This window comes from Dendropsophus ebraccatus, chromosome 4, assembly GCF_027789765.1.
Source record: "Dendropsophus ebraccatus isolate aDenEbr1 chromosome 4, aDenEbr1.pat, whole genome shotgun sequence".
Classification (NCBI taxonomy): Eukaryota; Metazoa; Chordata; class Amphibia; order Anura; family Hylidae; genus Dendropsophus; species Dendropsophus ebraccatus.
Window position 1 is genome coordinate 111,182,602 of NC_091457.1, and position 576,716 is coordinate 111,759,317.

General features: G+C 43.3%; 2 protein-coding genes across 6 annotated transcripts in view; both read right to left on the bottom strand.

Moving 5' to 3' along the window:
• Positions 1-23,816: 23,816 nt before the first annotated feature.
• PLXNA1 (plexin A1) lies at positions 23,817-270,080 on the bottom strand. 4 transcript variants are annotated; one of them, XM_069966730.1, is made up of 33 exons: positions 269,976-270,080; positions 241,911-243,251; positions 222,518-222,700; positions 139,494-139,634; positions 120,246-120,346; positions 117,378-117,501; positions 117,104-117,257; positions 115,096-115,195; positions 105,616-105,730; positions 91,059-91,259; positions 76,056-76,152; positions 75,668-75,858; positions 70,290-70,441; positions 69,651-69,771; positions 69,179-69,315; positions 64,551-64,718; positions 64,353-64,446; positions 63,184-63,423; positions 62,934-63,077; positions 62,605-62,839; positions 60,902-61,044; positions 54,701-54,957; positions 51,773-51,839; positions 40,887-41,033; positions 40,373-40,426; positions 38,596-38,755; positions 37,975-38,078; positions 37,537-37,633; positions 35,719-35,909; positions 33,532-33,701; positions 30,708-30,920; positions 30,470-30,620; positions 23,817-29,006 (listed from the first exon to the last, which is right to left on the bottom strand). In XM_069966730.1, exons 2-33 carry the CDS (start codon positions 243,075-243,077, stop codon positions 28,911-28,913), a joined length of 5,715 nt encoding a protein of 1,904 aa, XP_069822831.1. In that variant the 5' UTR covers positions 243,078-243,251; positions 269,976-270,080; the 3' UTR covers positions 23,817-28,910. The 4 variants fall into 4 exon arrangements, with proteins under 4 accessions (XP_069822831.1, XP_069822828.1, XP_069822829.1 ...); XM_069966727.1 differs by lacking the exon at positions 40,373-40,426; XM_069966728.1 differs by lacking the exons at positions 40,373-40,426; positions 269,976-270,080 and adding an exon at positions 268,451-268,752.
• Positions 270,081-462,832: 192,752 nt separating this feature from the next.
• CHCHD6 (coiled-coil-helix-coiled-coil-helix domain containing 6) overlaps positions 462,833-576,716 on the bottom strand; it is a 236,229-nt gene continuing 122,345 nt past the window's right edge. The window contains exons 8-9 of one of the 2 annotated variants that reach the window (XM_069966731.1): positions 538,439-538,574; positions 462,833-465,138 (exon numbers count right to left, since the gene is read on the bottom strand). In XM_069966731.1, the coding sequence (XP_069822832.1) occupies positions 465,115-465,138; positions 538,439-538,574 (160 nt within the window). In that variant the 3' untranslated portion in view covers positions 462,833-465,114. Of the gene's footprint in view, positions 465,139-536,837; positions 537,502-538,438; positions 538,575-576,716 lie in introns of those variants that run through there. The other variant, XM_069966732.1, reaches the window with a different exon arrangement.

Sequence of the window (576,716 nt, forward strand, 5' to 3'; positions counted from 1 at the left end):
CTATTATGGGCACACTGGCACATTATAGGGGGCTGTAGGTGGCACTGTTATGGGGAAATTATGACTGGCACATTATAGGGGGGGTTGTAAAGGGGAACTAGGGTAAGTTAACAGTCAGGTTTCCATAGGTGACTATACTGATCCTATTCACTCCCTCATAGTCAGTATGCAGTCACGTGTCCCGCTCTCCCTCTCCTTACTACACAGTGGCGAACACTTATCATTGCTGTAGTGTTACACAGACCGTGACCTTTCCTCTGGACGTGCTTCCTGCAGTCGGCGACCACCTCAACCACAGTCCTGTAAGCATGCCCTCTGACACACCATGCTGCACAGGTGCCGCTCTATACCGGGAGGTGAAGGGTGTAAAGCGACTTGCCGGGGTGGGGGTGCTGGTGTCCGCTCCAAAGCGTTGTGCCGGGCGTGTGGGTCCGCTCCAAAGCGACATGCCAGGTGGGGGTCCGCTCTAAAACACAGTGCTGGGCGGAGAGTTAGGGGGTTCCAGGGGTGCTCAGATAAATGGTTCCAGTTTCCTATGTGCTGTCTGCGCGTCCCTGTACAGACAGCACATATGAGACCTCTTCCAACTTGTGCAGCGCTTAGTGTTCAGACAGGGACATAGTGAAAATACTGCAAATACCGTCCTGGTAAAGTTGAGGTCGGTTAACCGGCGCCAGAAGCGGTATCGGTATTTTCACGGTATACCGCCCAGTCCGAAGCCCCACTCATGACGTGACACAGAGTGAGGAGAGGACTGTACTTAGCAGTCTTCTCCTGGCTTGTTTTCACAATTGGTACAGGTCTGAACACTCAGACCCGGACCGATTAAAACATTTGACGTGTCTCTATTAGAGAAAATGAGTCCAACAGCATCCGGAATTTAATCTGAGATCTTCAATTTATTGCATATGCTTCAGCAAAAACAGTGACATTTTGACTCCAGAGGGTCTTTATCAAGCCTGCAACATAAAGACTCTTTGTAGTAGAAACTAGGGATGGTCCGAACCGAGTTCGGTTCGGGTTCGTACGAACCCGAGCCCTCGGTAATGGTTCCGTGGAGCGTGCGGATCCAGCGGGAGGACCGCCTGGAAAACTGGGATACAGCCATAGCCATAGGCTGTATCCCAGTTTTCAGGGCGTTACTCCGGCTGTATCCGCCCACTCCACGGAGCGGGCAGACAGCGGGAATCTGCTGCCGAGCGTTCGGGTTCATACGAACCCGAACCTTGGCAGGTTCGGACCATCCCTAGTAGAAACTGTTGCTGTTTTTGCTCATGCATATGCAATAAATTGAAGATCTCAGATTAAATTCCAGATGCTGTTGGACTGGCTTTGGGATAGATGACCTTTCATTGTGCATCCCTTGTACTAAACTGCCATCTCCCGGATCTGGCTCCACGTGCTGTTGGACTCCAAATCTTTATGTCTCCATGAGATGTCAAAAGTTTTTCCAAACGACAGTGACACTTTAGAAGCATATTTATATACTTAATTTAAGTTCCCCAAAATTTGCTTGGAATTGTTTCTGCTCTGCACTTCTTCCTGTAGACATTATGGCACAAATGCCAGATGAAAGGAATTTTGATATACGGTATCCTATTGGGATTTATGAAGTGTTTTTGTACCCATGCAAGAGGATGGTGGGATAGCTTTAGACATGGATAGTAGACATTTTTCTTTCTTTGGACTTTAGAGTCCACATTTGTGGCTACATGGAAGCCGCTTCAGTACATTCCTTTGGCAAGTTAATTTAGTAAATAAAGGAGAATATCTACTCTTACCCAAGCTCGACACTCGCTGTACACAAATGAGGAGAGGTGCTAGGATTTTCAGTATACATGATGCATCCAGGTTTATTTCCATACAATATAAGTGGAAGAGGAAAAAGGGCGCCCTGAGATAAGCTGAGGTCCTCCATCGTGTATTAAGGTGGAGGCTTTAACTAAAAGATGGAAAAAGTTATTGATTTTTTTTTTTTCATTAATAAGTTCATTGTGAGAAAAAATTTTAGAATCCTTCCAGGAAAATATTTGTTTCCTTTATCAGGTAGAAAATGAACGACTCAGCATTATAAGAGTAGAATTGCTTTTCTGTTCATCCATTCTTTAACTAATGGAATTTCTATAATGCTTGGGTAGGAGAGACTACTACTGTTATGCTATTGTGATTGGTGTGGGGTGGCCCTTACACAGAAAGATTATCGCGTGAAAAATCGTTATATTGTTCGAATTTAAGCGATACTCTTTCCATGTGTATGCAGCCAACGACCAAACAAAAATGAATTTGTTGTTGATCGCATCTTTTGATCTGACCATAAAATCACTGTTAATCGTTCGCAAATCATTCAGTGTGTGTACACATCGCTCATTCGTTATTACAATCGTCCCTATACTGAAGTGTATGGACAATCATAATTAACGACTATCACTCCGTGTATTATGGTGAACGATTTAAAGGGGTAGTGCGGCGGTAAAGAATTATTCACAGAATAACACACATTACAAAGTTATACAACTTTGTAATGTATGTTATGTCTGTGAATGGCCCCGTTCCCCGTGTCCCACCACCCCCAATCGTGTACCCGGAAGTGTGGTGCACTATACATCCCTGTCACGTGCCGACTCGTCTCCGATCTTCAGTCATTGAAGTCCTCTTCGGACGGCCGGGCCGAATCCCTCCGACCGCCCTGAGTGCCGGCCCCCCTCTGCCGCATCATCGGCTGCTCAGCCGCGATTGGCTGAGCATAACTGTGCGCAGCCAATCGCGGCTGAGCAGCCGATGACGTGGCAGAGGGGGGCCGGCACTCAGGACGGCCGGAGGGATTCGGCCCGGCCGTCCGAAGATGACTTCAATGACTAAAGATCGGAGACGAGTCGGCACGTGACAGGTATGTATAGCGCACCACACTTCCGTGTACACGGGTGGGGGTGGTGGGACACGGGAAGGGGGCCATTCACAGACATAAGATACATTCATAAGATACATTACAAAGTTGTATAACTTTGTAATGTGTGTTATTCTGTGAATAATTCTTTACCGCCACACTACCCCTTTAAGGTCATTTGCAAAATAGCTTGTTTGCAATTGTTTATCTTTACTCTCAAAAAACGATTTTCGAGATTTCTGAGCTCACAGCGTCATTCTGAATAATGATGCTGGGAGTTCTGATGTTCCGTTCCCTGGCATACAGTCAGTGCATGGAGATTATCCAGAACATGTGAATATGGCCTCAGCCTTTTGTATTTGGGGAGATAGGCTGATGTCAGAGCTGTCTGGCAATGACTTACCTCTCCTCTCCCCATACATGTGTCTGGAGGGATTTGAAGAGAGCTCAAAGTAGAATGAACATTTAGCCAACAACTATTGAAGGTGCATAGTCACCTTTAGATTGGCAGGGGGTCTGGCTCCTGGCACCCGTGCTGTTCAGCTGTTTGAAGGGGCCGAGGTGCAAGGTATTGCAGTATTGTGTCATTTACTTGAATGAGACCTGACACTGCTGCAACAAATAGTACAGTGATTGCAAGGAAGAGGTAAACACTGATCAAATATTTTCTGAAGATAGGCTAAACATGACGAAGGGTGTACCGAAACATGCGTTGGGGTGTCTTTGTGGGTAAAGGAGCTGCACGGCTCTATGGCATGTGATTTGCATTTTCAATGATACTTTATATTACTTTGAAGATTTATATTACTTTGAAGATTTAATTTACTGCACATTAGTTGCACTTTGCATCTTTTTCTCCTATGTTGAACCAGTAGCATTTTAAGCACGCTTTGCCTCCGATATTTTTTAGTATTGCATGATGCACATGGCACTTTGAGATATGTGAAATTCATTGATCAAAGCATGCACTTTATTTAATCTCTACACATGATACATGCAGGATCCGTGTAGTCTCCCTCTCCCTATGCTGCGTTGTTTGTTTTGTGCTGTCCTCCTTTACAATCTTTTTTTTGGATAATTGTATTTAAATCATGTTTTAAATTGCTTCAATAAACTTTGTTTATATTTTTCATAATACTGGTGTTGTGGCTCGGATGTTCTGTTTCCTTTGTGGGGAAACTTTTTGGAGGGATTGTGAGTTGTTTATACATCCTTGAGCATGTATATACATTTTGGCACCCACTAGGGGCCACAAAAGCAAAAAATATTTTTGTTGAAACATTTTGTACGGCTGGATTACCCGTTTTAGGGTAGCCTCACACGTACCGAATTCACAGCGGATTTTACGCTGCGAGCTTGCAGCGACATCCACTGCAAATCTGAGTAATGTAGAGTTCTATGGGGTTACATACCCGCAGCGGAATTTTCATTCTGCTGCAGATATGTAACCCGGCCCCTTAAGACCCCCGCCGCCTGCAGCAAACATTACCTGCACAGCAGCACTGATTGGCTGATGGGGACCGACGGGAGTTGGGAGCCTCACACACAGCCGCGGCGCCGAGCATGTAATGTATGCTTTGGGCCAAGGGCCCAAGCAGCACTGATTGGCTGATGGGGACCGACGGGAGTTGGGAGCCTCACACACAGCCGCGGCGCCGAGCATGTAATGTTTGCTTTGGGCCAAGGGCTGCAGAATGCGGGCTGTTAAAGGGCCGGGTTACACATCCGCAGTAGAATGAAGGTTCTTCTGCGGATATGTAACCCCATAGAACTTCACACTACCAGGATTTGCAGCGAGTTTTGCTGCAAATCCGGTACATGTGAAGCTACCCTTAAAGTGAATTTGTCAGGTGCATTTTGCCTTCCAAACTACTGAAACTGTTAAAGGAGACCTGTCACCCCCCGCGCCGGGGTGACAGGCTCCCGACCCCCAGCTAGATCCCCTTATAGTTATCGCATGTCGCCGAGTCCTGCTGCCGGAGTCGGTCCCGGGACAGAGATATCCCGGTGAGAAGCCGGCGCGCGCGCTGTGGAGATGGGTCCGGCGTCCATAGAGAATGAATGGAGCCGTGCGCGCGCAGCAGAGATGAGTCCGGCTCCATTCATTCTCTATGGACGCCGGACCCATCTCCACAGCGCGCGCCGGCTTCTCACCGGGATATCTACGTCCTGGGACCGGCTCCGGCAGCGGGACTCGGCAACATGCGGTAACTATAAGGGGATCTATCTGGGGGTCGGGAGCCTGTGACAGGTCCTCTTTAAATAGCTATTAAGTCAAGGAGACACAGGGTACCTTTCATATATGTGTCTGTGCTTCCAGGGTGTAGAAAAATGCATTTATATTCCTGTGCAAACTGTCAAAGAGGGTCTTCCAAGCCCCAGAAGTGCTGAGGGCTGTAAACCCTGTGCTCCTCCTTCTATCCCTATCCCAGCTTTGAAGTCAGATAACTGTTAGATTCCAGCTGGCTACCAATCTCCTTAAAGGGGTTATCCAGCGCTACAAAAATATGGCCACTTTTCCCCTTCTTTTGTCTCCAGATTGGGTGGGGTTTGGAACTCAGTTCCATTGAAGTAAATGGAGCTTAATTGCAAACCACACCTAAACTGGAGACAAGAGGGGGGGAAGTGGCCATGTTATTGTAGTGATGGATAACCCCTTTAACCTAACAGCAGATTGGAACTAGAGATGAGCGGAACTATCGGACTTTCAGTCTGAAAGCCGCTCACTCCATTATTATGCCTGCGATCACGGGAGCGTAGTTGCGCTCCCGGGAATCTGCGGGCAGGATCTTCCAGGGAATTCAAGATATATTCCCTGGAAGATGCCGTCGGACCAAAAGTCTGACTGTTCGCTCATCTCTAACTGGAACCTGAATTGCAGCTGAGAGATTCACTTTAAGCATCTCTCTCCAGGGATAACCATGGAGGTCTTTGTTACTCTGAGTGACAGACTGCCAGGGCATGATTGGAGTTGCAGTTCCACAACTGGTAGAGGCGCATGGGTTGGAGACCACTAACCAAATCCTAGCTAAATGTAACAGCCCGAATCTTATGCAGTAACCCTCTTTGAACACTAGGTGTAATTTTATACACTGTAGTATATGCACTATACTTTGGGCAGGAATGTTGAATATCATTGCATCTTGTGTTGTTTGCTTGCTATAAGTGGGTCAGCATGACTATTGTATATACTATACATTACCATAATGAGTTTACTGTGAAGAACAAGTAATCTGTATTATACACCATTTAATCTTTTATTGCAAGAAGCAAAATTGCTTACAATTCTGGGGCAATGATATATAGTTTTTCTTTTTTCTCTCTCTTTACCACCTAAGACAATGCTGCAGAGATTTCACCATGAAATATTCTAAACGGTAAGAGCCTGAGTATAAAGTCACAGCAGGAAACCGATAAAATACATGTTAACGGCAGAATGAAAACTTTATGAGGAGTGGCTGTTGTGATAATACAAGGAATGAAATGCAGCTTCTGTGGTTCTCAAGGATGCCCCCCCCCCCCCCATATCCCAATAAATGTAACTCAATTTACACCCACTCCCCTCCTGGCCCATTCGTGGGCTGCGCCTTTTTTTAAATTTTTTTTATTGTAGTTAAGTAGGGAGATGCTAAATCTTCATCCACAGGAACATGATTCTTTTTTATGCAGAATCTTTTCTGTAGATCTCGAAGGGGTCTTCAACCCTTATGTAACCCTTTGAAGCCTTGCTTCATATGGATTGCTTTACCAAATAGGGACAGAGAAGAGGCACAATCCATGCCAAAAGGAGGCGAAATTTAATTTTAATTATAGTGCTTGAAAAGCACTATATTGTAATCCGTATTCTTCTTCTTCTTCCGTTTCTTCTTCCAGTCATTTTTCTGCGCGTAATACAGCCCGAACCGCTTTGTGCACACACTCCGTTCAAACTGCATTTCGAAGCCCTCGGCGGTGTGTGGTGTGCTATCTATTTTTCGTTTCCAACGGAATTGTCGTTTTTAAGAAATTTACGTTAAACGACCCCAAATTTCCCATAGAAAATAATGGCCCATTGGAAATAATGGCCACACTCTAACCGCTGACAGCCAATCACAGCACATATGCAAATAGCTGAAATATAGCAGCCAATAGGAACTCTAAGGTCTCGTCATGCAATGTATCACACCATCCACAGTCACATGTCCACTATTGGCCAATAGAAGATGTAATATATGGAAGGTCCTTAACGATTTTGTCTCCCCGACATGAGTAAGATTGTCATGGTAACCGAGCAATGATCTTTACCATTATAAGTACTCAGATCGCTCTTAAAGGGACCCAGGTCACCCTTAAAGGAACACAAGTCGCTCTTAAAGGGACCCAAGTCTCTCTTAAAGGGACTGGAGCCATGTCGCTCTTAAAGGGACCCATGTAGCTCTTAAAGGGATCCAAGTCGCTCTTAAAGGGACGGGACCCAAGTTGCTCTTAAACGGACGTGACACTCCAAAAGGTATGGGACCCATGTCGCTCTTAAAGAGACCCATGTCGCTAGAGCGACCTGGGTCCCTTTAAGAGCGGCCCGGGTCCCTTTTAAGAGCGAAATATGTCCCTTCAAGAGCGACCAAGGTCCCTTTAAGAGCAAAATTGGTCCCTTTAAGAGCAACCTGGGTCCCTTCTAGAGCAAAATATGTCCCTTTAAGAGCGACCTGGGTCCCTTTAAGAGCGAAATATGTCCCTTTAAGAGCGAAATATGTCCCTTTAAGAGCGAAATATGTCCCTTTAAGAGCAAAATGGGTCCCTTTAAGAGCAAAATGGGTCCCTTTAAGAGCGAAATGGGTCCCTTTAAGAACGAAATGGGTCCCTTCAAGAGCGACCTGGGTCCCTTTAAGAGCAAAATATGTCCCTTTAAGAGCAAAATATGTCCCTTTAAGAGCAAAATGGGGCCCTTTAAGAGCGACCTGGGTCCCTTTAAGAGCAAAATGGGTCCCTTTAAGAGCGACCTGGGTCCCTTTAAGAGCGACCTGGGTCCTTTTAAGAGCGAAATTGGTCCCTTTAAGCGTGAAATTGGTCCCTTTAAGAGTGAAATTGGTTCCTTTAAAAGCGACCTGGGTCCCTTTAAGAGCAATCTGGGTCCCTTTAAGAGCAAAATGGGTCCCTGTAAGAGCGATCTGGGTCCCTTTAAGAGCGATCTGGGTCCGTTTAAGAGCGACCTGGGTCCCTTTTAAGAGCGACCTGGGTCCCTTTAAGAGCGACCTGGGTCCCTTTAAGAGCGACCTGGGTCCCTTTAAGAGCGACCTGGGTCCCTTTAAGAGCGACCTGGGTCCCTTTAAGAGCGACCTGGGTCCCTTTAAGAGCGAAATGGGTCCCTTTAAGAGCGAAATGGGTCCCTTTAAGAGCGAAATGGGTCCCTTTAAGAGCGACCTGGGTCCCTTTAAGAGCAAAATATGTCCCTTTAAGAGCAAAATATGTCCCTTTAAGAGCAAAATATGTCCCTTTAAGAGCAAAATATGTCCCTTTAAGAGCAAAATGGGTCCCTTTAAGAGCAAAATGGGTCCCTTTAAGAGCAAAATGGGTCCCTTTAAGAGCGACCTGGGTCCCTTTAAGAGCAAAATATGTCCCTTTAAGAGCGAAATATGTCCCTTTAAGAGCAAAATATGTCCCTTTAAGAGCAAAATGGGGCTCTTTAAGAGCGACCTGGGTCCCTTTAAGAGCGAAATTGGTCCCTTTAAGCATGAAATTGGTCCCTTTAAGAGTGAAATTGGTTCCTTTAAGAGCGACCTGGGTCCCTTTAAGAGCGACCTGGGTCCCTTTAACCCCTTAGTGACCGCCGATACGGCTTTCTACGGCGGTCACTAATGGTCCTTATTCTGCTGCCATCAGCTTTTTACGGCGATGGCAGAGAATAAGGCTGCGGGGCCGGGACGGCCCTCACCCCATCCCCCAGGCTACCGGAGGTAGCTGAGGGGTTGGGGCAGTGTGTGGGGTCCGTCCCGGCCCCCCCCCCTTACCGACGATCGCCGCTATTAACGTTATAGCGGCGGCCGTCGGTAAAGGGGATTACCGGTGCCGCCGCCGCCTTTCATCTCCCCCCGCCGTGAATCTACGGCGGGGGGAGATGAAATAAGTGTATATCAGACCCCAGATCAGACCCCCCTAGTGCCCCGATAACTAACCCCCCTCCCCCGGCGGCCATCATTTCCAAGATGGCCGCCGCCATCGCTGTGAACCGACTAACGTCGGTTCACAGCGATTAAAAAGTTAAAATGAATGAAAGCCCATGCTCTCCGCCACCGGAGGTAGCGGAGAGCATGGGGCAGTCATCGGGGACCCCCCTGTGGGGTCCCGGTACAAGCGATCAGCGGTATATACTATATACCGCTGATCGCTTGTGCCATGTGCTCCCGGCACTTTTTATCCCCTGTCACCATAAATGATTGGTGACAGGGGATAAAAAGTGATGTCCCCCCACCCCCCAAGTCGCCCCCCACCCCCCCTGTCACCCCCGTCCCCCAGTCACCCCCCCTTCCCCATATACTCACCGGATCCACGGAGCTGCTTCCTCCTCGACGTCCTGGCTGGTTATGAAGTGCGCATGCGCTTCACAACCAGCCAACTCTGAAAATTTAAAGTGACAGAGACCAATTTGGTCTCTGTCACTGAACTATGGTTACTGTGATAGAAAATATCACAGTAATCATAGTAATACAGTGAAAATGAATATGTAAAGTACAAAAAGTGACAAACATACAAAAAATAAAACACACACTTTTTATTATAGTAATAATTGCAGTTTACTCCCAAATTACCCCTAACCCCTCCCCAGATTACCCGTAACCACCGCACGTTGCCCGTAACCACCGCACGTTGCCCATAACCACCGCACGTTGCCCATAACCACCGCACGTTGCCCGTAACCACCGCACGTTTCCCGTAACTACCGCACGTTGCCCGTAACCACCGCAAGTTGCCCGTAACCACCGCAAATTGCCAGTGACCCCCTCCAGATTGCCCGTAACCACCCCAAATTACATGTACCCACCCCAGATTACCTATAAGCACTTCAGTTTATCAGTAACAATCCCAGATTGTCTGTAACCCTTCCAGGTTGCACATAACCCCCCCAGGTTCCCCGTAATCATGCCAGATTACATGTAACCCCCCCAGATTGCACGTAACCACTGCGCGTTGCCTCTGACCACGCCACGATGCCTCTGACCACGCCACAATGCCTCTGACCACCGCACGTCGCCTCTGACCACCACACGTCGCCTCTGACCACCACACGTCGCCTCTGACCACCGCACGTCGCCTCTGACCACCGCACGTCGCCTCTGACCACCACACGTCGCCTCTGACCACCCCAAATTGCCAATGACCCCCTCCAGATTGCGGTGCCCATGTCAGATTACAGGTACCCACCCCAGATTGCCTATAAGAACTTCAGTTTATCCGTAACCACCCCACATTGCCCGTAACCACCCCACGTTGCCCGTAACCACCCCAGATTGTCAGTAAGCACTGCAGGTTGCGCGTAACCACCCCACGTTGCCCGTATCCACCTCAGATTGTCTGTAAGCACTGCAGGTTGCCCGTAACCAGCCAACGTTGCCTGTAACCACCCCAGATTGTCTGTAAGCACAGCATCCTCTACGTCTAGAGGAAAGAAGATTTCATCATCAGCATCGACGCGGGTTCTTTACTGTGCGAGTGGTAAGACTGTGGAACTCTCTGCCACATGAGGTTGTCATGGCCGATTCATTAAATAAGTTCAAGGGAGGACTTGATACTTTTCTTGAACAATATAATATAACAAGTTATGGGCATTAGATTTCTGGTGATACGTTGATCCGGGTATTGTTCTGGTTGCCATTGCAGTCGGGGGGGGGGGGAGGGGGGGAGGGGGGGAGTTTCTCCATGTGGTGGGGCGGTTGTCTTCTGCCCCATAGGGGTTTTTCGCCTTCTAGATCAACACAGTAGGATTCTCCTAGGTTGAACCTGATGGACTCTTGTCTTCTTTCAACCTTATTTACTATGTTACTATGTTACTATGTTACTATGTAACCACCCCACGTTGCCCGTATCCACCCCAGATTGTCTGTAAGCACTGCAGGTTGCCCGTAACCACCCCACGTTTCCCGTAACCATCCCAGATTGTCTGTAAGCACAGCAGGTTGCCCGTAACCAGCCCACGTTGCCCGTTACCAGCCCACGTTGCCTGTAACCAGCCCACGTTGCCTGTAACTAGCCCACGTTGCTTGTAACCAGCCCACGTTGCCTGTAACCAGCCCACGTTGCCGTAACCACAGCAGGTTGCCCGTGACCACCACACGTTGCCTGTAACCACCACACGTTGCCCGTAACCACCCCGCGTTGCCTGTAACCACCCCGCGTTGCCTATAACCACCCCACGTTGCCTGTAACCACAGCAGGTTGCCCGTGACCACCCCATGTTGTCCGTAACCACCCCAGATTACCTGTAACCACCTCAGGTTACCCATAACCACCCCACATTACCTGTAATCTCATTTTTTTTATTTTATTTTAGTAACTGCGCTATTCTAATAACCATTACTAGCTGCGGTTTTGCTCCTGTAAATTGGCGCTCCTTCCCTTCTGAGCCCTGCTGTGTGCCCATACAGTGGTTTATGCCCACATATGAGGTACCGTTTTACTCAGGAGAACCTGCGTTACAGATTTTGGGGTACGTTTTCTCTCCTGTTCCTCGTCAAATTGAGAAATTTCAAACTAAACCAACATATTATTGGAAAAATTCGAGTTTTTCATTTTTACTGGCCAATTTTGAATACTTTCCTCTAATACCTGTGGGGTAAAAATGGTCACCACACACCAAGATGAATTCTTTGAGGGGTGCTCTTTCCAAAATGTGGTGACTTTTGGGGGGAATCTATTCTGCTGACACTACAGGGGCTCTGCAAACGGACCTGGCGCTCAGAAACTTCTTCAGAAAAATCTGCACTGAAAATGCTAATTGGCGCTCCTTCCCTTCTGAGCCCAGCTGTGTGCCCATGCAGTGGTTTATGCCCACATATGGGGTACCGTTGTACTCAGGAGAACCTGCTTTACATATATTGGGGTGACATTTCTCTCCTGTTCCTCGTGAAATTGAGAAATTTCAAACTAAAGGAACATATTATTGGAAAAATTTGAGTTTTTCATTTTTACTGTCTACTTTTGAATACTTTCCTCTAATACCTGTGGGGTCAAAATGGTCATAACACACCAAGATGAATACTTTGAGGGGTGCACTTTCCAAAATGGAGTGACTTATGGCGAGATTTTACTCTGCGGACACTACAGGGGCTCTGCAAACGCACCTGGCGCTCGGAAACTTCTGCAGCAAAATCTGCATTGAAAAAGCTAATTGGCGCTCCTTCCCTTCTGAGCCCTCCTGTGTGCCCATGCAGTGGTTTATGCCCACATATGGGGTACCATTGTACTCAGGAGAACCTGCGTTACAAATTTTGGGGTACTTTTTTCCTCTTGTTCCTCGTGAAATTGAGAAATTTCAAACTAAACGAACATATTATTGGAAGAATTCAAGTTTTTCATTTTTACTGTCTTCTTTTGAATACTTTCCTGTTATACCTGTGGGGTCAAAATGGTCACCACACACCAAGATGAATTCTTTGAGGGGTGTACTTTCCAAAATGGGGTGACTTATGGGGGGTTTTCTCTCTGCTGACACTACAGGGGCACTACAAACGCACCTGGCGCTCAGAAACTTCTTCAGCAAAATCTGCATTGGAAAAGCTAATTGGCGCTCCCTTCCTTCTGAGCCCTGCTGTGTGCCCATACAGTGGTTTACGCCCACATATGGGGTACCGTTGTACTCAAGAGAACCTGCATTACAAATTTTGGGGTGCTTTTTGTCTCATATTCCTTTTGAAAATGAGAAACTTTAATCTAAACGTATATATTATTGGAAAATTAAAATTTTCAATTTTTTTACTGCCTAATTGTGAATACTTTCCTCCAGCCCCTGTAGGGTTAAAATGCTCATTATACCCCTAGATTAATTCTTTAAGGTGTGTAGTTTCCAAAATGGGGTCACTTATGGGGGTTTTCAGGATACCAGACTTCTAAATCCATTTAAAAAAAGAACTGGTCCCTAAAAAAATCTGTTTCACGAAAATGTGATAATTTGCTGATGAATTTCTAAGCCCCATAACACCCTAAAAAAGTAACATATGTTTACCAAATTATGCCAGAATAAAGAAGACATATTGGTAATGTGACTTAGTAACTAATTTATGTGCTACGACTTTCTTTTTTTAGAAGCAGAGAATTTCAAAGTTCATAAAATGCAAATTTTTTCAATTTTTCATGATATTTTGATGTTTTTCACAAAAAACACACAAAATAGTGACCAAATTTTGCCACTAACATAAAGTGCCATATGTCACGAAAAAACAATCTCAGAATCGCTAGCATACGTTAAAGCATCACTGAGCTATAAGAGCATAAAGTGAGACAGGTCAGATTTTGAAAAATTAGCCTGGTCATTAAGGCCCAAACTAGCTGCAGCACGAAGGGGTTAAGAGCAATCTGGGTCCCTTTAAGAGCAAAATGGGTCCCTGTAAGAGCGATCTGGGTCCCTTTTAAGAGCAAAATGGGTCCCTTTAAGAGCAAAATGGGTCCCTTTAAGAGTGACCTGGGTCCCTTTAAGAGCGAAATATGTCCCTTTAAGAGCAAAATATGTCCCTTTAAGAGCAAAATATGTCCCTTTAAGAGCAAAATGGGTCCTTTTAAGAGCGACCTGGGTCCCTTTAAGAGCGACCTGGGTCCCTTTAAGAGCGACCTGGGTCCCTTTAAGAGCAATCTGGGTCCCTTTAACCCTTTGAGGACCAGGCCCAAAATGACCCAGTGGACCTCGCAAATTTTGATCTTAGTGCTTTCGTTTTTCCCTCCTCCCCTTCTAAGAGCTCTAGCACTCTCAGTTTTCTATCTACAGGGCCATGTAAGTGCTGGTTTGTTACAGGAATAGTTGTACTTTGTAATGAAGTCTTTCATTTTACCATAACATGTATGATGGAATTCCAAATATATTATTTATGAAGATATAAATAGGTGAAATCGTAAATAAGAATGCAATATGGTAACGTTTGGGGGGTTCCTGTGTCTACGTAATGCACTATATGGTAACAGCGACATGATACTATTATTCTATAGGTCAGTCCGAACACAACCATATGCAGGTGACACAGATTCTCTAATGTTATATATATTTTTTTTATGAAATCCTTTTTTTTGGCAATTAAATATTAATAAAATGGGCCTATTGTGACGCTTATAACGGTTTTATTTTTTCACCTACGGGGCTGTATGGGGTGTCATTTTTTCCGCCATGATCTCTAGTTTTTATTAATACCATATTTGTGAAGATCGGACGTTTTGATCACTTTTTATTGATTTTTTTTAATATATAATGCAACATAAAATCGGTAATCTGCGCACTTTTTCCCCTCTTTTCGTGTACGCCATTTACCGGTCGCAATGACGCTTGGTATATTTTAATAGATCGGACAATTACGCACGCTACGGTATATTATATGTTTATCTATTTATTTATTTTTATATGTTTTATTTATATAATGGGAAAGGGGGGTGATTTAGACTTTTATTGGGGGAGGGGTTTTGGGGTAGTGTGTTAGTGTTTTGAACTTTTTTTTTTTTACACTTTTGAAGTCCCTTTGGGGGACTTTTACATACAGTACTCTGTGCCGGCTCAGTGTAGCAGATCGCCGATCGGACCGCACGGAGGCAGGTAAGAGACCTCCGGCAGTCCGTTTCAACGATCGGGACCCCCGCAGTCACACTGCGGGGGTCCCGATCGTTAAGTGACAGGGGTCTCCCCTTGTCACTTACACTTAAACGCCGCGGTCGCGGCGTTTAAGGGGTTAATGACACACGGCAGCGCGATCGCTGCAGCGTGTCATTACCGGTGAGGTCCCGGCTGCTGATTGCAGCCGGCCCCCACCTGCTATGAAGCGCGCTCCGCTCCGGAGCGCGCTTCATAGCGGGAAAAACACCCAGGACGTAAGGTTACGTCATGGGTCGTCTGGGGACAGACTTCCATGACAAAACCCTACGTCCAGGGTCGTCTAGGGGTTAAGAGCGAAATGGGTCCCTTTAAGAGCAAAATGGGTCCCTTTAAGAGCGAAATATGTCCCTTTAAGAGCGAAATATGTCCCTTTTAGTGCGAAATATGTCCCTTTAAGAGCAAAATGGGTCCCTTTAAGAGCGACCTGGGTCCCTTTAAGAGCAAAATTGGTCCCTTTAAGAGTGAAATTGGTCCATTTAAGAGCGACCTGGGTCCCTTTAAGAGCGACCTGGGTCCCTTTAAGAGCGACCTGGGTCCCTTTAAGAGCGACCTGGGTCCCTTTAAGAGCGACCTGGGTCCCTTTAAGAGCGACCTGGGTCCCTTTAAGAGCGACCTGGGTCCCTTTAAGAGCGACCTGGGTCCCTTTAAGAGCGACCTGGGTCCCTTTAAGAGCGACCTGGGTCCCTTTAAGAGCGACCTGGGTCCCTTTAAGAGCGACCTGGGTCCCTTTAAGAGCAAAATGGGTCCCTTTAAGAGCAAAATGGGTCCCTTTAAGAGCAAAATGGGTCCCTTTAAGAGCAAAATATGTCCCTTTAAGAGCAAAATATGTCCCTTTAAGAGCAAAATGGGTCCCTTTAAGAGTGAAATGGGTCCCTTTAAGCGCGAAATGGGTCCCTTTAAGAGCGAAATATGTCCCTTTAAGAGCGAAATATGTCCTTTAAGAGCGACCTGGGTCCCTTTAAGAGCGAAATGTCCCTTTTAGAGCGAAATTTGTCCCTTTAAGAGCAAAATGGGTCCTTTTAAGAGCGAACTGTGTCCCTTTAAGAGTGAAATGGGTCCCTTTAAGCGTGAAATTGGTCCCTTTAAGAGCGATCTGGGTCCCTTTAAGAGCAACCTGGGTCCCTTTAAAAGCCATTTGGGTCCCTTTAAGTGCAACGGGGGCCCTTTAAGAGCGACCTGGGGCCCTTTTAGAGTGAAATTGGTCCCTTTAAGAGTAATCTGGGTCCCTTTAAGAGCGAAATGGGTTCCATTAAGAGCGACCTGGGTCCCTTTAAGAGCGACCTGGGTCCCTTTAAGAGCGACCTGGGTCCCTTTAAGAGCGACCTGGGTCCCTTTAAGAGCGACCTGGGTTCCGTTAAGAGTGACCTGGGTCCCTTCAAGAGCGAAGGGACCCACGTCGCTCTTAAAGTGACCCAGGTCGCTCCTAAAGGGACCCATGTCGCTCTTAAAGGGACGGGAGCCAAGTTGCTCTTAAAGGGATGGGACCCAAGTCGCTCTTAAAGGGACGGCACCCAGGATTAAAGTTAAATGGAAGTCTCTGGTAAAGGGGCGCTCTTTTCAAGCACTATGTATTTCCCTGGAAATGCAAATCTAGTTATGCTATGGAATTAGCAGTAAACCAAATGACAGTCTTTAAAAAACACAATTTATTTTTTATTTTTTTTTAAAGATAACTCTGATTTTGTGTCTGTTTTCCAAGGGTTCCTGTCATTCCAGAGCTAAGATTGGTTAGTTGGCCCTATCCCGACCCCAGTCACTTCTGGTCGATAAGGAAGACCCCCTTTAGTGTTGTGGTGGTTGACCACCAGGTTGAAGATGGTAGGGGTTAGGCTGGTAATGAGCTCAGCCAGAGGATCTAGTTGTCGTGACGCCAGTGCTAGTCCAGCACACAGGTGTGATGTTAACGCCTGCTTTTTAGTATGGCTAGCTGTGTTTCTCAAATGGTCAGTAACCTTCCTGGCTTTTGCGGGTCCCTTGGGCTCTTGTCAAGGCAGTCCTGAGTGGCGATTGACCCACCTGGACTGTCGGTACCGCCACCCACAGAAGGGGGAAAATTAATCCAAGGTGTGCGATGGTGTGTGTATAGGTGCCGGTGAGAACAGAGATAAGCAGAGTCCTGTGCGTTAGTATAAAAATATAACAGCTTTACTGGAAGTTTTGTAGTTTCACAGTACACTGTTTCACAAGTGATAAATCTTGACAGACAAGTAGTGCTTGTGGAGAGTAGAATAAAAGAGGAGTTTGCCAGAGGAGCCCTAACACAGTGTAGCCTTGTACTGTGCCGGAACCTTGAGAGTTATCTTGAGTGAAATGATACTCGTACTCACGTTTAGAAACTGTCTTACCACCTTCTGCCCTCTGGTAGCATAGAACCCATCCCAGTAGGGTAGTACGAGCTCTAGCCATGGTTATCTGGATATAGCCAAATGTCAGAGTCTTCCCAGTTATCTGCACTGCGCAGTAGTATATGTAGACCTTTGTATTCTGGTTGCTTTGTCCTACTGAGGCTAATTCCTATCTTTTCAGGATTCTGCCATGCACTTTTGAGATGTGTTTCTGGCATGTGTGACTACTCTCCTTTGTTGGTGCTTACCACTGCATAGTGAAAATAATAGTTTGGCTGAAAGAACTGTTGGTCTCTGCATCTGCTCACTTTGATGGCTAGACTCAACTCACTGTTGTCCCTGACAAGGGTCCTGGTACAAGCCAGGCCCTGGCTTGGCTTCTGCCGGAACTTGGTTTTGTGTGTCCTCCCTCACTGACCATCAGACTAGAACTAAACTGCATTTTCTCCACTTGGGAAACTCCTCCTACAGGGGCCTTTGTGTGCATGCCTGTGAGTGGTGGGGATAAATGTGTGCAGGATAAAGAAAAAAAAAAAGGATAGGTAGAAAAGAAAAGAGCACCTCCTAGTGGTCAGCATATAACACATGGTACACAGAAACAGTAAACCATTACCTTCTGCAGCTGTGCATAGAAATAGATATAAAGATACAGAACACTGGCACCTAGTAGAGAAACTCAATACTTCATTCACCACTAAGGCTGCATTCACACTACGTATATTTTAGTCAGTATATGTATATTTCAGTCAGTATATTTCAGTCAGTATTGCAACCAAAACCATGAGTGGATTAAAAACACAGAAAGGATCTGTTCACACAATGTTGAAATTGAGTGGATGGCCACCATTTAATGGCAAATATTTGCTGTTATTTTAGAACAATGGCTGTTATATTGAAATAATGGCAGTTATTTACTGTTATATGGCGGCCATCCACTCAATTTCAACATTGTGTGAACAGATCCTTTCTGTGTTTTTAATCCACTCCTGGTTTTGGTTGCAATACAGACTGAAATATATTGACTAAAATATATGTAGTGTGAACCCAGCCTTAACATGAAAAGCTTTTTGTCAGGTGCACAAGAAAAGCGAAAAACTCCAGTGGTGGGACACCACAGTGTCAACTACAGGAAGCATTGTCCTGTGTATACACACATAAAGGCAATGGTGTCAGTGTTAAACTGGGGTCCCATCAGTCCATTAGGACATGTAATCAATAATATCTAAAAGGATATTTAATAATCTTCCCATAATAAATAGATTCCATTGGCAAGAGAATTTTGGGTCCACTGTTGTGTCATCACAAAAAGAAAGCAAAAAATGTGAAAGGCTGATAAACGTTTAGTATAAAAAAAAAGGTGATGATGAGTCCATATGAGATGTAACAAACATTCAGTTAGATATTAAAAAAATAAAATAAAATAAATGAATGAATTTTTACTCTTAGCACCTGGGAAGGTTTCTGCAGCCCACTGAGCACTGTGTAAATTATTGGTGACAGACATGTAGACACCGAGGGAAAAGGGAAGAGCAAAGAAGAAATCAAACCATTCTCGTGTCAAGGTGACACAAATTCTCTTGGCCTGTAAAGAGTTAACCACCTTGGCTTGTCACACGGTGTCTTTCACGCCTGTTACCTCGGTTGGCTAATTAGTTCTGCTGTCTCCGGCTTTACCGATGTAGGGGGTGATTGTCAGCGGTCTCCTGCACAGTAGGTGGTGGGGAAGGGTTTGGTCCACAGCTGTTCCTATAGCAGGTACTATTCCAAACCAGCGACCCTATCACTACAAAAATGTTTAACAGCACTCAGAATGCACTGGGCAATGGGATAAGAGGTGAATCGGCATGAGTCTTGATTCCTTTCTCTAGATACAACAAATACAGTTCTCACATATTATGGCATCTACATAGTAGTGCCACATAGTATGAGTACATAATGCCACAACCATCACCTAAAGTAAGATGACCTTCCAAAGAGGCATTTGCCCAGCCCATAATTCAGACCCACTCACTCCTCTATTTTTTTTTTTTTTTTTTATATGCTCCTTTGGTTTATATTGGCAAAGACCAGTAATTATAATAATGCTGAGGCCCCATTCACATTATACTTTTGCTCCGTTGCCAGCAGGCATATATTGAACTAAAAAGTATCCTGACACATACTGTGGCATACCAACAGCGCAACAATTAATTATTTTTGTTATATGTACAGTATTTTTCTCCACTTTTGAGTGCCATTAAAAAGTAACAAAACAAACGTAGGTAATAGTAGAAGATAACTGCAATAATAGTAAATGGGCTTTCTACGGTTATGTCCTGGTGTATCTTTTTACTGGTATGTGTCCAAAAACGTGATGTCAATGGAATCTTATGCTCTTTTCATACCACTGCTTGCCATATGCTTTACGTATCATATTTATAGACCCCAGTCACATGATAGAGGGCAAAAAAAGTATTGTCTTATCTGTTCCTGTGTTACACATCAGGATTTCCATTTTTCTATTAAATGGAATAGCATAGAAATCTGCACTGTTCCTTAGAGAGAGGGGGAGGGGAATAAAATAAAATATGCTTGTGTATAAATTTGTTTGTGTAAATGGTATGTGTAGCAATAGGTTTAAATGGCCGCATGAACTACTGCATACAGTGATGTTTGAAGGCACGACTGCGAAGCCGCACTGCACAAGCCAAGTCCCGATCTTGCTGTTTGGTGCTTGTGTTTATAATAATAATAATAATAATTGTTTGTATAGCGCACACAGATTCCGCAGCGCTTCACCTATCTGTATTTTTTTTTGTTGTTTTTTTTTGGGGGTGTGGGAGGAAACCCACGCAATCACGGAGAGAACATACAAACTCTTTGCAGATGTTGCCCTTGGTGAGATTTGAACCCAGGACTCCAGCGCTGCAAGGCTACAGTGCTAACCACTGCCCACCGTGCTTGTGTCCTTGCATGGCTTCATATCGGGCCCTGTATTGTTTGTGCGGCTATTTAAATGCATTGCTATTGGTTGCTGTTAACACCCCTGATGAACAATGATTTAGAGCAGGGGTCTCCAAACTGCGGCCCTCCAGCTGTTGCAATACTACATTTCTCATCATGCCTGGACAGCCAAATCCAAAGCTTTAGCTGTCCAGGCATGATGGGAATTGTGGTTTTGCAACAGCTGGAGGGCCGCAGTTTGGAGAACCATGATGTAAAGGGCTGCACAAAAGATGCGATCAACTGATCACTGACACTTTAACATGGGCCGATTATCAGCCTATGTAAATGGGCCTTTAGAGTGAACCATAGATCAGTCTGTAATATACCCTCCACCTGGAAGTACTAATGGTACAAGTGGTCATAGCAACTGATTAAAGAGAAACTGGGACTGTTGAATAGGTTAAAATTCAAGTGTTCCACACCCTTTGCTGGTCTGGAATTATATAAGAACGGTAATGGCCAGAGGTGCTAAGGTCATTGTATAAAAGAAGCTAGTGCAACCAAGTGAAATACTGTATTCCTAGATTAGGCATTTACTGTAGTTTGCTCACCGAGACCCATAGTAGCCCATAGGAATTAGCCATTGTGAATACAACTTAAAGGAGACCCGACTCCCAGAGCTGTGCGGGCTGTAGCTGCTGGAGAGGATGATGGCAGGGGGTTGCTCAGCGTCCCTCCAGTGCCCTGTATCCCTAAGCATCTCTCTGCCATCATCCTCTCTAGAAGCCACAGCCCGCACAGCTCTGGGAGTCGGGTCGTGACATCACCATTTAAAGTGCAGAGAAAAAAAGCACTTTATAAGCATTTCCTGTAATAAGTCTATATTGGGGATTTGTATAACTTTTAGGGGGCAATACAATACTTTAATAAAAATTTTCGCCAGACTTCTCCTTTAACTTGGGGCTTGGCGTACTGTCCTCTGCCCCAGTAAGGAGACTGCTATATCTAAGTTTGAGCATCAGTGTTCTGCATTAAAGTGCAAGTTCCATACCTAGTGTAACCATTAAGCTTCATGTGACAGTAACAGCTAAGCTTGCAGTGCTTCTGTGTAGAAAAATACTTATTTACATCTTGTTTACAAGAAGTGCCATTACATTCCAGTAAGGGATGTCCGTGCCCCCTTTACACACCCTCTACAGTAGAGATTAACCTGGGGGAATAGATAATAAATTCCCCACCCAAGCCTAGTACATAGGGAGCTTGTATTTATTGTCTACTCTTCCATTGAAAAGCAAAGACAATGACACAATTGTTTTACAAAGTTCCAGTGATTTTCCTGTCTCCATTATTTGCCACCGCCGCGCCAAGATCCCTGCTGATTGCCGTATTGATGGCTTTGTGATGTATATCGCCTCGGCGCTGCCAGCAATGTAGCAGGAAATATTCTGCCTCCTGAGATTTGGAAGCCACTGAGTAAGATGCGCACAGCTCAGGATTGTATCGCTTGGAATGATCAGTCAGTCTCGGTGTAATCTGCTTTAACGGGAAATCATCATGAAGCAGAAAAATAAATAACAGTAGAAGATAAGTCACAAGATGTGGGGATGTGAGAGGATCTGAGTAATGGATGTGCTGACATCGGTCTGCAGACTAAGGCTGTTTTCACACTGTGTTTATGGTTACCGTTTCATCGGCATATCTCCTAGCGCATATGTTAAATGTAACCATAGACCCCTCCAATCACCTGACAGAGACCAGAAGTGTGTTGTTTTGGCCTTTGGGTAGTTTCCATCAGGGTTTGCATTTTTCAGCTAGATTCAGTATATCGTGGTGTGCTGAGATATCTATTGGGGAGTATTCCCATGTACATCACAAAAACCTGGTTTTGAAAAGAGCCTAATATATGAAAAAAAATTGTAAAGGTTCAGAATGTTTTTTTTTTTTTGTTGGAGGCCCTATTAAACAGATATCTTCTGTGTAGTAATGACAATGATCAGTTGGGAAGTGAGCGATTATTCATCAGTTTGCTGATCGTTGTCTTTTAACATGTTTATAAATCATTGGCTGGATATAGCTCCGGGTAATGGCAGATGGCTGGTTAAAGAGGTACTCCAATGTTAGTATAAAAGAAAGATTATGCTCCCCTGGTGTCCTCCTGCATTGTCTGTGTTCCCCGCTGACCTCAGTCCCTACAGACACTTCCACTGTCCTGTCAGTGATTGGATGAGCGGGTTTTCACTGCTATTGTCTGGTGCAGCTGTGGTCAGCGGAGGATCTAGAGATACGGTAGGAAGACATTGAGGGAGAGGTAAGAAGAACGATCATCAAGCCGTGTAATAGGCTTGATAAGCAAGCATCCATCTAGTAGTTGCTTACTCTGTGGGTCAGGCTGTCTAATATGGCCCTGAAAATTTACCAGGTCAAAAAGGTTGTCTAATTAGCAGGTAGGGTCAGTGATACCATCTTAATAAGGAAGGGGGGGGGGGCTGCAGTCATCTTCCTGGAGGGTTGGCTGAACAGTATCTTATTTCAAGGGAGCATGATCAGAAGTGTCATCTCAATAAGAAGTGGGGTCAACAGTCATTTCATTAGTAGGGATGGAGCATTAGAGTAATCTCGGCATTAGGAGTGTGGAGTCAGTAATCTGACTAAAGCCCCTATTACACGGGGTGAGAAGAGGGAGCAAACAAGTGCCGACCTGTCAGGCCATAAGAAAAAAAAAAGGGCGCCCCCCTGGTGCAATAATGTAGTAGGCTAGTGTGTCTATACTAGTAATAGATGGACGCACTCACCTTATGGAGTTATGCAAGCAATAGGCAGAACTCTACTGTAGGCATATGATGTAGCTTGGACAAAGACCGCAGCTATCCCTTTGGGTTGCAACGACCAGCGGTGGGTAGAAGCATGCAGAAATATGTCCCAAAAGAGATCACAGGAACCAACGGAGAACCCGTAGGAGGGTCAGCGCAAGTGGTTGTCCAGGGGACTAACGAAATCACTATTGGAGCATCACACAATGAGCATCACTCAATCGTTCTGTTTTATTGTGCAGCGCGTTTCGGTCTGTCTATTAAATCACAGACCTTTATCAAGCATAAAGGGTATACATATCAATGGCTTTTTAAAGGTACAGCAGATTATAGGAAGGTGCAAATGACAAACCCCTGTCAGGTCAGTTCTAGCTTGCTCCTCGTTACCCACTTACTGCCAGCGCTATTACATGTGTCGGCAGTGAGCGGGAAAGAACCGAGGGGACAGCAGGAATCTGTCCGGGCAGCCCATAAAAGATAGCGGTGGTCTGCTGCCACCACTCCTATTCCACGAAGCGACGGCAGTAGATCGCTGCCATCGTGATCGTTGACTTTCAGAATGTTGAAAGTTCAACAATCAGCCAACATCATGTCTTCTATTGCACTAAGCGATTATTGTCTGATATCGAACCGGTAATTGCTTAATGTAATAGGGCCTTTAGATTTTAGGATGTGGTTATCAGAGGACTGGACTTTATTAAGGCTTGATAGTTCAGCTCCCTGGTCTTGTGCTCCATCAGATCCTAGAGACTGTATAGTCTATTGACACATTTCTGTTCATTAACTCCCAATCATTGCAGCTGCCATAAAGAGTGCACACCCTGCTGCACTGTTTATACAGACAGAAGAGTGTGTCTTCGATATGGCCGCCCCCAGGGAAGTTATTCAAAACAAGTGGGACTATTGTTACGAAGAAAATAGCAGCCGCTCAGTCTGTGGCTGCAGAAGATTAAGCTTTTACATTCATCTAATACATTTTGCCACCAATCCCCCAAATAGGCACAGAAGAGGCAAGGACACAATGAGTCTGATTTTATTTAGCAAAAATGTTTAATCTCTTTGTGATGCGAGGATTTTATTTACAGGTACTAAATCTGAGCAACATTAAAATAGTAAGATATTTACAAAGGATGGCTCAGCGGGCGTCGAGTCACAATCAAGAGTTTTTATGTTTTTGCTACAGGCCAGAAATTGCCATTGCTCCACTTCATTGCAGCAATGGAGGGGTTAAGTGGACAATTTGCTTCCCCTGATGCTGTCTTGGAAAAAATAAATTCCAGTGTAAGGGGGGAGGAGTGGATGTGCACTTCACCAGACAAGGGGGACCCAACAAAAGCTTCCAATATTTTACCTCCTAAAGGCCACAGAGGAGTCAGCAACACCTTACAGTGACTGGTGCCCAACCTAGGAGATGTGTGGTGTTCTTGGCACATTGCTCTCCACTTGAACAGATACCACCTTAACTCTGGTAGGGACCAAGTCACTAATACAGATAGATGTAAAGAGGAAACATTGCGGGCACTGTCAGGGGATTCGCTACATTTAGTAGATGGATAAAAAGCTTTTACTAGTGTTTGATGTTTGTTTCTCTTTAATCGACCAGTAGTTAGTGAAACCTCTGCAGACGGAGAGGCGCGAGCTGCAGTGTGCAGAGGAGATGTAACAAACCTACAAAGGATAGATTAATGCAAAAACATCATTAACTGGGTGAGGATGGTGTCTGCAGGGGGAGATGGGGAATTTTATGTGCTGTAATGGACTGAGACGCTGTAAGTTCTCAGTGTGCACTTGTCCTATGGGCGCCACTGCTATTACGATTGGGACCTGACTGTTATTTTGATACAAAGGGGCAAACCAGTTTGATATTTATATTCACTCTAGGTAAACTGAAGAAAATAACTTGCTAAACAACCATATTGGCTCACATGGTTATAATAGTAAAGTAGCAGAATGCACCAAATTTATTAAGCGATATATGCCTTTTTTGACACAGTTCACTCCTATTTTTGTTTTCTCTTCAATCTGCTATCTGAAAAAACTAAATATTAGGCACCATGGTCTATGGGTTGACTAGCTGATCATAAGGGACTATAAACTCATCTAGAAATCCTACTAAATGAATGTAGCCCATACGAGAGTACAGTCTGGGGGCTGTAGAAAGAGACATGGAGCACTATTGTTCTTGTTTGTCATTGTGCCACCTACTGGACTTTCTTAATGGGGGCGGATATGATCTGAGAAGTAGCTTTCTAATTTTCTTAATATATTATGAAATATGAATTTTATTAGTTTCTTATGGTAGATATGTCTAAGCAAGGGTCTCTGTTAGTGATGAGTGAACTTACAGTGAGTTCAGGTGACGACTGCATTTGAATCACATTGGCTGGAGAAGAAAGAGGCAAACCCAAACTTACTGTACGTTTACTTATGTCTAGTCTCCGGCCTACGCTCACATAGTGTCTTATCTATATTTGTCTCCTTGAACACAATTCAGAAACTGATATATATCTCCAAGGGTTACAAGTGGGTACTATACAACATTGCACCCACTTTCCCACAATTCAATTTCCTTACATGTGCAGTGAAGACCAAGTTCCATATAGCACAGAAACTATTTAAACAGTTACAAGGTCAGTTCCGTAGCACATCATTCGCATGTACGGAACGTGTGGATATCCCTAATGGGACAGACCAGGAGTTTACAGGTGAACTAAGCATGACTGTCCCACAGGCAACTTAACCAAGAGGCACATTGGTGGCTAAGATCTAGTAAGTATATGTCTCTCAATTAGCACATTTTCTGAAATCTTTGTACATTAATAATGCTTTGTGAGACAACCCCTTTAACAGATTGCAGTCCATCAGTTTCCTGTGACATCACCATCACATTCCCCCGCATGACCCAGTGATGTAATTGCCTCTTTAACTACATGGCATTTCAATCAGCCAAAATAAGTGATTGGGAAGAATTTATTAAGCTGTGTGAATATGAAAGATTATTATAGGGAAAACCCACAGAGTTACCCAGGATTAGGAAAATATAACAACTTTTTCTTTCTTCCAAAAACAGCACCACATCCGTTGCCAGACTGTATGAACTTGGCTCCATTCACTGCTGTGGAACTGAACTGCAATACCAAACACAAACTGAGGATAAGAGTACTGCTGTTTCTGGAAGTAGTTATGATGTTTTATTCCTGGATCACGCCTTTAACAGTGATTTTTCCAATTTTATAACATTGATTTCACCTCCATTGAATTCAGCTAATAGACTGTAAGATCTATATAATTTGAACGGCAACATGGATTTCCCACTGAAATCATTGGGAAGCCGTTAGTGTATTTCATACAGCTCTCAGTATGGAAGATTTTTTTTAATCAAGTTTAATGTAAAACATTTTTTTTAATTTTTCATTTTATGATGCTCATGATTCTGAATTGTTGCAGTTTTCATTTTGGCCACTAGTCTTAGAACAAAAGGTCTCAGCTTAGTTATGTCATGAAATGTAGGGGATTGCTGGAAAGTGATCTCTACAGCATAGGTGGACATTCACACGTTCCATGATTACGGTGCATGCATGGAAAGATGTGCTGCAGACCAGAATCAGCCGTGCAGCTGTCAGGACTGTATTAGGAAGGTTTAAACCAATTTGGAGCTCCTGGCATCATAGTGAATCCGCAAGTTCCTCATTCCGTTCCACAGCACATCTTCCACATATATATGGACAATGCATGGAACGTGCTCCCCTACAGCAGTAGATAGTGTTTAATGATCTTTTCTCTAGTCACATAGATTACTGAGCAAGCTTAGGGAAGATTCAGCTCCCATAATAATGTACTGAAAACAGATTAGAAAAAAAAATCTAAAACTAAGCCCTGACCATTGGAGAAGTGAAGTTTTGCTACAAGATCTTGCAACCACATAGGAAAAATACTGACAGTCCATGATGAGGTCACTTTAGAGCCATAAAACTAGGACTGGTAATTGACCATTGAGGACTGAACCAACAAACCTAAAATTATCTAAAATTCTAAAAAAAACCTGCCATGTTTTTAAGTAGTGGCTTAACGTACGATTAAAGTGCACCCGTCGTTAAAAAAACAAAAACAAAACAAGCTTTTGACGTCACAGAGATGCCACAGAGAGCTAAAAGTTTTGATCAGTCCAGGTCTCACATCTGTACTACTCGGGAGGACCGTGCTGCAGCCAGTCCCGCTCTGTGTTAAAAACAAAGAGTTGGTTTCCATAGACTTACACTACGAGCCCGATTCATCACGTGATACAGAGCAGGGAGCAGACGCACAGCAGTCCTCTTTCTGCTTGTCCTCCCTGTCAGTACTCAGACCCGAACCGATCAAGACTTGTGTCTCTGTGACATGTCAAAAGGTACACTTTATGGTTGGGTCTTAAATTTAGACCACATAGTACTAGACTGGATGTGCAGATTTTACAACTATGAATATAGCAATTTTTATGCCACCTCTTGGTTTACACCAAGAGGGTAGCACACACTTACACCAGTTTTTTTTTGTGCCACAACTCTATCTCCGTGTGGATTATTTTAAACTACAACCCTCCCCCTTGTCCAGCAAGGCAGATAAACTGTTAAAACATTTAATAAATGAAGCGCACAGTACAAGTAACAGAATCCTGCCCCAAACTGCTCTGGAAAGCCCCTTGTGGCACCATGCTGCATGTTGCTGACTCCTCCAGCCAAAAGACTCAAGCTTTCAAAACAAAAATTTAGTTTATCAATCTTGCCTTTGATGACAAAAACCCACCCCTGCAAATTATTGATGGAATGCTCAAAAAAAAAAAAAAAAAAAGCAATCTTTGATTATACCTAGTCCTTAAAAAATTGGAAATATTCAGTGAGGCTAAAACTTGGGGAGGGGGGGGGGGGTCCCTTAAGATCTTCATTGCTTATCTACTCGCCTTCCATTGTGTACAGACTGGGACTTATAATAAATTAGGACAACACTAAACCACTCAGCACTTTCCGAGTTCCTGTACCATAAATTGTAATTAGAGACAGTATATTTATATATATTAATGCCCACATAATTATCTAATGCAGCACAGCATTGTGGGTAGGCTCTGCCAACCAAGACCATATATATGTACATTCATTTAAACAGGTGCCGTGAATCTCTATGTGCTTTCAGCAGCCATTTTATCGCCAACATTTCCAATAATATTTCTATTTAAAAAAAATCACACATTTTCATTCCAAAAAAAGAAATGGGGGATAAGGAGGAAAACTGAAAATTGTTTTCCCCCTCTGTCACTTTCCATCTTGAACCCTTACCCTCCCCTAGAACAAAAATGTGGTTAAATCCACACCTCCCTCCTCAACTCTAGATTCTTCTTCAAAAAATCTTTTTTATTCACTAAAACAACATTGAAATGAACATGGCACAGAATATAGTCTAGAAAAATATCAAAGGTTTTGGATTACTTTGTCCATTCTGCGTGGGTGAGGGGATATGTAGGATTCATTTACCTTTTTAATTTTTTTTCCCAAGAACACAAACACATTCCTTATCAGATTGTTTTTCGTCATTCTTTTGTTTTTGTCTTTTTTTTTTTTTTTTTTGTTTCATTATTTCTTTAAAAATCCCGGAATTTCGTTAAATTGTGCAAATGTAGCAGTAACACTAGTGGCCAAAAGCCAGAGAGAGAGGAATTTTTTTTTTTTTTTGTTGTTTCTTTAACCTAAGAATGTAGGCAGCCAAACGACAGGAAATTTTTGGTATCCCATCATTGGGTCATGTCTTTTCCACGGCCGATGGAGCTTCCTCTCCCCCTCGGAACGCACAGGCAGCTCTCATTGTCTTAAATCTATATTTTAATTTGTATTGACATTTCTGGAGTCCCTTAATTATTATTTTTTTTGTATTCATTTATAAAGGTTTCTATGTTGTTCTTTGAAATGGTCTCTAAAGTCTTTATGTACAGATTTTTATTTATTTGTTTCAAGAAGTTTCCAGTCCAGTTCTGCAGCTCGTGGATTTTGAAGGCCACATGCGTTGAAGTGTGGTCAGTTTATAGCACTCTCCTCCATCTCTCTCTCTCAGTAGCCACTGCTAAGAGATTCTTCTCGTGCAGACTCCCCATATAGACTTCAACTGCTGAGCGACATTGTGTCAATGACTTGTTCCAATTTACTTCGTAGCCGTTGTCTTCTTGCTTGTTCGTCTTTTTCCAGCGCGGTTAAGATCTGAAAGGCAACAGAAATTTCGTTTACCATTAGAAAATGTGGAGCATTTCCATGAAAGTCTTATATTGGTTTTGTTTTTGTATCCGTAAAGAACAGTGGTAGAGATAACACTGCTTGCACCAAAAAAAAAAAAAAAAAACTAGCTTCCAAGTGCATTCCATATTCAATGGGTTTTAGACACTTTTGCACCTTCCTTGAAAAGGAGCTGTGACTTACTTGTTTATCTCCCCTAATTATCCTTAGGCCTTATTCACACGTTCAGTGTTTCACAGACATGCTGTCCATGGAAGGCCTGACGTGGATCGTGACCCCCCCCCCTCCCTGGCATCATCTGTCTTTGAATATTTATGGCTGCTTCATTACAATGCCACGAATATTCAAAGACCTTAACCACTCCGAGCAGCATATGGACAGATGATTGAAAGAAATCCACGCCATGCCTTCCACGAACAGCATGTCCCTGAAACACGGAACATATGAATAAGGCCTTACACGCTTTAAACTGCTTTTCAAAAGAAGTGTTACACTATAGGGTAAAACTGGTTGGCAGATGTATGGCTGCTTGAACCACACATATTAGTGCATGTCAGTCCCCAGTGAACCAAAAGGAGTGTTATGGAGACCACCAAGTAAGAGTACTCAACATTTTCCATAATTCCCAATTACGGTGATCCTAACAGCGTGGACAACTTTAGTTCAGTCAATGTCCAATATGCTGTGATACCGTGATTGGCTGAGCACAGTTATGCTCAGCCAATCGCGGCTGAGCATCTGATGACGCGGCAGAAGGCGGCCGGCACTCGGGACGATCGGAGAGCTTCGGCTGCCTGTACGAAGATGATGTTGTGGTACAGAAGATCGGGGATGGATCGGGGAAGATCGGCACATGACAGGTATGTATAATGCACCACACTTCCGGGTACACGAGCGAGGGTGGCGGGACACAGGAAAGGGGGCGATTCACAGACATAACATACATTACAAAGTTGTATAACTTTGTAATGTGTATTATTCTGTGAATAATTTCTTAGCGCTGCACTACCCCTTTAATGTCTAAAGGTCCTATTTTTTCTTTGACTAAAAATAAGTAAATAACTCAAAGTTCCTCACCCCTTCTCCTGTGTAATCTGCAGATGACAGCGCTGATCACCCCTCCTCCTGGAATAATTATGTCTTTCCTTATTCTGAATAGCTGCCCCTTCTGACATTTCGCTGCTGTCACAACACTTATTATAGCCTCAACCATTATTAACAATACAATTATAATCACCGTACTAAGGGAAATTATAGCTAAATATGCGGGAACACTCACAACTTACATCACAACTTTTAGACAGTGGCGGAGGATGGGGATAGTGATACAAGGATATCAAAATGTGACCTCAACAACCAAATTCCAGTTCTGGCTATGGGCAACAGCTCCAGTCGCCTCACCCCTTGTGATCTTCTGAGTGTGCACTCACCTCATCCCTGTACTTGGTAATATAGGAGTAGATTTCGTGCAGGGCGCTCATGCTATTGAACTGACTCAGATGTAACCGGGACTGTTCGGCCAGGTATGCGCTCATATCCTGGTCACTGATTACTGGCATTTTGGCGATGTCTGCGTAATATCTGCAAAAAGGACAAAAGTAAATCAAACAATGAAATAGGAGGATGGAAATATACCAGACACAGTCAATGGAAAATGGTGGCACTCACCTCTCCACCCAGCTCTTGTAGTTGGGTATGTCCTTGGCATACAGCAGCTTGTTACTGGGTGAATCTTTGCCCAATTTGTGCTCTGACGTAGAACAAGAATCCATGAATGTCTGCGCCACCACCGAGAGACAGGCATCTGTGATGCTGTTCTTGTGAATGTCGAAAACAAACTGAGGGTTCTTGATCACATTTACCCAGAACCTAAGGGGTAAACTGTGAGGACAGATATAAGAGTTATAAGATGTCAAGTGACTAGTGAGGCAGCATTCTGATTATAGGGCCCAATTACACAAAGTGATGACCTGTGGAATAAGGCCGATTCGGAAGATTATTGTTCCGTGTAATGAAGACAATGATCAGCCGAAGAAACGATCGGCTGATCGTTGTTTAAACCCGCTTTAAAAATAAATAAATAATCATCCGTAGTGGTGCGCTGCTGACAGTGTAAAAATAATAGAGATGAGCGAATCCCTCATCAAAACAAAGCAAAGCGCTGCTCGCTCCATGCCACTCCTCCCAAGATGCTGGGAAAAGCTGGATCCAATCTAGGAATGTATCCAGCTTTTCCCCAGCAACCAGGGTGGAGCGGCAGGGAGTGGAGCAGCACTGACAGGTAGCAGACTTGATGAACGATTTGCTTATCTCGAATAGAAATTATACTTATACTATTCTGCCCCATTGTCCTGCAGCCTTTGCCTGTGTTTCCCTCTCACCGCTTACACTTCTGGCCCCATCTCTTCAGTGACAGGTCGCTAAGCCAACCACTGGCCGCTCGCTGTCCCATCTCTGTTAGTGATTGGCCTGTGACTAAGGAGATTAAGCCAAAAGAGTCAGTGGTGAGCAGGTAACATGAGCAAAAGGCTGCAGGACACCGGGGGAAAATAGGCAAGTATAAAATTTATTATTTTCCATGTAAAAAGCAAAAGCTGCATGATAATTGAGCTGTGTATGGGCTTTGTAAGCGAGCACCAATCTAGAAGACCAGCACTCACTGTGTGGGGTCAGGCCGTGTAGTATGACTCTCTTTTACACTCTACATCTAGGAAGCCTTGTCATTCATTATTTTAGAAAAGCCGAGTGATAACCTTTCTCGAGAGAGCTATAAGCATAACAATGTCCATCTTAGTATTTAAAAAAAGAAAAAAAAAACAACTCAATGACACTTAGATTTTTGTGAGTGGTGCGCAACCTGCAACTCTGCCAATGTTCCAGCATTCAGTGACACCTGCATCTGAATCTTGCAGAAACAGGAGTGAACTATTGACATGTGACCTGGCAGCTATAATGTGCTATAATCTGTTGGATGACAGGTTAATGGGTCTCCATTGGGATTTGGTTGGGCTCTGCTTGTCAGGAAACAGTTAGCAGGTGAAGGTCTGGACAGGCTGACACTGCTGGCGTGTGAGTGTTCACACTATAGTAATATCCACCAGTTATACACCCTCAGCAGTATTCATGTTCCTGCCATTCAGCCTGTAATGTGGTGAGCCACTTATACAGCACCGCTAGTCTTGTCACCTGCCCCTTAATGGCTCCCTCTCTGATGGGTGGATAGAAAACAGTCTATTTCTATGCTGTAATGGTTGAACTGTACAATTTAGGGTTGCAATGATGATTAGCATTTTTGCTTCTCAAAATTACATACAAGTTCTGCTTTTAAGGGGTCAAAAACTTCAAATAATAAAACACGTTTCAAAAGACTGCATCCTAAGCCATACATGCATTAAAACATACAAATCTGACTCCTCAATCACACTTTGCTGGGAGAGCTGAAAGGGTTAACCATAACATCCATCTATAGATACATACATTGCTCCAGTCACCGTCACTAATTGCTGGCGGCCATTGAACCATGCCAAAGCAATTTATCTGCCACATTACAAATGTCATACAAGGGGACGTCCTGCTGGCAGGAGAAAGATGAGGAGATGCAATCACAAAACCAGAACGAAGGATGAGAGAGGGGAAACCCCACAGGGGCCCGTGTAAAGGTGACCGGACGCAAAGGGGAAAACCTGAATAAGGAGGGGGAAGAGGCAGCGGGACGCTCCGAGTTACAGCATTGAGATGAGTAAGATTCACAGAAACAGTCAAACCCGACACCAAAGGTTTCAAAGGATAATGAGGAGGATTTCATCCAAATGACTGTCCGGATCAGGATCACAGCAGCCATAGGGTAATATCATAAGGTGCGGGAGGAGGAATCTAACAGGATACTGTATCCTACTCTGGGAGTATGGTTCAGTTGACACTACTGTCATTATAAAATCAATGCAATAAAATAGTCACTGACTTTAATTGGGGCCCCAGTATTTTTGACAAAACAGCGCTGCGAACTAAACTATTCTCCCCATAAAAATTTCAAGGAAACCCACTGACCTATAAATCAATCATTGTATAATGATTTTTTTTTTTTTTTTTACATTGTATCTGTCTAAAGACCAGGACTGTCTAAAGGCTAATGCACACGTATGTGCAGGGTTTTAGAACTGTATGATTTATTAGCCTTTGAAGGTAAAAAAAGAAAAAAATATATTTTCTTATTTGTAGACAGCAAACAGAGACCTTTAAAAGCATGAGGAAATGAGGTGTCTTGTCTCTGGCCATTTTGATAGTGGAGAAGATGGATTCCACCTCAGGCCTTATATCGCTGCTATCTGGCCATCAATGATGACATTTGGGTGGCTATTCTAGAGTATGTTCCTATACTAAGTGGTAGTGAGGGTTATTGTCTTTCTTACCTCTAAAACCCTGATTGACCCGTTTAACAAATTACTGAACTACAGTCCTGCACTCTGTAAGCCATATTGCTACATATAGTTACCAGTTGCTCTTCCATGTGTGCCGCACATCGTAGTCTGTGATTTGGTGCTTATCCGCCTGCTCGTCCAGGAAGTCAAACATGTACTTAATGGCAAGAGGTAGTGCGCTGCCGCGGTGGGCCGTGCTGAAAATGGTCTCAAATAAATCATCCACAAACTTCTGCAGGGTGCCCTGTACACGAAAAGAGATGGGAAGAATAAGTTACAGGGTGCGTTCACACCTACAGGATCTGCAGCAGATTTGATGCTGTGTTCAGTTATTTAAATTAAATCTGCTGCAGAAAATCCGCTGCAGATCCTGTGGGTGTGAACGCACCATAATGTACATAACATGACAATAAAACATAAGGAAATCTCATGAGTTGTATTGTCTCCCTCCCTGACAAAGTTTCTGTGGACGATATTAATGAATTGGGTCGCCCCTAAAATCATCACCACCCCCATCAAGATAAGAAAGAAACCCCCTTTAAGTACAATGATCTATGCAGCCATGCCATTGCCAGGCAAAGCTTTCTTAGGAAGAGGTGACTAACTGTACAGCTGCCATCACAGTTCCCACTGTGGGTTGTCACTCGCTTTTCTCAAGTCTCTGATTCAATCTGCTGCAATATGGAAGCTGGGAAAGCTTTGCTGAATATCTGGATGGCTACATCCCCAAGGGTCTGGCTGAGCTGTAACGTCAGCCATATTGACTGTCAATCATCTTTCCAGGAACAGATCGCTGCTTTTAGGGGGAACAGCTTTTCCTTTACATGTTAAAGTACAGAATTATGTACTCTACTAATATATTCTATGTAAAATATCATGGGGGGGGGGGGGGGATAAAACTGCTAATCTGCTCTGGGAACCCTACAAATACAACAGGAATCCTTCAGAAATCGCCTAAATATTTCTTCATGCATCCGCAATTAATTTTGTTGTTCTGTGCCGGCAGATTCCCCCATAGAATTACGAGTTATTACACTAGCGGAGATGTTATGTAGCGAGGAAGATTTGCTGAAGGTTCAGCGTCCACAGAAAAGCTCATTAAAGTAGGAATTAATCTTTCCTGTAGCCATTAATATCCATAGAACAGCCGTAAATACCGTGCTCTGCTAAACAAATATATATCCAGCTAACCGCAGCCTGAACGTATATATGAGGGGGGGGGGGGGAGGGGTGTAAATAATACGGAGGGAGATTTACAGCTCCCACAATTAGTGGGGATTTCACATTGGGGGTTTATTGAGCAACCTGTAAATTCCTCTTTATATACCCATTAAAAAACAATGGTAGTTAATTCATGTCATAACCCATTGATTGTTGCTGTAAATCAAACCCCCCTCCCCCCCATTTTCTTTAGCTGATTTAAAGGAAGTGAAATGACAGTCACTCACAGTCACCAAGAGCAGATGCCCGCGGGTAAGGGGGGAAATAGATTCAGCGTTTATCAGGTATCTGCTCTACAGTCAAGAAATAGAATTATACACAGGAAATGCTCATAAATCCTGGGATTGATAGATTTCAGACTATGAGATGACTATAGATAGATGAAGATGTAATAAAGGGGTTTTCCAGTGATAAAACCTATTATGAAAGGTCTAACACGTGGGTCTCCAAACTGCGGCCCTCCAGCTGTTGCAAAACTACATTTCCCATCATGCCTGGACAGCCAAATCCAATGCTTTAGCTGTCCGGGCATGATGGGAATTGTGGTTTTGCAACAGCTGGAGGGCTGCAGTTTGGAGGCCCATGGTCTAACAAATAACATATAAAGTTATTTTACTATCTTTATATAGTCTCTCATGCTTCTGATGCAAACTGTCTGCTCTGTTATCTACTTTCTGCCTAGTTTACATACTGTAGAAGACTTCTTATTCCTGTTCTACACTTTAGCTGGGAATTCACCCAAATATATCTCCCTCCCAGTATGCGGTGAGCTGTAATGGGTGGGTTTATAGTCAAGATGATGTAGTAGGAGGGATATGGAATTTTCTGAATACAGAAAGGTAGTAAAATAACTATTGACTGATCTGTGAAACCCCTTTAATTATTACAGTTTTTCTCTTTTTAGAACCTGATAACTTGTATAGATGATGTCCAGCAAGCATAGGTGATTGGTTTGCTGTAATGTTATCTTAGCGTTCTCTGGATATAATCAACAGTGTTTCCAATGGTTTACGCTTACAGGGCAAAACCAGATCTCTCACCTTAGTGGCCAACAATCTTGTAAGGTAGATCTCAGACACCATCTTGCTCCCCCGATCTCCCTCTCGCTGGTCGAGGTGGTCGTGGTTCTTCACCAGATGCCAGAGTTTGGTGCCGCTCTCCAGATCAGGGGTGATCATTGGTGTGCGGGAGCGTAAGCTGTCAGGACTGGAGGCCGTCCGTAGCATGCTCTCTGGTAACAGAATAGAGGTAGGTCAGTGGAAGAGAACTTCATATGAGGTAATTTACAGCTGGCAGTGTTCCTGATGTTGTTAAGTATAATGCTCAGCATGGAAGTAAAGAGTGGGGTATTAGGGCATGCTGGGATTTGTAGTTTCTCAAAAGATGGAAAGATTGGTAGAGATTTTATTAAAAAATATACTACTGTCTCTTCTAACTGAACCCCATAAAGTGAAGCATCACCGCTAGTAACACACCACAATAATCACAATCCCACACGTCTCTCCTATCATGTCCCACCAATCACTCACAATCTCCCAAATAACCAAATGCTGGCAAAATCTACTGCTCATTTTCCGTTTCATCAGTCCCATTTTTTATCTATTATCCATTTAGCTTACAGTCCATGAAGGCAGCAGAAATAAAAGGTTTCTTATTTGAGAGCACTGCAGAGACACCACATATTATAGAGACAGTGGGAGAAAAGAGAGACATGCACAAAGAGGAACCCAACCCTACTTCTACCTGCTGTGCCATTGTATATGATTCACTGTTTTCTGTTATATCCCACTTCAGACTAGTATTAGGTTTACAGGATTAGAAAACCATAGTTTCTTTCTTCCACCTCACCACCCCTGTCCTAAGCTTGGATGTAGTACTGCAGCTCTATTTCACTTAAATAGAACTGTGCTGCGAACAAATGGCGCTCTTTGTGAAAGAAAGCAGCTATGTCTTCCTAATTCTGAATAACCCCTTTAACTATAATGTATTTAAGGACCATAAAACATACATAAGTATATAACATATAAGCAGTTGCTGTTGATTTCAGGGTTAGTAGCCCATGAGCATTCCCATCATCATGTGCCATAAAATTAGTCAGCTAAACCAGTAAGTAGTGATCTTACTGAGACATTGTGTATGTCTGTCTAGCCCGACTACAAACATGGCTGATTCCACTGTGGATCAGTACACGGACCGTGAGAAAGGAACCAGTCTAACATCTTTATCTGGTCTTTAAAGACCCGAGTAACAAAGCGCTGGAACCGTTTAATGAACATTTCCCACAAGCTTTACAGAATAATGTTTCATTTCTATGCTGATTTCCTCTCTCCCCCCCCCATAAACGGCACCTACAATGCAAATGAAGACGCTGTAGGCAGACGCCGGTTCTAGCATTGACATTTCAAAGCCAATTATGTGCGATAATTAATTTTAGCGTTGCTATCAATTCCCTTTGATTGGAGATAGGTTCTGCTGCTTCAATTAGTTACTAAAAGAGGATATTTGCTTGACCTCCAGACAAAGCTTTATTGGAAGATAAACAGATCACAGACAATGGCGTCATATTAGTTACTGAAACTTATGTAGAATTATTGCTGAGCTATCGTACTTTATATTCTCCAGTCACATCCGGAGCGGCTTTCAAAATCCTGCAGGTCACTCTGTTAGCTCCACCCACTCTCAGGCATGTGACCTAACCGCTAACCTCTGTGCAACTGTCGCCTGTGCTTCCCACAATGCACTGCTCTCTGGTCACAAGAACTAATACAATTCTGAATGAGCTTTAGACATGAATGGAGGACAAATCGGCATGTCATTCAAAATCACTGACCTAAAAGTGGCTTGGATTGTGCACTCACCGTATCTGCTCAAAGACTTTGTAAACGTTGATGAGTTTGAGATGTTGTAGGCAGAGTTTTGTTTGGGAACCAGTGCAACCGAAGATCCATCAATAACCTGCAATGATCGGATAAAAAAGAACAACTCTGAACGGTCTGTGCAAAAACAGCTGCCCATAATTGTCAGATAAACGTTCATTTGGCCGACAGCTACTCCTATCAACTTCCTCATACATGTGCATGCATAGTGTCTGTGTGTGACACTTTTAGCTACAAGTCAACTCTCATAAGAACAACTGGCAGGGTATGTGTAAATCCAGTATGCCCAATCTTCCTTTGGTCGGTGCATTAATCAGCCAATCTCCCCAAAATTGGTATGTTCAGCCTCCTTAGTTCTTATGTGTATAGACTTAAGACTACATGTACTGTTCCCATACATGTAAGTGTGAGGCTACGCACCTGGTAGTGAGCCAGTGTGTTAAGGCGTTTCCAGTCGTTGTCTATTTTGGTTGTTACATCCTCATCCTGTAGGATTATTCTCGCCATCCTACCCTGACGCCATTCTGTAGAATAGAGGAGAAAGTAAATCATTTCAGTGTGGATTTATAGAGGTATCCCAACTGCATATACATAAACAGAACCACTACCTAATGCGGGAACCAGGGCCCCATTACTTTTTGGCAAAAGCAGCCAGAAAAAATGTTCAGATGTAACTGTAATGGAAAGAGCCACACACTTTGGTCGTGCCCATTGCCACACTAGCTAGCTTCTTTGGATAGCCAGCCAGAGTCAGGGTGACCTTTATTCTAAGGAGGCGAGTGTTTTGTTTTGTTTTTTATTCACATAAGATACATGTTCAAAATAAGTTGCCATAAACTACAGAGAAAAACATAGGAAATGATGGAGCAGACTGACATCTGAACCCACATTATTACGAAGAAACAGGTTTCCTGCTTTTGGAGACCCCTTCTCCAAATAGGTAAGGGACCCCAGAGATAGGGCCCTCATCCATCAAACATCTATAGCTTATTCCCCTTGTCTATTTTGGCATCACAGAGACACATGACTGCATTCTCTTACCAAGGTCCATGTCTCCTGCTTTAGGTCTCTGGGAATAGGGGACCCCCTTGTACACAGCATCCAGCAGCTTCTCTTTCACTTGCGTTATGGTGTCACAGTTCAGCACCTTCACTGGAATTTCAGGGGCGTTTTCATTCTCGGGGTTCACACAGTTCAGCGTCTGTAAACAAGAGTTTTCATTGTGACAGAAATCTGGGACTGTCTGGGAGTTCAGTGCAACCTGCAATCAGCTAATTAAATTATTCTATATTTTTCCAGAATTTATGACTTTAATAAGCATCGTTCCCCTTAGGAGCAGAGAACACAGGTGCGAGGTACAGATTTTTGTTATTGATGCTCATTAAACCCATTGCCTGCTGAAAAAATATACAGTGCAAACATCCTCAGCCCTCCAAGACCAGGAACAAGGGGCAAGAAAGAAAACACCACTTCCTGCAGGACACACAGCATCTGATAAGTACCTGAAGACTTAAGATTTTTTTTTTTTAATAGAAGTGAATTACAAATCTCTGGCACTTTATGGCACCAGTTGATTTGAAATAAAAAAAAAAAAAATTGGTGAACAATCCCTTTAATATTGGAGTAAAACTAGTCACGAAGGTTCCTATACACCTTAAATACCTGAACGAATATTAACTATCCCATCTTCCTCTTACACGTGAGCGTTCAGCATAGCCAAATATTCATGCGTTCCCTATGGGGAGTGGAAAGCCGCAGAGAGCTCTGGTAGCGGCTTATCTCTCAGAACAAAGGGCTGAACAGTAAAAATCCAGCAACAGGTTCAGCTAACATCAGTATAAAAATAATGTATGTGGGCCTATACAATGTTCCAGCCATCATCCTGGAATTCAGTAACAAACGTGTTTAGCTCACATAGTAGAATAGGATCAGGATGGGTTTTCAGCCTCTGACTGTAAAAATGAACATTCATTTAGAGCAAGCAGAGATGATTAATGTGAGGAATTACAACACAACATATAAGACTGGCTAACACCAGAAAAATGTGGTCAACTGCATTTTTGTGCATGTAATCAGTATACCGTCCGGTATTGCATTTCATTTGTTAAACGGGAACCGAGCCTTAGGAAGTTTTATAACTTTTTATTGCATAATGTAAATCCTCTTTTACCAGCATGTTTTTAAGAGCTGACATTCTGCCCAGAATACTCACTGAACTGACTACTAAAACAGTACACTGTATGCGTCACAGCTCCTCCTGGTGGTGACTGCAGGCAGAAATATATCAGATGATATGCTTAGGGAGAGGATTTAGAGCTCTGAATGCTATAAAAACGAGAAATTAAACCGACAATGGGAGTGCCAGAGTCAACCAAGCACAGTGCTTAGCTATCTTCAGCTTTCCCATAGGCAATGAATGGAGCTTTGGGAGTCTCAGTGGTCAGATTCCTTGTGAGCAGATGCTGATCCCTTTTCTGAGGGTAGGGAAATAAGTGTCAATGGTAGCAATACCCCTTTAACATGCACATATGCCTGCCAGATGGCACAGGTATAGCTGAACAGCCGCTAGACATGTTTGAGCAAAACAATAGAATGGAACAGGAAAATTCTGATTCAAATTTTATAAGACATCATGAGGATTGTTCATCCCCATAAACATTAGATGCCACTGATTCAACACCAAACCTAATGTGTATGGGCACATATAATTGGATACAGATGAAGCCATGAAATGGATTGAAGGATCCCAGTTATAGACCCCCCTCCCACCACCACCAAAGCGGAGGGAGGGGGAGCATGGTGCTGCGTGTAAACTTACTTGAGGCGAGCGGCAACATGACTCATCGCTCAGCCCGTCATCGGCACAAGGATTCTTCAATCCATTAACAGGCAAGCCACATTAGTGAGACACACAGAAGAGACAGGTTGGCGAGAGAGAAAGAGAGAAAGAAAAAATACCAATGTAAAATGAACGGCTTCTCTGTGTGGGTGGGAAATCTCTATTAACAGCTCAAACTGACCACAGAGCCCATGAGTCGTTGAGCAAGCAATGCTTGTGGTCAAGGTTAATGAATGTGATGGGACCCAGCCAAAAAAGGTAGCTGACCCAATCTACACTGAGGTATGAAGGACACACATCATAGCATAAGCTTGCGTTAGGCTTGGGCCAACCATGACTGTCCACACTGACTTTCGCACATGCCTTATAGCAAGCACTTTACTGAAACTCAACAATTTTTGCCTAGTCCACACTCAAATATTATCCGAAGACAAGTTGTGGAACCTCTACAAAAATCCGACTTTGTAAGGGCACCATTTTTTGGAAGACTTACCAGCATCTTGTAGTCGATCTGTTGGCGAATAAGCTTGTCTTCACTAAGAGAATATCTTGCTTCACCTGTGATGGCGTCGATTGGCCCCTTCTCCATCTGTTGCTTGATGGCGCAGTAAAGCATGAACAGCGGCTCCCCGGCACACTCCTGAACAGAAAGAGAGAAGATGACACTTTCCATTAGCCAGCTGAAGCCACCAAAATTGGTCAGATCCACCAAGATGTGTCAAAAATCATTGGGTATACATATGACATAAAATATCCTATTCTCCCACCACCTTAAATATTATTTATACATCCTACGTAAAGGGAAGGTTAGCAAAGGATAAAAAAGCTGTTGTCTGTACAAATGCCACTTAACCTAAGGGGTTAAAACAAGGAATGTCATGAATAAAGAGTAACATAACAAGCAGTCATCTTATGGTTCATAGATGAACTACTGTTCAAGACTTTAGCTATACAGGGCTGTTTTTCAATGCAAGGATTTTTCACTGTACCTATGATGATTGTGCGGGTAGACCCTATCACTTAGTGAGTATTCAATAATTATAACCAGTTTTATATATAGATCCAATACCGGCCAAATGATTAAAAATAGACATTGTTGAATCAATTACAGTTCCTTATGTTAGAGGGCTAAAAAGATGGTGAGACTATGCCACACGCAGCCCATATTAAGAATACCCCTACCCACCATGGACTTGGCTATGGCGCGGCTTTCACATGCAGATCTGCTTTGGTGCAAAAGTGCAAGTGCTTGCCTGTCACCATATGCTGTTAGCAACTCGTTAGCATCTGCAGTAATTAAAGAGACAGCTGCTAACGAGCAGGAGCGGGCATACATCATCCCAGACCTTCCACAACGCGCTTGTCTTTGAATTATGGTTCATTTGCAAACTTAGCTTCATTAATTCAACTTGGGGAAGGCAAGGCGCGGGGATCTGAGAGGAAGCAGCCTGCGTCTGGCCAGGCTAAGAATAATTAATCGTTCTGGAGATAAGAGGCGTCAGAAGTTTTGGGGGATCCTGGCCGGATGACTGGCGGATTAACAACTGAGAGAGGATGGAAGCCTGTGCAGAGATTTCAGGCATGGCTTGGAAGGGAGGCCGGTAATTGGGATGCATTTTGAAGGGACAGTCAGCTGTGGCCTTCTATGAAGTCAGCTGAATATAGGCAAACAACCACCAGTAAAATAAGACATTGGCTAAGCATGGTCACTATGTGGGAAAAGCAGAAGCCAGATGGCTAATCCTGTAGGTGGTCCAACCAGCCTTGCTTCTATAGTTTCTAAGGCTGCCTCCATGTGTGCAATACAGACGTGTGTTCACATCTATATTATGGCTGCAAGTCCCTGTTCAACTGCAGGTTTATTGACCTGAACAGATAGCAGCATTGATCACTATGATGCTTTTAGTTTGGTTCTCATGACTTGTGTCCATAATATGGATGCGAACATATGTGAGGATTACACATACATAAAAGCAACCTCACAATTGCACTAGAGAATGTAGGTCTGAGTTGAGTAATGAGTAGGTGGCCCCTTCACCAATGACCCGAACATTTAGTGCCATTTACCTAAATGGCAAAGTACAGATGTAGGAGACTATCCCAAGACCTGACACCTTTGTGTTAAAGAATGACCCTCGTAGGGGTCCCCAAACAATAAAAAACACCATCTACAGAATTAATAAGTGTATTCACATCTGGGTCTGTCAGTGCCACTCTGCAAGGAGGTCTCTATTGTGACTTACAGTGTGCCATTCCAAATGACCCGAACCCCATATTACAACCATAGGACTTATAACTTGAAGAGTCATAAAGCCATTTATAGACCATTCATGCTCCACTGAGAATACTGGGAACAAAAATACGTAAAAGCAGCTCTCTCATGTCGCCATTTAGAGGTAGCTTTACCTTCAAGTTCAGTGTTTCTCTCCAACTAGGATGTCAGAACATGACTGGGGGGAGACTGCCCATCTGTAGATAGCCGTCTCAGGGTTATTGCTCCTTGTCAGTACAGGGTGCTGGTGGGCAGTAGAGAGGCCAATTTTTATGGGACCGTATAACTTAGGGCACAGCAGATATACTATTATATACCATATAAATTAGGGCACAGCAGATATACTGTACTACATATCTACAGAGCCAAAAGGGCATCACAGGGCATCACAGGGCATATGTTCCTCCACTATACACCCTCTAAATCATTCAGTAGCTGTGAGGAATCGCATAACACTTGCCCAGGGGCATAGCTAGACTTCAAGGGGTCTTACTAGTAAAATCAGATAGAGCCCACCACCTACTGACCGTAAACTGAAATATCTGTATGACAGCATTACATAGTACATCAGACCACACCAGTTTCATATTCCCCCCAAAAGGGAACATTATTCTTATATATCATTAGGCCCCCTCAACTTCTGAGCCCAACAACAGCTGCTATAGCTAGGTCCATGCACTTGCCTTAAGCACCTACTTCCTAAAACGCAGTCTAAGTGGTTAAGAGGGTGGAATATACATCCCATAATCTCCTCTTTGGCACTTTGGGGGTCCTAGTATAGGCTTAACTGCACCTACTAGTTCAGCTATGGCATAGCACATTGAACAGCAAGTTCCTTTTAAATATGGCTCTTTGTTTTAGATGCACGCTATAAAAACCGGAGCTGCCGTTCACTGGCAGAAAGCTACAAATATGGGAAGAGCATTATTGACGGGATCTAGCTCATCAGGCATCTAATACCTCGCGTTTCTCAATACTTTGGAGTCGTTTTTTCCCTGTCTCTTTGCTCGCTTTGCAGGGAATGTCTCATTACACTTCTGATGAATAACTGCTCAGGCCTTGAGAGGTAACAGATAAATATATACAATTTGTGCATTACATATATTGCTGACAATTCCAGAAAGTTATTCAGACGCTTCCTTAGACTCCTTAAAAGCAAATCTGTCCAGGTAAACAGCAATACAGCCTCTTCTCTCAAGTTAACAGGCTGATTCAATCCTGGAAAAGCTGGATAAAGGTCTATGGAGTCATTATCCTACTTTTTTAGAGAACTGAATGGCAACTCAATAATGCAGAAGCAATAACCAGGGGCTGTAACACCCCACATTAGCCTTTCAGGTGGCTGGGAAAGATGGATAACCCTGTAGTGTAGCCCTATTAGTTGGTAACTTGATAAGCAGACCAATGTATTTTTTTTTTTTTTTAATCCAGGTAGAAATTCATCTCCACAACTTCCTAGAATGCACTGCTCTATACGCACACAATAACAGATGGTCTGCCAGGCTATAAGTACAGGAACAAGAAGAAGCAAGCCGGCTACTTTTAATGAAGATGAAATAGATTGGGAGCTGGGTGGTCGATACAAGCTAAAGCCTCCCGGCGGAGGGTAATGGGATCTGGGGTCTAGAGCTCCTGGGGACTGGTACAAAACCTAAAAGGTGCCCAACGATTATGTGGCAGGAGTGATCACATCAGGCGGTGACATTTAGGCTGAAGTTGCCTTGTCACCTCCAGGCGACCTTTACATGAATGACTGTTTGTCAATGTTGAAGCATAGAAACACATTCAGCAAAATCCAAGAATTTACAGGATTTGAAAACGTGAGTCTAAAGTACCTAGACAATGGCAGCAATATCAGCTAAGGCAGACAGAGTAAGGTCTGTACTGAGTAAGTACCCTGTTTCCCTGAAAATAAGACTTAGTGGAGGATTTACAGGATAGCTTAAAATAAGGCTGGTTTGTGATGACAACTACTTTACAGTTAATAATAAATGTTTTTTTGTTCAACAATAAGTGTGAATAAATAAGACATTCCCTGAAAATAAGACATAGTGCATCTTTGGGAGCAAAAATTAATATAAGACACAGTCTTATTTTGGGGAAACACGGTAGATCCTGGGTATATTCTGTAATATTACAGAAATATTTAGTAACACACAGTATTTGCTAAACCGTCTTAGTAATCCCCCTCCCCAGGACCTTACAAGTCAATGTCATAAACATAGACATTTCTGATAGACTTTACTGACCCATAATTGGGAAGATTCATGTTTACATCCAGAGGCGTAAAGAAGACTAGACCAAAAACTTCTCCAGGCTACTCCTGAATAAATACTGGTTCATCTGCTGATCGCTCAATTTCTAAAAAATTACAAAAGATGTTGCTTTGCAAGAGCTGGAAAGCCACAAGTTCCCCATTCCTGCTCTAGATGTAAACAAGAATAATCCCCATTCAGTGACAACAAGCACGGATCTCTAAGAATGGTGAAGACTCATTTTTTTATTATATTAAGAGCATACTTATTTATTTATTTTTTTTGTCAATGGGGCCCTATGGGTGACTGTGCCACTGTATGAACTTTTTATTATAGAAAGATCAAAGAGGTACAGTAGTCCCACATAGGTAAATAGGTCTCAACTGATGCATTATGTGAACAGGCACTTCTGTAACTGTACTGGGAGAGATGTTGGAGCTGATTTACTAATGTGCTTCCGTCTAAAAACTAATTGGCTGTGTGTTCATTTTTCCATGCTGGTTTACTGTTCCACCTTTTTTACTAATGGTGTGCGACACAAAAATGCCAAAACCTGACATCCCTATCATTTTGTGTTTTAAAACCGAAAAGTGGGTGTTTCCTTTTAGAATCCACCATAACAGACATATTTATTAAACAAATAGTCATTCCCTTTCCTAAGCTTCTTTTCTAAAAATCAGCCACTTCTAGTGTAGCTAGATGGTCGGGTTTTAGCTTTGTCACTGCCAGATTTAACAAGAGCATCAGACACATTAATTAATCTGTCAGTTGGGGGCTGGGTTCACACTATGTATATTTCAGGCAGTATTTGGTCCTCATGTCAGGTCCTCATAGCAACCAAAACCAGGAGTGGATTGAAAACACAGAAAGGCTCTGTTCACACAATGTTGAAATTGAGTGGATGGCCGCCATATAACAGTAAATAACGGCCATTATTTCAATACCACAGCCGTTGTTTTAAAATAACAGCAAATATTTGCCATTAAATGACGGCCATCCACTCAATTACAACATTATGTGAACAGAGCCTTTCTGTGTTTTCAATCCACTCCTGGTTTTGGTTGCTATACAGCCTCACAAATACAGCCTCAAATATACATAGTGTGAACCCAGCCTGAGAAACTAAAACTCTCAGCTGTAGGGTTCTTGAAAACCAGACGATCTTAGTTAAAGAGCCCCATAGACTTAAGGCTCTACTACACAGCACGATTATCGGCCAAATTCAGAAAGCAACGATCAACAGACATGAGCGATATCGGCTGATCGTTGCAATCATTTGTCTTTCAACATGTTGAAAGACAAACAACTTAGATAGCAACAGCAGCAGCAGACCGCCGCTATCCTCTATGGGCTGCCCGGGCAATCTAGCAATTACCCGGGCAGCTCCCCACGGCCCCCCTATACTTACCTGCATGTAATAGCGCCGGCAGGAAGCGGGGAACAAGGAGCAAATTTACGTTCATAGCGCTTGTTTGCTCCTCAAGTGTAATAGGGGCTTAACTAGTCCCTGGTGTGTCTGCTTTTTTTTATAACCTCTCACCCTTGGTTACAACCAGCATTTGGGCATCCACTAAGGTGGGTACTCATCCTCAGTTTAACTACAATCTCCTGATCTGTCCTGTTAGTCTTGGCAGCTGGTCTTCGCTGGACATGCAAGCAAAGGGGATTGTGGAATTATGTGTTAGGATATGTGGAAGACGTAGCACTACCTGTTGTAGAACAAACTGCAGTAGCCCGTATTCTATTCATGGCGCGCAAACTCATTGCGCAGCATTGGTTGGACGAGACCCCTCCTTCGGTATCGGAATTTGTGGGGAAGGTTAACTGGTTGATTGGCATGGAGAGATATGCGTATGAACAACGAAAAGCATCCAAGAAATTTGAGAAACTCTGGGGAAAATGGTTGGCTATCCCTGAACTAGGATCCACTGGCTCTCACACATAGGCTGGGAGGTGGAGTGGGCAGGGAGGAAGGACGATTTATGCTATCACTGCCTGTATCTTGTCTCCGCTGGCTGGTGAGAGGTGTGCAGGGCATGGCCCAGTCAGGTTACTTGGTCGTGCTTTACATTTAATTGCCCTTGGTGAACATTTTTCAATTGCAGACCCGCTCACACGGTGGAAGGAGGTCGAGAACCGTGGACTGCAGACTTCTATGTATGCTCACAAGGACTGTGGAACTGACAGGACTGAGGAGTGGGGGGAGGGTTAGGGAGGGTAGGGGTCGGAGGGTATGCCCTCTGGGGAGTTTTTGTTTGTTAAAGAAAAAATGCATATATTTCAATAAAAATAATTTGGATTAAAAAAAAAAAAGGGGATTGTGGAAAAGGATGTACACCATTCAACAGCAGGATCACAGTTTAGAAAAGAAAGATCCATGGGGGAGAACAACTGTACAGGGATGTTATTAGTACTGGGTGACTAATGGACAGAAGTTACTCTGGAAAATGGCTGGGCTTCATTCACATCCAGTCAGAACTGGGCAACATATCTGCTGATCATCTAGGATATCAATCAGATTCTTGTTTCATATATTGCTTCTCTATATTTCCAGGCATCCTGGAATGCTTGTAAGTCCCATGCCTGGCATGATATGCAGGGTCACAAACCTGCAAATTATGGTTGTATGGTATAGTGGCAATTTGGCAGAGAAGCAACAGTGAAAACACTGTAGAGCCTGTAGCTGATGTGAACTCTGGGCTCCTAAAGTAGCTGCATTTGTCCGCTGGCAGGATGTTCCATTCAGAGTCTGCGGTAGAAGAATTGGAGGGCATGGCAGAGCTCTATTAGTGTGTTACATTAAGAGCGGGTAATGAGCAGGTATGTGTACGTATTAAGCAGGTCCCCGGAGTATGTAGAGCTTTTACCAGCTTACTGCAGATTAAATGGCCACTTTCAGCCCTGACTAGGGAGGTGAGAGGCTTCAAATACATGGCTTAATAATCAACCTGAATTTCTTTCTGGGAAAAGCAGATTTCGAAACAAGAAGCAATAGCCTAGAAATTGCAACAGGCCTGGGAAGGAAACAAGTCAGGGCTTAGATTCAAGCAGTGGATCTAAAGAAATCACTCTGTGCACTGTACTATGTAAAAGGGAACTCTACCTTTGTATCACTGTAAATGCTTAAAAGGGTATTTCACCAACATTGATGGGAAAAGGGTGGGGGGTTGTAAACTTGGACTCTTGCCATCTTTTATATGACAGCTCATATTCTCATGAAACCTCCTCAGTGCTAAAATAGGAATGTAAGGAATTCTGCTTCTGCATTTCACAAAAAAATATCCTACATAAAAAGGATATCTTCATCTTCAACCCATCAAGATCTCCGCTGATTCTCAGTCAGAGTATATGCACACTTCAGATTCCAAGCGAAGAACTTCAAGCGTATTCTGCTGCAGCCGATTGACATGTCAATTCTTTGGGCAGATGGCAGAATCTGCCAGAGCATAGAATGAAGCCTATGGGAAGAGCAAAACTTCAAGCAGGGGCACGCGGCAGAATCTGCTTGAAGTGAAGTGTGCACATACCCTAAGTAGGAAAGTGTATAATCCTATCTAGAACTTAAAAGCCCCACATGGATGCTTAACGTGTTGAAATATATCAGTAGAGCAAAAGTTTTTTTTTCTGTACACAGAATATACTTTAATTACCCCAACAAAATACAAAAAGGAAGCCACAATTGTCCCGATCCCTTCTGCTCTCCACTTCTTCCTGCTTCCAGTGACATTTCATTCATGCAGAAAATGGCCATTCAGCCCAGCAATGAATGAAGCAGGTCTGCATTGTGGCCAGTGAGTGGACGAACAGGCATTTCCTGCATAAATGAAATAATGGAGGAAGAAAGGATATGTAAAATAGCTCTTACACCTCTTATACAAAGTGGTGTCCCTTCAAGTCAGTGGTTCACTCAATCTGAGAGTCCTAGAACATTTACTGGAAATGTTATGCAAAGCCAAATAATTTCTCCAAAAGGAAAAACCTCCCATCTGCAGACAGCTGTTTCGTGGTTTTTGCCCCTCTTTAGTGCAGAGCAGGGTGTTGGCTGGCTAGTGAGAGGTCTATTGACGTGGGTCAAAGGGAACTCTCTTTAAGGAGAATCCATCAGGTAAAATATTGTAGGAATCGGGAAAAAGCAGAGAACAGCATGGACCAAACAGTGGGGGATCAGGGGAAGGTGACTTTTTTTAGTTTTATTTTTACAGCACCTGGTGTGTGTGTGTCTTTCTTGTTTGAAAACCGCCTTTAACAATTATTGGCCAAAGGCAGAGGACAGAGGGGACATTTATAACACGGCTTTGCTTGGCTTTTAGCTGTGTCAACAGGACTAGGCCAAGATGATCTCTGGATAAAAACATTTTGCCTTCTCTATTAAAATGGTCTTAAAGATTAAGAAAAAAAAGTGGAGCTGTGACTAGTTTCTATGGGCAACCAGACAGTTGTGAAGAGGCTCAATGGTATCAATCCTTGACAGTATGCAGAGATCTTGACAATGAAGCTTACGGTGCTCAGCAATCCCAGTCGCTGCCAAAAGTTGCCCCCGCCATTTAATACTGATGGAGCAGCTGTTTGAGCAATTTCCCAAAAAGTGGCTCCAAGGGTGGATAGTCCCTTTACGTACTTCATATGTAATAAGACAGTACTGTAAATAAGATGACTAAAAAACATCCCGTCAGTTACAAAGCGTTTTGGCAACAATATTCTTTATTCGTTTTACATTAAGTTGAATTTATTTTGATTGTTCTGATGTCTCAATATTTATTTCTTCCCATATGGTGTAAAAAAATGACAACAATTTAGAAATGCGTAGTTGTATTTGCTGGATGGGGATTGCCATCTGCATTCCCCTGGTGGAATCAATCAGAATAAAACACTAGAAACATTCCTGGCAGAGGATTCCACTGGTTATTATTTCACTTTCCTCCCATTTACAGTGACAATGAAGAAAGTCCCATAGTATAAGAAACAGATGACTCAGTACAGCAGTCAATACTTCGCAATATCCACCTATCTATTCCTCCAAAATATCTAGGAGACAACCCTGTCCCCCCCAACAAGATTGGAAATATGTAGTATTCAGGCAGTGGTCAAGCACAAACTCTGGGCAGATGGAAGTAGTGGTAACAGTTTACTATTGGCAATCAATTTCTAAAGCCCCTATTTCACAGGCTGAAGCAAGCAAGCGAGTTTCGACCTGTCAGATCAGCGCTTGCTTGCTCCTCATTCTCTGCTCGCAGCCGGCACTATCAAATGCTCCGACAGTGAGCGGGTAAGTGCGTGGAGGCCATGGGGAGCTGGGGGAGCTCATAGGAATGGCAGCAGCAGACCGCTGCTATCTTCTATTACACGAGCGACGGCTAGCAAACAGTCGTTATTTTTTAAGATTTTTTTCAACATGTTGAAAAACAAGGATCAGCCGATATTGTCGGAGCTATTACACCAAGCTATTATTGGCCCCAACGGCCAATAATTGGCCGATAATAATTTGGTGTAATAAAGCCTTAACACTTTTTACGGGTAAAGCCCCTAATTTTTTGTGTGCAGTGGTTTGTTCCATAACACAAGCCATTTCTCCTTTTAAAATGAGTGCATCATTATAAAACAGACCACTCCACACAAATAATGGGGATGTTGTGGCTAAACTAAAAAGAGCCTGTAGTGTCAGTTTTTTAGTATTTCCCTACATTAATAGGGTTTAACCACAATGACAACTTTGTTCATCCATTTGTCCTGCACTCTGCTGTATTTGGCAGTCCCATGAGTGTTGCTTTAAGGTGAATCTGTCAGCTGCAATTTCGTGTTCTAAACTGCTGACACTGTCAGATAGTTGTTAGGACAAGGGGACACCTGGTACCACTCATATATCCAGCTGTGCTTCCAGGAGGTAAAGAAATTATTTTATTCTCTGGTACAAGGAATCAAAAAGGCTTTTCTAAGCTCCTGACTGGCTGCATTCTGGATTGGTTCTTCTCTCCTCCCTCCCTGCTTGATTTACACATGGAAGGCCAAGCAGGGTTAAATATTTGGGGGGGGGGGGGGGGGGGGGGGGGGAGTTGGTTGTCGGACACAGGAGGTGTTACAGCCCTCAGCATTTCAGAAGCTTGAGAAGGCCTCTTTGACTCCTCTTATAGAACAAAAGCAAATTTCCACATGGTGGAATCACAGACAGATATAGGAAAGAAACTGTGTGTTTCCTTGTCCTAACAGCTTTCTAACAGTGCCAGCAGTTTGGAATGTGAGCTGCGGCTTTTAAAAGAAAAAAAAACAAAAACATTTGACAAGTCACACAGACAAAAGATTTTTATTGGTCTGAGTGTTCAGACCCCTCACCAACTGCTAGATAGAGATGGGAGAATCACATGGCTGGGCGCTTCACACTCTAGCTTGCTGCTCTTCTGTCTCATTGCAGGAGTTGGGTTCTATAGTAATTCTATGGAGCCCAATGCTGAATAGAGCAGCAAACCTGGAAGAAAACTAACAGCCGCCTGCTACTCCCTGCCTTAAGACCCCAACTGATCACAACTTTTGACATGTTATGTTTTTTCAAAGCGATAATGGAGTGACGGTGTACATACTTTACTGTAGCTCCATTCAAGCAAGGGTACTCAAGACACCACCAATAAAAAGCATAAGGGTCTTAGATAAGTGTGTGATCTGTTGGGATTCAAATGCTATCCATTATATGTGAAAGAACATTTGAAGAAGAAGTCAAGACAGCCCTTTGTCCATTACGCACACAGTAAGATAGTCAACATGGCATCATGGTAAAATATGGCATCAGCACTTCCAGTTAGAGCTCCTTTAATGATCAAATAGTCAATCATTTACCATTTAAGAAAAACTTAAGGTGTTTACCTTCAAAAACTTGTACAGAAGAAACGTGAACCAGTTTGTCAGCATTTTCTCAGCAACAGACTCCGTCCTGGCAGAAAGAGGGGGAAAAAAGAAACCCACTGAATATTATAGACAGAGCAGCAATTCATGTTTCGGCTGTATTGTTCTGCGGGTGCTACTTTCACTTTAAATTTAAAGTAGCAGAGGTTTCATGCATTATGAAAACGTACTTTAAGGGTACAAACACACGCAGCAGATTTGATACTGTGTTCAGTTATTTAGATCTAATCTGCTGCGTATCGCAGCAGTAAATACGCAGCGTATATGCCGTGTGTGTTTGTACCCTCATAAATAGTTTTACACCGATAACTATGGTGTCCTATGGGTTGTTTTGAAATCCCTTATAAACAAAGTGCACCCACTATGTGTCCTGCCTAACAGCGACACTTCCACCACTGACAAACCGCGATCAACAAACCACCCAGAGATAGCAAGCATCATTTCTCATTGATCTCAATATAAATTAAATTCCTTCTTCGTCTCTCTTTCGGAGACAGCCCCAGGGAGCCTAAAACTGCAGTTATAGTTTTGTACCAGCAATGAAGAAACCAGACATCAAAGGGGAGATCACTTTAAGCAGCCAGGAAACGTGGTAATGAGATGCATTCATGCGCCATTAAACGGGACTGGTTCAGGGAGACGCAAATCACACAGCTTAATCCCTCCGGTCCTGGGGGACGTGCAGCACTGAAGGGGTTAAACATCAGATCGTAGACATCTGTCAAACATGACAACAATGCTCTGTCTGCTAATGGAGCAAGGCAGCTTTGATCATATCTGTGGGTGATTTCAGTCCGATAAACTGTGCGCGCCATTCATTTCATTGATAGTAATCATTTTACCAGGACATATATCCAATATACCGGCAAACCAGGAAAACAAACTCCAGTCCCATGTCAATATTATCTAATTATCTGTTCAGAATCATACTGTTATCCAAAGGGGGAAGTATGGTAGTGTTTTTATTCCTCTACATAGGAGGAAGTATTATAGTAGTTATATTCTTGTACATAGGGGCAGTATTATAGTAGTTATATTCTTGTACATAGGGGGCAGTATTATAGTAGTTCTTGATGAGGTAGGAGAAAACAGGTTCCGCACTCACCGGATCTGATGCAATCAGGCAAATCTTTATTGTGTGAACTTACACATAGCGGGGAGGGGATGGAACAGGGTGCTCAAACCGCCTCTTGGTCGCCGCAAGAGGCGCGTTGAGCACCCTGTTCCATCCCCTCCCCGCTATGTGTAAGTTCACACAATAAAGATTTGCCTGATTGCATCGGATCCGGTGAGTGCGGAACCTATTTTCTCCTACATCATCATTGACTGTTTGCTAGCCTCTGCTCCGAGCACCCCGGGAGAACGGCATCTTTATATGGTTGTAGCCTCCTACACGGCAATATATCCACCTCCATGTACTAGGGTATATTATACACCGCTGTGCTGGTTACCTGTTTTCTTTTTGTGGCAATTATAGTAGTTATATTCTTGTACATAGGGGGCAGTATTATAGCAGTTACATTCTTGTACATAGGGAGCAGTATTAAAGTAGTTATATTTCTGTACATAGGGGCAGTATTGTAGCATTTATACTCTTGTACATAGGGGCAATATGATAATAGTTATATTCTTGTACATAGGGGCAGCATTGTAGCATTTATATTCTTGTACATAGGGGCAATATTATAATAGTTATATTCTTGCACATAGGGGGCAGTATTATAGAAGTTATATTTTTGTACATATTCTATGATTATCATAGAGTATGGGGTGCAGTGTTCCTGTGCAATTCTGGCTTGAGCTGCACCGAGGATCAGGGACAGGTAGAGCAAAAGCAATAAATAAACATTAAGAGCTTCATTTACAGCCAAATCCGATGGTCACAGAGTCTTGAAGTGCAATTTCTGTCACCAGGCCTGTGATCAATAGACAGAGGATGGGAAGATATTGAATTAATGAAGATAATGTATTTTTTAGCAGAACCTCAGCTTTTGCATTCGGAAATCGATTTGATTGTGTTTAATTCTTCTTTTCAGTGTCGGCTCTGTGCGCCAATTGATTTCTTTTAGCCTTTTTAATCATCTTCGCATGTGCAGAGCATTGAGCTCAGGATACGGGATCGGACAAGTGGATGGGATCTCAAGACTGCAGCCTCTCGGCTCTTCTCCACGACCGAGTTGTAAGGTAGTTAAGTGCCGGCTCAGCTGATACACTGTTACTAAAGTCTCACAATTCACAGAAATCATTAGAGAAGTCCAGGATATATAAACTTCAGTATCTGCACATAGCTCGCTCTTATTACTCGCTTTCTTTACACCAAGTATTGTAAAATCTGAGTCAAAAACACCTAACCGCTTAGTTAAGCTCCTATAATGTAGGGAGAACTACATTATAGGAGCTTAACTAAGCAGTTAGGTGTTTTTGACAAGCTTGCTGACTGTTTCCAATACCAACCAGCAGAATTGTGAATGCAGCTCTGGGGTATAACACAGCCTGCAATCAGTACCGGAAACCTAATGCATGTACACAGTGCTTCTACCAGAGATATGGAGTATACTACATAAGCAATGTATTTTCCAAGTGACTCCATCAAAAGAATAATGAATGCAGCTCTGGAGCATGATAAAAGTTGTAACTCAAGATCAGTACAAGATATGGACTGTAATGTATGTAAACATATGACTCCTCCAGCAGAATAGCAGGAGCTCTGGGGTATAATACATTATGTAACTCAGAGTCTATACAGGATAAATATTGCAGTATATGGAACACTGTGACCATACCAGCAGAAAAATACAAAGATGAGTAATGCCATGTATTTATGGAGTTTATATGTTTTCTGTAATATGGTGTATAGAGGTAAACATGAGGTTTAGGTGTTATTCTCACCTTCGGAGTAGCAGTTTTGGGTGGTTCTTGCTCTCAAGGTTCTTCTCAATCAGATCAGATAGAAGCTGTTTAAGGACACCGGTGGCATATTCCATCTCCCCCTGCAGTGCCGTCATGATGAGGGAAGCTACATTTCCTCTGTCTCTCATGGAGAAACTGCGTTGAGCTTCCAAGGTACGGATAAAAGTCAGCAGGAAATGCTTCTTGTTCAATAGCTGGCCAAAGAGGTTCAGAGCCTTCTCCACATTGGCTTGGACCTGTGATGAAGGAGCACAAGAGTCAGTGATGCACATATATTTGTGGTGAGTCTTTTTTCCTCTTTATTAAGCCACTTTAGTTAAGGGAGAGGCTAACTTAGTGCTTTTCTTTCCCATAATACTTCCCCAAAATGGATAAGCCTAGTTATTCATGGATATGTTTATGGATTTGTATATATAGGATTTCTGCAAATTAGGACAGCTGTTATGGTCGATATATTAAGGGGGGGTGTATTAAAGGCTGCAACTAGCGCAGACTATTAAAAAGGTCACGCATTATCATCGGTCTGCATCTCGCTTGCCTGTTGCAGGCGCAAATTATGGCTAAAATGTACACCAGCTCGGAGCTGGCGTACAATTCTCAAGCTGCATCAAGGCACGCCCCTCCAGATAAATCTAGCATAGTGGACAAAAGTGGGCAGCTAAGTGTCTATCTAGCTTGGCCAAAAAGAGACAGGAGATATAACCACCCAGTGGTACTTTCACCAGTAAACATAGAAGAATCTGCAGTACTTGAAAATTAAAGAGAGAAAAAAAATTGCACATAAGTTATTGTACACATGTGACATTTCAATAGCATGAATTTCATACAAAGCAATAAATGCTGCCATCTGTGTAATAAGCCGTACACACAGGTGAGCGTAAGTTCATTACGATATAGGGCACTTCATCGGGGTGGTGGGGGGTAATCTGTATCTTGTAGCGACATTTCCTTGGCTCGCTTCTTGTGTCTTATCCATTTCTTCGTTGCTGATTAATACAACCATTAGGGAAAATTATCACTCAGGTTTCATATAGTTCAAGAGTCCTCAACCTTTCCAAAGGGGGGGAAAAAACCCTCTACAGAAGCCCCGAGCAGCTGCTATATTAATCACTGGCGCATTCATAACATATTCATTGGGCATTAATAGGTGGAAGATTCCAAGTGGATTTTTTTTGTGTGCGCCAATTACTTCAAACAGGTATCCCTGCCGAGTTCTGAAGAACAGACGCTTTACCTCCCAATCCACTCACCGGCCTCTGATTACTGCTGAGAGGTAGAAAAGTCATTCAATTGCTTTAAAGGAGACTCGGACCAGCGCTAAACCTCAAGTGACCAAGGTGTCCTGGCATAAAGTGAGAATCACCAATTTACATATAGAATGGAATTACATTAGAAGTGGAATTACTTTGTACCTACATTATGTATCCTGTACTGATCCTGAGTCACATCCCCTATTATACACCAGAGCTGCACTCACTACTACTTACTATTGGACTCACTGTATACATAACATTATCTATCCTGAGTTACAATGTGCATGATGCTGCAGAGCTACACTTACTATTCACTGTGAATATTAATGAACAGTTACACTCACTATTCTGCTGCTGGAGTCACTGTTTTCAGCTGCACTCGCTTTAAAGGCTGCAATTCCACACACATCCCAAGGATAGGTGTAGCACTGCTCCTAGAAGGATGTAGCTATGCTTTCTATTCATGGACAGTTACTTTAACAAAAAATTGCAAATGTGAACCCCATCATTAATAAGATAAAGCTGCATTTATGGTTCCAGCCTGACATATACACTCAGGATAGAGAATTCAGTGATTTAGGATATTTATAAGGAGAGTAAATTGTGCGCTGTCCTCTTGGCGCGTTGTCCTCCCTCTACTCATTACCGGGAATCAACGGTCTCCGTTCCTTACGCTGCCTGGAAGTCTTTGGGGAAGCAAAGGAGAGATACAAGTCTTGGCTTCCAGCAGAATGTGTAACGGCGGCTTCTGAGGATGAACGTGCTAAGTCCGCAGCAGGAGAATAGGATCAGACTCTGTGGAACTGCTGAGGGAGATGGCAGCCACTGATCTGTGCAAGTGACTCTGATTATCAAGCACGGTGCATGTAAACGTGTCTCCGTACATAATAAGCAGGCAGCTATTAGATGGCTACGTGAAGCTGAACTATAGCACCAGATACACCATTGGTTTATTCCATTGGTTTATTCCAGCACAACTGCACACTGTCCAGTTTATATACCAAGCAGTCGCATGCTGTGAACAATTTATCCATGTCTAGTGTAAAACAGATTGACAAATTGGTTCCATAGAATCCAAAGGGCATTGTAGCCCACAAGGGAGCAAATATATGGCATAAGATGGGCACAATGATACCAGGACATGGGCAGCTCAGGCCATTGGCAATAGGAGGCCTGAGGACTGCACCACTACAATAAGAGCAACATGGAATGGGAATGAGGTGGGTATTGTATTTCACCCCTTCTCTGTAGTAAAACTTTCAGGACACTGTGGGTGAGATTATCACTATGGGGTACACTAGGAAGTATTATCTTTGGGGGGGGGGGGGGGTCATGATTACTATTAGAGTACTATGAGATGTAAATAATGGGGTACACTAGGGAAGCATTATTATTGTGAGCCAATTTTATTTTAAATATATATATATATTTTTTGGGGTGAGCAGAATTACTACTAGAGATGAGCGAACCTGGAGCATGCTCGAGTCCATCGAACCCGAACATTCGGCATTTGATTAGCGGTGGCTGCTGAAGTTGGATAAAGCCCTAAGGCTATGTGGAAATCATGGATATAGTCATTGGCTGTATCCATGTTTTCCAGACAACGTTAGAGCTTTATCCAGGTTCAGCAGCCCCAGCTAATCAAATACCGAACGTTCGGATGGACTCGAACCCGAACCTGGTTCGCTCATCTCTAATTACTACTAAAGCCACTAAAAGGGACACTCTAGGGGAAAAATATTATTATTGGTATATTGGTACTACTATTACTATAAAGGATCTTTATAGGGAAACCCTGGCAATCTGGGCAGTGTTGAGGACATTCTGCCTGGCATAGGTACTTTTAGGGGCACTCTGTTTGGTACAATTATTTGTGGTGGTACATTATTACTATCGAGTCATTCTGCCTCAAACAATTCTAGGTGAAAGCTCTGTTCAGGCATTATTACTGTCAGGGGCACATCAGGCACATTATAGCAGCTGTGTGTATAGCTGAATGTGAGTGCAGGCACATTATAGCAGCAGTGTGTATAGCTGAGTGTGAGTGCAGGCACATTATAGCAGGAATGGAGAGCATGGGAAACACAAGGGCTGACAGAGACTGCAGGGAGCATGAAGGAATAAGCAGGGCAGATGTGGGCACATCAATGCAGCACTCGCTGTCCGCAGAAAGAGGGCTTACAGTTATGGAGAGATTACCTCCATAGTCCTGTCCCCTGATACAAGCCTCAGCCAGAAGTGGATCTGCTATGAATTGGAAAGTGAGGGAGACTTCCAGGGTCACAGTACAGTGCTGTAGACCACACTATGCAGACCATGCCCTTGCCCACCTCCCCCGGTACGGGGAGCTCTTAAGCCAAAGCAATGCTCTTAAACCTAGTTACAGTCTTGAAAAACTGTGAATTCTTCTTGCAAAATGCTCTCAATCCAAGTTACTTATAAACCAAGGCACCACTGTATATCTCTGCCTCTGTAAGTTTGCTTACCCTGGTCTAAGGAGATGCTGGAGAAAATTTAACATTACCTGTCCCCCCCCCCCCCCCCCCCTCGCCTCACTAACTTCACCTTGCAAAGCAACAGAAAACAGATTGCAGATTATACGGCCAGGGAAATTTGCCGTTTGTTTTACGAGTCGTCTTTAGAAAGTAAATTTGGAAAGCCATTAAACATATCGAGCTATGAAACAAGCGCACAAAATGTAAGACACCTAATTGCCTCTGTCTGTATTGGAAATCCTATTGACGGGAGAGCAAGCGCCAGTAATGTATAAAGCCCATCTACTCTGCAGGACGATACACAGAGGAACCAGGGGAGGAGCGCCAATGACAACATGATTTTTATTTTCATCAATATTTGATATGATCTCCATGTAAATGCACATTTCCCGAGCTAGGCTTAGAAGACTTCTATTGGCTTCTGCTAGAATTTACTGGCAGGAAGTCTTGGAGGGGTGCAGGCAGTTTCGGGAGAGCTACATGATGGGCGCAGGGGCTATACTTAGCAACAATTTGCCCAGTGGCAGAAAACACAAAAAGCAGATAAAGATTTGTATTACAGAAAGAGGCGACTCCTTGTCTGGAAAGGCTTAAATAACACACAAACATATCAAATGACAGCAATGGAAGGTGTGTGGTGCTGAATTAATAACACAGAATGCAGGTAAATATCACCTATATAATCCGAAGATTCTGCTATTTTGAAAGTAAAACCATCCACCCCCTGCTTAACTATTGTACAATGAAAAGCTCAGCAAATTTCTAATTAACTTTAAGGTTCAGTGACAGCATGCAGATAGCCTAAAATTTAACTATCACCAAGGCTTATTAGAGCTAGACTCACACTTAAACAAATAGCCCAAAAAATCTGCAACCATGTTAGCCAAGTATCAATGGGGACATATGCAACGTGATACCCACATGAAGTTTTTGGGTTTGCCATTATTTTAGGGCAATATACATCACGCCACGCATCTGGCATTTTTTTTTTATAATAAATAGTGGTGTTTTCCTCTCACATGCTTCTATGGGGGGAAAATGCCATGTCTATTTGCATACTGGCGTCTTTCTGGAGTTTTTTTTTTCTCCAATTATTCAATATAAATCCTGGAATCATACAAGGAAAGAATCACATGATTTGTAATGGAAAAAAAAACAGGATAATGCTACAAATAAAATTGCCTGTGCTAATTTACACAAAAATGAGAAAAGGCCTGGAAAAAAATTCAAAAAGCGGGTAAAAAAATTGCCTGTGGTTTTTGTAGCAGTCGAAGAGAAACAGAATATCGTTGGCATAAAAAGACTACCTGGTCCATCTAGTATGTCCCTATATTATTTCTCACCTTAGGATAGATATATGTTTATCCCAGGCAGGTTGCCATGGAATTACTGTAAATTTACCAACCAAATCTGCTAAAATATTGCTCCAAGCATCTACTACTCTTTCAGTAAAGTAAAATTTTCTTGCGTTGCTTCTGAGCTTTTCCCCAACTAACCTAATAAGCCTAATACTGTCTAGTATTTTAACAGCATCAAACTAGACCAGCCAGGCAGAAGCACACTAGGAGACAGATTTGGCTGGTGAGGAATTGCACCTTAGCTCTATTAACGTCAATTCAATTAAGCTGCAATACTGCACATGGCCTATGGACAGGTGTGGCGCTATTATTTTCAGAGTGCACACTTTTTTTTTTCTAATCCTGCACACACTTTTCTTAGGGAAATGGGCCCCCAATGGCCATTATCAGTCAGCCACAGCCTGGGTCATTCACTAGACTGGAGAAACCAGCAGCCAATCAGAGTGCTCCACAAAATTCTACACAATCAAACCCAATCTGCTCCCATACAATTGCTTTACAGGCTTCAGGCACAGCAATGAAATGCTCCACTTGATTTCTTTAATAAAAAGTTGTGGTTAAAACTGCTTCCTCACTGTGTAGTCTTTTATGGTTGGAGTTCTGCTGGTTTTAAGTTGGAAGCAAATGTACAGTATATTAGGAAAATATACATGTATGAAAAGCAAAAGGAAGGGATGCTGGAATTTATAATTCTACAAATATAAAAAAGCCACTATTATATGGGTGTCTACATTCAAGCGGTCAACAACAACAACAAAAAGCAAACAAAAGGGTATGAGATCTGACGCTGACGTATTTCAAAGCCATTTCAATGGAGGACAATTGGCTTGTAAAAAATAACAGGTTAACTCTTTCCAGTATGCAATTCAGAAAATTCTGTACAGTTGTCTCGCTTTATTTTCCCCCACTTAACAATAGCAGTATAATGAGCGGGAAATTTCATCCCAATTCCCAATTTAGAGATGTGAACAAAGCAGCTTCCTGTAACAAAGCCAAGTAAAAATGTGTTATGAGCATTTATTTGAGGCCTGGCGCTCACCACACAAAGGATTGAAAAACGGCATAGATCCCTACCTCCATCTCTTTTAGTACAGGGTGGTCTTCAATGCCAGGGAACAGAACTCGCATAGCATAAGTGCGATAGTCCAGGAAAGGGATGCCGGCCCCATCCAGGTCATTGGTCAGCTCATGAATGTCCGTCTGCAGCTCAGCAAAGGCTATAAAGACATGAATAGATATATTAGAATCATTTTCAGTGAAGAAAGTCTGAAAATATTAAGACGTGTATTTCTTAAGGAAAATATCTTGCAGCCTGAAGAAAACATGTTCATGAAAGGAGCTTGGTAGAAACCACAGAGATGCCACTAGCCCATGGTGAATAGTAATGAACGCCAGGCTTGCCAAGCAAATGCTAAAGCCTTTAAGTATACAGCCCAGAGGGGTCAGAAAAATGGGGTAATTTAGTCTTTTATAAACCCCCTGAACTCCAGGTAGGCAATATGTCATTATCTGGCATAGTCCTGATTCTCTATAACATCCTTGTTACCTCGATACATTGTGTTCCTCCGCACAACGCGGCAGATACACATTCACAGGTCACCACGTCCTGGAGAACAAAGAATGTTTCCTACCGGGGTGTTAGACACAACGTCTAGTGATCATACAAGGCAAATAACCAGTAATCTCCATTACCGGCCCTGCCGCCGCCTTCTGGAGACGTGCACGTAAGATGGTGACTGCATCAGGTTCATGAGACACAGATCTGTGAGAGGAATTCAATTAAATTTATGTAGCCGCGTTGAGAGAAGAACTTTCGGAGCTGTCAGATGCTTAGAAGGGTGGAGGGAGCAGCACGGGGGGGGGGGGGGGTAGCGGGCGAGCGGAGATCTCTAATCTGTCCGCGGAGCAACTCAAAGGCATAGTATGGGTAGAGATACCATGCCGCTTAATTAAAAGGCCGATCTTTTATCTGGCAGCTGTAGGATATTACTGAGGATCATCCTAGGCACAGCCTTGTCGCTCCCTCTATCTCCTGTTTTAGATATATATTTCAGAGTACATATAGGCGCACACATATAGAACTTGTTTCTTCATCCTCTTTCTACTGCCAACCTCTTGCCCCCTAATTCTAGACCTGCTGCAGTCGGCTGGGTTGTGACACCACATTCTGCTCACACAAATAATGGGCAATTAAATTGCCTTCTGCAAGAGTTTTTGCCTACTTCTTGTCCCAGTTTCCTCCACATAATGAGACACCTGGGTGTCTCGCCCTCTTCCCTTGCTCATCTTGCCAATGGTTCTCTTTTATATGGTCCACCTCAGAAGATGGCAAGATATAAATGGAACGGATGATTTAACTCCCACCATTAGTATACTGTAGCCCCCTCCCCCAATCTGCAGACTCCCTGAGGGACGGTCTTTGATGCTGGATGTTACCGTCTAACAATCTGAGGAGGTGAACATCAAAATGAGGCCTCCATTATCAAGAATGAGCCCAGATATCAAACATAGGCCAGGAGAACATGGTGCATGAACGACTTCATGGTGAGATTAATGGGCTCTACAGAATCCACACGACTAAAGGGACAGCACTGAATTCTTATAAGGCTCTGTCTGCTTATATAAAAATGTAACATCCGCCCAAGCCAGAAATATCAAAGCCATAGCTAGGAACATCATTACAGGATATGAAAACGCTTAGATGTCTGATGGACACATTCATAAGGCAATAAGAAACATTTGTCATCCCAGGACTATCTATACATTCTCATACTTACCTTCCTTGCATTCCAAGGCAACTCTTGACTCCAGATTGTCCATCTGCAGTTGGAGACGCTTCAGTGTGCGATCTGCATCTCTTGACTTGCGCTTGTAGGCAATGAGGACAATGATGATGATGAGTAAGAGAAGTCCACCACCTCCACCAATGCCAATGATTGCTGGTAAGGTCAAGAGACTATCTGAATAGATCTGCAATGTGCCAGGGGAAAATTCAAATCCTCCAACTTTGATCTGAGAAAAGTGAAGAGAAATCATATTACCTCTTGAAAGGGACATTTCATAATGATAATAAGATACCTGAAGGTGCAGGTGCATCCAGACATACCGTCACTTTGTGTTGACCAGTGAGGTTAGGAGACTCACACAGAAGCTGCGTTTCAGAGACTGTTAATGCACAGGGAGTGTCACCAATTAATACTGTGTAGTTCAACCTGAAATTTCCGGGAACAGCTGGAAGAATATTCCGACCCTATTAAGATATTAAGAGGAGAGAATTTGTTTTATAGCTTAGGACATATGCCTGGGATGACCTAAGATAGATTAATGATATCATGCATCACCCAGAGCTCACTAACCTTGATGATGAGTGGAGAGCTTGGCTTCAGCTCCAAGTTTCCTGAAGGACTCAGTGGCTCAAAAACTGGATCTGGGTAGTAGGTGAAGATTGTGGTGTTAACAATAAGTAGGGACTGGACATTGTCCATGATGAAACCAATCTCATCAGGGCGATCTCCGTTCTCAGGAGGGGATCTCAATGGATTTTCAATGGAAGGTGCCAGGCACACCATAGTGGTGTCGTTGTAGATTGTGCAGTTCTAGAAGGAGAAGTCAAAGGGGCATCAGAACCAAGTAAAAAGTTTTATCTGGACAACTGTACAAAAATTACCATCTACAACAAATCCAAGGAACCCATGCTGTTGGATTACCAGAGGTTATGAACTTTTGGGCACTACAACAAAAAGGAAGCCAGTCTGAGGGTCACACCATCTTTTTCTCCAAAGTACAATAGAAGTAAAGGGATGTGCAATGTTGACATAAAATCCAAACCCTGTACTGATAAAGAATGAACACTTTGTACAGATTGGTGTCTCTGGTTTGGCTGATATCCCTTAGCCATATATTAAGAATTGTTAAAGGATCATTCTACAACTAACATTCATCACCTATTTAGAAGTTAAATGATAAATGCATAACTGGGACTCTCACCAAACACCTAAACCACCTGACCAAACCCCCATATCAGAAACTTTTGAATAAAAAAGCAGGTCCACATAAGCCATGCAGCTCTATTTATTGTGTATGGAACGGAGTGTGATAAAACGCTTAACTTTGTTATATCCACCAGTTCCAAAGACTATGAATAGAGAAGCAGGGCATGTGTTAACGTTGCATACAAGCTTCATCTTGTCACCTAAACTGTGCTTTCTCTGGGATACCCTCTTTTACAGGTCAGAGATTGGCACTATGGAAGAACAGTGCAGGTGGAAAGTAAAGCATTCACCCACAGCAATCGATCAGATTTGAGCATTTATTTTCAGAAGTCCTCTGGCTAATGAAAGCAGCAGTGTGATTTGTTTTCTGTAAGCATTTTGCATCAGCCTTAATAACTTCCCCACTGTTTTCTTCCTTCTGGAGAAGAGTCTTTTTGAATACTTTTTCCTTTTCTACATCAGCCGGATATCTGCAATCAGAACCAAACCCAAGAGCTACCCGAAGGCCCCAGATGGGACAAAGAGGGGCTTACATTCTCACGCTCCACATCACCATATTTCGCCCGTATTTTGGGGGCCCGGATGGTGGCCAGGTTCACTCCAGTGACCGTGAGAGGTGTCCCACCACTGCAATACAATAGGACAGCTTTCAATTCAGTATACAGTCAACCAGTGCACCATGATCAAGCTACTACCTATGTCCCCCACCCATCGTAGTGGGTAGACATTACCTGGTGATGCTCCACTCAGGCTCTACCTTCTGCACTGTTGGATCCTCCGTGTAGTTGTATTTGACAGTCAGGTTGTGCAGCACTGCTCGGTTGATGTGAATCTCGATTTCAGTGCTTGTTGGGGTCAGCCCCTGTGGAGTTTTGCAGCGAATTTCTTTTGCAGTTCTCCTAAAGATGGAAAGACAGGAACGGTAAGCGTTTTGGCTGCCATACAATCCAAGTGTATACGCATGGAAATGAAAGATCTGTCCCTGATAAACTTTTCTTGACAAGATGCTCCAAGGTCACAGGGGGTATGACAGAATGAGCAGATATGGTCACTGATAAAGCAGCATGTGATTTTATTATTAACACCATAGGGTTCAATTGAGGATAATAATCAAGTGCAATATGCTGTTTCACGTTTTAGCTCTGATCACATGCCATATAGTGTTGGTCACATCAATATCCATGTGAATAAACAGCAGATGTCCTAACAAGGCATATGGATGTCAAAGAGAGCACCGCCTCTACGCATCAGAAAGAATTAAGGTTCTTACCTCAATGGCCTAGTATTATATGGCAGCCATTTAAAAAAAAAAAAGTCTCAGGAGCTGCTGACTCTCCTACTGCAGCTGTTGCTGTTACCTACCTTTATATCCCCAACAGTGAATAAAAAAGACAAAATACTCTGTATAGGAAATTTTGGAAGCAGAATATAGGAGGGAAGGGGCAGCATAGGTTATATCCTCACCCCCCACCTCCAGACTGTGGGCAGCAGCATATAGGAGGAAAGGGGCAGCACAGGTTATGTTGACCCCCACCTGCAGACTGTGGGCAGCAGCATATAGGAGGGAAGGGGCAGCACAGGTTATGTCCTCACCCCCACCTGCAGACTGTGGGCATCAGCATATAGGAGGGAAGGGGCAGCACAGGTTATGTCCTCACCCCCCACCTGCAGACTGTGGGCAGCAGCATATAGGAGGGAAGGGGCAGCACAGGTTATGTCCTCACCCCCCACCTGCAGACTGTGGGCATCAGCATATAGGAGGGAAGGGGCAGCACAGGTTATGTCCTCACCCCCCACCTGCAGACTGTGGGCAGCAGCATATAGGAGGGAAGGGGCAGCACAGGTTATGTCCTCACCCCCACCTGCAGACTGTGGGCATCAGCATATAGGAGGGAAGGGGCAGCACAGGTTATGTCCTCACCCCCCACCTGCAGACTGTGGGCAGCAGCATATAGGAGGGAAGGGGCAGCACAGGTTATGTCCTCACCCCCCACCTGCAGACTGTGGGCATCAGCATATAGGAGGGAAGGGGCAGCACAGGTTATGTCCTCACCCCCCACCTGCAGACTGTGGGCAGCAGCATATAGGAGGGAAGGGGCAGCACAGGTTATGTCCTCACCCCCCACCTGCAGACTGTGGGCATCAGCATATAGAAGGGAAGGGGCAGCACAGGTTATGTCCTCACCCCCACCTGCAGACTGTGGGCAGCAGCATATAGGAGGGAAGGGGCAGCACAGGTTATGTCCTCACCCCCCACCTGCAGACTGTGGGCATCAGCATATAGAAGGGAAGGGGCAGCACAGGTTATGTCCTCACCCCCCACCTGCAGACTGTGGGCATCAGCATATAGAAGGGAAGGGGCAGCACAGGTTATGTCCTCACCCCCCACCTGCAGACTGTGGGCATCAGCATATAGAAGGGAAGGGGCAGCACAGGTTATGTCCTCACCCCCCACCTGCAGACTGTGGGCATCAGCATATAGGAGGGAAGGGGCAGCACAGGTTATGTCCTCACCCCCCACCTGCAGACTGTGGGCATCAGCATATAGAAGGGAAGGGGCAGCACAGGTTATGTCCTCACCCCCCACCTGCAGACTGTGGGCATCAGCATATAGAAGGGAAGGGGCAGCACAGGTTATGTCCTCACCCCCACCTGCAGACTGTGGGCATCAGCATATAGAAGGGAAGGGGCAGCACAGGTTATGTCCTCACCCCCACCTGCAGACTGTGGGCAGCAGCATATAGGAGGGAAGGGGCAGCACAGGTTATGTCCTCACCCCCCACCTGCAGACTGTGGGCATCAGCATATAGAAGGGAAGGGGCAGCACAGGTTATGTCCTCACCCCCCACCTGCAGACTGTGGGCAGCAGCATATAGGAGGGAAGGTGCAGCACTGGTTATGTTGACCCCCACCCCTGGACTGTGGGAGGCAGTGGAGTCAGACGGTTCCTTCATCTCCAGCAGCAGCTGTCTAATGTAGCAGCAGAAACATAAAAAGCCTTTTGCTGAACTAAAACTCAGAGTCACACATTCACCCCGCAAACAGCAGCTATTAGCGCTGATAACCACCAATTACCACAGGAAAATATTTAAAGACCCGCTCTATTATCATTCGTAATCTAGAAATTATGCACTTGAAATCCTATGGAAGAGAGACGCAGGCAGAGAGAAGCCGAAGCGCGGGCGAGATGCAGCCTGGGGCACACACTTAAACCTACGTCTGCAAGTCACAATGTGCCGCTATCTGAACGCTCTCCTGATGATTCTCAATGGCTTTTTACAGCACAAAACATCCTCCGGTGGACACGCGTCGTTCTGCGGCAAGGCTCAATGCTCACTCTGCTTATTATTGATATGCCATCTGCATTTCATATAACACGGGTGAAAGCTGCTGGGATCAAGGAGAAGCTATGAAACGGCAGAAGGAGACTCTCAAAAGGACACCTGAGAGCTAAGTACTTCAGCAGCACAAAACTCACTCCTGTCCATATAGTTTGCTACAATGTATCAGTTCAGGTTACAAAGCACTGTCTAGACTGGACACACTGTAGCAAACCCTCAGCTGTGAATCAGAAATGGTCGAGGGTGCGGGCAAAGTATCACCATGGGCTGTGGGGATGAGCTGCAATACCAGACACTAGTCAAGATTAAGTAATTTCTGCACAAAAACCAAACTTTTTTCTCAAATCTCAGATGACCCTTCTATGCTGATACAAATACCTTTAGTTTCCTTCAATGTTTCCCATATATAAAGAATAGCTCTAGTATTATCCTATGATAGGAGCACAGCACGGGCCATTACCTGATACCATACACCCTAAAATTGGTTATAAAGGATTAGAAAAACTTGGCAGCTTTCCTACAGAAACACTTCCACACCTGTTCATGGCTTGTGTCTTGTATTGTGCTGAGCTGCAATACCATCTCATAGCCTGAAAACAGATGTGGGACTGTTTTAGGTAGAAAACAGCCTTGTCTTAAATCTTGTACAGCTCCTTTAAAGGGGTTATCCAGCTTGGGGGCAGTTTTTTGGGGGGACCGGGGAGGAGGTGGCTGAAATAAAAGACGTCCACTTATCTCCCCGGTTCCAGCGGCGGGTCCCGCATCACGGCGCTCTGGTGCCTGGTTCCCGGCCGCTTCCTGGTGTCTGACGCCGCCCGAGGCGCTACATCTCAGGGACGCTCAGCCACTCAGTGAAGGAGGCGGGATCCGAGCGGACTTCAAACGGATCCCGCCTTCTTCACTGAGTGGCTGTGCGGCCCTGAGACGTAGCGTCTCGGCCGGCGTCAGACACCAGGAAGCGGCCGGGAACCGGGCACCAGAGCGCCGTGATGCGGGACCCGCCGCTGGAACCGGGGAGGTAAGTGGACGTCTTTTATTTCAGCCACCTCCTCCCCGGTCCTCCCCAAAAAGTGCCCCCAGGCTGGAGCACCCCTTTAATCCGGGCTGCACTGAAAAAAAAATGCACATGGTTTTACCATGAGCTTCTGAGTTCTTGTGATGTGCAATAGTTTAAGAAGTCAAACACATTTTGTAGGTTTTTCTTGTTAAAACCAGTTAATCACCACAAAACATTTTTAAATGTTGAATTGGGATGAGGGCACATCCGTGTGCGCAAACATCCCAATTCACCATAGCACACAATGGAAAGTGTGGCTGGAGCTGCACTTTCCATTGTGTGAGCTGACAGTTCTGTACGGCCGCTATTTAATGAATAGCGGCTGCACAAAACTGACATTTCAGTTTTGTGTGTAGCTGCTAGGAATCCCAGCCAGAGTGTATACTATGGAGGAGATTTATGAAAGGGTGTAAATATGCACATGGTGTAAACTGCCCACGGCAAACAATCACAGCTCAGCTTTCAGCTCTGGTAAAATATAAGAGGAGCTGTGATTGGTTGCCGTGGGCAGTTTACACCATGTGTATATTTACACCCTATCACAGCTCCTCTTATATTTTACCAGAGCTGAAAGCTGAGCTGTGATTGGTTGCTGTGGGCAGTTTACACCAGGTGTATATTTACACCCTTTCATAAATCTCCCTCTAAGTGTATACACTATGGCTGGGATTCCCTCTGCAATTTGCAACAACGGCCATGATTAATAATACGTTGTGGGAACTTAGCCTTAATATGTCACCAGAAGATCTCATCACTGCTATACCACCATGCAATTGTAGAGGTTCTACTGCTTCCAATACAGGCAGAGCAGAGAGTGACTGGGCATGTGTTAGCAGTTAGCTCATCAAATGGACAAGCATGATACCATATCAGACTCCCCTAAACCACAGATAGATTCTTATTAACCCTTCACTACATTTTTTAACATGTAAATAGTAAAAACTATTAATGGATTACGTACCAGGAAAAGGCACATGGTCGTCCTCCAATGTCTACAGACACATTGCTTCCAGCGTTCAGGTTACTTCCCTCTATGGTTATCCATGTGCCACCAGACAATGGTCCACGAGCAGGAGTCACTCTGTTAAAATGTGGGTTCTGTGAAAAGAAGATTTGTATAATAGAGTTATTGAACAAACTCTACAATAACTAAGTATGTACTCAGTGACTATACCAGCAGATCAGTGAGTGCAGCTCTGGAGTACAATACAGGCTGTAACTCTGGATGAGTACAGGATATGTAATATATTGTATAACATAGCAGGCAAATTTATGTAGATTCACTCTATTAGTAAAACAATGTTTACAAATGCAGACATGCATTAAGGAGTTAGACAGTGGCTGTGAGTCCTATGTGGGGGGGACTAACATACAGAGGTGGTATACTAACATGGCTTGTACTTACTATAGCATGGCTGCTGGAGATGACTTACCACAAAAGTAAAGGCCTTAGGCGCAGTGGTCATGTACTCCTTAGAACAGTCTCTGATGCAAACCTCGACAGTGACATTACGGGGTGGCACTATTTTAGCCTCTCCAATCTCACAAACAATCCTAAAAGACAATATAGCACATTAGACACCAGTTGAATGCAATATAGTGTTCTGGATTTTTCATTTTCTATCTGTACTGTTCTATTTTCTGGATTTTATGTCTATATATAATTGTATATGGAAGAGAATATAGAATTTCTGGGTGTACAACTAGCAGATGACCCGCCAATTTAATGCAATCTCATGGGATTATACTGGAAACCTAACCACTTTTTAGGGCACCTTCAGGAGCATGCGGAGACCCACGGGCATTTCCCTTCCCTCCCTTCCATTTCTTCCCTTGTTTTTTCTAGTACTTTACCGTTATTGTATTAACAAGCTTCAGCAACTGCAAAGGACCTTTCCATGTTGAATTTAATTGATGCAACTGTTCCTAATCATAGTACTTTGTTAGGTTTGTGTATCACCTACGTGCCTTTCTATGCCTTTTACATTCCTGACTACATGTAAGTTCTGATTATGCTGAAGTCTTGAATAAAAAACAGTTTAAAGAGAATTTCTGGGTGTGACAGAACTTACTGCTCAGCGCTGATATATTCACTCTCTATTGGCACACACATGACTTGTCCAACTCGCACACCAAAGCGGATGTCCTCGAATCTCAGGCCTAGGTTCTCCCCAGTTATAGTCAGCCGTGTTCCTCCCTGTCTTGGTCCCGTCTCAGGAGACAGCTTCAGGAGACAATAGAAGATAAATTAGATACTTATTAAAAAAATAAATAAAATCTTTAGAAAATCAAGGTTACTATATATTCTGCATTATCAAACATTCCCAGATAAGATTAGGGTAGAAACATGGATAAGAAGTGATATTTTGTATCCAGATATGTTCAGACGATTCTGTGGCAGAGCTACAGACACTAATGTATCCCATGTACTGTAGGTTGGCAGAACCCACCTGCAGCAGTCAAGGTACCAACCCCCTACCATGTAAGAACAAGACCTGCCATGGCTTTAAATAAGGTAAGTGCTTTATCTAGGTGCCAGGGACTAGGGTTTTTTTTTCTGAACCAGAGTTGGGAAGTGACAGTGTGTCCAGGATTATTGTGCTTACGAGCGAGCCTCCTTTGTTATTGCAGCAAAGCCAGTTATGAAGTAGTCATTGTCCCGCTGTGCAGCCCTTTCTTACCACGGGCTTCTGTGTTTTGTACGTTAATGTTAGCAAGCGGGGGGCTCTTTGTAAAACTACACACATTCCTGTTGAGTTTGAACAGCAAAGTGAAATGGAGTCGTTAAGCCCGGGAACCCGAGTGAAACTGCGAGAGCTCGAGAAACACTAACCCAAGCGGGTCCATGAATATTTCATCACCAGTGTAATGTGCCAACCCCGGAACAGAACAAGAGGGAATACAGGGGAATGTGGAGCCTGGACTGGAGATAAACTGTGTGTAGATAGATAGATAGATAGATAGATAGATAGATAGATAGGTAGATAGATAGATAGGTAGATAGGTAGATAGATATTCAAATAAGAGGTGCTCTTTGTCTGTTAAAACCAAGGACAAAATAAAGGCAGCTTTACTGCAAAAAGTTTAGCAGCATATGGCTACTTAAAGGGCCATTAACAATATACAAACATAGGGAACCGCACCCATAGAGTATAGAATGAGGGCAACATCTGAACACTAAAACTCCTGCTGTGAAAATCAGCCCAGGAGGGCCTCCATAAGCAGTGTACTGTGCACATCTACTCCAGAGGACAAATGACATTGAGTGCAGGAGTGAACAGTCTACCATAAAAGACATGTGCAGGAGTAAAACACAAATTGTGGGTTTGACTGTAATTTACTGTCCTCCACTTTCAGAGATTTTAGGCTGGTACTTTTCTGTGGCAGCTACAATGTTGGGGAAGTACATATACGGCAAACCCACATGCACTGCCTTCCTTGTGATTGTCTCATTGGCGGGGAGGGGATCCTCGGCAGTCTGATGAGACACATTTAGTACGATTATTTCCAATAAAGCGGACAGGTGCAGTGTGACAAAGGCAGCATTATGACTGATGAGCAGAGGGGAGGTGGCCCGGCAACACCAATAACAAGCTAATTACGGGCAATTTCACACCAGATTTTGCCTGCCTCCAGAGCGGCCCATCACTCGTCACACACCTGCGGGCACTAAATGGAATTAATGTCTCCCTGTGCTGGCTGCAGAATCTCATTCAGTGGAATTATGGGTCTCGTTACCGATTTGCCGTTGGGATCAGGAAGGAGGAAGGGCGATTTATGAGCGGCCATCTTTAATTACGTTCACTTTAGCTTTTATTTTACTTTTAACTTTTAAGAGCATATCACCCAACTGCAAAAAAAAAAAAGAAAAAAAACACATCGCTGAGCAGTAATTACAAGAAGTTATGTCCTGCTCCTCCCTTACAGATATATGGATTTTAGAACTGTCTGGACATCGGGGTGAATAGTTAACGCACTTCACTCTTGCATGTCCTGTCATTTTATTACAACACTCTGTGGAGAGGTCAGAGAGGCTCTGACCTCTCCACTGAAGTGAACAGACACCCTAAGAGTAGAACTTGTATTGCTAACCCCCAGAATTTGGGCTGTTTTATGGATAATCATACTGGAGAGGCCTTAATTCTACAAAAGGAAAGGATAGAAAGAAGGAAATGGCCAACTACAAAAAACACACAACTCTAAAATGGCTCTGATCACAACATCTGTTGGCCACAATTCAATTGGAAAGTCAAAATCTGCAACAGATCTGCAGTACTTCAGTACGGTGTGAACATCCTCCCTAAAAAGGTAAATACACACTAGGCGGATCCACTGCAGATTTTCTGCACAGAAATCCACATGGCAAATCCTTAGCAGTAGACGACAGTGCCAACAAAGTAAATGGGACTTGTGAAATCCTATCTGCACACAGTGGAGCAGATATTGCTACATGTAGTGTGTTAATTTAAGTTGCAGACTTGTTGAGGATTTCCCCAATAAAATCCACAGGGAAGGTAAAAAAAACTGCAGCATTACCACATCAACTCTACAACAAAATCCACAACAAATTCAAACACAGACTTTCGTGTGGATTTGATGTAGTCTTTCTAGTGTGGAATTACCCAAGGGTGCCTTTACACGTATTGTATAGCAGCAGATTTCGAAATCCGCTGCAATACTCTGTCCTGTTATTTTCTATAGCTTTACATACTCGCAGCAGATTTTTCATTCTGCGGAAACAATGAAACCTCTACCTACTTAATCCGGTGGCCTAATGTCCCGCTCAACCAATCAGTGGCTGCAGCAGGACAGTGCACTCACTGGCTGAGCGGGGAGCTGAGAGCCCAAGAAGCAAGCAAGAGCATGGGCAGGTAATGTATTAGCCCGCTGCATGCCAGGTTAAGATAGAAGGGGTTACATTCTTGCAGCGAAATAAAAAATCTGCTGCAAGTATGCAAAGCTATAGAAAATAACAGGACAGAGTATTGCTGCGGGTTTCCCTGGAATTCACTGTAATACCGTACGTGTGACGGTATCTAAATGTATTTTCTCGTAATTTACATGCAGCTATGAGATCAACATAGAGTGAGGAACCGTAATGCAGACTTCTAAATTTGTGGGGCCTGGAAGGGCGTGACCTCTTCTACTCCTCAATCTGCTAGATTTGGAGACAGACTTGTCACTTTACAAGTATATATGTATTGATAATGTGGATGTTAAGGTATTGCGACCCTTGCCATTATTTTTTTCTCAAAACAAGAGACAGAAGAAGGGTTAAGCAATATTCAGTACCACTTTTGGGTCCCACAACCCCCATAACTACCCTACAGAAAGCACATTCTATAAGAACCAGAAAGAAAAGCCAACAGATTTTCCTGCAATAGTTTTAATTCATTATTGGTCTGCCCTTTAACAACTAATGCTGCAGGCAACATAAGAGCAGCTCAGCAAGAGATTCCCACAGGAGCCAGATCTTAAATGGGCCAGTGGACTCTAGATTCCAGCAGAAGGAATCACTACTTGCTATGGCAGTAGAGAAGACACTTGCTATACCAGTGGTGGGGCCCCATTACTTTGCAGTGAACATGTCTGGATGCATCCCTCTTTTCTCACCTGTGCTATTATCAGCCTGTATGATAGCCACGTCTTCATTCAGAGCATTTCTCGCCACCCCTCCCCCACCTCCTTCCCGCTTCTCCCTTAATTGGTTTCACAGGGGAACTTTTAAATAAAACAACAAATATCTCTTCTGAAAAATAAAAACCGCTTCACCGTCAGATATGCAGAAGCGGGAGGTGAAGGCAGAGGATCACAGGAAGGAGGCAGCCATTGATCTTAGCCGTGTTAGGCAAAACTAGAGATCTTTGCTTACAGTCTCATCTCGTTCCTGTCTGATTCATCCCTTAGAAATATTACAGAGGGGCCAAGGCTGCCCAGGTCAGCAATTCCCAAATGTGCCCATTATAGGGACTGGATTAGAATAAATTCAATTTATCAGTGCTGACCACACACACACATAAAGGGGAAGCTCTCAAATGGATTCATTGTAAAAAGGGGTCAGAGAAATGGCAGATAGACCAGGAAAAAGCAGATTTAGTAATATCCTGGTATAAGCCCTACATTGCATACTATACATACTAAATATATATGTGACAGCCATATATAGCATATGCAGAAATCTATACATTATAGTACTTATACACGTCTAGAAAGGGGGTAGTATTGCAGTAGGTATATAGCGTGTAAAAAGAACCTGCTTCGTGCAAGCAGCCTGCACACAGGGGGCAGTACTATAGTGGTTATATGATTGTACACAGGCAGTATTATAGTAGTTATATTCTTCTACATAGGAGGCAGTATTATAGTAGTTATATTTCTGTACATAGGGGGGCAGTATTATAGTAGTTATATTCTTGTACATGGGGGGGGGGCAGTATTATAATAGTTATATTACTGTATATAGAAGCAGTATTATAGCAGTTATATTCCTGTACATAGGGAACAGGATTATAGTAGTTATATTCCTGTACATAGGAGCAGTATTATAGCAGTTATATTCCTGTACATAGGGAGCAGTATCATAGCAGTTATATTCCTGTACATAGGAGGCAGTATTATAGTAGTTATATTCTTGTACATAGGAGGCAGTATTATAGTAGTTATATTCTTGTACATAGGGGGCAGTGTTATAGTAGTTATATTTTAGTACATAGGAGGCTGTATAATAATAGTTATATTCTTGTACATCAGGGGCATTATTATAGTAGTTATATTCTTGTATATAGGGGGCAGTATTATATTAGTTATATTCTTTCACATAGCGGCAGTATTATACTAGTTATATTCTTTCACATAGGGTCAGTATTATAGTAGTTTTATAGGTGTACATTAGTCGCAGTATTACAGCAGTTATATTCTTGTACACAGGGAGCAGTATTATTGTAGATATTATATGGTATTATAGTAGTTATATTCTTGTACATAGGGGGGGGCAGTATTATAGTAGTTATATTCTTGTACATAGGGAGCAGTATTATACTAGTTATATTCTTGTACATAGGGGGCAGTATTATAGTAGTTATACTCTTGTACATGGGGGCAGTATTATAGTAGTTATATTCTTGTACATATGGGGGGCAGTATTATAGTAGTTATATACTAGTACATAGGAAGCAGTAATATAATAGTTATATTCTTGTACATAGGGGGCAGTATTACAGTAATATATAGTAGTACATGGGGCAGTATTATTGTAGCTACACTAATGTATATTTAGACAATATTATAGTACTTACATTCTTGTACACTGGGGCATTATTATAGCATTATTTGCTGGCATACTTAACATCCTCTATTTGTCAGAAATGGAAAAAAGCAAGGATTATACATAATTACCCCCACCCCAGTACATATGAGGTCATTATCAGCTGTGACTGGAATGGCTGCTTACCTTGGTAATTTTTGGGTCAGTGCAGCGGCTTTGAGGGGTGCTGACATGCATCCATGGGCTTTCATATAACGGACAGTTCTGGCGCAGGGTGCATTTCTTCTCAGTCACGCACCAACCACATTCAAAACGGGGATCGGATTTCAAGCAGAGTCCACAACTCTCCCGCAGGGCTGAACACTTGTAGAGGTGGGCTGCGGAACAAACCAGAGAGTCAATATTCCACACACTGCGCTCATTAATGAATTAATGACATGGCCTTACTAATTACCGATGTATTACAACTCAAGGCCTCAGCTGAGCATGTCAGACCAAATCAAATAACTGGTATGAAAAGCTCGAAGCAAGAACAGGAGAGGAGAAGGATGCCTGTGACAATGACTGTGCTTACCTTGTATGTTCTGTGGGTTATCGATGATAAAGTTCCCATTCCACACAACAGAGAGATTCACGGGCAGATCACTGATGTCATTCCCCTCATAGGTGTACTGCAATACAAAAGCAGCAACACAGCATAAGTAATCAGTTAAAAAACATAATTTTTCTCATTGAAATAGAAAGCAATCATAAGTGAGAATTACTAAAAGGCACCCAGTAAAATCTCAGATCATATATAATATACTGGCCATAAGTCCACACTGGGCGGGTTCCGTGCGCAAGCCCTACTGTGACTCAATAGGGGTTATGCACCTGGTGTGGACATATCCACGGTTATCCATGATTCTCTAGCGGAAGGAGAGACAGCACAATGATCAGGAAAACTAGTGTAATGACAAGTACGCTTAAAATCTGTTCAAACTTCACTGGGCAAAAAGATGAAAAATCTTTCTTGGAATACACAGAGATTATTATTATTATTATTATTATTATTATTATTATTTCCCAAAGATTGTTTGTTAATGAAAGATCAAAGTGACCATTCAACCAACTACTGCCTGAAAATAAAACAAATCTGTCATTGGTCGGCTAAAATAATCATTTGTTGAGAAATGATCATTTGGTTGCAAACAATCATTCACTATCATCCACTTTAAGGTGTACTGGCACTTTCAGCAGCAGGCCTATGGGAATACAAAGTACCCCACGGTGCTGAACTTTAGATCAATAAAAGACAAATGCTAAAATGCTGTCTGACAAAGGCGCAGTCACCAACAACCTTTTGGAGAATCCCTCTGCAATGGATGTTCAGTGTCACTACTACTGAGGACAGAGTTTATATAGTCCCCCGGCAGAATATCAAAAGGACCCCAACAGGCAGCAGCATCACTGCTGCCCCTCGTGGTTTGTGAATAGAATGCTAGAACTGCAGTAAAGACTGACACTTGCCTAGGTAAATCAGAAGAAGACAGCATTCTATTTCTAAACACATATACATGTTATTCAGGATGACAGTCACTCCTATTGGCTTGAGTCACTGGTGGCCTAAACGTAGTGAGCAATTCAGACCTCTCAAAATAACTTAAAGGGGCATGCTAGGCTAAACTGTTCCAGTGTTTTACATTGCTTGGTGGAGGGATTGAGGAGGTGAAGCATGACAAGGATATATAGATTATTAGGATTTACCCCCTTACTAACCAACACACACTGCATGTATTTACACCATGAAAGAATACGGAGCACATTACTGTAGAAGAATAAATATCTTACAATGACGTCACAGGATGATCTCACTTAACAGGCAGCAAGATGCCCATCGCCTCCGACCCTCTGCTCCTCATACACTCCACATTTCATCACATGAAAGCTGACTGTAATTTATCTGATGGCAAATGAGTCAGATTTTAGAACCGACCCCCTAACAATCTAAGCTTTTGACATCTCCCCTCCCTTCTTCAGCTGAAGTGCCACAGCACAAAGATAAACGGCTTGCTTTATTTACGGCACAGGAATGGATTTATATGGAGACTGACAGCTAGAAATTACAATTAAACATCTAGAGGATAAAAGATGGAGGAGAAAGAATGGATGTCTGCTGTGAGTGAGACCACTCGTTTTATCCTGTTTCTAAGACCTCATCCAGCTGCAGCCTAGGGTAATACAGATTCATGCATAGGTCGGCATCCACATTTGCTGCCTCTGTGGCTTCCGACTGTGTACAAAAACACACAACGCCATTTTAAAGCTAAGCTTGGGGGGTTGGGTCGGCTTTGGGATTTAGTTGTGAAACGCGTAGCACCATTCTAAGTGAAATTGGCATTTTCAATTTGTACTCTGACATGTCTCATTTGGGACCCTGGGGTCTTCAGAATGCATCTAAGCCTACAGCTGTCCGGCTACTTCATGGTAATTTCTGCACTTCGCATAAACCTCCAAGAACACACAAAAAATCAAAGCCTTTTCTGATAAAGAGACAGGTCACTTCTAGGAAACTAAAGAGCATTTCCCCTATATAAAAATACTCCCCAATAAGTAGCAGTTCTTGAATTGTCTTGTTCTGCATTTTACTCCAGTGTTGGTAAAGCCATCCAATATCTTTCCTACAGCCTGGAATGGCAACTACTCCGCAGGGGATGGAGCACTGCAGAACTCGACTCATATGCCATTCAGGATTTAAAACGAGATGAACAGCAAAACTGCTTGTCACCAAACTTTCCAACACCCAGATACAGTGAGGAACAGCTGCCTAAGGAACAAAACTGGTGCCATGTGAGGCACTCTGCAGGTCTGTAACTTCAATAGCACAGTGCAGCAACACATTTAGCAAAAAATATATATTTTACCAGCTAAATCAGCTAAATTAGAGCTAAAGATATACCCCCTGCTCATTTAATGTCTGCAAAGATCACTTGGGGAAATTTTGGGAACATGGCTTTCAGCTGTATACAAGCTTTGGAGGTAAATTGAGAAGATGACCTGACCAGAATGGAGTAGCAGTGGTATATATATATAAAAAAAAAATAACCATATTTAGAGTTACTCATGATTATCTGTATATTTTAAGGGTTATGTCTACAAGTGAAGCTCATCTTTACACTTTGGGGGCAAGACTGATGTGACTGAGTGGAAACATGTCTTCTTCGTACAAGCTACCACAACCACCTTCCTTTTTCCAGCTGGAGTAAGGGAGACAAAGGATAGAAATGATGCAGCACAGGATATTATGTATTTAATATGCTCCAACTCTCTCTCTCTCTCCATCGGGTTCTTCTACACCTTTAGCATTTTAGCTCTGTCTGAAGTCTACCCCCACTTCCCAACCTAAACATTTAACTTGTTGATGGCCAAGCTGTCAATATAATTTTACAGGCATGAGAGTCTCACATTCCGTCATATTACAAAGTGACAAGCCGTAATTTTGAGATAATGATGCCGTGAATTACTTACAGAAAGATCGAGCGGGCCAGGAGGTCAAAATGAATCCTGAAGCAGTGGCTTCCCGCTGCATTGGCTGTGGCAGTAAATGAGATTACATTCCCTCCCAACAAGAACCCAGGGATTGCCCTGCCTGACACATTAACGCAGGCGGATTAACACAAAAACGAGACTGGTTTGCAGAACATCTCAGACTCGTGAGCAGACTGGAATGAGCGAACAAGCCCATAGAAGAGAAAAGTCAGCAATTGTCTTAGGATGCTTTCATTTCATGTGCCTACTAAATGAAAATAATACAAAACTGGTCACTCATCTCTTATAGATACTTTTGCACTCAAAAACTTTCAGGCTGCCACAAAGTACACAAAGTCCCTTTTGCTCCACAGGAAAGCAAATTCTCATTATAACATTGTATTTGCTCTGTACTTAAGATGTTTCACTTGAAACTCCAAAAATTCTCCAAAATCAAAAAATATAAAATGAGATTTTAGAACAGCCTAAACTTCCATCTCAACATCTGCTGTAAGAGCGGGACACACCCATTGGAGAATCACATCTGTTCTGCAAAAACCAGATGACTTCATGTTTCAATGCAGGCCAAGAGAGTGGAGTATGCTCCTGTCAGCAGGTTAACCGCCTCGGCTTTTCCACGAGATTACTCACCAAAAAGCTCCTTGACTCAATCACAAGAAACACATCTCTCTCCTGCCCTGCGGCTCATCCTGCAGATGGCTGTCATTAGCAAATTTCGTTTTCAAAGTTGAGTAAATAGAAATCTATTCAAAGACGCCCACCATCACCCTTGAAATGGGCAATTAAAGTCATGAGGAACCATAAAAAATTAATTCCAGATTTTTTGAGGAACAGATTGTGTCCAGAGTATTCTCAGTTTTTTTTTTTTTTTTTTGATGGTTAGTTAAAATTTTATAGACAAGATGTATGTGCTTATATGTATAGACACATGCACTTATATAAGACACAGAAGAAGTTATTGTTCATCTGAAACATCTTGGGTCAGGGAAGAAGAAGAAAAGATTGAAAAGATATGGGTGCTGATAGAGAGCTGTAGGGTCACTTGAGGATAAGTGATCAAAGACTCTTAAAAGATTAAAGAGGTGCACTGACTATAATGCAGCAATGTGTTTCCATAATGTCAGATAACCGATTCTGCAATATATATAATATATATTTTTTAGACAAGCATTTATACATTTAGTCTCCTTGACACTGCCATCTTGTTAGAGTAAAAATGGTTATGTCTTAGGCCACATTCACACGTCCGTAGCTCTGCCTGCAGTTGCAGACACGCCATCGCAGACAGAACATAGGACACATGTTTTCAATGGCCTTCACATGTCCATAAAAAAGTACATGCTGTAGTTCAGACTGGGATTGGCGGCAAGGATCCCTATCTCAGCGTAGTGCCAATTTAGCACTCTGTGAAGCACTATGGACGCGTGAATGTGGCCTTAGGGGCAGGTAGCCAATTCACAAGGAAATATTCTTGTAGCATGTTGAGAACTAATGAAAGTTGTTCTCCATTCTTGAGTTTGGCTTCACCACATTCACAGGTAGACTTTCCTTTACCCAGGACAAAGGATTAGTTTGCCTTCCTCCTTCTGCACCTAATAATTGAGGAATTGTAAAAGTGCTCTGGAACCAGGGGCACGCAACTGAGGAACCTCACCTAAATATGACCTTGGCCCTTGTAAGTGGTAAAAAATGATGCGGCCAGTTAGACCACTATGTACTGTATAGACAGGAGGGTTAAAGCAACAAAGTTACCCCCAAAGCTTTTGAATGCTTAAGACCTGGCCAATGGTTTTGCAGTAGAGATGAGTGAACCGGGTTCAGGTTCGAGTCGATCCAAACCCGAACATTCTGTATTTGATTAGCTGGGGCTGCAGAACTTGGATAAAGCTCTAAGGTTGTCTGGAAAACATGGATACAGCCAATGACTATATCCATGATTTCCACATAGCCTTAGGGCTTTATCCAAGTTCAGCAGCCACTGCTAATCAAATGCCGAAAGTTCGGGTTCGGATCGACTCGAGCATGCTCCAGGTTCACTCATCTCTATTTTGCAGACATATTTGTTTACAAAACCAATCCTAGTTGGCTCTTCTAATAAACTATGGCACATGGAGCATCAGTAAATCTCTCATGTATCATTGTCACAAACGCTGGTAACAGTTCTGACAGGTCATCATTTAGCCAACCTCAAGAAGAATGTATAAGGTTTAATACCTATGGTATTCTATGTGAATACATTCCCCTAAAACTGAGTTTACCAAAAAAAAAAGCCCATCCATTGATACAAAATACCTTCAATCCTACATTTTTCAAATGCTTCTGGCCAGTGATCTCAAATATTTGGACAGACTATCTAAACCATTTGGAGCAGCAAACTTTCCCCAAGGCCTTTGACCGCTTAAGAGATGCTTTCCCAATAACTCACTATAAACAATTTGCAGATAAGACCTGAGGTCGTCAGTTTTAAGTACACTAATGCTACAGACGGTCCCTCTACCCATGGGGGATGGGCACCTTTAACCTCCATACAGATAATGCTCCCCTTAGATAAACACATCATTCAATATTTTACAGAGCTCATGCTTATAAACAAAGTCTCTAGAGGATTCCGGCCCAGCAAACGTTTCCTTACAGGAAATCCTTTACATGACTACTACTACTTTGCTAGCATTATGGGCTTAATGTGCCGAACACAGTATTCAATATAAAAATCACTCTCAGGCATCCATTACCTGAATATACAATTTATCACCAGAACACTGACATTAAGCAAAAGCGCAGTGTACTATCTCAAAATAAAGCACTTAACCAGCGCGACACAATGTTACAGAGGAAATTGGGATATATATTGATGGAAACAAATTAAATGCATTGAAAGCTTTTGGGGGAAAGGATTCATTAAAGCCACAAAGTCAACATTTTAATCATTGATTTTGATTGCAGATTCGGTAAAGTGTTTTGTCATCTGTAGATCTGCACTAAACAGCAGCTCAGAAGACTAAACTTCTTGGTTTGAAAAAAAAACAAAAAAACAATTGCTACACTGAACATCCAAAAAAATGAGATTCTGACTACAATATAACATTTTGGTTGCCTTCAGCCACCACTAGGGGTAGCCAGGAAGTGTGCTGCCTACTGTTTTCTTATTAAGTTCAGTGTATAAACAATATGCCATGAACTCCCCCCAGTGGTAGCTGCAAACATTTAGATTTTTATTAAAGGGCTTTTCTTAATCATCTAAAATTTGCCCATCACTTGGAATTGCATTGAGATGCCCATCACTTGGAATTGTAATTCCCCACTACTTCCAGGGCCACCAGTCTAGTACTTCCCCTGCTGGGCTTTGCTTACTTTACTGCAGTACTGACATGAATATATTATGCACCCTTGTCTTATGCCAAATTCTCATAGGGTCAATTGTACTACTGATGCAGGTAAATCATCATTGGAATTAAAAGTAACCTTTTTGGTCCATAGAGCTCCACATGCCACCTCTAGTATCTGATAGATAAGAAGATCAGGGACATCACTGTACACAGGGTGACAATCAAGCCTGACTGGAAGGGACAATGGCACAGTGAGCTTGACTGGAAGCCGCCATATCCACGTTATCATTGACTGTATTACAGTAACTGGCATAGGACATACACGCCACATTACTTTTTTCCCCCTACAGACGGTGGCATTGCAGGCAGTGTAGGGGAACGCCTTACATAAACAAAAAGTAGTGGAAAAGACCACTAGGGTAGCAGCACTGGAAGGGGTGATTAACTAAACCGATGGGCCAAAAGTAAAATCATGTTCTCAAGTGGACGTTCACTTTAAGCTGGGCACAAATTACAGACAGCTTATTTTCGGTTGTGGATCCCTAAAAAGCATGGCTGACCCAATGGGCTTGAGACAATACAGATCTGTCACAGCTGTCCACAAAGTAAAGGACATAAAAAAAGAGAAAAAAAATCCCTAACAAATTTGTTTACTGTCAACACTGCACGAAGAGCACAAATTGTTCGATTAAAAAGGATTTAACTGCTTGAACATCGTAATAAATTCATTTTTTTGGCAAGAAAAAAACACTAAATGAATTTTTGTGGGGGGTGGAGGGTAATATTCTTCTTAGTGGTAGATCTTAATAATAGGAAAAAACTAAGTTAAAATTGAGAAATTAAAGACATTATTGTGATTTAGCGGCTTTATGTCATGTTTACTACAGACGCCTCCAGAATTAATTTTAGGATTTATTTTCTGCGGGGTTATAAAAAGCAGAGAGGTGCCAGTGAGGATTTATGGTTTACACCGACGGCTAAATACATTTGCCAAAAAATAAGAATGAAAGACACCGACCAAGATGGTGATGGCCGTCAGGGGGAGGGGTGCAGTGGGAGAACAGAGGAAGCTGGGGGCTTAACAAAAGAAAAAGGGTAACTGCACAGTACTACTACCCTTTGTACTTAATGATATTCTATAGCCAGTCATTGACTTTATACTACAGTAAAACGGTCACATTATTATGATTAAGTGAAAAATTACATATACTATAAAAACCCATTTTAAACATCACTTTTCATAATCACATATAGGGCTGCTGTTTCTTTAAGCAGAATTAGGTGACTATAGGCACAAAAAGGGTAGGAACCTGGGTGCACCTGATACCTCTGTTCCCCTATTAGCTATCGTCGCTGGGAAAAAAACACTGGGCCAGGCATCTGTTCTTATTCAGTATTCATGGGGGGGGGGGTACCGTTCCCTTTGTCCTGTATCCCTGATAACATTCTCATTATCAGTTTTTGCTAGGAATAAAACCGTAAACCGCATCCCATGTTGTCTTGGCGGCTCAGTATAAATTAGGATGCACTGAACATTGTTCCCATTATTCCTATAATAATCAATGTAATTTATTAGCAGGTAGAGAGTGAATGCAGAACACTCCCCCATCAGTGACTGCAGACACAGTACATGTACATGCAGCTGTGTCCTATTTTTTTTTTTTTTTCTGCAGCTGATGACCTCAGCTTCTTGCAAACTCAATGGGGCCGGCGGTAGCGTACAGGGTGTCTCTGCGGAACCCGGCTGCAATTCATCATCATTTTATCTGCACAAATTTAATTGGATCCTATCAAATTCTCCTGATTCTCCCTCCTCACTTTAAAACGCGGCTGCGAGCAAGATAAATGTGACGGCCGCATAGAGAGGAAGAAAGGAAGAGAAGGGGGGAGAAGGGGGGAATAACAAGGTCTTCACAAGAATTTTGTGGGTTTTTGTATCTGAAAGCTCAATGCAAAAAAAAAAATAATAAAAAGAAATATTACTGCAAATTCAGCATCTGGGTGACAAAGCAGACTTCATAGAGAAAGGGCAAATTTCTATTAGTCTTTAAAAAAACCCATAAAAATTAAATACATTTATTATACACGCGCGCGCGTGTATGAAGGTATATGAACAGAGATCGTGTAGCATGATAATTACGAAATTCCCAAAGGTAGCGCAGCACTTCAAGAGGCTAGACTCACAGGCCTCTAAGCTATCTGACATGCAAAGAGGAAACCACACTGCAAAGGAAAAAAATTTATTTGTTCACAGTGCATTGGGTTTAAAAATGGCTCCAATGGGGAGCTGACATATATTCAAAACATACAAATAAATTGAAGGTTAATTGAATAAATAAATTGAAGGTTAATAAATTGAAGGCCAAAAAATCTAGTGCCTTGGGGCATTATTATAGTAGTTATAGTCTTATATATAGGGTGCAGTCTTAGGGCCCATGCAGTAAAGCCCCTATTACATGGGGCGACGGAGAGAAGCAAACGAGCGCTGTCAGCTAGTCGGCAGCGAGCGGGGGAGTACCAGGCAGCCCATAGAAGGTAGCAGAGGTCTGCTGCCACCACTCCCATTCCACAGAGCGACAGCAGAAGATCGCTGCTATATTACTCGTTTCTAACTTCCCAACTGGCTTAAAAACGTACCTTTTGGGCAATACCAGCGTATTAGGAAGAACTGCACGAGGGACTCTGATTTTAAAGACCAGTCTAAAATTTTATATAACCACTTTGTAGAAAAAGGTTACCCAAAACGATTATTGTCCAATGCATATAATAAAAATAAAGACATTACACAGAAAAGTATTTTAGATAATATGGATAAAAAACAGAAGGACCATGGTAGCGTGAAGAAAAATAATAAATATGGGGTATCATTTATCACTGAATATAACTGTGGCACACAAGAAATAAAAAAAGTGCTAATGAAACATTGGAAGATTATTTTAAGTGATCCTGTTTTAAAATCTATTCTCTTATTTATATGCCTTGAATATTTTGATGTAATTCTAATGTGTTAAGGGTTAAATCTCCTTCTTCGTCCAACCCCCTCTGACATCATGGACTATTTTTTGTATAAATTGATTGTTAGTTCAATCTCTATGACTCTTGAGAAAGGAACCGAAGCGGTTCCGAAACGCGTTGAGTCTTTTAATAAATTTTATATATATATTTTATAAATATTTTTTAGTTTTATTATATATTTTTTTGTTGGACCTGCGCCCTCACACCCGTGTGTTTGTGGTTGGAGGAATCGTTGCTATATTAGTCGTTTGTCTTTTAACATGTTGTAAGACACGACAGCAACGATCAGCCGACATCATTCATGTCGGCTGATCGTTGTTTTTTATTACACAAGACGATTATCGGCTGCAACGGCTGATATCAGCCGAATACGGGCGATAACAGTTTCAAGTAATAGGGCCTTATAAGAGGTGGAATTTACAAGCGGAGTCCGCGTGGCAGATTCTGCTTGAAATTCTGACTGTCCTATTGCTTCACAGGGATTTCTAGTGTGCCTCCGTTCTTCACTCAAAGAATGAACATGTTCATATAATTTGTTATAAAGTCTGGTGCAATTGATCTGCCACCAGTGACCAGTATTCACACTGCGAGTGGGAGCATAACAGTCAGTAATTGTAGAGCAACAACAGTAGATATAGTAGTTATATTCTTGCCCATAGAAGGCAGTATTATAGTAGTTATATTCTTGCCCATAGAAGGCGCATTTATAGTAGTTATATTCTTGCCCATAGAAGGCAGTATTATAGTAGTTATATTCTTGCCCATAGAAGGCAGTATTATAGTAGAGTGGTACCTTGGTTTTAGAGTAACTTGGTTTAAGAGCCTTTTGGTGACTTTGATTAAGAGCATTGCTTTGGTTTAAGAGCTCCCTGTACTGGGTGGGAGGGGGAGTGGGGGAGAGGAACGGTCTGCACAGCGGGGTCTACAGCCCTGTACTCTGACCCAGGAAGTCTCCCTCATCTTCCAAATCATAGCAGATCCACTTCAGGCTGGGGCTAACATCAGGGGACAGGACTGTGGAGGTACTTTCTTCATAGCTGTAACCACTTCATGCTCCCTGCAGTCTCTGTCCGCCCTTGTGTTTCCCTTCCTCTCCATTACTGTACAGTAACTTATAATATCACATATTCTGCTGTTTCTGAATTTTTGTCTCATTTGTTTTACATGTTATTCAGAATAATAAATCATTATTTTGGGGGTGTGGAACCAATTGTCTGTATTTCTATCATTTCTTATGGGAAAATTTGCTTTGGTTTAAGAGTGGAGTTTGATTACAAGCGCGGTCTGGAACGGATTATGCTCATAATCCAAGGCACCACTGTAGTTATATTCTTGCACATAGAAGGCAGTATTGTAGTAGTTATTCTGGTACAAGTAATAGCCGGCCCGCACCACACTGCATGTAAGTCCAGGTGCACGGATTCAGGATGGGAAGCAAAAAAGTAGTTATATTCTTGTACATAGGGAGCAGTAATACAGTAGTTATATTCTTGTACATAGAGGCAGTATTATAGTAGTTATATTGTTGTACATAGGAGCAGTATTATAGTAGTTATATTGTTGTACATAGGGGGGCAGTATTATAATAGTTATATTCTTGTACATAGGAGGCAGTATTATAGTAGTTATATTCTTGTACATAGGAGCAGTATTATAGTAGTTATATTGTTGTACATAGGGGGGCAGTATTATAATAGTTATATTCTTGTACATAGGAGGCAGTATTATAGTAGTTATATTCTTGTACATAGGAGCAGTATTATAGTAGTTATATTGTTGTACATAGGGGGGCAGTATTATAATAGTTATATTCTTGTACATAGGAGGCAGTATTATAGTAGTTATATTCTTGTACATAGGAGCAGTATTATAGTAGTTATATTCTTGTACATAGGGGGGCAGTATTATAATAGTTATATTCTTGTACATAGGAGGCAGTATTATAGTAGTTATATTCTTGTACATAGGAGCAGTATTATAGTAGTTATATTCTTGTACATACGGGGCAGTTATGTAGTAATTATATTCTTGCCCATAGAAGGCAGTATTACAGTACATATATACTGGTACAGAGAAAAAGTATTAAAAATGTGTACTGGAGCAGTAAAGGTATTTGGCTTTGTTTGTTAGCACAATACCTGAATGGGCTTGTATAGTGACAACCACTACTGTGAGGAAGAAATGTGCTCAGAGCTGTTGTCACATTCACCCCCCCATCAGCTTGGCAGCTTATACAAAGCACATTGCTCAGCAGGGGGCAACAATGAGCACAAGAGAAAGGTGTAAAGAAAAAAATGAAATCTGAGCTCCATCTTGAGGCATGGTGGGGGCATACTGAGACAGCTGACTAAGAAAAGAACTATTTTGCAAAAAAAGGCTTTTTATTATGCTTCTGGTACAGACAATAAGGCTTAGTGCATATAAAATTACTGTATAAACCCAGTTATGATATTGTATTCTAAGTTTTAAAGGTAAACTTCTTTAGTTAACTAAGGGTTAAGTACAGCCTAAAGCCTCTCACTGCCTGTCAACAGAAGTAGCTGGTCAGGATCAGGTGGTTGGATGCACAAAGACAAGGGCCACCACAGCACACACAATGCACATGATAGGAGGTGAGGTCTGTCTAGCAGCCGGAGCGTGCGCTCAGAGGAGGGAAGGCGGCTGGCGGGCAGCTTGGAACAGCATCCATCCCCAGAGACACCTTGTCCATCAATACATTAGATCTGTATTTTCTTGGCTGGAGAGCTCTGCAAACACAATTAATCTACTGAGGTTTGGCGAAGTGAACTTCTTTCATGGATTTCACGCTTCCATTGACCCAGCTTCTGCGCTCGCTATGGCTCTGCATGGAATCTCTCAGGGACTTCACAAGACCTTCCACCTCCAAACTCTGGCTCCTCTAAGACACAGTTGACCACCTTCCATCTGTTGTTCTCCTCTCAATAGACACAATCTCAGAGAACACTGTGCATATAAAGTAGGATCATGGCCACCCATTTCTAGCAATTCACTAAATAGATGAAAAACAAGAAAATCTCCATGTGAACTGGTCTCTGGCTTCCATATTATACAAAGGACTGAAACACAAACCTAATTCGTCTCTGATCATCCAAAACAAGTCATTGTGGGTAGCTGCAGGTAAAGCTACATGAAAGATTATGTTAATATATTTCTATTGATGCTAGATGTAAAGTAAAGCATGTACATGGTCATTAGCTCCAGTCACTCACTCAGTAAGTACATCAAAAGCGTTCAGAGGAGGAAGTGGGTTTGGGACATGTACTGTGATCCGGAGTTACACGTTGGAGTATCCTCCAGTGCTGTACTCACAGTTCTGCAGGCTAGCTCTGGAGGACTATTACACAGAGCAATTATCACCCATCAATCATCAGCTGCGCAGGTCGTTTTGATCTGTCAAAAATGTATCCCTTGTTTGCCGCACATCTCCCTATGTAATAGGGAATGTGCAGCCGGTATGTGACGGCAAAAAGTTATAGCGATTGTTCATGCAGTTCTATCTGCATGATGATATAGCCTTGTAATAGGCATCAATCTACACGGCCAGTGATCGTTTACAGCTATCAGCAGCCCATATAATAGGGCCGATAATGTTGGCAGACACACCTCTAAGAGTACATATATATAACCAATTGCCATTATCGGCAGCCATGTTTGAAATCATCATTCAATAGTCACCAACACACTAAAGATCCCTTCACTCTGTGTCATTAATGGAGTATAGTCAGTGATTGGCTGAGCCGGCAGACCCTGCATCGAGCTGCTCATCTCGAAAACAGAAAGAAGATTGTGTGACCAGTAGAAATGAGTGAATCGTGTTCGGGTTCGAGTCGATCCGAACCCGAACGTTCGGTATTTGATTAGTGGCGGCTGCTGAACTTGGATAAAGCTCTAAGGTTGTCTGGAAAACATGGATACAGCCAATGACTATATCCATGATTTCCACATAGCCTTAGGGCTTTATCCAAGTTCAGCAGCCACCGCTAATCAAATGCTGAAAGTTCGGGTTCGGATCGACTCGAGCATGCTCCAGGTTCGCTCATCTCTAGTGACCAGTAATGACCAGGCTGGGCTAACTAAAGCTGCCCTGATCCCAGTCACTGCCCAGCACGTCCTCCTATCCATCTTACCTGCTCAGCCTATTGCTTGGATGCAATGGAGAGGCACCTCCATGACAGGCTGAACCACTTTCTTGAATCAAGATCAAATAGGCCAGCATAGTCACATTAGACATAACATGTAATTCCTAGACAAAACCTTAACCAGCTTGGCTGAGGTCTTATAAAGCAGGGATCAGTAAATATTTTCAGATTATAGTAAAGGGCCTGGGGTAAAGAATACACACTACATTAGTCTATGGAGTATAATATAGGCTGCAGCGCAATCAAAAATGAGTGCAGCTCTGGAGCATAATACAGGCTGTAACGCAGGATCAGTAAACAATGAGAAATGTTATGTATTCACATTGTGGCTCCATTATTTTTCCTAGACTAATTTTATAGGCAAATTGGCGGCAGGCAATACCTTGCATTATACTGCAATTCGTATCATGTGGCTTTGGGCACTTTGGAGCCACAATCATACTACTTGTGTGACTCAGTGTTGGAATGCAGTAAAATATTGGATGGTCATTAGGTCTGGGGAATAACAAACTGATACAATGTGACTACAACTTGTAATAGTTCTGAACTTGTATCAAAGAACTGAAAGATGTTGCAACCCAGACACACACAGAGCGACTCTCCAGCTTTAGTGTATGTACATGGGAAGGAATCATCAATGGTCATGAAGAAGTGATTAGATTTGTTCCTATCACCGTGCACTCCGGATCCCCATAAACTTAAGAGATATGTACAGATCCCTGGGATCAGTCATCCTGTAAAATATTGCACTGAGCAGTGTTTAACAAGGCCCTTAAACACATTTATTGACCTTCAAAACATCACAGCAGAACATAGAAATCCAGCAATTCCCCTATGGCCAGCTACTGCACACATCCTATATATAAGCAAAGCGTGCAAATACAGCAATCTCATTCATTTACAGCTCACACAGGACTCCACAGAGGGACAGACAGACGCAGCCACATTGCCTCCCATCACACAGCCTTGACCAGAGCATAAAGAGCCCAGGCTTCCACAGACCGCCTCCGCAGTATGATTTTTACTCTTGTAGTTTACAATATGTTTATGCCTGTTTTGCTTTCATTTGCTGCAGTTGTGTAATCATAAAATCCTGCCTGCGCCTTTGGGAAATAAAGACTATGTAAATAGGTTTATTAGGAGGAAAACAAAGCTGAAACGGGCCCGCCGTATGCAAGAAGACTAGAAATCAACCACCCATAGACTAGAACACAAGTTACACGCACACGTCGTTGCTGGCACATCAGGATCTCTATCCTCTCTATATGTAATTTCACTGGTTGAACTGTGGGTAGGGGAATTATTTGCCATTATTGATTTAAGGGATATGGTGTTCACTGGTCCTGGGCTGATAACTGCAGTCCTGCTCCGTGACTGGAGAGTAACAGTCGCATATGAACCATACTGCAGCATTTGCAAATGTAAAACTGGGCAATCTTATTTATCGTGGTATTCCCATGATAACCGATTATGGCACATAACATACACACAGAACAAGAAGCATATCTTGGTAACAGAAATCAGTCTGTCTGCGGACCTGCCACTTACCGAGGTGTTCTGACATTGAATGCTGGTGCTGTTAAAGCGCAAGGCAGTGACTCGCGTCACGCTACCTGGGATGTGGAAGATGCACTCATAATTGCGCTGTCCAGACTGTGGCTGGGGAAGGTTCTTGGCGGTCAAAGTGATTGGCTTCACCACACCGACTGGAATGTAGATCTGAGTTGAAGGCAGAATCTGAGGGCAGTCCTATAACAGAAAGGAGAGAGCGTATATTACCAGGTATACTAGTCCATCTCACTTATCCTAAAACAATATGGTTAGGAGTCCGCTTTTACCCAGCTACATCCTTCCAATAACTATAGAAGGCAAGAACCTGGATATTTCAGTGCCTATAAAATAAGGACCATGAATGCTATGGAGACAATGGCATTAAAATCCAAAATGGAATGTATAAAGAATATTGAAATCTTAGCAAATAACCTTGGCTGATTTTTGCTGCAGTGGGAAAACATACAATGATTATCTAGTGCCTACCACACACAGCAAATGTCCAATCCATCATTATTGAAAAAGCAATCTATCGATTCACTAGGAAGGACAATCAAGACCAAGGCATTAAGGTCATTGACCTTAAAGAAGCAGTAAACCTAAACTTCACAGCTTATAAATATAGAGCAGCGTTAAAAGGCTAGCGGCTCATAAAACCCCTGAAAAAATATGGACTCACCAGACAGAGGGGATGTTTGGAAAATTTTACTTTGTAGGAAACACACAAAACATGGATATAAATGTTTAATAGCTGATCATTTTGGCTTTATAAAACATCCCTCAAACACGTGAAATAAAATTGTTATAACAAATGTCCTGTGTTTAGCCAGATCAAGTGGAGGCAAATTATAGAATAAAAAAGAAAAAAAAAATCCTGAATAGTCCTTTGTTGCTTCTTCTCAGGCTTTTAGGACATCTTAAATTCTTTAGGACTGGATCTTAAGAATGATGATATTCTACATTAAGAGGGCACCAACTTTCTCCAAGAAAGGTTGTCAGATCTGCTTTCCAGAATGAAGCCAATTGTCATGGACCAATTTTTCCACACATTTTTAATCTGCTGCAAATTTGAGGGTGCAGAGGTGCCGATTTAACAGGTACATGTATGTGTGTATGTGTGTGTGTGTGTGTGTGTGTGTTAAATCCGGACCCACGACTAAGAATGTACTGACGCGATGCTACAGATTATTTATATATTATTATTATTTTTAAAGCTTAAAGAGTCACTGTCGTATTTTTTTTTTTTGCAGAAATCAATAGTCCAGGCGATTTTAAGAAACTTTGTAATTGGGTTTATTAGCCAAATCTGCCATTATCTGCATGTAAAAAGCCTTTTCCCAGGTCCCCCCCCTCCTTCCTCTTTTTCATCCACTCTGAAAAATCTGAAAATTGTGACTTGTTGCAGGAGACGTACCCTGTCTGCTCTAGGGAGAGGGGAGGGGGGAGGAGGAAGGAGGGAGTTAGCCGGCAGCAGAAAGCAGATAACAGAGGATTACAGGCACGGAGCTGGGTGACAGCTGTAATCCGAGCTCAGACAGGTCACTGGTGACTGTCACAGGAGATATCCCGTGAGGGATTTGTAGATTAACTCTTTGTTGTCCTGTTTTGGTCTTTTCTTTAGCTCTCTCCATAGGAGAACAATGAAGACAGGGGGGAGAGCTTCAAACTGATTTTTCATGATAAAAATGCATTTTTCGGATAATAAACCCAATTACAAAGTTTCTTAAAATCGCCAGGACTATTGATTTCTGCAAAAAAAAATTTCACGACAGTGACACTTTAAATCTGTAACATTGCACCAACACTTTAAAATCTGTAGCATGATAATTTTTCTATATAATTGAGGGGAATGTTTGAGGTCCAGAAGACACACAACTCCCAGTAGCACTCAACCGTGGGGCCCAATGCTAACTTCCCTCCAGGCGCAGAATTCACCCAGGCCGTGCATCCCTTATCGGCCCAGAACTCTGAGTGGTCAAATATAAGAGCGGAACTTTGATTCACCTTCCAGACACAGTATAGACACTCTAGAGGAAGCCAACAAGCTTAGCTTCCATTCACCAGTCCTGCACATAGCTCTATCTAGGCCCTGTCCCATATTCCTGTGTTCTGTCTTGGTAAGCTGCTACAGACAGAATTCCCTTGCCTCTGTGATTTGTGTATTTGCAGCAATGTAAAAAAGCTGAGTGACATTCTGTAAGGCTTGCTTCACATGACAAAAATCCAAGACACAATAGTGTAGCAATAATTTGTCCATTAAATACAAGACCCAAAGATGGAAACCTGAACAGACCCCATTAAATCAGTGTTCCAGTGTAAAGAGATGCCAACACATGAGTCCGTTCTAACTGGCCAGTAGACCCCTAAACAACAAATGTGACAGATGTTCCTGTGTGGCCATGGCTTATACTAACAGCTGAGCTTCTGAGTGAGACAGATATGAGGTCGAGTCAATGATTTGGTGCACATGGCAAAATAAAACTGGGAGACTTGCTGACCGAGTTCAATCAGCGGCCTCAGAAAGATGTGTAATGTGTGGCTCATGTTCCATCCAACATCTAACGAAGAGATGAAAAGTGCTAACCATCGCATACTTAATGTGCCAGGACATCCGTATGGTTCATCCCAGAGTCATCTGTACCATAGCCGGCAGATGCCAGCTGTTGGGAGCCTGTAAAGCATGCTCGCAGAAGAGGGGTTATCTATCATTTACACCTCCTTAGACTCCTCTTGAGCTGTCTCCTGACCAGGGCTCTTGACTTGAGTTCCTTTAAGGTTTTGGCATTACTCGATCAAGTAGAGAAGTCATCAGTATAAACAATCATCTCAGATAAGAGGCAAACAATACAAATCTAAACTGTTAAGCTGTCATTTAACCTGCGACATCTAGTGATAAGCTCTGGACATTTCCTAATGTTCATCCCTCTCTTGGAGTCAGCAATTCACAATGTGTTTGATGCAGTAATGATGATGATAGCTGCTCTAGTTTAATGGATGAGCTGCGGTCTCCATAATATTGATTTAGCAAACAAGAAGGATATCCTATGTTCAAGCTAATATCCCAGCAATATAACTGCTGAATGATAATATGAGCTGCAATATATACCGCTTAAGAGCCAGTCCTTGTGCGACCCCATAAAACCCAGAAAAGTCTGCTCACACAATGATGGTGGTTACATCAAGGTCCAGCCTTGACCACAATAAAAATGGCTCTTGATTTAACATTACCATCCTTTCTTCTGTGTTAGGGTATGTGCACACTATGGAATCGCAACAGAAAACCCATTGCGGATTCCACAGCTCACAGCCGGTCGCAGACTCTGGTGGCTGCGCGCATTTCCGCCCATGCCATAGACTTCATTCTATGCACAAACAAATTACACTTTCCGCCAAAAGAACTGACATATCAATTTTTTTGTTTGAAGGCGGAATTCGCCCGTGTATAGAATGGAGTCTATGGAACAGGCGGAGACGGGCGCAGCTGCCAGAGTCCGTATTCGCGGCCGATAGTGTGCACGTATGCTTATGTAGGAAAAGCTGAAAGGGGTTTTACAACCAAGAAAAGAAATACCACCTATCCACTGCTATCTCCATATAACTACTATAATACTGCCCCCTATGTACAAGAATATAAATACTATAATACTGCCCCCTATGTACAAGAATATAACTACTATAATACTGCCCCCTATGTACAAGAATATAACTACTGTAATACTGCCCCTATGTACAATATAACTACTATAATACTGCCCCCTATGTACAAGACTATAACTACTATAATATTGCCTCCTACATACAAAACTACAACTATAATACTGTAATACTACTGCTCCCTATGTAGAAAAATGTATATATAATGTTGCTATTCAGCTCTAAGAGCTACACTACTATTACATCCATACATTTATACAACTCTTGGACTTATCCTATAATATCTTTCATCAACTTTTATTCCCAAGGCCTTAGTTTAAAAATAACTTGTCTTTGCTGTACATGATGCATGGACTTGAGGAAACAGCACAATGGCAGCAGAAGGTGAAGTGTGAGAGAGAGAAAAAAAATATATAAAAATAAATAAAAAAAATTCCTCTTACTCACAAGACTGGAAAACCAAGTTAGCAAAGCAGCGATCAGGGGAGCAGATGGCCACGGATTATCATGAACGGGATCAGCACATTTCTGTGCGTTTCACACTCATCGCGCCTGGCACGAGAGCAAAGCGATGAGGAAAGCTAAAGGAGCAGGACAGAGAGATCAACCCGGATAATCTGGAACCATCTGGTCACTAGTGCGATGACACAGCTGCACTAATAAATGGGGGTTCATCAGCAGAATTGCCTGTACCCACATATAGCACATGTATGTACCCATGAAACTACTACTGCCAGTCATAAGATACAGAAGTGTTCTCCCACCTGTGATTCTCTAGCTTTGGCAGCACTACAACTCCCAGCATGCCCTGACAGCCTGTGGTAAGATGTGGTTACACAACAGCTTGAGCCCATCAGAAATATGACAATGATTGAGTTGTAGAACCTGATATTTACTAATTTGCCATAAAATTGATCTCTGTGTTCATACGCCTGTGTTCGGGGAGCTGACTAGGGAAAAACAGAGCTCTTCCCTCTGGGCTTTAGAATCAGCATAAAAATCCTGATGCAACTCACAGAGTCTTATTGCATGGTCAACCCATCCGGGACGAGGCAAACAGAGAGAAGGGAGCCCCGGAGACGAGAGCATCTCTGGTCTAAGTACAGGGGCAGACTCCACCGCAGGAGCATCTAATAACATGTTTTGATGCAGAGAGGCCTAGAGGCAAAATAAGTACAAGATCTGATGCAGCAGGAGGAGGTCCCAGGAGCTGGGTATTTTAATAGGGGGCAAGGGACATCAATGCTACATGTTCTAGAACACAGTGATTATTCATGGAAAACAAATCATCAAAAAGTCATATTTGAAAACTGTTTTGCAATGGCTTGACTTTTCAGGAGGACACAGAACTAAATACCCGCCAAAAGAGGACATGTGAGCACCTCGGTAGTCACTTAGACAAGTGTACCCTTGTAATGCCCCCTTATACTGTGTACTGACAGTTCAGCTAGGGCTATGCACCAATTTTAGTAACACACAAGGTTGGGCAACTGAAAAGTGACAGCCTTGAGGGTTTTTTAGTGGCAGGCTGCACTCAACTTTGTTACCACTGATCCTCAATGCAAATTGAGTGCAACTACGACTTGCTTCCATTTTCTCTGCTATCTGGCTATTTAGTTAACGGCCAAGTTGCACGACTTGGTAAGACCTGCTTTCATGTAAACAAAGTTACTATGTAGACCCTGCCCTACAGGTCATGCACCTCTTAAAATTCCTGAATCATTTTATGCCCCTATTCCACAGGTCGTTTAGAGGAGCAAACGAGCGCTCTCAGCGCTCGTTTGCTCCTCGTTCCCCGTTCCAACGCGGGAGGGGGGGACGGGGAGCTGCTGGGGGGCCGCTTGGGGGATCGCTGATCGTCCGGGCAGCCCATAGGATATAGCAGCGTCTGCTGCCGATGCTCCTATTCAACGGAGCGACGGCAGCAGATCGCTGCTATATCAGTCGCTTGTTTTTCAACATGTTGAAAAACAAGCGACTGCAACGATCAGCCGACATGAACGATGTCGGCTGATCGTTGCACTCTATTCCACCGGACGATTATCGTCCGTAGCGGCCGAATACGAAAGATAGTCGTTCCGTGGAATAGGGCCTTTAGTTCAGTAAATGTGGGTTTTCATGAATGTCAGTCCATAGGTGGGATATTATGCTAAGTTTAAAAACAATTTTATTAGCCTACAAATTAGGATTGTATTCTTTGTCTTACTAGATGAAAACTATATTGCATAAAGGTGGGCATAGCTCAATGATTTCAATATGTACATTTTATTTGTACACAAAGCAAGTATCAGACCTAATGTTGTTACAACCTAGTGGGGCCTCTGCACATGGGCATGGTTTTACCTACATGCAGTGATCTTGGTAGAGTATACCCCTCCCTGCCGCAGCTTGACTACATCTCTTCCACTTACCACCACCTATCTCACTAAACCCCAGCTATGCAGCTGAAGATCAAAGGGAAAAACTAACCTCTCTTTTCTCTTAAAGGTTTATCCAAGACTTTTTGCCAGACATCCTACACCTGGCCGACCTTTTGCCTCCACTTATTTTGAGGGTTCCTTTAAGGCTGTAAGAAACAGTAAAATACTCCAGGCACTATGATCAGAAACCCATGTCGACTAACCCAAGTGTCTCAGCTAATGATATTCATGACACATTGGGCAGCCCCTGACTTGCCCCCACAGGTCCTGGATGGCTTCACTCTCCATCAGACCCAATTCATTTGTCACTTAAGTCTCGGCAAGACGGAGACTTCATTTTGCACAAGCGGGCACATTAATATTCTTTGCAGTGGACGGGAACATAAATCCCGCTCAATGCAAACCCCAAACAAAGGAAAATGCAATTTTCAAAAGCTGCAAAGTAGCACTGGAGGGACCCTCTCTGGAGGGCTGAGGCGTCACGGGGTGATATTAAGTGTGTGACAAAGCTATTGGATTTATGCTACTCTCGCTTGATTAACTCGTGTTAGGTGATAAAGACGAGAGTGTGTGACTGGAAGGTAAATCACCCATGTTAGGACAGGTCTACTAATCATACAGACATGGGTACAGTGTGGCATTACCACCTGCAACAGTAAAGCCAAGGTCCAGAGAGTGGTAAAAGCCATGTATGGTTCATTATAGCGATCTCTGACCTGTGGCTCTCCAGCTGCTGGAAAACTACAACTCCTAGCATTGGTCCACTGGGGTGGCACACAGTAGTATACCTGACTCATCATTGTGCAACTTCCCAGTATACTTAGTTTTTTAATTTCTCACTATTTCAAGATCTTTGCTTGCTTATCGTGAATGAAAGAACATTCATACAGGCCTAATATTGTTCACAGTCAAGGTTTTGTCAATTTTATCTAATCCAGGCTGAACAGCCAGCAGTCTAGACTTCTCATCTGCACTAATACACTGTAACAATCTACCTGTACAGGAAAAAGATGAAGACACCACTTCTAATGTAAGCCACTAAAGGGCAATATAGTTAAAAAGAAAAGGTAAGAGCTTGCCAGGAACTCGCACCTGCGTCTGTTGAGAGGACTGGTTAACAGATCGAGCGGCTACCTGGGGACCAGACAGAATCTGCTGACAGAGCACAAGCTGAAGCAGCCGCAGCACCTGAGCCACAGCATCTGTGGCCCTGGCACGAGGAATGAACATGTTACATGGGCGGCTGAAAAGAATAATGTGATCACAGCCAGACGGCTGATTGAGATACAAAAAAAGGCACCAAGTGCCAAGCAAGGGCATGACAGAATCGGGAAGGCATATCTTCCTCATAACTAGAAAAGCTGAGTAACAACCAATATGACCTAAAACAGCTATCACCCATCTTTTCTAGGATTTAGCTTTTTTTACTACTAATGCAAAATGTACACATCACAGATGGCAAAACAAGGTTTAAAAGAATTATCCAGTCTGTAAAAACTGATGGCCTATCCTCACAATAGACTATCAATATTAGATTGAATGGGCTCCAACTCTTGGGTGTTCACCTTACAGCTTGCCTTTTTTACCTGAATAGAACAACACTGCAGTTCCTTGCACTACCTTCACTAATACACCGATGCAAGCCCCCCCCCCCCCCAATAAAAAAAAGAAAACATTCAAGAGGCTGCAGCACTCGTACGAGAACCTTGGCCACTTCCAACAGCTGACTAGCCCAGGGGTATAGGGAGTTGGACACCATCCAACTTAATATGGATGGCCTACCCAAAGTATATATGAAGATAAGTAGAGCTGGAAGAAAACTGCTCTGTAAATTGTGTTGTGACTGCAGCTTAGCTCCCATTCACTTTAATGGAAGCTGTCTGCTCTGTGTCAGAGAAAAGCATTGGTCGAGAGTTATCAGTGTATAAAATACAGCTTGTTAGGATATGAAAGCTGAGCTGTGATTGGTTGCTGTGGGCAAATCAGCTTTTGTTTTAAACATATGGATAAGTTTGGTCCAAAGACATCTATCCTCCATCTCAATACATAAATGGGATGATAAAACTTTCTGGACAAGACACAATAACTCGTCACCCAACTGATAAATAGCATTTGCTACTAAACAAATGGATTCAGCAGCATTGTTAAACGTGATATCCGCACGCCGGTGCCTCGTATGTGAACGCAGTCTTTTATCTCAACCGTAAAGGTCAAACAGCAACGTTCATGGGTCTGAAAGCCCACATCATCCCAAAAGTATGCATTGGCTATGCAAAACAGGAAACACCTGGAGGGCAGCACATCCAGCCACATGCAGCGCTGAGACGCGTCCTCAGGAATTCATTTCACAAGACACGTGTGCGATTCACTAAAATGTCCAAGAACATATGAAGGAGAATAATCATTATTTCCATAATGTAGAGAGAACAAAGGCTGGTACCAGCACCAGATCTGTGCTTACATAAAATATCCGGGCACGTGTAACCCTGATACACAGTCTTTTATTATACTCTGTTTCTATAGCCTGCTTTTTCCAAGACCTTGACTGAACATTTCAGTACATGTGTAACTTCTTTCAGCTGAGGGTTTGCTACAGTTCTATCCACTAGAAGCAATCCTGCAAGTTAAAGAGCCTTGAATGCCAGCCGCATTATAACAAACCACCTTGACAGGAGAGAGATTAGTGATACTGTATTTACTACTGGGAGAAGTATTCACTGTATGTAGGTTTTGTTGCAGAAGTTGCTGTGTTACAAGGAAAGGGTTAAGTTTCTGGCCCAGAGTGCCTGCGGCCTGTGCTCCGGCTTTCTGGGCAGGCTCCTATACGTGGACTTGGCAGGACTGTACAATTAAGTGTTTCCGTCATTCTGTTTAGAACCGAGGAGTTTGTTTTGGTTCCTAAGTTAACAGGAGCGGCCAGCGGTGCTCACGTGATGTCATCCGGGCCTGGACTATCCCACTACATCCCTTCATATACATACTCCCAAGCATTCCCCTTCTCATACTTGGCAGGGACAAAAATAATAAACGGCATACAGCCTTACCGATGTCCTACAAAGAGGCAGACACCACAACAGAAAATGTATGGGGACCAGTGCCCTGAAAATATCACCATAATAAATAAGCATGTTAAATGTTATACCCCAATCACACCTAAAGCTGCATTCTTTTAGCTTCCCGGAAGTTCTCAATCTGCCTGACTTCATGTCTCCTGCTGGTTCAGTGTCTGCATTGAACAATCCCGCCTCATCCACTGTGGGTACTGCAATGATTCCACCATGCACTATAAATAGTACCGTTCCTTATATGCTGTTGTCTGTGTTAGCGTTCACATGTTCTTAGAGGCAGCAAGCAAAAATCTGAATGTTCACATGTTAGAGGCTCCATTAGGAAGCCTATCACCACATTTTATCATTTGAAAATGGCAGACAAAAGTAGCACAGCATGCAGCGCTATTTTGTCCAGTAAAACGATGGAAAATGGACACAATATCAAATCTGACAGACCTTACCACAGACCATGGGGTCCATCAGGCGACTCTGGTGTCAGCCTTGTCATAGCTCTAGTATTACCAGCATTCTCGATGTTCTGCTCTAATGACAGAGTGGTCAAGTAGTAGAGAAAGAGCCAACTCTGGTCCAGAAGCAGTATTTGGTAATGCGGTTCAGAGTATTCACTTAAATGAGGCAGAGTTGCAATAGCATGCACAGCCTAGAGACAAGAGTGGTGCGATTTCATAAAAATATGTAACTTAAGATGTTGTTGACAGAGTTTCCATGCTGTAATACTGGTAAGACCAGTGCAACTGATGCCTTGGTGTCCTCTCTGCGCCCAGAATACCCCTAAATATCACCCTCTTTTGGCTTCTTAAAGATATGGACAGATCCTCCACTTGCTCTGACATAATGCAAGGATGTGCACCATATCATCTCAAGAATTATTTTCAAGTCACTCACAGCACAAAAGATGGTTCAAAAGATGCTTCATGGCAATAGCGCCGGAATGGAAAGGCGGAGACCAATCAGGAGCCGAGAACATCTCACAATTACTCACATCTATGCAGATCCCAACGTGTTTTACTGTCTGTCAAGAGTCTCAATAAATACACTCCAGAGAGCCGGTGCGCTGGGCAGCCTGACGGGATGAACACTGCGGAAGCTGCCTACTCTGTCATTTTGGAGGATCTGTGTCGCTCAAGTCTTCATTGGCATTCCAGGGATAGAGGGAAACAAACACAAAGCTGCGGCTTAACAATCAAATGGAGTATTTAGTCCAGGAGACCGATTTAATGTCCTTAGGTGATAACATCCAATGAGAATGCAATATCTGCAAGACAGGTTTCTAAATTCTACAGAATTTAGCCAACTGCTGATTTTACATATACTTCATGACCCATACACATCATGAGGATTAGGTCATCAGAGAATAAAGGGTATGTCCATCTACAAATAAATTAATAGTACAATGTATTAATGTACACAATTTAGTCATTGTAGTCACTATTTTGTTGGTTGTTAATGGAAACAGTCAGTAAGCTTGCTATTAGCTGGCACCTACGTCTGGGTTCCTGTAATGAAGGGGACATTTTATAAATGTTAGAGTCCATAATTGTACAGTGGTTGGCATAAAGATACCTACTTACTAGAGAAACTGTTTGCTAGATATAATGGAAAGTAGTGAGGCCTAAGCACTTTCTTTCGCAGCTTTGGACGTCTATAGAAGGTCCGTGGTACTGTCTCCTGCTGCACGCACAGAGCAAGCAAAAGCACCGCTCGGCTGCACATTGCTCCCCCATCATTCTAGTTCGGACGCTCATTGATCAAAACTTTTCACATGTCTCTACGACATGTAAAGTTTTTAAAGTTACAGTTATCTTGTAAGAAATTAATATAGTAAGTATATAAAATATATAACTTCTATTGGGAAAGTATCATAAGGAACCTTCCTGAAAGAGACAGATTTTGTGAGGGAGGAGTAGCGCGGGGTAAACAGAGGTGATTCAGCAATCGGCAAGAGACAAAGAATAGATAATATCTCTGTATTAAGCACCTTCACTTAATATAACTTCTCAGTCACCTTCCATTGAACTCAGCCTCAATTCACAAGCAACCTTCACTCGCTTCAGTCGGGGGCCAGTCATCTAATCCACCGAGATCAGACTTTTTATTAAACGATAATTCATTTTTAATTGCAGACACCACAGAAGGCCGCAGAGTCACAAAGACAGAAGTCGGCGCTCACCTTCCTTCCCAGCCTACGCTCCTACCTCCTGCTCTACGCACTGGGGAGATGATGTCTGCAGAAGAATGGTGGGCCGTGTAATTAAGATGAAAGCTCTGACGTGCGGGTTCATTTGTTTATCCGCATCACATGCTGGCGGCCTTATTACGCTATACTCCTATTATCCAGTCATCGTCAGATGCTGAACCAGCATTAGGGCCTAGCATGAATGCACTCTAAAAATGCTAATGTTTTTTCATTGGATTTTCCAGCATTTGTTTTTCTTTTCTCCTTTTTTTACATTTCTTTTTACACCTTTACCCATGAGGCACCCAATTACGCCCCATACTGACACAGCCTGTAAATGGGGTCAGAATCTAGAACCTATGGAGTCCATGTACAGTGGCGTCACCACAGTCCGCCCTTCACTGCAGAGGATCAGACCTGAATGCACTTTCTTTTCAGACTTCATCTAATCTACAGCTTGCTGAATCCTTTATTACCAACACATTTGGTCATCGGCGGACGCTGGAAGAGGCTGTCAGGGAGACGAGAGGAATAATGGCAGAGAATACAACCAGGAAATATTTCCCTGGATTGGCTCTGGACACATCATTAATCATTGCTGAATTGCAGCTTCTTTTCCCAGCAGTTCAGAAGGCCCCTTGCATGCACTGCATAGATAACGCTAAGTCTTGTGCTGCCAGCAGGGGCTCGCTAGGCTGGATAAAGAGAGAGGGCCTTAACCCAGTCAATGCTAAATTTGGCCCTTAAGTGTTAAGGTGGACCTATAGCTACAGCTGGTCAGAGACCATAGTTACAAAGAGGTACATATAAATGGATGGTTCATGATTACAGGATGTAGGCAAGCAGATTACTGACTATTTTTGGGTTCAGAGGAAATGAAATGTTAACCATGAATGTGTTTCCCTTTGCCTTTTTGTCATACACTGATGCCCCTGGCTGGAAACTAGTGCCATTGCTGCTAAATTAAAAAAAAAAAAAAGGGCCCTAGGGGTCTGGCCAAATATCAAGCGCATCCACTGGCCAGTGATAAGGATGGGTGGATGTGCTCTCCTTGTGAAAGACCGCAGGAAAGACATGAAGGGGAAAGAAATTGGCAGTTGCCAGAAACATTATGAACGATAAGATGGCTGACAAAGGTAGCTGTCAGACAGCAACACAATGTTCTTAATTTTGAGGGCCATCACAGTCTATAGCACAAACAGCTAAGCAGAAAAAGACTGTACGCTGCATAAGAGGGTACCTTCACACGTAGCGGTATTTCACACTGCGGAGTACCAGTAACGTCTATGGCACTCCATTCTGGCAGAGAATTTTCATTCCGATGTGAGAATATAGTGCCATAGCTTTGAAAAACCTAAGATACTGTGCTGCTACAGTAAAAAAAACTAAAAAAACAAAGCAGCCATTCTAACCTGTCCACGTTTTTCCCCGATGTCGACTTGGGTCCTCTGCTCACTGACAGCCCGCTCAGCGAACCACTGGCTGCAGCAGGACAGTGCTGTGATCGGTTGAGCGGGCTGTCAGCGAGTGGGGGACCTTGAGCCGGAGAGGATTAAGAGGGAGCTTGGACAGGTATGGCTGCTTTATTTCTTTTTTACTATAGCAGCAGCCCAGCATCTTTGGTTTTACAAGGCTATGGCACTAAATTCTAGCAGTGGAATAAAAATCTGCTGTAAGAATAGAGTGCTATAGACTTTAATGGTACTTGAAACAGTAAAACTCACGTGAAATCCGCTGCGATGGGTGAGGGTACCCTAAAGGGGTGTTTTGGAGAATCTTTTTCTATTTAACTGTTCTCAGGATGCAGTTAAATAGAAAATTATTTATGTATACTTACCTCATACCCCTACTGCCTCCACAAGAGGGTCAAGTCCCCTGCAGTGTAACGCTTCAAAGACCTACCCAAACAGTGGTTAAGGTGACAAACAACTAGTGTGAGGGGATAAGTATTGTTTTTTTTCTCCTTATTAACTGTAGGCTAGAACAACCCAATAATGTTTGTTTATCGTTAGATGATACACATAAAGATTAGCCAGGTTGCCATTTTGTGACCAATACTGTTGCATTCAGGATCTACTCTCCCAGTATGTTGGGCAGTGGGACACTGCAATGGGTGCCTAATCTCAGTAAGATGCAGTAAGACTCCTTCTATCAGTCATACTGGCCAGTTTATCTTTGCACCTATGTCCAGCTCCACACACAACAGGGGTACTGTAACACATATATGTAGACGAACACCTCCCTCTTGGAAAAGAAAGGTTACAAATGCATAGTAAGCAAGGACAGCTGTGTGTCCCTTCTGACTATCCTCTGCGCGTAGCTGTCAGTCACCATATATGTAACCTACAACCTCAGGAAACAGCTGACCTACATATTCTGCAGACGAAGAACAGCAGCAATGAGGAATACAGAGTTCAGAATAGGGAGGGTGCAAGGAGGATACTGGGAAGGTCACAGGAGCCTAAAATGTATTCATGTTCTCTCCATATTCCCTCCCTGTAAAATAAGACACAGCTGACTATCAACCCTGGGGGGTGGGGGGTGCTGGAAAGCATGGAATGTATGCAACTGTGGACCATCTAACAAGGGTTCTCATGGACGAGAGTGGGAAAAGTCTTAAATAGATCAGATAGAACGATGGACATGAGATAGAAGATAGATAGAAGATCAAAGGACAGAGAGATACAGACATTTGTAGATAGAGAACTGAATAAATATGATAAAAGAAAGATGTATGGATACAAGACAGAAAGACAACTCTGAAACCGATATAAGATCAATTAATAAATAATACAAACTCAGGAATATCTTTAAACCATTGACAGCTTTGCAGGCATAGGGATAGGACAACAATAAGTACCCACTGTAGGTCAGGACAACCCAGCTTATTAAGGCTATACTACTGACAGGTATTGCAAGGGTGTGCAGTGTTTATAAGTGAATCAGACCTGGTTATGGCCATATGCTACAGTAACGCCATAGTGGAAAGTCTGCAGCATTTCAGCACCAAATCATACAGAATTGCTGCCAGATGTATTGTGGATTCCAACTTTTGCACTGAAGTCAATGGGAAAATCCGCCATAAATTTGTGATGTATTTGACAGTAGGCATGTTACAGAAATAAACTCTAAACCACAGGTTATTCTCTGCTTGGATGTTGTATAGATTTCTGCTGCAGACACTGATCTCTGTACTTAGTGCAGTGATGACAGAGATGCATTTGCTTTCTTACCTCTGACATGTTCACTCTGCCTTCAAGGAAGGAGCAGTCTGCTGCATTGTGGGTGCACACATGCCGATACTTGCACCAGTGGCATGGGTAGGATCCATTCACACAGGAAAGGCAGCTGTGGGGGAAGAGACAAAAAAAACAGAATATGCAGTGAGTTGGTATAGAGATTAGAATCTAATCATGTCTTATGCGATATGGACTGCAGGTCCCAGTGGGCACTATAGGTGTGAAGGGTTGTGAGGTTCTGGAAACACAAGTGCTGGGATGTATAACAGTACTCTGCAGGACACAACAGACCAAATGGGCATGCATGGAGTTGTAATACTATAAAGGTTACGCAGACATGAAACAGCAAATACTGTTATGAGATAACTGAGTATATTTGCTAAACAGGACTCAAAAAAAAAAAGCTGGGGGGGGGGGGGGGGGGGGGGGGGGGATGTCGTCAGGTCACTGAAATTTCCTATACAGTAGAACTGGCCAGACACTGAAAAACAAAAGTATGTGCCTATACTGTCATCCCACTTTATATAGGAGTTAGCTGCCATACTGTATGCTCCACTGTTATTAGGCTCCTATACTTTAACTTTTCCTGTAACTCTTCCTTTATACTGTAAATTTACCCTCTGCAGGTAGTCCCCATACTGTGTCCAAAGGAATAGATTTTCCACAGCTCCTTGAAATGTAGCAAAACTTTATTCGTACAACATAAAAATAAAAAAAAAATCTAAAACCGCGCCAGTCCCCATACTGTATACACCCCACCCCCCACATAACGTATACCCCCCTGTGGGTTTTCCGCCTTACTGTATACAGCCCCCCTTCTCTATAGTAATTCCCCACCATAATGTATACCTTCCCCCTCTGTAGTAGTTCTACTCCCATACTGTATGCATCCCCCCCTCTGCAGGTACTCCCCGTACTGTATTCCGCCCCCCTCCCTTTGTAGATGGTCCATGTACCCTCTGTCCCCACTGTGCATCTTCTGACCCCTCCTGCCTCCCCTGCAGCTTGTGTTGAGCAGGTGGGGGCGGAGCATAACAAGTCTGGCTCTGATTTGCTGATGCTCATCCAACCAGTCAGGGATCTGGTCAGCTGACTGTAACTAGGGATTATCTTTTAAGTCGGGCTTACATTTCAAGCCAATTCCAAACACCTGCAAAATGAAGCTTGGTCTTATTTTCGGGTTAGGTCTTATTTTCAGAGAAATGTCTAGATGAATATCTTTATGTAAGTTGCCACGACTATAATGACTGTCACTCAGCTTTCCCAGAAACAGATAATTAACAGCAACTATTGAAGTAGTAAGCCCAAATGACACTGGCGATGTTTGCTGCGACGCTCAATGCCAACACGAGGAGGATTGATCCGTTTGTAAGATACCAGTCAATGAAGTGGCAAAATCCAATTATGACAACAACGGCTCCCCTCCCCCGTTCATCACGACCTACGCAAGGCCTTGCGCAATTGAGGGACCTGCAACCACCAAAGACACGGACAGCTCCATGCGCCACTTATTAAGAAGCGCGGCTGTTTTCCTTAAGTTCCCTAAACTCTGCAGCGCAACGTCTGTTCCGGTATTTGAATATGTAGATGTCATTAGTCATTTTAATAGAAGCGGATATAATTTTATTTACACTGGAGACTCCTTAAATGAACGGCCTTGACATTTGGTAAATGCGTTCGTTTAACGAATACGTTGTAGCTATTAGGCAAAGTAAATGGAGAGTTAATAAGGAGATGCATTTAGAGTCGGGATATTTCCACCGCACAGCGTAATCTATGGATGCTCAGTGAAGCCAACACACAAGAGGGGAGGCCACAGAGCTTTCGCTGAGATACCCTCTGAAGAAAACTGCAGAATAAGCTGGAAACAACAGATTTGCTGCAACGCCAACTAGTAAACAATTAAAATACTAAAATAAATAGAGCAACATGTAACAGCCGGCTATACTGCGCCATATCTCACAGGTTAATAGTCGAATGTGGCGGGAATTCATTCCCCAGTAGTCAGGAGTCGTAAATTATAGCTGAGCAAAACATTTTTTTTTATAAAGGCTAAAAGTAAAAAATCAGCTTAGCTACTGTACCCAAGCCTGTTATGTGTATTATTATCTGCTAAACTGGTGTATCTAAGCCTAACACGTGATACTGTCTGCTGAGTCAGTGTATCGAAGCCTATTATGTGTCATACTGTCGTCTGTTATGTTATATGATCTACTGATCCAGTATATCTTCATATGAGCAGATAGCTGCCAATGTAAAAGTTGGTCGGAGCTCGTTGACATGGTCATTTACATAGCCAAAGTGTCAGGAATGAACCAGCGCACAACCACTAGATCGTTCTGGTGTTCATTCACTATTGTCAGAAGTACATTTCCCATTTACATAATCGACGTGTGGCTGACAAACAATTTTTCCAGCTGCATAAATGATACAAGGGTTGTATCATTCCTTGGCTGATCGCAGGTCCTTCAGCCCTGGTTATGGCCATATGCTACAGTAACGCCATAGTGGAAAGTCTGCAGCATTTCAGCACCAAATCATACAGAATTGCTGCCAGATGTATTGTGGATTCCAACTTTTGCACTGAAGTCAATGGGAAAATCCGCCATAAATCTGATGTATTTGACAGTAGGCATGTTACAGAAATAAACTCTAAACCACAGGTTATTCTCTGCTTGGATGTTGTATGGATTTCTGCTGCCGAGTATGGATGCAACTTTGGTAATTCTGTGTAGAAAATGAATAGTAAATCTGTCCATGAGGTTTGCTGAGCCTGGGTATCCAAGCCTGTCAAGTGTAATGCTGCGAACTGGTGTAAATCAGTGTTGGGAAACATATAGTCTTCCATCTGTGGCAAAACTACAATTCCCATTACACTTGGACAGACAAAACTGTGGGAGTCCAGGCATGAGGGGATTGGAGGGCTGCAGGTTCCCCACTCCTGATCTAACCCATTATGTGTGATACCACCTTACTCTGCCTGTATGGTCTCATGGGCCATCATATAAACTTCGTATGTGCAAAACAAATTTGGATAACCAAACCTATCCCAATATGCATGATCTATTACTATCAATAATTCAAAAATTATTCTACAGCAGGGATGGGAAACCTTCAGCCCTCCAGCTGTTGCAAAACTACAACTTCCATCATGCCTGGACAGCCGAAGCGAAGCTTTGCCTGTGATGGGAATTGTAGTTTTGCAGTAGCTGGAAGGCCAAAGGGTCCCCATACCTCTTCTACCAGATTAACCACACCAAGGATCAAGGTACTTTGTGCCTCCTTGGTGATGCTCATTTATAGGGTGCTCAATATCTTCTCTGGTCACATTCTGCACTGGCCTAGGGGAATCCACAGCTTGATTTCCAGCCTCTCCAGCTGTTGTGGAACTACAACTCCCAACACGCACAGAGTTATACACTGGACTACATCATAAAGCTCCTCATCAATCACTGGCAGCCAATCCCAGCACTTTGACTTTACAGACCTGCAGGCTTCTGGGTAACAAACGGTTAAATGTTATTAGTAAATACTGCTCTTTAATAAAGCGGCTTCTTGGCGTCAATTACCATGCATGGCTGCTAACAATAAGAAGCAATTAGCCCCAGAACCCTAGTTCGCATTCATCTGTCTACCAGGTAATGGAGTATTTCACCCGTGCGCAAGACCCAAAACACGTCCAAGAGTGCGGCGAAGAACAGTCATCCTATTGGTCTATTAAATGTCAGTGAGGCGGCGCCATGTGTCAAAAGAAATCTGGACAACACTGGGGGGAATGCGGTTTTATTTTCATGCTTCTATAGCTCAGAGGTCCTTACACACTATACAAACTATACCACTACCAAAGTAATACAAAAACACAGTCTGAAAGCGCTCCCCCTTGGCCGCAGCTTGTCTTGTTACATACCATGTGCTCCCCAGCACTACAGTCAGTGCTGCGATCAAAAGCAAAAAGTCGCCTGGGTTGTCTTCCACATTTGAGAATTCAACAATAAAGATGACATTGTTTTATGTACAGCAGTGCTGGAGCCTTTCCCTGTGATGTAAGGTTATAGCACAGACTATGGAGCAGCAGGGAGCGGTCTTCAAGGCCAAATTGGTTATCACCAAACTTTCTCAAATACAACAGTACAAAATTCTAATATGTATGAAAACATGCTGTAGTCAAGAAAAAAATAAATAAATAAATAGGACACGTACAATACATATCACCCCAGGTGCTGACATATCCCTCCATGGTCTATCATAAAATGTTAACATTATGACATTTTTAAAGGGGACATACCTTTTAAATTAAACCCTGAAGTCTAACAAACATCTGCTCCACAATCAGGGGCTTAACTACCACTGTAGCAGCCATAGCGTTGTTTGCAGCACCAGGTGGCCAAGCGGGCCTCCCGTGATCTGAAAGTGTCCCTTTAAGTGAAAGCACTCCTGACCAGTGCTTGCAGTTATGACTACACTAGACGGCATAGTGGTCAGTCAGGAAGATTTGCTATGGGGTCCCGCCATTTCTAGTTACACCCCTGTCCACAATCACTGTGTATATGGTTTCTAAATCTGCAGGTTCACAAGGGACGGATGCATTTTGCAAAACGGAGAAGCCTTGAAAGGTCTGGGACCCAGAATGTCACGTGTGCTCCTCTACTCTGCGAGCCCTTAAACCAATCAGAAGAGACAACAAAGATCACCTGACACTTCTCTACAGCTTCAGTGGGGCTGGGCTTACTGCTTCGGATCCAATAAGTGGGTGCACTGTGTCCAACAGGTATTGTACAAATTCCTATATTTAAAGGGATCATACACAGGTATACGACCAGCTTACAAGGGTTGTCCAGGATTAGAAAACCATAGCTGCCTTTATCCAAAAACAGCAGCATCCCACCTGTCCCAAGTGTGTGTGTGTGTGTGTATGTATGTATATAATTGTAGCTCAGTTTCATTGAAGGGTATGGAGCTGACTTCTAATGCCCCACACAACCTGGATGTGGTGCTATTTTTATTTATTTTTAAAGCCATGATTTTCTAATCCTGAACCTTTTATTGTTCTTTAAAAAAAAAAAAAAACACGGGCATCAATAAAACATGAATTCTTCAAATGCAAAACCCTATCTACAAACAGCAGCCAATTAAACAATTCTCCAATGCGAAACGCATCCTTATTTGTGCCAAAAATCATCATATCTATAATAGGCTTTCCTTTATTTGACTCTATTAAACAGCAAAATAAAACTCTGTATTGATCTTTTACTCCAAGGCCAGAAGAGATTAGAGCTGAAAAAAAATCAGCATAACCATTCAATAAGATGTTCAGCCTCTTAGCAGATGATATCCGAGAATTTCACACTCCGTGATGTCATAATATCCACCATTCATCTCCTCAGCATGTGAGGGTCAAACCTCCCACCCAAGACCGATAAGATCTGGGCGCAAATATTTTACAAACCGCAGGGAGCTCTGAATGTATGGTAATCCTCAGCCGCTGCATGACACTCTCCTGCAACCCTGACCTTTCAACTCTGACCCAACTGCGCCAGCATAAAGAGAGCCATCTTCTTTCTGGACAAATAATTCTCTATGTTCTTTCTATGCTCTTGTGGATATAATACAGGATAATCACTTCACCATGGCAATTTACATACTCAGACACGCACATCGTCATAGGATCCGAGGACCCCGCTGCAACAGATGATCCTTGTGCAGTGATGGATTAAACCATAACAAGCATATGAATGCCATTTTACACATAGAAATTATCCACATTGCACATACATTACTTATCCTGTACTGATCCAGAATTACAGCCTGTATTTAACTCCAGAGCTGCACTCACTATTCTGCTGGTGGATTTGCTGTACATACAATACATGATTTATGTTGTACTGATCCTAAATTACACCCTTTATTATATGCCAGAGCTGCAATCCCTACACTGATCCTCAGTTACAGCCTGTACTCTCTATTTCTATGATTGAGTTTTGTGTGTCCAATGTCCATACATTATATATGATAAATTAGCTTGTAATGGTGCAGAGTGCAGAATAGCACAGAAAGAAGCTGTAGGATTGTTATTTCATGGGAAATGCAAGTAGTGGTCACAAGAGGCCACAGGTCCCCTGTAAGCAGAAATGGACAATGTGAGTATATCCCTTCAGCTTGGGGGAAACTTTATCCTCTGTACTACATCCTGGGTGCCCGTCACTGCTCAGAGAAACAATGAAAACTGCAGATCCAAAAGCAGAACTAGAAAGGCAAATCTGCCAGTTCTCTTTTAATGTGTAAGGAAGTGCCTCTCATCTGAAACAGCATGAAGACTGTGGCGAAAAAAGGAAAAAAAATTGCCGTATCCTCTAGAGCAGCCACAGTTTGTGTAAACAGCCAGAGACTATTTAAAGAGGAAATATGCATTACGCCCGTACACAAAGATTTGCATTTAAAATTCAAGGGATCTTTCGCAATTCCCCCTCTGCGTTATACTTAAATATGTCAAGGTAGGACCGTCTCTGCGGAGAAGCGTTACCACGGCCCCAAGATCCCCTTCCAGCGAGACTCGCCGCCATTAAATATAAATTTGCACTAAGCAAAAAGAGGGGAAAAAAAAGGCGTAGAAAAAAAATCTACACAAACACGACAACATTGAGAAAATATTTAATTAAGCTGCTTGCAAAAGAGAAGAAATTCATTTCCATGTCTCTAGCAACATCTCTCCCCTCGTTTTGGAAATGAGAAGCCTTTAGCTTTACCTACAAACATGTTAATTGGCGTGCTCTTTATGCAAATTTATGCAGTTTGATTTCAGCGGCGGATATTAATTTAAAGACTGCGCAGAGCCGTCACTCTCTGGTGAGTTTGGAAGGTGAGTGAGGGAGGACTCGATGACTGAACTCTTCTACTGGAGGGGTAGATCTGGTGGCACCATAGGCATTCAGAGCATCACAACCTGCATAGTCTCATAGGCCGAAACAAAAATGTGCTAAATATGCAATGGCATGTTTCTAGGTTACCAGTCCCAGCTGTTTAAAGTAATACTATCATCCCAGATTTCCTGTGTGCTTTTATCGTTGTTGGATAGTGTCATTAAGGTGGGGCTTAGCGACTGTTGAACCTCCTCTAATGGACACTAAGCCCCGTCTAGGTGAAACTGTCCAATGATAAACTAAAACGGGATTGTGCAGCATCTAAGCTCTTGGATGGTGTGAAAAACTGCACATAGAGTAAGGGGGGGTGACAGTAACACTTTAAGGTGGAACCCTAGAAACCCTTCTGAGGATGCATACACTTTAGACATTGTAAAAATGACGTCCATTTTTATTGGGCGGCGTCATTTAACAGCAATAACGGCCATTACTACCACAACCTATGGATGGGAGTGGAACTATTTTTGGAACAAGGCAGCCATGTTCGAATAACCCCTTTAATATAAGAAACCACAGAGATTCACCTTAGAGTAGATCTCCTGGATCCCTATTGAAACAGTGAGTCAAGTAGTGGATTTTCGACTACCTTAGACTCTAAAAGACAATACACCCCAAGCCCACTGACATATAGTATATAAGCACACCCTAACCTCTCTCTAGCTTGACATGGCTGATCAGAGGGAAAAATAAGTTTTATTAAGCTATAAATGACAGGAAGAGAATAGTTTTGAGAATGTCATATTAGATATACCTTGGTCAATTTGGGGGCTTATACGAGCTAGTTGGTGAAACATCTTTGGATTCCAATGTGTAGCCTAACCTCTCTGCTCCAGAATGTCTTTACAGTAATAGCCTACAGACAGATGGCTTCTTGTGTCCGCTAACATCTACTGTAATGTGAGTCAAATGGGTGCAACTGCAGCTAAAGAGTAGCAAAAAAGATAAACTATTCAATGGGTCACCACTATCAGAATCGGTCTTCCAGGTGGCCATGAACCTGCAATAGCTGGTATACCTGGGCATGAAAACTGGCGCCGGACAGTCACTATTCCTAGTGTGGAGAGACACCCAGCATCAAAGGACCACAGTGTCCATCTAAGTCTGGATTTAAACAGATGTCATATAGCCCTGCACATCACATCAACGCCTTAAAGTAAAGACTTCTTCATAGCAGAAACAGCAAGTGCTGAACGCGGCAGGAGCAGCAACGTCAAAGCATTGCGAGTCAGATGCACTTAACAGAAGGTAGATAGGGCTACTTCACAGACTCCCTATGGGCCACACTGCCTGGGACAGATCCGGGGAACAGCCCTGCTTAAAAGGAAGCTAGAATGTCAGGTCTATTTTACATACGAAGTATAGGTTCTATCAAACGCTGCACTACAAAAACACCCCCGCTGAACAGATACGCCTGCAGCTACTATTTCCTTTACAAGTCGCATCCAAAGCAGTAAGCGCAGGAAAGTTTCCATTAGTGAATCCCTAATAAAGGAGCTAACTTGGTGGAAAGGGAAGAAAATGACACACAGAACATACGTGTTTATAAAGGAGCAGAAGCTCGCCCAGCCCCTGGAGCCACCTCCGTCTCTTTTCTCTAAACATTATCCTGGCATGTTTCATTACACCATAAATGGACACTGTGATTCCAGCCTCCCAGGCACAGAAGGCATAAAAAGTACATCTACAAAGGAGGAAATGTCTTTTCCTTACCCCTGATGTAAGGTCAACCATCATTTGCCCTAAAAGCAGTTAAGCAACACAGGAAGAACCCCTCCATTCATGGTACATCACAATGGTCTACAAGCTTCAATGATGCCTATCAAACTATTAGAGTAGAAAGGCATATGAAGGTCACACTGTAACATCCTTCATCTTTTGTCTCAAAGCTTTTTAACTACAAATATATACTTAAAATATGTAAGTTTAATAACTTTTGGAAGTTTTTTGTCCACTAGGTTTCATTAAAAATCCCAGGAATTATTTTTCTATCCATCTGTGCTTAGGGTGCAGTTGGAAAGAAAATTTCTATGCTTACCTTCCTAAATCCCCCCTCCGCTGCTGCTTTCACAGTGTCTGTCCCTACCTCTGTGTGTCGGCACAAATAACTGTATCTAATACATAGTAAAAAGTGAAGCTAAGCTAAGTTATGATTGGCTCCTATGCGGACTATATATGTTACTGTGGTTAGAACAAACCCTGTGTGTAGCTGGATCCTGTGGTTACGGGCTACAATTTGCGCCTCTTCTGATAAGTCAGTATAAGGCGGAGCAGTACCAGACAAATACAAATTACACAGGGTTGGGGGTTTGCCTGTCTGTGACATAAGGCATATAGGAGCGGTATATGCTTTAAACAACACTTATATCACAACTATTATGAATTCTTGGCCCTTTCAAAAGCACCAGAGCAATAAAAAAAATGGGTGAATAATTACATAAAGCCCATGTGATCTGTGTTCCATGTAGGGAGCTAAATGGATCTAAACTAAAGGAAGTACGTTCTCTGGAAATAAGATATCACATCAGAAAATGATAATGAACATATAGTAAGCTCTTACGATTGGTGCACACTGCAGTTGTAGAAAACAAAGTCCACACTTGCAAACTTCTTTCCGGTTTCTTTGGACTTCAGGTAAAGTTTAACCACTCTCTTGTCACCTGCAAGAAATATAAAAATACAAGTTACACTGGCAGTATCCTATAGACCAAATCAACCTGTCCCATCCCACTTAACACAGAATATGAGGGAAGGTTATATGATATAGAGCAGGACTCTCAGAGACAGTCATAATGCTGTATACCTGGTCCACACAGGCTGACTTATAACCTGCTGTGTACACACACTGATACAGGGAACATAGAAACATAGAATATTATGTTAGAATAGATAGATATATGTTTGTTCCAGGCAGGTGTACTTTCAGTTTCGGAAGATTTAACAACCACATCTGCTGGAAGTTTGTTCCAAGCATCTACTACTCTTTCAGTAGACTAATATTTTCTCCTGTTATTTCTGATCTTTCCCCCAACTAACCTCAGATTGTGTCCCCTTGTTCTTGCGTTCAGTTTATTAATAAAGATATTTCACTTCTGAATCTTATTCAGGACTTGCTGTGTGTGCAGAGGTAGGCAGGACTCTCAGCATGTCTCCTAGGAGTCCTGCCAGCATTTACTTAAGTTTTTTCCTCGGAACGTTCACCTCACATCGTATTAACCTAAATATTGTAGAGCTCAGCTTCATATCCAGATGTCAGATCAGAAAAAAATACCTCAATAAATCCTTTTTTTTTTTTTTTTTTTTTTTTAGTTTGAGGAATATTTGAATACAAAAGACAACAGTCAGGTGACTCAGATAAACCTCTATGTTAATTGGCTTTAACTGGTTGCAAAACTACAACTCCCAGCATATCCTCCCAGTCCCTGGCTGTCCTAGCATAAAAGCAGTTGTAGAGGTTTGCTTCAGGAAGGTAAATGAGAGGACAGACAATGCAATAAGAAAATAGCCTGTTGGTAAGAAGAAGACAAATGGTACCATACGCTGACATTCTAAGTGATATTTTCCCCGATGTGTTTACCCCATTGCAACCTGTGTGTTATTTACCTGGAGCTCCACTGCACAAGAAACTGTAGTGCAACGGTTAAACTGGAGACTTAGTGGAAGGATTGGAAATTGGGTTGGGGGGGTGAATACATATTAAAAAACAGAGGAGGCTTCTGTTCTCCAACAAAAGCCAGCTCTTTAAGGCAGAATGAAGGGAAAAGCCATAAGAGCTGAGTAGGCGTTTTCAACCAGACTAGGGGCTTTTGTTTGTGCTATTTATGAAGTTGGAATTAAGGCCGTGAAAACATTGCTCCCTCCAGTCCCTGAGCTAAGAGGCTCTGACGCCCGTGGTTGCTCATGCTGGGTCTTATGACCCCTCTCTGACAGGCGGGCTACATGCTGCAATTTCTACAAACACCTACTCACAGCAAGGCTGCCCCCCGCCCATGAGTACTGGGCATGAACGCAGCAGAGGGACGATGGACGCAAAGCTTGAAAATTTTAATTCCGTTTCATTCCATGTTGAGGAACTAGAAATCAATTTTCCTAACTTATCCCGAGTTACCTAATTCTCTACACACTCCCAAAGCTGCATTTAAAATTACCATTATCAGTCTGGTTCTGTGATCCCGAATTGTGTTGCATTGGGTTCTACCAGTAAATGCATGCTAGATGGACTTACTGTGAATCTTCTTGTAGGAAAGCCTCACAAAAATCCCATCTACACAGCAGAAACTGACCTGTGGCACCTTTATAAAAATAAGCAGCACATCCAAAATACCCAAATAAACATGTTTCCCACAAATGCAATACAGCAGACTGATATGTACACACAGAAGGCCATAGAGAAGACGCAAGATTGAGGGTAAGCAGGACATTGAAGACTCTATTTCCATGGTCATTGTGTCCAATGAGTTAAAACCCCAGTGACAGGATGTTTATACATAGCAGCTTCACATAAACAGTGTATGTGACAACCCAACAGGATATAAAGTTTTTTTACTCTACAGGTCCATGAAGCTCACCCTGGCCTCGTGTGATAGGGATGACGTCCTTGGCTGTGGGAGATGTGCAGTAAATCTTCTCTCCCTCTATGTGCCCTTCCATCTCTGTGAAATCCTCGAAGGAGCAGTTCACCCCAGCAGAGAGGTCAGGGACATTCCAGGCCTGGAGAACCATCTGCAAAAACAAAGCAATAAAACAACGACAAATATATCAAATCGATAGATATGAGATAGATAGATATTAGATAGATAGATAGACAGACAGACATGAGGTCCAGAAGTTCATACAACTAACCGGAACTTCAGACATGGTGACAGATATGTTCTTGGGATGCACGGTCAGTTGGACACATTGGCGCTGGTCAGTTGTGAATCGGTGAAGCTCATCGGCACGCTCACACTTGTCTTTTCGAGAACATCTGGAATGTATAAACCGTATTTATATACAGAACATGTATTAAAGTAATGCAGAACAGCAGAGAGACTGTCATCTGGTGGATAGCAACATAAAAAAAAACAAAAAAAACTGAGGGGGTTAAAATCGCCATCTTTTCTTACTGAGTGGCTGCACATCAACTTCTTGGTTCTCTGGACAAGGACTTAAAAAGTGAGAAGGCTCAGGCTAAGGTGAGAATCTTTTCCATCAAACAACATGTGCTCGGCGGGAGTCATGACAGCTGAGAGCGCAGTGCAGAGGACAGCGCCAGAATTCTTGTTGCAGACTGACAGCTCTCCTGTCCCGGGCAACCAGCGGCTGCAACGTCCGCTCTCTGCCAGACTGGACACATGAAGTGCGGCTTGTTGGAGAGACTGGCAGCTCAATGCATTGGGGAATTATAAGTCCACTAGCTGCCAAACCTGTCCAGCTGTCACTCAGAGTTAGGGAAGGATGACGTTTAACTGTTCACTGGCTGACAACCCCCAACTGAATCCTAATGGTTATGGCAAAGCGGTTAATACATCAATCACCTATGTTCTATTCACTAATACAGTTCAGGAATAAAGCTTCTCTTAACCCCATGGTGTCCACACAGAGCACAGAGTAACGCTAATAAAGGACTGTTGCATGCTCCAATCACATTTAGAGTTTCATCTTAAATTCTGCCACCTGACCACCACGTGCCAACTATAGGATATCCTGTGGATACGACATAAATATCTAAGAGTGGAATACTCCTTTAATGACAGCATCCTCTCTAACCCGATGCTTTATCCTATACGCACGGCATACAGTGCTGGTCTTGATGCATGCTGTAACAGGCCATCCACCTCTGTAGCAGCTGGACATGAGCGGATTGCCTGACGCTGAGAGCAATATATTAGGTAGTTGCAGAACTGTTCATTACATACTGATTAATCTTTATCTATATAACCTCCACTCCAAGGAGTTCATCCCCTTCTATGTAGGTCTATAGCTCAGCCTCGCCATCCTGATACATCGCGGCCAGTAATCCCAGCAAGGGATTACAACTCCCTCTTCCCTGTAATGCTCTGTGTGTCATGTGTACTTGGCACGGTCGATGGGAAAACAAAACTCGTCACCAGACTCTTAACCTGAGCGTGTATTGACATTGTGTCAATGGACACTGCGTTCATAGCATAGCGAAATCCCGCTGGATAAAGGGTCAGTGATACAAACAACTGACGGAGAGATCCACAGAATACAAAATCAGAAGGCAGGCCAAGGGTTTCCAAACAGGATAACAGAAATCATGGGGTGAACTACAACTCCCAGCAAGCTCTGTTGGCAAAGGAACTGTAGTTGTGTTACAATAGGAACCATTGTCTGTTTACTAGAAATAATGAAACAAACATTAGACTTAATGCTTATGTAAATCTTGTTTGCTATATAGTTAGATAACATCCATTGCTAGCTGTTATCAGCCATTTTAGGCTAGGAAGACGCTAACTAGGCTAGCAGCAGGAAGTGCGGAACTCTCCCCCTTCTCAGTGATCACTACTTTATATCACAAAGCGCTATGACCGGTCATCTTTACATCCTATATGGCAGTGCTTCTCAATTCCAGTCCTCAGGCCTCACCAACAGGTCATGTTTTGAGGATATCCCATACAAAGGACACCTGTGCTAATACCTGATGCACTGAGTATAATTATATCACCTGTGAAATACTAAGGAAATCCTCAAAACATGACCTGTTGGTGAGGCCTGAGGACTGGAATTGAGAAGCACTGCTATATGGGACTGATATCCGCCACTCCTTTTATTGTGCTGTTGCATCATCCGAAGATGTAGATTTTCGATGTATTGCATCTTCGGGGTATATTTACACAGTCCAGAAGCTGTGGGGTTCTTTTGCAGTTTTAATACAGTCAAAGCATGCAGTTTCTGCATTGTGAGAATGTCCCCTTAGGGCACAAATGTAACCACTAGCCACTGTGGCTAGCACTGCATGTGGTTCTGACTTATTTCATAATGGAACCTGGACTTACAGCAGTTTAAGGGGGAATTCACAGTAGTTTTACCAAAACCAGAACAAACACAGAGAACCCCACCACCAGTACCGCTATGTACCCCTAATTCCTGTCAGAGGTGGTATCCCTGTAAGGCTGGGACCAGAAATTGCCACGTCACCAAGATAGATTAATTACAACAATCGGGTCATGGACACTTGCATTGCAAGTACATTCAGTTACATCAGCCCCAACAGTGCGATCACTACACAGTCACACGGAAGTTGGTCGTGTTGTGGCTAAAATCACTGTGTTGATAGAGCTATCTATTGTATTAATGGCTGAAAAGTTGTAAATGATCACTAGAGTAATAGATCTGGATAAAGATGACCCCCAGCATTGTACTGTATATTTCATAGGAGAGAACTGATGCCAGGTCCCTTTAAGTCTTTCATTTCCCCTTGTGACAACGGTATTTCCTATGCGCCATTTTATACAGCTCAGGAATGTCCTACAGCAGCAATCTGTATTTATGAAAGATGCCAGCGCTGCCCTTCCTGCACCTGGCCTAAATTACCATGCCTCGCTCTGCCAGAGTCTCCAGAGTGCGAGCCCAGCCTGTGGCTGCTCAGGGGGGAATAGACTTGAGCTATTTAAAGCAGAAGACTGAGAGGGGCTGTCATCAGGCAGCAGGGTACAGAGGCTTCTCTAGTCCCCCAGGATCTCCCCAGCAAGAAGAAGTCAGACTTACGTATTGTGGAGCACACACCAGCCGCAGTGGGGGTCCCGGGAGCCCAGGCAGGTGTCACAGCTCTGGTACTGCTCACAACTCTCAACTGGCACACGGGTGACCTGGAACAGAAGATGGGGAAAAATCATATAAATCAACAGCATAAAATACAAACTCAATCAATGTACATAAAACTAACACAGGATAATGAAAAACAAACTTTAATAAATTCCTATGGCAAGGCAGCCAGTATGGCTGCTATTAGAGCCCATGCTAATCCTATTAATAAGACTGGATGAGACAGATGAAAATCCTAGAATGAGCTTCAACAGCACATAATATGGCCACCACCCAGATTCTACAGTCTCCTGAATGGCAAATGTCTATAGAAGCAAGGATTTACTCCTTACCTAATACTTCTGTAACCCAAATGGATAGAGTGCTCACCCAACTTTCCCAGTGTCCTGAACAGAATGTTCCAACCTCTGCAAGAATTCAGCTGCATAACCGTCCTAATACAGCTACATACCTAGGCAGAGAGGGTTGCTCTAGCGGAAACTGAGCCTACATCCCAGTGCTGTAAGGCAGAAGTCATCTGTATGAGCCCTGGACTGGCACAACTGGCACTCATTATTCTGGTTGGGTATTACAGGGAGGGGGCATTGTTGTGATGTGAGTGATCAGAAAATCAATTGTAGACACTGGAGGAAATTGGCCGCTCTGCCAGTGCTGCCTAGAATTAGATGGCGCCACACGGTGGGAACAAATGATAAACAATTTATGAATATTGTAGAGATTATGAATGTGCTATTGTTTTATGGGCTTTTGCATACGAGATAATTTCCATCTATCTGGATTTTTTTTGCTTTGTAATTCATTATTCTTTCTGCTGGTCAGGCAACAATTAGCACAACAGATTTACATAACAAAAGGCATCATACAAAAACAGCAATACAAGAGATCAACGACAGCAATATCCAGCACTAAAATATTCTAGTAGCTCCTGAATCATTTCCATAAACCAGAATATGTAACTTTGCCACTATGCAGGCTTAAAGGGACACTCCACCTTAATGTCACATAGAAAGTGTAGGTATATCAGTTGTATTACTGTGACCCGGTAGATTTGCTGTTAAAGCATCACTGTCGTTTACATTTTTTTGCAGAAAAAGGCGATCATGAAAAAGCAGTTTGAAGCTCTCCCCCCTGTCTTCATGGTTCTCTTATGGAGAGGGGAGGGGTTGAGGGAGATGAGGCACCAAAACAGGACAACAAAGTTAATTTACAGCTACATCACCGGGCTATCTCCTCTGAAGTCAGCACTGACCTCTCTGACCTCTGAATACTGGCTTTCACACAGGTCCTGCTGTGTAATCCTTTGTTCTCTGCTCTCTGATGGCGACTAGTCTCCCTCCTCCCTCCTGCCCCTCCCCTCTCCATAGTTTACACCAGGCTCGACTGATGTAAAAAGGTCGAGATTTCCTGATGAGAGATTTCACTAGCCAAGACGGGACAGCGATTTGCTGAGCAGCCTGTCAATGAAGAAGAGACCAAGCAGGAAACACTGGCGAAAGGCTGCGGGACACTAGAGATGAGCGAACCGGGTTTAGGTTCGAGTCCATCCGAACCCGAACGTTCGGTATTTGATTAGCAGGGGCTGCTGAACTTGGATAAAGCTGTAAGGTTGTCTGGAAAACATGGATACAGCCAAATGACTATATCTATGTTTTCTACATAACCTTAGGGCTTTATACAACTTCAGCAGCCACCGCTAATCAAATGCCGAAAGTTCGGGTTCAGATGGACTCGAACCCGAATCCGGTTCGCTCATCTCTAATATTTACACATCAACCATACACAGCCAATCATTGTCGTTATTATTCGGCATGACAAATCGAAGGGGCTTGGGCTGAACGAACAATCCTTGCATCTTTGGTGCAGCCTGGGAAACAGACAGTACAGGGCCTGAAGATACAGCCGTCAGCCAGAGGATGGGAGACCTGGATGCTGGATCACAAGCACTGCGGAAGTATATACACTGCTGCTTTTGATCTTTAAACTGACAGTCCAGATATATATACATCTGTGCTATCAGTTTGCTTTTATCATTCTCAGCCACACATAATGTAATACAGGACAATTTTACACTTTTACACGCGCCGATTATCAGTTGCATGGGCGCTTCTACCAACACTCCTGGCTAAATATCAGTCCGTTTAAAAGGCCCTTAAAGCGACTCTGTACCCACAATTTGTCCCCCCCCCCCCTCCCCCCAAACCGCTTGTACCTTCGGAAAGCTTCTTTTAATCCAAGAGCTGTCCTGGGTCCATTTGGCAGGTGATGTAGTTAATGTCCTAAAAAACTACTTTTAAACTTGCAGCCCTGTGCCAAACGTCCGTGGCTTAGAGTAATCTGTGCCCTAACCTTGCACCAATCCTCCGTCCCTCTTCCCCACCCTCTTCATCATTAGGAAAGCTACTGGTAGGATATTTCCTATTCCTCTGCAGTGAACACTGCACAGGTGCCCGATCCAGCCCATGTGCCGTGCTCACTCAGCTGATGAATAGTAGAAAATCTGCCTGGAGGATTTCTAATGATGAGGAGGGCGGGGAGGAGGGACAGAGAGGTGGTGCAAGCCTAATGCATAGTCACTCTAAGCCCTGGCCGTTGGGCACAGGGCTGCAAGTTTAAAAGTTTTTTTAGGACAATAACTGCATCACCTGCCGAACGGCCCCCAGGACAGATTTTGGATTAAAAACAGCTATCCGAAGGTACAAGTGTTTTTTTTGTTGTTTTTTTTTTTTGTTTGTTTTTTTTGGGGGGGGGGGGGGAGATTGTGAGTACAGAGTCGCTTTAAATCAATACTACATCCAGATGTAAGAAACGTATCTTATCAGAGAAAGATGCTTCCTTCTCATTTTATAAGGCTACTTTCCTGATTCACCCTCACTCCTAAAAGTCATATCTTGCTTCACTCTCCCTCTGAAAAATAGCTTAAGGGTACAAACCCACACACCGTATACGCAACAAATACGCAACAAATACGCAGCAAATACGCAGCAAATACGCAGCAAATACGCAGCAGTTTGATGGTGAAGATCTAATGCTGAGTTCAGTTATTTAGATCTAATCTGCTGTATTTTTGTTGCGTATTTGTTGCGTTTTTGCTGCGTATTCGCTGCGTATCGCAGCAGTAAATACGCTGTGTATACGGTGTGTGGGTTTATACCCTAAATCTGTCTTGAGAGGCAAGATGGACTATCCAGCTTATATGTTCATTAAGGCTATGTTCCACACAGTAGTTTTGCTCAGTATTTTAATAGTTGTGTTTTGTTTTTTTTTTTAAACCAAAACCAGAAAGGCTACGTTCACACACTGTTGACATTTAGTGGATGTCTGCCATTTAATGGCAAATAACAGCCATTATTTTAAAGCAACAGCCATTTTGTTTGTTTGGAAATAATGGCTGTTATTTGCCGTTAAATTACGGCCATCCCCTAAATTTCAACAGTATGTGAACATAGTCTTTGTGTTTTCAACCCACTCCCGAGTCTGGTTGAAAAATACTGACCAAAAAAAAAAAAAAAAAAATACTGTGGACTGAGGACATAGGGGCTGAAGAAACTCAGACAGAGAGGTAAAAAGACAAAGACTGCAAAGAGACTACAGGGGCTTAGGGTACTATTACACGGAACGATAATCGGCCCGATTCGGCCGATTATCGATCCGTGTAATAAATGCAACGATCAGCCGATGACAACTATCATCGGCTGATCGTTGATATAGGTTAGACCCTATTTTCGTCGGGCGCCGACCGCGCACCGCTGCGTGTAATAGCGGTGCGTGGGCGGCGACTAACGATATACATTACCCATCCACGTTCCAGGGCTGCTCCTGCCGTCCGCTTCTCCCGGGGTCCCGCGCGCTCTCTAGCTTCACAGAGGCCTGTCAGCTGATAGGCCGCTCAGCCAATCACAGGCCGCGGCGGTCCCGTCCTGTGATTGGCTGAGCGGCCTACCAGCTGACAGACCGCTGTGAAGCTAGAGCGCGCACGGGACCCCGGGAGAAGCGGACGGCAGGAGCAGCCCTGGAATGTGGATGGGTAATGTATGCCAGTTTAGCAAGGGCTGCAGGGACATCGGTAACGATGTCCTTGCAGCTCTTGTTAAGCGATTATCGGGCTGTGTAATAGGCCCAGTAAACGATCTAGCAGATCGCTGCTCGTTTACAGGTATTATCTGGCCCTGCTCGGCCCGTGTAATACCACCCTTACAGTGAGTATCTGATCTTAGGGTCCTATTACACCAAAAGATGTCTGACAGATTATCTCACAGATTTTTTCAGCCAAAGACAGGAATGGATTTGAAAGAGTAGAAATCTCAGTTTTATCTTTACGACATGTTCTCTGTTTATAGTCTGTTCCTGACTTTGGCTGAAAAAAATCTGTCAGATAATCTGTCAGACATCTTTTGGTGTAATAGGACCCTAACCCTAGGAATTGATTCACAGCATGGTCTGCTCAGCACAGCTCTATAATGTCCCCCATGCCGCTTCAGCTTCTGTGTGTGTGCTATATAGATATAAGGGAGCAGGATCCCCTCTTCTGTGTGTTTAGTGTATAGAAGCAATCACGGAGGTTACGCTTCACCCACTTGCTTAGGGACAACTGCTAAATGGATAGTTTAAAAAGTAGATTTACGTCTGTGTAACAATGCTTTCCAAAACCATGCTCCCATTTTCTCAACAATCCTCACACGGTATTGACTGTCAGCAGCTGTGGAAGGCTCTCTCATCGGAATCCTCATCTTAAGGGCCCTATTACACAGAGCGATAATCAGCCACATCGGTAGATCCTAAAGGTGCAGAAGCCAGGAGGTGCGCTGTGATGCAGTAAAGAATCTGTCATTTTTTTATTGTTAATAGCCATGCGGATTTGCAAGCTGTTTACCTGCAAAATTGTACACCCATAGGATCTTTTCATTAACAACCACATGACTGTACAAGTGAATAGCCGATATAACCTTATGGCTATTAACAAACATAGAAAACCATGCTGAACAGCGAGTCCGCCCAGCTTTCAGCTGCATCTAGGCCATCTGGCTGCTGCATTGCGAGACGCTACCCTAAAGGTTCGGTGTACAACTGCTCACAGATCATAATCCAATCATAATAAAATAGCGGCTTTATAGCCGATCACATGACAAACAAGCTATAATGTAATTGGACAAAAAAAACTGCATGACTACAAGAGTAACTACAAGTGTAATTTGCAAAGATCTCCAAAATGAGAGACAACGGGTGCTCCTTAAAATGTTATCTAGGCCATTGTGTCTCCTTATGGGTTAACGTAAACTATCAGACAAACAATTCTCCCAACCTGAAGCTGCAAATAGGTCTCATTCAGGAGCCTGAAGAACAAGAGAAAGAAGATACTTAGCCCAAACATTGCTAAGATCACAGATACGCGCCCCTCTCAATGCCGTGATCAGGAACGCTCCCTGATTACATTTGCATGGAGACTAGGAGATTTCAGAAGAGATGCAATGTCTTAGGTGTCTCGCCTGTACATTTGCTTTTCAGAACCAGGCGCATTAATTCCTGAGGGTGACATTTACGGTAGATTTTGTGTAAAGACCAAAGCTTCCAAAAGTTCATTTTTTTTAAGGGGGGGTTCTCTTTTGCCCTCATCCACTCTGATCAGCAACTCACAAACCTACACAGCATATAGATGCTATCCAATACAAGTTATTGCAGCACCGATAAACTGTATAGAGGTTGCCCAGTTCATTGACACATGCATCTGCCATTTCAGAAGCACTTCTAAAATTTTTAAAGAAATTAAAGGAGTTATCCAGTTTTACAAAAACACGGCCTCCTTTCCCCTTATCTTGTCTCCAGTTCAGGAGTGGTTTGCAATTAAGCTCCATTTACTTCAATGGACTTGAGTTTGAAACCCCACCCAATCTGGAGACAAGAGAGGGGGAAAAGTGGCCATGTTTTTGTAGCACTGCATAACCCTTTTAAATCCTTGAATGGATTAGAGCTGGGGGCGCTGTTGCATAGAGATCTATGATAAATCTCAATAGTGAAAGAAGGTACTACAATTTAGATAATACACTATATTGAACATTATTTGAAGGCCGCTTCCAACAAAGTTATAAGCAGTAAGGTATATAAGTTAATAAAGCAATTTTCATAAGTGGTGATGTGTCTCTTTGGCTTGTACCTGCAATATTAAACTACTTGCACTTTCAGCAGGACCCATTGCCACTATAGAGCTGTTACAACCACAATAAGTGTCCCTCTCCTCCCACCCCGCACCTGTGCTTCTAAAACTACAACTCCCAGCATGCCCTGATATGAGTATTTTACAACATGTAGGTTGTAAACCCACAGGTTATTGATATATGTAAGTATCTGTAATGTACTCTAAGCATTCCACATTGTGCAGCTCCAGGACAGAGCAGTGGTGGGCTGATTCATGAGTAATACTCCACTCCCATCTGTGGGTTGCTGCTTCACCTCTTAAAGACAGAGCCAATTTTAGTTTTTGCATTTTTGTTTTTTCCTCCTTGTGTTAAAAAGGCCCTAGCACTTGCATTTTTTCACCTAGAAACCCACATGAGCCCTTATTTTTTGTGTCACTAATTGTACTTTGCAATGGCAGACTTAATTTTTACATAAAATATGCTGCAAAACAAGAAATTATACGCCGTTTGTCCTATGGAAAAACTGACATGTTATACATGTTCCTCAAGTCGGTACGATTAAAACGATATGCGGGTCTTTGCGCTTACGCCGTTTACCATGCAAGATCAGGAATGTGATAAATTAAGTAGTTAAATAGTTCGTGCGATTACGCACGCGACGATACCAAACATGTTTATTTATTTATAAAATGGGAAAAGGGGGGTGATTCAGACTTTTATTAGGGGAGGGTTTTTATTAATGAAAATACTTTTTTTTTTAAACTTGTACAGTCCCCCTGGGGGACTTCTAATAAAACTACACTGATCTCCCATAGAGATCAGTGTAGCTGTATTATACAGCACCAATCCATGAGATTGGTGCTCTATTGCTTTGGTCTGCTGCAGACCATTGCAATAGAATGCGGAGTCGGAATCCCGCCACTAGACACCAGGGATGGGCTGCAAATAACACTGTTAGATGCAGCTGTCAAGTTTGACAACTGCATCTAACAGTGTTAATTAGCGGGAACGGCGATCGGCCGCTCCTGCTAATAGCCACGGTCCCGGGCTGCACATAGCAGCGCGGCCCTCCTCTGAACACCTCTTGCGGACATATGCCGTACGGGTATGGCATATGTCCTTAAGAGGTTAAAGTAACTGTGTACCCTCAATCTGTCCCTCCAAACCACTTGCACCTTTGGATAGCTGCTTTTAATCAAAGATCTGTCCTGGGGTCTGTTCAGCATGTGATGCAGATATTGTTCTAAAAAACAACTTTTAAACTTGCAGCCCCGTGCCAAACGACCGTTGCTTGGAGTATCTGTGCCCTAACTTTGTACCACCCCTCCGTCCCTCTTCCCCACCCTCTTCATCATTAGGAATGCCACTGGAACATTTTCTTCTGTCACATTGTACAGGTGCCTTAACGATCCAGCCCATGTGCCATGCTGACACAGGTGATTAATAGTAAAAAATCTGCCTTGAGCAGTCCTAATTATGAGGAGGGCGGGGAGGAGGGACAGAGAGGTTGTGCCAGACTAAGGCATACACAATCTAGGCCACAGCCGTTTGGCACAGGGCTGCAAGTTTAAAAGTTGTTTATAACTACATCACCTGCCGAATGGACCCCAGGATAGATCTTGGATTAAAAGCAGCTATCCAAAAGGTACAAGCGGTTTGGGGGGTACAGATTGTGGGTACAGAGTCTCTGTGGATGAACTGCAGTACCAGACAAAACTCAAAGCAAAAAAAAAAAAAAAAAAAAAGAATACTGTTGTTTCTGTGTACAAAGACAACTTTTTTTTTCTTGGAAAGCCCCTTTAAGTCTTCAAGTCACAAAACAAAACAAAAAACTAAACTCTAGGAATTTGCAACAAAACAGAAAGCCCAATTAAAAAAAAAAAAATCCATGATGACATCTGAATCTGCTCACACAAACCACAGACTAGTATCATAAAACAACCAGACAAGCAAAAGCAGAACAGAAAGAAAAAAAAACCTCAACCACCTAAACAATAACCATTTACACAGCTCCTTCCGATTTCAAGAAACGCTACATTAAATCTAGAATGTATCAGTGTGTTCTGTGATAGAGGAACACTCCCTCCAGCTCTATCAATAAACCAAGGGAACATAGTAACCAAATGCTGCTTTTTCCTTTTCCTTCTTTTGTAGTTTTTTTTTTCTTTTGAGGCTCTGTTTCTTTCCCTAACTCCTAAGGAACAAAAAAGGTTGAGTAGCAGATGCTTTCCTATGATACAGCCCCAGTCATCGGTACTTAGGAAATGTATTAATATTTGCCTGCCGGCTGCTAGGTAATTACATTCCTCATGGACCGGTTTGTTAATTTAGCGGGTTCCTCTTAAATAGGTAGCTCTAGGCATGCTTTTTGGAATTAAAATATTGGCGCAAACCCACCAAAGGGGGTCTTCTTAGACTCCCCAAACGCAAGGTTTATCACTTAGCCTGAATGCAGCCCTCTACATGAGAATTACAACTTGAATATTGTAAAAGTGGAAGATACAATAAGATACAACACAGCTGACATGACCCTATCTACTCATACAACGCTCCTGTGCATGTCAGGGCATTAGCGGAACATGGAGTCCTACCCAGAGGAAAATGAAATATGATGTCATTAATAGCGGGGCATTAGAAGGACAATTTAACAGAGCATGAGGCTTACAAGAATAGAACACACAGCTGGAAGCTCAACCTTACTAGATAAAGCAAATTCAATGCATCATTGGTCCACAAAAGTAGGCTAGATAATCTATCATGTGAAGGACATACCCCCCCGCCACCACCTGGTCTGGGATTGTATCACCTGAGCCTCTACTTTCCAATGTACTAGCCGAACAAGAAGATGGAGTTGGTGATTTGGATACGACGAGTGTTAAGTGGAGATTATAAGGCAAGCGATCAATAACCTGGGTGACATCGTCGGAAGCAAGTGATATATTTAACGCCATTTAGAAGTCATCTGGTGGGGGGACGGATTACACCAAGGAATGTACAAGAAGGATATTGTGTGAAGCAATGGCCTACTTACTATATAAAATGCAGGAGTTGTGAAGAATATGGCCTACATCTCAAGTTTTTTGGGGAATTTATAGGATCTTAAACAGGGCATAAAACAATAGTGCGGTGGATTAAGGAATGTGCAGATGTGGTTCAGCTCTGGTACCTGATTAGACCCAAAGCCCCACAGGAAGAAAGAAGGTGGATGGGGGAAGCTGGAAAAGTTTTTCTACCAGGAATTTAAAGATACACAACCTTTCAAGGTCTTCTCTATACCGATGTGTAAGATGGCCTACCATAACTTAAGATCTGTAAGGCAATGGTCCCTGCTCAGAACATTCTTCAAGATTATCCTTGGGCATTATCTATCCCTACAAACCTGGACCTCAGTTAGAATTTTGCAATGGGGTATTTAGCAGTGACCTACTAGGTATACTCCTCCTACTATGTCACTTTCCATGCACTAAAGCAAGGGGACCACCATAACTACCCCAAGATCTTTAGGCTGAGGTGGTGGTCACTTCAGAGGTTCAGTATTAAGATAGTTATGGCTATTGAGCTTAATTTTTTGGCAAAGATATCTGCAAAGCTTAGGAAGAAGCAAGTCTTTTAGTTATCACAAAGCAACCATAACATACCCACGACTGAGAAAACAGGGAAAAAAATGTAGAAAATCTTCAGTAGTTTGGTCCAGATCAAAAACATTTAAGATATGAGAGGCATCTGAACAATGCAAGACTACCACAATGAGCAGGTTTGCTGTTGGGACCATTCCAAGCGCATCCCTGTCTTAATCCGCCAGATTTGGTCCCCTTCCAAGCAGCTCTCGGAGGGAGATAAGGAATTTTAGAGGAGTTTATTTCCGAGATTAAGATCGATGCAAGTAGCTGCCGGCTTTCTTCAAGTTTAAGGGAGAAATGCATTGTAAAATACTGTGAGGATTCAGATGCACCATTAGGAAGAGATATCAAAGTCACTCTGCAATCATTCTATTTGGCACAGTGCTGACTCATCTACTGAAAGCTGATGCTCTCAAAGCAAAAAGTGCTGGTTAGTGCTGGGGTCCAGAGTTCAAATACAACCAGAGCACCATCTGTATAGTACCATCTCTCTCAGAAGACAGACATCAGCCTGACAAGACAACTGGTCAAACTTAAGATGGCTTTTAAGCATTCAGCTGGTAATTATCTTCTTGAACTCTGTAACCATAAACTGGCATCTTAAGGCCCTATTCCACCAACAGGTGGATTTGAAATCTCAGGCTTTCCTTTATGACCTGTTCTCTGTTTAGGGTCCTATTCCACGGGCCGAGGAGGGCCCGATCAACGATGTAAACGAGCGGCGATCTGCTAGATCGCCGCTTGTTTACTGGGCCTATTCTACAGCCCGATGATCGTTGAGCTAGGGCTGCAAGGACATCGTTACCGATGTCCTTGCAGCATCATACATTACCTGCAGGGCTTCTTCTCCGCGCTGTCTTCACCCCCGGGTCCCGCGCGCTCTATCTTCCGAATGGCCAGTCAGCTGACAGGCCACACTCAGCCAATCACAGGCCGCGGCGGTCCCGGCCTGTGATTGGCTGAGCGCTCCGGCAGCTGACCGGCCATTCGGAAGATAGAGCGGGCGGGACGCGGGGATGAAGACAGCGCGGAGAAGAAACCCTGCAGGTAATGTATGATTCTGCGCTTCTGAAATCGTCGGTCGCCCGCCGCGCGCCGCTATTCAACCGTAGCGATGCGCGGTGGGGGAACGATTATTTTAGGTCTGGCCCTAAATGAACGATCAGCCGATGACACGATCATCGGCTGATCGGTCTATTTCACCAAGCGATAATCGGCCGAATCGGGCCAATTCTGCCGATTATCGTTACTGTGGAATAGGGCCCTTATAGTCTGTTCCTGGGTTTGGCTTCAAATCTTTGGCAGATAATCTGTCGTCAAATCTGTTGGTGGAATAGGGCCTTTATGGACTGAGAATAGGCGGCTGCTAGGCACCTCTATTGCCGCTTATCTCACCTAGCACAAACGGATCAGTTAGTCTGAAGTCCAATCTGTCCGAATTACATTCACTCAGATTTCAATCTTTCAACCACAATGCAAAAAAAACGCCAATGCTGTCATAACAGTAGATGTGATATAAAGCAAGTTTGCAATTTACATTCATTGTTATTTTTTTTAGTTATCATGGAGAACACGGCACTTCCTGTTTCCTGACTCCCTCTCTCTCCAAAAAAAACATTAAAGTGTCAGAAAACAGGAAGTCCTGTGTATCCGAGGCAATCTGAGCGCTCACAGAGAGAAGGCAGTCATGTGACTGATTGACACATTGAGCTGTGACTCTCTGTACTGGCCGGAATTCATGTGTTTTTTTAAACCAACACAAGTCTAAAAATCTGTCTTCAGGAGACTGGACCTGGATTTCTGGTAAGTACAGCTTGGTTTTACAGCATAACAACGAAAAAATTATGAATTTATAATGCAAACTTGCTTTATATCACATCTACTGTTGATTCAGGTTTTGAAAGTTATAACGACAGGGACACTTTAAAGAAGGAGGGGGGGGGCATCATCTTAAAAGGCTTTTTTCAAGGTCATGAAATTTGGGATCATTATGCAGAGTGATTTCTTAAAAGGTTCACTGGAAAGGAACACAAATAGCCCCTTAGTGGGTTGCTGTGGTGATGACATCACTCATTAACCCCTAGATGACCCAGGGCGTATAGTTACGCCATGGAAGTCTGTCCCCAGACGACTTAGGGCGTAACTGTACGCCCTGGGTGTTTCTCCCGCTATGAAGCGTGCTCCGGAACGGAGCGCGCTTCATAGGAGGTGGGGGCCGGCTGCAGTGAGCAGCCGGGACCTCACCGGTAATGACACGCTGCAGCGATCGTGCTGCCGTGTGTCATTAACTCCTTAAACGCCGCGGCGTTTAAGTGTAAGTGACCCGATCGGTAAAACGGACCACCGGAGGTATCTCACCTGCCTACGTGCGGTCCGATCGCCGATCTGCTACACTGAGCCTGCACAGGCAGGCTCAATGAGCAGATCGCCGATAACACTGATCAATGCTATGTCTATGGCATAGCATTGGTCAGTGTAAAAATCAAACTAATGTATGTACAAGTCCCCCAAAGGGACTTCAAATGTGTAAAAAAAAAAAAAAAAGTTAAAAACACTAACACACTACCCCAAAACCCCTCCCCCAATAAAAGTTGAAATCACCCCCCTTTCCCATTATATAAATAAAACATATAAAAATAAATAAACAAATAAACATAATATACCGTAGCGTGCGTAATTGTCCGATCTATTAAAATATAACAAGCGTCATTGCGAACGGTAAATGGCGTACACGGAAAGAGGGAAAAAAGTGCGCGGATTACCGATTTTATGTTACATTATATAGAAATTTTTTTTATAAAAAGTGATCAAAACGTCTGATCTTCACAAATATGGTATTAATAAAAACTAGAGATCATGGCGGAAAAAATTACACCCCATACAGCCTCATAGGTGAAAAATAAAACCGTTATAAGCGTCACAATAGTCCCATTTTATTTATAATTAATTGCCAAAAAAAAGGATTTCATTTAAAAAAAATATATATAACATTAGAGAATCTGTGTAAACCTGCATATGGTTGTGTTCGGGCTGACCTATAGAATAATAGTATCATGTCGCTGTTACCATATAGTGCATTACGTAGACACAGGAACCCCCCAAACGTTACCATATTGCATTCTTTTTTGCGATTTCACCAATTTATATCTTCATAAATAATATATTTGGAATTCCATAATACATGTAATGGTAAAATGAATGACGCCATTACACAGTACAACTATTCCTGTAACAAATAAGCCCTTACATGGCCTTGTAGATAAAAAAAAACTGAAAGTGCTAGAGCTCTTAGAAGGGGAGGAGGGAAAAAACGGAAACACTAAGATTAAAATGTGCGCGGTCCACTGGGTCATTTTGGGCCTGGTCCTCAAAGGGTTAATACAGAAGACAACAAGGGTCTAACTGCATTAAAAACTTTTTTTATTCAATTATTTGCCAAGAAATTGATATTCACAGGAATTTGGAAACAAGCACTGGGGATTTGTAGAAATTCTTTGAAGTGATTATCACCCCCCTCCCCATAGGAACATTATCTGGTCATTGTTAATGTAAATTTTTCAGGGTGGATGTAGGAGGGTTTTATTTGCTAGGAGATGGTTTTCTACTCTCTATGGCGTTAATGGCGTTTTACAGCAAATTAAAACTACAAACGAAAGGGGATAATTATGCAAAAGTGTCTTCTCAAAAGCAATATGTATGTGTAATAAATGCATATTAAACAGAAAACAATTACAAACTCATTTAAAGAGATGGCGGAGAGAAATGTAATTTATTATATAGCATAAAACAAACAGACATTGCAAACCAGCCCGGCAAAAGCTATTCTAAAAAAATATTGAAACAAGATAATGCCAGAAATTATGCAATTTATTATTATTAAAGGGAAAACTGTCATGTTGAAAAATGCTGACTTAACTGTTACACGGTAGGAGGAGCTGGTCAGATTAAGATGTAGTTAAATGGGAAAAGTACCTTCTCTTTTATTCATCTGGAGCTAAATAGTCATGTGAGTGGTCCTTCTCAGTGAGTGAAGCCAATGAATAACATACTTTTTACCATTAATGTAACTGGTGCTGCATGGTTTTGCTGATTGTTTTGTAGTTCCCCCCACACACACACTTACACTACCCAACCTGCCCGTCTCCCACACATACAACCCCACCTGACCTCTCCCCCCCTACACACACACACACTACCCCACCTGATCCCCCACACACACAACTCACCTGACCCCCCCCACACACACACACTACCCCACCTAACCCCCCGCCCCACACACACACTACCCCACCTGACCCCCTCACACACCCACTACCCCACCTGACCCCCTCACACACACACACACTAGCCCACCTGACCCCCCCGCCCCCCCCACACACACTACCGCACCTGACCCCCCCCACACACACTACCCCACCTGACCCCCCCCACACACACTACCCCACCTGACCCCCCACACACACACTTCCCCACCTGAGCCCCCACACACACACACACACACTACCCCATCTGACACACACACACTGCCCCACCTGACCCCCCCCCCCCAGTGGTACTAATGTGGGCACAGCTCACATTATGCTACTACACGTTACATGCAAAGCAACAGCAGCAAAATCACACACATTGTGCTACTACACGTTACATGCAAAGCAACAGCAGCAAAATCCCACCTGGCCTTGGCCTGATATCCCTGCATGCGCTACCCCACCCGACATCCCCCCCGCCCCCCCAAACAGACCTCACCCAGCAGACCTCTATGTAGCGCCCGGTTTGCTCCTCCATGCGCACGTTGATTGGGTGTGTGCGTCCAGCAATGCTACACTCATGACCCCGCTCTGTAAACGGAATTCCCCTCACAGGAGAATTACCCCCTTTCAACGGTGGAGCAGAAGCTTGCTGGTGGTGCCGCTGCAGCCGGCCGTGGTGCACGCATACTGTCACTGCAGTGCTGGCAGACTGTGAGCCAAGTGTGGCGATTAAAAGAGCCACAGATGGCTCGCGAGCCATGGGTTTCCCACCCCTGCTTTAAAACATAAATTTACATTATATATATATATATATATATATATATATATATATAGAGAGAGAGAGAGAGAGAAAGAGAGAGAGAGAGAGAGACTAAGACAGACAGAGAGAGACAGACAGACAGAGAGACAGAGAGAGAGAGAGAGAGGGGAAGAACAACTATGCTATCAAATTCTTTTAGTGGCCAGTGGGGCACCGTGCATGCTGTACAGGTCTCGGTGGATTCACAAGGCCGGGTTGTAGCTTAATCACATCGCACTTGTTACAATCCTCATTTAATTTGGAGGTACTAGACACAAGCTCTCGCTCCCGTGTGTGGTTCTATTTAATGCACAGAGTGGACTAAAGATGTATTAGCAACGATCTAAGAAATCTGTATAGCCGGATCAATACCTCTTCCAAGAAGCAATCCTATTTTCTTATTCCACAGGGAATCATGTGAGATGAAAGAATCTCTCATATCCCCCCCCTCCCCTGATTGTACCCTGGGCACAGGATGCCGCTGGAGACCCAGAGAGCAGCAGCCAGCTTGGAAGGGTTACAGGCATTTCATTAATTGCTCTTCTACGTTTGATTAAAATCCTTCATTCCTTCATGGCCCTTCAAGCTCACTTACAACTGTGCATTTAATTACATTCTCCGCTGCCCAGATAACTGTAACCCCCGATCAAATATTTCACTTTATTAACAAAGGGGGATAGTCGCACAGCATGGCAGAGTTCAAGCAGGAGCAGACAAGGGATAAAGAGAGTAAAAAAAAAAAAATCATAACACTTCAAAACAGAGGGGGAAAAAATGTTTTCCATTATTTAGCGATACTTTTTTATTGGATTAAAACTATTTTTAGACAAAACTATATTGCCGCAGCATAATATAAAGCCACAAACAGCGGGGGCCCAGTCTTTGAAGGATTATCCCTGAAGGTTGGAGTTCTGGCTTTACAATATTTGGGTATTTTTGAACAGTCATGAATATTTTGTTGATTTATACTTTTATTACACGATGAGGCTAATGGATCAGTTTGCATTACTGGTTGGAAGAGAAGAGGCGGAGAGTACAGACAGGGGTAGACAAATATGGGGGAGGAAGTAAATACCATTTCTTGGGAGTTTATGGGTTCCCAAACTCTACAACTACCTCATTTTCATTCGTAAAGGTCTACAAATGTCTTCTTCCAAGCTACTCCACTCCTTTATAACGGTCATGGAAATTAAGCAGCGCTAATCTTTTCATTGAACTCTGCATGGTTTGTTTAAGTTGAAGAAGTCATTTCAAGCCTAGTCAAATCACATGATTGAACTTTGACGTCACTTTTCTCACCCTATTTGAAGGTGAAATAGTTGGGAGCCCGTCCTAATGCAACCTTTTAGTTTAACTGGAGTGACCAGTTTAGCTGCTTGTCCCAGCTCTGCATTGCCCCAAAGCAATTATCTGAGCATTTGCTAAGATATCTATGGTTGTACTTGGTCTAAATTGCGTGGTGGTAGTTCATGATCACTGACCAAGCCTCCTTATGGAGCCTAATGTTCCAGACCTTCTTGATGATCTTGAAGTGTCAATCACAGTTCATGGTTTATATACATTCGGCCTTAGTAAAATCTTCCGTCATACATGTCGAGAAACCCATTTCTTAACCATGTAAATTGTGACTTATTTTTAAGCTTCTCTCTAGTTTTTTATTTTTTTTCTGTTAATTTGCTATTACGGCAGATGCTACAGTCAAAAGTGTAGAAAACCTGACACCAGCAGCTGTCAAGCCTGAAAGCTAGCTATGGAAGATTGTAAGTGTTGGTGCATCTAAGCAAAGTTTGTATTATGACCAATAATAAACAAAAAATTGGTTAATTTCTTATAATAAATCCTTTGTTTCAAACTTAAGAAACTGATACATACGTGCAGAATGTGGCATATGGTTAGGAGGATATTTGCATTTTATCCTATCATTTTTCCTTTTCTTGATATGTAGGAGTATATGCATGACATATTGTCACATTCCCATATAACAGATAGCAGAAGTAGTAAGGTATGAGATTTCAGGTGCTGATCTGCACCGCATTTAGTGGCTATTTATATGACACCCTACTGAGCAACGAAGAATCCCCTCAGGGAGGTTTAATTTGAGGTGTGAACACCCCCACAACTGTCATCCATATTGTTTTCTACATCTGAGAACGTCCTCTTTATACACACAGTAGAAGGATGAAGGAACCAGGCAGAGAAGAAACATAGGCTGATGGTGAAGGAGGACCCTAGTCTTCCCGCAAAGAAACCCTCCAATGCATCATTTGCCTTGAAAAGTAGAACTGAGGGATAGATTGGAGCCGTCACCCAACTTGTCTCCAAACAAGAGACAAACATATATGGATAACAATGAGAAAGTTTCCTGAAGATATCCCCCCTCTCCCCATCTCTTGCATCTAATCCTACTTACCCTCCTATTTTCTAACCCCAAAGAAGCAGCCTCCAACGCAGACGGCGCATTTCACATCTTAATGACGTTACCTAGGCTGACAATTCCTTGTCACTTTGCTTACTTTTCTCCTTAGAATATACATTTTTCTGGAGACAGCTCCCTGGGAAGGAAGGCAGGAAGGCAGCTGTCAGTTTAGAGATGGCTTTAATCAGCAGAGGGAACTCGAGCAGGTAGGGAAGAAGTGGAGGAACGTGGTGGGAAGGCTCGACAGCCTCACAATTTGCTCAGCTGCCTATGGAGATGTGGAGTGACACCTGAAGAGGCCTCTTATCTTCATGCCTACTAGCCTTGGGAAGAAGACAGCTTAGCAGGTCTGTGCTCAACCACACTAACAATGGGAGGAATTTTTGAGAACATTTGTGTAGAGACTGTAAGAATTAGGAATCATTTATGTCAACCTTAAGTACATACAGAAACCAGAGAAAACCATAAACCTACCTGCTAATTCTGTATGACTACAAAACTAAAATGAGAGGGACTTTAACTAAACCGGAGTTGTTCATATTCCGCAAAGTCTTATCCAGGTTAGGCCCCTTTCCCACTGAGCAAAGGTAGCGGAATTCCGCGACGGAATTGTCAGCCGCGGAATGCCGTTAGCCTCCCGCTCATAATGGGAGTCTATGGGAGGCGCGCGCTCCTGCCCTGTCCGCGCTGAAGAATGAACATGTTCATTCTTCAGCGCGTACAGAGCAGGATCGCGCACCTCCCATAGACTCCCATTATGAGCGGGAGGCTAACGGCATTCTGCGGCGGACAATACCTTTGCTCAGTGGGAACAGGGCCTTATCTTAGAAGCCATAGATGACCACCACTGGCAGTGTCAGCTTTCCAATCATCATTTATGTTAGTAAAGCTATTGTGTTAAGTTTTTGCCTTCAAGGCTCTATCTAGATGACAAAACCCATGTAACAGCAGCCACCAGCCAACAATATGTACCATTTTTTATGTAAGCACCAAAACACTGACAGAACCAATGCTGTCAACCAGGTGGAAAACCTGGTACAGAACCACTGGACCTCATCTATGATTAAATTTTCATTTTCTATCAAGTATATTGTTAGAGTAAAAACTAGTGTAGGAAGTCCTACAAACCAGGCAAACATCTGGAAAAAGTATTCAAAGTTGCTCTCTAGCACCACTTTTTGAAGTAGCTTCTCAGTGCTTAAAGGAAACCTGTTAGCCGAAATTCATGTTTCAAACTACTAACACTGTTAGACAGCTGTTAGATTAAGGAGACACATCATACCTTTCATATAGCCTGCTGCAGTTCCAGAATTTAGAGAAATTCTTTTATTCTGTAGTACTAAGACTCAAAAAGGCTTTTTCAAGCTTCCGAATAGCTGTAAGAGGGAATGTTTCCTTTCTCCTCTCTTTCGGCTTGATTGACACCTGGAAGCTGAGTCCCAGGTAAGGGGGGGGGGATATAAGGTCAAGGTGTTACAGCCCTCAACACTTAAGGTGCTTGGGAAAGCCTCTTTGACTTTTTTTACTGTATGATAAAGGCATTTTTTCTACTTTCTGGAATCACAGTTATATGATAGGTCAGGAAGACATCTGGTACCTAACAGCTATATAACAGTGTTAGCGGTTTAGAATGTGAATTGCAGATGAGAGTTTTCTTTTAAAGAGCTTTAAAACTTAACTATGTATTATCAGCAATACCAGAATCTCCTCCAAAAGGAATGGTCACCCACATTGTCTGTAATGACCAGGCTGGGACAGAGGCCTTTGGTTTTAGGGGTCAAAAGAGTGCAAGGCTCTATAAAAAAATAAATAAAAAAAAAGTGGCGCATGGACTTACAGGGAGGCTACATCCAGGTGGTAGTAGAAAGTCCAGCCACTTTTCAAGCATTTTCTAAATAAATGAGGTCCTGTTTCAAAAGTCCAGCATCTCAGATATTCAGAAAGACATACGTACATTAAAATAGCTCAGTTGTACCTGTTTTTCCGTCATAGCATAGATGTACTGTCGATCAGGGCTCAGCACCAAATCCCGCAGGATTGCATTCCCTTCATGGACGAGGACATTTTCATACTGCTGTGTGGTGTGAAAGGAAGGTCCAGTCAAGTCCACCAAGATCTGCACAGGAAAAGGAGAGAAAAAAAAAACAGAATTAGCAAACCCTCTTAAAACCTCAGTAATTCAAGTCAAATGGTAGCACAGTGTGGCACAGAAAGAGTTAAAGCCGACATGTTTTAATTAGTTTGGAGAATCTCTGAACAATACTGTTTAATTACAGATTGTGAGATCCCAGAGCATGGCTCATCGTTTCTTGGTCAATACTCTGCGCTAATCCAAATCACTGTAGGGCCGCAGTCGTGTTTATTGCAATGGAGGAAGCAGTGGCTGATAAACAGACTATTGAGCCCTTCAGATAAACTCCAAACGCTATTAAAAAGATTAGACGGACACGGGCAAACACATGGAGTATTAGGCAAACACAACATTACAATCGCTGCAGCAACTTGACATTCGTGAAGTGCGTATCGCTGCACCGTGAATGATTGTGCGGCACAGAAGCCATTGCAAGTGGCTTTACAATGATTAAACATGGATGGCAGATAGGCGAGCAACAAGAAAAAGCAAATATTAACACAATAGACTGTGAAGCCCCCGCTTGGGATCTAAGTAGACAAGGGCTCTGTGTATGGCACGTCAGGGTGACATTATGCTCCAGCAGAGTATAGGCCAAGTCTCTAGGGTGATAGGACGCATGGGAGAACAATTCTAAGGGGTCACACAGAAAGACAAATATAGCAGATAATGAGCATATGTACCATATACTGGATTTTTTTTAAGTGAAAATGTCTGAGGAAGAAATTCCCTTACCCAGTGAAGTTAATTTACTAAGATTATGATTTGCTATTTTGTGGTCATGGGAAAGCCGAAGTATCTTTCAGTACAAACATGGTGCAGAAGATTGCAAAAATCACAATAACAAAAAAAGAGGGTTTATTCATTTTGTGGTTTTTAGTGTTACAAAGGTAAAAGCATGTAAGAATAAGAGGGGCCAGAATGAGCAATACAAGTGTATTAAGCCAAGATTCGTTGGGCATGTGCCTAAAAAAATATATTGTGAAACACGTCATGAATTCCTATAGGCTAACATGTACAAGCAATGTAACACATCTGCAATGCTGCAAAGTACACAAAACCCTTTGCATATTAAACCCCTATTTACTATTGCAGGTCACAAACTGCAAAACAAGAGTCCGTGGAGCCTCAGTTACGAGTCTCAAAACACGGGATAGCCAGATATCTCTTTTTTCGCTGTTCTCCTTGAGTTCAGTGATTACTGTGTTTTGTTGGTTGATTTTTCATTGCCCCAACTAGCCAGAATCCTACCCCACACTGACGAGGGGCAAAAACCCCGAAACGGCTGTCTGTGGGTGGAAGCCTGCCTTTGCAAGCCCTTGTCATGATCGCAATACTCGCACCTTGAGTTAGACATTGACAAAAGGGGCCACCCTGTTGTTTCTCTGTCTATGTTCCAATACTCGCAACCGAGTGGGACTTAAGGGGTTATTTATCAGGGTGGTGTGGTGCTCTCCCCATCATGGAGGCACCCCGTTGGCAACAGGCTAGAGATATCTGGCTATCCCGTGTTTTGAGACTCGTAACTGAGGCTCCACGGACTCTTGTTTTGCATATTTAAATTTTTGGGGGCATCAGTGGAGACTCTTAATTGAGTACTTCATTGGAATTTTTTTCGCTGTTCTCCTTGAGTTCAGTGATTACTGTGTTTTGTAGGTCACAAACTGCACATGATCACTTGTGATATAACACGGTGAAGTCCTGGCCTTAATACTAATAACTATGACTGATTGTATACATATGTGGGGAAAATGTGTGTGTGTATGTGTTATGAGATCAAAAACATGCTTTAATATTGTGTTCACGTGTTCCTGACCCCAACTATGGCCTACTCTAAACACTGTCTGACAAGCACACCAAAGGTCACAAAATTTACCAACATAACAATAGCACCTTATACACAAGCTCTGTGTTTCACGGACAGCATGGAAGGCCTAACGTGGCGTCCCTCCACCCCCACCTTCACCACTTGGTGTCATCTATCAATACGCTGCTGGCAGCAGGGTATTCACAATTCCACATCAGGCCTTCCTCTGTGTAACATGGAACATGTGTATAAGGCATTAAAATAAGTAACTGGGGTTGGCAAAATATAAAAAAATACCATAAAAAGACCATAAAAAGTCATTGAGCATTTTTTTTATTCTATAGAAAAGTAGCCATCCCTTATAAATCTCTAGTGTATAATTTGAGAATACAAGGTTTCTCCTGAAAATTGAATGTCACATTGGTTAGAATGCTTTGGCAGATTAGAGAATTTGTATTAAAAAAAAAAAAAAAAAAAAAAAGGATTAATTAAAGCAAAATTATCCAGAGCATAAATGGGAAGCTGCATGAAGACCCAAGAGAAACCCTTGAAGGCATAAAGATGGCATAATTTGGGCCTCTCACAGCCACATCAGCCCCTTTTGGGAAGCCTCTGGCCATTCATCTGCCCCAAGGCTTAGAGCTGGGAGCAGCAGCTCCCCATAGTTGGCTCATTAGGATGGAAATGTATGCCAGCACGCTAACAAATCATGGGCCTGGTATAATTAGAGGCACGGCTTTGATTCAGTGCCAGCACCCGATATCATCATCCGAGGATTACTTATTACTTTTAGGCAGTTTTACTAAACAAATGCACTTAATAAAGGGAGAGAAACCTAAGCAGATTGAAAGAAACATGGAGAACGTAAGCAAATGAAGTTATAGAATATTCAAGCATAAGACGTTATTAGGTATATGACGTTCACAGAACAGTCTGGTTTGCACATTGTAGCAGCTTGCAGTTACACACATCTTCCCACAAAACTCCACCCCCTTGTTATTTTCATACCATACACAGGTATATATATTTGGTTAGTAAACTCCACCCATGGTAGGACGGATTTAGATTATGACATTAGGAAATGCTGTGTTACGGGACAGCTATAAAGAAATTATCTTTCTACAAGTTTTAGGATGTATTACTACTAACCAACTTTAAGTGAGACATTATGTGATATGTGGAGATTTCCTTTAATTCTCAATTCTTTCATGCAAACGTTATAGTTCAGTCAGGATGTGATAGAGCCATGGCTGATCTCCATAAGAAATGTTTCTCTGGGGCATATGCCAGCTACAGGGAGACAGGAGGGTAACAGGGATTCATATGTATGGTGTGATCCCTGCCAGAAGCTATAACAATTCTCCTAGTACAGCAGATCTGAAACGCTTATACTGTAGGTGTTTAAAAGGCAACTCTACGCCGAACGGGAGTATAAGAACATGTTCTTAGGGCTTTCTCCCAAAGAAAAATGGACTATAAATTTTTTAATCCTCCTCTTCTACATTGTTAAATATTTTCTTCCTTTACCCGGCTTAATATAGCTACCCCCCACCCCCCTTTTTGCATAAAGCCTGGAATTCTGGGAAGGCTTGAGAGTAGTATGGGCGGCCATTCTGTCTTCAACCACCTCTATGTGAGCAGCAGGAACCTTTTACTTCACTGTCTCCATCCTGTAACTTTAGGTCAAATCCTGAGTCGGCGGCTTCAGAAATAGTAATGTAAACATAGGAAGCAATGCAAGCGTAAAGTCATGTCAGATGCGACCGGACTGAAATCAAAAATGCAGAAATAACTCTGTACCTAAATGGAAGATAAATCAATAATACAGGAACAACAATTCAGAGGGGGGCAGGGTTGGGGGATCAAAAATGCAGGAAACATATTGTTCACAGCTGGAAGAAAAAAAAAATAGGAAATTAAATTTGGCAGTGAAATCTTCTGTGCACTTAAAGGGGAAACCCACTTTGAAGCAAGTGGGGAAAAATGATCATGTCTACAAAAGTTTTGCTAAGGGTGCATTCACATTGAGTAAAACAGGCGAAATCCAGCCTGCCTAAGGGCCCTATTCCACCGGATGATTATCGTTCACATAATCGTTAACGATCTCAAACAACCGCTATTGCGAAAGACCTGAAAACGTTCACTCATTTCCATGGAACGATAATCGTTACTTATGATCGTATTTGCGATCGTTTTTTCTTCTCTATTGCATTCTTATCTACTGCGAACGACCGAACGACGTTTTATTCAATGCGAACGATTTGTGAACGTTTTGCGAACGAGCAATGATAAAAATAGGTCCAGGTCTTATAAAGCGATCAACGATTTCTCGTTCGGTTGTTAATCGTTAACTGCATTTCAACCGAACGATTATCGTTTAGATTCGGATGATTTAACGATAATCTGAACGATAATCGTCTGGTGGAATAGGGCCCTAAGTGTGTCACGCGCCTTGCTCAAAGAATTGACAATTCTTTTGAGTGGAGAGCGGCAAAGAGTGGAGGCGCGAGAGGCATCCCATTGACACACTGAGGCAGGTGGAATTCCGTCTGTATTACTCAGTGTGAACATACCCTTATTGTAAGCAACTTTCAAAGTTCAAAGAGGACTTTTAAGATCAACGCTTCTCAAGTGGTGAGACAGGCTTCACTAGAGCAGCGTCACCTACAGTAGCTGTTGGTGAGGTATAGCTGAGGAGGCATTTTTCACAAGCTGCACAGTCTCCTCCCTGGCTGTAACAATATTTGTAATTTTGGCATAGCATTATCTTAGTTTGTCTAGTGAGATCTGGGTATTACTGCTCTCTCTAGAAAATAAAAATTGACAAGCCATGATATAGATCATATCAATATTGTAAGTGTTATACTTCCCCCTAGTGGCCAAATCCTCACGAAAAATAAGACTAATTTAATCACTGTGTTACTCATGGTAAGGAGAAAACATTTGGAAGCAAAGATAGTAGGATTGATGGCGGTCGCCCAGAGCCCACATTGGTGATTAGACATGAAATGAGCTGTGAAAGTGGGAGGAAGTGAGCACATTACATGACACACAAATATCTATCAAATCTCAGGAGATTTTGTGGAAAGAATAGAGAGCTTCAGATATCCGTGGGTTTCAGGGCAATATTTGTTCCTTTATGGGTGCCATGAGGCCCCATGACGAAATTAGGCTGTGACACCGATGATCAAATATATGAAAACATTATATAATAGAATTGAGTATATAATAATTTGCTTTAGATCTGAAGACAATCTATTACCACCCATTTCAGAGAGGAAGAACATAAAGCAGTGGTTTTCAACCTGTGGCTCCTCAGCTGCTGCAAAACTACAACTCCCAGCATGCCTAGAAGGTTGTCTGAGCATGCTGGCAGTTGTAGTTTTGCAACAGCTGCAGAGCCACAGGTTGCAAATCCCAGCTATAAGGAGTCCTGCCTTCCTAATCTCTCCTTTATCTCACGTACCTGACCTAAAAGTGTCCGTAATTTCACAGGCAGAGACGAAACAATCCGATTTAGAACCAAACACAGTAATATACGCTGCAAATGAATACAGAGATGAGTCCTAATCTGGGGAACAAGATTTCAGCGCCAGATTAGATGGGTGACGTCTCTCCCCCCCTCTGTCAGCCACAGACATGTTTGTTTTCCCAATTACGGCGAGGATCGGCACAGCTGATAACAGAATAAAATGTCTATTAAAATATATTTTTGTTTTCTGCGAGATCTTTCTACATGAGAATTCTGGGGTAATTGTATAATTGAGCTGTAACAAGCGCCAGTCGAGGGAGACGAAAAAAAAAATAGGATAAATCTGAGCTAAAAAAAAAAAAAATGTTCAATGAAACCCTTTGGCTACAGCTGTCAAATTACATATTTTAATGAGGGAAAATAAAGAAATTTCTAAACGCAAGTAACTTAGCTGAGGACTGAAATGTGGGTCAATGGAGACTAAGGAAGACAGAACAAAGGATATTGTGGAGTAATAATAGAGATGGGAGGAGGACGGCATCGGCTGCCGAATGGGAACCTGAGAATTACACAAGTATTTACAGTGAGAAAGCAAATTACACCAAAGAGATAAAAGAAAAATTACACAGAAGAAAGCCTGAGCTGATGACTATGGGGAAGTAGGGATGGAAGTAATCCTCATTCCAAAAATAATCCTTACTTGTAAAACCACCTGTAGCCACAAGGGCAGTATTATAGGCCTACTTCAGCGCTATGGTTGACATCAGCGCATTTTTTTCATGAAACACCCAACGAACCCATAGGTTGCCTATCTTATGTGTGTCAGTGTAAAAAAGAACTGATCTCTGGCTAGAAACTAAAAGGACCTGGTGCCTGTTTTATGCAAGCCAAGGTAAAAAAAAAAAAAAAACACGGACACAGAGGTCTGAATGTCAAGTACACCAGGGTGCACCATAATATGCCATGCCTGTCCTCAGGTTGAGTGTAGTATTACAATTCAGCTCCATTCACTTCAATGGAACTGAGCTGCAATACCCAACACAAACTGAGGACAATAGTGTCATTGCAATCCTCAAAAGCTAGCAAAAACATTTCACTTAAGGTCGCAGGCTACTGCCATCAATAAGCAATATATGGAAGCAAACCAGGAAACAATATTACTGTGCTGTGTCTAAATTTTTTTTCTCATCTTTTTGGCTTCCTTGCATACTGAATATGGATTATCCCAAGTTCCGGCATCCTCGGGCCTGGCAGATCCCATTCGGCTGGCTCATCTTGTAATAAGTCATACTTTATTGGTATTTGGATGTGCTGCAAACTCCTGGCATCTAGTTAATTATGATTAGTGAAATGATGGAGATTAATAGTTGTCATTAAGAACGCATCTTTTAAGAGGAACCGTTTAGGGATGGTTCGGCACATCTATGAAAGAGGCACGGACGTCTGCTGGGGGTGAATGGGTACAAGGGTCATTTAGATTAATGAATATTTTGGGGTCAGTGTATTAAACAAAGAGCAAAGACACAAGAGTTCAATGTCGTTTTCAAGCTGGTTGGATAAGATGGGATACAGGGATAACACACTCTCCGCACCAAGAATGTTTGTAAAAGCTTTCCACCACTGGATGTAGAGGTAGCAGAGATCATGAATGGTGAGCCAAAGTCTACAGAACAGTTGCAGAATTTTTTAAAGATAGATCTGTAAAGTTTAAGAGGTAAAGCCAATAACCATGTATGGAATGTGTGTCAATGGAGTTGTTGTATTTAAAAAAAAAACACACACGAAGAAAAAAGAAAACGGGATGGAGGGGCTATAGTGGTGCCCCCCTTGTTCAGAATGTGACGATACTCTGTGCCTCTTATCTCTCTGTGGTAGTGATTAATTCCCCATGACTGGCAGCAGCAACAGGAGCGGGCGCTCAACGTGGCCACACTTCAAAGCCAGGGGCTTATCTGCCTCAAACACATGCGGCAACCTTTTCAGAAAAACCCTTCACCGTTCCACGGACCGAGAGCAGCCAGAGAAAAGCACAAGAGAATGAGGCCTTGTGTGTCAGCAGCACAGCTCCGTTCCACCTACTTGGGCCAAAGTCTTATTCCTTTTTTTATCCTGTGTTATTCTATTTTTTCCCTTCACTGGACATCAGCCTCCCCGCGTGTTCCTTTTTAAAATTCTACATTATCGACTCGAAAAGAACAAAGTCGGAGACAAACCCGGAATGCAGAAAAAGTAATATGTATATAAAAAAAATGTATAACAGATAAAGCACGTATATAAAAGATGTCCTAAGGCACACATACAGGAAGCAGTTCTGAATGGGACCGGATGAACATTTCAAGGGCCACAAACCCTTATCACACAAGTGTATAAAGAAATGTAATGGAGATATTTTATTTACTACCATAAAGGAGGAACAAAGGTGCACCAATCCAGAGAGATCAGCTGCCATCTTCCAAGAAAAGCTGAAGGAGAAATATTAAATGCTCAAAAAAACTAATTAAAAACTGATTTTTGTCCAGTTTATTGAAAAATGTTGTGGTTGTATTCTTTGGCTGTATTTTTAGACATATTTGGGATGTAGCAAAAGCTATTGCCTAAACAACAAAAAAACACTATTTTCACTGAGCTGTTCACTGACTAAAATACATGTCAAAATGTGTCCAAAAAGGACAGATAAATGACCTAAACTAAAAAGGGGAAAGACAGTATTTAACACACAAAAAATAAAAATTCCCAAAATACTGGGTGGTAACATGGCCTTAAGGGGATTGTACTGACAGGACAATTTCTTCCAGATTATTATACATTGCTTACTTCATACATTTACTACTATGTTGCACTATATAGAGAGGGATACATTCATAACAAGCTCTCATATGTGGACTCTCATCAGGCCTCAGCCTTCACATCCCACTGTGGCCTGGCTCTGTGAGCCGCTGTCCTCTGCGTGTGCCCCACAGAATAGCTGTTGGAGGTGACATGGTGTGGAGGATTAGTCAGGAAAATGACAGCCGCGCAGGTCACACAGCCAGTTGTGGGGCAGCTGTTTGAGCAAATCCTTATGACAAGCTGCAGGACAGATGGGATTCCTTTGAACAGCTGTTGTCTTGAGGTCCAGTCAGAGCAGGCGGAAGCAGAATAGACACTGAAGGGGGTGACTTATTTGGCTGATCGTCCCCCCCACCCCAGGCCAAAACAGCAGACAGAGCGGACATTTACATCCAACATTCCTCAGTCGTCACATGGCCGAGATAAGTAAACCCCATGATTTCATGACAACAGTTTATTTAAGCTACAGCCCTGCCATAGTCATGTGTTTTCTTTTACAAGTTTAATTTACTCTTTCCAGACACAAATCAAAGCCAAAAAATAAGAAAGATGCGTCACATTCAGTACTGAGGAGCACTGGGCAACGGGTGGGGAAGAGGCAAACTCAATGTACTGTGTGGAAACTCGGCTGCAAAAGTATGCAGTTTATGGAAAGTTAATGGTTATAAAGCACAATAAAAAATAACTAAGGCCAGAAAGTGGATTTGTCACACCAGCCAAAGGAAGATTACATTCCAGCCTCTAAGGGCAACAGAAGACAGTCTCACCATGGTAGCTTTTATGGTGACCTGTAGGTGAATGGAACTGGAATAGCTCTGAAAAAGCATAGTATAGATGAAAGAGAGCCATCTTAGTGATGGGCACACCATTAGTTGGTAAAAGCTCAAAAAAACTTTATTTTTATCAACTATTTCAATAACATAAGGAATTTACAATCAACCTTACCAAAGGGTTCTTTTAGACAGAGATTACTCAGATGTAGGGGCCGCAAACAAGCGCCGATGAGTGATATAGGGGGCTCATTTGCTGTGCCTCTGTACAACACGAGAAACTGAGGAAATGGCCTGCATAAACAATCCTTGTATCATTCATGCAGCCCTGGCAACTGACAGCATAAATATGTATATATAGTATCCGTGTTGTCATTTTCTAGATCACAAGCAGCAGTCTATACTTACCAGCTACACTGCTCGTGATCCCTTATCTGGCTCTCTGGTCATTTGTAACTGTATTGATATACTTAGGTAGGCGATCATAAGGTCTATCCAAGCCACTAAAGACTGCACTGTAGCCTACTCCACAGAAGCTTCTGCGAGAAAATAAACTCCAATAATCCCCTTGTTGTCTACATCTGCATGGGTTACATATAAATATTGTCAAGACTTTATTACAGTAAGAAAATAAGTAATTTCACAGAAAATCTCCCAAGGTCACAAGAGTGACAGGTCTGACATAAGGATGTCACCCTGTCTTAGAAGTACAGCAGTGCAAGCCAAGGAAGTAAAGTCCCATAAGACAAGGTCCCACCGTCTCGTACTGCTGGCTGCTATAAGCACATCCACGTAAGCTCCGGCTGAAAGGACTCCTAGTGCATTAATCCCAGGAGATCAGCCCTTGTCAGACGAGCTTAGCGCAGTAGTGTATCGATTCCCTAAGCTCTACAGCCAGGAGTCGCAGCAGAAGTGGAGCAGGAGGTGGAGAAAGTCAAATCCACGACAAGACACTTATACTGTCACCAGCTGCGCTCAGTGCACACACAACACAGGCCTCTAGAAGGAAAGGTGTCACTATACGAAAGCAAGAGGAAAAAAGGGGGGAAAATTGACATGAAGATGTCCAGTGACATTGATCATTGCTGGTGTCCAGGGAAGTTAGAGTTTTACCCTAACGAAATCCACCATCCGCCCAAAGAACTGACGTGTTAGACGTTTGAGAATATCATGGAGTTTATGGGGCAGAGGGGAACTTCAAGCAGAGTCCATCGTCAGCCACCGCTTGAAATTTTGCTGCATAGTGGGAACATACCCTTACAGTAGCTAGGTGGGCTTTACAGTAAAACAAGTCTGTTACCCCCTGACTGCCTACAGAGCTGGTGGAACTGCAGGATAAATATCAATAAAATTGTTCCGGATATACCTTTGTTGCCTGTGTTTTTTTTTTGTTTTTTTTTTAATAATGGTCTTTTTTGGGCCATGAATAGTGTCAAGGAGGCGAGGCATATGGTTCACCTCAGGGAACTCTAGGCCCCACCTCCTTGATACTACTTGTTGCTCAAATTTAAAAAAAATATGAAAATTAACAACACACACAGGCACCAAAAGTATTCTCTGAATGATTTACCCTAAACCACCAGCCTATAAATATTCACATGATCCTCAACCGTAGATCACCTGCACATGCGGCAATATTACCACCTTACTACCATTAAAAAAAAACTATTTTATCTTTTGTCTAAACCTATTAACAGTTCACAGAATTTAATTTGACAAAAAACATTTTATGTGACCATTAACTTGTATTGGGCACCACGAAACCAAAGAGACTGTAATGGTTCTTGATGTAGGTACCGGAACTGACAGAGCAAGTCCATGGAGAAGAAAGCGTTAATTATCAATTGCACCATTAATACAAAAATAGCATTTAGGCAATCTCAAAAGGAAAAAAAAAGCCTTTGATACGTGTTTGCCATTTAACTTCTTTCAGCAACATATGTTCATTTTTAATCTGCATATAAATGCCTCTGGTTATACCGAGCGAACAACAGGTGGAACATCAGAGCGGCACCTATGATGAGGAGGAAAAAAAACAACATCTTTCCCCGAATGCATCCTTGGCAAAGATCAGTGTCCAGGAAAGTCTCTAACTCGACAGATGTCCAAAGAAATGAGAAGCCCTTGATTCTCCCGTAATCAAAGTAATTGTTCTCTATGGCAAAATCCCATAAAAATAACTAGTATTTTACATTGGTGCCAAACAGATGTGTCAGGCCCTGGATAATTCCACCTGACTGCTGTGGTTTTTTTTCTGTTGCTCATTATAGGAGTAATACATGGAGAGTGGATTTCTAACATTAATGGTCTGGGAAATGAACATTAAAGAAAGGAACACGTGGACGTGGCCCAATATGAAAGACACTGATCAGCTTGGAATCACTGACGTTTATACAGTCTACACAAGTGCCCCCCATCTTGTGGCAAAGTATAATTACAATTGTGCAGAACACGAACGCCATATGTTAAGGAAAACAACGCTACCTCGGTATAAGCTAGATAAAAGCCAACAAGATTTTGTAAGGACCCAAACACAGAAACGCATTTCAAACCAAAACATAAAGGACAATGTAGTCACATGAGATGCCTCCACAATGCTGCCACCAGCAACCCTCTTCCCAAGGCATCTCAATGTCAATTCGCAGCCTCTATGTGTACAGCAGGTGTATGAAATCCAGCATACAACACAATGATAGCACCCATTAACATTCTGAAATTTTAACCACAAACCAATAAATGAGAAGGGGGAGGGAGGCAATGCTTACATTGGGTAGAGGCTACAACCTTAAAAGATTTGTTCACCAAAATTTTTTATTTCAATTCAAGTGGTGTATTCTCTAAATTCTGACACGGTGTGCTCTGCTGCCACCTCTGTTCATGTCAGGAACTGTTCAGAACAGTTGAAAATGCCTATAGGAAATCTCTTCTGCTCTACAGACTGGAGAGAATACACCACTTCCTGCAGGACACACAGCAGCTGATAAGTCCTGGAAGGCCTGAGATTTTTTTTTTTTTTAATAAAAGTAAATTACAAATCTCTGGCACCAGTTGATTTGAAAGAAAAAAACTTTTTGGTGAAAAGCCCCTTTAAAAGGAAAACTATCAACAGGTTAGAAACATCTAACCTGCTGATATGTCCCTATAGTGCATGGGGAGCTAAGGATGAAGGTACTTTTCTTACAGTCGCCCTCAGCGCCATTTTTGTGTGCTTTGTAGATTTATCAATATATTTGGCAGTCTGGTACAGTGGGAAGGGGCTACTGCCCATAGTGCACCAGCTCGCCCCTTTTAGTGAATATTGGGATAGGCCAGCCGGATGAATATTCATCAGGTGGATCGGTGCACTGAGAAAGGTAGTCTGCCCCCAGTGCACCAAACAATCTCATAGCATAAAATACAAAAAAGCAAGTAAATAGCGCTGAGGATGAAGGTAAGAAACTTGCCAACCTGCTGGGCTATAGGGACATATAAGCAGGTTAGATGCTTCCAACTTCCCCTTTAAATTAAAAAAAAAAAAGATAACACATTTAAAGCCTATGAACAGATTATATGTGGGGCCATGAATTATGTCCACTCCAGGGATAGAAGAATGAAAGTCTTCTGATAGCAGCAAGTTCCCTTTGGCAGATGAAACACATGAGGCTGGAAAGGATCCGCTCTCACCCTCTAGCAGTAAATATGTCTAAATATCAAAAAGTGAAGGGTGAGCGGAGGTCACAAAGTCTGATGAACAGAGCGCTGTGCAATACAGCAACAGCAAAATAACAAGTTTACTTTACAATTACAAGTATACATTCTGAGTGGCCCTGGGTCCAGATATTCTGCCATTCTATCACCATGTATAATATAACATGGCTGCCATAAAAAGTCCCGTAAGGGGAGATGATGTAACAGTCTTGTACCAGGTCCGTGCTTTACTTGACCATGGAGATGCACTCTAAAGCATGGCTACCTGTGCACTACATCACACCTTGTGAACACAGCAGTGATATAATGGGGCCTTCATATGTTGTTACGATATCCTACTTCACACTGCGATTACCGAGAGAACACAAATGATCATTTCCTATAACACAGCACTCAGTAGCTGACCAGGCCCAGCGAGGGCTATTTATATGTCGCCCTAATATCTCCAAGCCACGCTTAACAGACACTTCAGGCTACTGGAGCTAATGGCTTGAAGATATTTGATGGCCAACAACCCCTTTACAGAGTGCCCATTCCAGCCCTATTACCACCTCAGAGAGAACTCATTCAGGCAATGTCAGAAATAAAAGAACTGTAAATTATTAACCCCCTATCCGCCCCAATCTAAACACACTGCAATAGTGAATCTTTACAGTATATGCACATATGTCATTCTCACCCCTTGGCTGGACCCTTACTGTTGGGAATATCTGGCTAGACCTGTGTTTTGAGACTCTTAGATTAGGCTTCACAGGCTCTTTTCTGCATAGTTATATTCTTATAAAAAGAAGGCAGTATTATTGTAGTTATATTCTTGTACATAGGGGGCCGTATTATAGTAGTTATATTCTTGTACATAGGGGGCAGTATTATAGTAGTTATATTCTTGTACATAGGGGGCAGTATTATAGTAGTTATATTCTTGTACATAGGGGGCAGTATTATAGTAGTTATATTCTTGTACATAGGGGGCAGTATTATAGTAGTTATATTCTTGTACATAGGGGGCAGTATTATAGTAGTTATATTCTTGTACATAGGGGGCAGTATTATAGTAGTTATATTCTTGTACATAGGGGGCAGTATTATAGTAGTTATATTCTTGTACATAGGGGGCAGTATTATAGTAGTTATATTCTTGTACATAGGGGGCAGTATTATAGTAGTTATATTCTTGTACATAGGGGGCAGTATTATAGTAGTTATATTCTTGTACATAGGGGGCAGTATTATAGTAGTTATATTCTTGTACATAGGGGGCAGTATTATAGTAGTTATATTCTTGTACATAGGGGGCAGTATTATAGTAGTTATATTCTTGTATATAGGAGGCAGTATTATAGTAGTTATATTCTTGTACATAGGAGGCAGTATTATAGTAGTTATATTCTTGTACATAGGAGGCAGTATTATAGTAGTTATATTCTTGTACATAGGGGGCAGTATTATAGTAGTTATATTCATATAAAAAGAAGGCAGTTTTATTGTAGTTATATTCTTGTACATAAGAGGTAGTATTATAGCAGTTATATGCTTGCACTTACGGGGCAGTATTATAGTACTTATATTATGGTACAAAGGAGCAGTATTATAGTAGTTATAGTTTTGTACATAGGGGCAGTATTATAGTAGTTATATGCTTGTACATTGGGGACAGTATTAGGCTATGTTCACACTGCGCATGTTTCTGTCCGTAGTTCGTACGCCGCCATACATGTTCGTCTGAAACTACGGGCGTTGGAAAAATAGACATGCGGCCGGATGCGTACGAATCGAGAAAATACGCCCGTAGTACAGTTATGCTTCCCTAGCTTGATTCGAAGCGATCTGCGGCAGGTCATTTACTTGGAAATCTTCACCCAGCCCCGTAAACCACACAGAACCTTTTGGATCGAAAAATCAAGTTCTATTTGGCTAAAATAAGTACTTCGTACGGGACCGCATGGAAATCCACGGCCGTGAGTTTCAACATTTCCGTCCTCAAACAGTGGTCTTGTTCATTTTTCACGGCGCCGTATAGGATCCGGCCGTAAGCTCATACGTAGTGTGCACTGTGCAGGCGTATATCATATACTTTCAAGCGAACGCATCAACCTCAAAACTACGTGCGTATATTCGCGGTTCGCACTACGGACGGAAACATACGCAGTGTGAACATAGCCTTATAGTGGTTATATTCTTGTACATAGGGAGCAGTATTATAGCAGTTATATGCCACCATAAGGCATGATATTTCTCTGTCTGAAGATCAGCTAGATGCTGAAAAGCAAGGCATGACATCATGTGAACGTTTGTTAATATATATTCTTTAATTTTCTTAATGGTGGTTCTCTCCAACACATGAAGGGGTTAAAAGGACATAAGACAGCCACCCTGCTGACATGACTGGAGAGAAGCCTGCAGCCCCCACCATTAATATCAGTCACTTCTTCCCGCTCACATTACAGTGTCAGGAGCTGTCAGCGGCGGGGAGATGCTGCACGTTTGCTGCTCTCATGAACATTGATTTAGATTAAGTATCTCCGTGTTTCCGCTTTATTATGCCGATATAATTAAAATACCAATATTCTCTCGCTGGCGGCCACACCAGGTCCGAAAATGGAAATCCTATTTATATTAATCTTTATTAAATAGAAATGAGTGTGCTAAACACTAGGACGCTACACTCTACACTCAGGCTTAACTCCTTCCTGCTGGGCCTCAGGATCCCCAGCTTTACATGACATAACACGGTCTCTGATACTGTAATGAAGCTCGACCCAAATGTTTTAATGGTTCTTGTCTGTCTTATGTAAGACTGACAGTGGTAGGATGGGATGCATTAGGCACGCAGATGCATTGTGGCCACGATCCTTGGGGTAACTGAAAAATGACACCCTAATGTTCGCAGTTAAGTAACAATGACAGTCTGATGCTTGGGGCAAAATAACAAGGACACCTTGGCACTTAAGGTAAAGTAATAATGATAAATTGACACTTCGGTTGACTGCACAATAACACCCTGACACTTGAGGGGACTAGACTAGGACATACTAACACCTACGACAACTGAACAATGACAGTCATTTAGGGCACTACTACTCCATGATTCAGGTATCTACACACTAGTAAACCAGATTCCTTCAGGCCCTGACCCCAGCAGCGCAAGCTCCTCTGTATATATGGGGTGAACATGTTACACAAGCAGGACCTCTTAGCACACACTGTGCATAATAGTCTTCTGTTCTTTCTCCAAGTCTGGATCCAACCCTGGGCTCTTCTTCACTATGACCTGGGAAAATGCTCAAAGCCCGGAGGCCTTGTGATGAGAAGCGCCATTGTTTACTCACATGAGACGGCACAGACACATTCCTGGATGCTATGTACACAGTGCACATTCCTACCACGGACAATATTAAATTATGACACACACTGGTATGTACTTATCTGCCAAGAAAGGTCTGATAATACGATACATCTCTGAGGCTCTCTGGCCGCACTGCTAAATTGCTGTTTTGTTAGAGGAATGAGTTGTTCTTCATCTCAGGAAGAATTATAGGTCTATTATACAACCAACAAAGCTAAAAGCGCAAATTATTAACAGTAATGCCAACTGTGTAAAACCATAATTAAAGGGGAACTCTAGGAGGCCTGACCATTAAATATTTATTAGTATTGTCTCTCTGACTTACTACTTGTTATGCCTCGTGTTTGGTGGACAACGTTTGGCACAGTAAGAGGCAGTCTGGGTAAGTGACCACTGCAGAGCTCCATTCTCCATAGGAGACCAGTGTTGTTGCACGTCATCTACACAGGGGCAGGAGATGAGTAATGATGAAGCATCAGCAGAATGCCCATATTAACAATGGGTATATGGATGCTGCGCTACTGAGCTGGATTTTGCAACAAAATGCATGTACGCATGAGTTTGTTCATTATTCTTTTAAGTTTTTTACTTTATGCTACATTTTTTTTTTCTTAAATATTGTCACTAACTGATGTCTAATGAAGAGCAGTTGGCAATTGAGATAACACATATGTACAGTCTCTCAGAAACAACTAATCAATCCAGCAAAGAACGCAAAAAAACACACAACTGCCCCAACACAGTGATGTCGTGCAACGCCAGTATTTACTGACCAATTCACTAAAAATATACAATGTTAAATAAAGCCAGGCTTCTAGAGTAAATATAGTGAACTGCTAAAAAAACTTTAACTATCCCCACCCCAACTCCAATCATAGTAAGGAGATGCGAATCCGGAAAGGGTTATCTACAGTCGATATGGTTAAAGCTGCACTTGACAGACAGGTCTAGATATTCTATCCCAAAGGAGCTTGCAATCCAAACTAACCCAATGCATGAGAAATGCTTCTCTCAGCACCTTCTGCATTTCCACCAAGATATTGCTTTGTGTTCAATTGTGAACCATTGATTTCTCTCTGTCCTTCAAGCTCTTCCTGGCTCTGCGCCTGCTTCATACTGCCTAGTTGCAACAAGCAAAGATCTCAATTATTATTTCAATTATTACCCAATCACAAGTGCTTGAGCCGAGACCAATTCATTTGGCGCTGCCCCTTGGAGTGGAAATAAATGCACCCCTACCTGCCTGCATTATGGTACCGAGCTGGGTTGCCGGCTAATGGCAATCCTCAATTGTTTTTAAGATCAGCTGTAAACCAAGAAATGTAAAGGTTGAGAATATGTGATATGCCAGACAGCATTAGCCCTTACTAATTTACCTATACATTCCTGCCATTAGGGGCAGTATTTTAGCAGATCTATTCTTAAAAAAAGGAGCAGCAGAATAGTAGTTGTATGCTTTTGCACTGGGGATACCTATAATAAAACATTCTTATAGACAGGGTGGGGCACATTATAGTAGTTATATTCATATACATAGAGGGAACAGTATTATAGCAGTTATAATTTTGTACATATGTATAAATTTACATTGGGGATTAATATGATAAAGTAAATTTATTTCCCAGCACACAAGTAGAAATGTTCCAAGCCGGTGTTTGTAGGATCAGTGGTCAGTTCCCTTTCCCCACTCTATTGGGCGTCAACAAAGTAATCCATGCAAGTTATCCAGACAGATTTGATTATATTTCAGTCCCTAAAGACCTTTTATCTTATCCTTAAGAAAACATCCTATCTTTAAGTATCTGTAGAGCGGGTACTTCCCATAGTGCCCATCAATCAATCATCACACCACATTAACCTCCAAAAAGAAGGCCTCTTCACTCTGCTCTTGGTAAGATCACCTTTTTGCTTGTGCAGTGATCTGAAATTTATTGCTGTGTGGCTTGAAAGCTTCCAGAGGAAGAGATGAGAAGTAAGGGGTCACTAACCAATTCTGAAGTATGTGAAAAAATATTGCTGGAGACTTTACAGAGCCATTCTATGATGCCTCCTGACTGCCGTTACATGTACCGTCACGCCTACTCATTATGTTTGTTTTCTCTATTTATATTCATCTTATACAATGAATATAAATACAATATCTTATAAACTGAACAAGACCTACAGCCTTGTTCCTCCTGTTGCTCCTGGTTCAATTGTCAAAATATCAACGTTACAGTAAAGGCTACCCCATACGTGTTTTTTCAAAAAATAAAGACAGGGTCCTATATTCATTTTTTTTTCTTTGGAAAAAAAGGTAGGTCATAGTTTTCCGAAAAACCACAAACATGCATTATGCTTGATTCCTTTCTAGTACTCTACAGAGTAGAATTTTCTTTTTGAACTCACTTTGGGGGTAAAAATGTACCATTACCTATACAATACACCAGTTAGAGATTTGGATACTCGTAGTCTGCGGACTCGGAAGGCAGAAAGCGGGACTTTTTCAGGATTATTGGGAGCTATGCTATGCCTATTTCTCTGTGATGTCACATGACATAACCTAGCGCTGGATGCACCGACTGTAACTAAGGCTTATTTTTGGAGTAGGGTGTATATTTCAAGCTTACTATGAAAACCTTATAAAATTGAGGTAGGGCTTAGTTTTTGAGAAACAGGGTGGAAATAACAGGCAGTGGGGTCTGTGGAAAGCAGGTGACAATCATTAAAGACACTGCCATGAGAGGTGGCCACCCAAAATTTCACAGCTGTAAACAAGACAAGATAAAGCAAATGTCTCAATTGCCCCAGAATCCTAGCTGGTTTACTTATGTATAGGATTGGGCATAAGCCATAGGAGGGGGGAAAATCACATCAAGTAAAGAGAATGTTGAGGGGACAAAAACCTTAAAACCAAATTACTGCAATGGTGGTTTCACACACAGCCTTGTAGATTTTAATGCAGTTTTTGAGTCAAAGTAAGTAAATGCACTTCTGTATTTGGTTAAAAAAAAACTGCATCCAAAACTGTGGTGGTGTATAAACAACCCAAAAACAAACAGAAAACCCTTACAAAAAAAAATTGCTGCATATTGACAATTATTCCGGAGATGTAAGCAGTTTTCGACCAGTGTTAAAATAAATTCAACTCCATTGTTCTATTCAGTATACAGATGTCTCAGTTTACAGGGAAAACAGGAAGTTGTGGGGTTTGTCTTATTAATAAGACCATTTTATTTATTTGCTGACTTAAGCGTCTCAGGTTCCAACTGAAATCCCTAATGGAGGAAGAAAGCAGGAGAAAGTTCTTTCGCAAGATACATTGCAGATGACAGGCCTAACTCAGTTACGTGCCACCATACTCCCTTGTGGCCCACTGACCTACCTTTTCTAACTTAATGAGAATATTGATTCTTCTCCGCTCTTTGAGACCCTTTCATAGAACAAGACCTCAGCCACATTGCATTTAATGACCAATATCAGTTCCCTACTGTCTACTAGAGCGGCTGGGCCACATTGGAGGAGACGTCTTTAAAGAACCCAGTGAATTTTACGAGTTACAGCTTTTACTACTGTTTGAGTTGATCACAAGAGAGATCCTGATTTTTGCATGAAAATGTCACACACTAGAGATTACAAGTATGAAGAACCAAAATGCATGAAGGCAGAAAAGGAAATACACAAGGGGCACTTTAGATCACTATGGGGGAAGAAACATTAAGGCTGGTCTCATGCCTTCATTGTTTTTCCTGTTCTATTCAATTATTGAAACTGGAAAAGAAAAAAAGAAAAAAAAAAAAAAATCGAGCTAGACAATATCTTGCATGGCAGCCCCCACTGCCTTTAATGAGGTCCATCGGGTCCTCCGTCATGGAGTCTGGCTTTTTACGAGACAAAATAATGCATCATTCGCTGTTTTATATGGCATCTTTTATGGAACTTGCGACAGATACCAAACAGAGTCTCCACCCACAGGTGTGACCCCAGTGTAAAAATAACATGAAAATCAAGAAATGTCTACTTATAAAGTATGTCAACATATGATATTTTACTCCATGAGGCTAACCCTCTTGAGTCAGGATTATAACAAAGCAACTTAGAATACCTTCTTTTTGTGCAAGGGCCACATACAAGGTCCTCACAAATACAGATCCTTCTATGGTAACAAGAACCAATTGACCAAATTCTTAAATCCTGTTTGTGGGTGACAGCAGAATCTGTAGCTGGCTATAAACCATTGACACCAAATAAGTGGGTTCATCCAACATTAATCCAATGTGTATAGTAGCTTCATGTCTATCTCCAAGTGGCAGATGTTGGTTGAGTATGTTAAAATTTGATATTCTCGATCCTGTCCTCCAATATTTGTTCCGGCATAAGATATTCTGTCGTCAGATGTGTCTGGCAGCGGTTACTTCCCACTCCCCTTTGAAAAAGCATGCACGCCTGGCTGAGCCAAGGGTACATGTTTACAGTAGACTTGAGAGGAGTAGCAGGAAGCCAAATGAGTGTTCAGCCAACAACCATCTCAAGTATAGGGCCAGCTGAACTCTACTTCTCTACTGACGATAGAATCTATAGAGGAACAGCAAACTCTCTCCGAAACCCTCAATTATCATTGGATGCTGAGACATCAGAGGCGCCTCAGAAATATATCCAACTGTTATTCACAAGTTTGCTTCAATATCAGTACATTGTTTTTACGTCCAGCATTGTGGCCAATTCAATTTGAACTTCTGGTTGTAATTTTTATCCATTGCTATAAGTCTTTTTTCTACACCTGACAGACTTTTGATTGAGGTGTAGAATGGCTCTATGCACCATATTCGTTATATCCTCGCCCTTTACAATCTACCTACCTGATACAGTTTCATATCTCCAAACCTAACATTATGCCCTAAAGAAAGATTAGAATAATCTATGGCACATTAGGGTCAGGTTCCAGCATGAGGCCACCCCATGGCAATCACGCCACTTGTCAAATGATAGGGCCAACTAGATATGATGAAGATTTGTCAAACCCTCCTTTACTTGCTCCCCTACTGCAAGATGGAGTACCCACATATGATCACCTACATCTGGTTAGACCCATAAATATTTGCATTTTATCACACCCTTTGTTATATGCAGTTGAATAGTTTTGGTTAACTTTATGAAATATTTCCAATTAGTGGTATGTTTTAAGGTTTTTGCTCCATATATCTGGTCAATATTGTTGGGAATGGGCTACAAGAAAATATTTATAACCAACTAGAGATGAGCAAACCGGGTTCGGGTTTGAGTCGATCCGAACCCTAACGTTCGGTATTTGATTAGCTGGGGCTGCTGAACTCGGATAAAGCTCTAAGTTGTCTGGAAAACATGGATACAGCCAATGACTATATCCATGTTTTCCACAAAGCCTTAGGGCTTTATCCAAGTTCAGCAGCCACCGCTAATCAAATGCCGAAAGTTCGGGTTCGGATTGACTCGAGCATGCTCCAGGTTCGCTCATCTCTACAACCAACGATATGAAAATGTAGCATATTCCAGCCGAATTGCCTTATTCTGCAAGTGTCTCTCAGCAGTCACTTTAGGACTAGCCCCAATCCTGAAACAAAAACTTCCCACCTCAATACCCAATATACATTCATGAATGAGAAGAATAATTTTAAATGGATAATTCTCCCGCAGTCCTGATTCTGTATTCTAGAAGTAACCTCTCAATCATGTTACCAGCTTTTCTCCCAGAGCAGAAACCATGAACGAAACACAGAAAGTTCTCACAGCTAAGTGCTACAATAATATCATGTACCAGATGTAACCTCATTGTATTAAACCACAAAAAGCCTCTTCCCAGCATGTCCCACTTCTCCAAAACACATACATCAAGAGTCGCTTGTGGCAGTCAATTGGTTTAGAGTTGTGTGTATCAGATACTTATTACAGCTCATCTGGCCCGAGTAATTAAAAGTTTCATTATCATTTGCCACATGTTGGTCACAGACAACGCTCTGGACATCTGACAAACTAGAATTGTCCAGCATTTACAGGAAAGAAGGAGCTGAAGGTGGACAAGAGGTGTGGACCTAACAGATTACACAGATTCAAGGACTTCAATTTCTCCCTGTAAACAATCCAAGATGATGGGAGTTACCACAGGCACTGGACAACTGTCATAAGACCCCATTACACAGAACGATAATCTGCGCAATCAGGTCGATTCAGCAGATTATCACTCTATGTAATAAACACAAAGATCAGCCAAAAAAACGATCGACTGATCGATGTCTTTGTGTGTTGAAAAATCATCGGCCGTTGTCCATGTATTGCTGCCTGTAAAAGTGATGCGTGGCCGCCCACTGATGTATCGAAAAAAAATATAAAAATTTTATACATACCGCTCCACACTCCAAAGTGTTCTAACTTCTCCCCACTCCATGCAGCCGCCGCTCGAACTTCTGAGCCACTCTGTGAAGTGACAAGCTGCTCAGCCAATCACTGGTCACAGAGTCTGTCTCTGCCAGTGATTGGCTGAGCGGCCTGTCAGAAGTTCCATCAGCTGCTGTGTGGAACAGGGACAAGCTAAAACACAGGGGAGCATGGACAGGTATGTATAAAGTTTATTATTTCACACTTACGGCAAGGGCTACTCAGACATCACTAACAAGGTCCATGCAGACCTTGCTGCACAATAATTAAAGGACAAGTGCCATGAAAAACTTTTTCCCAGTAATTGAAGCACATTACAAAGTTATATAACTCTGTAATATGCTTCAATCACCTATCTGCCTCCCTTCCCTGTCTTTTCCCCCCTCCACCCCCCACCAGGAAGTGTCCTGACTCACACAGACCTGATTACTGTCGTCACCGTCACCAAGCTCTTCTCTCAGCTCCTTCTCCTGTTACACTAGCCTCCCCCCTCCCCTGCCTTGTCAGGTGACGGGCTTGCTCAGCTCCCATTGGCTGAACAACTGCAAGCCATCACTTGTCACATCTCACTTACTTATCTTCCCTCAGACTGACTCGGGCACATAGGCAGCTCCCCCCTCCCCTCATACCCTCTCTCCCCCTCCCCTCATACCCTCTCTCCTGCTGCCGTCATGTCACTAGAGAAGATAAGCTGAGCAAGAAGAGTCACCTGACAAGGAGGGGAGGGGGAGGCTGGTGTAACAGGACCTAGAGCAGCCCTCCTGCTGATGACTCATCCTCACAAGAAGGAGCTGCCTGGTGACGGTGACGATTGTAATCAGGTCTGTGTGAGTCAGGACCCTTCCTGGTGGAGGGGGGAAAAGACAGGGAAGGGAGGCAGATAGGTGATTGAAGCATATTACAGAGTTATATAACTTTGTAATGTGCTTCAATTACTGGGAAAAAGTTTTTCATGGCACTTGTCCTTTAAGCCGTGTAATAGGCTCTGCAAATCACCCTATAGTCTCACTCAATATTCGTAAAGTTTCTGCAGCCAGCATGCTGGGGGAATCTTGATGGTCCTGGTATTTGCATATATTAAAACTGCTACGGATATTTACCTGTGGATTTGAGGAGGTAAAATGCTCATCAGATTACAGTACCAGGCACGTGAATAGGATTTTACAAATCTCATCCACATAGAGAAGAATTATTGTACACGGAAATTACCCTTTCAATTTCTGCTGCCAATTTTCACCATGGATCTTACCCTTCTAATTTATAGAAATAAAACTTCAACTGCATAGAGGCGCATGTCCAACCGTGGATCTCAGCCCTTCACAGATCAAGTCACTGAGATCCCAGGACAGGACACACATGGCCAACAATAATCATAGTAAAGTAACAAATAACCACAATCACTGTGACCACCATCCTTCAAAAGGCTAAAATACTATCTTTTTCCCTTTTATTTTCATGTTTTCATCCAAATGCTATTTTTAACAGAAAAAAGTGAATTATCAATATTCTTATTATAAAACCTCTCAGTTCCAATTTCTCTATTGATTCATCTATCACTCCATAAATGTACAACAAATCTATGCCATTGCCAAAATGAGGCGTAATGACCGCTGCAAGGTTAAGATGGGGCCGATTGGGGAGAATGCGGGATCGCAGTACATAATCCCCGCAATTCATCCCGCTGTCATTATTTATAATTAGGAGACCAGGTTTAAAAAAACACATAAAGACGCCCATGTAATGCTGTAATTCTTGTCTTATGACTCCTCTAGGGCCCATTTTCAGCCTTAAATGGAAGCGCTTGCACAGGAGTAAAAACAGTAAGACAAAGGCACCTCCATTACGGCGGTAAAAAATAAATAAATATATATATATATATATATATATATATATATATATATATATATATATATATATAAAAGTGTAATCACCGCCGCTGGAAACAAAAGCGAAGAACGACCGAGGTGACTGAGTACAGAGGGAGCAGTGCGGCTCTGAGAATTGCCAAGAAAATGCATCAGCTAAACAATGTACAGTATCACAGCAAAGCTTTCTGCACATTGCGGCCATTTACTTCTTGCTGCACTTATCACTTACCATAGAAAAATCTCCTGTAAATTTAAGTCCTTGACTCTTTTGTCAGGTTGTTAAAAGTCTACTCTTTTTCTACTATTTCTATCCATCCCAGGAAAAGCTGGGTCACAACCAATATGACTGGCATTTAATGCAGGGGTTGTCAGACAGATTCTATTCCCCTATGGTGTCAATCTGCCTAGTGATGCAAGAACACTTCCTCGGCTTCCGTGCCGCATTACAGCTAGCTGAATTTCCCATTTAGGGTTCTGGGAAAACTGGATGTGAGCCCCTGTCAGAATATAATGATAGCTATAGAAAAAAAAAAAATCTTATAACCAATATAAGAAGGCACTGTAGATTTGTTTTGCCTTAACAATAAGGTCACTTAAAGTTGGGACTAGTGGGACCAGTTTTGAAATTCTTGGTGCCATAAGGCGCTCGACTTCCGATGTCCTGTGAGGTCATCACTCTGCGCCACATTACAGAAGACCTGCACCCGCTACAGTTGAGGGTAAACAGGGTAAACAGCCTTTGCCAATCTGCCTATTTCAGTGGTCTGGAGGTTTGTCTGAACTTGCTATGATTACTAGTTATACATCCTGAAAGAAATTTCTAGTCCTTATGGAAATGATCATATAATAAGCTGGGGAGGTTTTAACGGGTTAATACAGGACTGAATAATCCCCTCTGGCCACCATATGTACCTGACAAAGAGGAAGCATTGTATGGCGGGGTGAGCATTGTGGGGTCCAGTAATCGCAGCTGATTATTTCCAGCAGGATTTGCGTGTATAGTGGAGATTCAGCCACTTCACACTTCAGCGCACCGAGCCGCAGCTGCTCCACACAGTCTCCAGATCAGCTGTTTTTAACATATGGATTTCTGGGTGGAATTTCATATTCAGCCCCTCTGCAGGATAAACTTGTGGGATAAGGCTCCTAGCGGGAAGACCTAGATCTGTGATTTTTCCCTCTGCAGATACAAGACTGTGCAGCTTTCTACATAGTATACTGAAAATAGTCTACAAATTTGTCCACTATTACAGAAGAATACAAACCAGTTGGATAGCACTAACATGCACCATATACATTTGTTTTTGTGGAATGAGGAAGCTGAAAGCGACATTATAATGTTAACGGGTGTGTCCAACATTTCTACACAAGGAATATACAAACTTGAATGCTACATAGAATTCTGCTGGTTTCCCATTACCAAGAAGCAGTGCATTGTGGAAGCTGAGGTGACAGACATTTGACCTATAACATAGCCCTGTATGACAGCAAGCCTGCTGTCTGTTTCCAAGGGCAACCAGCTAAAATTTTGAAATAATTTAAATCAAAATTGTACAAACAGCGAAATGTTTCTGAAAGCAGAAGAATGCTCCAGTCCTGAAACGGCTGATAACAGGGAACAACCAATTACACCACAGACCGTGGGTTTATGTCCCTAGAAGTACATGGTACATTGGCGCTTTAAATGACAAAATGTAACAATAATATAAAAGTTCAATTATAAATTGTTCCTGGGCTTAGCGGCAGCAGAGAGAGACAAGGGCTGCAGACGAATTCCACATTTTAAGCAAATAAATTCATGAGCAGATTAAACGCATCAGAGAATGTAATTTTATAAGCTTAGTGGGGGGAAGACGGCAGCTGAATGAGTTTCTAAAGGAGCTGGTTTGTACTTTAGAGCTCCACTTATAAACCGGGGAGGAGGAAGAATCCGTTCCTTAAAATGGTAGGCAGCCTGCAGTCAGCGGGGAGGTGTGCATTGCTTTTACAATTGTTTTAATGTACCAGTTACTCAGTTAAATGGGTTTCACAATATCCATTTAAGAATGAAAACCTGAAGTACAGATGGTGAATGCGTTTTATAACAGACGAGGAAATCGCTGGGGAGCCCAAGTCCCCATTTTGGAGGGCGTGGAGCGAGCGTGGAGCTGGCAGCGGGACCCATGCAGCTTGCCAACAGCAGACAGAAGGGGAAAGGATTGTTTTTAGGTTTTGCGATGATTACTCACAGGCACACTGGCTGTTCTTGGCGAGTACATGATAAATACAAAGAGAAGGCTCCAGAATGACGAGAGAAGTTGAGTAAAGTGGCATGGCTACCGCCCAGGCAAAATATTAACAGCGCAATTTGTGGAGGTTCAGATAGCAGGCAAAGAGGGCTGAGAAAATTGGACAATTAAATACCACCTTGCTGGCAATAGCAACCAACCACCTTTAAGAGAGCTTAGTGGATTGGTTGCTATTAGCAACAAGGTCAAGCTAATCATTCCATAAGTTCTACAACCGTTGTTCCCAAATATGACACACAGACCAGGGCAATCTGTAACAATTGGTTGTGCCAAAGTTGATACTGACATTTGCTCAACAGAGTGCCGAAATAGTCTATTTAAATCAGGGGTGGGGAACCTTTGGCCCGCGGGCCGCATCCAGACCCTGACACCTCCGGATGCGGCCCGCGGCACCCCTGTGACATGCGCTGCTCTGGAGGAGAAGGAGCCGGCATTCACAGCTTCCTCCTGTGTCTGTGACAGTTACCAGACACAGGAGGACGCTGTGTATGCCGGCTCCTTCTCCTCCAGAGCGGCGCACGTCTTCTGCGGTTTGCGGCTCTCCTGTCATGTGCGCCGCGGTGGTGAGGCAGGAGCCGGCATACACAGCATCTTCCTGTGTCTGTGCCGGCTCCTTCCCCAACAGAGCGGCGCACATCTTGTGACTCCTGCGGGCCGCGCGCGATGACGTCAGGATGACTGCAGGAGAAGACCGGCACAGAAGAGAGGAGGGAGAAGAGGACCTGGATAGCGTGGGAGCGGAGGAAAGGTGAGTGGGATGTTTATTTTTTTTTTATTTGGGGCAGGCACTGGGGATTAACTAGGCCACCAGGGACATGACTGGGGGGGATGGGGGGTTAAGAAGGCCACCAGGGACCTGACTGGGGGGTTAAGAAGGCCACCGGGGACCTGACTGGGGGGTTAAGAAGGCCACCGGGGACCTGACTGGGAGGTTAAGAAGGCCACCAGGGACCTGACTGGGAGGTTAAGAAGGCCACCAGGGACCTGACTGGGGGGTTAAGAAGGCCACCAGGGACCTGACTGGGGGGTTAAGAAGGCCACCAGGGACATGACTGAGGGGGTTAAGAAGGCCACCAGGGACATGACTGAGGGGGTTAAGAAGGCCACCAGGGACATGACTGGGGGGTTACCTAGGCCACCAGGGACATGACTGAGGGGCTTAACTAGGCTACCAGGGACATGACTGGGGGGTTAACTAGGCTACCAGGGACATGACTGGGGGGTTAACTATGCTACCAGGGACATGACTGGGGGTTTAACTATGCTACCAGGGACATGCCTGGGGGGTTAACTAGGCTACCAGGGACATGACGGGGGGCTGACTAGGCTACCAGGGACATGACTGGGGGGTTATCTAGGCTACCAGGGACATGACTGAGGGGCTAAACTAGGCTACCACGGACATCACAGAGGGGCTTAACTAGGCTACCAGGGACATGACTGGGGGTATTAACTAGGCTAGCAGGGACATAACTGGGGGGATTAACTAGGCTAGCAGGGACATGACTGGGGGGATTAACTAGGCCTACCAGAGGCATCATTGTGTGTGTGTGTGGGGGGGGGGGGGTAATTAGGCTACCAGGGACATGACTGGGGGGTTAACTCAGGCTACAGGGTATCACTAAGGATTCACATCAGGTACAAGGGGCATCACAGAGGGTTAACTACAATAGCAGGGGCATTAGGGGAACAATACTTTGCCTTGCCCCGAATGCTGCAAACCCACGCTACCCTGCTGCGCACGGTATGCGGCCCTCGAATAATTTTATAAATGCACGACCGGCCCTCGACATGGAAAAGGTTCCCCACCCCTGATTTAAATGAAGGAGAAGGGGGGACTTTGGTCATGTGATTTCTGTGGCATGATGAGAAATGGGTCACCTGATCTGTCCATGATCTGTCACTGCTGAAAGGAATTTCTAGGCAAAATTTATTAATGGTCCATGAGTTGTGACAGGTGCAGGTGCCATGCTGAGTTATTGTAGCTCAGTGGTACATTAAAATGAGAGCTGGACCACAGTAACCCAGAACAACCATTACCTGATATACAGTCTCTCCTCTATGCTCTGTTTCATAGTGTTACAGAGTGTTAGTAACCAACTGACCTGAGACTGATGTCCGATCCCAATTCCTGATAAGAGGTCATTAATAGATTTTGACTGTAAAATCCCTTTAACCTTCACTGGAGTTCATTCCGCTGCAGCAGATCATAGATATATTTATTTATTTTCTACTTACAGAAGAATTAAATCTAAGTGCAGGTCACCAACTTGGGTTTATGATAGATTAGATAGGTTAGATTTTGATCATTTAAGTCCAAATAAATTTTAAAAAATTACCATCAGGCAGGGGGTGCAGGTACATAATAAAGAAAGTATACTTACCCATCCCCGAGCCTCCATAGCGCTGTTCTTGGGTCTCTCCGACAGCCGCCGGATGCCATTTTCAGCCAGCATCCAGGTATGTCACGTACCCAACTCCTACAGCTGCAATGTCACAGCCTGGCTGATAGATTGCCCACTCAAACAGTTTAGTGACTACAGCAGAGTTCTGCACCAGTTACTGATTGGCTGAAAAGGTAATCCATCAGCCGAGTATGTGATGCTGCAGGATGCCGGCAGCTGTTGGATTCCATGAAGGCAGCGTTACGGGGGCACAGGGTCAGGTAAGTATACTTTATTATGTTCCCGCAACCCCCCTGCCTGTGACTTTTTAGTTTAACGGGACTTCTTTAAAAGAAGTTATTCAGACTTATAAAACATGGCTACTTTCTTCCAGAAACAGCACCACCCTTGTTCTCAGTTAAGCCCCTATTACACAAACAGATTATCTGACTGATTTTTTAAGCCAAAGCCAGGAATGGACTATAAACAGAGAACAGGTTTTAAAGGAAAGGCTGAGATCTCTCCTCTTTTCAAATCTATTCCTGGGTTTGGCTTAAAAAATCTGTCAGATAATCTGTTGGTGTAATAAGGGCCTTAGGCTGTGGTTTTGCAGCTCAGTTCCATTGAAGAAAATTGAGCTGAGCACCCGGTGTGGTGCTATATTTGCAAAAAAAAATTGCTGTGGGTTGTCTAATTCTGGAAAACCCCTTTAATCATAGCTACTAAAGCAGATGTGAGAACAGTCCTGTTCCTTCACTGGTGGGTCCCTATCTTGAGTAACACATCACTTTATGTTGCACCAGGAACAGTTCAGAAAACAGGCAGAAAAACTACACCAGCATCTACATCATTCCAGCCACACCCATAACATTTGCGGTTATTAATGTCACTGTGATTTGTATATTTGGTAGCATAATTCGCTCAGCAGTTGCATTTCCGTCACCTCCGGCCTTCTGTCTGTCCAGTGCTTTCCGGTGTCTGTCATTGACTGTGTTAGAGAAAATATTTGCATTGTAGCTGGTAGCCCAAAGTCTCCGCCATCAGGCCGCAGATTAAGCATGCAGCTTTTTAAATTAATTGACTGCGATTTTTGTTCACAGCAACATGTTTAGCTGAAATTTGGCTGGTTTCCCTTTTGGCTGAATGCAGGTCCCTGGACACTTTTTAAAACCTCAAAAACTTCATAACAAAATTTAACAGCGAAATATTTCCAAATGTTGCTCTCTCACTGCCAAAATCTCAACTTTGCTCTGTGTTTTCCCTTTTCTTGTTAGCTCACTCAATTATTTTAATTTTTCAGACGATCAGTAGGCTACTTTTTCGCCTCTTAGGCCTAACAGGTGCCATGGCAACCGCTCCACCAGACTGCTTTGAGACTGGCCCAAAGGTTTCAAGCAAGACTTTGAAGAGTTCTGATGTGTTACCTCATTTGTTTTAATTACCTGGAGGACGCCGAGGACGAAAGTTACCATCAAATCGTAATTATGGCGAGACGCTTCAAAATAACAAGATCACACTTCTCAAAAACAGGCTGCGGACTTTCAGGAGCTGCCTGGTAAAGTTATACTGAAGTTTAATTGAATGACAACTCCACGAGCTACAGAAAATTGGAAAACCTAAACATTATATTTGTTATATTTTGTCCATAGGGGGCAGTATTGCATCAGTCATATTGATATTAATGGGGAACAGTATTATAAGAATATTTTTATAAGTGGGGTAAGTACTCTAGAAGTTATACTGTTAAATATCAGGCGCAGTTTGAGAGTAGTTACATTCTTGTACATAGGGAACAGAAATACACCTCCCTCACTTGCATATGTGAATATAAGAAATAAATGAAGTTTGTTCAGCCGTCAAGGGTTAGTACCAACTTCTTCGAACTATAATACTTACACTTGTGTACACAGGCAGCAATAAGGTATTTACATTGATGTACATAAAGGGCATTATAATAGTAGTTATCTACTAAAATACTGCCCCCTAATTGCCAGAATGTATGTTCCTGTACATAAAGTGTAGTTTTATTCTTGTACATATAGAACAGTATCATAGTAGCTTTGTACTGGTACATAGGGGTAGCATTATAGTAGCTTTGTACTTGTATATGGGGGGCAGTATTACAGTAGTTATATTATTGCACATAGAGGTCAGTAATAGAGTACCTTTGCACTTGAAAATAGGGGGCAGTATTCTAGACTTTATATTGTTATACATCAGGTGCAGAACAATATTTGTTATATCTTCGTACATGAGGGACAGCAGAAGGATAATAGTAATCTTTAAAAAAAAACTACAATGAAGACAATAATATAGTAGTTACATTGTTGAACATAATGAGCAGTATTATAGTACAGTGGTACCTTGGTTTAAGAGTAACTTGGATTGGGGCTCAGTTTTTCAAAATTGTAACTTGGTTTAAGAGCTCCTTGTACTCGGTGGGTGGGGAGTGGCATAGTCTGCATAGCATGGTCTACAGCAGTGCTTCTCAAACTTTTTCTACTGGAGCCTACCCCAACAGATCAAGGCAATGCCTGGGCCTCACCAGACTTACCAGACTGCCTGGGCCTCACTTTCTGTGGTGGAAGTCCATTTAAAAGCTGAAAATAATGCTAGGGTTACCTTTCACCCATCTCCCAAGCTCTATATACTAATAAAGCAAGTACAAAATAAATTAATATTGTTGTTAAAATGGAGATTTTTGCAAACAGCAAAAGGACTGTGCAGATCATAGTTACTTTGTGAAAACTCGCTCCCTAGCTGGGCCTCACCAACAACTAGGGGGCGCCTCACAGTTTGAGAAGCACTGGTCTACAGCACTGTAATCTGACCCAGGAAGTCTCCTTCACCTTTCAAATCATAGCAGATCCACTTCAGGCTGGGGCTTGCATCAGGGGACAGGACTGTGGAGGTAATCTCCTCATAGCTGTAACCCCTCTCTCCCTAGACAGAGAGTGCTGCATGTATGTGCCCCCATCTCTGTAAGCCCTTGTGTACCCCATCCTCTCCAGTACTGTACAGTTACTTAAAATGTCACATTTAGCTGTTTCTAAATGTTCATTTCATTTGTTTTACATGTTATTCAGAATTAAAAAAACAAAAAACAAACATTTTTTAGATGTGAAACCAATTGTCTGCATTTCAGTTATTTCTTATGGCAAAAATTGCTTTGCTTTAAGAGGGATTCGGATTACAAGCACAGTCTTTGAACAAATTATGCTCATAATCCAAGGCACCACTGTATATACATTCTCATACATAGGGGCAGTATTATAGTAGTTATTTCCGTACATAAAGGACAGTAATATGACACTTCTATTCTTGTACCTGGGCAGCAATATAATCGTTAATTTATACTTGAGCATAGGGGAAAGTATTTTAGTAATCATATTTTTATACAATTAGAGTACAAGAGGATTAACGAAAACAGAGTTTTAAACTTTTTTGTAATCGTCACTGGAATTCAAATGATAAAAAGGCAAACATGGTTAGAATCCAATAAAAACACCTCATGATAACAAGGAGATTTTATAAGCTTACGACCTGCTGCTATAATAGGCCTTTGTCACTAGAGTGGTATTCAGGGCAAAGTAACCCTGGCATATCAAATCTTCTCTCCCCACCGACCCTTGCCTTAAAGAAACTAAAGTTAGGCGATCACATCTCAGAACAAATGTAACGGTTGACATGCTTTTCCTACGATGCCCTCATCTCTTGTCAGTGGCACAAGAACCTCTGAAGGGCCTTAAGTGTGAATTGGATCAAACTTGCACCATTTAGCCATTATACAGTCAGGTTTACCAAGTCCATGGTTCATTCTGAATCTGAACATAAGATGCAAGTAATAACTGTGCTTCACGTATAACCCTGTTATTTGGCGAGGTCCCCTATGAGGCACACAGCTGCGCCATCACAATGAGCACAATCACACAGACACATACACACGGGGAGATTGCTGGCTGTAATCAGCGTGGCTGGAGACTAGATACAAATTACCCCAAGACAAAAGGGGAGGATGCGGCTCGCTCAACGGCTGTAGCCAGAGGCGACACAAAAGAACTAAATTGCGTAACCTTAAGAGGTTTCTTAACATGCAAATATTAAAGGAATAGAGAGTTAAAATGTCCCCGGACTACACAAGGTAGTGTTTTGTAGCTGCTGGATCTGAAAGGGAGGGGTTGAGGAGGAAAAAAAAAATAATTCGTTGGTCGAGCCTGTTCTATGTTGTTTAGACTCACAAAAAAAAAGGAGGGAAAAAAAGTCAGATTTGTTGCCGAAGAACGGCAGACTGGAACTGAGCAATTGCGCGATGTAACCATGCGGAACGCAATCTGCATGCGGGAGGGAGCCTACAAGGAGCAATTATTGCCAGCGCTTGCTTGTCCAGGGAAGGAGATAATTGCAGTGTGTATGACCCGACATCACAGTCAGGATGACCTCCTTCTTCCTCTTACATCTTCTTGGAGAAAAGACCAGGTCCACACATCCTATTCATACTGTGAAAAGTACAGGGCTTGAGAGAAATGTGGGGACAAGCCAAGCATACGACGACAGGGAGGATCACCTTCCCATTTAAAACAGCTTGAAGACACATGAGAAGATGCAAAATAACCCAAACAGCTTTGTTTCCTTTTAATGCTGCGCCAGTTCATGTGTAAAATGTGGGGTTTGAAAGGAAGATGGACACAAAAGAAGATAAAAAAGCCTAAAAACCGCACCACAGTAAATGGCATATGTACTGTATTGGAATACAAACCCAAAATAAAGCTTCAAAACCGAAAGACTGCTAAATAACCGTTCCAAATATTCCAGGGGCCATACTGGCATCAGGTATAGCTGTATAAGCAACCTAGAGTCAACTATGTTACCAAGTAACCAGATAAATTAACCTAATTATTTCATACTCATCGATGTCTGTCACGGATTGGGACAACACACCCCAAAATGATCGGATACATCCATATTTTTCCATATCCATATTTGTCATTTGGCTAAACCCATCATTGCAACAAACTTAAATATATACCGCATCATCTTTTACAACTTTTCTCAATGGGTTGAACAAAACCAGCTCTGCTATATCTGTAATGCAACGGATTTTAAATTTATCAGTGAACCGTTGCGTTTCAGATCATTTAACAATAACAAAGTATTCCATGAACAAAACGTGTATTCGTAACACGTAATGCGAACGCTCTTGATCGCTGACCCGAAATCATCGACCAATATGTTCAATTTGCTCCACAATGAACATCTGTTAACAACTTCTAAATACACAAAAGGTCAACAACATATCAGTCGGCTCCGAAACGCGTTAAAGCCTGAACTATTGTGTGAACAAAACACATGTTGAAACTTAGGCTTTTACTTTGTCTCATGTTATGCAGTGGGATGCTCTTTTTATTAGCTTTGGGAGTATATCCACTGTCCAACTTTTCCATGACTGTAGTCCGGAATCAGGTTAGGACAAAATGTGGAAGTCAGAAGCCAACTGATCAACACAGGAATTGGCTATAGAAGGTTGACACTTACTAAACAAAACACCCCTAAGGCCTAGCATATATAGCATATAGTAGAATTGTGAATATACAGTACTCTAATTGCTCTGCGTCTATCATAAATGACTCGCCGGCTCTTTAATCCTATTGCAGAGACAGTTTGATGCCTGGAAGAGCTGCATGTGCTGACACCGCTATTAACAGCGCTGAGACTGGAAAGTGAAGGTTTTAGCAATGAAATACAATCCTGAATGTAAGCACAGCTGATAAACCTCTGCTGCAAGAGGCACTGCCAGGCCCGCGCCTCACAGACAGGTGCTGAGCTCCCAGCCACAAAAAAAAGAAATGATGAATGGAAGACGGGTCTCAACAGAAGTGCCTGGAGAAAGCTTCGGTGTTCTAGATATATGGCTGCATCCGAGAGACGTGAAACGCGTCAGTAATCCACTGCACAGCTCTGACTGCTTATTAAGCGTCTACAGACAATACAGGATGTATTTAATTATTCAACGCATTAACAGTACAGGGAAAGACTTAGTCAGTGTCACCTCAGGTTTTGGGTAGCCACACACTCAGATCAGTCTGGGCCTAGAGGCATTAAAAGCCCCCATACACGTGATCAGTGCTGTTCCTAGAAGAAGCCGTAATGTTCTAACATTGTATGATCTGGATAACAACCCTAGAGGCGGACATTACTAGAAACCAGCTCAAAAGTCTTCTTACCCACAGGAGAGGACAATCCAGGGTCTTACATTTCATGTGCTTTTTGTAAATAAAATCTTGGGTGAACACTTAATACTCTCTATTACACAAGTAGGAGAAAACAAAGAAGGGGCAAGAGCCGAGAGACACCTCTGAGCCATTGTGATCCCGATACGGCGGGATAAGGATATTGGGGTTGAGTACAGTCACCCGTGAATGTGTAAGCCTTGACCACTAAGTAATTCTTGTGGCTTAGCTGTACGATTTCTTAATATTCACTACCCAGTAGGATCCTGCAGCATCCCCCCCCCCCCCCCCCGGGCCTCCTCTGCATCATTCCCATATATTTAGATAACTCATTAACCAGCCTGAATCTGGAAGCACAATATCAATACGTTCTATGACAGCTGACAAATGGGAATTTAACTCAATCAATCCAAGCTTTAACCTTGTCATTGCCAAAAGCGCACTGACAGCACTGTCGCTTATCCAACACATCCCCTCTGAGAACATCATTCCTGCCCATACCCATGTATACATAGAACACTCTCACCTGGTGGAGGCAGCAAACCTGGTTATAATCCCTCCCCCCCCCCCCAAACCCCGTTTTACAAATGTAAACAGTTGTTTTTTTGTTGACTGAAAATTATAATTGCACATGATGCCAAGTGTACGAGTGCCAAATCGCTCCATACTGGGTCTGCCTGGCATATCTCTCTTCCCCTAATTAAACCCTCGAGTGCATTGGCAGATGAGGCCACAGGATAGAGGGAGGAAATCTCTGCGTTTTCCAATATCACGTCTCTTTCTGAATCTCTTCCTACTAAGAAACTACATTTCCAGAGATGGACGCCCGCATCTATGTTGATTTAGTTTATTAGCCTGCATAAAGAGCTATTTATAAAGATTCAGTATTGGGCACAGTAAGGTATATTCGATCACCAAAATCTATAGAACCATACTACCCAGCAAGATCTGGAGAAAAAAAACAAAAAACACTGAGGTACTGTTTGCACTGTTCGTAAAAGAAAATATAATTTTCTAATCCTTTATTACGCTTTTTAAGATGTAACATCAGGTATTATATGAAATGGGTAGTGCTGGATCATGTATACATATATGTATACATGTATAGTTATAAAGTATGCCATACATGCCATAAGGATGGCATATATAATACAATATTACAAGATCCAGCACTATTCCCTCCAGCAAACCCTAATGCATATCTTCCAAAAAGAGGCCAAAAAGGCACACTTCCATCTGGTAAATGGGGGTCTATGGATCTGTTTAGGGCATGGACCTGGATTTCGGCACCTAAATTAAATAGACCCCACTGGACACTATCTAAAGGGGTTATCCAGCGTTAGAAAAACATGGCCACTCTCTTGCAGAGACATCACTACTCTTGCCTCAAGGTCAGGTTTGCACTTAATCTCTATTCACTTCAATGGAGCAGAGTTGAAGAACCCAACCCAAACTGGAGACAAGAGTGGAGAAAAAAGTGGCCATGTTTTTCTAATGTTGGATAACCTCTTTAATGTGGTATGAACCAAGCCTAAACCTCATATTACACCACTACATGGCCAAAGGATGCCAAGTGACAGCACTATTATCAGGTGACTAAGCTCTCCACAGACCCCGATATAAACCCGCAGTTACTGATCCTCTTCAGCTTCTCAGTCCTGACGCTCTTTCCTGTGTCAGTATTCACAGCAGCCCCAGCATTCTATTCATGAATGGCAATAAAGTGAAAAGGTACAATGCACAGAATAGAGAGGGGACAGCAGGGTATTAAGGCAATGCGGCATCATGAAATCTCTCTAAATATCAGATTTTGTTCAAAAGTGAGAAGTCGCCAACATTGTAATCACAGTCATACATCAATTGCCCCTGTAGATTTCAATAAAGCTTGCCTTTTAAAAACGTGAAATATCGCTTATAAGTGGATCAATAATCTGACAGATGGAAGGCCGTGTGCCGGACCGGGGACAAGTCATGTTTTCACCAGCTCAGCATTAGTCAGGAAAAGCTGAGCGTCCAAGGCCAATGGTATTGTGTGTCTCATGCTAAGTGCGAAGGAAAACACTGCTACACTGAGCAGGAAAATAGGAATTACAGAAGGAAAATACCACTAAAAAGTTCCTAGTTTTATTTTTCTAGAGCTCAATTTACCACAGGGCGGTGTGAGAAAAAAAAAATCCCATCTTCAGCTGTGAAGTACGCTGCGATTTATTAGCAGTAGTTCTGGTGTCCTGGGGCTTCATTTAGAGCCACACTTTAAAAGTTACTTAGCTGGAAATCCACCAAAGAATTAAGACGCACCTTGTGCATATGCCGTAAGCCCTGAAGGAATATCCAGAGACCTCGCTGGCCTTTTAAACTCTTAAACGGTGATAATAGGTCCCCAAGGAAGTTTGTGTAGAACAGCGTTGCCATGTAGCACAAGCTGGCACGCCAACCCCTCAACGGAACCTGCCGGGAACATATGTACAGAGAAGACGACGGCCGTTCAGGCAGGAGAAGAGCTGTAAATGATGCTTGACACAGTTATTGTTAGATGATCTTCTTAAAGGGAAATACTCTGAAAATCGGATTATGGTCTATTCACTAAGAATTCATTACAAGAGGCAACTATTTTTTTTTAAGGCCAACTCTACTTTTTAAACAATATACTGCATCTAAAATCAGCATGTAGTAAGCAACAGTGACTTGCTTGGAAGAAAAAAAAAAAAGGTTCCCAAGACCACACAGGGGAGCATTGTTGGAGCTTAGATGGCAGCTTACCCAACTAAAGCCTAACTATTAGGTCACATGGTAGTGGGTGGAGCTTAACTGCTGCCTGTTATCAAGGCAACAAGCAGAATTTGGATTACAGCTCTAGATATGGAAGACTGAAGAGACATAATTTTGGTTGTTTGCTTGAACCCGAGAGCAATGTATTGAGTTGAGACAGCAATTAAACAGCCAGAGTTAAGCAACTAGGTCCCATGTCTGACAGCAGGGCAGGGCTAACCTGAAGTTTGTTTCCAAGGGCAACCAGCAAAACACTGATACATATGAAAGGCTGAACATACAAGGAAACAGCTAGAAAAAGAATGATTGTTTTTAATCGCATTCATGCTGCCTGAGGCACAAGTCACTGGGCAGTTCCTGGAGGACTCTCTTCCCCTCACAGTCCTTGATTGATAGATATCTTACTATACCTAAAGAGGGGGAAAATCAATCAATCAAGCAAATGTGGTTTGGGCAGCATGAAAGTGATGACAGGTCCCCCAGTGACCTACCAAAGAGAAGCACCCCTTAGGCCTAATTCACACATCCGTTGTTCTGTCCGCAATTGCAGAACATGAAACCAATGTTATCCTATGGCCCAAGTTTACACGTCCGTACATGTACAGTATACGGGGCCGCGATCAGTGCTGCAAAAAATGGACATGTTGTAATGCAGACTCTTTTTTTGAGGCACGGATTGCTGGGGTAATGATGTGTGAACGTAGTGCTCTGTTAAGCACGGAGCACTACGGATGCACATACGGTAGTGCGGTCCGCGGCCACGGACTGCACTACAAGTGTGTGAATGTGGCCTTAAAATGAATGATGAAGACATCTGCTGGGATTAAAGGACTCTGCTGTACTCCGAGGTGTGAGATACAAGACATTAGTAAGGCTATTAGGGAAATCAGACACTTGGGGATCACCGGTTGGTACCCCTGCCTCACTGTGCCGAAAAAGGCAGTAGAATAATATAGGGAAAAAAAGAAAAGTTTTGAAACGCAAGATTCCAGCGACATGGTTAGAAGCTGTTAAAACTGTGCTGCATAAATAATGAAGGAATTGTCCGGCATATCCACTAAACCCTCCACTAACAGCGAACTCCTCACACTTAGAGCTTATTCTGAGCTCAACCAAACAGACTCCACACACAGGAGCTATTAACAAAGCTGCTGTTAATATGTGGCTTAAGCTTTACTGCCGGATGGGAAGAATTGGGTGAAACGCGTCGAACTACCCAGCACTTCAATTACCCAGGACGTACAAGACGCACTAAATCCATCATCAATCATAATCCCATTCCGGCTGACAGCCTATCATAAGTGTTCATACAGAAAGTGTGTAACCCTCATTTTCATAAAGTAATGCTCCTGCCATAGCAGCAAAAGCTCATTTAATCTGCATATATTGTGGGAAGAGAAAAAAAATGAATATATCCAGGAGAAGACCTAAATAAAATATATATACAGTATATAAACGCAAAAAATAAACACACCAAAATAAAATATAAAGTCACCACCTGAGTATAAACATAATGGCATAATGAAAAACCTAAATGACTTAAAACCACCTTAAAATAAATCTCTAGCTTTTATCACCATATCACTTGGAGGTGTGACATTCTGCATGGATAAATTTATTCATATCTCTTCATAGCTGTCAAAGCTCCGCTTTTCTTGACACATAGCTCCAAATCCTCTGCAACGACAGAGTTAAATGGGTTATCCAGGATTAGAAATATATTGCTGCTTCCAAAAACAGCTCCACATCTGCCTTTAGGTTGTGTGTGGTATTACAACGCTCACAATAACGAAACTGAGCAGTTATACCAAACACAAACTGATAGTGAGGGCGGCGCTTTTCATGGAAGAAGGGAGCCATGTTTTTTTTTCCTAATCCTGGATGACCCCCATCATATAACGTTCTATGAATAAATGAATAATCAGTATATAGTCAATTCAAGAGCTCTCTCTAGCGGTATCAGCAGCTCAGCTCCATTCATGTGTCCTTTTAGCCCTATAGATTTTTTTTTTTTTTTTTTTAACTTTCATGTTGTCTACCTTTACAGTTCCTAGTTGTTATTATTGTGGATGACCCGCTAGTAATCCATAACATTGGATACCCTATTGTGTATTCCGCAGCCTCTACCTCCAGGACACAGCACATCTTCAGCTCTTCTCCTTCTGCGGCATCTTCATTCATGCATTTTTTTCAATAAATCACATTACTGCTCCTCAAGCACTTGCTCATTTAGAGCATTAGAGAACCTATTGCTTTGGAAACTGTGAAGGCAGACCTGAAAAGCAGACACATTGCCCACATTAGATGCAGCAGCCGCACTCTCCGGTAACTATGCGGTTTCCTTGACAACCAGGTTCCTTGGTCCAGCTGTCCGTCAGCGTCCATCAGACAGAGGCCTAGGGATCCCCGGGGCCGGTTCTGGCACGGTGCAGGCCGGGGTGTAGTGAGGTGAGCAGGTGATCGGGGCTTTCCTCTGTAATCCCGCAGCAGGTTATTGGCACGGTGACGCCGCTCTGCAGAACGCTCTGCCATACACAAATCACCTCATTAAATTTCATCAGTTTCATGAATTTAACATTGTCCCTGGACTATTGTTTGTCTGGAAATTAGATTAAAACAACTGTTTTTTTCTCCCTTTTCCGCACTCATGTCTACAAGCAGCAAATAAAATCACTTCTCATCCTACTGAATTCTGGCTAAAGGATTGCACAACAATGGGCAACAAAAGGATAGCAAGCTCCTGGGCCAAGGGAAAAACATCACATATACCCTGTTTCCCCCAAAGACATCATCAGAAAATAAGGCATAGTGGAGGATTTATAGGATAACTTAAAATAAGGCATCCCCGAAAGTAAAAACCCCACCTCCAACACCATGCCGCTGAGGGGAGGTGGAGGCAAGTGGTGGGTTATGTGGTTATGCTGGTCTGTGATGACAACTACTATATATTATATATATATATATATATATATATATATATATATATATATATATATATATATATATATATATATGAGAAGACATTCCCCAAAAATAAGACATAGCACATCTTTGGGACCAAGAATTAATATAAGACACTGACTTATTTTCGGGGAAACACGATAGAAGAAATGGTAGAGTAATGTTACATAAACAGGAAAGGTCCCAATGATATGAATGGAAGATGAGAATCATCGGGACAGGAAAAAGCCAAGAAGCTCCCTCAGTCTGCCCTGTCACTACCATGTTACCAATGCCCCCAAGATCAGTCTTGTCACTATCTGAGATAAAGCTCTCTCTATTTTTTTATAACGTTGATTGAAGTTTTCCTTGGCAATTGTTAAACAGTCGGCTTCTTCTACTTCCTTATTATGGTATTTGAAAATCAGCTTCGTAAACCAGAAAGTCCCTTAAAAAGGGGCTGTCGGGAATTAGAAAAATATAGCAGCTCATCTGTCCTCAGGTTATGTATGGTATTGTAACTCCATTCACTTCAATAAAATTGAACAGCAAAACCCCATAAAAACAGGGTGTGGTGCTGTTTCTGGGACAGCTATGCTTTTTGAATCCTTGACAACATCTCTTAAAGGTTATAGGGAATAAGTCAGCTGTAATTCTCAATCCAAACTGCTGGCACTGCTAGCATAGCTGTTAGAGCAGCGAAAAACATGGTACCTTTCATATATCTGTCTGTGCTACCAGGATGTGTAGAAATGCTTTTATTATGCCAATCCTCACAAGAACATAGGGCTCATGTCCGCCATTTGAACGGAGCAGCAATCACATTATCCGCACTGCCATGGCATTCTGTGAGGCCCATAGAGTTTAAAGGAGTGGCAGTATACATACCCAACTGCTGCTCTGTTCTAATGGGAGACATGAGACCCTAGCGATCAGACCCTCATCACCGACCCTGTGGACCTATAATTCTTGCTGTTGGAGGGAAAACCACCTTTAAGAATATCCTTTCCTGCACATTCAGCTTGGTTATTCGCTTGTCATGTTATTTTATTACTACGCTCTCATCTAGGGAAGATTTATACTTTATATCACACAAAGGAAGAAAAAAAAATCCTGACTTTGTTTACTGCACTGCTGCAGAGGGAGCAGAAAAGCCCGGCAGCTGGACGGATGCAGCTCAGATGGATGACTGCAGTTTTATGGTCCGTACTACAGATAAATGAGGTCAGATCTCCAACTTCTCCCAGCTAACCTGCAGCCAACATCTCCGCACTTATCAGCACAATTGCTCGTGGTCCCAATCACTCAGCGTTGCCTTATACTGCCATTTCCCTATAGCTCCTGAATCATTCTAGATCGTCCTCGTGTCTTAATTACTGGGTCTGAACTGCTAAAACATGAGGTACCAAAGGCCTTCAGTTGCTGTAGAAACCACAGAGGCAAGAGCGCCTGGGATTTCCGTAATGTCTGCCGCTCCCAAACCACTAATCATTCATCCTATCCTCTTCCTTCAGTGGCCGGGAGAACAAACACATTTGCTGGGAAAACATGAAGGAGCGGCCGCACCGGGACCTGCAGCACATGATGAAGCACCTGTCCTGACATAGAAAAATCACTTCTAAACTTAATTACCGAAAGCGCCAACCGAGTGGCAGCCATGTTTGTTAAGGAATTTCCCAAAATATTCACCAGGAAACCACAACAATTCTGGCTTCTTCTGTAAATGAGGAAGGCAAAAATGTAACCCTTTCCTATACAGCAGATGGTGCAGACTGTAAAGGGATCGCTTAAAAGTCATTTCAGCCAGAACAGCCATTGTGTCTTACAAACTACTTTTCTAAAGATATAAGTCAGTATTATATTAGTATATTACTGCACATAAAAGGTATTACTATTGTAGTTATATTTGTGCACATAGGGAGCAGTATGAGTAGTTATATTCTTCTCACTAAGGAGCAGCATAATAATTATATTCTTGTACATTAGGAGTTAAAGAGGTTATCGAGGGTTAGAAAAAAAACACAGCTACTTTCCTGCAAAAACAGCACCACCCCTGTTCTCAGGTTGTGTGTGGTATTACAATTAATCTCACTTCATTTCAATGGAACAAAGCTGCCAAATCATCTAAAATGAGGACAACAGTAGTGCTATTTCTTGAACAAGGCGGCCATATTTTCCTAAGCCTGGATAGTTCCTTTAATGTAAAACATACTCATGCACGCAAAGGGCAGTATTAAAGTGGTTATATTCTTGTACATCACCAGAGAGCAATGCAGACCAGATATATAGAAGTAAAAGTATTTTAAGGTATTATAGTAGCAATATCTATGCCCATAGGGAGCAGTATTATAGTCTTTATATTGCTGCACATAGGGGGCAGCATTGTAGTGTATATATTCTTGTACCAAGGTGGCAGTACTATAGTAGTTACATTACTATACAAAGAGAGCAGTATTATAGTAGTTATGCACGAACTGGAGAGAATGGAACCGCTGCACATCCCATCTATGGCTGATACTAATGCCGCTAGGCCTATATTAAAAAACACCAGAGTGTCTGTATATGAATTTATCAAGCCATATTGCCCCGTGTACCACCGCGCAGGTCCTCTGGTCCACACGGGTCCCTACGCTAACTCCACACCGTGTCGGTCAGCGACTGCCAACCCCGCAAAGCGTGCACATGCAGGGAAGGGAGGCCATGGAACGGCCCTGCAACCCCAATGTCACAGGACCAGACCCAAAAAGCCCCACCAAAACCCAGCCAGCACCACCAGCGGGGAAGGCTGCCCCCAAACGACACAAGTATGGATATGGTATTACACTTACCATTGCTGCTCTCACAGAATGGGGAAGACATAGGGTCCAGACATGTGAGCACAGGCATATCCTGCTAATTTTGGTCATGTGGGTCTTATAAAGGAGTGCGAGCTGTTCAGAGAGGGAGAACTGTAAAACACGAACTGGAGAGAATGGAACCGCTGCACATCCCATCTATGGCTGATACTAATGCCGCTAGGCCTATATTAAAAATCAACACCAGAGTGTCTGGTGCTGGCTGGGTTTTGGTGGGGCTTTTTGGGTCTGGTCCTGTGACATTGGGGTTGCAGGGCCGTTCCATGGCCTCCCTTCCCTGTACGTGCACGCTTTGCGGGGTTGGCGGTCGCTGACCGACACGGTGTGGAGTTAGCGTAGGGACCCGTGTGGACCAGAGGACCTGCACATTGGTACACGGGGCTATTATGGCTTGATCAATTCATATACAGACACTCTGGTGTTGATTTTTAATATAGGCCTAGCGGCATTAGTATCAGCCATAGATGGGATGTGCAGCGGTTCCATTCTCTCCAGTTCGTATTATAGTAGTTATATTGTTGTACATAGGGGGCAGTATAATAGTAGTTATCCAAACAAAGAAATAAAGAGCTTGCACTCGCCAAAAAACGCTGCAATCCAATCCGTTTATTCAGTCTTGACAGACATGTGTGGGAAGGGGGAAGTGAATGCAGGGGCGTCCAGGGGCTACAGACTGTTTTGACTAAATCCCGCATCTTCTGGCCTGAGGACACATGTCTGTCAAGACTGAATAAACGAATTGGATTGCACCGTTTTTTGGTGAGTGCAAGCTCTTTATTTCTTTGTTTGGATTTCTTTCTTTGCACCTCCATGCTGCTCTCCATTGCCTAGACTCCTCACTTGCATGGTCCTAGCTCATGGGTGAATAGCAGATATCCTACGGACTTTGGTGCTAACTCAGATCTGCTCTACACTTTGTTATTATAGTAGTTGTATTCTTGTTTATAGGGGACAGTAATATGATTGTTATATTCTTGTACATAGAAGGTAGAATTCTAGTACTTTTATTTTTCTACATTTGGGCAGTACTATAGCAGTTATATTCTTGTACATAGGGGGCAGTGTTATAGTAGTTATATTCTTGTACATAGGGGACAGTATTATGGTAGCTTGTACTGGCAGAGTATAAATTTTCTTCTTAGCGGTCCAAAACAGTAGCTGGTGGGGGGGGGGGGCGGGGGGGCGGGGGGGGGATAAAACTTGACCTCTGTCAGTCCAGACAGGACATCTGGCTCTAGAGATTTCTGATCACAACTGACAACACTTGCTGGGCCAAATGTTCTTTGCAGACAGGTGCTACTTCCAGAAAGTATGGACAGAAGTGAAAGTTCTTCTCTCTATTACACAATCAGACTCCCTCTCTAGTCCTGATGGCTTCACACTCTGCTGTTTCACACACAACTGGGACATTGTTGACCCAGGCCCTGGTGTCATTTGCACCTGTTATCAACTCTTCACAATTCTGGAGAATGTTATTTTCCTATGACACAGAGGACGATTTTTTTCCTGTTTTTTTTTCCCCTTTCTGCTTTTAACCATACAACTTTGTATTTGTAAAATGTTACCAACAGATAATTGGCTTTATGGGCAGACTTATGGTGTTGAGTTCTCTGCTTATTATGAAGCGTGTAGGTGACCCGATTTACCATTCTCAATGTAATAGGGCTAATAAAAATAGGTGAGCGGGAGTTAAAAGCACTACTGACGGCAGGAGGGAAGGTCAGCACTAAATAAGGCTTCTGTAATAAATGGAATAATCTTTAAGGACAAATCTTCTAAAGAGTTAAAATGACTCAAGACTGATATTTCCCTAGTAAAACCCTCCAACTTACAAATTCTTATAAGAGTTCTCTTTTTGATATTTAAAAAAAAGTCTAAGACCTTCAAAAACACAAAGTAATGGAATTTGAGTGGAAAAATGCATCATTTATCTAAAAGTTGAGAAGTAGGATGTTGGTGCCATGTAAATGCCAAAATAACTATAAGAAATTATGTCCCTTTACAGGATGCCCTCAGAACTGCCATAAAACTATATAAGCCCCAGCAACTTCTGGTACCATCTGCTCAATAGCCCCTAACTGACCACTTAGAAATATAGGCAACAATTTAGATAGGGAATTCCAGCAAAATTTTCTAATGGGCCCAAGATTAACCACCATTAACAATTTAAAAAAAAATGTGTCCTGGATGCTCTTTAAATCAACTAATCCTAATTTGTTTTTTTAGAAAAAACACAAGTAACCAGAAGTATGAAGTTGTACTCAATGAACTGTAGATATATTACTGTATTGTGTAAACATAGCCCTATAGCATGTTGTGGCTGCCATTTTCTGCAAGTGGTTTTTACCAGACACTGCTGGAAAAATTGCAATGTTATTGCAGTATGTATGTAAACAATTATTCCTGGAGTCTTCTCTACCGATAAGAACTATCAAGAGAATCAAGCGCCGGATTAAAAAGTTTGATGAAAAAAAAGAGTTAGGGGACGGATCGAGATACCCAATTCAGAGACATATTAGCATCCAAGGAGCTCTAGGTCCTATTTCCAAGCAACACAGTAATGTTAAGATGAGAACAAAAGATGAAACAAAAGAGTTATCATATGATGAATTATAGATGTCGCAGGGACCCAGGGCACTTCATGTAAAATAACTTTTGTACAGATGTGTTGTACATTGTGCATTGTTTTCTCACCACAAATCCTCTAGCTGAGAAGGTTTTTTTGTGCTGGGAGCGCCATTCCATGAAGTATATATCACTTATGTCTGGGAGGGATCTGCATTCCCGACCTCTCTGTCAATAAAACATCAGAGCCTGGAATGTAGGAACCTGTGCACTGGTGGAGGGTTCTTGAGAAACCTTCCTGGCAATACAAATCTACTGACCTCTCTTGTACAATCCATGGACCCTGTAGGCTGCAGATTCTTCTGAAAATCATCAATACTGACCCGTCATTGACCAATACTGCTGCAGGCATCATCCACATACTATGCTTGGTGTAGGGAGTTGTCTCTTCACATCTTTATTAAAAATACAACCTGGGAGGTGTTTTTTTTTTTTTTTGCGTTGACCAAAATAGGAGGGTGCTGCTGGTTGTCACTCCAAATCACAAGCACTTCGGGGAAATGGTGGTGTCACCAAGAAGAAAAGTTGGTGGCATCTTCTCATTAGAAAGATGGATAAAACGCTGTTCAGATAAATCCAGAAGACAGAGCAAAGACGACAATGAAAAGGCCTACTAAAGGCATCATAAAAAGTAAATAAGCTAAAAAAAAAATATGGGCCCAGTTCACCGACTACCTGACTGAGGAACAGTTGTCATTTGGTAATGGGGCATGACAGTAGATAGGCCACCAACGGACAGGAAAAGACAGGTGTTCCCACAGCCAACAGAGACAGAAAATCAAGAACTCATATTTTATTTCTTTTCTCTTTTTGTGCCCACACACATAATAAACCAGCAAATGCCTAAATAAAAACAGGGAAAACAGACAACCTACGCATCTGTGTAATAGCTGAAGGCTGCAGGAAAGTGACCACTAAATTCTAGTGGTTTGGCTAATCAGATCATTTTTATTACCGTTCCAGAAAAACAACCAACTAAGCTTTTAGGTCCAGTGTACGTGGTCGTGTATGATGCAGTACCAAGGAACTGGCTGACCTTGTGGTATTATGGATCCATTAGTGTTTTATAAAAGAACATGAAGACTAACTGACTCCTCATCTCTATTTGTAGCAGGGCTGAATATTATCTATTGCTCCCTGGTATCAGCAGAGGAAAGGCTAGGTAAGGTTTTTCTTCTTCCCATGATTATTACTATATGAAGTTTAAATGAACAATTAGAGATGAGCGAACCGGGTTCGGGTTCGAGTCCATCTGAACCCGAACGATCGACATTTGATTAGCGGTGGCTGCTGACCTTGAATAAAGCCCTAATCGCTGATCGTCCGGGCAGCCCATAGGATATAGCAGCGTCTGCTGCCGACGCTCCTATTCAACGGAGCGACGGCAGCAGATTGCTGCTATATCAGTCGCTTGATGTTGATGTTGAAAAACAAGCGACTGCAACGATCAGCCGACATGAACGATGTTGGCTATCGTTACACTCTATTTCAGGGGACGATTATCGTCCGTGGCGTCCGATATCGTCCGAATATGGACGATAATCGTTCCGTGGAATAGGGTCTTTAGAGGCAGAATATAGTGCCACCCCAAAACTTCTCCCAGCAAGCCTCTGCCACAATTACATTGTCTAGACAATGACTTGTGAGATAACCACTTGCCTGTTCAGTTCACAGAGGATTGTCTAGACTAGATGCCTTGTAGCAAACCCTCAGCTACGAGACGTACACATGTATTTTCTCACTTACTGAAAGCAAACAGATCTTTAAAATAAGATATGATATACAATGTATATTAGGCACTTGCTGAACATTTCATTATACTATACAGTACTTAAAGTGACACTGTCACCCCCTTTTTGCATTATGACTTCTTTACACAGGTGTAAAAGGTAAATTTAGCAGTTTTCATACTTTATTTTATATCATATGTCATGGAGCTTGTTATGGTAAAAAGTTATCTTTTATCATCTGCAGAGTGTGTTAAGTTGGTGGGGCTTCACGGCAACAGCACCACTTAGCCCCGCCCATAGCGCCACCGTAGGCCCCTCTGTGACGTCATCGGTACACAGGCCCCGCGCCCTCAAGGCCCATCGGAACAGGCTGGCGTAAAGCTCTAGGCCCCACCCCCTCTAGGTCGGCCCATTCCAATTGGCATTGAGGGGCGGGGCTTATGTGTAGATGTTGTTACGGAGGGGCGGGGCCTACAGTGGCGCTGTTGACTTTTTACTAAAACCACCATAATGTATGATATAAAAAAAGGTATGAAGACTACAAAATTTACCTGTTACACCTGTGTAGAGAAGTCAGAATGCAAAAAGGGGGTGACTGTGTCACTTTAAATGGAACTAGTCATCATGCTGCCTAAATCACAGGTCATGGGAGGGTTGGTCCTAATGCGGCCCACTGCAGCTTCTCCCTGCTTCACCTGCCTGTTGGGGTGTAGGGAGGGATCCATCAATCAAGGCCAGCAAAGGAGGAGAGAAGTCACCAGGACAGCACCAATGGCTCATGGCAGCATGAAAGTGTTAACAAGTCTCCTTTAAAATAGAGATTGTCATATTATAACATGTTAACTATAGATGTTTAGAGTGTGAGGAGCTAAGCAAATTGATATATAGCTTTGGGCAGGGGGGGGGGGGGGGAAATCAGGAAAACGTACTTATATTTTAGGTTTAGGAAATCATTGAGTGGTCCCACCCAATGACTGACATCCATCTCTGTATGCATGCTCATACAAGCAATGCTGTCAATGCTGTGAGACCGCCCACTGGACTCCTAAGCACCCAAAGAACAAGGATTTAACCAAGTTATACTGAATCTTTTCCATAAAATATATCAATCCGCTCAGCTTCTCTTACTCTACAACATGACGCCACTAGAATAAGACAGCATGTTCATGGTGATATGTTCTCTTTATGCTTTACTTGTATAGAACTATAAGGCTCCTTTAAGGTTAAGTTTAATGTGAGGTATAAATAGTGGGCGCAATTGCTGGCGTAATGATCTTGCAGCTACTCGGTAGCCCGTTGCCCCCTGCACCTGGGATGAGCTGATGGAGTATCTCTGTGAGGCAGGATGATGTATGTGCCCCCTCCACAGTGCACCTGAAGCTTCTGGGAAGAAAGAACGCAGCACATTCCTCTCGTTTTGTCAGCGCTGTTCCTGTTCGTTTCAGACTCATTTTTTTCTCTGCAGCCAGGCTGGAAGCCCTGTTCTTCCTCATTTCCTCACCTGCCCGCATTGTGCTGAGCACACAGCAGATGGGAGAAGAGGAAGCAGGCAATGCATCAAACCGCACAACGGGGTGAAACGCGCCTCACCTCCATTGCTGAGCATCCCCACACTCGCACAAGACAGCTGGGGAAAGCGTGCCGCTATGCATTCTGTTCCTCCCCTACTAATAGTATGAATTATACACTTCTACTGTCGCAGTACATTTGTAATGAAGCAAACTGTTCTTTATACACCAGGCTCAAGCACCAGCTGGAGGCAGAAGACGCTCACCACGCTGAATATTTTTTTAGGTTAATAGATATCTATATCTATTTTTATATTAGCACTAGAAAAAAGGCAGATTCCTTTAATCCAGCATAATTGGGCCTTAAAGGTGCTGGATGATATGGGCCCTTAGGTTGGACAGTCCATGTAAGCCCAGTTCTTGTACATTGTCCAAATGGTCAGTCCACCCCTCTATGACCAGTATTATATGACAGCTCAGAGACAGGTCATTTTGTCTATCAGATTTTGCTGCATAATGCCATTTAAATCTCAGGGTGCAGAGACAGAGTGTTTTATTCTAAGACAGTGGCCCGCTAAATGTGACTGCAAGAGCGACACTAAGAGGCCAGATATATGGCAGATGTAAGGACATGCTGGGAGTAGTAGAACTACCCGTAAACCACCACTAACCTATAACAATGATGTATCTATGTGTAGCATTAAAATCAATAAAAGTGTCAAGTAATTAATGGGTGAAGGGCAAAAAACAATGAGCCCTACTGGGGTCACCAGCTTTCCCAGACTCCTGAATGGTAATTTGCCTACTTACACAACCGTATTGGAAGTAGTGATCATTGTCCTGTAACTAGTTCCTCACGTGCTATATACCAGTAGGTAACCCTCTGGCTCATTCCCGGTCAGTTAAACAAACCTTCAGACACTACTACTCCTTCCATAACTCTCCCAGCAACCTAACAAACCCGACTGAAGAAGAAAATAAATAAATTAAAAACCCCTCATACTATTAAAAGGGTTTAGTGCTCAAAGAATCAGAGTCAGCCCCCTGGGGACATTACCAGCTATGGCCCAAGGAGAGGCTACGCCGGCCAGACAGCTACAAATGCTGCTTGTGTAAAACATACAGCTGTGCTAGCAAGATTCCAGCATGCTACTTCTCGTCCTTCGGAGAGGAACCCCGGGGGCTTACACCGTATGACAACTTCTAAATGACTTTCACAAGTGAATGGGTCACAAAGTAGGACGAGGCCTCCTTCCTGATAATTCTGTATTACAGATCATTGTATCCTCAGACAGTCCTATAAGCTATATCCCCTATGAGATCTATTATCTTTCTGTGAATAGAATGCCAGTGTTACAGTAAAGACAGACACACAGCGGTGTAACACATTACAAGCTTATGGGCAATGTAGCATCTGTCATAATGCATCTCAATGGTACCAATAGCATAATGACCCACTCCGCATTATATCCAGTCACCTTTTACTATTACCATGTACTTTTTTTTTTTTTTTACATAATTTCTTTCAATGCTCTTGCAATGTTTACCTCAGTCTTGCTGTTGTTATCCTAAGAAACCATAAAAAAAGGAACTTCCTGAATGTAAGTGCATGCAGCAGATCGAGTTTACAGGAGAGGCGAGTGGCAAATATTCACGCCTGAATGTATAAAATTACGCCCACAAAACATTGACCTAAGTATCTGCGGGCTACGTTGCGGGCAAAGCAAACAAGATACCAAACTCAAAAACCACTTTGGGATGAGAGATAAAGGGCCGACGCACCAAACCAAATTCTGTTATGCAAAGGAAATTACTTTTTTTCCTACGGTCAAAAGGCTTTCTGTGTGCACAGCGGCAGATCCTAAAAAGCAGATTATACAGAAGCCGACTTATACTCTAGTCACCTCCAAAGCTGCATACAGTGATATGGCAATCTCCGACAACGGATCATCTCATTACTGAGCAGGCAGAAGCCATGTGCTGGGACAAAGAAAAAAACTGAATTCTGAATGCAGCTCTGGTTACAACAATGTAACTGAATATCAGTAGTGCTAAAACTGTACAAGGACATGCAGAGTCAGATGTATAGCATACGTATCATACCTATTATGCCACCAGAATTGTGTGCTCAAACCTGTGATGAAGAACTACAACTCCCAGCATTTCCTGACAGCCACAAGCAGGACAATTGCAATCAGTTTGGTGGCTATAACCACTGAAAGAAGAAAACAATATGCACCTTGTGTAGCATTATAATCTAGAAGCGGAGTTACAGGCTGAGATTGAGCATAATAACCATGTGATACAAAGTAAACGCTTGGTTTGCTGAGAACCAGATATCGAAAAAGAGAAATAGCATCTCCTGCGCCAATCCAGGCTATTAGAGCTGTAAGTGGCCGCCTCGCGTCTAACCCCCAATTTTGCTCTTGCAACACAGTTAATCAAGCCTGCGGCTCCCATTGAAATGAGGAAACAGCAGAAGATTAGTAGTGTTGTCTGGTGTGTGTTTTTATCTGCGAGAGATGAGGTAGAGGTGAGCATTTAGTCAAGTTTAACACCGCAAAAGCCACTTAACCAAAAAACCTGCAATTACAAAACATGCTCTCAGAAATGGGGTGGGGAGTAGTAGTGGGGGGGGGGGAGGAGGGGGAGGAGGGTTTCTCTCCAGAACGGAAAAACTAAACAGAAAGACAGAACATCTATATATATTCAAAACTTGTAAAGTTATGCGTAAATTTTTAATTTTTTTTAAAGGGCCAAATAAAAAGACCATCACTGTTCCTTACTGTAGAGTTGTACAGTGTGTGCTACACCAAGACTGACCTCTCAGCGCCCCAGTTGGGAGACCCTCTTAAGGTCCTTTTACACAGACAGATCCCCGGCCATCCAGTCACAAACGAGCATCGATCAGCGAGATCAGTGTTTGCTTGCAGTGCTTTTACACCCACAACTGATCATGCAGCCGGGACGCATGAATGATTATTGTATCGTTAGTGTAGCCATTAGGGTACTATTAAACTGAATGATAATCTGACGATTATCGCTCCATGTAATAAAGACAACAATCAGCCGATGATCATTGTCATCAGCTGATCGTTGATATAGGTTAGAACCTATAATAGTCGGGCGCCGAACGCGCACCACTACGTGTATTAGCAGTGCGCGACTGGCGATAAAAATATATTACTATCACCTGCCCTGTTTACACAGAGATGTGCGGCTGGTAAACGATGACTGCACAAATGATGCGATCAGCCAACAGATGGGCGTTTTCCCTCTCCTCAGTTGATCCCTAACACTTTTACGTGGGCCATTATTGGCCGAGCGTTTCTAGCAATGCTTGAGGCTGTTTATCAGCCCGTGTAACAGGGCCCTTTAAAGCGTGTTCATACGTTAAGGTTTTTTTATTGCAATTATTGAAGACAAAGCCAGGAAGAGATCATATAGAGAGGGGACCTGTGTGAAGGAAAGGCACTGCACTTACTGAAATTAATACCCTTAGTAAAATGTATTACCTGATTATTAGGGATGGTCCGAACAGAGAACTCTCAGTAATGATTCCCGCTGTCTGCCCTCTCCGTGCAGCGGGCGGATCCAGCGGGAGGACCGCCTGGAAAACTGGGACACAGCCATAGCCATAGCCTGTATTCCAGTTTTCCAGGCGGTTCTCCCACTGTATCCACCCGCTCCAGGGATCGGGCAGACAGTCGGAATGTGATGCCGAGCGTTTAGGCTCATTTGAACCCGAACCTCGGAGGATTCAGACCATCCCCATACAGCCACACTCTCTGTGGTCACTTATTCAATAAAGCCACCACATAAAAAAAAAAAAATATATATGAATAATGCCATCATGCCATAAGTAATTACAAGGCCACTTTTACATCTTTGATAAAAATCTCTGTGGGTCTGTACTACTAAGCTGTAAGAGCCATAAGAGCCATGGAAAGTGTTGTACTTTCCCTCTATAAAGAGTGTCAGGTGGATATCATCAGATACTATAGGGCAGTGTTTTAACTGACACAGAATGGGGAACATCGCTATAGTTCACTAGGAAATCAGGGGAACACGAAGGTATAAGTAACCTATTACAATTCATCACGCGGTCATGTACGTCAGTCCAGAGGCCTACATTCAACAGCTTCATTCACCACAAAGCTGTGGTTACTGCTGGAGATACAGGCCTCACCCTACTCTTGATAAAGTTGGCACCATACCCAACATCAACTATCTTTACACAAACATGGGGGCTCTCACCTTTCAGCAAAGTCTCACCCCACATTCCCAGTACACGACAGCCCGCACACTGCCCTTTCTGTAAACAGACACAACATTGTCCGCAGTCACGTTACGTCCACAAAAAGCCGAGAAAACAAATGTTTATTTCAAACCGTTCAGACTGCACGGTATTGTGTGGCAACCGGGCAACTCCTCGGAGAGGAATGCGGGCAGCTTCTCTCACAGGGCATTTAAATGGGTATGGATATATTAAACCAAGTGTCATGGGAAAACAAGCCAAACAAGAGAGGAGCCCACACAATATCCATAAAGAGAAAAAAAAATTAATTCAACAGAGTTATACATAACGTCTTTAAAAGATCCACTACACTTGACGAGACTGTTGGACGTGCCATCCAGGGGTGGCTGACCAACACTGCTTAAATTTAAAGCAACCAGTGCTCTTTCAACTATCAAAAAACTTTGGTTCCAGATAGTTGTGCCAACCTTGACCCAGGGGAGGACATGTTGGTATGTGTTAAGCCATCTTCTACACCAATGGCCGCTAATTTCCCGACATTATAATGTACTCCTGCTGAGAACCAGACAGCTGGCAATCTCTGGCACTGGCTCAGACCACTCATTTATATAAAGTACCAAGGTCTTCATGTTCAGTCGCAGGTTGTCCCATAAGATTTACACAAACATAACACGATCCATCAAGACAAGTGATTTTTTTCAGTTAAAGGAGCAGTAAAGGGAGTGCATCACTTAGATTTTTTTTTTGTACCGATTAGGGGTTGTTTTTTTTGTACATTATTATAAAGGCAGCCACCTTGCCTTGGCAATTAAAGATTTGAAGATATGCTTTATATCAAACCCCATAGTCATACAATTAAGGGTGCATTTACACAAAAAGATTATCTGACAGATTATCTGCCAAAGATTTGAAGCCAAAGCCTGAAATATAAGGTAAATATAAGAGATCAGGTCATAAAGGAAAGCCTGTGATTTCTTTTTTTTTTTTTTTTCAAATCCATTCCTGGCTTTGGCTTTAAATCTTTGGAAGATAATCTGTCAGATAATCATTCTGTGTAAACAGACCCTTAGGGCCCTATTCCACCGGACGATTATCGTTCAGATTATCGTTAAATCATTCGAAACTAAACGATAAACGTTCGGTTTAAATGCAGTTAGAGATTAACGACCGAACGAGAAATCGTTGATCGCTTTATAAGACCTGGACCTATTTTTATCACTGCTGGTTCGCAAAACGTTCGCAAATCGTTCGTATTGAATAAGACCTCGTTCGGTCGTTCGCAGTAGATACGAACGCAAGAGCGAAGAAAAAACGATCGCAAATACGATCATAAGTAACGATTATCGTTCCATGGAAATGAGTGAACGTTTTCAGGTCTTTCGCAATAGCGGTCGCTTGAGATTGGTAATCGTTAACGATTATGCGAACGATAATTGTCCGGTGGAATAGGGCCCTTAGACTAGACCACACCCTATTCATTAAAATGGGAACATTTTCTGGCCATGCTCTGTGACCTGTCAAGGAGCATCAGCTATTGTGAATATCCTGTCCTATCTATATATTAGTGATTGATCTCTGCCTAATATAAGGCATAGTGGCCAGAATAACATTTTTAAAGAATGAAAGAATTTTAGGATTATTCTAGATTAATAGTAAAATGGAAAATTAGGGGGGGGGGTGAGGGTGGGGGGAATAAATCTTAGAAATAGAACATTTAAACAATAGGTCATGGATTGATGACACGTTACCTTTACAATCTTTCGTCTACCCATATGCTGTAGAGATTATGATATCTATTGTCCCCTGGTATGCGCCACTTCTGGGATGAGAAGTTGTTTTGCTCTGTACTGGGATGAATGACAGGAAATCTAGAACCTCCCTACCCCCCCCCCCCCCCCCCATGATCACAAAAGTTGAGGCGGATATCAGCTGCTAAACTACAGTATTACAAGCTGATAACTGTAAGGCAAGCAGTATTTATTATAGTAACAGAGGACAAACTAGTAAGGAAGTTCTATGCGGTTTCTATTTCAGGTCAGGCGTACACCAGCGCCAAATATCCCGGCCCGGGGAGAAGGGGGGAAAGAAAGTGATGTGAAATCTTTTTATATCGTTCCATTTAATAAGAACCTAGCGGAAACCACAGCCGCTGGTTTATGTTTTCACAGTGTAAATACAATCCGTGCAGGCGCAGCGCTGAGGAGACGGCTCCCGGACAAGGGTCACAGGAAGGCCGGGAAAGGAGGACGGGGGTAGAACTTCCTAAATATTGCCAAGATTTTTATTTTATTTTTTTTTGCCACGTGAACTTCACCATCAAAAGCAGAACTGGAAAAAAGTTGTATTGTCTACATTGCTGTTTTGTTACCAAACAGAACTGAAGGAGACTTTACGGATTTATTTATAGACTCCGCATATGTTCATAGTAAGAGATAAGCAGCACTGGGCAGTAGGGCAGCTGCTTATCACTATATGGCAATAACCATGGGGGCAAAGCCAATATGAACATTATTATTATATGCAGTAGCGGTCTTGGGCACCACGCATACCACGCAATTGCGTGGGGCCCCCGACATCCAGGGGGGCCCCGCTCTGGTGCCCAAGACCGCTGCGGCTAACTATGTGCGCTCGTAACGAGCGCACATAGTTACAGGCAGCAGCGGCACTGACAGGGCAGGAGCCATTGGCTCCCTCCCTGTCAGTCACTCTTGTGGCCGCAGGAAGTGTTTTCCCTGCGGTCACAAGAGGCTGCTCTGTGTCTCTGGTGCCGGCGCTCAAGGCGTCACTGGAGCGCCGGTGCCATGACAACGGGAGAGCTGCCTTATGTGAACGCAGGGGAAACACTTCCCGCGGCCACAAGAGGGAAGAGACGAGAAGAGGAGACGCCGGACCCAGGTGAGTAAAAATGTTTTTTTTTTGTTTTTTTGTGTGTGTGTGTGTGTGTTATATATTGGGGGCCTATATAAAACGGGATGAGCGCACAGGGGGGCTATATAAACGGGGGGAGCGCACAGGGGGCTATATAAACGGGGGGAGCGCACAGGGGGGCTATATAAACGGGGGGAGCGCACAGGGGGCTATATAAACGGGGGGAGCGCACAGGGGGGCTATATAAACGGGGGGAGCGTACAGGGGGGCTATATAAACGGGGGAGCGCACAGGGGGGCTATATAAACAGGGGAGCGCACAGGGGGGCTATATAAACGGGGGAGCGCACAGGGGGGCTATATAAACGGGGGAGCGCACAGGGGGGCTATATAAACGGGGGAGCGCAAAGGGGGGCTATATAAACGGGGGGAGCGCACAGGGGGGCTATATAAACGGGGGGAGCGCACAGGGGGGGCTATATAAACGGGGGGAGCACACAGGGCGATATATAAACGGGGGAGCGCACAGGGGGGCTATATAACCGGGGGGAGCACACAGTGGGGGTCTATATAAACGGGAGAGCGCACAAGGGGGGGCTATATAAACAGGAGAGCACACAGGGGGGCTCTATATAAGTGGGGGAGTGCACGGGGGCTATATAAACGGGGGGAGCGCACAGGGGGGCTATATAAACGGGAGCACACAGGGGGCTATATACAAGTGGGGGAGCTCACAGGGGGCTATATACAAGTGGGGGAGCTCACAGGGGGGCTATATAAGGGGGAGCACACAGGGGGGCTATATACAAGTGGGGGAGCTCACAGGGAGGCTATATACAAGTGGGGGAGCACACAGGGGGTATATAAAACTGGGGGCAGCACACGGGGTATATACAACTGGGGGCAGCACACGGGGGGTATATACAACTGGGGGGAGCACACGGGGTATATACGACTGGGAGAAGCACACAGGGGGTCTATATAGTATACTGGGGGAGCACACAGGGGGGCTATGTATAACTGGGGGATCACACAGGTCTATATATAACTGCGGGAGCACACAGGGGGGGTCTATATACCACTGGGGACAGCACACAAGAGGTATATACTACTAGGGGCAGCACACAAGTGGTATTTACTACTGTCGGCAGCGCACAAGGGGTCTATATAACTGGGGGCAGCACACAGCGGTCTTAATTACATTGGGACTGCACAGAAGTGCCTATATGCCTCACTACTATACTGGGGCACAGAACATACCTAATTATTAAGTGGCAGCACAGGGACACCTTTAATCTGTGGGGGCACAGAGGGGCGTAACTACTATATAGACGTAGAGGGGACCTAACTACTGGATGTGTTGGAGCCTAAAATATTTCTCTGACAGATTCTGGAGGGAAGATTACCAGCCAGGAGAAGACTTCAAGGTGGCTCAGGCTGGATGGAGAGAGAAAAAAAAAAAGTAAAAGACGCTGATCAGAGAAGACGCCTCCTGTAAGTCACTGGATGTAACTGCACTCTGTTATAGGGTCTGTAGTGATAGGGGTCATGGTGTGGCAGTATTATGTTATGGCATCATTGGTAATATCTTCCTGTTTTGTTCAGAGCAGTTTTGAGGTGATATGTAATCTCTGTATGGTGGTAGGAGGGTTATAAGAGGACTACTGGGGGGGGGGGCAGCGCATGTCGAGGAGGGGGGGCATGGGGGGGCCCCAGACATGACTTTGCTTGGGGCCCCAAAAATGCCAAGACCGCCCCTGATTATATGCCTTGGAGCTATGGGTCACAGGCACCATCCTTACCTGATCATCTTCTCTGCTGTAATAGGAATCCGTTCTCTATAATCTATCATGCTAAGGAGATTCCATTGATCATAGAAGCTGCAGTGTAAAGTATGGGAGGTTTTTAGACTACTATAGACAAAGCAGCTAAACTAGAGCCACAAATCAAATCTATAGATATCCCCTTTAAAGACAGCATAGAGAACATTATTAAGAAACGCCTTTATGCTACTAGAGCTGCTTCTAATTATTTAGGTGTCATAACCATAGGAATGGTACGATTCTGGTTTTGTGTGTAATATTTTGTGTACAGAGAATAAGCGTCGGGAGTATTTGCATGAAAGATGAGGAGCTGTGCCTAGAGGAGAAGGAAAAGCTGACACAAGGATTTGCGCAGGATCACACAGCTGGGGCTTTATTGCAGGGATATTAATACATCCCAGATGTTCAGCGATCTGAACTAAAACTTAGTTACTGATACTGTAAATATGTTTGTGCTGGAGGGTCAGAGCTCAGAGCGGGATTCAGCAGCCACGCTACACAGTAAGGAGCATATACAGAGGCAGCTGTGCCTATATACAAAGCGGTTTATAGGATGTGTCAATATAAAAAAAAAAACTTCGATGTCACCATAATTTGGGTGACCACAACTATAGCCGCCATTTCAGCTTCAACCCAGCTGCCCTAGTAGTATTAGAAGTTTAAACTGCCTGTTGATGTAGAGAAAGCAGAGGTAGGTAGGTAGCATTGCAACTTAGGACTATATACAAATACACATATATAAACTATAATAGAAGGGAATATAAATTACTAGCCATGAGAGGATGGTTGATGTTCTTCTGTCTGGCATTTTTCTCTGTAAGGCCAGTGGAGTGTTATACCGCCCCTGCAGAACCGGAACGTCTCAGACGCTGAGGGGAGGGCCTTAGTTCTCCCATAGTCATCACTTTGGTCTAGATTTATTACTTAGCCTGAAAGAAACACTTTCTGGTTTTGCCCACAGCAATTGATCACAGCCTTTAATTTTACCAGAGCGCTTTACGATATGAAAGCTGAGCTGTGATTGGCTGCTATACGTAAAACCAGACAGCACTTCTTTCAGGCAGACTGATAAATCTGGTCCAAAGTAGTGGCTCATATATTTATGGCTCTAAGCAGCCTATAGAGCAGATACAAGAACTAATCCAAGCATTAGAGGTACAAAGAAAACACATCTTTCATCCACAGTATCATAACCAGCAGCATGTAAAGTAGATTATTGGGGTCGTACACTCACTAGACGCCAAGCACCCCATGACAGTCACCATAAATGCACAAGATAGCAAAAATTGATTGCAGACGGGAAAATGGATTGGCCCGAGTCACTGGTGTTAAATACAGACAGCTGCTTATTACCCAGAATCCTTCATGACAGGGGCCTCCGATGCATTGATCAAAGGGTCTCGCACACTGTCTCCACCGTATAGCACAAAGACTGGGCAATGCATTCTAATCCCGCACAAATCCTGTACAGATATTTTTTTTTTCCAAGAGGTAGATTTATCCCTACGCCTGACTGTCTGACACACGCGGCTTGCGTTAAAATTCCCATCACATGCTCACACCGCAAGCTGCCCTAATACAGTAAAAATATATATTTTTATATGTAAATGTAAAACGCATGAAAAAAATGTAAATCTCTCCTTAAAATGGCTTATATATCAGTTATTGGTCCAGATTTTCCAGGCTCCTAAATGTCACATTTGTCTAGTTACTCATTCATAAATTTCTTCATGTCCCAATGTGATTAGGCCACTAGGGTGACAACTCTTGGTTTTAGCCATAATGTTGGCCAAACTGGTGAAAACCAGATTTCCCACTGCTATTTAGCGTTTTTTATTTTGCTTTAGTATTTTTTTTTTTTTATTGACAGAGCTAATACATTTACCAGATAATTTTAGGTAAACCAGCACAGTGAGCAGGGATGTCTACATGTGGTATGAGTTTCCCACGCTTGGTTGGGAAAGACTGAATTAGAGGGGGTATAATAAATACCTCTCAGCTTTAAAGAGTGTATAGGGAGGGGAGTGTTGAAAAAAGTGTAGATTCCGGCTTGCTCTTTGCACATGGAGGATTTTTTTTGCCCAACTCCCCTTCCTCAAGATGTATATATGTATATGTATCTCAGTTATGTTGTATTTTATTGACCCTTTTTATACACCCATAGAAGGGCCAGTAAGAAGGCAGTTAATAGGATGGTGGGATAATCTCACCATGCAGTCGCTATCAGTTGGCGCACAAGGCTCCAGATTCATCCATTTTTAATAAGGAGGAGAAATCAGAGTGAAGACGCAGAAATGTGTATCTATTTATTTTGATGAATTAATCAGAAGTTGTTTGGCTGTCTCTCTTAACTACAAAAGTAACGGCGAGCATGAGAGAAGCGCAGAACGGAACCTCAGGGCCCTCACACTGGGAAGGCAGGGGCCTACAGTACTTTAGATAAGACTCAAAACAGATGTACTGTCTAAGGGGTTGGAGGGGGGTGGAGAAAAAACAAATACAAGCAAAATAAATACATAAAAACCTTCAAAAAAAACATAATCCTTAAGCTGCTAAAACTAAGTAAAAATCATGTCATGAAAAAAATGGTAACAACCAACAAAGCTACCAATACAGCTCCCACAAAAAAAAAAAAAAAATATATATAATAATAATAATAATAATAATAATAATAATAATAATAATAATAATAATAATAATAATAAATAATAATAATAATGGGTATCAAGAATTCTGGAAATCCCTGTCTATGCGCTAATGACAAATATTAGGACTATTTCCCATAAGCCTGGTGATCCAGCTTATTTTCCGTCTGGCATAATAGAAGAAAAATGCCAAGTAATAAGTAATAGGGCTGACAAATGTACCAGGCATCCAGGGGACCAATGGGCTTGGGGAGTCTGGGGAGTCTAGGCAATCTGGCCAAAAATGCTCAACTTAAAGGAAAAATAGACTGAAGGTCCACATATCTGCATACACTCATTAACCCTTAGCAAACTATCATATTTTAAGTTGACATCCAGAGGAGAGTTTGTCTGTGTATGGGCCAGGGAGATTTCTGTTGGGCGTTCCATTCTTTTTGTCATCTAGAACCCTACTTTTTCAGTGGGCCCTGCTCTTCTGAACCCATTATAAACCAATGACAAGATGCTAATGTGAACAACAAATACTGTAACTGGTTATTATTGGGGAAAACCACTGACAATAAGACAACAAAAATTCCCTCATTGTGATGCACAAACGAAACCTTATCCGGTAGACAATCCTTTCATATAAAACAGCGCTATATAAACTGCCTTCAGACAACGATAATAACCCTTTGTCTCCTCCTGTACATTTAATACTGCGGTCTGCGTTCTTTCAGATGGATATTTGCCGTGTGTGTTCCACCGGAATGGCTTATAAAAACAAAGGACAATATCCAGAGAAACAGGTTTGTTTTGTCACGGATAATGCACTGAGGCTGCAAAACAGTAACACCAAAAGAAACAGGACCATGCGGGATGGAGAATCGCCCGAAAGGCTGTCCCCGATTCTGGTTAGACCGGTGGAGTGAGTGTATCGTAATGGTCAGCAAGCTTAATAAATGCCTAAGGAAAAATAAATCATATCATATAAATAGCAAAATTTAACTAAACAGACAATTTCAGCTCCCAGCATTTTGCACAATAAACCTGCAGATGTGGTGGGAGGGCCAGTACAAGTAGCTTTACAAGTTTATCTTTTTTTACGTTTATTTTAAATAGTTTAATTTTTACTAAACCTCTGAAGGCTGGAAAGAAATCACATGTGGAAACCACTGCCATTTCTATTACTCGGTAACACAGGAAGTGAAAATCTACAAAGAATTTTATAAGACCTAGTGGTGCAAAAGCAGAAAAGAATAATAATAATAATAATAATAATAATAATAATAATAATAAAAAGCTGCTGCATTTAAACCATATTGTAGCCCCGGCTGCCATACTTGAAACATTATTTTTATTTGGTTGTCCATCTGCAATTTTTAATAAATCAGGCGGGCGTGAACTTTTTTTTTGCAAAAAGGGTATGGATTAGCCTTAGGGGGTGTGAATAAGAAGCTGAGGGGATGATTGTAAGGGCCCTATTCCACGGGAGCGATAATCGTCCGAATCGGCCCCATTTTATCGCTCGGTGGAATAGAGAGAACGATCAGCCGATGATCATGTCATTGGTTGATCGTTCAGTTAGGGCCAGACCTAAAATCATCGGTCCCCCAACGCACATCGCTACGGTGGAATAGCGGTGCGCAGTGGGCGACCGACGATTTGAGAAGTAGCACCATACTTTATCTGTCCGGGCTTCTCCTGCACTCAGTCTTCCTCCCCGGGTCCCGCGTTGTAGCATCAGCTCCGGAGCGGCCAGACTGAGGAGTCAGACCGCTCAGCCAATCACAGGCCAGGACCGCCGTGGCCAGTGATTGGCTGAGCAGTCTGACAGCTGATGCTACGCCGTGTGACTCGGGGAGGAAGACTGAGCAGAGGAAAGTCCTGACAGGTAATGAATGGTGCAAGGGCTGCAAGGACATCGGTAACAATGTTCCTACAGCCCTCGCTTAACGATTATCGGGGCCGTGGAATAGGCCCAGTAAACGAGCGCCAATCTAGCAGATCGGCGTTCGTTTACATCGGCCCATGGCATGATGGGTATTGTGGTGCTGCAACAGCTGAAGGGCCGTAAGTTGTGCACATCAGGTCTAGGATAACTCTTCAGGAAAGGAGGTCTCTGTAAACCAAGCCAAAATTAGGGGGCAGAAATGCAAGGCCTAGTACTACTACTTTAAAAATCAGGGAAGCCATGTATGGACAATGGGGGAGTGGGCTGTAAGCAAAAACCCACGTTAGTAGTGAAGATCCTCCAAGGTTCCCTTTAATAGGTGTTATCAGACAGCTGAGACTATTACCTCTCTATATACTCTAGGTGTACTTTCTAAATATTATTGTGTATAATATGCACTTTTATTACAGACCAACCCCCATATTTTCCACCCACTTAAGATTCCTTTGTGACCTCAACGCCTCGGGTCTTTTGGGTGTCAGTCCAAACCTTCTGCAGCATATCCCTGACACAAGTATGTGTACTCCGTTACAATGCCTGCAGGCCACGGCGTTATGTTTAACTAAAGAGAGAGAGGAGATATGGGAGCAGCCTCTCCTGGCAAGAGCACAATACAGCTTCTCATACACTGACATTTTTTCATTAGCCGCACAATCCCAGATCCAAACATGTTTATACTCGTGGGGATGGGAGGGGTGCGGAACAATGGGCAAGGAAGACTGAAAAGTAGAAAGCAAGAGAGAGGGGAGAGGGACATGAGACCAATTGTGCAGCTCGAGATTGAGAAATGATGTATGTCCACATTCACTGTCACTTATGAAGTGGCCCACAAAATGACTGACCCCACCAGGTGAGGCCATGGCTAGCTATTGAAATAGAAAACCCCTCTAATGATTAAGGCATCTCTATCTAAAGATCAATTGCCCTAGCGACATGAGAACCCCTATTACAAAGTGCAAATATAAAGGCCAGAGACCTCTGCATTGCACTGCTGTAAAGTACTTGTGTCAGCCATTGTGGGAAATCTCCTACTAGCACCGAGTCATAGGCACCTGACCTTATTCTGAGCAAAGGAAGTGAATTTGCTGACTTAAATCTTTAAGAAGCAGCGGTTTAAGACGACTATAGGATTTCTTAGTGGAGAAGCCGCGGCTCATCCATATCACATGTAAGTGACTCACTTAAAAAAGAAAAAAAAATGCAAATTGTTATGCCAACAGCCTTAGCCTTTAAAAAAGAGCAAAATACCCACAGACAGGAAACCACTTAAGTACCCTTTTAGATTTTCCCATATGCAGTTATGTCTTTCAGTTCTGCTAAAAACAAAAAAAAAAAAAACAATTTTGGCAATGACATAAAAATGAAAATAGAAAAAAAATAAATAAATAAAACAATGGCAATGACTACCACTACCTTATGACAGACGAAAGGAACACTGAGTCAGTGAGTGAATCAGCAGCCGGGCACACAGATCGGAGTGCGGCCTGTCACTGTGCTAAACATAAAGAATGTGTCAACCCATAATAGCATCACAGGTAAAGAATAAAAGGTAAAGACATTTTGTTAAAAAATATATTTTGCTACATCTATTTTTAAAGCTTTTGTTTGTGCTGTCCCTGACTGTAGATAAAAGGTATTTTATATGAACTGCAGAGAGGAGCGTAGGAAATTGACAACTGTTGTGAGCACATTTCTGACACAAAATAGTTGTCACTTTACATACATAATCCTTACAACACACAGTCCTTAAAAGTGGTGAAGAATTCTAATACAGCTGCTATGTATAGAAATATAACTATTATAATACTGCCTCCTATGTACAAGAATATAACTATATATAATACTGCCTACTATGTACAAGAATATAACTACTAGAATACTGCCTACTATGTACAATATAACTACTAAAATACTGCTCCTACGTACAGAAATATAACTTTTAATGCTGCCCCGTATGTACAAGAATACGAATATTATATTACTGCCTCCTATGTACATATAACTACTATAATGCTGCCTCGTATGTACAGTAACATTACTACTATTATGCCTCCTAAGTACAAGAATATAACTACTATAATACTGCCCCCTATGTACAAGAATATAACTACTATAATACTGCCCCCTATGTACAGGAATATAACTACTATAATACTGCTCCTATGTACAAGTTTACGCAGCCGTGACGAAGTGCCGGATAGGCATGAAACAGCTGTTGCTGTGAGCTCTCTAGGCGTCCTCTCGTTTACCTGTTTTTTCACTTGTTTGTATATTCAATAAAGAAACAAGAAGACTTCGTAAGGGTGAGTGCCATATCTATACTTCTTCTATAAAATACTACTATAATACTGCCCCCTTTGTACAGGAATATAACTACTATAATACTGCTCCTATGTACAAGAATACAGCTACTATATTCTTGTACATTGGGTGCAGCATTATAGTAGCTGTTTTCTTGTACATAGGAGCAGTATTTTAGTTGTTATATTCATGTACATAGGGAGCAGTATTACATCGACTATAATACTGCTTCTATGTACAAGAATACAGCTACTATAATACTGCCCCCTATGTACATGTATACAACTACTATATTGACCCTATCTTCAAAAATAACTACAACAATACAGTCCCTATGTATAAATGAATAAAATGAATAATAATGCTTCCACAAAAAGGAAGAGAGATGTTATAATAGCCCTTAAAGGGTTTATTTGATAGGTCATGTTGGTAGCTCAGGCCTATAGGGCTCTCTGAACTGTGACCGGTTAAAGGAATAGGACCTGGAAGTTCCACATGTAAAATATGAAATGTTCTTTTTCAGTTTGTTATAAAATGACAAAAATATATTCAGCTTCACAAGAAATTCCTTCTATTCTAGTTTGGTAGAGAGGGCTTATGAATGGAAGGTATGTCTGGCCTCCTGCTGACTGCAGAACATTGCACCTAGCCCCCCTCCCCGGTGGGTACAATAGGAGATTCAGCCTATGGCAGGAACACATAGGTTAGAGGAGAGGGAGTTTAATGCACAGAGCAGCTTGAATTACTGCCAAATAATTTCATTGTAGAGTTCAGTGACATTATAAACGGCGAGAGACAAACTCAAGTGGATTCTGTGCTGTCGACAGGCCCTGAAATGGAATTAATTCTGTGACATCCACTTACAAAACATTTATCATTTCATATATTCAGTTATTTTCCCCGAGCCCTTCACTGCTGCACGGCAGTCAACAACGCGCCACGCACACAAGACAATGCCAGCCACCCCTCTCAACCTAGCCCTGTCCCTCTGTGACTATTATTAACCCTGTCACTGTAGGCCGGAATAGACTATAATAGTAGGCCGCTCTTAATCATATAGCTGATGTACAGTCTGCCGGCTATAGCGTGACACCACTCCACTTTGACCAATCAGGTATGTCTCTATTAGTCCTCGCTAATTAAACTGAAAATCTGATTGGTTACAGCACATTTGTTTTTAACCTAATGTTTTTACAATATGACCTGGTGCGGAAATTAAGTTTACGGCGCCAATGACCTTATTAACATATGAACCACTACATAAAGTATAGGAAAAATTGTTCTTTGATGTAATCTTAAAGGGATTGTCCACAATTTGAAACTGCACCATACTTGTGTGCAGGATTTGTGTGGTATTGCTGCTCAGACCAATCTGCTTTACTGGAGCTGCAATACCAGACTCGACCAATGGAAAGGAGGTGGCGCCCTTTTCTAGGAGAGCGCAGATCTGTTTGCTCTTTCAATTTTCTGCCCCATTTAAGTATCATGAATCTTTTTTGTTTCTCCTTGTTTTTGTAGTTTTTTCTAATAAATAGAAAAATATCTAGAGTATCATCATCATTACCTCTTGGTTGGGATAAAAAAATAAAAAAAGACTGCAAGTGTGACTTTGGTGTAAGAAATGTCAATAGTTAAAAAAAATAGAAAAATAAATAAAGCCTGAAGCAAATAAAACAAAAAATAAAAATTTGCCCGGGAGAGCGGTCGTGAAGTTTCACAGCCAAGTTTGATGCCTGTGATTTATTACAAGTTGTGCAATGTTGGTCACACTGAAATACCAGAGCCGGGATTACCCACAGTTTCAGAATGGCCTTGGTAGATAATAACCTTATTATAGTAATAGAGATTGTGCGGCGGCTCCGTCACGGGATTAGTCACAAGGACGGCTTTTTATTTTAGGGGAACGGATTGTGCACCCATTCACCATGCATGTTAGGGACACATACCTCATTTCTGTAGCCTTTCTGGCAAAGCATGGCTGCTTACCATTATAAAACATCAAAAAAGAAAAAAAAACTGGAAAATCACTGCCGGCTTGTTTTGTGTCCAGGTTTACCACAGACAGTATACATCTGGATTGTTGCTCAGGGATATTTACCATCACCCACAGTTACTATTACGCTTATGACTGTCAGTCTTTACTGCACTTCTGGAATTCTATTCATAAAGCAGAAGTTATACATGTCGGCCAGATAGTTAGTGCATGGGACTCTAGAAGGGAGACCCCACCGATTCCATGGTCCTGTGACTCCCGTGAAAACAATATTTATTAATAGTGTAATAGAAGTGCTTAACAGCAGGAAGTAATAACCTGCTCATTGGCCTCTTCCCAGCTGACAAGCAAGGTCACCTTTAATATACGGCAACAATGAATTATTGCCACTCTGCAGAGATTGCACAGCCAGGGAAATTGAAGAAGCCTCTGAAAACCTTAAGGATCCTGTCCCGGCTCGAGCTCCCAGACATAACTAGCCCTGCGAAACTGGATGCCCTCAAGGTAACCCCTCACCCTGGGGTCAGCTGGATAAATATGGCAAATGACATCAGGCTTTTGGCAAGACACACTGTAAGGTCTTCCATTAAGCGCTGGAGGTGGACACAGTGCGACTGTCCCTGCTCAGCAGCTGCGGGCTGGAATATCAATGCTGCTTTATGATTTTAATATAAATGCCATATAGGATAGGCAGGAAGTCAGTGACCTATACGGCATAATTCACATACAAGTTACTGGCAGGCGGAGACATAACAGACATAATAGTGGTGGTTGGGGATACAGACTACATGGATAAACTCCAGTAACTGAGGCCCATCGAATGTGGCTGCCATTACCATGTGATGGGAAATGAATAGAATAGGATATTTCTTCATAATATTCTCAGGGGTCATGTTCCCATTTACTGGGAACTGGGTAAGGAGCGGTCAGTTATTAATGGAGTTATCTGAAGATTAAAGGAGAACTTAAAGGGGAAGATAAAGTCTAATCTGCTGATATGTCCCTATTACACAGCAGACGCCAAGGAGGAAGATATGTCTCTTACCTTCCTCCTTGGCACCGTTCTGGTGCAGTCGTGTTTCCTACGGTGAGACAGTAAGGAGCACTACCTGCCCCCATAGTGCCGATCCACCCCAGCCAGCCAGCCCGCCCCTTTCTAATGATAGCGAATAAAGTGGGCCAGCCAGGAGTGGGTCGAATTAGCACTATGGGGATGGGCAGTGCTAACGGTCACACCAGACTGTGGGAAACACGACTAACTGCACCAAAACGACATCAAGGAAGAAGGCAAGAGGCATACCTTCCTCCTCGGCATCTTCTGTGCAATAGAGGGCTTTCAACAAATTAGATCTGTCTAACCTGCTAATAGTTCCCCTTTAAAAGTGGTCCACTATCCTAAAACCAAAAACAATGGTCAAACGTTCCCCGATTGGATGGAGCAGCAGCAGAAGGCACATTCGACCACCACTTTATTCACTCTCTATGGGATTTCTCAGACTTTGTAAAGAGGTGAACTCTCACCGCTTCGAGCCCCAGGGATCAGACAGTAGTTATTTGCTATCCAAAGTCTCCTCTGCCACATACTAGTATTGGAAATGCTGCATGGTAGGGCAGGACCCTAGTAAAGATTTTGCAGGGTAAAAAAAACAAGAAAGGGCAAGTGAGCAAGAGCAAGCTGTCCCCAGGGGTGGTAGTCTTTATGTGTGTGTGTGTGTGTGTGTATATTATTATATATATATATATTTATATAAAGCTGTTTTTTCTAATCCTGGATAACCCCTTTAGGTGACATCTCTGCAAGCAAGAAGGATCAAGTTAGCAAGAGAACACAGGAATGACCAAGCAAGCAAGGCAGAGCAGATGAGTGTACAGACATGCAAAAGAGCACAAGAGAAAGAACAGCATGCAAGCAGGGAAGAGCACAAGAGTGAAGGAGCAAAACGGAGCAAAAAAACCCCAAAAACATACATAAATGAAAACAAAGGAAAACAAAGAAGAACAGAGGAAAACGCACATCTTATTTCTATGCACAACCTTTTAAGATTTAGGATGATTTTACAAATTAAGGAGCCCCTTTAGATCCCGCTATGCATCTTTGTATCAGACTACAAACCATCTTCCTATAAAGCAACGACGGCATCTCTAGGATTACTGGCATTACTCATAAGATGGCTGCCGTCACCAACAGCAGATGACAGCTTACAATAAACGTTCCCGTGAAGAATACCCAAACCATTTATTTCACTCCACATTTACAGAGAATAATAAAATCTGTACATTGTCTGGTGTAAGTGAATTAAAATGACATTTGTAGGCTTGTTAAAAGCACGGCTTAATAAAAGATCTGATCGCCCAGATAGTAATTAAAATTTCAGGTAATATTCGGATGAAATCAAAATTGGACAGAAAATGAAGAAAAAAAATACATATAGAAAAAAAAATTTAAAATTAAAAACAACCACTCTGCATTCAGCTACAACAAAAGGACTATAAAAGCAATGTGATAAGCCATTAACGGCCTATAAGACCAGAACGCATTCCTCTGCAGATAAAAGGAATTCAATTAATTTGCGGGGCCTTTGAAATGCTGATATTTTATGGCACGAGAAAATAGAAACTGTTTAAAACACAAATTAAAAACAAATGTTCGCCCATTACACCTTTTTCCCCTCCATAAATGTGACTTCAAAAGATGGAAAATATCTCCAGAATCAACCTTCAACAATGGTTGGGAGAATTTAAAGGGGAAGTAATTAAAAGGTTCTGGTTTTCATGTTCTACATTATAAACTGTTATTACATCACCGTGAATTAAACATGGCGCATTATTAATCAGCGGCCCTGAGATCTATTCCTTTGCATGCAGTAAAATGGAGAAAACCAGACCATATTATTGTCGATTCTAAGGTATAACAACAGCATATTGCCACCTTGTGGTGAAACTGTTGAGAAAAAATAACTTTAATAAGAAAAAGGTGGTAACAATTATCCAGTTTGGTGTTGTTGTTTTTTTTTAATGACACTTATCTTTAAACCCCAATTCTGGATTCCAGCAAAGTAGTAGAAAATTACTAACAGTAGACACTTTTAGGGGGTGTCAAATTTTCACAAACCCTGAAAAAAACTATTGTTTTTTAGGCAGTATTAGGGCCCTATTCCACCGGACGATTATCGTTCAGATTATCATTAAATCGTTCGACTCTAAACAATAATCGATCGGTTGAAATGCAGTTAATGATTAACGACCGAACGAGAAATCGTTGATCTGGACCTATTTTTTTCGTTGCTCGTTCGCAAAACAGTCGCAAATCGTTCGCATTGAATAAGACGTCGTTCGCAATAGATACGAACGCAATAGCGAAGAAATAGTGAAGAAAAAACTATCGCAATTACGATCATAAGTAACGATTATCGTTCCATGGAAATGAGTGAACGTTTTCAGGTCTTTCACAATAGCGGTCGTTTGAGATTGTTAATCGTTAACGATTATGCAAACGATAATCGTCCGGTGGAATAGGGCCCTTACATCATTACATACCTCTGCGACTGTTTACTGTAGTTCTGTGCAAAGCAGCCAGAATGGGAATATCAGGCTCTACAGTACCACCTCTTAGAGGCAGATTCCCTGTAAACCAATGTTCTTCACTTTGAAAAGCCTTGAAACATTACTAGAGATTATTGGCCAAAGTAGAAACTCCTCCTGGAAGAGATTCTATGAGTATGACCAATAGGTGGCACTAGAGAGCTTGCTCCACTTCCTTCTGGGGGTGGAGTTTCTTTGCATATTATTCCTCAGGGAGTATTGCCTCACCTATGAGTCTCCCTACACCAACTGTGGCATATCACCCGCCCACTTACCTCTGATCCACACCAAAGACGAGAACCCCAAAACAGTGGTCTACATATAGGTAATCTAGGTGGCACCAGAGGGCAGGTATTTTCCTTCTGGAGGATAACTACTTGGCATATTTTTTTCAGGGAGCACTGCCTGGTCTATAAATCTTACTATACCAACTTGGAGATTTCTCCATAGAGACCCTTACACCCCCCCCCCCTCAGCCCCATATTAAAAAAAAAAAAAAACAAAGCCCCAAAACAGTCGTCTACACATGGACACTCTAGAGGGCCCTAGAGAACTAGCTTTTTTCCCCTCTGTGGTAGAGCTGCTCAACATATTTTTCTCCCAGTTAACACTGCCTGGCCTAAAAGACTCCCTAAAACAGCTTGGCAGATTTCTAATTGAGATACGCAACTTCTCCATCACCCTCCACATAGAAATCTAATCATGCACCAGGAGGAGCAGGATGAACAATGCCAAGGGTAATTTAGAGTTCATAATGAAGCGTAAAATGGTTTGGGGACAGGAATAAGTGAACAGGCAGCACTGAGACCAGGTATGTAACACAGCTGCAATCTATAGAACCACATGGAATAATTCTTTATTATAAAAGGTCCAATAATATGTTAGCATTACATAGTGAATATAGAATAAACTAAATTTTTTAACATAACCACCTTCCCCCAGGTCTTAAGATAGCCGCCAGGCTCCTAAACCTCACATAGTTTCACTCCCCTTGGCTCATTATAAAGCTAAATGGCAATTATCCTGCACACAACAAAAGCAACTGGGAACAATCCAGACAACGCAACTATTGTTACGCTGTCCAAAGATATAAATACACATACTGTACACACACATACATGTGCAGGGATTCACATCTGCTACATATTACACCAAAACATGAAAAGCAAACAGAGAGAGAATAGGGGGGGGCGGCTACGGGGGAAGAAAACAGAAAAACCACAGGAAGTATGGGAATGTGCAAAGAAAATCAGAATAAAAAGGAAAAAGAAACAGCTAAGAAAAGAAATTAGAATTGCCTGAACAAAAAAAAAAAAAAAAAAAAAACTGGCGCAAAGCATGCTGGGAAATCAAGTAAAGCACTAACACCACAAATACGACCTGTATATTGTATAAAGATCTAACAACATCAAATCAAACAGCTACAATAATGAGGCATGGGGCACAAGATGCCTCCAGTGAGCAAGGACTTGGGGGTTTTATCCACTCCTAGCGTAGGTCATAGCTGCTTCATAAATATTAGCTTGCCCTTCAAAATGGCTTCTTCCACCATCAGTAACTATTTTAAGCACGTGGATCTGAGGAGGGAAAAAAAAATAAAAAAAAACTGACAATACACTGGTCCCAATTTTACAAGGACACAAAGTGAGATGAAATAGGGTAATAAAAATTCATGACATTTACGGTGAGGTTGTAGAAGCTGTGGTAACCATCTTGGAGAGGAGGAAAAAAAATGGTTTTCAGGGGAGGGGAGGAGAATCCGACGGCCGTATTCTGCCGAAGCCATTTAATGGAGCCACACGGCAATAAAACTCTTTCCCTTTTCTCCTTTCCTCATAATCAATTACACTGCGATAAAATCTAGAGGTCCTAACAGCACGCCATAATGGCCCAGCAGTCTCCACACAGGAAGAGTTTGGGTTACTCAGGTAGACACAGCCCACAGTCATTTCCTCAGGGCTGTGGTTTGCGGTAGCAGAGTTACACAATGACGCTCCCTGAGAAGCGGACTCAACGATTGGGTGAGGGGAAGACTTTATCTCCAACCATATCAGTGATTTATATTCTACCCTTGCCTAATCATGGAGCCGTGTCAGAATGATCAACCAAGAGCACTTTTACCAGCGAGAGAAAGGCAAGACCATTGTGTGAACTACTGGCAAAAAGCCCAGCTTTGGTACTGCACTGAGAGAATAATAGCTGTGCACCATGGAGCGGACTCTCATGGGCTCAAAGGCAGCAGTGGGAGCAATAAAGTCATGTCACCACTCTGCACGGTCAATGTAACCAAATCATGAAGGTTTTTTAAAACTTTTGAAATGAGAGATACACTTCGATACCAAGAGTAAGAGTCCTGAGCATATTAAGATAAATTTATATTGCCTCACAAATCCACACTATGGAGAGCCACCGAAGTTGTTTTGCATATATAAAAAACTGTAGAATCAGAATATAAGCGGACGATGGCGACTGAAAATGGCTTCCTGCATGTATCCGGAGCATTCTCTCCCACCCATGTCCCGGAAATGACTCTGAATGACTAAATTCCTGTTCCCAAATACCCAAAACCTCCCAAAACTGTGAATCACTTCCATCTTCTCTGTGTGACGTCGCCTGGAAAACTTTATCTATAGGAACAAGATGCTTTCAGGAAGTCGGTCATCTTCCACTGGGCAAAATACAAAACTAAAATAGCTCAGACTGAACCAAAGCCGACTCCCATAATGTTACTATCACACGTGACCTGGCATTAAGTGAGACAGCATTAGATAGCAGTAAAGAACAAGAAAATAATGCTTCTGGTATGGGGTTCTACGGTATTTTTGGAATCTTAGCCATATAGAAACATGTCTTTGTGACTCCTAGAATATCCCTAAGCTTCTACAGTGAAAAAGAATGTCTGCTCATTTTCTCCACTCAATAATACAGTCACTTTAGAACAACTGTCCATCGTAACATGTGATAATGATCAGGCAAACATTCTTCCCCCCCCCTTTTTACCTCATTTTAGTCAGGTAGAGCAATTGTATCCTTAATTTAAGTAACCCCTTTGGTAGGCACCATCTTTGGGCCCACAGGAGTTGATATTTGCTGCTCTAACCTCACTGGCGAAAATACAGAAGCATCGGAGGGTGTTTCAATTTGGCACAAACTTTAAGGCCCTCAAGTGAATTATGATGATACACTAGCAGGGGAACATTCCCTATTACTGACCACTGACCACATCAGAAGTTACGCGAGTAAGCCAGAACACCATTAGTATTCTTGAAAACACACATCCCACTTACAACTGCAGAAGACTGTCAAGTTCTCGGAAAGGACTGCTGAGGGTTTAGGAAAATCAATAGTACAAGATTTGCAGGGGCGTAGGGCGAGAAGGGTCTGCGTGCCAAAGTCAGAAGGGCAGAGTGCCCACTCAGGCCTCGTTTGACCACACATAATCTGCAGTATCATCATGTATACCATGTCGTAAAGAAAAAAAAAAGTTTACAACACTTAACTATTACAGTGTGCGAGTCTATATATGTAGTACACCACTATCAGAGCAGACACACAAACCTATGGCTGTGATTTCATCCTGGAATGCAGTAAAGCAAGACCTGAATATGCAGTAGGGAGCTGTCAATCATACCAGTACTACCCATATTAATCTTCTCATTGATGTAAACACTAGGGGCAAAGCTGAAATATTCACATTGTTGTGATTAGTGTATGCCATTATACATGTCACACATGTTATTGTATGTTGCTATATTTTTTGAGGGGTGGGTGTCTGGTGGGAAATATAATATAAAAAAAAGTGATCAAAAAACCTGCAACCTTCTCTGCTGCAATAAATTCCAAGTGTAAAAGAAAAAAAAAAACACAAAAAAAAAAAACAAAATGTAATGCGTATTTAGTCTGGGAAAAACGTCCCTGGAGAGATCTTTATAGTCTCAATGTACAACAACTTTCACGCTTTGAATTTCAGTACAGAATTATAGCTCACATTTTTATCCACACAGAACCAAGTGACACAATCATTTACGTGCCAGTTTATCAGTTTATTTCTGGATTATCAGATGCCATAGTCAATAAATGACTCAATACAGGCACAGGCACTTTAGTTTGATGATATACCTGACTTGAGCCAAGGAAAGGTGTGGAGCTGCCATACTTTTTAATCCTATATAATCTTTTTAAACAATAGTCATATTATCAAAATCACTCCAAAATGAATGTCTGCTACAAGGACAGGCTGGTTGATAAAAGTGAGTAAAATACCTTTCTGTGCAAAGGGGTTGTGCCACAAATCAAAGTTGGCGCCTCAGATGTGTAGCACATTTATAGGTAAATGAGTACAGATATGCTGTTGTTTTTACCATTACTTTACATTACTGTACTGTTTTTGAACCCTCTGATGACTTCCTGGTTTCCTCTCTGAACTGTGACCCTGTTGTTGCCATGCAACAGTGCAGACATTTTTCGACAATGTAAAAAGAAATGAAGAGGGCACTCACCGTGTATATACTCACCGTAAATACACGGTGAGTGCCCTCTTCATTTCTTTTTCTTCAGATTGTCACAATGACTTTATTTATCGAGAGTGAGCACCCCGTTGTCTTCTGACAAAATACCCCCTATACACCATGGCTAGAGAGCAGTGCCGATCGCTATATCTAAACTGCATATGATTTTCAATGTCCCTTACTTGAAGGCTCAGTTGATACAATCTGCCAGTACTTCCTGTATATTGCAGGTGAATTGAGCATGTCGTGCCCACATTTGGGACGTATTACATGGCCCAATCACTTTAGTAAATAAGTGCTGATCTCCCAGATTGGCGCTCGTATACTGAGCCTATTACACAACACGACTATCGTGCAGCAAGGGCTGTATATATATCATTAGTGATATCCGTGCAGCCCTTGCTGTACATAAATAATAAACTATATAAATTAGCTCTCCATGCTCCCTGGCTTCTCCATCCTCCCCGCAGCCGCTGACACGACTACAGAGCCAGTCTCTGAAGTGACTGACTGCTCAGCCAATCACTGGCCACGGCGTTCCCGTCCCAGCTGATTTGTCAGATTATTGCTCCGTGCAATAGGGCCATTAGTGTGTAGCAACCAAGGGCAGCAAGATATCAAAACAAATGCAGATACATGGGGGATTAGAAAGCCTACATTTCTTAAACAGGACATCATCAGAAATGCATGTACTCTTCTATCAATCTTGAGACACTGGAAAAACAATTAGTTTTTGCTCCTTAGACATTAAAGCTTCTTCTCTATGCATTTAGCTCAAGAATTACAAACAAACAAGGCCATTTATATGCTAGATTATAGTTCAAAAAGTAAAAAAAAAAAGTTAAAAAAATTCTTAAAGTTTACCCCATCATGTGTTTACTCAGGAAATGATGTAACCTCCAGCCTGCAGCATACCAAAGAAGTCCAGAGACCACCAGGGAGAGGAAATACATACAGTATAGAGTTTTATTTGGAAATAAACAGAAATATTAACTGCACCAAATCCAACTTTAAAAAAAAGGGGGAAGCTCATGGGAGATTCAAATACTCAACATTCACATAAACAAACTACAGCTGTGATAGAAGGTTCCCGATCCAAGTTTAAAGTTCATAGAAAATCTGATTAATAATGCAGGAAGGCAGAGAGTGTGGTGATGCCAAGCAAACAGTCAATCCAAGCATCCTGCCCCTAGCACCCAGACTGGGAATGCTCAAGTCTTTATTTCAAGGCTAAGGGCCAGTTAACATGGAGTAAAACTGGTGGAATGCCGCCAGCCTCCGTGTCATACTGGCAGTCTATGGGAGGCTTGCGCGCCTCCTCTCTCTCTCTCCACGCCTCTCCGCTTGGAAGAATTGACATGTCAATTCTTCACCGCGGAGAGAGACGGTGCGCGAGCCTCCCATGGACTGCTAGGATAACACGGAGGCTGGCGGCAGAGAACAGGCGGCTTGGTGGTACTTACTAAGGTTTTTGCCCATCGCCTGCCATTATTAATCAGATTTTTAACAAATAGAAATATGTTCTTTTACTCACATTATTTTAAAGTAAGCTTTATTTGTTAATTAGGCTGGGTTCACACTGCATTTTTCCTATCCATTCAACGTATACGTTTTTAATTGGTTACTTTTAATGGACAGAAAAACCATAGTCAACACTATTTTTGTGTATGTTAAAAAAAAAATGCATCCATTTTGATCCTTTTTTTTTTTTTTTTTTTATAATGAAAGTCAATGGAAAAAAAGGATCCAAACAGATGGCACACAATTGAATCTGTTTTTTGCATCCATTTTTTCCATAAAATGTATACGTTAAACTGATAGGAAAGACGCAGTGTGAACCTAGCCCTACTAGATCAAAGTCACTAGTTTTAAAAGAACCCAAATAAATCATTAAGAAATAAGGCTTGATACCCTGTGACTCGGCAATGCTACTAATAAACATAAGAAAACGTAATATGGCTGCCTGCACGGTGTATAGTTAATAGTACACATTTTAATAACAAGCCCCTGTGGGCTCATCTACAAAACAGACATTTAAAGGGAGCGAGAACAGTGACTAGAGATCAGCTGCTCGTCTCCATAGACGATTCACACTGGCCCCTCTCCAGTTGTTTCTCCGAGCCCTAAGTAAGAAACATGACAGGTCCTGGTGATTGATTAATGTCCCAAGTAGCTAAAATGTGTGAACAGACATTTGTTTGCCGCATAATGTGAGCATTATACCAACCGCGGCTCTTAAGAGCCCTTCCTTGGTATTCTGCAAGTCATACCAGAGGTGGACACTGCATACAGAGGTATATCTGTCTATAGTCCAATTCTCAAATCAGAGAAGACCATCTGTAACCAGAGGAGCTAGCAATGATTGAGATTAGCCAATGCCACAAAGAAGCCTATAAAGACACACAGAGTACCTAGATCAGGACACAATAAATATAGAGCTCACAGTACTCTATGGGCATTTCTGACCCTGGAAATTTGATTGAAGCACAGAACATTATACACTCATCTCAGCTACAACCCTGGAGAATCCCTTTAATTTAAGAACAGTAAATAGCACTTCTTTTTCACCGCTTCCGGTGTGACATATCTAAAAGCTCATCGCTGCTGGCATGGCTGCCTGTGCAGGTTCTCATCTTTCGGCAAACACCTGGGTTGTCCTCAAGGGAGGTCAGTGATCGGAGGGGGATTACACCAACTGCCTCATTGCTATCACATAACTGATGATGCAGCATTAAGTATCTCCTTCCACTAAAGCTATGGTAGATGCTGGCTGTCATCCAAGACGGCACAACACAAGCCTCTGCATCATCACACAGATAGGATGTGGAGTGGGGCAGAGGTTAGGGCCTTGGTATTCTACATGTCAGGGATGAGTGTGCAAAGGTGACACACAGGAGCTCGCAGGAGGCTGAAACACCGCTCAATTATCAGATCAGACGCCCTTTTTGCTATGCATAGATCCATGGTTTTGAAAGAAAAAATGTACAATAATTTAGCTACTAAAACACTGCCCCCTATGTACAAAAATATACCTACTATAATACTGTCCCCTATGTACAAGAATATTTCTATTGTGAGAGAATATAAATGCTATAATATTGCCCTCTACGTGCAAGAATATACCTACTATAATACTGCTCCTATGTACAATATAACTACTTTATTACTGCCTCCTATATACAAGAATATAACTACTATAATACTGCCCCAATGTATAAGAATATAACTACTATAATACTGCTCCTATGTACAAGAATATAACTACTATAATACTGCCCCAATGTATAAGAATATAACTACTATAATACTGTCCCTATATACAAGAATATAACCACTATAATACTGCTCCTATGTACAAGAATATAACTACTATAATACTGCCCCAATGTATAAGAATATAACTACTATAATACTGCCCCCTATATACAAGAATATAACCACTATAATACTGCTATGTACAGGAATATAACTACTATTATACTGTCCCTATGTACAAGAATATAACTACTATAATACTGCCCCAATGTATAAGAATATAACTACTATAATACTGTCCCTATATACAAGAATATAACCACTATAATACTGCTCCTATGTACAATATAACTACTTTATTACTGCCTCCTATATACAAGAATATAACTACTATAATACTGCCCCAATGTATAAGAATATAACTACTATAATACTGCTCCTATGTACAAGAATATAACTACTATAATACGTATGGTGAGAGTTCCGGCCGGCACTAACTACAAGGTACACCCAATGTGGGAAACCCGGGACTGGAGTATATAGCACACAAACTGTATCCAAACCGTGGATCGGCGGTGCAGAGACAAAAAAGGCAGGATAAATGAACAAGGATCAAGAAACAGAGTCTCGCACTCACCGGACTGAAGATGCAAGTGGTTTATTTCCGATACATCAGAATGGGCTAGGCGGGGAGAGGGGAGATGGTGAAGCAGGAGCTGAACACACCTGCTTCACCATCTCCCCTCTCCCCGCCTAGCCCATTCTGATGTATCGGAAATAAACCACTTGCATCTTCAGTCCGGTGAGTGCGAGACTCTGTTTCTTGATCCTTGTTCATAACTGCTATAATACTGCCCCAATGTATAAGAATATAACTACTATAATACTGTCCCTATATACAAGAATATAACCACTATAATACTGCTCCTATGTACAAGAATATAACTACTATAATACTGCCCCAATGTATAAGAATATAACTACTATAATACTGCCCCCTATATACAAGAATATAACCACTATAATACTGCTCCTATGTACAAGAATATAACTACTATTATACTGTCCCTATGTACAAGAATATAACTACTATAATGCTGCTTCCTATGTGCAAGACTATAACTACTATAATACTGCCCCCCTATGTACAAGAATATAACTACTATAATACTGTCCCCTATGTACAAGACTATAACTACTATAATTCTGCCTCCTATGTATAAGAATATACCTACTATAATACTGCTCCCTATATACAAGAATATAACTACTATAGTACTTCTCCCTACGTACAAGAACATAAGTACTATAATCCTGCTCCTTTGTATAAGAATATAACTACTATAAATGTAAATATGATAAAGACCGCCTCTACTTCCCGCCAAGGTGATATTCTTGACAGAAAGCTTATCCCCAACAGTCTTGACATTAAATAAAAAAACTGAAAACTATTCACCTGTAATTATGGGCTATAAGTCAATGTCTACATATGCCATACATAAAAGGCTTAGTAACTGGAGGCCTCTCATGAAATCCTCTGCAGCCTTGTGAAAAATAATATAGTAGTAGAGCCATGAAAGACAATACCAAAACAATCATCAAATTTCTCGGATTCATAATTGAACGTATCAGTCTCTGCTTCACTTTCTGCATTGATCTCCAGTCATCCCCTCCTCCCCTCATCATTCCCCACAGCTCGGATACACTAAAGACCTATTACAAACCTGCTATTTAGAGCTCAATAGCTGAAATTCGAGAGCCGTCACTGTTTGTCACTTTAGATCAGGTATCGATCCTACCCAATGCCCCCCCACCACCATGAACCAGTCAGATACATAAGCACCTACTTCATAGCATCTCCTATGATACACATAAATTATACACACATATAATTTATACCCCGTCGATCAGAAACAAACGCCTACACGCTGAATATAAATGCCTGCAGAAACCATGCCATCTCTACTTTTATAATCAGCCATATAATTAAAATGCCCAAGTATGCAAAAAAAAAAAAAAAAAAAAAAAGGGGGGGGGGGGGGTAAGAGAGAAAAATAAAAAAAATTCATCCTCTATGCTTTCAGTGATCTGGCAGGATTAAAATTGATACTTTCACATCAAATTACTTTTAAAAATGAACCAGCTGCTTGTAAAAAATTCACCCATTAAAAAATAAATAAAAAAATACAGAAATGGAAATCATCACCAGCAAAGTGCAGGCGAAGAGAGGACAATAATTTCCATCTGCAGCCGCACGTTCCTAGTGCTTCTCTCAGCTGGGTTAAATGCCAGATCTATATTGAGATTTTGCTTTCCTGCTATGCAGAGGCTTCCTGGCGACAACATGTGCCGAGCACGCCGCGATCCCACTCGTGGCCCACTGCAAGACGCCTTAACACGTTCCATGCAGATACAGAGTGAAAGACGCCAGCCTGCTGCAGACAATATGGCCTGGTTAGAATTCTAATCACAAAACCTTAGATATACAGAAGAGACCTAGATCCAGACCAGAATGATGGAACAATTATTCAGGATCCCTAAAGAAGTAGTATCACATGTATTAAAATACCAACAGTGGATACCAAAAAAATTTCATAAAAAGAAAAGAAGACTCCTTAAATTTTAGAAGGTTCAAGCTAAAAACAATGCTACACCTTTTTGGCAATACACAACAAGAACACTAGGGGCACTGTTTAACAGAACTCTATACTAGCTTAGCAAAATGTTGTTTTTTTTATATAGGGGAAATAGAGCCATAGCACTAAATAAAATCTTATAACAATGGTCTGCTGATGTGCACCCATCTACGTATGTGAATTGTTTATTAGTATAGTGATCATGGGGAAAGGCAAATTTGTGGATTGTGTGTGAGATCTTCCAGTCTAGGCGGTCTCGCCTGTCCAAGATGGCTGATAACTAGGAATAATAGATTATATTTATCAACAAAGAGAACAAAAGAAAAAAAAAAGTACAAAGGAAATCTGTGCCCCTTTAACCGTCGTCTCTCCATACCCATGCACATCTGAATTGCTGCTCCCGATGCAGTGAGATAACAAAGAATTCCTATAGACTTAAAGGACCATCTATATTTTGAGCAAAACTGAAAGAAGTTTATTTTGTAGATTTTCATATTATCGGTATAAAACCAATCATGCAAATGCAAATCCAGGATCTGTGCACAAAACACGCCACCAGCAGCGACACAATTAAAGCAGAGACGTGACAGAATATTTGGGCGAGGAGAACAAAAGAAGGGGAAAAAAAGTCAGAATTTTACTATTCTCCCCCCCCCCCACTTATCAGTCAGCCTGATAAATGTATTGTTCTCGTGAGCCCACACCTGTCACACAAAGAATGAGATGTGACAGCCGCTCCAGCTCACCAGCACATCCCAGATCTGATTAGAGGAGACGCACGGTGCCACTCACCTCAAAAAGCAACAGTTTTGTTCCCTTTAAAAAAAAAAAATAGGAATACTAAAAAGCCAATTTTATACGATTTATCGAAAGGTGACTGTTAGCAGTTACTGTCAGCAGCAACATTAAATCCTATAAAAAAAAAAAAGGGTGGAACAGGGAAGAATGCCATGCAGATCTAACGTTTCATTCTATTGTTCTTAGTTATCAGCCATATTAGAGGGACGGGTGTTTGTCAAGGACATAAGTGCAGTAATAACTAAACCCATGATCACTACTTTGTCACAAATCTCAACTGCTAAGAAGGTCCAGAATCGTATCCACCCATATGTGATACTGACTTTACTCTAAAAGACTGCTGTGACACTATAAACAGCGGACTGTAGGGATTATGGGAACGCTAAATTCCATTTCCTCATGCCTTAAAGGGGTTGTCCAACGCTAAAAAATTATTCACAGAATAACACACATTACAAAGTTATACAACTTTGTAATGTGTGTTATTCTGTGAATAATTTTTTAGCGCCGGACAACCCCTTTAATGATATCATTAACTAACTATCCACAAACAGCTCTACAATGCCTATACATGCAAACTCCAGGCAAATGGGATACTGTAGAGACCTCAAATGGCCTCAAACACAACACAGGTCAATCATTTTGCATACTGCGGAATGGTTACAATAATGCAAATCTGCGTTCTCTAGCGAATGATCGGGGGATTCAAAGCAGCTGTTAAAACGCAACCCCTTAAAACAAGGCACTGTATAGAATGTATGAGGGGAGACTTACCTTCTTCATCCGTCCACTGCGAGTACCGGCAAAAACCACTGTGTGCCCTCGATAGTCGTAAGCCGCCACTGACGTCATACCATCCTCCTTATCGACAAAAAGTGGTGTCCCTTCAATGGTGACTGTTCCTCCAAGAGGCTGATTAAAATCCTGGCCGCAGAAATTGTCGTCTATCTGCAGGGGCTGAAAGAAGAGAAAATACATTACGATAAAAAAATGGAATTTGAAGACATAGATTGCAAGCCCTTGTGGCCAGGGTCCTACCTACCAGTATTGCATTCATTGAGTTCATGTGTGTTATTAGACTTGTGGTGTGTGTTTGTGTGTGTGTGTGTGTGTGTGTACACACGCATGGCTTTGCAGGGATGTGGTCTATACAAAAATATGACACACTGCCCAGAAAGAAAACAAATCCCTTACAGGGAGATGACAATTCATAACCCATAAAGACTGATGGATGCAGCAGAGCCGCATTTGTCATTGGGCACGACCCCTTTAAGTGGACTTGTAGTCTAAACTTGGAATAACCCGTGCAGCAATCCAGAAAAGGTGTTCGGAAAATGTAGCTGATGATGTAAAATTTCCAGCAGAATTAACCCCGCTAGTGATCTGTCTGTAAACTAATAATTATATCAGCCATTTTAGTAGCACAATGGCTCCCCGCAGAGAACTGAAATTGGCTTACAGATAGGAAACCCAGGGTACATCATAAAATAGTCATTTCCCTCTAAATATGCATTTGCCCAATTCTCCATGGCAGAAGGACATAATGAGGCAAAAAGTGAATAGGAACGAGAGCGGCTCAATTAATGGATTCCTAAGTGACCTCTAATTTACAACCTAACTTTGTTGTGTCATGAGCAATGATGGCGGGAACACAGTGAAGGGCATTTTCTCTTTTTTTTTTAACAAACATAGAGGGAGGCCTTTTTGCCCTTGGCAACCAATCGATGCAAAGCTTAAACAGTGAAAGCCGAGCACTGACTGAAAACTTAGAGCAACACCACACCCCATCCCACATATGCAATTGCGTATTCGTCATAAACCACTGCCCCACTTTTTCACCAATGGCCGTTCAATGTTGCCGATAACTCTGCTAACATTACGTGGCTATTGGTGAAGAGATGGGGATGTTATTTCAGCATATTCTGATCACAGATTTGGGAACGAGGCCTCAAGAAAAAGCAGAAGAGGCGCCACTAAGCAACCAATCAGAACGCAGCTCTCAGAGAGGTCTTTTAAAGTGTAACAACTAGACAGGCTGTTACAGCAACATGGCTGCTGTTCTGCCCAGAACAATAGAAGTGGTGCAACAGGTTCCCACATTAACATGTGAGACACAGATCCCCATACTGCTCTACAGCCAATGCAGAAGTATATATTTAATCATTCCCAACACATGGGAGTAGTTGGGGAACCCTGCTGTATGAGTGATCTAATCATGGGATCTCTGCTGGAGACACACAATACATGGAATATAATAGTTGGCGTAAGCACTTAAGGGACAATTCCCTAAGCAAATTGTGACAGAATTCTGGTAAAAATTGCCCCACAGAAATGAAGAACATGACCTACTCTATAATAAAGTGTGACAGCTTTGAGGGTAGAGTTAAGGGCCTTTTCCAAAAGGTGATTATGGGCAAGCAGCATTGTGAAAATCATTCGCTCGATAATCGTCCCGTGTAAGAGCAACAGCGATCAGCCGAGGAACGGGAAAATGCCTGATCCTCATCTGATCGCTTTTTTTGGGCAGTGCTAAAATATAACACTATCGGCCGCACATCTCCCTTTGTAAAAAGGGGATATGTGGTTGATAGCAATATAAATAAATGACCATAGGAGACAGACTGATGGGTCATTAGTGCAGCCTCACATCTCAGTTGTTTGTGTCTTCTGAAGGCACTGCAAACAAGCACCACACGTCAGCGTCCTTGCAAGGCTCCATATTCTGTAGAGGTATGGCTAAGTGGTGGCATAAAATGTGCCAGATTCAATAAAGGGGTTATCCAGGAATGCATGGGTGTCCCTTATATACAGCATAAGTAGCTGATGCCAACGATCACCACCAATCCCGGAAAAAGAGGACAATTGTCAATCGAACAAATGGAGCGACATTTGTTACCAGAGAGATAAGTTTGGCGCAGTTTCAGCCTTTCTGATCTATTTTTAACTTGGCTCACTTTAGGAAGGAATGGATAAATATGCCCCTGTATATACTACCAAAGTAAAAAAAAGAATTAAGAAAAAAAAAAATCTCAAGGGTTTACCTCAAGGGTTAATTTACCTCAAGGGTTAATATTGGCAACTATGGCCAAATTAACACCTGCTTCAAAGTTCAAAGTATTGCTCCCTCAATACGAAAAGAAATTAGGGCCGAACAAAGAGTGAACAATATATTCCTGTGATAAAGGGAAGCAGTGAGGCGTTCCAGGCGCTGGGAGTGTCAGTGGGGAAAGGGCAGATGGCAGGTGTCAAGGTTGGAACTGAAAAAGCATCAAATCTCAATATGAAAACCGAACACAGTGCAAGTGATGCATGGAAATTACAGGTCCCACACTACTTGTCACCCAGCTGCCCCAGAGCTCTGAAAGGCAAAGCATCATCACAGCCAAGGATTCTCAACCTTTTTAAGCCCCCAAGTTCCCCCTGTTGACATTATATTCCAACCTGAACACCCATTTCAACTAAGGATTTTTACAGGTCTAGGGTCTTTGTTAATAGTATTAAAGAGGTTGTCCAGCAAAAATCTTTTCTTTCAAATCAACTAGTTTCAGAAAGTTAATAAAAGTTTTGTAATTTACTTCTATTAAAAAAATCGCAAGTCTTCCCATACTTATTAGCTGCTTTATGTCATGCAGGAAATGTTGTTTTATTTTCAGTATGACACACTGCTCTCTGCTGACATCTCTGGCCGAGACAGGAACTCTGTCTCGGTTTTGTATGAATCACCATAGAAAACCTCTCCTGCTCTGGACATCTAAGCACCGCCCCCACACCTTCTGATCTCTCAACTGCCACACAAGGAATTCCTCTATCAGGCAGTGAACAGCAGCTTTTAGAGAAGTGGGACACCTAGTGACGAAGACTTTAGGGCTGTTTTTCTGGGGTAAGGAGTCATTTGTCAGTCAACACTTAAGATCCACCTCTGATTCACAGAGAGGTCAGGGTTGTCGGGGTATTTTTCTGTATATAGTAACCCGCTATGCAGATACACTTTCTATAGTTGGGAACAGAGGAACAAATTCAGAAAGGGTTAAACCACTCTGGCTCCACTGCCCATTTCTTTCACTGGATTAGCCAGTCCGACTCTGCCCAGCTGCTCTGCTTGCCATCTTGGCTAATATCTATCATGGCTGCAGCAGCAGAGTGCCAGGTTGCACCGGCCTACTTGTTCCCAGACTATTTTTGCTTGATACAAAGGGCTATGTGGCAGGTGCAACCAGGAAGGGGGCACAAAGAGGAAACTTTTCTTTATCCAAAGGGACAGCAATTAGGCAGCTTGTAAAAGAGCAGATATATAATATTTAGCAGTGCAATACTCTGCTCTCAGAAGCGAGGGTATAACAGGAATCTGCAGATCAGAGCTATTACGCACACAGTAAAAGTGCTGATAATGAAGCATTTTGGCCAGAGGGAGAAATGTCAACGCTGCCTGCCAATAGGGATGGCACCGTCCCTTGTAATGCCATTTACTCAGCTTTTAGATCAATGCATTGCAGTACAGTAAATCCTTGATGTGGCAGGACAAGAATAACCAGCATTTCCCCCTATAAATATAAATATATATATATATACACACACACACACAAGCGTCTAAATATATATATATATATATATATATATATATATATATATATATATATATATATACATATATATATATATATATATTATATATGTATGGAGATTTATTAAAATCGAGTAAAATATAGGCTGGTATAAACTGCCCAATCACAGCTCCTCTTCCATTTTACCAGAGCCAGAGCTGAAAGCTGAGCTGTGATTGGTTGCTGAGGGCAGGTTACACCAGTCTATATTTTACACCCTTTAATAAATCTCCCCCATTATCTTTTTTCCCACTGCAACTACGAGATCCGGAATCATCGTCTTCTGCCAGCATAAGTATTATCCACTGTGTGACAACCGCTCATGAAGCCATTACAGAACCCAGAGGGGTCAGTCAGATTTCCATAAAAAGCTATAAAGAAAAAATATAAGTCACATTGCACTCTGCACTGGCTGCGTAGTTGTCTTAGTCCTTTAATTCCAGTTCTACAATCCTGAAGCAGGAAGTACAGGATGAACAATGCTATAAGCCCCAACCACACTCCGCTACTTTATGGGGAGAAAACTTTTTAACGGAATTAAATTTAATATATATCTTACGTGAATATCATCAGTAACAGTGTGACTACTAATAAAATGGGGAAAATCCATCAAATTAAAGTCAATGCAGCTTTGGGTGTCCCTTTAAGGAAAACGTAATGTATTACGGCAATGGGACAGACGCTTCAATTTTCATGATTTGCTAGCACTGCAGACAGGGAGGAGGGGATGATGTACCACACTATGCCTGGCACCGATCCATAGATCCATCTTGCCATTAAGTGCTCTGTGACTGTATTAATAATGGGACGAGAGGAGGAGAGAAAGAGGCAGATGTAGTCACTAGGCACTGCTTTATAACGCAACACCGGAGTTACCCGAGTGAGAACAAAAGCAAAGAGATCTAACCTAGAGAATAAGGGTCCTATTACACTGAGCGATTGAAATCGTTCACCATATTACACAGAACGATAATCGTTTGTTACGGTCGTTGTTATGATTATTGCGATCGTTACTATTCCTTCTGATCCCAGAAAAACAATAAACAATGTGCTATTACACTGAACGACTAGTGAAAAACTGCGGAACTTGAGCGAATGAACGTGGGATTACAGCGAACGATTACCGATAGTTTTAGGTTCACCTCTATATCAACGATCGACATACGAACGATTTTTTGATCGTTGCCTGCAATTATACAGAACGATCATTTAAATTCGAACGATTTAACGATTTTTCGCAAATTCTAGCTGGCTCTACAAGGTAGATATGATCAAAAGTCATTCATAAACTAAATATGGGGTGCAAATGGGCCATATGGGATATGGTGTCAGAGGAAAAAAAGAACTGGGACCCCAAACTAGTAGGTGTCATATATAATACAGGTATCTAATGTGGTCCAGGAACCATAGGAAGGGACCCCATTTTTTATTTCAGTCCCTTGAGTAATATCGCTATGCACCGTGTGTCTGTGAAGCAACCAGGTACTACACACAGCAAAAAAAAAAAAAAAAAGTTCCCCTTCCACATATGGCTAGGGCAAAGCTCATGTCATGGCTCCCATATACCTCCCCTGCTATTCCACTCAGAGATGAGTTAATATTCTGCAGTGCTCCAGCTCCACCAGAGCCTCCGAGCGACACAAGCTCATCCAGTCGACGTTAAAAGGGGATGGCAGGAATGGAGTAGGGAGCTGGGAGGTGCGGTGATCCGTGAAATCACTTTATATCACTGCCACCAAGGGATGATAGATGTTGCCACAACAACCACAGCTCCCATCGGCCCCCTGACTGGCAGTTCAAAGGGTTTTAGGGAATGTGACTGTGCGGCAGGGGAGCAGAGAGATTGGGCAATGCCAAAGGGTTAACATCAAAGTTCAGTGCGCTAACTACAAATATAAAGAGGACAAACGTACGAGTGCACACAAAAAAGAGATATAAAGAGGTTGTGAGAGACCCTGTAAAATCAGAAAATGGTTTTATGGATATAGAGGGGGTGGGACTGTGAAAACCTCTCATTGACTACCAGGATGTAAAATGATTGTTTTAGGTATGAAGGCAGTACAAAAAGGATCACTCTTAAAGCCCAAAGCATAAGAGAATCTAAAGAATTTTCCAGAATTACTCCCCAAAACGGTGTAACAACTATCCACAGGATGCGCGGGACGTTGTAGTACTGCCTCATTTATTTCAATGAACGTTGCAATACCAGACACAACACATGGACTGATACGGGGCTACTTTAGGATGGAGGCAGCCATGTTATTCTAACCCTGGACAATTTAAAGGGAACTTGCCAGGTTAAAATTGCAGTCCAACCAGTTATAGAGCAGGAGGAGATGAGCAGACTGATTTATAGTTTTGTAGGAAAGTCCCAAGATAACTAGTTATTTATGGAAATCTCTGATCATTCCGGGCTAAGTAGTCAAGTGGGTGGTCCTACTCTGACAGCTGTCTCTATAGGTCGCCCCCTGCAGGGAAATGTACTTTGTGTGACCTGTAGAGAAGACTGCGGGGGGGGGGGGGGGGGGGGGGGGGAGGTGAAAACTGCTGTAAACATTTCAGAAAAATAGTGGTCACGCTTCCAGATGATTCAATCGCTGGACTGCACTGGCTCCAAGTACAACACTAAAAGGAAAAATAAGATCAGCTCCAGCCCGATTGCTTTGGATTTGCCCTGGTGCCACACCGGTATGAATGTGCATCATCACTCCAGGCTGAACTCAGCTCAATTTGTGTCTTTAGATTTGTCGCTCGCTCTCTGCTTCCTGCATATGTAACAGGGATAAAAAGACTGCTGCTGCTGTTTACTACTTTCCTGCTTTGTCTCAACAAACTCTCTGGGAAATGACAAATACAGCTGCACACCAGCAAAAAACCTCCACAGCAGCAAGCGCTTCCTCGCCGTCAATAAATAATTACACTGACAATTAGCTCATTAAAATCAAACCGCCTCGTTAGGGATTCTCCAGCTAAACATTTATACTCATTCTCTGCCATGGAGGTTGGGGGACGCGGGGGGCTACGAGGGCGTTGAAAAGGGCGCAAGAAGGCCCCCTCAAATTTCACCCAAAAATGTCTGCAAAAACAGTGCCACCCTTGTCCTAACAGTGTGTGTGCGCTATTGCAGCTCAGTTCTACTGGAGTGAATGGAACAGGGTTGTAATACCATAAACAACCTGAGGACAGGTGTGTCACTGTTTTTGAAAGAAAGCAGCTATGTTTGTTTGTTTTTTTTAATTATGTATAACCCATTTAGAAGCAGCACTTCTCTTCTTGACCCATATAATGCTAAGTCACCACAGTATCCCTGCAGTGTCATCAGTTTCATGCCAGCTCAGGTGCATCCATACATTTCATCACTCCAGTGCATAGTAAGTACAGTGATGAAATGCCACATCTTCTTACTCTACAAAGCCAGTGACATAATGGGAAATGTAGGCTGCTTTAGAAAATCATATTATCGGCAGTAAATTCTCTCTAAGTTTTTCACATGGATAGAGCAGCGCCGGTGTGGGAAAGCCAGTGCCGCGGTCCTTTTTTTTTTTTAACCACAGCCCGGTTCCCCGTAAAGCACCATTCTATTTCCAGGCATCGGCTAGGACTGAAGCACTGGAGGTGGGCCAGCCCGCCCCCAGTGGGAGGAAACCCCCACCCCTCTGTGATGCATCTCCATTGATTCTAATGGAGCCGCGTCATAGAAGAGCAGGGGTTTCCTCCCACTGGGGGCGGGCTGGCCCACTTCCAGTGCTTCAGTCCTAGCCGATGCCTGGGAATAGAATGACGCCGTATGCAGTACAGGAGGGAAGGGTTTTTAGTGAAAAACAGAAGAGGACAACCTGAGAGAGTTTAGTTGGGGGAAAAGATCAGAAGCAACCTGAGAAAATATTACTTTACTGACAGTAGTAGATGCTTGGAACAAACTTCCAGTAGATGTGGTTGGTAAATCTACAATAAAAGAATTAAGACATGACTGGCAAAAACATATATCTATCCTAAGATAATAAGAAAGGAAATACTAAAAGAGCAGACTAGATGGTCCCAATGCTCTTTTTCTGCCGCCAATCTTCTATGTTTCAGGGACAAAAATCGGGGGTAAATGAGTGTGAATGAGGCCCAAGTCTACATGTCCACAAAATTTGTCCATAACTGTGGACCCGCATTTACAGACAAATTTATATCCCATTGGTTTCTATGTGCCTATTCACACATCTGTAAAAAAAAAAAAAAAAAAAAAAGGACGTCCTAGCAAAGACAAACCAATAGAAGTCTATGGAATCTGTATTTTCTGCAGATCCTGTAAGTGTTATGGCAAAAAAAACACACACAATTCTAGATAGTGTCATCAGTTGACCTATTTGAGGAAGTACTTTCCACTTTTATAGATCTGCAAAAATATGATCAATATGGATGACACTAAGGAAAAATTTTTGCAGATAGAAAATTCCCGACTCAAAATATGACCAGCAAAGATTTACAGACGTGTGAATTAGGCCTTACCTTTGTAAACAGATGTGGCACTTAAGTATTTAGGATCCATGGGGGTCCTAGAAGTTGGATGCCCACCGATTACAAAGTAATATGCCATCATTTTATAAGATGGGTATGACCATACATTACAAGGGAATAACATTGAAGCATAATACAAAAAGAACAGAGCATAAATACATGGCTCATCACCTCCTCACAGGCCCCCATACAAATAAAAGGATCTGTCCGGACTTTTCTCAGGAACGGTCCTGCAGTCATTTAAATTCCCCCACACAGCTGCTACAAGTCCGCACAGAGACCTCTCTAATGACTGCATTATGCTTCTTACCAAGTCAACATGAAGGCTGCAAAATATATTGTAACTCATATCTACATACAAAATGTGCTAGACATTAATACTGTGGTACACAGGTATGGATGCTGTATTGAGCCTATGGCGAAGCCGCAGGGAAGTCGTCACAGTCGTAAACAGACATTTTAATAACCAACACAATAGAAAAGGTTATATACTGTGCATGAAACCATTGTTTCCATATCTTACTTCTAAGGCTGAGAGGTTACAGACCCAAAGCTCGAGGATGCACTACTGAGATTCTAATGACGACACTGTCAAATTCCCATCAGGTATGCTGTTAAAAGACCGTGTGGATCAAAATCACAAAATCTATAAATCCCTAAATTTAACCTGGTCCACATAAAGTTATGAGATATACGTGTATATAAGATGTATATATTCATTTATGTAGATGTTATAAGAAACATCTAGTAGAAGTTTCACACTTTTGAAACTTTTTGAGAGGGAATGACGATGGTAGATCACAGCAGAATACAAATGCAGTTTACCGCGCCGATACTCTGTGAATGACGCTAGTCAATTATTGGAAACATGTGGAACGACGCTACGTACATTCACTAGTATACTATGTTTTGGTATAGCCATCTTTAAGAATGCTGTGTGTATATATATCTCCTATAAGCCAAGTATTCCCCCCCCCACTAAGAATACATATATTCAAGCTACCCATATATGCAATCATGCCTAATAGTGATGTACAGGAGGGTCTTCCGTCCCATTTCGCCTTCCTGATTATTCCTTCCCTCCACAGATTCCTTCCTTAGCTAATTTCCCAAGGGGGTGCCCGCTGAGTGACAACATAAAGTTAATAAATGATAATTAGTGCCAGGAGAGAGAGAGCGCCACGCGGCTTTCGGTAAATCCTACAGACCTCACTAATGATGTCCTAGCAGGGGGAGATTAATCCCAAACCTGGAACCCTGAATGTCCCTTCCCCACTGACAAGTCATGGGGAGCAAAAACCAAACAAGCTGATCTTATTAATGAGTTGGAGAAAGAGCGTGTAAGCAGCGAGACAGCCCGCTGGTAATTAGCTGCATCCGCACAGGCTAGTGCCATATACACAGCCCACAATCTGCAGCTCTTGTCACATGTATCCATTTGGCGGTTTAGGGATCTGACAATGTAACAAAGATGTGGTGTAAAGGCGCCAGCACATTCCGCCATTCACTTCTTGTTACCACGGACGAGTCTCTTTATTACAGATCCAGATTGCAGGAGCAGAAACAGTGTGCAGGAATTACCCTACTGTGTATACTAAAGCTATTATAAAACTGCATTACATACCATGCTATAGAGGAGGAAACATTAACCTCAATAAGGTCCGCATCTGGCCATAAAATCAAAAATACATAAGATGGCCGAAATATAATACTGCTGCCCTTACAGCTCCAACATGGGTTGTCGGCAACCTGCAAATCACCAAATTTTACTAATATTGTAAAGATCAGGGAATCAGGCTCCGTTCACACGAAACAAAACTGGCGGAATTCTCCACCGCTGAATCCTGCCAGCCTCACCGTCATAATGACGGCCTCCATGTCTCTACTCGCTGAAGAATGGACATGTCCATTCTTGTGCGTGGAGAGAGGAGGCGCGCAAGCCTCCCATAGACTGTTATTATGACAGGGAGGCTGGCAGGGTTCAGCGGCAAATATTTCCGCCAGTTTTGCTCCATGTGAGCGGATGTATCAATAAGTAACAAAGCATATCTACTATCTTGTGGTCTAGGAATGCTGCGGGACAACCTCTCGGGCCTGTAGTATTGGCCATATTCATTGTCACACAAAACTATATACCCGAGAATCAGCACATTTGACTTTTTAAGAACTTGCTAGCAGAAGACTCCTACGCTGGTATATTCTAGGGATTTACATTTTATGTTGTCGTAAATATATCTCAGTGAAGTCAATGACCAATGAAGCTGTGAAGTCAATGAAGCAAGGAAAGAGACAATAGCCCAGATTTACCAATACGGTTTAGTTTTAGGACAATACAAACGCAGGTGAACAGTATCCAAATGCATCAGATTCATTAGAGTGGAACAGGAGGACTGTGCATCAACAATTTGGCACAATCCTGGTGCACGGCACTGCAATTATGCCACACTCACTTTCTCATACAAAATTTTCTCATTTTTCCCAATAGGCTCCTACTCTTGTTGGGTGGAGTTTTTGTTCCTTTTGGTGTACTTTCCTTAAAGAGGTATTCTGATGCCGATTGGGGGAAACCACCATTGCTGCTCACAAGAACCAGGACAAAGTTATCTCTAGAATTAATGGTGCACACCACAAATGCCCGGCCGGCACTCATTCTCTACCGAGTCACCAAACAATGCTAAACATTAGGCAATGTTCAGTGGTCTAATAGAAAATGAATGGAGCATTGGTTAAATATACACAGTGCGCACCATTCATTCTGGTGGGCTTCCCAGCATTCTGACCCTCATCAGCTTGTAATGGCCTATGGTTAGCGGATAACTTTATGAGATGGGATACCCCTTCAATAAAAGCCTCTTAATTGCTGTGACCACAATTCTAGTGCATTTAAGGACAACAGCCTCATAAATCTGGGCTTATCTTCAAGATGGTGAGGGGGGCCTATAAACTCTGTCAACTCAAGCAAGTCCTGGCCAATTGTGGCCATCCCCAATGGGAGTCGGGGGATATACATCAAGCATTAGGAATTAATTGTTACGATACTTCCATGTACCATTTTTTAGAGGTTTAAGGTAGATTTGTTGAATTTTTTTTTTGCAGATAAATGCCCACATTGTCTTTGCTCCACTGTATGGTGTTTTTTTTTTTTTTTTTTTTTGCAGATAAATGCCCATATTGTCTTTGCTCCACTGTATGTTTTTTTTTTGTTTTTTTTTAAATCACCTCTAGGAAACCTAATGTAGCTGAAACATTTGCAGTAAAGGGCGTCAGTTCTTAGTGGGTTAATAGAGTACCAGTCTGCCGCAGCGTGCCAGGTCTCCCCCTGGAGTACAAGGGCTTTTCCCGCTCATCCTCTCAGCTATGCCAGCGCTCATGTAACAATTCCATCATTTGTCGGCAATATTAAATTAGTTTGAAAACAAAATCAGATCTGTGAGCTGCAGAACAAACTCCCCTTTAACGTGTCAGGCAGCTGTTACTTGCCTCGTGCTGAGCCAGAAGGCTGCAGTAACAGCATGCTGCAGGTATATGTCAAGCCTCCAGCATAACTGATTAATATCCTGGAACCCTATATGTTAAAGTCCAACGAAAAACTGAAAATAATAAACAAGCTCTCCCCGTGCCTCTGCAGCACTGGCTTACCACTCTGGGACTGCCTCTAGGCTCTGCTGTTTGGCCCGCTTAGCCAGTCAGTGACTGAAGTGGGACAACGCAGCAGTCACCGATTGGCTGAGTGGCAATCTACAAGCAGGGTGGGGTATTCCCAAACGCCCCCTACACACAAGGGGAGCTAGGCAGCAAATATTGTCCCCTTCCTCGTCTCCCGTAAAATAATGATTTTCACTGGAGATCTCCTTAAGCGCACCCCTTTACCTCCAAAACCTCCAATAAATGTATCCAATGACTGGTCTGTCCCCATTATGTTAACAACTTCATTACACAGCAACTTACTGACGAGGTTATTAGGATTAGCTACATGGCTTATCAGACTTCAGTACAGAGGGAGCAAGATTCCCTGTGACTACCATCCATCGGCAGGCTACAAGCAATTTACCACAGGTAAGAACATGCATAAAAACAACACTGCAGGCCAAGTTGATACTGTTGTAGTAATGCCCAGCGTAGGCACCCAGGGATCAGTATGAAAAATACAAAAAAACAGTATTGCCACAATAGAAACACCTGGTCCTTTTTGTCTGCCCTATTAGTATTTCCTTTCTTATTATCTTACTTAAGATATATGTTCAACCCAGGGAAGTTCATCTTTACAGCATTTGCTGTGGTAATACTGATATGTTATCTACGTTCCTAAAGTCTGTATGATAACAACAATATGCTATTTATGTAGCTTTAATCTTAAATTAAGTGTTTAAGCTTGCTCTATTCTTATTATAATGCTTTTACATTTTGGTCTATGGGGCTATCTAAAGTCTTATTTTTTGTGCCATAATCTGTACTTTTAATTGGTGCATCACTTGTAGAAATATATCACTTTTTGCTGACTTTTATAAAATGTGACCAAAAATTTACAATTTTGCACTTTGGAGGGGTTTTGCGCTTACGCCGTTTACAATGCAAGATCAAGAATGTGATATTTGAATAGTTCTGGCAGGTCCCAAGTCCCTAAACTTCCTGCATCTCCCTCCATCCTAAGATGCAGCATCCTATCAGCTCTAAGGCAGAGCAGTGAGCACTGTACAGTAGGCAGGGTTGGTGCTGTACACTGCGGCTGCGACAAAATTCTGGTACAGTGCACTCTGATCTTGCATGCACAGTGTGCATTGCTATGTAGTGATGCCGTGAACAGGCGCTGAACCCTTTGCAACCTGGTTCATAGGCCGGAGGTTGGGGACCCCTGCCCTAGAGGACTTCTATGAGCAATACTTTATTAAATTTCTCATAGAGAGCAATGCAATGCCAATGTATTGCATTGATCACTGTTATCAGCACTCAATTGCTGAAGGCTGCCTTTAGCAATCACTGAGATAAAAAAATCACTGTGATGCAGAAGAGGTGCCAGGTAGTAAATATAACAGATCAGCTTCCCGCAATAGCAGGGAGCCAATTCCCCCCACCAGACCACCAATAGAAGCATTTTAAAGGGGTTATCCAGCGCTACAAAAACATGGCCACTTTCTTCCGAAGACAGCCCTGTCTTGTCTCCAGCTTGGGCAGTGTTTTGCTGCTCAATTCCATTAAAGTGAATGGAGCTTAATTGCAAACAGCACCTGAGCTGGAAACAAGAGTCATGTTGTCTCTGAAAAAAGGGGCCATGTTTTTGTAGCACTGAATAACCCCTTTAAGGCCATTTAAATAACACTAAGTTTTGATGGTGGCATCTAAATTGTTAAATAGCTGGCACTAACAATCGGTTAGTCCGGCTGCTGATAGCAGCTGACAGCGGCCCAGTATAGAAAGGGCTTGCATTGTGAGCCCTCTTATAACTCCATAAAAACACATGGGCAAATAGGTTCATCATGAGTCCTTAAGAGGTTAAAAGGGGTTATGCAAACATAGTAAAACATGGCTGCTTTTTCCCAGAAACAGCACCACTCGCCCTGAGTTTGGGTGGGGATTGCAGCTCAGCTGAAGTGAAAGGAGCTGAACTGCAATACCACACACAACCTGGAGACATGGGAGGTGCTGTTTTTGCAGCTAAAAAGTAGCTGCCCTTTTTTCGAATCCTGGACAACCCCTTTAAGTTGTTCTAAAGTTTATTAAATAGCTCTTTAAAACGGACATGTTAGGCAAATCTTGAGGAAAATGCTTACATAGTAGAAATGCTGTGGATTACTCAATGTAGATTTGCGCATGGAAAAACCTCAATAGCATTTATGTGGATCAGACACTATAACGCTTATCCACACACTTCTACGCGGATATTTGAAGTGCAATTTGGATCTTGAAACTCATACCATGTCAATTTTTGCAGATTTTAACCATAGATTAACCCTTACAATGCAGAGAGATGAAATCTGTGTATTATATATGCGATGTTGCCGCAGGTTCCTAGTGGATTGTACAGTTTTTCCATTTCTAACGCCAATATTAAAATGCAGGTTATCGGTACTTCAGGGTTGTGAACTATATAAAGAAAAAAAGTAGCCAGCTTACCGCCTCCACCTTGGCCTCCCAGCACGTGCTCCCACTCCAACCAGCGTAGAGACAAGCAGTAGGGAAAAGATGAGTCCAGCTCCCGGCCAGGTGAATGCAATTAGAGCTTTATTAACACCTTCGCACCATGCACACACTGCGGCAACCCCCCCAAAAAGACGCCAACCGCAACCTTAATCATGACTAACCTACATCTGAGAGGTTCACGGCTTATAGTCACAGGTACCCAGCGTGCACCGCACCCGACTCTTCCCCTCACTCGCACCGCTGCCACCTGGACTAATTCCCCGGAACCACCCAGGAGGTCAATTTGACTGCAAATAAAACAACATAGAGTGTAAGGGTATAAACCCACACACCGTATATGCAGCGTATTTACTACTGCGATACGCAGCAAATACGCAGCAGATTAGATCTAAATAACTGAACACAGCATCAAATCTTCACCATGACATCTGCTGCGTATTTGCTGCATATTTGCTGCGTATACGGTGTGTGGGTTTATACCCTGAAACATTTGCAACTATGTATACAACACTTGCCGCAGTGTGTGCATGGTGCGAAGGTGTTAAAGGGGTATTCCCCCCAAAAGCTAAAAAAATAAAATGCTCCTAAACCTAGCCAGTCTTACTCACCAAGTCCCCCTGAGTATTTTGAGCCATCTCCCGTATTTCTAGCTGCTTCCGTTCCATAGTTACAACTTTTTTAAAAAGCCGATCTATATCCAACATGGCGCCGGCCAGAAAACTACATTTCCCATCATGCAATGCTTATGTCTGATTGGTACATGATGTAGCAGAGCTGATATTCACAAGATATAGCAGTTGAGCGAGTGATATAGAGTTGGGTGAGTTGTATAGCAGAGTTGATTGTGGGATGCGGCAGAGTTGATTGTGGGATGCGGCAGAGTTGATTGTGGGATGCGGCAGAGTTGATTGTGGGATGCGGCAGAGTTGATTGTGGGATGCGGCAGAGTTGATTGTGGGATGCGGCAGAGTTGATTGTGGGATGCGGCAGAGTTGATTGTGTGATGCAACAGAGTTGATTGTGTGATATAGTGGAGTTGATTGTGTGATATAGTAGAGTTGATGAGTCATGGGGTGGGGGTGGGGGGGTGCCTACCGCAGGCCAGGCGAGTTCCAGGTGAGGGGGGTGCCGCCACTGCGGGTGAGTTACGGGGGCGGAGCAGTGCTGGGGGCCGGGCGACTTCTGGGTGAGCGGGGTGCCGCCGCTGCGGGTGAGTTACGGGGGGAGGTGGAGCGGTGCTGGGGTAAAGTGCTGGGGGCCGGGCGAGTTCCGGGTGAAAGGGGGGGGGGGGGGTCGCCGCTGCGGGTGAGTGGTGCTGGGGTAAAGTACTGGCAGCCGGGTGGGTTCCGGGGGGATGGTTTGCAGCCGCCTGTGGATGACAAGGGGGTGAGCGGGGGATGACACGGGTGTTACGGCGGATGACACGTGTATATGACAGGGGTGCCGCGAATGCCCGGGGGTGGGGGCAGGGGGCGCGACGGTGCCGCGAATGAGACCAGCGGGCGGGGGGCCGATAAGCGCCGCCGCGGATGACGGGGGTCTGCAAATGAGCCCAGCTGAGGCCGGTTGCCGCGGGTGGGCTCGAGTGAGCCGCTGGTGACGGGGGTGGGGTGGGGGTTGCCGCCAGTAAGCGCCGTCTGTATATAACAGGGGTGCCGTGAGTGTCGGGGGGGGGGGGGGGGGGGGGGAGTTGCGCCGGTGCTGCGAACGATGCCAGCGGGCGGGCGCCGGTAAGTGCCGCCGCAGGTGAAGGGGGTCTGCAAATGTTGCCTCTGGTAAGCGCCGACACGAGTGAGGGGGCATAGTCATCAGGGGGTGAACTTTGGGGCTGAGGCCACACGGTGCGGGTGACTGGGGTGGCTGCTGTTAGAAAGGGAGACAGTGACAGCTGCACTGATCACTGTCTCCCTCTCTTACAGAAGCCATCCCCTGTCAGTGTCCTCCATCACTTCGGATTGGCTGGGATAGAAGTGCTAACCCGGCCCATTGAAGAGATGCAGGACACGTGATGCCGTCTCGGAGGGTGCGGGCCAGGAGCAGGGAGCGTGTCGGAGTGGACTGAAGTCTGATGATTCTATGCAATCCGTGGGGGTGGATGCAGCTAGATAACAGCAAAACTGTGCAGTATCCATTATAACTTTATATTGGAAAGATGGAAAGCTACGGGTGGGCAACATATTAATGCAAAAATAATTTTGGGGGGAATACCCCTTTGATAAAGCTCGAATTGCATTCACCTGGCCGGGAGCTGGACTCATCTTTTTCCTACTGCTTGTAAACTATATATAGGAATTTAGAACAGTCTATGGGAATTTTACACTCCCCATGGTTTATGTTACCGGGCAGTGGCCTCCAGGCTCTGGCTCTCAAGCTGTTGGAACACCTTTAACTTCAAATAACAAAACTATACATACAGATTTGAAAAATCCAATCTCTTTGGTTCTTAAAAGTGTTTATAAAGTAAATAATAATAATAATAATAATCATCATCATATTAAATTAATAGTACACTGCTCTTTTATATTGATCAAAGTTCTGCGCAAGAGCAAAGAACAGGAAAATCTATAAACATACATTTTTATAAGGATAAGTTACTCCAGAAAAATCAATTCCTTTACTGGATTAATAAGGCATTGGGTCACTAAGGGGATTGGAAGGGTGGTCTTTGTGGTGGTGGTGTTATTATCAGAAGACAAGGATGCAATGTATGTTAAATATCAGCAACTCCTTGCCTTTGCAGGGGCAAAGAACCAGCTAGGTTATGCCATCGTTATAAGATTGCTGGTACACCAGCACTGTAGATCATTTACAATAACTGTCCAGGGAGATCTGCCAATCTTCAGACTAACTCCATACAATGAAGTGTGATGTTCCTTCACTTAATGGCTCGATTCACGCCCATTTGTGACTTATGAGAAGTAATGTATAGCAGTCACAATACATGGCCTAGATGAGGTTTGAGGTTCCCGGTTCCTCTGGGATTGACCTCTTCCATTCTTTTAAATTATGACAGGTCCACTTAAAGTAAATTAAACCAATATTCAAAGTATCCTTCAGCTTCCATTACAAGGACATTGCTTGTTTTGCTTCATTCTAATGAGCAGAACTTGTAACAATGCTCCCTGGTGGATGTGCTCTTAATTATCCAGATTAGGCTTCTTGAGCAGAACAAAAAAATCTAACTTACCCGGCAAAACATCAAAAATGTTATACTATAAATAATACATTGCTGGAGAGATGGAAGAGGCAAGAGGTGAGGCACCACCGGGCTCCACCTGTCCCCTTAAGATATATATGATGCCATGATTAAAAGTGACGCAGTGGGTAACAGGGATAAATACCGCTCTCATTGATGGAGTGATCTGCCCTCACTCTAATCTCAGGCTATAAATGCAAGCTCTCAAAAGTCTGTTATTACTTAGATCTGTAGAAAGATTATCATTCCCGATAACTCCCAGGAGTAAATTAACCTGGGCTGCAAACAACAAAAAAAAAAAAAAATGAAAAAAAAAAAATAAGTGTGAAGTCATACCATTCACGCCTCAGACTCAGCAAGAAGAAAAGAAAAAATCTTGAAAATTATTGGAAAAGAGAAGCAATTTACTGGCATGGCTCTCCATTCCTCAGTAAGCTTTTATGTACAAGCTTTGGTTGGAAAACTATCAGAGGAGAAGATCATTGTTATCAGCAAAGATATGTGCAGTTATTTCGCCTCTTTACAATGTGTCTACAACCCAAGAGCAATTTGAAAGCCGGGTTTAGTGCTGATCACTAACAAGTAAGACCAAGAATAAATTCCGCCAGGCAGGCACAGTTCGAGGTCTTGCTCTTAACATTTGTTTTACGGAAGTATTCCTTTACCCAACCACACATTTTATCGCTGGACTTTCTGAGGTTCTTAAGGCTGGGCTACAACAAGTACAAATGGTATATGAACGCACAGCAAAAAGTTATAAAAAAAAAAAAAAAAAAAAACAGGTTTAAAAAAACAAACACATAAATAACAACTTAAAAGGCTTTATAGGAACTGCTGTATTGCAGATGAACCAGGAGAGCAATAAAACCAAAGCTAGATTCATGTTACCAGTCTTGGCCCTTTTTAGAAAGAAATATTGACGGGGATCCATCACCAAGGTAAAATGAACTTTATTTAAACCATTAAAAACTTAGACCATGGGTCCCTGTGCCAAAGAATTTATAACATACACAGCTTCTAGATGTAGCTGTATGGCAGCTGAAAAAGAATAACAATAGGACAAAAGTTGGGATGATATTCCCAGTCCCAAGGCTTAGAATAAATTACCATCTCCAAAAAACATATATCCATAGGCTGTGGATGGCATTGCAGCTTAGCTCCATTTACCTGAATGGAGCCCAGTTACAAGTAGCACACAACCTCTGGACATGGATGGCACAGTTTTGAGTAAAAGTAAGCTAATCCTGGATAACCTTTTAAAAGAAGGTTGCCCTACCATTATAAGTTATTCCCTACCCACAAAATAGAAAAGAACTTTGTGCTCGCAGGGAGTCCCATGGACAATAAAAACGGGGATCTGAGTCTCGCATCATAAAAGAATGGCCATCATAGGTGTGCACTGCCGCTCCATTTATTCTCTATGGCATCTTCCACAGACAGCCAAGTATAGTGCAGAGTATCTCTGCCAGCTGTCACTAAGAATCAAAAAAGCAGCAATTATGCATATACAGTGTCCATTCTTACGGAAGATTGGGGTCCCCATTCTTCAGATCACAAGGGTTCCTAAAATGCTATACATGAAAATATATTCAATATGTCCAATCACCAAGAAATCCAATACCAAAGATGACCACAGATTATCTGTTAAAGCTTTCCTCCATTCACTAGTTACATGGGGAATAAAAAAAAAAAAGAAAAGAAAAAAAGGAAACTGCAGCAAACTTACCGAGTTGATACAACCCAACTCCTTGTTTAAGAGCCAAGGCAGGGACAATTTCCCTTCGCCCCTGTAGCAGGACTGAATGCGTTCCTTAATTTTGTCCTTGATCTTCTTCAAGGTGAAGAGACAGAGAACAGATTCTTTGGGTGGTTTGACTCTATTTTTCTGCCCCTGTGAAAAGACTGTGAAAAGAATGTCTTCCCTTTCTGAGATGCCCAATTCTTTGGCCAACCTTTTCCCAGGCTTACTCAGGTAGGCATCCTGTATAAGGCGATATTCCACACCATCCTTCATGCAACCTATAGGAAATTCCACATAAGAATAGAACTTGGGGTCATCAACACACAGGCGGACTATCTTGGATGTAAAGAACTGTTCTCCAGTAGAGTCGGGTGAAGTCAACTGTGTGTCCAGCTGTAGGGTCAAATAATAGACAAATTGCTCACTGCTGAAACTGTATATATAGTATATGTCAAAGGTGGGGAATTTGGATAGCGTGTCAGAGGGAATTTTGAGCTGTGAAGACACAAATTCATCCTGGTAGACAAAGCCAAACATCTCTGCATTCTCTTCACTGGACAAAAGTTTGCGACTGGAGAGAGTAGGAAAGTATTCCGACTTGCCATCAATTGGTGTTCCAACAAAAAGCTTGTTCTGACCATTGGGAACCTCAATAATGACTCCAGACATAGTGCCAGATTCATTGACACTGGAGAGGTAGTGCTCTTTACGATGATGGGGTTCTCCCAATTTGAAGAGGTCACCTAGACGGAGGAACTGGCAGATGCCCTGTGAGGCACTACCGCAGGCTATAAGCCGGTCCATTGAGTAGTCCACTAGCAGCAGCTTGTTAACATTATTTGTTGTGACAAGGCCATGAGGACAAGACTGGACGCTAGGTGGGGGGTAACACTTTTCATTGTCATCCACAGGTCCTGTAACATGGGTGCGTAGGAGCGTCAAGTTGCTTGAAAGTTTAAAAATCCTGTTGACAGCTCCCAAGTAAACTTCCCCAGTTTTATTGTGCACCACCAAGTGAGTCAAGCTCCATTCACTTCCGGAAAAAGTTCTAAATGACTTGGGGGATCCATCACCAGGAAGAATCCAGGAGCCCCCCAAAAATAAAAAGGTCCATAAATGTAATGAAAAAGATTTCATAACTTGAACCAACATCTTCAAGAATATTATAACAAACAAAAAATTTGCAAAGAAAAAAAAAATAATTTAAAGGGTTTCTGGGAAAGGGGGAGGAAGGGGGATTTATTAAAAGTAGGGGTTATGTTTCGAACTGTGTTTCTGCTGAAAGCTTCATTTAGGGCATGGTCCTAAGATTCAACCAGGATATACCTGCAAAGAAAAAAAAATTACAATTAGGATAATTATCAAGATGAGTTTTTATAGTTTACACTTTTATTTCTTCAACACACACAATTATTGTCAAATTGTAAAAGCCACAACACAGCAGCCATCTATTGAGATTCGACTCTACTAAAGCCTCCATACAGACGTATACAAGGACTGTGGTAAACTGCAACAGAAATTAATGCTGGCACTGGAGAAACCATCTTGAAGCTTAGATCATGATGATGATGATCATAACAGAAGGACACAGCTAAAAGTATACTTGGGCTTCTTTACAAAGGCTTGATCAAGACATGAACGGCCATTTTAAGCCCAAATGATGCTTTGTCAAGGCCTTCTTCTATGTCATGACCAAACTTTAACCGATAAGTCGAGGTGTACTTCTGGTAAATGATACACCTTTGTCTCCGTTATGGAATTTACACACAAAGACAGTGGCCCCATCTGATGCAGTGTTCTCCCTTAAAAATACCACATCTCTTTATTACTACCATATTGCTGCCATTTGCTCCATAGAACAAAGCCAAAGTCTCTGTGAGCTCTGCTTCATATGAGTAGGCCAATGGCTGGATGACTAACAATTCAAAACCACATTTTTGACATGGAAATGTGCTCAAAGCAGTTGCCACCGCCTTCTTACACTACTACTACACATTGCATTCATCAGCCAGGGACATCAATGAGATCTAGGGAACCTGTGCACCCTCCGGAGGCATGAGAAAAAGGGTAAAATATCATTTCACCAGAAGCAGGTTTTCTAACTGGCATGAATAAACTGGTAACATGCATTCGCTTAATGCCAGCACGGGTAGGAAATAGTCACTCTGCAGTGTATACATTCCTAGGACAAAGAACACTGAGGGAAATTTATCAATGTCTGCCCTCCATTCCCCCCTGACTACAAAAACAAACCAGTGCAGTCAGCCAGAGCTGCAAGAAGAGCACCAAGTCTGTCCTGTGAACAAGAACTTCCTGCCCGGAAAGTACACTGTCCTTACAGACATCCATCCTAGTGGCCTCGGCCACGGGTTCCTCCAATTGTTTGAACCGCCAACTACAGCTATGGCTATCACTAAGGGTAAAACAAAGAAGAAAAAAAAACAGTTTGGATTTCTGCAAGCAAATTTATGGCACCACAAGCTAAAGGTGTAGTCAGCCCACAGCAATACATTGAGAACTATGCAACCTTATGGACTGCTGCTAATACTTAACAGTTAAAATCTTTTTTTCTTTCAAATTAACAGGTTTCAGAAAGTTATACAGATTTGTAATTTACTTCTATTTAAAAATCTCAAGTCTTTGCATACTAATCAGCTGCTGTATGTCCTGCAGGAAAAGGGGTTTTCTTTTCAGTCTGACACGGTGCTCTCTGCTGCCACCTCTGTCCAGAGCAGGAGAGGTTTTCTATGGAAATTTGCTGCTGCTCTGGACAGTTCTTGTCTCAGCCAGATGTCAGCAGAAAGCACTAGGTCAGACTGAAAAGCACTTCCTGCATGACATACAGCAGCTGATAAGTATGGGAAGACTTGAAATTTTTAAATCGAAGTAAATTACAAATCTATATAACCTGACAACAGTTGATTTGAAAGAAAAAAATTCAACGGATTACCCCTTTAAAATCAATCTTGAAGTTTTACAGAAAGTTGCAGTGCTACCCTTACACATCCAGAACCATCCGCAATTCAAGAGACTATGCGTTAGTATGGATACAGCAGCACTGCAGCATTACCAACCAAGAGGTTTATGCTATCCTGAATGATCTGGAGGACATCATTTCATGTCAGCATCCCTTTAACCACTTCTTATAACAAAAGTAAAGAACGCAAGCTGTTCACTTATCTACTATATATATATACACCAATAGACCACAGAGCAGTGTATTTATAAGACTTCAAAGCTCCAGCCACATTTGTTTATTAATGACACTATCCCTTTAAAAGGCCCCAAGTTTCCAGAAGTCAGGACAACTCCTAGTCTGAAAAATCTGTGACTGGTTTGTGTAGAAGTCATAAGGAAAGTTTATACAATACATATATACCAGACTATACCGGGTACAAGGACCCTTGAAGTGCTTTAAAATTTGGTAGAAAGCTATAAACAGGTCCTAGAGCGCAATTGCGGAACACTATCTTTAATGCATAGATCCGTGAGGACTACAAATGAAATTGAGGTTCACACTTTAGATGTGTGAATGAAGCCTAATTCCAGATATAGCAACAGTAATAATGCACACAAAGATACTAGAGGCCATGCTGGAGGTTTTAGTTCTGCAATATAGATACAAATAAACTCATCCCTCCATACTCCGCACACTACCATATCAGCAGCCATAGATGAATACAAAGTCTGAACACAACCGAGTGGCGTTAAAAATTACTATTCCAAAGCATTAGGATCTCTTATTCACCAAGCGTCACCCCTGATGAGACGTCACTCCAGCCTAATGCCAAAAAATTAAAACCTCATTGCTTCAATCACAAAGTAAACGTTGTGAACCGGAGCCGCAATTTACGAGGAGTCCAGGATTCTCTGAATTACATTTGAGATATTAAATCACACGAAGCCGCCTGTAATTCTGCGGGAAAGTGAAGAATTTTAATACCAAATCATTTTCCTATCAGCATCGCTCAGGCCTCTCACATCCCCGCGGATAGAAATGATTGAGGACAAGAGATGTGCGCAAACTTTCTATCACCAGCATGGTTGCAACGGACAAAAAAAATAAAGGACAAACTGGCACTGGTGCAGCCTGCCAACATACATAAAAGGGGGCATATACCTGGGAGACAAGGTGCTATGGCCCACAACCAAGTCCCGGATAGGGAGTAGAGGGCCCCAGCACGGTCATCTCCGATGGTAGAGTTATGGACTAGGGATGGTCCGGATCGAACCTCGGTAATGAATCCCGCTGTCTGCCCGCTCCGCGGGCAGGTTCGGACCATCCCTATTATGGACCATTACGGCTGCTGACCCTCTCCGCTATTCTGAACAGTAGTCTAAGGCTGGGTTCACACAGCGTTTTTGCAATAAGTTTTTGCAATCTGTTTTATGCAAAAACCAGATTTATTTTTGTGCATCCGTTTTCAGCAGTTTATTCTTTGACTTCCATTTTAAAAAATGGATCAAAATACATAGGTTTTTGTTGCGTGCGCAAAAACATGGTTGATCACATTTTTGTGTACGCTGAAAAGACGGATGTTTTTCAGACTTTTTTGATATTTTATAACGGAAGTCAATGGACTGCAAAAACTTAGTGTGAACCCAGCCTAAATGAACATCTTCACAAACAAATAAGATCAACTTCTGTAGTTTCAATAGGTAATTTATTTAATAAAACACATACAATACAAAAATAAAGAAAAAAAAAAGTCCATAAAGTTAAGTGAATAGGAAAAAACAGCTACTTCTACTGTGGGGACCAATAACCCTCGCCATATACTGTACTTCAGTTTACATGCCGGGGGTGTTATGTACATGAATATCTGAGGTGTCCACCCCATCCATGGTGGGTAGGAGCCACCATGACCAGCCACGCTGTCTATTGTTACCAATACAAAGCTAACAAAATCCAATGGGGTAAAGATAATCACCCGCAAAGGAAATAAAATATGTCACTTGTCAGAAAGCAAGATGTAACATTGAGAGACAGCAGCCTGCAGGCAAGTATAGACAGGCTGTGCTGGGGACCTAACACACGCAACTACAGGAGAAAATGCAGTCAGAACTCGCTATTGTGAATTCTTGTACAAAGGGGCAGTATTATAGTAGTTATATTCTTGTACATAGGGAGGCAGTATTATGGCAGTTATGTTCTTGTACATAGGAGGCAGTACTATAGTAGTTATGCACAAACAAAAAAGAGTCAAAGACACGTGCACTCACCGATGTAGTTGTAGTTGTACAACTGAGAATACACCTGCCTCCACTCCCCCCTCCCTGCATGTGTGGATGTAACCTCCAGTAAAGTACCCCAGCGGCACACTACATCGGTGAGTGCACGTGTCTTTGACTCTTTTTTGTTTGTGCATTACCTTACTACTTATACGGAGCACCCTGAGTTCAGTGGCCATATCGGGGACACCTCGCTGGTCTCTCTCCAGTAAATCCGGCTACCGGAGATTGCGTGGGCGGTGCGATCCACTTCTCCCCTTCTGTGATTTACTAAAGTAGTTATATTCTTGTACATAGGAGGCATTAATATAGTGGTTTTATTCTTGTACATAAGGGCAGTATTATAGTAGTTATCTATATAACCTGGTCGACAAAGGGGGCGTATCCCCGAAACGGCCGTCCCAGGACGCGCACACACCTTCCTCCCTCCCCGCAACTTGTGGATACAATAAAGTCGCTAAGCTGAAGCACACGGGTGAGTGCTACTGTTTTCCTCTACACATGAATTATAGTAGTTATATTCTTGTACATGGTGGCAGTATTATAATAGGTATATTCTTGTACATAGGAGGCAGTAGTAGTAGTTATATTTTTTATATAGAGGGCATAATGGTTGTGATTATATTTTTATACATGGAGCGGTATTATATTTGTGTGTATAGAAGACATAAGAGCAGTATAATAGTTATATTCTTGTACATAGAGGCAGTATTATAGTAGGTATGTCTATATATGTACATAGGGGGCAGTATTAGGGTAGTAATATTATTGTACATAGGGAGCAGTATTATAGTAGTTATATTCTTGTACATAAGGGGCAGTATTATAGTATATTCCTGCACATAGGAGGCTGTATTACAGTAGTTCGTTTTGAATGTAGCTTTATAGTGCTTATAATAATGTACATGGGGGCAGTTTTATAGTACATTTACTACACGGGGTTAGTATTACAAAAGCTATCCAATAGTAAACTATTCCATCATTTCTGGACCTCCTACCCCTCTGGGATAGAGTTCTTATACAGTCACGTCGGCATCAGCTTAACATGACAGATGCAACGCTTAATCACATTTCATAACCAGCATCCATTAAACTGATTTCCTGGAAGTCCTGTCAGCCAATTAAACACCCAGGATTCTCTGGCACGTGGCCCTGGGATACATGCAATAATATTCCCTTTAAAAAAAACTGCAGTTGTTTGCGTTCGGGTTTAATTATTAAATGTAATTTTGTTTGCAGGATTGGGAACAGGATCTGTGATTAGAGAACAATCAGGCCTATAAAATTATTATATAAATAACAAGGAAGCCTCTTGTAACAAAAGGATTACATGAGCCGCGGCTGCCCGGAGCCCACACTACATCACATTCATTTCCTGTATTAGGGCTTATTCTGGGTCAGTCAAGGTCACAATTACAAGCACAGCCGCCTCCTGCTTATGTACACAGTCTGGGTAGCGGTATGAGGAATCATATCGGTAAGGAGGTCTGAAAGCAGAGACCCCAGCCTAGATGAGAAACAAAAATCAATATGTCCTGACAACTCTCCATCATAGCCAGGGCATACTTACCAACCATCCTGATTTTTCTGAGACAATCCCACAAGCCTGCAAAAGGAGGCATGGGGTGTTTCAGCGGTAAGATTTATATGTCCTCATTCTGGCTACATAAACACCTCCAAGCATCCCACAAAAGATTAAACACATTAACACCACATACTATAGGCCACTGTTGTATATACTGTCATTTCTTGGGCCAAAGCCAGATATACAAGAAAGAGGAACGGTAAACCCCAAAGTAACCTATACTACTTCTCCCTGCTGGATCCACTTCTGCCTTTGACTAAAAAAAAAAAAAACACACACAACGAAAACAAGCGACTGTCCCTCCCCCCTACCAAAAAAAGGTTGTGCGTAACAATAGGTTTAAAAGGAGCACACAACCCTGTTGTCTAGTAAAGAGTCCTAGAATACATAGTGGCAAAATGGAAAAAAAAATAAAACATCAGACCTGGAAATGGTAGAAATACAGACCCAATAAATCAAATGTACAAATACAGTAAGGGTAAGTTCACACTGAGTAACTCTGCCTGCCTCAGTGTGCCATAGCCCATCTATGGGAGAGAGTGCGCTCCTCCGCTGCCGCCGCTCTCCGCTCTTAGTAGTAACATGTAACTTCTTTGAGCGGAGAACGGCGGCAGTGGAGGAGCGCGTGCTGTCCCACAGAGAAGCAGTGTCACACTGAGACTTTGTTCACATCAAAATTTGCCCACCCAAGTTACAAGTACGTCATTAAAAAAGATGTTGACATTTTCATGCTTGTACAGGCATGGGCCCCATTCCTTTCAATAGCTTAAACATAGTGATGAGCGCAATTCAAGCACGCTTGAGGTCTCTACATTTGATTACTGGCTGAAGAAGTTGGATGCAGCCCTGGGGGGTCCTGGAAAAGATGAATACAGCCTATGGCCTATGCCTTTATCCATGTTTTTCTGGCAGCCTCAGGGCTGCATCCAACTTTTTGAGCCACCGGTAATCAAATGCCAAGACTTTGCAAAGACACTTCTGAACTCTTGGGTTGAGTATGATAAAGACAATATTGTGTTAGTATAGACCAAGGCATACACAACATGCCACTGCGTACAAAGTAATATAGATAAATAAATGTGTAAAAAAAAAAAAAAAAAGATCATTTCTAGAAAATGGAAATCTGCTCTGTTGACTTTATACCTTAACAGTCAGTATTGGTAAATCGAATGCTCAATGAACAGGATTGATATTTCCTACCATATGCATGATTTTATTGCATCAGTCATTCATATGTATTCTTATACAAGTCCTGTTAAAAGTCAACCACACAAAAAAACAAACAAACACTGAATTGATATGTTACTGTCCCTTATAGGCTCAGTCCATATTAACTGATCAGTGCAAATCAATGAAGAGCAGAAAGCGTTCCTGGAGAAACAAAGAGCTGGTGAGGCGTTTCATTATGTTCTCTGGACTCTGCTCTGAAGACTGAGGCCAAGGGAAACAAGCCGTAAATAGATTGTGAATTCCTGGTGATGTGCTCCGGAACAGGGACAGCTTCCTGCTTATCCGGGATCAACAGGCAAAAATAAGATGGCTCAACAATGTCAGGCTCTACTTGTGAAAAGGGGTCAGAAGGCTTTCAGACTACGTTACCATCTAACAAAGAGATGATGGTCAAACTGGGTCTTCGTCTAGAGGAAATAAACACCCTGTTTTAAGGAGCCATAAAGCACTTCTGATAGGTACTAACTAGAGATGATTTTAACTCGAGCCTATGGCTGTATCCACGTGTTTTCTGGGCTCCCTAGGGCTGCATCAAACTTCTCCAGCCACCAGTAATCGAACGCAGAGCATGCTCATCTCTAGAACAAACACACTGCATACTAGAAATCCCACACAACTAGAAGATCTGGTAGTTTCTAGACTTTATTGTCTACTCATGGCAGTCTGATCATTGTTAAAGTCGCTTTGAATCATGATGTGATTACACGGAACGATTGTTTGAATTCTCGCGATACAATTTGAGAAATAATCAGCTTGTGTAAACACAGCGAATGATCAAGCGACGAGCGATAAATCGTTCATTGTGATCTTTCAACATGTTCTTAAATCCTCGTTGGTTGTTCGCTAAAAATTAGCAGATCGATTCATGTAAACAGTCTTTTACCGATTCACCCTGTGTGTAAGATAGGCTTAAGCGATTTAAAAATGATCGCAATACCGATTTTTTCAAATGATATATTGTTCCGTCTAAACGCTGATCGTTATAAAAATCTAATTGTTGCTTCAAAATCGTTAAGTGAACGATTGGGCCAATTATGGCTCCGTGTAAACTTACCATTAAGGTGCTTTTACACGTAACGATTATCGTGCGAATTTGTGTGATAACGATCGAATTCGAACGATAATCGTACGTGTAAATGCAGCGAACGATCAAACAACGAACGAGAAATCATTCATTTTGATCTGTCAACATGTTGTCAAATTGTTGTTCACAAAAAATTCGCAGATTGTTACGTGTAAACAGTCGTTTGCCGATTTAACCAATGTGTGAGATAGGCTTAAGCGATCACTAAACGATTTTCCGTACGATATAATGTACAGTCTAAACGCTGATCGTTATAAAAAAAAAAAAAACGTTTCTCCGACGTCATTAATCGTACGATCGGGCCAATTATCGTTTCGTGTAAACGCAGCATTACACTTGCCCATTTTCCAATCACATCAACTTTAAGAACTGACTGTTCACCTGCGGCCTTACCTATCCCTCCGCTTGACAGGTGTCACTGTAAGAAAAGAGCATTGTTCACTTAACTTGTCACTGACTGTAACATTACGGCTGACTGGGGTGTACACAACCAGGCTCATGCGTCACAACTCAGGTGTACAATATAGTAATGTATGACAATTCCATTCACACCTCAATAATATCCTTTTCACAGCAGAGATAAGGAGGCATGTACTGTAAGAAAAGGTAGCACAATGCTGCAGGTGCAGAAACTCGCTGGCCACACCCTGCAGATTCATAGAAAACAATTGTTATATAATTAGCCGGAGCTGGTATGTTAATGACCACGTTCGCTGTGCACAGCCATCGGCAATGAAAAGTAATGCTCTACATTACTAGAGAAACGGCTGAAGGTAATGCTCAGTTACTTTCACCACATTATAGGAGTCTACAGGAAACCTCTGGACAGACCTGATATACTTGCTTATAAGGGTTGTCCAGTCTTGGAGAGGACTGCCTGGAACCACATTAATTTCCACTGCTAGTGGAAAGGGTCTAGTATGCAAGGCCATACACTGTAACAAAGTGTCAGCTATCACAGCAGGATTTAGAGGGATCTCAGCCTCTGAGGAAAACAAGGTATATCAGAAAGTTACAAAATTAGGATCTGTCAACAGTGCACATCAGTGTCTATAGATCGTCTTCTAGAATAGTCAATTACAAGACTTGTGCAATATTCACCTATGTGGAGAAAAGAAACGAAGTAGTACAACCCGAGGTATAGCAGAGACTGAACACTATGGGTGAAGAACTAATCTTATCCCCATTTTGCAAAATTCTGACACCCCTGTGTCCAATCTGCTGGGAATTAAATTCAGGATTGAGCCCAAGGACGACCTCCATCTGGAGCTCCATAGAAAGAAACGTACATCTGGTGCTTCATGAACTTATTGTCCGCCATCCTTCCTCCACTGTTGGTTAAAAATGGGTAGGGGGCAAAAGTCAATAAGCAAAATGAGGCGGGCGGTTCAGTCATTTATGGGTTTATACCATAGCTGCTTTCCTGTCTGTAATATCAGCCGCTTATAGGCACATGCATGCAAGAAGATAAAAATGCTAAACTCCAGCTGTTAAATCATCTCACAAGAAGCACAGCTGGGCCAGCAACCCGCCAGTGGAGCTCTCACAATTAGCGCAAGTTGCTGTATTATTACGTCTTTGCTACTTTTGTCTGAATTGATCCCCCCCCCCTCATCCATCTATTCAGGAATATCAAGGGACTATTGATCAAGCTCTGTCCCTGCTCATTAGCAGCCAGGAACCCGCGCTCTGATTGGGTATTAATTAATACTTCTAGAGGACGGGAGGGGGTGGTAATTAACAATTCTTCATTAATAACTTTGGAGAAGTGAAAACTTTTTTCTAATAAACCGAAAAGTTAAGTTGTTTCACTGGTCACATGATTATATTATGGGAAGTATTAATGCAATGCATAAATAAGGATAAAACTAGTAAACAGACAGTGCATATGTATCAGTGCTACACGCTGTATGATATACTGTACCTGCTGTGTTTTTGATGGTTTTTCTTTTTCTTCTGACACACCAATATTGTGTACAAAAAAAAAAAAAAAAAAAATACACACCTTTAGGCTATTCACACTACGTAAAACGGCAACAACAATGGCAGTACTTTGTGCGGGGTGGAACATTGCCTATTATTTTATGGGATCCCGGCCGGAGCATATACACATCGTATATCCCCCAGCCGGGATCCCATACGGACCCGCAAAGAACTGACATGTCAGTTTTCTGCGGCCGCAATTCAGTGAATTGCAGCCGCAGAAAGACCAGTCAGTGCACAGTGGAGCGAGTGGCTACAGCCGCTTGCTTCATTGTGCACTATGGGAAGTTCTGATGCGGGAGTGCGCTGATGCGCCCGCATCAGAACACTGCGGCTGGAAAGATCATCGGGATGATCTTTGCAGAGACCGGCCATTCCGTGACCTGGCCGGGTCACGGAACGGCCGGTCTCTCACGTAGTGGGAACATAGCATTAAATGGGTTAGGCTGGGTTCACACTTTGTTTTTGCAGTCCGCTTCTTTTCATCCCTTTTCACAAAAAACAGATGCAACTGTGTGCAATCCCTTTTGACCCGTATTTCTATTGCCTTCCATTAGAAAAAGAAAAAGCAGAGTAAAACAGATGCTTTTTTTTTTTAGCATACACAAAAATGTGGCCGACCACATTTTTGTGTACGTTAAAAAAAATAATTCTGTTTTTATCTTTTTTTTTATACTGGAAGTCAATGAAAAAAATGGATCAAAAGGCATTGCACACAATGGAATCTGTTTATCCATCAGTCTTCTGCAAAAAAGTAGTGGGGCCCTAGCCTTATTCAGCCTTACAGGACTGGTGGCCTATACTCAGGATAGGCAATGAACATCAGATCGGCGGGATTTTGACTCCTGGAACAGCTGTTTCAAGAGGCAGCGTCCATCATGCTTTTTCAATGTTTACTTCTGTATTTTTGTGCAAAGGCGTACTTACTATTAGTAGCAACACGTTCATTCACTTAAAAGTGGCGATGCAGCACTTGTGTTACAGACACAGCCCCTAAAAACAGCTGACTGGCTGTACATTAAGCCTCCTCTTAGCCAAACCCCCTCTTTTAGACACTTTTTAGAGAGGCGTGATGACCTTACACATCTTTCATTTTATTAAACAACCCTGAAAAATGGAAGCTGGAAAACCTATTGCTTTGGTAATAGGCAACTGCTCCCAATTCCTTTTCTCACAAATTGATAAGTTGCTCCCAAAATTTAGTCCCTGAACAACCCCTTCAATGTTCACCGCAAATAAGAAGCAAAGAGATGGAAAAACCTGGTCCGTCCGCAAGGAGGAAACAGACTTTTCACATATCTCCTCCAGCACATGGTTTAAATCTTGAAAATCCAGCAACCAACCCAAAGGGTTTCTATATAAGTGTAGATATGTAGAGAATAAGCAGAACATAAAATGGTTCCAGCAGGTGGTATTGGCTCTTTAGTTTGGGAACACATCAATAACATAGGAAATAGATATACTGGGTTGCATCTGACCAGGCCACCGTACAAGCCTGACACCCATCACGCAAGAGAGGTTTAGAATAATCGGCTTCACATGAAAGTGGCTCCAGGATTGGTGTGTTGGTGTGCCCAAGCTAGACTATGAAAGCTGTGATGCCCAATGGGGGACAATGGCCAATGATAGAGAAAGCACAATATGTGGAGATAAACTATTTGTTGTTACCACATAAAAAGTGTAATGGAGCACACTCCTCATGAAATACTCTGTGCTGCTATGGGGCCCTCCTCACAGTTTTTTAAGCTTTTGTTTGAATTTATGGTATAAAAACTAAATTGCAGCTTGTAGCATTAAAAAAAATAAAGAACTTTAGGAAGAAAAAAAGTCACATGAATAGATTTATAGGTACGTCAAGAAGTCGTGTGGGGATAGACACATTTCATTTCTTGTCACCCAGGGTGAAGAGAACGGTCAGTGGAGAGAGAGCAAAGATTTTCACAGGTCTGGGACGTGCAGGTTTCCAGCCATTTATTTGGCCTTTCAGATAAAGGGAGCTTTGAAAACACGAGACGAGGAATGACAACATCAGTGTAAAGAGAAGTGATTACATTTCCCTTTAGACCTCCCTTTAACACAAGAAGCCATTACCCAACAGAAGAAGTAAACTGAACCCCCAAGAAAGAGGGTTTTTTTTTATACATCTTTTCCCGAAACATGAAGTGTTAGAATATAGCCTGCTTTCTGCACACAGTTAAAATGGAATGCATCCTCCGCTAATTAACCAATCACCAGTTCACTATACAACGTCATAAGGAGGAGACTGTTTGCAGTTATCAGCTATATAGCTTGTATACACATGGTTATATATGGTCACTATCAGCTTTATCAATACTACACATAGACTCATCATTATTTTATCAAGCTACATTGAGCCCTAAAAATTAGGGAATGGCACATTAAGTAGTTTCTTATTACTACTACCATCTCCTTTACAAGCAGTTACAATGATAACTTTAATTTTGTCATACTTCACACCTGTACGCATAATACTGTATACTTCAGAGCTGAAATCCAACAGCATCCCCTTGTTCAGGGGAGTTGCACACACAATAATAATGCAGTAATAGTGGAGTATAATACTAGTAATATATGTACACAGCAACTTTAAAGGGGGACTGCAGTTAAGAAAGATATAACCCTCCCCAGCTTTCTATTACATGAATTGGTCTGTCTGTCAGCAGCACACCCTGACTCACACTGTGAAACAGCTAAAAAATCCTATCTGACTGGTCCACTCGGTCTCCACCTCCCTTCTGAGACAGAGGTCACATGATCTGTCTCTTCATCTCATCTGTAACTCAACTGACATCACACCTATCAGTGATCACCTGGTTAAGGGCAGGGAAACAACAGCAGTTAGCTCAGAGGTCCAATGCATGCTGGGAGATGTGGTTTCCTAGGCAGATGCCATGATATAAAACTGGGATCATTTGTAAAACTTTGAATCTGGGACAAGGAGCAGTGTAGACAATTGGTGGGGAAACTGAGTGCACCTATATGCTTTTTGTTCTAATAGGATTGCTGGAGTTCCCCTTAAAATTTTTATGAATAATAAATCTATAAGCAAATTTTAAAGGGCTTCAAACAAGAAATTAATACTGAAATTCACAAAAGTGACTTAATACGGCAGTGTGGGGGAGCTGGGAAAATTCACATATATAACAAATACCACAGGTATTGCTCGGGACAGAGTACCAGCAGCTGCCTGATCATAGAGCATATCAGGTATCACAGAGATATTCGGCCTAAGGTGCAAATGTGATACACAGATCTTTGTAGTCAGACAGGTCTAGAGGACCCAGTAATCAATACTCATCTCTCACATGTGACAATGTGGGAAATGTAGCTACAAATGCTGTATGACTGGTGACCCATAAATGGGTATTTAACCCCACCACCACCATGACATAGGACTAATTTGTGCAGATATAACTAAACTAAATATCCACTTTAAAAGGAGTAGAGCGAATAAAGTGCGGCTTTTCTATATTAAAAAAGTCAAGACATCTGTATATAGTCATTCAATAGGATCCTCTACAGTTTACTCCCAGGGGTTATATATTCTGTCCAGGTCATGTGTTGGACACGTAGGTGCACAGCGCAGAACGGCCCAAAATTGTTGAACTATTTATTAAACAAAGAACATTTATTCGAAATATCCCTTTAAACGCATTCATATGGCCATGTGTGCTACTTGTTGCATCAGAATGACTGTCACTAACCTTTTTGTTATAGGTATTGGGATGGGAAGTTTTACATATAAGGGACTCAGCCATGCTGATTTACAGTTACAGGCTTCCAAAAAAAGTCCCAGGCAGAACAGACTTAAAGGGGATATCCAGCTATAAATCTTTTTCTTTCAAATCAACTGGTTTCAGAAAAAGTTATACAGATTTGTAATTTACTTCTAGTTAAAAATCTCAAGTGTTTCCATAGTTATCAGCTGCTGCATGTTCTACAGGAAGTGGTGTATTCTTTCCAGTGTCACACAGTGGCAGCAGTGGGTTAATAGTGGGTGATGATGAAATATGTAGGTGTAGTGCCAGCAGCCAAGAATAGGACATGGATCCCTGATGGTATGGACATCTATTAGACCCCAAATAAAAAATATATACTAACATATACCCAACAATCACTGCATAACAAAAAGACATTTATTTGCAATTCATATTACAGCCACAGTGATTTATAATTTGGCGGCTATACACATGCACATAGAGGCTGATGGAGTTAAAAGCACAAACTTGGATGTTCACACCCCAACTATCACTCTGAATATGGAGTGATGGAAAAAACACGTTAATAATGAATGCTGACGACAGGCACGCAGACTCGTGTACACCTCAGATTAGCAGAGTCAGCCACAGAAGCAGGAGGGGAACGTCACGAGAGCACCAGAGTGGTACTAAATATTTCATATTACCAGCACTGCACAGCCATCACTTCACAAAATCTCTTCCCCTGGAGTATCTCTGTAGACTGCGTACAGGTTACAGGCTGCGTCGTTTACAGTCCTGTGACTTATGTACCCAGCCATTCATTCCATCACGGGAATCCAAGCGGCCGGTGGACAAAGCAAGAATTTTATCGCTCTCCGTAGTCGCCATCTCAGAAGTGTCTGAGATCCGAGATGTGCCAAGGTTATAGCTTCTTTTTAGTCAGCTGCATAGAAGTCCCCTTCAAGATTTACCAAACTATATTGGGGGTCTGTTTAAAAAAGAAAAGAAAACAAAACAAAACACAGGGAATTTTGTAAAAACACAAAAGGCATATTGAGTTTTTACCAAACGTATTGTGTGTTTTTACAAGGTGAATAAAACTGGACCACTATTCCTTATGCTCCCCAATGACAAGCGTAATACATGAGTAATGTAATGCAGACTATGGGCTGATCGTGAGTATGATGACCCGAACTGACAGCTGGCAGCTCGGGGCATGACACCTGTGGTCAGGCCAGGGCTTGCTTCCGTACTAGATGCAAAATTGTACATATAATCCGCTCATCTGTGAAAAGCCTTAGGCACTGTTCATATACACGTTGGAGCTTCTGCCAGAAGCCTCCATTGCAGATTCTGTTACATCTAAAATGACAGACCCCAATGCACCCCATTAAAAGTCAATGTGGTCTATGAGGTGCTAATGGTATAATGTCAGATACAGAAATGGTAATGACAGATGTTACTAGAATTATACATAACGTTCCAGGGAAAGTTGAGGGATGTCAGATATGGCTGTAACCCAGCTTTACCAGCCTCCTGACAGGAAGATGTATCCAAGCCTTGCCGTGTTGTACCCAAGAGTCTGGGTCAGCTGGCAGACAGAAGCATCAATGGCGACAGTCACAACTTTTTTCAAGGGAATGAAGAGGCAGCTGTAATGGATTAAGGGATCCCATATACACGCGATTCATTTAAAGGGTAATGCACATTCAAGTTAATATCACTTACATATACAATGGGGTATAAAGACGACACACACACATACCAAATCCACAGCACTCTCATATCATCAGATCAGCACTAAAGAGCACAATATGAATAAAGAACAGTCATTATGTACTTTCGGATTAGATGGAAGAGCCTTCACAGCGGACGGATCAATAATTAATCTGCTTTCTATAACACTTTTTCCCATCACTCATCATAAGACTCCTCCGCTCTGTGTATTGCAGGATCCTCCATACCAGTGGCCTGGAAACAAAGCTTACTCCAGGAGAATGCTGCAAAGTGTGTTAGGTCCTCGCCTCGAGGGGTAATGGTATCTACATCTCATACCAGAAACCTGAGCACCTGCTTCTTGAGGTGAATAATGGATCCTTTAACTAGCATGCTGGTCCTTGTAGTCATTTACAGAGCTGTGAAGTCAAATTTCCTCCTCTGTTTGCTGTGGACAAGTCCCATTTGTTAGAAGGCGCCTTCAACCATAAACTGTATGCAGGGAGTCCCAATTCTACAAATACCAGTGATCAAATATAATTTGCCATTAAACTAGGAAGCAAGTATGGACAGGCCTTCTTCAAGGTTAGAGGCTAGAGATGAGCGAAACGGGTTCGAGTCCATCCGAACCCGATCGTTTGGCATTTGATTAGCGGGGGCTGCTGAACTTGGAATATGCTCTAAGGCTGTCTGGAAAACATGGATACAGCCAATGAATATATCCATGATTTCTACATAGCCTTAAGGCTTTATCCAAGTTCAGCAGCCACCGCTAATCAAATGCCGAACGTTTGGGTTCAAGATTGACTCGAACCCGGTTAGCTCATCTCTATTAGAGGCACTTTTTGTAGCATTTTCCATGCTGGATGACAGATGAGGATCTTGAACAGGTAGTGATAAGCAAAATTGACAAACGTCTGGGTTTGGCCGAACCCGAACACTCGGCATTGGACTTCCGGTGGGTGGAGAAGTTGAATGCAGCCCTAGGGAGTCCTGGAGAATATGTATACAGCCCACTGGGAGTCAAATCCTGAACATTTGGGTTCAGCCAAACCTGAAAGCCTGGCAAGTTTGCTCATGAGTCTTTCTCCTGTATTTAGGAAAAATGTGATTGTTTTCTTAATAGGAATCATCTGCCGCTGCATGAACACACCACTAAACAAACATACTCTCCGGATGGCTGACATCACATTGAAAATATGTTCCATGTCAAACACTGGACCTGAACCAGGACAATGGAATTCTCAGGATCTATGTGTGTAAGCAATTAGTCAAAAGCTGGAACAGCAGCTTCTAAATGTGATGTCCTAAAAAGGCCCGTACACAGGTCAGGAAGCCAATCTGGACTTCTAACTGTACTGAAAATAGTAGTCTCTGTTGGAATGTCTACCATATTCCCCCCATTAAACAAGGCTAGCCTATGATGTGTGCAACCTATACAGTTGCAACGGTAACCCCTGCTGTAGGGAGTGCCACAGAGGGCTTGGCACCAGACCAACTACCAACCCTACAGTGGTTTTCCTACTATTACAAATACAGGACATTCTGTCATGAGATTGTATATAAATTTAAGAAATGCACCAATATAAAAATATTTCACGTTCCATGACATTTTTTTTGCACAGGTCTCTTGGTTGCTCAAAAATGTGATATTTTGTTTCCATTAATATGCTCCACACAAAAAAAACTCTTAAAGGAGAACTCCGACCAAAATAAAAAATCCAGTGCAGGCACAGGGGTGCAGGAACATAAAAGGCTACAGTCACCTGTCCCTGTGCCTCTGCAGTGCCACATCACAAGCTCCCTGACCACACTCCAGTTTCTCCCAGGTTCCAGTGTCATTATGACCCAGCAGGAAGGGCCCACTCAGCCAGTGACTGCAGCGGTGTCCCGCCCAAATCAATGACTGGCTGAGTGGGCATCCCTGACCCAGGACGAGATTGGGGTCCATGAGAGGTGATGAAGCAATGTGGGGGCACATGGACAGGTAAGTATAGCTTCTCTGTTCCCACATCCCCCTACCTGCAGTGGATTTTCCAATTTGGCCAGGTTTGAACCACCCATAAAAGACTGATTATCTCTTTTCAAAAGGCCACATTCTCACACAGCTAGGAATACATGGGGCAGAAGCTACTGGTGAACACATGGGGGCATGGTTTTGGCCGCATGCCTTTTTAGGTACGTGAGAACACTGCTTTAGAGAGTCCTCATAGATAGGGAAATTCACAATCCTTAAATAGTTCATTTTCAACCAATGGCTGAACAAAACCTTAAAAGACACTATGATGACAAGTGCTTCAGGGCCTTGAAAAGGTTACACAGGTGGCTAAGAAACAAAGGGAGGACTCCACATAATACTCCACAGTATGCACGTCTGTCACTAATGGTTGCTATAGGTGTTATGGCTATCGGTAGATCTATGCATGCCCCAACCGGCCCAATACTACAGCTGCAGCTAAAAGGCAAAAACCATGCATGACTGTATAATAGAAGTGAAAACATGAAAAATTACAGGAAGCAACTACAACAACAACACGTGCTATAAGTGATGGCGAAGAAACCTGAACTTAGTCAAAACATGCCCTCTAATTTACTATTTTTTTAAGGAGTAAATAATGGGGTTACAGGATGTTAAAGGGCAACTGGGGTGGCATTTTTCTCCTGTCGTACACTGACATGGGTTTAACCAGTTGCAAAGGTAGAGGCCACTGCACCAGGGGTGTCAACTCTGGATCTCCAGGCGCTTGTGAGGATCAGCTTGCTAAGGGTCCTTACACATACACATACACACACACACACACACACACACACAGAGATATCTGACATTATCTAACAGATTTTTGCAGCCAAAGCCAGAAACCAACTATAAGCAAAAAAACAAGTAATAAAGGAGCGACAGATCTCTCCTCTTTTCAAGTCCATTCCTGGTTTTGGTCTCAAACATCTGTCAGATAAATCTGTGTGTGTGTAAAAGGACCCCAAGCTTCTTTGTGAACACTGAAGTGACATACATGTAAGAAGTCTGAACAGAAAATTAACTATAAGATCTCAATAGGAATGTAAGGCTTATGGTTATTGGTCCAACTTCCTAAATGAGTGTGGTTCCATAGATGGTTTCGTAACATTATGATATGTAACTATTAGGATAAGACTTTACATTGCACAGACTGTTTATTTTGAGACATTTGCCAAAAATACTTTAAACATTCTTTTCCAATAACAGCAGGAAATACTTTGAGAACTATGAAGTCATCTTGGACTATCACGTACCCTTCCAGGGAATTAGACACTCCTCTCATAAATATCTCCCTGACATTCCCCTAAAAGCGTGATTGTTATTAGTGACTCCTGAAATTATTACCCAGCATAACACCTATCACCTAATATCTTCATATACATTAACATTGTTGTTACTTCTGGTTTGGAGATCTCCACCTGAGATTGGATTGGAGATCTCCACCTGAGGCCGGAAGGGGGCTCCTTCAATCACAGAATCAGCAATGTAACCCCCCCCCCCCCCCCCCCGTTCCCTGGATTCCATGCAGCATGAATTTGGTCCCTAGGTAGATGGGCACATTAAACCATTCAGTCCGTGTGACATAATTCATGGTTGTCTGATCTTCAATGTCCTCTCTGTTCATACACAAAGACCAGCTAGGTGGCTAATTTATACAGCATTACCCAGCACTTGACAACATTTATTCTCATGTAAATAGCCATGGCGGCCTGCTGTACAACATCAACATATCGCCCCTGTGTATCAGATCCTGCATCTTCATTAACGCAGCCTCGCATACACACAATCCTGAAATGTGTTGGCTTAATGTCATCACCATAAATGGTGAATGTACTGGACCGAGAGGCGATACGAAAGTGTAAACTGAAGCAAAAAGCGCTCACAATCCACATACGATCCATTTATTATTTCTAGGCCTGTCGGACAAACCAGTAAGAGGGCACCACAGATACTGCTAGTAAGGTCTGCTCTTCACCTTTTTTTTAATATATATTCTATTAAATATATACATATATAAGTTATGAATGCTTATATGCAACACCCCTTCTGAGTAATTGTTGTAAGGTGATTGATTAAACTCCACTAAATATAATATATAGTTTCTTTTTGCAGTCTTGACTTCACTCGGTTTGGAGCGGCTGCATGATAGCCCCTATATACCAGCAGGGAGTCTACAAGAAACTGGTTTTAAAGACTTGTAAATGAAGGAGGGGAGTGCAGAGATTTCTAAATTCAGTGCAGGTCAAGAACCTGGAGTTCACCGCCCTCTTCTTATTCAAACAGAAAAGGCGCGTCCCCCCCAGGTCACACATGGGATCATTTTTTCACAGACAGTCACATGGCTTCTCATAATGACCTTTAACCCCATCTCTAACTTGGGAAGCTATTTTCTGCTAGGATTCCCACCATCCCTCAGCTAAAAGGTAACAAAAGACACCAGGAGACCACATTCCACATCCCGCAGCACCTCCATAGAGGCAAGAGACTAAAAACACCACTGACCAGTACTGATCACACACCCCTGTACAATGCTGTCATCATCTACACCAAAATTTATTGTCTACAACATATTCTGCGTTACTATACAAAGATTATCACACCAGTCTCCATCCCCATTGGGTTCACAACCTAATCTTAACCCTAATAAAAATTTTAACACAGGAACCCAAAAAAGCAAAGCCATGGTGCCAACCACTGAGCCACTATGGTAGTGCACATACGGGACACCAAACTAGGACTAGGTTCACACCTATGTTGGAGGCTCCATTGTCAGGCACCTCCATTGAGGTTTCTGTCAAAATAACTGCTGCGCTATTTTGTCCTGTAAAAATGCCAGACACCATAAGGGAAACCCATCAAACACCAAAAGGGAAACCTGTCGGACACCAAAAGGGAAATCTACAGGACACCATTAAAGCCAATAGGGAACAATAATGCCATTCATGCAACTGATCTGCCAATGCCTTTGTTTTTTTTGTTGTTCTTCTACAATGACTGAGCAAATACTCCAACATAGGCACCACCTCTAACTCTATAACACCACACAACCAGATGCTGTATGACGCAAATTACAAAAAAAAAGATTTTACCTTCCGGTTATCTGATAATCCAGAATATTAGATGATCCGTTGATTACGCCATGTCTGGATCAATCTCAGGAGTACAATCGATGTGCCTCCAGATCTGCTTCTGGAGCCTAACCTTATGGGTCTATTTCTATTGAGACCTATTAAAGTTCTGAACCTCTGGCTATAAAATAAAATAAAAAAAGTTAGCTATTGTAATGGTCTATTAAAAACTGGAGAAATCTGCCTACAGCCCAGATATACACATATACCTACATAAAAACAAATATGGAAGCTAAAAAAGTGAAATATAATATAGAAGCAAGTGCAAGCAGCCTATGGATATATAGATAATGCAGTAAACATCTCCCCTGGAATCATATAATACATAAAGAATCCACAGCGGCAGCAGAGACTGACTCCGTATAATGGCTAAAAACAATTTAAGTCTATAGATGGCGGAGATGTTAAGCAGCCTCTCACCCCGGACCCGGCAGAGCGATGATGTGTGTATGATATTAACTATTCATAACTGTATTCAATAAGATTTCCCCTGCAGGCCCAAACACAGAGAAGCCACTTGCTGGAACAGGGCTTAATGTGATTGGTAAGGGACCTCCTCTCCTCCCAGGCCAGGGAATAAATATGGTTAATATTACAGCGCAAGTATCTCTACAGAGCGCACGTCCCACTGATGCTAAACCAGGGAGTTATATGGATTCCACCTTCTCACTGTGGAGGACTATGCCCGCTGCAGGCAATCTATACACAATAGACGCCACTGCCAAAATGTCACATTCACCGTTAAGAGGTGCAAACAGCAGGGTAGCATAAAGCAATGCTATACATAGAGGAGATAAAAAAGAATATAGATATATTACTCTATAAAGTTACTGAACTCAAGAGGACTGTCTGATAGTGTAATAATACTTAACCCTTTGAGCGCTACCCAGTGGCCAAAATACAATGAACAGTTAGATTGTCTGCTGCCGATATTGAACAAATCCTGCACAAGGGTTCATTAATGGCATGTCCATTGGTAGGGGAAAAAAATTATTTCATTCAAAACCATATTCAAGTAGCAGTAGTAGCAGTACACAGACTGGTCTAATGGTGAAATCACAAAAAGCTCCCTCCACAGATAAAGAAGAGTGCCACCTAGTGGTGAATATACTACAAAAAAAAAAAAAAAAACAGTGAAGCGCTAGATATTTCACAAATATACCCCCAGAATGTTAGTGATACATTTAGCAAGATTTCGAAAGATCAGCCGATCAGTATGACGTAAAGCAATTCAATTATTGTACACCAACAAAAGGTCAATAGCTCAAAGGTCAATGGCTGGTCTGCAGTGGATCTGGGGTACTGACAATAGAGGACAATAGTTAAAGAATTCACAGACATAGTACCCGATGAGAGATTGTGAAATGTCTATGAAGATGATGTTGGTTGCCTTGGAAACACAAAGTTTTTACAATGATAAAATGACACTTTTTTCCATGTAGGTCAGTAGGGGCCAACTACAAAGCGCAAGAGTGTTATAGGGGGCAGCAGTGATTGATAGGGGGACGTATATTAACAATTGATAGCCGCAAAATGGAGATGAGTGCATTAGATGTGCAATATTACCTACGATATATGCCACATCTAAAATACATCCCCCCCTAAAAAAAAATAATAATCTCACACCACCACATATAGTATAACTCATTCAATAAGGGAGCAGACGGGCATTATCAGAAGTACAGAAGTGCTGGATAATCAGATGCCTGATTAATGGAATTTCACAGTGCATTTAATTTTTTATTTCTCACATGATGGCAGCAGAATATAACCCTTTCTGGAGACACAGCCCACTGAACGCTTCCATGTTGTCATACATTAGTCCAAAGCAGCTCTAAAAGCAATACAGTTCTCGGCATGCCTGCTGTCTGTCACCGCAGAGCGCCACTTGTCACTCATGGCTAGGCAAACAGTCCTCAGACAGATCTGCACCCAGCCCGTCCCTGGTCACTCAGCCTTGTTGACTTCTGCAGCCGCCTCTCAGCACCAGTCCCCGGGATTTATCTTTCAGCACCGCAGGGAACAAACCGGCTTTATTCACAACCTACCCAAACAAGTCTACCCAGGTCATGGGGGGGGAGCAAGGGACCCACCCCCACCAACCCAACAGTGGGCAAATCCAACCCCCACCTGATAATGCATACTGCCTTCCTCTGGGCACAATGGCATGTGGGTCTATAGCAGTGATCACCACCTCCTCAGCTGCAGAACTACAACTCCCAGCATGCCATGACAGCAAAAAGGGCCGTAAAGGCACAACTTACAGCATGTCCTGACAGCAGGTGTGTGCAGAAACCGCTACAACCAGTCACATGTTATACTATATAGGATAAAATTATTTAACCTGACATCAATGAGACTGTGCTAGCTAATGCATGATAGGAGTTGTACTCCTGCAGCAGCATAATTTAAAACGCCAATGAACATCGATACTTCATACGCAGATTTCACTGACATATACCACATCGCTGTCATCTTACAGGCAAAGGTTAAAGTAGAACGCTACAGAAAGTCATTAACCTAAAGAGAAAATGGTGGCTGTACAAGGAAGGGGTCACCACAGCGGAGATACTATAGGAAGAGTCCTCGAAAAAGGTCACCACACTACCTAGTGAGCAAAGGAAAAATAACCCTCTAGTGCCCAGATGGCATGGCTTGTGCACCAAGTATAATAGTGACCTTAGAACGCCCAGCTGGCACACTGGATGCTCCTCCAACCCACGTACTATAACAACGGCTCAACAAGACACATGTATAATGGCTGGTTTAGGACGTGTTATGTAGGGTATGTCCCAATTGTCACCACAGTGTACAAACTACATGAGCCATATGCCCCCTACATTTCTGCATTCCATGCACTGGATCATTACCCCCTGCCAGGTAGCTACAGAGTATAACAGAAGCTTATCAAGTATCATATATACAGAAAATACCCCAATGATCCTTTCCATTCTTATCGTTGCCCTAATAACAATGAACAAGGAAAAAAAACGTGTTAACATGTTATATCTCTTTAAATAATTCGATACACCTCTCTGACTGTAAGAGTGCACCACCCCCACCTCAAAACAGCAGGTTAAAGGGCACCAGGGTCGGAAGGCCCCAACAGCTGCAACAGTTTAAGGCAGGAGGATTTGGAACCATTTGCTGAGGACATGTGGAACGCTCAGCTTTGGGGGGGGGGGGGGGGGGGGGGGGGGGGGGTAGGGGTGTAATGGAGTGGGGGCTGGGGACAGGTCTGCAACTTTCTTCAGGAGCTGCACTTTAGATGGAATGTTCCTCCTCTCCCGGCCTTGGCTGCGCACACCTCTGCTCTGATATTACAGGCAACATATATTGTAGCACAGGAGATAACATGAATAAATATTAAATGCATGAAAGGCTCCTGCAAACCCATGGGGGAGGGGAGACGGCTGCAGCTCTCTGCTATACCAGACAGGTAACATGTCACATGTATGTGTCTGCTCTCATACAGCTCACGCCGTCCATGGACGATTATGGGATCCAACCCCAAGGAGATCGGGAATGAAAAGCTCTGCTGCCTTTTCTCAGTTCATGACTATATAAGACAAGAAATGTTTGTCCTGGAAAACAAAGAGCAAAATAGAATTCTAATTCTTGGCAATGAGGAAGACTGCATTGTGCTAGAGTTACTAGCAACATACTCTGCAGGGTCATAAAACGAGGAGGAGGAGAAGACATGACGGCCACAATCCGTAATGCCGATAACAGTTCCGAGATGTTCCAGCAAATGGGAGAATTAGGTATCTTATACAGACGCAGCCAATATATACATATATATATCAGCCATACCAATGTGTATATACACACTGCCCCCGTACTCAAATACACCAGCCATACAATCATATGTATATACACCAGCTCTGCAAATGGGAACATACATGTATATCAGCTATACCAACGTGACTATACACCAGCCATATAAACGTGTATATACTCCAGCCATATAAATGTACATATATACCAGCCATACCAACGTGACTATACACCAGCCATATAAACATGTGTATATACTCCAGCCATATAAATGTACATCTATACCAGCTATACCAATGTGACTATACACCAGCCATACAAACATATGTATATAGTCCAGCCATATAAATGTACATCTATGCCAGCCATACCAGCTATACAAATGCAAATACATTACCCATACAAACGTATGCACAAATATACATACACCCCATACTACCTAAATCTATACTAACTGTAAAGTTGATATACCAATACATATATATCCTCACACAAACACATACATACCATGCATATAGGTATATATTATTTGTACACACATTGATATGCCATATGCATACACTATATTATAATATATATATATATATATATATATATATATATATACACACATAATTACATCATACAAACTGCTCTCACAAATATATAGGTTTGAATTTTCCATGGAGTATATTAATAAGTGTGTGTGCATATGAATAGTAATATACACTGACTGATATATAGCATACAGCATAAACTTGTATACCTGACCATTCCCATATAGATCATATTCCCTATACAGTATATACAATGCATACACACCCCACAATAATTGCATATATTCTATTTGTTCACTGTATGTTCTACGCTGCGCTGGCACCTATACAGTACATAAATGTATTGTTTGATGTATGGGTGGTGTAACTACATATATATCATACACTTATACCCTCCAGAAATCTTCGCCCCCTCCCCCAGTGTACCCATCCATCTCCCCATCGGGGGGCTGCTGCTTCCTACATACATATTACATACATGTGTGGATGATCAGGACAATGCACGGCTCACTCACCCACCGACACGACTACTGACACTTCCAGGGGAGCCAGTGCCAGCCCTAGACCTGGCAGAGCAGACAGAGAAGGGTTAATAAATCCGGGCGCCTGCACAGCACACTCCTTGCCGGCCGTGGCAGCGAGCTCCCCGGGACCGGTGCGGCATCTGCGCGGAGGACGCGGCTATTATTGCTGCCATTCACACCTCCCTGGTGTTTCTAGAAAGCGCACCGGGCACGGGCGGAGCTGGCATCCCTCTGCCTACAGGTGAGGAGTACTCGGGCACGGTCCCCCGGTCTCCCCCGGTCCTCGGGTCAGCGGCTCCGCTCACACAAAACCATTTCCGCCCAGTTGTAACCTCAGCCGCTTAACCCTTGGAGCGCCAGAGCGCAGGCCCCTCCATCTGCTAATACCCCCCAGCTAGGCGGCAGAGCCAGGGGAGGGGAGGGGGGTAAGCATCACGTATCCTCACCCGGTGTGTGCATAGCGCCAACCTATACCGCAGCGTTACCCATCCAGCCGCTAGAATCCCCAAGTCATGGTGTACAGACAGCTGTGATGAATGGCTGCCCTGCTGCAGAGGAGGATGGGGGTAGTGTGCCCAGACTGCCAGCACCCTCTGCATTCACACCAAACATCCCACAGCATGCAGGAAGAGGGGGTGCCATAGGCTGCCCAGGTGTGCCACCATCGCTGGGCACTGGCTTAGTAACTTCAGCCTATGAGGGATATATATACTGTACGTGATGTATATATGAGATCAGCCATCCAGCAGGCAGCCTGGCAGAGGGATGCCCGGAGTGCGGGCACTTAGCCTGGCTGCAGGAGGAGACAGCAGCACATCCCCAGCCCCTGGCAGCAGTGCAGCCTCTCCCTGCCCACTAGCTGCAGCATGGCATGGAGCAGGGCATGTGTGCGCCTGCAGGGCTGCAGCACTACACACAGCCAGCCATACCCCCTCACCCTCCGTGCCCACCTATAAATCATGGTGGGTGCCCCCAGGGCTGCAGCACTACACACTGCCAGCCATGCCCCCCTCACCCTCCGTGCCCACCTATAAATCATGGTGGGTGCCCCCAGGGCTGCAGCACTACACACAGCCAGCCATACCCCCTCACCCTCCGTGCCCACCTATAAATCATGGTGGGTGCCCCCAGGGCTGCAGCACTACACACAGCCAGCCATGCCCCCCTCACCCTCCGTGCCCACTAATGTGTGGCAGAGGCACAAACCCTATAAATCATGGTGGGTGCCCCCAGTGATGAGTGCGCGGGGACCCCCGGCTCCTGATGACAGGTGAGGGGCTGCCGGCTCCGGGCTCCAGCTCACAGTCCTCGGTGCTGGCTCCAGTGCAGGGCGGACCAGCCAGCCCGCTCCCCCGAGCCCCGGGCTCCTGCATGTCACAGCCCCCGATCATGCTCCGCACACGCTGCAGATCTCCGGCTTCTCTCTAGCAATCGCCCCCCTCCTCCTCCTCCAGGGACCGGGGAAGAGAAGGAAAAGTTCCATGGATGGAGCGCCCGGTGCCGGCGGGTTACTTACTGCGAGAGCGGGCGCCCGCTGCCATGTCCGGAGTCCCGGCGCCGTGATACAATGTAGCAGCTCAGCATGAATGGAATAGGAAGGAATGCAGCGCAGCTTCCACTGGAACTCCAGCCTCGATCTCGCTTCCCAGGGCGCTGCCGTGCCGCTGGTCGCCGCCAGAGGGCGCACGAGCCGACCTGGGAGGGACACGCACCGAGGGGTGGAGCCCATTCACACTCACTGTTAACCCTGTCTTGGCTGCAACAAATGCTGCTACTACAAGAAGCTAAATTATGTACATAATAATGAGAGCAAAACACAGAGAGCGTAACATATTGTATGATTTATTATTATTAGACGGTTCAGTATATAAATGGTGTAAAAAAAAATATATATATATATATAGATTATACACACACACATATACAGATTCTTGCATAACAGATGAATGAACAATATGTTATTTTGACAACAGAAATTATCATTATTATTAATGTTATTACTACTACTACTACAATAATAATAATAATAATAATAATAATAATAATAAAAATGCTTTACATTTATTACATTTTTCTACAAGGTAAGGCACCCCCTAGTGAGTGATACATCATGTATGAGCTCATAATGGAGTTGGGGCTAGGGAAAGAGACAACTGCTCTGACTACATTTGAGAACATTCTCACTATAATACTGCTCCTATATACAAGACTAGAACTACTATAATACTGCCCCTATGTACAAGAATATAACTACTATAATACTGCCCCCTATGTACAAGAATATAACTACTATAATACTGCTCCCTATGTACAAGAATATAACTACTATAATACTGCCTCCTATGTACAAGAATATAACTACTATAATACTGCTCCCTATGTACAAGAATATAACTACTATAATACTGCCCCTATGTACAAGAATATAACTACTATAATACTGCCCCCTATGTACAAGAATATAACTACTATAATACTGCCTCCTATGTACAAGAATATAACTACTATAATACTGCTCCTATGTACAAGACTAGAACTACTATAATACTGCTCCTATATACAAGACTAGAACTACTATAATACTGCCCCTATGTACAAGAATATAACTACTATAGAACTGCCTCTATGTACAAGAATATAACTACTATAATACTGCTCCTATGTACAAGAATATAATTACTATAATCCAACATGGAGAGAGAGGAGCGGACGCACATCACACCTATGGCTGACACTAATGCTGCTAAGCCTATTTTAAAAAACCAACTTCAGGATGTTGAAATATGAATTGATCAAGCCATATCTCCCCATGTACCAACATGCAAGTCTCCTGGTTCACACGGGTCCCTACGCTAACTCCACACCGTGTCAGTCGGTGACCGCCACCCCCGCAAAGCGTGCACTTGCAGGGATGGGAGGCCAAGGAATGGCACTGCAACCCCCATGTCACAGGACCAGACCCAAAGTGCCCCCCAAAAAAGTCCCAGCCAGCACCACCGGCGAGGAAGGCTGCCCCCAAACAACACAAGTATGGATATGGTATTACACTCACCAAAAACTGCTGCAGACAGAATGGGAAAAACATGCAGCCGAGAGGCACTAGTGTCAGCCATAGGTGTGAGGTGCAGTGCTCTTTTTCTTTTCTGAACCATAACTACTATAATACTGCCCATACGTACAAGAATTAGAGATGAGCGAACCTGGAGCATGCTCGAGTCGATCCGAACCCGAACTTTCGGCATTTGATTAGCAGTGGCTGCTGAAGTTGGATAAAGCCCTAAGGCTATGTGGAAATCATGGATATAGTCATTGGCTGTATCCATGTTTTCCAGACACCTAAGAGTTTTATCCAACTTCAGCAGCCCCAGGTAATCAAATACAGAGTGTTCGGGTTCGGATCGACTCAAACCCGAACCCGGTTCGCTCATCTCTAACAAGAATATAACTACTATAATACTGCCCTCTATGTACAGGAATATAACTACTATAATACTGCTCTCTATGTACAGGGATATAACTATTATAATACTTCCTCCTATGTACAACTATATATCTACAAGTTTTCCAGGCTTGTGCATTTTATATAACTACTATAATACTGCCCTTTGTGGACAAATATAAAAGTACTATAATACTGCCTTCTATGTAGAAAAACATAACTATTATGGTACTGCCCAGTGTATCAGAATCGATTTCTTATATTACAGTCCCCATCTACAGCCAGATGTTGTCTGGAAGTAAACAGGAAAATATAAAACACTATGACGGAGATTTATCAAAAAGTCGTAAAGTAGGAATGTTCTTTATCAACCCACAGCAACCAGTCATAGCTCCGATTTCAAATGTTCATGTGATTCATGAGTGTTGCATTTTCCTGGTGTTTTTCAGCATTCTTCCTGAGATATTTGATGAGATCAAGGATTCACATGACTTGTAACAATAAAACACAACAAAATACAACAAAAAGCTTGTCCTAAAACACTTTTTTAGAAACATTCTACAAAAAGTGCACAAAAATGCAGTTATTTGGGGCATGTCAAAAAAGCCATAAAAAGCATGTCAAGTCAGTCTAATAATGGCCCCTCTGGACAAGAATATTGATACGACAATACTACCCCCATAAACAAGAAATACACTACTATCATACAGTCCCTTGTGTGCAAATATATATCATATACAGTGGTCCTTTAACATACAATGTTAATTGGTTCCAGGACTGCCATTGTATGTTGAAACCATTGTATATTGAGACCAAAACTCTGTGGAAAACTGGTAATTTGTTTTCAAACCCCAAAAATATATTCCCAAAATGAGAAAAAAATACATATTTAAAGAAAAATAAGTAGATAACTAATAAAGAAAGTCCTTAGATACAACAGTTAGAAAGAGCAACTGGAGACTATAAATGACTTCCTATGTAGAGGACTGGACTGTTTTCATGTTCCTGTACACATTGTCACACAGGGTCCCAGAAATATAACATGAAGCCGCCCTCACCTGGTGCCCAAAGGAGCAGCTCTTCCTTGCACAGGTAAAGAGCAGCACAGGACATGTAGTATCAGGCTATGTTCACACTGTGCATAGCACCGGCCGTTTCGTGACACGGCCGGTCTCTGAAAAGATCGTCCCGGCCAGTACTGCAGTACGGGCCGGATGATCTTTCCGGCCGCAGTGTACTGATGCGGGCGCATTAGCGCGCGTCCGCATCAGAACTCCTCATACCACTCAATGAAGCAAGCGTCCAGAGCCGCTTGCTTCATTGTGTGAACTGACAGGGTTTCCTACGGCCGCAATTCACTGAATTGAGGCCGCAGAAAACTGACATGTCAGTTGTTTGCGGCACTGCATGGGATCCTGGCCTGAGCGTATTCGATGTGTATACGCTCCGGCCGGGATCCCATAGAAGGAGAGGCAATGTGAATACACGTGCAAAGTATGGCCGTTGTTGCCTATTGCAACAACGACCGTACTTTTACGTAGTGTGAACATAGCCTCACACTGTACTGTAGAGAGAAGATACTAGACAGCCAATCACTGCAGGCACTTCACTAATACTGGGGTGTTACCAGTAAAATGGCCACTTTTATTGGTCAAACATCAGACAGACTGACTGACTGTACCATTGTATGTTGAGTCTGGTCTCAAGTTATGATGGTCCAGAAAGAACCATTGAATGTTGAAAATATTGTAACCTGAGGCCATTGTAAGTTGAGGAACCACTGTATACAACATTAGAGGTGAGCAAACTTACAGTAAGTTGCTGCCTGGAAAAGATGGGTGCAGCCATATATAAAAGAATATAACTACTATAATACTGCCCCCTATGTACAAGCATAATTATTATAATACTGCCCCTATATATAAGAATATACCTACTATAATAATGCCCTCTATGTACAAGAATATAACTACTATAATACTACTCCTATGTACAATAATATAACTACAATAAGGCCATGTTCACACAATGTATGTTTTACATAAATCATGGCTGTTGTTGCAAATTGCTACTATAATACTGCCACCTATGCAGAAGAATATAACTACTATAATACTGCCCCCTATGTACAAGAATATAACTACTATAATACTGCCTCCATGTACAAGAATATACTATAATACTGCTCCTATATACCAGAATATAACTACTATAATACTGCTCAAATGTACAAGAATATAAATACTATAATACAGGAATACAACTAATACAATACTACTTCCTATATACAATGCCTTGGATTAAGATTGGTTCCGGGACCACACTTATAATCCAAATCACTCTTAAACCAACGCAAATTTTCCCAAAAGAAATCATGAAATGCAGAAAATTGGTTCCACACCCCAAAAATAATGATATTTTATTTTGAATAACATGTAAAACAAAATAAACAAACATTTAAAGGCAGCTGAATATATATTATAAGTTACTGTACAGTATAGCAATCAGCATGTGGAGTATAACAATCAGCATGTGGATTATAATGTATAGTAAGTGCATAACCCTAAACAGGATGGAACTGCAGATCCCCATAATGCAGTAGTGTAGTACAATAGGCTAGAATAGAGAAGCAAGGCTGCTGCCAGAGGTCTGGGTGGTCACATGACAGCAATGGGGAAGGGGTGTGTTCAGCATGGACCCATCAGGTCCACAGAGCTGTTCAGGAGGACAGTGACAGAGACTTCTCTATACAGCAGTGTATATAGCTGAGTGTGAGTGCAGGCACATTATAGCAGAAATGGAGAGGTGCAGTTGCCACCTGATCAGCCTCCCCCAGACTTCTTACTGTAGTGGGAAACAGACTTAAACCTATCTCTTTCCGCATCGCAACAGGAGAAAATCCTTACACTTGCTCATAAGTCATCAATTTGCTCCAGCTTTCAGGAAACGGGATACAAGATTCTGACCTGATGGTATAGGGTACCCACCATACTGCATGCAATCTGGCCACATGTAGAGCCGGTGTGCTGGAGATGCGGTACGGAGGACGGGACGCATCTCCATGTATTTTGGTACTGCCCAATCTTAACCACCTATTGGGAGGGCGTAAAGAGAACCATCCGACAGGTCACTACTGGTACTATAGACCTGACGCCTGCTTTATTCCTCCTTCAGCACTGTGCCCTTCCACTCCCTAAATATAAGAAGTCTCTCCTTAGATTCCTAATTATGGCAGCAAGAGCTTGCATCCCCTTGTATTGGAAAAAGACGATTGCTCCTCCACTCTCTCTATGGGTGTCAAAAGTGAACGACCTTATGTTGATGGAGGACATGACTTCTTCCATCCACAATTCCAATGAAACATTCAGGAATACGTGGTTTGCATGGATGTCATTCAAGGATAGGTAAAAAGTGGAAGTCCACAGCTCCAAGTAAAATGTAAAGTCTTTATTTAGAAATCCTCTTAAAATCCAAACATAACAATAAAAAACACGCCGACGCGTTTCAGGACACTGGTCCCTTAATCATGGCCATGATTAAGGGACCAGTGTCCTGAAACGCGTCGGCGTGTTTTTTATTGTTATGTTTGGATTTTAAGAGGATTTCTAAATAAAGACTTTACATTTTACTTGGAGCTGTGGACTTCCACTTTTTACCTATTGCCACCGGAAAATGGCCCGGATCTCTGTTTCCTTCCACCTGCTCCAGACGTAATTGAGGACCAGCACCACTGACTATTGCACACATGGTGAGCTGATTTGCCTTTCTACATTCTCATTCAAGGATACCCCAGAATACCGTGCACTACTGAGGAATCCGGAGGCAGGTTAGTGGATTGGTCTGATCCTTTGGAAATTCCAAGGTGAGCCAAGCCTCGCAGTCCGATTGGTGTGAGGGTTGGTCGCTTGGTGGTGGCTGACGGTGTCAGCACTGGCAATTCTGCCCTTCCCCCCTTCCCAACCCGTCCTCCCTATCCCCTCCCTTTATGGGTCCCTTCCTTTCTCCCTTTTCCCCTTCGCCCTTCACCCTCTTCTGCGCCTGTTTGTGTACTGCCCTGTCGTGTTTGTGTTTCTATGTCCTCTACCCAGGTTTTCCTGGCTGTCCTCCTTCTACTACTAGTGCCACAACATTGAGTGTGGCATACGTTCCCCCCACTAAAAAAATAAGAATACCTTACCGGAGGGCGGGGGTGGGGTGGCGCGGCTGCCAGCTAGCCCGTGAGTAATAATGGAACAATTGCATTATGTAGGTTGTATGCTTATGGTTATTATTGGATGTTTACTGATACCTCTTTATTGGCTGTTTCTTATGGGGGCTGGTTGGCCTGTGGCCGCACCGCCTCGTGTTCTTTCGGAAAATAAAGAATTTAAAAAAAAAAGAAATGGAGAGGATGGGAAACACAAGGCATTACAGAGGCTGCAGGGAGCATGAAAGAATGAGCAGGACAGAGGTGGACACAGTATAGCAGTGCTCTCTGTCCGGGGAGAGAGGGGTTACAGCTATGAAGAGATTACCTCCACAGTCCTGCCCCCTGATGCAAGCCCTAAAGCGGATCTGCCATGATTTGGAAGGTGAGGGAGACCTTCTGGGTCAGAGTACAGTGCTGTAGACCACACTATGCAGACCATGCCCCTCCATCACTCCCCCACAAGGAGCTCTTAAACCAGAGCAATGCTCTTAAACCAAGTTACAATTTTGGAAAAACTGTGATGTCCAAGGTACCACTGTACAAGGATATAACTTATAAAATACAGTCCCTATGTAAAAGAATCTAACTTATATAATACAGTCCCTATGTAAAAGAATCTAACTTATATAATACAGTCCCTATGTACAAGAATATAACTACTACAACACTGCTTCCTATGTACAAGAATATAACTACTATAATACTGCCCCTATGTACAAGAATATGAGTCCTGTAATACTGTCTCCTATGTACAAGAATGTATCTACTACACTACTGCCTTGTGTGGACAGGAAGGAGATATATACTGAGCCACCCCATGCAAAGTCAGATAGAAATGTCAGCTTGTCAACAGGGGACAAGTCATTGGTCAAAAGCCAACAGTCTTGTGAAATCCTTTGTGGAGTCACACAGCCATACACTGCCTGAGATGGCAGCAGGTAGCCATATAATATCACACTGCCATACACTGCCTGAGATGGCAGCAGGTAGCCATATAATATCACAGTGCCTGAGATGGCAGCAGGTAGCCATATAATATCACAGTGCCTGAGATGGCAGCAGGTAGCCATATAATATCACACAGCCATACACTGCCTGAGATGGCAGCAGGTAGCCATATACAGTATACTATCACACTGCCATACACTGCCTGAGATGGCAGCAGGTAGCCATATACAGTATACTATCACACTGCCATACACTGCCTGAGATGGCAACAGGTAGCTATATAATATCACACTGCCATACAGTGACTGACATGGCAGCAGGTAGCCATATAATATCACATTGCCTGAGATGGCAGCAGGTAGCCATATAATATCACACTGCCTGAGATGGCAGCAGGTTGCCATATAATATCACACTGCCATACACTGCCTGAGATGGCAGCAGGTAGCCATATACAGTATACTATCACACTGCCATACACTGCCTGAGATGGCAGCAGGTATCCATATAATATCACACAGCCATACACTGCCTGAGATGGCAGCAGGTAGCCATATAATATCACACTGCCTGAGATGGCAGCAGGTTGCCATATAATATCACACTGCCATACACTGCCTGAGATGGCAGCAGGTAGCCATATACAGTATACTATCACACTGCCATACACTGCCTGAGATGGCAGCAGGTATCCATATAATATCACACAGCCATACACTGCCTGAGATGGCAGCAGGTAGCCATATACAGTATACTATCACACTACCATACACTGCCTGAGATGGCAGCAGGTAGCCATATAATATCACATTGCCTGAGATGGCAGCAGGTAGCCATATAATATCACAGTGCCTGAGATGGCAGCAGGTTGCCATATAATATCACACTGCCATACACTGCCTGAGATGGCAGCAGGTATCCATATAATATCACACAGCCATACACTGCCTGAGATGGCAGCAGGTAGCCATATACAGTATACTATCACACTACCATACACTGCCTGAGATGGCAGCAGGTAGCCATATACAGTATACTATCACACTGCCATACACTGCCTGAGATGGCAGCAGGTAGCCCTATAATATCACACTGCCATACACTGCCTGAGATGGCAGCAGGTAGCCATATAATATCACAATGGAGATACATAACAGCATTAAGACCCCCCTCAATTCCACCGAAAGGCCACAAAAGCCTTGCAACAACCTCACACTAGTATCAAGTAGCCCCACACATCACATAGAGCCATCATGCCACCATGAAACCTCCCAATCCCATGATGCAACCACATAGCATACAGTAACCTGTAATACATCCTACAGTCAGTCACCCTGTGGCAATATAGTCTTATGGCCACCAAAGAACCTTGCAATACAATCATGCAGTTGTCACCAGCCGCCATCATACATACAAGTGTTTGAGCACTTACCAATCACACTGAGCTTCCCCTGGTCTCAGAGTATAGAGGGCTGGTCAGGGTACACTGAGTAGTCAGACACCACCTTGTACTGAGATGACCAAGCTACACAACCACAACTCACAAAGAAATCTCATTTTATTGTGTTAAAACATTCCTCCTGCCTCTTTGCAGAAACACCCCTGCAAATTGGGTGCCGTTTGCTCACACCGCTTGTAAATGGCAAATCATAATTTGCATATTAAAGGTACTCATTTAATTATATTCAGAGTTTAATTTGCATATTAAAATTGTGCTGGATAAGTCAAAATTGTAGAAAAGATCTTTGTTCGTTCACTATAATCACAAGGTTCACATTGTACGGAGGAAAAATATTTAGATGAAACCCAAATGGAAATCTAAATTGGAGCATCCTCCAAATACATATAATGTATCCTCACCTAACCCAGATTCAGCACTGCTTTATGGCAGCGAAATGATTCCTGCCAATGCCCTTGTCTGCGTGTAATGGCGTCCATACACTAGAGATGAGCCAATATTGAGCGTGCTCGCGTCCATCTGAACTCGAGTGTGCGGTATATGAGTACCGGTGGCTGCAGAAGTTGGATGAAGCCAGAAAGCCTTAGCACTGCATCCAACTTCTGCCGCACACTTGGCTTTGGACACACCTGAGAGTGCTTAAGATTTACTCATCTCTAACAAACATTTATAATAACCATCAGCTGAAAATTACTCCAGCACAGGAAAACATTCATGTGTTTCTTATGGGGGAGGGGTAAGCTGCAGCCAGACAAAGGGGGTCAGGTGTCAAAAATCTTAAAAGCCCCTTCTTATGCGTCAGTGGAGAATCAGGAGGCCACCATACACCTTATACAGTTGGCCAAGCTTGCTGACTTTAGTCTTTGGACATCCCTGATTCAGTTCAGTTGCTATAGTCCACTGCTGCTGTTTGGTATAGGGTCACTTCAGAGGGACGAGAGAGTCCAGGTCTTTTGCCTCCAGTGCAGTTGCTTTAAAGTGTAGCTGTTGTTATATAACTTAAAAAATCTAAAACAGCAGGAGATGTGATGTAAAGCAAATTTGCAATTTACCTTCGTTATTTTTTGTTTTTTAGTTATCATAGAAAACATGGCACAAAAAAGAGAGAATTCCCAGTCATCTGAGCGCTCACAGAGAAGACAGTCGTGTGATTGACTGACACATTGAGCCGTGACACTCTGTACTGGCCGGGACTTCATGTGTTTAGTCTCTTTTTTTCAACCACCGCACAGATAAAAAGCTGCCTTCAAGAGACTGGGCCTGGATACAAGTAAGTATGGCTTTGTTTTACAGCATGATAACTAAAAAAATAATGAATGTAAATTGCAAACTTGCTTTATTTCATGTCCCCTGCTGAGTAAGAGTTTTAAAGTTATGACAAGAGTGACACTTTAAGTGCCGTATTACACAGCCCGATGACTTTATGTAAGCTAGATCAGTGCTTGCTTACTGAGCCCATATACGGCTTGATAATCCTGCAGCAAGGGCTGTACATAGGTATGTCCGTGCAGACCTTATAAAATAATAAAAGTTATACTTTTGTTATTCTGCATCACACTTGACTGGCTTCACTTTACCTCCTGTTTCTTTCCCGTTAACGTATAGATTTTAAGCCCTCACGGGCAGGGTCCTCTTCCCCATGTATCAGTTAGCCATTTGCCTTTATGTATTGTGTTTTGATCTTGTAATGTTCTTGTTTGTTACTTCTGTCGCCTATATAGCGCTCTGGAATTAAGGGCGCTTTATAAATAAATAATCATGATAATAATAATATACATGCCTGTCTACGCTCCCTGATGTCCTGTTAGCTTTGGCTCGCTACCCTTATTGTCTGAAGTGATAGGTCGCTCAGCCAATCACCAGGACAGTGCTGCGACCAGTGATTGGCTGGGCGGCCTAAAGCTAGCAAGACATCAGGGAGCACAGAGAGGTATGCATAATGTTATTATTTTTTACACAGCCAACAGCACATCGCTATTACAAATAGTGAAAATTTTAGGTCAGGACCTAAAAACACGATCAGCTGATTATTGTTGTCCTCGGCTGATCATTGTCTTGATTACAGAAATCAATGATCTGCCGAATCGCCCTAAGACTGGAATGCCCATGAGCTCCTTTCATCAAAGAAATTCGCTGTTGATGCTGACCTTTCCATCCCAACACTGGAGCCCTAGATGCAAAAGACCTGCCCTGAAGTAGATCAACATGAACAGTTAAGGCCCTATTCCACGGAACTATTATCAGCCGTATTCGGCCGATATTGGCTGTTACGGACGATAATCATCCTGTGGAATAGAAGGAAACGATCAGCCGACATTGTTCATGTCGGCTGATCGTTGCATCATTTGTCTTTCAAACATGTTAAAAGGCAAACGACTGATACAGCAACGATCTGCTGCCGTCGCTCCGTGGAATAGGAGCAGCGGCAGAAGACTGCTGCTGTATGCTATAGGCTGCCCGGACAATCAAGTGATCACCCGGGCAGCCCCTAGCACCTCCCCACGGCCCCCCTCCCCGGACTCACCGGCTTTCTGCTGCCGCGTGGAATAGCGGCTTCAGCGAGCAGGAACGAGGAGCAAACGAGCGCTAATAGCCCTCTTTTGCTCCGGCCAGTCAGCCCGTGGAATAGGGCCTTTAGGCTCACCAGCACCTATTGATGGCCAAGCTCCTGTAGAAAACATAAACCAAGTTCAAAAATAATCAGGAGTGGTAAATATCAAAACTAACACTTATTGTTCGGCATAAAAAGGATAGTTAAACGTAAAAACCCCGATAAAGACAGGTTAGTGCCTTTTGATTTGGTTATACTTTCTGAAGACAGAACAATAAAGGTTATGTTATAATATTGATATATAGTGATATACTGTAACTTGATGAGGGTTGGTTTATGTTGCCCTGAAGCTCAAGGAGATTAACAAGAAAGATTCCCATAACAGGTTCTAAAAAAAGATGCTTGTGGACGACGACTCTTACTGGTGTCCCCTCTGTATCTTTTGCATCCATAAATATCAGAAGCAGAAGATACTATGGCAGGGTTAAAAGGGATATTCAGAAAAATGTTTTTAAATCCATCACCCCAAGACATATACCTTAATAGTAAAGGGTTGTCACTAATAACACTGGCTTCAGTGTATTTTAGCATAATATACCCCTGCCAAGTAGTTGTGTAGTTCTTTTATTTGCACATGGCATGCCCAGACTGACAATCTGACAGACTGAGCAGTCTAGGTTACTGCATTAAAGGAGAAGTCTGGTGAAAATTTTTATTAAAGTATTGTATTGCCCCCCAAAAGTTATACAAATAACCACTATACACTTATTATGGGAAATGCACATAAGGTGTTTTTTCCCTGCACTCACTACTGCATCAAGGCTTCACTTCCTGGATAAAATGGTGATGTCACGACCCGACTCCCAGAGTTGTGCGGGCTGTGGCTGCTGGAGGGGATGATGGCAGTGGGATGCTCAGTGTTCCTCCAGTGCCCTGTGTCCCTCAGTGTCCCTCTGCCATCATCCTCTCCAGCAGCCACAGCCCGCACAGCTCTGGGAGTCGGGTCGTGACATCACCATTTTATCTAGGAAGTTTCGCTGGAGTTCTCCTTTAAAACTTACTTATTCTCCCCTATTGTCCCATCTCGGCTAGTGATTGGCTCAGGAGCCTGTCACTGAAGTGTCTGTGCCAGAAGCGTCACCAGTAAGTGGAAAACATGGGCAAAAAACGGTCTGAAGGACACCAGGGGAGAATAGGTTATTATAAATTTTATTATTTTTCATGTAATAAGCAAGGGCTGCACAGACATTGCTAACAAGCTAGCAGATTTGCACTCGCTTAAACTGCGTAGTATTATACACCCCTAAATATGATGGCCAACCCATACCTGATGTTAAGTGACAACTTTAGCAAACCCTTTGGAAACATCATTGCACACCCAATTATCAGTCTGCTCAATTAGGGCATTGTGTCTGTTCAAAGGCCATCAAAACTGCCAAATTGTAGGGGGTGTAGAAAGATTCTCGTACAAAACTTTCAACAAATTATTTAGTTGCCATGCAATGACTGTCAATGTGAATAATAATAATAATAATAATAATAATAATAATAATACTGGTTACAATGTCACAAAAAATAATCACTAGAAGGTGCCAACAGAAATCAAGGGGCAATTTTGGTGAACATGAACTTTATCAATGGAGCAACCATGTAGTAAAGGGGATATTAGCATAAGGACTTTAGACCTTATATAAGATGTATATCTTATATAGGTTTAGAAAACCTAAAGAAGCACCCAGAAGGCTCATGCCAATGTTTGCCTATTATCATCCTTGTTTCTAAAGGAGTAATTGACTATAGTAGCTTCCCATGTGCATTATAATAAATCATAGTGGTAGTGTATTCACGCTCATCTGTAACTAGAGGACATTCTCTTTAAGGAAACTTCTCTTAAGTTATGACACACACAACCAGAGATAAATGGTCTCTTGTCCTAGAACAACAAAAACTTTCCAGCTGTATAAAAGCACTAATGGAAATGAGAGCGGCCTGCCCCGCGGTTACAAAATTTGTACAAACTATTCTAAGGGAACGTCTCTCCTAAGTATTGTGGGGAACGCTACAAAGTGCTCTCTGATGAGGGAACAATTTGTATTTTAGCTTATTTTCCGCTAAATGTTTAATCAGAGGTGGCAGAAAGGATTAGAAATGTAATTTTTAATGGACTTGTAAGATCTAACACAAAACCACAAAAAAAGTTGTTACAGGAGCAGAAAAGTGATTACTGGTGCCGGCTCCTCAATCCACCAGGGGGTTATTTACCAATTTGTGCAATGCAGAGCCACAGCACTTTTAAAAACATTTATCCCTAACAGGGCAGAGACAAGGGATAGGCAAGGGTAGACCGCCTAGGGCACAAGGCGGACATATACTTTCTGTGCTGTATAACACACCTGCTGCAGGTGTGCCATGATTTGAGCAAAACTGAGGCAAAACCGCAGCATTTGTACAGCGATTCTGCACAAACCAAGGCACACCTGCATCAGGGAGGCCAGGTAGAAAAGTATCTGAAGACTTAAGGTGGTCTGTTTACACGGATCGACTATCGTTCGAATTTTCTCAATAACAATTGCATTTGAGCAATAATCGGCTCGTGTAAACACAGCAAACGATGAAGCGACGAGTGAGTAATCGTTCATTGTGACCTTTCAACATGTTCTCAAATCGTCGTTGGTCGTTTGCTGAAAATTTGCAGATCGCTTCATCTAAACAGTCTTTCAAAGATTCACCCTGTGTGTGAGATAGGCTTAAGCGATCTTAAAATGATCGCAAAAATTTTTTTTCCAACGATTTATCTCTTCGTCTAAACGCTGATCGGTATAAAAACCAAATTGTTGCTTCAAAATCGTTAAACGATTGGGTGAATTATTGCTGTGTGTAAACGGACCATTACACAGAGCAATAACCTGCCCAATCAGACCAACTCAGTAGATTATTGCTCTGTCTAATAAGACAATGATCAGCCGAACAAAAAAAAACATATCATCAGCCAACGACTGTGCATCGACTGTGCTAAGTGTAATAGTGATACACAGCTGATGAAAAAAAAAGATGTTATACATACCTGTCCACTCTCCCTGGTGGTCTCTGTATTGACAGGTCACTTAGCCAATCACTGGCTGAGGAGAACATTGGGGAGCATGGAGAGGTATGTATAACGTTTATTATTATTATTATTATTATTATTATTAAGGCAAGGACTGCACAGACATCGTTAACAATGTCTGTGCAGCCCTTGCTGCATGATTATCAAGCCGTGTAATTCACTCAAATTGTTGCTTGCTTACATGAGGCATTGGGCCATGTAATACGGCCTTTTGCAGATCTGCGGTGCACTATAGAAGAAGAAAAGAGTTGTAGGTATGCAGAGAAGGGAAAAGGGTCGGGAAGATAGTCAGGGGTGGGACAGGGGCAGGTCAATAGTTGGGTTTGATGGGGGGCAGGGTGAAAATCTGGCTTGAGAGGGGCAGGCTGGCCAGTCTGAGGTGAAGGGGGAGTTTTTAGAAATAAAAAGAACAAAAAAAACCTTACCTGGAAAAAGGGGTTGTTGCACATGGAAATGTCCAAACTATATAACATGTCCCTGTACAGGGGCGTAACTAGAAATGGCTGGGCCCCATAGCAAACTTTTGATTGGGGCCCCCACCCCCTCAATCGACCACTACGCCATCAACACACTCAGCTCTACACAGGTTCTGTACACCATATAAATTACAGTACAGTTATATTAAGTGACTCACAGGGGACGTCTTCTCTGATCGGAGTTGTTTCCTTCATTTTCTTCTTCATCCTTCCTGGGCCATTAGAACTTCTCCGAGCCACGAATCCACAGAATCTGCCAGAGAAACATATTAGGCTCCTCACTATGGCACCATCCTCATCTCTATACAAACTGCACATCTGTATTGGCCCCTTTACCCCCTTGTTTAGTGGATAGCCCTGACACTATGTGATCCCCTTATAGTATATGCCCCTCTGTGTATTCCCCCTTACCGATGCCACCCTTGTTGGCCCCTTATAAATTACCCCCTGTGTTGTCCATCCCCCTTAAAGATGGTCCCCCATGTTGTCCCCCTATAGATGAACTCTCATTTGGTCCCCTTATAAATGCCCCCTCATGGTGTCGCCCTATAGATGGCCCCCTGTATTATCCCCCTATGTATACCTCCCTGTATAATCCACCATAGATTGGCACCCCTGTATTATCCCCCATAGATGCCCCCCCTGTATATCCCCCATAGATGGCCCCCTGTATATCCCCCATAGATGGCCCCCTGTATATCCCCCATAGATGCCCCCCCTGTATATCCCCCATAGATGTCCCCCCTGTATTATCCCCCATAGATGGCCCCCCTGTATATCCCCCATAGAAGTCCCCCCTGTATATCCCCCATAGATGGCCCCCTGTATTATCCCCCTATATATACCCCCCTGTATATCCCCCATAGATGGCCCCCCTGTATATCCCCCATAGATTTCCCCCCTGTATATCCCCTATAGATTTCCCCCCTGTATATCCCCCATAGATTTCCCCCCTGTATATCCCCCATAGATGTCCCCCCTGTATATCCCCCATAGATGTCCCCCCTGTATATTCCCCATAGATGTCCCCCCTGTATATTCCCCATAGATGGCCCCCTGTATATCCCCCATAGATGGCCCCCTGTATATCCCCCATAGATGGCCCCCCTGTATATCCCCCATAGATGGCCCCCTGTATATCCCCCATAGATGTCCCCCTGTATATCCCCCATAGATGGGCCCCCTGTATATCCCCCATAGATGGCCCCCCTGTATATCCCCCATAGATGTCCCCCCTGTATATTCCCCATAGATGGCCCCCTGTATATCCCCCATAGATGGCCCCCCTGTATATCCCCCATAGATGGGCTCCCTGTATATCCCCCATAGATGGCCCCCCTGTATATCCCCCATAGATGGCCCCCCTGTATATCCCCCATAGATGGCCCCCTGTATATCCCTCATAGATGGCCCCCTGTATATACCCCATAGATGGCCCCACCCTGTGTTATCCCCCTTTGCAAAGCAGATAGAAAATAAAAAAAAAACACAACTCACCTAACTACCCCGTCGGCTGTCTTCTCCTCTTCTCCCGGGGGGGCGTCCTGGGGATTCCCAGGCAGCACAGGTGTCGGGCTCAGAGTGGCTCAGTGTCCGCCGGGGCAAGTACTTCCGGCGCAGGGTGCATCTCTAACAAGTGCTCCTGTGCCGGAGGTACAGGCTGGGGGCGGACGCTGAGCTCACCGGTACCTGTGCTGCCGGGACAGCAATACGGTGGCAAGGGGGGGGCAGCATCCCCGGAAGCACCGGTACCAGTGAGCTCAGAGTCCGCCCCTAGCCTGTACACAGGAACGCTTGTTAGTGCTTGAAGTCCCTGCGCCAGAAGTACTTACCCTGGCCCCCGGCGGACGCCAAGCCACTCCGAGCCTGTCACCTGTGCTGCCTGGGAATCCCCGGGACACCCCTGGACCCAGGGGCGTAGCTAATGTCTCCTGGGCCCTGGAGCGAGAGGCCAACTTGGCCCCCCCCCCTCCTTTCACGACCAAGTGCTGCTATTGGTGTGTGTGTGTATAAATATTATATATATATATATATATATATATATATATATATATATACACACCAAGACAGATATTACCAATGACACCAGCATATTGGAAGAGAGAGTATTATCACCGTACATATTACTGCCATACTGTTACCGACCAAATCCTGTATACTGAGACCAATATTACCAGTAATACCAGTATATAGGAAGGAAACATTACTGCCACACCACAACCATCACCACCATATTGTTACTGACCAAATCCAGTACACTAAATCACCTCATCCAGTCATATAGAGGTGGCCCCAGCTCTACACAGGTTCTATACACCATATACATTACAGTGCAGTTATATCAGGTGACTCACAGGGGAAGTCTTTTCTGATCTGAGTTCTTTCCTTTTCATCTTCTCCATCCGTCCTGGACCATTATGAGAACTTCTCCGAGCCACGAATCCACAGAATCTGCCAGACAGACATATTAGTCTCCTCACTCTGGCACCATCCTTATCTCTCTACACACTGCACATCTGTACTGTCCCCTTTACACCCTCATTTAGTGGGTAGCCCTGACTCTATGTGACCCCCTAATAATATATGCCCCCCTCTGTGTATTCCCTCTCTCCCTATGTTGCCCCCCCCCCCCAAATAGATGGCCCCTCTCCCCCCATGTTGCCCTCTTTATAGATGGCCCCCTCTCCCCCCACCCTCCCTTATAGATGGCCTCCTCTCCCCCCCACCCTCATAGATGCCCCCTCTTCCCCCCCACCCTCATAGATGCCCCCTCTTCCCCCCCCCACCCTCATAGATGCCCCCTCTTCCCCCCCACCCTCATAGATGCCCCCTCTTCCCCCCCACCCTCATAGATGCCCCCTCTTCCCCCCCACCCTCATAGATGGTCCCCTTTCCCCCCACCCTCATAGAAGCCCCCTCTTCCCCCCCACCCTCATAGATGCCCCCCTCCTTCCCCCCACCCTCATAGATGCCCCCTCCTTTCCCCCCACCCTCATAGATGGCCCCTCCTTCCCCCACCCTCATAGATGGCCCCCTCCTTCCCCCCACCCTCATAGATGCCCCCCTCCTTCCCCCCACCCTCATAGATGCCCCCCTCCTTCCCCCCACCCTCATAGATGCCCCCTCTTTCCCCCCACCCTCATAGATGCCCCCCTCCTTCCCCCCCCCCCACCCTCATAGATGCCCCGCTCTTTCCCCCCACCCTCATAGATGCCCCCCTCCTTCCCCCCACCCTCATAGATGCCCCCCTCCTTCCCCCCACCCTGCAGGCTGATAAAAAGAAAAAAAAAACTTAACTCACCTGACAACGCGCTCCCACGTTGATTCTCCTCCTGGTCTGTCCCCGGCTGCTGCGCGGCTGCCGGGGGTGTCGCATCTTATCCCCGGCAGCGCGCATCCCAGAGCTCCCTGCGCGCCGGAACCGGAAGTCAGGGCCCAAGGCGCGCAGGGATTTCTGGGATGCGCGTGCTGCCGGGGTTAAGATGCGACACCCCCGGCAGCCGCGCAGCAGCCGGGGGAGCAGGACTCTTGTGATCGCAAGCAAAACAATGCTTGCGGTCACAAGAGTAATTGATCGAGAGGGCCCCGCGGGCCCCCCTTCGTGGCCACTGCCTGGACCCCAAACAGCTGTAGCACCCGGGAGGCCTGCTCGGCCGCCGGGTGCTACAGGCTATGTGAGCTCCGGGGGCCCGCGCCATGGGCCCCCGATACGACGGGGCCCCGCAGCGGCCGCTACGGCTGCTACGGCGGTAGTTCCGCCACTGTCCCTGTATCTTTTATGACCAATGACTGAGACAGCACTGAATCAGACAGCACTGTGCACAATGGTTATTTTTGTAGATAACTTCCATTTTGAATTTGGCGCCTAAATACCTTAACAGAGGCACATTTGTTCCCACTCCCCGTAACTCTGCTTCCTACTCCACCCCCATAGCTCCTGTCTCCAGCTTGAGAACCATTTCATATGATTCTACAGCACTTGGTTTCATGCCCGACATGGGTGCTATAGAAACAGAGCATGCAGTGACAAGCAACTGGGACAATTCGGGCACAAATTTCAAAATGAAAAAAATTACCATAGTGCTTAGTGCTACAGAATAAAACTTTTCCAGTTACACTTTAAATATAGCATTCCTGTACCCATACCCTGTACTGTGAATACCACTATAGTGCTGCTCTAGTTACACAATTTGTGTGTGTGGGGAAGTTTTGTGAACAGCTCAGGGCCTATGGTACACTTAATCCGCCATAGCTTGTAGTATGGACTTCTAAGGTGAGTATACTATTAAAGTCCATCAGCTTGACAATATATCCTAAGTCCTAAGCTCCAACAGTCCCGAAAAGGTTAATTATATCTAATTGGCACTGCTTACTGTAATAGACAGAAATTTGCAAAGTCAGCCGTAATGCAGCTTCTGTTTATTTAGCAAAATGGGGCCAGAGGCGAATGTTTTCAAGTTAAAATCCAGCTAATTGCAGCTGGTAAATATATGGCTTTCAACATAACCTTGAAATGTTCTCATTATCTGCCGCTGCTTTGATATTTATTTTGAATAAAATTAAAATATCAAATTTAGAATTAATTTTACCACCTTCTCCGGTGGCATTTGTGCCCAAAGCACTTTGTTTTTTTATGTAGTCTTTCCCTTTGCTTCATTTTCTGTTGCATATATATTTCAGCCTATGTTCCTCTGGATAACTATAAGGTTCCTTACTTTTTAATCGCCATTAATTCATATTTACAAATTGCACAGAGAGTTAGAAGTAGTTGTTAAGATGTTAGTGATCGGGGTATTGACAGGTACGGTGGGGGTCTGGGATAAGGAGCGTCAGCTTCAATTAACTGCTGAAGGTCAATTTATTTAACTGGAGTTAACTCCATGAAATAGTATAAATCCTGCATTGATTTGTTGTGTTGTCCTCAGTTTACCTGTGTAGCCATTGGCAAACAAAAATAAGCTATTACATTCTCAAATGCCCTATATGGGGTCTAAAAGTGGCAATGCACTTTGTTTATTGTATCTAAATTGGTCCAAAATGATGTACTCATTTGTTATATTTATTTACAAGAATCAGAGTTTAGTTTTTTTTAAACTACAAAGCTCCAAATTACCTGCACAGACAAATTCATACAGCAGCCACCACTAGAGGGGGCTTAGCAAGTTCAATATATATATGTATCAAATTTAACAGTATGCCCTCTAGTGGTGGCTGCAGGAAGACTACATTTTATAATTTGTTTAGTCTATAAAGGTCATTTGGAGCTCTGTATCATAAAATGGAGTTCTGACTGCTTTACTGATAAATTATAGAAATCACTTCGACAATATTTTAGATCCATATAGATTTGAAACATCAAAATGAAGTCCAAACTCCAGGTTTGCGTTTTTTCTATACATGCTATTGAGCTGGCCATAAGAATTATTTATTACTAGATGAGATGAGCGTGACTTGAGCATACCTGAGTCTGCTCCCTGGCATTTGAATACAGATGGCTGACAAAGCTGGATGCAGCGCTAGAGAGTCCAGGAAAACATAGATATACGGCTGTATCCATGTTTTCCTGGACTCCCTAGGGCTTTGTCCAACTTTCTCAGCCACCGGTATTCAAATGTCAAGCGAGTTGACCCGAGCATGTTTAAGTCACACTCATTGCTGTTTATTACAATAGCTGATATGCATATAGAACAATTAATAAAAGACCTTTTTTTATTACTGCATTTTTTTGTACAATTTTGAATGGTCATTTTTTTCCCCTTCAGGCCCAGTGAACATACTGGAACATATTCGAGCAGATTTACTAATACTATATTAATTTTTTTAAATACATTGCTTTAATACAATTATATTACTTGGTAACATAACTTCATTAAAATAAATGTCTAATAATTTATTTATACATCATCTTATGTTGAGTGGCAGCAGTAAGGGGGGGGGGGCACAGGCTCTCTGCTCATGTTGGGAACTGCAGGTGTCCAAGCCCTGCAGTTCTTGGTTCCCCACTCTGATCCAGCACAATTCATACAGAGCAGCATGTACTGTACTGAGGAGAGAGAACAACATACAAAAGGTAACTTGCAGGGAAGAATTATTTAGGCTGTATCCAAGTATACAGAGAAAAAAGAGCTTAAAGTGCAACCATAAAATATTTTTATTCTATTATTCTATATTTAGTTTTAGTTAGCTTAGGTCATGATAAGAATTTTTGCAATGTACATTAATAAGCTAAATTGTAGCTGATTAGAATTTATTTTAGAAGTGAGCACAAACTGAGACATGTTTGGGTACATCATAAGTGACATCAAATGTCACATATTGAGGAACATCTCACAAAGTCATATAGTAATTTACATCAGGAGATTTGGGTGAGGGCATCCAAGGTGACCAGGTTCTCTCAAAACGTCAACAATGCCTCCTGCATGAGATTCAATTTTTATATAGGATAAGAGAATTACAGAATTACAGTTTGGAAACTTAAGGTTAGCGACTTTCCACCATTGGGTATGCCCATCAAGTGTGGTATATAGGGCCTCTCATCTAACACCCACAAAAACAAAAGGAGAAAACTACAAGATGTATGGTGTAAAGTCCTGTGGAGAAATAGAATGAATGATGACAAATTTTTACAGCAGTCTCTGTTAAAGTAGTAGTGCGGCGCTCAGCAATTATTCACAGAATAACACACATTACAAAGTTATACAACTTTGTAATGTATGTTATGTCTGTGAATCGCCCCCTTCCCGTGTCCCCCCACACCCGCACGTGTACCCGGAAGTGTGGTGCGATATACATACTTGACGCGTGTCGACCCCCGTCTTCTGTCAATGCAATCTTCGGGAGGCCGGCCGACTCACTGCAGCCGTCCTGCATGCCGGCCCCCCTCTGCAGCGTCATCAGCTGCTCAGCCGCGATTGGCTGAGCATAACTGTGCTCGGCCAATCGCTGAGCACAGTTATGATGCAGCAGAGGGGGGCCGGCAGGAGAGGGTTGGCCGGCCTCCCGAAGATGACGTCTTTGAAGAAGATGGCAGACGGGGTCGGCCGACACGGATCAGGTATGTATAGCGCACCACACTTCCGGGTACACATGCGGGGGTGGGGGGACATGGGAAGGGGGCAATTCACAGACATAACATACATTACAAAGTTGTATAAGTTTGTAATGTGTGTTATTCTGTGAATAATTGCTGAGCGCCGCACTACCCCTTTAAGAAAGATTCCTGGCTGCCTTTTCTAAAAGGGATTATGTCACCAGAAAACCTATTGTTTAAATCATGTTTTTATGTTAAACATTAGTTTTGAACTTGTTGGTGATGTTTTTACTCATTTTAGCCATGGCCACTTTTTTCAGAGACAGCACCACTCTTGTCTTCAGTTTGGGTGGGGTTTTGCAACTCAGTTCCATTAAAGAAAATGGAGAGTAATTGCAAACCACACCTGAAATGGAGACAAGAGTCATGTCTGTGGAAGAGTCTCTGGAAAGTGGGCATGTTTTTCTAACGCTGGATAACCCCTTTAAAACTAAAGGCTATATTACATTGCATGATAATCCAGGGGAACAGAGCGTCGACCTGTCAGCTCAGCTTTCCTTCCCCCTGGTTCCCTACTCACTGCCTGTGCTATTACATGCACAGACAGTGAGCAGGGTGCAGCAGTAGGGGCCACCCGAACCATCCTCAGATCGTCCATTGAGATTGGCAGCGGTCTGCTGCCTCAGCTCCTAAGGGAAGATGGCTGCCTCCATAACAACGTACAGTGGTGCCTTGGATTACGAGCATAATCCGTTCCGGACCGCGCTTGTAATCCAAATCCACTCTTAAACCAAAGCAAATTTTCCCATAAGAAATCATAGAAATGCAGACAATTGGTTCCATACCCCAAAAATAATGATTTATTATTCTGAGTAACATGTAAAACAAATTAAACAAACATTCAGAAACAGCAGAATATGTGATATTATAAGTTACTGTACAGTAATGGAGAGGATGGGAAACACAAGGGATTACAGAGACTGCAGGGAGCATAAAGGAATGAGCAGGGCGGATGTGGGCACATACATGCAGCACTCTCTGTCCGGGAAGAGAGGGGTTACAGCTATGAAGAGATTACCTCCACAGTCCTGTCCCCTGATGCAAGCCCCAGCCTGAAGTGGATCTGCTATGATTTGGAAGGTGAGGGAGACTTCCTGGGTCAGAGTACAGGGCTGTAGACCCCGCTATGCAGACCATGCCCCTCCTCCACTCGCACTACCACCCAGAACAGGAAGCTCTTAAACAAAGTCACAATTTTGAAAAACTGTGAGCTCTTAAACCAAAATGCTCTTAAACCAAGTTACTCTTAAACCAAGGTACCACTGTACTAAGATTAAAAAAATTGGACTGAAAAAAAGAACATGTTATCCTCCACCCACTGTTCATTAAAGCCCAACTTCTCATCAGAAGGTGGTTAGTCCAGGTATATATCATGACTTTCTCCAAGGTTAAGAAGGATATTTTACAGTTGAGAGAGACTAGAAAGTTTAGAAATTGTGCAGTCTTCAGGTCACCATACACCTTCAATAACTAACCACCAAACGATCATTTAGCCGTCAGTTATCACTCCTGGAACAGGAGACATTTCCCCAGGAATGTTTAAATACAGATAAACTTGATGGTATATGTGGTTGGGTTGCAAAGGAACATGTATCCATACCAGGACTCTGTGTGCATAATAGTGCCTTAGTACATAGGTGCAATTTGCGTTTTCACTTATTGTTGCGCTGTTATACGTATCTGATGCTCTAATTGTGACAAATGTTCTAGCGTACTGAATGCTAATTCACTGTTGTTGGTTTGAGTATAGGAATCACAAGATTGGTGTATTTTAAATATCCGATTAAGTTATATTTTAAGTGTATGCAATTGTACTATTTGTTAAGTATTACTACTACTATCTATGAAGTACATGGGAGATCCCAATTCTGTAGGTTGTTACATATAGCCAACCAATTCCATGTAGTGCTACTAAATCAGAGAAATACCCAGATTTAAAATCTTCTGATTTGTTTTTTGGGAACTAGGCCAATTCGTTTTTGGCTATGTTGAGGAGAATTACAGTATTACACCTCAGACTGACCTGTTAACATTAAACATTGGATGTAGGCTATGTATTAGGTATGTACAAAACCTATATTATTGTGGTAAATAGTTGGTTCTTTCATCTGACAAAGTTCAAGAATGTTATATCCTTGTAACAATTTACAACAGGGGACCATGGATGAATAAACTATTTTGAAGTACATGTCTAAAATCTCTGCCTATACATCAGGGTGTGTGGCATTTCCCTACTGTGACATCTCTGTCAATGTTGACATTGTGTTGCACTTGGTGAACCACATCTGTAAGCAATAAATGGCACATGCTTCTCTCAATTGTGGTGACACTTCTAGTTGTTGTAATACTTGCGATAAAGTGTAAATGAATCAGAGGTTTGTGTTATATTTTAATTAACCTACATAGGGTTATTTGCATATTATTTGCATACCAGGCATTTAAGCATGCATGAAAAAAAACACCTGTCCTTGTCACTGATAACATATACTGGAACAAGCAATATTGGAGCACTAATGATAAGATGAATTTATAATGTTTTATAGTTGGTTTATTATAGTGCTTGAAAAAGCACTATATTGTAATCCCTTTTCTTTCTTTTTCTTCTCCCAGTTAACTTTTTAAACTGGGTTTTTTTTAGCCCTTAGCGGTGACAGGTGTGCTAAGTATTTTTTATTTCAATCAGATTTGTCAAAAATTAAGTTTCAGGAGCAAAAACTACACAGAAATAAATGGCAGAATGTTTAGAAATTCAAATATAACACAGCACAGCCCTTGCAGCACACATGCAAATAGCTGAAATGTAGCAGCCAATAGAAACTCGCAGGTCCTTTACTCAATGCTTGACAATATCCACGCAGTCACATGTCCCCTATTGGCTAATAGAAGATGGCAGGTGCTTATGATTTTGCCTCACTGACATAAACCGTCCGCCAGAAGAATGAACCCACTCATTCTTCAGGCGGATGGCGGAATCTGCAAAACAATAGAATGAAGCATATGGGACCCAGCTGAAATGCGCACGGCCGAGAGCTGCGGAATCTGCGGCGGGTGACCCGCTGGGATTACACAGTGTGAACATACCCTTAGAAGGAATACAAAGTAACTCTTAAAGGGACAGTGCCAAAGTTGTTCTCAAAGGGACGGCACCAAAGTTGCTCTTCAAGAGGAGGTACCAAAGTCACATTTAAAGAGGCAGTACCAAAGTAGCTCTTAAATTTGCATATTTGGTTTCTAAGGGGACAATGTTCCTAGATTCACTGAAACTAAGAAATTCGTGATAGTGTCTTCAACCACCATTCTTTTGAATGCACTTACTAGGCTTTGCTCCCACTAGCCAGAATCCTACTCCACACTGATGAGGGGCAAATATGCCAAAACAGCTGTCTGTGGATGGATACTTTGTTTGGGTTGTTTTCTTGACTGGAGACTTTCCTTGGATTTGTTTTTCCTCCCTGGTAGAAGGTCTGGCTAGCTCACTGGTGTTGAGAAACACATGATGGTGTCTCTGCAGTTATGTACTGTCACTCTTAAAGGGACAGTACATAAGTCTACGGGACGGCACCACAGTTGCTCTTAAAGGGAAGGTACTAAAGTGTCTCTTAAAGAGAGAGTATCAAGGGTTTAACATTTCTCTTGAAGTGAAGTCACTGTTAAAGAGGCACTCTTTTCAAGCATTTTCTCCTAGAAATGCACATCTAGTTCTGAATTCATGTCTAAAGTTACATTCTGAATTTTGCTGGTATCCTGTTACCAAAGGGCAATGGATTTTGAGAGTTCAAATAACTTGTTACCTGGATAGAACCATGCTGTGTTAGGTCACAATGGGGTGGGCTAAACCACAGTCTGTTTTCAAGGGCAACTAACAGGATTTTTAAAGCAGCACTGAACTAGAGAAACATTACTACAAATATGTCATATGGGAAAAATAAACATCTCACACCGTAGGGCAGGAGGCTGATGATCATCTTTCTTCGTTAAGCAGTTTTAGTAGATGTTAGACACTGATTGTGGACCTGTTGTGCTACTCAACCAGTTTCGCTTTGGGCCTCTAGCTGGACTTCTGCAGCTAGAGGGCACCAGGCTGCTCTACAAGTATGGTCCCAGTGTGAGCAGCAGCTGGTACCCAATGACCGGTGTGAGACACCTGGGAAATGGCCGAGTAATCGTAGGTAAAAGGTCAGGTTGCGGGCAGGAAAGTCAGTAAAGTACCAGGGATGAAACGGGTATCGTAGTCAGGCAGGTGAAGAGTCAGGGCAGGCGGCTTAAGAGGCAAGTCAGCAATTCGAGTCGGCAACAGGAGAGGCAGATGGTACAAAGAGGCAAGAAGCATAATCTGAAGGACAGGCATAGGACAGGAGAAATGGGAACTTAGCAGAAATAGCAGACAGGCACCTTCGCTACATATGCAGGAATGCAACAATGCTTAGGAAAGAATATGCAGGTGGATTGGGCAGTAGCAGGTGGTGACAAGCTGGCTTTAGAAATCCAGAGCAGGTAGTTGCACATGTACTCTAGTGGCCAGAGGTATAATTGCAGCAGAGATTAGAAGGAGAAAGCAAACTCTGGGATATATAAAGGTGCTGGCGGAGATGATCAGCCCTGGGACAAGCATGGAGTACAGCAGAGGAGCAGACAAGATGGCAGTGGTGAGCAGCAGAGGGAGCCAGATGAAGATGTTTGATTTCTCCAGATGCCACCAACTAATGTGCTGAAAGCCTAATGCTAGAAGGAGTACATGTGGTAAAAAGATATGTATGTGACAAGTAATAGTAAGGTGGGATCCAGGTCCTAAAAAGTGTACCTCTCCTTTGAAAAAATGTTAATGCTTCTTTGTAGCATTAATCCTTCAGGGTAATGCTATCACTCATATTACCGAGCCCCAGTCTCCTCTACAGTCCACTGCTCATTTTTATTTTTAGAGGTGGGATGAGAGCTAGGCTGCTTCTGTAACAGTAGTAACACCTGGAGTTAAAGGAACCCACTCGTCTCTGCTATGTCGTGATATAGTGTTGAAGAAAAAGCCCTAGACTGAACAGACTTGCACTGTGCTGGGGGATGATGCTGATGAGTTACTATAGATGGCATGTGGCTGAGAATGATACACCAGCTCTTGAGCAGAAAGGATTACAGCAACAGCATCACAACAAGGCATTATATCTCAAAAGCAGTCCTGGTCTAAGCAGTAAAATGCTGCTAATATTGATGATCAGGACCAATTAAAGGGAGAGAATATAGCAGCTCTGGTCTAAGGGCTCGGCCACACTAGCGTTTTTCTTTGTTTGTAACGGATCCGTCTATATCAATTAAACGGATGAGCATAAACTGATGAGCAGACTGGTGCAAACTGATTGCAAAATGTTCATCTTTTTTTAATGGTCAGTTTATTTTTCTTCTTTGGTTTCTTGCTGCTTCTGCGCATGCTCAGTGCAAAAACGGATGAAAAACAACGGATGTGAACGGAAATACCTTCCGTTTTAGATCCGTCCTCATTGACTACAATGTAAAAAAAAACGGAAGTGCACTTTCCGTTCGTGATCAGGTTTTTTTTAAGCGGAAAGAAAAATACTGCAAACACTTTTTTCTTCCGTTCAAAAAAACGGATCTTGAACGGATTGCATGCAAACGGAGCACAATTAGGGCAAACGGAGCACACTAAAATAGCATGGGAATCTATGGGGATTTTAACGGATCCAAAAGTTTCCGTTTTGCTTACTCTAAAACGGAAAAAGTAGACGGAATGGTGCCGGATGGTCAAACGCTAATGTGAACGTAGCCTAAGCTGTGAACTACTGCTGCTTCCAGTGATGATAATGTACACAACGGACAGAAGGCTAGGACTTTATGGATACTGAGAGATAAGAAGTAAGCTATGATTTACCTTTCAAGCACAGTGAAGACTGGTTGCAGACTGGCTCAGAGTGTATTCACTTAGTCCGGTCTTTCTCCTGTACATAGCTGAGCCCTGCCCCCACTTTTGTTCCATCTTGGTCTCTTTGCTACAAATAGAATTCGCCAGGCAGTGCACAGCAGTGTGCAGGAAAGTGAGACACCTAGTGGCCGAGGCTCTTTTTCTGGGGTAAGGAATGATTTTTTGGTAAATGAAGTGATTTACAAATATTTAGGATATTAAATGGAGGGATGCTGTATGAAAGGACAGACACCATTAACCCTTAGAGGACCGGGCCAATTTAAATTTTTGCGTTTTTTCCTCCTTGTGCTTAAAAGGTCATAGCACTTGAATTTTTCCACCTAGAAACCCACATGAGCCCTTATTTTCTGCTTCACTAATTGTACTTTGCAATGACAGGCTGAATTTTTTCATAAAGTATACTGCAAAATCAGAAAAAAATTCAATGTGTGGGGAAATTGAAAAAAAAAATGCATTTCTTTTATTTGGAGGGTATTTTCTTTATGCCATTCGCCCTGGAGTAAAACTGACTTGTTACATATGTTCCTCAAGTCGTTACAATTACAATGATATGTAACATGTATAACTTTTATATTATCTGATGGCCTGTAAAAAATTCAAACCATTGTTAACAAGTATATGTTCCTAAAAATCGCTCCCTTCCCAGGCTTATAGCGCTTTTATCCTTTGGTCTATGGGGGTGTGAAGTGTCATTTTTTGCGCCATGATGTGTTCTTTCTATCGGTAACTTTATTGCGCATATGCGACTTTTTGATCGCTTTTTATTACAATTTTTCTGGATTTGATGTGACCCAAAATGCGCAATTTTGCATCTCGAGATTTTTTTGTCGCTTACGCCATTTACCGTGCGAGATCAGGAATGTGATTAATTAATAGTTTGGGCAATTACGCAGGCGGCGATACCAAACATGTTTATTTTTTTATTTATTTTTATTTATAATTGCAAACCGCACCTGAACTGGAGACAACAGTAGGGGGAAAAGTGACCATCTTTTTGTAGCGCTGGATAACCCCTTTAAATCAACTAGTGACAGAAAGCTATACAAATTTTTAAATTTCTTTTATTTAAAAAAAGAAAGTCGTCCAGTACTTATCAGCTGCTGCATGTCCTGTAGGAAGTAGAGTTGTCTTCTGAATCTGACACAGTGCTCTCTGGTGCCACCTCTGTCCATGATGAAAACTGTCCAGAACATCCCCATAGAAAACCTTCCCTGCTCTGGACAATTCCTGTCATACACAGCAGATAGCACTGTGTCACCCTGGAAAGAAAACCACTTCCTGCAGGACATACAGCAGCTGATAAGTACTGGTAGGCTGGAGATTTTTTTAATAGAAGTGATTAACAAATCTTTATAACTTTCTGACACCAGTTGATTTGAATCATTTTTTTTTCCTCCAGAGTACTTCTTTTAGAAAACCAAAGCAAACCAAAGCCCCTTGCAACCAACCAGATTCCAAGGTTCTATAGAAAACCGGATTCTGATTAGTTTCTGCTGCAAACTGTTCTACTCCTCCTTATGTTCTGTTCAGTCCCTCTCAGTGACTATATATCAGTGTGAGGTTAGAGCCGTGGTTTATCCTGCCATCCATCTTGACTGCACTATTGCAGTATTGGTATTAATACGAATAGAGGCAAATATACACGAAAAATCCTCTCAATGAATTAAGTGAAATGATGGAGATAGATCAATTAGAAAATGATGGTGTAGAGAATTCAGCTCTGCTCCACCCAGGTATCTGATTCCTGGTGATGAGTGAAGAGATATTAACTACATGAGCAAAAACAAGTATTCTAGAAGAACAGCACAAAAGTGAGACAATTAGAGCTTCATCTGTTAGATTACATCTTATCTATAATTTACACCGTCCCCCGCTCAGCTCTCAATTACACCTCACATCAGTTTATAATTACATATTTATTTTGCTTTACTGTCTCCTCTTGTATTATACATATACATTTAACAACCCCCCCCCCCCCCCCTCCCGGTTACATCCACATTCTTTTACACAGGGGGCAGTATTATAGCAGGTGTGTTTCTATACATAGAGGATAGTATTAAAGTAGGAATATTCTTGTATATAGGTGGTAGTATTAAAGTACAGTGGTACCTCTTTTCTCTGTTCCAGAACCGAAGAGTTCAAGAACCAAGCTGTTTCCCACAGGGAACAATGTAAATTTCTTTAAATGGTTATTACACTCCATGGGTCAGATGCAGAGCACCCGGCCCACAGAGTGTAAAGACTATCAGTAAGTATGGGTGCATCTTGCCCAACTACTTACTGTAAAGGATCAGGGACTCCCCTCATTATGATGGGAATCCCTGCTCTAAATAAGTAAGCCCTGCAGCTGAAAGAAGTAGAAGCGTGCAGCAACTTTAAAGGGGTAGTGCGGCGCTCAGCAATTATTCACAGAATAACACACATTACAAAGTTATACAACTTTGTAATGTATGTTATGTCTGCGAATCCCTCCCCTTCCAGTGTCCCCCCACCCCCGCACGTGTACTCGGAAGTGTGGTGCGATATACATACCTAATCCGTGTTGACCGACCCTGTCTGCCATCTTCTTTAAAGACATCATCTACGAGAGGCCGGCCGACCAACCGGCTCCTGCTGGCCCCCCTCTGCAGCGTCATCAGTTGCTCAGCCGCGATTGGCTGAACATAACTGTGCTCAGCCAATCGCGGCTGAGCAGCTGATGACGCTGCAGAGGGGGGCCGGCTGCAGCGAGTCGGCCGGCCTCCCGAAGATTGCATCGACAGAAGACGGAGGTCGACACGCGTCAGGTATGTATATCGCACCACACTTCCGGGTACCTGTGCGGGTGTGGTGGGACATGGGAAGGGGGCGATTCACAGACATAACATACATTACAAAGTTGTATAACTTTGTAATGTGTGTTATTCTGTGAATAATTGCTGAGCGCCGCACTACCCCTTTAAACAGCTGCCCACTCCGGCCTCTGGGGAATGCCCTGTGCTGTCGGCCCCCTGCACCACTCACCCAGCAGCCGATGGCTCCATCTTCCCCTGGCGTATCCGGCTAATATTTTCGTTCCTACTGTTGTTGCAACAAGGTTAGCTGTGCCTGTCAGCACATTGTCCAGAGCATGAAGCAGATAACAGGAGACAGGCCGGTACACCAGTAGAAGTGGAGGGGGCTGTAGGAGGGCAACAACCCAGCAGGACCACTACCTCCACCTTTGTGCAAGGAAGAACAGGAGGAGCAGTGCCAGAGCTGTGCAGGCTACATGTGTCTGCTCAAACTAAAAAAAACTCCATGAGGGTGGTATGAGGGCCCAACGTTCAGAAGTTGGTGTTGTGCTTACATCTAGAAATGCTATGGAGAATTTTCTGCTGCCTGCAACATTCTCCAGTATGACCGGTTTGTCAGTGGATCAGTATTGGGGCCACACAGCCCTCCATGTGCTAACCAGAGGGAGCCTGACTGCCATTAGATACCAGGCTGAGATCTTCAGACCCATTGTAAGACCATATGCTGGTACGGTTGGCCCTGGGTTCCTCCTAATGCAGTACAATGCTAGACCTCATGTGGCTGGAGTGTGTCAGTAGTTCCTGCATGATGACGGACTGGCCTGCGTGTTCCCCAGACCTGAATCCAATCAAGCACATCTAGGACATCATGTCTTATTCCATCCTCCAACGCAAGGTTGCACCACAGGCCTTGTCTTGAAGCATTTCCTTGTCTTGAAGCATTTTCACTGAAGTCACATCAGCCTGTAATTTGATTTTCCACTTTGATTTTGATTTCAAATCCAGACCTCCATGGGATATTAAATTTGATTTACATTAATCATTTAAGGTTTTTGTATTCTTCCACTATGTAATCAATAAAGATTTTCAATTGGAATATTACATTCATTAATATCTAGGATTATTGAGATCTAGTGTTCCCTTTGTTTTATTGAGCAGTATTTATACTTGTATATAGTGGGCATTATATAGTATAAAACTCCTACTATATCTCTCCTTTGAAGGAATGGGGCTTACTTCATTAAGAACCCAGAGACTACAGCGAAGATATCCCAGTTTTATCTTGTGTCACTACATGATGATTGAATACCTTGAAATGGCAGGCCACAATAAATTTCTATAATAACACGAAGTTAAATATCAAATTGTTCTACAGATTTGAGATTGTAATTCTAGAAATGTGTATAACTTCATTTTATGAGCGTGCCAGTCATCTTGGAATGTAAAGAACTTTCTCCCTTGTCTTCAGGTTATTTAAAAGTGTTTTATGAGTAGGCGCTTCCTCTGACATGATTTGCAGGAGATGCCTAAGGAAGTAACTTGAGCCATTGAGGTGTCTACCCTCCCTTTAGGATGAGATATATATGTATATATCATGCTTAGTCAGAGCCAGAATGAATGAATAATGACTATTGTTGCATCCCATAGGGGAAATTAAGTTTCTATACTACAATTAGCTTTGTTTTATCTATAGGTTATATAGCACAAACAAGTGGAAATTAAAGTGAAGGTCATCAGAGCTAAGACTATAGTAATGTTTTAAAGAAAATCAAATAGAGCAATGTACTTCTAGCATTGAAAATACTAATATTACGGGGGGGGGAGGGGATGGGTGGTGGGAGGGGGGCGTTGTTCGATCATAGAAGATGGAACTAGGATGAAAATTAAATTCCCACGCATTGCCCTATAAATCCATCAGCAACTTGTCATCTGCCCGTGTAAGACATAGTACAGGTGGAGAAGCATGCTAAAAATTTAAATATGGCTAGTTTCATCCCATTACATCTCGCCATCTCAGAAGTCACATGATCATAAGGTAGAGATAGAGCATGGCACTACTTTTGTTAACACCCATAAAGGTGTGCCACCTGGAAACACTGTACATCATAGACATTCTGTTTAAAAAAATCTAGGCTGTTACTTACTTTTTTCTTATTATTTATTGCAAATTGCCTTTTATTCTAGGGTATTGTACATACACGGTAAAGGGGAAAAATATGTCACAACACAAAATCAAGTACGTTAGACATAAAAGATGTAAATGATAGAAAGGTACAGAGAGGAAGAGGAGAAGGAGATGGTTACAGAAGGTGACAGGAACAGGGTGCAGTGGCAGCATGGTAGGTTGTAGGCTTTTGTGAAGGTCCCTCGTGAAGGTTTTGATTGGTTGACTGTCACTTTAAGTAGATATTTTACATCTAAGAGACTGTTCTGTGAATATTTTTTATGTTTTGACTTTGTACATGTATATATTGTATGTGTCAGGAGCCGATGCCTGCCACCGCTCCTGACTCCTGACACATATCTGCCGTATGCAGCAGAGTATGCCGCTGACTGCAAGAATGCGCCGACGGCCAGGGCTGTATTTACCACTAGGCACTCGTGGTCCGGTGCCTAGGGCAGCACCTTGCAGGGGGGCAGCACCAGGGAGCAGGGGGACAGAAAAAACTAATTTTTTTGTTTTTATTTTTTGTTTCCCTCCTCCCGTTCAGACTTGCCAGTAAATCTGGTGTCTTTTCCAGGGGGGTGGGGGGTATGGTGGTATTGGTCAGGTCTGGTATCGCCAATAGGTGCGTGACGATGGGGTGTCTTCAGGTTTAGTGCCTAAGGCAGCAGCAGCTGTTAATACAGCCCTGCCGACGGCATCCTTAGTTACCAGCCCGCGGGATGGAGGACGCACAGACAGCGCCCCTGGTTAACAGCGTCGCGGCGGCGGCGGCCATATCCCCATTATCTCACCCTGCGTTGCAAGGCAGCCCACTCTCAAAATCGCTTGATTTCTGGTTTACCAGAGGTGTTCTCCCATGTCTACACACACCATCCTCTATCTGTAATTTTAGCCCACTGCGCACGTACAGCTGATGTCTTGGCCAATAGCAGAACAGGGTGGTGTATTGAGCCGAGTTGAAAACAGGTGATTCCACACTGTGTGTCAATGAAGCATTGACACAAGATGGCAGCAGTCCAGAACAGGGGTCAACACTCAAGATTGAAGAAGCAAGAAACGGAACTTCCGGCAATTAGTATCCGTAGCGATAACTAGAGTGCATTGGAAATTATATAACTTTTGTGTCAGCAGCGTTTTTAAAATGCCAGACTACCCCTTTAAAGCTCAGGTACCTTTTAAACAGGTTGGGTTAGTGGCTACAAGGAGAGAGTGAGGAGATAGTGTTGTCTAGTAGTTTTGTGATAGTAGGCCTGGATACATGGGGCAGCCTGCATAGAGCTGATCACAGTCACAGCCACAGTGTTTGTAGGAGTGGTTGTGCTACTTTGACAAGCAGGGCCTGGACTTCTCTAAGGTCAGCTAGCATAGTGACCACTTCCAATATTTTATGGCTAGAAAGTGACTGGCTGTGAAAGTGGTTGGCTTGTTAAAGGTTGCTGCTGAAGTAGTGTAGGCACTGTCAGCAACCTGTGAGTAGCTAGATCTGTGGACCTTTCAGGTACTGTGGGAAAAAGTCAGCCCAAGGGAAGGTTGTAGTTGAGTCTGATTTAGTGGCTGATGGGGGGGATCACTAGTTTTGGCTGGTAGATAGCTACAATGAGAAAGAATTTTCCTGCAGAGCTGTTGAATGGCTTGGAAGAAAACAGAAACCTGACACTAAATTGAACTGTGGAATACAGTTTTTGATAAAGTTATGGGAAACACTTAGGGGGATGTTTATCAAGACTGGCGGAGTAGAGGGGGCGTGGCCTGGACATGGAGCAGGCCGGACGTGTGGTGTAGGAGCTTCCGTCCAGATAGCACCCACGGCACCTAGAACGGCACCCTGAGACCGCCTAACGTGACCCTAACCCCTCTTGTGCCATGCTAAGGAGATCCAAGCGCCCCTCAGTCGTCTTCAACACCTCCATCACCCGTTACCTGAATGCAGCGGGTTCGGCCTCGGAGATGACACGTGTGGCCAAGATGGCGTCCTCCCGCTCCTCACAAAAGACCAGCAGTCAGGGACTGCAGAGAGGAGCTGCCGGAGTGTCCCGGTCCACCACCAACAAGCGGCCGGGTGAGTTGGCGGCTTCTAACTCACCCGTTTCCCCCGCATCCCAGGAGAAGTCGGCGGGTATGAGGAGAGGGCCTGGTAGCCGGCAGCTCCTGCTCAGATACAGCGCACACTGCAGCAGTACTGTCTCCCCTGAGAGACCAGGGGACAGAAGGGAGCCATGACAAAGGTGCATCCTGGGGTCAGCACTGTGACAGAGGGGGCTGACAGGGCGCCGGCCAGACTCACTGAGGACATGCAGGGGAGGGCAGAAAGGGCTGTGCCCAATACTGATGGGGGCTGCAGTACTACTCCCTTAAGACCCCCGACCTCACCCCCTTCGGGCATAGTGGACACTGCACACAGATCAGCTTCCAAACAGTATCCAGACTGTTAGACCTGAAGCAGGGAGTCACTGTGACCAAGGCATAGACCTTATGGAGGACTTTTCCAGCACCCCAGATATCTTTCACACTCGCCCATCAGACAATTCATCCAATGAGGATTGCTCCTTTTCTGGAGACTCCACTCAGCATACCAGTAAGAAAAGAATGAAGCTTAGAGACTTGTACTCTATCCTTAGCGATTTGTCCACTAAAAAGGACCTGACAACCCCGATTTAACAGGTGGAATCCCGCCATGCTCAGGTGCTCAAAGATTTGAAAATGGAGATGGGCTCCCTCTTGCAACATGTTTCCTCTCGAGAGTCTTGTACTGAGGCCCTGGATAAGCGTATCTCCGAGATTGAGAATACCTTGTCAGTACAATGTTCCTTTAATCGCACCCTGTTGTTACAAGTGGATGATCAGGAAAACAGGGGCCGCCGCAACAATATAAAATTGAGGGGCATCCCTGATTTGGTCTCAGCAAGGGACTTGCCGCTTGCAGTCACAGCTATATTTAATATGGTCTTGGGCAGGCCACTGGACACGGAAATAAATACTGACATGGTGCATAGGGTCGCGGGCCCGAGAATCCCAGGCCGTTTGGATCCGAGAGATGTCCTGTACAGGATCCACTTTTATAAGGAGAGAGAGGCGATTCTACAAAAAGCCTGGCAAGGGGGTCCAGTACCATTTTAAAACTCCTCCATTCAACTGCTTCCTGATGTCTCCAGACGCACGCTGGCCATGAGATGTCTACTAAAGCCATTGCTGCAAAAGATTATAGAGGCAGGAGCCTCGTACCGCTGGGGCCACCCTTTCCATGTGATTATCCGTCGGGGGAATTCCGTTTTTCAATTGCACTCTCCTGATCAAGCCGGGGAAGTGGCTGCATTCCTGGACATCCCGGATTTCTCCCTACCAGGCTGGTTGGACTTTCCGCTTCCACAGACAACCACGACCCTCATGGCACAGAGGAAGAATCGGCACGCTGGGGGTCAGCGCCCCACCCCTGCGGTAGCTGAGGGCCCGGACGAGGGTTGAGGTTCCGGCTATGTTACTGTGACTCATCTCGTAGTCTCCCAGTGGGACTCTTCTCTCTTTTTCATGGCCTGACTTTTCTCTTTTTTTCTACCAGGTTTTTTCTAGGGGTTGCCAGCAGTATGTTAGTTCTGGATTAATCTGATTAGTGATTAGGTGCCGTGGAGCGCTTCTTTGAGGTTACACGTTCTCTGTTCCAGTCCTCCACGTTCCCACTATAGTTGGACCTCCGTGGGCACGGTTGTCCGTTCCTACAGAGGTTATTTCTAAAAGTTTCTTACCAATCCCAGAATAGCTGGGCTTGGCTTATAGTGTTCCTACACTAGTCTTTTTCTGTGTTTTTCCTTTCTCTCTGTTGTACTCTCTGCCCCCTCTTTCCCCTCACTACCCTTCCATCCCCCTCCCCCCCCCTTCTCCCCCCCCCTTTTTTTTTTGTGTGTGTTTGTTGCTTTTCCCTCCGCCTTTCCCTTGGGGATACCGGGTCTGGACCTCCTGTCTTTTGTGACACTGAATGCCAATGGCTTGAACACCCCGGAGAAGCGCTCTGCCTTGTTCCGGTTGCTGTGGACCAAGAAAACGCAGATCGCCTTCGTTCAGGAGACGCACTTCCGTGCGGATGCCGTCCCCTCCTTCCGCTCTCCAAGGTACCCTGATTCCTACCATAGTTGTTATGCAGGCTCTAAATCCAGGGGAGTAAGTATTTTTATCTCTAGAACTGTCCCGTGGGAATTTGTAAAGCAGTTGACTGATGACTCAGGTAGATTTCTCTTCATACAAGGGAAACTGGCTGGGAGACTATATACTTTAGCAAATGTATATCTGCCCAATACTCGTCAGCTACAGGCCCTAGATGCAATTTTGGTAAAGTTGGAGGAGTTTGCGGAGGGCACATTGCTACTGGGAGGGGACTTCAATCTGGCCCTTGACCCCAGGTTGGATGTCTCCCGTGGTACGTCTAGTGTGCCAGGGGGGTACTTAAAGCGTGTTCTCCGTCTCCTGCACTCCCATCATTTAATGGATGTATGGCGGACAGCTCACCCAGATGTTAAAGACTTCACATTTTATTCAGGAGTCCATGATGTCTATTCTAGACTAGATTATTTTTTCGTCCGCCATGCTGATCTTCCCCAGGTGCGAAGAGTGACCATAGACCCGATCACATACGCAGACCATGCTATGGTCCGTATGGAAGTCGCATCTCCTATGTCTCTCTCACGACAGTGGAACTGGAGGCTCAATGAGTCTTTTCTACGAGACCCTCTAGTGGCGACGGCAATTAAATCTGACCTTAAACACTATTTTAGGGAAAATGTCCCCACAGACACCTCTCCCCTTTCAGTGTGGGCAGCCCATAAATGTGTTATTAGAGGCTCCTTCATTAAACACGGGGCGAGATTAAAAAAGGAAGGAGCATTGGAGTTTGCAAAACTGATAGCTTTGGTTGAGTCTCTAGAGAGAAGGCACAAAGGGTTCCATGATCCCAAAGTCCTGAAGAATTTGATAGCCGCAAGGAAGAAGCTGAGAGATAGACTTGATTTTAAAACCAAATTCCTCCTTCTGAAAGGTAGACACCATTTCTATGAATACGGCAATAAGAGCAGTAGATTGCTGGCGAGATCGATGAGGGAACAAAGATTGCGGGCCTTTGTCCCGGTTATCTGTAAGGGAGGTGGCCTGAAAGTCTCAGCCCACATGCCATAGCGGAGGCGTTCGCAGCTTTCTATGAAAAGCTTTATAACCTACCTAGCAGTCGGGTGGATCTTTCCTCCTCGATCCGCCAATATATCTCTGACTCTGGTCTGCCTAGCCTGCCAGCGGAGGTTTGTGAGGCGCTGGAGGAACCGATAACGACAGAGGAGCTGACCATGGCCCTGAAAACGATGCAATCTTCTAAGGCTCCAGGCCCGGATGGTCTTGCGGTGCCTTATTACAAACAATATGCGGAGCTCCTGCTGGGACCTCTTGCATCGGCACTTAATTCGGTCTCCTCCGGTGCCTCCCTACCGTCAGATATGACTTTTGCACATGTAGCTGTTATTCACAAGGAGGGAAGGGACCCAGCGACTTGTTTCAGTTATCGTCCGATCTCCTTGTTAAATGTAGATCTAAAATTATTTTCCAAAGTCCTGGCTTCAAGACTGGCTCCTTCCCTTCCAGATATTATACACGATGATCAGGTGGGTTTTGTCCATGCGAGAGAGGAGAGGGATAACACCATTAAGGTTATCAATGCTATCCACTTCTCTCGTGTGCGCAAGATCCCCCTCTGCCTGCTTTCAACCGACGCGGAGAAAGCATTTGATAGAGTTAATTGGAAATTCCTGTTCTCGGTTCCGGGCCACATAGGGTTAGGCCCTTCTATGTTGGCCTGGATAAAATCTCTCTGCTCCGCTCCCGCGGCGGCGGCAAAGGTCAACGGAGTGTTTTCTCGGCCGTTTTTCATTAACAATGGCACGCGTCAAGGCTGCCCCCTTTCTCCGTTGATCTTTGTCCTGACGTTGGAGCCTCTGTTACGGAGGATCAGAGCAAATTGGACATAACAGGTCTGACCATGGGGACACATTCAGTGAAAATAGTCGCGTACGCGGATGACCTTCTTTTCTTTATCTCCTCTCCACAAACTTCCTTTCCAAATCTTTTGGCTGAACTGGACTCTTTTTCCCGTTTGGCAAACTTCAAGATTATTTATCAGAAGTCAGAGGCGCTAAATGTGTGCCTCCCTATGGTCACACAAAACTCCCTGGCAGATTCCTTCTCCTTTTGCTCCTTTCATCCAGTGCTATTAAATACCTGGGGACCTGGATCTCCAAAGACCTCTCTGAATTGTATTCCCGTAATTTCGCCAATCTACAAAAGACACTGCAGGGGGACATGACTAGATGGTCTAAGGGGCTCTACAAGTGGTTTGGCAGATGCGCCATCTATAAAATAAATGTGCTGCCCAGGATCCTATACCTTATCCAGACTCTTCCGATTAAAATTCCCTCTCAGTTTTTTCGCCTTCTCTCAGGGGACTTAACCAAATTCATTTGGGCAGGTAAAGCTGTCAGAATTGCCCGTACCTTGTTGTATGTCCCGAAACATAGGGGCGGAATAGGTCTTCCAAATATCAAGGCCTATTATGAGGCCTCTGTATTGCAGAGAGTCTTGGATTGGCATCGCCACGCAGAGCAGAAACAATGGGTCCGCCTAGAACAAACATTCACTAACGTTCCACTCACTTCTCTCCCTTGGATTCATCCTTCGTACCTGGGGAACTTATCAACACACCCCTCCATTGGTCCGACGCTTATGACATGCCAAAAAGTGTTCCCTAAGGAGGACGTCTCCCCCAGACCCTCCCCTCTTTCCCAATTTTGGGAAATCCCCAATTTGGCCCGGGGACATCGGGACCTTTTAGGTCCTGGTGGACAGCAGGGAAGTATAGGGCGAAGGATTTTCTTACGGATAATAGATGGCTTCGGTTCCAAGAACTATTGGATTCTAGCCAACCTGTTCCCTTGGGGGACTGGAGGGTTAGACAACTGGCACATTTCCTGCAATCCCTTCCAGAACTGGTGGGATTTACCCGCCCTCTTACCTCTTTTGAGACATGTATGGGATCTGAACCGCTGCAGCACTCCCTTTCTATCTTCTATTCTCTCCTTGTTTCCCCACCAGAGGGGTTTCGCCCACCCTTTGTGGCTAAATGGGAGGCGGACCTAGACGTTTCTCTCACAGACCAACAACTAGAGAGGATATACCAGTTTACCCACAAATCCTCAATAGCCAGTAAGTTTCAAGAGGCAGGATACAAACTACTGGCCAGATGGTATTATGTGCCCACCAGACTGCATAGGATTTTTCCTGAGGTGTCTCCTTCTTGTTGGCGATGTGGATCAGAGGAGGGTACATTGCTCCACATCTTCTGTTCCTGCCCAGCCGTAGGCGCATTCTGGGAGGGGGTACATGATATCATTTGTACTAAATTGCATTACCAAGTCCCCAATACCCCGGCCTTCTTCCTGCTACACCTATCTGATATCCCTGTAAAGCGATACAAAAAAATCACTACTGAGGTTCTTAGTTAATGCAGCTAGAGCCTGCATTCCAGCTCACTGGAAGTCTACTACACCGCCTACTGTGGGTCATTGGATCCGTAAGGTGGAGGACATACAGAGGATGGAGGAGCTGACGGCATCTCTGCAGGACAGGTCTTCCAACTTAATTCAGTTTGGATGGCCTGGACAGTCTTTGAGGGGTCCCCGGACTACCAGCGACTATTGACAATATAAGTATGCTCCTGGCTGGTGGTGGTTCCCGGCATCCTCATAGGCTTCTTTCACCCCCCCTCCCTCCCCCCCCTTCCCCCCCCCCCTTTTTTTTTTGTCTGTTTTGTTTGTCCTTCTTTTTTCTCCTTTCTTGCTTCTCTTCCTCTTCTCTCTCCTTCTTTTCTCTAGTTTTTTCTTCTGATTTCTTATTTACTTTTATTTAAAAAGCTGTTATCTTGGCTGTGATATGTTGTGACAGCCATCGTGGTTGTAACGGTTTATCTGTTGGTTCGTTATCTGGCTACCGGCCTTACTGCTGCAACCCACCCAGGGTTTCTGTTTTATTTACTATATAGTGTGTAGCATACGTATCTTACTGTATCTTGTTATGAAAAAAGCTCAAAAATAAAGAATAAAAAAAAAAAAAAAGACTGGCGGAGTAGTACGCCAGTCTTAAATAAAGCCTCGGCCCTTTTTCCCAGGCCAGATTTACTAAGAGGCGCAGACTTCTTAGTAAAGCTGTCCGGCCCTGCACCTGGCGCAGGCATTGTGCTACATATCTGCTTCCAGAAGGTGTTGATTTGCATCAAGATTTACGCCTGCGAGAGGGAGTAAATCGTGATAAATCTTTTGCAGGAGGAGGCCACTCCTCCCTACCTTGCCGCGCCCTCCCTGCCCACCCATCAGGCAGGCATGTGTAGTGTCCCAGCACAGGTGCGCCACTAAGTTCCTTATGCACCTGGGCAAAGTAACTCACTCAGGTTCTTACAAGGGAATGAAGGAGAAGTGTATCATGTGTTTGTCCCTACTATGTGTCTCTGCTGTATTTACTGTGTGTACTGTACTGAGCACAGCTGAAGAAGCAATTGAGTTAACTGTTTTGTGGCACATGTGGTGTTTTTCTCCTATCACAGGTACAGGCATGTTTCCCTCAGTTTTCTGCCTATTACCTCTTCTCTCTCTTGCACACACATAGCCCACCAATCCCTCACTAGCTAAGGTAACCCTATAAAAAGGATCTAGTTCCTGGTGGGAGGGTCTTTTCTAGTTGAGTCAGTGGAGAGAGACAGACACAGAAAGCAGTTCCTGCTGCTGTGAAGCCAGAGCCTGGCTCAAGCCAGGACCCTTGTCAGGGACGTAGAGACTTATTTCTTTTTATATTGTTAAAGCGTAACTGTCATTTCAGGGTCATTTTTCTGAAAACATTAAATATCAACAGTACAAGCGATTTTAAGAAACTCTGTAATAGGTTTTATGTATTAAAAGAGTTTCCTTCTGTAGTGAAAAAGCAATCTCCCAGCCTCCGCCCTCACATCAAATGAAGCAGGATTTCTGTCTCCATTATGTGGCTATGGAGAGGGGAGGGGCTGTTAGGATTGACTGAGCATGGAGGATTTCTGCAAAGCACAACACCCTGCAATCTTCTCTCAGTAAGTTCATAGATAAGCACTGACCTTTCTGACACCTGAATTTAGCGTTTTAGGTGCCCAGAGAGTCTACAAACAGCTGACCTTCATGTCACCTCTTCCTGCTCCCTCATCTCCCTCAGCCCCTCCCCCCTTCATAGGCTTACAATGGAGAGAGCAGAGCCCGTCTTCACTGGCTTCTCTGTAATGAAGACGTGTTTGCCTGATAATGCACAGATAAGAAGTCAGGGGGGGGGGGGAGGCTGAGAGATTGCTTCTTCAGTACAGAAGGAGGCTTTTTTGGCTGATGAAACCTATTACAGAGTTTCTTAAAATCGCTTATACTACTGATTTCTGCAATAAAAAAAAACATGACAGTTACGCTTTAACTACCGCTAGCATGCAGTGCTAGACCCTCAGGAGGGAAGACATCCTCTGAGAAAAACCTTGTCCACACCAGGGATACCTTGTACAACACACAGGGCAGTCATCTAGAGTTAGGTACTGACCCCAGTAGGACAAAGCAGCAGTTAAGTCTATGTCTCCTACTGCAGCGCACGACTATTCTGGGAAATCTTGGAAAGTCTGCTCAACCCAGCGCAGGGATCTGGAACCTCGTACTATCCTAGCAGGACGGGTATACCGACACTATAGGGCTTAAGGTGGTCAGATCCACAGAATCTATAGGTGAGTACGAGTATCTCTTCATCTCAGCTACGCTATCCCAGCAGAGTACACTGCTACATTGGACAGGGCCCTGAAGACATTCCTCTACTCTACCTTGCTGTCACAACTTCTCTTCCTACCTTCTGCCTGCACCTGCAGTTACCAAAGTGTGTTTATTTTGTATTGCACTGAAGTTTTTACAAGCAAACGCAGTTATCTCGTTTAAGCTGTTGGACTCTGGTCTATCATTCTGTACGAGCACCTACACACCAGTTCACACTTGGGCTATCCAAACCTTAAGCGCATTGCCCATTCGTCCGGGGTTGGGTTACAACACCACTTTTGGCCAAGTGCCCAAGTGACCCAACACCAAGAGAACTGCCACAACAGTGCACAAGCTCCCCGGCATATGGCACATACGGCTGGTGTATGCCACGGAAGAGGGGTGAATCTGCTGCTCTTCTGTGGCGTATCCCAGGGGAAAATCTTAGTAAATGTTCCCCGAAGTGTGTCCCTTAGTGTAAGTATAACCACTGTTAAATGCCAGTGTTAAATCTCCGCCCCCTTTCCCCCCGACGGATTTACTAAGAGGTGCACACCTTGAAAGCAGGTGTACATTTGTATCATGATTTACGCCTCTACCCATAAGCCCTTGTGATTTAGTTCAAATTCGCTAACTAGACCGCTGTGTCATTGTATATAAGAAAGTTCACTAAACTTGTTTTTGTGGATCATATTGGTCTACACTTTAAGACCATGTTCACACACTGTCTGTTTTAGTAAAAAAAAAAATCATTGTTTTTAGTCTTCAATGATTTCAATTGAAGTCTATGGAAACAACAGCAGCTGTTTGCAGTTGATATCAAATGAATGTTCAGGAAACGTATTGGTGGCCATTATTTAGTGAACAACAGCCTGTATTTTAAGTTGTCCTTTAACTATCTTTTCAACTAAATTCAATGGACATTTAAAAATAGCCACACCTGGGTGCTGAATGCAGCCAACTTTCAAAATAAACACTATATGTAAAATAAAGCAAGTTTGCAATTTACATTCATTTTTTTATCTTGCTGTAAAACAAAGCTATACTTACTTGTATTCAGGTTCAGTCTCCTGAAGGCAGATTTTTAGTCTGGTTGAAGAAAAGAGACTGAACACAAGTTCTGGGCAGTACAGAGTGTTACGGCTCAATGTGTCCATCAATCACATGACTGCCTTTTCTGTGAGCGTTCAGATTACCTGGGAAACACAGGTCATGTTTTCCACAATAACTAAAAAAATAAATACAAGCAAATAACATCTGTTAAAAATCGAAGTGTGTACATAGCCTGAGGCTGGGTTCACACATAACGTATCCGCAGCGGATATCACGCTGCAAGCTTGCAGCAAAATCCGCTGTGGATCCCTTCACTGTCACTTTCAATGAGATTACATACATTACCGGTCCATGCTACGACTTGTTTCGGGTCTGGATGTCCTACTCAGCCAATCAGTGTTGGTGGCAGGGCAGCGCACTGATTGGCTGAGCGGGATGTCCAGACGCCGGGAACCCCCGAAGCAAGCCGGAGCAGGGGTTAAGGGGGCTGTCTTTTACATGCAGCGGAATGACAATTCCCCTGTGAGTATGTAATCTCATTGAAAGTGACAGTGAAGGGATCCACAGCAGATTTTGCTGCAAACTCACAGCATGAAATCCACTGCGGGTACGTTATGTGTGATTCCACCCTTGAGATATTTTTTGAAAGGGTACTATGAGACAATCCATTGAGGCTTTCTTTCTTCAAATTAGTAATTTATGTTTTCCATTAAGAATTCCTGTTTTTGGTGACAACATTATTGCAGTCTGTGCATATATTTGTAAGGCATAAGGCATACAGGAATCCCAATGGAATTCTAAGGCGTCTATCATGATTTACAAGGATACATTTGATAAATTTGGCATAGATGTTATGGCTTCATTATGAATGAAGGCCATTACACTAATCTAAACAGAACCTTATGCAGTGCTCACATTATTGCTATACAGCATGCACATTATATCATACAGTGAACACATAACATAAGTAGATATGACAGAGAAGATTACAGCAAAACTCTAAAACCTCAGAGAGGAAGTTTTGTATAGCAAAAGTGCTGCCATTATAGCCCCTCCACAGTGCCCCCCAGTATGACACTTCATATTTTCAACCTACTTTTAATAGACTCTTAAATCTGTGTATTACAAGAAAAGACTCAGAAAGATAAAACACGCTTATGAGAACATCCACCTGTCTGCAGCTGCACACCCAGCGCCTGGGAACATAATAGAGAGATACATTATCACTAAAGTGTCTGACTGGCAACACAGGCATTAAAAATTGTGTGCCGTCGTTTTAGATCTGCAGACATTTTGCATTCGCATTTTGTGACTTTCATGTGTCATGTTTGCTCCACTTAGCAGGGAAAACAAGTTATTTGTGCCACAATGCAACAAGCGATAACTCCCTCACACATTATCTCTGTGTAGAATCGGGGGTGATGGGCGCAGGTCTCTGTCAGCCGCTGATGGTGATGCATGAAGCACAAGCTTTTACCAGTCCCAGTATGGAGACACAAATTATATGCATAAGGGGAGGCAGAAGGGCCTGGCACTCTCTAAAAGCTTCATTTTGGGCAGCCAACGCTCTGGCAGGGCAGAATGAAAAGACAGAGAGGTCACCTTGTGGTTCGAGGTGCCAAGCTCGCTCTGATATATGCAAGAGGAAAAAATATTAGTTAGAGCCTTGTACCTTGTAATTATGTTCTATTTCGACCCTATAGAACTCACTTAAAATGTTTGGATTTCAGACAAAATAATTTAACCCCCTACTATCCAGAAGGAAGTATTTACAGCAAATAGGTTATATTAATATATATTATATATTAGGTTGTCTTAACAGTGCTACGAAAAATTAAGCAAAAATTCACATTACACATTGGATCTCAATGAGTGATCTAAGTTACAGTTATAAGTTGTATAATTTGTTAAGAACAAAATGACATATCAATGGCCAATGGAAACCAAAATCATTAACCTCATTTAATATCCCTATCGATATTCCAATCTCCTCTTCCACCTTAGCTTCTCTCCTTAACCTCCTCTCTTGATTACTTACAGCTAACCAACTCTTCCTCACACAAGGGCAAGAATTCCCTGGACCTTATTGACCACAACCTTCTTTCTCAATTACAAACATTTGTCCCCCTCTTGAAACTCGTTCCCCATACACATACAGAAATTTGCATGGCATCAACACTCATAAACTCATCACGATACCCTGAAAACTACCTCAGACACTGCAGCTCCACCTACTCTCCGTACACCCTGCCACAGACCCCAGCAGCCCTGGCACACACTAAAAACTTGCTTTCTTTGGCAGTACTCTAGAACCTAATGTCTGTGGAGGAAATCAAGGACTTTAACATTTCCTACGCTATAAATTAATTCTCAAAACCTAAGGGCCCTAATCATCCTGTGTAATTGCAGGCAACGATCGAAAAATCGTTTGTATGTCGTTGATCGTTTATTTAGATCTGAACCTAAAATTATTGTTAATTGTTTGCTAATCGTTCGCTGTAATTCCACGTTTGTTCGCTCAAGTTCCACTTTTTTTCACTAATCGTTCAGTGTATTTGCACATTGTTCATTGTTTTTCTGGGATCAAAAAGAATAAACCATCATAGTAACGAACGCAATAACAATCGTAACTAACGACCATCGTTCTGTGTAATTTGGTGAACAATTTCAGGTTAACGATAAACAATCTTGTTTGCGGTCGTTTATCGTTAAAAATTGCTCAGTGTAATAGGACCCTAATGCTATGCCCTTCATCTTGCCAAACAAGTCTACTTCACCTCGCTTATCTCTTCACTGTCAAACAAGTCACAATGCCTCTTTGATACTTTTAATCCTCTTATGAAACACAAAGTTCAGACTCCCATCACTGACCTCTGTGCTTCAGGCTTGCTACTTCATATCTATAATTGACACTATCTGTTCTGACATCAGCTCCCAGTCCCAAAGTCCCATAGATCCCATTCCCTCCCCCACTTCCTTATCACGCTCAGCTTTTGATCCAGTGACAGAGGAAAAAGTTTCTAAGCTCCTCTCCTCCTACTACCTGCCCTAGTGACCCTATTCCCTCACACCTTATCCAGTCACTTTCTCCTGCCATCACTACTCACCTCACAAAAATATTCAACTCCTCCCTCTCCTCTGATATCTTCCATTATAACCCCACTACTGAAAAAAACCCAAAACATCTGTTGACTCATCTTGTACAGTTCTGCTAATGATCTTACACTGACATCTTTCATAATCAGAACCTTCCGCCTCCAAGACTTCTCTTGTGTTGCACCAGTTCTCTGGAATGATCGACCCAAAGACGCATTCCCAACACCCACAGTTTTAAGCATGCCCTAAAGACTCATCTCTTTAGGCACACTTATAACCTTTTACTCACACCCAGCACTCCTAGTCTGTAAGCTTTTACAAGCAGGTCCTTTACTCTTTATATATCTTTTTTTTTTTTTTTTTTTATTATTATTTGGTCTTGTAATGCGTGTATGTAAATGTAATCCCCATATTTTGTGTGAAAAAAACGCAGAAAAATCTGTTGGCGCGATACAAATAAAACATTTTTTTAATTACATTAGTCATTATTATTATTATTATTATTATTTACAAACTGGGGGATGAATTCCAAATCACAAAAAAAAAATCAAGGTGAAAAATGGAAATCACAGTCAGTTGCTTCATCCCTCAACTAAATCACTGGTTGTGAGGAGAACCTTCCTTCCAGCAGTGATCATATTATGTACTGAACTCCAGTCTGCTGAGAGACATCATCTTCAGCAGATTACTATACAGTGTCTAGACGCTTCATCTCCCATATTGCACCACAGCAGGAGTATCCTTAGCTCAGCCCCTGAATCAGCAGGGGGTGTTGCAGAAATATAATTTATAAAATGCAGCTCTTGATGTATATGGAGTATGTCACATACATGTAAATACATGTTCTGGATAGATACAGGTATTCACAAAGTTACTTAGGTCTTGTCTAATGGTATAACCTACTGGTGGTGTGTGTGCGTGTGTGGGTGGGTAGGGTGGTGGGTATTTGGCTTATAGACTGCCAGTTGGCAGCCTGATATACAATTTAAAAGATAGTTATAAGCCAGTAGTAATCCATGTTAAGAGGCTTGGAGTGTCTTCCTGTGTGGCCAAAGTAGATCTGGTCCCTTCTTCTACCGCTCCGCCACACATCAAAGTCTTACCTAACATATGTTCACTTCTGACAATCTCCCAGAATATCTTGTACATATAATTGTGATTATTTCCAGTGGCTCATTCACAGGGAAAACATCTGAATGTTACCTTTAATCTTTTCTCCCTCAAACTACTTCTCGTGAATGGCTTCCTTTAAGAACAGACATCCTAATTAAACATGGCTGGCTGCCAATCTCCAGATGACACGGCGCACACTGTACATATGCTGACATTCCTCAGCTGCAGACACAAAATACTTAGAATAGTTTAAGTTCAGGGACAAAGATAAGAATAGGTTGCCATGACTTATAGGATTGTGTTACTTTCTCAAGTTTTCATACAATGTGCTCAGAGTCTAAGAAGGCCGTAATTATGCAGCAAAATTAACTCAGCGCCAGTCCGCAGCTCACAGGCCTATACAAAAACCTATTTATCTGATGGCAGGTGGAGTGGAAAATTCTCTTCCTATTACACAGGGAGATGTGTGACCCAGAAACTATTTTTTTTTATCTTGCCAAAAGATGTATCTGCTAGTTCAGTGGGCTTATTACACCGGGTAATATCAGACTGTACAGCAAAAATCATCCCATATCATAGGGCTCTTAGGCTGTTTTTACACTACATTTTTCTAGTATCTGGCAGGGGTACATTTGCTAGAACTCCCTTAGCTTGGTGATCATGTGACTGAGGCTCTACGAACAATCAATAGATTGTGTGTATGGTGTACCACCAGGTCATGTTAGTATTGGTGTTCGTGTCAACTCAGCCAAGGGTGTTGGTTGTTGTGACGACATTGCTTGTCCAGCACGCAGGTGTGATGTGATACCTGCTTATTTGTAGGGCTAGCTGTGTTCTCCAAATGGTCGGTAACCTGCCGGGTTGTTGCGGGTCCCTTGGGCTCATGCCACGACAGTCCTGAGTGGCAACTCACCCACTCAGACTGCCGGTACCTCCACCCACAGAAGGGGGAAAAATAACCCAAGGTGTGTCGTTGCTCTGAAGCGCAGCGGTCCCAGGTGCCGCATGTAGCCCGGGACCACGGCTATTAGCGGGCACGGTCCGATCGCCGTGCCCACTAATAAAGTAATCAAAGTTGACAGCTGCATCTGACTACTTATGCAGCCCGATCAGTGGTGGAGATCGCCCCCCACCCCTCCGGAGGAGCAAACTTTGTGTCTGCTGCCGGTCGGGGTCTGCGCCGTAATGGCGCGGATCCCGGCTCAGCACTCGAATGCCTTCGACTGCAGCAGCCGAAAGCAATCGCGTGCCTATCTCATAGATCTATGCTGTATTACTATACAGCATAGATCTCAATGAGAGATCGGTGTGCATATACTAGAAGTCCCCCAGAAAAAAAAAAAGTGTTATTAGTGAAAAAAAAAAAATCTTCCCCTAATAAAAGTGTGAATCACCCCCCTTTTCCCATGTTATAAAAAAATAAACAAACAAACAAACAAACATGTTTGGTATCACCGTGTGCATAATCGCCCAAATCATTAATTTATCAGATTTTTGATCTCGCACGGTAAACGGTGTAAGCACAAAAAAATCCCAAAGTGCAAATTTGCACATTTTTTTGGTCGCATCAAATCCAGAAAAAGTGTAATAAAAAGCGATCAAAAAGTCGCATATGTGCAATCAAGGTAACAATAGAAAGAACACATCATGGTACAAAAAAATGACACCTCCCACAGCCCCATAGACCAAAGGATAAAATCGCTATAAGCCTGGGAATGGAGCGATTTTAAGGAACATATATTTGTTAACAATAGTCATCTCATAATATAAAAGTTATACATGTTACATATCGTTGTAATCATAACGACTTGAGGAACATGTATAACAAGTCAGTTTTACCCCAGGGAGAACGGCGCAAAAACAAATAGCCCCCAAATAAACAAAATGTGTTTTTTTTTTTCAATTTCACCACACATTGAATTTGTTTCTGGTTCCGCTGTGTACTTTATGAAAAAATTCAGCCTGTCATTGCAAAGTAAAATTAGTGGCACAAAAAAAAATGTCTCATGTGGGTTTCTAGGTGAAAAAATGTAAGTGCTCTGGCCTTTTAACCCCTTAACGACCGCGGGCGTAAGTGTACGCCCCCAAAACCCGCGGTTTACGCCCGCGGTTTCCCCGATCGCTGCGTGTACACACGCAGCGATCGGGGAAGATGGCCTGCTATAATGTATAGCAGGCCATCCCTGCTTGTCGGCACAGGGGGTGATTAACCCCTCCCGTGCTGACGATCGCCGCTATTGGCTGATCAATTCAGATCAGCCAATGGCGGCGATCTGCAGCTTTCCTGATGGCCCGGAAAGCAATGGCGGTTGGTGCTGTCCGAGGACGGCACCGACCGCCATTACTGTTAAAAGTAATGGTGGCCACGGTGCCACGTCCCGATATAAGTACCCCATCAAAGGGTTAAATACCTGCTGTGGACACCTCAGCTAGGTAGCTGAGGTGTCCAGAGCAGGTGTTGACCCATACTCACTGGATCCAGCGTCCCGATCGCGTCTTCCGAGTTCCGATCGCGTCCTCGTCTTCGTCGTCGTCTTTGTCTTTTTCCGGCGGTCCCCATCGGCAATCATCGGCTCCAGCATCGTCAAACTTCGGCTTTTTCCGGAATTTGCGCTCTACTGCCCCCTAGCGGCTGATAAGTGTATATAATACACATATCAGTAGCTATAGGGTTGAAGAAAGGGTTTTTTTTTTGTTTTTTTTTTCCAATTTTTTTTTTTTTTATTTTCCGCACCCTATCGCCGCTGAGTGCTGATCAGCATCGCACGCTGATCAGCAACTCCTCCTTTTTGGCGTAGAGTGTTTTTTTCCTATATCCTACAGCCACGGTCTGCTTATAAGTGCCGCACATAAGTGCGGCATTTATCAGCAACTCCTTTCTTGGCGTAGGTTTTTTTTTTTATACTTAATGTTAAAAAAAACATGTAAAAAACACCATTACACTACACGGAATAAAGTTTTACACTACACCACTACACAATTACATATCCCATATACTAGTCCCCGTATAAAGATGGCCCCCAGGGTGTTTTCGGTGTCGGACGCATACGCTATTATTGCCTCCGACACCGAAACAACCAGTGAGGATGAATGGGGGGATCCTTCTTTCCTCCATTCATCCTCATCATCCTCATCATCCAGTGACGTGTCTGGGGGTAGCGTAGCGTACGCTGCCCCCCAAACACGTCTTTTCCGCCAGTACCGTCCCAATAAGAGATGACGGTGTGGCGTGAAATTCTACTAACTCTTTGAGAGTACCTCAGGGTACACTTACAGATTTAGGGTATGTGCACACTGCGGAATGGCGAAGGATAACCCTTTGTGCATTCCGCAGCTGGCACCTGCCGGCGGACTGATGCAGGCGCGCGTCTCCACCCGTGTCATAGACTCCATGTTATGCATGGGCGGATTCCATCGTCCGTCCAAAGAATGAACACATTTGACAGAGCGGAATCCGCTCGTGCATAGAATGGAGTCTATGACACGGAGGGAGACGCGCCCGCATCAGTCTGCCGGTGGGTGCCAGCTGCGGAATGCACAAAGGGTTATCCTTCGCCATTCCGCAGTGTGCACGTACCCTTAGAGTGTATGTAGGAAGGGACACCCAAATCCAGCCCCCAGATGCCCCCCCCCCCCATCCTCGGAGTTAGTGGGGAGATCGTTGGGGAACTGATCTTCCCACTGCTGGATAAAGGTTATCACCACCTGTACAGGGATAACTTTTATACCAGCACCCCCCTCTCCCGGTCCCTCGCTGCCCGAGCTACTGTAGCTTACGGCACGATCCGAACATATCAGAAGCAGTAACAGAGCCCTAATATTTAGCAGCCATGGAGCGGACCCAGCGCTTCTGGATATGAAGGACCCCGTATCGCACCAGGACAACATTTTCCAGGTGACGTCCCCCACACTGGAAAACAGGAGACCCCAGAAGAAGTGCAGAGTGTGCCGTAATAGGGGGATCAGGAAGGACACCATGTTCCAGTGTGACACCTGTCCTGATCGCCCCGGCCTCTGCATACTGGATCGCTTCAAGGCGTACCACACGTCATTGGGGTTCTACATTATCTAAATTCTGTCCCTTATTCCTATTTCAGGGGTCACGTTGGTCCAGGGTTATTCTGATCGCCATTATGGAGTCAGGAAGGAATTTTTCCCCTGTGATGAGGCTACTGTCGTCTGCCTCACGAGGGTTTTTTGCCTTCCTCTGGATCAACACAGGTTGAATTTGATGGACACCTGTCATTTTCAACCTTATAAACTAACAATTGGCCTAATACCCCCAAATAAATTAGAATTGTCCCTTTTCCCCAGCTAAATAGGTATGGCCGCTATTCCCATTAGAGGATGCCATGATGCAATTACAAAGCCTCTGTGCGGCCAGGACAGTAGAAACCCCCCATTCTGGAAACTACACCCCATAAGGAATCTAACAAGGGGGGCAGCGGGGATATGGCCCCCTGGTGACGGCTACATTTTGGACGTGAAAATGAAAAAATTTTTATTTTTTATTTTCACGGCACATGTTCTACATATGTGCCTGTTACCAGTGGGGTCCATATGCTCACTGCACCCCTTGTTAGATTCCTTATGGGGTGTAGTTTCCAGAATGGGGTCACTTGTAGGGGGTTTCTACTGTCTTGGCAGAACAGGAGCTTTGTAATTGCGACATGGCCTCCATCCTCCATTCCAGCCTCTAAATGGCGCTCTGTCCCTTTGGTGGCTTGCCCTGTGCCCATATGGCACATTATATCCACATGTGGGGTATTTTCGTACTCAGGGGAAATTACCCTACACGCTTTGCGTTTATTTTCTTTTTTAACCCCTTGTGGAAATGGAAAAAAATCAAGGCTAGACCAACATTTAGTGTAATTTGTTTTAAATTTTTACTCTAAATCATTAATCTTGTCTTGATTTTTTCATTTTCACAAGGGGCTAAAAAATAAAAAAAACACATAAAATTTGTAGAGCAATTTCCCCTGAGTACGGAAATACCCCATATGTGGACATAAAGTGCCATGCGGGTGCAGGGTAAGCCTCCAAAGAGAAGGAGCGCCATTTGGTTTTTTGAGGCTGGATTTGGCTGGAATGGATTTCGAGGGGCCATGTTGCATTTAAAAGGCCCCTGTGTTGCCAAGACAGTTGAAACCCCCCACAAGTGACCCCATTATGGAAACTAGACCCCTCAAGGAATGTAACAAGGGGTGTAGTGAGCATATGGACCCCACTGGTGACGGGCACAAATGTGGAACAATGTGGCGTGAAAATGAAATATTACATCTTTTACACTATAATGTTGGTCTAGCCTTGAATTTATCATTTTCACAAGGGGTTAAAAGAGAAAAAAACACACAAAATGTTTAGAGCAATTTCCCCCGAGTCCGTAAATACCCCACATGTGGACATAAAGCGCCATGTGGGTGCAGGGCAAGCCTTCGAAGGGAAGGAGCGCCATTTGGATTTTGGAGGTTGGATTTGGCTAGAATGGATGATGAACGCCATGTCGCATTTACAGAGCCCTCATGCTGCCAAGACAGTGGAAACCCACCACAAGTGACCCCATTCTGGAAACTACACCCCTTAAGGAATCTAACAAGGGTGCAATGAGGATATGGACCCCTTGATGACGGGCACATTTGTGCCGTGAAAGTGAAAAAATTAAATTTTTCACTTTCACGTCACATTGTTCCACATTTGTGCCCATCACCAGTGGGGTCCATATGCTCACTGCACCCCTTGTTAGATTCCTTGAGGGGTGTAGTTTCCAGAATGGGGTCACTTGTGGGGGGTTTCCAGTGTTTTGGCAGCACGAGGGCTCTGTAAATGCGACATGGCCCTTGAAATCCATTCCAGTGAAATCCAGCTTCCAAAAGCCAATTGGTGCTCCTTCCCTTTGGACGCTCGTCCTGCGCCCGCTTGGCACTTTATGTCCACATGTGGGGTATTTCTGTACTCTGGAGAAACTGCGCTACATGTTTTGTGTGTTTTTTTTCCTTTTATCCCTTTGTGAAAATAAAAATTTTAAGTCTAGAACGTTTTAGTGTAAAAAATAATTTTGTCTTTTTTCACGCCATATTGTTGGGAAAATCTGTGAAGCACCTGTAGGGTCCAGATGCTCACCGCACCCCTAGTTACATTCCTTGAGGGGTGTAGTTTTCTGAATGGTGTCCCTTTAGTGGTGTTTTTTAGGTTTTGGCACCCCAGAGCCTCTGCCAAGCTGAAGTGGTACAGTCAGAAATGACCAAATATAACGGAGCCATTGAAATGCACTAGGCGCTCCCTTATATCTGAGGCTTGTGGTTGCGTCAAATAGCGCAATAGGGCCACATATGGGGTATTTCTATAAACTGCAGAAACGGGGCAATAAATATTGGGGTGCATTTCTCTGGTAATAAGTTTATAATTATGAAAAATATTGGATTACAATAAAATCTCTGCACAGAAAATTAAAATTTTCCAATTTCTTACACACTTAGCTTTTATTTCTGTGACTCCCCTAAAGGGTTAAAAAACTTTCTGGATGTGCTTTTGCAGAGTTTGGGGGGTGCAGTTTCTGAAATGGGGTGCTTTGTGGGGATTTCTAACATACAGTCCCCTCAAATACACTTTAATTAACCTGAACAGGTCCCTAAAAATATCTGATTTTGAAATTTTACTGAAAATTTGGAAATTTGCTGCTAATGTTTTACGCTTTCTATTGTCTAAAAAAAATTAAATATAGTTTAATAAATGCCATAAAGTAGACATGTTGCTAATGCTATTTAATATATAATTTATGTGGCATAACCATTTTCTGTATAAGTAGAAAAGGTTTAAAGTTGGAAAAATGCATTTTTTTTACAATTTTTCACGTTATTTTGGGTTTTTTCATAAAGATTCGTTATAAGTATCGACTCAGTTTTACTAGAAATATAAAGTACAACATGTCACGAGAAAACAATCTCAGAATCAGCCGGATAGGTAAAAGCATCCCGAAGTTATTAATGAATAAAGTGACACAGGTCATATTCATAAAATTTGCTCCGGTCCTTAAGGCCATTTTAGGCCCGGTCCTTAAGGGGTTAAGCACAAGGAGGAAAAAAAACAAAGTGCAAAAATGCAAGTTGGCTCTGTCCTTAAGGGGTTAAACAAGTCAGAATGCCCGAATCAGCAGACACACTGGCCCTGATTTACTAAAATTGTCTGGTTCTCAATTGTCTGGTCAGGGTTTTAGTTTCCCAAACCAAAATATTTAATAATGTGTCTGATTGTCCTTAGTAAATTTCTTAAGTTTTTCATATGAAGATTTTTGTGGCGCACAACATCAGTAAATGTGGAACAAGAAATTGTCAGGGAAAAACAGGTTAAAATGTTGGACGTTATTAAATCAGGGCCCCCATCTATCCAAGTTTTATACATTACCAATGTTTCAAAGCTATTGGTGACCTGGCAAATGTCTAGGCGGTATTCCAGCTCTGTCCAGATGCACGTCAGCATTTCCTCAGATATGGACTCGCTTCCAGTGATGCCTAATTTCAGGTCATTTAGATCCTGTGGCAGAGGGGCTGATACAGTCATACAACATTGGTGAATTGACGTTTTCAAATGGAAATGTGGAGATTTACCATCCTGCTGATTCATCATGTTTGGCAGGTCTTTGGAACCTCCTCTATCTATGGCATAATTGGTTGCTATGGGTAACTAAGTTTTCTTTCAACCTTCAGCCACAAGCCATTTATCGTTGATGTTACTTTATTATGGCCTTTTCATGGAGATTATATATATATATATATATATATATATATATATATATATATATATATACTACCGTTCAAAAGTTTGGGGTCACCCAAACAATTTTGTGTTTTCCATGAAAAGTCACACTTCTTCACCACCATACATTGTGAAATAAATAGAAAATAGAGTCAAGACATTGACAAGGTTAGAAATAATGATTTGTATTTGAAATAACATTTTTTTTACATCAAACTTTGCTTTCGTCAAAGAATCCATCTTTTGCAGCAATTACAGCATTGCACACCTTTGGCATTCTAGCCATTAATCTGTTCAGGTAAGCTGGAGAAATTGCACCCCACGCTTCTAGAAGCAGCTCCCACAAGTTGGATTGGTTGGATGGGCACTTCTGGCGTACCATACGGTCAAGCTGCTCCCACAACAGCTCAATGGGGTTCAGATCTGGTGACTGCGCTGGCCACTCCATTACCGATAGAATACCAGCTGCCTGCTTCTGCTGTAAATAGTTCTTGCACAATTTGGAGGTGTGTTTAGGGTCATTGTCCTGTTGTAGGATGAAATTGGCTCCAATCAAGCGCTGTCCACTGGGTATGACATAGCGTTGCAGAGTGATAGCCTTCCTTATTCAGAATCCCTTTTACCCTGTACAAATCTCCCACCTTACCAGCACCAAAGCAACCCCAGACCATCACATTACCTCCACCATGCTTAACAGATGGCGTCAGGCATTCTTCCAGCATCTTTTCATTGGTTCTGCGTCTCACAAACGTTCTTCTTGGTGATCCAAACACCTCAAACTTGGATTCATCCGTCCACAACACTTTTTTTCCAGTCTTCCTCTGTCCAATGTCTGTGTTCTTTTGCCCATCTTAATCTTTTATTGGCCAGTCTCAGATATGGCTTTTTCTTTGCTACTCTGCCCTGAAGCCCAAAATCCCGCAGCTGCCTCTTCACTTTAGATGTTGACACTGGTGTTTTGCGGGTACTATTTAATGAAGATGCCAGTTGGGGATCTGTGAGGCGTCTGTTTCTCAAACTAGAGACTCTAATGTGCTTATCTTCTTGCTTAGTTGTGCAACGCGGCCACCCACTTCTTTTTCTACTCTGGTTAGAGCCTGTTTGTGCTGTCCTCTAAAGGGAGTAGTACACACCGTTGTAGGAAATTTCTTAGTTTCTTAATTTCTTCAATTTCTTAGCAATTTCTCGCATTAAATAGCCTTCATTTCTAAGAACAAGAATAGACTGTCGAGTTTCAGATGAAAGTTCTCTTTTTCTGGCCATTTTGAGCGTTTAATTGACCCCACAAATGTGATGCTCCAGAAACACAATCTGCTCAAAGGAAGGTCAGTTTTGTAGCTTCTGTAACGAGCTAGACTGTTTTCAGATGTGTGAACATGATTGCACAAGGGTTTTTTAATCATCAATTAGCCTTCTGAGCCAATGAGCAAACACATTGTACCATTAGAACACTGGAGTGAGAGTTGCTGGAAATGAGCCTCTATACACCTATGTAGACATTGCACCAAAAACCAGACATTTGCAGCTACAATAGTCATTTAGCACATTAGCAATGTATAGAGTGTATTTGTTTAAAGTTAGGACTAGTTTAAAGTTATCTTCATTGAAAAGTACAGTGCTTTTCCTTCAAAAATAAGGACCTTTCAATGTGATCCCAAACTTTTGAACGGTAGTGTATGTATATCTCATTGTTGATAATATAATTAGTGACATGCACAGCCAAATTTTCCATAAAAGTGACTTCGGTTGAGATTGATAATTTTGTCCTATTAGCTTCTCTACAATTTACAAAGATGATCAGACTATTACATGATTCCAAAAATAACTGCACTGAAATCTCTGTACATGTGGACGCTGAACTTTCAGCAAATCCCTGCATTCGGTCTCATTACTCTTAAGGTTCTGTTGCTATCTTGATATGGCGACATTCCTGACCTCTGACCTGGCTGACGACCCCGCTCCAGTACTCTGACCCCATCTGATTACTCTTTTCAATATGACTAATTAGTCTGTCCACACTACCCTATCTGAAACAGTCTAAGTAGTCTGCATACACCCTATCTAAAGAATCTGCTAATGCAGAAAACTTCTGAAGAAAGCAAAAGATAGAAAAATATTGTATTTTATAACGAGAGGGAGATATGTAGCCGACACTACGCCCAATTCACACTATAGGTGCAGAGGACTGGTGCAGCAACCAGATAAAGTGTCCACTCAATACAATTAGATGGGGTGCACAGGCAAACACCAAAAAGCTGCTGTAATCCACAAATGTAGAGAAAGAATGTCCGTCAGTCACCAATAAGCCATCGCAGTGTCAGGTTTACTGTGGACACGTCAAGCTGAGGTGTGGAAGTGTGCGTGCGCACAAAGCGGTCCGTCGCTTTTTGCACTTGTGTTTGTCCTCACCTGTGTGCTGATCGGCACAAACAATATGTGTTTTTGATACTTCAATAAAGACAGAAGAGAAGACTGGGTGAGTGACGCTGCTCTATTTATTCTTTTTCTGCTGGAAGGGGGAAGATGTTAAGCAGGCACGTCCTGGAGTGGAAATGATCGTTTCGTGTGTTGCGCTTTGTCCAGCCTGGCCCAGTTGTGTCCCCTCATGAGGACCAAAATAATAGAGAGGGGGGTGAAAGCTCATCCCTGCTACACTTTAAATAAACAACCAATATAGTAATGACAGCAGCGAAGATGGGCCATGTACAGTTTCGGGAGATGCAGGAAGACATCCTGGTAAGTCCTGGAAAACATGGATACGTTCTGCACAGATTTTTAAAGTAAAACTTTCTTCTCCTTTAATTTAGTGTGTGAACAAGCCCTTAGGATGTCACTTTATGAAAAATATCTGGCACACGTCAGAGTAGAAAATTATTATTGCATTACATTCTTTACAGTTCCTGCTATAATGCCCTTACTGTAGGACCAGCTTGAAAGAAAGAAAAAATATCAACCTGCAGGTATTACATATACCCTGCAGACTTCTGCTATGTACCCTGTCTTAGGTACCCCTACAGCAGGCTGAAAACCATGAAAGTATATAGGACTTTACTGGGAGTGCTCAGGTTGATATTGGTACATGCTGCTGGCTCTGTTATAGTGACACTAATGCTGACTCCATTATAGTGACACTACTGAGTTTGTTAAAGGTCACTTGTTTGCTATGTGCAGCCCGTGGCTGGCTGCTGTAAGGGGCTACTGCAGCTGGCTCTGTTATAGTGGTACTGTGGTGGGACCTCTTATAAAGGCACTATGGCTGACTCTTTAATAAAGTCACTATTCAGTGTGGTGCAGGGGTGCTAGCTGGCTCTGCACTAGGGACACTGTGGCATGCTATTTTAGGCTAAAAAAACACATGCAGTGTTAGTGCACTCTGAGGAACAGTTTTTGCGCAAAAGCCAAGACTCAAGCCAGCAAGATGGAGAATTATAAGTCCTTCATTTTTCCCATTTCCCGTTCCTTATAAATCCACTCTGGCTTTGTCTCAAAAACTGTCACAGGAACTGTTAGCTTGATGGGAGACTGTAGTCAGCTCTGTTATGGGGGAAACTGTGGGTGTGTAAGGAGCAGGAGGATGTCTGCATTGTTTGTACAGTATGTAATGTAGCCTTATGAGTACCTGTATTATTGGATCAATGTCGCAGAATAAAGGAAATCACTGAACACTTCAGCATTCGGGCAGAGTAAGCTAAAACTAACTAAACTTTTATTTACATTGATGATCATTTACGAACCTATACCACTGCTCTTTTCTTATACAGCTATAGAGTCAGAGAGGCAGTGCACAGTAGGGACACACCCTGTGTATTGTCTAGCCTGGTGGTAGCTTGGGGTACCTGTGATGGTGAGGTGTGGGGATGAAACCAAAAACAAAGGTAGCTAAACCAAATGGCGCTGATGTTTTTATCAGTTTGTTTATTGTTTTAAGATGCATATCTAAATAAAGTGTACAAGATTTCACGGAGCTGGAAGCCACCACTTTCTTTATTGGAGATATCGACAGGGGGGGACGGCCTGAATTTGCCTTCCGTGCTCCGGAGCCCTGGGGGATCTAGCAGCACACTTGTATTGCACCTGGTGAGCTGACTCTGTTCTATTCAGTTTAGCTAAACCAAACCCAGTTCTTTACTGTGGATTCATCTATACGGGAGGCATTTTAGCATTTAAACAGACAGGCTATAGGCAAAAGCAGGGTCACCCATAGTGTTGGCGTATCCTAGAGTACCTGTAGACGATCCATAGCTATGTCTGTGTTTGTGTAAAACACAAATGAAACAAGGCACTAGCTAGGCCATTGCCTACCACAGGCCCTGCAGGCATCCAATTGAGACAACACCAGTGAGGGGGTTGAACAAGACAGCTATAACAGGAGAACAGATTGCTGCTGTGACCATTCTGAGGGGAGGTCCAAGTACCAAATCTGGTCCCTTTTGTGGTGTCACAAGCCACCTGCGGTTTTAAAGCTGATGCACCTGCTGGAGACAGAGACAGGGTTCCTCACTGAGTATCACTGGGCCCTGTGCCATGATAATCGCAGGGTCCGTTTAGTCAGGAGACCTAGTACTAGCATGTGACAGGTAGATTCTTCCAGCTTGTATGCAGATATTACATAAAGGACTTTCCTGCTCTAAACGTGGCCTGACAAGAGACTGAGTTGCAATGCTTTGCCCTGCTGATTGTGGATAGAACCTGGCTTAGTTGAGTGTTCACATGTAAAAAGGACAGCAGCCTAAAAAGCTATGTTTAAAAAAAAAAAGTCTGACGTGTGTGTGTTTGTGGGGGGGGGGGGGGGGGTTGGGGGGGTCCAGATACTGTGATTCTATTTATCCTTAAAATAAACCATCAGTGCGCCTCCTGCTACTATACTAGATTGCTGGATGCCCCCCCCCCCCACTCTGTACAAACCCCCATAGTAGGTGGTTCAGTTCTATATAGCCCCATTATAGTAATAGTTGGTCCCCTTCTGTGCAGTCCCCTATAGTAAAACCCTTCCCTCTGTGTAGTCCCCCATAGTAGAGGCCCCCTCTGTGTACTTCCTCACATTAGAGGTCCAACTTCTGTGTTGTCCTTTACAGTAAAGCCCCCCTCCCCCCATGCAGTCCCCTATAGAAGTAATGCAGTTAGTGCAAACCAAAGGGGGGGGGGATCACCTAACCCATGCTCCCAGCGCAGTTCTTCTTTAATCTCTCTTCCAGAGGTGTTACCAAAGGGGGGGGGGGGGGGGAACCACCATAGGATAAAAAATTAAAAAAATAACTTTTATTAGAAAACTTTAAAAAGGTTCACACCTAACGTATATGCAACAAATAACACACAGTGCTCACAAAGTGCATAAAAATACATAAAGAGCCACGCCGTACTGTATTAGGCCATGTACACACAACTTAAGTTCTGTACTAATCACGGCTGTTGTTGCAACGGCCGTGATTGGTACGGAACTTACGTTGTGCTGTGTCACGGCCGCGGCGGCGTCCCGTGCTCCGGGCCGCCGCCGCGACCTCCCTCCATCTCATGCAGCTGCCGGGGTCCCGGTGCAGGGACCCGGCGCTGCTACATGTTCGGCCCCGGGGGGCGCCTTACCTGGTCCCGCTCCTGCCTCCGTCTGTGCCGGCCGGCGCGCGCGCGCCGGCTGTCTCAGATTTAAAGGGCCAGTCCGCACCTAATTGGCCAGTTGCACCAATCACTCCCTATTTATTCCAGCCCTGCCCCACTACAGGTGTTGGAGCCTCTACTTGCTTCCCATAGCGTTTGGCCCAGCTCCCTGTTGTTCCTGATTCCCGTCCGTTACCTGGTTCCTAGTCCCTGTTCCTGATTCCTATCCGCCACCTTGTCCCTAGTCCTTGTTCCTGGTTCCTGTTCCCCTGCATCACCATTGCTCCTGTGTATAGCCTGTCACCTGCGGTTACGTCCACTGGCCTCTGCAGCACCATCTCCTGCCTACTGCTCCTGCCACGCCTCGCCTGCCGTCACCAGCAACCAAGCCAGGGGTAGCGACCTGGGGGTCGCCTGCCGCAGCAAGTCCATCCCGCCTTGCGGCGGGCTCTGGTGAAAACCAGCGGCCCCTTAGACTCCGCTCCCTGGGGAGGTTAGTGCCATCGCTGGTGACGGTCCAGTGGATCCACTAGTCCAGGCGTTACAGTAGGCTCCAACCATGGATCCCGGCGAGGTGCCTGATATCCGCGAGGTAGCCCGAGTGGTCGCCCTACAGGCTCAACAGATTCAGCAACAGTCACAGCTGATTCAACAACTGACTGCAGCCGTTCAGCAGCATACCACAGCTCAGCAGTCATCACCTCCGGCAGCCTCTTCAAAACTACGACTGGCTCTCCCAAGTAAATATGGAGGTGACCCCAAGTTGTGCAGAGGATTCCTGACCCAATGCACTATGTATATCGAACTTTTAAGCAGTCAGTTTGCCACCGAGCGCTCTAAAGTGGCTTTCATTATCAGCCTATTGGAGGGAAGAGCTCTGGCCTGGGCCACGCCACTATGGGACCGTAATGATCCGGTTGCTGCCAATTTTCGAATCTTGCTGGACGAGTTCCGCTCTGTCTTTGAGGAACCTGCCCGTGCGTCTTCGGCTGAGACTGCTCTTCTCAATCTATCCCAAGGTACTTCCTCCGTTGGTGATTACGCCATCCAGTTCCGCACCCTGGCTGCGGAACTAGACTGGAATGAGGCCGCTCTGATTGCCACCTTTAAAAAGGGCCTGTCCAGCCAAGTGAAGGATGTGCTCGCTGCCCGGGATCTGCCTACCTCCTTGAACGAACTTATTCTACTGGCTACCAGAGTCTACACCAGGTTTTCCGAGAGAGAGGAGGAGGTCCGGCAAGGACGGCGTCTGAGTCTGCCCCGTCGCCATCCTCGGCTGGCACCGGTGTTCCAGAATCCCATTGCTCCTATGTCCCAGTCGCTTCCAGAGGTTCCTATGCAGGTGGAACGTGTTCGCCTGACGACTGATGAGAGGAACCGTCGACTGGACCAGAATCTCTGCCTCTATTGCGGTGGCGCGGATCACTATCGGCAGAGATGTCCCCAACGCCCTCAGCGTCCGGGAAACGCTCGCACCTAGGTCCGGTGGGAGAGGCCTCCCTAGGTGTGAATGCCACCTCTCCAAGGTTAACTATGCCCGTCTCCATCCAGACACCCTCTGGGCAAGTTTTCCAGACTACTGCCCTCATCGACTCTGGCTCTGCTGGCAGTTTCATCTCTGCTTCGTTGGTCCAAAGATGGCGGCTACCCGTGATCCAGCTAGCCCAACCCCGGTCTATCTCTTCGGTTACGGGGGAGGTTCTTACCGAAGCGGTGTACAGCCAGACGGCACCCCTAGTCCTCCAGGTGGGAGCCTTACATCAGGAGAGGATCTCCTTATATGTCTTGCGCCATTCCTCTTCCAACCTCCTGCTGGGTCTTCCTTGGCTGCAATTCCATACCCCTAGGCTGGACTGGAGAACTGGGGAGGTTCTCAGCTGGGGCCAGGACTGTCATAACCGGTGTCTGAGATCTCCTCAATCCAAGTGCTCTACAAGGTCACCTGCTAATGTCAAGCCTCTATCCGGGCTACCAGAGGACTACCAAGACTTTGTCGATGTTTTCTCGGCCAAGGAGGCGGACTCACTACCACCTCATCGAGCCTATGATTGCCCTATAGACCTTCTTCCAGGGGCTTCTCCTCCACGTGGTCGAGTATACCCTCTCTCTGTGCCCGAGACTGAAGCCATGTCCTCCTACATCCAGGAGAACTTACAAAAGGGCTTCATCCGTAAATCCACGTCTCCAGCTGGCGCTGGATTTTTCTTTGTTCAGAAGAAGGACGGTTCCCTCCGCCCATGTATAGACTATCGGGGCTTGAATAAGGTGACCGTTAAGAACCGTTATCCTCTTCCGCTTATTCCTGAACTATTCGACCGTCTTCGTGGAGCTAAGATCTTCTCCAAGCTGGATCTCAGGGGAGCGTATAACTTGGTCCGTATTCGTAAAGGAGACGAATGGAAGACCGCTTTCAACACCAGAGATGGGCACTACGAATATCTGGTCATGCCATTCGGCCTATGCAATGCCCCAGCGGTCTTCCAGGAATTCGTGAACGATATCTTCCGAGACCTCCTCTATGTCTGCGTCATTGTCTATTTGGACGATATTTTGGTCTTCTCCCCGGACCAGCAGACTCATGTGGCACAAGTGCGTCAGGTCCTACGAAGACTACGGGCCAACCATCTATACGCCAAGCTAGAGAAGTGTGTTTTTCATCAGCGCAGTCTTCCATTTCTTGGCTATATCGTTTCCGACCAGGGTCTACAAATGGATCCAGCCAAGCTCGCAGCTGTCCTTCAATGGCCACGCCCTGTGGGACTTAGAGCCATCCAACGTTTCCTTGGCTTCGCCAACTATTATCGGCAATTCATCCCTCACTTCTCTACCCTGGTCGCACCCATAGTGGCTCTCACTAAAAAGAAGGCGGACCCCAGACGTTGGCCTCCAGAGGCCGAACAAGCCTTCAATAGCCTCAAGTCTGCCTTTGCCTCTGCTCCTGCTCTGGTCCGCCCGGATGTCTCCAGGCCGTTTTCTCTCGAGGTCGATGCTTCTTCTGTGGGCGCAGGAGCCGTTCTCTCGCAAAGGGACACATCAGGCAAGACCAGAACCTGTGGGTTCTTCTCTAAGACTTTCTCCCCTGCCGAAAGGAACTATACCATTGGGGACCGTGAACTCCTGGCCATTAAGTTGGCACTGGAGGAGTGGCGTCATCTATTAGAGGGGGCTAAACACCCTGTTAACATCTACACGGACCACAAGAACCTCCTCTACCTCCAATCGGCTCAACGCCTCAATCCCAGGCAGGCTCGGTGGTCCCTCTTCTTCTCTCGGTTCAACTATACTATCCACTTCCGTCCAGCCGAGAAGAATCTAAAGGCCGATGCATTATCCCGAGCATCCGATGTCATGGGGCAAGAGGAATCTCCTCGTCACATAATACCTCCCGACCGCCTAGTACCAGTTGCCACTTCTGCTCTGCAGAGACTGCCTCCCGGGAAGACTTATGTGCGCCCCGCACTCCGTAAACGCATCTTGAAGTGGGGGCATTCCTCTTTGGTAGCCGGGCATCCAGGAGCCCAAAAGACCGGGCAATTGATCTCCCGTCACTACTGGTGGCCCAATCTCCTCCAGGATGTCAAGGATTTTGTGGCTTCCTGTGCAGTCTGTGCCAGGAATAAATCTCCCCGTCTAAGACCTGCCGGCCTACTATTGCCCTTGCCAGTCCCGGATCATCCCTGGCACCACATTGGGATGGATTTCATCACAGGCCTACCTCCATCTGCGGGCAATACAGTTATTTGGGTGGTGACAGACCGCTTTTCTAAAATGGCTCACTTCGTGGCCCTTCCTGGTCTGCCCTCTGCTCCTCGTCTGGCTCAGTTGTTCTTCCGACACATCTTTCGCCTGCATGGACTTCCTCTTCACATTGTGTCCGACCGAGGCTCTCAATTTGTGTCTAAATTTTGGCGTGCCCTATGCTCGCAACTCCAAGTGAAGCTGGACTTCTCATCGGCCTATCATCCTCAAACTAACGGGCAAGTGGAGAGAGTCAATCAGATTCTGGGTAACTACCTACGCCATTTTGTTTCCAGCCGCCAAGACAACTGGTCCGATCTACTCCCATGGGCAGAATTCTCATATAACCATTTGGACTCGACTTCCACAGGCAAGTCCCCTTTCTATGTGGTCTACGGGCATCATCCTCGTCCTCCTCTGCCTCTCTCTCCATCCTCTGAAGTCCCAGCCGTGGAGGAGTTGTTATCTGACCTGCAATCGATCTGGGAACAAACTCGACAGTCCTTACTCAAAGCCTCTGAACGCATGAAGGACCAGGCTGATAAGAAGAGGAGACCTGCCACGAATTTTCTCCCAGGTGACAAAGTCTGGCTCTCGGCCAAATATGTCCGACTCAAGATCCCCAGCTACAAGTTGGGCCCTCGATTCCTCGGTCCTTTCTCGGTGCTAAGACGCATCAACCCTGTCACCTACAAACTCCACCTACCCCCCACTATGCCGATTCCGAACTCCTTCCATGTTTCCCTCTTAAAACCAGTGGTCCTGAACCGGTTCTCCGATAGGTCTTCGTTCTCTGCTCCTCAAGCCGTCTCTGACGACGTCTACGCTGTTAAGGACATTCTGGCCATGAAGACTGTCAGAGGGAGAAGGTTCTTCCTGGTGGACTGGAAAGGATTTGGTCCTGAGGAGAGGTCCTGGGAACCCGAGGCTAACATCCTGGACCAAGATCTCATCAAGAGGTTCCTGCAGGTTAGAAAGAGGGGGAGGCCAACGGGGGGGGGTACTGTCACGGCCGCGGCGGCGTCCCGTGCTCCGGGCCGCCGCCGTGACCTCCCTCCATCTCATGCAGCTGCCGGGGTCCCGGTGCAGGGACCCGGCGCTGCTACATGTTCGGCCCCGGGGGGCGCCTTACCTGGTCCCGCTCCTGCCTCCGTCTGTGCCGGCCGGCGCGCGCGTCCCCGCCTCCTCGGGCGCGCGCGCGCCGGCTGTCTCAGATTTAAAGGGCCAGTCCGCACCTAATTGGCCAGTTGCACCAATCACTCCCTATTTATTCCAGCCCTGCCCCACTACAGGTGTTGGAGCCTCTACTTGCTTCCCATAGCGTTTGGCCCAGCTCCCTGTTGTTCCTGATTCCCGTCCGTTACCTGGTTCCTAGTCCCTGTTCCTGATTCCTATCCGCCACCTTGTCCCTAGTCCTTGTTCCTGGTTCCTGTTCCCCTGCATCACCATTGCTCCTGTGTATAGCCTGTCACCTGCGGTTACGTCCACTGGCCTCTGCAGCACCATCTCCTGCCTACTGCTCCTGCCACGCCTCGCCTGCCATCACCAGCAACCAAGCCAGGGGTAGCGACCTGGGGGTCGCCTGCCGCAGCAAGTCCATCCCGCCTTGCGGCGGGCTCTGGTGAAAACCAGCGGCCCCTTAGACTCCGCTCCCTGGTGAGGTTAGTGCCATCGCTGGTGACGGTCCAGTGGATCCACTAGTCCAGGCGTTACATGCTGCAGGCCGAGGGAATCCCGGAAGGAGTGTATATACATGGTATACACTCTGTCCGGGATCCCTAGCGGCGCCGTAGAAAACTGACATGCCAGTTTTTTGCGGCAGCTATTCATTGAATAGCAGCCGCAGAAAACCCTGTCAGTGCACACAGTAGAGCGAGCGTCTCCGGCCGCACTCTCCATAGTGTGCAGTGGGGAGCTTTGAAACGCCCGCATCAGAACTCTGCGGTGCTAGAGATTATCTTTTCTGATCTTTTCCGAGACCGGTCTCATGGGGTTCATCCCTTTCATATGATAGTTATACAGCATTTGGTCCATTGTGACACTATGGGGGACATTTATTAAGTCCGGCGTTTTTTACGCCGGACTTATAAATGTCCCCGCGTCTCCGACGCTACAGAGATTTATGTAGAGGCAGATTGCCCCCCTCGGCGTGAAGTGCCGATATGCAAATATTTTATTCTCAAATCAGCCATTTGCGAATAAAATCATTTGCATATCGGCACTTTACGTCAAAAATCATCAGTACGCCGGATGATGCATGTCCCCCTATGTGTTCCCTGATGAACCTGGAGTATTTTCTCAGGGGAAACGCGTTGGAACGGAGGTAATCAGGACGGTTGTATTTTACCAGCTGCATTTATTTAGGGACAATTCACATCTGCTATGGTACCCTACTGCTGTATACATTCCGATACATGTTAACAAGGTGCCATACCCACGTTGTTTTGTAAATAGCTGTATGTTGTGAATATTGTTACACAGTGCACTATACATTTGTCTGGTTATTTTTTCCTGGGCACTTTAGATCAGGAACCGACACTGTGGTTGGGGCCACCCTATTAAGAAGGTGGGTACCCCAAAGGCAGGGAAAGATTGGCATCTTGAGGAGAAGAGGGCTCACTGACCTGTGAGGTCAGAGCTCGCTTTCTCCTTGTTCCTCACTTGCTGTTGAGGCTATTAAACGTGTTGACAACGAGCGGGCAAGAGCAGGGGGGCTGCAGAAAGGTGCTTGAGGGGCAGAAGGAGCCCATATGAGATAGCCATAAGAGAAACAGTTCGCTGAACTCAGGGAGACCAGCCAAATGATAACACTGCCGGCTGCTAGTGAAAGCGCTCAATGCAGTGAAATCCTAGGTGCATTACCCCCTGGGAAACATAAATATGCAAAAGAAGAGCCCGTGGAGCCGCATTGAAGAGTCTCGAACCACAGGATATCCCTCCAGATATCCCTCCGGGAAGGACCCAGAAAGGAAACCACCACATTAAGTGGCCCTATATGGCCCTCAATGTAATGACAGGGAAAAACCAAGGCCAGATATCCATCCCCTTGGCTGGGACCTTCCTGGAGGGATATTTGGCTAGTCCTGTGTTTTGAGACTCTTCAATGAGGCTCCATGGGCTCTTTTTTGCATATGAGATATCGGCTCTTATCGGGCATCAGGATTTTTACCCCATTTGTAAACTAGCGATCAGCCGACAATGAGCCGTGGATGTCGGCTGATTGTTGTTTTACAACATGACCTATTACACGAAGCAATTATTACTGGCCGGTAATTGGCCAAAGTACGTCCGATAATCGATTCGTGTAATAGAACCCTTAGGGTACTATTACACAAAACCATTACTGGCCATACTTGGCCCATTACCGGCCAGTAATCGGTTTGTGTAATAGGTCATGTTGTAAAACAACGTTTAGCTGACATGCCTCTTCTGCAGCCCCCCTGCTCTTACCCACGAGCAGGGATCGAAGAGCAAACGACTGCTCCTCATTGTGAGGACCCTGCAAAAAGCCCCCCAACCTCAGCTTTCTGGCCCCCTATAAATGTAGCATGGGGGGTCCTAGCTGCATAATGCTTTTATAATATATAGATTTGTTTGCAGATCCTGTAGGACTTGCTGTCTAAGCCAAATAGAGGATTTATGTGTTAGCGCTGCTGGCTGCAGTGCCAGTGGGCCAGAGTGTCATGCAGATTGCGGATTAATCTCACCTCTGCTGTCCATTAATCCCCAGTAATCATCTTCAGGGTAGTCTGCTCGCATTGATTGGGGAGAATGGAACCTTTTCAGAAGGACGCGCTGTACCCTTCATTACTCTGGTCATTGATGGAGAAATTATACATATATCAGTTCAGTTGTCTGAGAAGTAAATCCCTGATTTGTTTTGTTTAGATTTTGTTTGGAGAATATATATGGAGTACATAAATTAATTATGCTAATCATGTTCTGTTGTCTACAGGTCTTTAGCTCTGTGAGAAAGAATTGTATGTGACCTTGTTACTATCACAGAATTCCTAACATGATTAGAAATTTTGCAATGGTTGCAAAGTCTCATACAAACTTTTCCATAATGGGCAAAAACATTTTGCATTGTGACTATGGCCTTCAAGCAACTTTGGCACAACTTATGTTTTGCAAACACGTATCTCTCCCTCTCCACTTAAAAGTGGAATTACGGCCATTTTCCTATACGACGTGTGCACCGACAGCTGCTTTTCCACAGGCTTTTAGGGAATACATTATTAGTTTAAATAAACTGCCCTACTTAAACTTTTTTTTTTTACTTTTCATTATTCGGCTATTTAACTGTTTTATAATGGCTGTTTTTTGGACAGCCATTATTTTTTCCAAAACATGACCGTATTATACAGATAACATCTGTAATTTGTGTTGTATGCTTCTGTTTTGGAGGGAAAGTGACGGCTGTCCAAAAAGACAGCTGTTAAATGGCTGCATAAAGATGCTGAGGGAACATAGCCCCTGGGGAGGTTCACATCTATATCATAAAAATCAAAGTCTGTCTGTCTGTCTGTCTGTCCTCTATAGACTTCCAAACGCCTGAACCGTTTGACCCCAAATTTGGCACACAGATACATTGGGTGCCCAGGAAGGTTATTGCGAAGGTCCCGTCCCCGCCAGATGTACAGGAGGGGAGGGGGAGGGGAAAGAGCGGCGCCCCATAGAGATGAATTGGAAAATCTCCTCACTGCAAACACAGGTGATATAATTAGCTGCAGCAGACACGGCAGTTGGAGCCTTAGCAACCAATAGGATTACTGCTTTCATTTTCACAGGGAGCAATGGTTGCTAGGGAAGCTGCCTCACAACATCCACAGTAATAACTGGTAGACCCCCTACTCCATCTATACAGTACATATATATACAGGACCCCCTACTCCATCTATACAGTACATGTATATACAGGACCCCCTACTCCATCTATACAGTACATATATATACAGGACCCCCTACTCCATCTATACAGTACATGTATATACAGGACCCCCTACTCCATCTATACAGTACATGTATACAGGACCCCCTACTCCATCTATACAGTACATGTATATACAGGACCCCCTACTCCATCTATACAGTACATGTATATACAGGACCCCCTACTCCATCTATACAGTACATGTATACAGGGCCCCCTACTCCATCTATACAGTACATGTATATACAGGACCCCCTACTCCATCTATACAGTACATGTATATACAGGACCCCCTACTCCATCTATACAGTACATGTATACAGGACCCCCTACTCCATCTATACAGTACATGTATATACAGGACCCCCTATTCCATCTATACAGTACATGTATATACAGGACCCCCTACTCCATCTATACAGTACATGTATATACAGGACCCCCTACTCCATCTATACAGTACATGTATATACAGGACTCACTACTCCATCTATACAGTACATGTATATACAGGACCCCCTACTCCATCTATACAGTACATATATATACAGGACCCCCTACTCCATCTATACAGTACATGTATACAGGGCCCCCTACTCCATCTATACAGTACATGTACATACAGGGCACTACAGGTATACCATACTGTGACTGGATAACACTGCCACACCAGACCTGACCAATACCGACACACTGTGACTGGATAACACTGTCATACCAGACCTGACCAATACCGCCATACTGTGCTGGATAACACCTCCATACCAGACCTGACCAATACCGCCATACTGTGACTGGATAACACTGCCACACCAGACCTGACCAATACCGCCATACTGTGACTGGATAACACTGCCACACCAGACCTGACCAATACCGCCATACTGTGACTGGATAACACTGTCATACCAGACCTGACCAATACCGTCATACTGTGACTGGATAACACTGTCATACCAGACCTGACCAATACCGCCATACTGTGACTGGATAACACTGCCACACCAGACCTGACCAATACCACCGTACCGTGACTTGATAACACCGCCACACCAGACCTGACCAATACCACCATACCGTGACTGGATAACACCGCCACACCAGATCTGACCAATACCGCCATACTGTGACTGGATAACACCGCCATACCAGACATGACCAATACCAACACACTGTGACTGAATAACACTGCCATACGGGTAAATACAACCCTGCAGGTATACAGGACACTACAGGTATACAGGACCCCAAAACTATACACTACAGGTGCACAGGACCTAAACAAAACGATATACTACAGGTATACAGGACCCCAAACTTTACACTACAGGTATACAGGACCCCAAAACTATATACTACAGGTATACAGGACCTCCACCAACTATATACTTCAGGTATACAGGACCTCCACCAACTATATACTACAGGTACACAGGACCCCAAACTATACACTACAGGTATACAGGACCCCAAAACTATACACTACAGGTAAACAGGAACTCCACCAACTATATACTACAGGTATATAGGACCCCAAACTATACACTACAGGTATACAGGACCTCAAAACTATACACTACAGGTATACAAGACCTACACCAACTCTATAATACAGATATACAGCACCTTCACCAATTCTATACTACAAGTATACAGGACCCCAAATATACTACAGGTATACAGGAACTCCACCAGCTATATACTACAGGTATATAGGACCCCAAACTATACACTACAGGTATACAGGACCTCAACCAACTCTGTACTATAGTTATACAGGACCCTCAAACTATTTACTACAGGTATACAGGACCCCCAAACTATATACTACAGGTATACAAGACCTCCACCAATTATACACTACAGGTATCCAGGACCCTCAAACTATAAACTACAGGTATACAAGACCTCCACCAACTATACATTACAGGTATACAGCACCAACTATTTACTACAGGTATACAGGACCCCCGAACTATACAGTACAGGTATACAGGACCTTCACCAACTGTACACTGCAGGTATACAGGACCTCCCTCAACTATACACTACAGGTATACAGCCCCCCCCAAATACACACTACAGGTATACAGGACCCCCCCAACTATACACTATAGGTATACAGCCCCCCCCCAACTATGCACTACAGATATGCGAGACCCCTAAAAACTATACATTGTGGGTATACAGAACCCCTCCAACTATGCACTACAGGTATACACTAATTCCACTGATTAACTCAGATGAAACAATACCTTTAGCTTGGCCTCCTGGGCACCTTAGAACAAATCTAATTAACACACTGACACTTTATACCCGGGCAGCGCCGGGTACATTTTCTAGTATAGCATATTCATGGAAGATTTTATGCTGTTTATTTATTAATTTGTTTATTTACATTAAACCCAGCATAAAACTCCCTACTCATATGCTTCGTGTGAACATGCCGGAAGTCTATGCCCACACTTACTGGAAATGCTTTAGATTTTATAGTATGGAATGTTTTTGAAATTTATGTGAATTTCTGTAATTTTTCCATGTAGATGTGAAATTCCAAGGTGAAAATGTGGAGCAGATTCATGGCAGACTCTTCTCTCCTGTGTTGAGGTACCCTAAGGATGTTTTCACGTGTGGTGGAAATTCCACTGAATTTCCGCATGTAAATTTGCAGTTTCAAATTCATACCAAACTGTGATTTGCCACTACAGATTTTAAATGCGGGAAAATTATATAATTTTTTAAATGTAATATGTACAGAATCAGTTGTGGATTTTGCTTTAGATTTGCAACATTGACAAAGCAGATTCTGCAACAATGACATTTCATTGAGGATTAGTTGTGCATTTTTACTTCTCAATTTCAAGGCTATTCTGGTGTAAAAAAAATTTTTTTTAAAGGGGTTATCCAGCGCTACAAAAACATGGCCACTTTCCCCCTACTGTTGTCTCCAGTTTGGGTGGGGTTTTGAAACTCTGTTTCATTGAAGTAAATGGAGCTTAATTGCAAACCGCACCTGACCTGGAGACAACAGTAGGGGGAAAGTGGCCATGTTTTTGTAGCGCTGGATAACCCCTTTAATACAACCATCACTCCAAGACAAATAACCTGTTAATATAGTATTATGACTAATAGTGCTGGCTTTAGCATGGGTTTTCTTGATATATCCCTGATAGGAAGTTTAAAAAAAAGAAAAAAAAGAACTATACAATGTGTATTGTCTACCGCTACCTGAGTACTCCATTTCCTCATAGACAAGGTATCATTTTCTGCTCTAGCTGCACCTCCAGAGTGATATCATGCCCTCTGCCCAGCCCCTCCAGCTTATCTCCCTGTCATATATACATATATGTACATACATATAGGGGAGAATGAGATGAGTTTACAGCATGCTGTTTTGTGCTGAACAATACCACAAGCAGAGGAGCAGGCAGCAAATACAGCAGCTTTGAAGACTTTCTGTATGGAGAATATAGTACTGACAAGCAACTGCACAGCCAAGAGCCATATCGGTGTATCTTTAAGATACAAAAATGATGAATCGCGCAGACTATGAGTCCGTGCCCCCAGTTCAGCCCTCTCCACACCCCCTCCCCGACCCCTCCGGCGTACCCGTCGGAAAATCATTCGCATATCGGCACTTTCCGCCGAAAAATCGTCTAGCATCGGGTCAGTTGCCGGGGGGGGGGGGGGGTTAGCCGCTGGTGGGGAGCACACATTGGGGGGGGGAATGGGGTTACACAGGGGGTGTGTGTGTGTGGGGGGGGGCTGCTTTCAGAGAGGGAGACAGTGATCAGCAGCTGTCACTGCCTCACTGTCCTCCCTCGCTTCAGTGGACAGGGTTAGAAGCGCTAACCCGGCCCATTAAAGAGACTGAGGACACATGATGCCGTCTCGGAGGGGGAGGGCCAGGAGCAGGGAGCGTGTCGGGTTGGACTGAGATTTGATGATTCTATGCGTTCGGTGGGGGTGAATGCCTCTAGATAACAGCAAAACTCTGCAGAATCCGTAATAACTTTATATTGGAAAGATGGAAAGCTATGGGTGGGCAACGTATTAATGCAAAAATAATTTTGGGGGGAATACCCCTTTAAATTTGATTGTGGATGCTCTCCAGGTGATGCCAACATAGATCAGAAGTATTTTTCATTATAATATTTTTACCAAGCTTTGGAAGCTAACCACATGTTCAGTGTACAGGGTAGCAGGCAGGCAGGAGATAAACCCTAGTATCTCGGTTACATGCCTGCATCTGAGACTGGCGTACAGAGGCATTTCAGCTACAGACAGCACATTAGTTAGTGACTAATCTTACAGCATGTAGACCACAAGTCAGAAAGCCCCTAAGAATTAAATGAAGTCGAATGGAGTTTGGGAGCGGTGGGCGAGCCAGATGGTTGATGTGCTAGTGTTAAAATGTCATGTTTTTGTGTTACTGTATATTTAAAGAGCGCTGTAGTGACACCGGAGGCAATGTCTCTGTTGGAGGTGTGCCCGCCTGATAGTCCCGCTGTGTCTGCATACACTGGGATGGAGACTTTTCCTATTAGATGCCTTGGCGGGCAGTCTGCATTGCTGTTAATTATGTACTTTTTTCTCTCTCTCCCATGTTCCCCAAGCAGACTATAATACAATCAATTCTCCGACCAGATGAGTCTAGTACAGGCTTCTATTCCTATTGCAATGACCCAGAGGCAGCTTGAGGGTTAACAAGTCCCCGTGCAATGGAATGCGCCATCCGCAGGTCAATTCCGGGTCAATACTGTTTTAGTTTATTAACATTGCTCTGCATATTTGTCATAGGCTCTGTGATTTGGTACCGATCCTGGACTGTGATTTGCTTTTGCTGCTTTTAAGATTATTATGCAGAACAAAGCCAAGAAAATCTAATACCTTCCAAGCACCAGTTGATGGGCCAGACAGTAACAACAACTGTAGGTTGTACATGATTAGAAAAACATGGCTGCTTCCTTCCAGAAACAGTGCCACACATAGCCATGTTTTTTTAGCCTTGTACAACCTTTGGATTTTGTCAGCATTGACATTATATAGCTCACAATATTTCTTTCAGAAACAATGCCACTTTAAGTAAATTGGGTACTGTTGCAATTCTTTATACAGTGGCACTGCACCAGGTTTTGTGGCCCGTTTGTTTTAGGCATTGATTGAGTTCTAAAGAGATGGTGCTTGGGCCCTGGTACAGATTTTGTTTCAGGAGTCAGGTCTTTTAAGCTACTCCGCAGATTGGTCTAAAATCCACCCCCTTGGGTCTGTTTACTTGTCAGTATATTGCTGCAAAGATCCTCTGCCTGTGGCCAGTGCTGTGGTGCAGAGGCACCGTGTTGGTCTTTGCCCCCGAGCAACAAATATACAGTTGGACCCTCAGTTTAACCATCCTTGACTTCACACATCACTGTACTTACGTCAAAAAATGTTTGCCCCATGCACCACTTATACCACTTACGTCCTCTGTACTTATTTCAGCGCGACTTTCAACCTGTTTATTTAATTTGCACAGTAACACACGGTCAGTGGTATCACTAGTACCAGGCATTTGGGCCACAAGCCCAAATCTCTAGGTGATTACTAACTTCAACTGCAGCTACATCCTCCTCACAGACTACAGGATGAGATACCAGCACTGGCTGGCACAATGATGTGATGTTATCTCATCTACCTGTCATGTCGTCTCACAATGCCTGAACAAATAGAGCAGTTCCATTCGGGGTGGAAATGGGGCAGGATGAGTATTACGTTTTTGGCCACAATGGGGGGCAAAGTTGTTGACTGTAGGGCACAGTTGACACATAGTTACTAAGTGGTGGTACACTGGAGGTATTTTGACTGAATGGGGCACAACTGGGCATTATTACTGATTGAGGGGCACAGCTGGGGCATTACTCCTGAGTGCGGGCTTATTAAAGGCATACATACTATGTTTTGGCACACTATGATGTGAACTTTAGTTAGAAAAGGAATGTAAATTCTAGGCCCAGGTGGTGTGAATATGAAGTTAAGGGGGAATGAATCAGGCTTTAAACTTTGATATGTTGCTGGCCATGGTAAGACTAACAATTCATTCCATACTTGTTAATATCTATTCAGTTTTCTTCCCCTAGTTCTGAGTGGCTTTCTGGTGAAGACACAAAAACCTGTGTGTGAGGTTTTCTCTCTGTCAACGCCTTCCTCCTCCCTTCTCAGACGACTGATGTAAACAAGTCCTTATCTGTGACTTTGTAGCAACCCTTTTAAAGGGGAATTTCGGATAAGAAAAACTTGTTTTCTATTAAAAGTACATCAAAAGTTAAATATATGTGTCTATACAATGTATTACTGTATCTGTACGGTTCTGCCACACTGGTAGCTGATAGAAATTCAGGAAGTGAAAAAAATGGCATCTGTGCAAATCCACATTGTCTCCTGCTCCTTCTGCTCTCCTCCCTTAGGAGACAAATCTTCCATGCCTCTGTCTCACATTGTGTGTTTGCAGAGATCAGGCTGATGATGCAGACAGGGGGCAGGGTGTGATGTCCCAGGAGGCTTGGCTGAATCTCCTAATCTCCTGAGTGATTCGCCATCTCTGACCGGCCAGCAGCAGGTGTTGCACTGATTTCTGTAATTGTGAAGAAGTGTGCAGTGAAATTAGGGCTGTGTTCACACATGTTGGAGTGTCATTACAGTACTGCAACGTATTCACAAAAATGATGCAGTAACACAAGTAAATGATGCTAAACGGCAGAGAGGATCAGAGCCTTATTGTGGGGCTCAACTTCAAAGATAACAGATGCTTGATCATAATATGTGCGTGGAAATGAAAAGAAAAAAAAAATCTAAAATTTCTTTACTTTATTCCAATATCAGTGTTACAGGTAGAGAATACAGTGTGCTGTGTGGTGTTACAGGTAGAGAATAGAGCATGCTGTGTGGTGTTACAGGTAGAGAATACAGCCTGCTGTGTGGTGTTACAGGTAGAGAATACAGTGTGCTGTGTGGTGTTACAGGTAGAGAATACAGCCTGCTGTGTGCTATTACAGGTAGAGAATACAGTGTGCTGTGTGTTGTTACAGGTAGAGAATACAGTGTGCTGTGTGTTACAGGTAGAGAATACAGCGTGCTGTGTGGTGTTACAGGTAGAGAATACAGCGTGCTGTGTGGTGTTACAGGTAGAGAGTACAACGTGCTGTGTGGTGTTACAGGTAGAGAATACAGCGTGCTGTGTGGTGTTACAGGTAGAGAATACAGCGGGCTGTGTGGTGTTACAGGTAGAGAATACAGCGTGCTGTGTGGTGTTACAGGTAGAGAATACAGCGTGCTGTGTGGTGTTACAGATAGAGAATACAGCGCTGTGTGGTGTTACAGGTAGAGAATACAGTGTGCTGTGTGTTGTTACAGGTAGAGAATACAGCATGCTGTGTGGTGTTACAGGTAGAGAATACAGCGTGCTGTGTGGTGTTACAGATAGAGAATACAGCGCTGTGTGGTGTTACAGGTAGAGCATACGGCGTGCTGTGTGGTGTTATAGGTAGAGAATACAGCGTCCTTTGTGGGACCACAATGAAATGCAAAATTACTGCAAATTATTCAGTAACACAATGAAACTGCAATGTGTGAACACAGCCTAGATGTTCTGCAACAGATTTGGGCGGGGAATGGGCAGGGTGGAGGACTGTGATGAACAGCTGAGGGAAAGCATTGCATTCTGGAACCTGTAGTACTGAGTACAACTGATAAACCAGGAAGTGAAGAAACACAAAACAGAACAAACCCCCTCGAAACAAATGGATTTTTGGTAGTTTCAAAAATGGAATAGATAGGTAAGTAATGCTTTGTGTTTTAACCTCTACCTGGCGTTCCCCTTTAATGCCAGGAGGGATAATCACAGTGAGTTCATCAGCAATTTGACCTCAGATTAACCCTCCCAGCATTAAAAAGAAGCTACAAAGTTGTGGATAAAGCCTGCCAGGGACTTGTTTACATCAACTATCTTGGAAGGGAGAGAGAGAGAGTGAGAGACAAGCTTACACAGTTTTTTGAGTCTTCATCAGGAAGCAGCAACTGAGAACTGGGAGAAGTAGACTGAATACATAATACCAACAACTATGGAATGAAATGTTAATCTCCATGGGCAGCAAAATACCAAGAGTTTTGTTTGAGCAGAATACCCCTTCAACCCCCTGAGCTTAACACTAAAGTTCCAAATTGTAAATTATATCTTAGGAACAAGAGGTACAGGAACAAAATTAAACCACTGGAAACAGCACTGGAAGTTCACCTGAGGCTACAAGATGGTATTAAAAAAAAATAAAAAAAAGCACAGTAACTGGTAACTGGTGTCTTTAAGTTATATACACAGAAAAACTAGGGCCTACATGTCCATCCAAAAGCTGAGTCACATGAAAAGAAAAATGAGTTTAGGATGGATAAAAGTCTTCTCTGCAAATAATTTCGATGTATTTTTAATAATAATTAAGAATTCCCTTTGGCCATTGAAGCTTCTGCTTCAGAAGAAGATCAATTAGATCTGAGGATCCACCAGGATGCCAGCCGTGCAACCAGGAAAGCACTGCACCCTCCTCATCTACTCCACTGTCTGTGATGCACAGTCTGCACAAGGGTCAGTCTTATTTACTCGTCAGATATAATTTGGAAACATGAAATTTTTTTTTATTTTATTTTATGGCTGGGAGCTCCGCACCTCTCTGAGCTGCCAAAGCTAATAAAATGATATTTCCAGTGGCAGGCGAAAATTCATCTTATTTCACAAAAAATCATTAAGATCCAAATGTGATCATGGGAGCTAATTTGATAAATGTTCCAATTTATTACAAAAGACACTTTATTTCACAGAAGCAGATGGGCCCCTGGAAATCATTATCCCCGGCCTCCTAGCAGCAAGGGTTAAATTGTGTAGCATAAGCGTATTATACAGACAGATTACTGCTGGGAATAGTAACTCAGGTGTTGCTTGTACTGATGCATGTGTGAGGGTTTATATTGGCTCAGATTTCCTATTTATGTCAAAATGTTGACAAATATCAGACACTATTTTAATAATTTCAGCCACTGCACAGCATTGGGGTTTGCTCACCTTGCCCTTTTACATACAGCTGTAATACAGCGGTCTTAAACTGGTCATACAGTGGGCTTATACAGCACCTGCACCCCCAGTTATATACATTGTTTTCTCCTAATAGTTTTGCCTCTTGGGGAGACTATGGTGCCTCATGAAGGCATGCCAAGTATATTTTAGTCTGTATGATGGAATTGAAGGGACTAACTTCAAATATTGAAGGGACTAGCGGTACTTCAAATATTTTTTGTTAATAATACATTGGTTTAATAAAGTTATACTACTTCGCAATATAACTTCATTAAAATATATTTTTCATTTTTTCTCCACCGCTAAACAGACAAAGCTGCCCCCTCTGTTGCTACCAATGTTTGTGTTGGGAACTGCAGGGCTGTCTAAGCCCTGCAGTATGTGGACCTCTGCTCTGATCAAGCGCTATACAGAGCAGGGTGCAATTCTGATCAACCCCTTTCCCTGGGAAACTGTATATTCTTATTAGAATATAATGTAATTGGTTGAGGCTGCCTATCACTATAGCAGAAAGGGGGGATCCACCCTACAGCGAGCGGTGATTACTATCACTATTAGGTCTGCTGGAGCCATTAGGAGAGTGATAGCAATCACCGCTCGCTGTGGAAAGGCTGACACTCTGCTATGGTGACGTGCGGCCTCCTTCCCAGGTACTGTATATTCTAAGACATCCCATCCCGTAGACTCACTTGTCTGGCTCTCTCTCCCCTTCCCATCCCCTGGACTCAGGGTTCCCCAAACTCTGTTCTTCCCTATCTCTGGCAGCTCCCATAGAGAATAACTAGGAAGCAGAATGCATGGATGGCATTTTGTATATACATACTGACATCTCCACTGCCACCAATAATACGCAGCAAGCACAGTATTACAGTATACATCAAGGATCCATTCACATGTACAGTGTTTTCAACTGCAGATTTTTTTTTGCTTTAATCCCTATTCCTGTATGTGTTAATGGACCCTTAGGGCCCGTTTACACTACGGAATTAGCGCAGAAATTTCGTGAAGAACCCCTACCCCAGCCTCCCCCCCCCCCCCCCCCCCCCCCCCCCCCTCCGACTCTAAATCCTGCTTTCTATCTACTTGAATAGGAGGCCTCGGGGCCTCTCCGCTCAAAGAATTGACATGTCAATTCAACACAAATCGGGGGTTCCACATAAAAATTTGGCGCCGATTCTATAGTGTGAACGTGCCCTTAAAGTAAGAATCTCCTCTGTTGCCCATAGCAACTACAGATGAGCGAACCTCGAGCATGCTCGAGTCGATCCGTACCCGAACTTTCGGCATTTGATTAGCTGGGGCTGCTGAACTTGGATAAAGCCCTAAGGCTATGTGGAAATCATGGATATAGTCATTGGCTGTATCCATGTTTTCCAGACAACCTTAGAGCTTTATCCAAGTTCAGCAGCCCCAGCTAATCAAATGCCGAAAGTTCGGGTGGATTCGAACCTGAACCCAGTTCGCTCATCTCTAATAGCAACCAATCAGAGCTCAGCTTTCATTTTACAGAGACTCATGAATATTTGAAAGCTGTGCTGTGATAGGTTAGTATGGGCAACAAAGGACAATCTTAGGGCAGTGATATCCATAGGGCCATTGTGATGATAATATGCCAATGTGTGAATGTGACAGGTGACGTCATGCACAGGTGATGATTATGTCACCAACATAAAGCTCTCAGGAGTCACAGTGTCCAGCTCCTTCTGTTTTTTGACTATGGTCAAATACTCTGAATCCTCCATTACTGCGCTGCTATCTCCATCTGACAGACGGAAAAACCAGGACCTTGGGGTCTCCAGAGAGTCCTGGTCACTATGTATGGCGGCTGTTATATATTCCTTCTCTTCCTACTGTGTTGTGGTCCTCTTCAGGCGAGGCCATTTCCAAAAAGGCAGATGATGGATTACCACAGAGTTTACTATGCGCATGATCCTGTGGCCCCCATAATAGAAAGCATCACCCTGGATATAACATTACAGCCACAGGATGATCTAGATGCCTACAATCCTCTGCTTAAGATGGAAGGAGAAAAAGACGCCATGATGATATCTTGTGCCTGCAAACCCTGCCGAAAAGAAGGCGGCGGCCTATCTTGGAGAATGTGGGTGCTCATTGTACTGGGGTGCTGCTGATCTTCGTATGTTCCTGTATGCGATTCATCAGACATATGTGTGACAGGCATGCAGACAAGATTCCTATGGATAAAATTATAAGTCTGTTTTCCAAGCCAAAAAACCAAGGACAACACCTTCCACCTGCCTGGAAATATCCTGGAAGAGCCTGACACCAACTCTGCGATGTTAGTTTTTATACCTTATGTTATAAATAAATATTAATGTTAAAAATGACAACTTCTCATGTGAGTTATTACTACTTCCTATTTATTTGTAAGTAACTGTGAATTCTATGTAAATATAATGATGAGGTAATAGGATTTATAATGTGATCATCATATCTTGAGATGAAGGCTTAGGTCCCGGATGGGGAACCCTTTGCCCTCCAGCTGTTGCAAAACTACAATTCCCATCATGCCTGGACAACTAGAGATTCGGCTTTGGCTGTCAAGGTATGATGGGAATTGTAGTATTTGCAACAACTGGAGGGCCAAGGGTTTCCCATCCCCGGCCTTTATTATATGTATATCAGGGCCATTAAGGCTGGGTTCACACTGCATATTTGCAGTCCGTTTAACCACACCTACCAACTTTTTGGACAGCCAAAAAGGGACCATTGTGGTTCACTCTAGGAACATTTTACAGACATTTCTATACTTAATTCATGGATGCAGGCACACATACAGGATTTGCTGCAGATTGATGCATCCACACATACAGGATCTGCTGCAGATTGATGCAATCACATATACAGGATCTGCTGCAGATTGATGCAATCATACATCCAGGATCTGCTGCAGATTGATGCAGCCACACATACAGGATCTGCTGCAGATTGATGCAATCACAGATACAGGATCTGCTGCAGATTGATGTAACATACAGGATCTTCTGCAGATTGATGCAGCCACACATACAGGATCTGCTGCAGATTGATGCAATCACAGATACAGGATCTGCTGCAGATTGATGTAACATACAGGATCTTCTGCAGATTGATGCAGCCACACATACAGGATCTGCTGCAGATTGATGCAATCACAGATACAGGATCTGCTGCAGATTGATGTAACATACAGGATCTTCTGCAGATTGATGCATCCACACATACAGGATCTGCTGCAGATTGATGCAATCCCAAGTACAGGATCTGCTGCCAGGGGCGTAGCTAGGATTCATGGGGCCCCATAGCAAAAAACTGTATGGGGCCCCATAAATCCTGTACGCCCCCACCAAACACAGACATTGACGCACATATACACACACACAGAGGCACCATTAACATATATACAGATACGCCACTGACATACACACATATATACGCTGTGATTACACTAGTGCTGATGTATACACCATGAGTAGACTGTACACAGGGAAATCATCTCAGTGTAATAAGAAATACTCAACCGGGAATAAAAGAAAATGCAGCAGATATTAATGGTGGGTTCTTTTATTAGAGCCCAACATTAATAGAAGCTGCTGCAGAACATCTTTGGGAGCAAACACACACACACATACACCAGTGCTACAGACATTGCTGACATACACACACACACATACACCAGTGCTACAGACATTGCTGACATACACACACATATATACACCAGTGCTACAGACATTGCTGACATACACACACATATAGCCACAGATACATACACATACTGACATATAAATATATACACAGATACATATATACACACACTGACATATACCCACAGATACATATATACACACACTGACATATACATATACCCACAGATACATATATACACACACTGACATATACATATACCCACAGATACATATATACACACACTGACATATACATATACCCACAGATACATATATACACACACTGACATATACATATACCCACAGACACATATATACACATACAGCACTTACAGCTCCCAGGCTTCCCCCTCCTCCTCCTGTAGTCCCGGCTGATCTTCACATAGGTATTGAGGACCTTTGGGTCATGTGATTTGGGTCCTTAATCCCTCTCCTGTGCCGTCTGGCAGGTCCTGCTCCTCTGTTCAGCCCGCTCACCCGGCACTACAGTGAGGGGGCTGAACAATGCAGTGGGGGTCCCTCTTCCTCTCTGGACCCCTGGGGGAGCGGGGTACCTACCATGAAGGCAGGGCAGGCTTCCTCGGGCCCCCTTAATGCAGGGGCCCCATAGCAGTCGCCTTCCCTGCCTTCATTGTAGCTACGCCACTGTCTGCTGCAGATTGATGCAATCACACATACAGGATCTGCTGCAGATTGATGCATCCACACATACAGGATCTGCTGCAGATTGATGCATCCACACATACAGGATCTACTGCAGATTGATGCATCTACACATACAGGATCTACTGCAGATTGATGCATCCACACATACAGGATCTGCTGGAGATTGATGCATCCACACATACAGGATCTACTGCAGATTGATGCAATCACACATACGGGATCTGCTGCAGATTGATGCAATCATACATCCAGGATCTGCTGCAGATTGATGCAGCCACACATACAGGATCTGCTGCAGATTGATGCAATCACACATACAGGATCTGCTGCAGATTGATGCATCCACACATACAGGATCTACTGCAGATTGATGCATCTACACATACAGGATCTACTGCAGATTGATGCATCCACACATACAGGATCTGCTGGAGATTGATGCATCTACACATACAGGATCTCTTGCAGATTGATGCATCTACACATACAGGATCTCTTGCAGATTGATGCATCCACACATACAGGATCTGCTGCAGATTGATGCAATCACAAGTACAGGATCTGCTGCAGATTGATGCAATCACACATACAGGATCTGCTGCAGATTGATGCATCCACACATACAGGATCTACTACAGATTGATGCATCTACACATACAGGATCTACTACAGATTGATGCATCTACACATACAGGATCTCTTGCAGATTGATGCAATCACACATACGGGATCTGCTGCAGATTGATGCAATCACATATACAGGATCTGCTGCAGATTGATGCAATCACACATACAGGATTTGCTGCAGATTGATGCAATCACACATACATACAGGATCTGCTACAGATTGATGCAATCACATATACAGGATCTGCCGCAGATTGTAGCATTTAGTTACATTGATATCTGCAAATCTGCAGCAGATCCTGTATGTGTGACTGCATCCTTAGGTCCCAGTCACACATCAGTAACCCTGTCTGTAATTACAGACCCGCAACTACGGACAGGATTACAAATGTATTCCAGTAACTGTCCGCATTTGCAAGGATCCTCTATTGCTACACCCCTGCACTTAAGGCAAGGCATGCATGTAATGTTATGTTGCAATTTGGTCCCTTACACTGGTGATCACCCGACAGACTTTATACTGGTAAATACAATATTTGAGTTATTACCCACAATGCATCCTTTTTGGCTAGTTTGTAAACCTTTCCTACTGTAGATGGAATCTTGCATGCTCATGACTACGGGTACTGGTAGGGGAAAAAACATAGACAGGAGGACTTGTTTACTGGCATCTGAAAATATGTTTCATGGACATATCAGCCACTAGTTGCTACAATGTACAAACTTTACTTTAAGATGTAACATGAATAATAATAGATAATATACAAGTAGAAAGCTTTTATGTATTCTACATGATGCCTTTTTTCCATTGTTAAGTGGAAACGACCTTCGATTAAAAATTGAGCATTGTTTCTTATATATGCAAGTGCATTTCAAGCTTCACTATGAGAAATATTAAGAATGAACATGTGGGGTGTTTGCTATGCAGGTCAATTGTTTCCCATAAGAAGATGATAATATAAATGTATTCTGTTTTGTTACTGTAATCATAATGAATCATCCAGAGTTCAAGCTCCACATCATTATTCTGCATATTCATGTTAATTTCCTTAATAAAAATGTAACACTTCTCCTTTAAATAGCTGCCAGGCTGGCTGTAAGAACCACATACTGTGATGCCCATGCTGAACATCTCCCCCCTCCCCAGCTAAATGAATATGCATTGTGCAGCAGAATATGTCAGTGATTTTTGCAAGGATGATATGTGTCATTTCCAAGGCTCTGATGTGCTCAGATGAAGAGATTCCCGCGTGTGTGTATTAGACTGTCAGCCAGAAAACTTCTCGACTCCCCTTTGGGAGGGGGCGAGGTTGTCGCTTGTAGATTTCCGATTTTTCAAATTATATTACAGGCACATTTTATTGTAATCGTGACAATGAAAGTTGCAGCCAATAAAATTCTAATCGTGAAAATGATGGGGAATTATTTAACCTTGATCCACCGTGTTCAATGGGACATGTATAATTCTGCAGCCTTCCTATAACATTATAGTAGGGAACAAATCATAATCGGAAGTATGATCCAGCACTCCTTAAAACGTTTGCTTTATTTAGTGCATATTAAAAGCAATTGACAACACACTAATGTGCAATCATCATCCTATGATCTAGATCCTTCCAGTGGATACACGTTCTTCTATGGCAAACCTAGTGCATGTGTGCAGAAGAAAACATCTAGATCACAGGATTAGTGTGTCGTCAGCTTTCTTTATCATTGACTATATGACTATATGAACGGTCGGTCTCAGAAAAGATCATCCCAGACGGAACTGCAGTACCGTCCCGATGATCTTTACCAGACAGTACTGCAGATGACAGGAGGCTTTGATACATCATACACCATCACACATAACAGACCTAGATACAGCAGCTGAGCAGACAGTATCACAAATCATAGGCTTAGCTACACCAGCATAGCAGACAGTATATCACTACTATCAGTATTAAACTTAGATATACTGTATCATATATGATAGGATTAGCTACGCTGGCTTAGCATAGAGTATCACTCATGATAGGCTTAGATACACCAGTTCAGCAGCACATTATTGGAGATAAGTTAGGCCGGACTAGGGGGTTAAAAAACCCTAAGGGGAGGCCTTCATGACAGGGCCTTGCTGCATGAGGGAGGTTGCCTGGGTGATGGGGTGAGGGGTTAGGCTAAAGGGGGGGGGAGGAGCCCTGGGGTTAATGGGGGGTAATGATTGGGGGGAGAGATGTGAGGGGGTGGGGGAAAGTCAAGGGGTATTTAAGGCAGGTGCAGGGGGGGAGGTTACCTTTTGGCCTCAAGCCGTGGAGGAATCTGTGCTGCAAGTACGGATCCTCTGGCTGGCGCTTTCGAGCAGCTCCGTCGGGCTGCGGTGGAGAGGGGGCCGCTATGGCTCCAGGAACAGCTTCAGGCTCTCCTGCCAGGTCCGTCTGTGGCCCCTGCTCCAGTTTCGTCCGTGGCGCTCCGGCCGCGGAGGTCCCGGCCTCCGGCGCGCCTTAGCCCGGACATTGCCCCCAGGGTCCGGCGCCGTGTAGGGAGCCCCTCCAGGGACGCTCCGGCCCCTGCGCCGACCCGGCGCGCCATTGCCCGGTCGGCCAGGGCTGGGAGCAATCCCGTTTCCAGGCGGGATCCGTACAGGGGGGAGGAGTCGCCTCTCCCCTCGACGTCGGCTGGCTTCACAGGGTCCGGACCAGGAACGGCGGGCCTGCAGGTGGTGGAGTCGCGCAGGCCTGCTCGGCGCCGGTTGGAGTCTAAGCGTGGGCCTGTTCGGAGGCCGCCTCCTGCGTCCTCTCGGCGGAGTGACGTCACCGGGCGGCGTTCCGCTGGCCCCGCCCCCTCTGCTCGTAGCAGCCCGGTGCCAGGATCTTCAACGGCGCCCCCGTCCGAGGGGGGCGCCGGAGCGGTATGGCAGGCGTCAGGCAGTCCGCCTGTCCCAGATGACCTGTCAGATGGGGAGGAGCCCGTCGCTGGGCCGCTGCCCCTGCCGGGGCCTGCGAGGGATGCCGGACTGTCCGCTGCTGGGCACACAGCACCCAGGCAGCAAGGTGAGCTGGGAACAATTTTGCCTGTGGGGTTGGGGCCTGGGGGTGTCGCGGGAGGGGGTTTTGGGCAGAGCGGTTTGGGTGATTTGCTGCAGGGGATGCGGGCCTTTTTCTGTAGCCTGGGGCAAGGGGCGGGGGGGGGGGTTCTCCTTCGCCGGCGCTTGCATGGACAGGGGGGGGTAGCGCTGCTGGTGTTGCGATGTCTGCTGCCGCTGTGGGTGGTCAGGGTGTGTACAGTGCGTCCTCGGGGGCAGGGGTGCCGGTAGAAACGCAGACAGACCCTGAGGCTGTCCGGCGGGAGGATATTACGCGACTGGATGATGCTGCTAGGGGGGAGGTCTATGTGTGCTTTGAAGGCCCCCTCGGTTCCCATGTTAAGCAGGAGGTGCGGGACAAGATTCACAAGGGGGAATATGTGGAGATTTTCTCTTTATTGCCCCTTGAGAAATTTAATTTGGATCGGGTTAAGCCAGGAGATGATAAGAAAGATAAGGAGGAGAGCCGGCGGTATCGGCTGATACCGCGGACTTTCCAGAATTGGTTACAGGCTTTCACTATTTTGGCGGGAATTGTGGGGGAGAAGTCGCCGGGTGAATGCTTGGGCATGTTTTGTTATTTGGATGCTGTACATGAGGCTTACCGTACCTACGGGGGTCAGTCCTGGTTGCGCTATGACGAGCAATTTCGTCAGCGCAAAGCGGTTAGGCCTAGCATCCGGTGGGACCATAAAGATATAGGTTTATGGTTGCGGGTTACGGCGCCGGTTAAGAGTGCGACGGTTAGTTCGCCCTTTCAGGGGTCCGCCGGGGGCATGGGACAGTCCGGGTACTCGGCGGCCGTCCAAAAGGGGCTGTGCTTCCTTTTCAATGAAGGAAGTTGCAAGTTCGGGGCAAAATGTAAATTCAAACATGAGTGCTCCACTTGTGGGGGAACCCACGGGGCGTCTCGCTGTTTCAGGGGGCAGAGGGTTAGGGGAAGTGGAGGCGATGCGTCTGGAAAAGGGGGTGACACCGGTCCGGCTGGACGCGATGTTGCCCTACCTAAATAGATATCCGGATCGGGAGAGAGCGGCGCTGTTGGAGGGCGGTTTTCGGGAGGGTTTCCGTATTCCATCACTTACGGTCACCTTGCCTCGGCAGGGGGGTAATTTGAAGTCGGCCTTGTTGCACTCATCGGTGGTGGCGGAGAAGCTGGGCAAGGAGGTGGCGTTGGGCAGGATGTCGGGCCCCTTCCCGTCCCCTCCGATGGTGGGGCTTTTGGTTTCGCCTTTGGGGGTGGTTCCAAAGAAGGAGCCGAATAAATTTCGGCTCATTCACCACCTGTCTTTTCCAAAAGGGTTGTCGGTGAACGACGGGATAGATCCGGATCGCTGTTCTGTGGTGTATACGTCGTTTGACTCTGCTTTAAGGTGGGTTCGGGAGTTTGGGCGGGGGGCGTTGCTGGCAAAGACAGATGTGGAATCTGCATTTCGCCTTTTGCCTGTTCATCCCGACAGCCTGCACTTGCTGGGCTGTGTGTGGGACGGGGGGTACTTTGTTGACCGATGTCTGCCCATGGGATGTTCCATCTCGTGCGCTTACTTTGAAGCGTTTGGGTCGTTCTTGGAGTGGGCGGTGCGGGATTTTTCGGGGTTGGCGTCCATTCTTCATTATTTGGACGATTTTTTGTGTGTCGGTCCTGGGGATTCTAATGTTTGCGCGGTTTTGCTGCACTCGGTTCACGTTATTGCCGAGCGGTTCGGGGTTCCGCTGGCAAGGGACAAGACTGAGGGGCCCACGACTTGTTTGAGTTTCCTGGGAATTGAGATTGACACGTTGGCAATGGAATGTCGGTTGCCCCAGGATAAGTTGGTGGGATTGCGCGGGGAGGTGGCGCGGCTCCGGGGGCTCCGGAAGGTACGGCTTCGGGATTTGCAATCCTTGCTGGGGAAGCTTAATTTCGCTTGCAGGATCATGCCGATGGGCCGCATATTTTGCCGGCGGTTGGCGCAGGCGACGGCGGGGTTGTCATCTCCACGGCACTTTGTTCGGTTGCGGGCTGAGCTGCGCGATGACCTGGCGGTATGGGCGTCGTTTCTCGAGGCCTATAACGGTCGCTCCTTGTGGCAGGCGCCGGTTCGGCCGGCTGAGGATTTTGAGCTGTTCACTGATGCGGCCGGGGAAGGCGGTTTTGGAGTGTACTGTCAGGGGGACTGGTGTGTGGGATCGTGGCCGGAGGATTGGAAGGAGCGGGGGTTCGTGCGCAACCTTGCGTTGCTCGAACTGTTTCCCATTGTGGTCGCATTGGCCATTTGGGGGAACAGGTTCAAGGATTGCCGGATTCGATTCCACTGTGACAATCTGGGGGTAGTTCAGGCGATCTCTTCTCTGTCGGCGTCGTCACCGCCGGTGGTGCTGTTGTTGCAGCGGATGGTGTTGCTGTGCTTATCGCTGAACATTAGCGTTACTGCGGTGCATTTGCCGGGCGTGTGTAATGAGATTGCTGACTCCCTTTCTCGTTCACAGTGGGATCGTTTTCGTCGGCTCGCTCCTGGTGCGAAGTTGATGGCGGAGGTTTTTCCAGAGGAACTGTGGCGGCTGCCTTTCGGGCGGCATCAGGCTTGATTTCTGCTTCGGTGGCTGAGCGGACGAGAATGGCATACTCCAGGGCATGGGGGCAGTGGGAGGACTGGCAACGGGAGGTCGGGGAGGTGGGAGGTGAGGAGTTGTCCTTTCTGTTGTTGTTGGGGCATTGTTGGGATCAGGGGTGGTCTGTTCCTATGGTTAATCGGCTAGTGGCCGGGGTGGCTTTTGGTTGTAGGTTAAGGGGGCTGGGGGATGTTACAAAATTGTTCCTGGTTCGTAAGGCGTTGGTGGGATTCCGCAAGGGTTGGAAGCCCGGCGATACCAGGCGTCCTGTATCGTTTCAGTTGTTGGGGTCTATGTGTGGTCGTTTGGAGGGTATTTGTGCGGATGGGTTCGAGGCATGCCTTTTTCGGTTGGCTTTTTCATTGGCTTTTTTTGGGGCGTTGAGGGTGGGGGAGCTTGTTAGTCCTTCAGTTACCAGGCCTGGGGGTATTCTGGCAGAGGATGTTGAGTTGGTGGAGGGTGGTGTTGTGTTTTTGCTGCGGCGGTCTAAGACTGACCAGTTTGGTAGTGGTTCCAGGGTTACGTTGTATGGTGTTCCGGGGGCTGGGGTTTGTCCGGTTCGGTGCGTGGCTGAGTATCGTAGCCGTTTTTCTGTCGAGTCTGGGCCGTTTTTACAGCACATGGACGGTAGGTTTTTGTCGCGTTACCAATTTTTGGCCGTTTTCCGGAAGTGTTTGCTTGCTTGTGGGGTGGCCGCTAGTGATTATGGGGGGCACTCTTTTCGTATTGGGGCCGCAACCGAGGCGGCGAGAGCAGGTCTGGGGGACGAGGTGGTTCGTAGGATAGGGCGTTGGGAGTCGGCCCGTTTTAAGTCGTATGTTCGCCCTCATTGGTTGTAAGTTATGTTCGGTAGGGGGTGGGGGGTTGTTGCTTGCGTTGGTCGGTTGTGTTATGCTGTTTAAACTCTTTATTTGTGTCTTGCAGGTCCTGGTAGTGCTTTGGTTTGGATCATGGGCCACTCCTACGTCTGGTGGGGTGCAGTCCGTGCGGCGGTGCGGCCGGATGGTCGTCAGCTGGGTTTCTCGCGCGAGGTGGCTAGTATTCGGTGGCTTGGGCGTAAAGGCATGACATGGGGCCGTATGTTGTCTGAGTTTCATAAATTCGCCAGATGGGACCGTGCGCCGGACATTTTGGTTCTTCACCTGGGCGGCAACGATATTGGTTCCAGGCCGTTCAGAGAGCTCATTAGGGATGTGAAGTTCGACCTTCTTCGACTTTGGGCCTCATTTCCAGGGTTGGTGACGGTTTGGTCGGATATTGTTCCGCGCCGGCACTGGAATGGGGCCCGGTCTGTTGAACGGTTGAATAAGGCTCGTATAAAAGTGAATCGAGCGGTTGGTAGATTCATGACTCGTAATGGGGCTGTGGTGGTCCGTCATCCGGATTTGGAATCAGGTACGGGGGGTTATTGGAGAGGTGACAATACCCACCTCAATGCTGTTGGCATAGATCTTTGGTGTTTGGCACTGCAAGGGGGCATCGAGGTGGCTCTTAGGGTTTGGGGGGACGCCAATATCTAAGGTGGTCAGATATTGCCGTTAGTGGAGGGTCCTCGAAGTCGGGTGGCTTCTCGGTTATGGATAGTTTGGGAGGGAACTAGTTGTTCCGGACTCCCTATATGTTATGGTTGGCAAGGTGACGGAGTTGGTTGGAACTGGCAGTAGTTATTTAATGTTAAGGAAGGTTGGGAGCGTGGCTGGTGGGAAGGTAACGCACATACCTTGTTAACTTTGCTTGCAAGCCGGCGTTACTTCGGCTGCAGGTTATTGGGGTGTGCATGGAAAATAAGGACTGCCAGCGGTATTATTATTTCGGGCTTCGAGGACCGACCACTTGGGGGTTAACTGTTTAGCACTAGGAGTTAAAAATGTTATTTATTTTGTGCTGCTTAATAAAAGGCTGCTGTGGCCATATTTTCCGAAAAGCCTATTGTCTGTCGTTATTGGGGAATATGGTGGCTAATTGGATGGTTGGGGGAGGGTGTTTGCCCGGTAAGTCAGCAATCCCCTGGTCAAGTTAGGCCGGACTAGGGGGTTAAAAAACCCTAAGGGGAGGCCTTCATGACAGGGCCTTGCTGCATGAGGGAGGTTGCCTGGGTGATGGGGTGAGGGGTTAGGCTAAAGGGGGGGGGAGGAGCCCTGGGGTTAATGGGGGGTAATGATTGGGGGGAGAGATGTGAGGGGGTGGGGGAAAGTCAAGGGGTATTTAAGGCAGGTGCAGGGGGGGAGGTTACCTTTTGGCCTCAAGCCGTGGAGGAATCTCCCACCCACCCGCCCCTTTTTTCTTCTGTGATTGTTTGCTGCCGGTGGGGGTAATAAGGGGGTCTTCTGTCGCAGCAGCTTTACGGTGGAGGGTCCTCGAAGTCGGGTGGCTTCTCGGTTATGGATAGTTTGGGAGGGAACTAGTTGTTCCGGACTCCCTATATGTTATGGTTGGCAAGGTGACGGAGTTGGTTGGAACTGGCAGTAGTTATTTAATGTTAAGGAAGGTTGGGAGCGTGGCTGGTGGGAAGGTAACGCACATACCTTGTTAACTTTGCTTGCGAGCCGGCGTTACTTCGGCTGCAGGTTATTGGGGTGTGCATGGAAAATAAGGACTGCCAGCGGTATTATTATTTCGGGCTTCGAGGACCGACCACTTGGGGGTTAACTGTTTAGCACTAGGAGTTAAAAATGTTATTTATTTTGTGCTGCTTAATAAAAGGCTGCTGTGGCCATATTTTCCAAAAAGCCTATTGTCTGTCGTTATTGGGGAATATGGTGGCTAATTGGATGGTTGGGGGAGGGTGTTTGCCCGGTAAGTCAGCAATCCCCTGGTCATGTCTGTCAGCACCATGCCAAATATGTGAACTGTCAGACATTTTGTTATTTCCTGTTTCTGTCTCATGTGTGTTTTCATGACGATAATCTCAGTTTACACACTTGAATATGTTTTACAGTGTGTTCCATTCAGCAGTAATGTTCTCTATTCCCCAACATCCTGTATGATGAGGCCCAGTTCTGGGAAAACATATTAAGGGGGTTAGACGTTTACATGAGGGTCAAAGAAGCTTTGCTTATTATGAGGGTCATAGGAGCGCAAAACTGAAAGAGGGGACACCGTAGTACTGATACAACCCCTAGCAAAAACTATGGAATCCCTACACCTAAAGGGGTTATGCAGTCTTAGAAAAACATGGCTATATACTTCTAGAAAAAGCATAACGCTTGTCCTCAGGTTTGGTGTGGGTTTTGCAGCTCAGTTCCATTGAAGTAAATGGAGCTGATACCACACACAACCACAGGACAGAGGTGATGCTGTTTTTGCAAGAAAGTATCTATTTTTAAAAAAAATCATGTATAAAGGACTGTCACCCAGCATTTTTACAGAAATTACAGGTACAGGTTACAATTACAAGTGTGAGGTATGGGTTGATGTGCTGCCAAGCTACCTGGGGGGGAGGGGGGTCTTTCAGCAGGTGGTATAGGGGGCGCACTTGCTGTGTTGATGGCTACTAGGCCAACAGGTCTATACATATTTAACACTGCTGTCAGGCTCCGAGGGTGGTGATGATGCGCTGCCAGTTTGAGGGGGGTGGGGGTGAGGTGGAGGGGGGGCATGGACACGGAACTAGAAACGGATGCAAATACAGATGATTTTCCATGGATCAGAGAGTAAAAATAGCGGGAGATTTTGCGTCCCTGAAAAATCACTGAACATGTGAATGAGGCCTTAATCCAGCCTAAATCTGTTTTTGCATCTTTTTTTTCCTCTCAATGTACAACGCCTTATACCGATCAGACCTTATTACTATTACAGTGACTCACACTGATTGTAGATGTTCTCTTTACTTTTCTTATCCATCTGGGCCAGACCAGCATGAGGACATCTATTCTATTTTTCAACAGATCATTCATTACTTTAAGGCCAACCCACAAATCAGGGTGAATCTACGAATGACTCATGGGTCTCCAAACTGCGGCCCTCCAGCTGTTGCAAAACTACATTTCCCATCATGCCTGGACAGCCAAATCCAAAGCTTAAGCTGTCCGGGCACGATGGGAATTGTGGTTTTGCAACAGCTGGAGGGCCGCAGTTTGGAGAACCATGGTTTAGACAAACCAATCTACAAAATATCAGCAACAATTTTAGGACATATTGAAAGACCATGAATAAGGATTTATCGCTTGCCATTTGATCATTAGCTGTATTCACATCAGCAGATAATCACTAGATTTTGATTGCTATCGCAAATTTTTGAACAATAATCGCTAAAAGGACCATACAAGATCTTCGGCCCCTCACTACTGCAGCCATCCCACCTTCATTTATTGAAAATGTCGGGCACCATCAGATTGCTGCTTAGTCTCAACACTCTACATCCCCGCCCGCCCACGCACAGACCCTATAATACCCTGATTACCTACCTCCTCCCATCTCTTGTGCTTTGGCTAGGCCTAAAGGACTTTAGGTTGATCATCAATGGTTCTTAACTATTAATACATAACAATATTGATCTCACTAATGCTGCGTTTACACGGAGCTATAATTCGCCTAATCGATCCCTTAACAATTTTGAAATAACAACGCTTAAGCCTATCTTACACATCTGTGAAAGACTGTTTACACTAAGTGATCTGCGAATTTTTAGCAAACAACCAACGACGATTTGAGAACATGTTGAAAGATCAAACTGAACAATTTCTCTTGATCGTTCGCTGTGTTTACACGAGCCAATTATCGCTCAAATGCAATCGTTATCGTGAAAATTCGAACGATAATCGTTCCATGTAAACGCACCAATAGTGATCATCATAAACTAAAAAGAATACCAATTGCCCCATCAACCCCAAAAACTACAGAACACGACACAATCAATCATACTGCTCATTTCATTTTTTAAAGTCTGTAAAACATAACTAATCACTGTAGTGGTACTGACCTGCAGAATATACATAAAGAAAATCCCTTAAAAGTTGCAGAACTGCAGATTCCTTTCCAGGGTCAGCCCACACATTTTTTTTTTTGTTTTGCATTACATGATAGAGTAAAATGAAGGGTGGCTATTGATCCCATAAAAGATGTCCTCATATTGCTTGGAATATGGTAAAGTAAAAGAGTCATGGCTCTTAGGTGAGGAGTTACAAACATGCCACTAATTGCTAATGAAGGGGAAGGGGTTAGGCATTTAGATGTTGAAAGGTTGTGCTGTGCTTCAGGGTTAGGGAAACATGGCCGCTGTCTTCCAGAAACAGCACCACACTTGTCCTCAGTGTGGGTGTGGTTTCACAGCTCAGGTCCATTAAAGTGTATGGAGCTGAATTGTATTAAAAGAAATCTATTATAATCATATTGTACTTCACAGCTGGATGATGTAAATTATGTGGATTTTTTTTACTAATATTATTCATTTTAAAGTCCCAATTTTTAATTTTTGAAATATTAAATATGCTACAACATTAGACCTAGAAACTTAAAGAGCTGTCCAATTGATTTGTTGGAAATATTTTCAGTGTGCCACAGGTGTAAGTGCAGAAGTGACCACTCAACAGCAAACCAGTATTACCCAAAATAATGGAATTATTGGCCCATCAATGTTTTTTTTTTTTTATCCCTAGTTCCTCCTTGCTGGTTTCACACCTCAGGTTGGCACCAGTATCATTAGGACAATCTGCCATTATTTTGGAGCCTAGTCCTATTAGACCATATGGTCATAATAAAAAAGGGTCCCCTATTCATGCACGCCCCCCTACAAAATCAAATATACAAATTCAAATTTTGATCAGGTTTTGTAAGACAGTTTTGACTCTAAAACCAAATTTAAAACCAAATTTATTTAAAAACCAATTTATCAAACAGGTTCAGGCTGGGTTCACACTATGTATATTTGAGGCTGTATTTGTGAGGCTGTATAGCAACCAAAACCAGGAGTGGATTGAAAACACAGAAAGGCTCTGTTCACATAATGTTGTAATTGAGTGGATGGCCGTCATTTAATGGCAAATTTTTGCTGTTATTTTAAAACAACGGCTGTTATATTGAAATAATGGCAGTTATTTACCGTTATATGACGGCCATCCACTCAATTTCAACATTGTGTGAACAGAGCCTTTCTGTGTTTTCAATCCACTCCTGGTTTTGGTTGCTATGAGGACCTGACTTGAGGACCAAATACTGCCTGAAGTATACAGTGTGTGAACCCAGCCTAAAAGTAGAACTGGCCCAGTTGCCCCATTAGACATTGGCTATGCTTCTGCTCGGTGCAGTTATTAGTACATGTAGTCAAAAACCTCACTCTAATGCAGTGGCTACAACATGATCTACCAGCTTTTTTATTTACTGTAAAAAAAAACTACAGTTTTTAAAACTAAAAAGGCCAAATATACTGTGTAAAAATTTCCGTAAAGCGACTGCTTCCCCCCCCCCACACACACAATCTGCCCCCCCACCACTTGTGCCTTTGAATAGCTGCTTTTAATCCAAGATCTGTCCTGGGGTCCGTTTTGCAGGTGATGCAGTTTTTGTCCTAAAAAACTACTTTTAAACTTGCATTCTTGTGCCCAATGGCCGGGGCTTAGAGTATCTGTGCCATAACTTTGCACCACCCCTCCGTCCCTCCTCCCCACCCTCTTCATCATTAGGAATGCCACTAAAACATTCTCCTGTCCCAACACTGCACAGGTGCCTTAATGATACAGCCCATGTGCCGGGCAGACACAGGTGTGGAATAGGAGACAATGTTTCTGGAGCATTCCTAATGATGAAGAGGGTGGGGAGGAGGGACAGAGAGGTTGTGCCAGCCTAATGCATACACAATCTAGGCCACGCCCATTGGGCACAGGGCTGCAAGTTTAAAAGCTGTTTGTTAGGACAATAGCTGCATCACCTGCCAAACAGACCCCAGGACAGATCTTGGATTAAAAGCAGCTATCCAAAGGTACAAGTGGTTTGGGGGGGGGGCAGATTGTGGTTACAGAGTCACTTTAAGGGCCTTTGACACAGGCCGATTATTAGCCTGTAGTGTTTTTAGAGATGCTCCTCCTGCTGATACTCGGGCAGTGTAAAAGTGACAGCGATCAGCTCCTGATTGTGTCACTTGAGCAGGCTTTAAAATTTATAATTATATGCCACACATCTTCCTTTGTAAACAGGGGTTTTGAGGACAATAATAATAAAAGGGAACTGACAGCAGAGGTATGTATATATCTGTTTATTCTTTAGGTCTGTTTCCGCTGCCTGTAGTCCGGCATCTCTCTCTTCCAGCCGCTGCTGTAACTTCAGGCCCCACCTTCTCCAAAATGGTTGACATCCAGATGAGGCAGGGCCTCAAGATACAGCTAGAGGACTGGAGAGCTGGAGATGCTGGATCACAAGCAGCACAAATTGTAAGTATACATTGCTTGTGATCTGGATACTAGCAGCACAGATATATACATATCTTTGCTGTCAGTTTCCAAGGCTGCACAAATGATGCAAGGATCATTCGTGCAACATGGCTGTTCGATTCCTTGTGCCATGACCGTTTTGATGTCTGCAATCATCCACTATTGTCCGCAATCTGCAAAAAAATCATTCGTAATTAATCTGTAATCTGTATTTTTTGGCAGATCAGCAAAAAAGGGGAAGGTGATAGTTAAATAAGTGGTAAACTGGTAATGGTTTAAAATGATTACTCATACATATTGTTTTATAGATTTGTGGACATTACGGATGTTTCATTACGAATGCTCCCACAGACTTCTATGGCACAATCTGTGCCACAATTATGGTCTGTACTCAAGCCAGACAGTGTAAACAGCTCATTTGAAATTAAAGGGCCCTAAATTTGCCCGTAATTGCAATTTCATAAGAAAGGACTAAAAGGTTGTTTCAAAAAACACACTTAGGCTATTCTCCCGCTATGGTATTTTAATAGAAAAAGGCGTCCGTCAATTGATAATGACAACTGCAAATAATGTTCATAATCATTATTTGCGGCCGTCATTATGAATAGACGGACACCTTTTCCCACTAAAGTGTTAAAACACCCTCAAAATTATTTTAAAGCAAGGGCCATTATTTATTGTGAAATGACGACCATCCAAGTAAAAAACGGCTGTCATTTTCACCTAGTGGGAAAAAGCCCGAAAGTGTATGGTATGGTAGGTTGATCAATGCTTTGCCTCGTGGTTCCTATTTTGTTTTTGTGTTAGAACCTGGTTTCTCCTGTTCCAGTGTGCCTGACTGAACTGGCTCCTACACAACCTGACAGCCTACTACAGTGGCCACAGAAAATTTGTAACAAGCTTCATCTTTCCTTTTTGTGTTCTGTCTCTTTTTGTTAGTATCTGTAGATATTGGCGTCTCCTCATATAACTGGCTCGGTGTGTTTCGGCACAGTAATCCATTCCTCCCAGTTATGTAATCAATCACACCAAATTAGTTCAGTCTTCACGGTTTTAGTTATTTAACTTATTTTGCTGTCTTTGACAATTTGTCACTTATTTATGTCATTATACGATAACTATAAAGTAAGGAAATGAGGCAGGAGGAAGCTCTAGACAGGGGAAAGTGTAGAGATATTTTTGCACAGTCAAGAAGCAAATATCTCAGACATTCAGAGGTGACAAAGAAATGGGCATTGGGAAACAACAACTGCATTGAGCAAAATTGTGTAATATTTTCACTGTAGCCATATGTACATTTAGGGGGACATTTATCATTTGCGCAATTATTTTCGTAATAATTGTTCACATGCTGCACAAAAATCTCCAGTCCGTGTGCAAAATTTATCATTAGGAACATGGGACTTGATAAACCTTCTTTTTTGGCTAATAGCTTAGTTAAAAAAAATATGCAAGGGTCTGACTGGATAAAAGTAATAGGCAAAAAGATGAGGTACTCTTGGTTTCAGTGCTGTCCAAAAAGGTGCTGGAGATGTCCAGTACTGAAAAGATACAAAGATTTATTTCATATGGTGCAAAACATGACGCTTTTCAGGAGTATATACCCCTTTCATCAGATACAGAGTACAGTCATGCACTTTGTATCTGATATATACTCCTGATACACCTCATGTTCTGTGCCATATGAAATAAACCTTTTTATTTATTCATTACTGGACTTCTCTAAGCACCTTTTTGGACAGTGCTGACCCAAGAGTACCTCACCTTTTTTCCAATTGCCACACTCGGGCCCCTGTTAGGAGTAACCAGTTCTCGTGCTACAGTCAGCTCGGCAGTCCCTCTTTGTGCTCCTCTACACTTGGATTACATACTGCATCTGATAGCGGCTCCAATTTTAGATGTCTACTGTACCCCTTGCTTGTAAAGGGTGATTTGCATAAAGCCCAAGGGGTAACCAGGTGAGCAGCACTTCACCTACATACACCATCCATCTCCCTGAGGTATTATACAAGGTGCCTGGTGTTGCTTTTTCTACTTTGGTTTATTTAGGGTCTTACTAGAGTACTGCTACAAAAAAAAAAGAATTGCACATGATAAATCTGGCTAAAAAGAAAATCTGTAAGTTAGGCTGGGTTCACACTACGTTTTTGCAATCCATTTAAAGGATACGTTTTTTTGACGGACAGAAAAATTAGGTCAACCACGTTTTGTGTCCGTCATTGTGTCCGTATTTTTTTTATAATGGAAGTCCATTGAAAAACAGATGCACACAGTTGCCTCTGTTTTTTGCAATCCGTTTTTCATCTGTTTAAAAAAAAAAAAAAAAACATAGCAAAAACAGATTGCAAAAACGGATTGCAAAAACGTAGTGTGAACCTAGCCTAAAACAGTGAAAAAATTCAAAAAAGGATCAGCCAGGGTAAACTGCTCAAAAATAGCACAAATGTCTTCATAAATGTTGCTTTTTTAACATTTACAAAAACACTAAATTAGCCAAAATAATGGCACAAAGACAATGATAAATGTGTCCCTTAATGCTTTGTGATTACACATGTAGTGATATAGACCTTTCCATGTGGCTATCTAATTCTGTGGATGTGTAAAGAGTAAAAATGTTCCACTAGCACACAGTGTCACTGTTAAGGAGTTTGTCAGAGCTGCTGGGTTCCGTTTCTCTGTTATCAAAGTGGAAAAGTAAAACAGAATTGTGACAGAGGGTAAAATGCTGGTGTGAACCTAGCCAATTACTGCCCCATGTAGACGATCCAGTGATCAGCCAACAAACAAGCAAAAGCTTACTTGTCAGCTGATCGCTCGGATCATATGGCCCAAAAATTCATTATACAGCCACACTGTGTAAACAGAGGATCTGTGGCTGACAATTATGTAAGTGAAGGGTCACACCATCAATCTAACAAATGTTTGTGTGGCTCTGCATACACAATGATCGGACAGTCTAAGGCCACATTCTCACATGTCAGTCAAAACCATACCTACATGTGGCCAAACAATGCCCCTACCCATTCACCAATGGCCATGCGATGTTGCTGATAACCCCAACAACATACTGCTGCCATTGCTGATGTGTGGTTTATATATGCATATATGCTAAATGCATTCATCAGTATGTGGGAACATAACCTAAAACACTCTTTTAGCAAGTGCTGATAGGTGCTACTAGTTAAGCTCTTAGGGTATGTGCACACTGAGGAAAAGGCGAGGAATTTAGTGAGGAATTTCAGCTTGAAATTCCTCCCGTAAAATATGTACAGAGCAAAGTCCCATTGTGTTCAATGGGTTTTCTGCTCTGTTGTTCACACTGCAGAATTTCCGAGCAGAATTTTCTGCTGTAGATCTGCTAGAGGAATCCAATAGAAGTCAATGGGGGGCTTAAATTCTGCTTGAATTCTGCCTGAAAACTTTCTGCTTCAATTCCTTGAGAATAGCTCAGTGTGCATATACCCTAATACTGGAGTCAAATAGGAACGGCATACACAAAACAGTAGGAGACTCTTTTTAAAAATAAAATAAAAAAACAAAAACATACTTTTAGATTATTCTACTATGACCATGCTCCGGCCGCTTGCTTCATTATGTGCTGTGGGAGGTTCTGATGCGGGCGCGCTCTGATGCACCCGCATCAGAACCCTGCGGCAGGAAAGATCATCCGGCCGGTACTTAAGTACCGGCCGGGACGATCCGGGCAGAGACTGGCCGTTCCGTGACCCGGCTGGGGTCACGGAACGGCCAGTCTCTCACAGCGTGTGAACATAGCCTTAAGCATATCTATACTTTCAAATTAATTTTTAAAAACATAATTTTGTTACAAAAACCTTTCTGAGTGGTGACAATGTGATCTTTGTGCTGTCTTTTGGGGTCCATGAGAGTTCCCTCCATGGTGCACATTTATTTCTTATTATGTCCATTTCAGGGGGTAGGACCAAAGCGGGTTTGCCAGCAGTTTCCCTTACTTCTCGGATAAATCTCCAGTAGGCACTTAGGCCCCTTTCAGACATCTACTAATTCTGTGTGTGGCTGCAGGTCTCCGGCTATGGGTAAAATATGGACCCATTAATTTCTATAAGCCGTTTTCACCAAGCTGCAGATGCACATCCATGGTCCTTCATGTAGCCATGGTTCTGCGGCTACCAGTGGGACAACTAATGTGGGGAAAGAGGCCTTACTCCTCTCCCCTACTATTTCATAACATAATACTGGATAAATTACACAAAAATTAACAGGTTGACATTATGTTGTAAGATGATTTTCACATCTCAGGTCTGTTGATGACATGTGGAGACAGACATGATGCACAAGGTGCTGTGTGAGCAGAAAGGAAACTAGCAAAAGCATCACAACAAGGTAGGGGGTTAAAAAAGGTCAGGAAAAATTACCCTGGTCTAAGCAGTCGACTGCTGCTACTAGCTAAGCCTCGTCCCCACTTCCTGTGTTCAGTCCTGATGCTTCTGTTACTAGTGATGGACTAGACCCAAGTAAGACCAATGGCTGAGACTTTACATACATTTGTAGGTAAGCAAAATTTTTCAAGACAAAAAATAGATCTTATTGTAAGAACTACTATGAGATATGCACAAGCTGTGTTAAAAGTTGGTTACCTTTTAAATAACATTAACAAGATTTACAAGATCAGAATCTCAGTTATTTTATACTAGGCAAAAGTCAAGCCTTTCACAGTGTCATGACCAAAACTTGTGACCCTCAGTATTACCCATGTGTTGGCACTGATGCCCCATTCCCCATTACAAGCTATACGTGACTAATAAATGTGATGTATTTTTAGTGTTTTCGAGGTTTACTGATCACAATGTGACGCTTGATTTAATAATAATTGAATTACGTTTGGTAGACGAGATTTTCTACGTTGTTCTGGAAAGCATGATGTATAATTAATTGCTTCCTGGATGAGCTTCCACTTTATTTGTAGCTGAAATCAACGTAAAGGCAGGAAGTTCATTTTGTATCATTCTGCGCCTCGCTGCTTTTTGTGTCCTTCCTTTGTTTTTTATTAACCAGAATAGACTTTTTCAACATATGGCAGCTAAACTGTGATAGAAGTTACGAGTTCTGCAAGAACCTTACTCTGCCAGCCGACATAACTACGCTCCAGCATCTACTAGCATGGTATTACAATTTACCAGTCCATTCTCCTCCCTATATATAGACTACTTTCCTATTCATATTATGACCATCATTATCATTAGAATATTTTCATAACTTATACACCATTTGCTGACATGGGAATAGTGAGGTCACATTTTATAAGGACCAATTAAGTACAGTGGTGTCAAACCTGCGGCCCTACAGCAATTGCAAATGTTGAATACAAAGTCGGAAACAGCTTAGCTCATATATAAAGAACTGAATGTGTGAATACACCCTAAGAGGCATCTAACAAACCATTAAAGGGTATATCCAGCCTTATAAAATTGATATGTATTAATGGGGACTCTTCACTGAGTACTCCATTTGATTTTTTGTTGCTGGTCTCCCTGAGCTCAGCGATTGCTGTGTTTTGTTAGTCTATTTTTCATTGTCCCTGTTAGCTAGAATCCTACTCCACACTGACGAGGAGCAACTACCCCTAAACGGCTGTCTGTGGATGGATGCCTGCCTTGGTAAACCCTTGCGGAAAAGAAACGAGTCCAGCTCCCGGCAAGGTGGAATCAAGTGCGTTGTTTATTGTATCTCCGTCACCGTACACACGTGCGGCATGCCCCCAACTGAAGCCTACGCGTTTCGGCTGCTACACCGCAGCCTTGATCATGGCTGCGGTGTAGCAGCCGAAACGCGTAGGCTTCAGTTGGGGGCATGCCGCACGTGTGTACGGTGACGGAGATACAATAAACAACGCACTTGATTCCACCTTGCCGGGAGCTGGACTCGTTTCTTTTCCGCATCTACTCAGGATACCTGTTGGAGTGTGAGCCCGTGCTGTGAAGCTCGGTGGATGGGGTAAGCTGGCTTTTTTCCGTTTATGACCTTGGTAAACCCTTGTCATGTTGCGATGCTCGCCACAGAGTTGGACTTTGAGGCAAAAGGGGCCACCCTGGTTTTTCCCTATTTATCTTCCAATACTCGCAACTGAGTGGGACTTAAGTGGCTACGTATCAGGGTGGTTTGGTAATCTCCCCACTGGGAAGCACCCCCTTGGCAACAGGCTTTCCTCCCCTGGAGGGATATTTGGCTATTCCTGTGTTTTGAGACTTGTAACTGAGGCTCCACAGACCCCTCTTTTCCATAATTATAAAAATGATAGCCTGTGCTCAGGATAGACCATTACTATTAGATTGACAGGGCTTTCATTTCCAGCACTCCTACCAATCAGCTGTTGGAAAGGACTATGGTGCTAGTACCTCAGCCACTTTAATGTTTAGCAGTGCTTGTATCTGTATCTCCATACTTTTAGCAACAAAGGTTAAGTTACTGTCCCATTCAACTGGTCAAGCTTGTGTTTAATAATTATTTACTCCATGCAGGGCTGATTCTAGGTTTTCTAGAAGAAACCTGAATTGCACCCCCCCCCCCCCCCCCCGTGCCCACAGTGCCACATCAACCCACCTAAGCCTGTTAAAAAACATAAGTATGTAGTGCATGTGTGCAGAGAACCTGCAACTTAAAATAATAAGCGCACACACAATCCAGCTGCACCATCAGCACATCACCCTGTTAAGCCCTACATTTCACATTTGGTAAGGACCAGACAGAAAAAGTTTAAAAGTTTCTAATTACACACATCTGTAAACAATTCTTTAATCTATTTCTTCTCCAAGAATAAAGTCACCTGACATATACAGGAGTCAATGCATTGTGACTACTCCTGGTGATCTTATTCATGTTCATACTACCATTACACCTTGTGCTCCATATAAAGGGGTAGTAATCACTTGTAGTGTAGGGATGCGTGAAGCATATAACAATACCTGCACAGTGTTTGCAGTCCTGACTTCCTCATTCTGTGTCCAGCTATCATTTGCAGGTCATGGGGTCAATGATGTTACTGGTGTGTAGCAGACAGTATAATTTATGGCCACTCCATAAAATCTGCCGCCCCTACAAGTCTACTGCCCTAAACTCATTTGGACATTTTAGTTTAGAACTTGTATTAGTTGGCTTCAAGGGAACAAATAATTTAGATGCTCTTTTTACTGATTGAGGCAGATGCAGAATTTTTTTCTTTTTTTTCAATCTGTTCCTGCTTTCCAACAGTACTTAGTACTATGTGTTACAGCAAGAAACATTACAGGGCATACTCTGTAAATTTTGAAAAGGCTATTCCACAGGGGGAGGGGGCTGAGCTGTGACCTTCAGCTATTGTTTTTGCAAACTATTGTGTAATCCTTCAATATAATGCTGTATTAATCACTTTACAGTAGCCGCTTTGTATCACCATTGACAAAACGGGAACTCCCATCTTAATATTAGGCCTAGTGACCAGACTTAAAACTACAAGATTCATGGACTATTTCATAATATAGAAATTAAAATTTTCAATTAGAAAAAAACTTCCAAAAGCCCACTCTCCCCGTTTTTTTTTTACCTGTCAGAAAAGTGTTAATTAGGGATGGTCCGAACTCCGTGCAGCGGGCGGATACAGCGGGAGGACCGCCTGGAAAACTGGGATACAGCCTATGGCTATGGCTGTATCCCAGTTTTCCAGGCATTCCTCCAGCTGGATCTGCCCACTGCACGGAGCGGGCAGACAGCGGTAATCATTGCGGAGGGTTCGGGTTCGTACAAACCCCGTCCGAACAGGTTCGGACCATCCCTAGTGTTAATAAAGGTCCCATAAAAGACAAAATTCTTTGCATTTGCAATAGTATATCTGGGCACAAGTCCATGAATGCATAGTGTTGGGCCCTCTCACTTAACAGGGCCCATTCCCCAACAAAGATCACGTGTAACCTTGAGCTTCATTAACATGGCAGAAGGACTTTTGGGACCTTCAGGCATTAGGACATGACTGCAATTGCTACTACTCCACCCCCTATATCTACTGGTGTAGCCCTGGCCTTATAAGCAATGTTATTGCACTGCTGTAAATCTACGGTGTCCTACAGGGCTCATAGGCATGCATTTCAACCACGTGTGATGTATCTCACATAAGACCCATCAGGGTGACTCATCTGTCACCTGACGCTCTGAGTGGATTTGGATGTAATAATGCATTGGAAGGGTTTTGAGGCTTTTAATCAAACATGTAATGGGCTTTGCAAAAGATGCATTAACTACTCCTGACAGAAGAGACCTCTGTGATGAATTAGAGATAAGACAGAGTTTATCTAAGTCTATTTAGAGAATTATGCAGAGGAATCTGGTATAAGTGAAATATAAACCTGTCTTTCTTCTATACAAATCTAGGTATAGCAGTACTCCCATCATTTACCAATTATTGTCAGATTTTTTTTTTTTTGGTGCTTAGCATTTAACTGGTAAATGTGCCAAATTTATTGGGTGTTACAAGTTGTCAAAAACAACTACATAGCTCTGAGTAATGGTAAAATGTGACATAATTGCTAAATATGTGCACGTGGTAAAAAGTGACCCGGGTTTTACCCAACATATATCATCCAGTGCATCAATAGCATGCAAATTCATGCACCATAAGGCACTATTGATAAATCTCATTTAATGCTCCAATGGTAAGGCCGCACAAAGCTAGACACAGTCAAGAAGGGGGGATTTATCAAAAAGGCGCAGATTTTATGCTGTTAAATAAAACCACTATACACAGACCAATATACTCTGATACGGTTACGAACACAGGTACTCAGCAGGACATATAACTGATTACAGTGCAGGTACTCCAATTTGTTTACAAATCCCACAGAAACAAATTGTGCCTTGGACTTTGTATGTAAGGAAGTCCTAAAAGAGAACATATTGGTACATAAAGGACACCCAACAGTTTGTCTGACCTGACCCTGTGTGCCCCAGAGATGGCACTTACACCCTGGCCCTAGTGCCTTAAACGGACCCTCTGACACTTAGGAATACACCAATATTATAAGTGACACATGGTAGGTGGGCAAAGTCAGGTTCGGTGCTGGAGATCAGTTATTTACACAGAAATCAGCGTTGAGCATCCAGGGTTTATTTTCATCTATTTGATCCGATTGCTGTGTATAACACCGTAGTGCCCTGGATACTCCACACTGATCTCTGGGTAAATAACTGATCTCCAGCACCGAACCTGACTTTGTCCACTACCCGGCTTCATCTGGCTACTGAATAAGCAAACTATGGAACACGGCTGCTTTAAAAGTGCTGCTAGATGTAGTGCTCCTAGCGCAACACTCATAGGTGAGTTAATCTAAGCTTACCTCTCCTTTTCCACTATCTGAATGTATTTACCCTATGGCGCAGCCTTTTTTCTTTGCTTTTAGCCTTACTTAACATGGTAGGTGGAGGCTATATTGCAGATTTTACACTGGGGTTAGGAGCTTCCAGTTACACCTTTGGGCCATATAAACTTATAAACTCTTTTTGCAGCATAACAAGTTTCTACTTGGCTCTTTGGGACCTCAGTTCTGGGGGCCTCATCTATATATAAAATGGTCTAAAGGAAGTACAGACCTTATTGGCCAGGGCAACCAATAAGGCCCAGTGGGGGAGATTTCTCAAACATGGTGTAAAGTGAAACCGGCTCAGTTGCCCCTAGCAACCAATCAGATTCCACCTTTCATTTTCCAAAGAGTCTGTGAGGAATGAAAGGTGAAATCTGATTGGTTGCTAGGGACGACCGAGCCAGTTTCACTTTACAACATGTTTGATAAATCCCTCCCAGTGTGTTTATATCTAAACGTAATAAAACTTACCTAATGCCTGTAACCTCTGTTATTGACGACAAGCTCATTGTAAGGAAGGAATCCTTACTTAAATTAATTTAGGTTTTTTTTTTTGTCTCAGCCACCCTGAAAACTTAAAAGCATAGAATAACATATAAGAAGACATTATAGAAGTGTGAAGTTAATGACAATGTAAATACTAGTGATGGATTGTCACTATTATTCTTCATAGTCCTACTCAGTGCCGTTTATAAATTTATCATGAGCTGGTACAGGATACGGTCATGCCCTCTGTATATGAGGAGCGGCACACAGGGCCAGGCTGAGAAAATGTGGTCTTCTCTCAATTTCCTCTGCATTTAACTAGTTTTACAGCATTTGGCTCTTGTTCTGACATTTACAGCGCAGGGTAATTTTCCCTTGAATTAGTTATGATGGGTTGTAAATGCCCAAAATTATTAAAAAGAAACTCCTGCATTTCCAACCCAGCAGGATAACAGGATGATATAAGAGCGGTGGTGGGAAACTCAGTCCTAGCTCTATGCAATGTGCATCTCAAAGCCTCAGAGGAAGACAAGGAAATACGATAAGCGTAGGCCAAGCTGATATAAAAGAAGAGGAGGTGAGAGCCGTAGGCAAAGGGGAACACAAGAGACGTGGGCCTGAGAGAAGAAGCATTGCCAGGGAAAACCAGTTGTTACAGAAAATGTACCAATGGGGGTAATATCCTACATATGACTGCAGTGTCTGAAGACATTAATATCAACATGGTTATATCCATGTCAATAGGGGGCACTTATATTCTTGCACATAGAGAGTAGTACTATAGTTGCTATATCCTTGTACTATAGTAGATATAATCTTGCATATCAACGTCATTATTATAGTAGTTATAATTTTGTACACAGGGAAAATATTATATTTATACTCTATTTATATAGAAATCAGTATTATAATAGTCCCATTCTTGTACATTGAAGGCAGTATTAGGCTCACACTCATGTACATACACCGTTGAAATATATGTTATTTCACAACAAATAACAGCTGTTGTTTACATAATGATGGCCATTCAATGGTGCTTGAACATAGCCTTATAGTAGTTATATTCTCGTACATAGGGGCAGTATTATAGTTGTTATGGATAAAAAGAGAAAGGAGAGCTGCACCTCACACCTATGGCTGACACTAATGCCTCTCAGCTACATTTAAAAACCAACATCAGGATATTGGTATATAATTTGATCAAACCATATTGCCTCATGTACCACGTGCAGGTCCCCTGTCCCACGAGTCCCTACACTAACTCAACACTGTGTCGGTCAGCGACCATCACCCCGCAAAGCGAGCGCAAGCAGGGAAGGGAGGCCATAGAACCCCAATGTTACAGGACCAAACTCTAGGTGTGAGGTGCAGCAGCTCCTTTCTCTATTTGTCCGTATTTTACTTTTCTCCCTTTTCTGAGTGCTAGCACTACTCCTTGTAAGACCCACGTGACTCTAATTAGCAGGAAGCACCTGTGCACACATGGCAAGTACCTCCTATTTTTCCCATTCTACCTGCAGGAGCTATAGTGAGTAGTAAGACCATGTTCACACTTGTGTTGCTTAGTGGCCACTTTCTCCACCGGCAGTGCCTGCTGAGTTTGGGGGGGCCCTTGGAGTTTGGTCCTTTGACATTGGAGTTGCAGGGCCATTCTTTTGCCTCCCTTCCCTGCTAGCGCTCGCTTTGCGGGGTTGGCAGTCGCTGACCGACACTGTGTTGATAATATACACCTATCAAGCAACTTGAGCCCAAAATGATAATACATGATAACAATGTATGGAAAAGTATAACAAAACTTTTTTTTTTTTTTTTTTATATTAAATTTTAATTTATTTCCAATATAAAATTACATAACAAACACATAATCCTCAACATAAGAAGAACCGCTCATGTATCATCTCCCTTAGCAATATCATAAGAACACTAAGCTGTTTTTATATTACCATCAACGGATCACAACCCTGGGGTAAAAAGGGCAAAATCAAAAATCATCCACAAAAACCTTTATGCCAGAAGACCCATCCCATCGGGCACCTTGAACCCTATCTTATTCCTCTATACAACTATACCCTTAACCACTGCTACTCCACACACCCAACCTCAATTTAGACTTATTATGACTCCATGACCACCCGGTCCCTCTCCGATCGGCACCACACCCTCTTCCTAGATGTTATATCCATTTCCAATCCTATTCGTTTATTTTCTCTCTTTACCTTATATTTATTAAACCATCCACTTAAGAACCAGCACTAGCAATCACATCCATACTAGCAGAGCTTTGGGCTTATAGCTCCCTAACAAGGAACCTCTGCACCATCATCTCTACCATATTCCAGTTTCTCATGATGCCCATGACCCAGCACTTGCGGAGCCATTCACATCACCCTGACTTCCCCGTCCAATCCTCCCAACCATATATAATGGTCGGGCCGGCGGGGCGAGGCAATCAGGCCATAGCACACTTATCCCTGGCTCAAAGAAGGGAAAAAGAAAAAAAAAAAAAAAACAAAACAAAACAAAAACAAAAAACAAACCCAAAACAAAACTTTATTGGATCTACCACAAAAATTACTAAAAACAACACCTGAGAGGTGGGAGACCCCACTACTGGGACACAAAAAGTATAAAGTGCATGTGCAAATAATGAATAAACGTTCTGTAAACTCATCAGCATAAATGCATGAAATAACAATAAATTGCAAGCGCCACACCTCATATGCTACAGTACGCTGAACAGAACATATGTAAAATGCAATCCAGTAAAACACATGCAAAAGAAATAATCACTCATACATGATATAATGAGTGCTAGTCCGCTGGCCTCCAACCTCACTCTTCTTTCTTCGACACAGTGTTAAGTTAGTGTAGGAACTCATGTGAACCAGGGGACCTGCATGTGATACATGAGGCAATATGGTTTGATCAAATTATATACCAACATCCTGGCGTTGGTTTTTAAATGTAGCGGAGAGGCATTAGTGTCAGCCATAGGTGTGAGGTGCAGCAGCTCCTTTCTCTTTTTGTCCGTATTATAGTAGTTATATTCTTGTACATAAGGGCAGTATTACAGTAGTTATATTATTGGGCATAGTGGGCAGTATTATAGTAGTTAAATTCTTGTACATAAGAGCAGTATTAGGCTATGTTCACACTACGTAAAAGTACGGCAGTTGTTGCCATCAGCAACAACGGCCGTACTTTGTACAGTATGGAACACTGCCTTATCTGCTATGGGATCCCGGCTGGAGTGTATACACATAGTATACACTCCGGCCGGGATCCCATACGGCGCTGCAAAGAACTGACATGTCAGTTTTCTGCGGCTGCAATTTAGTGAATTGCGTCCGCAGAAAGATCTGTCAGTTCACACAATGAAGCGAGCGGCTTCGGCCGCAAGCTTCATTGTGTGCTGTGTGAAGTTCTGATGCGGGAATTCAGAACAGCTTAGTCCTAGTCAAATGAATGGTACTAAGCTGTAATACCAGGCACAGCCACTACCAAAAGTACATAGCTGTGCTGTACAGAACTCACTGTATAAACAATAAGCAGGATGCACCACAGAACCTTCACTCAGCTGATCAGTTCAAGGAATCAGAACCCTATAGATTATACATTAACGGCCTGCCCTAAGGATTGACTATCAAATTTAGACAACCAAAAACCCCATACATGGGGTACATGGCTATCTTCATCAGGCCCATAGAGTTTGAAGGAGAGACAGTGTATATGTTTAGTTGCTGCTCCATTTAAACAAAGGAATACGGTATTCCCATCCTTGTAATAGTAGGGGTCCCATCAGCTGAACTCTCATCGATCAGACACTCATCACCTATCCTGCAGGTAGGGATTAGTGCTGTTAATGGAAAGATGCTTTTGTGCCTTTACCATTTATTTAAGAAATGTATTGCTAATGGTAACAGGGTTAGTGAGCCCATTTACCCTTTTATTCTCTAATCTGAATAGATTGTATCATTAGTACACGGACTCCTCCACATTCTGCTTCAGTATATGGTGCTATATTATAGGTATACTGTTGATGGTAATAATGGAACTGATAGGAAACCCAGGTTTCTTATTGAATATTTGACAGACCAATTAAAATGATTGGCTGTGCAACCACATAAAAAACGGAGTTCATTTTACTGTATGGAACAGGGAAGAAGAGATTGCAAGTTTGGAGATGTTCCTGAGACTTCAAAAACCACAAGAGTCTTGCAGAGTAATTGGAATTGCTTTAAGCGAGATGTCTTTGGCTGAGTATTTTTATGCTTTATAGGGCAGGTCTTTTAATAGTCAATGTAAACCAATGTACTGTAATAAAAGGAGAGAGGCAGAGGCATATCTTGAGGCTCCTGGGCCCGAATGAATAATATCTAAAAGTGCCCCTTCCCACCATGTGCTATTTATAACACTGGTATCATCTTTAGTGGCGCCCTCTGGCTGCAGCTATTGGATCTAATCCTCACTTTTCTATCGATCTTCCCTCACTGGTCAGACCTATAAAATATAATTCTGCATTTCTGTCCCATAGTATGTTAGAACCTCATATAACCTTTTTTTTTCTCACTGGTGATTTATTTGCTTGTTTTTAGTAATTCTATACAACGATAGCTATGAATGAACTCTTGTTCCACTGGACTTGGTGCTTGTACACAGAGACCAATTTAAAGAAGCTGGGCTGAAGTGTAAGGGTACTATTACACCAACAGATCTGACGAAAGATTATCTGCCAAAGATTTGAAGCCAAACCCAGGAACAGACTATAAACAGAGATCAGGTCATAAAGGAAAGACTGGATTTCTCCTCTTTTCAAATCCACTCCTGGGTTTGGCTTCAAATCTTTGGCAGATAATCTGTCATCAGATCTGTTGGTGTAATAGTACCCTTAGGGTGGTATTACACGGAACGATAATCGGCCGAATTGGCCCGATTCGGCCGATTATCGCTCTGTGTAATAAATGCAACGATCAGCCGATGACAACGATCATCGGCTAATCGTTGATAAAGTTTAGAACCTATTTTCGTCGGGCGCCGACCGCGCACCGCTGCGTGTAATAGCGGTGCGTGGCCGGCGACTAACGATATACATTACCCATCCACGTTCCAGGGCTGCTCCTGCCGTCCGCTTCTCCCTGCGTCCCGCGCGCGCTCTAGCGTCACAGAGGCCTGTCAGCTGATAGGCCGCTCAGCCAATCACAGGCCGCGGCGGTCCCGGCCTGTGATTGGCTGAGCGGCCTACCAGCTGACAGGCTGCTGTGACGCTAGAGAGCGCGCGGGACTCCCGGGAGAAGCGGACGCAGGAGCAGCCCTGGAACGTGGATGGGTAATGTATGCCAGTTTAGCAAGGGCTGCAAGGACATCGGTAACGATGTCCTTGCAGCTCTTGTCAAACGATTATCGGGCCGTGTAATAGGTCCAGTAAACGAGCAACGATCTAGCAGATCGCTGCTCGTTTACAGGTATTATCGGGCCGTGCTCGGCCCGTGTAATACCACCCTAAATCACAGGGGAAAAACAACAGCATAGTGAGATAGAAAGTGGATTTCTGACTAAAAAAAAATCAGTGGACAGTGAAGGCAACAAACGGTGGGTAAGTAATAACACTACTCATTTTAATGGGGTTCTAATGCAATTCCCTGCAAACCTGTAGAATCATATCATTCCAGAACTCTATCTCCACCAATCAGAATGTTGTGGCAAGTCTGACTAATATTGTATAACACTTTATATTGGCAATACCCCTTTAGAATTAATACAATAGCTATACAACAAAAATATTGTATTATGGCAGAGCTTAGATTAACAGAGTCATATGCTGGGAAGCGCAGGAATCCATAGTGATCAGTAGAAGAACTCCACTGCAGCACCTTCACAATGGAATGAAGTATTAAATAGCTCTTCACAGACGTTCCTGGATCCTCCAAGACGTTATAGCTGCTTTAACATGGCACAACCGCAATCGGGCCTGGCAGGGAAGGAGGGCATGGTGGTGATATGGATAGCAAAGCTTTAATCTGTATTTGTGTTGTGAGCTCTAAAAGCCAAGAATTTTACTATGGGCTCTACAACCCCGTAGTAACATAGAAGATTGTTGTCAGAAAAAGACCACTGGGTCCATCTAGTCTGCCCTTTTAGTATTTCCATTCTTCTTCTTCCATTATCCAAGGATATATGTTTATCCCAGGCATGTTTAAATTATGTTGTAGATTTACCAACCACATCTACTGCAAGTTATATGTAGTTATATGTAGTTTACAACACTGAAGTTGCAACTTGTTGGTAGTTATGTGACCAGAGAAGACTCCTATGTGTAATGGCAACTACCACCTCCTATAGTAAATAACCTAGGACCAACTCAGAATCTGACATTAACACAATAAGAGAACATGGTAGCAGCTGGGCACAGGTACATATTTATTTAATTTGTCGGCAAATCCTTGGTGTTTGTGTAAGGTTGGGACGGTTCAGAACATCACAGCGTGTTCTTATTACAACTACACAATGGAGAGTGGTCTGAAACCCTATAGAGACCAGATGTCTCTTGTTTCAATCTGTCTTAGACATGGAGACACTGGAGAGGAAAGTTTACTCTGCATGTGGATCTTAAAGCACAACTCCGGGGTTTTACTTTTGTTCCTTAATTAACACACATTACAAGGTTATATAACTCTGTAACAGTGGTGCAGCTACCACGGTCGCAGCGGTCACCGATGTGACTGGGCCCGCCACGAGGGGGATCCCGGAGCCATTTATAAGGGGACAACATGGCGCAGGGCAATCTATAAGGGGGACAATATAAGTGGGGGCCATCTATAAGGGGACATGGGGGGGCATTTATGAGGGGACAACATAGGTGGGGGCCATCTATAAGGGGACATGGGGACATTTACAAGGAGACAACATAGGTGGGGCCATTTATATGGGGGACAACATAGGTGGCAGCAATCTATAAGGGGGAAACATAGGTGGGGGCCATCTGTAAGTGGGACAACATAGGGGGGGCATCTATAAGGGGGACAACATAGGTGGAGGCCATCTATAAGGGGGACAACATAGAAGGGGGCCATCTATAAGGGGGGTAACATGGGGGCATCTATAAGGGGGACAACATAGGACGGCAACACAGGGGAAGCCATCTATAAGGGGGACAACACAAGGAGGCCTTCTATAAGGGGGACAACATAGGGGGGCTTCTATAAGGGGGACAACACAGGGGGGCCATCTATAAGGGGGAATACACAGGGGGGCGTATATAATAGGGGATGCACAGTGGGGGGCATGTACTACAGTGGACTACACAGAGGAACCATCTGTAGGGGGGGCTACAGAGAGGAGGGTCATATACCATAGGGGATGCACAGAGGATGCATTCTATAGGGGGACTACTCATGGGGCTCTCAAAGAGATGCACACAGGACCATCTATAAGGTATCTACACAGAGGAAGGCATATACTATAAGGGGGATTACATAGAGTCAGCCTACCCACTAAACAAGGCACAAAGGGGGCAATACAGATGTGCAGTTTGTAGAGAGATGAGGATGGTGCCAGAGTGAGGAGCCTAATATGTTTGTCTAACAGATTCTGTGGATTTGTGGCTCGGATAAGTTCTCATAATGGGCACGGGGCAGATAAAGAAGAAGGTTAAAACGACTCTGATCAGAGAAGACGTCCCCTGTGAGTCACTTGATATAACTGCACTGTAATGTATATGGTGTACAGAACCTGTGTAGAGCTGTTTTCACCTCTATATGACTGTATGAGGTGATAGTGATCTTTGTACAGTGCATGTTATTTAGTAGCAGCGGTGGTGTTAGTCAGTATGTGGTGGTATTATTCAGTAGCAGCGGTGGGTGGTGTTAGTCAGTATGTGGTGGTATTATTCAGTAGCATTGGTGGTGTTATTCAGTATGTGGTGGTATTATTCAGTAGCAGTGGTGGTGTTAGTATGTGTTGGCATTATTTGTTCTTAGTATACTGGATTTGGTCAGTAACAATATGGTGGTGATGGTTGTGGTGTGGCGGTAATATATCAATCCTTGATACTGGTATTATTGGTAATATTGGCCTCAGTATACAGGATTTGGTTAGTAACAGTATTATAACATGCATGGTGATAATATTTCCTCATCCTATATACTGGTATTATTGGTGGTAATATCGGTCTTGGCAAATATATATATATATATATATATATATATATAGCAAAGAAACCGCAGCACTCCAGGGATGAAGTAAAAAATGTGTGGTGTTTATTTCACCCAAAATCTGTGACGTTTCGCTCTAACCATAAGAGCTTTATCAAGCAGTGTAACAACATGTGCTCATCTCAAAGTATATATGTGCTCACACAACAAATAGGTTAATTAGAATATAATCAATCAATGAAAGTGCCATACAATAGTATATATCAAAAATACAAATATTACAAACAAGTGCTTGTAGGTACAGTGCATACCCATAAGTGTAAATCATAGTAAGGCAATATAATATTGCTAAATAGTGTACCAACAGTGAAAGATACATTACAAATCAGTAAAGGGTTAACTAATCATATACATCAGCTGGGCATACAGCGGGGGGTCACTCACCAAGGAGACGTCACTCGCCAAGGAGACGTACAACTCTCTGCCACAAATGTTTTGTCTCCTTGGTGAGTGACCCCCCGCTGTATGCCCAGCTGACGTATATGATTAGTTTACGCTTTACTGATTTGTAATGTATCTTACACTGTTGGTACACTATTTAGTAATATTATATTGCCTATGATTCACACTTATGGGTATGCACTATACCTACAAGCACTAGGAGGAGGAGTTTCATGGTGGAAGAAGTGCAGTTCAGTTCTAGACAGATTTTAAGAAAGAAGAGACGCAAAACCTACTGTTGCTGCTGTAGTTAAGCCAGGCCCTGGCTGATGCCAGGACCCCTGTCAGGGACAACAAATTTAGTCTAGCCTAGACCCAGTTGTGTATAGATGCAGCAAGAGACAACCAGTTCTTTCACAACTTCTACTATATCTACTATGCAGTGATAAGCACTTTAAAGAGAGAAGTCATCATGGAACACTTTAACCCACATCGAGAACACATCTACATAGAGCAGGGTAGTATGCTGAACACAAGAGGAACTAGCCTCGATAGGACAAAGCAGCCAGTACTGAAGGCCTACGTATCCTATCGCACAGTGCAGGTAACTGGGACACCCCCGGACACTTAGCTAAACCCAGATAACCACAACTGGAGCTTGTAGTACCCTGGTAGGACGGGTAGCTCCCAACTGTAGGGTAGAAGGTGGTCAGACCAAAGTCTAAACACAACTACAAGTAAACGCTTCACTACAAAGTATATCTTTAGGTCCCGGCAGAGTACACAGCTAAATTGGGTTGGGGATCCTCTAGCCAACTCCTCTACTCGTCTCTTCAAGCACCGCTACAACTACCTCTCTTTTTTCTAGGTACTCTTAAGCACCTACGCAAGCACAACAAGGTCAAGCACTAAGGTCTCTTTAAAGTTTTATCTATTTTGTGAAATGTGTACTGTTATACTGAAAAGCCTTACAGTAAAACTGTTCTATTTTTACATCACTGAGACTCTGTCATCTTCTGTATGCACCAGCACCTATACACACAGCACCATACACCTTGGGTCATTTTTCCCCTTTCTGTGGGTGGCGGTACTGACAGCCAAGGTGAGTCAGTTACCACTCAGGACTGCCTTGACAAGAGCCCTAGGGACCCCCTACATCTCTCTCAGGCTCTGGAAGCTGTGTCTCTGTCTCACACCAACTCAAAAGATGGGTCTGCACAGAAAATGAGAAAGAAACAAAGAGAAGTGTCCAATATATGGGAAAACCTGCAGGACATCTGGCAATAAAGATCACTTCTCAGCTTTGTCCAGACTGAACCAGGCTAACAGCAGAGACAAGTCAACACTGTGACACAGCACACAGACAGGGACAGTGCAGGAGACATAGCTCCAAGCGGTAGAGGGCAACAGAGAATGGCAATGTAGTGTGACTGTGTTGCAAAGCAGACATTTCAGCTGTATTGTGGGGTGACCTACAATGTAATTCCATGTGCTCCACTGACAAAGTACTTGTGATACTGTATACAACAAAAGTATTCAGAAACTTATGGGGACATGCAGTCTTAAAGTATGAATCCTGTGTACTAAAAAGAGTTATAAAGCTGAATTTACTACATGGTGGTGATAACATGCCATTACTGGAAATTAAAGTGGATCAGCCTATGGTCTTCTAACATTGTGGCTACTGAAGCTTCCCAGAATATACAGAATCCAAATAACAAGCAGAGCGCCATTAAGATATTCAGACTATGCTGATTTATTTAAATGTGATGCTTGGATGGTAAAACTGATCACATAGTACAACCTACCAGATTGCCAGTAGCTCTATTGCAACCTCTGAAAAGGGAACTAAAGGATTTTATAATTTGTCAAGTCTGTTTAAAGAGAAAGTATTGCCTGTGATATATAAACAAGTTCATTCTGACGTGTGGAACTAGATAAAGAGTGATATTTATTGACAGTGGGGGGTTTGTTTCTTCATTTGCACACGATGGATAAAAATACCCATGGGGCTAAAGTAAATCTGCCAACTGTGATTTACGTTCCAAACTGCTGAGATTGTTTCATAGCTGTTAGGGAGACACATGGTACCTTTCATATATCCGTTTGTGCTTCCATAACCCAGAAGCATGCATGAATCCTGAAAAGGTGAGGGCAATAAAAGACATGCCTACCTGAACAGATGCTTGTGGAGTACTGCCATTTCTGGAATTTCTAGATTCAGACATGTATGAGAGTCACTGTGACAGGTAATTTACAAAGTCAGTGTAGAACCGTAGTAGATGTAGCCAGTGCAAAGCATTTTGCGTCATATAAAGTGGTGTTAAAAACAGGCCTAGGAGCCACATTAATATCAGATCAAAAGCTAATCACACTGGCAGGAAAAGCTCTCATACCAAGAAAGCAGAGACATGCTCAGATTGAGAGGAAACCCCTAGTTGTGTCATTTGTGGTAGAGAATTTCCACCAGTACACCAAGTGCAGACTGTAGTATCAGACTCTAATATACAGACTCTAGTATCAGGCCCCAAGTATAATGCAGACACCACTATCAGATCTCCAGTATAATACAGACCCCCAGTAGAATACCCCCAGTTTAACAAAGAGTACAGTATCATACCCCCAGTATATTGCAGACCCAGTATTAGACCCCCATTGTAATGCAGATCCCAGTTTGAGACCCCCACTATACTGCAGACCCAAGTATCAGGCCCACAGTATATTATAGACCCTAATATCAGGATCCCAGTATAACACAGACCCTCATATCAGACCCCCATTTAAATACCAACCCCAGCATCAGGCCCCTTAATATCATACAGACCCCAATATCAGGCCCCCAATGTAATAGTGACTCCAGTATCAGACCCTTATTATAATACAGAACCTTGTATCAGACCTCCATTATATACCTCAATATATTACAGACCCCAGTATAATACATACTCAAGTAGGAGACCCCCAGTGTAATACAGATCACAGTATTCCACCCCCAATAAAAGCATTTTACTAATTATAAATATGTTTCTACACAGGGGTGTAACTACCACAGTAGCAGCCATAGCAGCTGCTATGGGGCCCACCGCATCAGGGGACCCTGTTGCCTGCTACTGCAATACACTGAGCCCCCTGAAAAGTTTGTTATGGGGCCCAGCCAATTCTAGTTACTCCCCTAATTCTACATAAACCTGAAATAACATCTACTATCTGGAAATATTTTACATATTTTCTAAAATTTTCATTGTTGCTGGTATACTATAAGACATTGTGGGCATGATCTTGTTTTATTGTATTTAGACAATATCACTAAGGTTATACTATTGTGAGCAATGTCTGTAATCCTAATTTTTTTCACATGCTCCTTTTGAGATGTCTTCTTGCTTTTGCCTACTTAATAAAATATTGATCGGAAAAAAGAAAGAAAAACATTCTGCATAAAGGTTTTCAGAAACGGTACATCAGGGATGTTGTGAAAATGATGACAGCAGTGGAGAGTGGGGGACAGCAGTGGGTGGCCCAGGAACCAGCAGCTGGGGCGGAGTGGGACAGGTAAGTACAGTATATAACACTGTTATGTTTCCTGCCAGACAACCCCTTGAAGGTTCCACCTTTAGCTACTACCTTTTCCTTTTTCCTAATCCCCACCCCGTAAATCCTTCTATTCCATTACAGTTTCTAGTTCTCCTTCTCATCTGTGTTTCCGGTTCCCTGGTCCAGGATATTACCATTACTTAGATAGAGCAACATACACGTACATATTGGAAATTTTCAGAAAAAGAGAAGTTGCACTTTGGCATTTGGTTATCTGAAATAATATAATATATTTATTTGCTGGTTAAATCTATGTTTCAATTTTATACGGAAAAGTACCCTTCACTTGCAGGGAACTTAAATAAAGGCGTCCATACGTAGTTATCTAAGCATGCTGCCACTGTCAGATTTGGCTGACAGTATAAGGTGTATCAGGGCCTCCCAACTCACCCCTCACAGATTATGTTGGTGGACAGAAGAGTCAGGTGTGATGGCTTTTCAACACCAAACCTATTGTTCTTAGAGGGAAAAGCCAGAAGTTACCCCTCCCCTTCTCTCAGAAAACACATAGCCGGTATGGGGAAGCCAAGAGAGATAACTGTACGGTCCTTTGGCCAACAGTTATTGTAAATGTCTGGGCACCTTAAGGCCATACTGCAAGGGAGGAATGCAATGAGAGGGACACAGTGCTACACGTACCTATCATTATAAATGCATTTTGCCCCCACACTCTTCTATTGAGTTTCCTTCATTCTATATACATCTCAACTTTAATTAAGCTGCTGACACAGACAAAAAAAAAGATCACTTGATACCAAAGATGTAAATTGACACATTTACAATGAGCAGAATAGAACGTCTGTTCATAACACTTGTCATGTTCCCTGCAGACTGTTGGAGATGCAGGTACGGCCATTGTCTTCTGATTCATGTACCATGCGAAGAGGTGATGAGAGCGACAATGTATGAAGAGACGAACACAATATTAATCATTGCCCTGGGGGGATCACAGACCCACCCCCCTTCCCTCTTCAACTTTGGGTCCCCTCCTTTTTAGCTTCTCTATTGTTGAATGATAGACACAAAGTAATATGGGCCGAGGGACCGGGATGCTGACATCTTTTGTGTGAACCGTAGTAATTTACAGTGATTTTTCCCAGCTTCTTTTTATGCAAATAACCCCTGCTGCAAATGACAGTCAGGAGGTGACAAATTATTTTAGCAGAGAGTGGCTTCTGACCTCTAGTGAAAGTGCACGTGGCCCCAAACAAGCCTCTCACTTTAATAGAAATATTCTTATCTGTTTTGGAGAAATTTCAGCTCCCCACTCTGGACAATTAATATGGGGGAATATAACAGAAACACAGCATGTATAAGTGGGCAGCCGCAGATAACAATCTGTGGAAAAAACCCTTCTTTAGATGCTCCCGTCACAGGGAGACTCTCATCCACTTCACTTAATGACTTTGGAGAAATGATTTTTAAAAACACATTTTCAAGAAGATAATTTGCATCCGCAATTTTCCGAGACCACGCCACGTCAATTAGAGCGTGGGGGAAGGGGGAGATAATAGTAAAAATATCAGGACGGAATAGCTGAACAAAGCATTAAGGACGTGGACGTAGAATTCAGCACGGGCAGGAATTTGCGGCGACAGCTGCTGGGAGAACATTTCTGAAGGAGTCATTAACTGGTCATTGTAAGCCTCGTCATTACTAATGCCTATATTCCATCACTTAGCGGATGAGGTCAAGTGCACATTACAACCTGAGAGGAAAATAGTTTTATGTGAATATTTATTTTTTTCTTATGTTACAGTTTGGGGCCGTTCTAGGTTGCAAGTAGTGTGTGCTTGTGTTTATAATTCAATCATCTCCAGGGGAAGAACTACCGCAATAGCAGCTGCCACGTGATTCACAATGTCAGGTGGCCCAGATCTAGGCACACAATCTCTGCCCATGCTAGGACCATAATAAAGGGGGTTGCAATGTTTTGCTATGATTTGCTCAAAATCCCTAAAAATTTGAGAAAAAAACAGAGCATTTTTTTACATTATTTTGAGTAATGCATGGCAAAACTACACAGCGAAAAGCTCTTTCCAGTAATTGAAACACATTACAAAGTTATATAACATTGTAATAGGCTTCAATCACCTATCTCCCCCCCCCCCCCTCAATTCCCCACCAGGAGGTGAAGTAAACTCATTCAAGCCATTTTGTGACAATGACATCATCAAGAGGGAGGCGGGTCTAAGCCCTGTTAGGCCACCCTCTCTTTGTCAGATGACTCAGGTTGCTCAGCTCTGATTGGTTGAGCAATCAGTTAGACACCACAGGAGACAAAGTGCATCATGGGAAACCCCAAACCAGGAAGTAAAGAAAAAATGAAGACACCAACTGGAGCTTCAGGAACCTGCAAACAGCGGGAAATTCAAACAGAGACACTCAGGAGGGATGGTAAGTGGGAAAACTATGTTTATAATTGATTGATTGTTTTTTTAATCATCGCCGGAGTATCCCTTTAGAGACCTTTACATTTTGTCATAAAAGGTACTTTAGTTTAGGCTAAAACAGCTATATGGCTTAAGGACCTTTGATAATGTAATCTTAATTCCATTTGGTTCCATCCAGAACAGAACTGAGCAAAAGGATGAGGTAAGGAGGGTATCATAGGGAGTCTGCGAGGAAGGGAAAGAAGACAAAGATAAAGTTTGGTAGAGGGGCTAAGCAGCAGTTTAACAAAAGGGGGTCACAAGCAATAGTCATGGGCAGGAAGCTGAGAGAAAGAAGGCTATTTTATGTGAGGGAAGGGAGCATTAAGTGGGAGTTTATGTGAGGGGAGGCAGAGCGGAGTCTATGTGAGGTGGCGGGGGGGGGGGGGGGGGTCTATGACCTTGAGCAGAGCTTATATCAGAGACGGGGGCCAGAAGCAAAGTCTATGTGAGGGGGGGGGGGGGGGTCATGAGCTGAGTCTATGTAAGAGGGAGGCCAAACACACATTTCCACAAGTATCTACAGCTATGCCATACCTGTGAAGCGGAGGGGTCCAGTCTTACTAGAGCATGCACTCACATATTCCTATCAGTGTATTAGGCACATCAAAACCCACTAAGGGACTGATCTCTAATACTTTTTTGTATCTGCATGAGAAATTTTTTGAGAAATATTCTTGATCTATCAAGGAGAGGTGGGAGGTGGATTTAGGGCCTATAGAGAATTGGAAGGATATTATGGAGATGACTCCCCAACTTTCGCTGGGGAAGCAGCACAATTTTACTTACTATATCAGGTATACCGTACTCCTTTATTTCTACACTAAACTGGGTTTAGGCAGGAGACACTTTGTCTCAGATATTTGAGGGATGAAGGTGGTATTTTACACATTGTCTGGCGATGTCCTAAGTTAACACGGTATTGGCAGAGAGTTACATCCACGATTCACAATGCATACCCAATAACTAATAAAATATTCCTCTAATATTTATCCCTGGGTATGTGGATGATTTTGAAGTGAGCAGCATGAGAAATTGTCAGTTGCCTGCATACTTTTTATGGCAAGGAAAACTATAGCACGACTGGCTGGAGAATGATCCACCTGAGGTGTCTCCTTTTAATGCTAATGTCAATTGGTTATTTAGGATAGAAAGGCACACCTATGTAATGTGTATGGTAAATACAAGAAAATTTACATGGTGGCGTCACACCCCTGGTTTAGCCCCATCAACCCTAACTAGGGGGTGATCAAACTGTAAGTTGCTCCATCATAGAGGCCAAGAGCTGACTACAATAGTGGGATAGACATAGAGATGTACTTGGAAAAGGAAAAGTTAAAATTTATGTACGGTAATCAGCAATTGAATGTGTATATTCTGTTCCACTGTGAGGAATCTGCTGTATTGGAAATTGCCATTTGTTTTTCTTTCTGTTGTTTATTTTATTCCACTGGGCTTGTGAGGTTTTACCAATTCCTAGTGTTGTTGTACACCTTATAAATGCAAAAATCAATAAAAACTATTTGATGAGGGAAAAAAAGAGGGTGTCTACGTGAGAGAGGGGGTTATGAGTCCATGTGAGAGACAGGAAAAGGGAGGTACTCTTGTATATAGGAGCAGTGCTATCGTACCGTAGTTATATTCTTGTACATAGGCTGCATTGATATACTAATTATATTCTTATATTCTTTAATATACACACAGACAACTGTATTATAGTAGTTCTATTCTTGCACATAGGGAGCAATATTATAGCAGTTATATTTGTGTATGTAGGGAGCAGGATGATAGTAGTTATATTCTTGTACATAGGGGCAGTATTATAGTAGTTATATTCTTGTACATAGGGGCAGTATTATAGTAGTTTTATTTGTGTACGTAAGAAGCAGGATTATATTAGCTGTATTCTTGTACCCAAAAAGAAGAATCAAATTTGTTACATTCTTGTACATAGGGACAGTATTATAATAGATTCTTGTACATGTGCTAAATGCAGTTGTCACATCCCCTCCCCCACTCATATTGGCAGTTCATACAATGCACATTATTTAGTAGAAGGTGACAATACGCACAAGGAAGTACATTCTGTTTAATGTATATAGATGGGAATATAGAATTGTTACTGGAATGGGCCTAAACATGGAAGGGTTTTTATTACTTGTGCCCTTTAATCTGTTCCAGCCACTGGCTCTTGGAGGGTTAACACCACAATAGCAAACAATCCTTTAGAAAACTAAACAAGATTTCCTGGTGCGGTGCAGAGAAGTATAATAGGCAGGTTTAATCCGCTATAATTCCGACCTGCACTTGTATGGCAGAAAACAAAACCCCAGCACTGTAACGAGCGGCAGACAAAGAAGCAAGTAAATGAAGCGTTCCCCCTGCCCTCTCCTCCCGGTGTGTCTATTGTGTTGTTATCACTGCGCAAAACAGTTATGGCAATGAAAGGATTGAGTCTCGTGCAACAAAACACTACAAACATCTATTCTCCATCTAGAGCGGGGAGGCTAACCCAAACTGTGGCCGAGGCCGTGGCTTAGCTGACCCAGGATAACAAGAATGAGATGAGAAAACTCTACTGGAAGATTATGCGAGATGTCGGGACGTAATGAAAAAGAGCTAATCTTAGAGAAAACATAATTCTCCCTCAAATGAATAAAATCCGCAGGAAATATACGACCTTGGCTTGTCCTCATCTAATTGACTGTTTCCAAGTTGTATCTGCTTCTAGGCAAGTTGGGTAAAAACCAGTAGAGCCAATAGGTTTTTAATTTCAATAACCCTGAAAGGCAAATATGCTTTGCCAAACTTCTAGGTTATGTTCACGCATAGTTTTTTTTTTTTTGTTTTTTTTTTGCAATGTATAAAATGTCCATTCTACTCCTTAAAATGTCAGTTTTCTGTATTTTTTTTCAACCCATTGAATTAAAAGGGAAAATGCTTTTTAAACACAAAGCTTGAAAAAATTAGAAGCACAAAGACCTGATTTATACAATCATGGAAGCTCCTCATGGTGCCCCCTTCCTCACAGACTGCCCCCCCCCCAGACAAGTCTCCATGTTTCACCCCCATCCCCCATGTAACTTATTTTATGTGTTTCCAGGTCCTTCTCTATTCTGCTGAACTTTTCACATGTGACATCACCAAAGGTCCTACAAGCCTACATGACTTTGCAACTTTTGTTTTTTCTGATATCTCTTTTAATGTTTTAATCTTCTCCTGATATAAATACTCCATATGTGCATGCATGCATGCATGCAAAAAACAGTGCAGTGTTTACAGTGCAGTCAATTATCAAACAAGCTATTATGTGCTCCCAGATAACATATGCTATTTATAATATTGGTGTTTATTTAACATAAGCCAGATGATCAACTGGGTGTCCTCTCCTCAAGCACCAGGGCCTGGATGCAAATGATACCCCTGCACCCCCTTTCAGTCCCGCATTGCTTATCTAAGTGTCCTCCTCCATCCTTATATTTGCTTGTCTTATTTCATATCCCTTGTACATTGCAGCCGCTGTACTTTTTAAAAGTAAAGATTTCACATTGAATCTCCATCATCAATCACTTGTGCAGGAACACGTCTTCAGTCTCAGCTGCTTCTCTGTTACTGTGTATTGCTCTCCTCATAGATTTTCTATTACTGTGTTCCTAGCTGAAGTTGTTAAAACGTTTCTGATTCTTTATAATTAGTGAGTCCATGAGCTGCGAGGATCATTTTCCTATAATCCAAGTGCAATGAAATATGTGCCCAGAGCAGGGGAGTCTATCACAATGTTCCTGGCAACCAACCGAGCACAACAACACTATTAATATTTCACACCGCACTTGTTTGTTATAATTTATCTGTTTCTAGTAAAGAAGAGTGGTAACCAGTATGGCCACTATTGCCAATCCCACTAGGTTTTCCCCTAAACTCCTGACAAGCAAATTTGCAAGTATCTGCAGTAACATTATTTTTATATTACTCCTATATTAGTTATGAAGGGCTCTAGGAAGGCTACTGTTTAGGGCACTATTAGAGATGAGCTCCTGAACTTGAACTCTATGCTGCTATGGGTCCATGGAAAAGCTGGATCCAGTCCAGGGAAACTTCTCCCAGTTTCCCAGGACTGGATCCAGCTTTTCCATGGACCCATAGCGGAGCAGCACAGGCTTCAAAGGCAGTCGGCTGATAAGCAGACTGCTGAGCTAACAAATTGCTTTGTTTATTTTAGGCTATGTTCCCACTACGTATAGAGACCGGCCGGTCTCTGCCCGGATCATCCCGGCCGGTACTTGAGTACCGGCCGGATGATCTTTCGGCCGCAGGGTTCTGATGCGGGTGCATCAGCGCGTGCCCGCATCAGAACCTCCCGTAGCACACAGTGAAGCAAGCGGCCGGAGCCGCCTGCTTTACTGTCTTAACTGACAGGTCTGTCTGAAGCCGGAATTCACTGAATTCCGGCCGCAAAAAACTGACATGTCAGTTGTTTGCGGCGGCGTATGGTATCCCGGCCGGAGCGCACACGATGTGTGTACGCTCCGGCCGGGATCCCATAGAACAACAGGCATTGTTCCACTGCGGTAAAAGTACGGCCGTACTTTTAAGTAGTGTGAACATAGCCTTATACTGTAAATTTGTTCATGTCTAGGCACTATGTAGGGGAAGTTTGTGAAAGTGGGGAGGAGAAAAAAGCCAAATATGTTTGTGCAGCAACTGCTGTAGACATGAGTCATGGCTGGAAAATCCTTCATGATGGTCTAGGTCAGAAAACGAGAAGGTTCAGAGAAGATGAATGCTAAGTTGATACATACCACCTAACATAAACACTGTTGTTGACCAATTAACCTCTTCATGACAATAGTTTTCCTTACGGTACGCACACACTGAGAAATCTCAGGCAAAATCCATGCTAAATTTGAAGTATATTCTGCTTTTAAATTTAGCGTGGATTCTGTCTGGTATCAGACTCCCATTTATTTCAATGGGATTTCGGCAACCATGTTTACAAATAGTAATTTCTGCACATACATTTCTGACACTGATCTGGATTCTGCTGGAAAAACCGATGTGTCAATTCCTGAGGCAGAATCCACAAGTAAAATCCCAATGAAGATTTTAGGACTTTGGATCTCTGCTCCAAATTCCATATGTAGTGTCCCAGTCAGGTGGTCCACTAAGTTTTTATATCACCTGGGTAAAGTACCTCTGTCAGGTGTCACAGGGGATAAGGATGTTGTTTGTATTTTCCCCACTAGGTGTCTCACTGTCCCCTAACTAAACTGTCTGTATAAGCACAGTTGAAGGTGATTTACACAGCAGCAGGTGCTTTACACTGCTCTCTGCCATGCACATGTCTTCTTTCTCCTTTTCCTTGTAAAGCCCCACCAATAGGAGGTCAGACCTTGTCTCCCCTTTAAAAGGGTAGTTAATTTCTGATGGGAGGTCTTTTTTCAGTAGAAGTGGAGTGGGGGGACCGAGTCACAACCTAGAGAGAGAGAGAGAGAGAGAGAGAGAGAGAGACTTTCATGAAGATGTACTAGTAAACCCACAGGAGGGGTAACAGTCCTCTAGGGTACACCTTGTGCATGCCAGGTATCCTCCTTCACTATTCTCCAGACAGTTACCAAAGGCAAGGAATTGGTCCACAGTAAGACAAAGAACTGGAAAGACTAAGTATCTTATTGACTTACGCATGGCTATCCTGGAAAGTCTTGGGAAGTCTTCTACACCCAGTTGTAAAGAACTGGGGATCATATTTCCCAACCTGGTACTCTCTTAACTAGTTGGGCAGAAGGTGGTCAGATATCCAGATATATCTATATGTGAGTATGAGTATTCTTTTTCACTATTCTTCACTACATTAATCCCAGCAGAGTACACTGCTACATTAGACAAGACCCCAAGATCCCTACACCTTCTTCACTGTCAAGTCTTACTTCACCTCAATCTTTCTCTACTCCCTTACACACTATAGTCACTTGCACCTGTGAAGCTTTGAGTACTGTTTTCTGTATTGCACTGAAGTTTTACAAGTAAAACTTCGATCCTGGTAAAGTGCTCGACTTATTTCTGTCTGTGCACCTGTACCCAAACCTGTGCTACCCTTTCAAGTGCCAGTGCCCGTGTGTCCAGGACTGGGTATCACCACTCCTTGCCACAAGGGTCTTACCAAGCCCACCTGCTGCATAATACTACCATAGCACCCTGGGCCACAAGACATGTAAGGGTTGCCTGTCACAGCGAGGCCTTTAAACTTCTGTGTGGAGTTTTAGCTGGCTGCGAATGTTCAGGTTGCTGTGGAAACACCCCACACATGAGCACATTCCATGCACAAGCCCTATTCTAACCTACCATGTTTCCCCAAAAATAAGACAGTGTCTTTTTCCCCCTCCAAAAAAGGCATTATGTCCTATTTTCAGGGGATGTCTTATTCCCCCCCCCCCCACCCCCACCCCTGAATACTCACCCTGGGACCAAGAGCGGATGTGAGGCGGTGGCATGCGCCAAGATTTGCAGAGGACGTAGGAACCATGGACCAGGCCGCCTGCGGCGCCGGCTTCAGAGGTCCACAAGGGGATTAGGTGAGCGACTGCACACCAAAGTTTAAAATGCTACTTTACGGGAACGCCAATTCTGCTTAATTTCTGTTCCATTCTGGCAAGAGAATATAAAACCAGAATTTAAGCAGTACTTTCCTCATTAATTTTTTTGTGTGTGCACCTTGACTCATAAAGGGATAATTTCATCGCAGCTTGGTATCCATAGGAGAGGGGATAACAAGTTGATCACTAGAGATGAGCGAACCGGGTTCGGGTTCGAGTCCATCCGAATCCGAACGATCGGCATTTGATTAGTGGCGGCTGCTAAACTTGGATAAAGCTCTAAGGTTGTCTGGAAAACATGGATACTTTACATTGTGTGAACAGCTGTTTCCGGGCGCTATTCAGCTTCTAAAGAACGGACTTTAAAATAACGTATTAATAACGCAGCGGACAGTATTGCATTAAATTCAATGCAATGCCACCACTGCAGAAAAGAACAGACGCTGATTTAATTGTAATCAGTGTCTGTTCTTTAAAAAAAAAAAAAAAATGTAGTGGGAACATACCCTATGGCTGTATCTATGTTTTCCAGGACTCTCTAGAGCTGCATCCAATTTCTTCAGCCGCACTCTCGAATGGATGGACCAGATCATCCTCGAATTGCACTCATAACTATTGCCCATCTATCCTTATGTACCAGGAGACTTAAAGAAGCCACAGTAAGATCTGTACTGTTCTGTATATTCCTCACCTTAAGCTCTGATTATCATAATACTGGATATGTAAATCAGACTGTGTAGCTGTCGGTATAGTCAGAGTTAATTTCTATTGTAGGCCCATTTCCTATAAATAACTGCATTCTCATTACCAATTAATTAGGTTGTGCCGGTACCAGCCGTATTAATCATGATGGATTTGTTTGGTTTTCATGAGGACGGGACATTTGAATTCGATAAGAACTTCATTATCGTTTAACAGTTCATTATACTGCTATTATGGCGATGACTTTCCCCCCTCATTCTGCCGCAGCTGCTGTGACATGAGAACGCAGTAAATCATACTTATTTGCAACACAAACATTGACTGAGTCCATGTGGTTGCCATATGCTGACGACATGGAAGACACTACCTGTTAGCGGTGAAGGATTTCTGTTATTCAGCATTTTGAGGGCCTCAGGCAAGAATGTCAGTCTAGACAAAAAATTAAGAGAGTGTGTGTTTGTGTGTACGTTTACTAAGAAAACTGTGCAAAAAAATGTTTAGTATATGGTGAGTTTTAGCATGAGTGTTACAGTACATTTCAAGTAAAATGAGCATGACTAAGGCCTATAAGGCTATATTCACACAAGCAAATGTATTTTTAAACTTAAATTGCTTCTACTAGGCTATGTTCACAAAAAGGCAATTTTTTAAGACAGCTGTTATTTTGCTAAAAAAGACATTGTGGGAACATAGCGGGGAATTTTTAGGGGCACATTTTTTTCATTTTCTTTGCACCATTATTTTGGTGTTTTTGAGCATGATGGAAAATTTTGCGTAGTTAATGCCGACTGCGCCTGTTCTCCTTTTTTTTTCTTTTTTTTTTTTTTTTTTAGTTTGGAGGGATGTGGTTTCATATTAGATACTTTATTAGCCAAATTTATCCTTGCAATATTTTAGGTTTTTTGGTAGTACTGCACTCCTACCCTGGCATAGTATTTGGCCTATTTTTGTTACCGATAAAAAATGCGCTAAAAAATTGTGCAAGCACAGAAAGAAAATGTGCAAGATTCATCAAGGCTTATCTTTCACATGCACCATTTGACTATGTTCACACAACATCAAAAATAAAGAAAAGACGGACGATTTTGATATTTAAAAAGACGTCCGTTTTTGCCGCGATTTAACTGACTGCAATAAATCAAATAAGTCAAAATAATGAACATGGTCGTTATTTTCAGACCTCTTTTACAAACAGTGGACGTTTTTTATTAGTAGTTCACACACAGTTTTTCTTTTGTCACCTTTCATTCTCAGTTTTTTTTTAACTTAATGGACTTTTCAATTAAGACACACCCAAAGTCCAATTAGTAACCCCAAACTGCTAAATGATGTCCATTATTTTAGACTCAAAATGCCGGACGTTATTTTAAATGGAGCTGAGTTGTGTGAACATAGCCTTTAGATGGACCCTGTGTGGTATGTTACATTAGTATACCATGTAGTGCCCAAATAATACTTTGACACTAGCACCATATGGTAGCCGAATAACACTAAAGTTGGCTATTCACTGGAGCCATACAGTCAGGGGCGGATTAACTGTACCATAGGCCCCGGGCTGTTCACCAGGCCTGGCCCCCCCACCCCACTATAAAGACCAGATTACTCTTATGCCAGTCTAAAATAAATCCCTGCCCCCGAAAACCCCCGCCACATTTACTAAGAGGCACACAAATCTTAGTAAATCCGACAGGACCTGCATCTGTCACAGAACTTGTGCAGAAATCTACAGTACATCTGTCGTATGTCAGGGAAAAGACAAAAAGTCTGCACCATGGCGTAATCCAGGAGCGCATCTTTGATAAATGTGCCCCTAAATGTAGTGCAGCCTTTGGGTTTGACTCACCACTAAATGATTGAAGCTGAACCCAATGCAGGGCTGAGCCGTCAGCCAGAGGCAACTATACTTTAGAGAAATGAGAGCCGTATCCAACATTCACACTGCTGGGAGACCAACGCATTTCAAACTTCACATAGTTCTTGTTCTTAGCTTTAGCATTGCAGGATTGATGCACCCTATGTAACTCTATGGCTGGTTTTGTATAATGTACATCTGTAGAAAAAGTAAGTTGCACTTTTAATAATGGCTGCCCCAATTTTGCACCTTGATGTGTAACCAAAGAACAACCTGCTGCTGTGTTTGCAGTGACACCACAGCAATCCAATGCCAGTCATACAGGCTAAACATTAAGACTCCATACTGGGATTGGACTATAATTGTGTCCCTTAAAAATAAATATCCTGAGAATCACTTTCACTACTTTTTTTTTCTTCTCTTTCTTTCTTTTATATTTTCTTATATTTTTTTCTCTTTTCTAAATGAAGATGTTCTTGAATAATTACGGTTTAGACATCACAAAAATAATCAAGGAAGAGAAATCTCATTACATCTTAAGGCATAGGTTTAGATAATGAGTTTTGCAAATGAGGCTTTGCTACATAATTCTTGGGTTTCATATTGCCTGGGCTGCTGATTAACATTGCGTTTCCAGCCTATAAGACATGAAGAAACAGAAGAGTAACACCAACAGAGGAACTAAAAAAAGTCCAATAGAGAGTATAAGTCCAATACACATAGAGTAAAGCCCCTATTACATGGGGCGACTGAGAGGAGCAAACAAGCACTGTCAGCGCTCGTTTGTTCCTCGTTCCCCGATCGCTGCCACAGCTATTACACTTGGCGGCAGCGAGTTGGTGAGTACAGGGAGGACCGCGGGGAGCTGCAGAGGGGGCTCTGCCAGGGTGATCGCCAGATCGTCCGGGCAGCTCATAGCAGATATCAGCCGCTGTTCCTATTCCACGGAGTGACGCCAGCAGATTGTTGCTATATTTTTTGTTTGTCTTTAAACATGTTGAAAGACAAACAACTGCAACGATCAGCCAACATCGTTCATGTCAGCTGATCGTTGCCTTCTATTACACAAGACGATTATCAGCCATAACAGCCGATAATCGTTTCATGTAAAAGGGACTTTAATCTACGGTGTAGTCACTGTGTACTTACATTACATTACTGACCCTGTACTGATCCTGAGTTACATCCTGTATTATATTTCAGAGCTGCAGTCACAATTCTGCAGAGCTGCAATCCCCTATCATTCCCTGCTTTTTAGGGACTACACAGTTTTCTCTGGTGCCATTGTTACTTCAGGCTTGGTGCAGTAAACTGATGTGGAGGTACTTACTACTACTTAACAGGACAGATGCATATATCTGCTAGCTGCCAGATACCAGTTACATAATAAGCGGAGATCCCGTAAGTAACTTTGTCTTGTTTCTGTGATCTCGCTTCTTTGGGAACACAATCTTGATTTTGGGCTGACAGTGTATAGCAGCCAGGGTGTTCTGTCAAGACCAGGCAAAGCAAGGGAACCTTCTTGGGATGAAGCGCAGGTGCAGGAGCAAACCTTCTCAAACCAGCATGTCAGCCACAGCTATGTAAACAACGGCCGACACACAAGTCAAGGGACCGTATTGCGTTTCGACTCTTAAATGCAGAGGAGCCTTTCTTAAGCACTGACAGTGTCACAGAGGCATGTCTATGACACTGGAACTGATTTTCTAAGGTTTTTCTGGCAGCAAATTGTCCCGTTTCCCTGATAGTTTAGTGTTCTGACATATTTACAGAATGTGTGCAACACAACCCCCCAAAAAAACAACAAAGTGTCCGTGTTGTGGGTGTGTCATGGTTGCATGCTTTAAAACCCGCCACAACCAAGCGATTTATTAAGCAAACCACAGTATTTTTCATAGGTTTTCTATTCTAAAAACCTGCAATATCTAGTGTGGTGGGATGGTGAGGTTTCAGTTTTGTCCTTTGAAGTGGTGGCCAGAGAGTGGGGCAGGCACAGAGTGTCATAGACCCGCCTCTCCCCGAAATCAGATCAAAGTACCCAGGGGACGCCCACTTAGTAGGTAACACAGATAAATGCATATGTGTGCTGTAGATTTCCCTTTAAACATGTTGACTCTTCTCAAAAACAACCAGCAGAATTGTAGATGGAGAAAAAACATTATTTTGGTAGCATTAGTTGTACACCTTTACTGAAGGACCTGTTGCATATATTGAATGGGCTTTAATACTTAAAGGGGCACAGTCACTTTGGACTTGTAGACACGTGTCAAAAGTTCTGATTTGTCAAGGTCTCAGTGCTGAGTCTCTAACTAGTTGTGTGTTTATCTGTCTGTCCAACCTCTATAGGCATGAGAACATCATAGCTGTTTGACCCTAGATTTGGTATTTAGTTACATTGGGTGCCCAGGAGGGTCCTGACCTTACTGGACGTACATGGTGCTCACAAAAAGTGGTTCTCTGTTATCAGACATTATCACAGCCTGTCTTGTACAGTCAATGTATTTGTTACTAGAAACGTTGAAGGGTTCTCACTACACTTATCTTTTGATCGTCACTACTACCCAACACAAATAGAGGTGGAGATGGGGACCCAAAGAAATAAAAGCCCACCTGTTTGAGTACAACCCCCAGCCTATACAGACCAGATACAGTATGTGTGACAGATTTTCAGTCCACTATACATTATGCACAGTGGCCACCCCCAATTTTTAGTGGTTTTCTTTAAGGGGTAGTAAAGGAGATAAGAGTCCCAAACAGGCAATAATCCTGAGAACTTCTGGTAAACACTGTGCTTTTGTGGTATATGACAGCTGTCGGGTTTTGTGCCTATGCGGGGGATAAATGAGTCATATTTATATGAATGTTCAATGTGCGCCTTTTCTTTCTTTCCCCAATTCATTACAAAAATACTTGTCCTATTTTTTATTTTTTTTTGTCTCCAACCATCTGTAAAGCAACCCAAACTCCTGCGTTTTCAAATGCAAATCACTCTATGTTATCCCCCGGTGACAGGAGTTTTTTTTTTCCCTTGTAATATGGCAAGATCAATAGAAGATATTACCATGCGAATAAGTCACTCCTGACTGTGTGCATGACTTCCAGAGCGGGAAAAGCAGGATTAGCCTTGACACCGCGATTCAGATATGTTCTAGTAGCACAGCATGCGTTGGAGATCTATGTATAGATCTGTATAGGCAGGAGGCTAAGTCTGCACTCAATCCTCCGAATCCATCTGCGAAGCTGGTGCATAGAGCCACAGCCATGACCAGTGAGAGGCGGAGGGGCTTTAAGATGGCTGCCTTTTTGTAACGTCTTTTTTCTATTCATGAAATCGGCCGGGAAAAAGGACACAATTAAGTTAGATCTAAAGACGAAATTATATGTTAATGGGAAAGTATTGGTTCACTGGAGCAGGACATGATTGAGGCCTGTAAAAGCTTTATGCGACGAGCCGGCTTCAGTCATTGCAGCTCACAAAGACTGCGGCCTATGAAAAGCTGCAAAGGTGAAAAATGAGTCATTTCTGTATGACAATCCAAAGGCTGGTAAGGATGGGGTAGATATGGTGGGGGGGTAAGAATAAGAAAAAATAGAAGACTTGCCAATACACTATCTTACAAATCTTATGTAATCATAACCAAAGAGAAAAGCCCAAGGTAGAAAAATGTATTTTAAAGTAAAATTGTAATTCCTGAAAATAGCAGACTAAAAACAAACTGTATACAGAATGTAAAAATGACCTGAGGAGGGACACAATATCAACCCTTCCTCGCTAGCCAAGGACACACTTACATGCAATATATTGCTTCCTTTAAAGGGGTTATCCAGCGCTACAAAAATATAGCCTCTTTTGCCCCTCTCTTGTCTCCATTTCAGGTGTGGTTTTCAATTAAGCTCCATTTACTTCGATGAAACTGAGTTTCAAACCCCACCCAAACTGGAGAGAAGAGCGGAGCAAAAGTGGCCATGTTTTTGTAGCGCTGGATAACCCCTTTAACCTTCTCCCCACAATATCACATAGTAAAGTCACAGAGTGGAAACCATGCTATATGCACTAGAACTATAAACAAATCATGAATACATATGGACCATAAATTCACAAAGTGACAAAGTGCATTGGAACAGGCTGGTGTGAGGGAATCTCAGGGGGGATAGAGGTTAGGATAAATAAATGAATATATATCCTGTCACAGGCCGAGTGGTAATAATTCTCTCCCTCCTCCTGAGGTAAATATTGCCATAGAGGTTAAATAGAGGGGGGTCCTAATCCCCCACCCCACCCCCGGTGATGTCTGTAGAGGGCACCACCGGCTATGACATGGATAGATCCCGGGTCGGCACGTGACACGCAGCTCTATCCATTCGTATGGAGCGATGGATAGAGGCGAGTACAGCGGATAGGATAGGGAAAAGTAAATTTTTCCCGGAATACCCCTTTAAGTGTGATCTGCCACGCTGTTTTTTTGGCACTCTGCAGCTGCAGCTGCTGTACACAGACGTGGAATGCCTGTAACGGATTCCTCCCCCCCCCCCCCCCCCCCCCTCACATGGGCAGCATTTCGGATATGATACTGGGAGCAGGGGCTCTGTCATTACAGAACGGCACAACACTGCACAGCACGGGGGGGTTGGGGTTCTCCGTTACAGGCATTCCATGGAACATGTGAATGCAGCCTAAGTCCTAAATGCACTGTTTCCACTTATGTAAACTGGCCTATAGGAACAGGCCTCACTGGACAAATGTGCCTCTATTAAAGGTGTCATGAGAGTGACTCCAAAAACAGAGAATGTACCTCTATAAATAGTGACAGCAAAGTCACTACTCCTTATACAGAACCAGATCACTACCCTTCATAGGCAATACATCTAGTAGAGTGCAGTCTGCAGCCTTCACTAGAGGTAAGTCATTGCATACATACCAAGGCTATGTTCATACAACTTTTTTTTTTTAATTAATCACGACCGTTGTTGCAATTTTCGACAACGGCCGTGATTAATTAACAAAATACTTTCAATGGAAAATGAATGGGATCCTGTCAGGCGTGTATACACATGGTATACGCTCTGGACCGGATCCCTAGCAGCCGTAGCGAAAACTAACATGTCAGATTTGTGCGGCTGCTTTTCACTGAATAGCGGCCGCACAAGCCTGACAGCTCACACAATGGAGCGTGCGGCTCTGGCTGGGAATGTGGAGGGTGCAGTGTCGGACTGGAGTGCCTTGGGCCCACCAGGGGAAATCATTCTTGGGGCCCACCCTTCCGCCACTATACTTATGTAAGGGTCCATTAACACGGTGTGATAGGGGATAGTGTAGGGCTGCAAACGATTGCTAATCAGCAGGGCAGGAATACATAGAGATGTGCGGCCAACAACGATTTTTACAGCTGCACAAAAGATCAAATCAGCCGACTATCTGGCATTTGCTCGCTTGTCAGCTGATCTCTGGCCCTTTTACATGGGGCTTCCTAAAAGCGCTTGTTACCGATGATTGGGTGGTGTAATTGTGCTATAAGACAATTTTCTTTGCATGATAACACTGTATGCTACCATTAACACCAGTATTTAAAGAGCAAATATCCCCACACATTACCGCCATACTATTACTGACCAAATCCTGTATACTGAGAGTGATATTACCAATAATACCAGTATATCAGAGGGAAATATTATCACCATACATATTACCGCCATAGTGTTACTGACCAAATCCTGTATACCAATATTACCAATAATACCAGTATACAAGGAGGAAATATTACACCACACCACAACCACTACCATCACTATATTGTTACTGACCAAATCCAGTATACTAAGACCAACAAAACACAGTACACCGCCGCTGCTACTGAATAATCCACTGTACACAGATCACTATCACCTCATCCAGTCATATAGAGGAGGACACAGCTCTACACAGGCTCTATACACCATAAACATTACAGTGCAGTTATATCAGGTGACTCACAGGGGACGTCTTCTCTGATCAGAGTTTTTCCCTCTTCTTCTTCTCCATCTGTCCTGTGCCGTTATGAGAACATCTCAGAGCCACGAATCCACAGAATCTGCCAGAGAAACAATATTAGGCTCCTCACTCTGTCACCATCTTCATCTCTCTACAAAATGCACATCTGTATTGGCCCCTTTACACCCTCATTTACTGGGTAGCCCTGACTCTATGTATATATATATATATATATATATATATATATATCCCTAATAGTATATGGTCCCCTCTGTGTAGACACCTTATAGATGGTCCTTTGTTCAGTCCTCCATATAGATAGCCCCCCGGTGTTGTCCATGTCCCATATAGGTAGACCCCCTTATGTTGTCCATCCCCATATATATAGCCCCTCCATGTTGTCCTTCTTCAATATAGATAGCCCCCTCATGTTGTCCATTCCCCCCTATAGCCCCCTCATGTTGTCCATCCACCTATAGCCCCCTCATGTTGTCCATCCCCCCCTATAGCCCCCCTTATGTTGTTCATCCCCCTATAGCCCCCCCCCTTATATTGTCCATCCACCCTATAGCCCCCTTATGTTGTCCATCCCCCTAATAGCCCCCCTCATGTTGTCCATCCCCCTATAGCCCCCCTTATATTGTCCATCCCCCTAATAGCCCCCCTCATGCTGTCCATCCCCCCATAGCCCCCCTCATGCTGTCCATCCCCCCTGTAACCCCCAGTGATGTTCATCCCCCCTATAGCCCCCTTCATGCTGTCCATCTCCCCTATAGCCCCCCTCATGCTGTCCATCCCCCTATAGCCCCCCTTATATTGTCCATCCCCCTAATAGCCCCCCTCATGCTGTCCATCCCCCCATAGCCCCCCTCATGCTGTCCATCCCACCTGTAGCCCCCCTCATGCTGTCCATCCCACCTGTAGCCCCCCTCATGCTGTCCATCCCCCTATAGCCCCCCATATATCGTTCATCCCCCCCTATAGCCCCCCTCAAGCTGGCCATCCCCCCTATAGCCCCCCTTTTATTGTCCATCCCCCCTATAGCCCTCAGTGATGTCCCCCTATGATAAAAAAAACAAAAAACAAAACCCAACTCACCTGTCACCACGCTCCTTCGTCGGTCGCGGGCCTCTTCTTCTCTCTTCCCCAACAGATGAGCAGCTCCTGGTCCCGGGCAGCGTCATCACCACTGTGCTCCATGCGCGCCGCAGTGGCTGGGACTTCCGGTATGCGCTACGTGTACCGGAAGTCCCAGATGCCGCACCGCGCATAGAGCTCAGTGGTGACGGAGCTGCCCGGGACCAGGAGCTGCGCATCTGTTGGGGGCGGTGGCGGCACGCTTGTGACCGCAAGTAAGAAGCTACTTGCGGTCACAAGAGTGAATGACAGCGCGGGAAGCCTGTGATCTCCAGCCCTGTGTCCCCTGACTGGGGGGCGGGGCCTACTCCTGCTCGGGGCCCACCAGGGAAAATTTCCCCGGTCCCCCGTTGGCCCAGTTCGACACTGGGAGGGTGTCTTTTATTTTGAAGGACTTCAAGGAAATCTTGGAGAAAGGTGTACTGTACAGACTGCTGCCCCGGGATGGTGACCTCATAATAGTTTGGACATAGGATTCTTTGCACTTACTGGAGCTGTAGAGATGATCTTACCTCCAGCGATCCGTCCATACAATGCCCTGTGCATCATTCTGATTAAAGCTGTCTGATCATGGAGACAACCAAGTGTCAATGTGGTTTATTGTGCCGAAGAGCAGCGGACCACTGAATAACATCTCTATTAACCTTCACTGTCAAACCAAACTCCAAAATCCTTCACGATTCATCAAAGTACAAATTCAGAGCTGTCAAAATCTGAGACATTTCACCATTTTAAAATATGTCGAGGGATTTACAGAAGTACAGGATGAACGCGAGGGAAGGGGGTGCGACAGAGCGAGGTCACACATGGAAAAATTTAGAAGAGGCAAATGTTCATGCATAGATTGTGCTACTCCAGAATATAGACAGAAGACAGAAGACAGAAGAGAATTGGAAGCCTAGTCTCAGGTCATTTAAAGCACCAACTCTTTCTCCAAAGAAGACAACCTAAACAGAATACATGACAGAACTATATAATATATATATAAAAGTTTTAAAGAAAAATTAACTGAGGAATCTTGTTCTGATTTGTTGTGCAGTTAAATACATGTAAGGGGCTGTCTACACCATTGGTGTCAAACCCATGGCCCTCCAGCTGTTACAAAACTACGCTTCCCATCATGCCCGGACAGCCAAAGCTTTAGCTGTCCAGGCATGATGGAAACTGCAGTTGTAAAACAGCTGGAGGGCCATGAGTCTGACACCTGTGGTCCACATATTACGAAAGCATTTATTTTGATTGATGCTATTGCAACAGGGTCTTGTATATATGTTCAGAGTTATGCTACCTTTCTGACCCTTTTTGTATTCTATCACTGGTTGCCAATGTAACCATGTGCCAATTATGTTTAGCAAATTCTATCTTATGCATATTAACATATGTATATCACGTTATTATGTGTGAATTCTGAGTTCCAAGAAGTGGTGGATGAAAAGAGAGAGTTATACTGTATTAAACCCTGTACAGTTCTTGCATTAGTATATTGTTTATTAATGTATAGTTATACGTCATATTTGTTATTATGTTCATGTAAGTGTATGAGGGTTTTTTTGTGAGTTAATTTTACAGAATGTACTAAAAGTTTCTTGCTAAGTTCATTCTAATAGTTGACCCAACACTTATAGGAACTTTCCTATTCTATGTAGAATGGCTGCACCAAATAAGGCACTTGCTTCCTCGTGTGACACCCCCAGTTCTCCTAGTCTGTAAGCTCTTGCAAGCAGGTCCCTCACTCTTTTTGTATTTCTATTTACAGTGGTACCTTGGTTTACGAGTAACTTGGATTGAGAGCGTTTTGCAAGGAGAGCTCATACCCTCCGTCATTCTCTATGAGCGTTGGACTCATCTCTCAGCGGCTGATATCTCCGTGACCCGGCGGGATCAGGTGAGTATAGGGGGCTGTAGCGGGGGGTTGGGAGCCTGTCACCCCGGCACGGGGGGGGGGGGGGGGGGACAGGTTCCCTTTAAGAGCATTGCTTTGGTTTGCATTTCAATTATTTATTATGGTAAAATGTGCTTTGATATAAGAGTGATTGAGATTACAAGCACAGTCCTGGAATGAATTATACTCGTAATCCAAGGGACCACTGTATTTTAATTATTTAATTATGTAATGTGTGAATGTAAATGTAATTATGTATTTATTGGAAAGATTTAGCTATATTTATTTACCCTGTCCCGCTCACATTTTGCAGAGCCTGCAAAGCATATTAGATCACAAAAGGATACAGCAGCTGTATCTAAGTTTGCAAAAAATCCAGAACCTGTAGTTTGAGTTTGATTGAGGAAATTTTGGCTTCCCCATACGTCCTTATTATAGTCTGGTGCATGCATTTTATTCACTGTGGGAGCCCCATTATGGCAGTAGCTGAGACTTCACCATTGGTGAGCTGATATGACATCCTGATGCTGGTCTCTCGGGAGCCACTTATCTCTCTCCTTTGGCCACAGGCATGTTCCAGGGCTTCCCTTAGGAGAAGACCCATGTGAAACTCAGGCTACACGTATGGCCCTCACTCTGTCAGCTCCGGAGGAAAAAGCCAAACTTTCCTTGTTATACTAATTGCCTGGAACATGTCATCCCAGTGATATCGGAACAGGGAGAAATTTTTACAATAACCCTTAACCCTTCCTTTGCTTGACAGAAAAGAGCTAATTTCGCTCGCTTGCCAAACTTATCCTGACATTCTAGAAGTTTTGTGGCTAATGGGACAATATAATGGACCTAACATATGTTCTGTGCCGCTGCCAAGTGCCGTCATTGTTCCAGTGAATAAAAAGAAGCAGATCACTTAAGGAGACCAAAGCTGCAAGACTCACAGGTGTCCGGACTGCGAAAATAATCCAATGTCCAACCAATATGGCCTTTATTACAGCTAGCACAGGGGTTGTCCCCAGAAGCATAGCTATAGAGGGTACAAAGCCAGCACTTGGACCCCAAAGACCCCTCTGCCAAATAAGACACCACTATTATAAATGGTAGATAAGGGGAACTTTTACATATCTGAATGGAGGCACACGAGCTCCAAGTTGCAATAGTCTACTGCTCTTCTATAGAAGAAAGAAAACCATCTCTGTAATGCATATTTTCCCAGAGAAAATGCTATCTTTTCTGACTGTCCCACTGATACGTCATTTTACATCCTTAAGAGGGGTATCTGGCGCTTAAAGGATTTCTAAAAGGCATTTATGACATAGCAATCCACACTGTTCAGGACGAACGCATCATTTTTAACAGCCCCTTCCCCCACTTACCTTGTACCATTTAAAAATCTGGTGTTTTTTTATGTTGCCAAGGGGTCTTTGGGCTTCCTTAAGGCCCTATTACACAAAGTGATTATTGGCCAAATTTGGCCACTACTGACCGTTACGGCGGATAATCGCTTTGTGTAATAGAAGACAATGATCAGCCGACATGCACAATATTGGCTGATCATTTTCTTTCAACAGGCTGAAATGCCAATGATCAGGCTTTCAACTATCTGCTGCCCTCACTCCGTGCAATAGGAGCGGCAGCAGACCGCTGCTGTCTTCTATGGGCTGCCTGGACAATCTGACGATCACCTGGGCAGCTTCTCCCCCTGGCACTTACCCACTCCTCCTCGCTTGCCGTCGGCGCATGTAATAGCAGCGGCAGCGGGCGGGGGAACGAGGAGCAAGCGAGTGCTGACCTGACACATTGCCCTGTATAATAGGGGCTTTAGTCATCTGAGCAAGCACTATCTTGTTCCCTTGGTTCAGCAATTAAATCCCCCTTTCTCTTTATCTTACAGAACCATCTGCGTTCATATCAGCCGTCATCCTAGTTTTATTCCAGTCTGAACAGGGGGTACAGGATGAACATGTGCAGTGCATTCAGGAAACAAACAAAAATAGGGTGTATAGGAACAAGTAAATAATACATCAATGGTGGGTAATGATATATCTGCATTAGTGAACATGGAGTAAGATTTCATTTACTAAAGAGAGAGTGCCATGTAGAGACTTATAGGCCCTTCATCACTGGAAGTTCTAGGAATAAGGATAGGGAAAGTAGCTCTCTAACCCCACCTTTTTAGGAAGCTTTCCTTTCAAGTCAATGCATGGCTCCTTTTAAAAACCTTTGACCATGACTCAGGACTTATGGGCCCCATTATACTAAACGATTATCGTCTGTATCTGGCCGATAATCATCTGGTGTAATAGAAGACAGCGATCAGCCGACAAAAATTATGTCGGCTGATCGTTGCTGTTGTTGGTCTTTCAACATGTTGAAAGACAAACAACTAATATAGCAAAGATCTGCTGCCGTTGCTCTGCTGCTATCTGCTATGGGCTGTCCGGATTATCTAGTGATCACCCGGGAAGCCCCCCGCAGCACCCTACGGCCCCCACTGTACTCACACGCTCGCTGCTGACGGATGTAATAGTGTCGGCAGCGAGCAGGGAACGAGGAGTAAGCGAGCGCTGACAGCGCTCATTTGCTCCTCTCTGTCGCCCCGTATAATAGGGGCCTTAGTAAGCCAAACAAGAGGGGCAAAGTTACCATCTGCAAGCAACTGTTTTAAGGTTCTTGCCACTTGTCAGCACAGAGAAGGGTGCTAGCTGGCTGCATCATATAACCAAAGGGCTAATGTTTCTTCTTGAGAAAAGTGCCATAAATGTGTATGTAGACTTAAAGGTCATTTATACTGCATTGGGAATTCTGGAAAGAAGATATGCAAAAGATATCTAAAAGGTAATGTCAGAGTGATGGGGTATGTTCACACTACAGAATCTGCGTAGAGACCTCAAGTGGACTTCACCGCATGGCCTCAGCTTGAAGTTCCGCCTGTCCCGTAGACTTAAAGATATTCGTCAGCAAATTCTGCCGTCCATCCCAAAAAGTGACATGCTTTAAGTCTCTACGTGGATTCAGTACTGTGAACATACCCTTACTCTGTATATGCTTCTTCCCAATTGTTTCACATTGTGGAAACAGGGGCTATTTTGGTGCAGTTGGGCCACCTTTTAGTAAGCGTTTAGGGCTATGAGACATTGAAAGAAGGATCTGTAAAATAATTTTTGGTACTTATAGTTCCACCACAATTTGGTTACGTTCCATTACAATTTACAAAGGAAAAGACTTCATCTTGAAGACGAATGGAGAGATCACTTCCTGGTAAATATATTTATCTGGATCTGACATATTATCATCATTAATGATTAGTAATTAGATGTAGATTAATTTGCCCATTGGGAAGAGAAATGCACCAAGCAATGAAGAATTCCTACAAATAAAAAAATCATAAATCCACAGGGAATTAGCAGACATATGTGAAGATAATCAGCCACACATTATACTCTCCTGTGGCAAAACTGTGATTAATTTATAACTTGTTCTACTAGATAGGAAGATATTATCATTTCATTTTCATTTCACTGTAAATATTTTTTCTTTCTATTTACTTGAACTAATATGTAATTAATGTACAAATGAGTCACATGATCATATGGGTAACAATCTATAGGCTTTCAGGCAAAGGAAGATGCATAGAGGCTGGGCTGAAGGAAAGCATGGTGGCTAAAGGCACTGGAGATAGCATAGAGACTAGGAGCACTGGAGGAAGCACGGAGACTAGGAGCACTGGAGGAAGCACGGAGACTAGGAGCACTGGAGGAAGCACGGAGACTAGGAGCACTGGAGGAAACAGGAGACTAGGAGCACTGGAGGAAACAGGAGAATAGGAGCACTGGAGGAAACAGGAGACTAGGAGCACTGGAGGAAGCACGGAGACTAGGAGCACTGGAGGAGACAGGAGACTAGGGGCACTGGGAGAGACAGGAGACTAGGAGCACTGGAGGAGAGCATAGAGACTAGGAGCACTGGAGGAAGCACGGAGACTAGGAGCACTGGAGGAAACAGGAGACTAGGAGTACTGGAGGAAGCACGGAGACTAGGAGCACTGGAGGAAACAGGAGACTAGGAGCACTGGGAGAGACAGGAGACTAGGAGCACTGGAGGAGACAGGAGACTAGGAGCACTGGAGGAAGCACGGAGACTAGGAGCACTGGAGGAAACAGGAGACTAGGAGCACTGGAGGAAACAGGAGATTAGGAGCACTGGAGGAAGCACAGAGACTAGGAGCACTGGAGGAGACAGGAGACTAGGAGCACTGGAGGAGACAGGAGACTAGGGGCACTGGGAGAGACAGGAGACTAGGAGCACTGGAGGAGACAGGAGACTAGGGGCACTGGGAGAGACAGGAGACTAGGAGAAGGGGAGGAAACAGGAGACTAGGAGAAGGGGAGGAAACAGGAGACTAGGAGAAGGGGAGGAAACAGGAGACTAGGAGAAGGGGAGGAAACAGGAGACTAGGAGAAGGGGAGGAAACAGGAGACTAGGAGAAGGGGAGGAAACAGGAGACTAGGAGAAGGGGAGGAAACAGGAGACTAGGAGAAGGGGAGGAAACAGGAGACTAGGAGCACTGGGAGAGACAGGAGACTAGGAGCACTGGGAGAGACAGGAGACTAGGAGCACTGGAGGAAACAGGAGACTAGGAGCACTGGGAGAGACAGGAGACTAGGAGCACTGGAGGAAACAGGAGACTAGGAGCACTGGGAGAGACAGAAGACTAGGAGCACTGGAGGAGACAGGAGACTAGGGGCACTGGGAGAGACAGGAGACTAGGAGCACTGGAGGAGACAGGAGACTAGGGGCACTGGGAGAGACAGGAGACTAGGAGCACTGGAGGAGACAGGAGACTAGGGGCACTGGGAGAGACAGGAGACTAGGAGAAGGGGAGGAAACAGGAGACTAGGAGAAGGGGAGGAAACAGGAGACTAGGAGCACTGGAGGAAACAGGAGACTAGGAGCACTGGAGGAAACAGGAGACTAGGAGCACTGGAGGAAACAGGAGACTAGGAGCACTGGAGGAAACAGGAGACTAGGAGCACTGGAGGAAACAGGAGACTAGGAGCACTGGAGGAAACAGGAGACTTGGAGCACTGGAGGAAACAGGAGACTAGGAGCACTGGAGGAAACAGGAGACTAGGAGCACTGGAGGAAACAGGAGTCTAGGGGCACTGGGAGAGACAGGAGAATAGGAGCACTGGAGGAAGCTCGGAGACTATGAGCACTGGAGGAAACAGGAGAAGAGGAGCACTGGGAGAGACAGGAGACGAGGATCACTGGGGGAGTAAGGAGACTATGAGCACTGGAGGAAACAGGAGACTATGAGCACTGGAGGAAACAGGAGAATAGGAGCACTGGGGCACTTAAAGCGACTCTGTACCCACAATCTGACGCCCTTAAACCACTTGTACCTTCGGATAGCTGCTTTTAATCCAAGATCTGTTATTGTCCTAGAAAAACAACTTTTAAACTTGCAGCCCCGTGCCCAAGGGGTGTATCTGTGCCCTTACATTGCACAACTTCTCTGTCCCTCCTCCCCACCCTCTTCATCATTAGGAATGCCCCTGGAACATTTTCTACTGTCTGAACATTGCACAGTTGCCATAACAATCCAGCCCATGTTCAGTATTCACACAGCTCACAGCTCAATCTGCCTGGAGCATTCCTAATGATGAGGAGGGACAGAGAGGGTGTGCCAGCCTAATGCATAGACATTCTAAGCCCTTGCCATTGGGCACGGGGCTGCAAGTTTAAAAGTTGTTTTTTAGGACAATAATTGCATCACCTGCCGAACGGACCCCAGGACAGATCTTGGATTAAAAGCAGCTATCCGAAGGTACAAGTGGTTTTGGGGGGGGGGGGGGGGTCAGATTGTGGGTACAGAGTCGCTTTAAGGAGGTACTCTAAAGGAAAGACATTTTATTTAAATCAACTGGTACCAAAAAGTTATACAGATTTGTTTAAATAAAAACCTCAAGCCTACTGGTTCTTATCAGCTGCTGTATGTCCTGCAGGAAGTATTATATTATGTCCAGTCTGACTCAATGCTTTCTGCTGCTACCTCTTTCCATGTCAGGAACTGTCCAGAGCAGGTTAGGTTTTCTATGGGGATTTGCTACTGCTTTGTACAGTTCCTGTCACAACAGAGGTGGCAGCAGAGAGCACTGTGTCAGACTGGAAATAATACATCATTTCCTGCAGGCCATACAGTAGCCGGTAAGTACTGGAAGTCTTTTTTTCCTAAATGGAAGTAATTTAATAAATCTTTATAACTTTCTGACACCAGTTGATTTGATTTTTCTTTTCTCTGGTGTACCCCTTTAACAATGGAGCTGGTCTGTAAAGTAGATTAGAGACATAAGAGAAGGCCTGTGCAATACATATACAAGTAACTTTAAGACAATACTTGACACCTACAAGGATATAAGAATATTTTGGTGGGTTATTTTTTACCAAGATAAACTGATTCCTAGTTCTTTTTATTAGTACCTAACATCGAAAAGTATTACTGTGGTGAGGTTTCACTGCATGTTATAGCTATTGATGGGGTGTAACTATGGGGAGGGGGCAGATGTGGCAGTCGCACAGGGGTCCAAAAGGCATCTCTGCCCCATAAGAAGATGCCAGTATTTTAAATAGCCAATGGCAGACATTACAGATTGTCCAATGGGGCCCAGAAGCTACACGTTAGGCCCCTGGACTGTGTTGGAGGACATCACTAATCCCTAGGAGGATGCCTCTCCTGCTTACCCTGGTCCTGTATATGAGTCACCTTTGTGTTTATAATGTATCAGTTCTTTCTGAAGAGACTCCATATCTGTCTCGGAATAAACCATGTGCTGTCTCTTTCCATTCCATCAACCTCTATGATTACACGTTGTATTCCTCGCTGTAAACACCAGCAAATTCAGGGGTCATATAATTTGTCGTTATGTAGTAACTTCTACTCCACACTCCCAAGTTCTGTAGGGTGTTATAGTCATGATGCCCCCACAGTCCCCCCCACATACAGGGAGCCTCTGTCAATCACAGTTAATAATCAGAAACACAAAGCAGCAATGAGGCATCTGTAAACAGGAAACGCTGAAGCGGTTAATAGGATATAGATTTTTATGGTCAAAACAAACACATTTCTTACAGTTGGATTCATTGCGCTCGCACACACGGTGACGCCTCATTTAACACCGAGTGCACACACAGTATTCAAATATAGAGGGAAACTCTCATCATTGCAAATCTTTACCTGTCACCGCATGTAACAAGGCGCCCGACAGACCATAATGATGTACACACGCAGGCACTGGTTTTTATAAGACTGGCTATTCTGCTTGTTCATGTTATAGATGGGGCCACACTACCCTGTCCTAGTCCCAGACACACAGCTGGGGGTCTGATACAGCTGTATCCAGGCGGGCCAGTCTTTCAGATCAATACTATTCACTGACAGACAGCAGAGATCTTTAAGACAATGAGGGACTAAAACAATAAGAACTTTATATAACTGACCAAACCATTAAAAGCAGTACTGTGCCTACACTTGAAGCAGTTTTTAATGTGTAAGAAATGTGTATACATTGGTGTGCCAAGATATACTCTATTCAGGGCTGCATTATAGCATGGTACACTATATGGCAGTATTATGTACACACTGTATATTTATATAAACAACTGTATAGACATAGTATGTAGCAGTAGGGTTGTCAGTACAGTCAGGGCCGTATTAATAGCTGCTGCTGCCCTAGGCACTAAACCTGAAGACGCCCCATCTTCATGCACCAGTTAGCATCATCAAGAAATGGGAGAGTGGTTTTGGCCATATGCACTTATCTACATGTAAAATTATTGTGTGAATCACATTTTTCATGGTTTTTAACTGCTTAAAACATCAACAAATTTCACCACAAGATTGGTAGATTGGTAGGTGATAACTCCAGACATCATATTTAACACCTCTACAGCAGACCTGACCAATACCACTATACCCCAAAACCCCACCCCCCTTTTGAAAAGACACCAGATTTGCTGGCAAGTCTGAACAGGATGTGGGAGACAAAAAAAAATAAAATTGTTTTTTCCCCCCTGCTCCCTGGTGCTGCCCCCCTGCAAAGTGCTGCCCTAGGCACCGGACCACGGGTGCCTAGTGGTAAATACAGCCCTGAGTACAGTTGTGTACTCTATTATTATTATTATTTTTTGAGCTCTGAATTATGGGCATAGTTTAGGTAGTACAGTTATTAACCACTGTATGGGAGTATTACTACATTTCAGTTTTGAGTAATGTTGCCTCACAATCTGTGTTCACATACAGTTAGGCCACATTCAGATAACGTATAACACCGGCCGTTCTGTGACCCAGCTGAGTCACAGAACAGCCGGTATCAGTGAAGTTTATCCCAGCCGATACTTCATTTCTATTGAATTGGGATGCGGGCGCATCTGTGTGAGCCCGCATCCCAATTCACCACTGCCCACAATTGAAAGTGTGGCTGGAGCCGCACTTTCCATTGTGTGAACCGTTAGGATTGTGCGGCTGCTATTCAATGAATAGCGTGCGCAAAAAACTGACGTGTCATTTATCATCCCTTAGACTGCAGAACAATGTAAATTTTCTATTATTCACAGCCATTGTTGCAAATCGGCAACAACAGCCATGATTGATAGAAAATTTACGTTGTGTGAACGTAGCCTTATTATGTACCGGTATTCATGGTCTAGTACCTCTGTTACATTCTGTATGTGGGTAAAATTTAGTTCACTTTGATGGTATATTTGAGTACCATATAAGATTATTGATGGAGAACCAGTATGGGACTATATTCACCTGTAGGGACTAAATGGTTGTGTAGTAAGCACTGTATGATAATATTATTCATGTATTTTATAGTATTATTACTTTGTTACTAGTTCTCTCTCCACTTTACCTAATCATAAATGCGAGTGTATTCTCCATTCATGCTTTTTCAGGGGTTTTCCAAAGCACTTACTATTACATCAGTGACATCAGTAATCTCCACTATGTTTATGTCTAGTGACTATTGATTGTGTGCTGTCGAGCAACCACATTACGGAGGTTCCTGCACCTTTGATGCTTATTAGTAATGGACACTGCCTCTGTAAGTACTGATTCTAATCACTACAGCTGCCTCTTATGTAACCCAGAGCGAAGATTTTGAGAGGACTTGCAGACAGATCTAAAGGCAAAGAGTTTCCCAATACCTTTACAGTGCCAGCAAGAAGAGAGTCCAGATTGTGCAAACATATGTCTTAATCCGGGCCCTGAGTGACAACCCAACATGGCTATTTGTTTTCACCAGCGATATTCAAATGATTGGAGCCACGTGGCGTGTAACCTGCGCTGTTACAAGATGTAGGCAGCAATGAGCCTGTCTTGTAAGACTCAAGTTTGGGGGGAAGCGGTGTCTGTAATTAGTGGTTCATCAGCCAAAATGACAGGTCCCTGCTGTAGCCTGGTTGGCCATCTGCTCCACATGAACCAAGTGTTGGCCCTGATCTACTCTTGTTGGGGTTAAAGAGACAACCACAGGAGCTGTCTCACTCATTATCACTTAACCCTTACTGCACTGCTGTGCTATACATTGTGGTCTGCAGAGAATAAATCAACCTAATTTGGACAAAATTATAAGATTTCACCAAAACGACAAAACTGTAAAGATATAATTTAACATATAACACATTTAAAGGGGATAACCAGGATTAGAAAATACATAGATGCTTTTGTCAAGTAACAGCCCCACTTCTGTCCTGAGTTTGTGTGTGGTATTACAGTTCCATTGAAGTGAATATTGCCAAGTTGTAATACAACACACAACCTAAGGACTAGAGTGGTGCTTTTTTTTTTTTTTTTTTTTTTTTTTTTTTTTAAAGGGGTTATCCAGTGCTACAAAAACATAGCCACTTTCTTTCAGAGATAACACAACTCCAGTCTCCAGTTTAGGTGCGGTTTGCAATTAGGCTCCATTCTCTTCAATGGAACTGAACAGCAAAACCCCGCCCAAGCTGGAGACAAGAGTGGGGCTGTCTCTGGAAGAAAGTGACCATGTTTTTGTAGCACTGGATAACCCCTTTAAAAAATCTGGAAAAAAAAATTAACACTAGCCTGAGTCTAAAGACAATTTCCCAGAATCACGTATAAAATCTAACTTTTATTAGATATGCATTAAAAGTAAAAAATGTATTAAAACAAGTGTTCTACACATATAAATCGGCACTTCACAACAGATCTAGGGTGTTGACCCTCTGATAGACTGGTATACTTAGGGATAGATTAGCCCAGATGTATAAAGATGAAACCAGACTTCAGAAAAAAATTGTGATAAACAAGTATCTCTGTCTCAATCCAAGTCTCTACGCGTTTCACCCAGATATGTCCCTGGGATCATTAGGAGACCTTCACAAAACACAGTGGTTACTGTTTAGAGATTACATAGAATTGTTGTGTTTAGACTCGAAATCACAGATGCACCACCTCGTATGGGCGTGCAATAACCACGGTCCAAATACGTGCCCAGGATGGTGATTCTGGTGCCGGGACCAGAATCACCATCCTGGGCACGCTGGGGGTAGTGAGTAATCCCTGTGGGGATGAGTGCACCATATCTGCACTGTGACTTTTTATCATGATTGCTGTATGAGACTTTTTTCATTTTTCAGGATTGGATGTTCATCTAGTACTTGGCAGACATAGCTAGTATATGCATGGTTGCCATAGATTATCATAGAGGTTATGTATGTTATCATATTTGAATGTGGCTTGTGACATCATAGGATACTGGTATCTAACCTGTCTCTGAGGGTCATTGCTATTCCTATTTGTCATACATAGTTTCTGACGTGTAATACTGCAGCCATAAAAGTGTACTCCTGACTGTGTTGTGTGTGGTTTGTCTGTGTCTTGGGGTTATCCTGACCTGTCGCTCCAAGTGCTTATCGGAGGCCGGGCCAGGGTGAACACCCGACGCACACACAGAGTACACACACTATATATATCCCCACTTGTCTCCTACCCTTTTCTATATTCATCTGATTTTTCTATTTATTTAAACACAACAATTCTATATAATCTCTAAACAGTAACCACTGTGTTTTGTGAAGGTCTCCTGATGATCCCAGGGACATATCTGGGTGAAACGCGTAGAGACTTGGATTGAGACAGAGATACTTGTTTATCGCAATTTTTTCTGAAGTCTGGTTTCATCTTTATACATCTGGGCTAATCTATCCCTAAGTATACCAGTCTATCAGAGGGTCAACACCCTAGATCTGTTGTGAAGTGCCGATTTCATATGTGTAGAACATTTGTTTTAATACATTTTTTACTTTTAATGCATATCTAATAAAAGTTAGATTTTATACGTGATTCTGGGAAATTAAATATAATTTACACGTATTTGGACCGTGGTTATTGCTCGCCCATACGAGGTGGTGCATCTGTGATTTCGAGTCTAAAGACACACAGATTTATCTGACAGATTTTTGAAGCCAAAGCCAGGAATGGATTTAAAAAGAGGAGAAATCTCAGTCTTTTCTTTATGACCTGTTCCTGGCTTTAGCTTCAATGATCCATCGGATAAATTTTTGTGTGTAATAGGGTCTTAAGGGTCCTTTTACACGCACAGATAAATCACTTAATTGCTCATTTAACGATCGATTTGGGATGTTTACAGCCTATGCTGCTCTTGGCACTAAGCCCAAATATTACCCCAGTAAAGGACTATTGGAGGAAACCAATAAGCACATTTGTGCTGATTGGGACCCCAGAATGGCTGCACAGTCCTCACAGCCAGGTCTCCTATGATGTCAGGGGTTCCAGGCTCCGTAGTCTTCATTTCTGGTAAAATACTTTTGAATCCCATGCGTGAGGCAGGGGGAGAGCCTTTAACTAGTCATCATCTGGACCAGGGGCGTAGCTAGGATTCATGGAGCCACATAGCAAAAATGGTAAGGGTCCCCCCCCTTCTCCCCTCCGCACAACACAAAGCACTGTGTGTATATGTGTATGTGTGTGTGTGTGTATATATATATATATATATATATATATATATATATATATATATATATGCTCTGTGATGTGGCCAAAAAAATTAAATCTCTTGTGGCCAGAGGCGGAATCCTGCCTGCAGCCACAAGAGTGACTGTGCAGAGAGCCAATGGCTGCTTGCTCTGTCAGTCCACTGTGCAGTCCGAGGACTGTGCAGTCGTTCTGGGATCCCAATCAGCACATTTGTTCCCTTTAACACTCCCAAATTATCATCATGGCTAACTTTCTGAGCAATTGTATGATGATAACAGGTCAGCATTAACAAAGGTGGGGAGGATATATATACATATATATTAGACCTGGGGTACTGAACTTTGGTTCACCAGCTGTTGCAAAACTACAACTCCCATCATGCATGGACAGCCAAAAGCATGATGGGAGTTGCCAAGGTTCTCTGCCCCCGACATAGACCTACCTTATCCACAATTAATAATAAATAACACCAATATACTGTGACTGGATAACACCCCCATACTGTGATTAAATATTTCCACCATACTGTGACTGGAAAACACAACATATCATGACTGGATAGCACATCCCATACCAGAACTGGAAAATGGCCCTGTACTGTGACTAAATAATTTCACCAAACTGTGACTGGATATTTCCATACCACCATATCCTGACTGGAAAACACCCATACCGTGACTGGACAAAAACCTCACCATATCCTGACTGTCTCTAAGCGGTACTGTAAATCACAATATAAAAGAGGCAATATGGTAGACACTAGGGGGCTTTATGGCTCATAATTGGGAGCAGTAAGGGGTGTAGCTATAGGCTGACAGGGAGTAGTAATGGGTACAGCTATAGGTGTACAAGGAGTAGTCAGGGGTACAGCTATAGGTGCTCAGGGAGTAGTCAGGGGTACAGCTATAGGTGCACAGGGAGTAGTCAGGGGTACAGCTATAAGTGCACAGGGAGTAGCCAGTGATACAGGTATAGGTACACAAGGAGTAGTCAGGGGTACAGCTATAGGTGCACAGGGAGTAGCCAGTGATACAACTATAGGTGCACAGAGAGTAGTCAGGGGTACAGCTATAGGTGCACAGGGAGTAGTCAGGGGTACAGCTATAGGTGCACAGGGAGTAGTCAGGGGTACAGCTATAGGTGCTCAGGGAGTAGTCAGGGGTACAGCTATAGGTGCACAGGGAGTAGCCAGTGATACAGCTATAGGTGCACAAGGAGTAGTCAGGGGTACAGCTATAGGTGCACAGGGAGTAGCCAGTGATACAACTATAGGTGCACAGGGAGTAGTCAGGGGTACAGCTATAGGTGCACAGGGAGTAGTCAGGGGTACAGCTATAGGTGCTCAGGGAGTAGTCAGGGGTACAGCTATAGGTGCACAGGGAGTAGTCAGGGGTACAGCTATAGGTGCACAGGGAGTAGTCAGGGGTACAGCTATAGGTGCTCAGGGAGTAGTCAGGGGTACAGCTATAGGTGCTCAGGGAGTAGTCAGGGGTACAGCTATAGGTGCACAGGGAGTAGTCAGGGGTACAGCTATAGGTGCACAGGGAGTAGTCAGGGGTACAGCTATAGGTGCACAGGGAGTAGTCAGGAGTACAGCTATAGGTGCACAGGGAGTAGTCAGGGGTACAGCTATAGGTGCACAGGGAGTAGTCAGGGGTACAGCTATAGGTGCACAGGGAGTAGTCAGGGGTACAGCTATAGGTGCACAGGGAGTAGTCAGGAGTACAGCTATAGGTGCACAGGGAGTAGTCAGGGGTACAGCTATAGGTGCACAAGGAGTAGTCAGTACCTGCTCAATGAAACCCTTCTCCCACCCATATGACTGATCACACCAGATGACATCACACAGGTCCTTTAGTCTATACTGCCCCAAGGATCAGACTGAATAACAGTCCCAGTATCTGTATGCTGTAACTTGCACCTGGGAGCTCTCCTTGCTTTAAGAGGAGGAGACAGGATGTATAGGCTTCTGCAACTTATGTTGTTAGCCAGCAGCATAGTTCCTTGGTCTGCTGCAGGCTCCACAGACAAAACAGCCATCACACTATGGCTGTGGCTCTCCCCAAGTATAAAAAAAACACATATTTTTGGGGGGAGAGTGATGTACTAGATGTAAAGCATCAAACTATTACAGCAATTGGACCATGTCCCACATATCGAGCCACCCCTTAATCCCTTCTCCTCCCAAATACATAGTTTTTTTATCCAGAGGAGTTTAAATGCAAAAAAAACAAAACAAAAACACATGTAATGTTGATTACTAGTGGCTATTATGTCACTGGTCCTCAAGGGCCTAATGGCAAATACAGCCCATCCCAAACTCTCAACCTTTTGCAAGCTCAAAATATATGAGCCTATCGCTGTTTTTTTGCAGTCTAGGACAGTGAAGGCAAAAATTATTGCTGGTTCATTCTCAGGTTAAACCATAACTAGCTGATTGGTGGGGTGCCAACATCCAGCACTCCTGATGATCAGCTAGCCTGGATGGCTGACGCTGCCGGATCTATGCAGTAGAGGCCGGAAGCAGATGGCTCCATACATTGCATAGTGGTTTACCTGGTTACTGGTGGGTTTTTTTTTCCATTATAAGCATACAAAAAAAGTAACAATATGTTATCAACATTGCCATATACAAACAACTGGTAGTAGGAAAGTTTTTCATATACATAAACAGTCTGGTTACTGCTGTTCATCTCCCCCTCATTCTATGCCTTGAGGTTGTAACGGAGTATGTAATCCCAGGGATCCCCTTTTTCCATTACTCTTTTGAGTACATGACATTTTTTGATTTCTATGAGTGGCTATACAACCTTGATCCACTGTGAGGTCCATATGTCCTAAGGCCATGTTCACACATGGTATAACACCGCAGTAGCGGCCAGATGATCCTCTTTTCTGGTGAATCTGGTGCACCCGCATCCCAATTTACCGCTGCACACATTGGAGAACGCGGCCGGAGCTGTGAACTGACATGTCTCTGCGCCCGCTATTCGCAGAAAACTGTTGGTCGTTCGTGCAGCCGGATTGGAATCCCGGCCGCAGCGTATGATATGTGTATACACTCCGGCCGGGATTCCATTCATTCAAATATAACGCATTTTGCGCAAATTGTAACAACAGCCGTGATTTATGCTAAACATACGTTGTGTGAACATGGCCTAACCCAGTATATGGACAGAGGTTGTCCTGATGGGAAATCATGTAAGGCAGTCACATTTGTCATCTATTTGTTTTCCTTATGTCATACCTTTAGAATTTCATTAATCTAACATTACATAGAAAATCTTGCTGACCTGGCAGAAATAGTTCAGCAGGACATCTAAGCTCCAGGATGTTGCTAAAGTATAGGCAACATTGTACAGACATCTAAGAGGTTTTCCAACTAATGTTATTGGAATAGGGAATCATTTGTTTTTCTCTAACCTTTTCTCGCTTCTGTCTCCCTGGACAGCCTCTGTTGCTGCTTTTTGGATTTGTGTTTGTCTACATAGAGAACTTCCAGGTCATAGGGTAAGCAGTGACATCCCAGCTCTGCAAGCCTGTAGCTCCACCCCCTCCTTTCTGAATCTAGCTCCACCTACACTACTCATAGGCAGGGAAATGTATCTTAGGTTATGTTCACATGTACAAGATCTGCAGCAGATTTGATGGCGCAGATCTGCAGCTTCAAATCTGCGCCATCAAATCTTCTGCAGATCTTGTACGCATGAACGCACCCTTAGGGCCAGTTCACACGAAGTAAAACTGGTGGAAATCCGCAGCGGAATCCTGCCAGGCTTCTTGTCATACAGGCAGTCTATGGGAGGGCTCCAAAAAATAGAAGATACACACCATAAAATTCTTTTCAGTTTCTTTATCCAAAATTATTTCAGGATAACAATGCACATATGGTATAACACCCAACACTTGTGCTCATCAAGTTCAGATGCTGTGTGAGAGATGGAAAAGTCCTTTAAGGCTCAATCAGAGCTCTGTCGTCCTCATGGAGATGATCGGCGTTGTGGCGTCGCTATGGGAGGGCTCCGCCAGTTTTACTCTGTGTGAACTGGCCCTAAAAGTGTAAAAGTTTTTATAAATGATTGTTACATATTAATACAAGTGTCTTTTGAGCAGCATGGTGGGTCAGTAGACAACCTACAGGTGAGTGGGATTTCAGTTCACCAGGATTCTGTTGTAAGTTTACCTCAGCGATAAAGAGATTGACTGGTGACTGACATGAGGTGAAGTATCATCTCTCCTCTCCATATTACATTGCCTGGCCACTGTACAGAGATTGTAGTTACTCATCTTGGTCACTGAGCCCAATGGAGCGCACAATGTTTTGGAATGTGTGATAAAATCCATGCAAACATTGGGGGACATCCATACAGCTGTTATCCCAGGATCCCAACACTACAAAGCAACATGGCTAACCTCTGTGCCTCCCACAACATGGCTAACCTCTGTGCTTCCCACAACGTGGCTAACCTCTGTGCCACCCACAACATGGCTAACCTCTGTGCCACCCACAACATGGCTAACCTCTGTGCCCCCACAACATGGCTAACCTCTGTGCCTCCCACAACATGGCTAACCTCTGTGCTTCCCACAACATGGCTAACCTCTGTGCTTCCCACAACATGGCTAACCTCTGTGCTTCCCACAACGTGGCTAACCTCTGTGCCCCCACAACACGGCTAACCTCTGTGCCTCCCACAACATGGCTAACTTCTGTGCCCGCCACAACATGGCTAACCTCTGTGCCACCCACAAAATAGCTATCAGCTCCTGGTGTTCTTCATGTCATCCTGCCCTTACTGCTACAGTTACTACTGGGCTCAGATGTTAGCTCCTCCTACAGAAGTGGAGCTAAATCAATGTTGATGCATAACCCTGCCCACCTGATGACTCACTGTTCCCTCACTGGCAGGAACAGGAAACAGAAAGTGACATCACAGGAAGTGAAGAAAACACAGGCAGAGTAGTCATGTGACTGACAGTTTGCGCTCTAAATAAAAAGTAAAAGTGTTTGTAGAACATACAACACCCACAGAAGTCAGTACAATGCTAGTTATTGAAAGATCCTGGGCAACCCTTTTAATCATCACATGCAAGCGTGGTTTCGCCCTACTGTACATGTGATGATCGCAGTGTGATATGCTCCTTCCCCACCCAGGACCTAAGCCCCATAGTGCAGACCGTGAACTACAGCTGATACCCTCCCAGTAAGTACAATCCCGGCCATAGATGTAACAGTTAATAGCAACTGCATCCACCCTATTAGGGTGGGTTCATACTGAGGAATTCTCGCGGATAATATCCGCTGTCTGTCCGCGTGCACAGCCGCGCACCTTTCCGCCGGCTCTATAGACACCATTCTATGGTCCGGCGTATTCCGCTATCCGTCGAAAGGCGCACGGACAGACAGCGGAATTCCACGGACATTATCCGCAAGAATTCCTCAGTATGAACCCACCCTTAGACCAGAGAGTCCCAACCTCTGTCACCCAATTATCAGTTTCTTATAGGTACAATTTTGGCTGCTGCTTCTAAATCACCTTTGGCTTTAGATAATGTAGTGAATTCTCTTACAAGAATTTACTACTTGAAGACGTTGGTAAGATTGTTCATGGTGTTTAGTTATACATACAGAGTACAAGTCTATCCTCAGCCATGGCTTCCTCCACAGGGGGCCCTCTGGGTGGATACATGGAGGAGGAGAGGCTGATTACATGATCTCAGTATTGAGACGCCAGCCTGTACTTGAACGCACAGATTTCATCTGGTAATAATGGGATTTAGTGGTTAATGAAGATTTCAACCTCATCAGCAGCTAAATCCCATTATTGCCCCTGTGGCTCATCCTATTACAGTATTATCCTTATAAAAAGAATGTGGAATAAGCTGCTCTTTAAGAAAAAACTCTGAATGTACATTCTAAAACATGTCTTCATTACCCAGAAGCAGCCTGGGAAGTACCAGCATGACCTTATGCCACTGTACAATTATATACCAGAAGATGCCCAGGAAATAAAAGGGTTTCCTGAGTCTTTTGACTTACCCTGTATGTAATGCATCTACACCAGACGATGCTCAGGTTGTCACTATATACAGGAAGATGTATAACTTATGCCAGCTGTACATGATATAATCATATACAGAAGGTGTCTAGCATGGAATATATCTTTATTATTAATTATTATTATTTATTGATTCCAGAGCGCTGTAAAAATCAAATGTAAAAAAAATGTTTAAAAAAAATTTACACATTCAGAGTGTAACATAAAATCAGAAGAATGACATGAACAAAGTAAACACTAGTACACAGGGAAAGAAGCAGGGCCATAGGTAGGATTCACATAGCGAAACATTTTAAGCCCCCCCCCCACGCACAACACAAAGCACTGCGCATATATTATATTTTATATATAAATATATATATATATATATATATATATATTAGTATATGCTCTGTGATGTGGCCAAAAAATAAAAAATCTTGTGGCCAGAGGCAGAATCCTGCTTGCTTGCTATGACAGTCTACTGTTTTACCTATAAGGGCCCATTAGGAGCCCTTATGGGTAAAACATAGGTGCAGGGGCAGACTATCTTCTGCTTAACACCTTATGTACTGCAGTGTGTAAGTGACCCAAAGTTCAGAAGACAAGATATCTGCTTTACTGCTTGTGCCCTGATAACCCCATATCCTTGCATGGAGCTCAGCACATTTTCCTTTCCTACTTGATTGCTGGAGAACAGAGATGAGAGGTTATCAGTGCAGTAAAGCAGAGATCTTTATCTTCTGCTTATTAACCCTTTTTGTGTGTTGCAGCATGTAAGTAAACATTGGGTCACTTACACACTGCAGTACATAAGAGGTTAAGCAGAAGGACACGCTCTTACCTTCTCCCCCCGGGCCCCCCTCCTGCACAGGCCCCATAGCAACTGTCTACCCTGCCTTTATGGTAGCTACGCCAGTGACACCAGTGTATACATATACACATATATACTAGAAGAAGGATAACTTATACCAGCTGTACCTATGTAATTATATAAAAGCAGATGCCCAGGTAATACCAGAAATAGTAATACTTATGTTTTACACTGTTGATTCATCTGTTTTCTGTATCATGTACAATACACTATCACAGAGTTAGACCATATAGGTGTAATTGAGGATCTGATGACAGGTTGTCCTATACCATTGTTAAGAAATAGGATATTACAATATCTGTTGTACATCTGGGGTCTGGTGGAGGAAATTAGTTGCGGAAACAGAATTCCCTTATGAACCCCTCTCAAATTGAATGGAAATTCCAAATCACAGCTTTAGGGCTCTGGGTGTACCTCACATTTAACATGTGGGATACCCTGGAGAATATTTGTAGAATATATTATAGCATTACAGCTGTGCTTCTGGATCATTCACATGGCTTGTAAAGTAGAGTATGCACAAGTAGCAATTCCCTAAAATGTATGCATTATTGCATTTGATCCTCCTGTTCTATAGCAGCCTGTGCTTTCATATACAGGATACAGGCTATCAGAAACAGCAGCTGGTAATGCAAGCATAGGAAACAATTGTTTTATTATCATATACAACTGTAGCTTCACTGGACAAATGGCAGGTAGGGCACCTACCTCCTCTGCTAGGCTGCAATACCCGGGCTACACCACAGAGGCTAAATGAAGACTATTTTTCTTGCAATTCCCAAGACATTGTGCTTCTCTATCTGCAGAGCATCTTGCATTGGCATTTCCCTGAATTATGGTTTTCATTAAATGGGAATGAGCATTTTGACTACGCCATTCGTTGCAAACTAGCAGCAGAGCATCACATAAAGGAGGTGTCACTGAGTATCCTACATCTGAAACTGCAGCTATGATTTTTTGTGCCCCCCTCCCTATGTATATGAATTTAAAAGGCTTCCACTGCTGCACAATACAGACAGTGCTTGTGTTTACCATTCAGTTTGTCAGCGCCATCTAGTGTCCACAGAAGACAGCACCACCTGTCACCCTTCAGATTGGATGTTTGATCTGGTTTCTATGGAAACTGATTTTTCAAAACCCCTTTTAGCACAGGAGACCCATGAAGACACATTTTTATTATATTCTCTGTATCCATGCATAGAAATGAATAGCTCGGCTTTAACCCTTTCCTCTGTAGAGGGCTTTCTCAGATCCTAGCAGCGCAGGATGCTGACAGTCACCTTCTTCGCCTTGTTCACCGTGTTCTTCTCATGCAAATGATGGACATTTTTCCACTATTAAATTCCTTTTTTTCTGTAGCTCTATAAAAGATGAAGAGAGGCCGGCGCTCAATTATCCGCAGGACCAGCTGTGAGCGGAGGCCACGTTCTATTAGATGGGAATTTAAATATTTTTTTGTGCCAGGATACAGATCGCTGCATGAATTTGGGAAATAAGTCTAAGTTATTACAGTCAACATTATCTTCCCTCTGCCAGCAGTGGATGTCTGGTCTGCTCAGGATGATGCTGGAATAAAGCAGTCTATAGGTGTCTCACCCAATTGCTTTTAACTCATGCCTGTGCCCCACATAACTGTGCCCCAGAATAGCCTCAGTGCCCCCATCAGTCCCGTTATTTGATATAACTTATTACTGGGGGGGGGGGGGGGGGGGGTGTTACAAGGACAAATACTACATTATGTATATTCATGAGATAAACTGTATTATAAATGCTAGAAACCCATTAGCATATACCCTACCATAGCTCATACCCTATCATATAGAGGACAGTCCTTTGTTTAGGATGGTCAGAGCGGAGAGTGGTTATCAAAAGTGCTGTGGAGGACCTGTCCTGCTCTGTTCTTTACTGCACACGCAACATATCACTTTTAGTAGCTTTAGTAACTGTTTAATTTCCCCTGCGGTGGAGTTGCAGGGGTATTGTTGGGGGGTCCCAGCTGATTGCCGGGGGTGCCAGGAGTCTGACTTTGCCAGTCAAATATTGATTTCGGTTGAGTGGCATTGCAGGCCAGTGGTTAGGCAGGCCTGCCTTAGTAGTAAACATATCACTTTTAGAAGCCATTGAGTAATGCTTAATTTCCCCTGTGGTGGTGTTGCAGGGGTATTGTTGGGGGTCCCAGCTGATCGTCAGGGGTACCCAGAGTTTGCCAGTCTATTATTGATTGAGCCACTTGCCATCAGTTGTACAGCTATGCTAGTCTTCAGTTGAGTAGCATTGCAGGTCAGTGGTTAGGCAGCCCTGCCCTAGTAGTAAACATATCACTTAAAGGGGTAGTGCGGCGGTAAAGAATTATTGACAGAATAACACACATTACAAAGTTATACAACTTTGTAATGTATGTTATGTCTGTGAATGGCCCCCTTCCCCGTGTCCCACCACCCCCACCCGTGTACCCGGAAGTGTGGTGCGCTATACATACCTGTCACGTGCCGACTCATCTCCGATCTTCAGTCTGCGATGTCGTCTTCGGACGGCCGGGCCGAATCCCTCCGAGCGTTCTGAGTGCCGGCAGCCCTCTTCAGCGTCATCAGATGCTCAGCCGCGATTGGCTGAGCACAGTTTGGTTTAGCCAATCGCGGCTGAGCAGCTGATGACGCGGCCGCGTCATCGGCTGCTCAGCCGCGATTGGCTGAGCACAGTTATGCCGATGACGCTGAAGAGGGCGGCCGGCACTCAGAACGTCTGAAGACGACATCGCAGACTGAAGATCGGAGACGAGTCGGCACGTGACAGGTATGTATAGCGCACCACACTTCCGGGTACACGGGTGGGGGGGTGGGACACGGGGAAGGGGGCCATTCACAGACATAACATACATTACAAAGTTGTACAACTTTGTAATGTGTGTTATTCTGTCAATAATTCTTTAACGCCGCACTACCCCTTTAAAGTTGTCCACTAGATGCACTAAAGCAGGGGTATTCAACAACTTTTAGTGAAGGTCTTACTGGGGCCTATTGTCAGGTGAAAGTCCGAGCTGATCAGTAGGAAACGTGTTTTGTTACTCACAAAGGGGGTTGAACTATTTACATACAGAATTGCTGCTTATTAGCGGGAAAACTGGCATTTTCTCTCTCTCACCAGCCCTTTGAAATTAGGTACAAAGGGGGTGACTGCCCCAGTAATATATAGCCCCCTGTGTGCTCTCCCCCTGTAGTATATAGCCCCCCTGTGTGCTCTCCCCCTGTAGTATATAGCCCCCCTATGCACTCTCCCCCAGTATATAGCCCCCTGTGCTCTTCCCCTCCCATAAAGCCCCCGTGTTCTCTCCCTCAGTATATAGCCCCCTGTGCTCTTCCCCTCTCATATAGCCCCCCTGTGTGCTCTCCCTCAGTATATAGCCCCCTGTGCTCTCCTCCTCTCATATAGCCCCCCTGTGTGCTCTCCCCCTCCCATATAGCCCCCCTGTGTGCTCTCCCCCAGTATATAGCCCCCCTGTGTGCTCTCCCCCAGTATATAGCCCCCCTGTGCGCTCTCCCCCAGTATATAGCCCCTCTGTGCGCTCTCCCCCAGTATATAGCCCCCCTGTGCGCTCTCCCCCAGTATATAGCCCCCCTGTGGGCTCTCCCCCAGTAGTATATAGCCCCCCTGTGTGCTCTCCCCCAGTATATAGCCCCTCTGTGTGCTCTCCCCCTGTAGTATATAGCCCCCCTGTGTGCTCTCCCCCAGTATATAGCCCCCCTGTGCGCTTCCCCAGTATATAGCCCCCCTATGCGCTCTCCCCCCAGTATATAGCCCCCCTGTGCTCTCTCCCCCTCCCAAATAGCATGAAAAAAAAAACTTTATACTCACCGGCACGTCCTCTTCTCTTCCTCCTGTGGCCGCACTGCAGTGGTCACTAGAGGCCGCTCTCCCCACCGGCGCAGGAACGTCACTCTAGCGCCAACACCAGAGGGGGTGCACGGCCTCTTGTGACCGCTGCGGCCACGAGAGTGACTGATAGGGAGGGAGCCAATGGCTTCCTCTCTGTCAGTGCTGCTGCTGCTACTCGGTATCTATGAGCGCTTGTTACAAGCGCTCATAGTTAGTTACTGTGCAGGGAGCAGTGCCGCAGCCGGGGTCCAGACAGCTGGCCACCGCGGTCTGCCAGTTGAGGACCCCTGCACTAAAGCGTATTACTATTTACCATGAATGTATCCAGCTTCCCATGTTATAGTGGCTGTCATCCAGGTTTACAAGAATTAGACATTAGATAGCTGAATGAGCGGTCACCAGGCTTAGGTCTGGAGTGGCAGTCTCATTCTATATGCGGCAGTCTCGCAATCTTGATTAGTCGTCTCACTCCCTGGCTACACACAGGCTGCGTCCCTCTGTTAGATAAGCTGCTGGTATATGTCACTGGAGCCTCAATCCTTGAAGTCAGAATTCTATCAAAATGTCATTTTTCTTGTCCAAAACACTGAAATCTCGGCTCTTGGATGCACAGACCTTGACAGTTGTACGTGCAGAAGCTTCTTTTTTGCTTCAGAACAAGGAAGAAAAAGCTGAAGATGCTACAAAGGAAACCGAGATGCACAAAGAATATATATGAAAATCAAGGTTTCTCCTCACAGAACTACAAAGGCTGAGCTGCAACTGCTTAACCCTTAATAACATACTCATTATTACTCTCAATTGCTGCAACTAGGAGCTGTTATATTCTATGAGGGTAGCTACACAAACCATGGTACTAGGGTTAGGGCCATCAGGGTAGATAAGACCAACATCTCCCATAATACAACTCAAAATGCAAAAAAAGTGGAATTCAAGCTGACCATAGGACAGCTTTCCATTTTGCCCTGAGAATATGGTGTTGTCTCTGGATTGTGTTGACAAATGGCTTATTTTTTGCATGATACAATGTTAATTTACATTTGTGGATCGTGAAAATTTGTTCACAAAGACTAATCTCTGCAAGTGTTGGGATGAGCGAATTTACAGTACTAGTAAAGCAAAGGGCTCCGCTGGGCTCGGCGGTCGGCTTGTCAGCCAGCTGCCTTTGAACTCAGTGGTGCTCCATGTCACTCTGCTCCTGGTGCTAGATCCAGTCCTGGAAAACTTCTCCCACTTTCCAGGACTGGATCCTGCTTTTCCATGCAGTCAAAGAGTGGCACAGAGTTTAAAGGCAGCTGGCTGACAAGTCCGCCGTTGGGCCTAGCGGAGTGCTTTGCTAGCAATGTAAATTCCCTTATTCCTGTATCCTGAGCCCTTGCAGATATTTCTAGTACAGAATAATTCCTGTGTTTCATGCTGTGCCATCTGAGGGCCCGAAGATCGTGAGCATCCAATATTGACCATTGGCCTTGTCCATTGTACACATGGCTTTCTCCAGATTCTCAGAATCTTATGACGATATTGTGTACTGTACATGTTGGGATATTCAAAGTATTAAACATTTTACAATATTTTTCAAACGGTTTTACAATTTTTAGATGCTGTTTATCAACCGATGAACCTCTGCCCTTCTTTGCTTCATGCTCATGCAGTACCCAGCTACGTCACTAGCAAATTACTCTTTAATTAGACTTTTATGAGCACCACTTACTTTTGTTGCCCTTGTCCCCACCATTGCAAATAGTTTTTACTTAATTTTTTTTAAAATTTTACATGGGGTCCCAATTTTCTCAGACCTGGGTTTTTTAAACACTATGAAAATATACTTTGTGTTTCAATTCATCAACAGTCTTAAAATTACTTGTTACTGTCAGTGAATTGGAATATTCTCCATAGGCCTAATACTTCTGAGAGTTAACAGATAGCAGCAGCACAAATCTCTCAGGGACTGAGTTTGCTACAATGTACTAGCGCATGCAAAATGACTCAGTCTCTGCATTTAATAACTACAGAGTGGATGCAACTGTAACTTCTCTTTATTCAAAGAGTATGGTCCCATAGTCTTAATTTTGGCCAGAATTCCGTCACGGATGCCCTATAGAACACTATGGGAGCATCTGGCATACCAGACAGGTCCAGATGTGCATCCGGAAACTGCCCTAAATTTGAGCCTGGCCCAACATTGACATCTGTGCAACTTCTGCATCTGGCCCTTTAACCAATCAGAAGCACATACAATAAAATGCTCCTGGTCTTCTGAATCACTCTTGTGGATGGAAGCAGCATTATGCCTCCAGCCACAAGAGGCTGCTCTTTCCACCCCATCGCTGTGGCATATTAGAGACTGCACTCGGAAGAGAAAAAGGCGTCTGTGAAGAGCATCGCTATACTGTGTTTTTTTTTTAATCTTCAGTTTTTATGCTCATAAAATACTGATGATTTCCTGAAGCCTACTGAAAGACTTCCTGACTAGTATTTCCTGACAGTAAAAACAGCAAGCAGAGATCTCAAAAAAGGTGTGAGATTGAAACAAAGTATATTACAAAGTTGCAAAACTGATTATATCATGATAAAGCTTTAGGCCATGTTCACACCGTGTCACGGAACGGCCGGTCTCTGCCTGGATCATCCCGGCCGGATGATCTTTCCGGCCGCAGTGTTCTGATGAACCTCCCCCACAGCACACAATGAAGCAAGTGGCCGGAGCCCCTCGCTTCATTGTGTGAACTGACAGGGTTTCCTACATGTCAGTTATTTGAGGGTCTGCACGGGATCCCGGCCGGAGCATATACGACGTGTATACGCTCCGGCCGGGATCCCATAGAAATGTAGGCAATGTTCCACACTGCATAAAGTACGTCCGTTGTTGTCGATGGCAACAACGACCATACTTTTACATAGCGTGAACATAGCCTCAATATGCAAAAATGTGTGTATTGAGCTCTTTAACCAGCAGCAGTGTTTTCTTTGGCTGGCCTCCCTGAGATCAGTGATCTGTTTGCCGTATTGGTCTACTAGGCATCGTCCCCATTAGCCAGAACCCTGCTCCACGCTGATGAGGGGCAACACCCCAAAACAGCTGTCTGTGGATGGATGCCTGGCTTTGGTATTTCCCTGGTCATATCATCAGACTTGTAATTGAGGTGGATATTAACTGAAAGGGCCAGTTATTATGTTGGTATCCGTACAGGAGCTACCCCTTGGGTTGGTCCTTCACCTGGAGGAATATCTGGCTAGTCCTGTTTTTTGAGACTCAACTGAGTCTCTGCAGACTTTTTTGCATATTGATATTTCCCAGGGGGCAATGCACCTAGGATTTCACTGTATTGAGCGCTTTAACCAGCAGTCAACAGTGTTTTCTTTGAATGGTCTCCCTGAGATCAGTGATCTGTTTGCTGGAAATGATAAAGCTTCATTCACACAAGAATAATGACTGTGAGGAAAGTGATGCCTACAATGAGCCACTGAGATCAATGGTCTTATTTCCAGTAGGAAACAGACTATTTCAGTAGAAACTCTGCAGGAGTCAGCAGGTAATGTCTCAGCTGTGGGCTCCACAACTATAAGCCCCAATCATCCTTAGACTTATGTGGCTCATAGTTGTCCATAGCACAGAAAACAAGATCTCAGCAGCATGGTGAGACACCCAGCCTGTTGATATTGGTTGCCCTAGCCCCATAATGGCTAGCAGGTAGTGAAGTAACGTTACCAGAATTTTGAGATCGATACAAATACCAACTTTTTTTAATTTCAATACTATTACCATAATTTATAACGTATAAAAAAAAAACTATAATACAAATATAATGCCCCCCCCCCAACTACAGCTAAAAAGCCCCCATTTTTTACACTGGTCACTGTGTGATAAATATGACGTTATCTATTTTCTTCAGGTTCTACTATTACAGTAATACAGTTTATGTTCCCTTTATTTTTAAAAAAATGTGCTTAAAATTACGCTGTTCTGACCCTCAGAATTTTTTTTTAAAATCTTTCAGCCTGTACGGCTGGGTGAGGGGAATTATTTTTGCACCATGATCTATAGTTTTTATTGGTACCACATTTGTACATATGTTACGCTTTTTATGTGATGTCAACAAAAATCTGCACATTTGGACCTTGGAATTTGGAATGTTTTGGGCTGCATAGCTGCTGTATCTAAATGTCTGGCCTGGTCTGGTGAGATTCTCTGTTAAATCCTACCCAACTTGTTCTCATTCCCAGTGCCTGTGGAGGGGGAAGCTTTGCCCAGTGCTTGCCGCTCCTCTCCTCTGCCCATAGGACGCCACCAGTACTGTGGCTGCCCAGCCCTGTAGTGACACACAGATGTCCCCAGGCAGGTCGGCATTGGTGTCCCCCGCATGCTCATTCCTGGTGCCTGTGGAGGGGGAAGCTTTGCCCAGTGCTTGCCGCTCCTCTCCTCTGCCCATAGGACGCCACCAGTACTGTGGCTGCCCAGCCCTGTAGTCACACACAGATGTCCCCAGGCAGGCCGGCATTGGTGTCCCCCGCATGCTCATTCCTGGTGCCTGTGGAGGGGGAAGCTTGTGCCTGGTGCTTGCCGCTCCTCTCCTCTGCCCTTAGGATGCCACCAGTACCGCGGCTGCCCAGCCCGGCAGTGACGCACAGGTGTCCCCAGCAGCGGTGTGAGAGGCAGGCTTACAGGAATGGTGACTGTTTAAACTGTTGGGTAAAATACTGTGAACCAAAGTATTTCACCCAACAGTTCTGACGCACAATGGTCAATAACTGAAGGAAACTGCTAGGCAGTCCCTAATTGGGAAGAACACTGTTTTGAAGGCTCATGTCAAGAATATAGATCAGGGTCTAGGCAAGTTGGGTGCTGGCAATGATGGGGCCTATTGTACATATAAATAATTCAAAATAATGGTCAAGTGTCCTATTACTGGGGACATCAGTGCTTCCAGAGTGGTGACAAATATCACCAGACTATTATAATATACATTGTTACACTACTATTAAGGTTGCATTCATGTTTTGTACTACCCCACCACGTCTTTGTGGGAGGTAAATGCACCCCCCAGTGGTTGTCAATCAGGATTAGAAGGTGGACACACATGTATTCAGAGGTTTGTCCACTGGAGAATTGCATTGCAGTCTTCTCTTCAGAAAGGTCATAGAGGAGCTGGTTAGAGCAGGTACAGCGGAGGATAATTTGGGAATCACTAATACGAGTGCGGATATTAATGAATAGACCAAATGGCGTCTGACTCTGCTCCATCTGCTGTATTGTGTAAGCGCTGGAAATCAAAGGCAAGTGCAGCAGAGATGAGGTTTTAGTACCTCGCGGGATGTGACAATATCTCAGGCTCAGACAGCAGCTGCACCCCACTGATGGCACCCCAGAGATGAAAGCATGTACATTATGTCTATGTGTGCTGGCAGTCTTGCCTTGGCACTGTGCCCAGCTTGGCAGAAACTGTGGGCAGAACTGGCATTTAGATATATTTTGGGGTTTTTTTTACTGAATTTCTCATCTACATTTACGGCCCGAGTAATCCTGGGATTTGTAGTTCTGGAATCATTAAGTTTTAACAGTAAAAAATATAATGCTTTGTATTTCACTCCCAATGGATGGCGTCTACAGTACAGCAGTAAATGAGGACAGGTAACTGGATGTGTGCATTTATGTGCCCATAAGTTGAGGATATTGCTGAGGTTTCTGATACTGCCCACTGTAAGGGAAGTGGGCACATTTGTGGGGATGTGGTGAGGTGTTACAGAAGGTGTGGGCAGCTCCTTGAAGAAATACATACACAGTGCATTTAATAAACTATCAATCTTTATGAAGTGTACGCTGGGAGCGTTGTTAATGTTATTGTCTCTTTAAGTTCACTTTTGCTGTCAACTCTTCATTGGTGCTGTGTGTCAGGCCTTCCCGTTCCTCCGTCACTCATCTGTTTTGCCAAACCATTAAATTCTATTACCATTAGTGAATGGAATAATGTGTCGCATAGAAGGCCGCTCCTGATTGTGGCCCTGGCAGGGGAGCTGCAGTACATGGACCTGTCACCGCAGTTCTTTATTACCACTATGCCTGCATGGTTCTGATGTGCAATGTGATTGATAAGACAAGGACATAGATCTGCAAATGTCTTAAACAGCGTTTTCCAGTCATCATTCCTCACAGCTGCCACAATGTTCTTGAGCCAAGAAGCAGCTAATGTGTAACCAACATAGAGATGAAAATACACCAGGTTTTGTCCTTGGCAAGAAACCTCCTTCAGATCTTTATAATGTATCCATCTCTTAGAGACTACCTAGAATCTGTATCCATATTTAAAGGGAACCAATCAGCAAGATTGTGCAGGGTAGTGCTTTTCACTTTCCATCTCTCAACCATCTCTATTCTGACTCAACACTATGGGGCTGATTTACGAACCTGTTCCCGGCAGCAAATTTCTGCGTTTTTGTCCATTTTCCCTGTTGGTTCAGTGTTCCAACATATTTACTAAAGGTGTGCGACATAATTTTTCTAAATATCCACGAAGAGGGCATGTCCTTAAAAACCCGGCACAACCAACAGGAGTGTGCGCCACATAAATGAATTTGATGCAAAAAAAACCCCAGACAAACTACAGCATAGCGGCTTCAAATTGACGCATTGTTAGTAATAGAGTCTATGGGGCCTCAGGATGGAGATGACTGACAGTGGGGAGTTGAGCGCACTACAACACACTTCTCCCTGCTTGTTCTCCTCACCTGTGGGGTCCAAGAAATAAGCCCCCCATGATCAATACTTTTGACATGTCAAATTAAAATTTTAATTTTCTTGCATTAGTTCTGTTTGCACATTAAGCTTAAATAAATTATCCAGACTTTAAAAATTGATGGCCTATCCTAAGGGTCCATTTACACAGAAAGATTATCTGCCAAAGATTTGAAGCCAAAACTAGGGACAGACTATAAACAGGGATCAGGTCATAAAGGAAAGCCTGAGAATTGTCCTCTTTTTAAATCCATTCCTGGCTTTGGCTTCAAATCTTTGGCAGATAATCTGTCAGATAATCTTTCTCTGTAAATGGACCCTTAGGATACACTATAAATATTAGATTGCTAGTTTGTACTTACCAAATGCCACACTATTTGTAGTGGTCATGCAAGGTATTGCAGTATTGTCCAATTTATTTAAAAAATTGGATAGCCCCTTTGATCTCCAGGCAGATTTTCACTATGGCTGGGGGTGGATTAAAGCAACAACTTTCACTTAAAGCCTCACCATCCGGAGTACCGCTTTAAATATATGACGTAAATTCCTATGCTCCCCCTACTGATGGCTGTAGGGAGCCAGAAATAAATAGCCCTCCCTCCTTTCAGTCTTCACAGCTTGACAAGTCTTAGACTTTTGCATAAAGTTTCTCAAGGGAAATAGTTTTAAAGTTCAGTTTCTATTTTTCTGTTGTAATTGTCGCCTTTTCTATTATCTTTGCAGACTAATTACCCTGACATCATTAACCGCACAGAACAACAAGGAAAAAAAGTTGTGCTGATGAGAAATGCCAGGAGGCTGAAGACATCTAAACTTTCAATGTAACTTCTCAGCTGCCTTGTATTCAAAGCTAGGAGCCCTGGACCTAAATAACAGCCATACTGTATATAGGGGATCATACTAGCACCACAAACACCTCAGTGTGTTTTGATCAGGACTAGTGATAAGAACTATTTGGGTTTGGATGCGTTCTCCGAACCCAAACCCTTGGCATTTGACCCCCAGCGGCTGGAGAAGCTAGATTCTACCCTGGGGAGTCCTGGAAAAGATGTTTACCTGGAAGCCCTAGGGTGGCATCTAACTTTTCCAGCTGCCAGGAGTCAAATGCTGTGCATTCAGAGAACGTTGATGAACCTGAACAGTTCGTCAAGTTCGCTCAACACTAATTGTGATTTTTCATGACAAATGCACTGGATGGTAGGTGTGATTTTTCTAGGTGGTCACACTGGCTGGAGTGGGAGCCACATGGCGGGATATGATGCCTGAGACGGGTTGTGGGCTGGTTCACTCTACTTTAATCAGCAAATAAAAAGCCAAAAAGTATTAAGAAATATAAGGTAATGGTCAGCTGAAGACCAAGCTGTTGACATCTACAGAAGACCACTATATTCACGGCTGTAGCTTACCACTAGTAAGGAGGAAATGGACTCTTAAAAGGAGAAGTTTGGCCATTTTGAAAGGAATCTGTCAGCTCATGGGCCCTACCTGAGGTGCTGGCAGTGTGTTGTAGCTGGCAGCCCCCAGTGAGCATGGTGCCTTTTTGGTAATTTTCTGTGCAGCGGATTATGTACAATCCTATGTCTCCTACTGTACTAAAGAGTCAAAGAGCAGTTGTTTGTGCCACACCTCCTCCTCCCTCTTCATGAATAATCCATGCTGCCCAGCCTCCTGCTCACTCAGCTGTCAGATTGCAGATCAGTCCTCTGTAGGCAGTTTATGTCTGAAACACTCAGATATAACTAATGTGTTGGAGCCGTGGTCTAGGGGTAACTCCCCTGTCTAGCAGCCTGCCAGCAGTTCATTCTCTGGTTCAAATCCCCTGATGGAAATTAAATAGATGTCTTTTTTCTCATTATTGCATCATTTTTAAGGCTATGTTCACACACAGTATTTTTGCTCAGTATTTTGGAACTGGTTTTTGCAACCAAAACCAGTAGTGGATTGAGAACACAGAAATCCTATGTTCTTACACTGTTCAAATTGAGCAGATGGCCATCATTTAATGGCAAATATTGGACGTTGTTTTAAAATAACAGTAATTATTTGCCATTAAATGGCAGCCGTCCACTCAATTTCAACAGTGTGTGAACATAGCCTTTCTGTGTTTTCAATCCACTTCTGGTTTTGGTTGCAAAATACTGAGCTAAAATACTGTGTGTGAACATAGCGTTAACGGACAAGTGCCATGAAAAACTTTTTCCCAGTAATTGAAGCACATTACAAAGTAATATAATTGTGTAATATGCTTCAATCACCTATCTGCCTCCCTTCCCTGTCTTTACCCCCCTCCACCCCCCACCAGGAAGTGTCCTAACTCGCACAGACCTAATTACTGTTGTCACCGTCACAAAGCTCTTCTCTCAGCGCCTTCTCCTGTTACAGCCCCCCCCCTCTCCTGCCTTGTCAGGTGACTCAGCTTGCTCAGCTCCCATTGGCTGAACAACTGCAAGCCATCACTTGGACTGGGGAGGGGGGGCTGCTGTAACAGGACCTAGACCAGCCCTCCTGCTGATGACTCATCCTCACAAGAAGGAGCTGCCTGGTGACGGTAGTCATCAGGTCTGTGTGAGTTAGGACACTTCCTGGTGGGGGGTGGAGGGGGGAAAGGAGGCAGATAGGTGATTGAAGCATATTACACAGTTATAGAACTTTGTAATGTGCTTCAATTACTGGGAAAAAGTTTTTCATGGCACTCGTCCTTTAAAAATTATACAATAATGCGGAAAACATAAATAAATAAAGCCTATATTTCATTCCCATCAGGGGATTTGAACCAGAGAATGAACTGCTGGTAGGTCTACTAGACAGGGGAGTTATCCCTAGACCACAGATTCAACTATAGCTGATTGTATCTTTTAGACACAAACTGCCTACAGAGGACTGATCTGCAATCAGAGACACTGGCTGACAGCTGAGCGAGCAGGAGGTCGGGCAGCCTTGATTATTCATGAAGAGGAGGGAGGGGAAGGAGTTCAGAGGTGTGCCAGAGTGTGGCACAAACAACTCCTCTTTGCATCTTCAGTACAGTAGGAGATATGAAATTGTGCATAATCCACTACTAAAGCACCATGCTCACTAGGGGACTGACAACCACAGCACACTGTCAGCACCTTAGATAGGGCCTGGGAGCTGACAGATTCCCTTTAAAATCTGGCAGCTGGCAGGGGGAAATTTGATCAGGAGTATGAACTTACCTCTCCCTGTGCCCACGGTGAGCGACAGGATCTGCCTTGGAACCCCCACTGGGCTCTGGGATCTATGGCGCTGACACGTCACAACCCCCCTGATGGACTGGCTGTTCAGCCAGTCATTAACTGGGGTGGGACGCTGATTGGCTGAGCGGCCAGTCCATCAGCTGGGAGAGGCTTTCCCTAAGTTGTCATGTCATCACAACTCAGGGGAAAATGCCTTCTGCCAGGATTCCCAAGGCCAGTTCCAACAGTTCCAGTAAATTCATACACCTTATCAAATCCCCCTTGCCCCTGCCATATTTTAAAAACAGAAAGACTTCGCCTTTGAGTGTTATATCTTTTAAAAATGTAAATCAATAGTATTTTTAGTTATCATGCGTTAAAACAATGCTATACTTGTATCAAGGTCCAGTCTCCTGAAGGCAGCTTTTTAGTCTGGGGCTGTCTAAAAGAAAACAAAAACAAATTCAGGAAGTCCCGGAACGGCTCAATGCATCCACTAATCAAATGACTGCCGTCTCTGTAAGCACAGATGACAAGGACTTCCTGCATTTAGTCTCTTTTTTTCAACTAGCACATGACTAAAAAGCTGCCTTCAAGAGATTGGACCAGAATACAAGTATAGCTTTGTTTTAAAGCATGAGAAATTAAATAAATAAATAATGTAAATGTGTTCACATTTAGATTAAACGGCTGTGTTGACATGCATTCTATTTTCAGTACTGTTGCATTAGTGCGTGGTCCCCTGTTTTTAGTATATTCCTTAGGATGGTCATCTCCAAAAAGGAGTTTGCATTAAGCTCCTTGTATCCACAGGTTATTCGTTTCTGAAAGAATTAAAATTATACAAAGCAAAAGAGCTTTTTTGCAATAAAAAACAAGTGGGGTGCTCAAATCATGTGGTCGGAGTGGTAATTATGGTTAGGTTTAAAGTGCAACCCTGGCCCTAGATGAGCAGTTATACATGAAATAATACTCACAAAGTTCTGTCCTGCTGATCATAAAAAAGGGAGCAGCTCTCAACCTGATTGCACCACTGTCCAGATCAGGGAAGTTGGTCGTCTTGGGGGTTTTGTTTGTGCATTTTGCCTTGTCCTGGCAAAAGCCCTGAACAGCTGTCTGTGGATGGGAAATCTTTCCTTTTGGAGAGATTGGGTTGGCATAAAATCCCCAGTCAATGTTCTAAGGCTCCTTGATTGAGTGAGACTTGACTTTAAGGGACATCTCTTTGCTGAAGAGGTGTGAGAGCTATTTTGCATATCCTTTTGTCCTAGTACTGAAATAGACCTCACATAATGTAGCTATGACACCATCCTTTACTACATTCTGTGATTTCTTTGGTTTCCTGAATGAGCGGTAATTCAGCAGAGTGCATTGTGGAATAAAATGCGTGGGTCACATGAGGTGCACTGGATTCTTAGGGGACACCTACTGGTTCTCCAAGCATTTCTTGAGTGCACAAATTCTATGTTGCTTTGTGCGTCGCAGGTTTTATGCTGCTCTCTAAAGCTTTTTATGGTGACTGCAGTTTCTGCCAAGGATGGAATGGCTGTTGAAAATAACAAGAAAAAAAATGTAATGTAAGTTTTAACATTCAAAACTGTTAGTGAATTTTTTTGGCTTTGCAGAGTGAACGGGGATGAGACGCAATAACTATTCTTCACTTATAAAATGCATGAAGCAGCGAGGGACATGGAAAAAATAGGGTCAGATTTAAAGGGAATGTGTCAGGTCTGTACCAGGTACTCAGCTGCAAGCACAAGCAGATAGGTGCCAGGGAGATAAAATAACAGAAACGAGGCTGAAACACAGCATGCACACATTTTCCCTCCCACACCCTCCCTATCTTGTCTAATTGATGTATAGGGTTGGAGGCTCAACCCTGTATGTGAATCAGTCAAGACAAGGAGGAAAGAGGTGTGCATGCTGTGGCTCAGCATCCCTTGTGTGGCACTTCAGCTTCAAAGGAAAAATGCTATTTTATAAATTTGCAAATAGTCATCTGCAAAGACAAAGGCATAATTTCTTTTATCTCCCTACCTGTCTTTGTCTTCATCTGTGTACCTGGTATGGACGGATTCCCTTTAACTCTGTCCCATGTGAGATAATTAGAGATTTACTTTGACTGTATTAGGACTGTACTTCTTCTGCAGTGCTTAAATAAATTAGGCTAGCTTTCTAGCAACAGGCTCTGCCATTATGGGCGACCACCTTAGATCTACACGCTCCAATGGAGACCAAGGTCTCGAAAGCAAAGGCTGCACGATGTGTATTACGGTTGTGGCCCCACCATTATTACCCCCTTCATTCTACAAAGACTGCTGCTGGAAAATTAGAAATATTAAATATATATGTTTATTTTACCAATGGAAGTAAAATTGAGTGTTTTTATGCTACTGTATTGTAGAGGAATAACCTGTAGAGTTATACAAGATAAATGAGGGTGATGCAGCTGCCCCCCATGAGACACAGTTCTATGGGCCTCTGCCCTGTTACTGGGTCACCTTGTGTTGTCCGCCTTAATTCCCTGCTGGGACCACGGCTGAGCCAGTTCTGTTGATGTGAGATAGATGAACTGTCTCTTCATCGAGTCACCTGCAACTGTAGAGGTGAACACTGCGTCCTTCTGTTCCTCACTGTGTCCTCCCACCATCTGGGACCATGAGACACAGTGTGACCCTGAAAGTGAAATGTGCCTGAGAGAGGGGGAGACTTCTATTGTGTTCCTCATACCAGTCCAGAAAAAAAGCTTTAATATGATCTATAGCTTAGGAGCAATGCAAAAAATGTAAAGGGTATTTTTTTTTACACAGTATGTAACTATGGTGACACAGAGGTGTGCATTGGAGTTGTATAAATACTATGAGTTATATAAGCAATACTTTAGGTATTTTGTCAGTATTTTTTAACCAGGTGTGGAACTGACCAGAGAGAAAAACTAGAAATATAAAGATGCTCCTTGTTTGGGCTAAAAATACTGATCAAAATATTAAGTATGAATGCAGCACAAGACCAGATTCACACTTTCCATGCACAGACCATATTTATGGATCAGACTTTGAAACTCCCAAACTCCCAGCATCATCATTTATTATGATGCTATGACCTCCGAAATAGTTAAAGAAGAAGTCCGGCCATTTTGTTTTATTTATTTGGCAGCCGGTAGTGGCAGGGGGAAACTTAATACAGAATCCTAACTTACCTCTCCACATGCCCGCATGGCGCCACTATACCAGCTTCGGGGCCTTAGCTAGGGATTTTCCCTGGGTCCTAATGATGTCATGATGAGGGGGGAAACAATCTCCCATCTGATAGATTGCATGCTCAGCCAATCAGTGACTGAAGCGGCGTCACACCTCAGTCACGATCAATGAATCAATCAACCAGGTCTTGGCATCGGCAGACAGAAGATCCCAGAGCCCGTCGGGGATCCCAAAGCAGCAATCCAACACTAGAGAGGCACACGAAGAGCTGAGTTAAAATTGTTTTTTATGTTCTCCCTTGCTCCTGCTGGACTTCTCCTTTAAATCTTCATGCTACTGTCCTCAATTTCAGAGCTTACATAATGAATGATGATGCCAAGAGTTCCAAAGCCCAGTATGGAGCACAAAGTCTGTAAGATTGGTCTGAGCATGGAACATGTGAATCAGGCTTAAGCCTATGTTCCCAAAATGCCTTTTTTGTCCGTTTCATGGTCGCTTTTTAAACGAATGTCATTTTGGAAACAAAATGACAGCTGTCCAAAAAGACATGATGTGGAGCTGCCTTCATATTCAAACATTTTGGCGGGAGGTCACTAGTTGCATACCGAATAGATTGGGGGTGGTACAGTAGTTCCATACAATGCTCTCTATATAATTCTTGGATGTACGCTTCAGGTGGCAGGAGGAAAGTATATTGTTTCTAAACTACTATTCTTAGCTAGACTATTAATTCTAAAAAACTGGTTGAAAGCTGCACCATTGAAAAAATGTACTGTCATAATAGTGGTCACCGTCTGGAAGCACATCTGTCCAAATGGGGTTACTGGGGTGAAGTATAATCTAAGGGTAGATAGTTATGTCTACTCAAATAGGGTTGGACTAAGTACTGGTTATTAGTTAGATTTTATACTTATTCTTTCTTCCTGGTGGGTTGGGGGGTGGGAGACAAATTGTTAAGGATATCGAAGTTTGGAATCTAGTACATTTCAAAGTCACAATGATTACTTGTAAACAAATATTATCTCTTTAGAATATGTACATTCTGTTTTAAAATTTGTTAAAAATTAAAGAAATAAAAAAATAAAAAATAAAAATCTGTAAACCGCCAAGAAAAAAAGACATTGTAGGAACATAGCCTAACACTAAAACTGTCCTTCAAAATAATTTGTAGGCAATGTATTTGTATAGCTCCATATACTCATTTACTGAAGGGAGCACACCTGTATATTAGGTTGTAGTTCTTTTTTTTTATCACTGATGAAATGAGCAGAGACAACATGGATCCTTCGCCAGCAATACAAAAATTCCTAAGAAAAAGAGGAAATTAAAAATTACTGATGCTTGGGAGAATCTTTCGTTAGTTGCGCTCGAGTAAACTCCTCTCCCCGTGCTTGTGTTGTTATTTTTCTTTGATTCTACTATATCCTTCCCTTAACAGATTTCACCCACCACTGATTCTCATAAATAGGAAAGTACACCGACCAGGTGATGACGATGATATCTCGCAGGGGCTGCAAACTTTGAAGATTTCAAAGGGAAGACTTTCAAAAGAAAGAATAAAATCATGAATAACTTTTTTCACTTATTTTCTAAAATACAAGTTTTGAATCGTGTATTGAAAGTCTTGAAGTAGGACTGCAGAAGATCTTCAACTATTTTTTTTGTAGCTGTGGCGCCATATTAAATCCTGACATATTCTTTAGTCATACAAATGGAGGAGCAAGGGATCAACTCAAATTTTCTTCAGTCACCTCTGCATTATTTTCTTATTTTACTATAGGAAAAATATTTAACAAACTTTATCTTTGAAGTCCCCTGGTTGTATGTAATATCAACAATTCCCCAATATACTTCAATGATAGAAATCAGGCCCACTTTGAGCAATCCCTTCTAGTTAGAAGAGTCCCTCAAAGGTAACTGATCTCAAGTTTTGCAGGGGATTAAAGTGATCAGCTGATCTCTATGGGGGCCCTTTAGGACTGCAAATGTTCGGGTTCCCTGCAGTGCCACCACAGGGGAAAATAAATACTACAAAATTTCATTTAAAATTAATAAGTTGCTTCGCACTACTCATTTGCACAGTACCATTGATGTCGCCACAGGGCACCCTGGAATTATACTTGGGCGTCCTACTGACCCCCTTGGGTGCGTCACACTCACGTTCGTCTGGATCGTAACTCCTCTCTTTCTTTCTTAAGCCCCTCTTACACTGGGCCACTGTCGTTTGCTCCTCGTTCCCCGCTCGCTGCTATTACATGCGGCGGCGAGCGGGTGAGAGCCGGGGAGGCCACAGAAAGGTGCGGGGGGTTTGCCCGGGTGATAGCTTGATCGTCTGGGCAGCCCATAGCTTTTAGCAGCTGTCTGCTGGCGCCGCTCCTATTACACGGAGCGATGACAGCAGATCGCTGCTAAATGTGTTGTTTGTCTTTCAGACAAACAACTACATTGGTCATGTCGACTGATCATTGTGTTTATTTCCCCAGGGCGATTATCATTCCATGTAATAGGGCCTTAACCCTTTTCATTTTCTTTTCTTTGTACTATTACTCCGCATACCTTAATCTTCTCACTTTTTGTATGGCTAACATTGTATATGCTCAGGTATACCTTGGTTCTGGTATAGCTCTATTTCTGGTCAAGCAAGGGCAAGGTAACACCCACCCCAGTATTTAATAGTGGTTTACCATATTTTATTTACTTTTTTACTTCTTGGTGACATTTAATGACCTAAGCCAATCCCAGATAGGTATCATTTTCAGAACCTGCCTGCATCACTCTTTGTAATGCCCTATACCAACACTTGACATTATTGTTGTAATTTGTTAAGTTCGTTTTTGTACTCTCTCCCTTAATAACCAGTTCTCTGCTGTTATGATGTTGTTTTGCGGTTTTGTAAATCCTTTTTTATATATACGTCAAGAAAACCTTTTTTGAATTAGATAATATGTTGTCCATATAATCATTGGATGTCCAGGGTCATCCAGAGGAAGAAAGGCTTGTAGGTGAGCTGGCTAATACATGAGGATTCTAAAAAAAGAAAGACATCCTCATCCCCTCTAATTATTCTAAGTTAGACAATGGGGCCTACATAAATGAGTTTTCCAAACTAAGCATTGCTTTAAGTCAGGAAAGGAAACCCGTGACCCTCCAGCAAAACTACAATTCCCATCATGCCTGCACAGCCAAAGCTTTAAATAATTGAGGTAACAAACATAACGCACAACTGACAAAAAGACTTAAACATTTGAAGCAGGGTATTCATTTCTATTCTCAATGTTCCATACTTCATGTTATAGAGCATCAGGTAGTTCCAAGTTACAGTGTCCTTTTATATGTGCAAGAATGTTAGGAACAGACCGGTTGGATGCTGAAGGGCCATTAAGTACAAGATAGCTCCACATACAGAAAATGACATAGGCAAATAGATAGCTAGGCAAATATAAACCACACACCAATTTGTTGATGCGAAAAAAAAAAATCTTTATTAGTCGATTAGTCAACAGTGGAGATAAGTGAAGCTACAGTGAAACCCCAAACGCTTTAACTGCATCCACCTTATCCGGTCCTATCCAGTCATCAGGAGTGAAATGCAGAGCGTTTGGAGTTTCCCAAACCTGAACTTACTGTAGTTTTGCTCATCTGTAGTCAACAGGTAAGTTTATTACAATAGGTTATTAGATACATAATCCAAAATGTAAGTGTAAGTGTACCACTTTAGATCAACAATTCTGGGATTTTTGGAAGAAGGTAGCTGTGTTTTTTCTAGTCCTGGATAACCTCTTTATTATTAAAGAGACACTATGCGAGAAAGAAACATGCATACATGCCAGCTGTAGACAGACCTGAAATAGATACTTATAAAGACATATATAAGATAGGCATATAGAGTAGGTTATACATTGGTCACTGTAGGCGGGTCATCCCTGCGTCCGCTCTGTAGAATCTTCCTGTTCTCTGTACAATCGCTGTCTTCATATATTTTTTTAGTGGTTTATGAAATTGAATCCACAGAGCAGGTTCCCCTGCCAGGCGTCCCCAATTATAGCTGCCTCCTGCTATATCATTGAGCTTGTTAGCTGAGCAGGCCGAGGAGAGCTATTGAACATTGATCCACACTGGCTGGATGTGGAGCCTTGAATCTCTTGCTCAGGAGCCGGCGTGGGGCTCGTTTGATGTATCAGAGAAGCGTACACCAAGAAAGAAGCTGTGTTCTACATATCAGGCGCACTCACTACCGCTGTTAACTCCTGTTTTGCTGGTCGCTCTGATAACCTTGTGTCAAAAATACGTTCAGTGACCTCCCTCAGACTGCTGATTTCCAAAGCTAACTGTGCAGCTACCTATCCAAATACAGGTGTAGCAGTGGGGAGTTTGTTGTGTGGCACAGCTAACTGCAATGCATCTATATAATTTTACATGAGACTATAGGTACACCTGCTATGCAGGAAAGCAGTGGATTAAATGGTTTTGGGAAGCACCTCCACTGTGTGCACAGTAAAGTAAATAAGGCAACAATTGCACAGTAAGTTCCAGAGCATTGGAGCTAACTTTGTCAGATGTAGTGAAGCTCTGCAAGCTATTTGACATAAATCACTTTGTTAGCGCCGGTTTTTCAAAGGACTGCCGGTAAAATGCCAGCACTAATTTAGAGAGTTCACAATGCGCACACATAGTGATCTTCAGGTGATATTGATTCACTATGAAACTATTTGTTTCATTAAAGATTGAGGATTCCACACAATAATGTTATGGGATAAAGGCCTTTTATTGTAATAGTATTCTTCCACACAGGAAGCAATTATATTTCTGTACATAAAGGGCAGAATTATAGTAGTTCTGTTCTTGCTTACAGGGGCAGAGTACACAGGAGGGCAATGTTGGCATAGATATATTTTTGTAGATAGGGCAGTATTATATTAGTTATATTCTTGTACATAGGGGGCAGTATTATAGTAGTATTAGTCTTGTACATAGGGGGCAGTTTTATATTAGTTATATTCTTGTACATAGGGAGCAGTATTCTAGTAGTTATATTCTTGTACACAGAGGGCAGTATTATAGTAGTTATGTTAAATGTAGAAGAATAGAGGCGGTCACTCACCACAAAGTTGCCGTGAATTTCTTTATTGGTCCGGGTGTGGAACACTGCAGGGAAGGGGGAAGGTGGAGGAGCGGGTGCAATTAGACGTCTGATTGCACCTGCTCTTCCACCTTTCTCCTTCCCTGCAGTGTTCCACACCCGGACCAATAAAGAAATTCACGGCAACTTTGTGGTGAGTGACCGCCTCTAATCTTCTACATTGAACCTATGTTGGACTGTTTGTTTGGCGTGGCACACCTCCACTAGCCGGTACTACCGTGGTCTCCGGGCTTTGCTATCTTCCGCTCATACCCATTCACATCTTTGTGTTACCTGTAGTGCCAGCCACTGGACACTCCTGCTATTCATTAAAGTAGTTATATTCTTGTACATAGGGGGGCAGTATTATAGTAGATATATTCTTGTACATAGGAGGCAGTATTATAGTAGTTATATTCTTGTACATCGGAGGCAGTATTATAGTAATTATATTCCTTTACATAAGGGGCAGTATTATAGTAGTTATATTCTTGTACATAGGGAGCAGTATTATAGTAGTTATATTCTTGTACATAGGAGGCAGAATTATATTAGTTATATTCTTGTGTATAGGAGGCAGTATTATAGTAGTTATATTCTTGTACATAGGAGCAGTATTATAGTAGTTATAGTCTTGTACATAGGGGGCAGTAGATAGTAGTTATATTCCTGTACATAGGGAGCAGTATTATAGTAGTTATATTCTTGTACATAGGAGGCAGTATTATATTAGTTATATTCTTGTGTATAGGAGGCAATTTTTATTGGTATAAAACAAACAGAAATACAGAAATACTTTTCCATCAGAATAAATAAATAAATGATCTTACAGTATAACTTATACTTGTGCAAAGGAAAATAAATTTATACTAATTGTAACTTAAGTCCATTTTAACTAAAGGGGAAAAGAAAAAGAAGTAAATAAATAAATAATAGCCTCCATGACAATATACAATATACAATACAATACAATACATTAGTCCAGATGGACGTTCCTCCATAATCTGATGTTCTCCCCTTTTTTCCTGACCTCTAGTGCCTGGATCCACCTGAGCTCTGACAGAATGAGGGATATGGCTTTGCTGTGATTGAATGGCTCACTATGGACCGAGACTCGCGTTCTAGTGTGCCAGTGGTAATACTTGATCACAGAGATGATCAGATACAGGGTCCCCCGGTTGATGTTATACCCATTAGATGTGACCCCATAGATGATTTCTGGGTATTTCAGGGACTGTAATGTTGGGATCTGTAGCTTGGTGGATATGTCACACCAGATTTTCCGTCCACCCCAGCACTCTGAGATGAAATGATCCATAGTCTCCTCCTGCTGACAACCCAAGGGACACATGCGATCTGACACACTGAGGAACTTTAGATTTCCCCTAACAAAAAGCTTCCCCTGTAATGACAGCCAGGAGATATCCCAGAACTTAGGGGGGAGCCGCGGACCATTGAGAAGCCTCAGACTATCCTGCAGGGTTGTGGTTGGACAGTCCCTAAGTGCAGGTTGTATGTTGTAGAAAGTCTTACACACTCTGGAGTATAGATCTCTCCTGGTTTTACTCTCAATGAAACACTTATCAATACTCCATTTCTTGAGACATCGTATACCATACTCCAGATACTGGGGAAGGTGGCCAGGAGTAAATCTCCCCCTCTTGAGACTGCCGCCTCGCATCCAAGGTTCTGCAAAAGGCAATATCCAATCCCTGACACTATTCACCCACAGGGAGCTGTTATTTGAGTCCAGGCAACCAAAATTAACTTTAAGAAACATGGAGTCAAAGAACACCCTTGGATTTAACATATCTAGCCCACCCTCTCTCCTCTGCAGGTAAGTTATCCCTCTTTTTACTGGATTCAACCTGTTCCCCCATAAGAGCTGGAAGAACAGGCTAAAGAGCCTAGCCGAGAAAGATTCTGGCAAAGGAAAGACGACAGAGACGTACAAGAAGACGGGGACCAGGTAAGTCTTCAACATTGAGATCCGCTCTCTATAGGTCAGCCTCCAGTTCTTCCATCGCTGAACCTTTACATTTCCGGCATCCAACTTCTCTTCCCAATTTAACCTGGAATTATCGTCCCTCCCGAATTTAACCCCAAGGATCTTAATATGGGTGGAGGCCTTGGCAAACTGTGGCAGATCAAAATCTGGGTTCGTATTCAATGTCCAGAAAGCTTGACTCTTCTCAAGGTTGACCAGAGACCCTGAGGCCTCCGAGTAGCTTCTGATGGCTGCAGACAACATCTCCACCTCACGAGGCTCAGATATCACTACAGTCACATCATCCGCGTAGACAACAACATCCAGGGGCAAGCAATGGGGGACTGGTACCCCCTGAAAACCACACCGCTGCAGTGATCTCAGGAACGGATCGATAGCAAACACATACAGCAGTGGACTCAGTGGGCAACCTTGTCGCACCCCTGCCTCAACCCTGAACGTGCCACCCTGCCAACCATTGATCAGAGGAAAGCTCTCGGCCTCACAGTACAAAGTTCTCAGCCAATCTATGAATTGTCCCGGAATACCGTACTTTGATAAAGTGGCCCATAGATAAACATGATCTACTCTGTCAAAGGCTTTAGCCTGGTCAAGACCAACAACATATCTCCCACACCCAAGGGCTTTACATCTCTCAAACATCTCCCTGATGGAGAGCACCGCTCCAGAGATGTTCCGCCCTTGTACCGTGCCATACTGACAGCCTGCCAACAGTGCCGGGGATAAACAAACTAATCTAGAAAACAGAATTTTTGCCAGAATTTTCCTGTCAACATTCAAGAGGGCAATTGGCCTCCAGTTCTTGATGTTGCTAGGGTCTTTACCTTTAGACAGCAGAATTAGCGATGAAACCCTCATGGATGGAGGCATCAGGTGATTTTCTAGACAATCCCTATATACATCCACGAGGATTGGAGCCAAGAGGTCTCTGAATTTCTTATAAAATTCTGCTGTAATACCATCTGGACCTGGTGCCTTCTTCAGATGTAACTTATCAATGGCCTCTTTGACCTCCTCCACCGATAATTCTGCTGTCAAAGGAGAAAAGTCCAAATCATTAGTATCAGGCACTGGAGTTGCCTCCAAGAATTGGGTCACTTTTTCCTTATCCAAAGCCTTCCTCCGAAACAAGTCAGTATAGTACGATCTCACGACCCCCAGGATACCCTCCCGTGATTCTTGCAAAACACCCTGGGGGTCAGTGAGACCAGAGATTAATTTCTTTGCCACACGCTCCCGGCAATTCTCATAGGGATCAGGAGACCCTAAGGACCCATAATCCCGTTCAACCACCAGGGAGGTATACCTACTGTACTGATACTGGCTCATCTCGGATTTCAGCCGGTCAATCCTTTGTTGGTCATCCCCACCCACCGAATAGAGTGACTCCAATTCTTTGCGCAGTCTTAGATACTGGCCATACTTACTCTTCCCTCTCCTAATAGACAGTTTCTTCAAGAGGGAGCGGATCTCTTCCTTGACATCCTCCCACCAGTCAGCCATGTTGTCATAAAAATCCACTCTCTCAAGTTGGTTCTGGAGGAGGGAGTGAACACAACGCTGGACATAAACGTCATCCAGGAGGCTGGAATTAAGTTTCCATAATCCCCTACCAAGATCTGGACGTTTGGCAACTCCCAGGCAGAAACACAAGGCCAGGTGGTCGGAGTATGGGACGGCTTTCTCATTTATCCTGCTAACAGTTTCTGTGGGATTCACAAACGCCAGATCTATTCTACTCCTCCTGTCACCACAGCAGTATGTGAATTTCGGCCTCCTTCCACCCTGTGTAAAGACATCACTCAGTCCAGCCTGCAAAATGATATTATTAAGGACTGTAGAGTCCCTGACCACAGCTCTGCCGGAGGACCTGTCACCTGCTGACCGGGCAACGTTAAAGTCTCCAGCTAGTACAACGGGAATAGAGGTAAAGAGGTATGGCTTCACCTCATTAAGGACATGGATCCTTTCAGTCACTGTCTGTGGGCCATAGATGTTAATAAGCCTGAGCCGTCTGCTATGGACAGTGACCTCAAGGACCAGACACCTTCCCATAACAACCTCAGTCATCCTATGTACAGTCACGTCAGTTGTAGTAAACAATATGGCTACTCCAGCATAAGGCTCTACAGCCAGTGACCAGAAGGATGGACCAGACGTCCAATCTCTCTGGGCCTCAGACAACAGTCCAGATGACGTTAGACGTGTCTCTTGCAAGAAGATGACATCGGCATTCAGGTGTCTCAGATGGTCGTATACTGCATGTCTCCTCCTTCTTACTTTTATGCTGTTGGCATTACTGGAGACGATGTTTAATGAGAACCCAGCCATAAGAAGACAATAGAAGAAGACCATATAAGTGACTGCCATCATCACATGTCAGAGTCACTGTCTCTACCCCCAGTCTCCATGTCTGACTGTGTCGGGGTTTCTATAGAGGGGTTTTTCTTTTTTGTGCGGGGGAGCCCTGTGTCCTCTTCACACTCTTTATCAATCCTTTTTAGCTCTTTCTCGTAGTCACCATCTGATTCTGAGAGGACATCATATCTATTGGATAAGACCATGACTCCATCACCGCTAGTGACCTGTTTCTTGGCCCTCTGGCCTGCGCTGGGACTCTCCTCAGGTTTGCGGGAGGACGGGTCTTTTTTCTTCCTTTTATTGCACTTTATTTCCTCAGATACAGATGGTGACCTAGAGGAGACTGTCTGTGTCTGCTGCTGGTCTGAGGTGGCCTGTGTGTGTCCTTGCACCCCCTCTGTGCATCCCTGCACCCCCTCTGTGTGTACTTGCACCCCCTCTGTGCGTCTCTGCACCCCCTCTGTGTGTACTTGCACCCCCTCTGATGATGGACCTGGATGTACATTATCTGACCCCTGCTGGACCTCCTGTCAGGTGAGTACTGTCCCTGATATTAATGCCTCCTCCTCTAAGACGTCTGCCGCCGCCAGCAAGTCCTGGTCAGGGAGATCTCCACATATATTGTGCCAGGCATCTGGGCATTCCCTGTGCGGGTGGCCAATCCTACCACATAGGTTACAGCGGATGTTCTTGCAGATGGAACTGACATGGCCGACCTCCCCACACAGGTTGCACCTCAGCACCATGCACACACTCGCCACATGACCCAGTTTACCACACTTGAAGCATTTCCTGGGCTGCCCAGGATAGAAACAGACCCCCTTCTCTCTCCCAATGAAGAAGGAATTGGGGAGATGCAGCGTGATGTTATTATGTTGCCGTAGTTTCACCAGTGCCCGCCACCCTCCAGTCCAGATACCATCATCATCACGGGCTTTGGTGAGGTCAGACATGAGGTCACAGTGTCGCCTGAGCCATACCACTATATCCTGGGGGGGAACAGACTCATTCCAGAAGATGATATTTACCGTGGCCGTATCGGGCTTAGAAATGGGAATGAGGATGAACTTATTCCAGCTGTCTGTGTCCCTAAACCTGGGAAACTGCGCCCAAAACCGATCCAGACTGGACATGAGCTTAAAGCTAACGTCATAGCCCTGTCTGTCTGGAAGGTTTATTATGGCCAGGATGTCGGCTGGCGAGAACCCCATCTGGTGGCACAGGAGCTCCCGGATGACTAGTCTCCTGGCAGGGAGGTCTTCCTTGTTGCCCTTATGTTTGAACCTCACCACGTTCCTCCTCTTAAACGCCTGGCCGGTATAATGGGCACTGGGGGTGAATGATGGGGCACCCCGACTCCAGGCGTTTCTGGGGGGTTCCTGACGGGGGGCACTCTCAGGGGGTTTAGGGTGAGGATCTGTACTAGAGGGGGCAGCCTCAACATGTGGGGGTAATGGGGGGAAATCACATGCAACATTATTTCCTATCTCCACCACCCCATCAACCATGGCATCTTCAGATGGTTCCATCTCCCACACAGACTGCGTATCCCCTCCAACCCCTGACCCCTCAGGTACACCATGACCACCACTACTGTCCACAGTATGACACCTAGATGACTGTCCACTGTCCTGCTGCTGTGCAGTGTTGGCTGGGACTTGTGGTGCCGATGATGCTTCTCCTGGGACTTGTAGTCCATGTGCTGCTGTCTGAGGGTCAGACACAGCAGGATCATTATTACTGTCCACAGTCTCATACACAGATGATTCTCCACACTCTCCACTGTCCTGCTGCTGTGTAGTGTTAGCTGGGACTTGTAGTACATGTGCAGTCTGAGGGATAGGTTGTTGCTCAGGGACAGCCAGAGATGTTTGTGGCTGCTGTTGTCCCTGCTGGTGTTTCTTGCCCTCCTGGAACACAAAGCTTGGGGCCTGCAGGATGACACGGGGCCCTCGCTGGGACATAGACGCAGTGTCTGAGGGTCTAGACTGGGATGATACAGTCTGAGCTTGTTTAGCAAAGCGTTCCTGGTTGTGGTAAGTCTCAGCCAGAGGCCCCATCCTCTCCAGGACACAGTCCATCTCCCTCACCACCTCAGCCAGCTCAACGCTCAGGGAGTGCAGCTTAGCATCATACAGGGTGTTACTCTCAGGGTTGACAGTTTTAAGGTTGTAAATATAGTCTATTTGTAACTGCAGCATTTGTTTATGGTGTTTAAGCTCCCCCATCCTCCTTACCAGACCTGGGATCTCCTCCGCCATCTGCAGCTCAGGTGCTCTCTCAGGCTCTTTCTCCTCAGGTGTTGGTCTCTGTGGTCTCTCAGGCTGTTTGCTATCACCTGGTTCCTGCTTTGCTGCAGATCTGGTCTTGCCCTGACCAACCATCCTGGAGACCATCACCTGCTGCCTGATGTTCTCCTGCAGGGTCTGTCTCTCCAGGGATGTCCTCTTCTGTCTGGGTGCAGGAGTGGGGGGCTGTGCACCTGCTGCTTCTCCTGTTTGTCTCACCATGCGTTCACCTTGCTGGCTTGGCTTTGGGCTTCCTGCTGCTGCTGTTTCTTTAGTTGTCTTTCTGACTTCCATCTTGAAATCTTTCTTTACTATACTTTTGCAGCTTACATTCTCACTGCTGCTTTGCTTGCTTGACACTCTGGGATTTTCATCCACTGTAGAATGCTGGGAGTTGTCTCCCAGTGTAGGCCTTGGAGCCTGGGCCTCACTTGGGGAGCTTCCCCACCCAGGGTGGCCCCGCCCTGGGCTTTCTCCAGGCATCAGAGCAATGCAGGAGAGCTACCAACACACCTCCTCACAGGTAGGAGGCAGTATTATAGTAGTTATATTCTTGTACATAGGAGCAGTATTATAGTAGTTATAGTCTTGTACATAGGGAGCAGTATTATAGTAGTTATTGGTGATGTGTAGAACAATCCTGAGTTAGCACCAATGTCCGTAAATATCTGTTATTCGCCCATAAGCTAGGACCTTATGAGTGAGGAATCTAGGCAAACGGAGAGCAGCAAGGTGGTGCAAAAGCTAATGTAAAACATGTAAATTCAGAGAAAGAAATAAAGAGCTTGCTTGCACGTGAAACAGTCTGTAGCCTTGGACGCTCCTGCATTCACTCTCCCTCCCCACTCATGTCTCCTATGACTGAATAAACGGATTGGATTGCAGCCATTTTTGGTGAGTGCAAGCTCTTTATCTCTTTCTGTGGATTATAGTAGTTATATTCTTGTACATAGGGGGCAGTAGATAGTAGTTATATTCTTGTACATACGAGGCAGTATTAGGCTATGTTCACACTATGTTTAACAGAGTCCGTACTGGCTGCCAGGCTGCATTCAGGACATTCCTACAGCTGATACCTCTGTGTCAGCTGCAGGAAAGTTCTTTTTTTAAGATTAATTTGCGGGCACAGTCGGGTGTGCCCGCAAATCAATTAGCCATGCACTTCAATGTAATATGCAGCCGCCGCACATTGCATTGTGTGAACAGCTAATGTTCACTGTTTCCTGAACAGTAACAGTGTTCAGAAATAACGGGCAGGTATATTATTTTAATGCCCGTTCCAAAGAACGGGCGTTAACATAACGCCACATTGACTTTAATGCAATGGCACCCCTGCAGTAAAGTATGGATGCCGATTCCATTGCAATCAGTGTCTGTTCTTTACTGAAAAATTACGTAGTGTGAACATAGTTTTATAGTAGTTATATTCTTGTACATAGGGGGCAGTATTATAATAGTTACTGTATATAAGCATAAAGCCTTATTCACACGTTCAATAATATTTTCTAGTCCTGAAACAACCCGCTAAAAATTGCGGATTGGACATCTCTAGTACATCTGTATTGCATCCGTATTTCCGTAAATCCGTTTTTACTACTGACTGCTTTATACAAGTTAATAAAGTTGAGTAGGTTAAAAAAAAAAAACAGCACCAGTTTGCCCAACCCCTAAAATAAATAACATGATCGCTTGTCAGCCTGTGGTTGCTTAGAAACAGAACCTTGTGACCTATGAGTCATCTGTATTTTTTACGGGAATACGGATGCCAAACATGTTGCAATCCGTAAACAATTGATTTCAATGAAAGGATCCGTAAAAAATCTGGGTCCGCACTAGGACATGTCCTTTTTTTTCGGCATTGATTTTCATCCGTTTCATCTACTGATAGTGTGAATAGCCCAATAGACATCAATGTGCACTAACTCGGATACGGAAATACGGATCAGTAAATTACGGGACATGTAAATAAGGCCTAAGTAAGAAAATAGGAACCAGCGGCACTCACTGATTTACTGCAGCAGTGGTGGTTTATTTTCAAGATGCCATCATGCAGGTATGGTCAGGGTAGGGAGAGGCAAGTCCAAGGGTTCTGTTCACCGTAGCTACAGCCGTTTCGCTGGTTATCTTTTCTCGCGTATGCTGAGCACCACCGGTGTGCAGACACCGCACTGGGGAAACTCATTATACGGAAATCACAACGCTCCCAGTCACATCAGCCTATACAAAGATATCACGGCTTCCAGATAGTGCCAACACATCTATATGCTTGTGATTATATTAGTTATATTTTTACATAGGAGGTAGTATTACAGTAGTAATATTCTTGTACATAGGGGGCAGTATTATAGAAGTTATATATTTGTACATAGGGGCAGTATTATAGTAGTTATAGGTGAGTAGAGGGATAAAATGCCGCACTCACAGTCTCTTGTTGCAGGCTTTCACTTCATTCGTCAATCAGACAACACGCTAGGTAGGGGATAGTGCGGGGTGCAGGACGCATCTCCTGTGCCATGGCCGTTACGGGGCTCTGCCCCTTCTTCCGGCTGAGGAGTCACTTATAGTTGTTATATTCTTGTACATAGGGGCAGTATTATAGTAGTTTTAGTCTTGAACATAGGGGCAGTATTATAGCAGTTATATTCTTGAACATAGGGGCAGTATCATAGTAGTTATAGGTGAGTAAAGGGATAAAATGCTGCACTCACCTTCTCTTGTTGCAGGCTTTCACTTCATTCGTCAATCAGACAACAGGCTAGGTAGGGGATGGTGTAGGGTGCAGGACGCGTCTCCTGTGGTACGGCTGTTACGGGGCTCCGCCCCTTCTTCCGGCTTGGGAGTCACTTATAGTAGTTATATTCTTGTACATAGGGGCAGTATTATTGTAGTTATATTCTTGAACATAGGGAGCGGTATTAAAGTAGTTATATTCTTGAACATAGGGGGCGGTATTACAGTATATTAGTTATATTCTTGCACTGTACATGTGTCAGTATTACAGTAGTTATAATCTTGTACATTGAGCATTATAGTAGTTATATCTCTGTACATATACTGTAGGTAGTAATATAGTAGATATATTTTGGTACAGAGGGGGGCAGTGTTATAGTGGATGTATTTTTGTACATAGAGAGCAGCGGTATAGTAGTTACATCCTCCTGCAATATACTAGTACCATTGCTGTTAGTACAGATGTAGCAAAAGTGTTGAGCTTAATTTGTAAGGGCAATATAAATATGAAACATGTTTATAAGGAATGAATATGGTAAGAACAGTGATTGCCTCCCTTTCCTCGCTATTTTTAGCCGCTTATTCAAAGTAAGTTACAAAATATTTGTCGAGAATGAGACAAAAAAAAGACAAACTGAAATATATAATTTAACTTGGAATTAGCAAGTTTATGTGTACATCATGACTACTGTATTACTGCAATGGATATCTATCTTGGCTAGAACTGCTTTTCTACCTGATACTGTACAGTGATTTATTTGCCTGTTTTCTGGTGTAGACCCTACCCATGAATTGCTGCTTCCCAGACTCCGGCTGTTAAATGCGTCTTGCTGATTGAATTCACGAGCATTTTAGCCCAGGCATACATCTCTATGGTATAGGGGCTTCCAGTCATTGCACTCGGTCACAGCAGGTCACAAAGGTACAAATTAATAAGAAAGTAGCATTCAGCAGTGTTTAATGTGTTCGGCCCTTCTTAAAATAATTGCATTGATCTCAGGGCCCATTGACGGAGTGGTCTGTGGGGATTTGATCCTGGGAAGATATTGATTCCTAGTCGGAGGTTTGCAGTGAGTCACCGGTCTGAGAGCACAGTTTGGAAATACACAGCTCGGGGCACACGGCAGTGGATAGACAGGAGCTGGAGAGTAAATGATTGTCACTGGCCCACATAACAAGATGTCAATAACCCTCACATGTCCTGTGTAACCAGCCACAAACCTATATCCTATAGAAACCAAATCTATCTCATAAAGGATGAAGCACAAATCCATGACAGATGGGTATAGTTATCAGTGACAATAATGTGTAGATACACCCCCAAATTATAATAAACAGCAGTTCAATAGTGTGGTAGGGGTGTTCCTTTAATAGAGCAGATACGCTACAAGGGACTAGAGTCCCAAAGCAATGACATACTGACATAAGGGGTGATAGGTCAATAACACATTTACAGGTCGGATGACAAGGTAACACCACACTTAGGAAACAATGACACGTGGTAAAGGATAATAACATACTGACAGCAGGAGTACAGGATATCAGGACATGGAAACTGGGGGTAACAGGACAATGACACATTAATAATCCCAGGTAAACAGCAAAACATGGCCTTCTATATTCAGCAGTCGTAACCCTAGAGTCACAACTATGACCAGCAATAGGTTTATATAAAATTGTTTCTACTTTTTAATATGTAATTTATTTTTATTTATTTTTTTTACTTGTTTTTGCCCTTACCACACTGGTGATAATGTGGTTAGTAAGGGGATTTGAAATCAGAGCACACAGGTGTTAAAAAGACCCCATATATTATTGGTGCTTCCCTCAAAGTACCAAACAACAAGAAAAGTGTGATGACCCCAGACTTATAGGTGCACATCTGATGACTGTAATGACCCTATGAAGGCTGCGACGTGTTTAAGCCCTGGAAATTCCCACACAGTCTGAAGAAAGTCAACCCCAGCATGCGTCATGACTACTAGGGGAAAAGCCATACAAAATCAATAGCTGTCCGGCTGCTGGGCAGCAGTCCCTTCTTTAATGAAGCACTATCCTTATTTCCCCTGTGGGTGCTTGTAGCAGCTATTTGGAGGTGAAGATTAATGGCGGAGGTGCAGAAGAGGATGAGCGCAACTCTGCTCTAATTACCAGCTGTCGTCTATGTCTTTACGAATACCGCCAAATCCTGGCAGACATGTGAAGGGTTAACTCTGCAATGCTGGCTTAGCACAGTGTAAAGTATATATGGGAACAGGGCAGTTTTACAGGACAAGGTGTGAAGACTGATGTAGTCCTGGAGAGGCTCAATGCTAGAGATGGCACAGTACATGATCGGACTACTGTCATGGACAGACAGGTAACAATTGTGTTGATAACCCCAGCATCCATGTGACATCACATTGTATTTAACTAATGGAGATTTGTTATATTTATTTAGTCAAGGGTCAGGATTTTCCCAACCAAAGTAAATACAAGGGTTTTAGAGTAACACATTTTGCCAATGGGCCTTCTCATTTACAGTTTCTCTGCCTGCTTTCCTAACCTGTCTGTTACATTAAATATCTTAAATGTCTGTTACCCCCCCACACAAAATAATTCTAGAAATTGGCCCAAATGATACACAGGACTTTTCTCCACATTTATTTGCATTTTAGACACTTTTCCACTAATGTATGAATTAACTAACAACTGGGAGTTACTATTCCCCTTTCTATCCTTAGGGACAGTTCACACTGAGGAAACACGGCGCAAAAGCATGAACATGTTCATTCTTTGAGCAGAGAGGAGAGAAAGCGGACGAGCGCTCAAAGCAGGACACGGAGCACGGCGGAATTCCGCCGCGGAATTCCGACGATCTTGCTCAGTGTGAACTGGCCCTTACTGTCAGCAATGAGTGGATACTGTCAGGCTGTGAAGCGATATGCCACAGTGACAAAAAGGATGGTGACATCCAAACAAACGTAAAAAATGAGTTGCCCCTAGGACCGGTGCATGGAACAGATATACATCACATTCTGTCACTGTAATTTTTATTAAGCTTTTATGCATCTACAAAAAAGGCAGTTTTATGACAATGATGTTATAAGGCGTGTTATCGACTTGCAGAGAAATAAATGGCCCATAACATATGAAAAGCAAATTTTTTGGCACATGCAAAACCTATTGGAAATAGACCAAGCTTCCTACACCCTATTCTAAGTAACTGCATGGATGGGATCAGAGTATACAAAGATATAGGACGGCAGCAATAACCTGATAGGGCTGTGATATGCAGGTGTTATCCACAGGCTGGGCGTACCTACAACAATAAAAGTGGCAGGGACTGGTTTGTACATGATGCAAAATGTGCTGCATACACACATAGGACGGCAAATATAAGACACATGGGGCACGGTTTTGGCTAATATAGACACTCATGGTCATGCACAGATTGTGTGATTGTATGGTAAGAAACTGGCAGATAATAAAAGGGAAATGTCAGGTGGTAGAGAATGTTTCATCTAATGGGAAATTAAAAGGGACATAGGCTACTAAAGAACAAAACTGAATCCACCCTTGATCCCAGCAAAGACTGATCCCTGCAATATTCCTTCTGTTAAGTTGTTCATATTTCAACATTTCTCTTCATAATGGGCATGGATGACAACCACACTCATTGCCACTCTGCTTTCCAGGATTATTATTATTGAAAGATGTAAAATTACATCATTAGGCAGAACTGTCGTTTAGGATACTAGGAAAGCTGGATGACCAACAGATATAAAAGTGATCAAATAAATATCATTTTTAACAATGACAAAAGAGGATGACTAGGAGACATATTTACTGGGAACTGCATTAAATTTCATGGAACACTCCAGGCAAAACTGACATACTGTGTTATGCCCATTGCAGGGCCTGAGGGGGTAGAGCATGACACAATGAAAATCCTGGTCACGCTCTGCCCCCTCGGGCCCTGCACCAGGCATAACAGTGGATCAGTTATGCATTGAAGTGCATTAGCAAGGCTAAACGTTCTTGAAATCTATATTGGAACAGCAGTGGCAGCCATTATGAAGGATAAATGAGCTTAAAGGAACATTCCAGATAAAAAGGACATGTATGTTGTATCTAGTGCAGGGTCTCTATTCAGTGTCCTTTGAATCTCTGTGTCAGACTTTGCTTTCTCAGCCCCTAAGCTAGGCACAACATAGTGTCAGATTTGCCTAGAGTGTTCCTTAAAGTGTTCTTGTCATTAGAATTAACCTTTGATACAGTATCAGACATGTCAAAAGTTTTGAACGGTCACGGTATGAAAGTTTAGACGCTCACCAATTTCTAGATATAGCTGGTAGACGAATGAAGCGGAGCGCTTTCCTTCCTGTCTTGCATCACAAGATGAGCTCCAAAGACATATAAAGAAGCTCACCATGAGCTGGCGCACTTAGCTGTGCTTCTTCTGGCTATACCTAGAGACCATAGGGGTCTCTGCAACATGTCAAAAATTTGTTCTAAAGATAGGTATTAGAGACGAGCGAACCTCAAGCCTGCTCAGGTTAGTCCAAGCCTGAACATTTTGCATTTGAACACCAGTGGCTGAAGAAGTTTGATGCAGCCACAAGGAGTCCTGGTAATATAGACACAACTTATGGCTGACACACTTACCTATGATATATCCATCTGTGCTTTCAGAACATAAAAAACGCTTTCATTTTCCTGTGCAAAGCGTCAAGGAGGCTTTTCCAAGATCTTGAGGTGCTGCAAGTTGAATGCCTCCTTGCAGTAGATCAGCAGCTTGTCCTCTCTTTGACTCTTTGCACCAGAGAATAAAAGCATTTTTCTACATTCAGGAAGCACAGATAGATAGATGAAAGGTAGCAGGTGTCTCCTTGACCTAACAGATATCTAACAGTGTCAGCAGTTTGGAATTGCTGCTGACCGATTCCCTTGAAATACAATTCATGCATTACCAATACAGCAATGCAGAGTCATGAAGCCATGAAAATATGCTATCACTACAAATATCAGAAAATGTATGTTCAGCTAACCTTACCTGTGAGCAATGTCAAATTTAATGACTGCCACCAGTGTGTGTGTGTATCTATACATACACATATGTACACACACACACACATATAGTATATCATGGACAAATCTTAGAATTCATATAATGCCATGGAACATTTAGAACATTCCTGTTTTACCAGCTACAAAATCTATATTAACTCTTCATTTCCCTGCATTCAGTCTTCAGTGACGAAGATATAAAGGCGGTCAGCTCTTAATTTTCTTCTTTTGCGCTCACAATAGGAGAATTAGCCGTGATTGAAGAGCAGGTTCTGTAAGAGATGGCAGAGAGTTTAGTCAGACTCGTAACATTTCCACGTTAACAAGAGCGTAATTACGGCAGCAAAGTCATCTCTCGGAATTGCTAATTTAGAAACTTTTCTCCGGTGCTGATACATATAATCAGTGCTGTGGATATACAGAGCAATTCACCAGAGAGCTGCGCTCAGTGACTTCTTGACAGGAGAGAGTTTCTTACATTTGCCATGACAACCAGCCGGCCTGATCAGATCAGCTTTATCCAATGGACAAACACAACAATGAGTCCAAAAATACAATGAAGATACAAGGAACAGCAGCTTTACTGATAGGAAGGCATTTAACCTGCTTGGCCTGGATTCTCCTGCCTGCAGAAAAGTAAAATATAAAATGGAGCCGTGCTGAGACTGCTCTAAGATGGCTAGTTGTAGATGGGTCGGGTAAGTTACAGCCACTATTATAGCAGCTACAATGCACTTGGCTCTAGCTTCCTGCTGGTGTCTGATGATTATCAGAAGTATACAAGGTAAGGATGGCCGCTCCCCACCAACACCAGGTCTAACTACCAATGCAGAGGGTGCTTGCAGTACCTCCCCTAATTAGGATCTATCAGCAGGTTAAAGGGGTTATCCAGCGCTACAAAAACATGGCCACTTTCTTCCAGAGACAGCACCACTCTTGTCTCCAGCTTGGGCAGGGTTTTGCTGCTCAGTTCCATTGAAGTGAATGGAGCTTAATTGCAAACCGCACCTGAATTGGAGACAAGAGTCGTGTTGTCTCTGAAAGAAAGTAGCCATGTTTTTGTAGCACTGGATAACCCCTTTAATATACCCTAACCTGCTGATAAGAGTGCCTTTCATACACAATAGTACATTCAACAAAAAAACTTTATTTTCAGACACAATGAGATGGTCAACACTGCCTGTGACCATAAAAAGGGGGTTACATGACTTGCACCACATTCTCAGAGCACTTTAAACACTCCTGCACCACCTTCGCAGTGGTGTGGCTTTAGTACAAAGGGACATGGTTTACATGCAGCAAAAATGTACCATGTTTTGGTGCACATTTTGGAGTATAAGTAAGCCAACTATTTAGAAGGTGCAAACTCTGACTAGATAAACTGTCACTCAAGAATTTGACAGCCTTTGATTTCACCTGCTGTATGGTCCCTCAAGTTACACATAAAGATCAGGGGAGTAGCTATAGAGAGTGCAGAGGCAGCTGTTACACCTTGACCCTGGTGCCTAAATGAGCACAAAGGCCTCCTGTAAGTATCACAAATGGCACTGATTATAGACTGGGGACCAGTGGCACCTCTGAAACCGATAAGTACCTGGTTAAGCTAAGGACTGTTTATGCTGCTGGTTGCATTCAGAGAACTTGCAATGTGCAAAACTGAGGCAAGGTGTACGCATGTCCCCTTAATAGCCTCAGTGTAGAACACCTCTAACATACGTGTACATGCAGTACTCAGAAATCTGTAATATCAGTGCAAATTAGTGACTGGCTTCATTCTGTAATAAACAGATAAAGGGTTCCATGTGGCAGCTCTGGCCTGTGTTACACCACCTGAGAGTGGCTGCTTTATCTGACAGAACACATCTATCTATACACAGTGTGTGTGTGTGTGTGTGTGATATCTATATATATTTATATATATATATCTATATTTATATATCTTCTATCTCTCTCTCTCTCTAATATATATATATATCCCCATTGAAAATAACGCGCCCAGGAGAAATAGTTGGAGCCAAATGAAACTTTATATACATGAATGCATTGATGATGTATGTACAGTGGGGGAAAAAGTATTTAGTCAGTCACCACTAGTGCAAGTTCCACAACTTAAAAGATGAGAGAGGCCTGTAATTGACACCATATGTAGACTATGGGAGACTAAATGAGAAAACAAATCCCGAAAATCACATTGTCTGATTTTGTAAGAATTTATTTGCAAATTATGGTGGAAAATAAGTATTTGGTCAGTAACAAAATTTCATCTCAATACTTTGTTATATATCCTTTGTTGGCAATGACAGAGGTCAAATGTTTTCTCTAAGTTTTCACAAGGTTGGCACACACTGTTGTTGGTATGTTGGCCCATTCCTCCATGCAGATCTCCTCTAGAGCAGTGATGTTTTGGGGCTGTCGCTTGGCAACACGGACTTTCAACTCCCTCCAAAGGTTTTCTATAGGGTTGAGATCTGGAGACTGGCTAGGCCACTCCAGGACCTTGAAATGCTTCTTACGAAGCCACTCCTTCGTTGCCCTGGCGGTGTGCTTTGGATCATTGTCATGTTGAAAGAGCCAGCCATGTTTCATCTTCAATGTCCTTGCTGATGGAAGGAGGCTTGCACTCAAAATCTCACGATACATGGCCCCATTCATTCTTTCATGTACCCGGATAAGTCGTCCTGGCCCCTTTGCAGAGAAACAGCCCCAAAGCATGATGTTTCCACCCCCATGCTTTACAGTAGGTATGGTGTTTGATGGATGCAACTCAGTATTCTTTTTCCTCCAAACACAACAAGTTGTGTTTCTACCAAACAGTTCCACTTTGGTTTCATCAGACCATAGGACATTCTCCCAATATTCTTCTGGATTATCCAAATACTCTCTAGCAAACTTCAGACGGGCCTGGACATGTACTGGCTTAAGCAGTGGGACACGTCTGGCACTGCAGGATCTGAGTCCCTGGCGGCGTAGTGTGTTACTGATGGTAGGTTTTGTTACATTGGTCCCAGCTCTCTGCAGTTCATTCACTAGGTCCCCCCGCGTGGTTCTGGGATTTTTGCCACCCCACGGGGTGAAATTTTGTGTGCAGCCCCAGATCGAGGGAGATTATTAGTGGTCTAGTATGTCTTCCATTTTCTGATTATTGCTCCCACAGTTAATTTCTTCACTCCAAGCTGGTTGCCTATTGCAGATTCAGTCTTCCCGGCCTGGGGCAGGGCTACAATTTTGTTTCCGGTGTCCTTTGACAGCTCTTTGGTCTTCACCATAGTGGAGTTTGGAGTCTGACTGTTTGAGGGTGTGCACAGGTGTCTTTTTTATACTGATAACAAGTTTAAACAGGTGCAATTACTACAGGTAAGGAGTGGAGGAAAGAGGAGACTCTTAAAGAAGAAGTTACAGGTCTGTGAGAGCCAGAAATCTCGATTGTTTGTAGGTGACCAAATACTTATTTTCCACCATAATTTGCAAATAAATTCTTCCAAAATCAGACAATGTGATTTTCGGAATTTTTTTTTTCATTTTGTCTCTCATAGTTGAGGTCTACCTATGATGTAAATTAAAGACGCCTCTCATCTTTTTAAGTGGGAGAACTTGCACTATTGGTGACTGACTAAATACTTTTTTTCCCCACTGTAAGTAATTACAATATCAGAGAGAAAGGATACATTTATTGGGGAAAAACTAGTTTTTGGAATCTGGTAAAGACATTTCTGAGAAACCTTGGCTGTTTTGTGCAGGCGAGCATTTTCATGAAGCCCTATCATGCGAGGCGACACATGCCTCTCTAATGGTGGACCATTTGGACCCTCCGGAGCAAGCAACTTCAGAATGGCCTAGGTGGCTGAAAATCTGACCATTCCACTTCTCTCAATCCAATGATGTGTCCCCTATCAAAGTCTATCAACTCGACTAAATGTGTTAGAGTGCACCATAGGGGCATGTTTAGCAGGAAAGAATCTCTCACCAAGGAGGTACACTAGCCAAATGTAACCTCTAAGAGGGCAGCGAGGGAAGCACTTTTACACCCTTTTGTGACAAGACCTAGAGTCTAATCAGACCACACCTGTAATCATTTACTTATACACCTAGTGCCAAGTTTGTCACAATGCAACATTTCTATCAGGGTACATGTGTATAACCATCTTTACATGCCAGATATACACCTCCGCAGAGTAAAGGCTGCAATGTGCTGTATCCTACTGTATGCGAGACATGTTGTCCTTTCCAATGATGTTACTGTCCATATATGGGCAGTTACCAATTATGGGCAGTCTATATATGGTGACATTATCACAGCATCCCAAGGGAAGCCAATCAGCCTTACTCTTCTCTTCCTGGGCTCCCTCCAGAGAGGTGGTATCGCTGACAGCCACCTGACACTCATTTTAATGCAAAATATGTTACTGGAAGCTCCAACGATAGTGCCATATGTTTAAAGTAATGTCATTGGAGTTCCCTAAGGTATCTGTCACAAGAAAGCCATACTTTGTCATCAGCCATCCATCCATATGCTAATATAGTAGCCTTTAAATGAATAAATTTTTTTAAGGATCTGCTCTGCTATTCCATACTTCAGTTTTTTGCTTTATACTAACATATACTGGTTAGGCAGAGGACATAAGGATACCCTTTTTGGCCTCCACATGACAATGGCCACCTAAAGACATGTTATCATATATGTCAGAGCTTTAATCATGTACAGACAAAACGTAGGGGAAAAAATGAGGAGTGATAAGATCACAGTACAATATATTATACAGGCAGTGCTCCCTTGCTGGGTACTCCTTATTGTGCCAGGCCTACTAGACTGAAATAAGCTGATGACAAATGCCACTTTACATGGTTGTTTACCCTTGTAACTGGGGCTGCCGTGTCACAGAAAAATTATAATAAAAATAATGTGTTTTCCTTTTTTTTGTGGGGGAAAGCATGGTAATAATAATAATAATAATAATAATAATAATAATAATAATAATAATAATAATAATAATAATAATAAAACTAAAGAAATCAAAATCCTGCAAGTAAATAAAAGACTAACTATAATAAAAGACCATTTGTGTGAAATTTATACAGACACAAAACCCTTATCTGGAGCAAAACTCATCCTAGCAAATAAAAAAAAGTTATAGCCGCTGAGGCAGCCAGTCGTAAAATCATTGGTCATTAAGACATGTCTAGTAAATTTTAGTGGATTGTTATTGATCAGACCCAAACAACATAATGGACATCACTAAGGATCGCTGTTTATAATGTGTGTATTACAGATACTAACAAATGACCGCTAGAAGACCATAAACCCTAAACTCTACTAAAGGGGTTTGGCCAACATAAAGCCAGTAATAAAAACTAGGCCCAACTAGGGCACCATTGCTTCATTAGATTCTGATCATTGACATTACTACAAATATTGTGCTGGATGTGTAACATGGATAATAATAGGGTATGTAGACATTACAACCCAGCCAGTGAATCAGCAGGGTTCTGTCATGTCCATCTGATGTTAGAATTCAGGATTTATTAATCATGTATCTACAAGCAAAGGCCATAGCAGGGTCGTTTGTAGGGCCGGGCGAGCTAGACCACCACACAAGGCGCAGACAGCTAGGGGGTCCCAGCGGCGCCCGGCTGCCCCGCATTTACTTCATCATCAGCGCCTCCCTCAAACTCCCCTCCTTTCGGAGGCTGGACCCCACGGAGCTCTGAGCAGTCAGTACCACCCTCCCTCCAAACCCCACTGATCTCTGTACCACCACCCCTAACACCAACCCCCACCCAGGGATGTATGCCCCCTGTGTGCAGTGCAGTATCCCCCCACACCTTTAGCCCCCATATTGAAGCTACTTACCTCTTACCCTGCTCCCCTTAGCTCCTCTGGGGGCTTCTATGCTCTTCTAGCTGGTGCAGGCAGCCAGCCTGACACAGGCACAAGCTGCTTGCACAGGAAGCGCCTGAGTGACAAAGATCAGTGGGGTTTGGAGGGAGGTTCTCATAGCTGCCAACTGAAACGGGTATGCTCAGCCCAGTAATAAGCCCCGCCCCCGATGCAGACCACAGGTTACCCAGCTTTCCCAGCATCCTGTAGTCCACAGGTGTCAAACTCAAGCCGTCCAGCTGTTACAAAACTACAATTCCCATCATACCTGGGTTGCTATACTACACATGGGCACTACACAACGGGAGGCAATACAACATAGAGGCCTTTACTACACAGAGGCTACATAGAGGGGGCTACCCTACAGGAGACTTTGTATACATACGAGGATAATGCTGGAGCGAGGAGCCTAAAACAAGTCATGGTCGGAGAAGTCTTCGTGAGTGCCAGAGCCAGATGGAGACCAAAGGAAAAGCGAAAAACCTTGAATATCAAAAACATCGACTGCAATTCATGCAGAGAAGCAGCCTCCTGTGAGTCAATGAATGATGTTTTTGTATTTAGTAGAACATTATTTGGTAGGGGTGCTGCACCACTCTATGCAGTAATACACATTTACTGCTTCTTCCTAGTAACCCCAAATTGAATGAAAGCCCCCCTTCCTTCCCCAGCGCTAAACTGAGTAAGCCTTAGGGTCCGCATACACTTTAGACTTTGATTGACCAAAACCACTGGTCTTAGTGGGTTCGGCCGTCAATATAAGGTAATGGAGCCATTTAGAACCACCACTGACAAAGGATGTCTGTGATTATAGGGGTTGGCCGTAAAGGAAAATCATGACGACCCCTTTGTTCAGTCACAGATGAGCTGCAGTGAGAGCGCTCTCACTGTGGTTTACCCCTTCTCTTTCCATAACACAGGAACACTCGGCCTTGCTGAATGTTCCTGTATTTGAGGAGAGACTGTGTGCGGGTGATGTAACTGGCGGCCGGACAATGGTTCAGCCGTCAGTTATTGAAGGTGTACGGGGGCCTTTAGATCCTATAAGGGGCACACAGTGTATCTCAATGACCACAGTTGTAGAGGGCAACATGCCTGCATCTGCCTTCTTTGCTGTATGTAGAACAGTGAGAAAATAAAACAGCCCCCACCCAAGTCAAACAAACACCACAATGTCTACTAATTTTTCTTGATGCTTTTGGTATAACCTGCAGCCTTGCATATATTTAGTTACTACGGGATCTATCTGTAGTTCCTCTCCGTAGGGGACCATTAAACGTGTGAATGCAAAAATACAAATGAATGTGGTTTTGGGCAAACACGAACCGTTAAAAATAAATGTGATGTATACAAGTGCATGTACAAGTGAAATCTGTCACGCTTAAAATAGCAAAAATTGCCCTAGGGAAAAGTGCCATTGTAGTCCTAATGATACACCGCGCTTGCTGCTACCAAAGACGAGCCCTGTTCCCTGCCGCAGGGTTTTCATGCAATGTTCTGGTTCCACTAACTCCCCTCAGCACCCTTGACCCCAAATCTCTGCAGGAGGACTCATAGCAGCATTGGAAAACTCACCCCTACCACATGTCACACACACAAACCGGCTGAATTACTGATAGTTCTTTGCCAAGAAAAAATATTAATAATAAATAAATTAAAAAAACTGTCACATGAAAAATATCAACTTTATACTTCTGTTGCCTTCTAAAAAAAAAAAAAAAAAATCCCCAAAAAAACAGAAAAAAAAATAAAAATCTCCAGTCTGAAGGACGTAGTTTGCCTGTGGATATGGAAGTTATTATTCTAACATGACAAGATGCCTAAATCATCCGGAATGTTTGTCACTTTTTTTTTATTTTTTTTAATTTATTTTTGTAGGATGTGAATGGATCGGTAGGAATCAACGCAGCCTATTTCTCTCCCTTTAAATGCCCTTGTAATTGTTTTTTGTTCTGGTGTTATTAATACCTGCAGGTAGCCATTTATGTTTGAAGGCTGCGCTGCACAACACACAACAGCTGCACACAACGCTCTGGTTATGCTGCCGGCTAGCAGAGGAAATCAGCTTTTGGAGCCTGGATTAACTGCTTATGCAGCACATCTATCCTGTACATTATATTAATCAAGTTGTGGCGTGGAAAAGTATAGGTGCAAATTGGAGCCAATTGTATGCACTAGGTTATCATACAAGAATGCTATACTTACATATGACCAATGGAGGCAGGCAAATATGTATTTTTACATGCACAGATGTAGCCTGTGTTAAATAAAAACTGAATACATAATCTAATACTCACCTTGGTGCACTGATCTGCCCACCTCCTGCGTTCTCATGAATATTCAGGCGATCATGTCACTCCAGCAGATAAATGTTCATGAAGAGGGGTGGGCCGATCAGTCCACCAAGGGCTGTAGTACCGCCCACAGTGCACAGAACTACCCAAATAATATAAATAAAAAGGAGGATTTCAGGAAAACAGCGCTGAGGATGAAGGTAAGAAAACCACCTTCTTCCTCAAGGTTCCCTGCTTTATGTGAACATGACAGCAAGTAAAAATTATATGTTTAACATAAAACTTTACTTATACAATAGGTCATTTTCTGATGACACATTTAAGGTTAGTGTAGTCACCTATCAACTACAATACCTGCAGAGCCAGCTGATTATAGTTTGTTTTGATCAAGATTTTACAGGAATATTTTGGGATTCAATGTACTACCTGTTAAAGGGGAACTATGAGCAGGATAGATGAATCTAACCTGTTGATATGTCCCTATTGGGCACAGGGAGCTTCATCCTCGGTGCCATGCCTCTGCATTTTTTAATGTAGTGCTCAGTCTGGTAAGGCTGTTTGAGCACTGCCCACTGTGATCATTAGAAGGGGCAGGCTGGCCAGGCAGATCGATGCTCTGGGGGTGAGGCAGTGTTTTTTAAATAGCTTTATTGGACAGAGCACTACATTAAACTGCCCAGGAGCGGCACAGAGGATGAAGGTAAGAGACATGCCTTCATCCTCGGCGCACCGCGCACAATAGGGAGCTGTCAGCAGGTAAAATTTTTCTAACCTGCTGATAGTTCCCCTTTAAAGGTTCAGCACAGTATCAAGATTGTGTCAGAATCAGAAGTAAGGATATAAAGCTGTGACCAACCAGTGGCTCAACTCTAATAAGTGACTGAAAATAGCAGTCCAGTGTTATAACCATATGCCCCAACAACTGACATTATCACTGATGGATTTTCCTGCCATAGGTCCATGGCAAATCTACAAAGTTTCCACTATTGCAGATTTGCTGCAGATCCATTGAAGTCAATGAATAGGAAAGTCTGCTGCAAATTTTCTGCAGTGTGAAATCTGCTGTGGATTATGTATGTGTGAATGTACCCTGTTTTTATATGCCCAATGACAAGAATATGACTACCATGTAAGTGCTAATACTCATGTAAACACATGTTGGCTGGGAGATCAGTCTGTGGGTGAGGGGGAACCATGGGGAGCTTCCATGATTGTACTACTGTTACACACTGCCATACATTATATACAGTGTGTAAAAGGAGAAGAAAAATGCAGTACACTGCAATATATTGATAGAACACATACATTAGCATTGCTGTAGACTGCACAGGCAAATACCCCAACCTTTACATAGCATATGTCCAACTTCTGTTTCTTATGAATACATGCTGAATTAATTTTTTAAAAATTCAATCCGCTCCCATTTTTCAAAAAAATAAAATAAAAATAAATATTTACTACAAATTCAACAGCATTAATATAGTTGCCATTAACACAAACTATAGACTATTGAAACTTGAAGTTATTAGTCTTGCACAGTAAACACCAATTTGTTCTATTATTACTGGGTAGTTGGAGGTGGAATGAGGGGTCAGGTTTTGTGAACAGCTTGGGGCATAGGAAATATTTGATCCCCCATTGGTTATAATACCTCCCCCTACATTAAATAAAAAAAATACTATACCCTAGTACAAGAATATAACATCTCTTTTGCCCACATCTACAAAAAAAAACTATTATACTACTGCCCATTATACACTTTTGTAGAAGAAGAAGTCTGAAGAGTGAACTGCCCACGAGCCATTTGCATAAAGCTTATATGGTGGGAACTGTAGGAGTCCCTACAGTTCTGCATTATCCGGTTGTCACTCCATGTGCCTACATCATGGAAGATTAGACATGAATCTATAAACACAAATCTCCATGTGACTCTGGAGGTACTGTATAGGTTCATAGATATCTACACCCATTGTATTAGGGTACAGTTCTGAACTATATGGGCCCCCATACAGTTCTGAACTAGTATGGCAGCTTAGAGCCCCTCCACAAGTATTGATACAAGGAGAGAGAGACATCTCTCTGGATTCATCTATAATAGCGGAATAAGTACCTGCCAGCAAAAAGCTCCCACAGTGTAAATAATAGTGAATGGCTGGCGCCCAGCAGAGAGAACGGAGATGTAAGACGTCGTGTTTATACTACAACAAAGGACATGGAAGCGGAGAGATTCTTCCTGCATTCTGAGCAGGGTCTCCTCATTACGTGAGGGTTTATTAACAAGGTATTTAGTAGAGGTCAGTGATTTAGGTTCTCGGCAATGAGAAGAATACATTTACATTGACGGCGATCAACTCGTTGGCAAGTTAGACTGACCTCCTATTGAAGGCGGAATAGTACATTTAACGTTGCTGGTAATTTGCAATAAAAAAAAAAAAGAGAAAAGAAGAAACTGGAACAGAACTTTCATGCAACTGTGAATCTGGCCTGATTTTCGCAATAGAAAGCTTTGAATCGGCAGCAAGAGGTACGCCTGGTGACATTTAATAAAAGAGGCTTTGTTCTTTAAGACGTGAGTACCGTACACTTAGCTTCTGCACAACAGGCCACCATGTGTCACTCTCCGTGTAACAAGACGTTTTATAGTAAGAACACAAAAAAATTAGATTCGGACTCCATTGTCTTGCCGCCATACGCCATGGTTTTCAGTGGGGGCCGAACTGCTGAGAGGCACAAAAGGCGGGGAAATGATTCAAAGAAGGAGAGCGTTCCCGTCTATCCTCAGCAATGATTTAAGTGTTGTTACTCTTAATTGCTTAGCCCCTGAGCAGGGGGGATGAAAATGGACTCCAGAGACCCTGTTAATTCTTATTAAAGAGAAAAGAACTAAGGTGGCAGCAGGAGGGATATTATACACAGAAAGTAGGAAACTTGTAACTATATCCACCGTCACTATAAAAGCCAAATCTTAAAAGGGAACTATCAGCATGATAGATGAATCCAACCTGCTGATAGGTCCCTATTGCGCAGGAGACTGTAAGGATGGAGGTATGTCTCTTATCTTCATCCTTGGCGCTGTTCTGATGCAGTAATTCGTTTGCTCCATGGTCTGTTAGAAACACTGCCCCGCCCCCATAGCACAATTCGCCCACAGCCAGCCCGGCCCTTTTTAATCATAAGCAATGGAGCGGGTCAGCTGGGAGCGGGCCTGATCAAGGAGCGGGGCAGTGCTCCCAACGATCTTACCGGACTGTGGAGCAACTTACTAACTGCACCGGAATGGCACAGAGGATAAAAGTCAGAAACAAACCTTCATCCTCGGCCCCCCCATGCACAATAGGGAGCTATCAGCAGAGTAGATTTATCTAACCTGTTGATAGTTCCCCTTTAAATAGTCTAAAAAAAATAATCCCTCTCCATTCTCATGAGGTGCATAGGCCTATAGTGATCATTTTCTAGTGTACAAGTCTTCTGTTCATTGGACGCTCCTAATTCTTGGGGTTGGGATGTGAGCTTAAATTCCAAAACTTCTAAAGGATCATATGATGCTAAACATTGCCAACATTTGGCAGCTCACAAGATTCTTACAGTTCTGTGATTAGAAAAAGGCTTCTGTACAGGATTTGCTAGATGAATAAGTACTGATCAGGTGCTGTATGCCCTGCAGGAAGTGCCTGCTGCCAACTCTGTTCATTTCAGGAACTGTCCACAGCAGTAGAGGTTTGCTATTTTCTACTGATCTACACAGTTCCTGACACTGACAGAGGTGGCAGCAGAGCAGAGAGCACTGTGTCAGACTGGAGAGATTACAGCACTTCCTACTGGACATACAGCACTTCCTACTGGACATACAGCAGCTGATAAGTACTGGAAGATTTCAGTTTTTAAATAAAAAATCAGTTACAAATTTGTATACATTACATTTCTGACACTACTTGATTTAAAAACAAATTATTGTCCAAAAATATTATTATGTTATACACCTTTTATTGTTCAAAATTGAAACCCGTAAATGTTCCCACAGCCATCGGCCATAGGGACAAACCAAGGCAGGGAAAGAAAAAAAGGGCAACACAGAATTCCTTTACGAACATGGTGGGTTGATGTTGGCTAGTCCATCACACACTGATAGTCTCTACAGGTCACTGATGGGACCCCCACCATTCCTAATGTTCCTGTTTCTGATAGAGAAGAGGCAGCACATACCGAAGCCACATATGTATTCTTTAAAGCAGTTGTCTCATCTCAATGTCACAGAGAGGGGTCCCTAGGCCTTATGTTTCTTTTCATTCAGTCAGGCCCCATACTGATTTCTATTAATCCTCAAACTTCCCAGCATTCCTTGTTCTTAGTTTTGACATTTCTCTCTAAGACTAGAATTACACATGCTGTTTTCATGGCAGTTTTTGATGTAGTTTTTTTGTTCCAAAGCCAGGAATGGAAAGAAACATATATGGGCAAGATACCATTGCTCTTTTTGAAAACATGCCTGTTTTAGGCAAGATCACTCATGCAATTTTTGGCAAATCTTTCGAGCCAGATAGTGGTAATTTGCCTATAAGAGTCCTCTGAGGACTTTTAACATTTTTACAGCTCAGTAAATTTAGTAAATGTGCAAAGTAAGCGGTGGCATATGTCTGAGGGCACAGCTTCATCATTACAGGGTAGTCATGTGTTACAAGTCGTCTGTATACAATGTATATTGTCTAAAAGTAACATGTCCTTCATGCTCGGCCTGCGTGACAATGTACTCATCTGTAACACTCATTCTATATTTATGGATACAAGATGCAGACAAAACAAACAGACAAACAAAGCTGGTGATAACGTTTCAATTATGTATAAAACTAGAGCCTCTTGACCTCTCATAAGTGAAATGCGAGAAAAGTTTCATTTAGAGGTCGTTCTTTGCCTGATCTTCCCTCTGAGCAGAATTTCACTAGAAAAAGCCTTATCTTCTATATATCTCCAGCCATTAAACTAACACATATCATCTATTCCATGTATAGCAACATTTCAGCAATACACCAGGTTGCTATAATTCAGCATCGATGTTACCACCAACTACAACTTATTACAAGCAGTCTGCATGGGAAAACTGATCCAGAATCAATACTCATAGAAAAAAATATTATCCAATCATTGGCTCAGATTAATTTCCAAAATGAACGACTGCATTCAAACATGTTTGACTGTAAAAATGGCTTCTTCAGGGGACTGAGACATAACATGAATGTTATGTTCCTTAGCAATTCATTTCCTTCCCCAGATGTTATTTTTCTCCAAAGCTACTCTTATTATTATTCCATACCGTATCCATTTACAAGTAGTATTTTAAATTCCCTACAAAGAAAACCTTAGATATCTTTACCATGTTCCTATTTAAGCCCAAATCGAACACTGGACAAGAGAGGACATCACATTCAGTCTTGCATACATCCATTGCTCTTGTGTGAGAGCAAACCCAACAATCTCTTAAGGCCCTATTACACAAAGCGATTATCGGACGTATTCAGCTGATATTGTCCATTACGGTCGATAATTGCTTGGTGTAACAGAAAACAACGATCAGCTTACATGTATGATCGTCGCTCCATGTAATAGGAGCAGAGGCAGCAGACCGTCGCTATCTTCTATTGGGTGCATGGATGGATCTAGCGATCACCTGTGCAGCCCCCTGGCTCTTACCCGCTTGCTGCTGGCGCGTGTTAGGCGCTGGAAGTAAGCGGGAATGAGGAGCAAGCAAGCGCTGACCTGACAGGTCGGCGCTCGTTTGCTCCTCTGAATCGCCCCGTGTAATAGGGGCTTTAGGGGGGGGGGGGGGACCTAAAAAGTATGAAGAGAGGCTGTCACTTTTAGAGTAAATTAATTTGGTGGGGCACATGCTCTGCAGCTCCAGAACTATAGATTTTCCACTTTGAATTGCAAAGTAAATAGACTCTTCATATAATATAGGAAGTAAAAAGAAAAAAATGTATATACAGTATATATCAAAGCACAAGGTGCAATAAAGTTGTACTGATGCAGTTGCCATAGACAGTGCAATATGTTTTAACAAAACTTGCTCTAACATCTTTGCCAGTGATCTGTGACTGATACGCACATAGTGGTGGAGATGGAATATGAATGAGACACTTTAAAGGTGACTAACAGATAGGAATGGAGAGATACACACTTGGCCTAAATGAAAAAGCCTTGCACGTTGCCAGGCAGCTTTATTCAATCTTATAAGTAAATGAGATTTACAGTTTCAAGAACAACAAGGCAGGCAGGGTGCTGTGCAAACATTAATTTAGAAGCCTTCTTGATAAATAGTCCGGTGTGATCCATGGCTTTGACTGTCCTGAGATAGCTCACTTCACACCTTGGCACCCCAAGCTGGATTTGCGCAATCCAATTAAATGGGATTTTGCCGCTAATAACCACATGTGAAGAGGTGCTATATTATTGCGGCATGGAGGCTTGATGGGCGATTGTGGAACTATTGATCACGGTGTTTGCACCCAATAATCTACAACATGTCAAAATTAAAGGGCTGCTAACACAATGTATAAAGGGTTGTATAAAGTTGTATAAGTCACATTATACAGACAGGAAAACACTCCAGTAGCTTTAAACCTGTTGAGAACATATAACTCCCAGCATGTCCTACCAAGCTGTGGCTGTCAGGGCATGCTGAGAGTTGTAAAATTTCCACAGGTTATGAATCCACTTCATGAGGGAGATTACACTGTAAAGATATATTAAAGGGGTTGTCCAGCAAAAATCTTTTCTTTCGAACCAACTGGTGTCAGAAAGTTATATAGATTTGTAATTTACTTTTATTAAAAAATGTCAAGTCTTCCCATACTTATAAGCTACTATATGTCGTGCAGGAAATGTTGTTTTATTTTCAGTCTGACACACTGCTCTCTGCTGACATCTCTGGCCGAGACAGGAACTGTCCAGAGCAAGAGAGATTTTCTATAGGGATTCCCATAGAATTACAGAACAGAGAAAATACATGGGTCATCATGACAACACTAAGCTAATAGAAAACATCAGCATCAGCAGAAGTGGGTTAGTAACATACTAAAAGATGGGGATAGGTAGAGATATTCTGCTCCCCATTTGGCATGTCAGCATGTGCATGCATGTAGGGTAGCAAAACTACACGGCATGCGTATAAAGAAAATATTACGGTTGAGATAGGCTTGCTTTAGGAATCGGGGACCTTTAAAAAATACAAACGTGTTGTATCTAGGACAAGGAGGAGGAACAACATGTGGACATGTGGATGGATTAACCATTAATCATGTATTTGTATATGTCTAGAAATATGGGGGGAGTACATTCAAGGAGACCATGACTCCTTGTATGAAAGGAATCCATTCACACAAGCAAACCGCTGAGGCTCTGAGGGATAACATGCTTCATCCATTTCTCTTGCCTGAAAAAGTGTTTCCTGTCGCAAAGTCTGCTGAAGATTAGTGATCAGGAATAGAGATGAGCAAACCAGATTTATTTTGGTTTGTAGGAAGCAAAACTGATCTGTGCTCGTATACCTTAGGCTGGCCACTCTGTGCAGAGGGAGGATACTGCCTGGGGACCACCTGGAAAATATGGATACGGCTATGGCTCACGGATGTCACTAGCAAAACAAACTTCTAGCAAAAAGAGCATTCTTTGCTCTTCAGCATAGTAAAAAATCCTTGGTAATCTGATTAACTATAATGGACAGTCTCTTGTTTGTCTGACACATACAAGGCCTCATGAGCTGGGTAAAGGCCCTATTCCACTGAACTTTTTCGAACGATTATCTTTTATAAAATCATTCAAACAACCGCTCGTTAACGATATTCGTTCTGTGGAATAGCTGTAAACGAGCGAACGATAACAGCGAAATCGTCGTTGAGTCGTTCACTATTTTTTTTTCAACATGTCGAAAAAAAATCGTTGGTCTTTCATCATTCGCTAATCTTTTCGTTGAATAAAAAATCTTTCAGTCGTTCTTGAAATGTCTACCTACATTTCCCCACGTTTTAAACGACCATGTAACGATGTAACAACCGCAAAAAAATCGTTACACTACAGATATCGTTCACGTTCCCACACGTATTATGTGTTATCGTTTGCTTAAAAAAATCGTTAAGTGCTCGTTAACGAGCGGTCGTTGGAGCAAGTTTATGAACGATAATCGTTCCGTGAAATAGTGCTATAAGCGAGCGACAATCTGCTAGGCTCGCTTACAGAGCCTATAAGATGGCAAGGGCCGCACAAACATCAACAGCGATGTACGTGCAGCCGTCACTTTAAAGGATATTCCGGCATATACCGTATTTTTCGCTTTATAAGACGCACTTTTTTTCCTCCCAAAGTGGGAGGAAAAACCAAGTGCGTCCTATAAAGCGAAGACGGCTCCCAAGCAGTGCTGAGCACCGCAAGGAAGCCGTCCCGCCCGCCCCCTGTATTGCCGCTCACTATGCATATGCATAGTGAGCGGCCCTGAGTGATCCTCTCCGCCCGCCCAGCCCGCCCCTTCTATCGCCGCTCAGCTGAGCCGATCAGAAGCCCGGGAAAGTGCAATGAGCAGCACTTTCCTGGGCTCCTGATCGGCTAAGCGCCGATGGAGGGGGTGGGCTGGGCGGGTGGAGGGGATCGCTGTCCTACTCACCTGTCCGCCAGCACCAGCAGCTCCTCTCCCGACACTCGGGTCTCCCGTCATCCTCCGGCACAGGCAGCGGGGTACAGAGACGCTGCCTGTGTCCCGGAAGTGTTCTGCAGCGGCTGCAGGACACTTCTGGCACAGGCAGTCTCTCTGTACCCCACTGCCTTTGCTGGAGGATGACGGGAGACCCGAGTGTCGGGAGAGGAGCTGCTGGTGTCGGCGGACAGGTGAGTAACCTGTTTGTTGTTTTTCTGGTCGCAGGGGGCATTGGCTACTGTATGGCGGCATTGGCTACTATGGGGGCACTGTATGGGGGCATTGGCTACTATGGGGGCACTGTATGGGGACATTGGCTACTGTATGGGGGCATTTGCTACTATGGGGAGCACTGGCTACAATGGGGGCACTGTATGGGGGCATTGGCTACTATGGGGGCACTGTATGGGGGCATTGGCTATTATGGGGGCACTGTATGGGGGCATTGGCTACTGTATGGGGGCATTGGCTACTATGGGGGGCACTGGCTACAATGGGGGCACTGTATGGGGGCATTGGCTACTATATAGGGGCATTGGCTACTATATGAGGGCATTGGCTACTATGGGGGGCACTATATGGGGGCATTGGCTACTATGTGGGCACTATATGGGGGCATTGGCTACTATGTGGGGCACTATATGGGGGCATTGGCTACTATGTGAGGCACTATATGGAGGATTGGCACCAATCACACTGCTGCTATCTCCAAACTGTGACAATGAGCAAAATATTTTTTTTTCTATTTTTCCCCCCTAAAATCAGGGGTGCGTCTTATCAAAAGGCGCGTCCTATAAAGCGAAAAATACGGTATATAGAAAAAAAAAAAAAAAAGATTGTTCATTACCTCTCTACACTCCCCTGGTGTCCTTCTGCCTTGTCTCTGGGTCCCCTCCTGACCAACCGTAGCTGCCACTTCTGAACCAGTCTCTGCAGTGACAGGCCACTCGCCCAACAATGGCCGCAGCACAGTCCTATTTCAGTCAGTGATTGGATGAGCAGGCTGTCACAGTAGAGATGTGTTCAGAAATTTTATTGGCAGCTGTAGTCAGAAGGGGACGCAGAAACAATACAGGAGGACACCAGGGGAGTGCGGAGAGGTAAGCATAGCTTTTTTTTGTTATTTTCTATAAACCACCTCTTTAATCATCCGCCTCCGGCCCCCCTCCATTTAATAGCTGATGCACAGCTGCCGAAAAATGATTGCTCACTCCTTGGCTGATCGTTGTTTTTATTACATGGATCGATATCTGCCCAATTTGACCTGAATCAGAAAATCTTTTTATGTAATAGGGCCCTAAGGGTCCAATGAGCATATGTACCAAAAGCTCAGACTCAGGCAAAAGTAAAGCACATCCATCCGCATAGGGATAGGAGAATGGAAGGTCCACTATACATTTCCTAGGAAGCTAAATGACGTCAAAGACCCTCTGGTTGACTGAAAGACAGAGAAGTGCACCCCTTGACAGCAGTAGGTATCAGACAGCCACTTTCTGCTGCAGAAAGTAAACGTAGGAGAAGTCTAGTGCACAAAGAGCTGAGGCATAATGGCAATTAAAACTCGGTCTAAATATTAAGTTGCATGTATTATGCAATTCTATAAAACTTATAACCGTCAACTGTTGCTTGACAGGCCCTAGCACAGGAGCCACAATACAAAAGTCATCATCGCCATAAATGTGACATTGACCCAGTCTGCAGTTCTGGTCTTTGTTCTTTACTTTTATTCTCTATATCTTTGTTGAAATAAGAGAAATAGCACCTTGGCAGATTGCACTCGCTGCATATGATTGTGGTGCTCACGGTCTCCATTAAATAATTATAAGCCATTATCAAAGCCTTCCAGGTTCAGTGATGTCATGCTGCAAATGGCTGAGGACTGTGATTTTTCAGTACATGCGTAGAACTATCGGATGATGAGAACAAGTAGAGTTTATTACTTTTGGCAAAACAAATCTAATGACTCATTGTTTCCGAAAACGGCATATCTACAGAAAAAAAGCGGTTACTTGGCACACACTTTTCAGTTCTGCAGTAAACAGATTTTTATTTCCGGAAATAATAAAAAATAATGAGGATCAATCTCGGGAGTGGATTATAATGCAGATCTTGATAGTTTTAATGATGAAGCTTATAGTACAAGGTGGCAGAGATACAATATGCGACACCTTAGATGAAATTACATTGACTGCTGTATGCTGTACAGTATCAAATGACCTGTAATATATTTAAATGATTGGCATGTAATAACACATTTCTCTCCGGCAGCGGCCACTCCCCACAATTTTCCCTGTTGTTTAAGGGAAACAGACAGCGCAGATATGCATATATCTGTGCTGCCAGTTTCCAGACGCAGATCACAAGAGCATTGCATACACACCTGTGGCACTGCTCTGTGATCCAGCATCTATAGGGAAGAAGAATGCATATGCATATATCTGTGCTGCCAGTTTCCAGACGCAGATCACAAGAGCATTGCATACACACCTGTGGCACTGCTCTGTGATCCAGCATCTATAGGGAAGAAGAATGCATATGCATATATCTGTGCTGCCAGTTTCTAGATGCCGATCACAAGAGCATTGCATACACACCTGTGGCACTGCTCTGTGATCCAGCATCTATAGGGAAGAAGAATCTTTTTTCCGGGTTGACAGTGTCTCAGAGGTTTGTCTGACACTGTCAGCGCCGCCACACAACTTTAACAAACCTCATTCATTGGCTGCCACTTTATATTAAGGCAGCTGCCTCACTGCCTCCAGAATGATTGACATTGGGGAGGGGCCTGAAGATACAGTAGCAGCCAGAGAAAGGGCAGGCTTGGCAACCAGAGAGCTGAGGCTGTGCGGGGCAAGCACTAAAGCCCCTATTACACAGGGCGATGTAGAGAGCAAGCAAGTGCCAAGGAGGCACAACGGGTAGCAAGTGAGAGGCGGGGGGCGCGGAGCAGCCAGGGGACTGCTCAGGCGATCATCCGGGCAGCCCATAGGTGACGGCAGCGGTCTGCTGCCGCCGCTCTGATTGTGTGGGGGGATGCCAGCAGATCGTCACCAGCCTGATCATTGCCGTTTCAGCCTGTTGAAAGACAACTATCAGCTGACATTGGCAGTGTCTCTTGTGTCACACTGTTGGGTATAGTGCAGGGCCTGAGCAGACACTGTATGTTTGCCTGCACTGTATGCAAGAAGTATTCCTTTAAGACTCATTAAGAGACAGAAAGATGATTTACAAGCCTAAAACTGAGCAGCACAGACACTCACATCCAAAGCTGAAAGATCAAACTATGCTCCTCAATTTTCAGAAACTCTGCTATTTTATGAACTGGTGCTTGGTGAACACTGATAAAGACACATCTGCTCAGCCTTCCTTCCACTGTCCACCGCGCTGCGGTGCTATAATGGATATGACGATGCCTTTGGGAGCATTTGTCATAAAACTGACAAATTCTGACATGACTTTGGCACTCGGATAGCTGCAGATTTATGCCAAGGAATGGAGAATACGCCATTCTTCAGCGGGCGATGGGTACATTTTTCAGCAGGGCGTCCCTAATTAAAGGAGGAAGAAAAAGACGTCCGCAGATTGATAGCTTTTGTGGGACGGCTTTTCACGCTCAATTTACGGGAGTATAAATCGTTCCTGGAACTTAAGAGAGGGAAGAAGAGAGAAAGATTTGGAATGTTGTCTATAAAAGAGAAGAGACTTTGAAAGTTGTGCTTCTCTCCGCAGAGCTGTTTGGAACATCAAGGGCTCCAGTATGATCACAGAACAGGTGTCAGTGGGAACCATTCAGCCAAGAGATGAAGACACACGTGGAATTCTAGGTTAGGTATTCAAAGACAACAGACAGTCTGGCTTATAGAGAACCAAGACAGGATTCTAGAGTACGCCTGTCAGAAAGACAATGAAAGCCCAACAAAGCTGCCACTGTCCAAACTTTTATAGAAGTTTGCAAAAGAAAAAAAAGTAAAGTTTCTCAATAAATAAACTGACTGCAAAATAATGCAGACAAAGCTAAAGTAGAAAAAAGAGGGAGGAGTGTAAGGACCATACTCTATACTAGATTGTCTAAAAGGTATTTACCTCTAAAATATTGTGGTTTAGGCCAATGTTCACACACCGTCATAATGACGGACAGTTTTAGCGGACAGTTGTCATTTAACAGCAAATAGTAGTCATTGATTTAGAAATAACGGCCGTTGTTTGCTGTTAAATGACGGCTGTCCACTAAAAAGGGCCATCATGATGACAGTGTGTGAACATAGCCTAAGGGTGGGTTCACACTACGGAATCCGCGCTAATAAGTTATAGTGGATTTAGTCACTCGTACCCACTCACGGCGGCGCCCATCTCCGCCCGTCCCCTAGACTTAATTCTATGGGCGTGCGAATTCCGGCATCCGCCCGGCCATGGTTTCTACGGCATGGGCGGATAAGCGCGCCGCTCTAAGCGGGTATGAGCAATGGAATCCTCTGGAACTTATTTGCGTGGATTCCGTAGTGTGATCCCACCTTTAAAGTGAAAATCATAAGTGACTTCTCGTATGTACACATCATGAACTATAAAATATCAAAATATGCCAATATGCCTGGGCTGTTGCATGGCAACAACTCAATAATGCCAACCACAAATCTTCTAGCCCTGTGTATTCTGTTGCTGTCACTGAATATCCTCCCTGCAGTGATATAAGGCTCTTGTCAAACAGTCTCAGCTAGCCCTGCTATAAGCAGTCTGCAGACTGACAGTGACATGCGACATGCTGCTGGGCAGGATACAATCTATAGTGTCTCCTGAGCCTTAGGGTGGCTTCACACACAGGTTTTTGGGGTACTTTTTCTGACCTCCAAAAAAGTTAGAAAAGGTGCTATGCTGACCTGACCTTTTAGTTCATGAAAACTCTTTTTTTCTTGCCTTTTTTTTTCTAGCATTTTTTCTAGCATTTTTTCTAGCATTTTTTCATTTGTGTGAAATCTGATTTTTTTTTTTACTTTGGCATTTTTTGGGTCTGTGTTCAGACCCAAACACAGACTTCATCTCTAAAATCAGTGTTTTGGCCCGAATGCACCTGCGGTAGAAAGGAAGGGGTTAAAGTGTCACTGTCGTTATAAGTTTCAAAATCTAAATCAACATTCATTATTTTTTTTTTTGTTATCATGATGCAAAACAAAACGGACTAGTTCTGGTGGAAAAAAACAGACTAAAAACAGGAATTGCAGCTCAGGGCTCAATGTGTCGATCAATCACATGACTGTCTTCTCTCTGTGAGCGCTCAAATGACCTGGGAAACACAGGACTTCCTGTTTTCTGACTCTTTGAGGGGGGGGGGGGGGGGGAGTCAGAAAACAGGAAGTGCCGTGTTTGCATATTGCAAAACTTGCTTTATATCACATCTATTGCTGATCTAGATTTTGAAAGTTATAACGACAGTGACACTTTAATAGCGGGTTAAGTGCAGGTTTCGAACTCACCATCCAATGTCTTCTTTCTTCACTAGACCCAGCACACTGAGCTTGCTGTGTGCCAGGTTGGCTCTTCTGCAGTGTCTGGTGAGCCAACAAGCAGCTGAGGCGGTGTCCTGCCTCAGCCACAGATTGGCTCAGCGGACATTGCAGGAGCCAGAGCCCAGCACACTAAGCTTGATGTCTGGTGAAGAAAGAAGATATCGGATGTTGGGTATGAAACCCGCCCCACAACCGCATGTGGACCAGACTGTCACTTTTGGGCCCAAAAAATGACACTAAAAACATCATACACATTAGCATTATAATTTTTTTTGCCGCATAGAAGACATTCTGTTTAATTCTATGGAAGGGAAATGCCACAGTTTGCAGAAAAAATACCACACCCTCACTATGCTGCGTTTTGGAAAAACTGCCACAGAAACCAAAACACCAGAAAGAAGAGAAAAATACAACGAAAAATAAATGCCATGGACCGGTATTAGAGGCTCCTCAACACCCTGCTTACAATTTGGAAAAGATTTATGATTGATTTCAGAATACAATGCAGGCACTACTGTAGGAAAACTGGTGACCTTTGCAGGGAGCCGTGAAAATCTGTTTTTCACAGATATATATTCTGTAATAAAGTCACGAAACAGCAAGTTAAACATATATTTTGATCATGCAACTTAGATGTGATTTGCCGTTGCACAATAAATGTCGCTGTGTGGCCCTAGTTTAAACCTATAGATACATAAAAATTGCATGTTACATCCCATATGGAAATGTGCCCCCCACACACTTCTAATAACATTTTGTTACCCTTTAAGTAATTTTTTTTAAAGACTTTCTACAAAGTCTGCCCAAAGTGGCGCCACACTTTAATTATACGGAGGCAAATTTGTATCAGATCGATATTAGAGACGCATTGTGTTTAAAGACAGTGGCAATTTTCAATGGGAGTCTCGGTGAAGGACTGCTTTATATTCTGTTTATGTTCATATTATGTTTAGATACATTTTAAATAAGACACAGTGACACAAGCGGCTGTGCGCCGAGGCTGCAGCGTTACTCTGCAGTTACCAGATAAGAATCATCATTAAGCTCCTTTTCTTAAGTAATAAAAACTGATAAATTGTTAATGTGCACAACAAAGCCAGCAAATATCGACTTTATCTTTAAAGTATTTGCCAACGGGTTTCATCATATTTATTCACTTTCTTTTTTTTACCTGCTGCTAATCTCCATGTCCTTACTTATTATGCGTGCAAGGAGAGAATGAAGAGCAGCCGCGGAGATCATGGGAATAGTAGTGACTGGTGACGCAGGAACGGGGGGGGGGGGGGGTGCACTGATCTTGTGGGTGACTGTGACCTGTCCACTATAAATGATGTAAGGACAGGACCATATGTGACAGTGACATTATGTGTGGAGGGGAATGGTGACATGTAGGAGGTCACAGACTGAAAGGAGTGGGAATTCTCAGAGTACAGAGTATTTTAAGTGTCACTGTCGTTATAACTTTTAAAATCTAAAGCAAAAGCGAAAGTAGATGTGATATAAAGCAAGTTTGCAATATACATTCATTATTTTTTTGGTTGTTATCATGCTGTAAAACAAAGCTGAACCAGAACTTGTGCTGGTTGAAAAAAACAGACTAAACACAGAAATTTCAGCCAGTACAGAGTCACAGCTCAGATACACAGGACTTCCTGTTTTCTGTTTAAAAAAAAAAAAAGGTCAGAAAACAGGAAGTGCCGTGTTTTCCATGATAACAAAAAGAAATAATGAATGTAAATTGCAAACTCACTTTATATCACATCTACTGTTGATTTAGATTAAGTAATGTGCTGAATGGCAATCCCACAAATATGAATAGGTTTGTGAGGACAAGGTTAGTGTCATGATGTATGGAAGGCAGCAGAGACAAAAAGGAGGTTACAGAATAAAGAAAAGAATGGGGCCTCCACAGCAGTGCAGAGTATTTAAAGGGATACGACCTGTTCACTCCTAATTGCATTAGTTAGGACAGGGCTGCGTATGATAGGTCAATGTAATGAAGTGAGGTTATGAATGGAGAGAAAGTTACTGAGCGCTGCATGGTGGATTGTGCAGGGTTATACAGATACAAATCTCCTGTCAAACTGGTGCGGGAAAGAATGTGTTGTCAGATGAACCTCTACATTAAACAAGGTTAATACATTCAACTTGTTTTAGATCAGTTTACACAATTAAAAAGAAATTTCAGAAGAGTAACAGCCTATTTGTCATTAGAATGAAGATGTAGCTGTCAAATCACAAGCTGCAATTGTAATTCCCCAGGTCCAATACTGAACGCCTGCTGAGCTTGTAATATCTCTCAGGTCTGCTTTCCCGCAAATGAATCCTGTAAGAAGACAGTTTTGGCTAATCAGCTGAATTCTGAAACAAGAGTGATATGGAACCTTAAAGGGAAATGCCAGGCAAACATATTTTGTCTAATTACAATTATTCCTCTGAACACTATGGAGAAACTTATTTGCATAGACTCCAAAAACTTTAAATGGAACATCTGCCCGAAAGTGACTGCTCAGTGCTAAGTAACATACTGAACCGCTCATTAGTCTTCACTTCAATTGCCTGAGATAACCAAACTAGTCATAACCAGCGATTCTGCTCTCTTCTATGGAAATTAGGAATGTCTTCTATGCCAGTATATGACATAAACGCAATGCTTGGGATAATGAAAACTGCTGGTGCCAAAAATATGGTGCAACTTGCCCCCCCCCCCCCCCCCCCCCCCCGCACACCCCCAAGAAAGGTTGGCTCACATGCCTTTTTTGCACAGTGTTTGACAAAGGGGTGTGGCTTTCAAAAATGGGTGTTGCTTTATTAAAAGAGGGCTTGGCTTAAAAGTGAAAAAAAAATGAAATAAATAATAAAAAAAAAATCTAAGCCTACTAATAGAAATTGCAAACTTAATTCTAAGCCAGTGTTCTCCAGTCTCTGGCTCTCTAGATGTCACAAAACTACAATCCTCATCATGCCCGGACAGCTAAGGGCTGGGATTGTACTTTTGCAACAGCTTAAGAGCCACAGGTTGGGGGACAATGGAATATAAATCAATGGCGAAGACCCACAACCGTAAGCTACTAAATGTATTATACAGTGTCCATATCTCGTATCCGTGCTGCTGCAATTAATGGAATCCATAGGCCCCTAGGTACAATCCCCTACCTCCCCTAGGTTTTAAATAATTCTCTAAAGAACTCTCTAGAGAATTATTTGAAACAAGGAATTGTACCTAGAGGCCTAAGGATTCCATTAATCCCAGCAGCACAGATACGAGATATGGACACTGTATAATAAACTTAATAGCAAAAAGGTTTTGGGTCTCCACATGTTTTATACCGTAGTGAATTAATAAACAACACAAAGTATCCCTGACCAGTAAAAAAAGGAACCCTGGATGAGACAATTTCCACTGTCACCTCCTTTTTTGCATTCTGACATCTCTACACAGGGTAAATTTAGCGGTTTTCATACCTTATTTTATATCATACGTCATGGTGCTTGTTCAAGTAAAAAGTAATCTTTTATCAACTGCAGATTGTGTTAAGCGGACGGGGCCTCGTGGCATTAGTGCCACTTAGCCCCGCCCACAATGCCACAGTTGGCCCCCGCCCCCTCGTCATTGGAACAGGCTGGCCGAAAGGTCTAGACCCCCACCCCCTCTACGTCAGCCAATCAATGGGCATCAAGGGGGCGGGGACAACGGTGCCATTGTGGGCGGGGCTAAGTGGTGCTAATGTCGCAAGGCCACGCCCACTTAATACAATCTGCAATTGATAAAAGGACATTTTTTACTTGAACAAGCACCATGTCATATGATATGAAATAAGGTATGAAAAACGCAAAATTTACTCTTTAAACCTGTGTAGAGATGTCAGAATGCACAAAGGGGGTGACAGTGTCACTTTAAGGAAGCACTAGATTTTCAAACACGTTAAATCATTCATTGTTTTAAGTCTGGTCAAATGTTCAAAAAGTTTTTTCAGACTTTTAGTTTGGTAGTTTTTTTTTTTTAATTGTAATTTTTATTGAAAGTTTTTTGTATTACACAATACAGAAACCAGTATGTAGATGGGATATGACAGTTTGGTAGTTTTTAAAGCAGTTTACAGCACAAAATGAGTCTCAAAAAGTGTGTTAACATATCCGTAAAGCAAATCTGCTTACCCCCGTACCAAGACATTGGCAAAGCTGGATAGAGATCATTGAAAGCATTCAGAACCTTTATTTTTTGTGAATAGTGTCAAAGAGGTGGAGCCTATCACTCCCCTGAGCCTAGCACCACTACGCCTCCCTGTACTGTATGCACAGTGTATGTCGCTGATTATACAAGGGGCGTGCATACAGCACTGTGAGACGTAGAAGTGCTGAGGGAATAATAGGCTCTGTCTCTGACACTATTCACATAAAAATAAATATTTAATAAAAATAAGGCTCTACTAGGAATTGCTCCCACCTAGCCAGAATCCTGCTCCACACTAATGAGGGCCAACACCCCGAAACAGCTGTATGGACGGTTAGCTAGCCTTGGTTTATCCCTTGTCATTACATTGACTTATAGGGCCACTTAATATGGTGGTTTTGGTGGTTTCCTAACAGGAGCTGCCACTTGGCTGGGTCCTTCCCGGTGGGATATCTGGCCAGTCCTGTGTTTTGAGACTCTTCAATGAGGCTCCATGGGCTCCTCTTTTGCATATTCATGTTTCCCAGGGGGCAATGCACCTAGGACTTCACTGCATTGAGCGCTTTCACTAGCAGCCGGCAGTGTTGTCGTTTGGCTGGTCTCCCTGAGTTCAGCAATCTGTTTCTCTTAATAAAAATAAAACATAGCCAACAAAGTTATGTTTTGAATGCTTTCTAAGATATTTATCCAGCGGTGGCTCTAACTTGGTAAGCGGTCAGAGTTTTATAGATTAGACTACTCTTTATCTCTATATTGAAAATGCGACCATATTTTTACATTAAAATGGCACAGGGAGCTGAGGGTGCAGGTAAGTTTCTTCCTTTCATCTTTAACGCCGTTTTCATGATATAAGCAGTTTATTTAGAATGTTAAAAAGGCGTTTCGGTACACTTGGGTGGGGCTACCAATCCTCCCCAGCTGGCCAGCCGCCCAACTGGGCGGTGGTCTGTGCCACTCTGCTAATATTAGGAGAGGCAGGCCACCCAGGTGGTTATTTTTGCCAGTATTAGATGGATCCTGCATGCCCAGAGCGTAGGCTTATTATATGCCATGGAGAGGCCAAAGTACAGTGTAGGCCCATCCTAAGCATGAGGCCACCTTATCGTTGGTGGGGTGGTGTACACTATTTGTAAATGGTAACCAAAAGCCTCATTATTTTTTTGGAGATTTTTTTAACAGTTGGGGGGCTGCTTTTAGTGATTTCCATATCTGTAGTGGGTCTGTATCTTGCCATTGCGATGAGCTGTTGCATTTCTCTGTGTTTTTGCCTTAGCAACATGCTACTGCCTAATCTGAATGGTGTTCTAGGTGAGCTGACCAAACTTGTCTTTTTTTTCTGTTTTCCAGCCGGGGAGGTATCCGAGCCCCCAGTGCACCTAAACTTCTAATATCCTGGAAACAGTGTTGAGGATGAAGGGAAGAAACTTACCTGCATCCTCAGCACCCTGTGTCCCATAGGGTCATATCAGGAGGTTAGATGCTTGTAACCTGCTGATAGTTTCCCTTTAATTCTTTCCTGATATTGTTTATGCTTCAGATCATCCACCAGTTTTGTAGTCTTTCGACTATTGTATTTTATCAATATCTTTGTAGGTTAGGTCTCTAGAACAGTATTCCAGATGTGGTATCACTTTACAACAGTATCACAATCTCCTTAAATTAAAAACAGCAGAATAAAGTAAAAAAGAAAAAACAAATGTCTTTTGGAGAAGTTTTTCTTGTTCCCTCTGCTGGGACATGTTTCTTTTTTCCCACCAGGAACCCTGTATAATGCTCATGTAAATGAGACCTACGTTGAATTAATTAGCATTAAGAGTTTAATTAGGGGACTGTTTCAGAAAGGTTAGGCTTTAATTTATTGAATTATTTAATTATTACTGTTATTAGGCTTTAACCTTAGGGCTGCAAATGCAGGACTTCCCTGCTGATGTGTAGTATATTTACCTAAATGATCCTACAGAGGATCTGTCACTTATTTTAGAGTTATTATCAATGTTGACTTATATACTCTTGGGGTAATACATTTAAATGAGGTCTTATACTTTTAGGCATGGGTCTCCAAACTGCGGCCCTCCAGCTGTTGCAAAACTACATTTCCCATCATGCCTGGACAGCCAAATCCAAAGCTTTAGCTGTCCAGGCATGATGGGAGTTGTGGTTTGGCAACAGCTGGAGGGCCGCAGTTTGGAGAACCATGCTTTTAGGTCTTGTTGGTTCTCAGGAGTGGTTCCTTTATCTAAGGCCAAGTCTCTGCGTAAATCTTGTGGACTTGTGCTGAGAGGTCTTAAGGAAGTCATATTTTAGTCTGTGATATCACTGGAAAGGTCAACTGACTGTCAGCACAGGAGTGGAGCCTGCAGTGAATATACACTGCCCAATTTTATTAAAGTGGACCTAACACTGGATTCAGGTGGGTAGAGGGGTATTTTCTTCACAACAACTATATCTAAAAAGTTAAGAAACTTTGCAATAGGTTCGAATAACCTTTTTAGTACTATCTCCCTGCTATATCTTTATTATCAGTTTTGGCCGGGCTAAAGACAATGCAAAACCATTTGCAATAAACTATGTGCATGGTTGTATACAACTTCTCAGTCTGATTTCATGCATACCTCACTTTAGATTGCGCACTCCAGGTCTAAAGGTACCTGTTTTTTTATTACTATGCTAATAAGCTCCAAAAGCCCAGGTGGTATTCCCCCCTGAATGCAAAAACCCAGCTATGCACATCCCATGGCTTGCCTGCCACACCTCTATACTCATAATTTTCCTCCAGCTGCTTGACTGACATAGATTAGGCTTTACTTTTAGCCTCACCTACTGCCACTCCTAATAGCCTCAAGGTTTGCACTTGAAGATGACAGCTCAGACAAACTCTAGAGGCAGCAAGGAGAACCCCAGAGAACTGAGCATGCGCTGAACATGGTGTGCATTCATGTAGGATTTCATCTTAGGAGGTGAAGTTGAAAGCAAAGCCTAGTGGATGTAAATCAGCAGCTGGAGGTGAATAGAAGTGAGCATAGGGACGTTGCAGGCAAACACTGGGATTTACATAGCTGAGCTTTTGCGTCCATAGGGAACATCTCCCTGGCTTTTGAAGCTCATTTTAACAATAATAAAAGCCAACGTATGTATGAAATCAGAATAAGAAGTACTAAACAACCATGCCCTTATTTTACCCACCTAAAACCCTGTGAAAGGTTCACTTTAAATCCAGCTAAAACTAACTATACACATAAAATTTCTCTCTCTCCTGTTACCCCCGTACACATGCATGCTCTCGTTGGCTTAATACATGTGTTCTCAATGAGGAGAAAGGCACTGTCAGCCTCCTCTGGTAGCAGTATGTCAACCTGAGAAATAATGGATCAGGTAGCTGAAAAACCAACACACTCAATCCTTTGCAGCCCTTGGCATCCACAATCAGGGGAGAGTTAGGTCACCCCAAACCTATTAGATGATTGACTGGTCCCACTAAAATCATTGGCTTCAGTCAACATGTACTGTATCTGATGTGTGTGGCTTCTTTAATCACTGAATAATGAAAAACTTCTAATAAATCAATTTATCTGTACATAGAACGTCACCAGACACTGCCTTTGTTTCCAATGGGCCTCACAACCAAAGTTTTTCTATTTCAAGTGTCAACTTGTCATTTTAAAGCCACATTTTTTAAGCATAAACAGCTTAATAAATAGGCCAATTGGGAAAAACTCAGTTTTTTTTAAGCAGTTCTTTGCTTTTGACCATTTCTTTAAGCAATTTCTGGGTGGGAAAAAAACTGTGTGTGAACATAAGGCTTTGGTACCACACAGCATATTTTTAGAAAAATTTAGCTTTTTTTTTTTTAAATTGCTCTTGATATCGCTTTAATAACTGCATCACAAACACGGGAACACAACCTTAATGGCATGTTCATATTTGTGCTCATTTGGATGCATAATCCATACAACACTGAAAAATCTGCAGTTATGTCAGAGATTTGCCAGCTTAAAAAGTCTGCTTCTGAGATCATTAATAAAAATCCACATGTAAATCTACATGAAAATTCATACAGATGCATTTTAGATGCAGATTCCACACAGATTGTGGGGCAGAATTTTCCAACTTCTTCTTGCTGTGATCATGCCCTAAAAATGCAGACGTACGTTTTCTCCGCCTCTTGTTACCATTGCACGATTCTGGGAATCACTTGAGATAAACACAGCAATGACGCAAACCAATCTCCTGTCCATGGAGTTTCACACACTGTGAGACAGCGGCCTTTCTGTTAAACGGCCATTGTCTGTGAAGTTCACCCTGGCCGGTACTGCAGTGCCAGCTGGATGAACTTCATTTCTTTTGGTTTGGAATGCGGGCATGTTCGGGTGTGCCCACATTTCAATTACCATTGCAGACTATGTAAAGTGCAGCCAGACTTTACATTGTCAACTTCGTGCAGCTGCTATTCAATAAATAGCGGATGCACAAAACTGACATGTCAGTTTTGAGTGCGGCCGCATGGAATCCCGACTGGAGTGTATACAGAGTGAACACAAGGTCATTAGACATTTTCAATAAATAGCGGCCTGTGTTGCAAAATGCAACAACGGACGTTATTTACGGAAAAAAAATATGTAGAAAGTTGTAGAATTTTAATAATACACCAATCAGGCTTACCTAAGACACACAAACAACGTACATGGGAAAAACTATTGCAGTTAATTAAAGAAATTGTATGTTATTGTATAAAACCACTGTAGACTACAGAGCTCAGTGCCAAGTCTGCATGAGACACATAATGTATAGATAAGGCTGGCTGGTCGCCCCCGCATCACATACCCACAACGGATGTAAATCTGTAGTTACGCAGCAGTCAGGTCTGATTCATATACAGACTGTTTACCAGCACAATAGCTCAGACATATATGCTGCTTGTGAGTTACTGCCTGTGACATTACCACCTTAGGAGAAAAGTCATAAAGTGAGAGCTATTCATTATAACTAAGCTTATAACACCCAATCCAGTCAACACTATGGCAACCGGTGTAGTCGTATTGTTGTGATGTGTCTGCATTTAGATCAGGTTCGGGGGTGACAGGAGTGGCGCAGACTAACCTGTGTGAAATATATGCAGCCATATAAGAATAATGTTACGCAGTAAAGTTTAAACTGCTGAGAACCGGATCGTAATTTTCTATGGCGATTCCTTGAGCTGGAGGGTTAGTCGTGGTTAAAGATGGATGATTTATGAAGGTGACTGGGCCTCTTACTTGTCTGCCACTCAGAGGTTTATTAATGCACGACCCGATGGGGCCCGTTAAAGCGCTGTGCGGTATGTTGTGATCGGATATGTCGTGTGATCAGGAACTTTCAGATACCATTGTCAGCCTTTCTAATGCAAATGAGGAACACGTTTCAAAGGAAGTTCAGATTAATGAAGAGAATGACTGAGATTAAATATTATGTCAGCTTTATTGTAACCATAAATATAAAGTAGCTGTAATACAAGGGCACTAAATAGTAGCTGCCATTAATAGTCTTGGAGGGTGGTTAGCGCATTTCCACCAAAAATCACTACTAATGCCTATAGACATAGGCTTTTGCCAAGTTATTGCAATTTCTGTTGAGATTATTCTTAACTGTATGGGGAAAGCTTGGTGACTACTAACAGGGCCTTCATTACAGTTCAGCATAGTAAAATTAAAATATACATAATTTAAAGGGATAAACAGGGAAAAAGTAGTATCTGTACCTGCACCATTTTCAGAGCAGTGGCCGTGGGAGCACTATCTGTGTCTATAACGTTTACAGAAAGGGAAAGAGACAGTGCCATCTGTAGCTGCTTAAAGGGAACCTGTCACCCCCCGTGCCGGGGTGACAGGCTCCCGACCCCCCGTTAGAGCCCCATATACTTACCTAATCCCGCCGGGTCCCGCTTCTGGAGGTGGTCGGGTGATGAAGATCTCAGGCGCTGCAGCCCGGCGCGCGCGCTGAGAGATGAGTCCAACACCCATAGAGAATGACGGAGCGCTGGACTCTCCTGTCATTCTCTATGGGTGTTGGACTCATCTCTCAGCACGCGCGCCGGGCTGCAGCGGCTGAGATCTCCGTCACCCGACCACCTCCAGAAGCGGGACCCGGCGGGATTAGGCAAGTATATGGGGCTCTAACGGGGGTCGGGAGCCTGTCACCCCGGCACGGGGGGGTGACAGGTTCCCTTTAAGTTATAGGAGAAACAGGGAGGCAGTACTATCTGTACATAAATAATGTACAGGTAGAAAAAAGGCAGGCAGTACTATCTGTACCTACATAATTTACTGGAAAGACAGCACTATCTATGTTTACCTCATTCACTGGTAAGGACAAATGCCATCCATGACTATATAGAAACTACTATTTAATTCTCTATGATTTACAGGAAGAGAAAGGGAGGAGCAAAGACCACACAACTTTTTTTGTAAGGATGTCAAATAATGAGTGTTATTCCAAACATTTTATTCCAAAATAATGGTTGTAATTTGGCCATGAAATGACAGCGGTCTAAAAAACGTCTGTCGAATGGCCAAAAAAGAGGTTGTGTGGTGATAGCAAGGTAGTGCAATCTATATCTACACAATTTAAAAGGAGAAAGGTAGGTAGAACTATCTGTGCTCACATGATTAGAGTAGACACAGGGGGCAGAACTATGTGTGCCTAAATCAATTTCGAACAAAATAAGGTATTGCTTCTGGCATTTTGCAGAGAAACCTAAGCAGTTGCTGGTCAAAGACTGCCAGGCAGTATAAATGTCAGGGAGTGGATTAGAGGGGGTTTTAGGCTGAAATTGCCTGCTAAAGTCCAAGCAACACGTCACTTCAAAGACAGATCTGTAATAAAAAAAGTGTAGCAACAAAAGTGATATATGGAAATCACATCACCAATTGATTCAGTGTTTACATTTGCTGCGAATGACGGCCATTTATTTGCAACCTTTATGTCAATCTGCAAATAACCCTTTTTCTGAATTTTCAACGTGAGATTTCAGACGGGAGTCGTAAATTTTAGAACTGGGACACTACTGGAACTGCAAATCACAGGAAATTGGGTCAAACTAGAATCAGTATTTTCCAATCAGGGTGTAGGGGATACTCCTGGCAACCCACGAGCAGTCAAACAGAAGACAGCAGGCATGGCACACTGTCTATAATTACTGAACGATTACAGTAAGGTAATTAACAGCAGTTAATATCAACGGCAATAAGCCTGCAGATATAATAACCATGTTTCTATTAATATTTTGTCTGTCATAACTAGGAAAGCTGTAAGAACACACTTCCGTAACTCACACAACTAGCTCTGCTGTCCATGGAGCTTGCAATCTACAAGCACTGTGTAATTCATCACTTGGCAGATGAACACTATCAGCAAATAAATACAATAAGAAAACTCCCAGATAATTAATTAGATAAAGACTGTTAATGGTCCACACCAGCTGATAGAAGCTCACAGATGGCTAAACATTTGGCTGAAGAAAACGACATGACATTGTTTCCGAGCTTCTTAGACAGTGAAATAGCAAATGGTAATGCACGGCTGAATCTGTCTGATAAAAAAATCTCAGAAGATCTGAAGAAGTCGAGAAGAGGTTGCTAATAAAGTCAAATTATACTTACTTTTTCTGACAAGTCCTAAATATATGATAGATATATATATATATATATATATATATATATCTCTAACAAAAGGTTGGCTGCCATTTGCTCTTTGGCTGCGAAAGGGGTTACCTAGGATAAAAGATTAAAAACAGCACCACACCTGTCTTTAGGACTCGGCTTTAAGCACTTGAATGGAATTGAGCTTTGACACCACACAAAAACTTTACTGTTTCTGGCTGATGTTATACTAATCCTGGAAACCCCCTTTAAAGCACTATAAATTCCTAAATGTTGTACAGAGGAACAAAGGGCCAGGCCCATCATGGTGACAAACCAACTTTGTGTGTGGTTCTGTGCTTTGGCTTAGGATAGGTACCAAGCCACCTTTCAAACGACTCACGTAGAAGATTAAAAACAGCACCACACCTGTCTTTAGGACTCGGCTTCATGCACTTGAATGGAATTGAGCTTTGACACCACAGAAAAACTCTACCGTTTCTGGCTGGTGTTATACTAACTACCGTAATCCTGGAAACACCCTTTAAAGCACTATAAATTCCTAAATGTTGTACAGATTAACAAAGGGCCAGGCTCATCATGGTGACAAACCAACTTTATGTGTGGTTCTGTGCTTTGGCTTAGGAGAGGTACCAAGCCACCTTTCAAACGACTCACGTAGAAGTAGAATAATTGCTATGTATTCAGTGAAGCTTGTCATCAACAATAAACAAGGACGCATTCTGGCCAAGTGGCCTTCATCAACTGAGCTAAGTTGATGAAGGCCACTTGGTTGAAACGCATCCTTGTTTGCTATTGATGACAAGCTTCATTGAATACATAGCAATTATCCTACTTCGTGAGTGCCAGGATTCTTTCCTACTATTTCTGGATCTTCCTGCCATGAGCATCACTGTTGGTCTCTCTACTATTCTACCTTTCACACAAGGGCATATAGAGAGGGGTTGTCTTCATGAGACAGCGCCTTTATGTTACTATGTTAGCTACAAGGGCTACACTTGTTTTTTTTAAACCAAGTCTTTATGGAAAATGTTTGAAACATTTTTTCAATACAAACAAAACCCCAAGAGGGGATACCCCCTCATCCAATACCCTCCAACCCGCCCTCCAAAAAAAAAAAAACCTTCCACCAAAACATTGTATAGCAATGCTTTTGTAGCATCACATTAGTATCAGAACGTATGACACGCGTTATATTAGTTCCTCATCCGAAACAAAAAAAGTTTCATCAATGCTCAAACAGCAATAGTACCTGCCACCTGACAACACACTTGCGTATGATAATATATCTGAAATGAAATGTTTAAAAGCGGCAGGGATCAGCCATCGAAAATGTTTATTGGCTGATCAGTGTTTATATGTCACGGCCGCGGCGGCTTCCCGCGTTCCGGGTTGCCGCCGCGACCGCCTCCTGTCCTGTGCAGCCGCCGGGGTCCTTGTGTAGGGACCCGGCGCTGCTGCTGCTTCGGCCCCTGGGGCGCCTCACCTCTCCTCCGTGCATGTCGCGGTCTGTGCCGGCCGGCGCGCGCGTCCCCGCCTCCTAGGGCGCGCGCGCGCCGGCTGTCTCAGATTTAAAGGGGCAGTGCGCTCCTAATTGGTTAGTGTCACCAATTACTCCCCTATAAATCCCAGCATGCCCTGTCCTTAGTGTTGGAGCCTCTACATGCTTCCCATAGCGTTTGGCCCAGCTCCCTGTTGTTCCTGATTCCTGTCCGTTACCTGGTCCCTAGTCCCTGTTCCTGAGTCCTGTCCGTTATCTGGTCCCTTGTCCCTGTTCCTGGTTCCTGTTCCCCTGTCACTCCACCTGTTCCTGTGTCCAGCCAGTCACGTGCTCTCTTATCTGCAGACTATTGCCTGTTCCATCTCCTGCCACGCCTCGCCTGCCGACACCAGCAACCAAGCCAGGGGTAGCGACCTGGGGGTCGCCTGCCGCAGCAAGTCCATCCCGCCTTGCGGCGGGCTCTGGTGAAAACCAGCGGCCCCTTAGACTCCGCTCCCTGGTGAGGTTTGTGCCATCGCTGGTGCCGGTCCAGTGGATCCACTACTCCGGGCGTTACAGTAGGCTCCAACCATGGATCCCGGCGAGGTGCCAGATCTCCGTGACGTCGCCAGAGTGGTCGCGCAACAGGCTCAACAAATCCAGAAACAGTCACAGCAGATCCAGCAACTCACTGCCGCCTTACAGCAGCAGACTACTGCCCAGCGCACACCACCTCCTGACGCTGCCTCTTCACTCCGACTGGCCCTCCCAAGCAAGTACTCTGGGGACTCTAAGTTGTGCAGAGGATTCCTGACTCAGTGCACCATGCACATTGAACTTTTGAGTAGTCAGTTTTCCACCGAGCGCTCTAAAGTGGCTTTCATCATCAGCCTATTAGAAGGTAGAGCCCTGGCCTGGGCCACGCCACTGTGGGACCGTGATGATCCTGTTGCTGCCAATCTCCGGGCCTTCCTATTCGAGTTTCGCTCCGTCTTTGAGGAACCTGCCCGTGCTTCTTCAGCCGAGACTGCTCTCCTCAACCTCTCTCAAGGCAGCTCCTCTGTTGGTGACTACGCCATCCAGTTCCGCACCCTGGCAGCTGAATTGGACTGGAACGAGGCCGCCCTATTGGCCACCTTCAAGAAGGGCCTGTCTAGTCGAGTGAGAGACGTGCTCGCTGCCCGAGACCTGCCTACCTCCCTGAACGAACTCATTCTACTGGCCACCCGAGTTGATACTCGTTTTTCGGAGAGGGAGGAGGAGGTTCGGCATGAACATTTACTAACCCATTCCCGTCGCCATCCCCAGCTGGCGCCGGTTTTCCAGAATCCTGACCTTTCGATGTCCCAACCCTCTCCTGAGATTCCTATGCAGGTGGAACGGGCTCACCTGACGCCTGATGAAAGAATCCGGCGCCTGGAGCAGAATCTCTGTCTCTATTGCGGTGGTTCCGATCACTTCCGGCTGGGATGTCCCCTACGTCCCCAAACATCCGGAGGATGCTCGCACCTGGGTCCGGTGGGACAGGTGTCCCTAGGTGCGAATGCCACCATTCCAAGTCTGTCTATGCCAGTTTCCATCCGGACTCCCTCAGGACAAAATCATCAGACTACTGCCTTCCTCGATTCTGGCTCAGCAGGCAGTTTTATTGCGGCAACATTGGTCCAAAGATGGCGGCTACCCGTGACCCGACTAGCCAGGCCCCTGACTATCTCCTCGGTCACGGGCGAAATTCTTACCGACCGTGTGTACTACCAGACCGCATCTTTAGTCCTCCAGGTGGGTCCTTTACATCAAGAAGAGATATCCTTCTACGTCCTGCCCCATTCTTCCCCCGCGGTCCTCCTGGGACTCCCGTGGCTACAAGAACATGCCCCTCAGCTGGACTGGAGAACCGGGGAGATTCTCAGTTGGGGTCAGGACTGTTCCCACCAGTGTCTCAAGTCACCTCAGACCAAGTGTATTATGTCATTTCCTGTCCCGGCCAAGCCTCTATCCGGCCTACCGGCAGAAGACCAAGACTCGGCGGATGCCTTCTCTGACGAGGTGTACCCTCTCCCCGTACCCAAGACTAAGGTCGTGTCCTCTCACCACCGGAAGAACTTACAGAAGGTCCTCGTCCACAGACCCACAGTCCCTTGCCACGTTATACCGCCTGATCGCCTAGTACCAGTCGTCACCTCCACTCTTCAGAGAGTACCCCCCGGAAAGACTCATGTTCACCCTGCGCTTCGAAGAGGTATTTTGAAGTGGGGACATTCCTCGTTGGAGGCCGGGCACCCTGGAGTCCGTAAGACCGGCCAACGGATCTCTCGCCACTACTGGTGGCCCAGCCTATCCCAAGATGTCAAAGACTTTGTGGCTTCCTGTGCCATTTGCAGGCAAGAAAGAGGGGGAGGCCAAAGGGGGGGGGTACTGTCACGGCCGCGGCGGCTTCCCGCGTTCCGGGTTGCCGCCGCGACCGCCTCCTGTCCTGTGCAGCCGCCGGGGTCCTTGTGTAGGGACCCGGCGCTGCTGCTGCTTCGGCCCCTGGGGCGCCTCACCTCTCCTCCGTGCATGTCGCGGTCTGTGCCGGCCGGCGCGCGCGTCCCCGCCTCCTCGGGCGCGCGCGCGCCGGCTGTCTCAGATTTAAAGGGGCAGTGCGCTCCTAATTGGTTAGTGTCACCAATTACTCCCCTATAAATCCCAGCATGCCCTGTCCTTAGTGTTGGAGCCTCTACATGCTTCCCATAGCGTTTGGCCCAGCTCCCTGTTGTTCCTGATTCCTGTCCGTTACCTGGTCCCTAGTCCCTGTTCCTGAGTCCTGTCCGTTATCTGGTCCCTTGTCCCTGTTCCTGGTTCCTGTTCCCCTGTCACTCCACCTGTTCCTGTGTCCAGCCAGTCACGTGCTCTCTTATCTGCAGACTATTGCCTGTTCCATCTCCTGCCACGCCTCGCCTGCCGACACCAGCAACCAAGCCAGGGGTAGCGACCTGGGGGTCGCCTGCCGCAGCAAGTCCATCCCGCCTTGCGGCGGGCTCTGGTGAAAACCAGCGGCCCCTTAGACTCCGCTCCCTGGTGAGGTTTGTGCCATCGCTGGTGCCGGTCCAGTGGATCCACTACTCCGGGCGTTACATTATACCACTCTAAAATCATGGTTTGTGGGACTCACTTCACCTCATGTAAACGGGGGATCTGCAATTGACAATGAAGAAATTGAAGCTGGGTTATATATGCCTGTGGAATGCAGTCAAAATTACGCCCCCATTTCTCTCCCAGTAGTCACACTATCTGCAACATTAGGGCTATTGGGGGAGAATTGGAGGCATGGCTTTGACTGTGTACGGAATGCAAGCTTAAAGCGCAGCATAAACAAACCTGCATGATAATGGAGCCAAACACACACATTATGGGAGGAGAGCACAACCAAAATAGTGACACCCCTCCTCCACAACAATGTGGATGGGCTCACAATATTTCATTAAAACATACAACAAATACCTCAAATATGTATGTAAAATAAGGCAAGTCAAAATGGTCCATATACTGAAGGTTTACATTTGTCTCTGCTCTCGCGGTGGATTGCTCTGACTTTTGTGTATGAATGATTTTCATTTTAGCCACATCAGCGTGAACCAGCATATTCATTTCATTATTGTTCGGATGTGCTCACTAACGTTTTTTGCACCTGTCACAGGCATCCATTAAATGTATGTACATCATGAGCTTTTCTATGATGTATCGGTTAATTGAATGCCATTATAGCCCCCGGCTGATGGATGCCAGTCAGGAATCCGTCACAGCTTTAGCTTAAAGGGAATGTATCATCAGAAAACGACCTGTTAAATCAAGATTTTATGTTAAACACATTTTTTAAGAATTTACAGGGAGGCTTCCATTTTTCTACCTATATTTTTAAATTAAAGATAAAGTCTGGTGAAAATTTTTGTTAAAGTATTGTGTTGACCCCCAACAGTTATACAAATCCTCAATATATGCTTATTACGGGAAATGCACATAAAGTGCTTTTTTCCCTGCACTTACTACTGCATCAAGGCTTCACTTCCTGGATAACATGGTGATGTCACTTCCTGGATAACATGGTGATGTCACAGTCCGACTCCCAAAGCTGTGCAGGCTGTGGCTGCTGGAGGGGATGATGGCAGAGAGACACATGGCACTGGAGGGACACTGAGCATCCCTCTGCCATCGTCCTCTCCAGCAGCCACAGCCCGCACAGCTCTGGGAGTCGGGTCGTGACATCACCTTTTTTAACCAGGAAGTGAAGCCTTGATGCAGTAGTAAATGCAGTGAAAAAAAAGCTCTTTATATGCATTTCCCGTAATAAGTGTATACTGGTGATTTGTATAACTTTTAGGGGGCAATACAATACTTTAATAAAAAATTTGGCCGGACTTCTCTTTTAACCTAAAATCTTGCAGGTTTAATTTTTTCATTGTGACCAAGAAACTTAAAAAACTAACCTCATACTTCCTGTTCTGCCTGGTAAAGGAGGAGGATGAAAGTGATCTGTAGAGAATTGAAGGCAAGGTGACACAGAGAACACAAAAGCAGCTCAGCCTTCCGCCGGAATTCCACGGCGGAACTCTCTGCCACGGAATCCCGCCAGCCTCCGTGTCATACTGGCTGTCTATAGGAGGGTTCGCACGCCTCTTCTCTCCGCGCCTATCCACTCGGAAGAATTGACATGTCAATTCTTCTGTGCGGAGATAGGAGGCGCGAGCCCTCCCATAGACAGCCAGTATGACACAGAGGCTGGCGGGATTCCACCAGTTTTACTCCATGTGATCTGGCCCTTATTCTTAGACAACATAAACATAGACTAGACAGTTTAAGAATGTGTTTAACATTAAGTCATGCTGTGTGAAAATGTGTAGCCTAGGTGTGCATCTACAAGCTGCTTAGTTTTAAACTAAAAATGTGAGCCATAAAGTGCAGGTTTTCATCACCTCCCCCAGAGCTCCTCAGAATGCACATCAAAAGAACAATCTGTGTGTCAATGCATTTAAGGCCTCACCGAAAAATAAATGTCCGGGTCCAGATGGGTTCCCACCTCCTCCTACAGAAAATACAGGCTCATATTGCTCCTCAGTATAGGCCTGCCCAAACGTTCAACACTATTACACCGCTGTTCACCTAGCTAGAGTAGTTGACAGGCTGAGACAACCCTCAGAAAAAAGTAAAAAAAAAAAAAAAAAAAAAAAAAAAAAAAGCTATTGAAGAGTACCCCTTATCCCTCTTAGACACTTGGTCTTTAAAGATTATAAACCACCAGTTTCAGTCAAACTCCTCTTGCTACTGACCAAGGTCACCTATGGTATTTGACTTGCAAATAAGCCAATTTTCAAGTTTTTTTACGTTTATGTGATTTTTAATAAAGTATGAATTATAGATTATTTATCATGGTGTGCTTCCCGTTGTTTCTATATACTTTGTTCTGGTAGTTGTAAAATTTTCCAATTTTTGTCTCATCTTTCACTCCTACTACAAACCTGAAACTTATTGGATATCTCTACCCATGTGACCAAGTCTTCGTACCCCTTCTCTCTTCCTCTCAACACACAACCTTTACACCCGCTGTTTCCAGAGGTACTGCTCCCAACGCATAAAGAGGTGCGCCATATAACCTATTTTCCAAAACTAGACTTTCTTACCTATAATAGATTGCTTAACTCTCTCCAAACACTTCAGCAACCTTTTACAGAACCATCTTAGCCCACTTGGTTTGAGAAACTGATTCTACAACTGAAGCCCCCTAAGAAACTTCTTTCCATGTGTTATAAGCACAGCCTGGAGGACTCCCCTGCCCGCCCCCACCCCACCCCACCCCCAGCGCAACCTCCTGCACCTTCTTAGAGCCCTAGAAAAAAGACCTTGGGGTCACTTTTACAGAGCCTATGATTAAATCTATTCTCGCTGCCCCTAGACTCACCTCTAGATACATTAGACTTCAAGAAAATGGATACAAAATCCTCTCCCACCGGTATCTCGCTCCTTCCAAATTTCACAAATTTAATCCTGAGTATGTGGATGCCTGTTGGAGATGCGTTGTGACCCCGTATTCCCACATGCATAAGTGGTGGCACTGTCAGGGGATTTCCAATTTTAGGATTATTATCTCCTCAGTGTCAGTGAAATTATTAATATCTTTCTCCCATGCACTCCTGAGACTTCTTCAGCTCCTACCCACTGACCTCCCTTTAAGCCCATTACTGGCTGCAGACAGACTCCTCATTGCAGCCTCCTGGAAGCGGGCAATGCCCCTTCTAAAGCAACTCTGGATCCAGAAGGTTGAGCAGCTCTACCACTTGGAGGAGTTTGCTTTCTGGAAACAGAGACGCCATAAAAACTTGGGTTAACTTCAGAAACTTTCCCTGACATATTAACCCTCTTTATGTGTCCTTTGCGCAATATTTCTGAATTATTTCTGTTGGTAATACTAGCAAAGGTCTCTGATGCCATCCTTACCCCACCCCTGCCCCTTTCCTCTTCCCCCAAGTTAGAAAATACAAAAGCACTATGTATTTGTGCTGGAAATGTTCAAGCCCACTCCCACCTCCTTATGTCACAGCTGGTCATACCCAGCAGCGCCACTCCTCTTACCCCGACTTCCTCATATGCCACGATACGGGTCAAAGTACCTTAGCCCGCCCGCTCAGCCAGTGACTGCAGCGGTGTCCTGCCCCAGGCACTGACTGGCTGAGTGGACAATAATAATCTGTGAGGGCATGGGGATCTGTTAGTATACTTTATTATGTTCCTCCCTGCTTGCACCGTATTTTTTTTTCCACCAGACTCCTTTAACGTAAAAAGGTCTACAATCATGCAAAATGTAGAATAATAATATTTACATGCATTCCCTAAAATGAAAATGTGCAACAGATCAGGAAGTGATCAGATTGATGAGGGTGAAGAACAGCACATTCGTACATCTTTTATGTGGCAAACACCCAATTTTACTAATTTAGCTTAGTGGGAAAACCCCTTTAGGGTGCATTCACACGTAAAAGATCTGCAGCAAATCTGATGGTGCAAATTTGAAGCTGCAATGTAACTATCACTGAGAACAGCATCAAACCTGCTGCAGATCCTGAACGTGTGAATGAACCCTTAAAGGGGTACTCCAGCAAAAATATTTTTCTTTCGAATCACCTGGTTTTAGAAAGTTATATAGATTTGTTATTTACTTCTATTTAAAAATCTACAGTCTTCACAATGCTCTCTGCTGACATCTCTGTCCGAGACAGGAACTGTCCAGAGCAGGAGAGTATTAGCTACTCATCTGGACAGTTCCTGACATGAATAGAGGTGGCAGCAGAGAGCACTGTGTAAAGGCCCTATTCCACGGAACAATTATCATCCATAGTCGGCCGATAATCTTCCCGAGGAATAGAAGGCAACGATAAGCCGACATCGTTCATGTCGGCTGATCATTGCTGTCGTTTGTATTTCAACCATGTTAAAAGACAAACGACTGTAATAGCAGCGATCTACTGCGTTCACTCCAAGGAATAGGAGCGGCGGTAGCAGCAGACCGCCACTATCCTCTATGGGCTGCCCGGATGATTGCTATTTTGACCTTCCCGCACTCACCCGCTCACTGCCGCCGCATGTAGTAGCGGTGGCAGCGTACAGGGAACGAGGAGCAACAGCGCTCGTTTGCCCCTCACAGTCAGCCCGTGGAATAGGGCCTTAAAACTGGAAAGAATCCACCATTTCCTGCAGCACATACAGCAGCTGGGGAGCCTTATGATTTTCAAGTAGAAGCAAATTACAAATCTATATAACTTTCTGAATCTAGTTGATTTGAAAGAAAAAGATTTTCGCCGGAGTACCCCTTTAATAATGTTCTTTCCGTTCTGATGGACGGCATTTGTTGAATAGTTTTACAAAGTCTGAAATCACAAACAGACCTTCTCTTACTCATAGAAAAAGCAGAACAGTCTCACTTCTCACCAAATACTGGCTTTTTATACAACTGGTAGGCAGCAGCCTCACGATTACAGCTTGAACTTGCAAAACCACTGTCAAACATAACAAAACAAAAATAAGAAAATAACAACAAGCTAACAGCAGCAATTCCACATTTATTGCAGTGTGCTACAATGTAGGAGAACGCCAACTACTTCTGTCTCTCCTGGAGAGTCCAATTTCTACAATTATTTCTAGTTGCTCTTTTATTTTCTTTAGTGCATTATAGAGCATAGCGTCTTCCCAGGGGCTGCGTGGTAAAAGGCCGGTTGCGTCTGTATTAAGCACAAAGTAGAAATGTGTAGGTAGTAGGGGGGAGCTGTGTGTGGCTTCTGCTTCTTTTCTATGTGTTGGATAGATTAAAATAAAAAGTTATTTACAAACCTGACCCCCTGCAGATGATCGCAGCTACTGCGCAAGCGCGGCTGCAAGATTCGTTTTGCTGGATGAGTGCAATCAGTATTTTCCGAGAAAGAAGGGAACAGAATAAAAAGAAGTAAAACCCTTTCTTTCTCTTCATCTCAAACAGTTTCTGATCAAAAACCCAGGGTGCTATGCTGAAGGAAGAAAACAACAACACAAACTTCTAATCTTAACAGAATCTCTAGCTTTAAATACAACTCTCCTGATGAGATCTGGGAAGAATGAAGAAATAAGCAGGTAGACTCACAGCTGGAGCGGCCGTTCAGATTCCCTTACAACTTCCCAGTAATAATAATCATTTCACTATGAAACACACAGAGTTCTGCGAGAAAACAACATGCACACTAAAACACTTATTTCATTGCCCTGATAAAAATAAAGGTAAAAGTGCCATTTGTGTTTTACCCCAGCTCCCAAGTGCCGTGCTGCTGTCCACTCCTCTGCTGTGCTCCGTGCTTGTCCTGGGGCTGCATCATATTCCTCCTTCTATTGCAATGACACTTCTGGCCACCATTGCCTGCTTATCTGTTGAAGACTCGAAATTGCCTGACCTACCTCTGATTCTGCCTGTCCTTACCCTTTGCCTGTCTGACTACAATACCTGTCTTGTCCTTAGTACTGACTAGTAGTGACTTTCCTGCTAATGAGCTGGTCTGCTGACCACGTATATTCGGTCTGTTCCCTGGTTTCTTGCACCAGCTGCTCACACCAGGACCCAGCTTTTGGAGTGACATGGTGTCTTCTAGCTGCAGAAGTCCAGCATCCATATCCCGGAGGGGGATAAAGAACAAACACCTATAGGGCCCTAAGACTCTTCATCCTGGAGTGGCCCAAAGCCAAACCAATTGAGCAGCACAGCGGGTCCACACTCGCTGTCCGTTACAATATATACACACACCTGTAGCCATGGATTTGGCCTGTTATCTTCCAAATAAAGCAATACACTAGTCTAAAGGCTGTTGTCTTTGCCCTTGTAGATCGGTGCTCATTTTATAGAGTCTATAACACAGCTCAGTAATCTTGCAGCCAGCGACTAATTATGATCATTAGATAATCTGTGCAGCCCTTTACAGAAATCAGCCATTGGCCACATTAATTGGCTGATGGCTAGCCCTTTTACCAGGGCTGTGGAATCTGTAGGCCGCTGCTCTGACTCCTGAATTTTATCAGGGCCCTATTCCGGCTCTTTCATTAATGGTCAATCAGACACCAGGGGTGTTATTTATTAAACTGGTGTAAAGTAGAACTGGCTGAGCAGCTTCTTTCTAATGTCCTACATGATCCTGGGGCGACTTCTAAATGAAAAAGGCAGATTTGTGTGTGTGTATGAGAGAGAGAGAGTGTGTGTGTGCACGCACGCACAGGATGCAGCCAGTCTCCCGCCACCATGTAGTGAAAAACTCAAAACTAGGCTAGATGGAGCAGATGGTCTTTTTCTGCTGAAATCTTCTATGTTTCTACCAAAAAATATTCACCATACACAAAAAAATTTTCTAACAATGTCAGATACCTGTGATATAAAGGGCAGATATAGGCCCAGATTTATCAGCTCTCTATCAGCATCCGCACTCCTAAATCATCGCGACCCCCACCAGTCAGTCAGTGACCAGCTGTGTCCCGCCTCACTTACTGATTGGCTGAGGATCACAGGATCGTGAACCCAATGTGGGGCCAAGACTGGTGATGCTGCACTGCGGGAACACGGGGACAGGCAAATAAAACTTCTTTATTATAATGCCACCTCCCCTGGATTTTTCACTGTTGCTCAGAATACCCCTTTAATTTCTGCCTCTCTCTCTCTTTCTCTCTTAAACACACATCCCAGAGAGAAAACACCACACTGAGGACAGAGGTTACTGCTGCACTACTTATAGCTTCTTCTCCTCCTTCTCTATATTACACAGGATATCTCCATATTATACTGCTGCTCATATATAGTCATCCAGCATCCAGGAAGAGAACAGCACAGATCTCCCCCCACACAATGGACTCTTCCAGCTCAGAAACAAACTAACAAATAGTGACCGACATCTTTTTTTTTTTTTTCGACCACCCTTATCCAATAGGGCCAGCACTTTATTACTGATATATGGAGGAAACTAAATGTATGTGAGAAAGGGTTTCTTCTGGTCTTAATAAATAAGATCCTTAGATTGATAGAACATAAAATATATTGATGAGGAATATTTATAAAATTTTTATGAAAACTCAATTATAAAATCTTGAAAGATTTTCTTTTAAAGCTAGAGTCGGAACATTTTTTCCAACTCTAACTAAAACTAGCTCTGACTCCAAATCCACAGCCCTGCCTTTTATACAGGGAAATATCAGCCTGTTAGGCTCAAAATCATCCTATTTAGTAGGGCCCTTAGAGACATCCTATAATTTATCCAAATTCATCCAAATACCAAAGTTAAAAGGGGTTATCCAGCGCTACAAAAACATGGCCACTGTCTTCCAGAGTAAGCCCCACTCTTGTCTCCAGCTTGAGCGGGGTTTTGCTGCTCAGTTCCATTGAAGTGAATGGAGCTTACTTGCAAACTGGAGACAAGAGTCGTGAAAGAAAGTGGCCATGTTTTTGTAGCACTGGACAACCCCTTAAAACAACTAACAAATAGCCCTATAAGTCAATTTTAACCAGTAACTGTATGTCATTCTAACTAGTAACCCCATATTTCTAAATAGTCAACAATACGTAGTTAAGAAGTTAAAGCTGATGTACCATCTCAGGTACAGAAATTCTTTAAAAAAAATTTTTTAGTACCTGCTCTACATCGGCACCGGGATTGCGGTGGCATGGTCCTTTATTTCAAATGCCGCCCAGTTCCCGTGCTTAGCCCTTTTTATTCAGCATCGGCATGGTGCCCCCCAGTGTGACCATAACCCCTCCCCTTGGTGAAGCATCCCTGATTGATTCTAACAGAGACACGTCACTGAGGGCGGAGAGGTTATCGTGACACCAAGAGGCGCCGGGCCGGTGCAGAAGTTGAAAACTACGTCAAGCGCAGGAACAAGGTGGTGTTTTGAAAAAAAGGTCAGCCCCTTTGGTATCCCTATGCTGGCGTTGAGCAAGTACTGCAAAAAACATTCGCTTTAAGTGCTACTGATTGACTCATTGGTAGAGATGAGCAACAGTTAAGCACACTTGACAGGTGAACCACAGTGTGAGTCATTTGATTACTCATGGCTGAAGAAGTTGGATGCAGCCCTAAGGCTGCATGGTTTCTCATCTCTATTCTTTGGAAAAATAGGGTAGCATGTTAACAGTTTGGTTAAAATTGTTGCATATTGTGATTCTGCAATACCAAACACAACCTATATACAAGAGTGGTGCTGTTTCTGGAGGACAGACAGATGTTATTTTCTAATGTTTCACCAACAAAATGCAAGACCTAAAGGCACCTAATCAGGTAAGGTGGTGTAGAAAAAACAGGGAGGTATTGTCTGATAGAACTGTTCATGAAAATGACAAATTCAAAGAGAATTGTAATGGGTAACATTAAGGGTTGTCACCCATCATTAGTAACCAATGTTGGAGCCTAAGACAGCTGGGCCCTGGAGTAAGGATCAATGGCTTATTAACCCTTTAGAGAAATTTGTATGACATCTCCTTTTGCAAATGATGTCACTTTTCATTCATTCATATATCAGGAAAATAAAAGTAATACATATATATTGTTTTATGCTGTGTACATTGCAGTCATGCCTCAGTTTTCCTGTCTATGGCTGCCCCTTTTAGGGATATAAATCTGTCACTTCACATGTTCTGCGAGCTGAGCGAGTGGCATTTGGCTTCAAGTTTCATTGCCTTCTCGGAGTTCTGTCAAAGGATCTGTACTGGGAGCATCAGGTACCAGAGGTGCACAGCGCAAAGCAGGCCACGGAACAAAGTCAACTGAACCTTGAGGGGCCATTGTCTGATCACCTACCATGTTGTTATAAGAAAAATAATAGTTTTCACTTGTCACAGATCAGTGCTTTAAGTTGTGCAGAAGTCCCTAGACAGCGGCCCTCACCTCCCAACATCTGCCAAGCTATCAGAAGAAATTAAACAAAACATACATGATGATTGCATAGGTGTCATTATAAAACTCTCCTGATGATATCAGTTGTTGTGAGAAAACAGGGAGTTATTAGAAGAGGTCTATAATTATAGGTAGTGTGTCTATTACAGAGTCATGCCGGCTATGTCATTGGAAAGGATTTGTGGTCAGTCAATGGCTATGTTCACACTTTGTATAACACTGACAGTTGCATAGCAATGGACGGTGTTAGGGTCCCACTAGGCAAAGTGATTTTTATCTATTAACAATTGCAAACGGGATGTTTATCGTTAATCGTTCACCATATTACACAGAACGATAGTTGTTAGCTACGACAGTTACTACGATTGTTTAATCTATCTGATCCCAGCAAAGGAAGGATTTGGAATTACACTGAACGAATAGTGAACAAATGCAGACACACAGCAAACGATTAGCAATGATTCTAGGGTCAGATCACACAAATGTTTTTTTGATCGTTGCCTGCAATTACACAGGACAATTCTTGTTTAAATTTGAAAGATATAATGATTTTCCGCACAATAATCGTCCCGTGTAATAGGGCCCTTATACTGCCAGGCAGCGTTCGGCACGTTCCTGCAGCCGATACCGCTGTATCGGCCGAAGGAACATTATCTTTTTACAAATGAATTGTGAGCACCATTGGGCGTGCCTGCAATTCACTTAACCATTGACTACCATGTAAAGTACGGTTGCTGGCCATATACTATAGGCCATATACTGCTGGCCATATACTGCTGGCCATATACTATAGGGAATGCACAGAGGAAGTCATCTACTGTACAGGGACTACACGGGGGGGGGGGGCTCTCAAGGAGAGGCACATGGGGCTATCTATATGAAAGACTGAACAAGGGGCCATCTATAAGATAGCTACACAGAGGGGTGCATATACTATATACTAAGGGGGATCACATAGAGTCAGCCTACCCACTAAATGAAGGCGTAAAGGGGCCAATACAGATATGCAGTTTGTAGAGAGAGGATGGTGCCAGAGTGAGGAGCCTAATATGTTTGTCTGGAAGATTCTGTGGGTTTGTGGCTCAAGAAAGTTCTTACAATGGCCCAGGGCCGATCAAGAGGATAATGAAAAGGGAACAACTCTAATCAGAGAAGAAGTCTTTTTTTCTTGGTTTTAATCCCTCCTGTCTTTTCCCATTCTGTCTGCAGCAGCTATGGTGAGCGCAATACCTCATCCAGACTTGTGCTGTTTGGGGGCGACCTTCTCCGCCGGCGGTGCTGGCCGGGTTCTGGTGTGGTGTTTTTTGGTTCTGGTCCTGTGGCATGGGGGTCGCAGGGCCGTCCCATGGCCCCCGTTCCCTGACTGTGCGCGCCTGCGGGGTTGGTGGCCACTTACTGGCACGGTGTGGACTTAGTGTAGGGACCCATGTGTATCAGATACCTGCACGATGGTACATGGGGCAGTATGGCTTGATCAATTCATACACAAAATTCTGATGTGTTTTTTATTTAGCCTAGGGGCACTAGTATCAGCCATAGGTGTGAGGTGCAGCGCTCCTTTTCTTCCCTGAATCGCATTATAGTAGTTATATCCTTGTACATAGGGGACAGTATTATGGTAGTTATACTCCTTTATATAGGGGCAGTATAAACACGGGCATTTTCTTTTCAATAGCGGCAGGTTTGTAGTAGTTGGGGAATGTGGTTGGGGTATTCTACATTTTCAACACAACTAAAAAGGTCTGAAAACTGAAATGCACTTAAACTAGTTGTCAGTTTCTAATCTTACTCCACCTGGCAGCTCATAAAATGTTTATTACTCAGCAGGGGGCAACAATGAGCGCAGGAGAAGGCTTCTCTCAGAGTAAAGAATGTAAAACCCAAGCGCCATCTGGCATGATAATGGGAGGAGCATTCACAATATAAAGTTTTTCTGCCCATGGGCTGCAGGTTGGTTATTTTTCTCCAGTTTCCAGTATCATTCCCTGAGGATTCCTAACATTTTAAATTCAAAGTTTGCCACATTATTTTAGTACTAGACAATGTAAGCACATTACTTAGAGAGTGATGGGAGAACATGGGATTTCTCCTGGTTGTTTAAACTTTGTTGATGCCCTTATAATCCTGGCAGGCTGCAGCATGGACCAGATGGGGAGAGGTAATGGAAAGTGACAGCACGGCTCTGGGCAGAGAGCATGAAGGACACAAACAGCAATGTTTTACCTAATGGCAAGTGGAGAGGAACAGGATGTCACAGTGAACTCAGTGCACATCAACAAGACAAAAGGTAACACTGATTATTTTGCCCCAGTTGGCCCCTTTCATCCTTCCAACTACAAATATTATGCTGAGACTTGTAGTGGAAATGAAGATTCAGAATGTTGCCTCTACAAAGACAAGATGCAACATCTCTATATGTATTGTTATATATTTTTTTCGTGCTCGCTACTACTTCCCCAATAGGCAAACGGCAAGATTAATTTTTTTCCTTTCCCTGTTTGGCCACCTTTGGTTCTTCTTTATTTTCTTTGGCTGGAATCTGCTTTAGGCTGTGTTCACACTACAGCTCAAGACTCCCTTCTGAGCTTTTGTAAGTAGTTCAGTCAGATTTGACAGCAAAACTAGCACAGCAGGCTCTATTCTGGAAGTGAAAATGGCAGACTCCATAACAAGGAACTGGGGCTTTCATATTCACAATTCGTAAATTCAGATTTAATAGAGAAGGATGTCTCCTATTCAGAGCCCTCATATATTTGCAAGAATGGAAAAAAAAGGTCACCCTGGAAGATACAGTATATGCTGCATTACACTAGCAACCCAATCATGAGAATTTACACTGTGCAATTCTTAGTGTTCCTTTGGGGGCGCTGTAAGCAAACTGAACACTAAGGGGGAGATTTATTAAACTAGTGTAAAGAAGAATTGTCTTAGTTGCCCCTAGCAACCAATCAGATTCCACCTCTCATTTTTCAAAGAATCTGTCAAAAATGAAAAGTGGAATCTGATTGGTTGCTAGGGGCAACTAAGACAATCCTACTTTACAGCGGTTTGATAAATCTCTCCCTAAAAGTCCTTCCATGTAAAAAGCACAGTAATCGGAAGATGAACGTGCAAAAGGTCACACGTAAACAAATGGCATAGATTTCGTAGGCCTAAATATTATCAACCAGGGACTGTGCTGTTGACGATGATAGAAGTGAATGGCTGCCAGTATGATCCAGTGATTACTTAGATGGCTGCACACCGACGGTTATTGGCCTATTTAAGGGGTCCTTTATTCAGGGTCGATCAGGATTCATATTGAGTTGCTGTTACAAGCAAAAACGTCACTTTTATTTCAGCAGTTAAAACTCACTAGTGATACAGATCTACAACACTATTTAACGAGACACATACCAAATTGCATATGGATATATGTATAGCCAGGGAGCGAGAAATAGGTATGTAAGTGGAAAGCACATAGGTGTACCTCTAGTATATCCTACTGATGCCTCTAACTCCTTTTCATATACCATATTCCATACTATTAATAATTGTAACCTTGTAATAAATTTCATACACATTAGAGTTGGCCAATCGCAATAAAATCAGTGGGGTCGCGGACTTTTCCCTGGTGTACGGGGACCTTTATATTGAGAGGGTAGTGTGTTAAGCAGTAGCATTTTCATGGTGCATGGTGTAAGGAGGTATGAGTAAAGTGGATCTGCTGCAAAAGTCAGGTGGCCAAGATGCAAAGGCCTTAAATGGGGTTATCCAGTGCTACAAAAACATGGCCACTTTAGCCCCACACTTGTCTCCAGATTGGGTAGGGTTTGAAACTCAATTCCACTGAAGTAAATGGAGCTTAATTGCAAACCACAACTGAACTGGAGAAAAGAGTGGGGGAAAAGTGGCCCTGTTTTTTTTAAATATATGTTTATTAAAACTTTTGTCATTTTTCATAAGACAAACCAACCTTACAAACATTGCAAAGGTCCAAACGTAGGACACACAATAACAGGGTGTACACAGAAGTGGCATAAAGAAAAGCCCACAAAGAAGAAGTACCCGTAGTGGGCACAATAAGTACTATATAGACATCTGCCTTTTCCCATAGATAAAACCACCACATATTATATCTTCATAGACCTATAGCCAGGCCACACCCTCCCTCGCCTCGGTGACCATGTTTTTGTAGCGCTGGATAACCCCTTTAAATTCTGAAGAGTTGAGAAGAAGCTGAAAGAAGTCTTGAGAAGATGAAGGAGAAAAGGAACAACTACAGAGAACATGTCCCCTGTGAGTCATTACTGCTGAGTTCACTTGTCTGCAGCAATAATGGGTGAAACAACTACTCCCAGCATCTCCTTACCACTGCTTAGATCATACTGGGAGCTGCAGTTTCACATGGTAAAAAATAGCTAGTCTACAATTATCTGCTTTACTGCTCATTGCATATTAATGACTATAAATCCATATCTTGTTGTAAGAGCATGGTTCATTGTACGTGACTTTCTATTCTATAGCATTTAGCTATAAGTAAACCCTGTCCAATTCTAAGCTTCCTGGTTAACGGACAAAACTGAAGAGGTACCAGTTAATACCAACACTTTGCAACTATCTTTTTTGTAAAGTCTGCGTAACTGTATAGATCTATAAGCCTTTCTGGGTCTATGTAAAGTAGGTTATGAGTCCTATGTGTATTGCAGTGGATGGCAGTTACCAAGCACCTGTTACCCAAATCACTTTGGATCATCTTAATAGAATATAAAGTTCTTATAACTGGATGGTCTTATGCTAGCAGGTAATTTTAGGAAATGTTAATGTTCACAGATAATAGATTTTTTTTTTTTTTTTTAGAAAATGTTCTTTAGAAAGTAGTGCAGCATCTATTTTACCCTCCCCAAGGAAAAAGGCGAGCAAAGCCCAGAATCCATGCGATTATGATTAGTAATGTAATGATGGATCAGCCTCATTGATCTGAGTCATTGCCGTAATTAGTATCTTCCTAGAATAATGTTTTCACACGCCTGATTATGAATAGCACATTGACCCGCTTCTCTGAAGAGTCCATCCTTTCATCCAAGAGATTAGCCAGACCTGACGTGGTCCATCATCCCCAAAGTGGCCTGACTGTACGAATGAGATGAAGATGAAGCTGAGCTGACGGGGTATACATGTCAGGTAACCAAATAACAGCCTGCTGACCTGAAGAAAGGGAAATGCCTTCACTGTACAGACTCTGCCTGACTCTCCTAACACCAGGAGACACAAATACACTAACTTAAAAAATCCCCCCCCCTCCCCACATTGTATGACTGGTACTGTTTTGCTGTAAATGTAATGCATAACACTAGAGCAACCTTTATACCAGGAAACACTTGATCCAATATTCTTGTAATGTGCCCGTTGTCTCATAATGACACAGTCAAAGCTGTATGGCATATCATTATATGAAGAAGCTGCAATTGTGTCATTACTGGTTCAGCTCTATGCTAACACTATGGCTATGTTCACATTATGTAATTGTACATTAAAGAATGGACACTGATTGCAATGGAATCAGCATCCGTTCTTTATTGCAGGGGCGGCATTGCATTGAAGTCCATGCAATGCCACCCTTTGTGTTCACACATTGTTATGTTAACGCCCGTTCAGTGAACAGCATCCGGAAATAATAGCTGTTCGCACAATGTAAAGTGCAGCAGCAGCCACACTTTACATTGAAGTGAATGGCTAGTTGATTTGTGGGCACACCCGACAGTGCCCACAAATCAATGTTAAGGAGAGCACGTTCCTGCAGATGATACAAAGGTATCGGCTGCAGGAACGTCCTAAATGCAGCCCAGTGGCCGACAGTTTTAAGGGTTAAACGCTGTGTGAGCAAAGCCTATAACTGCTACGGAACTACAAGTCTCAGCAAGAGAGGCGAGTCATTTTGCATGATCAAAGTTTTCCCTATCAGCTGATATTCAAGATGTCTTCTATCGGGAAATTATTCTCCATTAGAGTGGCTAAGTTCTGTGTCCGTATCCCTCACTTCCTCACCTAAAGAAGGACTATCGATGCATTATACACGTATGCAAATCTAGACCGGGCACCCCCTCCTCACATTACCTCGATTACTGTATGTACGATTACATAGATTAGTGTTTCTCAACTCCAGTTATCAAGGACCCCCAGGAGGTGATTTTTGAGTATTTCCTTAGTATTTCACACGGGATGTAATTACACTGGTTTCTCAACATATGTTATTACTTGGTTCCAGCACGACCATTGTATGTTGGGTCCATAACTCTATGGAGAACTTGCAACTGGTTCTGAACCCCATCAAGATGTCAAGCCAAAGTGAGAAAAAAAAGGACTAATATTAGACCAAAAACAGCACAAATCTATCATGTCCTTACTTTTAGTAATCAAAAGGAGCAACTGGAAACTGGTTTATCACTTTCTAGAAGGATGGGAACATCACTCCTGTACCATGTGAACCAAGCATCACTCCTTGTCCTATGTGAACCAAGCGGTATTATGTGTGACCAATGCTTCATTCACCACCAATGACACTGAATGAGCTAGTAACCAAAGCACTTGGCTGTTGCTATCAGTACTAAGGACAGTGACCAGGAGTGGTGGTTATGCAGGTGTACTATGGCTCTATCACATGTGGTAGATCTAGACTGCTGTTCTCTTTATGCCTTATTCACACGTCAGTATATTTTTCCAATCCGCAAATTTCAGTCAGTAACCATCCGCAAATTCAGTCCGTATTGCATCCGTAAAAAAATACGGACCCCATAGAGTTGTATTGGGTGTGTCAGTTACTGTCTGTACTAGGTCCTGTCCATTTTTTTTTGCGGAACGGATTGCAGCCCAGTACACAACACGGATGTGTGTATGGGTCCATTGAAATACATTGGTCCTATTTTTCTGCGGATCCGCAATTGCGGACAGGAACAGGATGTGTGAATAGGGCATAAGGCATTACTGTTTATTCTTTATTTACAGAGCTGTCCTTTTCCTCCCTTTACACTTGTTCTGCTATTCTCCTGTGCCCTGGCTTATCAGCCAAATCACTATTCACAATGTTCATTGTAAAACATTGATGCTGATCTGCTGGTGGTCAGTGACTAGCTTTGGGCAATTGACTGATTTAGCCAATTGCTGAAGTGGCAGGACTACAAGTGGAAACTAAATAGGTGGATATTTCAGCCAATCACTTTATCCTAGCTACTGACACCTGCTTCTGACTCCCACCAGTGTCCAGCAGGATAGCTTACTTCATCAGATACACAGCAGAACTGCTCATCACAGCTGGACATGGAGGGCAGCAGCAGCTATAGCAAGAAGCTCTGTCCAGCAGCCGCTTTAGTGAGTGACAATATACAATATCAGGCCGGGAAGCATTGTAAGTTGACGCTGTATTCAAATTACAATGGCTCTTGAGAGGCTATCGCAAGTTGAAGCAACTGTAAGTTGGGGCGACTATGTTGAGAGACCACTGTATATTCAGTGCATCAGGTATCACCATGCATCATTGTCCGCCACACATCACCTGCTGGTCCTTTTACGCAGGAAGATTGCTGGCAACGTGCTGATTTAGAAACACTCATTTGCCTGATGATTGGTTTGTGTAAATGGCCCTAAGGCTGATTTTAGGTCCGTACTACACCTATGTTTTGCAGGTCATAATATAGAGCTAATGTTAATCTGTAGGGCTAGTCACATGGTAATACAAAATCTGTTTTGCAGATGAAATAAAGTCTATGGAGAGAGATGAAAATATGGCTTACATCAGTATTCTCATATATTTTGTCTGATGGTTATTTTACCCAAAATACACTCACCGGCCACTTTATTAGGTACACCATGCTAGTAACGGGTTGGACCCCCTTTTGCCTTCAGAACTGCCTCAATTCTTCGTGGCATAGATACAACGAGGTGCTGGAAGCATTCCTCAGAGATTTTGGTCCATATTGACATGATGGCGTCACACAGTTGCCGCAGATTTGTCGCTGCACATCCATGATGCGAATCTCCCGTTCCACCACATCCCAAAGATGCTCTATTGGATTGAGATCTGGTGACTGTGGAGGCCATTTGAGTACAGTGAACTCATTGTCATGTTCAAGCAGAAATCGAGACTCATCAGACCAGGCAACGTTTTCCCAATCTTCTACTGTCCAATTTCGATGAGCTTGTGCAAATTGTAGCCTCAGTTTCCTGTTCTTAGCTGAAAGGAGTGGCACCCGGTGTGGTCTTCTGCTGCTGTAGCCCATCTGCCTCAAAGTTGGACGTACTGTGCGTTCAGAGATGCTCTTCTGCCTACCTTGGTTGTAACGGTTGGCTATTTGAGTCACTGTTGCCTTTCTATCAGCTCGAACCAGTCTGCCCATTCTCCTCTGACCTCTGGCATCAACAAGGCATTTCCGCCCACAGAACTGCCGCTCACTGGATGTTTTTTTCTTTTTCGGACCATTCTCTGTAAACCCTAGAGATGGTTGTGCGTGAAAATCCCAGTAGATCAGCAGTTTCTGAAATACTCAGACCAGCCCTTCTGGCACCAACAACCATGCCACGTGCAAAGGCACTCAAATCACCTTTCTTCCCCATACTGATGCTCGGTTTTAACTGCAGGAGATTGTCTTGACCATGTCTACATGCCTAAATGCACCGCCATGTGATTGGCTGATTAGAAATTAAGTGGTAACGTGCAGTTGGACAGGTGTACCTAATAAAGTGGGCGGTGAGTGTATATCTGTATTACAGAACTGTATCATGGACAGATTTTGTTATGCTCATGTGGAGCAGGCCTCAGACCACCTCTTCCCTATACATAAACATGCCCCGTACTCTGGGAATACTCCTTTAAATTGGACAACTTCCTTTGTAGAGATGAGTGAAACTTGATCATACTTAAGCGCGATTGTTCGGCATTTAAATACTGATGGCTAAAGAATTTGGATGCAGCCCTAGGGAGTCCTGGGAAAACATGGATACAGCCATAGGATGCAACCATTTTTCCTGGACTCCCTAGGACTGCATACAACTTCTTCTGCCACCAATATTCAAATGAAACGATTGCTCATCTCTATTCTTTTATTTTTTACTCTGAATGTCCATTGGCTCAGTGTGTAAAAGGCGCACATCCCTACACAGGCTCAAGAGACAGCCTTCTGTCAGTACAACAAGGTGATCTGGCCAGTGCCTCAATACCTGTGAAATTAACTCTCTTTGCAATGCTGTACAGGCTCATGGGCATCAGTACAAGATAGTCATCGCTTGGCACTTTCCTACCACACTTTATTTTCATATAAAGTGACAACTGAGATGAAAACAAACTGAAAATAATTAATCAGCTATGTAAATATCAGGAGTCTTCATGCGCTCAGTCCCGTATGTTACACTTCTGCTTACAGTCACTCATTGCTGGCACAGGGATGGGCATGGGACCAAATTCCTCATCGTTTCTTGCTTCAAGCACTAGGTAAAAAATACAGCGCTGGCTGCACTGGCGTCAGTGTCAGGTATACAATGGCCAAGAGACATTATCTTCTGACAGCTTTCAGAGTTGTGTTTGAAATGAGTTGGCACTTAGCGTCCACTCTCTAAAACATAGGTGTTCCCATCAGACCGGGTGCAGAGAGGAAAAAAAAAGTGGCGGCCATTGTCAGGGGCTGCCAAACTAATTGGCAGTCTCAGCAGTGATACAGAGTGGGAGCTGGGAAAAAAAACCCAGAGACTGCATTACCCTTTGTCACCTAGCAAGCAAACGGCTGCCAGCTCCTCTCAATGCCGGTGCTTTGTGGGTAAGTGGAACACTTGAGGCTTGTGATGTGGCGGGCAGGTAACACACAAAAGCAGTGATTACTGGAAATGAGACACCGAGGAATTGCAGGAAAGTAATGACAGAGTGGGGAGGGGGGTATTTAATAATAAAAGGATCCTAATATACATCTCAGTGACTATTTTCATGCCACCAACACTCAGGGGCTACTGGTCATAAAAAGAAGTGCCAGAGTTTGGCATTGGGATCTGAGGTTATGTAAAATCGGTGAACAGGAGTGTTTTCCCAAAAAAACATCAACTCTTGTCTGCTGTCACTTCCTGTAATGCAGTTCAGTTGGAAGACAAAATTCTGCCAGCTTCATGTTAACTCTCAGGCCACATGATATCTTATATAACAGCCCACCTATAGAATAGGCCCAGCTATTTTATAGTGTCCACACTGATCACATTCTGTTGTGTAAGGTATAAGGTAATGTTCACACCGGCAAAAAAGCCCCCAAATGCCTCAAAAACAGACATCTTGCTTCTCTCATGGACTTCAGTGGGGAACACTCAAAACTAAAATAAATGAGAACAACATTTTCAGAGCACTTCAGCTTGGAGGCTCACATTGAAATCAATAGGAGATTGAAAAAAGTGCCTGAAAAGCAACAAGCAAAACCACATAAAAAGCACTGAAATCAGATTTTGTTTTTTAAAAGTTAAAGCTGTTTTTTTAACGCGTTAATATATCCAAATACGCCTTGTTGAGCAATTATATGTTCTATGGAAAAAACGACAATCTCTTGAGTGGACATGTAGTCAACATCACAAAAATATAAAGCAAATGTAAACAAAAGGGACTCCATGTTAGCACACTGTACCGCAAAGAGTCACCTGTAAATCAACAGTAGAACTACTGATTCTACTATAGGGATTACTAGGAGCCTAAAGTAATTATTCATTAACTTAAGCACAGGCACAGTCTATACCGTTCCCCCAACAGAACAAGTATCCCATGCTGCAAATACTCACATGTAAAAAAAAATTCAGCAAGCAAAAGAGCTATTTGTGGCTGCTGAGCAAAGACATATAGTAAATCTGCAGCGAAAAGTTGGCACCAAAAAGCCTAAAACACCACCACTGCCAGCTTATCGAGCCAGATGGAAAATGTGGGTGCAGTGGAGCCTACAGAGCAAAGCGGCTGCCAGATCGCTTCCTACATGACCACCTATGAGTATGGTTTGATTTAACCCCATCATCTGTTGGTGAACACCACATTACGTTTAGGTTTATTAACAGGGGCATTAGGGGCAAGCAGTATAAGCGGTTTTCACTAAACTATAAACTGGGCGTCCATCATTTAAAGGGAAGGGTCTCCATTTACAGTACATTTTGGCTAACACTCCCGTCACATGCATAGCTGCAACTCATTCTTACTGTACATCGCGCACATAAAATTATGTTCACACACAGCATTTTGATCAGAATTTTGGCGACCATACCGGGATGTAGGTTGAAAATACAGAAACTGCAAATCTATTAATTGTAATTATACTCTGTTGGCTCCACTCCTGATTTTAACTACAAAATACTGGCAGAAATACTGACCAGAACACTGTGTGAACAAAGCCTAAAAGCTATGAATACCTACGCACTGAATTGCTCCAGACTCTTTAGGGAGAGATCCGAAAAAGCCATCAGAGGGGGCGTTCTGCTCTTCAAGGCTATGTGCACACACCTTTTTGGGTAAGCTCAAAAAAACATTGTATTTTTCCAATTGCATTCTACAGAACCTAAAGGGAAAATGGTTGTTTGTCCCTAATGTCATGTGCATAAATAGTAGGGGCCTAAAATAGTGCCAGGGCCTTTCTAGATTGGGCCTTTTTGGATTACATACCAAAATATGGCTGTGTTTTGAAATGGATTTTGGCGCATAATTTAGGATGTATTTTAGAATGTAAACACCCGAAAAATGTGTCTCAAACCAGCAAAAATGTGTCTCAAATGGAAATAGGTTCAAAATCATCTGAAACTTTAAAGCGACTCTATACCCACAATCTGACCCCCCCAAACCACTTGTACCTTTGGATAGCTGCTTTTAATCCAAGATCTGTCCTGAGGTCCGTTCGGCAGGTGATGCAGTTATTGTCCTAAAAAACAACTTTTAAACTTGAAGCCCGTGCCAAACGGGAGTATCTGTGCCCTAACCTTGCACCACCCCTCCGTCCCTCCTCCCCACCCTCTTCATCATTAGGAATGCCACTGGAACATTTTCTCCATGCTGAACATTGCACAGCTGCTTAACGATCCAGCTCACGTGCCGTGCTAACACAGGTGAGGAATAGTAGGCAATCTGCCTGGAGCATTCCTAATGATGAAGAGGGGAGGAGGTGCAAAGTTAGGGCACAGACACTCCCGTTTGGCATGGCTGGAAGTTTGAAAGTTGTTTTTTAGGACAATAACTGCATCACCTTCCGAACGGACCCCAGGACAGATCTTGGATTAAATGCAGCTTTCCGAAGGTACAAGTGGTTTGGGGGGGGTTTATCAGATTGTGGGTACAGAGTCGCTTTAAGACCATTTTGTCTGTTACAAACTGTGTGTGAACATAGAATTACAGAAAACAACAGGGAGCTTTTCACAGAAGCTGAGAGTGTAGAGTTAGGAAAGCTAACATGGAGGGAAGCTCATACAGGCTGTAGATAGGGTGGGAAACACACAAAAGGCAGTTTGCAGGGGAGACTTACATAGGTTATGTGGCAAAGTGTAGACTCCAGAACACAGATATTTCACATCCAGTATATATTGTATATATACAAAGAGTACATTATCCACATGACTATAAACTGCAACCCAACAGCTGGCATAGAACAAGTAAAAAAAAAAACTTTGCATTTGCAAAGTTCAACAATCACACATATGTTAGTCAATGTCTCTGGAGGTTCTCAGCACTGGAGGTATGTGGTAAAAAAGTCAAAATCATGGGGGTGGCTAGTTTTCATGTTAATGAAGAAATGAGAGCAACAGATTGCATTCAGCAAAGGAGATTAACTTTAAGTTTATATTGTATTTCCAGCTTTAAACTCTAACACCAGTGTCTTCCATCTTGTCACATGCACATCACAAAGGGCCTCATAATTTACGATGGAGGAAGGAAGAAAAAAAAATAACAGTAGCAAAGCCACAAATTAAAAGTGGTATAAAAGTACACAGCGCTGCTGGCAACGTTACAGTCAGCCAGGCTGAGTTACGAGCTGCTCCTTACAATATTCACAACGCCAGACATCTTAAAGATGCTCCATAAAAAATATTTTACATGCAAGTGCATCTGAAACTAAAGTACCGGAGGACACAATTAGGTTGGAAAACCTGGAGAAGGGAGAAGAGGCAAACGTATTGTAGTGTTAGTGGATCAGGAGTGGACAGCAGCCCCACACTACAGCCCCTCAAGTAGGGAAAAGAGGCTTTAATTTAAATACGCTTGATAGTATTAAACAGTTATGGCTACTATGAAACGTACAAGGACGGCGGCATCTCTCCCGGATATTGATGAGTTTCCGCTCTTGTATCTCTTGCTTGTTCATTTGCTTCTCTGTGCAGTGAAGATTTGTAGACTGTTTCAGCAGCTTCCCGTTTTGCTTAACTAACATGACATCTGTTATATATTAGCACGCCCCCTGGCGCCTTCCACACAAGATTAATTGCTCTCCGCACATAGAAGGTGAGGCGATACAGGTAATTGGAGCAATGCTGATAATGCGAGGGATCTAGGACACCCCCAGGATATCTCTGCAGGGTCCATGCTCCATTCTCCAGTATTCCTGCAGCTGCAGATTGAAAGTCAACGTGTGAGGAAAGTCAAGCTGGACGCTTCAGTGCCATTGACATTTTTATAAGCTCCGTCTGGGCAAGGTGTTTTTCCTTCTTTATTTTTTTTTTTGTCAGTCAGTTTTCCTATGTGAACAGCTTTGTCTTGCACCAACAAATGAACTCATAGTACTGTTTAAATTCAGTTTTTGTTTCAGTTCAATGTTCCTTTTGCTAGACAAGAACCCCTTTTAAAGCCAAGGTGTACCCCAAGGGGAGCAATCAGTTGGTCATGTAAATAAGGCTACGCAGATATTAGATTGATTTTCCAGCAGGTCTTTGCACCTGTCCACATTGCCAAAAGTACCAATACCTGGTTTGATAACCACAGTATCACTGGGCTTGACTGACCAGCAAACTCACCAGGTCTTAACCCCATGGAGAATTTATTGGGTATTGTCAAGGGGAAGAAGAGAAACACCAGACCAGACAATGCAGACAAGCTGAAGGCTGCTATCAAAGCAACCTGGACTTCCATAACATCTCTCACCTCATCGCCTCCATACCACACCACATTGATGCAGTCATTCATGCAAAATTGAGCGCATTTACCTTACGTATTTTTCATGTGGGCAACATTTCTGTGTTAAATTTTTTTTTTACAGTTGGTCTTATATTCTGGCAATATTCTGATTTTCTATGATAATAAATTTTGGGTTTGCCTTGTCTGTAAGCCATAATCATCAACTTTAGCAGAAATAAACACTCTGTTTGTAATGACTCTATATAATATACAGTAGGTTTTTCACTTTCTGAATTGAATTACAAAAAAAAACCTTTTTGATGATATTCTAATTTATTGAGATGCACTTGTATATCTGTGCTGTCAGTTTCAACACCACACAGAAGTACATACTTAACGCTGCTGCTGTGATCTGGCATCCTGTTCTTCTGGTTCTCCTATTCAGCCACTGTCTTTGGGCCCCATTTCCTCCAGAATGATTGACAGCCGGTGGCAGTGGAGCCTGAAAGCACAGCAGATGGACAGGAGAGCTGGAGAATAGGATGCCTTGAGGATCGCTGTCACTTTTACATGGGCCGATTATCGTCCGATGGAGCTTTTCTTACTACGCTCCTGGCCGATAATCGGTCCGAGTAAAAGGTCCTCAAGTCAGATTCATTTTTGCATCCTTGATATAGCCACACGTTTTAGCTTGACTGTCGTTTATTGATGCGAACAGAGAGCGGTAATCTTGGGTCACCTGCTGTTGGGGCCAGCACTAGCAGTTGTAATACAGACGCAAATATACGTCCCTATTATACTAGTCAAACTGGTCTTAAATTTAGCTCACTGAGAATGGTCTAGCAGGTCTGTAGCCAGAGGCTTTTAGTGAGATGGGCTGACATGTAGCAGAGTCCATGAAACACAAGGTATCACAGAAAGATGCAAACAAAGACAAATCATCCAAGTCATTGCAGAGCTCTTACAATCTTCAGGTAAAAATATTGTAATGCTGGTTTGATCAGATGCAGTTTAGGGCAATTTGAGAATAATACTGACAGCATGGTTGCTCAAAGGTTAGCACTGATGTCTATGACCCTTGCTTTTAATTCAAACTTGTTTAATGTATGTGGAAACAATACTGAGAGCTCAGGGACAGGAAATTATGTGAGTGCATTCTATGTGCGTAGATCAGCCTAATCGAACTAAAGATCAATAAAAAAAAAAAATTTGATTCATTAACTATGATGTTCCAAATGAAAACCCCTCGCTATTCCGAATACACAAAGTATCCACAAGCAAACACAATAGCTTTGAGTCTGTGCAGCAGCTACAGTAAGTGGAGATCCTGATAAATAACTGTAATTAGTGTCATTATAAAGCAGCGCCTGTTCTCTGTTACACTAGAGGTGAACCTCACAATGCAAACACAGAGTACCCAGGCTCTGCGCTGGGCCTGCATACTGAAAGCAATTTGTCTTGGGTAATCCCATTGTGGTACAGGGAGAGAGTAATAAAGATATATGGGTCAAGGGAAGATATACTGCTGCGAGAGCCACAATAACATTAAGAGACACAAAGTAAAGCTCGCTAATTGGTGTTGGCAAGGTTCAGACCGTCCTCAATCAGATCACTCCTCACATCACGGATCCATCACAGCCTTCATATTTAACACTTTGGTTGCTGGAGAACAGAGGACTCCTGGAAGAAGGGAATTCAGCTATTTATATTGTGACAATTACTCACTATATACCGCTAGTCTAAAAGGAAAGGGCTTCCTCTATGGTATTTTATTGCAGAACCTGATAAAAGGAGAGGGTGGAATGATAAATGAGTATATTTATGTATATCTTCTATAATACTGCCCCCTATGTACAACAGCTATTTACAACTGTACAAGACCATAACTACTATAATACTACCCCTATGTACAAGAATACATAGTGCTTAGCATAAATGAGTACACGTCTCAGCATAGACAGCATGCAGAGTGGTCATTTCCAGCACACATGACACGCCAGCGTAGAAGGACATAGTAAGTTAGCAGTTTACTAACTTGCTAACGCTCTAGTATAGCCACCAGTGTAATATAGAATTACACTCACCAGTGGCTGGATTCTTGTTAATTTTATCTGCTGACCTTTAGCCTTGCACCTAAGACTTTTATTGGGTGTACTTTGTATATTGTAGTAACAAATCTTAACAATCAATGGCTTACATTTGTAGTATGGTATCCCACTGAAAATATTTATTCTGAAAGGATATCTGATAAACCTGTTGGGTTTACTCATTTATGCTGAGCACTGTAACTGCAATAATACTGCTATGTAAAACAGAACCACTATAATACTCCTACCTACCCCGAAAATAAGACACTGTCTTATATTAATATTTGCTCCCAAAGATGCGCTATGTCTTTCCCCCCCCCCCCCTCAAAGCTCCTTGGACATGCTGCAAAGTGGGGGGCCATGGACCAGCAGTACACTGGCGGTGAAGGACCATGCGGGGCTGGAGGTGGAGGCTGTCGGAGGGTGACAGCTGAGGTCTTACTTTTGGAGGGTGCCTTATTTTCAGGGGGATGCCTTATTTTAAGCTATCCTGTAAATCCTCCACCATGCCTTATTTTAGGAGGGTGTCTTATTTCCAGGAAACATGGTACCTACAAAAATACAGGTACAATAATACTGCTTTCTATGGAAAACAATATAACTACTAATACTGCCCTCTATGGACAATGTATGTAAGATAAAACTATCTCCTGGGACAAGCCAATAGATACTAAATAGCTCCCTATATTAACACACCACCCCCTATCTATGAGAATATAACTATTATGATATTGCTATTCCCTACATTCACAGGCTTTGCTATGCACCGCTGCTCACTTACCTCTCTGTGTTGGGAACTCTACAACAAAGCAAATATGTGTGCTCAACTGAGGGTAAGGGGTTACACTATATGCACTACAGATCACTCTGTAAACTTGTTCGGCCACGTAGGCTACATCGACACATCTGTAGTGCTGTTTGTAGTCATGAACCAGTAGCTAAGGACAACACTACAGATTTGCATTGGTTACTGTCTGCAATGCATTCTTTGGTGCTAGGGCCTGTCAGTTTCTTGCAGCACAGATCATGGCCCCATAACATGTAAACAGGGCCATTCAAACTGATGGGTCTGCAATCGTGGACAGATTTTATGGACATGTTGCAGCCCCACTCTGCATCTAGCCCAGACATTGGGCAAGTGAGCAGGGACACTGGTTTTGACAGGAGTCCCTGCTCCTCAGTGTACATTCTGAGGCATCCAGCATGCTACCACAAATTTGGCAGTGGCTACGTCTGTATGGTCAGTATTAGCCAGCCATAAAGCAGAGATTTGGCAGTAAACCAATAATGCTTCTATAAGCAGACTCCTTATAAATTCTTGTATAGATTAGAATAAGGACACTGCTCACTTCGCTCAGAAACAAACTTTTGTAATAATTAAATATAAATGATGCAAATGACACATTGAATAGAAATGAATATTTTTAATCAACACTTCAGTTCTGGAATACTTTCTGTGTGAATAAAGTTGTCCAACGGTAAAATTTAAATAAAAATAACCCTAAAAATATGATGAAGAAACATAATTACTGACGATCGCACATGCGGCAGAGATTACAGCTTCACGCATTTTGGGGACAAGTTTATAAAAACTTTACATCTAGCAATGAAACAGTTTGCAAGTTTTTCCACAACTTGCTCAAAGTCTATCACTTTCACTGTCGTCAGGCAGGCGTACCTGTTATTACATATTTGTCCACAGGCTATTGCAAACACAAAACTGTGAAATTCAGCTTCACCTTAGATATCATAAGGGGAACAGTCATTTTACCAGATATGTCGATCATCGTCATGAAACAACAATGCTGTGGCATCTATGCTGTCGCTCAGCTATTCCTCCTGGAAAAGTATGACCAGATTAATAACAGAGCAACGCGCTACCACTATTTGTTAAAGGGGAAAAGCCTATACAGTCATACCTTGGTTTAAGAGTAACTTGGTTTAAGAGCGTTTTGGTTTAAGAGCTCACAGTTTTTCAAAATTGTGACTTGGTTTAAGAGCATTACTTTGGTTTAAGAGCTCCCAGTACGTGGTTGGAGGTGGAGTGGGGGAGGGACAGGGTCTGCATATTGTGGTCTACCGCCCTGTACTCTGACCCAGGAAGTCTCCCTCAGCTTTCAAATCATGGTAGATCCACTTCAGGCTGGGGCCTGCATCAGGGGACAGGACTGTGGAGGTAATCTCTTCATAGCTGTAACCTCTCTCTCCCTGGACAGAGAGTGCTGCATGTATGTGCCCACATCTGTCCTGCTCATTCCTTCATGCTGCCTGCAGTCTCTGTCCGCCCTTGTGTTTCACATCCTCTCCATTACTGTAAAGTAACTTATAATATCACATATTCTGCTGTTTCTAGAGGTTTGTTTCTTTTGTCTTACATGTTATTCAGAATAATAAATCATTATTTTTGGGGTGTGGAACCAATTGTCTGCATTTCTATGATTTCCTATGGGAAAGTTAGCTTTGGTTAAAGAGTGGATTTGGATTACAAGCATGGTCCCGGAACGAATTATGCTCGTAACTCAAGGCACCACTGTACTCTGTTACATCATCCAAAGGGTGCTATAGACTGTACTGTGACACAAGCTATTCACAAGAAGAATGGTCATACTGTCAACAGCCAAGGCAGCAGCCCGCTACAGCCATTGACTGGATGAGTGGGGCTCACACGTAATGGGTCCCCTCTCAGAACAGGGAGCATCCAGGGGACCAGGGGTAGGGGACAGTGGACTCCTTTTCAGCCCTTAAAAAAAAATAATGCACAGACTGTCATTTTATGAACATTACAAATACTTGCTATAACACAATGATTATAACTGCACTATTTAAAGCCTACTAACAAATACCTATATAATCCATTCTAAAACTCTTATAAAGGGGTAACACAGGAGAACCTGCAACTGCATATCCTGCCGCAGTCCTGAAGTGATAGGCACACTTTAAAGCTATTCTGTATACACCAACCCACCCCACCAAACCACTAGTATCATCTATTTGATGAGAGTAAATCCTTACCAGTTGTGTCTTTTAAAATGCGCCTGGTGCCTTGGTTAGAGCAAAATATTATCTTTTAATCTCTAGCAGGCAAGTCAAACTGGTGCGGCCTAGAGTGTCTTTGCCCCAGGTCTGTGACACCTCTTCTTTCTTTCTTTCTCCCCCCCCCCCCCCCCCCCCCCCCCCCCCCCCCCCCTCCTCTTCATTAGGAAAACTCCCAGGCAGGATTTCTTCTATTCATCACTTGTCTAAACAGTGTACCGCTGCTGTAGCAACACAGGTGCAGTTTACACAAGCGATGAATAAAAATCCTGCCTAATATATTCATAACATTATTTTAATATAACCCCCACCCCCCCAAAAAAAAAAACAAAATAAAAAAACTGGAGCCGTATTTCTTCCTCTTATCCCTCCATTAAATACACACATTTTCCCACATTTTCTGATAGTTTACTAACTTATCTTGCTTTATGTAATTGATTTTCTACAAGCCTACCGCCCTATTAGTATACTGTATCAACAAGCATCTATTTGGGGCCTCTGGAGAGATCCATTTTGAAGCTAGTACATTCCTGGCAAAAAAAAGAGTAATTTACTTATTGATTTCTCCCCCCCCCCTGTTATTAGATATGGCAATTTGTTCCCAATAACCAAGCAGGGAAATTTTGGGTTCACATTTACTCTCTGATCTATAAACTACTTTTATAAATTGTAATATTTAACATTAAAAGGAGAAGTCTGGCGTTATCTAAAACCTGGCATCCTGCAGGCGAGGGGGGGGAAATTGATCAAAATACCAACTTAGCTCTCCTCGTGCCCACGGTGGGTGGCAGCAGTGGCTGCAGGAATCCCTGCCAGTAGGCGGGCAGTGGCCACATGACCCTCTCCCCCTGCAGCCTGAGACCGCTGCAATTAGCGGAAACGGTCCGATCTTTGTGCATTTAAAACGTTTTCCCCCATCCGTGGTAATCTAGTGGTGGGATCGCGGAGGAGCAGTCCCTGCTACTTATCCGACCGGGGGTCTGCTGTATCGATCTCAATGAGAGATCAGAGTTGTAATACTAAAAGTCCCCCAGGCGGAGATCTAGTAAGTGTGTAAAAAAAAAAGAAAAAAAAAAATTTTAATAAAAAAGAAATCCCTCCCTTAAAAATAGTCTGAGTCGCCGCCTTTTCCAATTTTTGCGCAAGCGCAAAAAATTCCATAATGCACAATTGTGCATTTTTGGTCACATTAAACCCAGAAAAATTGTAATAAAGAGTTACATATATGCAAACAAGGTACTGATAGAAAGTACAGATCATGGCACAAAAAATTACACCTCACACAGCCCCATAGACCAAAGGATAAAAGCGTTATAAGCATAGTAATAGAGCAATTTTAAGGGTACAAACACATACACCGTATACGCTGCGTATTTACTGCTGCGATATGCAGCAGATTAGATCTATATAACTGAACACAGCATCAAATCTGCTGCAGATCTGCTGCGTATATGGTGTGTGTGTGTTTGTACCCTTAAGAACATTTAGGAGGAAAAAAAAGTGCAAAAATGGAAATTGGTTCTGTCCTTAAGGGGCTAAAGGGAGTATGTTATTTTTAACATACATATACATTTAATGGCCAATCTGAACTCCCAGGTATTTAAATGTATCCAATACTACAATACCTGGAATCTAGGGATCAACCATTGTTCATGACAATCCCTTTTACTTAATAGGGCATCACAGAGAGGGTTGTACCCCACACCAGGACTCTCTTGTTTTCCAGGGTAACAAACTGTGGTTCTCACTCTGGTGGACTGAGCCAGGCCATGTGATACAGTGGCAAATATGTACTGGGGAAAAAACAAGGGAAAAACATGGCCAACCACAACTCTCCCCCCCAAAATATCAATATCTGACGGGGTTTCAGCAGAAGTGATCCGCTGATCACTGGGCCAACTCCTTCATGAAACATTTCCTTTAAAATATGTACAGTTTCTGAAGAAGGTAAAGGGAGGGGGCAGTAAAACTGCCAAAGTGGGGCCAGGAAAATATTTGTTCCTCAATGTGGTAGAGATGTACTTTATAAATGGATGTTACAATTGTCATGATTAAAAGACAAGCAGTGACCTTCTCAGTAAACAACAAATAGGAAGGGAAGAAAAGTAAGTTCCATTCCCACAGGGTGTCTGCGAGCTGCGCTGCCGCTAACAGAAGCTGACAATTTTCTCATCTCATTTTATCTGAGCTTCTGTGGGGAACGTTGCTGGCAGCTGGTCTCACGCAAGACTTTAATCAGGGATATAGCTTCTCTGGACATGCTAATGGAAATGAGAGATCCTCTGCCTCAGACATCAGGCTCAATAAGCGCAGATGACTTCTAGTACATGCTGGCAAAACCCCTCCAGGGACAGGCAGCCCCTTCCCCTGCGGCATCTCTATGTGCTGTTTAACCCATGTATGGGCCACCCGCTGGACTAACAGGCATCTTACACATTGACTGTGACAGGCAAGAAGCTGGAATGTGAATCATGCCTGCAATGTCGATTTGTCATTATTTACATTTTATTTCTCTTCTTTAAAAGGTTATTTGTAGGATTGTTAAGACTCAGGCGGGGAAATACAAAGACCCTTGCCCAGGTCACCCCCTTCGAGTAGCCTCTGGTATTGCAGCATATAAAAAATAATAAACGGAAAAGTAAAAACATCTGCCATTTAATGCTGAGTCCTGGGCTCTTTCAGATAGGGGAAATTGGAGAATAGAATGATGGATTATAGGATGGCGGACTAAAGGGCTGACACATTATGTATGTATTTATTTTGTCTGTTCTATCATTAATCAAATATAAATGGGAGCTAATAAGAGGTACGTCCATATATCTAAGGAAAAATCTATTCCATATGTCTGAGTGAGGTTATTTCTGTAGTACATCATTATCAGCAACATCATGGCTATTGATAATAAACAGGGGCGTAGTGTCGACCATGTTCAGAATGCGTTGGAACTAAAAGGGCAGGCTAGATGGACCAAGTGGTCTTTTTCTGTCGACTATCTTCTATGTTTTCATTTTTCTAACCACTCCACAGTACATTGGAGGCCTGTGCTGGATTATTAGACTTTCTGTTTTGTGAGATGCCAAAATAACAAAATTTGATTCTATGAAGAGAAAACCAAAAGACATAGCTACATAAGTGCTTACCATTGATCAACTGCCAAATTTAAAAACTAAGGTAGTAAGTACACATTTTAATGTTTTCTCTTTTAAATCAACTAGTGCCATAGAGTGCCAGAGATTTGTAATTTACTTCTAAAAATAAATAAATAAATGTTTCCAGTACTTATCAGCTGCAAAAAGTCCTGCAGGAATACCACTTCCTGCAGGGCATAAAGTAGCTGATAAGTACTGGAAGACTTGAGAATTTTTTAATAGACTCAATTAGAAGAAATTACTAATATCTGGCACCAGTTTATGTGAAAGATATTTTTTTCTGCTGAATCCCCCTATACACAAACTTGTCTCCTTCTGTTGATATGTTGCACCTTGGCTCCGATTGTTGACAGCTGTTTCTAGGTTATAGACCACCACTCTGTTATATATATATATATATATATATATATATATATACACACATACATACATACATACATACATACATATATACACACACACACAAACACACATACACAAACAGCCAGACCATTGCTTTTAGAGCAGAGTGGTGGTCGGTAACTAAACAATGAGCTGTCAACAATGGGAGGGAGAGAGGAGCATATCAGCAGAAGGAGACAAGTTTGCTAAATAAATGTATTTGAAAGAAGATTTAAGTTAATAAGCCCTACAAGGGAATTCCCCTTTACCAAAATTTTATATACAAACTTTTTTTATATTTAGTTTTCTCCTCCCACCCCCATTTCTATTGGATTCTGATGAATGCTACAAAGTATCAGTTTCTCTAGGATCAGTTTATTTACAGAACCCAAAAATACAAGGATTGTATTGGCAGATTTTCCATGCTTAGTCACAATCCTCTTTTTCTTACAAAGCTGTGTTTGACAGATTGGACAACAGTTTGCATCACTTTTTCAATTTCTTGCCATTGACTTTAAAGGGTGGAAAAAACAACAGATCATGACTGATCATGATGGACCAATTCTTTCCACACTGACAGGAATTTATGTTTTTATAACAGTTTATTGATTTTCTTTTTTTTTTCTTAAAAAGGAATGGTTTATTAACTGGCACACAGCGGTGTCATTGTGTCCTCCAAACCAATTCCACACACCAGCATGATGAGGATCTTACTAATCAATAACCAGTAACAATTATTGTTACCAGCTTCTTAAAGGGGTATTCCCATCTGGAATAGCTATGTCCTATCCACTGAATAGGGCATAACTAAGAACATGGCAGGTCGGACCTGTGTATACCACGGATAGGGCAAAACCACGCCAGATAGGAATACCCCTCTTAATTTGTTGCTTGAACGGCTGAAGTTTTTGATCCTCTGTTCTATTCACTTTCACAGTGTCAGAGAAAAGACGCCTGATGCGGTGATTTTTTCAGAGCCAGTCTCCTTGAATAAGGGAAGCAGCATTGTAGTTGTCTGCTGTATAGAAAGGACAGGAGAGGAGCAGAAAAATTATATTCACTCAATTGCACATGAAAACAACTCAAACAGAGTGATGCCTCCAACCGATCCACTCAAGGTGGAATTGATCTGATGCTTATTGTATCTAAGGAACATGTCAGCGACCGGAACAAGTCAGGTGACCTCTTCTCGCACGCAGGAAATGTTTGCTGAATTATCTCCCCGCTTACTTTGCTGCAGACTGTATAGAGATACTGTAAGAGGAGTATCATCAGTTTTAATAGGGTAGGAATGTATTTAAAGTGGACCTGTAGTGATTATAGTAAATAATGGCTCTGTAACCTATATTTTTCTTGTGCTTTTATTCCAGGCTGTGAGCTCTACTGGCATTTTCAGACTTTACAATAGCAGATATCTTGGTACTGCCCTGCAAGGACCTTTCCCCTCAAAGACATCACCACCATAGAACTACATTGATCAGTGTTGGAGTTCAGTATAGGCTCTGCTGTTTTTTGTGAATAGTTCTTATGGTGTAGCCAGCTCAGCACCTTAGCACAGCTAGCTGCTCCGCACGAGCCCCCACTCCAACAGCGTGTGAGTAATAGCAAAGAAAGTTCACCTGGGCTCAGCGATGCAGTGCTTGAATAAACTTGCTTTTATTTAAGATCCAAAGAACAACGGAGACATGTAATGCGCTCTCTCAGACCCACGCCAACGCCTGCTGTTTTTTCTCTTCATACATGTCTTACTGCAGCCAATGGGAAGAAGGAGGCTGTGATAACAGAAAAGTACTAATACTTTCTGAGCGGAAAATAATAGGAGAGGGAAGGAGGATAGCACACGGATTAATGCTAGAAAAGGAAGAATAGGAAAAACTGTAAACTTTTATTGAAGGGATTTTTTTTAAACATTAGCAAGCCTTCTGCTTCAATGGTAACTAACTGGCACCCTAAGATGTTTTGCGGAAGTGATGATTGGAGTCTGGCGTGGCACCTGTCATACAATCTCCTAAATGCTGTGATGGGTCACTATGTTAGACTCTGACGGTGACTGCTGGCTGCTGACAGCAGCCGGTATATGCTAGGTATAAGGAAAGCTCAGCTCCTGAGCCCGCTTCATACAGCCCCAGAGCACATTCAATGAACAGTGTCTCTCACCAAGGGGTAAACACACACCCCTAAAACATGGAGAAATCAAAGTAATTCAGTAGTGTGTACAGTATATAAACTGCATATTTTGTAGTGGCATTGGCAGCATTGTTTTACCTGCGGCTCCGTCCGCTTGCTTCATTGTGCGCTATGGGAAGTTCCGATGCGGGTGCGCGCTGATGCGCCCGCATCAGAACCCTGCGTCCAGAAAAATCATCCGGCCGGTACTTAAGTACCGGCCAGGATGATCTGGGCAGAGACCGGCCGTTCCGTGACCCACCCAGGGTCACGGAACGGCTGGTCGTTCACGTAATGTTAACATAGCCTAATTCTGGAAAAACTGCATCCCCAGCAATTAGGGGGCGCCGGACAGTTTAAGAAGCACTGTTGTAAAGCATGCTCTAGATTCTAAGGGCTGCAAACTAACTACAGAATGAAGACTGCAGACCCAAACTGAGCACAACGTTTCTAACTGAATGTACCCACTAACAGTTATAAAAATATATTGTTCCCAATTCAAAGGTGTCCATAACTTTTAAGCCCTAATGATTCCAGACAGAAATCTTGGGTTTGAGAAACACACGCACTGCAATATTCCCTAGGCAGACAGGAATAATATGACCATGTCCATCATTCTTACCTTCTGAGCCTCCCTCACACAGTTCCGATACTCTTTGGCAAGGTCGCTGCAGCCGAGAAGCTCCTGGGGGTTTTCTGTGTAACACTTGAGAATATTGGACTGAAGATTCATGCAGACCGGGTCATAACTTCTTTTCCTACAGAGAACAACAAACGTACTTAGAGGGTAAAGAACGAACATGATACAAAATTCATCTAGCCCATGGACAGTGCCCTGAAACGACCCTATGTCTCTAAATTGCACCGGACAGTCTATCACAGAGAACCTGGAACAGGTAACAGATTGTGCCATGCTTTGTATTCAGACAAAAATACAGTATGTAGCATAGAAATAGAGAGACATGTGCCAAATACCAAAGTTCTAACAAAATATAGTACAATCACCAGGGCCGGAGACAAGTGCAAAACTATTGCATGCCAGATTATACTTTATCTACCGCTCTCAGGGACCTTAGACATAGAACATTTTCTGTTGGATTATTCTATAATATAGATTAGAATGGGTTCCACATAGATTATATTATATATATACATATTGAATTTACAATTCAGTCCTCAAAAAAAGTGTTATTGAGTAACTGAACCCGGCTACATAGACATAGGAATCTTGCAGTCAGAGATATAGGGGAAGACATATTAAGACTGGTGTGTTTGCGCGTCAGAACTTGAGGTCTATGTTGGCTTTGATCTCAGTTATAATTATTGTCAGGTTCTTGTATAAGTTACAGTAAATGTACCCCCCCATTTCCTAACCCCCCTTTTCCTCTTCCCATGGGGATGGGGCTGTGACAAACAAATAATATAAAGAAGTTGCTTGGTATTTTATACCTAGATGATATCTGGATAGGGTTAAGGTTGTGAAGCCCTACACTTCACCCATACCTCTTTCCTCACCTAGTGGGACGATCTGCTCTAGGTAGTGGCCCCCAACTGGGTAAAATTTCTGATTAAGGGTAAAGTGAGAGGGATAGGGAAGACACTCATATAAAAATCAGCAAAGCAGGGTCAGATATCACTTCCAGGTAAGAATCAACATACAGAAAGATAGGTCAGGTCCAAGAGTCTAGTCCAGTAGAGTATGCCAAGGTCCAAATGACAAAGACACAAGGGGTAATGTAGGTAACAAGCAGAGAGTCAAAAACATAATACTACTATATCTAGCGGGAACATGTTTGAGGCACAGAAGACCAATCACATGTGAATGTAGCCAGACACTACTTTATTAAATCTGGTGCCCTGAGACAGCATGATATGTTGGCACTATGCCTGATAGGCATGGCTTCTGCACGGTCTAACATGGTAGCAAACCCTGTCATTAGTTAGGCTGGCAGCCACAGCAATGCAGTTGGCACCACAGAGGGAAGACGCCCTGGGACACTGACAGTCCATGGCTAGGTATTTTGCTAACACTGCCCATGGGAAAAAGTATCTAGAAAATATTTTCATACAAAAAGTATCCAGAAAAAATCTTCATACAAATCCTGAGGGTCTATAGTATTAATACATAATAATGGTAAGGGCCTCAGTAAAGATAATTTCAAGGGATTTACAATGTGAATATTATATATGATGAATGCTTCTCAGATTGAAATTCTCTCTAAATGTAAGTCATGTTTTTCTTCTCTAATTTCTCTTTAAAACTCTGCCACGCGAATAAATTGCTGGTTTTGTGTCTGTTTTAAACCTCATTTTCCTCACAATGTGTATTGCCAGCACACTGTGTAAATAAATCATGGTTCTCCTGCGGTTCTGTACTGCGAGAAAGAAATAGATTTGATTGTTCATTTATTTCCTTTCTCAATTTATCAGCCCAGACTCTGAGCTAAGTGCGAACTGGCAAACTGGGATCTCAAAGAATTTACAAGGGTTTCTTTTTCATTTACAGTAAGAAAAAAAAAAAAGAGATAGATAAAACACAGAGGAGTACGGTTATTTGGGCCATGGCTTTGTATCCATAGCTAAATGCCTCAACCTTTTGCAGGACGCCAGTTTACCTTCACAAATATGACACATTCAATTTCCCAGGAAAGAACCAACACTGCTGAAGCGTTATGTGCCTCATGTCTCCTCAAGGTGTGGAGATTTACAGGTTTCCATAATATGCATGCTTACAAATGGCTGTTCTTTAACCCCTCACTACCTTAAGCATTTTGAGCCTTAATGACATTTTTTTTCCTTTTTCCGGTGACCGTGCAAGAGACTTTAAAAAAATATTTTTTATATATTTTTTTTCTTTTCAATATAACTGTATGTTAGCCTTTTGGGGTACATTTATTTTATTGATTAGCTTTTATTACTATTTGTTTGGGGAAGAAAGACTGCAGTTAACCTTATTCAGTGGGTTGCTGTTGTTGTTGTTGTTGTGGTTGTGATTTTTAGCAAGGGAAAAATGATTACAAAGAAAAAAGATATATACATTTTTAAATTAAACAAAATGTACTGTATAACATTTTTATGCTGGTTGACAGTGGACTAAAAGGCAGATGTGTACAGTAAACCTGAAGCCCCCACTGTCATGGTAAAACATATCCCCTAGGAGCACATTATGGTATGCCAATGGGCTGAGTGAGCATCTCCTCTCTCTGTCAAACAGCGCATGTGTTATAGTCAGTACTTAAAATACTTAATTTGTGGTTAAAGGGGTCATCCAGGCTAAGAAAAAAATGGCTGATTTCTTTCAGAAACAGCATGACCCTTGCCCTCAGTTTGGGTGTAGTTTTGCTGCACTGGAGTGAATAAAGCTACCTTGTAATGCTACATATAATCTGAGGACACTGGTGATGTTGTTGCAAAAAGTATGCACCAGTAACAAACCATGTGGCATTAGCTTTGCCATGTGTTACTACACTGCCTCTTCTTTAGTGTAATCTATAGACAGTAAATTACCATGTTAGAGCACTATAAACTTGCCTCTTAACACAGCCAATCTTACAGAAAAGGGGATGCACCAAGAGCCAAATTTCTAGCTAACAGTGTGAGTCCTAAAAATTGTGCTACCATGGATCAACCATTTGTCACATTTCTAATGAATAGATGATCAATGTTTATCACTGTAAAACCCCTTCATATATCTTTGTAATATTCAGAATCCAGAATAGATATCAAAATTCACTACAAAGACATATAGCTAAATTATAACATTCTGGCTCCCTGCAGTCAACACTAGGGGGAGCTGAGGCACTTACTGCATACTGTTTTATTATGGTGATCATGTATAGACAGTATGCAGTGAGATTCATGATGTGCATGCTTTGCAATATATAGACACACAAGGTGGAGGTCATTGATAGGTGCTCAATGTGCATCTCCAGCTACCTGCTGTAAACTCTTATTGCCTCATTTCTGTACTATAGCTAGTAAACTGAACTTTGACCCTTATGCAATCAAAAGATATTTTACATTGTTTGCCTTATTCGGCAGAGGATATGTGCAGTCAAATCTTGATAAGTTTCCAACAACCCCAGACCCAGCGAGACACTGGTGAAGACACGTCCAGGAGTGCATCCTCTTCTAAATGAAATCTCATCAACATATCCTTCTCTTATTATTACAGTCAACATCAATCAGGTAATTCTGCCTTGGTGTGGAATGGCGGTGTTGTGTGTTCTCCTTAGGAGAGGCATCTGCAGCAGGGTGAATATGTGAGCCGAGCTTTTTATTACTGGAAGCAGAAAGCATGCTCTCAGTGAATTAGTCATTCATCTTAGTCAGAGCCAATCTTGGGATTCCAGGAAGATGTATCATTAACTCACAAGTGGCTGTTGAGCACTGAGAAGAACTGAGGAAACAATGCAAAAATCATAGAAGGCTTTAGAGGCATGAACTAGAGAGGGAATGTCAAAATACTGGTGGGATGGATTGGGGGGGGGGGTTACTTACACGTGGATGTACAAAAGAAGGGGTGTATGTTGTAATTATTCCAATAAAGTATCTCTTATGGTATAATCCGTTCTCAATGCACTCAAATTCAAACACTAAATAGATTAAAAAAACTTGACTTTAAAATACATGTAATACTTTAAGTGCGGCCCGGGCTATGATCAATATGCAGATCTGATCACATCATGACATTACACTATCCACTACATTTACAATTCTGTAGGTTTCCTTTTAGATTTGAAGCTAGGACATCATATCACCCTTTCACCCCCTTGCTAGTTTATTGTTTTGATACTGCCGAGGATACTTTTAAGAGGTGTAGTGTTTACACATGATGTAGTACAGTAATTTGCACTGTGGGATTTCATCTAAGCTGTTAGGGTTTTGTTCATCGGCATACGCTGTTCGCAGAATCCAAGTACTGTGAAAAACAGCAGTCACGTGATCAGACGGCTGTGCACGCAATGGCAGACTTCAAGCTAATGCCTAGGGTCACAGAAGCACCCAGATGTATTCTGACAGGGGTCAGAGGAGGACTAGGCTCTGTGTTTTGTGTTTTTGTCTTTTATTTAAATAACTCCTAAGTTTTGCGACTTTGTTAAAGATATCTGCTTGCACACCATGAATACAAACATTGTCATTTACATCTAGGAGGCTGAGAACCTGTATCAGTCTAGTCCTGCCGAGATCAAGCTTCAGTTGTAACTAGTCTAGACAATTTGTAAATTAGTCTGGACTGCATACTAATATGCATCATGTGCACAGGTACATTTTAGGCTATGGGACCAAAGAGGTAATAGTCCTTATTGAGGAGAGCGTCATAGTGTTGTTTGAAGACTTACAAAACATTCAAGCTTCATTTTTGGGAAGAATGTGCAAAGCACTTCTGTGATGACACCTTTTGGAGACAGCTTTCCTTTCAAATCAGTGTTTGACCGAGATTAGAAGCCTTAGAACATGACCAGTGGATTTAAAGAGGCACTCCAGGCAAGGGGCTTTTTAAAAAAATATATGCTGGGGGATGGGTTGTTTAAAAATAATAAAGGACATTTACCTCCCTGGCTTCCGCAGTACCGCTGGCATAGGCAGATTATAATGAGAGGCCCTAAGCTCCAGGGGGCCCAGTGAGATTGCCCCCATTATAACACTGCATATCTACCAACCGTCCTGCCTCTGCATTGATACCACAGTATTTTTGCAGTAGTAGTTTTGCAGACTGCTAGAGGATGACAAAGCACACTAGGGGCCATGTGGGTACAAGAGACGCCACTCATTTACTATAATGCTGCCTATTACCCTCATCTACTGCTGTCTGCCTACTACTATTTCTGTCATCTACTATAATGCTACTTACTACCACTCCCCTCATCTACTATAAATGCTTCCTACTACCACTCCCCTCATCTACTATAATGCTGAATACTACTACTCCCCTCATCTACTATACTGCTGCCTACTACTACTCCCCTCATCTATATAAGTGGTGTGGGGGTGTGGATAGCTGGGGCATGGCTAGTGGGGTGGGAGAAGGGCTAGAGGGGGCGTGGTTAGCAAGAGGCCCATAATGTCTTAAGAGCCTGGGGCCCATGGTACCCTTAATCCACACCTGATCGCTGGTATCTTACTGCTCTGTCACTCTGCCCTCTTACAGGACCTGTTGACATGATGTTGCATGCCCGTTCAGCAACATAGGCGAGAAACAGCTGCAGCTGCTGATTGGCTGGGTGGCCTGCAATGTCACAACAACCAGTCCCGGTAGCGGCTCAACAGTGTGATGAAGCGGTAAGATACTCGGTAAGTGTCTTTTTTTTTTTTTTTTTAACAACTCATCCTCAAGCATATATCAAAAAAGCCCCTTGCCTCCAAAAAGGAGAACATAGGTAACCTTTTCTTTTGGATAAAAGAAAAGTTTCTATCCAGAGTAAAACAGTGACAATAAAGGGAAAGCTACCTCCAAAAGGTGGCATCAGAGACATGCTTTGCATATCCCTTTTTCCACATTTTAGGATTTGTATACACCTGACTTTAGTGCTTCTGTTGGGGATTGCGTCAAGGCTTCTGTCCCTTTAAATTGCAATTAAAGGGAACCAATCACCGGAAAAACGCATATAGAGCTTTTGAAATGTGCTGTTAGAGCACACTTGCCACACGTGTTTCCATAGCCTCCGTGCCTTCCCCGTGTAAGCCGCAAAGTAACTTTATAAAACTGGCACCCTGTATGCTAATTACCTGAGGTAGTCACCTAGGCGGTGTTCGGCTAGCAGGTAGTCACGGTCCCCTGGGCGTTCTACCGCTGTAATCACGCCCCTCTGGGCGTGATTCAAATGGCCGAGTAGCTGTGACATTCTGATGCCGGCCGCCGCCGCACATGCGCAGTGCAGCCGCTTCCATTCCGGCGGTACTGCGCCTGTGCAGAATAGCCTCGAATAGCCTGTTAGCCGGAGTTCGAGGCTATTCTGCACAGGCGCAGTCCAACCGGAATGGAAGCGGCTGCACTGCGCATGTGCGGCGGCGTCCGGCATCAGTACGTAAGCGCGCCGACGTTGGGCACGGCGCGCTCCCGAGTGACGCCACAGCCACTCTGACATTTGAATCACGCCCAGAGGGGCGTGATTACAGCGGAAGAACGCCCAGGGGACCGTGACTACCTGCTAGCCGAACACCGCCCAGGTGACTACCTCAGGTAATTAGCATACAGGGCGCCAGTTTTACAAAGTTACTTTGCGGCTTACACGGGGAAGGCACGGAGGCTATGACAACACGTGTGGCAAGTGTGCTGTGTGCTCTAACAGCACATTTCAAAAGCTCTATATGCGTTTTTCCAGTGATTGGTTCCCTTTAAAGAGCAGCATATGGTGCTATTCTTGTCATTGTGGAAATCTTAAACAGAACCAAGACAGACCCGAGGTCCATCATCACCACTGTCCTATGGATGGATCAAGCATAGAACTACAGCTTCTCCTATAAATCTTAGCCATAGACCATATGTGACTTCAGTAGGCAAAAAGAGAATCTTGGACTGCTGATCCGTTTAATTTACAGATGATTACTATTTACAGCTGTAGATATATTACCATGTATCAAGGAAGTTTATAGATCTGACGGCAAGCAGAAATATTAAAATTGAAAACAGCTAAATAACGTCGAAGAGACTACAGACCATGATATAGCACATATTTCTAACTATGGAAGCACTGTGATTCAGCCATTGTCTGTAGTCCTCAATTATTGTGAATGTTTTTTTTTTTCCGCCAAGAAATTAATCAGAACTATTATAAAGTTTAATGGAATCTGCCTCTTAGTGCATCTCTCCAGTATCTGTCTTCACTACTTATCTCCGGTAGTGTCTCATTTACCATCTTATCTCCCCTGGCCACAGCCTATCTTTTCTTGTTAGTCTGTAATCAAGCAAGATATAGCATATCTCCTGCAGATTGATTCTTTAATTATTTAGATATTTAGCAAGGATCCTTCTTTCTATGGAGCACGGACGACTGCGCTGCTACAACCTGTGCCTTCCTTTTTCCGTAGCTTTCCCTCTGCGGCTTATTTGCTTTGTTATAAATAAAAGCGTATCTTTAGGTGAAGACAACTGGTATTGGCAATTTGGAAAGAAGAAGAAACATGTATGGAACTTGCATGAAGAGTAATTCCATAATATACCCAATTATTATAAGAACCACTCCTGGTGCCAATAGGACAGATCTGACAAAATGGATCATGGACAGAATGCAAGATCTCATCAATAGCGGCTTGTGTAATGACACATTTTGATTCACATTCCCTGCATCCCTTTATACCTAAGATAAAGGCCTCCTGCAATGTTATTCAGCTCAAAATAGAAGGTACAGCTGACACTTTCCACTGGTATTAACAATCTCAAACCAGGGGTGGGGAACTCTGGCTCCCGAGCTACCAGGGACCCCTGGAAAAAGTCATAATATGTCAGGAGCAGATCGCAATTTTGTGGACGTACATAATGGTAACATTGAACACATGGGGGAAGATTTATCAAAGGATGTAAAATTTAGACTGGTGCAAACTGCCCACACCAACCAACCACTGCCCCTCTTTCCTTTCACCAGAGCTGGAAGCTGAGCTGTGATTGGTCGCTGTGGGTAGTTTGCACCAGTCTAAATTTTACACCCTTTGATAAATCTCCCCAATAGTGTTCTATGGAAAAGAAAAGGTACATAGAAACATAAGAGGGGGGACTGGGAGCATAAGGTACTCAATAGGGCGGCTTTTTGGATACTGAACCTTTGCTCTAGATTCCAAGAAGGTTTTATTTTAAATCTGATCTCATGTACATTTATTAATACATATCTGTTGGTGTTTATATAACATGTTGCTGGATATTTCCTCCACACCATTAGGTAGCGCTGTCTGCTGCTCCATCTGCGGCTCACACTTTGAGTACGTAGTGATTTATTAAGCCGCACCGATGAGAGTAGCAAGTAAGCGGAGTTTGTTACTCTGTTTTGTGTATATAAGGAACTATTGTTTGTAAATATTTTATGCAGTGATTAAGATGTGTGTTACGTCGAAATGTGTTGCAATTTCACCTATGGATTTCTATTTTATCTGTGGATCTAAATAAAGGACATTATTTTTTTACAGGATTAGGATTCTGCTGTGGCCTTTTTTCCTTTCATACCATTTGTGCTACTGTTCCAGTGAGTCCCTGGATGTCTACAGCACTGCCCAAAGTGGATGTGATGTGGGGGTAGGTTCAGACTTATTGTTCGGCATTTATGTGGTTGTAGCGGGGGGGGGGGGGTTATATTTTTTTATCTACCAGGGACCTCACTGTGGATTAACTGACTAGCAGAGGCATCACTGGGGGGTTAGTTAGACTACCAGAGACATCAACTGATATCAAAAAGTTATAAAGATTTGTAATTTACTAACATTAAAAAATCTCAAGTCTTCCCATACTTATTAGCTACTATATGTCATGCAGGAAATGTTTTATTTTCAGCCTGACACTGCTCTCTGACATCTCTGGCCGAGACAGGAACTCTGTCTCGGTTTTCTATGAGTCCCATAGAAAATCTCTCTTGCTCTGGACAGTTCCTGTCTCGGCCAGAGATGTCAGCAGAGAGCACTGTGTCAGGCTGAAAATAAAACAACATTTCTTGCATGACATATAGGGGGAGATTTATCAAAGGGTGTACAATTTAGACTGGTGCAAACTGGCCACAGCAACCAATCACAGCTCCTCTTTTCTTTCAACAGAGCTGGAAGTTGAGCTGTGATTGGTTGCTGTGGGCAGTTTGCACCAGTCTAAATTGAACACCCTTTGATAAATCTCCCCCAAAGTAGCTAATCAGTATGGGAAGAATTGAGATTTTTTAATAGAAGTAAATTACAAGTCTATATAACTTTCTGATATCAGTTGATTTCAAAGAAAAATATTTTCGCTGGATAACCTCTTTAACCCCTTAAGGACAGGGCCAATTTTCGTTTTTGCGTTTTTGTCTTTCCCTCCTTGTGCTTAAAAGGCCATAGCACTTGCATTTTTCCACATAAAGACCCACATGAGCCCTTATTTTTCGCGTCACTAATTGTACTTTGCAATGACAGGCAGAATTTCTGCATAAAGTACACTGCGAAACCAGAAAAAAATTCAACGTGTGGTGAAATTGAACAAAAAAACGCATTTCTTTTATTTGGGGGGTATTTGTTATTACACCATTCGCCCTGGGGTAAAACTGACTTGTTATGCATGTTCCTCAAGTCGTTACGATTACAATGATATATAACATGTATAACTTTTGTTTTATCTGATGGCCTGTAAAAAATTCAAACCATTGTTAACAAGTATATGTTCCTTAAAATCACTCTATTCCCATGCTTATAGCGCTTTTATCCTTTGGTCTATGGTCTATGTGTGAGGTGTCATTTTTTGCGCAATGATGTGTTCTTTCGATTGGTACCTTGATTGCGCATATACGACTTTTTGATCACTTTTTATTACATTTTTTCTGGATTTGATGCGACCAAAAATGCGCAATTTTGCACTTCAAGTGCCGAGTCAGGGTCAGCGCCATTTTGGCGGAGACCCCGGCAGGTAATAGACACGGAAATCGCTTCTCTAACAATCTCCGCCACTAGACACCAGGGAACGGCTGTAAACGGTAATCGGATGCAGCTGTCAACTTTGACAGCTGCCTCCGATTACTTAATTAGCGGGCACAGCGATCAGACCGTGCCCGCTAATAGCCGCGGTCCCGGGCTACACGCGGCACCCGGGATCGTGGCGGTTCAGAGCGGGGTCGCCGCGTGGCCCCGCTCTGAACACCTCTTCCGGACATATGACGTACGGGTACGTCATATGGCCCCAAGAGGTTAACTATGACTGCCAGAGGCATCACTGGATGGTTAACTATGGCTACCAGGGGCATCACTGGGGGTTAACTACGACTTCCAAGGGCATCACTATGGCTTAACTCAGGCTACCGGGGCTAATATCAGCTACCAGAGGCACCACAGGGGGCTTTGCCTTGCCCTGGGGTCTGCCAACCCATGCTATGTCACTGACGTGCACACTATATCATGAAGTGCAACTGCTGTGTAGTAAATGTCCCTCGAATGATTTTATAAATGCCCCTCAACAGGAAAAAGGTTCCCACCCCTGCTATAAACAATATTAGAGGCTATTGGCAGATAGAAGCCAAGGACGGGGAGAGACTAGCTCACAGAGGTGGCCAATACTGCCATTCCTACTTAGACTTCAGATGAGATCTCTTCACTCAAGGACGCTTTTTTACCTGATGACTTGACATAAGTTTTTCAGTGCTTCCTCACAGGTATAAGACCTGGCTCTGAAGGGTTTATAGGTCAACTCTCCAAGCTTCTTGTCATTCAGCTGCTCCCATTTATGACTAAAGTTTATAATTCTCTCTAGCTCTGCTACCTTTTAGCACCTTATTCCCTTATGTCATCCATCTCGGTAAATGCAAAACCAGATTAAGACTTAGGGGGACATTTATGAAGTCCGATGTTTTTTACACCGGGCTTACAAATGTCCCCGCAGCTCCGGAGCTCAGGGAATTTATGTAGAGGCACATTGTCTCTACATAAATCCCAAACGCACGGAGCCCATCGGTGTGAAAATTTGGAAACCTACGCCAGCTCAGAGCTGGAGTAGGTTTCAGTATCATTTTTCCACCGGAAAAATGATAAATGCGGTGCACGCGAGCCTGCTTCCCCTCTGCATGCTGCTGCACCCCCCATAACGCCCCCTTTCCGTCCCACTGGTGAAGGTGGCGCAGATGTGAAAAAAAAAAAATCACTAAAATACCATTTATGAATATTTTTGCGCCGATTTGCCCCATCTGCGCCTAAAAAAGGCATTAACTCCATACAAGTCCCCCATTGGTTACTATTACACGGAGCGATTTTTAACGATTAACAACTAACTGTAAACGATCACAAAATAGATTGTTTATCGTTAACCTGAAATCGTTCACCATATTACATTATTGCGACCGTTACTATGATCGTTTACTCCATCTGATCCAAGCAAAACAATGGACAATGTGAACAAATGCGGAACTTGAGCGAAAAAAATGTAGAATTATAGAGAACGATTAACGATAATTTTATGTTCAGATCGAAATCACCGATTAACGACATACGAAGATTTTTTGCCTGCAATTACACAGAAACGATTATTATCAAATTCAAACGACATAATTTTTTTCACGATAATCGTCCCGTGTAATAGGGCCCTAAGCACTGATCATCGGCTAATCGTTATCTTTTAGCGAGATTAAAAATCATGGGCTGACATGGCATCGCTTCACGTAAAAGGTGGTGTGCGGTAGGCGGCTGGTGAAAGAGTATAAAAAATAATCATGTTATTACTAACTTGTTCTCCTACCTGTTCCTTGCTCAAGGCAGCTGCCCCTGACACTCCCTAACCAGTCTGTGCAAGAACAGACAGCCGCACTGTCCCATCGTGGCCAGTGATTGGCTAAGCAGCCTGTCACTGCAGAGACGGCTTTAGAAGTGCCACTGGCAGAGAACAGGCAGGAGGACACAGGAAGCCCTTGTAAGACAATCATTGAGCTATGTAAAAGGCTCAGTAGGCATCTCAATCTCATTCTCCATCTCTAACAGCACTGAAGGGTGCCCTTTACCATCCCTGCACTATGTTTTTGTGATAGAACGCCCTGCTATGGCTCTTCTTCGTTCCCCAAATGGGCATTGCTTTGCATTAGAATATCATTACAAATGTAATTTATTTTAGTAATTCAATTCATAGAGATTGAATTTATTCATATAGATTAAACACATTAAGAGTGACCTATTTGGAGCATTTATCTCTTTTAATGTTTTTGTTGGTGATTATGGCTTACAACTAATGAAACCTAAGAGTCAGTATCTCAGAAAATTACAATATTCTGAAAAAGCTCAGCTTTGTGGAGATGGCGTTTTCATTTTTCTAGCAGTACTCCGTACCTGCCCACAGTACCAATACCTGGTTATATAATCACAGGATCACTGTGCTTGACTGGACATTAAACTTGCTTGAACTAAACGCCATAGAGAATTATGGGGTACTGTCAAGTGGAAGATTAGAGACACCAGACCCAACACCACATATTAAAAATACATTTTAACTGGTCCCATAATATTCTGATTTTCTGAGATGCTAACTTTTGGGTTCTCATTTGTTTTAAGCCATAATCATCAATATTAAAAGAAATAAAAGCTTGAAAGAAATCACTCTGTGTGTAATGAATCTATATGAGTTTTACAGTTTGAATTGAATTACCGGAATAAATTAATTTTTCAATTACATTCTAATTTACCTGTATACGTTTTGAACCCTACAACTACCCTTTCAGCAGTGATCCAGGAGCTGTGTGAGTAACTTTAGATTCAATTAATTAAAATCTAGTGACCTTAATGTTATGCTGCCCCTAGTTACCTTTGACTAACTATGGCCCCGATTTACTAACGTGTTTCCTCTATCAAACCAGACAATGTTAGTAAATCATGGCCTTTGCATTAGCTTTTCTTTACACTCATTACCAGGGTTAATAAAATTTCTAGGTGACCACTGGCAGATCTCAAAGTCTACAACCGCCCACAAATGTCCATGTTTAGAAGGATGAATGTTGTCAAAATAGATTAGGATTTTTGTTTCTCTTTTAACCCCTTCCCATTCTGAACTATTTTGTGAAATTGCATAAAGTGGTTCCTTGGTTCCTCACTTTATGATGTGTTTAGACAGAGAGATTTATCTGAAAGATTATTGAAACCAAAGCCAGGAATGGATTTGAGAAGAGGAGAAATCTCAGTCTTTCCTTTATGACCTGTTTCCTGTTTATAGCCCGTTTCTGGCTTTGGCTTCAAAAATCTGTCAGATAAATGATTAAAACTCAAAGCCCTGGTGCAAGTAAAGGGAGCAGGCCTCTCAGATTTCTATCCACATCAGGGGCGGACACAGACTGCATAGGGCCCCTGTGCAAAAAAATTGCCTGTCCTATAAGCAAACCATGCTAAACATTCATGGCTGTCTCTCATCCCCACACACAACCCTACCCATCCTTGCTGCCCCCCATCCCTCCACACAATACCCCACCTGACCACACCAGTGGTACTCCAGGTCATCAGGATACCGGATGCCGTGATCGCCAATCTATGACCGCCGGCCACGGCTCACATATCCAATAGACGTGTGCGGGATGGACAATACATATCACCTATGCGGCAGGGCATGGGGCAGTGGAGGGGCCTGCTGAGGCTCAGAGTCCAAGACCTCTGTTGGCCTGGGCCCCTGTGCAGCTGAACAGGCTGCACAAGTGATATGTCCGCCACTGATCTACATTATAAAGCAACCATCTTGTTGCAGCTGGTGCATTGGTTCCATCATAGTAAGTACAAACAATGTAACTAGAAAGTATGTTAGCACCCACTGCTTCACCTTTGTGCCAGTACTGACTAGTTATTGTTTTTCTCTTTATGGGACATGTCTCTAACACTCTGGTAGCTTTGCTCTCTTTATGGTCAGGACTGTTAAAGGGGAACTCCAGGTAGAGGTTAAAAAAAATGAAACATCTGCAGAAGCATAAAGCAGTTTGGAAACTACCAAAAATGCATCTGTTTTAGGGGTTTTTGTTTTGTTTTGTGTTTCTGCACTTCCTGGTTGTACACAGTACTACAGGTTCCAAAATGCAATGCTTTCCCTCAGCTGTTCTTTACAGTCCCGCACCCTGTACATTTCCCAACCAAAACTATTGCAGAACATCTAGGCTGTGTTCACACATTGCAGTTTCTTTGAATTATTTGCATTACTTTATCATTTCATTGTTGTCCCACCCACACAGCACGCTGTATTCTCTACGCTGTAACGCTGATATTGGAATAAAGTAAAGAACTTTAAAAAAAAAAATTCTTTTCATTTCCACGCACATATTATGATCAAGCATCTTTAATATTTGAAGTTGAGCCCCACAATAAGGCTCTGATCCTCTCTGCCGTTTAGCATCATTTACTTGTGTTACTACATCATTTTTGTGAATACACTGCAGTACTGTAATTTTTTTCACTTTTCACATTTTTTTCACTTCCTGGATTTCTATCAGCTACCAGTGTGGCAGAACCATACAGATACGGTAATACATTATATAGACACATCTATATAACTTTTAATGTACTTTTAATAGAAAACAAGTTTTTCTTATCCGGAGTTCCCCTATAAAGGCAATTGAACAAGGCTTGCTACAAAATTTTCTGCCTGTGCAGTCATCCTGTGATACTGGAAATGTACGTAATCCATTTACCTGAATAGGCTTTGCCACCTTTTTTCTAGAATTATTATGGCTTTTGGTACAGAAATAGACCCCTTTCCTCGCTCATTGTTACACTGGAGGGTGTTCCATATCCTTTCCCCAATTTCCCAAGCCCACCAACTATAACAAAATTTTTTCCCTCTATTTACCTGTTTCTCATATTCCCAGATATACTATCTGTAGGTTGATATGCCATTCTGTTGGAATCTATTTTTGGTGTTCTCTATATGGTGATATTTGGTGCCTGGAGGCCCAATGGAGTGATAATTATCATTTGTAAATGTTACTTCTTCCTCCACTGTGAATCAGACCTTCCGTAGATTCTTATTCCTACTGTCAATGGACACAATACGGTATTTATCATTTTTCCTTAAAGGGGAAATGCTCCGTAAATAGACTTGAGAACCCATTTGTTCTTGGCCTTGCTGTGTATCTATTTTAACACCAAAGCAGGTAGATGATTTGTCAAGTATAATCAGCTTTTAAATCCAAAAAGCTGAAACCGATACAGCTTCCAGAATTCAATGAGACACTATCTTGTCTGGAAGTGGAAACAGGACTTTCATCTCATTAATCTTGTTACTGATTCAGGACAGTCCCCAGGGCAGATAGAATCGGAGAGAGTTCTTCTCCTCTCAACCTGATTGTGTCACTTTGCACAGGAGAATGCGGTGATGGGGGTGTACCAGCAGAAAACAGATGGCATGCTATAGTGGCATTAAAGAGGAGTGGAGTAAAACATCTCCAAGGACCGCAGAGAAAATGATGCTGCTCTTCACAATGCTGAGAGTGCACCAATGTCATTATACAGGAGGAAGCAACTATGCGGTATATTAAAAAATGAATGTCTGTCTGTCCGTCCATCTGTCTGTCCTTTATAGACTTCCAAATGCCTGAACCGTTTGACAACAAATTTGGCATGCACATTGAGATCCCGTTGTTGCTAGAGGAGGGGGGTGGGGAAGACCACCCCATAGAAATGAATGAAAGACTCTCCACACTGCACACACAGGTGACATAAATAGAGTTGTTTATCTCCCCTGCAATGCAAAGGTGAGGGAATTAGCCAGAGCTATAGAGAATGTGTAGATCCAAAGAATCACAAATCACAAATATGACAGCCAGGCCTGGTGGGAGCTCATGAGGAGAGGGTTGGGGAGAACCAGAACCTCACAAAAGATTGTCCGTGTCTGACCACACTCTGCTCCACACACACAAACACACACAATCATGGTAGTTGGGAAGGTATACTAAAGCCTTAGCAACCAATATCATTACTAATCTCATTTTCAAAGGGAGCTGGAATCTTATTAGTTGCTAGGGGCGGCTGCCTCATTCTTCTACCGACTCGCAGCGGAACTCTCGCTGCGAGTATTACAGCGATGTCCTGGCAGGCCCCTGTCAATACACACATCTCTCCTTGATGCACGGGGTCTCAGAGTCCTGCTCTCCTGCCCAGCCAATCAGTGGCTGCGGCTGGGCAACACACTGATTGGCTGGGCTGGAGAGCAGGACGCCGGGACCCCGTGCAGCAAGGAGAGAGGTAATGTATGTACAGACAGCGTGGAAGGGAAGGGGTCAAGGGGGTGGCTGCATTACATGCTCGCAGCGGTATTTCAGACCGCTGTGAGTATGTATTGACAGAGGCCTGCCAGGACCTTGACTCGTAGCGGATCTCGCTGCAAAACTCGCAGCAAGATTTCCGCTGTGAGTCGGTACGTGTGAATGTACCCTTACGCTACGTTCACACTACGTAAAAGTACGGCCGTTGTTGCCGATGGCAACAACGGCCGTACTTTTGGCGCGGTGGAACAATGGCTTACTTTTAATGGGATCCCGTACGGAGCATATACACATCGTATACGCTCCGGCTGGGATCCCGTACGGGGCCGGAAATAACTGACATGTCAGTTTTCTGCGGCCGCAATTCAATGAATTGCAGCCGTAGGAAACCCTGTCAGTTCACACTATGAAGCCAGCGGCTCCAGCAGCTTGATTCATAGTTTGCAGGGGGAAGCTCTGATGTGGGTGTGCGCTGATGCACCCGCATCAGAGCTCTGCGGCCGGACAGATCATCCAAACCCAAAGATCAGTGATGATCCGGGCAGGGACAGGCCGGGGTCACGGAACGGCCGGTCTCTTACGACATGTGCACATAGCCTTAAAGTGTATTCTACTTGGCTTTTAAAGTGTACCTGTCATTACTCTGAAAATCTAAATCAGCACGGGATGCGTGGCAAGGAAGGGAGGAGGCATTGCCTCATTTATCATGATTTACACCTGCTTGCAGGTGGAAATCATGGTCCAAACCTTACTGACTCTGGCCGAGAAAAGGGGGAGGGGGGCCTGATTTAAGAATAGCATTAGAGTCGGTATGAGCAAGTTTTGAGAAATCTTCCCCCCCCCCCATATGTTTAGTCTTGTTTTTTCAATCAGCACAAGACCAAGAAGCTGCCTTCCGGAGACAGGACAAGGATTTCAAGTAAGTATAGCTTTGTTTTACAGCATGATAAAACAAAACAAAAAAAAAATTAATGTAAGTTGCAAATTTGCTTAATACCACATCAGCTGCTGATTTAAGATTTTGAAAATTATAATGACAGGAACACTTTAAGATATCCTCAAGGTCAAACAATTACTTAAATTTGGCAAAGTGGCTCCAAACAAAATAAAAAAAATCTTGCATGCCCACGAGGAAAACTGCATCATGAGCTGCAGAGACTCCTCGGTAAACTCAGGCACAACTGCAAGCTGATCAAATGAACCATGCTACTGCTAGAGCTTCTGAAACACCTCAGGAAACTCAGGTGAGCCAGCAAACTTATCAAATGCGTCATATCGCTGCTAGGGCTGCTGAAATGCCTCAAACAAGGGCATAGATTGGCCACCTGGGAACCCTTGGAACAAATCTGAATAGCAGACTGACACTTTATACCTTAGCAGAGCCCAATACATTTTCTATTATATCTATCTATGTTGCAGGGAAATGATAGAATATAAGGATTTGACTAAATCCCTGACCCCTTTAAGGAAAATGATGAACAAGTTTCCACAGCATTACTTACCCTTATTGGGCCTCCTCCTGCTCCCCTATCCTGCCTAGTAACCTATAGTAACCTATGTAAGTCTATTAATGACCCCAGCCAGGCACAGCAGCGGGCAGACGGGGAGCAATTTTGGTCCCAACATTCCAAATGACCTTGTTCCAGAAATTTTGAAGCTTGTCTTTGTGCTGTTTGGCATATTGTAGGCAAGATACTTAGTGGCATTTGCGCAGTAATTGCTTTCTTCTGGTAACTCAACTATGCAGCCCATTTTTCTTCAAGTGCCTCCTTATTGTGCATCTTGAAACAGCCACACCGCTTGTTTTCAGAGAGTCCTGTATTTCAGCTGATGATATTTGTGGGTTTTTCTTTGCATCTTGAACAATTTTTCTGGCAGTTGTGACTGCAATTTTTGTTGGTCTACCTGGCAGTGGTTTGTTTTTTACATAGCCCCTGATTTTCTATTTGTTAATCGAAGTCTGAACACTGCTGACTGGCATTATCAATTCCTTGGATATCAGAACAAAGTGAAGGTTTTGGCATGGCCATCTCAGTCTCCTGACCTCAATATCATTCAGCCACTCTGGGAAGATCATGGTGTTTTCCTGCTCCTCGCTGACACTTTTACACGGGCCAGTTATTGGCTACTGGTTGCTGATAATTGGCCTGTGTAAAACAGCCTTAAAGTATAAGACAGAGAAGGACCAAGAAAGTGAGATGGAGGACACAATTAGGGAGAGGGATGGAGAGACAGAGAAAGCAGTGGAGAGAGGCAAAGAGAGAGAGAGAGAGCTATACACACTTATACAGTGACATTCCTTTGATATGGCATCAATAGAGCCAGGTGCTAGATTACAAAATACAGACTTATTACTTGCCTGTTTGAGGGGCCATGGGTGCAAGTTTTCAGATATTTGGACAGTAACTTTTATTACTTGTCTGGTTGATGGGGTATAAAAATAATGTACACTGTCACATCCAGTACAGGGCCTAAGGATTCAGAAGAAGGGTGGGTTATGCCCCCATCTCCTGTATGCTAGGCTCAACGCATGTATACTAGGCACACACGTTTGCCCAGCGAATTCCTTTCACTGAGTTTGTAATATTAGGAGCCGACTATCTCACTGCTGTAAGCAATTAAATTACTTGAGTTTCTCTGACATGTAATTTTATATCCACCTTTCCAGAACTCGATAGTCCGCGTTCATACCCGAATTATCAGTCTGTTCCACTGTGGCAGTGAAAAGGCCTTGAAGGGCATTATAATTAGTTTCATTACAATATTAATTAGAAATGTGTACAGGCTGCAATGTATGATTTCACCGAGGCTGGGATAAATTTGAGTCTGTGAAATTTTGAGTCTGTGTTATTTTTTTCAAATCCTTTTAGTTTATACAGCTCACCTCTGGCTGTAAGTTAAGATCAGTATAAGATAAGTAATATTTGTATACAGTGACAATACCAGCAGAATATAGAGTGCAACTCTGGAGCATGATACAGACTGTGATGCAGGATCATCAAAGAATAAGTAATGTAATGTACATACGTACGTACGTACACAGTGGTTAAACCAATAGAGTAAAGATTGCAGTACTGGACTATACAGATACATACACTTTACACAATGTATCTTTTACATGAATCACGGCCGTTGTTGCAATTTGCATAAGATTTGTTGTATGTGAACGAATGGGATCCCAGCCTGAATGTATACACATAGTATACGCTCCAGACGAGATTCCAACTGGCCGCACGTAAAACTGACATGTCAGTTTTGTGCGGCTGCTATTGATTGAATTGCGGCCACACAGACATTTAAGCTCACACAATGGACAGTGCGGCCGGAGCCGCACTCTCCACTGTATGCAATGGTGAATTGGCAAATGTGTGCACCCGCATCCCAATTCAACAGAAATGAAGATCATCCGGCCGGTACTCTGACACCGGCCGTTCTGTCACAGTAGAGCCGGTCTTATGCGATGTGTGAACATAGCCTAAAGGGGTTACCAAACCCTACTGTTCTCTGAGAGATTCACCTCCTTTTATGTCTGGCCATTGTGGAGATCGGGAGAGACAGCTGTCTGCTAAATTAACGTTCAACTGGCAGCTATTAAAAGTGTATGGCCACATTAATATAGGCTGTGACTCAAGCATGGTACATGATAAGTATTGCATGTATGAAGCAACTATACTAGCAGAATAGCGAGTGCAGCTCTGGAGTATAAAACAGGCTGTTACTCAGGATCAGATTAGTAATGTAATGTTTTTACAAAGTGATTCAACTATATATAGATTTTTGTAAATACTGTATATAGTAAAACAGGGTATTTGTGTGAAAGAAATGTTGGGATCCACCCCTCTTGTGTAGCTGTATTGGTTAACATCACTGGATGACAGGCCTAATGCTTCTAAAGTAATGCAATGTTCTGTTTTACTGTACGAAAAATCTGCTAACTCCCTGCCCAGTCATTTTCTAGTCTTAGTTTCATATTTTTCTTTTCTGTCCAAGTCTCCTCTCCTTTAAATATGGAGATATACCCTGCCTGTCGCAAAAGCTCATTATGGATCAAATTAAAAAAAGGAAGAAATTAGGTGGATTTGGGCCGGATACTTTTCATTTTCCTTTTGCTTACTGAATATACAGAACAGGAACAAAGGATTTAATGAGCCTGAATGCAATTGACTAATTGTTTTCCTCATTTTATATGCATAAAGGGAACGTGAAGTGAGGTTAATAATCAACTTCTAGTCCGTGGAGTGGGCGGTGCGCGCTTAATTAAGTGTCTTACGCTCCCAGTCCAATAAAACAAACCCGATCGGAGACAAAGTAAACACCACTCTCAGGAGTAAGTGTGGCACGTATGGAGGAATTAGAATCACGTAGTACAATCCTCCCGGCATGGCAACAAACGACGTAGGTAACATGAGCTTCCTGCGCCAGGAGAATGGCAGCGCTATAAGTAGACAGGACAGAGGAGCAATGAGATATGCTAACAACACATTGATGGGATCATGTCATACACACAAATGCATGCTGGTTAAATGTGCACGTTACTGTCTCTCAAGTTGTTAAACTCTATTAGGCCATTTATTATTACGTATCTGTTTCTGGAAAAGCTGAGTGACAGCTAATTTCCCTGCCAATGCAACTCTCCAAAGAATCATTCCCTGGCTCCTGCAGCACAAACCAGATCAGTTATGTGTAGAAACAGGAACAGGGAGATGAATCCCTGCACAGATTTCCTGTTTAGTCTATAAGGGCTGAGTGGCAACCATTACAGGAGCTGTAATAGCAGTCATATATGATTGTCACCCAGCTTTCCCAGAAAGAGATACCAAGAAAGAGCAGATTTTTACCTTAGAAACTAAAACAAGAGTTGTCATTTTAGTGATATTGGGATTTACTAATTATTCCAGAATCAGGCTGAAACTGAATTCATAAAGGGGTTGTCTACTAAATCCCCATTAGTTACAAGCTTTCCCCCCCCCCCCAAAGAAAAAAAATTATTACAGGCAGTCTCACTACTAGAGCACCCAGCATGCAGATGTCATTTGAAGAACAATCTGAGAACTAGTGTTTAAACCCCATACAGCACCAACACAGGGTAAATGATGAATTACCTGGTGTCCAAGTTGGCATCATGGCTGCCCTGTGCTACTGTTGCGTTTGGTATCGCAGTCAGCCTTGTAACCTACAATGACTTGAACAATAATATCACATGAAACCTGTGCGCTGGTGTGGATTAGTTTTTGGAAGGAAGCAGCCATGTTTTTTTTAATCCTGTATAACCCCCTCACCTCTAATACTCACCGCTTCATACTGCGAGCAATGTGTTTCCCTAATGGCAAGCCTTGATTGTTCTTTACTGCTCTGCAATTCTACCTTTAAGAAACCAATGGAGGGATAAGTCTGAACATGATTATGACTACATAAGGTTGGAGTGAAATCCAGCTAAGCTGCCATTAGCCTAAAAAGCAGGAACGGGCATCGAGCAGTTTATGTCTTACATTTAAAAGAAGGAGCCATCGGAATCAGAGGTGTAATAAAAGGCTTATGGAGACTCCAATCTCCGGGATGGGCAATGAGGGCTTTAAGTTCACTCAAATACTGGAATCAGACGCACTTGTTGGAGCGACAAGACCGGGCTAGTTAATGAAACCTCTATTAACGTGAGGAGCTCTCTGCATTTAATCATCCGGCCGAGGCAACGGGGACTTGTAGAGCCAGACAGCCCATTAAAACAGGCTGATGGGAAGTGGAAATGTGCTGAAGGTTGGCTGCAGCGCCAGATTTTCTTTGACACCATTGAGCATCTGCTCGGTTACTGAACGATGACAGATACAAAAGGGAAAAATGGCTGCTGTCCAGGGTTCTGGAGAAGTGCTATAGTCATAAGAAACAATGAGAGATGGAAGGAGGAGAATAATAGGTAGCATCATTAACACACTGAAATTCGGCACAATTATGGTGGCTTCATGATGTAACAAAAAAGATAAAGGCATAATAAATATCCCAAATATCCTTGAGATGTAGTCATCTCCTTATTGAAGGCTGCTTAATATCCTCTCTATCTATTTTGGAGCTATGTTAGTCTTCCAAATGGGTAAACACCAGTACTGACGCTCACAACAATGCTCATGAGGGGTGTCAGCCCGGAACGGCCTGTAGTCTGCATTACAAGGCTAGATGTCCTCCACTAACCTACATCCTAGTGTCAGTATTCACTGCGCTTCTGGCATTCTACTCAGGAACATACAGATTTTCCTTTTTTGGTCCACATAGTACTCTGTGCTGTAACCTGCACACATGAAACAATTGTACAACAGAACTTATCTTTATACTTACTAGTATAGTGGTTAGTTGAAAACCAGAAAGGGTGCTACCAATATACTGGCAGGTCAGCCTCTGGCCCTCCTGCTACCATTTCATGAACCATCTTTTATTTAATACCAAATGATGAGTATGCCCATGGTCAACTACAACTCCCAGCATGGTCTAGCAGATGCAGAGAGTTTTGTACTGCTGGGGAACAAGCATTGGACATTATTGGTGAAGACCATATGCCATATGGGCATGTTAAAACTCACAAGACTGCAGACATAGACACAATGTCCTTTATTCTCTGTTGTAAAACATTTCATAAAGGCCCAGTTCAAATGCCCAATCTGCGTTCTGCAATCTTGAGCCAATTTAGGTAAAAACTAGATCTAAAAAGAGGGGAAAACAACAGGGAATGCAGAAGTAGCCTAACATTATATATCTACTTAAAAAAGGAAAATTTCTAAGCTTTCAATTACACTTCCTTCCGGCTCCACTTCTAGTTTTAGCGTTTAAAAAAAAAAATTGTGCTGCAAAGTAACATTAGAAAGGTGTCACGCCTTGTGCCAGGGCACACTCATCTGCTGCATACGCTGAATAGGTATCACATGTTTTACACCGACTCCCAGAAACCATCTCCAAATGACACAACCAACCAGCTGAAGCAACCAAGAACATGCAGCAATTATTATTCCAGAGAGAAGGACACATCTGAATTAATGGCCTGATTGCTCGGAGAAGGACCCTGGCCTCGCCTGGGGCGGTAATTACCAATCAGGTCACTGCAGTCCATTGTAAACAAGTGATTTCTCAAGTGCTGTTTCAGATGGAGCTGTGGTACACGCCGTTTAGACTGTTTTTCCTTGCACCCGGGTTCTGGGTCTTGTAGAGTAAAGCACAACAGTGACTACTCTTCTGGCAGTGTCCTAGATCCAGACAGATTGTGAGAGATACCAAGAGGACACGTTTGTGATTCATCTCCGGAGATTTAAGGGGGGGGGGGGGGCACAATAATTATCTTCTTAATATTTTGCTATAAAGACTAATGACACCTTTGAAATATAATTTATATTATGTGTAACGTACGGATGAGACGTAACATAGCTCAGACTCAGTGATCAACTATTATCCCAAAAGGAATTTACAGTCCACATTTACCCTGAAACTTTTCATCATTTAGGGTCTGAGTGGTCAGTCTCCTACAATCACCACATAGGAATGGGAAAAGTGCTTGTTGTGATCTCCATAATAAATTGTACCTGTCATAAAAAAAAAAAAAAAAACATGTCACAGGGAAAGCCTATTTGTAAAATGTGCTATCATGCTTCTCCCAGCTAATTCTCCTGATCTGTAGGGGTCTCAGTGAGACCCTGATCAGAACTAACTGAACGAATGAATACAGGTATCTAAATTCTATTTGGGGGTGGGAAACTCCTGCTGTATGTCCTGCAGGGAGTGGTGTATTCTTCCCAGTCTTATACAGTGCTCTCTGCTGCCACTTATGTCCATGTCAGGAACTGTCCAGAGCAGGAGAGGTTTGCTACAGGGATTTACTACTGCTCTGAACAGTTCCTGACATGGACATAGGTGGCAGGAGAGACTACTATATTAACTTTCTGGTACCAATTTGGGGGGGGGGGGGCAAATCCTCCTAAGTACGCCTTTAACAAACAAATCTGTAGAGAAATATTCAGTATACCATGTATTTTATTTAGTTACAGAATACTTGTAGTGTCAGGGTAATCAGTTAGGTGTGCACATGAGAAGTAGCACTATTTCTGGCTGTTATATAACTTGTATATGCCATTTTTTACCAGATTCCTGCTGTGTAGGCCTCATTTCTATTTGTTAGGGTCCATTTACACAGGAAGATTATTTATCAGCCAAAGATTTGAAGCCAGTCAGGAATGGATTTAAATAGAGGAGAAATCACAGGCTTTCCTTTATGACCCGATTTCTGTTTATAGTCTGTTCCTGGCTTTGGCTTCAAATCTTTAGCAGAGAACTAATCTCTAGACAGCTCCCAATATGCTGCATACACGGAAGAGCTGCTCTTCTACATTCTTTATAGCATACCCTAAAGACCAACAGCATCAGGGAGGACATTATACAGCAGTGGTGAGAAGTGTGAGCTGTTCATTAGCCCTAGAAGAGATATCATACAGCTTATGTTCTTATGTACTCCTGTTTGTTCAGTGTTTCAAATCACTTCCCTTCCTTACTAACTTTCTCCCTATCCACTCTCCATAGACATGCATGAGCAAACGGTAAGTGATCCCTCAGTGAAGTGCAAATCCATCTTGTAAACACAAGACAGAATTCAGCTGTTTTAAGGAGTGAATGATAAGTTAAGGAGGGGGCAGGGCTGGGAGGGGGAAAGGACATTTTTTTCTTAAGTGCTATATTGAAAAGCTTTTTACATTTACTTAAAGGGGTAGTGCACCAAAAAATGTTTTCTTTCAAATCAACTGCTGCCATGAAGTGCCAGAGATTTGTAATTTACTTCTATTAAAAAATCTCAAGTCTTCCAGTACTTATCAGCTGCTGTGTGTCCAGCAGGAAGTGGTGTTTACTTTCCTGACTGACACAGTGCTCTCTGTTGCCTCCTCTGTCCATGTCAGGAACTGTCCAGAGCAGCAGCAAATCCCCATAGAAAACCTCTCCTGCTCTCCAGACTGGAAATAATACCACTTCCTGCTGGGCATACAGCAGCTGATAAGTACTGGAAGGCTTGAGATTTTTTAATAGAAGTAAATTACAAATCTCTGGCACTTCATGGCAGCAGTTGATTTGAAAGAAAAAATTTTTTGGTGCACTACCCCTTTAAGCTCTTGGTTTATGCAAAATTTATTAAAACATTAACCATTTAATTCTCCACTACAGTATTTCAAAGAGTCCAGGGGGCAGTCTTACTCAGTGATTAAGAGCTTTGTTTATATCGCCATGCATACAGAGATAGTTGTTAGTCACTGTTCAGGACCGCTCACGGGACATTTAAAAAAAAAAGAAAAAAAAAGAAAACAAATTATCAGGGATTTTAAGAATAATATAACCTTTGTAAGTTGAAAACACTGCATCTGGTGCGAGTTAAGAACCATTGTTTTTAAATGTGCTGCCTCTATTTTACACATTGACTGTAATGACATGGGTTTCAGCCTAGAGGAGGTACACACACTGGCCTTCAGGTCTTTTACTGAACACATGCATTTGTGCAGCTGCAACATATACCTCTGATGAATACGATACAAGTTATGCTCATCCACCTTGAAAAAAAAATAAATCAGTTCAGCAACAACTATTCTTTACTGGTCACGAATTAAAAGCTGCACCAGTGGGATATGTAATGGCTTTGGGACCAGGGCTTGTGCAGCCCTGTAGTTTCTGGCACAGTCATTAATAGCAGCAGAAGGGTCATGTTGCCTCTTACAGCTACAAGTCAATGCAAAAAAAGATATACACACACTAAACAAGCGCTGCCATGAGTATGTGAGGTGGCACATAAATACACATGCCTAGAAGGAAGGTTTTGGCTTTGACAAAGGGAATAAGGTTTCAAAAACGGTATTCACAATGCACATAAATAACGTTTTCAAGGATTTTTATTTTAATTGAAAAAATAATTAGAAAAATAACCCCATGACTCTCCATTCGTCTCTCTTCACATATAAACCCAATATTTATTCCATATTAGTTGGAAGGCATTGTAGCTGACAGCCTTCACCCTACATTGAAGATGCCTCTATATGCTCTAGCTCTGCGCACAATTATAAGGAAAAATAAATAAATTAGAAAGAAAAACACAGCCTCTCGAAAGAAGACTCAGCCATCCATTCATAATGAGACGTGAGGATGGAAAAACATAATTTAGCTCTGAATAATTTTATCGCTTAACAACTTCTTAATCCTCTCTCTACAGCGCTTACCTTTTAAAAAGTAATAATGAAAGCATGCATACTAACACATACAGGCGGCGAGCCACGCAAGCCCAGTGCAAGACATGGAGAAGATAAGGTGTCGGGAAAAAATGGAGGGGGAGGGGGTAGGGGTACTAAAACGCACAGAACACTTTAAGGGTAGTTTTTGTAGTGTCTGCAATAAGCTCCAACCTCTTCACTGATTTTATTTTACTGATTCAGCAGCAGTAATAAAGGTTTAATCCATGGCAAACTAATCTAAATGTAACACTCAAAAGGAGACAAAGGGGACGCAAAACATTTGGCCGGAGCCTTTTGGGAGCCATGCTTTATCCTCGGATCCAGCACATTAATAGAGCTGGAAATGAAATGGCATTTTATTCCCTGTGGCTGGGGGGGATTAAAGAACTGTCCTTTCTAAAGCACAGACTGAGTCATGGATCCCTGAGCACTGAGAATAGGCAAAGTGCAGGGAGACTCAGTGAATTTGGGAAAGGAAGGAAAAAAATCTGTTTATTATCTGGATGGTTTTACAGAAGCCAGGGGCTGCGCCTAAACAAAAAAAAAAAAAAAAAAAAAAAAGACACCAAAAAGGAATATATTAAGATGCATTAAAATGTATTGACTGCATGTTATGAATTCATCCTCCTGTGATGTTTACCTGGAGTCATAACTAAATCAGTCTTCGCTAGAGGTTTTCGTATTAAAAAAGGACGATTGTCATCTTTAGTAACATGTATTTTTCTAAATAAAGACTCTGTACATTAGTGCAGCCCTTCCCACAAGAACTGTATGTTATTTGTTTGTTTTTTTAAAAGGCCGTGCATCAAAATCAGAATCTCAGCTGTTACTGACACCAAGCAGGCCATTCCTTAATGTATTTACAAGACTTTCATTGGCATAGAAAATGTGAAAGTGGCAAATGCCTGCTCAACAGTTGATATTTGAAATGTCTAAACAGGAGATGTGTGACCCATAACAATGTTTAAATTTAAATGACCGCAGGAACGTTACAGCAATATTGCAAAATTAACTATGCTGTGTAAGGCACTATAAGCATGTGCTGATCGGCAGTTGTTTGTAGGTGTACACAGCCACTTATCAGGTCGTGTAAAAGGACCTTAAAGGGAACCATTCACCCCGTGGCCCCCGGCAGAAACTGACATACAGTGACATAAAGGTCAATATACTTACCACATCGCTCCCGGTCCCGTCGTTGACACGGAGAAATCGCCGATTCTTTTTCTCCCGCCCATTATGGTAGTGAGCTGGGATGAGAGCAACGTCCATAGGAAGCGACGAACGAGTCCAACTTATTCATGAGGTCCTCTTCTCGTCGCCGCCCATCCACGCCTCCTGGAACTTGATTGACGTCTTCAGTCTTCTGACGAATTCCCGCGCAGGCGCCGTTGCAATGGTCTCGTCACCTCTTCTGCGCCTGCGCGGTAAACAGGATACGTGTTCGAGCCAATCGGCGCACGCGCAGTAAACAGTGAAGCTGCGGAGCGGCTTCAATTGTGAACTGCGCATGCGCCGAAAACGACTGACACGGCACCTGCGCTGGATCCGGCGAGAAGAAAGACGACGAGGAGGAAGAGGACCCGGCGTCAATCAAGTGTCGGAGGCAGGGAGAAGGCTGGACTTCGGACCCGGCGGCGCTCATTACCATAATGGGCGCGAGAAGAAGAATCGTCGATTTCTCCGTGTCAACAACGGGATCTGGGACGGGACCGGGAGCGATGTGGTAAGTATATTGACCTTTATGTCACTGTATGTCAGTTTCTGCCGGGAGCCACGGGGTGAATGGTTCCCTTTAATGGTTTTTTTACACTTAAAAAATATTTCTCGGCGGCCCACAAGCGCACACTGATCAGCAGGATCGGCACTCGTTTGCAGTGCCTTTACAGGGGACAATTAATCAAGCGGCCGGGCCACATGAACGATAGCTGGATTGTTCATGTGGCCATTTATTGAAGGGAAACTTACAGCACAGCTATGCATTTATCAAGCATAAAGCTATGAACCTTGCACTGCCTATTAAGACAAGGGTGCCCAGTACTGACATATAGAAAAATTAATCATAATACAAAAAGGCAAAAAGATATGTCAAACATAAATTACCGGCATTTCAAAATTCATAATCAAGCAAATACTTTATTGGGTACATTTCATAGGCAGTATGTAATACAACACCTATTAAAATAATTTAAAACCATAACACTCTGAGTGACATGCAGATTGTGCAAGACCTACTCCTAGAAATATGGATAAATGTGCAAACCTGCCTGTATGTGTAATCAATGTTAGGGCTGGTTCACACTGAGCAAAACATGCGGAATCCCGCCTACCTCAGTGTCACACAGTGTCTCTATGGGATGGCTCATGCGCCTTTGCTTCTGTTGCTCTCCACTTAAAGAATTGACAAGTCAATTTCTTGAGCGTAAAAGCGGCGGGAGTGGAGGCGCGCAAGCCATAATAATGAATGTAAATTAAAAACTTACTTTATATCACATCTACTGTTGATTTAGTTATGACACTTTAACTGTCATTTCAAACAAAAGTACAGGTGAACAGATCTTATAAAAATAAAGAGTACTTAAAGGAGAAGTCCGGTGGGGTGGGGGAAAAATAGAAAACAAGTTATCGTCAATTGTCCCGGCACCCACACAGAGCCGCGTCCCACTCCTGGACCCCGCTGGCTGCCTTCTGAGCTCCCAGCTGGCTATGTCACGACCTGGCGGACTGATGCCCCATTAAGCCAGTCAGTAACTGGGGCGGGACACGGCTGTCACTGATTGGCGGGCCACTGATTGGCTGAGTGGGCTAAATCCTACCAGTCCAGGTCGTGATGTACCCAGAACTGGGGTCCGGGAGCTCCGTGTTGCGGAGCAGCGCAAACTCTAAGAAACTCTGTTTTTTATTGCCCCCCCCCCCCCACCCCCTGCCTGTATAGATTTTTTTAGTTTCCTGACAAACTTCTATTTTAAAAGGATACCCGTGCCCCTTACCTCCCCATACACAAACACCTCCTGCCTGCTCATCACTAAAGGCCCTATTACACTGAGAGATTATCTGCGAAATCAAGTATAATGCATTAATGTGTAATAGAGCCAGCAATCAGCAGATGAGCCCGCAAACGCTCGATTATCGGCTGATGTATTTCCAAACAGAGTGATATCACCTTGATTTGGCAGATCATCTCTCTGTGTTATAAAGAGACTGCCAATGATCATCAGCTCCTCGTGTCTTTTGGTCCTGACCTAATATCATCGGCTGCTGACCGCACCTTGCTACATGTAATAGCAACGCCTGGCCAAAGACTGATGAATGTGTAAAGAAAATAATAAATATACATACCTGTCCGCTCCCCGGTGTCTGCAGTGTGGAACTTCAGAGCTGGTCTCTGAAGTGACAGGCCGCTCAGCCAATCACTGGCTGATACGGGACAGCTCCGATTGGCTGACTGGCCTGTCACTTCAAAGACCAGCTCTGCAGTTCCCCCGGGGGCGGCGGACACCAGGCAGAAGCCGGGAAGACACTGAGGAGGGGACAGGTGTGTATATATTTTATTATTTTACACTAGAAGCCAAGGGCTGCATGGTCATCGGTAACTATGTATATACAGCCTTGCTGCACAATTGTCGAACATTGAAACAGGCGAAGTAAAATGGCGCTGATCTAGTATATTGATACTCATTTACTACAGGTGGGCCAGGTACGCTCAGTTCAACTGCAATCTGCAGGAAGTACTAGCAGTTTGTCTCCACTGAGCGAACAAGCAAGGGGGATTGTGGCAAAGTGTCTTTACTGTTGCATGGCAACAACCGGGTCAAAGTTCAGGGAGGAAACCATTATTTTAGTTTTCAGGCCACCAGGTCCGTACCAAGTACAGAGACAGCTGAAGACACAGGCAGATAAAGTGACATGTAGAAAAAACAAATGGTCCATTTATCTTTGCTGATGGCAATTTGCAGAATTATAAAATTACATTTTTCCTTGGAAGCTGAAGTGCCACAAAAGTGATGCTGAGCCACAGCATGCATGCCTCCTCCCTTCTACACTCTCCCTGCCTCAACTAATTGATATACAGGGAAGGAGGCTTGGCCCTGTACATCTATCAGTCAAGTGTGTTGAATGTAGTGAGGAATAAGTTGCTTCCACAGTCCTCTAGTGGTAACTTATCTCACTGAGAACAAAAGGATTGGGTAACTTAAATCCAGTATTTAGATAACTTTTTGTAATATGTATGGGTTCCTACACAGGTAGAGACCATAGCACATATAGCACCAGAACCATTACAGCAGCTACAATCTTTCCTTTATTATATTTTACAGCTTCGGAAAATTGCCAGCAACAGCAGCAGGACCATAGTGTGCATGTACAGTATGACTTTCTATGGAGCATCAAAAGCAGCTTATCTGTTTTTTAACCTTTCCTTTTAAAAAACTCTCTGCCCTTTCTATCCTGTGATGCATTTGTTACATTTACTTGGCCTTTTTGCTTATAATGTTAAGTGCAAATTAACAGAACAAATGAAAATCAAAGTTTATCATTTGGATGTTAAAAGGGTACTTGGATGTAAGAAAATTGTATTTAAATAAAACTATCATCCCAAGACATATAACTTTCTCATATAGTGTAATCACTATTAGTACTGGCATTAGCGTGGTTTTGCATGTTTTAACCCTAACAGGAAATAGAAGAACTATAATCGGAGTATTGTCTACAGCTCCCCAGCTCCTCCACCTTTTCCTAGACAATGCATCATCCTCTAATGTCACAGGGGGCTTAGGTGAATTTGGTCTCTGGGCGCTAGCCTCACCTCTCTGACCAGCCCCAGCAACCTATTTTACTAACCCTCTGACTTGAGAATTACACATAATATACAATAATTTGCAGTGAAATTATACATTTCGGGGAGGGAACAGGCATGAGTGCTGTGGGAGGGGGGTTGGTAAGGTGGGAGGACTGTGATCAACAGCTTAGGGAAAACAATGAATTCTGGGACTGCCAAATACAGAGGGGCCTATTCCCCAGTAATGATAATCGGCCCCATTTGGCCCGATTCGGCCGATTATCGTTCGGTGAAATAGAGAGAACAATCAGCCGATGATTTAGGGTCATTTAGGGCCAGACCTAAAATAATCGTTCCCCCACCGCGCATCGCTACAGTAGAATAGCGGTGCGCGGCGGGCGACAGACGATTTCAGAAGCGCAGCATCATACCTGCAGGTCTTCTTCTCCGTGCTGTCTTCATCCCCAGGTCCCGCGCACTCTATCTTCCGAATGGCCGGTTAGCTGACGGATCGCTCAGCCAATCACAGGCCGGGACCGCCGCGGCCTGTGATTGGCTGAGTGTGGCCTGTCAGCTGACCGGCCATTCGGAAGATAGAGCGCACGGGACCCGGGGATGAAGACAGCGCGGAGAAGAAGCCTAGACAGGTAATGTATGATGCTGCAAGGACATCGGTAATGATGTCCTTGCAGCCCTCGTTCAACGATCATCGGGCCGTGGAATAGGCCCAGTAAACGAGCGGTGCTATCTAGCAGATCGCCGCTCGTTTACATAGTTGATAGGGCCCTCCTCGGCCCGTGGAATAGGACCCTAAGACCCTTCAAAACAAATGGATTTTTTGTAAGACCAGAACTAGGGCAGACAAGTAAGCAATGCTATATGCTTCTGCAAAATGTTTATTTTTTACCTGATGCCTGAATACTCCTTTAAAGGGAACCAATCACCTCAAAAACGCATATATAGCTTTTTAAATGTGCTGTTAGAGCACACAGCACACTTTCCATACATGTTTCTATATACTCCCTGCCTCCCCCGTGTAATCCATAAAGTAACTTTATAAAACTGGCGCCCGGTATGCAAATTACCTCAGGTAGTCACCTGGGCGGTGTTCAGCTAGATGGTAGTCACAGTCAGTCCGGGTCCCCTGGGCGTTCTTCGGCGGTAATCACGCCCCTCTGGGCGTGATTCAAATCACCCAGTAGCTCCGACGTCACTCGGGAGCGCGCCGTGCACAACGTCGGCGCAGCTATGTTCTTAAGCCGCCGCGCATGCGCAGTACAGCCGCTCCCATTCAGGCTGTACTGCGCCTGTGCAGAATAGCCTCGAACTCCGGCTCGCACTTAAAAAGCTATATATGCGTTTTTGAGGTGATTGGTTCCCTTTAAGTGTTTCTGCCTTAGTGCACACCTCTAGGTCAGGGTTTCTCAAACTTTCTACTCCCTAATAAATCCATGGTGATGCCAGTGCCTAACCTAAGAATACCTGCTCCTCTGGAGCACCATATACCGCCATGCAGCACCTATATTACCTTCAGCAGTTCCAACAATTAACCCCAATGCAGTGCAAAACAACTCGCCAGAATCACACAATATTCCTGCACACCAGAGGGACATGTGATGCAGTGTGTTGCTGCAACTGTATGTTCTCTGTTGTCACACCTAATAACTATCACTCACCAGCACCTGCTCACCAGCATCCATTTTATTCTCATCTGGGACTATGAAGAGGGATTCATGGGGGCAGTAGTTGTTAGGAAAGTACATTTTTATACCAAGTTTTTATTTTTGTGAATTAAGCCTGTTTAGCCAAAAGGTCATCTATAGAGGCAGTGAGGAATTATAGACATATTTTATACTGAATAGGTAACATCTAGTACATATATCAACACAATGCAGGCAGGTATATAGCCTAGGAGAAAACACAATTGAGTTTTCTGGCCATTTCATGGAAGCTTTTAGTCTCAGAAGTGGGAAGAAAAAGAAAACGTCAGGAAGCAGCCTAGCAACAAGAACCTCCTCCGACCTGACCACTGGGAGATGTGGGCTCTAAACTAAGGATCGCGATCTCAAAGACATATTCCACTCATTCTTTCAAATGACTTTCGAGCCTCCCTTGTCGTGCGCTGCCGCACAAGGGTTAAGAAACAATTAACCACTAGCGGGGCAGCAGTCCATAAACCACCATTTCATTTGCTTCTATGACTATTGTGGTGTAACTTAGTTGCTTGGCAACCTCCTCTCCTGACACTATTTTGTGCAATGCGGTGGTACTGGGGGTGTGATGGGGTCGTACAAACCGGTGGGCGCACAAGGATTAATCCGTTGAAGGAGCAGGTCCTGTCTTAAAAGCAGGGGGTCTCAATTGGAAAAGGTTTTATGTTGAGGTCAACTGAATATTTACTAGGTGCCTTTTACTTATCTATGGGCCTTTTCATGATCAAGCTCTTGGCTGGGGTCAAGGCTTCTTAAGCGAATGTGAAAGGTCCCTGCATAGAAACACAACAATCTGCATTTCATAACTACAGTAATGGCTCTTCTGTAACTGAGGAGAATGTAAAAACACTCAAGAATGCAAGAGGATTAAATATACATAATCCCAGTACTGGCAGATACAATCTCACTGGTATATATTACATTACAATAAAACATGAAAAAGAGATTTGATGCCATTACTGACAACTAAGCTGAGATGCAGTACAATACAATGCATCTTGCTTCTGTAATACACCCAAAACCCAAAACCTTAAATTTTGTGACGGCAAGCCTTTCATTTATCAAACCATCCCATGATTCTCTATTTGTTCTGAAAGAACCACACAAGGCAGAAAAGTATGAGACCAAAGGAGCTCAAAGGCCATAAAGGTAAAGGTGAGAGGTGGCTGCCATATTTATCAATCATCATACTATTAAAGGGAATCTGTCAGCGCCCAGGTCCTACCTAAAGTGCTGAGAGTGTGCTGTAGCTGGAAGACCCTTAGTGAGCATGGTGCCTTTTGGTAATTTTTCGTTCAGTGGATTATGCACAATATCACGTCTCCTACTGTACTGAAGAGGCAAAGAGGAGTTGTTCGTGCCACACTCAAGCACACCTCTCCACTCCTTCCTCCTCCCTCTTCCTCATGAATAATCAATGCTGCCCGACCTCCTGCTCGCTCAGCTGTCAGTCAGTGTCTCTGATTGCAGATCAGTCCTCTGTAGGCAGGTTATGTCTGAAAGAAACACTCAGATATAGTTGAATCTCTCAGCCCAAATGTGTTGGAACTGTGGTCTAGGGGTAACTCACCTGTCTAGAGACCTGACAGCAGTTCATTCTCTGGTTCAAATCCCCTGATGGAAATGAAATAGAGGTATTTATTATTATTTATGTATTCTCATTATGGTATCATTTTTAAAGCTATGTTCACACACACAGTATTTTTGTTTAGTATTTTGGTCAGTATTTTGCAACCAAAACCAGCAGTGGATTAAAAACATAGAAAGGATATAGAAACACTGTTGAAATTGAGCGGATGGCCATCATTTAATGGCAAATATCAGTTGTTTTAAAATAACAGTAATTATTCGCCATTAAGTGGCGGCCATCCACTCAATTTCAACAGCATTTGAACATAGCCTCTCTGCGATTTCAATCCACTACTGGTTATGGTTGCAAAATACTGACAAAAATACTGAGCAAAAATACTGTGTGTGAACATAGCCTTAAACAGTATGTACCACCAGGTACATCCTCTTTAATCTGAACCCATGGATCGAACAGCGTTGCGGTCCGTTTTTCGGACCGCGGCCCGGTTCCCGTGCACGGCGCCATTCTATGCACCAGAACCGGCCGGTGCTCAAGCACTGGAGGCCAGCCGGGCCGTCCCCAGAGGGAGGGAATTCCCTACCCTGTATGACGCGGCTCTATTCATTCTAAGGGAGCCGCGTCATACAGGGGAGGGAATCCCCTCCCACTGGGGACAGGCCGGCCGGCCTCCAGTGCTTGAGCACCGGCCGCTTCTGGTACATAGAACGGCGCCGCATGGTAACCGGGGCGCGGTCCAAAAAACGGACCGCAGCACCGGCTTCCCCGTGACGACGCCGTTCGATTCGTGGGTTCAGATTAAAGAGGATGTACCTGGTGGTACATCCTCTTAAACAATGATGCAATAATGAAAAGAACCAGATTTGAACCAGAGATCAAACTGCTGGCAGGTCACTAGACAGGTGACTTACCCCTAGACCACAGCCCCTACGCTGTTTCTTTTAGACATAACCTACCTACAGTGTACTGATCTGCAATCAGAGAAACTGTCTGACAGCTAAGCGAGTAGGAGGCTGGGCAGCATTGATTATTCATGAAGAGGAGGGAGGAGGAAGGAGTGGAGAGGTGTGCCAGAGTGTGGCATGAACAACTCCTCTTTGCCTCTTCAGTACGGTAGGAGACAAGAGTGCATAAACCACTGCAGGGAAAATCACCAAAGGTCACCATGCTTACTAGGGTACTGCCAGCTACAGCACACTGTCAGCATCTTAGGTAGGGCCCAGGAGCTGACCAATACCCTTTAAAGAGTTTTCCCATCCAAAAGAGTGATGCAATATTGCTAGGAAATGTCATCATTTTATGACTGGTAAGGGTCCAACTAGTGGGATGGGATAAGATAATGAAGGGGATGCTCCTCTGGTGTAGAGTTTTTCCCTGCACAGCATTGCTCCTGGTCTTCTGGCTGTGCAGGGAGTTTACAATGGACACACACTGCATTTCCCTGAACAACTGGATGGTGAGGGAGGCCACACATACGATGATCGTAAAGCATTCTGTCATCACATCTGAATCCTGTCACCTTAAGAAGCCCAAAAGGGCACAAAGGACAACACTAGTATTACAAAAAGGTTCATACTGGGCGGAAGCTCTGTAACAAATTGGTTTTGCCAAGTGACTCAGAAGCTTCAAGTTACTCTTCTAACTTCTTTCGCCTAAAACCAATAACTGTGCCCAACAGCTTGGCAGGTCATGTGAGAAACTTGTTTCATTAGGACAGCCCAAGTTTTAAACTTTTACAGGAACGACAGTAGAGGTCCCTGCTTGGCACACCCTTCGATGAGCAGTCTGTGAAGAGTAGTCCTTGATCTTTGTGTGGCTGCCAAAAGTAAAATGATGGTTCAGATGATCACCCAAAAAGTCTGTTCTGTTCACGCTAATATGCCCCACCCTAAATGGGACATGCTTCAGAGTCAAACTGCCTTTAACCCCTTGTGTTTAAAAGGCCATAGAACTTGCATTTTTCCACCTAGAGACAAACATGAGCCCTTATTTTTGGCATCACTAATTGTACTTTGCAATGACAGGCTGAATTTTTGCATAAAGTACACTGCGAAAGCAGGAAAGAATTCAAAGTGGGGTGAAATTGAACAAAAAAATGGGGTAGTGTGAGGTGTCATTTTTTGCGCCATGATGTGTTCTTTCTATCGGTACCTTGATTGCACAAATATGACTTTTTGGTCGCTTTTTATTACATTTTTTCTGGATTTGATGCGACCAAAGATTTTTTGCGCTTACGCCGTTTACCGTGCGAGATCAGGAATGTGATTAATAGTTTGGGCGATTACACACACGGTGATACCAAACATGTTTGTTTATTTATTTACGTTTATTTAAAACATGGGAAAAGGGGGGTGATTCAGACTTTTAGTAGGGGAGGGGGCTTCTTACTAATAACAACACTTTTTTTTTTACACTTATATAGAAGTCCCCCGGGGGACTTCTAGTATAAGGGCTCGTTCACACAGAGCAAAAGCAGCTGAATTTCTGCGCTGAATCAGCGCTGAAATTTCAGCCGTTAAAATAGGTACAGAGCTAATTTCCATTGTGTTGAATGGAAATTCTGCTCTGCAGTTCACACAGTGGAATTTCCGCACTGAACTAATCCGCTTTCCGCCAGAAGAATGAACATGTTCATTCTTTCGCTAGCGGAAGCCTATACAAATCAATGGGGCTCTAATTTTCTGTTTCAGTGCGGAATACGCGCGTATTCAGCGCGGAATACCAGCGTAATACAAGCGGAAATTACGCGCTGAATCAGCGCGGAAATGGGGAAAAAAGGGGGGGAGGAGGATTCTAGTATATATTCTGGTATAGTCTAGTTTACTCGCCAAATACTCGCTGAATTTCAGCGCTGAATGCATGCGGATTCAGCGCGGATTCCTCGAGTATTCCGCGCTGAATTTGTCAAGAGCTGATTACGAGCTGAACACTTTCCTAGCTGAATACGCAGGGATTCTGCTTGCATTCTGCTTATATTCTGCTCGGAATTCAGCGTCAGTTGATTTCAGGCGGAAATATTTCCTTGCGTAATCCGCCCCTTTTGCTCTGTGTGAACGTAGCCTGAGTGCATTGATCTCTCATTGAGATCTTTGCTGTATAGTTATACAGCAAAGATCAATGGGATCGGCACTTGGATGCTTTCGGCTGCTGCAGCCGAAAGCATCCGAGTGCCGAGCTGGGATCAGCGCCATTTTGGAGCTGACACCCGGCCGGTACAGATATGTGGATCTCTCCTCTGGGACAACGTCCCGGAGAAGCGATCCACCCCACTAGACACCAGGGAAGTGCTGGATCCAGTAATCGGATGCAGCTGTCATCTTTGACAGCTGCATCTGATTACTGGCGATCGGACCGTGCCCGCTAATAGCCGCGGCCCCGGGCTACATGCGGCACCCAGGACCGTGGTAGTTCAGAGCGGGGTCGTCGCACGGACCCGCTCTGAACACCTCTTGGGGACATATGACGTACGGGTACGTCATATGTCCCTAAGAGGTTAAGCAACCTGCACATATAATGATTATTACTCAAGGTTATGAATAGAAAAGAAGAAAACAAGAAGGGGTTTGAATGCATCAGATTCCTGGACACCGGCCTCTACATTTATTACCTTTGATGGCGACTGCGGGAGAGTACCACAGGAGAGTAATTAAACGTGTTACTGCAAATATCCTTTCATTATTCTAAATAGGCAGAACACCTGAAGAGCAGAAGAGCCGCAAC

Excerpts from the sequence above, each read along its gene's own strand:
- PLXNA1 (XM_069966730.1), bottom strand. The coding sequence starts at position 243,077 with ATGTTGGTTCAAGTTATGAAATCTTTTTCATTACATTTATGGACCTTT. Across the intron at positions 105,731-115,095 it reads AACTGCAGTGTGCACCAATC|CTGCCTTTCCTGTGTGAATG; the intron begins GTAAGAGCTTAC and ends CTTCCCCCACAG. Across the intron at positions 30,921-33,531 it reads CACACATGGAAGAGCAACTG|TTTACCCCTTAGGTTCTGGG; the intron begins GTAACTATATGT and ends CTGTCCTCACAG.